Consider the following 455,892-nt stretch of genomic DNA (forward strand, 5'->3'; position numbering starts at 1 on the left):
TTTCTATCCCTCTTTTCACAATATTGCTGCCCTCGCGTGTGGAAATACCATCTCATACCCTTATTAGTCAACCGTGCGAATTAAATGGATGTTTGAGCCACTTTCCAATTCACCCCTCGCGCGCCTTTGTTCGACATCCATCCAGTATTTTCCCATTTCACCAGAGCTTTTTTCCCAGCACTCGTCACCCAGCATTCGCTGCCGTTTCCATTGGTTTGCCATTACGATTGGCGCTGCCATTGGCTCGGGAGGCGCCACGCTCCGCCCAGTCGAGCATCTCGTGTTGCTATAGAATCATCTGCTTCATCCCTGGGATGGGGTGGAAAGCTTGCGCACAGGGGAGAGCTTTCAGCTCCTTGGGAGGATTCAGGAGCTGCTTCGGCTCGGGATGATAATGAAGTGCTGAATAGGAGCACAATTTGATGGGAGATTGCATTTGTGAGGTCTATCAAAACTATGAGAAGTTTCCATAGAAAACGGTGGATTAATAGTGGAATATTGATTTTAAATCCAGCTAGTAAATACACTGTCTTCCCTGTCAAGAAGCCAGGCGCTCTCTCAGCTCCCTCTTAAGCCTCTTGGCACGGCGACAATGGCGAAGGCGTGGGTGGAAATCCACCCCAGATCGACCCTCGCAAGTTTCACGCTCCCACGCTCGGCGTCTCGATTCACGGGCGCTCTTTCCGTTCCAAGACCTCTATGCTCTCGCCCGTTTATGCTACACAGGGGCCCACATGTTATGCTACGCCTCTCGCCAGCCGCCATCTCGCTCCCGCTCGCGTCGGCCGCCCTGGCGCGAGCGGGACGCCAGGCGGGCAAATAGCGTTGCAGCTCCGAGAGCGTCGACGGATCGCATTACAAATCGCCACTTAAGCGTTCACGCGGCCGCCTTTCTGGTTCGCCTCCGCTCTCGACGAGACTCAGGCTCAGTCATCTGCCAAAAGCGCTTCCTGCTGGCCGCTCGTGGCTCACAGTGAGTGCGCTGAGACCCCGCGAAGCACACCTCGTCCAGTGTTGATTAGAAGTCTGTGTCACAGTTGAGGGTGAATTGATTCGTGGACGAGAAGGACAATGATTAGAAATTGGTGCACGGAAATCTGAAATATCAAGTTAAAATTCGTTAATAGACTAAAGACAGTTTCTGTTAATTTGTTCCTCCATCAAGTTAATTGCAGTCGAAAAAATATCAGGTAAACTATAGATATGAGAAATATCGTAAAACATAATTGTGAAACGAGGTTCTTAAAATAATTATTAATAATTTCTTGTAAATGTGTAGTCAAGAAAATGTGGAAATGTTACTTGTTAAATGTTAAATATTGCTTACTTGATTCCTTATAATAAAAAGAGGAAATTTTAGCAAAAGAAAAAAATTTAAGATTATCTGAATAATTTCAGACACAAAAACATATAATTTTAATTGTTCTGAGCTTTTTCTTGAATTGTTAATCAGCCGAGTTACTGAAAATGTGATCACTTGTTTATAGAATTTTAAATTATCTTTGTAAAATCGAAAAGATACGATTAAACGAATTTAGTGTATTTTGGAGTAAAACTGCTTTAAATGCATTTAAATTTTCATATCGTTTAGAATTTTAGAGTTGTCTTCTTCAATAAAATTATTCTAAATTCAATTAATCGAGAAGTAAAAATAATTAAGTTAAATAGTCCTATGAAGATGTATCAAATCACTACCTGAAATTCACATTTCTAACTCCTCTGATATGAGAAATTTGTAATGAAATTTTTGGCACAATTTCCCACTTTATTTCCTATCAATTCAAATCAATTATCACATAGAAAAATCTCTTAGGAACGATAATAATGACCAGAAGCGATGAATGTGGAACAAATCTTACGTGTTACACGTGATTAGAGATTTTTAATTAAATCATTTGCACCTCGTTCAGCAGACGTGAGCACAAAACCACCGTGCTTAAACTGTCTAATTAGAGTAATTACTTCATTGTTCCAATATGGCATGGAGCTTTTTCTGCGGGGTGTCTTCGGTTGGGGTGAAAAAAGAAACCGTTTCGCCACATGGCGACGGTTTAATGGGAAGTGTGACCAAAAAGAGCAGGAAAATGGTGACAAAAAGTGGCGTAATTATTCATATCTTAATGAGTCTCCGAGGAGAATTATATTGCGGAAGTGTGTCTGTTTCATAATTGGGGAGGGCGAGAAAAAGCTCTCGGTGCGATGGCGGAAGCCACCCTCTTTCGCCCCTGTTTGCACTTCGTGATGCGCATCCTCGGACAAGAACACCGCCTTCGCCTGGAGACTTTGTGTTGGCGAACGAGGCCACTTTCGGGTGGATTAAACTCTGTGGCATATTCGTGAAAATTTGCATGGTTGGTCGATTGAACACGCAGCCTAAATACCCGTGAACGGCAACAACCCTTTTACATGAATCTCGCAGAGCGATTTTCCAGGAAGACCTCGAAGGCGTTTCCCGGGGAAAAAGAGTGGCGGTGGAAAAATGTGCGTTCAACCCTTGAGTGTCGTCCGGTGATAATCTAAAATTATTATTTTGATGGATTTGCATAAAACAAGGGCAATTTACACATACACTCATTAGATATGCCATAATTTCACCCCGATTTTTCCATAGCCGTTTCCTAGCCATGGACTCAATTGTGGGTGAGCTTGAACGGAACTTGTCCGAGGAGCGAATTTCTAATGAAATATCCAATATGCACGCCATCAAAGGGCATTTCTCCCGTCACAATCGCCCGATTGTTCGTCCCTCGATTGTCCCTGAAAAGCGCCTTTGGGACTTTTTCCGCCGCACTTTGCCCACAATGTGTCTGGATAATCGCGCATTCACATTAACAATTAAATGGCACATAATTGCGATAATGGCGCGACTGAACGGCGATTTAGTGCGCGCGGTGCATGGGAAGAACATGTGTTTGTGGGGGCCACCAGGCGCCCCCACGGAAGGGCGCCCGCGTGCACTAAATGAAATCTGCCGATGAAATCTCGCGCTGGCGAGCTTTCAAATTTATTTCACCGCTAAACGAAAATGCCAGCAAATTTATGTCCTTTTGTTGTAAAGTTCACGCTTTCACATCACGAAGCTTTTGCACACAGCTTTTTTCCCTCTATGAAAACTCTCGCACACCGCAGGCTTTATTGCTATTTCTCTCACACGAACATCGCGATAAGCGCGCACTTGTGGTGTGGAGACGGTTTTTGATGTGATTTAACAGCTTTTCCCCTTCACTATTTAGACACAGATAATTAAAAATTAAATATCCATCATTAAGTTACATTACATTTTTACCTAATACGATTTTGGGCTTGGGTCTTAAAACGTGAATCAAAGTCCATAAAAATCAGAATATTGACTTTATGGCAGTTTCTCCAGTCTTTACGCACGTTTATGCTTGTCCTTTGTGATCGCGGGACTGCAAAGATAAACCGGAGAGTGAAACAAAGAGTCGAATGTCTCTGAAGGAGACGCTATAAATCAAGGCTCTGCATTATTCAAGTGGAAACTGATGAATTTGTGTCCCGTTTGGGAGTCTGTTTATAGACAAAAACACTCAATCAAATATTTGTTCTTCTCGCGGTGAGAAAAGATTTTCATTCACAGTCATTAAGAAGGGATGTTTCATATGCATAAATCAAATTTTCTGATTACATCTCACATCCGGCGAGACAAAATGTCCCAGATAAGCACTCTTATCGTCTGAGAATCGTCAATTTTCTGCTCATGCACGAATCAATTTTCAATGGAGAGAACTCCCAAAGCTGATCGCACCTGGAGTGGATCATCGATGGGCATCTGTGCGGTGATGGAGAAAATGCAAATTGGATGCATTCCATGGGTGAATTAATTGTTTCCCACTTTTATCGTCGCATGTGCATCAAACTGTGTCCGTCGATGAAAATGATCATGTCGAGTGGAGCTAATAAGCCAATATCTGTCAAGACGACTGTCCAAACTGAATGGGAGGCTCTTCATCTGCGTGGATTCTCTCCTGTCACAGTCATAAAGTGATCAGCGCGGACTCTTGTCGGCCAGCCAAATAATCGTAAATTTCTCCACCACGCAAGTCGTTGTGTGGTCGCTTGTTTAGCGCCTGGAAAATTTCTCAAATCAATCACCGTCTTACGAGCATCTCCTCCGCACACGCTCTCCCCAAAAGTGCCCCAAAACACAGGTAGGCAGGAATGTCCAATTTGGAATTCATTTATTTCGTGTCCAGTGGATTAATTATGCGCGCGCGGGGGTGGTCGTGAGAAGAGTGACACAAAAATGTAAGCGCGTTGCCACCCCAAAACGGGGGCCGCGGGTAATTAATTATAAACAAGTGCGTCGAACAATGGGGCGTTTCTCTGTGTGTTTTGTCCCAATCAATATGCCACCTAATTAAAAGCGATAAATCATCGCCGCGGAGACCCTCAAATTAATTTCCAGCACCTCCCCGCGAACCACGTGTCATGCGTGCCGCGCAGCACTTCATTTCGGCGGGATTTGCATAGGCCGCCCACGCCAATCCCATAAAGCCCAAATCGCGCCGACCGATCATCTTCGCTCAGCGAAATTTCGACCCATTGCGAGGAGATGAAGGCTTTATTGTGGTGCAATTTCCATATTGGAAATTGCCGCAATTGTAAATGGCTCGACACATCGTAAAAGATCCCCCCGAATATGCTAATGAGCAGCGGCACACGTCCAGGCGACTCAACAGCATAACTCTCCTTGGACCTGATGGTGATAAGGCGGCACAGGAGCGACAGAACGGTGTAAAATGGGGCCACGGCGCTGTGGGAATTTAATAGAGGGACTTTTAGGCATAATGAGACACGGTAGTTTGGGAAATTTAGGACAATTCAGAGCTCTTATTTCTTCACAAAATGCTTCGCTGGTAAAAGAAGAGAGACTCAGCATAAAAGAGAATGGTTTATCAAACAAAGTTCTGATGAATAATATGACTTTAGATATTCTTCTAAACCTCAAAAGAATTCCACGTTTGAATTTAACGAGTTCGGAATTCAATTCTCAGTCATAAATTATCACAAAGCAATTTGCAAAGTCGCAATTACTCAAGACGATTTTTTGCACAAGTGCGCGCATTCCACTCTGCTTTTCTCTTTTCCCCCAAAAGTGAGCCGCGAGCGGTTTTGGGACACGGAATTAGAAGAGCCCTAAAATCGAATGGGCATTTCTGAAATCCATTTCCGGTATGCGCAGCAAATAAACACTAACGGGCTTCTTGTTGCCTCGCGGCCATCAATTTTCTCTGGTGCCGCAGGAGCGCGGACGATCGGTTCCATTCTTCTCCGCGAGAGATGCGAGTCAGGGCCGCGATGGGTTTTTGTGCGGAGCCGTAGATTTTGTGGTTAAAATGTGTGTAAAGCCGATAAAGAAGTTTTAATTACTCGCACGGATTGTTTAATTGTCTCTCGTGAGCGCACACACTCGACGCCCGGTATCTCGGAACATTGTGCGATGGTTTTAAAATCTATCGAAACACGGTTTTTATCTGATTAACCCAAAAGGGGGAGAAGAGCAGAACAGAAAAAAGAGTTTAATGTTGTTTTATGATATACAATTAAAATGAATCTTAGAAAATGTCTTGAAAATCGTTAAGAAAACGCGTCCACACACTCCCAAGCACAGCTGAGCATAAAATGTCTTTTTATTTTTTCTATGGTAGTTAAATTTAATTAAATAAAACTGTTTAGTACTGTTCAATTTTTTAGAACTCTCACCATTTTATTCCGCTCTGCGAGCTTGAAAGATTCTCATTTTCTCTCGATGGTGGTCGATTCCGTGGCTAACATCGTTCTCGCATTAACTTTAACTCCGCGCTCAGGAAGATGCCGCATTTTTTGCCATCCTGATGGGCATCGTGAAAGGAGAGCAAATCGACAAATTGTGTGTGTGTTTCATTTGGATGGTGTAGTAAAAGACAAAATAGCCTTTCTTGTTCGTCACATTTTTGAGCACCACGCGAGATTTAATTAAGAACATTACCACGTGTTTTGCTTTAAAATAATTTCTCGGTTATGGCTACATTTTTTCCATTTGTCCGTAAAATCTTACTGTTTCATTTGCCACAGGAGCTCATTAAATCCTTTAATTGAGACAAGCTTCTGGAATATTTCAGTCACATTTGGCGTAGAAAAAAGCCATCATAACACTCTTTAGCACCATCAGATGAATGGCGGTCGGAAAGTGAGTGATTGTGTTTGGGGAGTTTTTGAAAAATCAAACACAAACACTCGACGTCAACATCTCGTTAAGGGTGGCGTCCGTGACTCGAGTCTGTTTATGGGCATCGAAAATGAGCAATTTCGAGGAACAAGCACCACAAAACCAAAACAATCTTAATTTCCCTAAATCACATTTACATATCTGTGCGTGAACTTTCGACACGTACAATTTCCCTCATTGTCGGAGGGCAATTTCACTTGCGACCACACAATCGCGGACCCGCGCGGAGGAGGTGCGCCAGGGTGAATCAAATTACATTTAGACTGTGAAAAAATTCTAATTATATTAATTATCGCCCGCTTTGCTGCATAAATTTGAATACTAATTCGCCCATTGAGCCTCCGCAACCCTCGAGAGTGCGGGAAGTGAAAAGTGGCACGACAGAAACGGTGTTTTACTTCTGAATTTCTGGGTGGACTCGTGATTGTGTCCACCGATAGGACAGCCGAGCATGTTTCTTTCTGAATCTATTAACACACCCGAGCCGTTTAAATGCGAATTAATCACAAATGCGGACGCACAATGTGGCCAAATAAATCATAATAACATATTTTGAAACCTTTTTCTCTTCATCTCCAGATCAAACGCACGCGGCTTTTCACTTTTCCGGGGGGCCAAACGCGACCGCACAGAGCGAAATGCCACACACAGGTAAGCATGTCAGATTTGTTTTCTGCACAAGAGTTGGGCGTGGAATTCCAGACCAATTTCGGTTTGATAGGTGAAATAGGACTTTTCCGGATGGAAATTCAGAGAAAATCATTAAGGCTAATATGCTGAAAGTTACAACTCTCGATAAATCCCCTTTTCCTTAGTGAGACTTTTGGGGGAGCGCCAGTTTCTCTTTAATTATCCATGAAAATATTACCCAACAATTGATACATAATAATTATCCCTCATAGGAAAATTCCAACTCGGGAATGAATAGATTGTTCGCATTAAATTTCAAGCACAACATTTATTATGAACATTCTAGGGAGTTTATGGCAGAGCAGCATGCATTTTCCTAGTACAGTTTTGTTAGGTTTAACAGGGGGTGAAAAGGGTGAATTTTCCACTGTTGCACTGTTTTTAACTGGTTTCTGGATAATCTCAATTTTCTTGCGATAAATCGAATTCGAATTTGACTTTTCAATTTGTCCACTCTTGTGGTAAACAAATTATTCCGACCCAAGCTTCCTTATTCCACTATCAATTCAGATGATCTCGAGCTTATCTAAAAGTCCATGAAATTGTCAACATGCCGCGCAGCAAAAAGTCCCAGCGCGCCGAGATCGAGTGTCAGGTGACTTCCTTGTCTACTTAGGCCATGTTGAGAGCATCGCATGGGTGCATGGGAGAGGATGGATGGATGGTGTGTGAATTGCTGACAGCGCACACAAGATCTGACGGAGGAAACACAGATACCGACACCCCGATGGCGAATAAGGTGCAAAAGTGATGAGGAATGAGGCAAGAAGAACAACTGTTTTATTGTTGACCACATTAAATCAGTTTAAATGCGAAAGATGAGGTAGAAATGCGACGGAGGATTTCCACACTGACAATGTTGGCTTCTCTCTCTCCCTGTGTTAAGTGCTATTTCACTTAGCACTGTTATTGCCCATATTGATTGCCTCGAGAACCCTTTGGTGCTGGGCAGAGGCGATAAATGGCAATTTCAGGTTCAGCACTTGGGATACTCAGCTGGATCTCAAATCCCCTTCTATGCCTCCACCTTTAGCACCTGAGCGTGGCGAACGTGGCCAGGATACACTCAAATGCCTCGCCCATGGTGTGAAAGTCAATTGTAATTTTTCGCGTTAAGTAAATTGAATTCGAGTCTCTCGCGGCGCATTATGCTTAAATGCTTCCCACCACCTCTTAACGACTTCTCTCCCAGCAGTCGCTTGTAAAACGGCGGAGTGGTGAATGGTGCAATTTTGACGAGGACGAAACAAGCGCGAGACAATCAATGGGCTATAATGTCAATGAAGCAATTAAAAGGATGCCAGAGGCCCAAACTCAAGTGCCCAGTGGCCAGCAGGAACCCCGCGAGAGAATGACAAGCGATTTAATGAGGCCATTGACCAGTATTTTCATCTTGAGGGAACTCACGAAGGCCAAGAGAATAAATTTTCTCAGCACTTAGCTTCACGAAATTGGGTCAGAAGAAGTACTTTTCTTGCATTATTTGTCAACTGATGCAAGAACGAAGTCAAGAGGAGTTAAGTTCATCTGATAATTTGAATGAAAATCAAGAATTTCTTTCACTATAACATGTAATTATTCAAGAAAATATTGAATGTGAATAATTGCATAAGAATTCGATTGTTTCACTTTTTCAAAGGGTTCAAAATCCGATATATTCGATAAATTTTTTGCTCACATCGTGAACAATAAGAAGAATTCGTGAGATTGGCGGCAAAAAGCATAAATTACAGCCAATATCAGTCATTAAATCACTTGATATGGCGAAAATGCCCAAAATGCGTGCCCCAAAAAAGATCCCGCGCGCAGAGAATGATTGGATGGAAAGTGAGACGGAGAGTGAAACAGAAGGACACATGTGTGAGATGATGGCAAAAAAGCCAATTGTCACCGATTGTCGGGGACCATTAATCAAATCCTTCAAGTGTGATGTCGCATTTACAATCCATATAAACATGAAGCGATACCGGTTTCAATTATTGACGCTCTTATTCACTCGCTGGGATGTCTTTTTACCCTCGCGCGCATCGCTGAGCGCGCTCGGGCACAAATCACAGCAAAATGCGTCCTCCAGAGTGATGCACAAGTGCCCTGAAGATACTTTTTCCGCGCTGTGGCGATTGCAGCTCTTGCGCCACGGAATGCGTTACATTTCGCTTAATTAAATTTACTAATTTTGGAAATAATTTGTTATTAAGTGTTCTCACGTACGAGTGATATGTGAGGTGAGAAAATTGTAGCAATGTGCGCTGATTTTTTGCCCCGGCGCGTCCAATCCCGCATGCCATACACGCCGGCCCATCATCATGACCGTCGATCCGCGATGTGGTGCTCAAAGTAGCGCGCCAATTGACGATCTTGCGCGCTTTTTCACCGAGCAAATAAAGTTGCTACCGACACTACAATTGTGTCCCACCATGTTAATCCCACTCAATTTCTGCGCGCTCGTTCTGGCCGCGCAATTTCAGCGATCTTCGCAATGTCTGATCTCACCTTGACGCGAATTCCTGCTAAATTGGCGCACTGCTGAAGATCAATCTGGGTTTCCTGAACATCTTCCACCGCACCAGTCTTGATGCGATCTTTCCCAAGACAGATCCAAAAACTCGTAGGATTTGATCAATTTGTTGCCTCTTAATTGATCAATGTTACACCCAAACATGCCGAGCGATCCTAATGCTTCTGCCTATTTTGGGCAGCTCTCGGAAAAGCCGCACAACGAAGCTTCCAAATGCTGGCGAAGATCGTCACGATCGTGACTCGAAGATTGAGCCGCGAAATCATCCGTTGCGCCCACGGTTAGCGGCAAGAAGGCAAAGTGCAGTGGAAATGCCAAAAAAGTGGGCTCGCCGCACACCTTTTTCCCACTAATGGCAATTATATTGCCATCATCAGGGACAATCTTGGGGTGATCTCGCTCGGCCAAAGACAAATGCAATCAGAGCATTAGCGATAAACACCTGCACACGCCTAAGATGCACTCCAAATTAGATGGTGTGCCAGCGATCCTCCAGCGAAATGTGGCTCTTTTTGGCTCGTGGCTTTTGATGGTCGATTTTTTTTCACTGGGAGCAACATTCACAATATTGTGTTCACTGTGTTGAATTTCGTCATGAAATTTACTTGATTTCCCAATTCTTTGAGTGTGCTTAAATCTCGCAAGAAGCTCGAGTTTTCCTCCACCTTTCCACCCCTTTAAGAAATCCATCCATCCATCCACAGATGAGCAGCAGTTTTATTCACCTGATTCTTCACCTCCTTTCGTAATAACATTTCTCAGCTTCTTGATGCGAAAATACGGCCCAATTGCGCCCCTTCGCAGCCCATTTGGTGGTAATTGTCGGGTGCTCATGTGTGGCTGCGCCGTCCAATGCGCGAGTGACTTAAGTATGCATCGCGATCGTCAATTGGCCGCTGTCTTGCACGATAATTGTCCTCGCTCGAGTGCTCTTTGCGGCAAATGGGGTGCAATTAGTCACTTAGGCCGGGCGCTTGAGTCACGTGCGCCTGTTTACTCAGCGAATAAGACGTGCAGAAATTGTCTTGCGCCCGTAATTTGCACTGGTCAATTGCAGGCCCCGAAATGCCGGGGCCAAATTGCCGGTCGTTGATCATGCCGCCGCCCAAAAGACACCTCGCGATGCATATATGCTAATGTGCCGGGCGCGATTTGTAATTTTACTGTCGTCAAATCGTAGAGCTCGCGTGCCCCCAATAATCATAAATCAGGCAAATGATTGACAGAGAGTTTCTCTTTTCCAATTTCCTAAGAGACGGCGCTGTTGAACTTGTCGGGATGCCGAGACGAAGGACACTTTGGCGTGGGAGAAATTTTTACAGCCCTCTCTTCTTCGCCTAGCAATTTTACTGCACGACCACACGTTAAATCATAAAGCAATCGCGCTCGCGAGAAGTCATTTCCTCGTATAGGAACAATAGTTCCAAAATCCAATAAATTGGTGAGGCATTTAATTGACTTATCGCGCGATGGGCGCGCATTCCAGAAAAAAGACGTCCTTCTTAACGAGTTTCTCCAGTCGTGGCATTTTCCAATATTTCTCTCGCTGTCTCTTATATTTTATTGTCTCTCTCCAGTGCCGTGTTATTGCTGAAAAATTCAATTAGTTCCAAGCTCAGGCTGCCACTCTTCTGCGCGCCTTTCGCGAGCGCGCTGTAAAAATCACAGCGTGTCAATTATTAATAATTATGGGATCGCGCGCACAAGAAGTGGAATCTCTAATAACAACTTCCACATTTGGCTACTGAAATTCCGGCTCAATTGGCGCGCTAGAGAAGATGATGGAAATCGCATTATCCCACTTCTTGCACTACGTGACTCAATGTTGCATTCCAACCACCGTCGCGAGGGGCTGCCAATTGTCGATCCCCTCGATGCACACCTATCCGGGGAACTAATTGAGAGTCTCTGGGGAGTAATCAGAAAAGTGTTAAGCCTGTCATGAGCATAAAATGAGCTTTTATTGATAGGTGAAATCATTAAAACCAATTAATAAGATATCTCTTCATCGCCAATAAACTTTCATTATTAGAATTTTCTAAAGTCCATAAAGCCAAAAGGCTCTCTGAGGAGTTTTTCTTGTTCCATCTCAAATTAAGTGTCTGAAATCTTTATGCTTTCTTATCTCCAGAAGGCTCAAAATTAACACTCACTCGGGATTTTTATGGGAAGCACAGCAATTTTGAAGGTGGTAATGTTTTGGTACATGCAAGAAGTTTCTCCTCTCAACTGCGCATTCCAAACCATTCCCAAAGTCACTTTTGCTACCACATTTCGCAGAAATTACCCTGAAAAGCCCATTAGGGAAATTGAACTCCGCCCCAGCCCCACAATTAAGGCGACCTCAACATCTCAATCATGCCCCAAATCGCTTAGAGACGTGCCACCAAACTTCATCAATCACGCGGCGATTTGGGGCCGGCGCAAGACGGCGGGGGGCCAAATTAATCACACTAAACGCGTCCAGAGCGTCGATGCACTTGCAGCGCATGCAAAAGTGCGATTAGATGATTAAATTGAGACGTTTGGCGGACGTTCAAAGGCGCCGCGCGACTTCCGAAAGTCATTTGCCTACACTCGAGCCCAGGCAAATAGCTCACTGTTTAATCAAATCACCGATCGGGCAAATTTGCGCTCATTGCCTCAAATGGGCACGCTGCACTCCGCAATCAATTGCCGGGGAGGCAAAAAGTCTCTGCGAATTGCGCGGTCCAGAAGGCGCGTGTCTTCTGCATTGCAGATCTTGAAGTGCATAATATAAGTCGCGTCTCGCGAGATTTGGGGCAAAAAGGGCAAAAGAGGAGAATCAATTTGATTAGCCGCGAGAGGAGCAAAAGAACACAATCGATTACCATCCAATTTGAGTCAATTTGGCCCATGTTGCAACTGATCCTAATGACTAATTCTGCATACGAAATTTACCTGTGTCAGTCCCTCGGCGATGCACACAGCGTCCACTTAATTGAATGTGTAACTCCATGTCGAATCAATTTGGATTCCTGGGAGGCATTCGACTTGACATGAATCAATTAAATCATCATAGCGATAGGGATCGAATTTGGAGAGGCAATCGAGATGCGAAGGATTTCCACCACAAACATTTATATTGTCTTTGCAGGTCAGGCAGGTGTGAATCAGCTGGGCGGTGTCTTTGTGAACGGACGGCCGCTTCCGGACTGCATCAGGAGGAGGATCGTGGAGCTGGCCCTCATGGGAGTGCGTCCCTGTGATATTTCCCGCCAATTGCTCGTCTCTCACGGTGAGGAAACCTCAATTTTCACGCTGAACTTCGCATCATCACCTTGCGGGATGATTAATTAATGAAATTGCCAGCTTCCGAGGGTGATTTATTGGGTGGAAATAATGTATTATGAACTATTTTGAATTTCTCTGCATCATTTTTATTATAGAGAAGTCAAAATCCAGCAATTGTGCTTCTAGATATGTTTACTGTTTAGATTCTTGCTCTTGTTATTCCAGAATCATGAATTCTTTAGCGAAATTCAGTATTGTTTCATATACAAAGAAAGTTTGATGAATATTCAATCAATTTCATGAAAGTTATGTACAAACTGAAGTTATTTTTATCTCTCCTTTGCTGGCCACTTAATCAAACTTGTTCTTGTTATATATTTTATTTGGAATATCCTAATATTTATATCACTTTCCTTTCCAGGTTGCGTCTCGAAGATCTTGACGCGTTTCTACGAGACTGGATCAATTAGGCCCGGATCAATTGGCGGCAGTAAAACAAAGGTAAGAAAACGGTCTGTCATAAAATCATCCGACGCGATATTACTTAGTGGCACTTCCATCCCCACCGGCGGCTCTGAAGCACCCCCGGGGGAAAAGGGAGGGTGAACTTCCTGGAGAGGAGAGAAATTTATGGTTGAAATTCATTTCGTCTATTTACCCTATTTAATAACCGAACACGGGAATTGTACACACGAAACACTATCGCGTCGATCTGAAGCCCGTAAATTTTGTCTAATTTTCACCTTGTTGTTGCGTGGGTCCGAAGGACGCAACAACACGGGCGTGCCCACGAAATAGCCGATCAATCCGCGTATATTCAATAAACAAGCGGCAAAGAGGAACCGATTCAACGCCTAATTGAGCCTTCGTGTCGCGGACAATTTGTGCTTGAGAGGGATTTTCCTTTTCCGCCGCCGCCTGGAATTTCTCCCTCTGACATATTACAAATGCTCGGCATTGTTGAAATGCAGAAGCAAATACCACAGAATCCTCCACTTTATCCCCTCGTGTGTGTGTTCTTATGGGAACTTTCTTGTCGCACGTCGGAAAAAGCTTGGTGTATACATTTTATTGTACATGACACGGAATTCCAGCTCGAGCTTTGCCCACCGCAGACATACTAAATTGTTTTGCCCTTTTTCTGGGAGAGAGAAAAACAGGATTCAGGGTTTCCAGTCAGGGCTTGGAAATGTTAATTTATTCAACCCATTTCGCCAGAGACAGCCCCTGCCTTTATGAAAATGAAATATTTCAAGCCTTGTGATTTGAATAATTTTCACTTTACGCATGCCACCCAGGAATAAATATTCAATTACGGCATACAAAGTTACACATTAGTGCGAGCTTAAACACTATACTTCCCTTTTATCACCTCTAATGACCTGAATTTGCATTAAGGACCGACTTTTGCTTGTCCGCAATCACCAATTTATGCCTTGACGGCAATTTTGCCAATCTCTCTCGCTCTCGGAGGAACTCTCGCGTGTGTTGGAAGGAGCGACGCTGGCTCGCATGTCTCCCATTGCGGTCGATGATTTAATAAGATTTTTAAAAGCAATTTTCCAGCAATGAAACGGTTGTAAAGAATCAATGACACCGAGTGCGCCGTCACAATGGGCCTCAATAAAATGCCCCTCATTTGCACACGCACTTAAAATTTGCATAAATATTTCAACACGTTCCGCCGTCATTACGAGCTCATCTCTCTCGCTCTCTGGCATAGTTCGCCTCTCGCGGGGTCACTCTTTTACTGCATCGCGAAATGCTTGCGCTTTATTGTGCTGCCCAATCAATTTCCCCTCGCGCGAATGGAATTGACCTCACGCGGAAATGATGAGTCTTTTAACGGGGTCGTAAAGAAGGGCGGCGATGGATTCCCATCGATCCCGCACTGGACACGATACATTAATTCGTTTATCGCGGACAAGCACTTTGTGCACGAGACAGAAGGACAAACATGTCAGAGGGTCTTGTCCAACACTTCCCTGACAATCGCCTCTAATCTAGCGATCAACGTCGCGAGCCACGAATTGTCTCGTTCGTCTTGCATGACGCCTAAGCAGTTACCGGAAGATGTGGGAAAGGGAATTAAATTACCCGGGAATTCACCCATTTCACCCCAGTTCTGATGTCTGCCAAATGGCCATAAGAAGTAGTCTATTAAAGGAAATTTATGCTGCTTTGACATCCTCTAGTGGGCTTTCAATTTGAGAGCCGCAGAAGTTCTTCTTTTGCCCTGATTTTTCGATTCTTTATCTTATTGTCATCTTCATTCCCCCCCAGAACACTATTTATAGACACTCCAATAAATCATCACTGCTAATAATAGTCTTTGAGGCTCGCTTTGAGGGCTTTTAGAAAAAATGCAACATTTTGATTGATTTCCCGCGGCACACGAAACAGCCGCTCTTGGACATGCTGAAGAGGAAAATTACCCGGAAAACTCATAAAGCTGCTGAGGATTTCTCTTCGTGGGCCGTTTATCGGGAGCCACGTCACAATTATCACCCAATTTGAGTGTGTACAGGTGTTTATTGGCAGGAAAATCAACAAATCGAGTGCATAAATTGGAGCGAATCAATCAATTTGATGGAAAAGTGATTAGCAAGGCAACAGAGAGTGGCAATAATTCTCGAGTATATCTTATCAAGTCACACACTTTTCCACACGGAGTTAATTAATCGCAAAACCGCAGTTGATTGTCAAGGGATTTTCTCACAACATTGTCGCGCATATTAGGGAAAAAGGGCTCTTCGCGAGTGTTGAGGAAAGAGGCGTCCTTCTGGCCACTTTTACTGCGGCGACTATTTTCGCTTCTCTTGCTCAACAATAAAAGCACAATTACGCGACAAATCGTTTTAATTAGGAGTTTCTCTTTCCCACACCTGAACAAATCCGACAAATGGCAGAGAATCACGAAAGCCCAGCACCTGTCTCACACTTCTATCGCCACCCTCGCCATGCTTTTCCCTTCGAACCGCGGCATTTTCACTGCGTCGTCCCAATTTGAGGCTGAGTTTTTCCCTGCCCGAGCGTGAGAATGCAAATTGCACAAATTGCAGAGCGTTGGCCAATTTTCCCGCCATTAAATCACGCGCCTGAAAGCTCGACAATTGCAGGGAGAATTTCCCGATTAAGTCTCGTTAATATGCACTTTATTGTGGCCTCTTTGCAGCAAGTCGCAACGCCGACGGTGGTGAAGAAAATTCTGCGCTTCAAGCAGGAAAATCCGGGAATGTTTGCCTGGGAGATTAGAGATCAATTGCTGGCGCAGAGAATCTGCGACCCAAACACAATCCCTTCAGTGAGTTCAGTCAACAGGATTCTGCGGAATGGAGGATTGTGGACAGACGACATGGCGACAAATGGTGAGTTTTCTGAACAACACTTTTCTTCTGCGTGAAACCATGCATGAAAGATTTCCTCAATTTGCGAGGATTTTTGCAAGGCAAAGCACTAAAATTTCACATTTAAAACCGTTAAAGCAATTAAATGAATTTTCGTTGTTGTGGAAAATGGACAGAGTTTTTCCCAACTGCATTCTATATGTTTTATATGGTTTCACCATCTGCAGAGGTAAAATCCACTTTAATTGGCTCATAAAATGCGAAGATTTCGACAGAAGGAATCCCATCAAAATGATGCTCGGGTTCATTGAGTGCGAATGAGAGTCAATTGCAACGCGTATTAAATCATTAAAAATCACTTAAACGAGAGAAATATGGCTAAAAGATGTGCAATTTGTGGGCAATTTGGGAGGAACAATGAGATCATTTCCACCCCAAAAACTCTATTAGCATAACTCAAGTTCCACCTTCTTCTGCCTTCGCGCGCGGTTCTTGGCCGCGAAGAGGCGGAAAGAAGCACGCTCGCGCTGAAGTACTAACACTTTTGCTCTGTAATTTTTGGCGGTGGATTTTTTCCTGCCTCTCGGCGCTGGCAATCAATTATGCAAGTGCGCGCTTCGACGCTGTTTGCTCAGACCCGCGGCGGGCAATTAATTGAATCATTTGCCAAAAACTGCACGCAAATGGAGGCGATTTCCAACTCATTTGCCAACTGAAGTCTTTTCGCGTCTTGCAGATCAGATGCTGAGGGAAGGCCAGGGATACTTGCAGAAGAGTCCCGCCCAGTCGATGTACGGCGCCTCGTCGCCGGGCTCCTCGAGCGATCAATCCTCGCCACTGTCGCTCACGCAGTATCGCTTCGGCGTGGGAGCACCGCTGGTGAGACCTCTGACACACCATCCGCCGCCAGCGCAGCCCAGAGCGCCGCTCAGGCCGTCTCCGATGGCTCCCTCTCCGCCAGAGGCACACAAATCCCTGCCCACGTCACCCAAGCTCGATCCCCAGCTCAGTCCGCAGCCCTCGCCGCCGGCGGAGCCCGTGCACGCCTTCGCCAGCCAGGCCATCACACCCTTCCCCAAGCACTGGATCTGGAACACGGCGGGCCTGTTCTACGCCACGGGCAGCCGTGATCAGCTGCCGCCGCACGCATTCCTGCCCTACGCCGCGCACTTCAACAGCCTCCCCATCTCGCCGGCGCTGCACTTCGACACTCCCGCGGCGGAACCCAAGAGCCAGGATACGAGCGATGACTCGCTGGACCACGAGGACGCCAAGAGCACGCCGAGCGCGGCGAAGAAGCGCAATCCGTACTCCATCGAGGAGCTGCTCAAGAAGCCGGAGAAGAAGAGGCGCTTCAGCTACACCGGAAAGCCCGTCGTCATCGCGTTGGACGACTCCTCACGCCTCTCGGCCGCCTCGTCGAGCCACTTGGCAGCGGACGAGGACGCGATGGCCGACAAAGCGTGTCACATTGAAGTGTGTGACTGAAGCCCTTCCCGGCGGCACGGGAAGTGATAGGAATTGTAAATAGGACGATCACACTCTGGCGATCGCGAGATCAGCGAGGCTGAGACTCACAATTTGCAACAGATGAATTAATTATGAGGAACAGCAGCGGTTCTCAAACTGGCCAAGAAATCAGGATACAAAGTATACGAAGAGTCTTGCTCAAATCGGCACATAATTCCTGTTAAAATCATTCAACTTGCGAAGATTCTCACGAAATTCTGTTATTTTGAATATTGGCAATTCACACAATTACCGTTAGTGGCGCTAGTTTAACAGCAAAACTTTAAAATTGAATATTTAGCGAATTTGACGGTGAATTTTAATGCATTTTAGAATATTTCAAGCGATTAATATTGAGATTTCTAAGAGGAAACCAAAATTATGACAATCTTAGATTCATTGGAAAGCTTCAAAAGCACACACTTCTCGTGAATCTGTGCAGAAGCACTCGAGGAACCGCTTGAGAGCCACTGCTGCGCCGCTTAATCACACACCTGTCGTCCACGGTGCGTTCTTCGCCTGACAAATCAGCACAAATGAATTCAATCAATGCAAGAGTGTGACTCGCAGAATATCCCGCATAAATTCATACCAGCAGAGCGCCATAGAAGAAACTTGTAGCTGTAAAAGTTAGCTAGTAAAAGGAGTCCAATTGATTGTTGTAGAGACACAAAAATGTTGAAGTGTAGTTTTAGAGGTGTCAATAAAATAAAAATTAATTCTCCAGGAGTAAAACAATCATCTTCTCCACATGTTTTTCTCTCTTGTCTATTTGACAATTACAATGCGCAATTATAGTTTCCTTCCAACATTATCATCTGCAGATGATCAGCCAGAGATCGTGAATCTTTAATGCAAGGTGATCGATATTATATGAATATATAAATTATGTATCAAGTTTCTCTCGCGGACTTTGCACTTCCCGATTAAATTATACTACACACAGTGTAAAGCAATCAATTTGAAGAATTTGCGTTGAAATGAATCATGACTAAATGCCGAAAAAATTATATCAAATTCACTGAATTTTCATCTCATTTCCCACCACCATTTGCATTATTTCGCCACCCATTTCCGCCAAATCCTCACGTGAACTCCAGCTCGCGACTGCCTTGTGTCATCTTCTCGGCCTGATCGGCGATGAAGAACGGCTTTCGCAGCGCCCGCTCGCCGATGCTCTGCTGCAAATCACCTTTGCCACACGGATTCGCTTGACTCTTGCTGTTCGATGAATTGCCGCGATATCGAGTCGGCGTGCGCAAGTGCTCGGGAATTAATTTATGCCTCACTCTTATCAGCGACGTGTCAACCACTTCACAATCAATTTGCATCATTGTCATTGCGTCTGTCGTGATGGAATCTGGAAAAGCGACATGTGAGATGGAAAAGTGTCGATAGAGATTGAAAATTGGGGCGCACTGTTTTTCTTTCTCAGGCAGAAGAGAAACACTCACCATTGATGCCAACAGCGGGCAACAGGAGAGACATTCTGGGTCTCCTGGTCTTGTTATGCGCCAACGCGGGCAGCATCAGATGATCAGCATGGAAAGAGACGACGTAAAATGTGTCATCTCGCCGTCTGATCTCCTCAAAGAGCTCCGCATACTTCACACTCTGCTCCTTTGGCTTGAACACCTGCACCTGATTCCCACCCTCGAGCGCTGTCTCCTCCTTTCCCGCCACGCGCAACTTCCTCCTGGTCTTCACCTTCTTCTGCGCCACACTCCTGCTCCTCTTCGGCACATACACCAGCGACGAGTCGTCCACCGGAATGCTCTCCACCTCAATTGTCGTCGTTGTCCTCTCGTCGTCCGGCTCGCCAATCCACCGCCTCAGCTCGCTGGCGATGCGAATGCTCTCCGTCTGATTCACATGCTGCGTCGTGGGGCACTTTGGATAGAGATTTGGCTGCGACGGCGAAGTGTCCGGATCCAATTTCACCTCCGTCTGCTCATCGTCCATCCACAGAAGTCGACGCCCTGCCGAAGTGTCCGGCACGGAAATCGCTCCGCCCTTCGACGCCCCATTCAGCGTCAAATACTTCGTCATAGGCAGGAAATTCAGTGACACCACAAATAGACACGCGAGAAGAATCGCTGTGTTCTTCCGTGGCAGTGTTGTGAAGCTTCCCTTGAGGAATTTGTTGCTGGCACACTTTATGCACTCATTGGCGCTCAATCGCTTCCTCAATTCGTGGTTCTCCTGCAGAAAACAGAAAACAGTTATCAGCACAAGTGTTGATAGCAAACAAGTGATTCCGAAGCTTCTGAAATGGGGCGTATTTCCCCATCAAGATAATACGGAATCGCACTGGGAAATTCACAGGCGAACTCGAGACATCTCAACATTTCCAGTTCCATTTTTTTTTCTTTTTAATGCAAATAGATATTGCGTGTGGCGAAAGAAAGAAATTTTTGGAGTAAGTAAAGAATTGAAGTAAAAGAAACCAGGTTTATTGAACTTCTTATCGTGAACTGAACCGGAAGAGAACAATTAGCTTTCCGTCCCCAAAAACCCCATAAAGAAGGCAACGGTCGTTTAATGAAAACTTCTGTCGAATGACTTTCAAACGCACCAACGCACTTAATAGTCAATAATTATACCTGCGTTCAATGCCTCAAAATCACACAGAACCAAATATGAAGAGCCTGAAAATGATTCCGACTCTGACGAGGGTTGAGTATTATTGATTGCAGAGAAAAACATCAGAACCAGAATAATGAAACCTGTCTAATCATCAGCTTATTACACGAACGACTATCTTTCGTGTTTGTGAGAAGGTCAAAGCATAAATATTATGATGCAACACAGTTTCTGCCGAGAAATCTGTACTTTTTTTTCTCTGGAATCGCGCTGTTCCCAATCTCTCTCTCTCTGGTCACTTTCGATTGCTTCTCTTCCTTCCCCCAAAAAGCCGGTATTTTCGGGTCTCTTAATGCTATTCAAAACTTACATGCTTCAGCCTCTCGTTTTCATTTGCCAACTCGTTGAGTCGCGTCTCCAGAGACGTCACATATTCCTTCTTCTTCTTGCGCGACAGACACGCCGATTCTCGGTTCTTTATCATGCGCTGCTGCTTCTTCAGCGTCTTCTCGTCCACACTTTGGGCGAAGATGCCCGTGCTGGGCCCGTAGTCTGCGGAAACAGGTTCTGTCTTTATCTGCGGCATCACTTTCGTCGGCTGAAGCTTCATCGTGGAGGTTTTGGGCACAATTATGGGCTTCTGTGGCAGCGCCGAGGCCGTTGTGGTCTTGGCCTTCTGCATCAGCGCCCCAAATTCCTCCTGCGACAGCACGATGGTCTTCTTCGTGTTGTTGGCTGCCTTAAGAACGCCGCCGGCGATCGACACGGGCTTCGGCTGGATCTTGATGGTCTTGAGGGGTGGATTTGATGTCTTTTGCGCCAGCGAAACCGGCACGGCAGTGATGGGAATCAGCGTTCCCTGGACGATCTTGATGTCCTGCATGGGCGACAGGTAGATAGGCTTCGGCGAGGACATTGGCGACTCCGTGCAGTCCGAAGGGGGCGAATAGGGCGGCGTGTCGGGAACTTTCTGTGCTAAATTTCCATAATTTGTCACGGAATTCGTCACGCTGTCGCTCACGTCGGAGAACCCTGAACTGCTGCTGGGCGAGGGTGTGTTCCGGGGATTCGACTCTGTCTCTATCTTGATCTCCTGATCCACAATCACGTCATTGAGGAAATCATAGGGATTTATCGTGTGCAGATGCTTGTCAATGTCCTCAAAGTCCGGGAAGGATTGTTGCGTCTCCGGCGACCACTGGAAGCCGCCCTGGTCGCATGGCTGTGTCTCTGGCAGGAGAGGGAAGTCCAGGGGCTCCGTCTTCATCAGTGTGGACTCCACTTCGTCCAGAATCATGGGCAGATCCACATCCAAATCGAAGTTGGGCAGAAGGTCGTCTGATAAGATAACAAAATGCGGGAAACACATTAATGTAATCAATGACTTTTCCATGCCTCTCTGTACCGCATTTTGGAGAGTTTTCTGACGTGGAAGATGGGATTAATTGGAAGATTAATCATGCTCTCTTCCAGAATGTATGACGAAATGTCGATGAAATGGAAAGGAAAAGCCCTCAATGTCAGAGAAACTCCCACTAATTTAGACCACATTGCGCTCTCAATTTCCACAATTTCCTGCAGCAATCTGCACATGAACATCTGAAGACGGTGGTGAGACAAAGAAATCCCGTTCCGACGCAATTTTCACGCAATTATAGGCATATTTTTGGCGAATGATTTGCAGACAAAAGACAGAGGCCATATGGATGGGAAAACCCGCCCCTTTTCCAGCACAAATACTCACCACACATGTCGTCCGATGTGAGATCCATGTTTAGGAGCTGTTTTTCACTCAATCTAGTGTATTTTCCACTGGGGTTTCACAGGATTTTCCACAGAATTCATCAAATTTACGTGAGAATCTCTGACACGTATTTTCATCAGCATTGCGCGACAAAAACTGCTGAGTTCGCGTGTTCCCGCCGGCGAGGCGCTGCTGGGGCGTGCAGCGCCGCGCGGCGGTGCATAGCGGCGAGCACGGCGGTGTCAGAGTTGACAGCGAGCGAGTGCAAACACGCACGGGTTCTTGTTTATCTCGCGTGAAATCCCCAATGGCCACATACAACAATCCCCACTGGCTTCTGTGTCACATCAGGAACTCCTTCATCTCCACGGATGACACGGGCATGTGCGAGGCGGTGATGGTGAGCGAGGACCTGCCCAGCCAGTACGCCCAGGTGCACTCGAGGCGCCCGGAAGCGGGGCAGAACGGGCTGGAGGAGGGCCAGGACTTCGTGTGCTACCCGGGCCTGGACCAGAGCGACGACGAGGACGGGGACCTGCTGTCGCAGTCGTACGACATTCACGCCGACACGGACATCGGGCTGCACTGGCAGCGCACCAACACAGCCCAGAATCTCGAGCGGATGGAGCTGGCGCGCCGCAAGGCGTCCAAGATCCGCCACGTGAAGTGCGACGACGGCCTGGTGAGCCTCTCGGACGCCGACCGCGAGGCGCTGTTCGTGCGGCGGGACGTGCAGCCGGCGCGGCCCGTGGCGTCGCTGCTCAGCGCCAAGCTGCTGCACTGCCCCAAGCAGACTCAGAACAAATTCCTCGAATACGCGCGATTCGACGGCACTGCCCAGACGGGGGTGTCCACGCGCACCCTCAAGATTTTCCTCATGATGCTGCCGGAGAAACAGCGCAATTACCCAATCCAGGTCAGTGGGACACGTCTTTTGCGTCTTTGCGCGCCGCTGTGCGCACGCGGGACTCACCGGGCGCCCTTGCCTTGCAGGTCTGCGTGCTGTCCACTGCCAAGATCCACGAGTTCATCGGCCTGATCTGCTACAAGTGCTCCATCGCCAACCCGGACGTGGCGCTCAAGTCCGTGCGCAACTACGGGCTGTACATCACGGAGGAGGACGGCGAGGTGGACTCGGACTTCCCGCCGCTGGACGGCCGCGAGCCCTGCTCCAAGTTCTGCTTCAGCCACCTGGCGCTGATCGAGCGGCGCGCCGCGCGCGCGGAGCAGCGCACCATGTCCGTGACGTCGGAGGTGGACGCCGCCGGCGCGCCGCCCGAGGAGCCTAAGGCGACCAGCGCGCAGCAGAGCGAGGACATGGCTCGCATGCTGGGCCACACCACGATGATGGAGGCGCCCATGTACCGCTCCTACCGGCTGCACATGCTGCAGGTGCCCTTCTTCCGCACCGAGATCCAGCTGGGCATCAGTGGCGAGAAGGTGGAGATCGATCCGGTGCAGCAGAAGAACACCAAGTTCTGGACGAAGCAGCGCGCCATCAGCCACGCCATGAACAGCGTGGCGCTGTGCGAGATCGTGGAGCGCAAGCCCTATCGCGCGATCTTCCGCATCGTGTACCGCGTGCCGCGGCCGGGCGCCGACGAGGCGCCGCTGTCCTTCAGCGAGTTCGGCGCTGCGGCGTCGCCGGGCGGCGGCGCGTCCACCTTCAAGCACTACAACTTCGAGACGGACCCCGACACGGCGCAGGAGATCGTGGAGAAGATCCGCAACATCCTGGAGGTGCGCAGCAGTGCCACGCGGCGTGAGTTCCTCAGCTTCCGCGAGCGGCGGCGCGGCGGCCACGGCAAGAAGTCCTTCTCACTCATTTAACCCATCAGCGCAACAGACTTCCGCACACAGCCAACCCAACCAGAAAGTGTTCCCGGAGAGTGACTCGCTCCTTTACGTTCTTACCTGCAATTTCTCAACCACCAGCAAAACAGCTCTTTTAGTTTTTTTTTTACCTTAAGTCCATCCCTAGGACGGAGTTTTTTTACACGACTGTACGAGACGTTGAATGAGTTCCCTTTGCCCTTTCGTATGTTGACGCGTTAATCTTGATTGTGATATATGAAAGTGAAATCTTTACTACTTGTGTAAATATGTTGCAGAGTGAATAAAATGAACTGAGCATATTTGCGGTGACTTTTCCATTGGGGCGCAGCGGAAAATGCACTTTCCTTCCTCGGTGGTGGACGGGGAAATGCGCTCGAAACGTCAATGAAACACGATTCCGTGTGAAACATGCGTGAAATTCAGTGTCAATGCGAAGCGAAACACGAAATGAGTGGGAAACATTGACGTTGCTTTTGTGGCACAAAATGTGAAGCGAAACGCCAAGTCGACAAATTTATACGCTTACAAAGCTCAATAATCTTTTGTAGATATTCTATGGAAATTTCTCGAGTGAACTTAAATAAATAAATAAGCCAACGCGTAGAAAAAGCGAATGGCATAAGCGAAGTACAAAAATTGCTGACCCTAATATTAGGGCGGAGAGTTTCTCTCTCCCACTCTTCTTTCTTCCACTTCTTCCTTCGGGAGAAGTGGAAATCAATCTCTCATAACCCGCGACGGGTGACAATAATTTTCAGTTTCTTCAGTGGAGCCAACGTCTTCTCAAGTCTTCTTAGAGACCTCTGAGATAGTGATTCAGTAAAGTGCAGTGTTTTTCACACTTGTACCCCGTCTGAATCCACAAGGCAGCGATACTTTGTCACGTCGGTGAATTCAAACAGAGACGATTTGTGATCCACTCAGAGCGAATTTCGCTCGTGCATCGCAGAACCCTGTGGACACTGCAAAGAAATGAAGGGAATATAGTGTGTTTTTGAAAAAATCCCTGCCATTTTGCTGAAACATTTTGCTTAATTGGGTGGAGATTCGAGACCACGGAATATTGCACGATTTCGCCACAACAGAGGACTCCATTGGTGACCCAGGACTCGATGGCTCCATAGAGATGGACTTGCTGATGGAACTCGGCGCGCAGATCAACTACAGGAAGATGCAGATGAGTTGTTTGCTCCTCAACGAGTATGTTTCATTTAAATTTATTCCTATAAACAGAACCGAGACAGGATAATTTCACAAGTTAATGCATTAAAAGCTTGTTTAAGAGTTATTCTTTCTCTATTAAGATATTTTTGTTCCGGTTGAAGTATTGTGGTACTTATCACAAATGAATCTTAGATGGGTTAGATGTAAGTTCAAAATTGAAACCCTATTTTTTACCTAGTTTAACATTCGTACGCCAAATAGTTGAACTTAATCCAAAATAAGTTAAAAATTGTTTAGATTAGAATTTACTTGAGAGATTACGCAGTACTAATTCTAATTCCTTGCACAAAAGTGTGAAAATGTTGTACTTTCACCGTGTTTTCGAGTGAATTTATTTTTTTTTTTACTGAAAAGAATAATCGTCTGTCAATCCTTCAATGGCTCTAGGTGTGGTCTGTATTTGGATCTTACACTTGGTGAAAAAACCAATGATGGGGTGTCTTTAAAGTTGGGGTGATGCTGTAAGTGGATTGTATCGTTGGTATTTTACACTCGTCAGTGTCTTCTAGCGAAATGATTTATTTATGCTCTCTTGTAATTTCCAGCCAAAGGGTTGTACTGGAACCCACATAGAGGGGGAGAATAATCTAAAATCTCGTCAGATTATTCCCCTACTCTTTGGCGACAGTGCGCGGAGTTTGCTGTTTCTCTTCAGGGATCTCTAGTAAGATTTCCCTCCGCCTTTGATCAAATCTACAGAGCTTGAGGCAGAAATGCCCTCAGTGGACTCGGCGTGAGACGAAGAAGAAGAAACTTTCGCAGTCACTGTCCAGGAGCCGTAATCTCTGGTTTTGAGATGGCTCTTGGGAACTGATCAGCCTTGTTTCACTGACTTGGAGTTACTTGGCGATTCAGTCGTTCGTGAGACAGCGTTTTTCCACTTTACTGATGAAATCTCGATGGCTGCTTCGGTGTGGAGCCTCTCGGAGTGGTTTTCCTCAGGGGTGGTGATGGTCACAGTAAGAAAACAATTTACTTGACTGCTAATTGCTATCTGATTTATTCAGTGTCTACACCCGTCTTATAAAGGGAATTTTTGTTATTTGCTGGTAAATCTTAGCATATTATTAGTTTCCCCCTATTCGCGACTTATTTCAAATTTAGGTCGCTCTCATTACAAAAGTGCTGACAATAATTGGGTTACTATTTTAATGTGACTGCCGCGTTGCCCAAGACAATGTTTTGGGCGTTGTCTAAGAATGTTCTTCCTGAACATCTCTGAAGTATAAATTCACTTTTGATCGAGACTGAGAATTGACTGCTGAACAATGATTGGTTTATTCACTGCAAGTTGTCTTAATTTATACAGTAGAATTTAGGACGGCCCAATTGATTAATTTTCCGGGTGCACTTTAGAGGGGCGGAATTTGTCAACTTATAATATTCGCGGGCACTGCCGAATTGCACAATTGGGTCGTCAGCATGAAATTGTCAAGGTGTTATTCTGAGTAATCCTGAACAATTGCTAAATTTCTACTGAATATTCTTATATTATAATTGTGTCACAACAGTCCTTCTATCCTTAGGAAAGGTGCGAAGCACGGTAACAGTTGTATTCCTAAATTTGTGGCACAATTTTACGTCAGTCACGGCATCAGTAAAGAGGAACCATTTATTCCCATGTTCTCTACTTTACAGCCAAATCCAGACTGGCTTTAATTATTAATTTACTTTTTATTAATGTGAATGTACAAATTGCACTTCTGCAATTTGGTGACACATTTATAAAATATTTCTTTTATTTAATTTGTTCCACAAGAACATCTCCTAATGCAAATGCCGTTACAACAATGTGATTTATTAGCTTTATGGGCTGAAAGCGAGAAATTGAGATGTTGAAGAAGTCTTAAAAAACACAAAGTTGCAGTTACTGCATCACCCAGAATCGGGCTATTATGCACGGCCAGGCGGCTGATTCTCTGCACAATGCGAAAAGACAACTGAACTAATTTTTCGGCGGGAGCCGAATGAGCTGTGGATCAAGAGTACTTGATTCTAGGCTTTGAGACGTTCGGTGATTTCTCACTTTTGGCTGCCGTCGAATCCGCCGCTGGTGAGAATGCTGATCTCGGCAACTGTGCTGGGATTTGCGTAGAGTCCAACTGGTTACACAGTGTTATCCTCGTATTTTAGAGCTGTATTGGTACAGCTTCGTTGCGGCGGCGAGATAACTCTTCTTGCATTATATCTCTCAAGAAGCGGCGCACTCGGTGCGTTACGTATCCCACAATCATCAGTGCTAGGATAACAATCAAGATGACAAGCGCGAGTTCGGTTAGAGTTACTCCTCTATGTCCTTGCTGGATATCATTGGTATTTCCACCTCCGTTTTGGGCTATGATAACTTCTTCTTTACTCTGCGGTTTTCCCATGGTGCCGATTTATCGATGTAGGAACTATATTTTAGTATTCATTTATCCATTTTCTTTTTTTTTCCTCTGTTTTTCGCACACTTTGCACTAAGTCCATAACTTTGAAGATCACTTCGGTTTGAGTGGCAGGATCGCCATGTGATGTCCCGATCGAATACAAAGACGATGTGTTCGTTTGCGATCAGTTTATTGACTAAATCATTTCTTCAACTGTCTCCAATAATTTGGAGAAGCCGTGCAATGGCTCGTGGGAACCTTACATTGCATTTCTTTTACGTGCGTCACAGCGTACGTCAATGCACTTGCTTTGTCAGCATCCGGTTTTAACCCATCAACCATCACAACTCCTTAATCGCTCTGCTTAGCTGGCTTCTGCTGGTGTTGGTTCTGTCTTAGTCCTCTGTCTGCTGATGCTGGATCAGTTGCTGCTTTTTCTCAGGCTTCGCAGAACAAACACTTTGTTCTGCTGTTCAATACCCTGCATTCATTGACGGTAGCATATTGTATAAAAATATGAGTATTTGCCTCATTGATGTGCTTTAAGTCAAATTAAGTCAAGTGACATGAATTCGAATTGTGGTAATGGAATTTCTTGATTTCATAACCAATTAATTTCCTAGGATAGATATTCTTATCCTAAAATTACAGCATTGTGATTGTATCTTTTGAGATCACAATGCTTTAATGTTTCGGTCCGGAACAGAAGGCTCGTTTTATTCTCTGTTGCTCTTACAGAAATTGGGGTTTACATAATGCTTGGCTTGGGAATTATTCTATTGATACGAGCTTAATATCTAAACGGAGTGCATCTAATGCTCTCGATCTGTGGGAAGATTTGTTACGTGCTTTATATTAAAATAAAGTACATTTGGTTCAATACATTACTTCTTATTGTATTTTGGTGTTCCAAATGTGCCAATTCTTTGTTTTTGACGGGCGGAATTACGCTAATATGACAATAATAAATAGGAATCGAAATAATTTGACTCACCATAATAAATGAGGAATTTGGAAAGGAAAAATAGAAAGAAAGCGAGTTGCAAAGCGTTTTGCAACAAGTTTATAGCTAAAAACAGTCCACAACTTGAGCCATCGAAAGATTGACAATTTTCAATGATTGAACATGGAAATCATGTGAGAATTAATATGAAGTTTACCTTCAGTCAATTTTAGCATTCAATCTATTCATTTAGATTTTTATATTATTTGATACAATGTATTTATTCCATTAGTGCACTTCTCGGTGCGATTTCTTATGTCTTCATGGTGAGCAGTTGATATGAAAATACACTGCATGTCACAACTATCAACATATTAACTGTAAAAGAATGCTGAGAATAGCATAGAAATTGTTAGAAATTGAAAAATTCATACTTAACTTAGCTCGATATTTCCTGACAATAAGAAAGATGCGATTCAAAGAGTATCCTTGTTGATTTAATTAAGATAAATAGGGGAAAAAGAAAGAAATCCATCTACAACAGAGTAAGATGAACATTCGCTGCGTAAAATGCTCAACAAATGTGAAGCTAAACGCAAAGATCGTAAAAATGAACGAGCGAGACAATTTTGTCACTCGAATTGTAATTAAATTAGTTCTTGGGAAAAAAAAACAGAAAGACAACTTTCCTCCAAGAAATTGACTCTCTTGAAGCCTATTGAGAGACTTTTCAATAGCAATATAATGAGATAAGAAATGAAGAAACAAAGAAAATGTTTAGAGTAAGATGCGTAAAATGCGCTAAAGTTTTATCTGGCCAGAAGCTGAGTTGGCATAATAAACACGCGCAAGACGCGATGGAAAAAGAACAGCGCTGAGAAAAGAAGTGGCGCGATTTGTTCTATATGCTGAATGAGCATATAAGCGCCCTATGATAAATCCATTGTTTAGAATAAGTCAAGAGTAGAAATAAAGCACTTGTTGAGAGGAGAAAATCGGTCTTTTTATCATTCTTGTGGTGATCACAGAGAGAAGTAATAAAGGGTGAAGGTAAGTGTTGCAGTGCACAAGGCCAAGAAGACGCCTTTCTAGGCTCCTTTCGTCCTTCTCCTTTGCTGATGGAATGATGCCAGAGGAACTGTTGATGCTGTGAAATATTGCTGATTCGTTCTGAATAAAACATGAGTTCATTTATTTTTTTAATTTATTATCACTATATATTTTTACACCATTTAGATAAGTTTAAATCAGTAAAAATGTGCCATTTTTCTCTAACATCGCTCACGATATCCTTCTCAGCGTTCGCTGAGAATCTTTTCTCACATCTTCAGTTCGCATTTTAGAGACAAGTAAAATAATGTACAATCTATCATTTAAAAAATCATCATCGTCAAATGGCACAGTATTATTCTCTCATAACACATTTTTTGCATATCAACTTTTTTTTGTCATCTATTGTGAAAGAATTATGTACAAATCTGAAGTGTCTCACAAAACAATGTTTATCTTTTCCATGGATGATCGGTTTTTTTCTCGTTTTTTCGTGTTATTGTGATACAAAAGGCAAGTAAAAGGTTGATTGATTGTGAGAGTTTGAATTTCTCTTCGTTGCATTGATTAAAAAAAAAGTATATGTTTGATTCCATTCATTCACCTAAATGCTTCCCGTGCACAATCTTAGCCGATGAGATCGCTCGACGTGCACAAGATCACGCGTTCTTGTAAGTAAGAAGTAGTAAGATTATCGAACCATTTCTACGAAACTACAATATGCTTTACAAGTAAATCAGGGAGGCAAAAAATAGTATTAAATTACTCATAATTTTCTCTTTACACTTATATCACAGACAGATTTCCTACGTAAGTGGCTCTAAGTATTAAAAAATGAACTGTCTTGTAAAAATAGCTGCTTACACATTGCATAGAATAGATTTCTTTTCTTTTAATTAAAAAAAAACATTAATAAAACTGTTAGAAGTAGTTAAAATACATTTGAACTAAACGTTTTTCCTTCCTTTTTGTGTTGCAAGACATTTTTTTTCCACCTTAAACGATAATATGTATATAATTTTGAGCAAATTCTCACGCGTTCGCCCGTGGCTGCGAGTGCGGCGCGCGCGCGCTTCTTTGTTCAGAACATCCTTCGGCCAGGGCGACGGAATTGCTTCTCGACTACGAAATAAATTATTAACTTGTAGTTTCTTAAGGCCTTAAGTACTAGTTAAGAATGTCATTCCGGGTGCAGCCGCACGCGGCGGGCTGCGAGGCAGGCACTTGGGTTGAAAGGCACTTGAGATTGCAGCTCACACTGTCGTCTCGTTCCGGTGCAGCGGCTGCAGTTCGCGCTGCAGGTCGTTGTAGTACTCGTGGTCCGAGGCGGCCTCGCCCTCGGCCGGCGCCACGGGGATGCCGATGGTCTGCGTGGGCGCCGGCGCGCTGGCGGGCGGCGTGCCGGCGGCCGCCGCCGCAGCGGCGCCCATGAGATACTCGGGATTGTCCACGCTGCTGGGCGGCACGTTGATGAGATCCATGTAGCCGGGCGCCGCCGCGGCGCCGCTCTGGCACGTGGGCATCAGGTAGTCGTCCTCGTCCAGCGGCAGGTCCAGGCGCAGATTGCCCACGCCCACCTCGCGCGTGTGCGAGTCCGTCTCGTCGTCGCCGGACGAGCCCTTGGGCGGCTTGCCGCAGTAGCGCAGCGTCGACGGCGCCTCCTCGGCCGGCTCCACCGTGGGGAAGAGCACCGAGGGCCGCGCCTTGGGCTGCAGGTACTCGTCGGCCTCCATGATGGGCTCCGGGCCGTCCAGAGCGGGCGCCAGCGTGCGGAAGAAGTTGCGCTCGTCCTGGCTCGTGTACGACGGCAGGCGCATGAACTTGTCGCCGTCAATGCTGAGATATCGCCCCGGATCCTGCGCCTTGCTGGCGAAGTTCTCCACGAGATCCTTGAAGTGCGGACGCGCCTCGGCGTTCACGTCCCAGCACTGCAGCAGCGTCACGTAGATGTCCAGGGAGCAGTGGTCGGGCTGCTTCAGTCGGTAGCCCTCCTCGATAGCGTCAGGCACCTGAAACGACCACAGATTGACATGATCACTAAAAGTTTCTTGACGCTGTTTTCAGTCCAAAATTTGATTCAAATGGATCTTTATAGATATTATAAAGACTTGAAGCTTCCAGAAACTTGAGAAGTTAACTAATTTCCTCTGTGGTAATGAAAGAATTGCAGAAAATCTCTGGTTTATTGCGAGGCAACTTACCTCTTTGGCTGAGTACTCCTCGTAAGGACGCGCTCCGAAGGTCAGCAGCTCCCAGATCGTGACTCCGAACGCCCACACGTCGCTCTTGCTCGTGAACACCCTGTTCCGGATGCACTCCAGCGCCAGCCACTTGATGGGCATCTTGCCGCCCGACGCCTTGTACTCATCCGTGCCGACTTCCAGCAGCTTCGCCAGGCCGAAGTCAGTGATCTTCACGCACGCCGGCGAGTGCACGAGCACGTTGCGCGCCGCGAGGTCTCGATGCACGATATTGCGCTCCTCCAGGTACGCCATGCCTCTGGCAATCTGCGTGGACCAGTTGAGCAGCGCCTTGGACGTGATCTTGCCCTTGTGGTTGCGCACGAAGTCCAGCAGACAGCCGTAGCCCATCAGCTGCGTCACGAGCATCATCTCCGACGCCATGGACACGGCCAGCAGACGCAGCAGGTTCGGGTGCTCCACGGACGCCATGATGTACGCCTCGTCGAGGAACTCCTTGCTGCCCTGCGAGCCCGAAATGTCCGTCATCACCTTCACGGCCACGGGGATCTTCACGTTCTCGTTCTCCGGATACCACATGCTCTTGTGCACGCGCCCGAAGGCGCCCATGCCCAGCAGCGGCCCAATCTGCAGCTCCGCCTCCTTCACGATGCGCAGCTTGGCGAGATTGGGGCCCACGTTGGACGGCCGCAGCGGCTCGCTGTCGTCGCAGCCGGTCAGCATGATCGTCATCTTCATCGTCTCCTCCTTCTCCTTCTGCTTCTGGCAGCACCGCCACACGATCGTCACCGTGATCAGCGCCACGATGGCCTGTGGAGGGAGATAAGCAATTGATAAGTCACAGCATTCCGCTGGAGATCGCGCTTTTGCGCAATCATTCGCTGAGCTATGCAAAAAATGCGGAAAATTGCATGTTGCGGCAATGCGAGATCGAGGCCGATTGGCAAAGAAGCCTCGATTGATTTCTGCGTGATTGAGAATCCCAGGAATTCTCCCCATCTGTCCGGCAGAGCGAACAATGAGTCAAGAGATTGGCACGCCAGAAAGAATGGTTTCATCTTCCACCGCAATTTGATTAGATATCGGTAATGTAATTCATATCTAGCAATTTGCCAGCGCTTTCTCCGGCATTTCGAGCAATTACGATGCAGTCGGACTGAGATTTACTCACCAGCACAACGATGCCCACGAACGAGAGCACCTTCTTCACGAACTCGTCCTCCGACAGCTGGTAGACGTTGCTGGCCGAACAGTACGGCCCGAAGTCGAACATCTGGTAGGGATAGTCGCTGGGACACGCGGCGGTGCAGTTGAAGGCGCTGGCGTTGTTGGCCGGGTCGCCGCCGCCGAAGAGCTTGTAGTTGCGGCAGTCCGTGCAGTGCGCCTCCGTCGGTCCGTTGCAGCCGCGGCACTCCAGGTGGCACGGGAAGCACTCGCGCGTGGCCTCGTCCACGAAGTGGTCCGTCGGGCACTCGTCCTCGCACTGCTCGCCGCGCTTGTAGCCGGCACACTCCTGGCACACGTGCTCGTGGAAGCCGTAGCCCGAGCACTTCTTGCAGCGCGGATGGCAGCGGCGGCAGATCGGCTTGTTGGCGAGCAGACGCAGCGCGCCCTGCTCCTGCGACATCACCCACTCGGAATAGTAGCCCTCTGCGGAAGGAAAGACAATCAGTCGAGACTCTAAAGGCGCCCGAAGAGGGTCTTCAGGTCTTCGTAAGTCTTACATAGCAAGAAATTACTGTGAAAAATACTAAACAATGATAAGCTTTAGCGTTCAAGATCTCCTAAAAGCTCTTTAACAGGAACTTTGATGGATTTTAAAAAACTTCTGAAGCTATTTGTGGTAATTAGAAGAATTTATGAGCCTTATTCAGGAGATTCTCTCTGGTTTCCAGTTAATATTCTTATGCGTTTTGTCTCAAAATGGCTTAAAATCGTTCTAAAAACCTGACTGAATTTGCTCCCATCGATCGAAATGATGATGTTCATTTCCAGGGACTCACCAGGGCACGAATCGTTGCGTCCTAAGCAGCGCTCAATCGTGGCGTCTCCGTTGATGATGGCCTTGTGGCAAGTCTTGCAGCCGTTGGCGTTGATCGTGTTCTCGGGACCCGTGCAGCCGATGCAGGTGTCGTGACACGGCTTGCACACTCCGCCGGCGTTGTACTTGGACTCCGGACACTTGGCCACGCAGAAGTTGCCGTCGCGCACATTCACGCACGCCGAGCAATTGTCCGCGCCGGCGCCGCGGCAGGAGTTCTTGCATTCGGCATGGCAAGTGCCGCACGTCGTGTGATTGACTTCGTAGATCCTGCGAGAGAAAAGCAGCGTAAAGCGTCGATCTTTTGGCAAATCTTTCGGCGCGTGAACTCACCCTGGAAGACTCTTGCACGAGGCCAGGCAAGTGTCGTTGTACTTGTAGGTTCGGCACTCGAGGCACTGATTGGGTCCGGCGCCCCAGCAGCCGAGCATTGTGCACTGATCCGAGCAGACTTGACCCTCGATTTCTGCGTGGAAAACACAATAAAATGCCAAGCTTACTCAATGGCATAAAATGCTAATAGATTTCCTCATTTCTTTATTATATGCTCTCAAATGGATTTTTGCTTTTTCAACTAAACTAAATGGTCAATTTAGGAGCAATGATTTTTCCACTGTAATTAAACTCAATTTGCCAATAAAATTCAAACAGCACAAGAAGTTATTGTGGTGGAGACTATAAAATGCGCGATGCATTAAACAGAATTAGCTTTTATTGGCCTCAATATTGCCCACCTTTTATGGTGAGAATCAATAAATTTAGGAAAATTATTAATATGCGAAGATTGTATTAATTTCCACTCACCACATTCAGTCTTATTCCTGTTGGCACTCACGACGAACGCGTGATCCACTGACTTCTTTATCTTGTTCCACTCAATGTCGTCGGCGAAGCAGAGATTTTTGTTCTCCAGGATCACCACCGCTCCTGAGTTGATTCTCTTCAGTGACTGCAGTTCGAGAGACTTCAGCGAAGTCTGCAAAGTACACAAAGTTAGTGAGGCTGAAAGCTAGGAAAGCGTGAGGAAAAACACACAAACCTTGACTATGTAGAGCGATGCGAAGTAGTTCTCCATGAGCTGTCGTCCGCCAATGACTTCGAGATTGCGGAAGTAGGAGAGATTCGTGAAGTGCTCGTGATCCGCCTGGATGTTGATGTATCCCGTGACTTCCTTGAGCGTGGAGAACACCTCCAGTCTGTCCGGATGGAGTCTGATGAAGCGCGGTCCGAAGGAGAAGTTGGAGAATACGTGCTGATACCCGTTGAACGTCTGCTCCAGGATCTCCAGCGAGCCCTCGATCACCGTGCAGCCCCTGAAGGAGTCGATATTGCCGGAGTGCACGATTCCCTGGCCGGGACACGTCTTGGGACAGGCGCCGTTGCACGGCACACACTCGCCGTTCTTGGCCATCTTGTTGGGCGGACACGTGCGCACGCACGCGCCGTTGTCCTTGAGCAGGTGTTCGGGGCAGTTGCGCACGCATGTGGCGCCGTAGGCGTACTTGCCATCTGGATTGGGCTCCCACAGGTAGTTCGTGGGGTTGTACTTCTGCATGGGCGGACACTCCTGCTTGCACACGCCGTCGTCGTAGAAGTTCCTGCACGCCAGGCAGTCCTTCTGCGTGGGACCCGTGCAGCCGCCGGCGCAGAACAAGTGGCAGCACTCGCGCGGCTTCGGCCCGAAGCAGCGGCCCTGCGCGCACTGCGGCGAGCACGTCGTCTTGCTGAACTGCTGGCAGTTGTGCGGGCCTTCGCCCCAGCAGCCCGCCTGGCACGAGGGATGGCAGGGTGCGCATTGGCGCTCCGGCGACGTGAAGTTGTACATGTAGTGCATCGAGGCGTTCTGGCCGCTGATGATCTCCTCCCACTCGATCGTGCGCATGTGGCAGAGGTTGTAGTTGTTGAAGATGCCCACGGAGCCCGACAGGATGTCGCGCAGCGCCGGCATTTCCAGCGTGTGCATCTGCGAGTACGTCACGAACAGGCCGAACTCCTGGTCAGAGATGTTGAGCTTGAACAGCGTCCGACCGCGAATGATCTGCAGTCTGCAATGAGAGAGAGGAAAGAAAGGAGGTCATGAGCATGAGATTGAGAATGACTTTGAAAAGGACACTTTGAAGCTCAGTTATTCGCAGTCGAGAGCTTATCGAAGACTTCAGGCTTTTGTGCTTTTGTAAAATCAAACTTCAGAGCGTCTAGGAAACCGTTTTGCTTTCAAATCAAGCGATCTTCACATTAACTGTTCTCTATTTTCCCCAGATTTTCTTTAATGGCTTTGAACGCTTGAGCTCTGAAGTATGAATTATGAATTTGTCTTGAGAATTAACCAAAGACTTGGCGTCAAAAGATGCTCAATCTCAAAGAGTCTCGTGAGATGGAAAAGTTATGGCTCTCGTCGCGAAACCACATCGTTAAAGTCGAAAACTTCCTCTCCTCGATAGGCGTCTTGAGTAGGCAATTTCGTGGAAACTTTTCGTGATTAACCTCATGAGATGGTAATCTGTTGAGACCCAATTAGCACATTTGCCAGTCAATTATCTCACTACGTGTGAATCACTGGAGCTTTTTGCAGCTTTCGCGCGTTCTCATGAACCGCTGCTGATGTCAGAGCGCGCGCTTACCTGGGCAGCACGATCTGCTGGATGTCCACATGGCTGATGAGAACGTATCCCGTGACCTCGCGGATGTGCTGCAGGAAGCTCAAGTCCAGCTTCGTGTCCTGCAGCCATGTCAGCTCCAGATTCCCGTCCACATATGTGCAATTGGTGAAGCGATCGCGCAGATTCCGATAGTGATGGTCGCGATTCGAAGGCACAGACATTCGTCCATTGGTTCCGATGCAAACTGGAAAGAGAGAGAGAGAGAAGACAGGGAATTAGCTTTGTGAGACTTTGTGGAGCAAAAAAGAGTAATTCGTTATGAGCAATAAATCTCACAAGATAAATTTGAATGCCCGTGAAGAAATAAAAATCCATTTTTTCCATCCAAAGAATTAATATATTCAGAAGAAATTTAATTCTCTCTCGAGAGACTCTTTTAATCTCAAATCAGAATCCCACTGTTTTCCCCCCGCCTTGCCGCTCTTCCCGCGCGACTCTGAATGCCACACAGATTCACATTCTCGACAGTCTTTCGATGGCTTCAAACATCAATAATGAGATCCTCTCTCTTGCGCGGTGGGTTTTCTGAATTCTCTCTGGCTCTGTTAATTCCGTATTAATGCCTATAAATTGGTCGCTGTGCGGCTCTCGCCGGGTGACTTTTCTCTCTTTGCATACCACAACGCATTCTTCGGCGACCAAAGAAGCCCTCCAATGAAACAATTCGCGATTGTGCACGATTGTATTGTTTATGGTTATTTCCATGTGCGAGATTGAAGGTATTCCAGCGATTTTCTGACCACTCTAGAGACGCTCTCAGGCGAATAGGATAAAAAGTCCCGATCGAGCAGTCCTAAATTGGTCATGATCGCAATTTATGTGCTATTTTTACCAACAAGTAATCCTGTTTGGCGGATTTGCCGCTGATCCTGTCCAAATTTGCCGCGCACTTGATTGATTTCACATCGACAATCAAACAGTCAATTTGAGCGCGCTTAGGAAAGTGTCTAAATATAAAGTCTTGTCACTTTTATGCAAATACCACGCTAAAAATACAGAAATATTTGTCCATGCGATCACGCGAAACCCTCGGCGAGTCATCGATTTTGCGTGGGTGCGATTTGGCTCGAAGATCACCGTGTGCGCGCAGTGAGGAAAGGCAGAGAAAATGCTAATGATGTTTTCTTGCTGTGAGAATGCGGACTGTGAATGTGAATCGGATGTCCGGAGAGAAATACGATCTCGCGTATCTTCCGGGGAATTGATCTCGGCAATTTGTCGCATTTTGTTCACGATCGAGAAACTCCAAGATTTCCATGTAATTTTATTTAATTGGCCCCATCCAGATGATCATTTCGATCTCGCGCACAGTGAAGAATGATCAGTCAAATTTGGGTGCATGACCATTACGATATTTTACATTTAATTAATTGGACAAACATCACTGGAAAAGTGTCTGTGAAGCCGTGTTTTCGGGCATCCAGAGAGGAGAAAAAAGAATCTTAGACAGAAGACATGGAAGCATTTGCTTTTGAAGGAGGGTTCAGTGAACCTGAAAAACTCCATTAAATTGTCTCCAGAGCGGCTTAAGTAGATGAAGTGAGACAGAGAGTGAGAAACGGTGAACAAATATACGCAAACGTCTTATTTATCTCAAAAATGGTACGTGCTTCAATTGTTGCGACAAAATTTTTCAGCCACAGCACGAGAAACCTCAACTTGAGACACGGAGATCACTTGAAAAGGCACAGAAGAGCTCTTCTGCGGGTCTAGCTTGATGTAAAGCGAAGACTTTCGGAACGCTTGGTCGAATAAACGCGATCATTTGTTACGATCAAGGAAGAGATAATTATATGGTTTGGTTCTGTACACGATTTCGCATGACTTCCACAATGTGAAAATGCAAAATTCTTAGCTCTTTTTCAGCATTTTCTCGACTTCCCAGAAGAAATGCGCTCTCTCCCGCCAGTTGTACACCATTTCTGACCACAATATCTCCGCCTTGGCTTGCGGGATTCAAATTGAGGTGAGCGGAGATTCGTAGGGCTTCGCCTTATCTCGCCGTCATATTACATTGTCACACATTGCGGCTGCTCGACAAAAAGCCAAACAACAAATAGACATTTTCCCCATCTCTCGATGGCGCACGATTCTTATTCTTGTCGCCATCTCTGGGTCCATTTGTAATGACGCGTTTTGTCCATGTGGCCACGATCGCGGTGCTTAATATCTCACTCATTAACACTTACAGTGACAGCGATATTGGAACGCGCGTGTTTGTAAAATTAAGCCCCACTCGAAGAGTCATTTTTTCCTCATCATCTCAAGTCGTGATTCCTCACGATGATCCGCCAGAATAGAATTCCATCGCGAGGGGCGCTCTTTGTTGGCCTTGCGAAGCCCAGCGAGAGAAAAGATGACCAAATATGTAAACGAAGTGGAGATAAAAAATCAAATAATTCCGTGCGAAGATACAATGATGATAAATGAAGATGCTGGGAAGATCCCCCTCTCTCTCTCACTCTCCACGACCATATGGTCATCTATCACGGGATTCTGGCCGCCGAATCGATCGCTGGTCAAGAGATGCAGAGGAACAATTAAAAGTTTTAATAGATTCAGGAACTCGCGCGGGAGAAAAACTCATCATTCACCCATCCATTTCAGAAACCTCCTTCGCGCTCTCCGGAGGTGTCATGAGCGCAAGATTGGATGCTGCGGCGCTTTTGATGGACGCCAGAGCCCCAGAGCGAGATGATTGATTGCATTTTTGCCCGGTCAGAGTTTTCCATAGCGCTGAAAATTAGCTTAGCGATCACCTTCGAAAATTCAAACAGCACGACCGTTTCAACTGTACTTAATGATACTCGTGCACATACCGCGCATTCCACCGCAATTGACAGCCATCCTGACCCGCAAGAGGAATGCTAATCACAGCGATGGCTTTCTCGCGGAATCCACCGAGCGATCATGTGTCGATGATCAGTGAAATGCTGCCCTGCGTTGCCCCCGCGATCACTCCAATCAATAAACATGTCACTCTCTGGTGCCTTTTCACCCTGGAAATGAAGATGATCTGCGAGAAAACGCCGCCGGAATGCAGAGGCTGACCAGCAAACAAAGGAGCAAATCCGACTCTAAACACCGCGACTCCAATTCACCACTGCGCAGCCTCTTGTGCACAAGAAAGCCAGAGAGAAAGAGTGCTTCACAAAAAGCATTAGATCTTTCGGAGCCCACACGGATTTTTTTGAGGATTCGTGGGCGCGCAACTAAAACTTTTCCCCCCGGTTTTTTTTTTCTTCTTCTCACTCAAGTTTCATGTCGACTGTTTTTTCTCGTGGAATTCCATATGTGACCAAAAATTGAGCAATCAATTTCACTTCTTTCGCGTGCGCATAAATTTGGCGTTCATACGAAATCGATGATGAAAGTGTTGACATGAAGTCGTCTCAAGAAGATCAAACATTGCGCGGTGGCAAATTGCTGAGAAGATGGCAATTAAATTGGCACGAGATTCGCTTGGAAATTGCAGTTCATCTCGTAATCACTTCCATCCCTTCGGAAATGGTGAAGTTTCTCACTTCCGATCTTTGTATCGCGAGAAGCCTGAGGAACGGATAATCTCAGGGGTTTCATGGGTTAATTGCTAAGATCCTCTGGAAGTTTTGCATCGCTTTGCATAGCAAAATCCTTTGTTGAACATGCACACCAGAAATTCTTGAAACTATAGCAAGTAAAGTGTTTTGTTGTGCTGCAATTTGCATTCATATCGACATGAAGAGTTAAACTTGTGTGCTTCTGACTAATTGAAAATTGAGAAAGACCGCCTGAAAATGGGATTTTCCGCAAAAGGGCATTCATGACGATGTGTTCTCGAGTGATTTCCATGCAAATTCACCGCGAATTTATGGCGAACATTTCATCTGGGCAGTATTGCGCGCTCGCGCGCGATTCTCTTTCGGCCAGCAATGAGGAAATCACGGGAGAAGCCAGTAAAAACGACTCGAGAGAGAGAGATAAATTCCTGGGCGAACGGCCGAACCCTGGCGGGAATCAATTAAAAGACGACCAGAGGGATCAGTGTGACTTCTGTGCTGGGCGGAAGGTGGAAATTGACGGGACGTGGGCGACTTTGCGTGTGCCCAAGAGGCACATTTGGTCCACCAAGCGCCCAACACTGTCCGCGCGGACTATTAGAAGTGTATCTCGATGATGGTTCTTTGTTCTGGGCCTCGGCGTGGCGCGTGTTGAAGCATCATGTTCTATTGTGTGTCTGCAGACGATGTCGACAATAGGAGGAAAGCTTCGACATTTGCTATGGGTAATTTCTCAGCGCGCGCATTCACGAGACGCGCGATCGAAAAAGTGGGGGGAGAGAGAGATGAATGTTTAACAAGCGAGAGTGGGTGGAATGACAATTTTCTCCATTTTCCACCATGCCCAGATGCATCTCAATGCGCGAGGTGGGGAATAAACAAGCCACCCACGAGCTTTTTTTTCCTCACTTCACGCATTCAACTTTCAGCTTTTCGTAGTGCTGAATGAAATTATTTAGTTTTTTTTTATGAATGAATCGGACTTTTCACGCGCTTGCATTTTCCATTGATGCCTTTTGGCATTGTGAGTGCGTGAGAGGGATTTCGACATCCGAATGGCGCCAACGCGAAGATCTCTGCGGCTTCGAAGCTCCCACATTCGCTGCATGACCTTCAGCATGTGTGCACTAATCACCAAATGTACACCCAAGTCAGCCCAGCAGTGGCCAATTTGCTCCGTCCGACAGCCAACAAATTGCCACGAAATGCTAATGAAGAGCGCCGCCAGGAAATGTGTCTTAAGCGATGCCAATTAGAGCTTCCCAGGGCTCTCTGTCATCCTTCACTCCGTGCTTTAAGGCGCACATCCTCACGCGAAACACACTTTCTCCCGCCACGAGGAAGTCACACAAGTTGGGAGCGCTGAGAGAGTGGCAGTTGAGGAGACAGCGCAATAAATCTGCCACTTCGCGGCATCTCCGGGTGAAATGGAATGATTAAGTCAATGAAAATTGAGATTGCACATTAATAAACATTGGAGATCCGCGTGCGAGTTGAGCATTTTGGAAAACGAGTGAATGGAATGAGTGATGAATTTCCTTTGGCAAACAAAGCATAACTGGATCTCTCAATCTTCACAATATAAGTGTGCAGAATCAAGAGCGAGATTATGAAGGTTTCTTCTGAATCGGCGCATTGAAATCTCTCTCTCTCTCTTGGGATTTTTACGACTCTCTGACAGATTGAACTGCTCGAGAGCCGTTTGAAGCACAATTCTAAGCCACAATACGAACATTTTACAGCCATTTTCATTGTCATAAGAAAAATAATTTTATTGCCCATTTAATGGCATTTTTTTTCCAAGCTCAGCGTTTCTTTTCCCGGAATAAAATACACCACTGGTATTTCTCGTGAAATTTCCATCCAGCGTCTCATTTTTATTTCCTCACTATGGGATTTATTACGAAATCACAAGAGGTTTCAACATGTTGGCTTTTTCCCATTCATCCGTGAAACCTAATCAATTTCTCATGACCAAATGTTCTTTGTCAAGAAGAAGTCACTCTCGTGAATGGAGAGATGAGGACCAGACTCTGAGCATTTGCATAAAATGTGAGCCACTATCAAACTCTTCCGCCCACGCGATGTCGCTCATCAATTGCAGCAAAGATCGTCTCTTTTTCACACACACACAAATACAACACAACACGAAGATTTTGTCGAAGGGGCGAATAAGACATGAGGCAATTTTTTCGGTGTCTCTGCGCAGCTTCACCCCCGCGATGTGCACACGCCCAGAGTGAAATCGACACATTGAACAACTCTATTAAGGTGCCTTTTTTGTCTCAGCCCGCGAAGAGCCTTCGAACGTCAAATATTTGGTGAGATTCCGCGTCCGCAGATGATGGAAAGGCGGGAAAAAGCGCGTACGCGAGTCCGTTAAAATGAACAAATCCAATTTACTTCAGGTAAATACGGCGTGATTAAATTTCCAGTCACTGTGGAATTCCATTGTTGGGCGCTGGCATTCTCGGACATCAAACATCGCATCGCGCGCAAGAGGCGAATTTAGTTGGGATATTTTCTCGAAAACGCGCACATACTAGAAAAAGGCATTGGTAAATGATCTTCGTGCTTCTCAATTTATCTCACTTGAATATTTCCCCCGCGCTCTTGCACTTATTATTGAATGCTTTATTGTTTCATTTTTCACGCTGCTTCTCTCTCTGTGGAGTTTTGAAAATTTGCACGTCGTGCAACTCCATGAACTTTCCTCTTGCGATGCTCTTTTTCTCCGCGTCTCTCTGCATCTCTTTCCCAGCCTCTTTCCTTTTGTTTGCCCTCCGCATCGCGAACACACTCACGATGCCAGCAATCAGAACAATGGAGGCCGCGATTCCTCGACAATTGCCATTTAGAGCTTCTCTTTGCTAAACTCTTCTGATCCAATTTATTTCCCTGGCTTCGAGGAAGTGATCAAGACCGCCAATCAGTTAATTGATCTCATACAGAAGCTGAATTTGGTGCGCCAAATAAACTCATGGTTTCACGGTCTTATGCCACTTTACGAATCTCGTCTTATAATACATGAATGTGAATTTTATTAGATAACACACTGAAATTCTAATGTTACAATTCTCGCTTCAAGACATGAACGAAATGAGAAATAGAGCGTGAATTTGGAAAAGTCTCAAATAGGAAATCAATGTGCGCGCGATATCGATCGCCAGGGCAGACAAAGATCGTCCCGATCCGAGCGCTCGGCAGTGTAGGCAGATCAAAGTGCTGTGCATTTGCTTAATTTATCGTGTGTGAGATACAATGGGTGCCCCGAGTGAGGGCACTGCGCAGCCGGAGTCGTGATGGCGAAGGAAGGATGGAGAGAGTCCAATAATTCCAATAGAAAATTACAAAAGTGCTGCATTGTATCTCATGGTGGAATTTGTTGGTGCATTCACCGAAAAACGTGCCCAATGGACGGCCCAGGCAAGGTGGAGAGCTAAATTGAAGTAGATCAATTTCTTCGAGGGCAAAACGTGGAGATCGTGATTTGAACATGTCTCAGAATGACTAGGGAAAAGCCAAGACAAGAACATTTTCACCACCTGCAAGACAGTCAATAGCGCAAAGTAGAATTTCACGGGCGCGCACAGAGTCAAATCATTGCAATTACATAGAGAATAAATTATGGAAATTGTCAGTGATTTGTTTGAGTTTCTTCCACTCAATCTGCCCGCCATGATGGGAATATATTTGCGTCAGGACGCACGAAAAGGGCCTCGGCGTAGCGCAGAGCTATTAATTTCCAATTAAATCGTTAAATCGTTTATCCATTTTGAGAAAAAGAACAGAGAGAGAGGCAGAAAAACAGCCCACTCCGGCATCGATCACATACAATCTCGTGAAAATACCGAGTAATTTTCACGAGAGAGCGCTCAAGACTCGTGTTGAACCTGTTGGAAGTCCCAATGCAACACACTCAATGGCTAATAAGCACTGATAAACAATAAAATAAAATGTTACGCATTTATTCTTGACTTGCATTTATGGCGATAATGCATAAGAAACTCGTTTATGGCGCCTCTTGGCCGACATTGTGTTGTGACTGTTTTTGCACATGCATCTCTCTCTTTCCATCGCATAAATTGTCATTTGGTCTCCAATCGACGCTGTCTTTGCCAAAGGGCTCCACATTAACAGTGCCTGTCTTTGTTATTTCGCTTATTTCAAGATGTCTGAGTGACATTATTAGATCTTGAGATACAAATTTGTTACGAGAAGGAAATTTGAAGACTGGAATTCCAATATCTAATCTTATCAGAAAGAAGAATGATTTCTTGAATTTCATGTCTGGTTATTAAGATTGTCAAATCTCGTGTGTTATAGATTACAGAACGAGATTCACTATGTCGAAACGCCTCATTACTAAATTGGAAAGGATCTCTCTAGACCATATTTGGTCCAAATCCTTCCCAGTTTCAGCACTTTGAAGCCCCTGAAGTTTGCACTTTTCCTCTTTGTGCATTTGATCATGATTCGCCATCCATTGCAATCCATCGCGATCACTATTGAATATGTTCCTTGATCGCGAACTGTTTGTGTGTGCTTTGCCAATAAACTCCTGCCTTTGCAGCAATTTTCCTCCCATATCAGGACTCCTCGTCTGGCGATCACCGAAAAAAGTCGTGATCGTGATCAATGATGGAAACCCAACACCGCCAGATATTACCTCACGATCGACTCTCGGAGGCTTTTCGGCAGTTTCTGGAATATGACACCGCCGAGAAATTGGATAGAATTCAATCAAAATAGCCATTGATCACCGTGTAATAATTGATGTTTGTAAATTTATATGCTTCATCATGTGGCACTCTATGTTCTCTCCAACACAAATACCGCGCAGATTCCAAACGGACAAAAGCGGAAGATCGATGGAGAATGTGCGACTTAAACCGGTTCCTAATCTTCCTCACCAAGAGACATTTTGTTCGGAGAGACGCGCTCGATCAGAGATCTCGCGAGGCCCGTGTCTTCAAATAATCTCCTCAAGCCCATTGAAATGTCGATGAAGTTTTGCCCCATGACGAAAATTCCTCAACTGCGTGATTTGCCTGTGAGATGCAAACATTGACGATCGCACTGCATTCTTTCATGTGACGCGGAGATTTTTCTCCGCGGGACTCGAAAATTAGAAACTCGTGTCGTATTTGTGCTAATCAAACAGACATGATATTTACCGGAAAAAAAGAGTGCTTAAAGCCTTGAGACATCAATTCCATGTCGATGCTGTCCGTCAATTTTTCATGGGGTGTCTGAACTGACTTAATCCCTTTTTTCTCCACTTTTTTTCAATTACTCTCAGTTGAGTCCATTTCTGTGGTCTCGCGGGCGCATATTCCACAAGTTGCCATTAAACTCCCCCATGAGCGACCGCACCAATCGAAGTTGTTAACTTTTATTGTTATCGATAAAAATCCATTGTTTGACTTTTTATTGTTGATGGACGTCTTGTGCGTGGTCTCGCGCTCTATTCACCTTCATTGTTGCGGACGATTTTATCCAAATATGATACCTTTTGTCCGTATGCCAATTTATTGCACCTTGAAATGCTATTTTCGCGGTTTTTCGCCCATCCAAAAAGGGGCATTGTAAATCTTCAGGTGATCTTTAAATACGCTCTGTCTCTCGCCTGGCATTTTTGCAAGAACGCAAAACTCAGGTTGAAAAGTCAAACACACAGAGAGTCTGAAAAAATCCCAATTATTCCATTGGTCATGCCGTGAAAAGTAGAGGCATAGAAGAAGGGGGAAAAAAGCCTCATTCCACGTCATTGGAAATCAAATGTTGGACGCTCTCTTCCAGCTCTCCTCTCAGACAATCTGTCATAAAGTCACCCTCGTCATAACAATGCCACGCCAGGCAGCACCCAAAAGCACGAGATAACAAATAGCGATAGAGCCGAGAGATCGCTCAGGTAGAACGATGATCGTCAGGTAAGAGATTTTGGGGGAAAAAATCTTCCCATCGCATACAAAACGGAGGCCCAGACCTTCCCAAAAAAAGAGCCCGAACCAGATAAACATCACACGAATTCATTTCGAAATATGATACAAATTCGAAGATGCTCAACATGCTGTTTGATTTACATGCAAGCACCACTCATCCAATATGTAATTTATGTGCTGATTAAGCGCCAACGCGAGTAGGAAGCTTTTAGACGCGCGATGATAGGCCAGAAAGCTTGTGAAATCGTGACACAATTATTTGATAAGGCATAGAGCTTGGAAGAGAGTTCAGCTAATGAAATTTCCACGAAATTCACACAACACTGTATGTGAAGAAGCGACCCACACACGCGGCCATGCTAAGAAACAGAGACCTCGTCGTGAAGATGAGTCTGCGCGCAAGAAACAACAAATTAATGTGCTTTTGTGTAGCTTCTTTCGTTTCTATCTCTATACTTTTTTATTTCTCAAAAAATCTCCTCTCGACTGTGTTTTTTTGGCTGCGCCGTGGCGAGAAAACATTTCATTAGAGACACACTCGTGGTTGGAGAGTGATTTGCCCAAAAAGGTTGGAAGATGTTAATGCGCAAGAGAAGCGTGTGTGTTAATAAAATTCACACCTCCGTAAAAATCGTGAATATCATCGAGACGTTCGATTGGGAGCCTCAAGGAAATCTAATTAGTCGTTAAAGTGTGCAAATATTGCAGAAACACAGCCGCACAGGATTTATCTTCACTTGAATTGCGGCCGCACAACGAAAGACTTGAACGCCGCGCTAAGACACGAACCCGTCCAAAATGTCTCAATTAATTAACCTTTCACAGTGCGGTGATTTTTCCCCTGTCTCGCGAGCATAATTTCAGGTGAATCTCCCTAATCGTCCTATTGTTGCGCCCATCCATCGCCTCACTATCTCATCTGCCGAGAGAGAGATTGCCTCTATTCTGTACAAAAACACCCTGCTGAGCTGTATTCTCCCTCTCGTCACGCTTCCTCAGCTCTGGGCCACATTCTCAGAAATTATTTATTCGACGTTCCACGAATACCTCTCGAGGACTCACACAAAACTTCACGCAAAATCACCTTTTGTTAATATTTTATCCGATATAATTAAATTTGATGTTTTTCAAAATTCCCTCGCTCACGGGTTTCTCCGCGTCTTCACAAATCTGACAGCCTCGGATATAAATTCGGAGACTCTTGATACAATCAGCAGACCATTTAATACAAGAATTTATGTGAGATTATTTGCAATTAATTAACACTTATTAGCTGTACTTTTATGGACTTGCGAAAAGAGATTTCTCTCGCGATATTTTGGCTGTGAAACACTATCCATGTCACTCTTTCCCCTTGTTTCGGTGATGTCTCGCATTACATATCATCGATATATTGACACTCCACAGACGACAGCATGACAGGAAAATTTACTGTCAAATTCAAAACATAACGGTCAGGCGAAGATCAAGTTCATCAACCACACTTCAACGCCATCCATTAAACATATATACTATAATCGATTTCGCTGCGCAGCACCTCCTCAATTTTCCAATGGCAAAGTCACGAGATGGTCAAGAAAATGCGCGCCGTGGAGAATTTTCAGGCGATTTACTTGAAACAATAATGGCGCGGCTTTGGCAAATTGCGAGTTCTGAGAAGCAGCGCGCCGATCGCGTTCAATTGTTAAAGCCAGAATGCAAAGTGCCTCAAGTTAAATCCCATAGACGTGCATTAAAGCCCCTTCGATATTCTTTTATTGCCAAGAAGCCGGAGAGAGAGATGAATACCCGCGATTATGTGTGCCACAAGATGCTGAGAAATGGCAAAAGCATGGGCGTGGACGGCCTGACTCACGCTCAGCAAAGGCCCGAGAGGGATTCTGTCCGCCAACTCCTCTAATGATGGGGTTGCGATCCCGTGTGGGATCGAGGGTGAGACATTGGGCGAAGGGCTCTCGAAAAAGCCGCCCGAAATTGCTTCCCTCCTCGAGGGCGAACCCATCGCGCACCGCATTTCTGCCCCCTGCGCGATCCACCATCCCGAGAAGCAGAGAGAGAGAGGGTATTACTACAGCCAGAACCGGTTCACGGTGGATAATATATAATATTAAAAGTAATTTCTCTAAGTATCTCTCTCTCCTCGGTGTCTTGTGCGATGCTGGCGGAGAGGAACAACAAAAACACAACTCTCGCGGTGTACAACAGAGATTCTGCTCGGAGTGAGAGAAAGAGCAATGTCTTGTGTTGCAGAACCACTTTGGCAAACTCTCGAGGAGTGTTTTGCCAGCAATTCACCAGAGAAATGCTGCAATTCGTGATTTTCAAACACAATGAAGACTCGCGCGATGCACTTTCAAGTTCTTTGCATCTTCTCTCCAACACGCGTGATGGAAAAGAAAAAGGCTGCATAGGGGAGAGCCGGGCTGTTCGCTGACAGATGAATTTTCATCGGAAATAAATTGTATAGAATGTTTTCTCACCAAGTAAGAATTCAAGACGTTCCCAGAAACCAGAACAGCTTCCGAAATTGCCCATCTCTCACGTCTCAATTACACATTGCAGACATGACGATTTGAAAGGTTCCTTTCAAATTGGGCATTGATGGGAATTTCATTGATTAAGGGCGACAGGAAGCTTCTAAAAACTGCCAATAATGTCTGCAAAGACAATCACTCTTTTCCTCTTACCGTAAATGTCTCAAGAACAACTTTCAAACCCAAAACCACTCAAAAAAGGAATTATTCCGTGCAATTTCTACACGGAAGTCCGCTCTTTGGGCATTCCTTTGGCCAAACAGCAGAATGCACTTCGCACAGCATTTTCTACCTCAAGAGTAATTGCATTCAATTCTGCTCTGGCAATTGTCGTGGCTCTTGCAAAATGCTGGCTGGACTCGAGAGACGCGGTGTATTTGTTTAATTGTACTCTCGAGAATAACATTTACCCGCCAAGATAAGAGGTTCATTTTTCTCTCAGCTCTCCTCAACTGCGGGGTTTTATGGAGTTTATGGTTCTGTTTGTTGCGCGCGCGGCCAAATGGAGAGACGCGCATGCAGGCCGAAAGAAGCAAACAACACGGACCACTCTAGGCTCTTGTGTGACTCTGTATGGGTTAGAAAAAAATGCGACACACAACTTGAGACGCTGAGAGAAGTAAACGCAACACACACGGCCAGATAAGAATGTTGTACAGAAATTAAATTCGATTGGAAAAACAAACACGACAATTGTGTAAATTCGTTATCAACATTTTCCGAGTCGGTGTGCGAGTTGGAGAAAAAATTGTCACACTTGGTAAACGTCACGGAATTTATGTCACGAATTGAGTTGTAAGTCGCACGGCAAACACATGCACCCTGATAAGATTTCGAAGACTCCTCGATCGAGAGGCGATCCCAGGCGTATTGACACAACGTGTCTTATGAAGCAATCCGATTGAGCATAAACTCGCAGATATCTCGTATCCTGCTCTCCGTTCCTGTGTTTGCCCATCCAATTTCAATGTTAATGCAAATACATAATCTGTGTAAATATCTTGCGGTGAGCGTGGAAACTTATCAAAAGATTAACTCTAGCTTTTGCGCAATTTCGATGTTCAATGCGATCCTAACGTTACAATTTTTCAAAGTCTCTCCACAACTCAATCATGAAAGTCCGCTATTATTCCATTCGGCGCCACAATTCCCATCACAATATTTCAAAGTCTTCTCTCTGCTGGCTAAGATTTCTGGGAGATTCCCAAGAATACACTCCGTGACTGATGGGTTAAACTGTGCGCACAAAAGTGAAACGGATGGGCGAAATTGCTGGCGGTAATTTGCATTGCGTGATCTTACTTTTGCCCTTGACAAACTCCGATGGCTGTTTGTCATCCTGTTGCACTTTTGGCGCCAAATCCGCCGTGATCTGCTGCTGGTGCTGCTTCCGTATCCTGTCCGAGCGCTTCCCGCCCTCGGGTTTCTGGGGGCGCTCCAGCACGCCCAGGCACGCTGAGAGATGAAGCACCAGGAGCCCCACAATCAGGTATCCTCTCATGATGTCATTATCCCATCATACGCACACACACCGCTCACTTATCCCGTAATCCTGGTGGGATTTTAGGGTCAACACCACTTGTTGCCACTCGAGATTCCGAAACTCTCGTGCATCTATTGCGCCCCAGCAACGCTCACAAGCAATTCCCATAAATTCCACGTTCTCACTTTAAAGCGCGCCCGCGTCTCGAGAATCCCGCCAATTGATTATGTCATTTGTTTATTATTTTCACATGCGTCGAGGCACAAATGGCAGCACTGAGAACCATCTGAGCGATCATTCGCGATGTGATTTATTCAGCAGTTGCGCGCCTTTTCTCTCCACGCTCAGATTTTGTGCAATAAAGATTTTTGTGACAGTCACAACTGGAATAGAAAGTTGCCTCGAAGAATGTCTTGTACAGCCAACACCACCACAATTGTGCGCGATCCTCGCGGCTATTTGACTGGCAGAGACAACAAGGATAAATCGCACTCCTGCGCACTTTGGCGCCACTCTCCCCCTTGCGTGCTCGTGAGGGTGGAAAAGCCCTTTTTCACGCGGAAACACAGACAGAGTTGTGACCGATCGCGAGGGAGTGATCGAGCATGGTCGCTTTGGTAGAACGCTCAACACCAACTGAAGTCTCTCGAGTGGTGAAACGATGGCGCGAGGCGAAAAAAAGCGACTTTGAGTCGTGTTTTTGTGTGCACGATCGCTCCAACCAGTTTGCCCAGGTAGATTTGTTCGCACCTGAGATTTTACCATCTCTTCATCTCACTCGCAACTGCCTCGAGTGGGCCTGAGTGCGAAGGAGAGACTCGAGAGCACCTCAGAGAGTCGCTGTGTTGGTCTCTTGGGCCTCTTTTGCTTCGCCATCGAGAGATCTCTTGTGGCGATTGCGGAGGAAAAGAACCGAGTGAGCTGCGTCAGCTCACCTTGCTGGGATTCTCCGCCAGGTTATTGTCATCAGCAAAGGCAGTCTTTTGGCCATTCTTGGACCCTTTGGAGGGTCGCAAAATTGTGTTTCAATAGCAGAATTTGGCAGTGGATGAATTATTTCATGCACAACACAAAATAGGTTGAGAAAAGAGGGTGTAATTAGTGGAATGATGTTCAGAAAACTTAGTCAAATTGAGGGCCAATTCATCAAGGGATCAAGAGAGCTTTGATTAGAGCTTCAGCTAGAATTCACTTCTCCATTCCCTCTCGATTGCAATAGTCGCGAGCGCTTCCTGAGCAATCTCGTCTGGCGAGAGCTGAGAGGCTGAAGCGAGATGGCCAGATCGTGGCAAGAATCAGAACATAATTTTCCTTGTTCTTCGCATATTGTCGTGCGCGTGCAACTGCCAGAGAGAATCTCTCTCGAGTGCCGCCAACAGTGTCTTTTTTCCACAATCCTCCAGCCTCTCTTGGCCGATCGAGTGAAGGTGTTGGATGGCCAAAGAGAGTCAAAACCACCATGTTTTAAATGAACGGTTTCTGCTTTACTTTCCATCGCCCAGTCTTTTTCTCCGGCCGTTTCTTTTGCTCGTCAACACATCTTCTTGTACAGCACGCACACGAGCATCTCTGCGTGGTTTATTTTTCTTACAAAGATCCTCCACAGTCGCACAGTGTCGAAAAAAAATACACGAAGAGGCAAAAAAAAAGAGAGCAAAAGCATTTGATGGCCTTTTTGATTCTCGCCCGCTAATCTCTTGAGCAAACAACGTGATTATTGTGCTCTTTTTTCTATGCCCAACAATATATACAGTGTGAGTCTTTTATTGTATATTTACTCTATTGCCATTCTAAATCATATGAAAATGGGATCATTGGAAAACACTATGGCGCAGCCAAGAACCCAAAGAGTCATAAAAGCTCGCAACTTTTGACTCGCACTGTCTCTCAAAAGTTATGACTTTATGAGCGCTATTGATCGGCTTTCACAGGCGTTTAGGCGCACAATTCGATGGGAAAGAGTGCGAGGGAATTTTCTGCGTCGAACTTTTTGGTGAAATTCCTTATGGAATGGACATAAGGTTCCCATCAGAGATCAAGATCACTGAACTCAAGCGAGTGGCGATGAAAAATAACCTGGCGTCAGTGGAGAAATAACAATTCCAAATCTGAACTTTAGCTTTGCCAGGCGAAAGCTCTAATCTCTTCAAGGTTGTCCGCTGAAAATGGCCAGCAATTGTTTGTCTTGAAGGCATTTTCTAACGCTCGTGCGCACATATTTGGGTGGAACACAGAGATTGATTAATCCGGGAAGGAATGCCAATAAGTTAGAAGGCAATTGAGAGAGAATTTAGGACGATCCAGACGTGCGTTTCACAATGAGTTCATGCGATAAAATTGCATAGCAATGGAAAAAAGTGGATTTTCTCGATAGTGTTGAATTGAAGGAAAAATGTTAATTTGAACCTTATGAATTAATTGCATCACGGTGCTTGATTAACTTGCTACACGATCGGTAAAGCTCAAAGTTGTGATCTCAGTTGGTTGGCAACGTGTCACTGTTTGCGTCTTGACTGTCGCAATTGTCTATAAACATATGCAGTAATTACTGACTATTAAATTCCATGAAATGAATCATGAAAAGCAGGTATTCTAATGAAAGGCACAGCTCGCGAAAATGGCACAAACAGAGACTGCAAAGCACCTCAAACACTTCAGATGAGTTGCTCACCTTCGGACGTACAGAATCTTCGGCACGCGGGGCTTTTCACAAAAATTCCCACCAACCATAATTCACCAGATTTTTCCACCTCCAGCTGAGGATGGAATGCCTCAGTGAAAAATGCCACAGCAGATAAGTGATATAGAAGACCTCGTTGACAAATTTTATCGCAAAGACGCGTTCCTCGCGAGATAAATGTGGAACATTCAGCGTGTCAATTTGAATATTTCCATGCATTTCTAGAGTCGAAGAAAACGGCGATTTTTCATTGATCGCACCCGCTGAGATGTTTTTCCTACTGAATTCCTCGCTCATCGCGTCTGTCAGCAAGTCAACTATCTCTCAATTGCTTCATTTGGCCACAGACAAGAAGGTAAAAAAAGGTGCGATAGAGCACAAAGAGACACACAATATAAATTAGCATAAAGTTCATTAAAGCCATCTCCCAAAGTGTCTCCGCGGCGCATTGACTCTCTCACTCTCTCGTGCTGTGCCGATAAAGAAAAAGCTCCCCAATATCTTCGACTTTGATGGACGAGAATAAATAAATTGTGCCGAAGACGATCCCCATAAAATATTTAATCTGGCCATATTGAGTGATTGCCTCGTTAGAGCTACTCGCAATAAAATTCCCTCTGGAATATCACAGCCAGAGAAAGTCTCGAGCATTCTTCGAAGACACGAAGACGCATATTTTCACACGCACGTCCAAGGAATTGCCATTTATCTAAGTTTACTTTTTTTAGGGTGATTATTTGTAAACTTCTTGCTCTTATCAGACACGGCAAATGCCTCAAATACGGTGGCTTCTGCCCAGCCAGGAATGCGTCAGCAATTGAATAAAGAAAAGAGGAATTCCATGGGATTTTCCGGGTGTTTTCCTCATCGAAAGTTTACAGTCTTTTTGGCTCTACCAAGTCAGATCATAATAAAGGTTTATGACCTCAAATCTTACTGAGAATTCTTTTACCTGTAAGACGCCTTTAGAAGAATATTCTAATCAAATTCTTTGACTTCTTTAAGCAATACAACATTAATCATGGTGTTTTTCGTTTACTATCCAGCTTAATTGAGTGAAGATACTATAGAATCCAGTATGTTTCTTTAAAGCAAGAGTCTGAATAGCATAAAGTACGACGTAAAATTGTCCACAACGGAATTGTGCAGAGGAATTCTGTTGGATTTTCCATCGACAGCCACGACAGGGCGCAGAAGGAATGGAAATGTACGATAATCCACAACAGAAGCATAAATCAATCATAAATAGGCTCGAAAGCGATCTTAAAGAGAATGTTTTACAAGTCTAACGACAATTTTGAGGGGTTGACAATCTGCCAAAAGTCACACTGTTTCATATTAATAACTCACTATCAACTCATAATTTGACTTCTCCAGCATAGCTTTGCAAATGCAAAATTTATGCACGCCAAAGCGACAAGATAAGAGATTTGTCCACCCCTAGAAATGTGTCTTTAGCATATTTTCCGCTTCCACTTAGTGGGATTTTAGCATGAGCGCGAGATAAGAAGCAAATGGCTATTCACCATAAAAAGAGCTCACATTTTAAGTGGTGGTGATGATTTTTTGCACTCGCCCGCAGTGATAAATCCATTTGTATTATGATAGAACACAATCAAGAGGCGACTTAAGTGGATTTTTGTGGAGCTTTCTGTCTCTCCTCCAACACCCAAATCGCCACAAGAGAGATTTATTGCGAGGCATTGAGGGAGCTTTTATGGCCAGAAGACATTCTTCTTTGAGGTCCAGTGGCGAGAAAAATTCACCAAAATCTCCAGAAAGAATTTATACCGTCGACACCCGGAGTGGTTCATGTCTCTCGAGTCGGACTTTGGAGCATGAGAGACTCGTAAAAATGTAATTAATTTTTGAAACCCGATGCCATAACGCGCTTGCCGTCTTTTTGGCTGTTTCTCCGCATCTCGCGATATGCGTCAAATATAACTCTCCAGCACACACAAAGAGTGGGATCTTTTTACGCGAAATCTCTGCATCACTTTTCTCCATTGCGCTTGACACATTCGACACACACGAGTTAATTGTTTTATTTGCAGTAAACGCTCGTACACCTTCTTCGGCGCTCTCTTGCTCGTTTTCGCGTCTCTTTGCGCGTAAATAAAGCAGAAAAGTGCAAGAATTTGTTTATTAAACACTCTCCGCCGCCTCTCAACGGAATATTTCGGTGGATTTCATCGGCATTTGCACGTGAGCTGAGGCGGAATTGTCGGGATTCCGCGCGATGGTTTTGTGGCCAGCAGCAAATCAGTTCGACTCTCTGAAATCCCTTCGAAAGAATGCCCCAATCGATCGTGCACCGCGAGATTCCACGACTAGGAGGAGCTTCCAAAAAGCACGACTCTGTGAGCATTGAAAAATACCAATTCTCAGGCTCACTTTTTCACCCAACCATCGGACAGTATCACATGAAGTGATCTCACGACAGAAATCTCCCTTTTGGGGCATCCGCGACTTCAATATCTTCTTCGTCTCGCGCATCGTGCTGGAGTTCATGGAGCCGCGCGCACGATTTTTCGGTGCTATCGAGCGCTTATGGGGCTCAATTAATTGATTTACTTGTCGGACGAGTCATGAATTGCAAGAAAAATCCCATACTTTATCACACATGCGCGCGCGGTTCTGAAGCGTTGAGAACGCGAGATCGTGTCCTTCACGAGTGCCTATTTTCCAATCGCCCAGAACAATATTTGCACAATTTTATTACGCCAGATAGTTTGGCGTGTGTTTGAGGCGCTTTTTTCTACCTCTCCCGCAGCTCTCGACAAATATCCACAATTGCGCGAAGAGTGAGAGAAATGGTGTTTGTCCGCGAAAAAAAACAGCTCAGCACACGTTTGCCAGCCGAGAGAGAGCTGTATTTTCCCGCTCTTTTCCACCCAGGAAAGATTCAGCAGCGGTAAATGGAAAATTGCGCTGAAGGAGCGTTTTTGTGTGCCCCGCAGAGTGCATTCAATTAAGTGACTTGACATAATATATCGCCACACATAGAATTTTATGCGGTGAGTGTGAGGCAAGACTTTCATTTGCACAGCAGCGAGACAGAGAGTAGTGTACTTTTATCTCCTTCACTCTCTCGAGGTGTTTCGCTGTTGCCTCAAGAAAGTCTTGCGCGATATTTTCCTCCGTGCTGCAGCACAACTTGTGCCAAACACACTCGTAAAAAGAAACATTAGTCAAACAAAACTCATGCACGGCCTCACAATTGTTGCATTTCAGCGCGCGGTGCAAATTCTGGCCATGACTGGTCAGAAAAGCAGCAAACACTCGCGATCCTCCCTAATCCACCTCACCTTGACTCCACGCTGAATTCTGAGAAGTTGTGAGCGCATGAAAAAGTGTTCTTGTAATCATATTCCGCGTGTATTTATTGACCAATTTAGAAAATCCTAATCTCTGTGCTAATAACATCGTCACAGCCAACAAAGACACCATTGATTTCGCGCCACGGAAAGTGAAACTCGCAGCGCTCTTTGCAAAGGAGGCAAGAATGCTAGAATTCCGCTGTTTTCTCTATATTTGAACAGCCACGTTTGGTGCAAGTTTTGGTCTCGCGACAAGCTGACGTGGAAAAATCTAAGAGAAAATCCGGGCAATTCTGGGCTGAACAAGGCGGAAAAATTCTTGACTCAGACAACATTTTCAAGTCGCTCGAGGACAGATTTTTTTTCTATAATGTACTCCGAAAACAACTTCGCGTTCTCCACTGACCATCTTACGAGGCGCAATTTGGACAATTATGAAATTACGTGATCATTAATCACGCTCCTTTTGTGGATGTTTCCATGCTTCTTAACTGTCGGAGGAGGAAAAAAGCCAGCGCGATAATTCCTCTGATCACCTCTGACCTCAGTGAAAATGAGATTTTGTCCAGTATGGCATCAAGTGTGTGTTCTCGTTAATTTCCTCCTCGTCCTCTTGGCGTTCTCACGAAATCTGGGAATGCGCGGGGATTTATGACGTTCCTGGCATCTTGAGAAATTAGCCCAGAAGGGGTCAAGCGACTCCGAGAGGCTTCTGTGTTGTGATTGTAATCGCCTCGGCGAGAGAAGTTAAATTCTAGTGAATCCATTAAACCCGTACTTCGAACAGTGCTAAGAGCGCAAGAAGTCCCGGAGAAGAGAGAGCAAAAGAAGCAACCTCGACGAGCGACCTTCACCATCCGGTCGTGGATGATCTTTTTGCTGCCACAACTCGAGGCTGCTTTGCATGGCAGCTCGATCACTTCTTGCACGAAGCCTTCTTCTCCACGCGGCCATCTTCGGAGAAATTCCCATCCAAGGGCGAAGAATGCACATTAATTTGGTGCATGAAGCGTCCTGACATGATCCTCAGTGGAAAAATAATGATCCTTCACTCTATTGACTCCATAGATTCGCCAACAATGCCGAGGGATTGTCCAAGGAGAGCGCCCAAGGAGTCCTGCCGAGCACTCCTACCTGGCGTTGCTTTTTTCTTCCCTCGCCCAGCACAAAAGGTGCCTTTTTTACACGAACCACCTTTCCAGCCTTCGCCCCTCCAGATGCTCTCGCACCATTTTTTTCGGCCAAAGGTGCGCATCCAGAGAATCGCCCGAGAATGCAGAAGAGACTCACAATCCAAGAGATGCTGTCGATTTCCCAGCCGAAGAATAAAAGGCAACGAGTTCAGGCGAAAAGCGATCGTGAAGAGAAAGCCCGAAATTTGGTCAATTTTTCATCGATGATGATGAGAAGACGAAATCATCTCGCGCACGGGATAAAACCGATCGGAATTCGATTCTCCTGCCATCAGAGGAGGATCATTAAGGGCGATATTGAGATCCCGTCAATACGCAGATCGTGGCCTATGAATATTAATTGGAGGCTCATTCTTCAGTGCGGAACAATCGAATTCCACTAAATGAATCCCACTCCTCGAGGCACCCTCTTTCAGCATCTTTTATTGTCCATTTACCTCGCTTTATAATCCCACCATAATGGACAGCACATTCCAAAGCGCCAAGATGACTTTTCGGAATGGAGCACTTCGCTGATGGACAGTTGGACGGACAGCGCGATGTGAGATCAGCACCAAGAGATCATCGAGGGCCTCGCTCGTGACGCGAGCAGGTCCGCTTGTTTGGCTTAAACGCCTCGCTTTTATTTGAGAAAATCATTATCATTTCCAGCCACTAAGATCAACACTTTTTATCTGCAGCTCCCGAGGGATTTGGAGGCGTTCCGAGACGTTCTTAAGACCTTTTGGCAGCCAATTCCACGAAACGGCAAACCTCCTTCGAAAGGATTTGCGCCCAGGAGAAAGTTGTGTGAGGATTAAGGAGGCGATATGATCGGCAAATGCATTCAAGAGTGCAAATTGAAGTGCATTGGAACATGTCTGGGCATAAACTCTGAAAATATTCTAATTTTACATGACTAGAACAATTTCTGAAAACTCTGCACGCAAGCTTAGTCCATCATCGGCCAAGACCACTTCTCATGCCCCAACAAAGCCGATGATGAAGGGCAAAAAAAGCGGACAAAAGGCACACAAGAGGAACAATATAAATCTCTTCTAGAGAGAGAGAAAATATTCTCCACTTCATTTTCAATAAATGCGTTTCTCCGCAGTCTTTAAGCTTTGGCTCTTCTTGATCTCCTTTGCCATGCGCTTCGCCGTGTTCTTCCCATTGTTTTCACCTCAGCGGAACAAACAATCCTCCCCATGAAGACCACATGGATCTTCAGCGCAGTGTCGCCGAAGAAATATACCTTGGCGATTTTTGAGACTCTTCTCCACCGCAGCAAATAACTTACGCCGAGAGGCGCGCGCAGATCTCGGCGCGCAGTGACAGTTCCTCCTTTTTCTCCATGAAATAAAGTGGACAATAAATCAAATTGAGATGCTGCAGATGATAAAAATGCAAAATACCCCGCAGATTTTGGCCAGGATGAGAAGAGAGAGGGGTGGAAGCGGAGGAAAAAGCTGTCCAATTACTATTGTTGCTAATTTTTTCTTCATCGCCAAATTAAGCACAATTTATATAAGATGTTTTTTCACCGTCATTTTCTCCACTTCTTAAGAGCTGTAAATTGGTCGTCAAGATTGTGTTCTGCGGCCTCTCACCGACTCGTATATCGCCGGCCAACTTGCCACGAAATCACGATCTCGCCAGGATTTTTGCCTTATCTTCACTTTGCTTCACTAACAAATGTTCTCTTTTGCATTTTCACTGCAGCGCAAGCCTTTGAGCAGCACGAAAACAAGAAGGCTAAGAAAATATAGGAACAATTCGACATTAATTTTGTGATTATTTCGCATTTCTGTCATGTATTGGTGTCAGAATTGGGATCAAAGGTTACTAAAAGACATTCAAATCAACCAATCGTTGAATTGTGCTCCAAAAAACAGCTATTTTAGGACTTTTTCCAGCTATTCTAGCATTTTTTCTAGGCGATCATTTGAAATTGTCGCCAACAGCAATTTCTGCAGCGCACACGCCAAATGCAACCAGTTGGACGAGCGGAAAAATGTCTGTGGCTTAAGTAAAGCGCAAAGAGCGCCACAATTAATCGTGTATTTGCTGGCGAGGCGCGGGAAAACCAGAGTGCTTCTGATCGTTTTGGTAGACAAAGTGCGCCTTCCAGAATGTTTCCAATTTATGTTAGCGTGTTCACAAGCCTTAACTGCACCGAAACCATGTCTTTGTGCTCCTTTTCTCCCCTATTCGGCCTCCGTCACACTTTTGCATGTTTGCTCCTTGTTTTCGTTAATCCATTTTCACGTTGTGACTCTGGAGCGAAAAAAGCGCGCCAGCCAATTATATCCGATGCGTTCTCTTGTAGATTTCACTGATTCGACATGTGGACAATCAATGAAGATCACACGCGCGCCGGTTTTTGGGTTTCTCTCTCTCAGCGCTCGCGGAGGCTCATTTGTTCCCGGGAGAGAAGAAAGGACAGGTCCCAAGAAAGAGGAAGACAATCGTCGTGTTTATCAAGATCATGCGAGAGAGTGAACAAGTCGAGAAATCGGTTGAAGTTCATGCGCGGGGATTTATGCGCCAAAGCGCGTCACGATGAACCGCAAGTGAGAAAGAGAACAGCAAAAGAACTTCAAGAAGTCCCAAACAAGTTTCTCCTCCGTATCGGGTTTTGTTATCACGACAAACAACTCTTTGGCGAAAGGGTGACTCGGCAGACAAGCTCATTAGCATTTCGCTGGAGCTTTTCTTCGCCAAAAACTGTTGCCACCATCGTGAGATTCTCAGTGTATTTTTCACCAATCGATTCTAATGCGATTATTTATCGATATTTTATGCTAATCCCTACTTAGTCATATGCCACTAATTATTTTTTTGTGTCCGCGTGGTGTTGAATATTCAATAATGCGACGCTCTTGCTCATCTTTTAACAGTTTTTTTTCTTTCCTGCACTGAATTTCCCATCAGCGCCACGCACAGAGCTTTCGGATTACCCTGCGCGTGAGCGCTAAGCCACTTGGGTTTTTCTTCAATGTCAAGTCCGATTTGATATTGGATTTCTGCGCGCATGAGAGTCCAGTCGAGTGATAAAATGTGCTCTGCTCGTCAGTCATCATCAGGATCATGAGAAATTCGATCCAGTTCCAGTGTTTTCCCTCCGACTGGAGCCATTCTCCCTGATGTCCACTGACAAGCCATGCCGGCTCGCGAAAAGACACCCAAGATATCATGAGTCGTGGAATTTTTGAAGAATATCAACGTGTCAGCGCGACATTTTCCCGTGGATTTTGTCCGCGACGACAATTAGTAATTATGGCCATAAAAATAGTTTTCCTGTCACAAAGCAGAGAGTCAATTTGGCGCGGCCACATTCTTGCGATAGGAAGACAGTCATATCTTGTCTTTCTCTCGCTTTTGTCCTCATAAATCTTCCTGATGGCCAAAAAAAAACTCCGCTCGCGCGCATCCCGAAAATTGCGGCCAATCAATTACACGCGGAATTAAAGTGAAGTCAATTGCGATCTGGTAAATAATCTCAGCTGGTGGCGGAGAAATCTCCTCAAGAATTCCAGGTGAGACACAAGTACAGAGCGTCTTGCAGCAATTTTATGCTCGATTTCATCCCAAATGAGCTTTTTTCTGCATCAGCCGCCAAACTGATAATTAATCGAGTAATTTGTATTGTGATAAAGCATCTCGAGAATCTTGCTCATTCCCAAATGTAAATTAATTGCAGCAAATCAGAGATTCTGAAGGCATTTTACTCAATGCCATCAAGAAAACCTGAGCATGATTGAGAGAGATTGATTGAAGCGATGGAATCAGTGGAAATCCATTTGTATGAGATTTGCAAATGTTGTGCCATTCTTTTTGGCATGAATTATGCAAAAAAGTCACATGAAATTATCTAATTAGTATTTTCATAATTGATTGAAATATAAATTCTCCAGGTAATTTATTCAAAAACGTTCAGGGTGGTTTTTCCTCTTCATCACAGATGCTGGAACAAATTAATTAATGTGCGACATAGAAAATTTTGAGCAAATAGAGTTATTTAATTAGTTCAAGAATTTACGACACGCGAGACGTTTCATCGCGACTTAATTAATTTGCTGGAAGATGTTAAATAAAATTTAAATAAATTTCTCAGTCGCTCTGCATTTTGTGAAATTCAGCGCAAATTATTGCAGTAAATTCGCAGATTGAATTAATTTGCCAATAACTGCTGAACATGCCGGAAAAGCGGACTTCAAAGGGACACACTTTTAAATGACTTTATTGGCAATCATGCCAAGACTTTTCGGCTGGTCACTTCTTGCGAGCGCCCATCGACAATGCGCAATGCAAATGTGTGTCACACGATGGAATTTCTACGAATTCACTAGCGAGTGTGAGATGATCATAAAAAATGAGAGGCTCTTTTATGTGTGAAAACGAGTTGTGAGTTTAATTTCTTCATTTCTCCTCTTCTTTTGGACTGTCGAAGGAACAAGGGACGCATCATTAGCATTTTTCCCAAAGCCATAGAGAGAGAGAAACATCTGTGAGGATTCTCGTTTTGATTCTCATCACCATTTTCTCGTTGTATTTTATTGTGACGATATACACCAGAAAATTTAAGAGATTTATGGGCCCCTTTTCCAATTTGATAGCAAATGCCGGCTCTTAAAATCAATTCTCGTGCTGTGTCAATTACCCAGCAGTCCACAATCTTGTGAAATCACTGATCAAGTCCAAAAAACTCCTCTCGCTTCAATTGATCACACCAAAATATAACTTACATTCAAATTACTGTAATTTGTTCTACATGGAGGCAAAATTGCTCAGTGTGTGCAATTATTGCCAATGGCTCCTCACCAGTTGCTCAAAGCACCATTAAATTATTATTCAATCCACTGGAAAAATCAGTCAAAACGTGTCAATGGACAAAAAGCCAATCAATTATTGAATTTTCGAGGGAATATGGCTTCGAGAGCCACACGAGTGTGTGGATGAGTTAAATTACTAAATTAAACATTTACCTGAGTGGTTGTGCAAGTCTTTTCACGCTCTCGAAGGTTCAACCAAGAAAAAAGCGCTTAGACAAAAAGTGTGCTAAGACAACTATGTATATTCCGAGTGTCTCAGCTAAAGCTTCCAGCTTTAGTACATATATAAATCGGGAAGAGGGAGCTTTTGAGCGACGAATTCCGCTTTAGCACAGCGACACGATCTCAGCAGAGACGCACTATTGAGCAACTGAGCGCAGGAAAGACATTCTCAATACCTCTCGCTAGAGATCGCTGCTCGTGCTAAAGTGCTAAAATTGCGCTGCATTGTGAACACAGCTGGTAAACAGAGCGATCTCCATATATAGAGAAGAGAGAGAATTTTAATTGTTAGGAATTACACACGAGCCAAAGGTCAGCAGCGAATAATGCGAGGCAGTGTCAAATGCAAGGGAAATTCACTTCTTCATCTCTCTTTTCTCCTTAGCGCGTCCAATGCGCAGGGATTAATTAGAGAGTATTTCTTGAGCCACTTCGTCGTGTCTTTAAGTGCCACACACACAGAGAGTTGCTGAAAAAATGGCTTTATGAGCATCCATAACGGGAATTAAAGGTTTCTTCTCCGTTTTTTTTTCATCATCGTCGTCGCTGCTCAAAGAAGCGCCGATGGCACCGCGAGACCACCGAAAAACCAACATGAAAGTGAGACAAAAAGGAGCACTAACGAAGGTAAGACATTTTTGCAGAGAGAACAATCAATTATTAAATCGTGATTTATCTCAATTACACACCCCAAATCTCCGGGCCTCAATTGAGATTTAATCAATGTTGGGCTCTCCAATTTACTCAATTTGTCGCTCAACTCTTTGTCACTGACACCACAAGGATGGGTGTTCTTCAGCCCAAAACCAGCCAGCAGTGCGTTAAGAGGCATTGGGTGTTAATATGTCGGCGTTGCGTGTCTTCAGCACATAAATTAGTACCAATAAATCACCATTCCACACCACTTCCCCACAACTTCAATCTGCTATCACAGAAATTGGTTTACACTGTGCGCAACTGACTTTCGTCTGGTGAAAATTGCACATCGAGAGCAAGTTTATTGACTCTTCAGATAATCAGGACACTCCTCCAAGTCGTCCAGACATTGCTGGAAATCATCTCTGCGACAGCAATAGTTCCTGATATTGTGGCAGCACATTTCGTCCTCTATCTGAGATCTGCACTGATTCCAGAAGTTGTACGTCGAGCAGATCAGCTGCAGCTTCTCCACCGTGATGCCGAGGGATCGACCAAGGAGCAGCGCGATCAGGAGGAGATGAATAGCCTTCATAGCGATTTCTAAGCTTTCACTTTGCAACCCAGAGATTGACTGACTTTTTGTTCGCAATCGTCGCTGCACTTTATCGCACACGAGAGTCATTAAAATAAATTACGATATTTTCTTCATTATGGTGGTTTGAGTGGCATTTGAGAGCCACGTCGAAGGGATTCAGAGAATTTCGTGTCCACTTATCACCAAGGCGACAATCGGTGGCCGTCAATTGGACAGAAGACGTCCCCTTTGGCCGAAGAAGGCGCCCGCATTCAGCGCCTCCACCGTCTTGAGGCTGGAAAATTGATTGCTTTCAATTAACAATAGTCGATCACAAGCGCCTGGACTCTCTCTCTCTCGAAGGCACTCAACAAATTGTAGAGGCGCTGCCCATGAGGAGTGATCTTCGAGATTCTTCTGACTCTCAATTGAGGCTGATGAATGATTCAGCTTCGAGAGCGCATTTCTTCAAAAACTCTGCATTCTCCATGCGCCAGCCATGAAAAATGAACGCTAATAATCCCTCCGCAGCCCTAATTAATCCCCACATACACAGACAGTTCCAGGAGAGAGATGAAAAGAGATCGTTGATCTCTATTTTTGGAGCACTGATTGCCCGCCAGATTACAAGTCTGCGCGGATCAATTAAAAAGCGATCATCAATTTCGGCGTCTTGATCATTTTGCCATGACTTTGTAGTCCGACGTGAGCGTCACTTTGCCAGATGATCGATTCTCCTGCACAAGCAAGATCACTCACGATCACACTTCGTGTCTCAAAATGTTCCCTCTCTTGTTCACTGTTCACTTTCATGTGTTGTTTGGCATGTTTTATGCCTCAATTAATTGCATGATGTTGAGAAATCCTATAAAATGACGAATGGTCCATTAGGGTGGGCAAAAGGCCCTCGTAAATGTCATCCTATAGAGGCAGAAAGCACTCCCCACACAGATCGCGCTCGATTGACGCGATCGCGCCGCCAACTTCCACGTCTTCTTCTTATAGCAACACCGGCAACATTGAGGGAATTGCATGAGGGAAAAAAGGTGAGAGTGCTTCAATGCTGAAGGATTTCCTGTAGTCACTTTGTTCCTCTTAAATGGCCTAAACATGCAATTGAAGACGCATGTGAGGCTCATCATTTTCTTGTAATGCACATGCGAGCATGAGTAGAAAACAACTGACCATCAACCGTTGGAGTGTCGTGAAAATAAATCCCCTTCGCCAAAGAGAAAAAGCCACATTAACAGCTCGCGAGATTATTATATTAAGTAATTACTCTTGTCTCTATACTTTATTCATTAAGTCTCGGCAGCACCTCTTTATTTATATACACTCCAAATACAAATTGCTCAGGTAAATTGTGCGCCAGCTTTGCCGAGAATTCACTGCAAAGTGACGAATTAATCGAGCAAGGCGTAAAATGAGATGACGATCATTTTTCGGGGTGTTTGAATCGCAATTAGGCCCAAAAAGACAGTTGAAATAGTTAATTAACCTTGATTAAAGTGCGTAACATTGCAAATTTAATTCACAAAAACACCATTTTTATCAAAAATATATCTTTTTTTTTTGACTCGAAGACGAACTTCTCGTGCAAAATTACAGTCTTGTGCTCTTCTAGCATTGCAAAATTCGCTGAGTGGTTTTTGCGGGATTTGTTTGAATAATTATGGCAGTTAGTGTGCTTTTTATTGACTCGCAAATTGATCAACAACAAAGGAGACTTTTTCACGATTCTTCAGTCCTCTTTTCTCAGCCGCTCTTTTCCTCCACTCGCGCCTCTGATTTATGAATTATACAAAACAATTACTATAATTTTTATAATATTTCTCTCGCTTGAGATATTTTCCGACACAAAGTTAGAATTTCAGGCGTTTCATAAATATTCATTTGGATATTCGATTTCAGTGCGATAAGAATCGATCTGAGCCTGAGCATGAACGCCATAATTGATTGGAGGCGATCGTGTGATCTTCCCGAAGAGCGCGCAGTGCAGCGACTGAGCGTCGGAGGAAGCAAATTGTCCCAAAACGCGCGTGTCGTGATCTCGGATGACCTGTTGATTCTTGGCCAAGTGTGTTTGTCACCATGTTGAAGCGTCAGTCGCTGCTCAGCTCGCATTTTATGCAGAGTTTTTCGCTTCGTTGAGCACTCAACATCGCCTCAAAACTTCTAGAGTTTCCAAAATGCCCTGTTTCATCATCATCCCAACACACACACGTCATCTTCCGTCTTTTTCATGCACACAAAGCCCCACAGTTTTGGGCCGCCTGAGTGCCATGGCAGAAGACACGGCAAAAAGAAGAAAACTCCACAATCAGTTGAGGCGAAAGAGAACAAACAGATTGAACGGCAATTCATCGAGGAAGATCGCAGAGGCAAAAAAAAGACGAATCTCCAATGGCCACTGCGTGATCGCGCTCTCCCCCGAAAAGCCCATTCTTTCTCCCAACATCCACAGAGCCCAGAACAAATCACAGGTGAGAGAGAGAGAATTAAAGAATGGTATCAGTGACACTTTCATTTGCGTTTGTTCGCCCAACACATTGGAATTTATGCTGCAAACCGTTTTCGTCACGCTTTATTATTTTTCCACGAGGAATTTCTTTTGTCCGCCAGGGCACAATACCGATCGCAGACTCGCGCGCTGTTGCGGGAGGGCTCTTCCACCTCTGGCCGCTTCTTGGATGGCAATTGACGGATTTCTCCTCGGGACTCCGCTGAGGCGCGGCCAAAACGCTCTATGGGTCAATGATTCCCGAGAAATTGAACATCTTCGATGTTCGCAGCCGCGGAGCGCCCTTTCACGGGCTTTAGGCGGGGTTCTTGAAGTGAATTCGATGATAGTTTGAAGGGCAATGACGTCAGAGACAAAATGGCCGCTTTAGCTAGGTTAAAAACTGAGTTTCGGCGCAAAAAGCCTCAAATTGATGGAAAACGTCCAGAAACTCCTCAAAATTCCAGTCTTACGTGTCAAAAATGAAAAATTAGTAGATTTCCTAGTATTTTTGGCTATAAAATTAGGATTTTATGATGTTCTTATGACAGGTGCAAAGCTCTTCCCAATGTTTGAAAACAATAAATATATTCGAGAATAACAATAATTCTCATCTAATTTTCTGAGAATTCTGCTGTTCAACACAAACCTTGCACTTTTCCTCAAATTTCACGTTAGATCACCTTGATATTTCACGATTTTATTCTTCATTCTGTTCCGCAATCCCCCGGACAATCACTATCAATTCAAATCCAACACTTAAAGCTTCTCAGCACACTTCTTGGAGCGTCTTTCTGGCGAAGGACAACAGAGAAACAAAATATTGCTGGGCAGCAGAAGGTGGACAGCGCGGCTTGCAATTAATTAAGAATTCTCCTTATTTATTTACTCGCGTTATTTTAAGGTTTTGTTTGAATCATTTTTCGTTCCACCATTTGGATCCAACCGTTGCTGTCTTTCCCACTTGCTCTCTCTCTCTCTCCCCGTTCCACTCGTATATATTTCATCGACTGTGTGTATTTGTGATTATTGCTGTATAAACAAGAGAGAGAAGAAGAATTTTTCCAGTTGGAACAGCACAAGACCCAAAGTCATACTCTTTTGTTGGGCCCCAATGTAGAAAATCCATTTTTTCCTCATCTGTCTCGCGGGCAATAAACAATTTTTTGACTCTAATTATTCCCGCTTTTTTTATCTCTCTTTCTCTGCCTTCTCTCTTAAGTACACAAGCTCAAAAGTGTTAATTGTTTTGTGAGACTCGCGCGTCTTTTCTTGTCTCTCTCTCTACGCACAGAGACTTTCCTCGGCGGACGCGGGACGCGTTTCGATGGGAAAATTCTGCAAATGGGCCGCCCTTCTGTCCCTATCTTCAATCACTGACTCCGCTGAGCCACTTTTTGCCGTGTCCATTTGGGAAAACGCATCTCGCATCCATCCAGTCTTAAGCGTCTCGAGAGAGAGTCTGAAGCGCGTGAGAATTCGGTTGTGAACCATATGGCGTGCATCCGATGCAAGAGCGCAGCAAAAACGCGCTCCATTCTGCCAATTCCCTCTCACCCGATCTCCCCGATCCGAACAATGGGAATTGGCCTGATAGCCCGATTCGAGATCTCCTCCACACCCCTTTTCTCCGCCTCCCAGCCCGACAAGCTCACAGAATTGTCTTATCTCTGCGGCGTCTGCCAACGGCCTGAGATGGAAAGTCTACAGGCGATTGTCGACGTGAATTGTGTAGAATTTACATGGCAGACACAAGGGAAAGAAACTGCTTTCTGCCTTTGGCTTGAACCATTTCATTCACAAGTTTTGATATTCTTGATTCTCTTCCTAAAACTCATGCGAAAAAAGCAATTTAAAGGATAATATGCACTCTCTGAAGCGATTGTACACCTCTTCTGACTGCAATTTCCCTCCCTTGAGTCATCAAGAGGGTAATTAATAGCGCCCAATTGACAATTGAGGAATCTTTCCCACATTTGAGAGATAAATTCTCAAAATGGGAAGACTCACGATGACTTTCATTGGCAAAGGATTCTGTGGTGTAAACAATGTGAGGATTGTTTATTGTGGAAGCCATCAAAATGCAGGGGGAATTATAGCTTTGGTGGCAATTAAAGAGGCATTAAAACGCATGTTCAATTGCACAGTATTTCACTTTTAAGAGGCAAACATATGCGAGATAACAAACAAATAATAATCGAAATGGTGATGGAGCGCGGAAGATGGGCTGAAATGCACTTAACTTTCGAAATTTATTCTATATGCTGAGGCGGCAGAAAGAAATTGCTTAGCATTTCAATAATAGTATCGAGAGGTTTATGTGCAAAGCGCTTTGCGGCGCAGTCGGAAGTGATTAAGAATGCAGATCCGACAAATTAATTACGTGCCATTGAGCGTCCTCAGAAGAATCACGCACGGGAGAAAGAAGCCAAGTTCGAGGCTTCGCATTCACTCCTAATCCCGGTGTCTTTTGATATCTCAATTAGATGTGAAGCATTTATGAGGGAAATGTTTATGAAATTCCAGTTTATTGACTCGCTGCTGGAGCGACGCGAGCGAATAATAGAACGGAAGTTTGATTACTGCAATTATAGCTGAAGCCCTTTTCACCATATCTCATTTCCCAGTGAATGCCACGGAAATAATTTCACACCCAACCATCAAAGCTCAAGACATTTTTCCCACTCTTCAGCTCATCTCAGTAATGTCACGTACACCCATTTCGTCACTTTCACCTCTCCTCGACAAACAATCCCCAAATTCGGGAGCACCTCGAGATCATCGCCAAGAACATGATCGTGGTTTGAGTTCCTCACCGAAAATTGAGGCACGCAAAGTCGATTTCCATCGACTTTTTGCTCGCCTTCTTCGTTCATTGAAATTCTAATTGAAGTGCGGAGAAAGAAATTTCTCGGTGATGAAAAGTCGGGTGGAATTCGATATGGCAACTGCATTGTCTGCGCTTCTCTTGGAATTCCTCTCATCAATTTTTGGCCTCCACGAGAAAATGAAAAATTCTCCCAAGAGGCGCGCTTTTTGCTGCGCCACTCTTTCAATCAACAAATGGAATTCATGATCTCCTTTCCTTCCTCCAATTCCACCATTCTGGCCGCCAAGAAGCATAAAGTAAGTTTGAGGAATTGTGTGGCTATGGAAAGTCAATGAAGTTTGGAATTTTCAATTTATACTGAATACACTGGAAACTCTCGAAGGGAGTGCGTTTTGTGCCGAAAAAAAATTAGCTTTGCATGAAGTGTTGAAAAAAAAAATCACGAAATCATTGAGTGAAAAATTCACATTTTGAGAGAGTTTTGAGGGAAAATTCCCAGGCAAAATGCACGTTTCTTGATTAATTATTAAATTGCAAAATTTGCTCATTCACAAACTCCGGCGCAGCGTGAATGAATGAGAAATCGCACATGAATTTGACAATATCTCCTCGCTAAATTGACGATATTTCGTCATTCGCACAGCGAAAAGTAAACAGCAAGAGAGAGAGAAGATTAGTGAGCAAGTCTCGAGATAAGAGCCATAAAAGTCCCCTTATCGAATTGACGTAAAATCAAATAGCGTTACTTAATCCAATCTGTCACACCTGAAATTGAACTGAGCATGATTCGGACTTTGCGAAATTCAGACAGTAAAGTATATCGAAAGATGACGAGATTTCCCACGTTTGCATGACTCGATCGCGTCCAGCAGAAGCGATCTGCTTGAAATTCAAATGAGCAAGCTGATAAGATAAGACAACGACTGAAGCTCTTAATCGGTGGGCATTAACAAAAAGCCTTTTAATTGAGGGCAAAACGGATGCCGCAGTATTTTGAAATTGCACAAAGATTAGGAGCATTATTCACTCCATTCTGGGAAATGATAAAGCGATGAAAATCCTTGTTTGTTTGAAAACTCAATTCGCGCACTTTCATCTGACAATGTCTCGAGTGTCGCTGTCTTTGTTCTGGGAAAAATGCTGGCAGAAACAGGAGTTCAGAGTAACAAATTATTATTGTTGTTAGTCACAATATTAACCCATAAAAGCCCCACTCAGAGAGCCTAATAAGCCAATCGGTTTCTCGCAGTGTAACGATGTTGAGAAGCGAACGGCAGATCGAGTTCTTGGGCTCTAAGAAGACCTTTTAAGTCAACAATGTACTTATTTGGCATAATATCACCATCAATTGATGAGTTTCTTCGGTGCCTTTTGTAACGACTCTTTTCGAGAACTCTGTTCACAATCCACGGAATTCCATCTCATAAAAGAGACGCTCAAGAGAAGGAGGAGACAAAAAAGAAGTCCCTCTCATCATCGCAGCGCAATGCAATATTGTGTCACGATTGACCATCGATGCGGAGATTTATTCTGTACCTTGTCGCGCGGGATGAAGAAGACAAACGTCAAGCATTGCATTTAAATTACCATTCTCTCTCCCTCTTCTCCGTGTATGTGTGTGTCTTATATGGCGAAGATCTCAAAGCCAAATGCACTCTCTGCGGAGCAGCTAGACTTCATCGAATTTGGTCATGGACGCTTACCTGCAAGAATGAAAAGTAAAAATATTCATTAAAATGCTGCCAACTTACACGACTCATTGAATGTGTTTTATAATAATTTCTACATAAAAACACATAAATTATATCACAACGCTGAAGCCCGATTTGCATTGCCTGACTCATCAAAATACGCTCGCGCGCGGTTTCGCGAGGAATTCCCATAGAAGACGCGCGAGAAGACTTTGCAAACTCTTTTGTATTCAAAATCTTGCGTCTGTGTTGAGCTTTTTATTACCACGGGTTCTCTTCATTTTCCATTGAAGCATGCGAAACGCCAGAGAAAAATCTCCTCTCAAGCGAAACGCAATTTGGAAGTAAAGTTGCCAATTCAGAGGGAAATTCAATGATTTCTGACGTGTTAACCCTCGAAAGGCATCTTGTGTTCTTTTTGCCATTTATTGTCCGACGTCTTGTTGGCTGAAAGTTCATTTTCTTTTGCAAATTACGTCGATTGTCGACAAGAAGAGTAGAAAGTTTGATCTGAAACTGTTTGAGCGCCTGAAGAGGGTTAATTAAACAGACTTTCATCCAAATTGAACGCAAGGAAGCTCAGCTGTTGTGCATTCTGCTCAACTCAATGCAATTCTTATTTAATGGCAACACTCGCACAGCGAGTAACGCGAATGCAATTGAACGCCAATCGCGAAGACGCGACTGGGAGCGTCTTGAGTTGCATAAAAACCTATTAGAGCGAAATCATCCCACGATTTGCATAAAATTAATTTATTGCAGCAATTCGCCGCCGTTTTTCATCCCGGCTGAATGTGACCAGGGCGTCGGGCTGCTTTTTTATCGGCTTCCCGGGCCTGCGGGCAAATGAATTCCCGCCCCGCGCATTTCTCCAGCCATTCAGCGGCACTTCCTCGTGATATTGATGGATGCTGAGGGGCTTTTGAGTGTCGGATATCATGGCATTAGCTGTTGAACTTGAGTGGGATGAAAAGACGCATCCAGACAATGGCTCACTGCCAATGTCTCCGGGGGCTCTCAATGGAAGCACATCCTTCCGGTTCATTCTATTCAAATTCAAACGGCCGTCTGCACATCGTCCTTTGCCTCATTGAGCACGCACACTTGAAACTCCGAGCCATAATTGGGCGAAATCGCAGGTAGAGAGCAAGGATTCGCCCGAGGGGAAGATAATTTGACTGAAATCTCAATTTTATGCTAATGATAATTGAATGAAACTCCTCAGAAATTGTCATAAAATCTCTATTTTAATTAATAAGTGAAGCAATGAGTGAATCTGTTTGCTTTTCCCATGCAAATCTATCTGAAAGACATGTTAAACTTTCCCCTTAAAATTGTTTAAGCACAAATAGTGAATTTTAAAAACACTTTCTAACACTTTTAGTGACTTGTACACCACTTTCAACCCTTGCATTTACACACTTTGTGTCAATCAAAATGCAGTATAATTAGGTACAAGCGAAAGTCGCGACAGATTTAATGTTTCTCTGCAACTTCCGTGTGTAAAATGTCTCTCGATGGTTTTTGTTTGTCATCCAGGCACAAAAACACACTGCAAGTTCCGCACAATCTTCCGGTTTCTCAGGCGAACTGAGAATTGAGATGCTCGATCTCAAGATCACATGGAAATTCTCTCATGGCATTCGGACAGGTGAATTGTGCAGAATAATTGAATCGCCGCACAATATTGCAAAACCACAACATCGCCATTGATAATTTCAATAATACCTGCATGACACACAAATGGCGCTTTTTCCCACAGCGCGATAAGAAAATTGCGCAAGATTTTGCTTATCAGGTCGTCAGATTTTTCTCCGCACACTTCATTCACTGACCTCCTCATGTATGTGCCTTTTTTCGATTGATCTCCAACACTCTTCAATGAATCATTCATTGTTGTGCTCTTAATTGGAGCTCGTTGAGAAAATTCTCGCCACTTCCATTGATCATTTTCACGCGCTCGCGAGCCATGAGAATCCTTCAAATTCCCAGCCTTTCTCATTCAATACCTCTCTGACGGTGCACACATTTTCAGAAATATATTCCCGCATTTCGAAAAACGAACGTAAACAAATCATGGAGAGAGAAAAATAAGCATCAATTTCAGAAAACCTTTTTCCCATTACAGAAAAAATCACTCTCAGAAGTGCATGTGTTATGCAAATCCCCTGGAAATTCCTTCCACTTCCTGACGGAAACCTCAAGATTAAAATTGCACCAATTGACATTGGACCTTCCATATCCGGTGCAACGGAAATTTCCTGAAAATATGACTGACGATCGCATTCCTCACCGGTTTTTTATTTCGGGTGAAAGCATTTCGCCATGGTTATTTTGCTGAGGAAGGAAAAATATATGTATATTGATTTTCAGGATGTGATTTATGGCATCGCTTTGCCAGCGAAGTGAAATTCTCTTTCCGGCGTGGAAGGAAAACTGGTCTCAAATTCTCACGCGACGGAAAAATGAAGAAATTATCTCTCCAGCGCAATCAAATCCATCCGAAGGGTGGCTGGATAATCATCATCCTTCTCAGCACCCGAGCGAGATATTAATAAATCAAATTTGTAGGCGTCCGAAGGGAAAAAAGCCGAGTGAGATTTTTTAGTGGGCGCGCAGAGAGGCATCAAAAAACAATCGTCATTTTAATATTTTCGACATCTGTTTCCGATGGGCCCAAATCATGTCTCACACGGCAGCCAGAGATTTGAAAAAGTGCCTCCGCATACGTATTTTTCTCACCAGATCGACTTTTTGATTCCATTCTCCGGGTGTCTCACTATTTGCCTTCTCTCCGAGTCCCATACAATCTATTTAGACATGCGGTGATCGTATGGAATGAATGGATTGAGCGCTGGCGGTGAAAAGGCAGGGACATCATTTCAAAGAGAGATTTCCACAAAATATTCTATTTAATTTTTTCTACCCGCACCTCGTCTGCCATTCTTCCAACTCCGCAGACGGAATTATCTCAATAATAGAGGAGTAATTTTGTAAGAGAGAGCCTCCGAAGCATCGCCAGCGTCTCGTCATCTGGCTGATGCTGGAGCCCAAATCCCAGGCACAACTCCTAACACGAAAGAGGTGAGCAGCGCGCATTCGTGATACTCTGAGAGAGCGAGAGAAATCCCAATACAAGACCATTATGCAATGATTCTTCGCCCCACAGACTCAGCATGGCACATTCCATGTAGGTCGATATTAATGTGAATTTTCCAGCAACAACACACTCACACATCCGTGCAATTGAACACTCATTTCACATGTTGGAATCACTAATGATCTCGAAAATATAATTCAGAGAGAAAAACGCTGCCTTTTCAATGCCAGCGCACTTCAATTTGCAGCCACACAGAAGATCATTTGAGCAGATGAAATGATAAAGAATGCCTCTTTTTTCTCTATCTTAAACTCCCCGATCATCATCTTCACTAATTGACTGATCGTCAGAGTCGATCAGTTGATGATATTTTCGACACCACATTTTTCACTCTCTCACAAAAATCCTCTCAATGAGTGATTTGATGAATTGATGAATGGACGCAATTTACGATTTCTTCCAGGGAGACAAGAAAAAAGGTGTTTGATGAATCTTATGCTAATCTGATAGATAATAGACTCAATTTTTAATCACTTCTGCGCACATCGCCTGAGGAAAATTCTCTCAATCATATACGAAAATTACAGTTGAGTCGATGATGAGAGAGTGATGGAAAGTTCTTTGACGCTGCCCAAGGCATCAGAATCTAGTTTCGATGGAACAGTTGCGATGGAATGTTGATGACCAATTAAATATCATCAGTGAAAATTCATCCCACTGAAAGGTATTCAAAGCTGGAGATGCTGAACAATGAAAATGCCTTTAATCAATTAATTAGAGAAGTTTGAACATCGAAGAAGCATCTTAACCCTTGTGTTGGAAATTGATTAACATGAAGATTCTGTTAGTTGAGCTATTTCATCGATTTTCGTGGGGAATTTCAGTCATTTGACTTCGTTTTGAAGTGCTTTTATCGGAATAAATTTTATTCACTTCAATTAACGGAAAATAAGTCGAAAGGGCTGTTAAGGAAATTTGATCTACAACATCTCTAAATTGTGCAACAAAGAGTTAAGAGGCGCACTTGTGAAGATTGTAAATAAATAAAATGTAAATTTACATCCAACACTTCGCGAGAATTAGAAGCAATAAAAGTTTTATTAAGATGGTTTTTGGGGCATGGCTACACGGTTTTCAGCATGTCTTTGCTCGACAAAACAATTTTTTTATCCGCGCTTAGCAGCTAAACTAAAATATGGCGGTATTTTTAGACCATCGAAACCACCTTAGTTTGGAAGTTGCGCTCAAAAAGTTGAAGTACGCGGAATCGCGTGTCAGAAATAGCGAGTCGAATCACACCCATTCACTCACGATCATCACAGCGTGATCAGCAAGAGGCGACCAAGAGTTGTTGAGTCATGACAATTAATGGTGGTTCCGAGAAAAGCTCCACACACACTCTGTGTGGATTCTCTCGAAAAGTGTTTGTCTAAATCAATATTTTTCAATACGTTATTGCAAATGATGTTGCCTTGTGTCATGAGTTGTGACTCGTCTCGCGATGTTAACATCGCACAGCAAAGATATTCATTCATCGCGTCTGTTTGATAAAGGCTTGGCAATACTTTTTGTATGCCATTGTAAGAGTTTCTTCTTCTTTTCCTCAATAATTTGCTAGCTGTCGTCTTTTTTCTCTCTCTCCTTCTGACTGTCCACGGGCAGATGAGAGGCGCGAGTTGAATGTGAAATGGCTCAAGAATATATTGTTGAGTCGCGGCGATCACGCGAAATCTTTACTCACATCTCGTGCCCATTGGACGAAGAGATGAGTCAATAATTAATGAAAATTCTCAGAGAGGAGGAAAATAAAAATCATTTGAGACAATTTGCTCAATTGATGCCATACGGCATTCCTTGAGACACTGACTTAGGAAGAGATCGCGATCGATCATTGTGGCTTTCGTGCGCGCGCAAATGAAGAAAAATGCACTGTGTGGACTTTTCTTGCTCTCCTCCTCGGGAGCATTCCTTGCAAAGTGGCGAACAAATTGATGGTCAAGAGGTTAAATTGGCCTTCTAAGACGAGTCGATGATCGCTCTCTTCAAGCCCTTTTTCCCATTCCCAACACAAATCTCCAATTGACCAACACCACAAGCAGAGACAAGAGAAATAAAACACATCACCGTCGTCATTCATTTGAGTTATACAAAATATATAGTGGAGCTTCTTGTCCGACGAGCAGAAGAAGGAGAAAAAAATGCTAATATGCCGCAGTAATAACAGCTTTTCACATTAATTGTTGCTATTGGCGAAGATGGCACAAGAAAGCCGTTGTTGTGTTCGCTCCACTCATGAGGAAACTCTCTTTTTCAACTCAATACACAGCCACAAACTCTCGACCGAGGCACAACATCGCGCAAGGCGAGCATTTTGGAGTCTGGCATTAACTCCAGAGACCCATTTTATATTTTTATATTCCAAATATTTCCACAGCGCGCTTAAGTATGGCCAGAAGTGGACAATAATTCCCTCGAGCATGCGATCACGTGCGGCGATCTGAAAATTAATGTTTCCACCAACAGGCAAAGCATACAAAATGACTTTTTGCATTTGTATTCAAGCAACTTTGACGCAAGAAGCAAAATAATAATATCGATTTTGAGATTGAGAAGAGAGATTTTCAACGAGAGCCAGAGAAGTGCAACTGATTTCATGTGTGACAAATTGCCTCTGATTAAATATTTAAACTCACAGAGAGACACAAACACACCAAAATAGCCCAGTTTGACAGTGAGACACGACCAATTAAGCAGCAGAACAAATGAATTGGCGGAAGAAAACTGTCCAGAAGATTTTTGGAGAACAAATGCGCGCGATTTCCAGGTGAGAGTCGTCTTGATCGACCATTCCTGACATACTTCTCTCGCCTCTTTTCTCCCTTCACGCGCGCGCGAATCCAAAAATGTTGCCTGTGGAAAAAGTCAATTTATTCTCGCGCGATGTGGCTTGAGAAATTGACTGTGTTGGACACTTGAGATTCTCATGCGGCGTTGATAAATGTAGTGCAAGAGCTCTGGAGAATTTTTCTCCAAGACGCAATTGTCGCGATGGCTTGAAAATGGCCACGACAGGAATTCACCTGAGCCGGTTTTCTCTGCACTTTTACGCAATATGGAGTCCTCCGTCGAGTTCCAGTTAGAAAATCGCGCACAAGACGCACAAAGATCGCCAATAACAGGAAATCAGACCGGCTCTCGTGTCTTCACTCTATCGCGGCAAAATTGCACCAGCGACAGCAAAAACCTGCCACAGATTATTGCAAGAAGTGCAGCAAATATTGCACTCTCCGCACAGAGTCGCATCTCGCTTGCCTGTGTGAAAAGCTTCACGTGATTTCTGTCGATGATAATTGCAATGTCGCAACAAATATCGTTAGAGGGGAAATTGGGAGGCGAATGAGTTCGATAGATTGGATTTTGCATGACATTTTCAGCGATTGAGAAAGAAAAGGCATAATTTTCTGCATTTCTAATCGCAGAAGAAGCTCAAGCAACCCCAAAGAATTCCTCACAAGTGTGAAGAAAGTATTCTAAGCATCCGGAAAAAATACATTCCACTTTGATAATGCTATTGAATTTCACTGCAAATCTCTGAAGCGCCAACAAGAAATGCCAATATTATCATACTTATCAAATTCCAAGCTCGCATGCAAAAAATACTCGCTTATTTGCCTCTTACACTAGGCAACAAAAATGACACTTTTTTCTGCCCTTTTTTTGAGGTGTGGATTTTCTGATTCCTTGAGTCACCAGCTTTTCAACGGTACCTTCCTTTTTTCTCTAGACCCTCAAGTTTTCCTTTTAGAGCCTATTTTCCATTTTCCACTATTTTCACCCACTTTGCCGCACTTATGTGCTCATATCTCACCCAATTTTCCACGGATTTTCCTCAAATTAGGCTCAAATGATAGCTATTGAAATTACCTACTACTTTGTAAAACATTGTGAGTGTTTTAGATCACTCCTTGTTGGTCAAAAATGATCTTTTGTGAACCACTAGGTAAAAAATTCACCGGGTTTTTTACCACTTTTTTCTAAATATCTCCGAAACGAAGAAACTTTTATGTTGGATTATTTTTCCTATGTGTAGAGCACTTCAGGGGATGCATTTCCTCCATACATGCCGAAGTGATATTTCTTCTCTATCTGCCGGAAAAACGAGGTTTTTCCTCGACAAATTTCGCTTTTTTATGCTACGCGCACCCGCTAAAAAACTGAAAGAAGGTACATTTTGCTGTATACGCATTCATTTAGATAATGATAATGCTTAGATGTTAAAATAAAAGAGAAAAAAGGCCAATATCTCGACTTTTTAGCTATTTTAGGTATTTTTTTGGTTTTATTGACAACAAGTCTATAAAAAACACAAAAAATTCACGTAAAATAGCTAAAAAGTCGAGATATTGGCCTTTTTTCTCTTTTATTTTAACATCTAAGCATTATCATTATCTAAATGAATGCGTATACAGCAAAATGTACCTTCTTTCAGTTTTTTAGCGGGTGCGCGTAGCATAAAAAAGCGAAATTTGTCGAGGAAAAACCTCGTTTTTCCGGCAGATAGAGAAGAAATATCACTTCGGCATGTATGGAGGAAATGCATCCCCTGAAGTGCTCTACACATAGGAAAAATAATCCAACATAAAAGTTTCTTCGTTTCGGAGATATTTAGAAAAAAGTGGTAAAAAACCCGGTGAATTTTTTACCTAGTGGTTCACAAAAGATCATTTTTGACCAACAAGGAGTGATCTAAAACACTCACAATGTTTTACAAAGTAGTAGGTAATTTCAATAGCTATCATTTGAGCCTAATTTGAGGAAAATCCGTGGAAAATTGGGCGAGATATGAGCACATAAGTGCGGCAAAGTGGGTGAAAATAGTGGAAAATGGAAAATAGGCTCTAAAAGGAAAACTTGAGGGTCTAGAGAAAAAAGGAAGGTACCGTTGAAAAGCTGGTGACTCAAGGAATCAGAAAATCCACACCTCAAAAAAAGGGCAGAAAAGTGTTGCACAGTGTTATCGACAAAGACACAATTTATTTTCGCGGGTATTACGACAAAATATCCCCGCGCCACATTTATACTTCAAATTACACAGGGCGCAGCGGAAAAAACGCGCGAAAACAGCATGAGCAGAGAAATGATGACGACAGTCGTTTTATTGCATCGCGCAGTTGAAATTTTGCTAAATATCAAGTGATGGGCATTTTTTGCCAACTCCCTCTTCGCCATTCTTCCGCGGATCAGCACGAACCATCGTCAGTCGCGAAGAGGTGAATGATCGTGGCTTTTTTTCCTCTCCACCACGAGTGGAAAATAAAATTCGCGCTCTTTTTTTTTCACCATCATCGCGAAACTAGATCACAGAAAAAAGCGGAGGCCTTCGCTTTTTGGGTGGACAAAAAAGATTCACATCTGTCAAGAGTCAAGCAATTTTGCGTGTCTCTCTTTCACCGGACTTTTCTCAACACCAAAACCTCTGGATGGCTTTTATCTGCGGCACATTGTTTGTGAAGATAGAGGTGGATTTTACATCCCCAGAAAATGTCACATTGAAATGAATTCTACCTGTTCTGTGTCGCATTTTTCTCTCTCTCTTTTTCCCTATCTTTTCAAACACAGCGCATTCTCTACACCGTCACAAATCCATTTGGAGCGCATTTGATTTGAATTTAGTGTCTGTATTCTGAAAAATCTGGACATCTGCGGAAGGATTTTCAGCCTTGGGCAGAGATTCCATGAGAAACTCTGGAAGAAGATTAATCTGTGTGCGCGACGATCAAGTAAGATCATCACTGGAGATTCCGGGACAAAAGCCTCGCGGTGGAATTGAGAGATGTCGTGAAGTAAAACCATTCAGAATCCACCATCAAATCGAAGATTCTCTCAGGACGTCGACAGACAGGCGCGGGAGCAAAAAAGCCTGCTGGTAAAACACTTCTGAGAAGGGAGAAAAGAGGGCTCATCTCGAATTTCATGGGTTTTGTGAAGTGCAAAAGGACCTTTTTCCCCAGAGGACGAGAGAATTGTCTGCGCCACCATCTTTTGTGCCCTTCAAATGGGCTCAAATGACTGATGGTGCACAAGATGCACCCGAAATCTCGATCTGAGGATGAGAAAATTCATCCTGAGGGTGGATTTTTCACCTCAGAAGTGGTATTGAATGTCGTTGCAGTAAAATTAGCTCTGATCTTCACCCTTGACGTGCATCAACACCCACATTTCGACACATTGCGCGTCGCGAAACCTCAAAGAGATCATAAGAAATCATCTTGTTGATGTATTTTCCCCCTTTTCCGCGGGATTTTCTTTCATTACTGGAATTTCCATATTGTTTCTGGATGGATTCTGAGTGCCTCTGTCAATACAGTTGGCTTTTATGACTTCCGAAGACACTTGAGATTGCCCAACAAGCCTGCCTTTTCTTAAGACACCGCGCGCCACTGATAAGAGCTGCCTTTCCAGAGCAATCTCAGGAAGTGATCGTAAATATCCCGAGCATTTTGCATCTAGTGTGTCTTCATTTGAATAAAATCTCTTTTTTGACGGCTCTATTTCTGACCCAAAGTACTCCGCATGATTATCTCTTTGCCTAACGAGACACTCTCGAGAAGTTTATCTCATAGGCTGTTATTGGGAAGATATATTCGCGTGTCTTGCCTGAGATCAAAGTGTCTCTTCCAACACCTGAGCTTCTCTAATGATTTCCTGTCCACGTTTTTTCTTCTGCACCACCAGAAATCAACTCGAAAATTCCTCAAACATGAATCCGGATTTTTGGCAAAACTTTTCGTCAAATTTATACCCTCTAATCAGTCCCGGCGTCTTGTTGCCTGTCCACTCTTGAGCCGAAAAAAAACCCACGCTGTGAGGCAAGAATTTGTGCTATTGTATTTAAAGTAAGTTTACCAAATTGCTTTACAGCACGCACTTCAGCGTTTGGGCAAGAAATCCCCCATAAAACCGCGTCCTTCGGAGTTGTCTTGTGAAAATAGCGGGCAATCCTTATCAAGCTTGGGCAAGAGTGGTTGCTGTGTCACTCGCCTGTCCTTTTACCTGCTCCGATTGTCTTCCCTTGTGCGTCTCATTTCGCCACTTAAGGGCGTAGTGAAATGTCGAGTGGGCAACTCAAAGAGACAGAGATTGCCAGAGCCCTGAAAAGGACAACGTGGCGGGTTTTGTGCCACTGCTCAGGTAGCTCAGGAGGGTGTGCAAGGCAAAGGATTACGAACTCTAATGGATATCCAGACGGAGCGACTTGATGAGGAAATAAAGGGAGATTTGATTCTCTGTCACAAGATTACACTGCCTCTCTGCATTCACTGGAAATTCATGTGTGTGTGTTTACTCAGCTAAAGGACACTTCAGCCTGTGAAGGAGCCTCGCATGGAAGGCTGGGAGAAATCACGATTAATAGCTAACATGCATTTGTCTGTATTTCAATGAAAAATGATGCAAAAAATCCCACAAATTCACCGAAACACCAAAAATAAACTCTCGCGCGCCTCTTCTCGCCATCATTGGCAAAAACAACACCGTGAAATTGTGGGTGATCTTAATGGCTTTGGCTTCTTAGAGTCAGCGAAGGAGATTTCGAGTGATTAATCATTGGTGAATAAATCAAGTTGAAATATGCCAGAGATTTTGAGATGATGGGAAATGAGAAGAGCCAAAGACACCTCAGCAAGCGTCTCAGGAAGTCCCTTTTGAGGCCATGTGTGTTCGGATATTCATTAGCCAACAGGGAGAAATTGCAACATATTCACTCCATCGATGAATAGAGCGAAGAAACTCATCAATGGATGAGTTTTTCGATGCTGGAGGAGAATAATTGAGCGCAGCAGGAAGCACTAAAGAGCCAATTCCCACACATCTGGTCAAATTCCACCATCTTTCGTCCTGAAGATTCCCTCGTCGGCACAAAAGGTGCGCATTCTCAGGTCATGTGAAGGGACTCGGCTTTTTTTTGCACAGGCAAAAATCATGTTTACTGCCAAACATCTCGAACAATGATGCAACGCTGTGGGATGAAAAATCTCCGGTGAACTTGTCACAGGGCGTGGATTAAAGTGTCTCTCTCAGAGTGGCCTTCAAGGGTCACAATTCCGGTCCTCCTCGAGGCGATTTTCCAGCCACTTCGCGTGTACTTATAATTTGCAACTCTGCGGAGACATGAAAAAAAAATCCGTGATCTTTCACTGCAGCGCCGCATCATTAAGTTTTCTGAGTGATTTTTGCCTTGTTTGGGAAGTGATCGCAATCAGAAAATGAGTGCAATTGCACACGCCGCACTTTTCGGTGTCCGCGAAGCACCTGAAGATATCGCTTTCGCCGTCTGTCCGCCCGGCCGACAAGTAGATTTTCATGTTTCACTATCGAGACTCGAATTTCTCGATTTTCAATTCAAAGACACACAACAATTCCTCGGCCGCACGATGAATTGAAGCTGGTCCATTTGCTGCACAGCTTCCCATGAATGAAAAAGCGCCCCGGCGATCGCTGTGCTGGTGCGCGCGATCTCTTTGAAGCCATCTCTTGTATTGCGTCCGCGATGGTGTGCGCAGAGGAACGACAAACAGGTTTCCGATTGAATTTCACACAGAGTTGTCCATAAACGCTGCGCCATCGCCTTTTCCAGCCATTCATTTTGCCTGCGCGCTGATCACCTGAAACCTTGGCTGATTTTTCGTGCATACACATTCACGTCTTCAGCTCGATTTCATCCATTTGGCATTCCATTCAACTCCTCCACACAATCGCGCGCCTTTGTCTCACTCTCGCTTATCACAATCGAATCCCCTCGCGGCTGATAAGCAGTGACGCAGCGTCTCTGCATCACAATCAAAAACCCCTCGTGACAATCTCCAAGATCCTTTCCCACCACATTTCTTTTAATCCCCTGCAATGCCACAATAAGAAACGCCTCACGATCAGCTCTTGAACGTGAACGAAATCCTCAATTCGGGCTCGCATTTGAATTCTCCTCAGACGTCTGATGCTTCTCGGAGATTATATGAACTCCAGACGAGAGCTTAAGTCCGTCAGGATTTCAGTAATGAAGTGATCTTCGCTCGCCGAGAATTTGGAATTCAAAAAGCAAGCAAAATAATGCACTTTTCACACGAATCGCTGGACTTAATCAAGGGCGTAGGCAAGAATTAGTCATAATTATTGCCTAAAAACTACTCAGAAGGATTTTTCTGACCCCAAATTTGCAAGAAAACCATTAAACTCCACTCAAAGTGTCTTTTAGCCGAAATAATTTGCAGATCTTCTACTTTTCAGTGCCTTTTTGACTTCAATTCTAGTTTGTTCTCTCAGTAAAAATAGGTTTCTCTCAATCGAGACCACGGAAAAGAGGTACGAAAGACGATTGAGGATTAAAACACCACAAAAACCTTCAGTGCGGATTAGATGCAAATGGCTTTTTTCCCGCCAGATCACGATCAACTCCTTTATCTTCTCAGCGATCGCACAGGAAGATCGTCGAACTCTTATCAACCAAACTCACATTTCGAGAGCAGACAACGCTGGACTATTTAGAGTAATAAATTGCAGCTTATCTCACAAATATGCAAAGTTTCACTATTTAGCGTCAACTCATGAAAAAAAAATTGTGAAAATTTTGCTGATCGTAAATAAATGTCAAGAATTTAGAATTATCACAAACAGTGAAACTAGCTTAAGTCCCCCAGAAATACACTTCTACGATTCTCAAGTGGGGCTGTTTTTTTCCGCCGTGAAATCATCGTAAAACGTGAGGATCAGTGTTTTTGTGAGAAATATAATTTTGGCGTCACAATCAGATTTTTTCGGGGGAATTTCTCGTGTCACGCATTTGGCGCTTTTCCAGAATGAATGGACTCACCTTTCATGTCCTGCTCCTCGATGTAGGCGTCAGCTGATCCTCCCGCGATCAGGAGCATCGCGATGGTCAGGAGTAATCGATAATCCGTCATCTTCTCCGGGTTCCGCGTGCGAAAACTCCGAAGGCAGGTGTAAACTTTCTATCTCTTTCGCAATGCGCAAAGAGGCCTTTTTTCAGGGAAAACTTGCACTATTGACACTCGAGGCGCACAATACACAGCACAACACGCAGAAAGCACATTTTACGGCCACTATAAATCTCTTCAAGATCGCTCCACTGTGTTTTATTATTCACAATATTATATCTTGCAATTGTTGAGGGAAAAAAAACACATTGAGAGACACCTTTTTCATCCAATTCTTCTGGCTCTCTCTTTCTTGTTCACTCTCTCACGCGAGGAGTTCCAGTGAGAAGATATTGTGTGTGTCGAAAAGTAGAACTCTTTTATTCGATCTAACTGAAAACCACCATTATTTCATCTTTCACCGTGTTATTATGAAATGGTGCTGTTCTGTAGGTCATTAAATTCACTCGATGTCAGGTGTGTGGAAAAGTTCACACACAGAATTGCACGGGAATGCGACAACCACTGTGAGTGGTAAACAAAACACACGGAAAGTCCACAGATAAGAGAGCGACTCACGCAGCTCACAGATCAACAACGAATGACAGCACCGCGCCAGCAAACAAGTGCGCCAGCCTCCATGCCCGCAGCAGCGCCCCGCGGCCGCCGAGCGAACGACGCCGGCGATCGCCATAAATTATGGCTCAGCGAAGACACACGAGAAGATCTCTTAAGTTCTGTTTGTGCGTTTGCAGTCTCTTTGAGCTTAAGAGACACGTTGAAAGACATGTTAAGATGTTTTCTGCTAATTGTGTTTGCCACTAGATGGCACATTAGCGCTAAAAAGAAGCTCCAAAAATCTGGCGCCATTATTGATCGATCATAGAAGAAACGCCCAATTTAATGATTCTTCGAAACCTCAGTTTAATTTATTATCAAATTCACTTCTTCAGCAATCAGTCTTTCATCTTCTATTTGCTCTTCATTCCATCCAAAATCCACTGCAAATAGTGAGTGACGTTGACGAAAACTCCTGTTTTTCCCGGTGTTCCGCACGGAATCCAAGTCCAGCTTGTGACGCCGTAGAGCACAAATTCTCCATCGGCGTTCTTCTGCACAAGAGGACTGCCAGAATCGCCGCTGCAGATCGCCTTGGAGCCATCTTCCTCTCCGGCGCAGATGTTGCTCTCGTGCATCGGCTCCTCAGGATATCTCGCGAAACACTGTTCGGAGTCCATGAGCGTCAGACTGGCCTTCATGAGTTTGTCGGGGTTAATTGGATTCAGTGTGTTGGACATCGATCCCCAGCCGCAGATCGTGGCCTGTCCGGTGGGATAGTGAGGCTCTGTGTGGGTCAGATTGAGCTTCGACACTTGCTCGTTGAACACGAAAGGCTCCGAAAGCCTGACCAGCGCAATATCGTGCGGATTGACGCCGCCCAAGTAGGCTTCGTGCTCGATTATCTTCGAGTGATTCCTTCGCTGCTCGAATTCATCCGGCTGACTAAGGCTGTGCGCTCCAGCGACGACTTCGGTGTCCTTGTCGAAGATCTTCACGCAATGAGCAGCAGTCAGAATCCACTCCTCGCTGAGAATCGCTCCGCCGCAGAAGTGCTGTCCCTGCCATTGCAAGGATACCTGTGGAAATTGTAGCCTTGAGTTTCCTTCCTTCGAAGATTCGGCGTTAGTTGGGACTTACCATGTACGGAAACTCGTGAGGAATGGCTTCTTCCCCGCCCACAACTCTAGGCTTCGCCGAAGCGAACGTGGCGAATCCAAAGAGCAAAGCAGTGCAAATGACGAACTTCATTCTCAGACTGTTTCTGAAACTATGATGAACGTCTCCAGACGCGTTCGTTTATATACAATTGAGCTGCCATTGATAAGCATGAAGAATATCGAGATTAGTGACGCGAACATTTCAGAATCTCTTAACTTATTGTGAAATATTGTGACGCGAATAGTTCTCACGCGAATTAGTTTCGAGAGGGTTAATTGATATCATAAGCGCACGAGGAAGTTGCACGAGTTATCACTTGAATTCCTCTTTAATTCCTCATCAGAACGTGCCTAAAACGACCGCCTAGAGCCTTAAGAGAGCACAGCGAAGACTTCCTGCTCTCAATCAAAAGAAAAAAGGTGTTTATCTTTCTCATTTATACGATGATAACTGATTTTGATCCGTATGAAACTCTCTAATATTTGTGCTACCCATTAAAAAACTTTGATTTATCAATTTCTGTATTATTTGAGAAAAATACGCAACGAAACAATCTCGTTTCTGATTTCAACAGTGTTTCGTAAGCAAAATGTTAAACATTCGCAGATCCTTTAGCGAAGACACTTTCGTACTAAATACGGAAGAAACACGAAAGAAAAGCTCGTCTTTCGCTCCTGATGGATCGCAAATTATCCTCTCCAGTCAAGTATCAGAAGTGCGAATGCAATGAAGGCAAAGGCAGTCGTAGCTTACAGTACATTATCGTCTTTATTCCCCGGATTCCCGCCCCGCGCGCCCGTTTTCAGTAGCGGTGGCGCGAGTAGTGCGGCTTGGGCGGCTGCTGCTGGTACGGCATGGGCATCTGGCCGGGCCGCATGGGCTGCGTGGTGTACACGATGCCGGGCGGCGGCGCGCGGATGTCCTTGCGCTCGTCGTGGTGATACGCCGAGGCCTGCGCGGGCGCGCGCTCGGGGATCTTCTCCAGCGTCACCTGGCTCTGGTGGTTGCGCTGCGGCGGCTGCGGCGGCACCTGTCCGGCGCCAATGGGCTTCACCGTCATCTCGCCCTTCATCTGGCCCTGCCCCGGCGCCATCTCCACGTGGTAGCTCTGGCGCAGATTCTGCTGCGGCATGCTGAGATTCGCCGAGTAGTTCGGATAGATGATGGACTGGTTGCGCGGCTCCACCGGGCTCTGGTTCGCCGTGGGGAAGAACAGCGTCCCCGGCGCGTTTGTGTACTGCTGCGTGGGCTCTGTAATGGCGAGAGAGCGTGGGATTCAGTAGCGAATATCACGAGGATCGTCCCCGGAAGGAAGACGATCAGAGAAACTCTCGATCGCTCTTCAGAAAAATACTCACTATTCCACAGAACTGCTCTCCCCATCACGTCTCCAGCTCTCCTGCCCTCCTCGATTTCTACAAGAAACGCACACAATCAGCTCATCTCACGTCAGACCAGAGAGAATCCAGAGAAACGTACTTATTGGGTGGGAATACGGCTGGCCGCTGTTCGTCTTGTAGTATCCTTGCTGCCCGGCGTTGGGCGAGGGACTCCTGGGCCGCTTCACCTGGCCCTGCACGCCCACCGGCGGTCCAGCCTGCTGAATCTTGGGGATGAGCTGCTGCTGGTGCATCGTGCGCGGCGGCATGAAGAGCTGCGCGTGCTGTCCGGGCTGCAGCTGCATTCCCACGCCCTTCAGCGTCTCCAGCGTGTCCATCTGCTGCTGCTGCTTCTTCCGCACCTCGTCCTGGTTCAGCACGATCTTCAGCTTGAGGAAGAGCTCCTGCTTCTTGTTCTTCAGCTCCTGCAGCTTCTTGTCCAGGATCTGAATCTCATCGCGCGTCTCGCCCAGCGTCATCACATCCTGGCGCTCGCGCGCCTCGCGCTCCTTCCGCAGCCGCTCCTCCTCCACCTCAGCTTCGAGTTCTGCCAAAGGACAAGGGTTCCCGGACGGGCATTAGCGATCTACGCGCGAGAGACGCCGAAAGGGGGTCAAATACCTTGCTTCTTCAGCTGTCGCTCGTGCATTATGTGGTGCTTCAGGCCGATCCAGAGGTTGTCCTCCTTCTCAGTCTTCGCCGCGGTGGGTGTCGTTGCGGCCGGCATCTTGAGGTATTTTTTCGCACTAATTCTGAGGACTTTTCGGGACTTGTGCTAGAGAAACCGTGCTCCTTCCTGCTCTTCGGCTTGCCACTTGTCAAAATACTGAGGAGTCACCAGAGTCCCATTGCACGGCCCACTCCACAGATGGCGCAGCGCAGTGCAGCAAAAGCTGCTTGCTGCGTGAGGCGCGCACTGGATTTCGCGCTCGTCAATTGCGCCAGGGCCGAAATCAGGGCAATTACAGGTTCTCCAGACACTGCAAAAGCTGGAAATTTACTCGTTCAAAATTACCAGCAATTTACAACACTGTTTTTCATACAAAAGTCCACTTTATTGTACAGAAATCAAACTTACATACAATTTCTACATGAAAATCATGATCAATTGTACCATCGATATTTTCCACTGAAGCTTCTTTGACATGAACAATGCCTTGAAATGCACTAGAACTAGAGCGAAAGTTAATGACTACACAACTATGATTATAGGCGATTTTATTAGTGATTATTTGTTTTTACAATTAAATGCCATTCGTTTTAAATTCATTGAACAGTTCCTTATTCGTAGAATAAAATTACACTCTACTTGGCTATATTTGAGTCATGCTTGAGATGCCACACGTATTTCTATAGATATTCTCTTTGGTACTTCACTATTTCTACACGATCTGCATTTATTGTGATTATTAGGACCATTGATTAGAATGCGCTGCGATCATTGCGATACGCTCGGCAGAAGTTAAGTCTCAGTTCTTTAAAGGTAATATATAAATAAGATTAGAGGAAAGTATAGTCTTTACAAAAATACTTGCTGATTATGCACTAAAGCGATCCTATTTTTAGATTACACCTAACATTATTCGTTTCAACATGGCGACAGAATTTGAGGAAAATTTCAAAATTCAAACAAACGTCTCTAAACGACTAACATGACTTTCCGTTTCTGGCTTTACTGACAACGCTGATGGCTTAAGTATATATATTTTGGATACTTTCCACTCCTCAAAAGGAATGTTTACAATTTTGAGAAAAGATATGTTTTCGACAGGAATTGAAAAATCCCGGTCATTGATTTTTCCTACGATATTTACATTGTGTTTTAATTATAACCAGAGTTGAAGATCAAATTTTTGTGATTGCTTAGAAGCTCTGCTTAATTGCTTTCTGGAGTCTCAAGAATCTAGATCTTGATTTCTTGAAATGTATAAATAAATTTGTCAATTTCCCAAATTGCTTGGTTCGAATGAATCAGGATCTAAACTTGGTCCCGATGTTTCAAACTCCTTCCTCGAAAGTTAGTCCGTTGCGGCATCCTTCCAACTCTGATTATAACTCCTGTAGATTTCACGATCACTTTGTGTCGCTAATTGGCTACCGATCCTCCAGGACTGCCCGGGAGGTGTGCTTCTGGAGTCTCTTGGAGTCTTTTGGTTGATCTCTATACGCTGGTAGATTCGGTGGAGTCTTTGGCTTGATCGGGAGTGATCGTGGTGTCTTCGGCGTCGCATCGTGACCTCCTTGCGATCTCCATCGTGCTGGACTTCACGGCGATCCACTCGTTCCGCGTGGAGTCGAACCAGGTCAGGCCCAGATTGTATCTGCCGTTGAGATTGGCGTGCTGGCAGTGCGAGAACCACCATCCGCCCTCATAGTTCGTGGCGCAGTGCGTGTTGCTGATGTCCCGATCGTCGTCGATCGCCGAGAACTGCATCCCGTTCTGGTAGTTCAGCGCATCCGAGGCGTTCCCACTGAATCCCGCCACTGTCAGCCTGAATCCGTCGGCGCGAGTGTCGATGTGGAAGTGGCTGTACTCCGCTCGCCAGGTGTTGTCGTAGATGTCCTGCATCTCTATCCGCAGACTGGAGCAGTTGTCCGCCGTGAGTCGGTGCAGCGCTTCGTTCCCGATCCAGAACTCACTCGAGGGCGATCCGAAGCCTTGCGCATATTCGTCCCAGGACCTGTTGAAGTCCACCGAACCGTCGTGGCGACGCTGGATCAGACTCCATCCGCCGGCTGAGCACTTCGTTATGATCGGACGATGCTGTCCCTCCGGAGCGATCAGGTAGAAACCATTCAAGCTGTGATCCAGGTGAGAGCAATCGCGCGGCATCTTGTTGACAATCGTTTCGTACTCCATTTCCACGTGCTCCAGCTGATCGACTAGGATCTGCGTTTCACGCTGGTCCGGCGAAAGAACGTCTTCGGGAGTTGCAGATTGGTTGTCCTTCGACTCAGATTCCATCTGCAAGGATAGAAATAACGTCGTTATAACGTTGCTGAAGAGTAAAAACGAAATCGCACAGATTTCCTTCGCAACATCCACTGAGTTATCTCAGAAATCGGTTCATTTTGAGTAATTCAAAATCGCACTGTTGCTCTTCTTATACCCGAAAGATTCCTCGCTTTTCGCACCACGAAACTTTAAATTGGCAATAAATTTGCAATAGATTTTGGGGGATAAGAGAAAAGTGATGACGAGGAAACGATTTACGTACACATTCGATGCAATAAAATCTGATTTCTCTGTGAGAGAACAAAGTAAATTTGGGGAAAAGCTCGACTCTTATACGCTTTCCCCCGAAGGGCTTTTCAGCGTTACAACCAAGTGCAGTAAATTCAACGGGAAAATCCACCCCAAAACTTCTCATGTTTGGCAAAAGTATCGGGAAAGTGAAAGAACACACGCAAAGTTGCGGTGAGTGGGTCAGGAATTTCATGGCAATTCATATAAAAAGTCGAGTCTATTTGGGGGAGGTGAAATTGGGTACTTTCCGCCATGCAATAAACTCTGCCGCGGGCATAATCAAAAACGCATCGTTTTCCATTCCAACACCTCCGAGTTATGGCCGGGATCGATTCCGATGAAACCGCTAATTGGCCATTAAATACACCTTAAACGACCGCCAATATAAATTTCCAATAAAGCTCTCGCGGTCGTGCTTTTTAAAGCTAATGTTGTTGATCATTTCGCGCGAAATATATGTATTTAATCACCTCATAAAGCGCTGTATTGTCTTGAGCGGTTAATTCGATAATGAGCCCATCGTGCAATTAATCGTTGCCATTTATGGGGAAACTTTTGTAATCGCTGCCACACACCCCCAAGTCGCACGTCTTGCGATGCGGAATGTGGGTCGCAAAGAGGTGCCCGAGGGAGTAAAAGTTTTCTGGCCGGAAAAAGAATCCTCCCTTTAGTGAAATTGAGGGCACGAGTTTTGCTGTAATTAAACGATTTTCATTTATATCCGTCAAATATTTGCCTAACGTTCTCACATTCAAACACACTTCAGCCGGTATCATTTTGGGGGTGGAAAAGTGGGTTGGTGCGCGCGGGTGGTGAGCCGAATGCATTGTGTCTATTTAGCAATATGACTTCCTCAACTTGGCGTAACATTGGAAGATAAACATTAAACAAGGAGAGAATTTCTCAGACCCGCTTCGTACCTAATTGAAAAGTGACTCCAGCGAGTACAGCAGTTCTGTTGGCAGAAGTTAAACAATTTCGCATGAAATTTATGGGAGAAATCTTAAATTTTAACATTCCGCATTGAGATATTTACAACTGGAGTGGCAATGCTCGGTGGAAATGAGAAAAAAGTCTAAGAGAAATGAGAGCTTTGATTAAATAAAAGCTCTCTTGAGAGGGTTTTTCTGTTTTTGCAATACCAGAAAGCGTATTTACAGAATTCTCTGCAGTTTTAATGCAATTACACATTAATTAGGTTAGCAAATTAGAGATTTTTTATTCACAAAGAGCTTGAAAAGTGATTTAGAGAGACGAATTTCCTCCTAAAATAAGTGCAAAACACTAGAAATTATGTTACTTATCTTGTGAGATATGAATATAAAGTTGCATAGAGTCGTATAGAATGATTTACATAAATCGATCAAAAAGTAAGAAAATTCCTCACTTAATCACTGTCAAGTGACACTGACTAGGTAATTATGATGTAACTTCATTGTGTGTGTGCTTGAACTCGATAAATCAGTATCGAATGCATTGGAAATTCCATTTGTTGCTGAGAACGTGACTCAATCATTAAGGATTCCTAATGGACTTTTACATACGAGAGCAAAGTGTCCTAGATTACAATTTATCAGTGAGCTTTTCCAATTAATACTTGTGTTTGATTTGTCCGATAAATCTCCCTAAGACGCCCCAAGCAGCTGCTATCTCCGCCATTGCCACTCCATAATTCTTCATCAACTCTAAGATTCCTCCCGTTGAGATACACTTTTGTTATGTCAACAAACCCATGGCATTATGTAAAGCGAGACTCACAGTGGAGCCCATGGAAGATGAATGGTTTGAGGAGGCCTCCTGAATGGCTGAGCTCCTCCATCTATTCAACCCTTTCACATCCTGAAGTGAGGTTGGCTTTTCCCCATTAAAAAAAGAACTCTCTGTGCGCCAGAGTGTGTGTGTGTGTGTGTGTGGTTTGTGCTGCAAAGAAAACCATAATTTATGGCTCGCAATCGAGGGTTGGGGCGCCACACAGAACATCGGAGAACAAGAGTTCGGCAACAAAAGGCATAGAATGCGTAGTGCATAAAAATTTATCACCGCCACCACAAACTGATTACAATTAACTCTTGCTATGGCATAAGAATTTCTCAGCACAGCACTAAATGGGCCTACGGGGACCGAATTTTCCGCCTTTCAGTCCGTTTTGTTCTCCACGTGATTAATTATTTACAATTATGGCGGGAGCAGGACAGTTAAATTGTTCGCCATTGTGGCTCGCTTGGCGATAAGCTCGTGAAATGTGTGCGGAGAAATTTTCAGTGACACTTTCTTTTTCCGCCCAGACGGCAAAAAGCATCGCGCCTGGCGCACAAAGTGCGGGTGTGTCATTCAAGTTGCAAGAATGGAGAGGAAATTGAAATTTCAATTTGCCTCTTTCCCGGCCCGAAATCGATAGAAGAATTGGGGGGAAAGCACGAGCAAAAAAGAGGAATTCGCGAATGAAGTGATAAGATTACTTTTTTGCTCGAAGCGCATGCAGAGGAGAAAAAAAAATCCTCCTCGTCATTCAGGATATTTTCTTAATTTTGCAAAATGCCCCACAAAGTTGTTATTTATAGTGCCCAAATGGGGAAAACATGCTCTGGTTTAAAGAAAAAAAAAATGCCCTCCGACATGTTCACATGAGCACGTTATTTATTAAATGTCTCCAGACGAGCACTTTTTTGCCCTGAAATGCACACAGAAGTTGAGGGCAAATAAGGCGAGCTGAAAACTTCACAATATGATGTAAATTGCAAGCCATTTTGTGTCTCATCTTTGAATTCAATCTATTCAGCCATTTGAAATTGGTTGTTCTATTTTGTAGAGTTACAGTCTTCCAAGAGCATAAAATCACGAGAACTCCTGCTCTACATGAATGAGATGAAAAACTATGTTCAAAGCAGAAATATGTCATTCAAGTTGTGAAATTGTTGACATTCTTTGTCTCCTTTTAATATGCACACTTCTTGTTCACTGTAACCTTATTATTTTTGCAACTAGTGATCATCACTCTGGGGCGGATAGTTAACATTTTCACCCTTGCATCCCTTCTTACATGGTAAGAAATGCTTTCCCAAAGAATGATTCTGATTTTCTCCATTAATCATTCACGCCATTTTTCGGTGGATTTTCAAAAGTAAAAGCATTTTGAAAAGGTGATTTTACACCTACAATTGTCTAATACGGATAATTTGTGTTAGAGTATGTCTTCACCTATTTTTAGGGTGTTTTGAGAGAACTTTTAGAATAGGAAAAGACGTCTTTTATGTAATTTGCACTAAAAATTACTTCTAATGGCGCCAAATTTCGTCAGATTTTCAAGAAAAATTGCATTTTAGAAGGGGAAAATTATATTCTACAACGGCATATATTCTTTTAAGTCAAATGTAACCCTTTTATACCGTGCAAAAGGCTCAAAGACACAACACAGAGTGCTGAAATATGTTTGAAATTTCTCTGTAACGGACAAAAACTGACCTCAAAGTGCTTTAAATACCCACAAATCATCTGATCCTCACGTGATGATTGCGATAGTGTGCTATTAATCGCCCCAATTACAGGAAGATCAAACAAGGAGCATGCGATAAGATAAGGCAATTGCACGACGTGCCAATATATCTCTAGGAAGTCTCCTGCTGAAATACCCAACGTCTCGGCGATGGAATGTCTTCGCGAGAGAAGTGCGAACGTGTCTTGATTATCGCACAGCGAAACTTTCGGGCAGGTGCTGGCCGAGTGGCCGCGGGGCGAGAAACCTGAAAGCAAGGGGCTGACCACTCACCTTCTCCAGGCGGCTGTGGAAGACTTCCCTGTGCAGCGACACGGCGGACTTGAGCCGCTCCACGTCCTGCTGCAGCCGGTCCGTCTGGTGCTGCACCGCCCGCACGATGTCCGCGTCCTTCTGCAGGCCGCTCACGCTCACGGCGAGCGCCTGAAGCGCCTTGGCGCAGTTCTGGCCCTCCTCGTGGCTGAAGTGCTGCTGCGCCGTGATTTGGGCAGCGTTGAACTCCACCTTGGAGATCTCGCGGCGTAGCTCGGGCAGCGTCTTGTCCATCTTGTTCTGGATGCCCTCCACGTCCTCCAGCAGCTCCAGAATCGAGCTGTGCATCTTGTTCATGGTGGTGCTCTGGTGGCCGAGCTCGCGGCTGAGGTTGAACGTCTTCGTGGCGGCGTGCTTCGCCTCCGTCTCGACGCTCTGCAGACGCTCGCCCAGGCGCTGGTTCTTCAGTTCCGACACGCGCCGGAAGAGCGCCTTCTGACCGGCGTCCAGATCGTGCAGTTGCTGCCGAATGAAGCGCCTGTGGCGCATCCGGTGATCAGCTTCCGGCTTCGCGAAATCAATAGCTTTGGAGTGTTTCTGTGGATGATATTATTTTTAGGGTAAATTGAGTTGCATTAGCATGAAAGCTCTATAAAGTTGGAGTTGATTTAGAGGAGAGAGAAAAGTTGCTGGCAAAGAGAGATGAAAGAGCTTTGGCAGAGCCAAAGTTGAGACGTGTTTTAAAATGTTATTTTAGGCACGATTGAACATTTGTCATTTCTGGAAAACTTTCAGACTGTTTCACCATGTAAGCATTTTTAGAATTGCACAGAATGGTAACAATAACAGAATTTTAATGTCACTTGCTTGCTAAGTAGTTTTAGGTAGTTTTAATTAAATATATGGAATATAAGTAGAAGAATTCCAGCAATAAAGCCAATTATACTCTATTATATTGTTTGCTATAATTTATAATAGCATTTTGTGCTTTCCTTTGCGGAATTTGTAACACTAAAACGACTCAAACAGTCACACAGAGGAAATATATATTTCAGTTTGAACTTCCGTGAATTGAAAAGCAGTTCAAGAACAGATTCCTGGTTTTCAGATCGATTTCTTAAGAGATTTATGACCCTGTCATGACTGAGAAAGGATATTTCGTGCTGAATTCCCAGAATTCCTCCATCGGTGCACCTTTAAGCACTGCTGATATCGATTTTGCAAAAGAAATGACCGTAATTGATGTCGAAAGCAATTCTTGTCGCTCTTAATTCTGGCCCATTAATTAATTTGCTAATTGAGCAATAACCACAACTTCTCTCTCTCTCTCTCTCTCTCTGGTTTAACGTTCAAAATTATGCGATTATCCCAGCGATTCCTCCCTTATCTTCCCGATACGCGACGCTTCATCGAGCGCGAAGTGCTTCTGAATTTAAAATTTAAAAGTGGCATCATATCTTCGTGATTGGATACGTTTTTATTTTTTCCGCTCCTCCAGTTTCACTTCCACGAAGCAATTTTAGGCTTCTCTTTGAGCAATTACTCGTGCATAATTTCACGAAAATATTACTTGAATAGAGGGGACCTCAAATGAAATTCAATACCTCACGAGTCGTTGTGCTATTCACATGAGATCATGTATTTTTTAGCATAATAACAGCGCATTTTGTCCCGTCGACTCTAACAATTTGTCCATGAATATTTTTTACCGGCCGTTTTTTACAGTTTTTATACACCAATAATTAGTCGGAAATTTTGTATTTCGGAAAAAGCTTCACCATTCAGAGCTTCACACTGAATTGTATTTTTAGCATTAATACATGTTTCCTCTAAAAAAAATACCTTTTGCCTGCAATTCCTTTTTCAACAGCATAATTTTGCATTCGGTCCCAATAAATAGCAGGGCTTTCAGCTTTTTTTGCTTTGATGCTTTTTGTTCAGTGGTAAACATAAAAATAATTGAAACTATAGATTGAATTATGAACGCAATGTAAAATCGCTTTCGCTGTTTTTTGTCATCTCTCTCTCTGTGAATTTATATTTTAATGATTCTTTCGATATTGCAATATTAATTTTCAACTGCCAAACTTCAGGGTTTTAATTGAGAAATTTATTTTACAAATTAAACTGAGATTGATTGGTTTTATGGTATTGCGAAGAGCTTTTTAGAATAATTTTGTTTTTTTTAATTCACATCTTTGTCATATAAATGTCAATTTGATTTTAAAACCAAATATTTCATATATTAGATTTGGGAAGGCGGAGTTTGTTTTCAGCTATGGTTCAATTTATCAATTTCAAAGTGTGATTCTGCAAATTTTTCCACTTGTTTGCTCTCATCACGATTCAGCTGTGACTGTACGAAATCCCATCGCACCTGCGAAAACACGGAGGGAGAAAAAAAACACATCCGAACTGGGCGAAAAGTAGAACAAAATGCAAATTTAATAATTGCATCAGTGTGGGATGGAATAAACAAAGATGTTGATTCAGGGGGCGAAATTTTATTTTTGGACACACCGGAATATTATTATTTCAAGAAGAAAATATTCGCAGAGTAAACAGGCGAGTTTGAAATGGATCCCCAAAAAAGTTCGGTGGGTGAAAAGGAGCCTCAGTCAGCAAGTTGACCAGCAATCGCCGGAGCATCTTTGGGCGATTGTGAATCGACATCTGAGAGCTCGCAAATGAAATTGTGGCGAGTGTGTGTGTGTGGAAAAAGAAAGCTCTCGAGGGAGAAGTGACCAGAAAGAGGTTGATTAAACCACTCTCATGGTATAGAATCTTTTTTCCACATATGCCGACATTTGGATAAATACAGAGGCGAAGAGGCCACAAAAGGAGATGCGGAGTATATAAAAGTCGAAAAATTCACCTGGAGCACGACCGAGCGATTCGGAAAGCGGGAGAGAATCGGCCGAGAGGGAATTGATGGAGAGTGGCTGAAGAAATGCTGCACCTGCCTCTCGAAGCTGATGAATTGTCGACATATTCATGCGTCGGACACAAAAACACCCAACATTTTGACATGGAAAACAGCAGCACAATTATCTTGATTTTCTCTGGCGCATAATTCGTTTCCAATAATGTAATGCCGCGCGATGCGGTGCACTATTTCCGCCACTTCCTCAAACTCTTCTCCTTTGCACGCGAAAGACAAATGTTTTGCCATCCGCTACGTGGAGTTTTTTTTTCTGCTGAGTAATTCTCCTCTCCTATTTGCCATCTGGCATCATAGGAAAACCGCCCTGACTTTCCGTCCCCGGAAAGTCAGTGAATCACTCTTCGTGTCCACTTGAGAAATCCTCTTGGCTGTGTAGCTGAAAAATCCAATTTCAACCTCTCCACTCATAATTGAAACGGCCACCAAGTATGTCTTAAGTGAGTTTTCTTCATACCAAAATGAATTCCGCAGTAAATTCGGCGCGAGGAGCAAGCAAAAAAAAGCACCACTGCAGACACATAAACTGAGGTTTCCTGTCGGGAGAGAATGGCAGGAAAAAGAGCTGAGGAAGATGGCGGGAAAAAAACCATAAGGCAAGTACAATGAATTATTACAAGTTCATAATGAATTTCGGCGGTTTCGCGAGATTCGGTGGGAATGCGCGAGGACGCCGAAGGGAGTTTGGATTGTTGGGTGGAAGTGTACAAACGAGAAATGTCGGGAATGTCGTTGTATTCAAATTAATTGGGCCATAAGCATAAAGATTAGGAGGTAGATAGGCGTTTGCCAGGAGTGCTTCAGCAGGGAATAGATTAATTCCTGAGCGGAAGTACACACCGAACAAGACACAGAGAATTCAGACGCTAAGGGTTGATTTTAGATTGCTAAACGGAGGTGGTGACAATGGCAAATATTGCTCCATTTGCAGACAGTTGATCGACTTGTTTCGGCACTTTGATTAAGACTGCAGATTAACTGAACTATAGTGAAATTTGACTTCAATATTTGCACCTATTTCTTGTGTTACTTGAGAGAAGTTTTATTTTCTTTCAAAGAATTTGTTTTGCTCATTTGCGATTCGAAGAATTTGTCAGACTTTTTTCTTCTTCCTTCTGATTTCTTTGCGTGAACTTCTGTCAATGGAAATATGATGAATTTATCGTGTTTATATGACTTCATGAACAACTTTTGTTGATGACATTTTCAAAGAAGGGGTTTAATAAGTATGAAAATATGCAATTTCTATGAACACAAGTCAGGAATGAATGGAAATAATTTAATGGAAATATTGCAGAGAGATGTGAATTTTGATTTCTTCATTAATTTAGTCAAAATCCCCAAACAAATCTGAAATTTAAGCAATTCATTAAAATGCATGATGATTTCATTGGTTTGTTTCCACTAATTTTGACTCTTGCATTGGCCTCCTGTTGTTGAAACTTCCTTAAGATTGTTCCCAACTCTTGGCCGGTGCACAAATTGCCCAGAATTTTCAATTTGACACACACTTTTTTTTTATGTATAATTTGCAAATTAACGTTCAAAATCCCTCTCGAAAAATGCCTACAAAATTTGCCGCATACTTTGTTGGGAGGAACGTTGTTAAAATAAAAAATTAATTAATGGTGAAACAGTGAGAAAACCGCACCGGTCCTGTTGCTTCGCATTTTATGGCATTTTAATTTGAGTCCCTCTCGACCTGATTTTGCGCGTCAACGAGAAATGTTTAATCACAAGGTTAACACACACCTGCTCGGGTGCTCATCCCTCGAATTATGACCTCGTAATCCCATCGTTAATGCCCCTCAGAAACCGCACTTTGTCACCCCTCAATTGTGCCTCACCTGATTCTTGTACTTGAGGCTGCGTCGCAAATCCTCGCCGGTCTGGATGGCCTCATTCCGCAGCTCGTGGATCAACTTGTCGGCCTTCTCTTGGCGCTGTCGCAGCGCCTCGATTTCCAGCCTGAGACTCTTCACGTCCTCCCTCAAGCCACTGATGTCCTCAATCATTTGTGTGCGTTGCTGGAACTCCTTTGACGATGCTGACGATGTTTGCTGAAGTTCAGCCAATTCCGACCGCAATTCGGCGATGGTCCTCGTGAGCCATTGCGCCGTGAGGTGTTCATTCGACCCCTGCCATCCCTCTCGCAGGATCTTCAGCTCCTTCCTGGGGGGCGATAGAGGACGAGGTGAATTGATTAAGTATGATGGAGGAGTTCATGATATTTGTGTAATGAGTTTGTTTCCTTAAGGGAAGCATCCCTCATATCTCATGTTCGTCCTCGCATTCGCCCAATCACTGAACTCAAGCTGGAGTATTTGCTCGAGCGATGGAGAAGGAAATGAAATGGAATTTGGCAAGTCGAGAACAAATTTGGATGAGCTAATCACTTGTACATATGCGCCCCAAATTGTGGCTCATAATATGCAACTAGTCTTCAAATGAATGCCTGGGTTGTACATAAAAGAAGAGTTCTGGCAAAGACCCATCGTTTGCTCACTCCTTTATTGGCTCGCCGAGTCAATAAAGCCTAAATCGCCATTAATATAAAAACCTGTTTGATGCGGTGCTGAAAACCCATCTGAAAAATTGGTCAATCGCGCAAAATAATGAGAAGTGCAGCTGCCCATGAAACACACACACTTCACTTCAGGGATGAGGAAGTTGCCGAGCATTTCCTGGCTCTAATGGAAAATATCCTTAATAAGCTTCGTGTTTATGTAAAACAGCTCATCGGGGTTAAGCAAATTATGCACTGTATTTTCTTCTCAGTGTGTGGGTTGTTTCAGCGTCGCTTAATATGCATAATTCTCTCCTGTTTTCCCATCATTTGCTCAAATTTCCTGGAAATAATGGAGCTCGTGTGTGTGTGTGTCGCTTTAAGTTATGGATTTCCAAAAGTGGATTTAAAGTCATCCCTTTTCATCGTGTGCCAATCGAGGGAGTTTCTCATGTCTCTTCTGAGTTGGAGTTTAATAAAAATAAATTTAATATATTCCCCCAGGATGTGGCATCTTCTCCGCATGGGTTTAAAACTTTAAGTTAATTGTGAAGACGAGCTGCAAGAATATGGCAATTGCGGAATTATCCTTGAGGACTGAAGGGAGAGTCGAGCTGAGGAGAGTTTGCCGTGTGAGAATGTCTAATTGGGGAACAATTGAGTTTGTATAACTTTTCCTCCACGGAGAGTTTCCAATAACTTTTCACCCACCCCATCAGTTGAAAAGAAATATCTTGAGGGATGAATATACACTCTTCCTGCGTCAGACTTTTCATTTTGATGCATCTCATCAGGCAAATACCTCGTAAAAGTGTATAATTTCGATGTGAAATGGGGTGTTTTTCATCCCAGCAAGAGGGAGAGAAAAAATATGTGTATTATGCTAAAGAGGAAAAGGTATGAAGATTTTTCTTAGTCGGAATAGCACCATAAATATCCTTTTACGATATCAACCGTGAGTACAACGTGAGCAGAAACGGAGAAAACATCATACAACAGTGGTGAAAATATTAAATATCACCGAAAATGCTTTTTCCTGGGCTCTGAGCAGCCCAGGAAAAAATCCATCTCCCTCTTATGTACATTATATATCCGATTTGCACGCTAATATCCTTTGTACATAGTTAGCTCGTGCGTGCGTGCCATTTGCCTTTCATATCGAAAATTTAATTATTTATTGTTCCACCGAAATTAATATATTTTAATCACTCACTCCTCAATTATCCCCGCCAGTGAAAAGTTTCTCCCCCACTCGCATTTTCATTTTTGCGCTTTTTCAAATGTAAATTTCACCTCAAAATTATATTACGCCACAGCATTTGATACTCCGTGTGCCTTTTTGCCGTGGGCAGGAACAAAATGATAAATGGAGACACGAATGAAGGAACAGGAGTTGGTCCTTTCATTCGACCAACTCGCTACGCTCGTGCCGATGGTGCGGACATTCTGTCAGCGATTGACGCAACTTTACTGCCGATTTCGATGTTCTGAGAAACTTCCAATGTGTACTTGACGTTTTACACACCTTTCCGAGCGACACTTTTGATAAATGTTTAATGATATTTGTAAGGGAAACTTCATGGAGAATGAAAAAACTATGTCAAGAAAAGTTTCAAGTTTAAGATTATAGAAGTGCTCTAAGAGTTTCTCAATAGCTTTCAATGTGCTCAAGACGAAGCAAACGAGTAATGGTGATTAGTAGATATGAAATTTGGATCCTTATTATCAAGAATTCAGTGAAGTTAAACTTCAAAGTTGAATACTTTTGATAAGTTCTCGATGTCTTCTATGATAAACCAAAATTCCATTCAAGTCCTTATCATTTGCCGACTTTCACCAAATTCCCAGCCAAATTCTATCGTACTCTTTCACACAAGTTCCGACTGAAGGTATTTTATGCGGTGAAGCGTCTGAGCTTCCAAATTGATGTATTTTTTTTGTGGCGCAGAGTACATAGTTTTAGGCTGCTATGAAACATACATAGTTGAAACTTTCGTAATACCCAGAGAAGCTTACATTTAACACTGAAGTATTTAGACGGAGCTTCGATAAATACTTGGAGCTCTTTGTTGTCCCATTTGAAGCATCCTCCACCATTTCACTCCTTAATCATGACAAACAAAACAAGTGATGCAATGTCTCACTTTGCAAGAAGCTTAACTCCGAGCTTAAGCTAATAGGTGAGCATGACAACGACAATGGCAAGGATCGTTTGCACAGTGTAACCGAAGCCAAAAGTCTATTCATCGAAATAATCACCTCATTTATCCACCCCCACGTCGGGCAGTCGGCAATGTCCTAATCCCTCGCTTTGGCGCATTTTTCCCGTGGGGCGCCAAAGGCGAGGGTCTGGAGAATATTGTGTCTAATTACCTCAATTGATTAATCTCCTCTCGTACATCAACTGTGGTGTACTGCTGAGCATTCTGGCGCACGAACTTCTTCAAGTTCTCCTCTAGGAGTTGGTAATCCTCTCGTCGCCTCGTCATCAGTGCATTCAATTGCTTCGACATTAATGACACTTGCTCACTAATGGGCACTTCTGAGCCCTCCGTGGCCACAAGGAGCGCCACGATGCAGAGGACGCCGAGGAAGGACACTTGATTCATTGTCACTCAACTGGGGGGACGAATTAATATTTCAGCTGGGGATTGATTATTTGCCCATTCACTTCCTCGTAATTCACATTCACAGAGACTCCCTCGGGCTTGGCATGAGAATGGGTGGCTGGACCAGGAGAGGTGAATTATTAACACACCGAATCACTCTCCGAACCACGACACAAGCAGCGACAGAAAGCCCCGGTAAAATGTACGTCTCAACGGTGCGAGAGTCACTTCTTAACTGAGAGTCGGAGCAACACTGGGTGACCCTTTATAGCGGTGGTGTGTTTGTTGCAAGGCTGCATCTGCAAGTGTGTGGCGTGAAACACTGGGCGACGCCGGCTGTCCTGTGCGGCTCTGGGGCACTGCTGAGAGACCACCCCAGCCCCAAGACCCTCGCGAGGGGAGCAAATCAATGGGCGAAACCGCCAAAAAGCAGCGAGCGAGACAGACTTTTCCGTGAGCAATAAACACGGAAAATGTCCTGTCCGTGGCGGGGTGCGCGGGCGGGGGGCGGCAGGAAGTAGGGGCGCATGAGCTGTGAACAAGAAAGTGCTGAATTGCCGGAGCAGAGACAAACAGGCGAACGCGGGGCGAAGGTGAAAGGGTGATTAAATGAACAAGCGCAGGTGGGAAACGCTATATACACGCGTGGCTCTGTGCCACACACTCTTCTGTTGAGCCACACATGTATTCAACTGCAAACTACACACAGAGAAATCCGCTCACGGGGCGATTGTATTGTGTTGGCGGCTTTCTGGCAACAGCATAAATTTTCAACAATATCGGCTTGCCGATTGCGCCTGATGCTATCTGCACTCAGGCGAATCTGCTCCGCCAAAAGGAGTCTGTTGAATCGAGTGAATGGCAATTTGGTCACAAATTGCCACGTGTTTTATCACACACAAATAGATTTATCGCAGGTAATAAGATAACCTCAATAGCGACCATATGAAGAGTCAAAATCACAATTCTTGAAAATTGAGTGTTAATATCACTGCGAAATTTACCTCAAAACACCTTCCAATCGTTCATTAAAGCGCTAATATTGCTCTAAAAAAATAATTTTGTGTATATTCCAGTTGATTTTATTAGCGTTTCTTGGAATTCTTGACAGAAAGGAGGCAAAGTTAAAAGGAAAACCAAAAAAACTGAAAATATAGCTTTCTAAAAGTAGATTTTTAATTATCAAGATTTTATTTATCTTGATGTGTTTCTTTATTAATAAAATTAAAAAATATGACCAATATTGTATTCATTCAAATTCTGTAAATATGAAAGAATAAATCTCAAAATTTTCTTATTAATAGAACACTGAAGAGTTTTTCAAAAAAAAATACACAAGACATAAACTATGCAAAATCAACTATTCATAGTTTTCAATTCATCCGTCGATGGAGTCCTTTGATAGAGGAAATAAAAACTTTTTTTCAAACTGAATTTCTGTTGAAAATAAATTATATTGACCACAATTAGTGCCCTTTGTGGCAATTTCTGGAGTTCGCCGTAAAATGTATTAAATTTTGCTAAATATAGGTTTTGTATCGTTTTCACAGAAAAGAGCCGTGCATGCATTTATTTAATATCCGTGAGGTTCAATTGGTTTCAGCGAATCAGGAAAATTTACACGGAAAACCTTTAATGTACCGTGATAAGGATCAGGCATCCTGTTTGGCTGTTTTCAAGCTCTAATAGCACATGAAACATGCACCAAATAATGAGTCGAGTGTGTGCTTAATGAGTTTACATGAATTTACGCTGCAGGACACCAAAATCAATAAGATTATCAAGTTGTGATATGTATTAGTGTCAATTTGTCCGAGTGCATTGCAACTGAAGAGCAAAGTCCCACTAAGCATATTCGATGTATTCTATTTCGAGTGTGTACCACAGATTTTCATCTACTTTCAGTTTTGCAGACTGCTAAAACTCTCTCTCACTCTGGGTGCTCTAATTTTTTTTCTTCTCTCCCGCTTTTGTATGATTTAAGGGCATTAGCAAATCCTTTTTCACCCCCTGAAAACTCACTACCAGCTTATGTGTTCATCTCTTTGAGATTACCAGGTGGAGCGCCGTGGTGCGGAGGAATGGCAGAGTGATTGCGAAGGATGGCTTTGAAGCCGAACCGTGTGTTCCCAGCACACCTGCGGCAGTTGTTTTGGGCTGTGAAAAAGATTCGGCCCAATCCTCAATTGAATCTCATTTCTACGCAGCTTTGCCAAGGCGATTGGTCAAAGGAGGGAGTGTGTGACGGTGATGTATGCAACATCGGGCGCTCGGGGAATAATGGAAATGCTCCCTTGTCGAGCCCATGAGAGGATCATCTTTACTTTCATCATCCCTTTGTGCGCTTCTCTTTGGATAAACACATGACTTCAGTCCCCCGCTTTGTCCCGGGTAGCACTCGGGGAAATTGCCGATGAGAGAGTGAGTGCTCTCGCCGCCCAAACTATTCAACTTTTAATGATGATGATGTGGAGTTGCCAAGAGTTGAGTTCGGAGTTGAGCTGCAAATTCACAGTCACTCGAGATTCTCGATGATTCGGTCAACAATGGCCTGCGCTGAGGAAAGTGTCCGGTGGTAAAGGCAAAAAACAAAGCCCAGCCATTATCACAGGCAGATGCACTCTGGCTGATTGGGGTAATTTTCCGGCAACTCTGCCGATCGAGTAGCCAGCGAGAACGCATGGCTGCAAGATGTTGAGGACGCTGAAGTGCCTGCCTTGGGCCTCCGAAATGATTGCTACTTCTGCATTCTCTTGCGCCGCAAATTGTGCCAGATTCACATTTGCATACACTCACTGGCACAATTGTTTCGGCAAGCAAACATTAATGCCATTTGCATGTTCTGCCTTTGTCGCATCAGAGCAGCGCGAATCTGGTTTGTTGGCCCATGAAAACCGCAGAAATAATCATGCACGCGTGTGCATTTTGCTGCCGCCGAGTGTAAATTGGCACTAAGTAGCAGCGGTTCTGAAATATGCGGGCAATTGTTCGGCAAGCAAGTTGCAAATTTGCATCGAAAGTGCACCACCTTTCGGGCCTCCAGAGACACAAGTTAGAATTTCATAGCACTCGCCGAATGTGATTCTTACATCGAAATGACACATTTTATGCAGCCGCATATTAAATTCTGCCCCCCGTGTGAGATTGCCAAACATTCGGGATTCAATCAAAAGTGTATGGCTGTGGAGAAGTGCACTGGAGCTGCTCCAAATGCATGGCGTGTGTGTTTGCGGGGCGAACAATGTGGTCGACACTTGAACGAGGAAATGATGGAGATGTCATATGGAAATGTTATTGAAAGGAAATGTTGGAGAGCTTTTTAGCAAAACCACCTTCAACATTTTCCCTCAATTTCTGGGTTATTTCCACACCATGTCACACCCAAATTGAGTGAGTCGTCACTTAACTCCAACCCCCACAGAAGCTCGGTTTCTTTCCATTTCCCCCCGCGCACTTTCCCAGATGCAATCGTGCTGACTTTCAACAAGAAATACCACTAATTACGCGCACTTCTTTTGGTAATTATCAAATTTCTCAGCATCTCAGCAGATCTTGCTGGGCAAAATGCACAGCAATTTGAGATTCCACCGCTAAATGGGACTTGTTGGGAATTTCGCAAAGTATCGCACATTTGGGGACCACAAGAGCAAGACAAGGAAATTCACCCAAGATGTGCTGAGGTGTCTCTGCGGAAAGTCTCAGTCCGATAAGACTCGGAGGTGTTCCTAAATCACTTCCTAGAGTCGCTGAAGCCACGAAAGCCTCATGGAAGTCCGCCAAATCTGAATTTCTCTCTGCTGGATTTTCATACAAGGGCCATTTGGGGTAAATTACAAGAGCACAGATAGCGATTGTCACGACAAAACAGAGGCTGAGGCAATTGGACTGTGATTTCAAGCTGCATTTTCCGCTATCCAAGATTCTTTGCACGACTTGAACAAATATGGCAAGAAGCTCAGAACTGTTGGTGTTTTCTTCAACTCTTCAGGAGATTTCAATTGTGTGTAATCACATTTTCACTTGCTGAAGAAAGGCTTTAAGTGAAAATGTGATCAAAATTCCCTTGAAAATTTCAATGTTCAATAACAATAGCATCACATCTATCTCTGAAACTTTGTAGAACTGTAACAAATTCAGCTCTGAAAGCAATCTTGTTTGAACTCTATTAAGTTTTAAAGAGGTTTTATTGCACGCAAGAGGGAGATATTATAATCCAAAGTGATGTACAACTCAACGCAAATATTAAGAAAGAATATTCATGGCCTCACTGCTACTTTTACTATCAAATTAAAGTGATTCTTTGATTTTCTTCTGATTTGCACTAAGAAAAAAAGTTACGCCTTTGCTAAAATAGTCATTTGGACGTGGAAGGTGTTTATTGAGAAATCTTTCTGGACGATTTTGTTTCTGAATCAGAAATTTTGAGTTCATTGGCTGATCTTCAGGATTTTCTCAGATTTTTTCAAGACGCTCTCAGTTCAGTGGGATCACTCTGTGCCATCCTCACTTTGCATTGCGCCCTCCCCATCGCGGATGGCAATATTTGGGGCATTTGCCAACTGGAAATTCCACCTCTGCCTCGCTCCCTATCGCAAGACATTTGGCAATTACGGCGAAAATGGAAAGTGACAATGTTCCTCCTGCCATTCCATCTGCGAGGACAGCGAGGATTGCTCAGTGGGACTTTTTGTGGCCGCTCCAGTGGGCCTAATTTCTACCTGTGTGCGCATTTGATACATAAGGGAGTTGGCTAGAAGGCCCGCAACCGCATATCAGTGGGCAACATCTGAGGAGCGGCGCGTGGCCAGCTGCTGCCTCGTTATGTATTCCGTGCGTCTCCGGGCCGCGCTGACCTCCTCAGCCACGATTGTCAGTCTATTGTGGCCACCGCGTCCCCTGAGACCTTCTGCGCTGGGCGCCCAAATGGACTCGCTGCCAACAGGTAAGAGAGCTCGTATTTAACGTGAACATCTGCCTCGTCTGCATGTGTGCCACTCACCGTGGATGATGGCTTAAATCATAATTCCGCTCTGCGGCTCCGATCCGATGGAGCATTTCGACGAAAATGCGGTTGCAGGCAAAACCGGACCACCGCATTTCGAGTCCTCGCCACATAATCTCGCTGTGGCATTCCCGAGAGAGCGAGAGAGATTCTTTTCCATCTGATTTGGTGCGTTGCTTTGTTGAATAATTGCCACTTCAGGCTTCGCTCAATTTATTCATGACACTCTGAGCCTTTGTCTCCAGCTGTCCGGTGATAAATCCATCATCTGTACCCCAAGAACATCCCTTTCTATCCGATTACACACCTTCCTTGAGAAAATACCAATGCTCGTGGGCTTCCGCCAGAGCAAAGAAAGCTAATTGCATTGGCGCTCGTACACTTTGTACAGTCATTGTTGCAATTTAGCGCCATTGGCCAACTGCTGCCGAGGATTCGGTAGTCGGGCAGAAATTGAAAGGAATGAACATCGACGCGATAGAGTTAATAGTTTTTTGCTGGCTCCGCTCCGTTTCTCAGGACGAAAACGATAGACTGGGAAGGGGGAGAGCGAGAGTAATTGGCCATAAGGAGGAATGTATTGAACCGAGGAACAATTCCGAGGTTTGGTCTGGCAAATTAAATGCCGAGACGTGGAAATATTGATTGTTAGAGGAAGTGATTAATATTATTATGGGATACAAAGGACAAAAGGGGTAAGAATAGTATCAATTACAGTCCATTGACCATATTTCTTAGCTTCCCTCGAGCTCTAATTTCTACTCTGAAAGTAGTCTTTAAGGACAAAAACTTCCATTCACTCTCGATAGGTTTTCCCAGAAGATTTTCAGGTGAGATTTTGAAGTTATTTATTATTTATTGCCAGTATTCTGTGGAACACACGATAAAGTTACTTTTAGCTGGTCTGGGATAGCTTTTAAAGAAATAGGTAAGTTTGTTGGTACGGAGTTTTCGGAAAGGAAATAGAACTTTCATATAGAGTTATTGCTTGAATTTAATCTTGAAAGAACACACGAAAATAGGAAGAAATTAGAGTTTCACAAGAATAAATCGCCTGGAGTTTACTGGGAGAGAAAACCAATGAGAAAAGTAACAAAAATGGAAAATTAGTAGGAAAAGTCAAGAGTACTTAATCAACGCGTGAGTGATTTGTTTGTCACAGTTGTTTGTAGAAAAGCATTTGCCAGCAATTGCATGAGAAAAGTGTTGTGAAATTACTTTCAGTTACACGCTGATTTCCACAATCTACACTGTAATAAATTTGTGCAAAGCCACAATTATTGCAGTGGAACCACTGGAACACAAATTTTAATTTAGGACTTCTTTAATTACTCCTATGTTAACCCGCCGCAGGATAAACAATTTTAATTGGACACTAAATTATGTTTGCTTTCAACAGACTTCTTATGCAGAATTACACCCAGAAGCACGGCGAATCCCATTTGTGCGCCAATTCTTTTTGCCGGGGCTCTTTATTAAATAAACACTTACCCTCCGTCAGTTTTCTCCCTGTCTCGCGGCGCGCGCGGGGGCGAGAAGTGCCCGCGGAGGCGCATAAAGAAGTGGCGGTGCAGAAAAAGTCAATTACACTGGCGAAATTAGCCTTATCAGAGCGCCCCCGCCCGGGGGGGCCATAAATTCGTCTGCAGCATCCACTGAGTGGCTGTGCAAATTGGGCACAGCTGCTCCCGCCCGGAAGCTGGGCGCAAACAACGTGCCGAGGTTTGTATCACAAATTCCGGGCTCGCCTCAAGATGATGAACTACCGGGGCGTCGCGATGGGATGATGCGGCCGCGGGGGAGAGGGCGATTTGAGTGCGCTGCAGAGCTTTCCACTGAATGATGGGGGGCCATTTTTCATAGCGGCGGGACGACCTGAAAGCGAGAACATACTCCATTACTGAGCACGACTTGCACTAAAAATCTGATGCTCCTCTCTTTGCTGCGGAGAAGTAAAAAATTGATCCGCTGTGCATGATTGAGGGGCTGCCCTCCCTCTCAAGTTTCGCCCCCGCCGACAGGGCAATCTTCCGGCCACCCGCCGAGGAAGCGGGGGCGGATAAGTCAGCCGGCGAAGGGAGATTACATGGCGGAAATTTGTACACCACTTTTTTCACTATCTCCACATTCCATCCATTCATCGCTATGTTTGGATTTAATAAAAAGTTGGAGGTAATTTCCAATGAAATTACTATTTTTTGCCTCTCGGTTGAAATCATTTACCGTTGAAAATTGTGTTGAAAACACAAATTGACAGAAAGAGATTTTCAAAGCTTGTGTGCTTTATTTATTCAATAAAGCCAAAAATGCATTTACGATGCAATCGATCGAGGAAAACGAGGTTAGAAGTGGCTTGAAACGCGCGATTGTAAGAGTAAATTCCCCATTTTGCCAAGAAGTGAAAATTATTCTAATTTGTGCGCAAGATTTGCTGTTATTTTGCCACTAAGTCTGTCTTAATCTGTGACATAATTTGGGTGGAGATTAATTTTCCTTAAGTAAAATGATCTGAATTAATTCAAAATTGTGTATGAAGTCGAAAAATTCATTTGTTTTATTTCAAAAGGCAAAAAACTCTCAATTGGAAACAAAATTGATTAAAAATTATCAAATTACTCAAATATTTTCCTCCCTTGTCGGCTGTTTTTTCCGCTGTGCCTAAGAAGATTGCCTGCCAAAGCAACTTGAAGCTCTGCCTATTTCTGGCGAACTTATTTGCCCCCTGCCGTGAGGGTGGCGATAAGAATTGATTTCAGCGGGGATTAATAATGAAATCATGAGATTTGGCAAAGTGTGAAACACGCTCGGCATAGAAAATTGGATGTTCTCCAAGACTCTCCGGCCTTCAGGCTCACTTTTCACTTTTCCCAGCTTCTGCAGTTCTGCAAGTTTGGACACTTTGAATATTATACACTCGCCCGACATCAATTTTCCGGCAGTTCCATGGCAATATTGCGCGCTTGTCCAACAGTTTGTGCGCTGCTGAAGATTATGCAAATCACACAAGAGCATCGCCTTGAATTCCTCTGTATACATATTTTTTATAACGAATTTGTCCCACATTTTGACAGGGAGTTTCTGTCGCATATGCAAAAAAAAACTTAGGAAGTGCAGCGATGTCATAACGACGAAAGTTTTCCACTTCACACAATTGCATATTTTGCAGAATGCGCGCATCGCAGCAACAATTTAATTGTCCACACGAACATGGTGAAGTGATTTTAACTGCAATTTGTCCACATTTTATTCTATATTGTGCTCCAGGAGGGAAAGTAAAACTCTCTCTGTGGAACTTCACAGGAAAAACAGGACGCGCACGCTAATGAGCCCTTGAATGAGTGAATTAAAGGGAAGGGATATGCACTTGTAATTGACAGTCTCTGAGGGAATGTGAAATTCTAGAGAAAAATAAATGGTAAATGCAATGAAAGTGATTCTCAGTGAAAATTTTCCACGTTTGCCCCATAACAAATAGAGGAAAATTCCTTTGTGGAGCGCCACAAAGGGGTAACAATGCCACTCACAAACTAATTATTTCCGCTTTGACACTCACAAGCAGTTGTTGTTTCCAAAGAAAATATATGTTGGAATTGCTTTGAAACCAAAAAGCTGTTCATGACTGACTAAACAAAAAGTGCGCATATATTTTATTATTAAAATATCAATATTAAACTTATTGTGAGGTTTTTTTCTGCCATAATAAAGTTCGTGTCTGTGGAAGAAATGAGGTAATTTTTTATTCTGCCATTTTCTCGGGTTTTCCAGGAAATGCATGCACTTCAATTATCTTCTTCCTATTCATTAAAATCTCGTTTCTGATAAATTTCTCCTGGATTTATCTCTAATTACATTATTGATTTTGAGTGTGGATTCATAATTCATTGTGTGGAAAATCAGGAATATCTTTGTTTTGCCGAAGCATTATTTCTGCATAATAACTCATACGAATATTGCTGTATAGGTAAAGTTTTCTAAAAGCAACCACGAATATTTCTCTCTCTATATTGGGATGAAAAGCGGCAAAATTACTTCTCTCGTCAAATTCATCACGAGTGTGTCGAAATGACGAGATAAACCAAGGGAAAAGAGCGAAAACCGGCAGCGAATTGCAATGCTAATCCGGAAAGTTATCATCTGGAATTTCGTTGTGTTCTGTCGAAATGCCGAGAACAACCAAAAAAATTCCACCTTTGCATTAAAATTCAGATGATTTTCCATTACGCTTCATAATCCCTTTTCTCGCCATGGAAAATTGTGCGAATATTTATTTTTCATGCAAAACAGTTTCGCGTTTCACAAAAACAGCGCAGACTTTTCCACCTGAATGTTAACAAGGAGAAGACATTTGACTTCTGTACACCACTTTCTGACCCTTAAAAATGTCTGGTTTCTATGACGTCGTCATTACGTGAGAGATTGTCACTTCACATAGCCTTACTTTTCAAAAATAATGCTTTGAATTTGTAGCAGAGTTGTTTTATTCTTAAAATGGCTTCATTCCCTAAGAGATAAGCACATTTAGTGTCATGCTTCATTACGATTAGATTGTTGCTCAATTTGCTCAATTTATCACACTGTCATATTTGCGTAACGACGAAATCCAATGATAATAAGAGGCTCAAGTGAGAACTTGCGTGAGGATAAAGAACTCTGTGTGCAAGAGTTGTTAGAAGAGGAAAAGGCAAAAACGCGATAAAGGATTATGTAATGACAGATAGTGCAAGAAAAACTGCCAATTTTTGAGCAACTAAGGGAATTTTTGTAGTCCTTTAAGCGTATTATGGGCCAATTTGATCTCGTCATCACTAATACAGTCAATGCCTTTAGGTTTAAACCAATTTTGCCCCACAAGAAAGTGGACACACGACTTGGAAAATCTGTGCTCAGACTTTTTATATGCTCAGTTCATTCTTAGTGGGATAATTCGCTTAGTAATTTTGGAAGATCCTGTTGAAATTGTTGCAATAAAACTAGGAAAATCTATTACGACTTAAGATGTATATTTGAGGTTATGTTCAAGTTTAGTGTTGGTTTTTATGACTAAGAGTCCGGAATTATGACCTTTTTGAGTGTAAATGCTAAACTCTACCCATAAGTTGAATTATGTTCAGAATGCTGGGCAATTATACTCTTATTGCGTCTGCTAATGCAGTTAAATGCATTACATAACCTAGAAAAATATGTGCAAGACACAGATTTTAAGATTTTTAGACAGTCTTTAAAAAGGAAGAATGAGAGGTGTCTGGAATGCTTCCACGCTCTTCTGGCGCGCTGTACAGCACTCTTGAATTGCAACATCTCCCTCCCTTGGGTGCTCACTTGTGTGTTCAGCAGAGGGAAGTGAAGTGAATGAGAGGAAAAGTTTGCAGCCCCACAAACATCAGTGGATGGCCTGTGAAATGTGGCGAAAAATTCCTCCGAGTCCTCTTGGCCGAAGGCAGCGACTGAGTGAGGGTCAGGCCGCAGCGTAACTGCCGCTCGGCTGCGCTGGGTTGAGTTGGCCGGAACAGGGACGGCGATTAATGCTTGGGTGCACTTCCGGTCGAACGTTCCGTGCTCGTGGACCGGAACCGCATCATTTCAGCTGCGGAGATGCGACCCCTTTTCCTCCGCCACGCACTCAAATTGCCCTCGCTCTCTGGGCCACTTTCCGGCCCCTCGGACAGCTAACAACTGCTCCGCCATTGACACGGCCAGTGCAGTTCTGTTTGCACACGCGAAATGCCGCGCGATAGTGCGCGAGAGCGAAAGTGTCCACAGCCTTGAGATTGCGGAGCGGAAGAAAGTGCGCACACAACAAAGGGAATAATAAATTCCAGGGGCGAATTAACCCTGATTAACATGTCTCATGAATCTTTCATGCTTCCTCGCCAGGACAGAAATGCAAATTATTTTCTGATTGCAATTGTAGTCGCGCGGAGAATTTGGAATTGTGCTAAAGAATTACACTGATGAAGGCCGTAATGTGAATTTGCACTTCATTTTCGGGTTGCAAATTCCACAAGTTTGGGCGTAATTACCGCTGAATTTTTCACAACTTCTGGAAATCACCCCTCATTTCACTTTCTGCACACAAATTGTGGAAAATTAGTGGTCAGAAGATGGCATGGAAAAGGTGAGAACATTCTGGCTTATGAAGTTCAATTAGGCGTTGCAGAAAAGTTTGCCAAAAGCAAAATGTTTATTCAATTATAAGTCTGATGAGACCTAATTTTGTCCATTTGCATAATTTTTGGTGTTATAAAATCATGTAGTTAATCTATTATCATAACTAGACATGAAAACTTACCAAATACACAGGTTATATTGCAAAATACTCTCAAAAATGTAAAGAATTTAAGAGAAAATGAATATCTTAAGGACGTCAGTTGGTGTTTAATGCTAGTGTTCAGCTTCATGAAGCATATGCTCTACACTTTACATTTGAATAGATTTCTCATAACACTTAACTGGCTTCTGTACGCTTCTATCGCCCTCTGTTGTGTGCGCCAAAAATCCACAATTGTCAAATAAGTAAACAAGTTCAGGACATAAATTTATACGCAGAATGCGCGAAATAGTGTTTTTTCCTTTATAAAATAGTGTTTTATCCAGTGAATTTTCACAGAGAATAAGTGAAAATGTGAGCAGTTTCATTAAATGAGTGTTTGGACAGTCAATTATTGAGGTGTTTTGCTGTTTCAGGTCACTTTCTTCGGATGACGAAGTGATTCCTCCGAGTCCCTCGCCCAAGAGGATGAAGAGGAGGAACTACAGGAAGTCCCTGGCCAGCACGCCAAGCAATCCCACAGAACTGCGTGTCTTGCGCAGTCTGACTTCAGCTCACAACGAGATTCTGTCACAGAGAATCAGTGCAGATGCTCTGGATGATAAACCACGAGATTCCCTGACTTACTTCAGTTCCCAGCCGACAAAAATTGAAGCGAGGATGGGCGTTGACTTCCTGAAAGACCTCTACGGCTCGGCAAGTGAGCAGGAAGCGGAGACATCAGACCCTGTCCAGCCCGCTCTGTCTGTGTACACTTTCCCGGAAGTTTACAATGTGAGGCAGCCGCAGAAAGTGCCTTCGAATGGCGATAAGATCCCGGATTTCGCTCCTCTGTCGCAATTGATGGACGCTAAGCATGTACCTGAACCTGTTGCCGGCCCGAGTGGCTGCCAGAAGCCTGTCGGAGAGACGCAGATGCTGCTTTACGACGGCGCTGATCATATTTTCTGGGATATTCCCAGTCAAGTCATCGGTCCGGACAGGAAGAGGCCAAAGTTGGAGGAGAGACAAGAGGAAGGCGCTCCAAATTCACCAGATATTCTGTGTCTGGAGTCCGAGGTGAATTTGCCGGAGATTCCAGTGCCTGAAGAGGAGATTTTGGGAGATTCTCCAGTCATAAAAGGCAATATTGATGCTCTAAGTCAGACTTTGGATGGGAGTTTAGTGAGTTCAACGCAGAAACCTCTGTTCTCGGCACGGAAGAAGGACTTTGTGAACGTCCAGCTGGTCAGGAAGAGCTTCACAGACTTCCGGGAGGCGGAGAATCCGCCCACAACTCCAATTTGTCGGGACAAGCAAGTGTCAGCGCCCAAAAGACTGTTCAGGGACGCTTTTGAGACTTCTAATGAGCCGCAAATGCCAGAAGTGAGCTTCGGAGGTTTCCAGATGGCCAACATGAACAAGATTAAGATCTCCGACGAGACAATGAAGAGAGTTCAGAACATGTTTGGCGACATTACGGGTCCAATGGCTTTTGACGGTCCGGGCTTCCAAACGGCCAACTTCAGGACTCCTCAAGCTCAACCTGTGCAGCGGGAATCTTCCGTGAACTCCCAGATAAGCTTCCTGCATGACATGGACACTGAGACGTTCCTCAAAGAGTTCGACGACAACGCATTTTTCACTCAGATGGAACAGTTGAAATCGCCAGTGATGCGCGCAGAGGAATTTCACCTTCCGGAGGCAGTGAAGCTGGCCAGGGAAGAGGCAATAAGGCTTCAGGAGTGCAGTGTCAAAGAGAAGCCCGAGAACTACTCGGAAAACTTCAAGACGCCGGAGATTGAGAAGAAACTCAAGTCGGGAAGGCGAAAACTGTGTGATTTTGTGGGTGAAGAGCTTCCAAGGAAATCCTCCGGAGGCATTAATTGGGAGAATAGTCTTGAGCTGGACTTTGAGAGCTCAAACGCGGTGCATTTGCAATTCGATCACTTCACTGTGATTCCCAATCTGCGGAATAGAATAGGATTTCCTGAACTTCGACGGGCTTTTGAAGCTTCCAAAGGCGTGAATCCCCATCAAATACCTTCGGGATGGACGGAAAATGCCTGGAAATTCATCACAATTAAGCTGTCGGCGATGGAAAAGGCATTTCCTGACTTCTTCAGCGGACAACTGCTCAATCCGGGAAACATTCTGCGACAGCTGCACTACAGATACTTCAGGGAGATCGTTCTGGGCCACAGTTCTGCCCTCAAGAAGATCACAGAACACGAAGAACCCGCCAACAAGACGCTGGTTGTGTTTGTTCTGGAAGTGAAGAGCGAATCAGTGATTGTGCTGAGCGACGGATGGTACAAAATCACTGGGAAACTCGATGCAATGCTGACGAAGATGGTGAAGTGGAGAAGAATCAGCGCTGGCACGAAGCTGATCACTCAGGGATGCAAACTGGTGAATTGCGATGAACCTCAGGCGCCTCTCGCGGCATCGGCGACGCTGGAACTGCACGGAAATGCGACCAGGCGGTGTCGATGGGACACAATGTTGGGCTTCCAGCGGCAGCTTCAGCCACAGTGCTTCCATCTGGATAGCATTCACTTCAACGGCGGCTTCATTCCGCGCATTCGCGTCTGCATTCTGCGCGTTTATCCGCCAGTCTTAATCGAGAGTCTGCGGAACAGTTCTGTGGTGCGATCTGAGCGGATGGAGAAGCGCCACAGCTCGCAACTGTCCAGCAAGAGTTTCAGCAACTTCGAGGCGGTGTTCAATGAGATGCAGGAGGAATGCGCCAAGCAGAGCAGTCACCAGAGCTTCTCCATTCGGAACATCACCAACATTTCCGGCATTCGCGACCCGGAGCAGCTCATCGACATCTTCAACACGTCCTACGATCCCGAGAGCGTGGAGAACGAGATGACAGCGAGCCAGAAGGCGATACTGCGCGAGCACCAGCAGAAGCAGCAGGAGAAGCGCGACCGCGAGATCGTGGAGGTGATCAGGAAGAGGATCAGACAGCAGCGCCTGCAGAGGCGCGTGCAGAAGCTGCTGCAGCTGCGCATCGTGGACGCCGAGAGGCCGGACATGAGTGCCATGCTGAACTTCTGGACACCGCCGGAAGAGTTGAACTTCAAGGAGGGCGATTTCTACGAGTTCAGCAACTGCAGAGCGCGCGAAGTGCGCAACGAGGTGACGTTCATCGACGGGCCGCCAGCTGAGGAACAGGATCAGAACATCCGGAAGCTGGATGGCAATTTATTCACAAGTCCTCCAGATCGATATACTCGGTGAGTTGGCATTCTATAGCCTTTGGAGACAGTTATTTGAATTTAAAGAAGTGCATTTTGAGGCAAACAACATTGTTTTTTGGGTTCAATTTGCGAAAATGCTTATTCTAGACTTAAAGTAAGATTGATTTCCTGTGTTTAATGTGTTTCAGATGTCACAATTCATTCTGAAAGATCCAAATTTACTTCTTGTCTTTGATTTTCCATTGATTATTGTGAAAATCGGCTTTTCTCTAGTCAAATGTTACTCAAAACACACAATTTCTCTGCAATTTTCCACTTCTTCCAGGCGAATCACACCGTTCTCGGAATTGCCGACAAGAGTGCGGCCGGATTTCAATGAATTCGACGTGGTTGGCATCGTGGTGGCGATCGAGGTGTGTCGGCCGAGGCAGAATCTCGAGCACGTGGTGCTGGCGGACGCGGAGAAGAACCTGATCCGCGTGTTCTGCTGGAAGGGACTTTCGCACTTTGCCTTCGACGACATCGTGCAGCCGCGCGCCATTCTGTGCTTCAGCAACCTCAACCAGCGCCTGTCCACGAGTCTGCCCGTGCTGGCGGTGTCCGAGGCCACGGTGATCACACGCAATCCCAAGCTGCCGGCGTACCAGGGGGCGCTGGAGGAGCTGCGCCAGGCGCTGAGCCTGTGCGATGTGGAGGCGTTCATCGCCGCGTGCCAGCAAAAGCTGTGATGCTGCCAATAAACGGCTGAGAAATTGCACTGTGTGATAATTGAGAACGCTCTTCGATTTCCCGGCCGTTCGTCACGCGCGCGTCTCGGTGGCAAATGAGGAAGTGTGTGAGTGCGAAAATATGAGACTCTTGGTGGAAAATTTGCTCTTATTCTTTTGATAGGCGGAAATCGTGTGTGGAATACAAATTTCCACCCCGAGATGCGGTCGTGGTGGAAATTTGGGCGTTCAAAAGGCGATGGGAGAAGACGCGGGGCGGAAAAGAGTTACTTATACATACTGCAGTGGTGCCTTCCACTTAGCTTTTAAAGTCACACACATTAAAGGGTGTCTCTCTCTCTCTCTCGTTCCCCTTTTTCCGGGGAGGTTTGGCGAATGGCAATGGAAAAAATTTCACGCACTGACTGCTTCTCCAGATGCTTCGCTTATATGGCATTTCTATAGAATTGCGGAGTTTGACGCGTTTTTTTGTCTGGGTCGAAGCGATATGTTTTCCTTGGAACGCGCGGAAAATATGCGGAAAAATATTTACATTTCCCGAGAAGAAACTGTGCGGTGAGGAATTTCTCTCGGTATTGAATGCCGAAATGGCAAAGAATTCGCATGTTTTATTAATTGCGATTACTTCGATTAGCCCTTTGTTTTGAGTATATTGTGACATTGAGCTTTTTGAGTTTAATAACTTATGAACTGATTTTGTCAAGGATTTTGTTCACCTTTTGGTAAAGAAGTGAAAGAATTTTATCCATTGAAACAAATGTCGAAAAAGGCTATTTTCAAACTGTTTTGCATTCCGTGTGTTTTTCTAAATTGCAACATTCAATTAAAGGAGTAAAACAATTGCGTGATTAGTGAATTATCATGCCATGTTGGCAGATATTCGCAGTAAATCGCGATTACGTGCGTATTATTATGATATCGGCTTAACCGCCAGAGCATACTGACAAAAGGCGTTTAGGTGGAACACAATTAATCGCCAATAAACACTGTGTTCGGCTCGCTGACAAGATAATCAAGAGCATTAGCGGACCTGAAATAAATCAGCGACGATTGCAGCTTAATTTTATCGGCGCCGATCGAGCGCTCAATATGGCTGTTCCGCAGGATGGCGCGACCCTTCGAGATCGCTGGCCGCAGCCGATAAAGGGCGCGAGAAGATTTATTGCGACGTGCCTTCAGATGGCACTCGAGCGGCGGCGAGACATTCATGGAGCGCTCGAGCCAGTGCTTTCCATTTTAAAGATGCTTGCGGAGGAGTGTGTGTGTGTGACCCGGAGAGATTTCACGCTAATGTCACGTCACTCGATGAGGACGCGAGATAGAGAGGAAATCACACTCTTCCTCTGCACACCTTCCACGGCTCGCCGGCTGCGGGGGAAAGAATCACAAAGTTGGAGAAAGCTTTATTTGCCATAAATCTTCCGCCGTATCACAAATACATTCGTCAAATATTCCTCCGCTGAGCCCCCGAAACGCCCGGGCGAACGGAGAGACAAAAGGAGTTGAGGAAGAGTGAAATGGCGGGCAGACGATAAATCACACGAGCTTTAGTCCTCCTCTAATCCGTTTCCCTCTTACATTCTCCTCACACGCATCCTGGCAAGGATTACACATTCCTTCTCTCTCTCTCTCTCTCTCCCGCTCGTCGGGAATGTCTTGAGGAATTCCCGCCACTCTTTCTGCCCACTCCAGCGACGTGCAGACCAGAAATCGCTTGCGGACGCAATTGAATGCACAGAACCTGCACAGCAGCACCTGCTCGCCGGGGAATTCTTTCGATTTGACGCAAATGAAGATAAAGCTCGAGAAAGCTCAATTGTCTGCCTTTCAGCAAATCGACAATTCAATCGACTACAGCTCTAGGTTGCGAGGAAATTAACAACAATGGCAATGAAAGACTTCGTGATATTCAAGGGTGGAGGAAAGCTCTTGCAAAGCAAATTAACCCTTTGACCGTTTGAAAAAAGAAAACGTCAAGAAAAAACTTCAATTCACGGATTTTGTCAGAAGCTTCTTCTAAAGTAAATTCCTTTGTCGTTCTTGTGCTGACTTAAGCAATTTTTTTAGCGCATAAAGTCGTAAACTTAAGAGAATTAACACACCTTGGTTTTTGTTCGCGTTGAAAATGACGATAATCTATGATTTTATAAAAAATTTAGAAATATGTTCGTGTTTTCTTCTGTTTTAATTGCTAATTAGGCTTTTGAATTTCGATTAGCATTTTCTAATCGCTTTCTAGATTTATTATCACGTCCGGAAGCAAGAATTCATCATTGCTTGCACTCAAATACTCTTTTCAATTGCTAAATATTTAGCAAATTTATCGACTTTCGGTGCTGAAATGTGAGTAAGAAATTAATCTTTCTCTGAGTCGCTTCAAAACCGCATTGTTTGCTATCGTGAAGACTTTGTCGTCAGCTCAATTGGCTCCCGGTGTAATGTATGCAAAAGTAATTTCCCTTTCCTGCCCGTGAATGTACATCCCGAGCATGTTGGTGGATAATGTGGAAAAATTCACCTCATTTGTCAATTTAATGCACTCCTTCCTCCTGGGCCACGTATTAATTAAGAAACATCGACTTTGCCCCATCGTCACGAAAGCTCCGGGAGAGCTTCGGTGGGTCGCCGGAACAAAGGCACATTGCCACCTTTCCAGCTGGAGTGGCGAAGAATTCACGCGCTTAATGAAGTGCTTAAGTTGAAAATTAAGCGCGACAAATATAATTGTTGATGTTACACCCGACCACCTTTGCCGCCGCCGCCGAAAACTTGCCGGAGCGCGGCAACTGTGTAAATTCGCACGACAGTGCGGGCGCACTTGTGTTTTTGCCGAATAAATAGAGCCATTTTCTTATGCCAAGCCAAATGAAATTAAATTATCTCTCCATTATGTGCTTAATGAATAAACTTTTGGCGGCTGTGCCGCAGAGCTTTTGACACAATCCAAGAGCGTCCGGGGCGTGTGACAGGAGAGAAGGGCGCTTTTCACGCGCGCGACATTACGAATTTATGTCATCTTCGTGAAATACTTGGCGAAATACAAGACCATCGTGAATTATTCTGTGCGTCAACGCGAATGAAGTGCGTTAAAAATGCAGAAGACACTCCACTTCTATTTCGCGGAGACTCTGCAACCCTTTCAGCGCGCCCTTCGGCGCTGCACGTGAGCCGCGGAGGATTTATGGTGAATTTTAATGAAATGCCTCGAAGAAGTAGGCGAAGACTCTGACTAAGCCTACGTCGTGACGAGACGTTTTGATATAAGAGACTTGCACATGTTTGCATTTGTATTCTTGGGTGTTTGTGAGCCTGAATTGAGATCTTCTTCCACGGAAATTTGCTTAATATTGAAAGAAGTTTGGAAAGAAAGGTGTTTGATTGATTCTTGCTATTAATATCCTTGCAAGACAAGCCAGAATTCTTGTTAATAACTCCACTCAATATCCTCAAGTGATTACGAAACACTTTCTTTCAAAGAGAATTCGCTTCGCTTGACTCATCTTCAAGTGAGAAACTTGAGCTGTTAAATCACACTATAGAATTTAAGTGATCCTAAAAGCTTTTTCTAAGACAACAATGCATCTAAATTGGTATTTTATCTCCTCGTGACTCCTTGAGACGCTCATAACTTCCCGCTGATCAACCGCAGTTGGGTTTTCGCATCCAGCAAACTTTAAGCCCGCGCAAAAGCACTTTGCGCCAAAACCGTAAATTGCAGATCCACTCTCGCATCGTCTAATTCCCTTCAAATGTGCAAGGAAAGTTTCACGTGCGACCGCGGCGTTCTATCAGGTGGTAATGTGGGGTTATTGTGCATGCAATTTTTGAGTTATTGCTGCACGGCCGCGAGCGGGGCGGGTAATTGGCGCGAAGGGCGCGAAGTGGCGAAAGAGAGTTTAATGGCAAAGTTGCGTTGCCGGCGCGCCCGAAATTGCGGCGAGGACTTCCTGTGCGCGCGGGGGATTTTTGAGGCTGGAAGTGACAGGCAGGAAGTCATGTCGTGGCGAAGAATGGCGCGCGATGGAAGACGACAGCGATTTCCACCGTGACGGTGACAATTTTCGATTTGCCGTCCAATCCCAGCCATAACTTTGCGCCCCGATTCCCGGCGCTCACGGAGTCGAGAGCGAAATTGTTAAATAATTCATCTGAAGAATGTCGCTTGCTTCGTGCTTTTTATTATTCGATCCACCCACCGACGCCCACTGCGCTCTTGGGCCGGAGTCAAACATTCACTTTACAACTCACAATTTATATGACTCAACTTGTGTGTCGGGGGATATTTACTCACTACGGTGGGCACTGCGACTTTGTTCTATATATAGCGCAGAGGACTCCGAGGAAGCCGGAGGAATTGAAAATAAGAGATTCGCCTGTCGCTCCTGCACAAATGTATAGCGACATTTGAGAGATGTATAACTTATAAAAGCAAACAGGCACTCACATATGTACACAAAATTCTGGGGAGGACCATAATAGAATCACACAAAAACTTCCCCCGAACTAGGATGTACATAAGTGGGACTTCTTCCCGGCTCATATTAAATTATTTCTTCCTCTCCGTCGCTCCTTCTCCATTTAGACTCCTTTTTTATTTTCCCTCTGCGATGTCTCACTTAATTCACTGTACGGCTGCTCCTCCGCCCACCGACTGTTTACGGTGGAATTGCGCTGTTTGGAAAATAATTTACACGCACTTAAATATTGCACAGCCATTTATTGATTTTCCACCACATTTCTCATCACTTCATTTCTCAATTACTCTCTCGAGGCGATCGCCTTAAATCGCAACTCGCTGCATTTTTCCCCCTTTTTCCCTCCGTGTCGTAATAGAGCCACATTGCACTGGCAATTAACCCCTTCTCCTCGCTCGCCGTGCGATACTGTATTTACAATAATGCTGTTTTAATTCCTCCTTCCGAGCAACATCATAATTATGAACTTTATATGAGCTTTCAGCGCATTCAACTGCAGAGTCTTGAGACATTGTACATTGTTGGCCGCAAAATACTCAACAGCTGGAGGCAGATTCGGACAAATCAAGTCTCAGACAGACCATAAAAGGTATCTCTAAATCTGCGCTGAATCTGGTTGAATTAAGGCAGATTTTGGAGTCTCATTTGTATAAATATTGCTTATTTAGCAAGTTTTCAGCTCAATTAATTCGTTTCTCAGCTGTTTCAGATCAAATTCTTGACAGATTGGGAGAGAAAAGGAAGAAATTTATTTTTCATGGAATACTTGGAACACATTTAATGGATAATTCTGACCATTCTGATCACACATCGATTCAACTCCAAATATAAGATTCAGACCATGATTTTACTAATTCTGAAACCAAATTTGAACCTATTTTGGATAAGCAAACTGGCGAAATCGATGAACTTCACGGAGAATAATTTAATCCTCAATTTTGCCGAGTGAATAGAAAGCAGGGGCAAAAAGTTATTAATGATGAGAAGTTTTGGGGATGATGAATTTGCCAGGGTTGGTGTAAAAAAGTGCAACATCTCAGTGATTTTCCTCACAAGCAAAAGGCCATTCCTCGGGCGATTGGCTGAGGAGTTCACGTATCTGCTGTGCTGTGAGTCCATGGGAAAGTTTATAGCAAAATGCTTTTTAAGGCAATTTTTGCCAATACATAAAAGTGTTGTACAAAATGTCCCTCGGATCATATTGAGCGCCACACATTTTGTTATTTATGGCCCAATTAATACGTGACTAAATTTCATAGCTGCTCATTCGACGCTCTGTCCCGCCTCACACTCTCGCCTCGTCCCAAGATATCCTCTCTGACCCCAGAACGGAGTGGAGAAAATTCACAAAATTTCATTCTCAACTGGATTTTCCATAAATCCACCATTTGGGGTGGCGGAGCATTTCACCTTCTGGAGGGATTTTCTGCTTCTTTCAGCACTACTCCACCAGAATTCCTCATGTCTTCATGTCTTCACAGTGTTCAGCTGTTGCACGCGGTAAATTCAGTGCTGCTGAAGCTAATGTCACTTGCACAACTATTATAGAAACATCGCGCTAAAGTAAATTAATTTATCTGCTTTGAACTCTTCATCATATTTTCTCAACAACTTTGTACACTCGACGGGCAAATTGTTCGCCAATGGCCGGGAAAAGTGGGTGAGTTTTGATGAAAAAGCCAAATGCGAGTGAATTAAAGTGAAAATTGCATTTATAAATTTCGTCCCAGAGTTTCATTTAATTAAAAATATTGCAGCAAAATTGACAAATGAAGTGACTTTCATGTTGTTACGCTATTTTCAAGCACTTAAAATTCCCCAATTAATCGTGCAGAATATGAGAAATATTATGTGTTTATCCTTGTGTTTATCCTGGCTGGAGAAAGAGGGTCAAAATTGCCATTCCGCGATTAACTTCGTGGTTTAGAGACGCCCAGCATCGCTGCCAAGTTGTTTGCGAGAAACTTTTCTTGCGCTGCCCCCCAAAAAAGCACATTTCACTCGAGAAGGCTTCCGGTCATGAATATTTTCGCAGGAAGTGAATAAATTATGTAATGAATTAAATGGTGCTCAATATAAAATAATTTATTATTGGAGGGCTGAAGAGAAGCCTTTTCCTCATCTGCTTGACCCAAATTTTTTAGGGGTGGCAGGAAAAGTGCTCCTAAGAAAATAAATTGCCCAGCATGAATCAAAAGCCAGAGGCGAGTGATTGAAGGGCGTCGGGATGTTCCCTGTGCAATGATTCGGATCCTCTCCGGAGTGCTAAATTTAATGGGAAAACATGGTCGAGCCGCAGCTTCACGACGCCCAAAAGCTCACGGAAGCGTGCGAGGAAATCCATATTTTGGAAATTTGATTTGTCGCCTCTGCAAATCACCGGAAATCAACAGAGGCACAGAATTTGTCACTCATGGAGAGACACACATATTTACTGTCACTCCACCTGCTCTGGCGACTCTCTGAAATGCTAATTTATGCGCATTCCCTCGAATTGCAGGGTTGACGTGCATATTTTCATGCGGCGAAACCTCACAGAGTTGAGCGATTGAGGTGGAATTGAGCGAATGTTGAGAATTATTCTGAGCCCTATCATCATATATATTCACTCTCCTACCTTTGTTTCTATGGAAATTCTCGCGAAGCAGACTTAACGACCGAATAATCCTCAGAAGGACTCGCAGAAAATGAAGAAAGCTGCATTGAAAGAAACGCTTCTTTTTTAACAGGAACGTACGTTTATTTTTGCACAGAGCAGAATATAAGCTAATATTAATTTATGAGAATATCTCGCCGTCATATCGCCAAAATTCTCAAAATATCCAAAAAGGATCAAGTAAAAAATACACAATATTCATCCTCTTTTATTATTCATCTACAGTCAATAAAAATGGAGATAAAATAACAATGGAAGCATAGCTCTCGAAACGTATGACAATAAAATTTATCAAATAGAGTGAGTTTTCTTCATGACCATCTCAATCTTGGGTGAATTTTTCTCTATCTACAGAAGTGAAAATGATATTTACAGAGGGGAGGAGAAAATAATTTTGCCTATAATAAGAAAGTTTATGACTTTTGCAAGTGTCTTCAATATAGTTTTCTTCTTCATCTTCCAGCTTAACACTCAATTTACTTAAAAGTATTACAATTAGCTTATCAATTCGCTTTTTTTATACTCCTTTCAGCTTTGCTTTGAATGTCGGCGAGATATCGTTGATTTTTTCTATTTTTCTCTCTCTTTTTTTATACAGTAATTAATTAAAGACTTAAGAATTTTGAAATAAAGCAAAATTTCACATTCCTTCAATTAAAAACTTATTTCTCTTTCTCTCTCTACTGATTTTCTTCCTTTATTATCCTCTTCTCTTTCATCATTTTCTTCTTCTTTTACTTAGTGAAAACATTTTTACTCCAGTTAAGTAATTTAAGAACTAATAAATTTTTACTTCTCCTTTTAAATACACACACTTTTTGCTACATTAATGCCTGTTACTCTCTTTTTTTTCTCCTTTTCATTAAATTATTCTCTTATTTCATTTATGCAAAACGTAACATTTCTTTCATGTTTTTTTTTCTTCCATTTTTCTTTAGTCAATAAATACGTATGTACAACATGTATGAATGAGAGCTACATACATATATGTATTAAGTCAAAAATTTGAGTAGATGAGCGCTTCGCGGAGAAGATCTTAGAGTGAAGATCCTCGCCTTTGGCGTCATTGAACGAATGTTGTGGTTTGCATTGTTCTTGACAATTTCAAGAAGAGAAAAATGAACAGAAAACAAAGAATACAAACAGCAAAATTAAATTTTTATGCTTTTGGCTTCACAATCATGTGGATTTTTTGACATTTTATGCACGCATTCACTTAAAATTACATTTTTTTTCCTTTCTTACACTTATGTTAAAAACTACTGCTTCATGGGTTTTTTTTTCTTTATATTAAAATTCTTTTCTCTTTTATTCATTTCCTTTTTCATCTCATTTTTTATTAAAAATCGATTATTACAATATACTTTCAAAATTATCCTTAAAATTCTCCCCTTTTCATCTCATTTATTTCCAAGTTTCATTATCTCACTATTACTAGGTTTTTTTTTTATTTAGAAAATCAAAATATTGTATAGAAACACACAATTTTCTTCCATATTCGCTAGTTTTCCTTTCATTTTTTATTATTTACCTTTTATTTTTTTTTACTTTTCACATTAGGTAAAATGGTTTTTATCATCATTTTTTTTATAAGTATTTTTGAGAAATTTTTCCTTTCATCATGTCTTTAGTTACAAAATTTCCTTTGATTTTTTTTGTAGGGCTTTTTTAAAACACATTTTCTTAGTCAAAAACACATCCATATGATTTTTCAGCGTGTATAAAATTCGTTTCATTATTTTATTGTTTTAGATTATTATTCATGACCATTTTTTCTTTTGAAATTCAATTACCATTTCTGTGATCTTCACATGCGATCTCGCGATCATTGCACACTGCTTTTTACAATCCGATCAACCACTATGATTACATTCTACTATATTTTCACCCTCTTTTCACTACTTCACGATGATCTCTTCAATCTTTTTTGAGTTTTCTTTTCACTATGCAATGTATAAAGTACAATATACATTTATCAAATATGTTTGTTAGCTCATGTTTTTTTTACTCTTCAATTTTACTCCTTTTACTATGTCTTCACTGTTTTTTTTTTCTCTAATTGTTCTTTGATTTCTTTGCTACTTTATTTGCTCTTATCGGAAGAACTTTTAATACAATGAATGCATCTTTTTTTTATAATTTTATTAATCTTTCTCTCTTTTTAGGTCATTCAGTCAGAGTTGAATTGAAAAGTTGCGATCAAAATGGGGTTGGATCGTCATTTTCAGCTGCGCAAACTTGCGCCTCTGGTTCGTTGATCGTGTGACGGAGAAAATTGTCCCGCAAAAAGGGAAGATCAGCGATCTTCGCCCATGTTGATCATTCAAACTCCACAGAACACTGCACTTTATTACTAAATTTTATTCATTTTCTAAGAATTTACCTCTGTTTTCATTTCTCATTTTGTACAGTAAGCTAAAAAACAATTGGATATCACGAAACCGATCACCTCTAAATTTATTTTTTAGAAAAAAAGGGAAGATTTTCTTTCATTTCATATTTCTTTTTTTTTCCTTTTGACTGTCAATGTGTTTTTTTTTCCTTTATATTTTCGTCGAATTCTCAATAGTCCCTCTTTTTCTTGGATATGTACAATGACTTTTTAAGTTTCTTTTTTCTCATTTCCTTACTATGCAAGACTTCTTTGCTAATTTCTTATTCACCTGCAGATCGCTGGTTTTTTTTCTGTCAACTACCAAAATATCTGATCGATCGGCTGTATTTCTGTGTGAACATTGATTGGCATTGAATCAGTTCAGAGAAGATGTTGTTCAAGTAATTCTTTATCCACTTGGCAGAGTGGTAAGTGCGATCTTTTGAGTAGGCACAGCGATCGTCAAGCAATCTTGTCGATCTGCCTGCAAAAAGTGGTAAAAAAAATGTACAAAGAATATTCTTCTTCAAACTGATCAATTGCCTTATTTTATATGAATAGTCAAAGGTTTATATTATTGCGCTCTTTCTCTAAATGGAGAGGAAGTTCTCTTCCTTGTTACGTTATTTATAAACTATTGCCCGCGATCAGTGGAATTCTCTATGCGATCGCGCTTCTGCCTGTATGTATAAAAAGAGATATTTTTCCGTACTAAGATGTATTCCTATGTAAATATAAGAGGTATGACTTTTGACTTTTTTCATTCATATCTCTCCTATAGTTTTAAAACCAACGGATCGTCCTTCAGCAGTCTTTAATTAATACTTTTGACACATTAATTTTGTTAATTCTCTTCTCTTTTTCTCTCTCTCGCTCGCTCGCTATGTCACGACCTACATTTATTTGGAAAAGGGTGCGCTGCTGCAGTTTTTTTTTACTCTTTAAAAACGTTTGTGCAGTATTTACGAAAAACACATCAATTTTACATGGGAAAAAAATGATCACCTCGAGATTTGTGGCAAAAATTGGATGATATACTGAAAAATTACACTATAAGAACAATTATATTTAATTACATAAAGATCTGATTAAACAGTGAATGTTTCATTTGAAAAATCAATGAAATGCGATGATGTTTGTATGAAAATTAGTGGTTGCCTTTTTTCCGTTTTCTTTTGTTGTAAAATTTCACAATATTTCTAAATGCTAGAGTTTCTCATTACATCAGATACTTTTTTGATTCCTGTCAAATCTAATATTTATCTAAAGTCTCTCCACACATTCACAATGTCCTCTCGCAGTGTTGATCACTGAATGCTTAACAGAAAGAGAAACACACCAACTGTGCATCTACGGCCTTATCATCTTACCAAATCTTATCCTCACATCTTGCCCACCTAATCATTAAAAATATCGAAGTATCTTCCTATCTTCTTGTAATTCTTACAGGTATGATTTATTCTTCTTGTTTTTTGGCTTCTATGGCCACCAAAAATATACGTGTATATATATTTATGTATAAATATATATGCGGATCACAGAATTGCATCACACAAACGACAGCGACTGTTCTTATTTTCTTCCAAGATTTTCTCTACATTTTCTAACTTCTTTTCCTATATACTTCCTATTGGGTCTCAAATACTTTATAACGCTATTTTTTTTCACTTGCTTGAAAGGATTTCCTCTTATCCTGCTCTATTGCCTAACACAAAACTGTGCTCTCGAAGTGCTCAGCTTTGGCTCAGAGAGCACGCACTATTTGAGAATTTTGCATGCAAAATCGCTTTGGGGAGCAAAATATTTGCCAAATACGGAAAATTTCGAAACAAAGGAAGCCTGAGTCAAACTTACCTGCGCTCAAATGAAAAAGTAAAGCCAGTAAAATCAAGAAAGCATATATGTAACAAATCAAAAGCCGCTTGCATGAGACTTGAACTAAATGCTATTCATAAGTATAGAACGAACATTGCAATGAAATTTTAGTACAATTTCATTATACTATTGGTAACTATAACTAATAAATTTGTTGCTGTATTCCTTACACAGTGATATTAGACTTTTTTGGCGTTTAATCGTCAAAACGAAGATCCTAAATTATATATTCCACTGGAATCTTACAAACTAAAATCGCGCGTAATTCAAGTCGTTACGAGAAAAAAAGGGAGTTTTATTCTGTAAAAACTTATCAAACTATATTGCTAGACTTAGAACATATAAAAATACATCTGGTACAAAAAAAGACAAAAGTAGTACAAAAAAATTACTCACTTAAAAAAAAAACACTTTGTAACAACTTAAAACCGATAAACTGGCCCCTCAACGAAACACTCCTCAAGTAAATGGCAGTGAAATTTGTCTCTCTTCTTCCATTTATATTTATCATTAATTTTAATCGCCATGTTATGAAATATCAGAAATGAAAATCGTGCCAATTTTGTGGGGAGGAAATAAATAGCAATGACATTTAAATATTTACCTTAACATCGTGAGAATTTGAATTTTCCGTCAGAATGATTGTTTTTGATTCACTTATGAGCTCATTTTTCAAACCACCCCTTTTCCGATTATTCTTTTTACACATATTTTTTTTTTGTTTCCTATACAATTTCGCCATATTTTCTCACCCTCTTCGTGGGTGAAGTGCTATAAATTGATTTCTTCTCCTTCATGTTTTTTTTTCTTCTTTTTTCATAGTGTTACAAATTTTGAATGAGTGTGATAAGTTACCCGGACAGAGATTCTCCAGTCAATTTGACGTTTCACGGTCCGGCGGAGGAAAGAATTGGGATGGAAGAGAATCCGGTGTGTGATATCGCGGAAAAAAAGACGTTTGTGTATGCCAATGCTTAGACATGTCGCTTCATGTGCAGCGCCAAGTGATCCGATCGCGAGAAACACCGATCACAGTGGCGACACTTGAAGGGCTTCGCGCCCGTGTGCTTCCGGTAGTGGCGCGTCAGCTCGTCGCTCCTCGCGAACCGCCACTCGCAGCCTTCCCACGAGCATTTGTAAGGCTTTTCACCTGCAAACAGAAGAGAAAGATGCGGTTAATCAAGTTAGTGGAGAAAAAACTGGCGCGAACGATCGAAACCCTCGATCGTGCGATCACCAGTTGGCACTAGATGTCGCCACAAGGCGAGCTTCTCAAGTGTTTAAACACTTTCTTCCTGTTTTTAAAATCCATCAATTTGCTTTTGATAAAAACGAATAAACAGTCAAGGAAACAGTCTTAAACAGAGAAATCGACAAATCAACAAATGAAATCACTTAGCTTTGTAGTTTATTCCGTTGAAGAGAATGAAAGTTGCAGACTTTCTCAGAAACTTTCTATATTATTTTTAACTAGAAACCATCATATTTTTTGGCTTTAGAGGGCTTCGAAAATCTCAGAAACACTGATGATATTCGATATCACAGCCGAAATTTACATGATTTAGTTCCACAGACTTTATATATGCACACTTAAGCCATGCATATTCTAGCAGCATCTTCTGTTTAAAATTCCTTTTCATCCAAATCTTAAATATTCAATGACACGGCAGATGTTCGAGAGACTCAAATCTTCCTCCCACAGACCGAATGTCGCGTTTGCCACCGAGAAAGTGCAGACGCTGTTCGTCGAATCCTTTTTCCATGAGAAATCCAGAGAGTTTGCTCAAGAAATTAAAATGGGCAATAAATTGAATCATTATCTAAATTCCACTTAGCATCCATTTCCTCTTTTTCTGCGGAATCGCATTAGCAACTGTGCGGATTCCATCTTGACAGGCAGATTTCCGCCCTCGAAGCCCAAGACTCTCAATTACAAATCATTCGAGTGACCAGCATTATTCAATTTGAAAGAGTCTCTCGGCAGTTCGCTTTCCAGTCTGACGTTTGTCGCTCTCTCTCTCTCTCTCTCTCGCCCTGGCTTTCCTCCCACCGGCCAATCTCACCCCCGGGCGCACATTCCGAGTGTCTGGGGCGAATATCTTACAAGGCAGAAGACATGGGGGAGGATATTGTGTGAGTATTGGGATGTTATTCGGGATTTTATTGCCATTCCACCCTCGTGGGGTGTTTACTTCCTCAGCGAATGTAGAGGATGGCAAAGTGGGAGAGACAATGAAGCATGAGGACTAGTCAGTTTCTCTCATCGTCTCAGAGTGGCCGGAAGGGTAGATGATATGTCTTGAAATAATTCACTTTTGTACATGGACTTCATTAATTTACTTCTGACCACAAAATGGAAGCAATATAAATACTATATCAAATGAAAGTTCTCCTTTTTACGCAGCCCACAAGCGGCCTCTCCCTTCATCCTTGGCGAAACACGATGGATGAAAGCGGAGATGCGAGAAGGGATAAATTGAGTTTAAGCAACTCTTTTTCCAAGGATCAACCATTTGATGAATTGAGGCAAATTCAGACCGCCCGACCATTGATTTCTGCCTCCTTCTGTGTCCACTTTCGGCAGAGGATCTGGCGAGGAAGCGGTCGAACAAGGGCTCGAATTGATTGCCAATGTTTTGGAGCATGAAAGGCAGGCGGAAGGGCGCACTTCATTTGAAAGATTTCGGGGACAATAGATCAAGAGGGAAGACCCTCTGGAATCAAGACAAACACAAAATAGCCCATTATCAGCCACTTTATATGTACATAGTGAGCAATGTGCGACTAATATCGAGTAATCTCGCTCTAAATTATGTGCGCGAGTATGAAGAGAGGGATTGTTTGGTCCTGCAAACGACACTAATACGAAACAAGCTCGAGGCTTCTTTTAACCACATAATTCCACGGAAACACTTGCCGTCTATTGCCTTAGATTGCGATTGTTTCTCAATGTGGAGCATCTGTGAGTGCATTCTTGCCGGATTATTTGCCGGACGGTGATTAGCTGAGGTCGATTGTGCCACAATTCCATGGCGAAAGAGCCGGTGCTCATTTGCCATCTTCCTCCACTCAGTGCTCCCCAGGGCACAATGTGGACACTGTGAGGCATGTCTCGGTGAAAACATCACCCCCGAAACGTCACCCACTCGTGCAGTGGCGACCACTGGCATGAACGCAGAAAATGCTATAAAATGTAGCAAAAAGAACTCCCTTTATGGCGTTTTCGTCGGAATTACACAACAAAATTTAATTATGACCTAAGTAAAATTTTATGTACGTGTCGTTTGTACTCCGCAAAATATATTTCTGCCATATGTACAGTCAATGGGCCAAAAATGGGTGCGAGAGAGGGAAAAAAGTGCTCCGCATCGCGTCTATGTGAGAGACAGTAAATTAGATGGTGGCACGAAAAACAGCCTAGAGACCATTTTAATTAGACCCATTTCGTCACTGTGCCTCTTTTGTCATGGATTCATTTAAATTGCAGCGCAATGATGCGAATAATGTCCACAGAATATCGCCAGAGAATTATCCATTCAAAGGTTTTCGACTGGCGCTGGCTGAGATGCTGTATAATATTAATAAGAGGCGAATTTGTGGGCTCAACAGACTGCGAGCAGAGGCGACGAGAGACACTCAGCAAATTGAAATTTCACTGGGAAATAATTTTCCATAAACTTTCACTCCATTCACAGCATTATGGCAGCGTCTTAATGGCTGTAAAGCATATGTAAGGGTTGCGCGCTGTGTGAAATTTATAGCAATGTATTCGCAAAGTCTTGGAAATTCATGCGAAAGCTTCGCATAAAGTCAACTGAAGAGCCACACGTTGGATACAATTAATGTTTTTCATGCAATTTGCATCAAAATTGTGTTACTTCTTAGAGTGCAAATAATTTCTACTTGGCATAACAATAGCCACACAATCCTTTCTCTCCCACCCCCTCAAGAAACTTCCGAGGAATTCGCCTTGGAGATATTCACTCTTCACTTTCTAACAATTCTTTCGCTCTTCAGAAAGCTCTCCGCATTTTCCACCAAAATACTTTCCATCCAGTGCAATGCAAACAATTTCTTCGCCATTCATTTTATCCTTTTGTTGGCGTCACACGGCAAAAACAATATAAAAATCTTTCCCCCCCCCCAGAATGAGAGGAAGGAGAAAAAGCACCAGCGCAAAATACAAGTAACTTAATTTGCGTGGCTTAAGATAAAAGGGGCAAAAAAATCTGAAACGCCTCCAGTTGCAAGTTGAAAGCTCTTCAGTTGCTGGAGCTGAAAAAAGTGAATCTCTTTCACCTCGCGTTATCCTCTTTCCTGACCTGTTTATTTAGCAAAAGTGTGTGGTTTGCATTCAGTTTTTCCCCTCGTGGGCGCCATATAAAGTTAATGATTTTCAAGCAGATATTCATCACTCGAGAGAAATTTTGTATGCAAGAGTCACTGAAAGGGCAACTGTGGCTTTTATGCTTTTGCCAGGAGAAAAAGCTCAGCGAGAACATATGCGAAGAGCAGAGAAGATGATATGGCTTAAGAGATTAGATTTGCGGATTATGTTCTTGCTAATAAACTCGATAGCATACAATTTTTGATGAGCTTCAAACTTTTATTTGCCGTACAAGTGCATCTCTACTTGAGAGTCCATTTGATTTGCACAAAACTTTCCGCTCGACTTTGAATTGTAGAAAATTCACAATTATGTTGAAATGTGATTTGAAGTGATTTCACATTAAAAAAAATCTCTTTTCATAGAGATAAAATGCGAAAACTATTGTCAAAATGAAATTCCATGAATTTCTTTTTTCTATTCTGTGTGTATATATTTATAAAATGGAAAAGATAATGTTATAATTCCTCAAACTTTGGCTGCAAAATGTGATGATTTCATAATATCTCATCGCATGACTTCGCAAGAAGTCTCTCTGAAGACAAAACGTAATCTCTGTCTTGAAGTTTATCACTTGAAACTGAAGATTTTTCCCGCGAACAGCACTCGACTAAAGCTACTCCCAGTTTTTCCAACATCATTTCCAATATGCGCCGAGATACAGTTCCAGTTATGGCCTCAAATATTTGCGTAATTTGATAAATCTCGAGCTCGTGCTGGCAGAAATGCCGGCTCTTCGCCAGGAACTCCTTGGCGTCAGCGTGTGTGTCTCCCATTGAGGGAATGCAGAGCGCGAATGATCTATGAAGTTTGATATTTCTCGCGTGCGAGTGAAGAATTTCCCTCGCTGGTCACGTTCCGCGCACGGCAGAGACGTAATGCCCGAGGGTTTGGGGGTGGTTCGTCGATTAGTGGCCGCATCAGGCGGAGGAGAGCCGCAGAAGCCACCGGCATGGAGATAAGGGTGGCGCAGATCGCGGCGCGAGCAAAATACCAAATTGAGGCATTTCCCGTGCATCGATTTCCTCCCAGTATCGCCCACGTCTTGGCCAAGAGTCGGATGGAAAATCCAGCGGCATTTCCACGACAATTGCGGTCTGCTGTCTACTCATCGTCGCAGTGTCGGTAATTCGCGCTGGGAGTGAATGAAAGCCGTTGTGTCTTTCCCGCCATGCATGTTAATCATTAATCATAATGACCCACTTAATATGATGAATGTTAGTGTGAATTATTTCTGCTCCGCAGGGAGAGAAAAGTAGGAAAGTACACAAGTCCTGTTTTGATTCCCTATTTAATTAATTACTGGCGGAGTTATTCGCAGACGGGCGGCATGAGTGTTTCGAAATAATCATCGAAATGGCTCATAATATAATAATTAAAATATCCCCCAACCATTGTGGGGCGTTCGCCCTCCAAACAGAGAGCTTAGATGTGGAGCTTTTGCCAGCGAGATGCCAAAAATGCTTCCTCGCATCTCAAAAAGCTTGATTTATATGCAGTGGGTGTGCGAATTCTAAGTTTTCCACTTCCGCCGGCGAAGGAGTTGGAAATGCGAGCAGCATTTACAGGAAACTCAGGGAAAATTGCAAGCCAGAATGCAAAGGAGCTGAAGGATTTTTCCGCGCCAAAGTCAGTGTAAATATTCACCGGCTCTGGAGTGGCTAAAAAGCTCTCAAGTCTTGTCATGAATTCTTTGGCAGTTGCAACTGTGAGCTTATTGCGATGCGGAGTTTAAGGATGGAAACTTTAAGCGTTTATTTATCAAATTTCCAGATGCAGTGGAAATTCACGGAGACTCCGCACTGCTGAGTGGCGTTTTTCCGAAAAAAGGGGGTTCATTCACTTCTTCATAATCCGAGAACAAAAGCAACGGTTGTGCTGTTGTGATATGCAAATTGTCTGGCGAAGGAGACAGAAAACTAATTCGTCTTCGACATTGCGGAGAGCGCAAGATTTGATGTACTGCGAAGGAATGACAAATCTTTCTTCTGCCCAGACACACTTGGAAATGGTATTTTTATGACGCTAGTTTTTGGCAAAATCTCCTGAGCTTACGCTGAGATTCTCGTTTCTGGCAATCATCTAATATTAATGCAAAATTATTCATGAATCCATATATTGGAAACACATTTGGGTCTCTGGAACACCATCTTTTCACAATTTTCCCAACTCCGCACGGAGGCTTTCAAGCCTTTTCCCCTTACTAAACGATAGTGAAGCACAGAGAGAGAAAATGTTTGGGGCGAAGCTCGCACTGCACGAGTGCCGCTTCTATTGACGTATTCCCAGAAACCCTCTATTGTGACGGAATTTATGCAAAACAACAACAACACACATCTTCGTGCATTTCGGACTGTGAATATTAGTAATTCCGGAGCACAATTGCTCACTCTCGTGGCACATTTTGGGGAGGGCTTGGCGAAGACATATCTCGCCAGAAATATATGGACTTCCCTCTGGATTTGAGGAAATCTCACCCTCTCACGCCCAGAGAGATTAAAGTTGGGGAATTTTTGCAGCAAAGTTTGAAATAAGAGAGAAAAATAACCCCCATTTTTCATTCTTTTTCGCACTCCGGTTAGAGGAAAACACCACATAAATCATGCGGTGTGCGGCGAAACAAGAAATTCTGAAGAACTACGCGTGTCTGCGTCTTTGCCGGGAATTTAACACTCGTCACAGCCGCTCAGTATCACGAGGATTCGCGCCACTCCTCATAGACTTGCCGCGAAAATCAGTCTGTAACGCTCTTCTGACATCATTCACGCAGAATTTACAGCACAACTGAGCTCAGCTTTCGGGGGGCTTTTCATGAATATTATTAGGACGGAAATAGACTGCTGGAAAAATGCAATCTTCCACTTCTTGAAAAGGATTTTAAACACTAGAATCACCCAATTTTGCCATTAAAACATCTTCTAAATTCGATACAATAACTACTATTTCAATTTCAATCACATTTTAACAATTATAGCATTTTGAAATGTGAATATTTGGCATGATTTAGCATCAAAAGCAATCATTTCATCCACTCAATGCATATAGGGTAGCAATTATTGATGGAAATTCATTAATATGTGCTAATAAAGTTCGTTAACAAATACATGACATAAACAAATTTGCAACTCGATCAATTCTGTCCTGGTATATTGGCATACGCAATAACCATAGTTATTTATTTATGCTCTCATTATGAAATATGCTTCTCGGAAATATAAATCTCGACCATTTCACGAGAATCGCGAGTGTACTTTTCGCCCCGAAAAAAGAGTGCTATTTCTGTGGCAAATATTCTCAATTTATGTGGCACATCAGCGGCCGGATCGTATCGATAATAAGGGATATTACAGTGGGAAGTGTGTATTAAGATTAAAAAAAATGTGGAACGTGACACGAATGCAATTCCATATATTTAATGTACACACATTGGAAACATCACACATAAAACACCATTGCGAGGCTCTCGAGGGTGAGTAATTCGATCCGGTGGCGCGAAATGGGAGTGTATTGACAGTATGTTGTGTGCCACTTCTTTTGCAGACAGAGAGACAATTTTCCACGATGAGATGCAGGCACAAACACGATCAGACTTCCTAAGCATATATTTCAAAGTATGGGCGATGGGAAATTTGGGGTGAAAAAAGGAAATTAATTGTGCAACTCTGCACACTTTTGAATTCCTCCAGCGCCTGAAAATCCCAATTCCAGGCCAAAATTCGGGATGGGAAATCAGGGGTGGGGGGGAGGCATAGAAAATATTTTCGATTCGGCATTTTCCACACACACACACGTCCTTTTCTTATTCTTCCGGCAGCATTTCGCCAATGTGAAAAAGGTATTGAATGAAGAATTTCGGTGTCGATACTTTTGCCACCCACTCAGCATCGCTCCTGCATAACTTTTGTATTGAGAGTTATGCTCTGGCATTGTGCGAGAAGCGAATTCCACCCTCTCCTCCGGCCGCCCTTGATTTATGACTGCCAGTCCTGCCGGCAAAATATTACAAGATGTTTGTAAATATTGATTTATTGGGTCATTTTTGCTCACAATGAGTCAACGACTAAAGAGCTCTTTTGGGGCGCCTCTCGCCGCCCCCAAATTCGGGGCCACCCACTTTGTGGTGAATTGTAAAATTACCGAAATTGAGTTATGACTAATTTTGCAATTACCCAATTGATTTATTCGGTGGTGAACTGGGTTGTCATGTCCAGCGCTGCGCGGGCGAAATGGGCGGAAAAGTGTTGACAATTTGCGGTCAGACGAGCCTTTTCGCCGTGCTGTCAATTCGCGCATTGTCACCGCGGTGGAAGAATTCCCGACGAGCGCACCTCAATTAGAGCAAGTATGAAGTTACATATGCACGAACTACCTGTTGATTAATTTGCCACCCCCACAGGAATCTTTTGTCTCTCACCCCCGTCGACATTGAGTGAAACTATCTTCCCGCAGAAATTGTAATCCTTAACGAGGCGAATCGCTTAAAAGGCTCCCCGGTGAGATGCTTCACTGGAGCTCTTCATACAACCCCGAAATAATTGGAATAATTTACCTTGATAGAAATTCCATATTATTCTCTCAACTTTGTACCGATGGAAATTCCTCGGATATCAGCCTCAACTTTCAACAGCGAGAGGGTAAAATTTCAGCCATTCGCAGGGAAATTTTATGTCATCCTAAATAGTTTATTATGCAAAAATCCTGAGCTATTTGCCAGAATTTAGGGCAAACGCGATAGAAGAGCGCACAAAGCCTGCCGAATTCTTGCTATGAGGAAATCTTATGAAGTTTAGTTGGCATTTAGATTCTCTTCAGCTGCGATTGTGAAGGATTTGTGCATTCTTAAGACACTTCTCCACATGCAAAGTCAACATTTTTCTTATTTCTTCGTCTTGATTTTGCCAGAAAGTCATGCTTTTAGTCATAAAAATGTATGAGTTTCAGTGTGTGACGAATAAGATTGCTGAAAACCCTTCAAATTGTACTCTGAACTTCAAAGTTTCCTACTCAAATACAGTATTGATCGGCATGGCTGGAGCCCTGAGAAGCTTGGGTGAGAATCAATACCGGAAATCCTCTTGCTGATTAATGCCATCGTGCGAAATTAGTTGAGTGTTGGCGGGATTAGCATGAGGAGCGCTTTCATTTGCTTACAAAACAACGCCACTGAAGCTTGCGCGGCTGCCGAAGAAGTAGTTGATTGTGATGTTGGGGTTGAGAGACTTCTTATTTTGTATGTGGGATCTCACTCGTGCAATAATCCCCATGTATTACCATATAAAACCATGTCAAAATCATTAAAACTTTGAGGGAAGAGAGGGCGTATATTACCGCAGGAGTTTATCTATCACTTTGAGCAAATTTCCGAAAACACCTTTTGCATATAGATTAGAAATTAGTCAAATTGGAGCTCCTCGCTTGGCAGCCCCTTAATTTATATGTACATCCCCTGTTCGCAGCCGCAAATTTATTAAGTACAACTCAGTGGAATACAATAAAATTCACTCGTTTATTGGCGGATACGTAGCATCCATGTTGGCAATAATGAGGGTGGCGACGCTCTGAGGGCGCGTAAGACATTGTCATGCAAATGAGGATGACAGGAAAAATGATGGAGAGAGAGAGACGGAAGTGTCAATGGTGCACACTTTTCCAATTAGCGCGTCGTCTACAATCTCAGCTCGGCGACGGGGGAAAATTCAAATTAATAAAATGTCACTACAACTGCTGGAATTCTCGCTCTTTCTCCAACTCTCTCTCTAATGATCAAAGTTGAAGAATGGAATAAAGTTCATCATGTCTCAAAATTGCATTTCATCTCGGCGACGGATTCCACAGTCTCCGTTCAGACGCCCCTAAGTTATTTTATTAAAAATATTGATTCTCATCACTCCGCTTTTCATACATAGTTAAGGAAAACCTTCGAAGAAGTTTGCGTGTATTAAAATTTGTCTGATTTCCACGGGGTGTGGGGATGATTTTGAAGGCGTGTTTGACAGCTTCAATCGCAATTTCACCCATTTTAAAGAGTCAAACACGAAAATTTCCGATTTCATCATTTCCTCTCTTTATGGCGCTCTTCATGCTAAATTTGAGATGGCAAATTGCGCGCGTGTTTTGATGCAAAACCAAATCGATGATTTAGTTTTAATTATGCAGTAGAATTTTTGGACAAACAAATACAAATTGCGGCTGGTAATTAAAACTTGAATCACTCCATAATATAATTATTATAATGCAAAGCAATTTTCCCCGGTGTGGAAATTCCGCTTTATTACATTTTCAATTTTGTCTATGCGCAAGTAAAAACAGACCAATTAGGAGTTATGATGGTGAATATTCGCAAGCCCACCGAGTGGGAATTTGAATTATTCTGCATATAATGCTCATACAGAATGCATGAGAGCATTTAAGGAGGGCTTTTGCATCGCACACACAGAAACTTGGGCACATGAGATATGTGGCGCATTCCTTGAGAGACGAGACCGACGAGAAGACTTTGAAAAACGAGATTATAAATTTTAATTTGGGCTTAGAGCACTGGATCAATTTCCGTCACTGTTTGGCTTAGGAAAATTCCCTGAACTTCGAGTCTCCGCCAGATAATATTCTAATTATGTGATTATGCACATGAAATTAACTCATGCGCGCAGTTGGAAGCTCAATTGGGAAAAGCTCGTCGGCGTGTGTGAGTGGAAAATGTTGCGCTTGTTGATGTGAAATTCATCTCCTCCCTGATTGCTCAGATTGGCGAGGAGTTAATTATTGATGATCTGAGGACGCCTATAAATCAAGACGGACACTCGAGACGTGTTTATTGATATGCGGCCGCTGCAAAATGATTAAACCGTCAATCAAGCCGGCTCGATCTGCAGATTGAACACACTGTCAACCCGCCCACGCCACAAATCCCACGGGGAAGCAATTCAATCTGAATATTTAGCCCAGCGCGCGGTTAATTCAATAAAAAACTCCTTCGGAGAATAATCACCAGAATTTACTCAGCTTAATTAAAACATTAGCTTTGGGAATTTGTCAGCGATACAAATACAATTAAAATATTGAAGAAAGTGCCGGGGTGAAAATTTTGTGGGGGGAGAACGGAAAGTCTGCGCAGAGAAATTTCACATGACGAGTCAACAAACAAAAGGATATTTGGTAAAATATTTGTGCATGTCAACTTTTCCGTCTCTCGCAGCTTCGCTCATATTCCGTATTATTTCTTTTCATTATTGTAATTTCTCCTTGGTCAATATTTGATGAGACCTTCTGTCGAAAATTTAATTTATGTCTTCAAGGATTCATTAGGTCCCGGATTCTTGTTTCGCCCGTGGAAAAGGATTGTGTTTCGCGATACGGCACGATTATGGAAATTTTTCCGCTGACACACAGAGAGAATGAATGATTTCAGGTGTTCCTTCGCCTCACTTTTTGCCACACTGACATAGAGAAAATGATTTTCCGCCATTTGTTTCGTGGATGAATTTTAGGGAATCAAACCAATCAATGCTGTTCTGTATTTTCCCCTGCAAAATCTTCCCTTAACTTTCAACCTTTCGTGGGCACAAAAACCCACCAAAAGTCGTGCTTTTACGCCATTGAAATCGAAGTTCTGACGCGATTCTCGCGCTTCAGTGACGCTCTCTCAAGCATTTTGCCGCAATGTTTTCTCTCAAATCTTTAAGTAAAACAATCACTCTTGCCAAACTTGTGGCGAGGAAATGTGCCTCAAAAGATGCTAACTTTTCTATCTATTCATTTGTGTTCGCTGGTGAACGGAAGGCGAATTGGGTGAATTCAAAAGGGGTGGCATTAAAGAATAATCAATCCCATTCAGCAATCACAGCCATTTGGCAGTCAGACACCTCGAAAAGGCCCTAAATGATTCGGAAGGAAGGCGCACAGAGGGAAGGTTGACACCCAACCGAGGGCTCTTGGCGAACTTTCCATCGCAGAGCCACAAGAAGAGGAGCAACAACAACAACAATCGGCACAAAAGCCAGTGAACTTTCTGCAAATGAAACATTTGCCTAGTGGAAAGAAGCACTTGATCCTTCCCACTAATGAAGTACAAATAAATCAAATATCTTCTGCCTTCCGTTCGCTGGTGGGCTTCATCAATCAATCCACGGAGGGAAAATATCGCCTCTCTTGCTGTTGCCATTGAAAATGTCGAAGGAAAACATGTCTATTTTTGTGGCCTAAAATCCCAACCAACATTAATAACGATTAGGAATATTTATGGTGGCTTCGGTTGAAGGATGAATTCATTTAAAATCTGCGAGTGTTTTGGCTGGTAAATTTTTGTACATCATTTCCAGAGATGAGCGCGCAAATCCGATAGATGGATTTCTTCAGGCAAAGCGCTTTGAGAGAGAGGAAACAATGGGAAAACGTGGAGCATTTCTCGCAATCGATAGTCTCTGAATTAGAGAAGCACACAAGATGCTGTGTAATTTGGATTAACTATCATCTTTCTCTCGGAACTTTTCCCCATTTCCCGAAGCGTCTCGCACTCCTTCTCGCACCATCGCCCATTGATAATCTCTTTCGCTCTCGTGTTATTAGGAAAGTTGTTCAATTATTCGATACCCCATATCGATGCAGCAAATAAAAACTTTATTTCCAATCCATATTCCGTGATATTAGACATATGTGTGTGATTCAACCCCAAAACAATCTCAATATTGCATCAAAGGCTCTCGAAATTCCACAAAATTCCGCAAATTCATCCACTTTTCCTCACTCATCTCGACATTTTGGCAGCACATGAATGTGAAATATAAGTGAAAACTTACCCGTGTGTGTTCTTTGGTGAGCTTTCAGATGTGAGCTTTTCGTGTAGACTTTCTTGCAACCAAGAAATTGGCATTTGTGTATCCGTCGCTTCGAGTCTGGACTGTGGTCGTGTTGTCTTTGGTGATGTTTTCCTGCAATTCACAATGAAATACATTGTTTAGCGATGGCTTTTTCGGGTTGTTCAACCCTCTCATCATGATTTCCCACAGCTTTTGTGCACTTTCACCCTCACCACCACCAATTGAATTGCAGATAAATCTAATTCTGTCCCACTGGGAAGGAAAAGGGACAACTCTCGTGGGCAAACAATCAACAAAGTGAGGAGTTTGACGTCACATTGAAATGTACGAATTGGTCAGAGATGACACTGAGCTCAGTTTTATGGCTCTCCTCAATGAAATGGTGAATGAGTTCTCAGACAGATTACACTAGAATGTATCTGCACAGAGAAAAATTCACTCTTCTGTTGGAACGATTAGAATTTTGGTGCAATTGTACAATATGGGATTAACTTATCACAAGAGTTTGTAAAATAGTTCAACAAATATGAATTCTAGAATCTAGATTAATTGTTCTCTAAGCAGGAAAAAACCTCCGTGTTGAATGCAATGAGAGAAATCCTGAAGAAATCGGAGGAATTGAATTTTGCATAACTCTCAAATCGCACTACGGCTGAGTGCTTCTCAAACATTGGAAAAGTGTCGAATGGCTTATTCGACCTCTTTAGCACTCTCGCAAGTGCACTTTTTGCCCGCCTTGTCACAAGTGGAGATGGAAAATATGTCTCGGAAAGTCTGTGCAAATGGTAATCCTGTGGGTGACATTGGCAAAATGGACTGTGAAAGCCTTGTCAGGCCTCGGGGAAAGCTGCTCTCGGCAGCTGATTTGGGGGCGTGGCTGGGACTCGGTACTGACCTGTGACTGTGGGTGAACTGGGCGAGTTGGCGGCACGAGCCGACGAGCCCGAGGGCAGCCGCTGGCTGACCTGGATGAAGCGGGTGACGCTGAGCGCGTTCTTGCCGGCCGCCGTGAAGCGGACCAGTGCACTGCGGGGCAGGTGGCCGTTGGGAGACACTCTGAGGATGCCCTGGTGGCCCAGCAGCGCCAGCTCCTCCGGCGCGCCGTTGTTCCTCACGGACTCCGGCGACGAGGGTGGCGTGAGCGTGGGCAGCAGGTCAGTCTGATCGGCGGCTCGCGCCACGAGTCTCAGCTCGATGGCGCTCTCCGTCTTTGTCTGCAGCATCTTGCAGTGCTCCTCGCAGCCGTCCGAGTTGTCCTCGTACTCGTCGTCCAGACGCTCCTTCTTCACCACCACGGCGCAGCTGAGGCTGCTGTCCCACGACACGCCCGAGCACGCCGACGACGCCGAGCTCATGGACAGCGAGTCGAGCGGCCGCTCGCCCAGGTTGATCTCGTCCAGACACAGCGGGTCCACGACCTTCCACGACGCCGACACGGTGGGCGCCGTGAAGAGGTCCCACGGCGTGTCCAAGTCTGTGGGGAGCTTCTTGTAGGACTGCAGCTTCGGCTCGTCTTTGAGGTACTGTTCCATCTCGTAACACGTCTGCCGGGAAAAGAGGAAGAAACAGGGTGAGAAACTGCGCAGTGTTTTGAAAGGTCTCGCATTTGTGTAACCAAATATGTGAATGTAAACAAGAAGAAAGACTGTTGGAATGCAAATCAGATCTTTAAGTGAAGAAATACCTCAAATCTGTTTATACATTAAACAATAAGTCTATAAATAACACTCCTGATTCCGTGGCTTCTTCGTGACTTTCAGGCTAGGTTATTGTTGAATCTGATTTCCAAATTCTCAGCTCTCCTCCACTCCGCAAATCCTATGGAAGTTTCCTGTTTGCCAGGTACGCGTCTTTTGTGAATTTTTAACGAATTCTCGTTAAAATTGCAGGAAGATCTTGCCGGTGAAATAGCAGAATATTAATTGATGTCTCTTCTCCACCCACACAAATCCAATTAATTTATCTCCCTTTTAATACTCGCGCATGACTCTCCTCAGTCGACGCGGGAAATTTTCACATTTTCTATCAATAAATTATCGCGAAAGAATCTGTAATGAGTGTGAATTACATTTCAAATGGGGACAAGGGCTCCCGACCCCTTCTTGTATTTTATTAATTATTCATATTTCATTTGCCAGCCATCAGTGAGTCCGTGATGCCGAAATGATGCTCATATGGTAGTGAAAATTACGTAATTAGCATATATATTGAAAATTCCATTTGCTGCTGTCCTGCGTTTGGCCATTTTCGGGCCATTCTTTGCCGTGCTCGCGCGCCGGGGATGGGAAATTTCGAGGGCGGACGGAAGGCAACCTGACAAGGAAACTTTTTCACCCTCCTCTTAGGAGACTTTCTCTGCGTTGTCTCTCATCACGAATAGTTGAAAGTTGGAAGTTGAATTTAAAACTATGCTCCTGACATATTGATGATGTCTTTGGTGGATGGTGTCGAAAATTGGGGTTGTCTTTTATTCAATTTCATCCGCTCTCTCGACGCTCTTCGTGACATGAATAGCTTGGGAAATGAATTGGGTCTTCTAACCCAGGAAATTGCAGCGACTTTGGCTGCTCCTCACCCGCCACCCGCCGCCCCCAATCAACTCCCCAAGCGTGCCCTTTGATCGTGCTGGAGTGCCATTCGATCACAATAATGTGATTCGTCAGTTATTAACTGGCAGGGCGGAATAACATACTCTAATCCATAAATACGTCCATAAATGTCAATTGCTTCGGAATGATGCATGAAATATTTTATTACACTCTCACTCTCAGCCCACGGGGCGTCCCTCGCACTTTTCATACATAATTTTTCTCCCCTTTTATGTACCAAATACCAATAAGGAGGACGCAAAATTCCACCCAAACCACAGCGATAGAGTTGGATGTATGCTGAAAAGTTTGCAGTTTTTGCCACATACACGCAGACTTTTTTTATGGCTCAAAATTTATCATCTTTGTTTCATTTCATAAATTTCACCCCGTGACATGGAAAAGTCCTCAGCATCCCTCACGATGGCTGGCATTCGCCACGGAAGTGAGTTGGCTTTCAGGAAGTTTGTACATAATTTAGGCTCGAATGGGTATTTTCACCTGCTTCGGCATTTTCACTGAAATAGACGAAAAGCTTCTCACAATATTGAATTCTTGAGAAGAAGTGCAGGGGTATTTTAATAAGCAAACACAAAACCGGAGTGTGTTGAAGTATCATTAAAGAGGGCGGAGCTTTGCAGTGGGCGTGGCATAAATTAATTATTTGACAGTATATTATTGCAGAAAGTAGCAAATCTTCATCACCGTTTGACCCAGAATTCCTGACATAACAGAAGAATATTCAACTCTTTTTCCTCTCTTGAGACAGGAATTTTCTTCTGTCACGAATTCCTTAACATTCCTCTGAGATTTTTGCCTCGGCACATCAGATTAAAAATTCAAATAAATGTCCTCGAGTTGGGAGTCCATTCATGTGCAGAAATATAATTGTAGATATGCCGAAAGATATGCACGGCTCGCTACAGTGTCAGATGTCCAAGAACTGTCTCAGGCAATATCACATTCCATCGAAAGCTGCTGAAGTGTTCCGGATTGCAATAAATATGCAGAGGAAGTGGATGTGAAATGGAATAGAAGGTGGAAATATACTTATTCACCAAAAACACGTTTTACATGATAAATTATATACACATGCAGGCAAATTCTGGCTATGCAAGAGCGCGCGCTCCATATGCACACGCCATGAGCATGCAAATGGAGCTTTCGCGGTGGGAAAAGCTCCCAGTGCTGACGAAGTGAGCGAAGAGTGCCAAAATATTCATATTCCAAATTTATTCACATTCGCCTTTCATCTCTCGCGAGCGTCTTGGCTCAATCAAATGTCTTTCGGCGCGAACGTGCGCGTCACTTCTTGCCACCGAACTGTAATTGGACAAATTGTTGGGTATCCTCACTAAGATACACTCGCACGTCTTTTCTCCGACTCTTCGTGACAATCCCTTGTTGATTTCCCGCGGAGTGCATCGCGATGGGTAAACTGACAATTTGCATGTTGGCAAGAGCAGTCCTGGCAGTCCTTACAGTGCCCGCCCAGCGAAAGCGCCGCAGCACTATGCATAATGCATACCATTGAGCATCCATCAGTCATACGAGGTGCACTGGCGTGGAAAAGGTACGAGCAAATGCGCACCATAAATGTGTTGATGCAAAATTTATGTCCCTCAAATCATCAATTGTAATACACCATTTCACACAGAAATATCGCCGCCCTTTTCACCCCCCCCCCCCCGCCCCCACCCTTTCCGCCCCCGTCAAACGAACGTAGAAAATGCACCGCGTGATTGTGAACGTTGTTCACTCACGTGTCTTGTTTGCCAATAAAATTTCCGTTTGAAGTCGGGAAATCGGAAATAAATATTTTAAATTCATTCTCCCCAACCTCCGAGCGAGCAGTGGAATTAAATTAACACTTTACAATCAATTGCCCGGGTGCAATCTGTGTGAATTTCACACTGATAGTGGGCTCCATCACAGCGAAAAGCCCCCGCGCGCGGGGAAAAAAATGGAAATGGAAAGAGCTCAACTATTCCATTATGTTTTTGCGATATGGATAAACACCATGAATGCATAAAATATTCCCAGTGTTTGCCACAGTGACAAAAAATGCGACATTGCTGTAATATGCAGATACTCAGAGAGACACAAAATGATGGGTTTTGAGCATGGAAGTGACATTTTACAGATTATTTTAGACAAAAGGAGTATAAAATCTTTAATTCCGAAAGCAATTCTTAGTCACATGTGATAATTTGTTGGCGTGTCTATATATTAGAACGCAATATAACACAGTTTAAGGGTTCATCACACCCTTTTTCTTCTATCGCAATACATGGATAAGAAGGTTTCGAGTCTATAAAAATAGAGAAGTTTCATCAAATACTGTTAATTACTGGAGAAATGTCTCGGATTCATCCTTAAAAACTAGGACAACAGACATAAAATCAAGCATAAAATTGATTCGCAGACTTGGACAGTGAAGAAACAGTACGATTTACTTGCAGTATTCTTAAAGCGGTTCAATATAAATCACTGCATTTCGTGTCAGCATTCAATACACTATAATTTCCAGTGAAATGGAACGTCTAACTAGCATTTAAAATGCCAGCAGATGTACAGATATTGAGTGTTTTATGTCCTCTGCCAGTTAATGAATTCAATGGAGGTGCTCTGGAGATTCCCCAATTTCCGATTCTTGCCACACTTGCTCACGATGGCACAATTTACGACATCGGCGCCCCGTGACGTCAGGCTCAATCTCAGGTGTTCTTTGTTGTGGAAAGAAAGGAAAAATGGTCGAGGGGAGCGAATCGGGAGTCCGTCTAGTCGGGCGAAGCATGGCAAATGGTCGGCAGTCACGCGAGCGTCGTAGGCAGAGCGGCGCCAATCTTAGATTTAGAACACTTTCACCATGCGGCTTACGTCATCCATTCAATCCATTCTGAGCTCTGGTGACTCGCGTATTGATTTCCCTGCTCAATTGCATGCAATTTATGCCTTTTACTTGGGCGCTCGCAACATTTTTATGCCGAATAAATTGATTTATGATGAATGGGGAGAGGAAATAAAAAACTGTGGCGTTTCTCCGCCACGGCTTCGATGGGGATGAGAATGTGTTGTCTGACAGAGAGGAGAGACTGTGGAGTTTTATGGCTGCCAAAGGATTTGTGCATTGTCTTCGACATGATGTCTGCGAGTGCAGAGAATTTGCCTGTTGTGTGGTGTTGGAGCAAATCCCAAGAGATTCTTACATTAGTCTTAATGAATTCAGAAGGCCCTCAAGTGCCACCGAAATTGCATATAAACGCAACACATGTGGTTGGGAAATTGCGATGGAAATGTGGTGCTTCTGCTGTAATCTCTGCACCTCGAATAGTCATGGCTTTAAGATGAAGCTGTACAGTTGCAAGAGGGTTTGGGGTGGGGGGATGGGGAGGGTTTCTTGTGAATTTGTCTTTGTGAAATAAATTTAAATTGGAATTTACCCCCTTTTTCACTGTTTGCCACCCCCGCACAACTTCTTGCATATGCAATGAGTGAATTCAATGGCGCTCCGAGAGCGACAGGAAAAGTCTCTGGCGGTGGGGGGAAATTGGAGAACAAACCAAAGTAATTAAACTCTAAAATATTGATGAAATCCAGGGCACGAGGAGCAAAGCGATTGATTACACAAGACTCGGTTAATGAATTTGTCTATTGCGCCAAAAAAGCGCGAGATTCCGCACAGGAACTTTCCGCATTTCTCACCCCATTCGCCAATTCCGCCAAAGTGTCCATCTCACGCGAAGTTGGACTTGAGCGAGGACGATTAAGGGAAATATGGAGAATTTTAATCTCACGACGAGGAATGCGCTGCTCGAGAAAGTGCCCGCGGAGAACAGAAGATGGGGACAGTAATAAGGAAATTGCAATATAACTTTTGAGACAAGGAGAGAGACCCGAGCAAAAAAAGCCTGAACCTCAGAAGGAAGGCAATTTGTCGCCAGAGATCCTCCCTTTGTCTTGCAATTTTAATGGTAATTATGTATACATTAGGGACCAGTCGTCCTCGGGATGTCTTTGATCACCGATGCATGGCGCCTTCAATTCGCAATCGCTCTCAACTTCTGTCCGCCCTTTTCCTTCGGCGCGAGGAGTGCGAGGATTTTTCATGAATATGCGTGAAAAGTGTTAATTAAACGAGGAGAGAACACGACAGGATGGATGTTCAGCGGCGACGGGCGGAAAATTGCGATGAAATTCGTTTAGAGGAAGGAAATTTCTACCACAGATAGCGAGATTTTGAGGAGATTCGGCACAAAATGGTGCGAAATGCTATGGAAATTAGGTTGAAAGACAAGGCGAGAATGCAGCAGGACGACTTGAAAAACTGAATGGAGATTAATTGAAGCACATACAAAATATGAGAAATATAAGAAAAGAACAGACGATCAGGAAAGCAACGATAACTGGGGAAGAGTAAAGTGGAAAAATCATATTTCTGCAGACGTTCTATAAGTTCTACGGTTGCCCTGAATATCTGTCGTCATTCTTTCATACCAAATTCAATTCAATTCACATCCACAGAAGCTGTATGTTATCACATACATTAGAGCGGAACATAAGCATCAACTTCAACTCATCTAAACTTCTCGAAAATTCCCAGTCAAAAGCTTTATTCGATGAAGTCATATTGCGCGCAATTTTTTTCTTTCCCCGAAAGAAAACTTCCACCCACTTGTCAAGCATGAATAGCAAGACATCTTTCTGTCCTGCGTGTTCAATTCCTTATCATTACGTCAGTAATTAATATTTAAATCATGACAAGGCACAAATTGGCATAGGAAAATTTTACGCTTCTTCTCCAGCTCATCTCTTGTGTCGCGAGGGAAAAATTTTTCAACCAACACTGGGAGGACGAATTGCCACAATCTGTCTCTGTCATGGTGTCACATTGCTCTTCATACTTTGCCTCGAGTGCGCTTAATTATATGAATCGAATTAAAAATGAATGCAAACTTTTTGGCACTTCTGGCAGTCCAACAGAACTATGGAGTGAAAAATTAACTATTTATTTAGTCTGCTGCGAGTGGAAATCACGAAGCGAAATTGCATCCAGTTTGTTGTTGTCGCCTGTAAATGGACCAGGGTCTTTCCCAGGCGAATCTCCTTGAGAAAATGGAAAAGCGCAGAGCGAGAGAGTGTCTTGGGCGACACTCTCTCCAGATGATGTTGCGAAATTGTTTGCAAAATGACTATTAGAGCTTTGAAGATGTGCATTGAAAGTGAAGAGAACTCGTGATGTTCTTGGACTAACTATGATAAAAATGCCACGCTTAACTTTACTTCGCAGGGCCTTCAAAGGAGTTAATAACGCAGTTCTTGAGTCTGATGAACACTCAATACGAGTGGCATTCTGCAATTTCCTCTGCATGTCAATTAAGTTTGCACTTTCCACTACCCAAGACTTATCAGGAAAGTCCTCGAATGAAATATGCACACTGTACAGAGCCCAATAATAAGCTTCCCAAATCATTGTTCTTCACTCAAACTTGATGACATTCTTGGTTACTTTATCACTTTGATAGAATAATGTAATTGACTTGAGAAATTTTCCCACCGCAAAACTTTCTCAAGATTCCACTGGAAAATGTCACAAGACATTGTTTTCCCGTGTGAAACATCCGCTTTATGAGACACATTCACTCATTTTCATGCCATCTCACCGACTGGATGAAAAACTCAGTCTGAATTCAGCAGAAAGCATTTAATTTGCGGGACATTGAGGAATTGTTTTGCGAATGTTGATGTGTCCCAAAAACTTTATAGTGCGCCAAATAACCGCTGATCAATTGCGTATTTGTGCGAAAGGATGTGGAAAAATGGCCAGTGGAAGAGATGAATGGAACTCATGGCTTTTTCATATTATTGTTTTCCACTGCACGCAAATTTATGATAGTCGTGCTCAAATGGCCAGAAATTTATGCGGAATTATTCAGAATTGGACAATTTAAAGATGGACGAAGCTCCGCGCATCGAAATCAATTGCACAAAATGCGCGCCGTCTGATAAATGAGGGGCGAAATGACCGAAATATTGCACAGCATTGAAATAGATTATATGCTGTAGCATGGAAGAAGCTCCCTCATTATCGTTCCGGCACCACATTTATATTGAATTCTGCGCTGCCGGAGGAAATTCCACGTTCATTTTAAAACTTTCCAACAAGGATTTATTGCCCAACGTCTTCCTTGTGGCTTCTATTGCGGCCGCACTGTGACCAAGCAGAAAAAGTCCCACCAGAATGATGAACAAGCGGAAAATCTAAATTTATTAATAATTTCTCTGCACTTTTCTCTCTCACCTTCAGAAATTACATCATATTTATATCACATTTAATGGAGATACTTTCATTTCTGGGCCGTGAGGGTGGAAAAAAAATCAATCGCATGTGCCGAAAATAAGAGGCCAGAAAGCAAGAAAATCCACCCAATTCGTCAGGCTTTTCCCAATCCATCAAGCGCCCTTTTATCGGACCAACTTCAGGCCGATATATCGAGTGCATTGCCGACGGTGGAATATTGAATGTCGAGCCGGTCGATTTGGCGTGAGGATGGCAGAATAAATAAAATATGATGTTTGTACGCAATGCGTAAATACCATATAATTTGGCGAAATGCCTCGGATGCGTGTTTATCGTGGGTTTCTTCATCTCCATAAAAAAGTAACCACCCCACAGAGGAAGAATATTTGCCATTCGAATAAATACTGTACTTGAAAAATATTTTATTATCCACCCACAATCCACTGTTTTGCGATGACACGAGCGAACGGGGCGAATAAAATCGGGTGACGCGCGTCTTCGATGCCCAACCCCCATTGAAAGGTGGGCATTTGCACTGTTGCCTTCTGACCTCTGCGAACGTGAGCCATGCGATATTTATTGCACGGTGACGATTCAATTCCCCAGCTTTCTCACCTCTTATTTATTTCCGGTCATTCGGAAGTTTTGTGCTCTATTTCGATTTAAAGTTTTCACTTTGTAATCTTTCTCACAACTTAATTGGGATTCGAGACTGGGGCGGAAGAAGTTTAAGTGTGTCAGGCAATAAGGCGAAATGGGCTTAAATATGTCACAGGACAATATGAACAATCAATTGCCAAAGGATTTAACACAATCTGTTTGGCTGCATTTAATGGATTTTCAGCATAAGTGCCGAGATTGGGAGACTTAAGAGTGAAATTAATACAAAAACTTAACATACAGGATTGCAAGTTCAATTCTCTCAATACTTGCCACTAAGCTCTTTGCATTCCACATTGCGTAGCACCGCAATGTTTAGATTAAATCACAGGAAGCGCTCGAGCTCTTTGAGCTTTTCTCTGTTTTTCATCTTTTCACTAGCAGTTCAGTGCTCCTCATAAGCGAAATACTCCTGATAAGCATTTTCTGGTGGAAAATTTCACCTATAGCAATGTTCTTTGTGCGAACGACAAGAGCGATAACAGGGGAATTATCTGGGAAAATCGCTTACAAAATCCCACCTTTACATCGTGTGGCATCTCGTGGGAAATGTGCGATTCCGCATTTCCTGCACTTTGCGTGCTTCTTGGGGGAAAAATCCCATTCAGCACTGCTTGGCATCTTTCCCTTGCAGCTGACAATTTTCACTCTGGGCGGTGCATTAGCTGCTGATGGCATTTGGCACTGTGCTTTCGAGCATTAGGTCGATTAGGTCAGAAAACTTCCGAGACGCTGTCACTTTGGCGCGCGGATGAAATTGTCATGTTTGTGATAAATATTTCATTTTTAATATATCAAAAAAGGGCCCCAGAAAGAAAGAAGGAAAATATATATAAAATGGGGCTCACAAAATGATTTCAATTTAATTAAGTATGGCCATCCCTTCCGCAATTTTGCCGTGAGCGGAAAGGGAGAAGGTGAGCGAATGGCTTCGCTGAGCAAAGTCATAAATCATTCAATGGATTTTCCACCCTCAGCCATTCACAGTTGCTCTCGGACGCGAAAAGCACTGGATAATTGTTGTTCTTCTTTACACACCGTCGCGTATTTAAAATTCAATCTTGACATTTCACGACAAGCTTTTTTAGGCCCATTCCTCTCGCCAAAAATTCTCTTCACCGTCGTCGACAAACTTATCAATTAAAAAGTTTCCTTCCTTCCTTGAGCAACATTCTAAGCTGGCTGAATGGGAAACACTTGAGGCATGAACGGGCCACTCAGTCGAGAATTATGAATTAAGAAGAGCAAATGTGGCGGCGAAAAGAATCAGTCAACAGACGCCGAAGCACGACATATTTGATGAGGAAAATGATGGTAAACAATTTTTCAAACACACGCGCGCCGAAGCTTGGGCACATCAATGGGGGAAATTGTGGCTTCGAGAAGAGAGAAACTTGTCTCTTCACTTCAATATCAAGCGATTCACTTACGGCAAATGGCATCTTTTCTCTAAAAATCCTGCTGTGAAATTCACAGGTCGAGTGAAAAGGGAATTTGATGTTTACCTGCAAAGAAAAGAAGGAATATTGTAGTGACAAGTTGACGCGTGAAATGGAAAAGGATGGTAATGTTAGCACCTCTGCATTGTCCTCTATATTGGGAAATGTACTTAAAATTCCCTTCTTAGAACCCCATAATCTCGCTTCAGCCCGCCAAAGGATGAGTGGGCTTCCTTGTTAACATCCCAGCTCATGCAGATTAGTGTTCTTGACGGTCAATAATTATCAGATTCCCTGGAATTGGGCGCCCTGTCCTCGCCTCAAAACACCCCCCAGAAAGTTTATCGAAGTACTGTGTACATAGATTAGGAGGAGACTTTGCCCAGGGAGAGCGATTTGACATTTTGCTGATAAGGCTGAGGAACAAATTAAATATCACTGAGCAACTGATTATCATGTCAATTTGATTGCTAGCTTCCAGTGCAGAAGTTGTAAAGTTGTACTTTTTGCCTCAACTTCCTCCGCGTCTTCCTCCTATCGTTTGGCTCTGCCCTGGATTTCTCTCGTGTGTGTCTCTCTTTCTCAAGTCCGTAATCAAATATTTCTTTTCCGAAAGCACAAATATCCTGGGCGAAGTACCTACACATGTATAATGTATCAAGCTGGGGATGGTCGAGTGGATGGAGTGGAGAAAAATGGATTTCTAAAAAAAAGAAGAGAAAACGGAAGGGGTTGACTGCTCAAAAGGCACCTCGGCAGAGACTGCGCCCCACATTGCTCCAAACGGTGCAGAGAGAGAGTCCTTTGAGGAAACGAGTAATTTTCTTAACTTTTCTTTTCCTCCCCTCGCAACAGAGGAAGACCGGCGGGCGACCTTATGCTTTTGTAAGGAGGATTCCATTGAATTTTATTGTTTTCCATTTCCCCACCCCGCCAGGCCGCCCTCCTTGTGCACATTTTGTGGATGACAGAGTCAAAGTGATAGAAGAAAATAGTAGAGAAAGTGTATTTGTATGTGGCACCAACTGGTATTGTTTTGCACAAAATCTCCCCAGAACCATCGCGATTCTTATCATCGTCACAATGCTATTTATGACAGCTCTATAAATTTATTATATCGTCCCTCTATTCAGCACAAGTCCTTCCGCACTGCCTCTCCTCCTTCTCGTGTACCAGATATTTTAAGCACCATGAACTCTGGCTCGGCGCTGTAGCAATTTAACCGCCTCGATGGTGAGCATTGCCAGGAATATTGCGATATTAGGAGCAACAATAGTCTCATTTAATTAAATATCTCGCCATTTCTTGCCACACCAGCCCCTCAACTCAGGGGATGTGTGAATACGAAATTCGACCTCACACCAGCCATGGTTTTGCTGCTCCATTGCACTGCCAAAGGAGTGAACGGGGCAAGAGTGCAAATGTCAGAATTGTCTGCTTCGCATAGCCTTTTTGCGGTTGTTCTTCCCAGCAACGCTCGTTTGGGAGCTTTCAGCTTTTTGCACCACCACATATTTTCTTTGGAGCAAGAAGCCCGAAATGCAATGAACAGCACTGCAAGGATTGTCACCTTTATGTGATGCTTTAAGCTCTGCAAACAGGTGTTGAAATAATTGAAATTAATTCTAGAAACTCAAGAACAAAGAGAGAGAGAGAGAGAGAGTGATTTATTAAGTGATTTCGAGAAATGTATCGAAATATCCACTAAACTTTGCATTGTTTCTCAAGTTGGACAAGTTGTATCAATTCTTATGAACCATTTGCCGAAGATTCAGGAAAATACAGTGTATTTGTGACGATTTCATAACATTCATAGAGTGCAGAAGTTATAACTCAAGATGTCACATATACTGTTTATCATGCAAACCATTAAAATTCACACAATCTATGCTGCATTTGCGAGCACTTAAGCAATCTGTTAAAGTTGATTCCTGGTGCCTTTAAGCTCTGGCCTTAAAGCTCACTTCTCCTTGATTGACTTCATATTGGCAAGCGAGGCTTTCAGCCTTGCATTCTCAATCAGCAGCGCACGAAAGACCTCTTTCTCTGGATGGCACGAAGACGGGTTACCGAGCCAAATGGCTTTTCCTCCCCCACACTCCATCGATTGCGATGATGAATTTCCCTGCTGGCTGGCCATGCGGAAACTGGCGCTCGGGGTCAATCGGGGTGTGAAATGCCTAACACGCGGTGCACAATGGCTCTGTGCCTCCCGGCGAAGGTGAGACAATATCCAGGAGCTGACAAAAGGCAAAGAAGAGAGGCATCGGCAATTCGATTCGCAGCACGAGTCGAGCCCACAGTAATCCCTGAGGTGATGGCAATTGGATTGAGTGTCATGCACTGCATCCTCAGTCATTTCGTGTTTATCATCCACTCCATAATCCAATATGCAGACACACACACACGAGGTGAGAATGGCTGGCGCCCCAACTTTGCCAATGCACGGCAGTTCTCCACTTTCTTGTGTCTAATTTGCTAATTACATTCGCCCCCAGCCCGCCTGTCACTTCCACCCTGACACCTCTATGATGTGGATGATGGCAGTTCCGGTGAAATATGTATGGGGCCGGCGGGGAGACGCGGCGGAGCTTGTATCAGTAATTAATCCTGTTTGCATTAATGTTGACGAGATTATTTCTCATAGCTTTAATTACATTCAGCGATAGATATTTCGCGCGCGAGAGCTTCGCGGTCTCCTCACGATGCCGCAACTGCTCGGGCGACAGGTGTGAGCTCAGATTTCGAATACATCTCGTCATCCATCACACTGTCAGTGGAGCGACAGAGGAAAAAGCGCGAATATTTTGCACCAAACACCGATTATTCTTGTCCCACAGCCAGTGAGAGAGAGTGAGCGAAAAAAGGCATCTCACCACATTCCTTCGGCCCCAAAAGCCCTTCTCCACTTCATTTCAATTCGCTCATCCATTTTTCATATGCCCCAGCGCAGAGTGAGTGCCAGAGCGAGTTGATTAATCTCCCTCGCCGAGCAAATCAAACAATAATCCGTGGTTTTTGCCACTCTCGCATCTCTGTGACAATTCCCCAAGCATTCGCTGCAATTAATCCACCCAACAAGTGTGGCCCAAGATGAAGAGGGACTCTATCAAATTTACCAACATGTCAATAAATAATCACCACTCAATCACTTCACGCCCCGACAGACGCCCAAAGCCCACCTCCGTCAGTCACCTCAATCGCCTGTCCCGGCCGGTCGGCCGTCCATCTTTGCGTGATCCATGCGAAATCAATTACCGCGCCAGCTCGCTGGCGGCCGAGACCATCGACACGACAATCGATCAATTTAGCCACTTCCGCGGAAGCCTGCGACACTCTCATGGCGATTACCGTCGAGGGGCGATTAGGAGATGCTCACGAGATATATTGCGGCGTATCAATATCACTCTTCCGCTTTGATTGCCCAAATTCAGCCACAATCGCACGATTAATCATCTCCCAATTATCGCAGCTGAGTTTTTCAGTAGAGAAAAACAATCTAAGAATTCTGAGCCAAATTCTCACTACGATTTTTCCTCAATTATTTCGCGCCAAACTTGACAGGAAATTCTTTGAGAAATATAAAGGAGAATTAACTAAAATTTTGATCCTTAAATAATGGAAACATGTGGAAACTTCCTTGCAGTGCTCAAGACATTCTTTGGGAACATCTAAGAAGTGTGAGAATATTCAAAGATTTCTACACTGCAAAACTTATTTAAGCTTTGTGTTTGCCGCAATAAAAAACTTAGAAAAAAAACAGATTCTTCACTTGCAGAACATGAAAATGAGCTTCAAATAAACTAAATCCAGAGACTGATTTCACATGCATGATTATCGATGTCGAATTAAAATAGCGAACATATTTTTCATATCAATCACTTAATTTCCTTTGTGGAAATTAAACATTTTCGCCATGATTGAAGCAAAAATGCCACTTTTTACTGTGACAAAGTGTCACAGTAAAATCTATATATCGCAATATATTTAATATCATAATTATTAATTAAAACATTCCACAGTGAACAGCGTTGGAAGCTCTAAAAAGTTCATCTGCAGCACTGAAAGTTGCCGCGATGCGCCCAGTTAAAATGTGCGGCAGCATCGGAAGTAATACGGTGCATTTTGGAAAATCACAGTAATTTGACATGTTCTCGGAAGTTGTAGCGAAAATGGGAGAGCGATGTCCAAGGTACGATGCGCCAATTACACTGCATATTTGCTCAACGACATGGTGTAACTTCGTAAATTAATAATAAATATAATTCATCGTTTGTAAAGTTTTGCCAACACTAAAATATCCCTCCCCTGGCTGCCCATGTACTCCGGGTGAGATAAATTTTGTCGCTCTCTCACCCCAAACTTTGAACGTGCACATGACATTGAGGAATATATCTGCTGGGGGTGGGTTTTTCGGGGGGGCGGCGGCTTGGATGGCCCGAAAAAGTGGATGAATTGGTAGACGTGTGATCTGTCAGTTCACATTTTATATTGTTATTCAATGCTAAAACGTGGAAAATTCAGTTTCCACTGATTTAATTACACACTCTCGTTGCGACCATCATAAATGAATGTTTGAAAATGTGGAGTAAGAGTCGGGATGGAGCTTTTCCATGGCAAAATTGTGAATTAATTATAAATTTTGTCTGCAGCACCGAAACTCTTGTGCCTCGAAATTGCATGTTTTGCTGTACTTTTCACACTTTTCACCCCAACTCTCACCTCAATTTCTCGCCATCGCCATTTAACCATTGCCTCGGGAATCGGGAAAAACCCACCCTTCAAGCCACACTTTTACCTCTCCACCACCGGAAAAACCTCTCCATGGAAGAAGTGCGCGACGAAATCACAGAGAGAAGCTTTGTGCTCTTTTTTCTCAGTGCATCGCGATGGCGAATTTTGATTTCAATGGAAAAATTAACCACATAAAAAGCAAATCACTCCACTTCACCTCACTCCAGCCACTTGAAGTTTCAAGTGTGAGATGGGAAAACAATGGGAAAGAACGTGAAATCTTTAACAGGAGAGCGAGAGAGAGAAAATACCCTGCAAAGTTTTCTCAAAAAGTTATTACTTTATTTGTAATCTCTATTACTCTCTCGGTCTTTGAATTTTCACTTTTAGAGCTCTTTTGTCCTCGGGGCACCTCAACCACTGGAGAAGAAATATTTTTTCTGCCGCCACCCCGAGAGCCCGTGGCAAAGAGTGGGAAGATGAATGGGAAAGCGGAGAAATGAAAAATATCCCGGAAAACATGAATCTACTTAATATTTCATTCTTCCGTGTATCTTTACTTTTCATTTATGTTTATTGTGAGATAAATTCTGTGCCACAAGAAGGGAAGAAAGGGGAGGAAAGAGGATAATATATACTGCTATTAGTCTCTCATAATATTTGTGATTAAAAATTAGTTCCTGAAATACAAAATGCCAGAGCTTTGAGAAATTGAATTCGTTGAAAGGATGAACAGTTTAGTGAATTTTCTTGAGGAGAAAGTCGACACAGATGGTTTTTTTTTATTTCCTCCTGGAAAATATTCATAATATCACGAATATCCAAGTGGATTATTTTAAAAGAATTTATTATGCCTCTCGAAGTGACACTTCATCGCCAATATCTGCAATCTTCTGTGTATGAATTGCAATATTTCAAGTGGAACAATAGAGATTTAGAGCGAGTTACTGGGAATTGGTTTTCTCCAAATTAATCACACCGAAGCTCCGGGTGGAGAAAAGCTGAATTGTTGGTGGCATAAAATTCAAAATCCAACCATGTTCTCACCCCGAAAGCTCTCCTTTTCGCGAGCATCGACGCAACCCGCCTTTCAATTTTATAGTTATGTGCAACATTTACATTTTACTGTCGTCCTATTGTTGCAATTCTCCTCTGTGCAGACACTTCTTCAGCGGCTCGGATGTGTGAATTTTCCTCCCCTCCCCCCTCAGATATATATTTTCGCCGAATGGGTTCAATTGAGGGATATTGCTTGGGTTCAGGGCTAGAAATATTGGTGACACTGCGTTGATGTCTTTCGCCCGATTTTACACCTGTTCCGCGCGCGCGAATTGAACTGCTGGAAATTGCAAAATGAGGCTTAATTCCCGGCCAAAACATTCTATATATGTGTGACTTTTGCGATGCCACATGCCGAAGGTATATGAGCTTGATGTAGAGAGCGATTTTATCTCTAATGGAAAATGGCAATTACGCAGTGGACATAAATTTACAGCACACAGGGAAGAAAAGTAGGAAATTTATTAGTTTTATCCACACTTTATTAAGATTCTGAATTATTGCCCAGAGGAACCAGAGAATTGTTAAAACACGGGAAATTGCCAAGTGGTTTCTCCCATTTGGGGCGCATTCTTTCTGCACAACTTTTTACATTCACCCTCCGTCCCTTTCCACCACCTCTCTGTGTGGGGGATGGGAAGAGTCATTCTGCAATTTATATTGGTCTCATTCACGGTGAAATTACCATTTAAATGTGTGCCTTGTGCAATGCTTAAAGCCAGGCTTTCGCCCACAAAAAAAAGGCGAGAAGAAGCACTTAAAGCTGCCAGTGTTTGCCGCAATACTTAGAAGGGCGAGTCTTTAAAGATAGTCAAATATTTTCCCAAGCATCATCCGCACAATGGCAGCGCCCATTTGAATGGGAGGTTTTTCCATTTTGCATCTCGCCAGCGGTGATAATTGTCCTCAATTAAGGGCCCCCGGCTTGGCTATCATGGAATAAAATTGGAGAGGAAAATATTTAACAGCCACATTGGAGTGTATTTTGCATGATGCTTCAATGGGTTTATGTGGAATCCGACTAATTTGATTAGGGCTTTGTTACGAATTTAGAAAGTCAAACATCGCGCAGGAGAGAAGATGATTTTATTACGTGTGAAAGATACTGTAAAACGCCCCATGAATGGCTTTTCTGTTATCACTTGCTGTTTATTCACACTCTTTCGCTGTGGGCCTCTAACGAGGCTCTGACTTCATTTGGACGGGAGCGCTTTTGTCTGCCACAGCGACTAATGTTCCCAGTGGAATTCAAGGTGGGAAAAATTGCTCAATCTTAGTGGAATTCTCAGAGGAACAGAGAATCTCCGGATGTTGTTCGACAAGAGAATTCTTTGTGCAAGCATTCATTTTTGTGTGTGTCTTGCAAAGTTAGACAAATTGTGCACACGTGGATTATATTAACACATTTGGGAATGCAGAGTTATTCCACGAGGAAAATCATCATCTTATGCTAAAAATTGAAGACACGGACGCAAAGCATCGTCATGCCGACCTGATTTTGCTGCTTGGGCGGCGAAGAGAAGAGGCAACTTCTTGAAGGGCTTAAAAGGGTTGCGAGAAGTTTCCTATCCTTTGAAGTCTGATATCTTCTGGGAAATTCTTTTGTCGGGTCAGTCAATGTTTCCAATCTCAGCATTCCCCGCAGTTTTCACCAAATGATATTTAATACATTTGAGCGGGAAAAATGTCTCGCTGAGGATTAGACAAAAACGCCAGTGGGAAATGCATTGAATTTCACGTCTTTCTATTGCAAACAATTTATATTCAAATACCACATTGAGACACAATGACAATGGAAATTTAATAAATTCCTAAGAGTACCCAAAGGGAGTTCTGGTTGAGGATGTCGGAGGGCCGAGAAGTGGAGCAAGCGAGAGCTGGGAAAGGAAGTGAGTGGAATGAACCGACGCGTCAATAAAAGTCATTTTTTTCCCTCCTTCGCCAACACATCCACCCTCTTCTGCAATTCTGGAAATGCCTTTCTATTCTTCACATGAATACAGAGCAGAAATGTTGTCACAAAAGAATTTCAATATGTTTTCCATTCCCCAATGAAAGTGACTTTGAACAGTTCAACACGGAGAGGGCAAAAAACAATAGCGCCATTCATCACCACTATTCAACCCAGATAATGCTAAAGAGATTTATCATCCCTTGCCGCAATCTTTGCCGCCCTGCAAAAATTTAAATATATACAATATGCACACAATATTTTGACAGCAATTCGACATTCTCAAAAGCACCTCACCTGGGCGATTATAATGAAATATTTCCTGGAACGGTGAAACAACACACAAACCAAAATGAAAAGAACACAATGCCGGAGAGAAATACTTTAAGAACAAAACTGGGAATGAAATTAAATATTTTGCAACTTTTTTAATTCCCCTCTTGGCGAGGGTGAAAACGCGGAATCTCCCTGGAAAAATCCACTCATGCGAAGGAATTTTCTCTCTGGGCTTTCGCCAAAAAGATCGCATTCCGCAATTTCTTTCGAAAGCTGCAAAATGAAATTTTCACGCCTCTCTGCAGGTATTTTATTTGGAAAATATTCCACCAAATTGTATAGTGAAAATCCATTTGAATTGCACAAAATTGTATATCTTTTGTGGCAAAATCGAGGGTGAAACATTCAATTAATGAGATGAAATAATTATGTCACTTACAAATGCATTCACATATCATACAAGAGTGACTGCAATTGCAATGGTAATGATTTGCATTAAAATTAATTACAGTGATAAATCAAATGGGAAATGATGATGCTAAGCAATTATGCGATTAGAGTGCGAAGGGGCAAAAAGCCCAGCAATATCGCAATGCCATTTTCCCTGACTAGGCGCTCTGGCCTCGCTTTCTCCTAACAGTGGAAGGCACACAAAAATAATCATTAATTGCGCCAGAGCGAATACAGACAGCATTGGCTGGTCGTCTGGGCAATTTCATTGGTGAGCTTCGAGTGGAGCTTTTTCGATTCTGCCCAGGAGCTCATCATGTCAATCGAAAAGCTCATTTTATCTCCCATCACTTCCGGCTCATCTTCCAACTTCTCTCTCTCTTTCTGTCGAATATCAATTTCATGGGGCGCTGCATGGATGTGAGAATCGCCCACAGGGAAAACAAGGATTAAAATCAAAAAATCATTTGATAAAGTTTCGTTTCCCTCGGCAACTCAACCCTGGACATTCAATAAAAGGACTGTGATTAGAAGGAGGGTTGGAAGTTCACACTTCCAGTGCCGCACACACACACACCCACACATGCAGAGTGTCGTCTGGCAATTTCCAAGGGGAGAAGCGATGGCGTGCGCCGAAGAAAAACATTTCCCCAAAACTTTCGCTTATAGAGGAAAGTTTCTATATAGCAATTTTGTCCTCTTTGCGTTCTAATTTTATCCATTTTGTCGGTTCCAGCCCCCAAATTCAGCCACCCCAGCCGAGACGTTATACATTCCAAAGCAATATTCTCCATCTTGACTCCCCTTTATCGTTATTTATATGAATTTCTCTTTTTTCGCTATATTTGTGTTCCGCAGGGGTGGTTTGCTTTGAGCAAGAGTAAGCCGGAGCATGGCAACACACACCCCAGAAGGCGGTGGGACGAGTCGGTGGTAAAGTATACTAAATGGCGTATATATGACGCTCTGGTTTGGGGTTTTGGGCTGGGAATAAGTTTTGAGATTTCTCATGGTTTTTTCATCCCTCGTGCCGAGAAAATCGTCGAAGGCCCATTTCACCCCCCACAGCCATTCAGCATGAAACCAGACTCTAATTTCGCATCTGGCTGAATTGCTGGGCTGCGAAACTATGTAATAATTCCTCCTATTATCCTTTTTATTTGGGACGCAGATTATTAGTTATAAATGAGTCCATGGAATGCTGGGAGACAAACACTTATCTCTCGGCGACAATGACAACAATTTTGATTGCGTCGCACTCAATTATGCATGAAAATGCGAATTGAGCAGCCGGAAAATTGCGTAGGATCCAATCAGAGACATCTTCCTTCTTTGATTGAGAGTGAGATTTGCTGGCAAATTGAAAAGAGGGAATTTTAATTCCACTGTAGATTTATCACTTGTTCGGCAAGATAAAGAGTTTCTCTCATGGAAGGAAGAAAAAATCCTTTCCAGTTTCTCAAGTAGCACCTCGTCTTCTGTGTAAGAGAATATTTAAGGATCACACAATGACATCAAAAGCAGAATTTGTCGATATTGAATTGCATGAAACATGAACAATGCTGCATGTTTTATCTTTGGTCTTTTCCATTTGAGATCCTTGCAATTTGCCTGAGTTCTCTTTTTCAAACTGCCAATTCCATGCAATTCTCATCCAATTTTGTGCTACATAATGACAAATATATTTGAAGCACATTCTGTGAATAATGGATTTAAATAATCCGATACTGAGAGTGATTCAATATTACCATTTTGAAGTTGACGCTGAAAGAACTACTGTGCATTATCGCACTATTTGCTCGCCACTCGAGAGAGAGCTTTGAGCTTTTTCCAGCTCAAAAAAAAACATAGAATTACTCAATTATCAATTGTACATGATGAGAGGAGGACAATTGAATTACGTGGAATTGTATGAAATGCGCACTCACTTCTCATCCCCCAAAACACTCACCCTCGCCAGGGTGGGAAAGTGTTGCAGAAGAGATAGCAAAGAGTGCAGAGTGTTAATGATATTTCCATCGCGAAAAAGAGTGCACATTCCGACAAACCCAGAGAATCCCATCGCGGAGTTGCAGCAAAAAAGCGTCTCTCTGTGCACTGGAAATCGACCGGGAGTGTGAATATATGACGATGGCATATATGGGGAGAATTTTCACACAATCGCTATGGTATTCATGGTGATAATGCGTTCCGTGGGGGTGGTTTTTGTGCATGACTGAGAAAACAAAACGGATTTGCCGTGTTCAAATTACCAAAGCTCATGGATTTCATATACAGCATGTAAAGCACTCTTCCAATCTTGGCGGCAAAGCTTTCGCCATGAGAATATTATCTCCGCTGAGAGCAAATCTTGTATTACCAGCATTTTCCACAGGCGTCAAGGATGGCTGTTTAGCTGATACCTATTCTGGGGTATTTTGTAAGATGGATTAGGGACAAACTGAAGTGTCGGCAATGCTTTAGACGTGCGGAAAACCACGAATTGAGTGCCTTAAACACATTCTCCAGTGAGCATTTAAAGTCTCCCATATCAAAGGCAGTCTCTTGGACCCAACAAACAACTCCTTATGCGCACTTGTTTAAAAGAACTCTTTTCTCTATTTTCCACTGAAATGGTTATTGCAAATAGAAATTTCCTTGGACATTCAGCGCAGCGGAAAATGTGCCAGAGATGCTTGGGAAAGGCAATGCATAAGGGTATCCATGGCGATATTCTGTGATCTGTAAGTTGGATAAGCACAGCGAGGCTAAATTATATTTGGAAAATGACTAAACTTACTCTGGTAATTTTCATTCTTTTCCACCCTCGGCGCGCGCGCCCATAAATTGCGATATAGAAAGTAAAATTTGTAATTTTCTTCCGCACTCGAGACAATTGGAAAGAGAGTGCGCGCCACACAATTGTATTTATTCTTCAGCGCGGAAAATTATGGGAGTTGGGAGACTTTGGGGGCGGCTTTTCTTGTAAATTAAAATCGCGCGCGCTCAAATGATAAGGCATGGAGAGAGAGAGAGAGCCATTCTCTGCGCTTAAGGTATCAGGTAGCAATTGCCTTTTGTTCCCTTCATTACATGGCTGTAATACAAATCCAACGGGGGCGGGGGTGTTTGCAAACTTGGCGACGATAATGCATTGTCGACTAACTTTGTTCCGAATACATTACACATGCACAGAGGGGAAGCGCGCGAGCATCCATCCGGATCAAACAAAACCAATAAATGTGCATTGAACACAAAACTTTATGTGCACGATGAAAATACGCTCGTTCGGTGTTCTCAAATTGGAGTGTACAGGAGGAAAAACAAGGGAGGACGCTGTGGATGGAGAGGACCTGGCCAGGGGCGTGAGTTGGAAAATGTGGAAATTGACCAAGATGCTCATGGCTCAGTGGGATTGAATTGTTTGCTTAAAGGTGATGTATTTGCAAGCAAATTTCTGCAAACACATACAAACATCGTCCCATCCGCTTGGCTCTCCATTCAGCTCCATTCGGTGTCTGTGAATCTGAATAAAAGGGGTAGTTTTGATATGGCCAGTAGACCGGAACCATTGAATACTTAATCGGGATTGCGATTGATTAGGGGTCAAATTTGGTGCCTTTGCCCAGCAACGCAGCCAGACTTTTTAATCTCACTGAACACCGAGAGATGGCACGACAAGAGACTAGCCTGAAAATTTCACAGCTGAATGTGAAAATTTCCAACAAAACCCAAATGACCATGTCAAAACGAATCCCTTTTGCGCGCTTTTCTATCACTCCCCGAAGGCAGAATGCACATATAGGTGGAATTTATAAACCGAAATGGTCAAATAACATGTGTACAGCGCGTCTCTCAGGATCATAAATATGCATTCACGGAGGGTGGAAATGTTGAAACTGGCGGTCCCTTGATCAAATAAATACACCATCACACATATTGATTTTGTTATTTTGCACGACATCGCACTTCTGCACACGAACCTTTCTCTCAATTTCCAAACACCCCGTAATGCCACTTAATTACCCTGCATTGTGCATTTTTCTCGCCCCTTTCTTCACACACTTTCCCTGCACGATTGAGTGTTGGCACCGAAAAATGGGCCATTTGACGTGAAATTGAATAAATTCCGCACTCATTACTGCAAATTCAATTACATGGAAAATAAACAAAGAGTGACAGCCATTAATGCACTTTTGGCGGGCAGGAAAAAAAGTGTCCAACTCACCATAAAAGCATTTTTCTGCGTAATTCAGTGAAATTGCCAATGCGTGCGTGTGAGTTTGTTGTTCTTTTGCGGTATGAGGGTGAATTCTGACAGTTTTTGCATTAATTCAGTGGGAAATGCAGAATTTACTGTGTGCCATAAATAACTTAAGTTTACATTTAGGACAAAAATTGATCGAATAATAATGCATTGTAACAAAAAACGGACACTTCTGCAGCTCCCAGCGGATACTGGGGTGATTTTATGCAAAAACTGCACCACAAGGCGATAGTTTGATGCGCTCGCTGAGATTTTCCGCATAATAATGAGCTTTTTTGGCAATCCCAGGGTCAGACAGAGGGTTTCAAGATCTGCAAATGTTGAATTTCCCGCTGAAACACCACCACCGGACGACAGATGGAGGTAGCGAGTGTGAGCTTTCAGCTTCAATCTCTGCTGTGGTGATTTTCCACTGGGAGCAGAAAGAGTGAAGGTAGCGTGGAAGCTCGTGGGTTGATGGGAATGACTGAGGGGTGGAAACTTAAAGAGAATTTATGGTAACAAATGGCGCTGATGAGACAAACAATATCGGATAGAATGGTGATGTTACACAAGATGATTTTGCTGCTCTTTGGCACCCTCGCCATCGCACTAATAAACAGCCAAAATAACCGTGATGGGAGTTTTCGCTGTTGCGGAGAGGAGCCAAACTTTTTCTCCCAACACTTCTTTCGCCTCCCCCATTTTCGCACAACCCTTGGTCGCGTCAGTGTGTTTTTGTCAACAGTGCGATATTGAAATATGGCGGGAAAATTGATTTTTGCCACAAGATCAATTCACATGGATACAATCAATTGGGAGCCGTAAATAGTGACAATAGTGGCAGAATTGAGTCATGACTATTGCTATGTTTTATTGGACACTCACACCTTTGCCCAGCATCACGTGGGGATTCGCCTCATCTGCGCCACGACAACTTCATAATCCCCCAGTGAGTTTGATGTGGAGCAATAAATTTCAACACACCCACACACTGACACTCTCTCCCTCATGGGCGAAAAGCTCTCGCGTCGACGGGAAAGTTTTCCTCCATATTAACAAGCATTGACATGTAATCCAATGTGAATATCATTTTCTATCACTTGCACATTACTTATCCAACATGCGGAGTATCCGATGTTGCAGTCTTGGCGGTGGGAAAAAGGGCGGAAAGCTCGACTTTCCGGGCAACAAAAGCCACGTCCCCTCGCACTGGGGGAGACAAGAGAGCTTTCACTCTCCACCAAGCCGGCAATAAAATGTATCAAGATAGACGATTATATTCAAGTGCATCCTCTCGTCTTGTGTAACAATGATACTCCCCGGTGATGCACCAAAGACCACATATTCTTCACATCATCCCACTCAATGTGGCCCACAATTGCGAACAATATCGCCCAGATTTCACTCAATGAGGCTGCAATTTGTGGGGTTGTGTCTCTCCCTCTGCATGCCTGCATTCAATCGGGCGATTTTAGGCAGATATTGTTGTTGCCTCAAAGACGCTTCAGCTGATAAACTGGAGGCACGTCTCAGATGGTAACTGAATCACAAGTTTAGTCTTTCAGGCCGCCTGCATTCCAATGATATGCTCAGAAGGTGTAATTTAATTGCTGAAGGGTTTCGGAACATGCGAAATACGATGGCTGTGGAATTGCCAAGGATCTAAGCGTGTAACAGAATCAAGGAAATTAGAACCCTTATGGCTTGATTCACAGGAATTCCGAGAAAAGAACCGACCAAATACACTGAGAAAAATTCCAGAACACATGATTCAATGAATATTTACAATTTTCGGGATAAAAAGCTGCTGAATGAATTGAATTGTGGCACTTAACTCAGCACTGCATGATTATTATGTGTATTTCTCAGAGTGTGGCACACACTTTTTGACTTATTTGATCCTGGAAGGATTCTCGGAATTCATGCTACATCACTACAACACTGTGCTTTATTCGGGCCAGAAGAATGGGTTAGAAATCTGCAAATAGACAGTGTCTTTTATCCTCGAGAATCTCGTTAACATCGCTATTTTCGGATGAAATAAAACTTGCTCAAGTCACAGTGTCAAATTGAGCAATTTAGGACTATATTTAGGCACGCATGGAGGCTGTGCTCGCGACCAAATATGTGAATTTGATAGGAACTCTCCCGCCCCCGCCCCTCCCGGACCCCGAGAAACTTCAATTAGGCTCCGCTCTCAAAAGGAGCAACAATTAATATACGTTGTTTGCAGTCGACAAATTTGAACGCCTTATTTGTAGGTAGCAAATAAAGTGGCGTATAAAATTGCAGTGGGGAGAAATTTCGCAAGGGTGGCCCATGAATTTTGTACTTGCTCAAAATGTGTGTGTGTATGTGTGTGTGTGTATGTGAAACTTAGAGGGTAAACATGAGAAGCTTCTGCGACATAAACTCTCTGATGGGCGACGGCGGAGGATGGGTTTTTGGGGGCTGTGCGGGGATGGGAAGTTAATCCGAGATCCACTCTTTGACACAACAATGTCTCGACTCCCTTAGGGCATTGTGAGCGCATCTTCCCCAACGACGACAAACACTTTTAACCAGCTTCTCTCCCTTTGTAACATTCTCCGTTCATCCCCCAGGCCGCCCGACAGTGATGTGGCAAAAATATAGTTTAGAAAAGACAGAATCCTTCCTTCCTCTCTCTCTCTATCTCACTTGAATTTCACCCGCAATATCAATGACATTCCCCACATGCTACACATTATTTCTCCAGAGGAATCGCTCCGCACCCAGCTTCAAAGGCAAGTGCTGAGGGTGGCCCAAATGCCTCCCCCTCTGGGCAAATATTTGATGTGAGATAGTGGCTAAATGATAATTGGACGCATTCTCTGTGGTTTGGAGACGAAATGAATTCGCGCGAGCTCCACAAAGTGCACAATCAACGCCAGAGCGTGCTCCAAATGCATACCAATGATGCCGCCTTAAGAGTTGCAAATCTCCCGACAATTCCATCGATCGGGAGCTCTCTGTCTCTGCGAGTTTTGGGGAAGGGAACTCAATTTGGGACTCCAATTAACCGCTGGCCCCTACAATTACGCTCCGTGGAATCTCTTCATCATCAGTGTCAATATTTAGGGCCGGAAATTCCGTGCCAATTTCAATGAAATCTCAATATTGAAATCAATATGCTCGAGTGGCAGCAAAGGAAAGGCTCTGTTTGATGATGAAGGTACACCGCAGATGTAAACTCCTGGCGAACACGCTCCTCAAACTTGTATTTTTCATATCCCCCCTTTGGCACAATTCGCCCCAGAGGAAGCTATCGCAGCGGCGGCCTAAATTCACGAGCTGATCTGCTCAATTTATCATGAGACCTGAAAAGAATCTCGAGTCTTCTGCCAAGTTGCAATGGAGAGTCTTGAGTGATTCGCGTGGAGCCAGAATTTTAAGGAGGCGAGATCAGGAGGGTCGCAGGACAATGGCAATAACGATGACGAGTATGATGATGTCTCCATTGTTCAAATGCGGAATGAAAAGTGAATTCCTCGGGCGGCCTCACACCCCCTCGCGCCATAGTTCCGCCAATTGCTGCGCGCCCCCGAAATAGTGTGTTTGCGTATTGTGGAGAGCCGGAGAGCGATATAAATGGAGCAAGTGGATGCGACCCAAGATGATAAATGGCTCACCATGAATTTACATATTCGGATCATTTGTAATGGTGCGTCCGGGTTTAAGGACCCCGCCGTATAGTATTAACGCATGGGCGATGCATGGAAATCATGGGAAATGGGAAATAATTGTGTGGATTGTATGGCAAAAAGGAAGCGATTTAAATGTGACTCATTCTAATGGCCATCAGACACTGTATGAACTGCCATCGGGGAGCATCTGACGAGGAATCTGCATTCAGGGGAGTCTCGGGTGTGGCAGGGATTGATGATGCCGAGGCGGCACAGTCTCGAGTGGAAGAGAGGGAGACTTTGATTAAAAGCGGCCTCCCAGGGCAGAAGACCCCAGATAAGGAGCATTTTAATCACTTCGATGGATTTTTCAGTCCTTCCACCTTGAGAATGTGCGTGGAATGTAATTTTTTCTGCTCGGAAAAAAGAGATTCACAAGAATCGGCGAATATTTTGAGACGCTGAAGCACTGAAAATTGAAGGTTTTGGGAGATCCTTCGCATACGCGTAAGGTAATATAGCAACAGTAGCAGGAGACAGGACTGAGGAAGTGGCAGTTATTGGCAGCAGAAGGTCTCTTCAGCCAGACTGCCGCATCGTGTGCTTCCTGGAGACAGAGTGGAAGGCTTATATTGCTTTCCACTCCACTCTCAAATGTCTCAGTCATTTATCAAAAGAATCCCTCAGAGAGGCGGCTGCGGAGCGTCTCTGAGATTCGATGAGTCTTGAGATCAGATGTTACCCGGCTCGGGGTGAAGCACCTATCGATCCAGAGGGTGGGTAGGCGCGCCCCCTAATTTATTACAATACGCCACGAGGATGAAACATCTCAAGTACGGATGGAATAATTTTTATCATGTGCCGAGAGACTCACTCAATATGATTTCATTTGTACCAACACTCCTCGGCAAACTTGGTGACTCACACAAGTTATTAACTTCTTGATGAATACATAAGATGCCATATTTCACAAACTTCCCTACTCCATCCCAGAGATTTGGCAATGGCGTGAAGAGTTGCTTCGAGTGCACAACTTAAATTGGGAGTGGGCTTTAAAGTTGAGAGAATTTCGAGGTGTTCTCGCCACTAATTGGTACCTCCTAACCTCAAATTTCTCAAAACATCCTCACACGGAAAACTTCGTAAGAACTTGCAAAGGAGGTGTCTATAAACATACCATCGAGATGAGATCTGGCGAGAGTGAGAGAGAGAACTGAGCGAGACTCACCTGGAAAGGAGGAAAAGAAGAGTCGTTAATAAATAATTAATTACACTTTGCCACTGATTGTTTTCGGTAGCAAACACATCAATTTGATAAGATCAGCAGATGCAATTAATATCCCAATCGAGGGGTGATTTAATAGAGATCAACTGTCACGTTTTCACTCTCATTGATTGTTATGATGCTATCAGTCGAAGGGGGTCCAGAGGAGGCGCCGAAATTTGCCTACAACTCCAGGGCTTCCCAGTGGAACTGAAGAAATCTCGCTCTTCCTCCCAAGTTTGCCATGTAAATAGCAAACATTCGACTTCGATTGTGTGTTTTTCCATCAATCCTGACGCCCGCTCCGCCCACCCAATTCTAATGTATGCTCGAGTCATTGTTACAATAATCGAAACACTTTTTCCAATCTTTTCATCTGCGATTATGTGCGTTCCGCCGCTCTCAGTTTTCCGTATTTTGCATTTAGATACTCCACTCCCCCTTCGCCATGTTTCATCTGATCCGGCTGATAACCCACATCACAATTGCCTCCGCAGGCATTTTCCACACATATCTCGGCGCTTTGCAAATAAATCAATAACTCACCTTTCGCCCAGGCACTTAATCTTTCATTCCACGCACTGCGGGAAGGGGGAAGTCTGAGGGCTAGAGAGGCAATTCACAATTTTGAGGGTCCTCGAGTTGTCCTCATGCGCGGGGAGTTTTCCGCATTAAATCCCCAATAAACAGACCCGTTTTGCAATTCATCCCGAGAGTGAAAAATCCCGGGGCTTCAGCCGCACTGGGCGATAAGGATGACAAGGAGATGGGATTACAATTTGCTGAACACACTGACATCCATGTCACAAGGAGTGAAAACTAATTTTCCATTCGGTTTATGCATGCTCTCGTCTGGAGCCACGACAGATGCACACTCACACCCGCGCAAAAATATGGAAAACACATGAATTTCCCTTTTACATCCCCCTCCTTGGCTGTCTCGTGCACTCCGCGCGCTCTTCATTAAAAAATTCATCTGAATACTTCGCCAACCTGATTCCACAATTAACTCACTATGTAAATTGTTGTCTGGCACTTTCGAGCATACGGCAGAGTTCATCGTAGATGACATGGGCGAAATTAGACAGAACAACAGTGAAGTGTTTTATCAATTTTGGTATGAAAATTGCACAATATTGAACTAAACTCTTGATTTCAACTAAAATCCAGCATTGACTGTGAAAAAAGCAGCCATTTTTCGCTCGAATACTTGTGCAAATACCCATAAATCCATGATATCGTTTTGCGGAATACGCCGTGTTGTCCTTAAACATCATTCACAAAACTGCTAGCCGATCGCATGACTTCCAGCTTCAATCCTTAAAACTGTGCACATTTACCTTTCAATCTTCCATACACTCTATCCTTGCTGAATAGCGAGAGCGAAAGCTTCAAATTTAATCTCTCAAACACACTTTCCCGCTTGCCTGCGCTTATGCATGGACATATGCCGATCGAAATGAGTGCTCACTGTTGAGTGGCCCGCCGGAAAATCCCCGGCACATGACACAATTTGAGGCATGTCGAAGAGGACGAAGGAAAATTGCTGGAATTTAATTGACGAGCCGCATCACATGAGGTATAGTGAAATTGTTACTCTCTGACTTCTCAATTAGTGCACCGGAAACTTGTTGTTTCCGCTGCACGCCCAAATGGATGCCCCTCCGCTATTGAGTGGCGATTAGCAAATATTTTGGAAATGCGCCGCACAAACATCAAACTTCTCAGCTCCGCCCGCTCGCCCATCAAATTTTCACTTAATTACGAGGCTCATCCAATTCACCGGAGAGAAGCTGCACTCTTCGATGCCCACGGGATGTTCTAGCGTACGCCAGATGCCCTGAGCTTTTGCGGCGTGGCTGCATTTCTGCGGCGTCTCTCGTTAAAGGTGAGCGCTTTGTTGGCAACAATCTGAATTGATGCTATTGCTGAGTTCCCCGAGAGCTTCACGCTAAATGCGCATGAAAGCTGTTAAGAAGATGAAAAGCATTCACTCCTAATCAACTCCTATATTGAATATTATAATAATTCCTTCGTGATTCTTATTCTAAATTCAACGGCCTCAATGATGAATCGCCATTGTTCTATGGCGTGACGCTTGAAATGCTGCATTTTTTCACGTCTCTCACAATATCTTTCACCGCCACATTCGTTCGCCTGTGCATTTGTATGCAGAGACAAAGTGATAAAACAAATAACAATGAGAGATGTGTCTTTTTTAGCGCTTGTTTGACGAACGTGATTGCAGTCAAGGTGATTTCTGAGATGTTGTTGAAACTCACGGTGAAATTATGCGAAAACACCGTTTCGTGGCGACAATTAAAATGCAGCATAGTCTATGCATGCCTCTTTGGGTAAACACACACACACACTCTTTTGCCGCCACTTGGCAACCGTGGAGGACCGCTTTTCTCCCCAGTGATAATCCGTTGAGGATTTGTGGGCCAGATTTAAATTCATGCTATTCATTGGATTGGCGCAAAGAAGTGGGCTCATTTGCATTCGCCGCACAATCTCGCGAAGGAGCTGGAAAAAATGTGTCGTTGGTGAATTATCCCAAATATGCTCGAGGGTTGGGGTGGATTTTGATGGGATACATTTTGCTCCATGTTCGCTCAACATACACCACAAGGGTTGTCCGGGCGATGGTGTGTCGCCTGAGAATGCGTCAAGTCGGGGAGTGATTTTTCGCATGGCGCTCGAGACAGTCGCGCCGAGAGCATGTAGGAAAAGCTTGCGAAAAGCTCCCTGTGAAATGTCAGCAAGTAGAGAAAGAGAGAGAGAGTCTGGAAGAGGCGCAAGGTGACAAGGTTTTGGGTAATTAACCTACACGAAAGATAATCTAAGCTTTCACATAAATTTGACGCATACATATACAGTTTATGCTTTTACCTTGCCACATCCCCAGATCGGAGAGGTGTCGGCGGGGTCCGGACCCATGCCATCAACCTCTGAGAGGCACTGTCGGCTTATCTCTGAACGGCTCCCCAGCCCAGGTGCCGCACAAGTGGGTCGCCGGCCGTGGAGTGGGAAATTATTTAGAGACATCGTGGTTATATAATTTTATGGGGCAGTAAAACTTACACAATCTTCCCCAGTTACACCCGAAAGAGCCACCCCGATGGCGATTTGTGCGCCTCTGCTCGAGGTGAGAGATCCGTTGACAAGGTAATGCTGGGAGATTTGTCTCTCGAAAATTTTCTAACATGCGTACACCATCTTCACATTATATTTATGTTACGGGTGGAAAATTCACGACACACAAACAACTCACACCCGGGCGACGGCTCGGGGATGGGGAAATAGTTGGAAAAATGACACGGAGATGAACGAGGGGCGGACAAGTGCTCAGAATTTGAGGATTTATCCCGAGAAAGGCATTGATAAGCCGACGGAAGATGTGATGTCTCATGAGATGTCTCACAAGCTGAGCATTTTTCGATACCTCAACCGTCACATTTCGATCAGAGCTGATGCCAAATGGAAGCTTTTAGCATTGCCTAAAGCCAAGTAAGAGATAATTCGCCTTAGATTTGTGCAATAGTTCATGTCTTTCAGCAGAGAAAAGACATATTTTTCTCGATACGAAGGCAGAAGTCAAATTTCAGGCCCCGTAATTCCTTCCAGGAAATTGAAACCTCACATCGTTCCTCACGTGCTTAAGTGAGTGGCTCAAATTGTCCAAGAACCCATCCATTTCCCGGCAAAGCCACTCGCTCGCTCCGGCAAGTCAGGGACCCCTTGCGAGGGTGGGAGATCTGTGCGAAGATGCGGTGCGCTGAGGAAATGAATTCTGGGCCCACTGTTAATTGTGTGTATGTGGATTTGCAGAATTATTTGAGCATTAAATCTAAATTCATTTATTTACACCCACCGAAACTTGGTGGATCACATCCACAGACCCAAGGTAGCAAATTCGAGAAATCTTGTGATATTTATTCTAGCCGGATGGCAAGGGCGGGGGCGCCGGAAGGGTGGCAATATATTTTGACCCGGCATCGCACCCACTCCCCACTCGGGGCGCATATAAACCCATCAAAATGGTAATGTGCCGGAATATATTGCACAAACATGACGATGGCGCGGCTCTGGTGGCTCCCATGGGGTTGACTCATCCCCCCCCTCAAATGCGACCCAAAGCGCGCAAATTTTCCCCAAAAAAAAATCCCACCCGGACTCCGGAAGCTTTTCCGGGAGTATATTTCAAATTCCATCGATTCACCTTTCCTCTGCGTCTTTTTTTGGCACGGGCTAAATGAGGAATCTCACTCTCTCTCTCACTGGCTGGTCCTTGAGCGTGGAGGCAATCTATTGATTTTTCCCACCCCCCCCCCCCCACTCCACCCCTAACAGAAGCGAGAAAATTCGAGGAATAAAAGAGCGACGAAAAAGCGGAGAAAAGTGCCTTGGAAAAATTGCAAATTATCCTAAACTACTTGCAAAGTCACGTTCTGAAAGAGAAGTAAAACCACGGAGATCAAAAGCTCTGCAATAATGGATGAATTACACGCACGCGGCGGAGATGTTGGCTGAAATATGAACTTTCACGCTCACCTTAATCTGACCGTCGGTATGAAATTCAGTGCATTAGCACATTACTCAATGATGTTTCACTTTCATCGCCGCGGGGCGTCTAAATCACCCCTTTTAGGAGCGTTGTGACTTCCAGCCACAAAATTGCATGTCCTGCAGACACGCGAAGACTCTTTTGGCCCATAAAAAGCACTGGATTAATGCGGACAGGTGGAAAAGTGGTGTAAAAGTCTCTGCAAGAGTTTAAAATTTCATGGCGAAATCATCCGTCTTGCATTTATGGTGCCGGGAAAAAGAGAGCAGTTCTAGGGAATTTAGGTTAACAACGTGGATGAGGATGGTATTTGCAAATACAGTGTTGGGAGCTTTTAAGCTCGCCAATGATTCCCATGCAGATCTCAAGATCGAAGATTGAACATAGAAAATAGTCTGTGGGATCAGAAACTTATCCAGCTTCGAAGCTTAAACACCCCAGAAGAAAAGCATTCGCCCTAAACTAGCGAAATCGGATTTGCCTCATTGCCATCCCGCGTGTACTTCTGGAACTCATCCACTGGGCTTCTCCCTGCTGAATGCGCACATTTAGCGTACACCTGACTGTCGACGTGCCACGAAACATCGCGTCTCGCCCGCCCCTCGTTTTCGCCCCACGGGAGAAGTTGTGAAAAGATGAAACACCGCCACACCACAAAGATGATGCGACGCTGGAGCGCCCCAACCCCTCACGCGCCGAGGGGGTGGCGGTTTCTCGTCGCGGAGACGCAAAGGTGCGCGCCCGGTAGGGAAGCACACAATGAGTTGTCTTCTGGAGGAGTGTATCTGGGGATGTTTTCTTTTTACTTTTCCTCCATGCGCCAAGGAAAGTGGAGGGTAAATTAGATGAATAAGGCGGGAGGGTGGTAAAGTGGCGGAAAATACTTTTTGCGTCTCCCATTTCACCACATTGTGTACACCCATGGCGAATACTTTGCGCGTGGTGGGATGTAATAAAGCGACTCCGAGGCCCCAAACCAACTTCCTCAGCACATACCATGAGCACAATAATTGGGGCAAAGTACAAATTTTGCATAATACTGCAACATAAACACGAGGCCTCCAGCCCCATGGCTTCTTGGCGCTTCTGCTTCTGGGTTTGGGGTGTGTTCGCGTTCGCCCATAAAATATGTGCTGCTCTCATGGAGTGTTGTACGAGAGCAGCGAGTTGTATTTGTGCCGTACATTTATTACTCTGTCAGCGAATTCCAATGATGTCAATAAGCTCTTCCCGCTACAGCACCAATTTATCATGCAGTCAGGCCGCCCCTCTTCCACATCCTGACGCCAAGGAGGGCCGAGAATGAGCTGCTCACATGGACGTGGCTCTAATTTGGCAGTTTCTCCACGCAGCCGACGCCCCCGCCCCCGGCCGAGCGCGGGGGCGGAATATGAATCCCATGTGTCATGTGGACTGCGGGGAAAAAATGAGCTCCGCCGGAGGAATCGACGTGCCGGAGGCGAGTTATTGGACGACGCAAGTTATTCACCACGAACGAAACAGTTCCATCTTGCGATGCTGGGGTGACAAGTTAATTTCGTGAAAATTGACACACAGACGGATTCACAGGAATGCCAATGATCCTCCACGACTCCGTCTGGGAAGCTCTCTTGGCCTTTTGCATCGATAATTGCCATCGCTCGAGTCTTGCTCTGCGGAATGAGAGTAAATCCCTCCTCACTGGGAATACATATCTGTTCCTGCTCTGCGGCTTCACTTCATTTTGCTGAAGACATGGCCACACAGAGGCGGGGGATGGAAAATTTCGGGGGAAGAGCAGAGAAGCAAAAGCCACAAACAAACCCCTTCAAAAGTAAAGCCATTAGGAAGGTATGAAAGGTGTAATGAATGCGCTCGTTGTAAATTTCCATGCTTTATGTTTATGAAAAGCACATACAAATAACTCAGGTGATAACTTTCAATTCAAGAACTGTAATTATGGCATTTCTTGAGCACCATTGAAGCACATGTAGCGTCGCTTAATCCAGCTGCAGATTGTCAGTCAAGAGGATAATATTTTGAATGAATCAGTTAATAAGACAGGCGAGCAATAAATTTGCCCGAAATCCCAAACGGATCGACATTGTGAGCGTGTGTGAGCTGAAGAAGTGACTGTGTAATTTGACGGAGGAGGAAGTGTTTGGCTGAGAAGCCACCCCTTGGGAGGCCGCACGTGCCTTGCGATTTACGATACGTAAGAATGCGGCGCACCTTTTAATATAACAAAGCCGAACTCCTGGATTTGCGCGCCTCCTTTGGGGAGGGGGAAAACTAATGGATGACTCATTCCGAGGGTGGCTCCCGGGGGGAGGCCTGAGCACGCGCCCCCGTCCATGGAAATGCAAATGCGCTTTGTGAAGCGGAACAAATTGACCAATTTTCAGTGAATTATTGTCGAGCATTAATATTTCCATACACACTCAACGAAATCTCTCTCCCCGGGCGCGAACGCCGCCCGTCCCCAAAGAAGGGAGTCCCAATGTAAATTTCAGCGCTACTCCGCCGAGAGAGGTGAAAAGGGTTGACTCGGCACACAGTGTAACCTTTGTAAAATGCAAATGTAAATATTTACCCGTGGACGAGAAAACTCTCATCATCTCGGAGCATAATTTTTCTATTAAAAAGTTAATTAAGGCCATTTTAAACATTACAAGAGGTGAAGCAATTCTGCGCCGAGAGCCGAAAAATACGCGCTCGCGTCCCTTTTTTCATTGCAACGTCGAGAGCAATTACTTGAGCGCGAAATATGCTCTCTGTGGAGGAGCTCACAAAAATACAACATCCGTGGGCAATGCAGTTAATATTGCATAATCTCGTGAGAGCCAAGACTCCCCCCGATGGAGGCAAAATGGTCAGTAAACATTGGCGGAAGCTCTCTGGTGAGTCACTTGGAGCTTTTCTTATGAATCATAAAAGCGGTGTAATTGCACGAAGAAATCTGCTGAGATGTGGAACTTTTATTAAGATAAAAGATGCTGAATCATATTTAAAGTGTTTGTAAAATGCTAAGTGACTCAATTTACTGCTCTCGCAGATTCATTTCAATCTCAAACAGCTGAGAAGTACAAGACAATCTCAACTATTCGCATATTTGGTGTGCTAATTTTACGATCAAATACCTCAAAATCGAATGAAACATACAGATTTGCGGCCAATTTCAAGCGAAATCATAATGACTTCCACCTTTATAGCAATTTGTATACAATCTCAGCAACTTGTTGACTAGAATATTCCGTTGGCAGTGTTTTGTCGTTTCCACAGCAGGCAAAAAAGGGGTTTGCTAAGCACCCATAGCGTTCATTTCGATTGAAAGAAGAGAATCTCTTGAGTGGCACAAAAATAAGAAATTGATATCGGCTTATGCAAGCGAGATGGTGAACGAAAGCGCGCTCGTGTTCAATGCCGCAGCAGATGTTTTTCACGAATTTAAGCGCCATAATCTCACAGATAGCACACAATTCATTCCAATGCCAAAAGGATGTTGACTTGGCGGCTAAACTTTGAGCACTGTGAGTGGCAAAATTACCCAGAAGAGGCTTTTTAGTGCCACTAAAGGTGTTTAGAGTCGTTTATTGCCACTGAAAACATCCTGACTCCGCAGAGATCCCGATAATGGGGGAGGTGTTTAGGGGTGAAAGGCAGGCCTCTTTAGAGCACAAATCTGACTTTTGCATAGTCTCTGGCAGCGTCAACTACTCTTCAGCTGCCTGTTCTTCACTTCCTTGAATGATGGAGCGCAATTCTTTAGGCGTCACGAAGGCATGTTGGCATTTTAGTGGTTCGCAGAATCTTACAAAAGTCCTCATCATCTTAATTGCAACAGCTCTCGTGCTTAACGACTCGTGGTAACAATAATTTTTTCCCTCTGACTCTCTCGACTGTTATCGCAGTGGTTTTCGCGTGAAAAAATATGTAGCACTACATGTAACGTCTTTATTTTAATGCCACCGAATAAAGAGACCGCGTGAGGTAAGATTACACTCAATAGGGTGGTGCGCTCGAATGCCACCGAAATGGGCAAAAGTTGTACGGCGAATGTCTCGAAATGACACGGTGAAATACCCTATTATTGCCCCAAGGTGCTCTCGTGAAGGGGAAGAGGGCGGAAAAAATCTGGCAGAGCAGCAAAGTGGGGACTGTTCTTCATTATGTCGCTATAATGTAGTGCCTAATGAATCTGACATAAACGCGAGCTAATGACATTCTGCATTAGTAAAATTCAACACTCATGGAAGTTGCTTTCCCAACATTGAATTTCGCCTCCCTCCCGGCATTCCACGTTTCATTGAATCATGTACAGAGTGAGAGAGCGGGATGGAGTACATAGCGATAAGGGCTTCACGGCGACAGATTTTCCCACTTTCGCTCAAGTCGAAATTGTATGCATGCACTTTACATAAATACAAGACAATATATCAGGGGCAAAATACATGGCAGCAATGTAGCAGAAATTTAAAATGATTTAATTTGCATGTTTGAATGACACGGAGAGAGAATTTAATTTATGGCGTTTTTTGCATCATTACACAGTACTTAATCAAGATTTATGTACATATTTTTTCAGCTCCCCCACCCGACATTCCGCCACTCCTGTGCGCCCTGCCATTGTCAAGTCGAGACGGCTAATTGAAATTTCCAATTTGAGTGATTTTCCGACAGTCCCCGAGACTGCACTTCTCACATTTCCATCTCAAAGACACATCGGACGAGAGATATGGCAATTTTAGCCTGGACGACGCTTAAATCTAAAGTATCAGCCATAAGTCACTGTCGTCATTTTCATACACCCCCAGATGAGTCATAATCTTTAATTAATTTTCATGTTGCATTTGCATCTGGGCGGTAATTGAACAACAAGGGTCACTCAACCGATGCTACTTCATTCGCCATGTAATGACATCCTCAGCACAATATTGACATGGAGACTCCAAGATGAATTAGCCGTCGAGAACAAGGGAATTCCAGTTTACGCACATCTCTCTCTCTCTCTCTCTCCATCTGTGAAAGGGATTAAGGAGGGATCACTGCGAAGGTTGTCAAGGAAAATTGGTAATTTAGAATGGTGATTCCTGCCTCTGGACTTCATCACAAGTATATAACCACGCTATACCTTGTGCCTTAGGTCCGGATACATATATACCTATGTAAGTGCACGGACTTAATCAGGAAAAGCCAAGGAAAATAATCAGAAGGGCTATCAAGATGGAATATCTTCACTGAAGCCGTGCGATATTGTCTTGCAAGATTGCTGAAAATGTTGAGCATGGAATAGAGAAAAGACACGCCCATTATCAAGCTCCGCCCATTCTCTGACGCACGCACAGCAGATCGGAAACTCCGAACCGCACTAAGTGCATTTGAACCCCTCAAATTCACTGCTAAACTTACTTAAAAAGCTCCCTGGTCACGGACTTAATTTTGTGAGAAGTTTTTAGCAATTTCTCTGCTCGCATAGTTAACCATATTTACTCATCGGAGAAAGACTGACAATCTAATTCAGTTAACAGAGTTAAGGCGTACCCCAGAAGCATTAAATTCGCCCACAGAGTCCGCACTGAACATGAGGGCTCTGGAGCATTCCGGGAAGTGAGTACTCACCATGGGGGATACTTAAAATAATCAAAATCAGGAAGTTTCGGAATCAAACTTGTACTTTTGCCAGATTCTCCTCTAAGTGTGAGTGTGTGTGTGTGTGTGTTCTTTCAATGCACCTCTCAGTGCATCTCCTGCCGTCTCTGGCGGAATGCTTGGTGTCTGTGGCAGAAGTAGCAGTTTCCAAAGTACATAAATTACATGCAAACACGATTATGAAAGGGAAAAAGGATTTAAATGCATAGTTGTGGGTGTGTGTGTGTGTGTGTGCATTTCTGCAAATATAAGTTCTAATGTTCGTCACGGGCAAGACGCTTCGAGGGATGGATTTTCGTGCAAATACACCTCATCTGTCGCGTCTTACGCCCATTTCCATAAGCTCTCTGCACCCAGCATTGGATTAATACAATTTTCAAACTGGGCGCAAGAACTTGTGCAAGATTTATGCACAGAGCTGCCGCTGGCATTACCTATATTTGAACAACTATATTACGCTCTGTGTGCACATAGCCCGGAGCCATTTATCGGGGGGTGGGAGGCCGGAATGGGGAGTCGGGCGCCAAGATGGGTGGGGGTGTGAATTTTCATGCGGCGGCAAAGTGCTGTGCCACAAAAAAAAAAGGAGAACCAGGATGAGCTTCGACAATCATCCTGCGGACCGCCGAGGCGAAAATCGATACGCGCCAGAAGGAATGGCATGCGAAATTATAGTTTTGAAATAACTTTTCGCCATTGCCAACTGCCAAACACTCTTCGCCGTCGTTAATTAAAAAACCGTGAGCTTTGACCATTGGTCGCCGGGTTGAAAAATAATATTGCGGGTCTCTCTCACTCTGCCAAGCTTTTGGGGGTGTTACTTGAACACAAATAACCCAATTATTCGGTTCAGTGAAGAAAATATTCCATTCAATTTGCAAATGTAGACCTTTTTCTATGTTCGTCATTTCCATTTCCCCGCATGTTTCCTTTTGATGTTCGCAATTGAAACTGGGAATTGGCAGCACTTCGGGGGACAGATTTTCTCGAAAAAAATACACATACACACAAAAACAGTGAAATAATGTATATTTTCGGAATGAAAAAATAACATTTTTGCTTTGTTTCATGCAGCCAATTATTTTATTATTCCATAAACCTGTGTTTCTGTTTCGAGTTTAACCATTTGCTCAAAGGTTTGTCAATTTTAATTAAAGTCACTGATACAAATTGCAACATAATCACTCGTCGCATCAAATAATTGGGTGCAAATTCAAAAATTAACACTGCAAAGTTTAGTGCGAGTCCTTTGACGAGAAGTCAGCCAGAATGTAATCTATGCTCGCGATAACTTATCAAAAGTTAGCTTAAAGCTGTATTATTTAAAGCGAAATCTCCGCCAAGTCATATCCAATATGATACACTAACTAGGTTATGCAGGCGCTAACCTTCTTCAAAACTTTCCAGCTCAATCCGTCGCCTTGTTTGCTCTGTGCTGCAAATTTAATGAACTCTCGATACATTTTCTGCAACTCCTTAAAGCCAGAGACATGAAAATTCTCAAGTCAGCCAATTAAATGTTTAATAAGATATATAGCATAACAGCTCTCCAAGTACACATTTTTCCGCGCTAATGTCTCTTCGACATGCATTTAAAACACAGCCGCGCGCTGGTGAAACTTTTTCGACAAAACTTAATTGAGGGCTTTTTCTGGGCTGCACTGTGTGGCCTGATTAATTCACGCTAGAAAAATTTATGCAAAAGACGCCATTGTTGTTTGTCTTGCAAACAAACTGGTTTCAAGTAATTTTTCGGGGACTCGCTGGGAAAATTTCCACGAAATATGACCCCAAGCGCGGGGGTGCAGTATCGAAGGGTGGGAAGTCAGTCAACTGAACTGCGCCGAGTTTATTTTTGCATGCTGCTCAGGGAATTGTTTCTCCGTTGATTTCAACAACTCTCCTACACAACGCCATCCATTGAATATTCACGTTCATAGACTTGGGCTCCGGATATCTGCATACAAAGAGCATAAGTAGCGAGTGAATATTATGCATTCCAGACTTGTTAGGAAGCCTCCTCGTCCCTCACACTCAGCCCCCAAACACAAAACTTTCCTCTCTCAAGTCCTCTTAGTATGCTTTAGTGCAGGGCATTCCAAAATTTATACTGTACATGGGAGAGTGAGTGGCTTGTCAGGATGCATAGTTTCGGTAATACTAAGTGCTATGTAAGTATTTAGTGGTGCACTCAACATTCCTGCCATCGAACATGTGAAGATTCAGGCGAAAAATACCCCGCATATGAATATTCTGCAACTTTTCCCGTATGAAAGTCATTTCGGTGAGTGGTTCGCCTCGTCAAAGAAGCGACTACACTCGCAGTTTTGCATTCAAACCGTCCGCTTGCTGACATTCAAAACACGCTCAATTAGGGATGTTGTCCGAAGGCGAGGGAGATTTTGCATATTTCAGCTAATTCCTCCCCGGCAAAGGAATTGCAGTTAATTTGCGAAGTTAATTTGAACTTCAGACATGGGTTATGATGTTAATTCCTATGAAAAATAAAGAATATTATTTTCAGATACGACTTGTATGTCAAGTTTTTCTCTTCTTCTATCAATTTGCTAAACTTCATAAAACAACACTGAAAAAAGTTAAGTTGAAGACTGAATTTCAGTGCCGAAACAGTGTCAGATTGTTCAATAAATAGTAGATTTCACACCCATTGAAAGGCAATTTCTAAACTTCTTTCTCTCGAGAATCCTCTGAAATTCCTTTTAAAGCTCAAATTGCGTAACAAGGCTGCCCCACTTTCGCCCATTTCAAAAATTTTATCGAAATACACGAAATTTCCCCGAATTTCTCGACTCTTTAACCTAATGGGCTTTCCTCGGCAACCCCCGTTCCAACCCTCCAGTCTGTGTGTTCGCCAATTGGGGGTGTAATGTCGCGAGAGTCGCTAATAAACGGTGACGCTCTTTAAATTTCTGCATGAGTGAAATTGCTTAATTTTTTCACCCTCGCGCGCGCCCATTAAATCGGCCTGCGAGCGTAATTCCGCGGAGGTGTTCATTGTCTGGCGGGGCGTCTGTGGGCTGCAGTCGCCGATGAGTCGGGCGGGGGTGCACAATTGGAGTCGATGGGGAAGATTGGCGGTAATATATTTTTTATTGCGTCGTCGCCGCGCCGTTTTGTCTGTCACTGATTCATGGGGAAAATTTCAAAGAACTCTGGAGACACATCCATCCGCGCGCGCCCTTTCCCGCTCATCCCCCAGCCCCCCGGATGTGTATAGGCATTATCTCTGGGAATCCTTTCACAGCGGGATTGTACAAGTTCTGCTTTTTGTGCTCTGCAGACATGGTTAAATTGAATGCTCGCCGGGGTGTGGGCGCATGAATCAATCTTTGATTGATTGATTGCAAAGTGATGATCGTCATGTTTTTCTCCTGCAACCGCCACTCAGTGAGGGCCAAGTGTAAATAGAGGGAGTTTTTCTTCATTTCATGCATCCACTCTCGTCTTTCACACGGACTTTTATTGCTCCATCGCAATTGACAGCGAGCCTGAGGGCTCTGTCAAGGCGCATACAATCAGAAGTGGTGTACGGATCTGCGGGGGACTCAGATAATCTTCCTGGATGCTTCTTTTCTATCATATAAACACTTGATAACAAATCAAAATTTATCATACTACTGCTTTTCTAGGTTATGTGACTAATCTAAGGCTGATTTGTTTCATAATTAACATTTTAGCACGACAAATTCTATGCTCAAACTCGAAAGAAGTCTGGGTTATTAACATGGACGTTGCAGAAAATGTACAGAGATTAGTCACACTATTCTCCCCTTGAGATCTGCGCTGATGGATCTGCTGTGGAAGAGAGTGTGTGACTAATTTTAGAAATGAAATGATCTCGTGAGAACTCTGTTTGCCCGTCTGGAGTGTCTTCAAAACTGCGACGATGGAAGAAGAGAAACAGTCGCTTTTTTCCATTAATCGCTGGGTGTTAATGAAAGAAATGCGAAGACATGTTATTTTTTCACTCGTACAGCCAGGGTCAATTTGATTGTGTCTGCAGGAACTTTTGTCCTGGGCTCATAGGCAAAAGTGAATGAGAGGAGTTTTACACTCCCATTCAGAGGCACTCCTTCGCCCACTTGGGCGCCCTCCTGCCGCAATAATGGCTCACGGGGCGCCTTTGAGCGGTGTTTTCCGTGCAAAAGAGCTCCTCGGGGGGTGCTCGAGTGTTGTTTGTCGTCTCACTTTTTAATTGAACACCCCGGCAGCGCATTGTAGCCGCCGAGAGTTTAGCTCATTGACAATGGCAGGTGGGAAAAAATAAATTGATTTTCAATGGTGTCAAATTGAATTTTGAATTTGGCACTTAAATGCTCCTTTGTCTCGACCCTTGAGGATAAAGGAAAAAAGCTCCGAAGGCACCTCGAGTCGTCAGGTGGCGGAGACAAGATTAATTTTCATACATGGAACGAGAGCTTGGCTGAGGGTGAGAGAAATTTATTGTACTGAATTGGGAAGATATGCGAAAAAGGTATAGGAAAATCCCGGAAAGACCATGGTATTCACCTGATTGCGCTGTGAAAGACACAAATTCATCACTTGCCTTATTATTTCGATAAAAGCCAACCATTTATCCGGTCTCCGGCTCTTGTCTCGCCCCAAAATCGCTCAGCTGGAGGACAACCCTTCCGGACGCACCCCCTCTTTCTGCGCCCCCGCGCGCGCCAAATTGTTTTGCTGCCAAGCAAACACAGCCGCACACAGAGAGAGATCAGAAAACGACAATCCAGGGGGCGAGGAAGGGCCCGGGCGAAAGGGTTCGGCCCAGGTTAAATGGGATTTCTGTCATATCAGTTTTTTGCTCTCTCTCTCTCTCTCGCCCCTCTGGATGTGCGAGGCCAGGAGGAAACGGAGAGGCTCGGGGTATATGAGCAAGATAAAATGTTCTCCCCATTTTATCGATATTGGCTACAAAGTAAAATGGGGGGTGGATATGGCGTAAAATATTTGTAGTGTTCGTCAAGCATTTCATGGGCCTCGGCGGGGGGTGGCTTTCAATTCCCTCTCGGCGACAAATTGAGTTGGCCAATTTATGGACCATTTTATTGTACACGCACGCGGGGTAGATAACCATGAAGTACATGATCTGTATAAAAATTTCTCATCAAAATATTTGCTCGCCGGGAGGCGTTAGTCAGCATATCCACGCACTGGCATCAATTCCGATGTATCATAATGGGGAAATTACACCAGATAACGATTGTATCAAATCTGATATATTGCCAGCTCAATCAGTGGTGCTAAGGAGAATGCTCTGCATTGGATTCGCCTATCAGATGCCGGAGATGCTCCTCATCATCCCTAATGAGATGATGATTGAGCGCTTCGTCCTTGAAGCTGTTGAGGACTTGAGTTAATGCAATGGACATTGCGGACATTATCACGAGTTACGATTTGCATAATTATACTGTTCGCCAAGTGTTGCAAAAGGCGTAAATCCCCTCAAGTCACGCCCACCAGAATGCTCCGCCCATTTTACACACTCTAATTGCATCTACTTACTGATCACCACGATTGTCAAGCACTTCAAATTACCTGGAAGGGAGAAAACAATGACATTAGAACAATTTTTACTACATATCCTGAAAATTTTATATAATTCCTATGATTATGAATCTATTTCAAGGGATACTCATAACCTAACACCGATCCAAATACGTAAAAACCCGTTTTTAGTGCACCACATCAAGTCATCAATTCAACTTCCCGACCTCTAATGGCCACTTGAAAGCCATGAAACCTTCGGAAATGCATTTCGACAGTGAATTGTAACCGAAAACTTTCACTCAATAACCCATAAAGTGAGTATTGCGCGATGCAGGATTGATTAAGTGCATGTCTGGTGTGGATTCGCGGCGTCACTGTGCTCTGTTGAATGCATTCCCCGTGGATTTCTGCGGTTCACCATCCACGTCACCACACGTGAATATGAGAATAACTTGTTACCCATAAATGCCAACTATCAATTGTGTGCTCCACCATCGAAACTGATGGTGAGTCTCTCTCTCTGTGCGCCAAATCTCCTCCAAATATCGATGTGGTGACAATTTTGACAGTACATTTTGGGCATGGGATCACGCTCTTGCGGTTGCTCTGCACTTTAACAAAACGTGTTTATGAGCATTTCAAGCACGGCAACTCATGGCATCCTCATAGTTCTTTCGCCTAGCTTACGAGGAGGATATTTGCACGGGGATTGCGATGGCGAGAGCCCTGATCGATGTGGCGCATCATAATTCTTCCCATCACTCGACCACAGTAATGATGGTGACATTATTCTGGCCAAGGAGAGAGAAATTGGACGCTTCTCAATTGATGGCACGTCTCAGACGATGCGAGGTGATGGCCTGATCCAGCACCCTTCCGGTGCTCCGGTATCTGATGCAGACAGGAAGAAAAATCCCGCCCACCGACCTCTTCCGCCCCACTGAGCCTCCCCGCCGGCATTCGATGGGCATGACCGAAAAATATGGCAAGCCATCCTCTCTGCGATAATTCTTCGCGGATTTGGACGATATGGGGACACGCCGTGCGGTGAATTTCAATCCAAATCACCGATTCTGTCCCCACAATAACGTCTAAATTATCAAGGGTCGCCCCCTTTCGTTCTACGCCATCGCTTGGCGCATTGTACCTGCACCGGGCCGCCCATTGATCATAAGCCGTGATTTGGTTGCGGATATTTCCGCGATTGAACAAGCCAATTGCAAGTGCGCCAACTTTAAAATCTGCAGAGCAATTCTGGCTTCCGCAGGAACCACAAAAGTTGGAGAATGTTGTAATTAATTTCACATGAGAATTCCTCCTGGCTGATGCCTTTCATGCACACACACACACACACACATAGAGAGAAGTCTTCCAAAACAGCTTTCCTTTAAAAGGCGGGGCGACTTAATGAAGAATATGTCGTGAATTTAATTGCTATGTGACGGCAGTTTAAGGGTGCAATTTCGAGTGCTGAGAACATCTATCGAGAAGTTTTTGACTCCGCTTAACATGTTGGCAATTGCTTTTGATTCTCGCTCAGAGATTCTCACTCATAAATCTCTTCAACACCATCAATGACTTCATATTGCCACTGTGTGAGTTTAGAGATGCTTGTGCGGGCTTTTGATTTTAATGTGCGCAAATACAGCCCGTAAAATCTCACTCTAATCATGTGTTATCTCAGCATTCAGCATCACACCTCCAGTGCGCTTCGCTACAATGCGAGAGGCGCTCCTGTAATCGGATAGAGCGCAAACCCCATATGAGTTCAATATCATAACTTTAAGCCCTGCTCGAGTGTCTGGGAGGGAATCTCGTGAATTTGTGAGCTCAAAGATGGTGTTTCTTCATGGCCGTAGCCACGGAAATGGGGGTGGTCATTGTGCAATTATCATCCCTAAAAGTACATTGTGTGCAATTCAATTGTAATGTGTCTCAAACTCGGCAGGACCGTGTGGTTGACTCCCAGAACCACGCCTGACTACACATCCACCCTAACGAACATTGCCAAACCGAAATTGACAATTCATGCTATCTTCCACCCCTCGCTATCTCCTCATTTATCTATTAAATGCTCCTCACTGAATTTCTCAATATTACCACCCCCACCCTGTGCGCCCCATGCATGGCTCTCGCTGTGAATTCCTCCGCAATTCACATTCAAATGAGAGAGAATGTGCGGAGAAAAGAACCGCCGTGGAGAGGAGTGTGTGTCTGGGTGTTATAGAAAAGTGAGGATATTTGTAATTACATTTGGAATGCACTCTAGACTTTTTAGCGAAAATGTCCATCCACTTCCTGGGCCTTCGCCACCCCTCCCACGCCGCACTCTCATCCAATAACAGATCCTCGCAGTCATGGATTCGTGCAAATTGAATTTGTGTAGACAGCGTGGAGTGATTTTGTATTATAAAATCTACGAGTCCGGAGCAAATTCAGTTTGCAGTTGCGCCCCGCATGGAAAAGGTGGCCATAAAAAATTCACAAGTATCGTACAAGTGAGGAATATTGCAAGGGAAAGACCACACCGTACAATTATTGACTCTCAATGGTGGCGATGAAAGGCGATTGTTGGCGCTGCGACACGCTGTACACCCGCTCGAGTGCCACTCTGACTCGTCACAGGATTTTCCACGGGCGACAGACGAGTTTGGCTAACCCTTTCCAATTGACGAGGTCCTTGCGAAGTCTAGCGAATTGACTCAAACATCACATAGCTCGTTAGATTCTTAGTGTATCTTTTAAATTAGAATTTCTTGGAAAATATGCAATTTTAATCTCCTTTTGACTCACTTAAATCCAGTATTTTCCTAGAACAAATCACTCTCCGCATTCTGTCTCGAAGGGTTAAAAGGATGCGAAATCATTATTATGTATTTCGAATTGTTCACTCCGCAGTTTTTTCCATACATTTCCACCCCCGTCAAAATCACTCAATTCCTCCAACATAACGTGGTTTTTTTGCAGCACAGAAGATTTTCCATGTCGCGCTCTGCAAAAACTCTCCTTATTTCCTATGAAAGCACACTTCAACTTCCTGGAATTGACAAACATTTGGGCGGGAACTTTTTGATTTCGCGCGGATCGCAACTTCCGCTACACCGGCGCCCGCGGGGCGCCTCGCCTTGGCGCACCGACGCACATGGGGCGAGAGTTTCGAGTAATTGTCGCCGGACGGAAATTGATTGTGCCAAAACCACGGCGCTGTCGCACTGATGAGACATCGTCATCAATGCGATATATGTCGTGGAGTACACCACTCATCCGCCGTGTAACCAGTGCTGGAGTGTCTGGCGAGAGTTGTGAGTCCGATCGATTGACTGAGTCGTACAATCATTGGCAAGTGCAGGAGGGGCGCATTGAAAACCATTCACACGAACGTGAGATGCACGGCAATTGACAATGCCAGCATGCTCGGGCGCCCCGAGACTCTCGACACTGATGAGATTTGACTCTTGATGCTGTGTGGAAAGGAAAATAAATTTATCCGCTCCCGATTCTCCCTCAAGTCCATCATTCTCGCCACATCTTTCCGGTGCATCACTGAGTGAGTCTTCCGGGTGTATTTTCGGTGTACTTCGCAGTGTAGCTCTTGACCTGATATTTGGCACAAGACCCCATTAATAAATTCATCATGGTTCAGCAGCCCAAGAGACACCCTCGAGCGGGGAAATCACGATGTTCGGAAGGCGTGCGAAATGGGAGAAGACGAAAAAGGGGGCGCACTGGCGGAAAGACAAGATGGCTAATTTGTATTCTCGCTGAACAGCCCCACGCGAGCTTCAAAGATACAGAGTGGGTATTTCAGTTCAGTGAGCTAATTACTTGCAATTGGCTAATTATATTTGTACTTAGCCTCTCCCACAGACGCATTTCATTGTGAGCCAGAGTCTCTCCATGGCCACAATTGAATTTTCCTCTCTGCCGTCAGACGCTCGAGGAGTTGCACAGCATCGCTGGCAAGGGTGGAGCGCAGATAAGCACTAAATCATTTCCAGACCATTTTTGGGTGGATAAATTTTTCCCGACCACTTCTTTTCGCTGCCAACAGTTTTCGCCCTGGCAGAGAATCCAGCGATATAACTCCTGATGATTTCGCCAAACACCCCCGATAATGCCAGTCGCATTTGCACTTGCATTCCTGGCGCCGCTGCCAATTTGTCCCACGAACGCTGGAGAGGACAAAAAGAGAGTCATAATTTGTTGCACGGCGCTAATTTCCATCGGTCCGAAACTTGGAGGAGTGCCAGCTGAATTCAATTCGCCAGTCTCACTGGGTCAGTCACGGTTGGCTGGAGAGCAACAAGAAGATGAGAAGGATGGCGAGGATCCGATATCAATGGTACTTTTCACGTCTTGGAATGCATTTCCACGTCGCCAAGCGATATCCGAGATGGATGTACGATGAGAAATGCTGTTATAAACGTAAAGTTGGGAAGAGTGAACAATATTGATCACAGAAGAGAGAATAAGCTGAAAGCGATGGAGAGCATTCACATTCTTCTGACCAAAATTAGGCACGTAAACAAAGAACATGATAGTTAAAATATAAGTTTATCACAGAAACTGTTTAAATCGTGTTGTTTTTGGTACAAAAATCCGTGAAATATGAACTACTTCAAGACCAGATTTCACTTAACACAGGCTAAGCATATTTGTTTATGCCTTCGAAATCACATTCAACTAACTTTTATGTAGTTCAGTGTCAGTTTTGCATAATGAAATCCCATCGTGAGCACCTCCTTATCTGCCATCGAAGGGGGAAATTACGCCCATTTTCTCACCGTGCATCTTAGCGACATATCTTCTCCTGCGGGATAAGAACGGATGGTGGAAAAATCCCGATAAAGATAAAAGTGTAATCAGTGTAATGGGAGGCAAATGGATGAAATCAGAAGCTGGAAAGAACACTTGCATCGGTGCTCCAGAATTCCTTCCGCGCGGCGCGCGCTGTTTCCCAACGTCGCACATTCGGCGCGAGCTTTACAAAGATGAAAATGCCAAGTGAGTAAATACAAGGAGTGAATTCCTCGGGATTGTTGAGGCGACAACAAACGTAGAGACGTGACAGGAACAAGACATTTTTAATTTATTATCCCTGCGCCCAGTCCAACGCCTCGCCGTTGCCGAGGAAATTCTGGCGCGGGTGGGAGGGGGTGTCGTAATCTTGTATAGAATGTTTGAATTCTCATATAAGGCAATTTCTCCGGGCGCACAAACACACACATACACAGAAAGCCAAGCGAAACAGGGTGTAATTTCATTTTGGAGAAAGGCAATTTCTCCCATTCCGCCGCCACCCCGTGTAATGACAGTGGGTGGCAATAGCGAAAAATTAAGTTGAACACTGTAAAAGCTTTTCTCTATCGCATTTGCTGCATTTCGCACACAAGATTCACCCTCACACCCTCCCACAGCGGGCAAAATTTCATTCACACCAATTTCCATCTCACACTTGACTCACACGCGATTGATGCAAAAATTGCCACCCTTCGATTTTGCCATTATTGTCGAGTTATCGCAATATTGCATATGCGCGAGCTAGAACATTAATGACACTCCATCGGGCCTGGGCGAGTGCAGAGAAAAAACAGCACGATAATGTGCCGCACGTGACTATCACAATCATCATTATTGCGGTGTGGATGTGTTTGCCTCTGTGTGGCCCATGCAAAAAGTGGCGAGGGTTGAAAAAACCCACAAAAATTTCCACCTGAATATGTGACACATTTTCCTCAGCCGCTCAGTCGAGGCCATTTGGCGGGGAAAGATATTTGCAATGATCATTTAAAATTCCTCTTGGAATTCCGACAGCAAAAACACGGAAATCCTCCAGCTATATATGGGCAGAATTTACAGCCACACTTGCGGAGGGAGTTTGCCTCTTTGGGGGATAACTTTGCAGCATTTTTTATGGCCACCCATATGGCATCCCGGAATCTCAGAACACTATTAGTTATTAAAGTATGGGCGACTCTTTTGGCCAAGTTGAAATATCAGGGAAATACGAGCGATTTTTTCCCAAAATGATTAACATTTTTCAGACACGCGCTTCCAATTTGCTATGTTTTATCACTTCAATTTCTCACTGCGACTCAGCTTTCGCCGGCCCTCCGCCAAAGAATATCCACTGGAACAAGGCTACAAGTACTCATTTGCCGCAGACAAGTTGTGCAGGATCTCGAGGCGTATTAAGTGCGTGAATTAGAGAAATTAAAGGCGAAATTTGAGTTTGTGCCTCAGCGCAAAAAATCTCGCATTTTTGCTGTTCGCTTTCGCCATGGAGAGAAAGTCGGAGATAATTCCTCCTTTGGAGTAATTAATTGCCATTCTGGCTGGAGCAAATGTACATCGCGCGCACCCCCAAACCCAGGGCGGCGTGTGGGGGGATGTGACGGGCGAAAAAAGTGGAGACATGCGTGCAATAAATAAATAAAGACGATGGAAGAAGGGAATGACGAATGGAGAGAAATCCGAGCAAATAATTCATGACACGACAAAGTCTTTCATATCTCGAGGACTCTATTTTCACTCACCATGTCTATTTTCACTTTTTTCGCCAACCCCTCGGCCACTCACACCCCGGCGGCCGCCGCGTGTGCGTCACTCGGCCCCCGAGGGCCATCCAGATTCCGGCCACGTCGGTGTCGCTGGCGTCCCCGAGGGCCGGCCGCCGTGAGTCCATCACTCAAGCGGCCCCCGCCCCGCTGCCGGGCGATTGTTATTATTTTTATGACACTGTCACAGTCCGAGAGATAGATATCTCGGCGCGATATCCTGCGACAGTGCATAAACAGACAATAAAACTTCAATAAAAAAAACCCCAACAACAAATTCGGCTCAGGGCTTTAAATTCTGGCATAGCATTAAAGGGCCACCCTCGGCTTTAAAGACAATGCGAGGGGCATAAATGCCGCCCGGAATACTTCATGCCGATGGAAATTCCTCTGATGCCTCAGTTGAGGAGTCATTTTTTCAAGTTTGCCTAAATGAAGAGGTGGGACGGATTGAGGGGACCTTAAAGCGTCTGTTTGAGGCGGAAAATGCTACGAAATGGACATGAATTCATGGGAAAAAAGAGGGTCGATGCGATACAAATTAACTAGGCCTGTAATTTAGGTCTTTCAAACATGTGATTTTCTTGAATACTGCGAGCAAAGGCACTCTCGTCAACTTGCGCAGGGTTTCACCAGTGTCTTTTTCGAGAATTCGGAAGGAAAAATCAAGGTTTAATAGCATTTAGCATATGTGAAAAAGAACTAAGCTATTTTGTCGACGAAACATGTGCAAATATTCACAATATTGTGATCTTCCAGGTTCTATAAGCTGATTCTAGGACTATTCTAGGGGAAAAAATGTAAGCAAAATAAAGCTCTGTGCGATATCGAAGACATTTCGTGAGCTGGCGAAGGTCACATCTTGCGGATAAACCCTGACATGTTTAGGACAATGTCCCAGAGACGCAGTGAAAGCGTCGAACGCGACTTTCCACTTAAACCTCACGTTCGCCCTCGAGTCCTCAACGAGTTATATGGATGCTCGGCAATAAAAGCTCTCTCGCTCACACTTGGCAGCTTCGGTGGCACACAAAAATGCGCGTCGCGAGGGCAGAGATGAGAGGTTAAAAAGGGGTTACGACGGTGGGTGAGCGCCGTGGCGTGGAAAGGGTCTGGCAAATAAAGCGAAATTATATTAGATAAGTCACACATTGAGTGAAAGTAATGAAAGAGGATGTCGATCATTTTGTGGCATTCACCATTAGGCAGGAAAATGGGTGGTGAGTGGAGGAGCGACGAAAAAAATACGGCAGAAACCTCACGACTAACAATACTTCTTCAGTCATAATAAAATAAACTGGGTGTGAGGGCGGGAGAGAGAGAACGGAAGAGACTCCAAAAGACGTGGAGGAAAAGTGTGATAGAAGGAAACTCACTCCACATCTCAATGCTTAGCAATGCTGATGGAGAAATACGTGCTCTGATTCACATATTGCTACTAAATTATCTGGCAGCATCATTAGGATTCGACTAAACTAAACCAAACAAAGAATTTATTCCTCCTGGAGACTCTCATTCCAGCGCTGCTCCTCATTCACTCTTTACCGGCAGATGGATATTCCCCGAAGTACACCACCGCCAGGGGGGCGGGGGAGGAGGTGGCAAAAAATCAGTTTCCAGCAATCAAAAGTCCCACTTTTTGCACCCTCGATTTTCCACCCCAAAATCAATGATTTCATTCACATAAACTTTGGCTTATTTGGACGCTCTCGCAAGCCAGATATCCCTATTCAGGAGATGGATATCTTGTTCAGGAGCTTCTCCTCTTTGCATCGCATAAAAAAGCTGTCTATCCGGAGAATTATTTGCTGGGTGTTGAATTCTCCACGCCGTACTCTTGGCGTTTTATGATACCAACAACGTGATTATTTGCACAAAGGAAAAGAAGGCGAATATCAAAGTGAAAGAATGCCAGCGAGAGATTCTTTCAAATGGAAAAAGGAGATTCCAAGAGGCGGAGCAACAAAAAAGCTCCCCGAGAGAGAGTGAGAGAGAGAGAGAGGGGAAAAGTCAAAAGGAAAATTCTATTAAAACTAATTTTTTCTTGCCTTCTCTCCCGCCCATGAGGGCCTCTTGTAGGCAAAATGCCTTCAAAACTTCTCCTCACACTCAATCTATTCCACGAGCAGTTCTCCTCTTGTATGACAAAGTCATTCAAGCGCCGTCGTCAGCCCTCAAATTACCACATTCCATTTCCCTCGGAATAATAACTGAGAAATAAAAACAGAATGGGATCCTTGCCTTTCTCCGAGAGGCCCTTCATTCCCTGGCTCTCGCCGCGTATCGAACCATGCGAGCACAGGCAGCCGAGAACAACAGCCAGTGGGAGAATTGGGGGAAAAGTTCAATTTTGATATTCACCCCCGCACTTCTCCTGCAATTTGCAATCAAACTTTCTGCAGACTTCGATAATTCCATTGACTCACCACTCGATCGCTACACTTCAGCCAAGAGTTGCCGCTGACGTCATCATTGTCCGTCCGTTCTTCTTGTTCGGCTGCTCAAGTGCAGCACAAGTTTCGATATTTAAGCTCCCAAAGCGTCGCTTTCAAATGCTCAACATTCAGCATCGAAATCGGACGTGAATTATCTCGCTAATTACAGTGAAGTTTGCTTCAATCGCTGTGTTCTCAAATTAGTGCTTTTTGGAGCTAAATCTGCGTTTGCTGGGAAATCATCAATTTTGCATGCGGAGCCAATGAAAAATGGTGTAACTTCAAACAGATGTTTTTGCATGTCCACCACTTTAAATCCACAATCATTCATGGTTGACCATTAAAGCAAGAAATATCCCCAATTCAGTGAAATGTGTGCCATTTGATGGACCACATTTTAAGCTTTTGATTGGCATTTTAGAGCTTTACAGGTATCCACATGTGAGTTAAGTCTGCAAAGCTCTCGCTTCCTCATGGCTGTCATCATAATTCTGCTGGAGCACCTAATGTTTCACTTTTCCCTCACCCAAAAAATCCACCACGGAGAAACAATAATACGGAAGTTTATTAAGAATAATTTGAATTTACTGCCCGCCAGCCGTTTTTTAAAGGCATATTTTCAATTTACTGCACATCTCTCAGCGGTGCTTCGCCGTTGCGCTCAGCGGCCAGCATAAATTCGGAATTATGACACCGTTGCAGCGATGAAACTTACAATAAAGCACAACGCGCTCTAATCCCACATCGGACGATGTGCTTTTCCCTTCTCCTCATCTCTGTCTCTCCCTCTCTCTCTCTCTCTCTCTCTCTCTCTCTCTGGTGGCCAGAAACTTTCCAACGTGCGCCGTGTGAAGCTGGAGAGTGTTAAAAAAGAGTCTGATGCGTATAATCCCATCTGTCCTGGCATTGATCTACTTGGTTTTATTTATTTTCCACCGCACAGCGCCCCCATGGAAAGTTTGCGCCAGTTGTATTGTGCCATTGAAGCTTTGGGTGGTCTGTTTGATGGAAGTGCGAGATGCTGACTTGAATAACTTTGACAATGTTGTGTTGTTCCACACTTATACATCCTGCCACGTCTTCGGTCCGCCCCCAGTCCACTTTCTCAATGTTTCCAATTCTTCTTCATCTCCCCAGCCGAGCAGAGACAAGGGGAGAGAAAGTGGGTGACGCTTCAACACAATTTCGGGTGATTCAGAAATCCAAACACACACACACCATCGTGCCAATATGTGAGACAGAGGCCATGTACAATGTCCTGTGCCGCAGGATGAGCCGATTGGGGTGCCTTCGACGTGATTCCCTCACCTTCGGGAGCCCATCTTACAAGATAGAGACGAGAATCTTACGAGAAACTTGATTATCTGACATGAAATGCGAACAAATGTGCAAATAAATCGTTGCTTTCTAATCGAATTTACAATCTTACCAATATTTAGATACTTAATTCTTATAACGCAAAATCCATCATCTGATCCAATAATATATAAATACTATTTTACTTAAGGCCGTAAATGAGGGAACAATAGGAAAAGTGTCTCTCTTTCCCTTCGTCAGCTCAATTGCTCGACACTGTTCGGCGTCCTCTCACTTTATATAGCCACACATAAAATTCTATGTATATTTTGGCAAAAAGGGACAAAGCTTTCACCACTCCTCTTTCACCCCTCGGAGGCTTTTATTTGCCTCCACCAAAACTAGATCTCTTTCCTCAATTCAAACACAGCCCTAAGGGTAGTTTTTCCTCCACCATCTACTGTACCCTCGAGTGTATACCATTGTAACTTTACACTGCGAGGCAAAGAGGGAAACTTAGGTTCACAGAAGACGATCTTAAGCGCAAGAGTTTCTCCTCCCCCGCCCCTAATTTGATTTATGAAGAAATTTCCCAGCGTGAGAGCGAGAGAGAGAGAGATGAAAGCTCCAAATGCCTTTTTGTTGCGGGAATAAAATTAGCCCCATCTTAATATGCATCTCACCTTCTTCACCATTCGCTGTCTACAATTCAATTTCACCAATTCCCAATCCAGCTATTGCACACTGTGTGACAATGTGGCGGCATTTCCAAAAGGGCGGCGAGAGAGAGAGAGAAAAAGTGAAATCCACTCCGATCGCTAATTGACTTATGAGTTATTTGCAGTGTCAAGAAAAAGGCACATCGCTCCGTCTGACCCCAAAGCCCTCGTGAGGATTCATGCACTCTATCATCTGGCTGAGAGCAATTGAATGAAAAATTACCGATCACTAAGCTTCCCATGTAATCCGCTTCTCAGGGAAATTACTTCGACTCCCACCGTGAAGCTCCCGAGACGGCATTACGATGGGATTTAACTTTTGTACGCGCCTTCGAGTGTGCAGATAATGCTGCATCACTTCAAACTATGGAATTGCACGTTTCACCTCAGTGATATTTTCTTAATTGTTGCCACTGCACTGGAGGGTGTGTTATTTTTGTGTGTAAATCTCCGAAATCGATAGTTAAACATTGCAACTGATAGAGTTAAGGAGAATTGTGGCAAACTTTGACGACACGATATTGCGAAAGTTTCCCCCTGATCGGAGCAGGTAGATAGAAAGCTTGTGTTTGCTCTGCCAAGGAGGTTAATAACTCGGATGACACTTGGGGATTGTGGGTCAATTAGGCGAAGATGATTTCTACACACTGCAAGATAAGCTCTTGCTCTGCTTTTTTTCTCTCCCTCCACCCTTTCAAATCACACCCTGCAAATCGCTTTAAAGTGAGTGCACAGCGACCCACTTTGCAATTGCTTTCTCTCCCCATTTTTGGGCGGCGGGAGCGTTTTTAAATTATTTTCAGCAACACAAATCAAAAGCCCTGAGGACATATTGAACGTCAGATGCCTGATTTTTCAGCACAGAGCTTATTTGTTTGGACGTGATGGTCGCAAAATTGAGAAGTATGATAAAAATAAATTGCAAATATCACCCCTGAGGCCGTGCAACCGCGCGCAGTATCTCCGCCAGTGAATGGAGAGCAATCGAAGATGGGTTCAACAGAGTTTGATTGGCTCCATTGTTGGCCTGGTGCACAACAAATTCCACTTCTCACCCTCTTCCATGTTTGGCCGCACAAAAAGATTTCCCGCAGATAATGGCGTAACCACTTTCATTCGCCCATTTTTCGGAGGGCCAAACGCACAAAATTCCACCTCGTCAACGAGCAAACAGGAATGGCCACTCTATTGGCCACACTATGTGCTATTTTATAGACACGAGTCACGACACTACATAATGCCTTTGTTGTGTTCCACATTTTTGGTTTTAATTTATTGGTGACCACGCGGGATTTGTGGGTTTTACAGAATAATTCACGCAGGAGTAAATTTCTATCATTATTATGTGGGCAAACTGAGAACTGAGCGCTCTTTATACTATATTTCCGTGAATTTGTCCGCCACACATTTAGTGGAAAAATATACTCCTGCATATACATATTTGTAAAATTCTCTCACCCTCAGCAAAAGTGTGAATCAATTGACGTGCGATAAAATTAGCAGCGCGATTTATGTGACGACCATTCGCAATCGCCAAATAATGAGACAATGGCACGCAATCAATCACGAGCAAATCCATCATTTAATCCAATTGCTTCGCATCTGAATTTCGTGCTTGTTTAGAACACTCTGTAAACTACCCCAGAAAGGAGGCGAAAGCAGGGCGGAATAGAGTGGAAAACCCCAACTGGAAATTGGCTATTTTCCACGAGTCATTCTACACAAAATCCGATCCCAAATTGAATTGCACTCCAAGAGATCTCTTCCCTTCTTCGTCACTGCTTTTGCCAATGATACTCATTAAGACTTTACGCTTCCGGATGGCATTATGTAAATTTCGACAAGCACTTTGCCGCGCTTCAAGTCATGATGAATTAACAATCCGCATAATTTCAGCCACTCTTCTCTCCTATCGACTGACTTTTTCCATCATTGTGCGACTCAGGAGATTTGCCACCGAAATGACCACTCTTCGTGCCATTGGCGGGAAAAAAAGGGACAGTGAGTAACTCAATTTGATGACGAGGGGAGAGAAACTCAGTCAAACACGTGCATTGTGTCCAAGGAATTAAATTAAATGAAAATAATGCTAAGTCTTTCCGTATTGTACAATCTCACGCACATTGATTCCCAGCTCGGGCCCATTATTCAAAGTGTCTCGCCCCTGCAGGGGTGAATATATTAAACAAGGGTGAAAAATATGGGGATTAGTGTACACACGGCGGAAGTTGAAAGGGGCCCGGATCACATTTTGAGTGCTGCACTCGCCATTCAGGAGATTATCGTGCCACTGACACTTTTTCCACTGGTTGCATTTCAGCGAATGCAGGGCAGCGGGACTCTTAAAGACCCCCCCTCAACTTCTGCTCTCTCTCGCTCTGCAACCCTTTTCACCCTCCAGGGATGCTGCAAAAATCCAGACCAGGCGCATTAAATTCAGGCACAAGATTCCTGCTCCAGAGCCAAATCCCCTTTAATAGTTAAATTCCCCTCTCCGCGCGCGCGGCCTTTCCGGTCCGGATTAGGGCCACCCTTGGCGTGCGGGGGGTGTAATTTTCGGCACAGATGAGAAAGAAAGATAGCACAGGCGAGAGAGAAAAAAAAACTTAGGCAGATAGAATTCTGACGTCCGATTTCCCGGAGTAATGAACTAAAATCCTAGACAAATACTTAATTACGTATACCTGCCACAGAAATCCCCTGCCCACCCCCCGAAAACCCGGCCACTTGAGCCAACTCTCAACCCCTTCAATGAACACCTAAATTCATATATCTTTAATTTATCTCCTCTCTCGCTCGTGCACGCTTTGATGCTCGAATGCGTGGTTAGAATCATTAAAACTTTTCCGTGCTCCTCCAGTCACTATGCTGTCCTCTGCCCGCTCGAGTCCCTCTGCGAGGGTTCATGTTTGCAGAGGGTGGCTTTCTTTTTGATGATAATTTTCAGGCTCTGTGATTATTCCTATATTTGTATGAAAATTACTAGTGCAAAAATCTCCCTCACGAGCAGCGGATTGAGCATGATTTTGGGGCATTCATGAGCACTGCCGAGACTCACTCTGAGAGCAATTAAAGAGTTTTGGAACTCAAGCAGGGCGCATAAGCGCTTGTACGCAGTAAATTTTCACAATTGCTCTGCAAATTTCACTTGAGTGCTTCACTTTTTGGGCAATTATGGTTGTGGTTTGACGAAATGCAGTGTCAATTAGTTCGATTTTTGAATCACATAAAATTTATAGCAAATCACAAGAGTCACAGCGAAGAAGAAAACAGGAGGAAAATTTCTCTTGACTGATCTTAATGAGGATTAATGCTTCGTTTTATGCACTCGAAAGCAAGGACATTCTCAGACATGCTTTCTGCACTGCAAGAGACTTAATAATAAACGCTATTATAAAATGCATTTTCAAACTTATGTGGAGTTTTTAATTACTGCTTCCTCTTTCATAATCTATTTACCAACGCGCTCTACCTCTAAATAAAACCCGCGCGCCATGCAATCCTTGGCAAACCCACGCTTTTGCTCGTCATCTCCAGCGAAACTGGATAAATTTCAGTCACCTCACTTCCTCTTTTTCTCTTCTAAGTTTCTTTGCGCTCTCGAACTGCAAAAAATTAATTGCTTTATTCATCGTCAAGTGCGAGAAAATATTTTTCTGCGCGAAATTGACGCAATTTCAACTTTTTAGCGACTCAAACGCTTCGCGCGCGCCATTCAATCCAATTGCAAAAGGAGAGTGTTTATCTTATGTCTGTTTGCCGTATAGTGTTTGGGATCTGAAGAGAGGAGGAAAAAAAGGAATGGCGGAAGTGCGAGGGAGTCAGGCTTTGTGCAATTAATAGAAGGAGAGTGTTTACTCGCGAGAGCGTGGAAAATGAGGAGACCTATTTCAATAATATTGACATTATACAACTAAACGATTCGACGAATTTGCAATAAAATGTGCTCCCCGCGCGCGCGATCGGGCGCTCCAACCCTCCGTCGCGGCGTCATGAAAAGGCGTCAGTAAGTCAATAAGCATTTTATGTGAATATCTCATTTCGATTTTCGCGCGCTATGTAAATTCAAATCAATAAACACGACACTTTAAGGGATCTCCTCCAAAAACTCCCTCCTCCGCTCGCCCGCAATTGTGCGGCTGTCGCGTACAATTTCACAATTTCATTTTCAAATGCGATGAGTCGTCTTGCGAGACCCATAAACCCACCCATCGAAGGGCTGCGAAGCCGCCGAGATGAATCACTCGCAGCGAGGAAGTGCATGAACTCTCCAGCGCCATGTCCTTTCGTCCTTCCCGCTTTGTTTCCCTTTGCGCGTCAGATGAAGAAATTCAATAACGCCTCGTGCGCCCCGGAAAAGGGGTTGATATGGCGCAATATTGAGTCATTAGGGAAATTGCATTCGCCATCGAATACACACAGCAATTGACTCTTCGGCTCTGGCGAAGAATGTCACAACATAACTTGCAATTTCAGCCACTCACGCAGGCAAACAGCACCGAAATTATCTCCATCATTTCTCCATCTGATGAGAATCCGATATTGGATGTGTCTTCCCGTTTGTCCATCTGTTGCGTGATTTATCGCTCAAACGGTGACTCTCATCGATTTCGGGCACTCGCAATTTCTTTCCCGCATTTGGGGTGCTGCAGAAGCGACTCTGCAAGACACACACACGCGCTGATGCACTTAAGGGTGGCAAAATGTTACACTTAATTGAAGATTCTCTGGACTCTGGGAAGAGCGTCTGGCTTTGGGCTGTGTCCTTCGGACAAGATCTGCTATTTTTGCACACCCAAGGAAAAAAAAAGAGAGAGGAAAATTCAATTTGCTATACTCGCCATAGCGACAACTGTTGCAAATGCACAACACAAACAATTCCCCAACTGTAATGGCTGTGGAACATTTAGCATTACCACAATTGAATGCGATATGATACGTAATAAAATAGCCCATTAATTGCCCTCCTAATGGCAATAATGGTTAAATTTACTATATAATTTCCCCTGTTTCTGTGCATCAAAACTATTTCTCTGCTAACCAGCAGAATTTTTGGTCAAATTTACCGACCCGCGCGCGCGAAAAGTTTTGCTGTGGCGCGCAAAGTGCATAAATTTCATGTGTTGTTTTCGTTTCTGGGGGTGGTTGAAAAACGACCAAATCGATGGAGAGCGCACAATTTCTGATGGATGTTTGTGTTCATTTGCGGCACACAGAGAGAGAGGGAGAGAGAGAGTCAAGAGGATACGCTCGACTTTTTCCACTGGCGAAGGGGTGGCGTTGATATGTGTAAAAGTCCTGGCATTGTTCCCTTAAATGCCGTATACGGATATCCATTCATCACTGATTTTGACCACAGCGAGCTGTCTTCCCTTTCAGCCACGCAAGCCCGGATGGCCTGAAAAGGGACTCGCCATCAGCAATTACAATGGCTCGGGCGAGTGGGCCGGTCCTCCTCCAGTTTAATATGCCAAAATCCCGATGATGTTGATTGATGGAATTCCTCAGGGTGGAACAATAAACACCAAATTATCAATCAAAACAATTTCACCGCCCACCGGATATAAATATCCAGTCCGCCAGGAAAAGCTATATATCGATTGTGCAGTTTCGGGCACACATCTCTTCTGCCATTGTTCTCCAACATCCCGAGACTGCACGGGTCAGAGGAATTGAATCGATGTGGCTCCTTCCTGGCTATCGCCAAGGAGACAAGGATGGGCCCAAAAGCCATGGGAAAAATATTGTGGCAGAATCTTGAAACATTGCCATGCATAAAATATTTCTGCACAACTTACAGCCCCAAACCCCTAAATCTCCCTCTTCAATTCCCATTTCTCCAGCCATTTCTTTCGATGCACATTTCACGTCGCTCGCCATTATGTGTGTCTTTCCTCTGCTGCGCCTCAGACGCTGGCCTCTCTCGCTTTTGGTCCTCATATTGCCAAAATGGGAATGGGAAATGGCAGGCAAAGTAACTTTTTCCGCCTGCAAAACACTCGCCGTGGCTTTCATTCTCCAATTTCTGCAGGAATTTCATCACGGAGAGAAAATTTAGGGGATTTTTCACTCAAACTATTTATAAAGATATTTCATACTTTTTACTATGAAAATTGCGTGTTTCCTTGGCTGAAGAAGTTTCGGAAATTTTGTGAAATTGAATCTATACTAAAGCTAGAGCATCGGAGACTCGTTCTTCCCCAACTTTATTAGTGCTATACGAATTTGCTGTCGATAAATTGAGAGAGAAATATTAGAAATTCAATGCACTGAAAAACAATTATTTTTTTTAGTAATGGAAAGAAAATCTACATTTAAATCTGTTGCAATAAATCCTGAGTGAAGTATATAAAATGTGTTATAATTCACTGAAAAGACAACTACAAGAAGCCCGCAAGAAGAACAACAGAATAAAGAATATGTTAGCACTGAAACTAAACTTTAAAGTTCATCAAAAACACGAAAAACAAACTACATTTCCTTCATAATGAGGAAAAGTTGTTTAAATTGCATTAAAAAGAATCCATACACTCAGAAACTGCCCGAAAGGATCACTCATTGAGCGGATAACTAAAGGCTTCCTATAGTGATATTTGATAGGAAAACTTGCCCTTCTATTTAATTTCATCACCTTTTCGTGCCATTTCCCCTCAAATGTGATTACAGAAGAGAGTGCAAAAGCGCCAACTTTTCCTATGGCTATTAAAATACTCCAATTCCCTACAAATTAATCAATGCAGAGGGTCTAATTGACGCACAAGTGCTGCAGGAACTTCAAAACACCCTCAAAGAGTGAAACTATATTGAGTGCGCTCGCTCTGCGACCCTTGGCGTCGTGCTACATATGTAGGCAGGCTCGACCCCGCTTCCGGAAATCGTCGATCAAAGCTCAGCCTCACCCCTTCCGCGCGTATCGTTCCCACGGGCGGCGAAATTGCCGGGTATCGATACATATCTCTTGTTGCTGGTGGGTGGCGCTGGGCGGGGAAAAAAGGCCGAAAGAACAATTGCGCCAGCCGAGATGGAAGAATAACGAGACAGCGGGCGATTGAGATTTCGGGGGTGGCTTTGGGGGGGCCGGAACTCCATTAGTCCATAGCCATTAATTGATCCTATCGACCTTGTGGCAGCGCATATGGGGGAGAATTTATGAAACATCATGTTCCCAGTGCCACCAAATCATGTGTGCGAGTGTGTGTGTGTCCAATATTTATGGCGCTCAGCCCGTGCGTCCCAGCGGGCCACCCGTAAAAATGCGCACACTTGGGGTGCGGGGGTGGAAAATAAAATTAGGCTAGAGGACAAATAACTATCGGGCGGCAGGGCTGGGGCTCGCCTGAGTTGAATTATTGAGTGGATGACTTCATTTATGGGCTGGCCGCCGGACGCTCGTCCTCATGATTTTGGCGAGAATTTGTGGCCGAAGACATGACTTTCGGGGCGCACACACAACTTGTCATCGACGTTAATTAGCAAATGAATTAATTAATAGAGTGGAATTTCGCCTTCCTCGCAATCTGCAAAATAAACACGGCGGCAGTAAAGCGGACCCCGGGAACACACCGCTTAATATCAGAAATTTCCCAGCGCCATGACGCCCTAATGACACCCCCTCGCCCGCCACCCCCGAGCCCCCCAATAGTGTGCGGATGCCAGAGTGACCACGAAAGCATCCCAGCGTCTGCCGGGTCAACGGCTCTGGGAAGAAGTTAACACAGACGTTTTGTGGCGACATTGCATTACGGAATCGCCAGTTCGGTCCACCCTCGCTCTCGCTGTGAATTGGGCAAATGAGGGGATACAGCATAATGTGCCATTAAATAATATTGTATCTGTGTGACATGATGAGGCGAGCAGTGTCTCCCAAGGTGGTTTCTATGGCAAAAGGAGAGAATTTCCTGCAAATGAACTTGTAAATGAGTTGAAAGTGAGGAAAACTTCTCACTTTGCCTCAGAAAGGGCGTGTGTACAAACTCCAGTGTAATTTAATTTGGAGGCATGAGCCAAGTATGAGATGTTCCTCGGCAAAATACATTACCAAGTGCTTGTTCTCCCCTTAATACTCTCCCGTGCTCGCTCTCTCGTGTTAACTAAGACCACCTCTCACAACTGTCACTGGGTTATGGTATTTTCGGTGTTTCGCTCTGGCCTGTCATAAAGGCATTGTCGCACGAAAACCTATTTCAATTAGTTTAGAGACCACATTTACAGCTTGCTCTTAGCACGACCACTCGAACGTCATTCCGGCGATGATGTTCCAAAGTCCAGATGGACTATTTCAACAACCCAATAAGCATAGGATTTAGATGCAAATCACTGCAATTCAATTCACTACAACCAACCCTGTTATAGGCTGTGCCAAGCTATCAAAAGTATTAACATGTTCAAAAGAATACAGGCCTTAAAAGGTGACTTTATAGATGAAAGTAGTTAAAAATAGACAGTCTAAGGACTAATCAGTCCATATCAGTCCCATTTTCCCCATAAAATTTTCAAATTATAGACACTTAACGACACTTATCGACACGAATTGCATTCAATTTGTCTTTGAACAGAGTTTTAATCGAAAGGTAATTGCTTAACTAGAGATTACAAGCTTGAAAATGCTCCTAGAGAGATATTTCTCTTCGGTCTGCAGAAAAGAAAAAATCTACCACGTCCGTGATAAATACCACCATGGACATTGTTATTTTTACACTGGGGCAAATTTAAGTAGGAAAACTGAAGTGCATACATCTGATTGCCTTGAATATCCTGCAATTCCTCAACACACACTTTAAAGACTCTCACTCACTCTTTCACCTTTCCATTTACCTCTGAGAAAATTCCCCCTTCCGTGATCGTCTGCGTAAAATATGCCACTTGCATGCAAAGCTTCTCTCGCTCTTGGGGTGTAATTTGCAATTTTAAAATTGAGAACCACGAAATCTGGGGTGGTTTCTGTGGAAATCACAAGTTGATGGCCATTTTAGGTGTTTTTGCATTTGACAGCACACGAGTGGCGGCCCTTCGGCCATCCTTTGACTCCGTCCCGAAAAATTTAATCCCACCAGAGCGAACTTACATGTCTGCCCGTGATATGAGTATCCCTTGAAGTGCTTTTTATCGCCCCAACTCCGCAATTTGCCGGGAAACACATACCTGAAAAGAGGAGGAAAACCGTGGTTAAGAGGAGCTGATTAGGGGCGCACAATTTGGCTTTGGACACAATTTCACGAAATATCATCCATAAATTTCCACCACACGGACACAGAGAGAGCTGATTGAGGTGTAAATCAGAGTTTCATGCATTTTGCAGAAGGATTTTCTCGCAATGCAACCAAATGCATTGAGAGGAATAAATTTTGAAATGCGGTATTTCACTGGTAATGAAATTGATTTTTTTCCTCCAACTCTACACAAATATTTTTCAATGCTTGCATTTGCGATCAAAGCGATTGAAAATTAAATATTAACATAAATATTTGCTCAATTGCCAGCAGTTACAATTTTTGGCCATGTATAGAAAACTGCAAATTTAATTTCCCCCCAACGAATTTCACTCATCGTTTTATTTGTTACACATTTCACACGCACACACAGTGAGACACTTTTTTTTTGCCATTGCACGTGAATTTAAACAATATTCAAATTTTCCCTGAGCACAATTTTATAGTTTCCAATTTTGACGCTTTGTTCACGACAAATTGCAGTTGAATAACAGTCAAATTGCTACAGATTACAGTGTCAAAACTAACCATATTCACTCCGTCAGCGATCTGTGATGACTTCTGGGCGAAACAATACATTAATATCTTGCCTGAACAAATTACATCCCTCTCACAAACACCATTCAAAATTCCATTATTCCACTTTTTGAATTTCAAATTTTTCCTCTGCTTTCCCACCCACTCCTCCCCCCCCCCCCTTTGCCTTCCGTTCAGCGTCTTCTCGATGCCGAACATCGAGCGCGCATGAAAGCGCATTTCGGGGGAAATTTGAGAGAGATGACAAGGAAGATTTTCGGCATGTCATCTTTTTATTAAACACTGTGGCCTCCTCATTTGAACCATCTCACTCTCGATGAATTCCCGCCACGACGCCCCCGCCCCCCGCCGCCCCACGAGGCCAGAGGCCTGCGTGGACATCATGTGGTTTTATGCCGCTGCGGAATTGTGACGTGGCCTTTTTTCCAGGGGGAGCCCCCATTCATCTCCGGACATTTCTGGCGGGCAACAATAATAACTGTGACAATGACATTCCGAAATAATAACAAGAGAAAGCCATCCGGGTCGTTGGCGGGAGGACAAGAAGTGAAACGGAGGGATTTATGGATCAGATACTGCGTGTCATGTGTGATTGCCATTGCAAGTGAGATTTCGGCAGGGGAGGTCGTTTCGCCGTGTGTAATTGTGGTCACAACATTTCCTATGCACAGGCTGGGCCAGATGAACTGTCACGCAGCAGAGGAAGAGGTGAATTAGTCACGCAAGGAGTCAATTTGGAAACGACAAAGGGAGAAATTCGGTGCATTTGGTCCATTTGAAAGTAAGACAGAATCTCTTTCTCAAGCCTTGAGCTCGTTTTAACAACACTGAACAACTGAGAAAACACACAAACAAGTTCCTGAAGCCCCGCCCATTTGTATGCTCCGCCCACTTGAAGCATCTTCCGCTTAATTAACAATTTTCTCCACTTTGTTAGCTTGAGAAACGCATTGAAATCTATTATTTATGTCTCATGATCCAACACCAAAATATAATACGCTTCCTCTCGACCTCTTAATGTGTTCAAATAGTTGCTTTATCACTGCGATACACGATTAATTGTGAGAGATTAATTATTCAAAGAGGGCCGAAAGTCAGAAATTGACAGCAAATTGAATTAATCGCGCGCGCCTCCACAATTGGCCATCAGAGCATTGACTTTGGCGATGCAAATTCGAGAAAATGAGCCTCTGGGGCAAGAATAATGGCCTCTTTTCGGCATGTGAGTCAGAGAGAGAACAATTAATTAACTCTGCGCCTTCCCGATATTAATATTCATCCGAAATTGCCTTTTTCCATCTTCAAAATTGCCACCAGAGATGCGACCGGCCCTTCGTTGCTCTTTGGCGTGGAGAGATAAATTTCGTCACAACTTTCATTGACCACACAGTGGCTCGGCTGCAGGTGAAAGTGGCTTAATTTATTTATGGGCAGCACACAAACATTTTATATAATTATGCTTGTGTCGCTGAGGTGGGGCGGAAAAGAATGTGTGTGGAAGCGCTGCGGTGGAGACATTTTAGTCCATCCCCACTGAATTTCATCCATAAATTGTCTAGACAAACATTGCACTGCAAAGAAGCACAATTTGCAGTTTTCCTACCCTCACTTTTCCACACACACACACACAACAATTCTGCTTAGATCGTAACATTGGCAATGCAAGAGATGGAGAATAAATTAATTGTGGTGGTATTTTATGAATATGAGATACACAATGTTGGCATTCTCGGGCTCTTTCTCATCCCGCACATTTTCATCACAGTGTAAGTGAAGAGGAAAAACTTCTAGCGCACTCACTGAAGACTCTCTCATACCCGCAAAGACAGCCCCGAAAAGCATTAAACTTCATTAAACTGAGCCATTGAACAGGAGGAATTTTCTATTCCATCCAAAGCCGCACCTAAAATGGCACAATTGAGGGCGAAAATTCATTAAAGGATTTTCATTGAATTACCAGAAAAGCCAGAACCGAAGGGTGAGTTTTTAATAACTTTTCACCCCTCGCAGAGGCAAAAAAATATAGTTGATTAATCAATAACACCAACGATCGCTTTGAGAGGAGTTTTTTTTCCTGCACTTGCAATAGAACATTGGAAAATATTATGCGGATTATGGGCAATATAAGTGCATAACGGGGCAAAAAAAAAGTTCTATTGAGTAAATTGAATGAGCACTAAAATATTGTATTTAATTTTCATAAAATGATATGTGAATAAGGGTTTAGGGAAGCGTGAAAACGGCTTTCAATTTAGCAAATGAATTTGTACATTGTTCTGAATTGCGAGCTTACAGTGAGGAGGATTTGAGCGAATTTAAATTAAACTATAGCAATTTGTGTGTTTTGTGTGTTTTGTGTGTTTGAGATCAAGAACATAGTCTCAAGTTTAGGCGAACAAGAGTCTTGGAAGTGCCCTGAAATGCAAATTGCGTGTCTGCCGAGGAAATTTGTCACATCAACACTCAACTCAGGAAGTGGAACGCCAGCGAGAGGTCCCGGCCAAATCCGTCGGGAGCGGGAAATCCCGGCCAAAGGGGAAGCGCCGAGAGGGTGTCGAGGGCCGAAGGAGCTGGATGTTCACTCGATGTGACTTCCGGCCCTCTAAGTACTGGAATACCGAAAGGGCGTAATTTGATTTGCATGCGATAATGGACAACATAAACTGTCGGCCGACCTGTCGCATTAATTCCAGCGGCCGTGCACGAGAACTTTCAATTGCACGGCTGCAGTCTAATTGGAGCGTGCGTCGCCACCCCCGCACGTAAGAATCGGCGGGGTGAAGGGGCATCGCGGACGGGGAGCACTTTGTGGGGTACATAATCTCCACCATTAGCATATAAATAACATTTAGCTCCTCCACATTATTACGTCCAACATGTACTGCTGCACACCACTTGCACTACCCTCACTATGTATCTCCGGCGTTCGTTGCCCTCCCCCGGGCGCTCCCCGGCCATATTTCAGCATTACCTTGTACACACGTCTGCGGGGCGCGCGGGCAAATCCCGAAATAAATAGTTCACCCAGCACGGTTAAACTCATCCATTTGTTTGTCTATTTATCCGCGCCCCGGGGCGCTGAGACGCAAGTCGCGGGGCGCGAGCAAAGGGGGCGATTTGGGGGCAGTGGCGCATAAGTGTTTTTGTCACTATTGACATGTGAAATGTGTATTTTCACAATATCAACACTCACGGACGAAAGCAAATACGCCATCAGACACTACATTTTCAATAATTATTATTCAATCTTCATGTTTGATTAAGGGATTCTCCCGTGGTTCAACAACAATAGCGCGCGAGGCGCGTGCTTTCACCCAAAAGGTCGCCCAAATGAACGAACTGTGATCGGCATTTGCAAATGATGTGTCATAGAGAGTTGTAGACTATCTTTTTCTCGTTTCAAAACACTATTTCTTCTGAAAATCTGCTGAAAATTAACCCTGCTATGTATATTTATATCCAAAATGTTCTGTAAGATATTTATCCACATTCAAAGAATTCGGTCAAAACATCTTAAAAAAGTAAATAAAGATAAGCTCTGACACAAATAATATGTTCTAGAAAGTTGTAGGCTGTGAAGTCACCGTTCCAAATCTGTATTACTTTTGGAAATCGGTTAAGAAGTCTGGAAGATATGGACAGATATGTGGCGTAAAGAAGGTGCAGGATGTCTGAAATTTACACTCGAATTCAGTGACACTCGTGAGTAAATTTTAATCAAAACAAATCGAAACCATCAAAACTCAGAATGATGAATTTTTCAACTTTGTCAACTGTTTTTATATTTCATTGTCCCTTTTCCGGAAAAAATCACCCTTTTTTTTAGAACTGGATATCAAATGTTTCACTCTGCATTGCCATCGATTTTCCTCCCCCCGGGAAAGCTCTCAATGTGCAATTGTAGTGAAATATAGTTGGAAAAGGAAACCCATTCATGCGATTTTTCGCCACTAAATCACACGGCTAATAAAAGACAGCGGGAGAGAGTTCATAATTTTCAAGAGACAACTCTCATCTTTTAAATGATAATAACCCCAAGAATGTCGTAAACGCTGCGCTCTCAACTTTCAATCCCGAAGACACACATTCATCCTCATCCTTCGACGTGCCTTTATTGACAAACGATTCCACTGCAAATCCCTTCACTGTTGCCGCTCTCGGAGAATGCCAATAAATTTCGGGATAAAATTATGAAACACTAGAGAGCTTGTATCTCCTCCGTCGTGCGCCATGACAATGGAAATGTGAGTGAAGTGACGGAGATTCCGAGTGGAGTTTTCATCTCTTAATATGAACAGGAGAGTGCCATTCGGCGTCGTTATGGTGCTCGTTAATGTGCCCCTTTTATCGCTCATTCCCGCAACTGCCTGCATTCCCGTCCTAATCTCCCTCGCCGCCACTCTAACCCTTCTCGCGGCGCTATCGCGCCCCCCGCCGGGCGGTCACTGCTGATTTCCCACTCTGATTCGCCCCATCGCCCGCAAGAGCGTTCATTAGGAGGGGCCGAGTGGGTGGCAAAGAAAGCTCCCGTTCCGCCCGACGACATGCTTAATGGCGAACAGCTCAAGAGGGCACGAAACCACTTCCTAAGCTCCCAGTTTAAGCAGATGTTTTAGAAATTGCAACGCTCATCGGTTGTCTTGCAGCACCAGAAGAGGGAAAAGTGTAGCAGAGAATCCACATTGCAATTAAATACGACATGTCTTGAAGTGTGTTTAAGGAATAAATTAGCTCTAAGCGCTGTTCAAATTGTCTGAAGTTTCAAACAAAAAAATGGATGAAAAAGCCTTTTTTGCAATTGATTGGCAAATAGAGCCTTAAGATATGAATTCTGCTAATTGCATGTCCAAAAAGGAAGCGCCCTAAAATTAATAAATATATGCAAATTTGCTGTATTAATTTGTCGTGCACATGAATATAAAGTAGAGCGCAATAATTGCGCCAAAACACTGACTTTTCCCATTGCACGGAAAATCTCTACATATTCATGCATCGCCGCTATTTGCACACTCTGGTGCTGAAAATTGAATGGATCCTAAAGGAAACATCCAGCAATTAAGCACTCTTGGAACAGCCAAAGCTGAAGCATTTACTAGCATTTCCACTAAATTTCCTCGGCGCGCACACACCGAGAAAAGCGCCCAACAGTCGCTCGGGACAATGAAAATCACTCAAAATCACACTTTCCGCAGCACAATCGTCTGCATGCCGACAAGTTCATGGGCAAAACACCGAATGCGATACGCGGAGGAAGGGAAATTCCACGGGCGGGCAAATTATAAATAACTTTTATGACTCAGGCCAGTGTGTGTTGGGAAAGTCTGGGCATGCACTCTCATGGGTGAATTTCTCATTTGACCCAAGACGACCGGATGGATCCAAGTACAGAATTCACTGCCTGGGCGGGCGAGATGCTAGCGAGAGTGGCAAGAACATCGAGATAGGCGACTGATAGTGCGCCGGGCGAGCGCGCGGGCAAAAAATGAGTCTTTTAGTGCACTTGGCATATAAATTACATGTAGCCCTGATGCATTTCCGGTCTGCAGCGGAACTCTGCGATAATGTATGCCTATCTCGCTCTCAGACACTCAGAGGGTGGGCGCATTTTTGTGCGCCACGAAGAAGGAAGCCCGAGGAATAATGCATGAGCGGAGGAAAACAAATGATTGATGTTGGCGCTCACGAGGAAATTCTTGCGGAAAATCTCCCGCAAATTTTTAAAATTCTCCCCACCGAATCCCGCGCACGAGATACATTTCCCGTCGAGAAGGAGAGATAAGGAATTTCCAGTGTGTTTTTCCCTAAAAATGTCACACGTATAAAGCCATCCCGAAAGGGGCGCCGCAGAGTCTCTTCCCGCACGAGGTTTGAAGATGAACCACATTTGTGTGCAGCTTAATCTGTCAATGGATTTGACACTTTGCCAAAATCCTGCACTTTTGCCTTTTCCGCAGGGCAATATTCTTATCAGAGATGCTCATAAAATTCCGACTCCCAAAATCGATTCTCAACCTAAAATTTACTCTCTTGCTCTGCATCTTAAGCAAGTGTGCCGGGTAAAAACCGGGCGGGCATCAGATTTTCCAGTAAATTAAAGTCCTCTGTAGACCAATATAAATCACTATTTGTTGACACAATATCCTCTTCCCTAATAAATTGCCCCCGAAAAGCACGAGAGGAGCTCATAAAGTTTATGTACACACAATAGATTTCCTCTCGCTTTTATTGTGTTTATATCTGATTTAATTTATGCAAAATCAAACACACCAACTTGACTTTTCTCCCCTCCCCCTCCCTTTGGAAAACTAAATGTACATTTCGCACAAAATGCTCCGAATTTCTGTTAATAACTCGCAAACAGCGACAAGTGCATTTACATTTGCCACCAACTGTGCCACTTCCGTTGCTGGAGAGTTTTCGGGCGAAGTTTCCCACCCCGCGCAAAAGTGGGACTTTAATTCAGCACAGAGCTGATCTTAAACGCATATTCAAATAACCCAAGCGTGTCTTGTGTGCCCCAGAAGACACACTTGTGGCCATCGCACTGTCATTTCCTCAAAAGAACCACTTTGCGCGCCATCACTCAAGGCTGTCATTACTGGACAGCCCAGAAGACTTTCACCCCAGAAACTGTCGCTCCGGAAGAGACAAATAAGCGCCGTATCGACAATGAGGTATGAAATTGCTTTAAAATTGTCGACTCAACATTTGGGTCAGTGGCACACAAATGTGAGTTTAATTCGTCGCCCCAAAGAAGCGCGCGCGCCCGCGCGGGATCTAATCTAACTTCGCACTCCTTCGCAGGACAATGACACGCTCAAGAGACAAATGATCATTGCAAGTGGTGATTTTTTTCGGTGCCATCATCAATTTCTGTCACTTTTGATAAATATTTCAGCAATTGCTTGCGCCCAGCGCCTGAGACTCCGCCTTGAATTAGAAAAGTTAAGTGTTTGTCGCGACACATGTGGTTTTGGTAGGTGAAGAAATTGCCAAGATGATGAATGGGAAATTTAATACACTTCGCCATTATCTTAAAGATGTTTACGGGCTGATTACCTCAAAATTGTTGGCATATTTGACGTCTGAATGGGAATTTGGCTATGCGAAGTGTGCTTCGCGTGTGATTTCAGTGCCCAACAATCCAATATTGAGCCTTAAAATGCGTTTATTCTATTGATTGCAATCTGGAAAGCCTTTCATCATAATGTTATTAATTATGGATAGAGTAAATTGTTCATGTGCATCAAGGCTAATATCACAGTATAGCTTAATTAACCTGTTTGCAGTGCAAAATTGATTCCCATTAAGAGCAGAGTTCATGCTGCGATGTTTAGAATTGAGATCGACATTTTTCCAATTTCCCATCAATTCTGACAGCCAAACTCAGCGCGCATTTGTGCGTCAAAAGCATCCCCACTTGAAGTTGACACTGATCCAATTACCTTCTAATTGCAAATCTCTCGTAACTCCCGCAGACGAATTATATTGTCATTTGCTAAGCTCATTCTTTCCAGTGTCAAACTTTTGTATTTTGCAATTTAGCACAAGTGGGAACACATTTGAGCGAATTGTTGGGAAAGTCTCACCCAAACTCGGATAATCCGGGGGTGCTTCTGGGGCGGGCGACTGAATTTAATCAAGGCGATAGCATTGGGAGGCATTGTGTGAAATTACACGGGAAATGCGAGACTTTAACTTTGGGCGGCGTATCCATTTGTCTCTAATATCATTTTGCCGAGGTAATGACAATACAATAAGTCATCTTGAGGTTTGGCAGCCAAGACGGTGGGTGTCCCGTTGATGGATTTGCGCGATGGAAAGTGCCGATAATGCGGATGAATTTCATTACGGCCCGTGCGCGCATTTTTATCCCTTTTCCGCAGGCCTGGCGTATAAATTTCCCAGCCTCATCGGGGGTTGTAATTGAATTTCGCCTGATAAGACATTCCTCTTGGCGGCGTGCGTGTGTGTGCAGACTTTAATTTCTGCGCCCAGGCACACAAGTCACGGAGCCAAAGGGGCTCAAATCGCATTATTGCCGAGTCATGCCATGCGGGGGCGCGCTTCATTATATTTCTGCGGGGAGGTGAGATTATCATCGCATATTGTGTGTCAATCTCGCATTTTTGTTGCGCGCGATTTTTTCTCATCCGCACAACCTTCGTCGCCATTTTCACGCATCGCCAGAGATCAGGCGATTCCGCCCACGCCCTCGCCCCCTTAATCCCATTCGATTTGGAAACAAATGACATGCGAAAAGCCGTCCGTGTTGCCGTCTTGCACCCCCAGATGCCGCCACACATGTGCGTCAGATACCGATGCTGTGTGCCATCATTTCCAATTTACAGCATCAGCCATCACTCGCTACCATCGAGCTCGACACCCTGTCAATTGCCACGCAGCTTCACCCCCTGAATCAGCCCCGCACAGAGCCGGTGAAATGCGTGAGCTCGGAGGACGTGACACACTTTCCCACCCGCCAGAGTTGCTGAAAATATTTTCATAAGAGATCCCGATACACGCACACACACCCTTCCATCCTTCCATCCTTCCAGCAGCTTTGCAGCGACGTCAGAAAAATCAAATCAATCTCGATGTGCTTGAAAGGGAAGTGCTTAACCTCAGCGACCCCCGAGGGGGGCTGACAGGGCGGCGAATGTGCCAAAATTCAATGCATAAACATTGTGCTATCGTCACGATGAAAAGGATTTCTCGGGAGGTTTTTCAGCCCCGGCATTCCATGTTTAAATTCAAATAACCGAGAGTCGTTATCTGGAATTGAGTTCACCAAAAAATGGTCTATCCAGAAATGGGAAAGAGGAAAATGATTCAAACACTTTTCATGTCGTTTTCTCAAGAGTTGCTGCATTTTGTGTGCTTTCTTAAGATCTCCTAAGCATTGAAACTGAACCAAAACACAACAATTCTCTCTCATATATGTACGATCGCAAGTTTTAATCGATTCTGATAGATTTTAGTGACAATTTGATATTTTATTTGTATAAAAAAAAAGTTCTAAAATCTCAAAATACTCACAAAATCTGGCACTCAATTCAAAATCATTGATCAATTTACCTGAAAAGACAAGAGAAATATTTATTAATAAAACATATTTATCAGTATTAAAACAAAGATAGAGCAAATATTTCCCCCCACAGACAACTATTAAAAGCTCTCCCTAATTCCGAAACATTGATTTCACTCTGCAAATGAAATATATTTTCCGTCTCGTGCAATTATTGGAAAACTGCGATAACTTGTGATTGATTTGTTTGCGCTCTTGTACAAATTATGCTCTCTCTCGCCGAAACTTTCGTGCCCCTGTGAATCGATGTGTTTGGCTTTTGGGGAGGGTGACAGAAAGAAAAAATCAATTTATTCCGCTGTCACTTTCCTGGTATTTGCACTCAATTATGCTCGTGGCATCACTGAGAGAAAATGTGTGTTTTTCCCATGGCAAATGCACTTGAGCGCCGTGGAGCATCTTTCATTAGCACTCTCGTGGCATAATTTCCATGTGAGGGCGGAAGAGCGGGGGCTGGGGTAATTGCTGGGTGGGCCTCTTGAGTGACAAAAAGCCCGGGTAAACAATTAAGACAGGCTGCCGTGGAAATCTTTCACACATTGCTGAAGAACCCTTTTCGCCGTTGCTGCAATTAATCTCTATAAACTCCCCTGCATGAGCCGCCCCAGCTCGAGCCCTTTCCACCCCCACCCCCTCGCCATCTCCTCGGCTGCTGTATGTGCATGACGAATTGAGTGGAAAATGCTCATTTCCCCGCCTGTGTACTCATTTTTCTTCCGACACTTTCACCCACTCCGGAGGGTGGATTGACGTCACTCGTGGCTCACTTTTCTCCACGCCACCCCGCGCGCCCGCCCGCCAGCCGCACAGCTCTCGATGGTTTGGGCGGATGAAAAAACATGAACATCAGAGAGATTCCTTCGACACTTTGGGATCATATCGCATTTTGTAATACTTGTGTACTCGATGAATAATAAAGGGATGATTGTACATCACTTATGTACTCCACGCCAAAGCAAGGGATGATAGCCTCGGATGGGTATTGAAAGTGAATTGTGAAAAGGGGTTCTCTATGGTACTGAAGAGAATATTCCTTGTGTCACTTTCGCAATGCTTTTTTTGCCCACATCCGCTCTTTCTCCCCGCCCAGAAGCACATTTTTGCATGACACCTTCAAATTCCTCTCAGCGCGCCCAGGGAAGGGCGGATTGGGTCACTGAGAGAAAGATAAACTTTGGGGTTTTCACAAACGATTAGATTGTAAAGTAAATAAGGCGATTTTCGGGCAGATTTGCAGGGGTTCAAGATCGAAGATTATGCCTCTGTGTAATCCTCATGAAGTAAACTGGACCAGAAATACCCATCAAAGGATGGTAATCAAGATTGAACAGCGTATTTACACGCTTGAATCGGTCGTTTATTATCTCTTGCTACTCATCACCAAACAGGAAAGGTACTTTTAGAATAAGAAACTTCAAGTGCTGGAAAGGCTGTGCATTCATCTAATCAAACATGGCAATGTAAACAAGGAGCAAGATTGTCAGAATGTCAGCCTAATTCACATGCGATTTTTCCAGAGTGTCGTGATGCAGATAAATAAGCCTGCTTTAGAGGCATTCCCAGTTCTCTTTGACCTCCAACTATGGCAAAAGAGCTGCAAACAGAAAATCTTCTCACGCTTCCCACTCTCGAGCACTTTCCTCTCAGTGTTTGTTTGCGATGTGAGATGAAAGGGCTTGAAAATTTGTTCAGCATTTGACCTTCCTCCATCTCTGCATTCCATCTTCATATCTCTCGCTTTCCACCCCCATGGAAACCCAGGGTGGCGTGGGGGTGGAGACAAAGAGTAAATAATTTTGTCCATTTTTCCTTTTCCTGCCTCCCAAAGCTCGGGCCCATTATTTCATCTTCGGGTATATTTACACACTTCATCGAGCGACGGGGCAGAAATCACAAGAATAGCCCTATTTAATTTCATACGAGGGGCCACACAGCATCCCGAGCGGCGGGCGGCGGGGGGAAAAAATTGACAAATAATAATATTTATTTGGAGCCATTTAGATTGCAATCTCACGCAATATTTCTTGCCTCCGAGTGGCCATTGTTCATGGGCGCTGCGGGAGTGGGAATACTTCCCGGCCAAAAATATCACCCAATGAATTGACCAGAGCAATATATCGACAAGTATTTTCCCTAAATTGCAGATATGATGCTGGAGATCTTAATCTCGCCGCCACTTGGCACAAAACTTTCTCCCCACTCGATCGGGGCTCTCGAGAGCTCTTCCCTCGCATCAATATTTTCTCTGTTAAGTATTTATTGCGACTTTATTCGCCAACAGCGCAGCCACAGAATGATTATGAAACTTCTCCGTGGATATTAATTCGTCATCATTCCACCCCGGGGTGGTTCGGCTCGCCTATTTTGGCAACTTGCTCGATAAAACTCTGCCATGGCGATGGCGCGAGGGGCGGAGAAGTGGTGCTAAAATCAGGAAAAGGAGGTCTTCCGGCTGAGAGAACCGAAGCTCTGGCTGAGGTCGACGACCATTGGTGATGTTTTTCTGGTTTTCAGTGAGAGCAATTTGAATATCACGTGCCCTTTCCGGCCACTTCTGCCATTTTCCCATGCACAAAGAGCCTGCGAATCCATGTTAATTACTCGTAAATTGCATACAATCCCACTGAGAATTAATCATTCATACGCATATATTGTAATATTTTTGCAGAAGCGAGTATCAGTCGCATTAATTGCTGTTTTACATGAAGCCCCCCGATAGAATATTGATAATTTGTGAAATATAAATATTAATATGCTTAACGTGAAAATGCACCACTATTGCTAAATAACTGAAATTATCAACGTTAAATAAATCAAATTGCAATACCTCTAGGGCTGGAGGGAGAATGTTTAACAAATTTTGCAGGGCTTTTGATGCGACAGCATAGTGAAAGAATTTTTCCCATAACCGCACAAATATGGAAAATGTGCAGAGCGGCGAAGGGCGCAATAATAATCAAGAACATATCAAGTGGATTTTTATAGCGATTTTTTTATCGAGTGCTCCACAAAGCTCTCAATGGTGAAAATGTCAAGAGAACATTTTCACCAATGTTATTTTTTCGCTCTGTGCATGGGCGGGCAAAAAAAATCCCAGGTCCAATTAATTTTCACATATAGGTAGAAGCGCATGCAGAAGAGTGGACAAGCCTTCGACCACTTTGTGGACTTTCCTCTCGTGCACGTGATTTTGCTATCTCTCAATTTGCGCACCCGCAAAAAAGAGTTGCACAGTGTCAGCCTCTAAATTCATTACCCTCGCCGACGGTTTTCAATGGAATCGCAGCTCCGTGAAGATGCGCCTTTCACCGGACCGGCCGAGGATGGCTTTTAATCAACGCCTGCACCGGAGAGTTAATCAGGACAATGGCGAGTGCAAACATCGGGGCTCGTGCGCCTACGAGTGCTCGAGCAGCGCCACGGGGAAACTCATCACCAGACCTTTTGTGCTCTGGCCAACCGCGGAAACTCAATTTGAGCCACGGCTGCTGATTTCGGCGAGAGTGCATCGCCTCCAATCACAGATTTTCACTGACACCAATATTTCCGACTTGCATAATGATTGAACATGACTTCTCCGATGTCACAGAACTGTTCGACATTACAGATCTTGTCTTATAAGATAAAATAACTAAGATACAAACAGTCTAATTTGTCCTTAAAAACCCATTTTCAAACACTTTTCTTTACAGAATTGGGGAAAAATCATGATTTTGTAGGAAAATTTTGTGCTTTATATTGTAAGATACGAATTCTAACCTTAAAAGGACATTTCCCCTTACTTTCTGTCGTATTTATATGTCAATGTAAACAGAGAAATTTAATCTAGTGTATTTGGTCATTGCTATAATGTGTATTTATAGATAATCTTCCTTATCACACATATTTTCAAGTTCACTTCCATATTATGTAAAATTGTATATCTTTGTCTAATAAGATAAGAATGTAATCTCGAATACTGAGAATCGTTCACTCTTGTGAGCATGAAAATTCTGTGTTGAAAAGGAGAACGATAAACATTAAAATACATGCTTGTAATCGAGGATATAATAGTTATTCTGAGCACCAATTTTATCCTTGTTAATTAAGGTTTTCATGCAACTTACAAGAGTACATACAATAATGGCTGCAATTGCAGTAAAAAGCTGTATCTAAAAGGGTCATTTCCGCCCCGACGATCACATCAGAAACTTCCATATTGATCCTAATCAATCTGCCTCTTGTATTTCCATAGAATCCAAACTCTCTCTCTCCCTCTGAATTGCCCTCCAACAAGATATTTCCAGCTCCGACAGCCGCTTAACTACCCGGCAAAGTGCTCACCATGGCTCTCGAAAGCATCACAATGAGGCACTTCTGCAGCGCCGCCCGATGCGCCCATCAACAGGGCGCACGAGAGTGGATTCATGTGTGGCGCCCACAATTGATGAATGACCTGCAAGACATCACGCTCGTTCCTGCACATTTTCCATCAAATTTCCACGCCTCGGCGTCTCTGAAGCGCCTGCATCCCATCCGATATGACTTATGAGGCGCTCTCTCTCACCTCCTCGGCGCGCCCATAAATTCAATCACTGGCAATCACTTTAATCAAGAAGCCGAGAGTCAATTGCTTTCAGCACAATTCCGTCCTCCACCACGTCCGGCAATTATTTCGAGGGGCAGTCAAGGGTTGCGGAGCAAAAATGGCTCTGGAGTCCCTTTTTTTCCGCCAACCACTGCCAGGATTTCGATGCTCGAGTGTCGACGATTGCATCAATTTACGGACACGCTGATGAAGAGTGGCGCTAAGTCGCCAAAATGCGGGGATTTTTAGCGTGCGGACATTGCTAAAGGGCTTTAATCCTGTCCCAAGGGCTCTCCTGCACTTTACCACCGCTTTCAGGTCTCATATTTCACGCACAAACCACATGCGTCCTGAGCTCATTTGATTTGATGGCAGATGCTCTAACCCGGAAATCTGTGGATATTTATTTTGGGGCGATTCGAGTGTCTCCGTTAATCCCCAATATCTCAACTATCTCCAGGCATCTCTCATGTGGTACATTTCCCTGGGATTGCCGATCGATACGCACGCATCGGCGTTCTCCTTGGAGAAGAAGAAGAAATGCAGAGCATCGCGCCGAAGAATAAACAATCACGGCAATCCAATCTCTGTTTACGGAAGCATTATCACGCGCCTGTCGTTCCAACCACTTCCGAGACCGCGCGCGTGTACAAGTGAGCAGTGGAAGGGTTAATCGAGGGCAAAGCCGCAAGAGGATGTGCCAGGAGAGATTCTCCTCATCATGAGCGCGCGCCTTGTGAATCTTCATCGCTTGTCAGGATCGACAAAGTTGCGGAGTTGCTTTTCGCGCTCCAATAAATCTTCCTCACGCCCACCTTTTAGGGCGCCCGCGGGCCGCAAGAAAATCACTTTTCGCGCGCCGCCGAGGTGTGAATAGAGTGGCGGCTGCACTAAATTCGGAGCGAAAGGTCAAGAAACTCAGCAACACAGATTCACGGGAAACCCCATTTTGGGCGCGTGCAAAATGTCCACTGAAATCCGAGTGTATTTCATAGGAAGTTGTAAATTAATTTGCCTGTTTCGTGCTTAATGCGATTACGGCACTTTGTTTTGACTGCTAGCAAAAGCATCCAATAATTGCATTCGCAAGCTTCGCCTAATATTTTGCGAATAATTTTCCCATGCAAGCATGATTTGCTACATTGAGATTAGCATGAGATGAAGTTAGGCTGATTAGTTAATTGGCAAGGCTCTGAAGCATTGACTGCCATTTCAGGGCATTAGAAAGCCCCAGAATTCTCTGAATGCATTTTGCGTTTGACAATGTGAACTATTTCCCAGGCTTTCTGCTTAATTAAACCCCCAGAAGCGCGCTTACAGAGCTTTCGGGCATTCGGCATGCATTTCATCAACCCTTCAATATGTAATTTGGAAATCAGCCGCGCTATGTTTCGAGTCAAACGATGTGCGGACCCTTTTTGCCGGGACGAACGAAAGGGCGGCCGTACGGCAAAAAAGTTGAATGGGAAAATCATATGATTAAACGCGTCGACATAAAAGCCGTTCCGGCGAATGATACGAAATTCATGTGACGAAGAATGGGTGAGTATGTAAATTGGAATTTAATTTCGAGGAAGAAAACTAATTAAAAGTTTTCTAGTCACTCAAAATTTCCCAGAGACAGAGAGAGAGAGAGAGCGAGAGAGAGTCAAGAAATTCTGGGGCAGAACTTTTGGGTGTTGGAGGAGAAATCTCACACAATTGACAATTTTCTCAAACTGTTTTAATTCGCACAACACTTTTCGCCATCCTCAGGGCTTGAGCTGGAAAATGGGTGGCGAACTTTTCCGGCCCAGCGATTGAAGGGGGTTTTGGGAAGTTGTGGTGGAAAAATGTTTCCATCCCAAGTAAATCAAGCATTAAACTCCGCGCGTCTATTTCCGCCTGTCGGAGCGCCACCCCCTCGAGTTCTCCAATTGATCTCGTTATGTTTTGTGGATTCCATCACCCCAACACACACACACATTCCTGTGGAGGCAAACGTGCCATATAATTAAGCGGAAAGTAATTAAAAACAACGAAGCATAAAATGAACATAGGGAATCATCTCCTTGAGGCGATATTTCCGAACAATATAAACATGTATGGATGGGAAAAGCTCACAAGATGTGAAATTGCTCCATATTACCCAATTTTTCCCTCCCTCGTCGTGTGCTTTTTTTCCCTCTTCGTCCCTCTCCGCCGACGCGCTCTTTGTTTAGGAAAACTCCCCCGAGGCCAACGGCAGGAAAGCTCACAAATATGAATAGAAAACACCGCCAGTGATGGACGGAGGCGCGAGCGGGAGAGAGAGAAAATACCAATTTGCCTTTTTCCCAGAGATCTCTCTGTGTCGGAAAACCTCAGACTGGGCAGCAGCAGAGCCCAGGAAAAAAAGCGAGTGGGAAATCATACAAATTTCTTCCTGGCAAGTTTGATTTGAAATACGTCTGCGATGGACGTTGGAGAGGAAAATTAAAAAATGGGAGGGCATTTTTCAGAACATGAAAAATGTGGCAGAGAAAGTAGTTTCCACCATATAAAGTATTGAATTCGCCCAGCCGAAAGGGAGAAAAAGCTTCACAGTTGATTTAGATATTGGGAAATGCAGCGTGAAAACACACAAAGTTGCCGCATAAAGTGAATTGAAGAGAGCTGCTTTTGGCGTTGCGCTTAAATCATGTTCAACCTTCGTGTCTTGGTCATTAAGATAAGCCCAGAAATAGTCAATTATCTAAATGGGTTCCATCTCTTATTTGATAAGAGAGTGTAAATAGAAAATACTAATCAGATAAAGAAGACACACGTCGTAAAATTTTTCACATGATAAATCCTTATGAAACAGGCATTTTCCCCGCACTTGATACAATAATAACAACTCTTTCGGACATGTTTTCCTGACTTCTACCATCGATTTTTGACCACTTTTCACTCACTTTCTTCCCCATGAATAAACTCACCCTCGGTCGGGCATTTCCTTGGCAGCTTTCTTCGCCAATTGCACTCTGGTTGTGTGCATGGAAACAGTCTGCAGTTGAACATTAAAAATTGTGAATTGCTTCCTTCTCGAAAGCCATTTCGCGGCGCAGTTTCGGACAGCGCGCGCGTTGGGATAAATTAAAAGCCACGACGCGGCGGAGGAGAGCGGAAAAAAAGTGGAGCATGATTGTGGGAAAACAAGTCCAATTGCCGTCATAAGACAAACAATAAAATTCAATAGAGCGCGAAAAAATTGCTGCAGGATTCTCACCATGGCCACTTTTTTGCCCAGGAGGGCGAGCAAATTGCGCTTCTCATTTAAAATTCATTCGCAATCAAATTATCACGATTTACTTGCTGCCATTCTGCCGCTAAGACTCTGTTTTTCCTTTGCCAACCAACACACTCCCTGACATTTTCCACCGTGTCATCTTCATGGGGAGGCTGAAGAAGGGAGCGAAGGAAGAAAAAAAAAATGAGCGGCGACTCAGCGACACATTCCGAATCATTGATTCCATTGTTATCAACTCCGCCCTTCGCACGCGAAAACAGCCACAACATTAGCTGAAGATTTCTCCTGGATGCGGAGATTTCGGGCAAATTTTGCATGCGGACCCAACTTTTCCACCCCCGCGCGTCAAAGATTGTTTTCGCCTTGCGGCAAACTTATTTGGTTTCTGTTTCACTCGCCCTCCCAGCGACTCCACGGCTCTTCGCGGCGAGGGTGGAAAATTCACAGGGGAGGGGAAACAGCAACCTTTGATCCCCGATGTACCATCGCTCGCCCGCAGCCTGATTTGTTATGCTCGCGTGTTTAAAATATGTACAGGCGAAATTTGAGGCTTGCTAATCCCTAATTCGCCACTCATACAAATTTATGGCGGCACTGACGAGCCTCTCGTGCGGATTAATTGGACAGGCCAGACTTGGAGGAATTCATTTGCAGCACAGACAGGTAATTTGTGGCTCCTTCGCTTTCGCCCGCTATCAAATTACAGTCATGTGATATGCTTCGCTTGCAAGATCCAGATCAAGATGTCAATCTTCTGCAAGCCTGATATTCGAGACATCAAAGCCTTTTCAGCACTTTCCACTCGTCTGATAAGCAAGTAAGCTCACAATTGTTCTATCTCACATTATATTGGGCTTTGTGTTGTGTAAATCAATGTCCTTTCGACGCTTATTAACCAATATTTATTATTTTTATTGCATTGACACTTTCGTGAAATTTTGAGAATTCTATCTTCATTCTGAAGAATATTTATTCAACAGCGTTCAACAGTTATTAACGGAAGGATTTCAAAATTTTGAAAGAAAGAAATCCTTTTTTCAATTTTTCGTTTCAACGTTTTCCACTCTATTGTTTTCTGATTTTGATTGAAATTCTAACATTTTGCTATCATTTTTTTCTGTTCTTCTTGGCGCGCTTAATTCCTCAACAAAAGTTCGTTTTTCAAAATGATTTTTTTTTCTTCAATTGTAGCCAGAAAACTTCTCAATGTGCGAAAGGCTCTCGTCACTCATTAAAATTCCACTGACACTCTCAGAGGAGTCTTGAGTCCTGTTTGGCGCTGCTGAGTGGGGAAAAGTTGTCTGAATGAGGATTTATATTGCGGGAAAGTGCATGGAAACAGCAAGGAAAACAGTGTTGCCTCCTCTCAACTTCGTGTATGACTTTCTCCGGCGGTGCCAAAAGGCGCCCCATTTGGGGATTTGGAGTGGAGAATCCATAAATTTCGCCTCCTCTCCTTTGCGGCAAGTTTGCACACGAGGTCCAGGCGAAAGAAAGCGCACAGATGAGTTCTGAATCTTCCCCACATGAATGTCATTTTCCTCTCCGCCCCCCCTGTGAACCTGGCCAGCTTAAAATGGGGGTGAGTTTGCTGCGGTGGAACCTTTCCGGGGTTCAGCAACCGCACACGTCCCTCGGCGGGAAGCGAGAGCGAGAGAGAGAGAGAGAGATCCATAATCACTGGAATGTCAACAGTGAGCATATGTGTTGTCAACTCGTCTACTTCCGCAAACAAAAGTGACAAAAGACAATATTTAGACCTCATCCTCTCGTGAAAGGTGCGCCCCGAACTGATGGCTGTGCAGAGACACAAGTAACTATCATCAATTGATTGAAATGTTTGAAGATACATCATAAAAGTTTGCTCACGGGAAGGAGTGTGTTGGCAAAAGGGGGTGGCTCGTGTGCCAGAGCGATGGCGTGGGGGGAAATGGAATCAGGAGACAATTCTCAGCATGTTTGTTTCCATCTTATGTAAATTTTGCCATCGCAAAAGCTGCCGCCCTCGCCCAGGATGTCAGGAGGAGCACAAGATATGTGCCACACACGATGGGATATTTTATTTTTAATCACACACTGGCTTTCCCAGTCACAGTGTGAATTTTTCAGCAACACTTTCACACCCCCAAACTTCCCAACTGCACTCTGGCGTCGTGCAATTTTTCGCCACCCCTTCGCCACACTTCACTCGCGCGCCCGCAAAAGAGTCAGGCGACGTGCATATAAAATCCGAGCCGGAACATGACGTTCTCTCGCAGAAACTTGACGAGAAAATGTGCACAGAGAGTGGAATTTTAAAGTTTTTATTAAAATTCAAGGAGATTAGGGATGGTTTTATGCACACGATGATTTGTTTTATTAGTTTTTCATTGCTCAACTTATGCACTTGCAATATCTATAAAATTGCGCGAGACTTTCGGACGAGAATCTCCCCCACTCATCTTCTCACACTTCTCAGCGCGGCAATTCCCAGAGACTCTTCACTTTGCATGGTTGTTATTTAGTCGCGGAAAAATCCAGTTCCGCAAAAGCATGAAATGAACATGAGGCTGTTGATGATCTTGAGTTCATCAAAGTTTCCTCCCAGCCAAACATTGCCTGGATTTCCAAGACAAACATTGATGATGCATTAGAGTGAAATTTGGTGATTGAATTTTCATGAAGAGCCAAAGGGCAGAAATCAATCTGAATCCACCGAAAAGGTAGAGTTTAGACAACTTTCTCGTTTGCGTGAAGCTCTTTATTAGCAATCAGAACCTTTTCCCCAGATTCTTAACGACGGAACATTACCATCATTGAACATCTTGACCATGTTTTCTCTTGTTGGATTGATCAGAAAATTGGGTGTATTTTTAGTCCCAAATACCCAATTTATTATTTTTCGCACAGTCCCAACCCCCAAATTTCTCCCCCTCACTCCATTCCTGAGATTTTTGTTCTACACACCAATTTTCGGGGCAATTTTTCACCCAAAACACAAAATCCCCTTGAGTGTTTCGCAAGCCGAAAGATCGCCCTTTTCCCACCCCCGCGCGCACATCGGAAAACACGCAGTTGTTCAATGGCAAAAGGCAATATTTTTGCAATGATGAGGTTGTGAAGATGGTCTGAATTAATTAAAAATTTCCATTTTCCGATGTATTCTAATGAGCCGCCAAGAGAGAACATGGAAAAACATGGTGTTGTTTATCTCAATTTTGCAACTCCTTACATGCCCCCAAAGTTACCTTGAAGAGTGAGAGTGTGTTTGCCCTTCCGAGCGGCGCGGAGGGATGAAAAAGTGGGCCGAAAAGATGCCACCCACTCTCCTGTACTACCTGTAATAATATGCAAATGGAACAAGAAGCCTTCCCTCGGCATTACATATGTACATATTTACCCCGGTAAAGGATCCAGGGCGCCCCTTGCTTGCCTATTCCGTCACTTGTGACAAGACTCCTCTGGGACGCCTTCATTTCCACCCCCCCAACCCTGTATCGACGGCGACAAAGATGTTTTTCAATGAATTTCTGCAGTGAAAATGGTCAAAGGACCCATATAATAAATTCAATAATCCTCGGTTAGGATTTATTTTCCTTTTTTCTCTCTCTCTCTCGCCTCCTTTGGCCCCCGCGCCATTCAAGGAGTGAAAACACTTTTTTTTCCTCCCCGTCCGGATTCTCTGGGTTTGTTTGCTGGGGAATTTTTTGGGGCTCCTGCAAAATATTCCAGAACGCCGCGTCAGTTTTTGGTGAATTTAATTAAAAGTATATGCGGTGAGAGGCGGAAAAAAGGTGGCAGGATGAAATAGCAAAGGCCATAAGGAGCTTAAGAGACCAACGAGACAATATTTGGCCGCGGCGAAATGTGGAAATTCATGGAGGAAACTCATGTGGCTCTGCGACCTATTAGTCATGCTCCTCATGCATCTCCGTGACAAACAGTTTATACTTGTGCCCTTCGCCGCGAAAAGCATCTTAAGTAGCATTTAGGCTTTTAAATTAATTGATGGTGGAGATGGAAAAAATATGGCCACTCGCGCGGGGGTGGCAGAAGTTTCTATTTTTGTTTGTCTCCTTGTTTTCCAAGAAAAAAAGAGAGTATGAGAAAGAAAAGAATATGCAACACATTTTTTTGCCATGCTGGAGAAGAAGAAACAAAAAGAGATCCAACATAATAATTTCCACCCAAGACAATCCTCAAGACTCATAAAATCCTCACAAATTTCATCCTCTTCAATTCCTTTTCGCTGAACTTTTTTCCTCTCTGTTTCCCTGAGACATGAAATTATAATAATGTGATTTTTTTCTGCTTTCCCAGAATGTTGCAAAACAATATCGAGATCATCATCGGGATTTTCAGTGAGTTGAGAACATTGAAATTTTTTGTTTGACATTTAAAACACAGAAATGTTATATATAAATCACTGTGTCTCTGATAAATCAAAGCAGGGATTATTCGAAGGGAAGCGAATTTTCCAATAAATGCAATGTTAGATGAAAATATTTATTGTGTTTTTGAGCTTCTATTGACACGAAAAAATTAAAAGGCATTAATAATAAATAGATTTTTTTATTCACATTCAAATAAAACAAGCAGATTAAGTGAAAATCAGATAGCGATTATTGAAATTTTAAGTCCCATAAATTTTTACTGCTCATGACAATCCATTGAGCATGATAAAAACACTGAATTCAAGAATTCAATGCGCCAAATTGTGCTTCAAATAAAAACTAAATAGTGTAGAGAATTGCTTTGATTCTTTCAAGACATCTTTAATTTGGCATTTCTACTTGCAATTTCCCCATGAAGTCATTCAAATTCCACATTTGATGACACTTGAGGAGCTTAAATAAAAATTCAGCACTTTATATCACACGATTTGCGTCACGGCGAATCGTGAGCCGAAATATCTGGATATCATGAGGCCAAACTATAAATGAAACACACACGAAGAAAGTATAAAAGCCGGCCGGAAAATGTTTATTTACCTCCACAAGCCCACGCATTTATGGAAGCGTGCGCCTCAAATAGATCATCTCACTCACTCGTCTTGCCCAGCATCCGAGAGCCCAAGTCAGTGCGCGGCCCAGACGACGAAAGTGCGTCCGTTGCGGCTCAAGTCCGGGCCTTTTCGGACAATCTAAGAGCGACAATAGGCAAATCGTGGCTTTCCTTCGTGGCAATATAAATCTTCACGCAAGACTTGCTTCCCACCCAATGGGAAAATTCTCAAATATAATTCACTCTCAGGCCAGATTAGACGCTATTTCTGCGCGTTTCACCCAAAATGAGCCCCACATTGTGAGAACACACCGAGATTTTTCCCATATCATTCACAATCACATATACTTACATATTAATAAGACCCCCATCGAAAGAGTCTTTTGCATTCCGCCCATTTAACTTAATCCCAAATCTCCGGAATCCGCCAATTCGGCCCCTCAAATTACCTGCAATGAAGAGAGACCGAAATTAGATCCAAATGGCGTATTTTCATGGGGGATTTTTGAGAGAAAAGCGAAGAAGTTGAGGAAAAAATGGGGCCAATAACTCATGTCATTGTTATGCAGAGTAAATAATACATTTGATCTTCCATAGTCAAGCGACCGAGACTGAAATTCAGTCCAACTGGCGTGCCTATCGTGATGAGAAAAGTGCGTTGGTGGACAATACTTTGGCACTAGTTCAGAATTGAGCCACATTCAGAGTTGCTCACGCTGCGGATTACAGATAAGCTCGCGATGATCGTGAAATTCCTGGAATTCACCTCTCAATATTGATCATTAACCTTCAGAAACGACATTCTACTAAAGTCTTTCTATTTTCGGAAATAATTCAGAATCCATTCGAATAGAGGTGAATTTTCCTCAATCAGAGAATTTACATACAATTTCTCTGACAAGAATTGACTTATTTCTTCGTCTTTCCTCTCAAAGGTAAACTTTTACTTTGCTTGAAGACACAAAAGCCGCATTTTTATTTTCTCATAAAATTTTTGAGGTTATGTTTGCATATAAATTTTATTTTTTGTCGTGAAATTCCCTGATTTTAGCATACCAAAAACACGGTAAATCATTTTTTTCAGCCAGAATAATTCAATGCAGTGTTTTCACGAGATTTTTGACGTCATTCTTCCCAAAAGACGCCCATAAAAATAAGGGTATTTTAGTGGAATATCGTTGCAGAGGTAAATTTTAATATATTCAGAAAGCTTCTCAATCAATCTGTGCATAATTAATGTTTTATGAGTGTTTGAAAGTAACCTTTTTTCAATTAATTTATTGATGCATAAAAATCAGAATTTTAATGACTATTCTAAATATTTCTACACAGCATCTTTGGACATATATCATCAATAGAAAACCCACATGTATCTATCGATTTCACGCTCTTCGGCAATTCGTTGCCCACAAAACATTGCCGGACAGATGAAATCGTGCATTTATCGCCAAATATTTACCAATTATTGTGCGGTTCATTCAAACACTAAATCATTAACTCGAATGAATTCACATCAATCTGCCACTTGCACCATTTCGATGGTATTTAAAACAAAAACATTTCACGTATTCAAAAATTGAATGCCTCATAAATTTCTCGCGCCTCAGCAGAGATTCCCCCGAAAAACCACTCAACTTTTGAGCGCCGCCAGGGCAGAATTCTTTCGCTCTCCAACCCGAAATGAGATGCACAGTGCCGAAAATTTATTACTCCATTAGCATACAATTAGACATTCCTGCTGGGATTCTCTTCCGCGATCGTCATCTTTAATCTACTGGCGCACTTCTGCGGGAGTCTCAACTCGGATGCGACGATAAAATTCAGTGGGAAAAGAGAGTGTGTGCAAGATGGAGAGGAAATTTGAGTGAATGAATGGAAAAGATTACTTAAGATTACAACTTAGATATGTATTTTCTTTCCCGATGCAATTTGAATGGGGATGATGTGGGACAAAGTTTGCGCGGTGTGTGGATTTTGATGGCACAAGAGAGAGGAAAACTTGCTGGGCTCCTTTCCCCGGAGGGAAAATGCCCGGCCATTGGGGGGATTTGGGGACACGCCACAGCTCTGCATGTGATGATAAAATATTGGGCACACACAGTGAGTGGATTGGGAGGGATTTTCGGCGGGGGGCGAAGTGCCCGGTAAAAGTGCATTTCGACATACACAAGTCATAATATTCAAATTTACAATTCACAAACAATTTACTCGACAAACAAGGCAGAATTACTACATTTGCATAGTATTTCGCTATAATGTAATACACATAAACATAGTAAATGGTTATATTCATGAGTCTCGATGGTGCATACATGATATGCACAGAATATAATTGCGAAAAGCAAACACAATATAAAATTTAATGAAACCAGTTGTAAAAATGACAAACAGCCATTTGTGCTGTGTGTGCAGCACAATCAGCCCAGCAGCGTCCTCTCTGTCACTATCACAATGTGGACTCCTTTTCCCAGAGAGACACAGTCTGTGCGGAGTCTCCAGCCACCCGAAATTCGCCCGCCGGACAAACAATTTCCATTCCCATTCATCACAAATGTGCGCCGCCACTGGCTGCGCTGCCAACGCCAAAAGTCCTCCTTCGCCTCTCTTCTGCACTCCACCTGAATTATTCAAAAACATGTAAGCCAATTATTTATGCATTACACACACACACCGCAGCGAAGAAATTAAATTTTCAAATAAATTCATCGCCCAAATAATTCAACACCCCCGAAAGACAGCTCCGAAGATGGTGTTTGCGCGGGAAAAAATGCGCCGGCCGACAAAAAATGTGCCTCTGCGAGGCGAGAGCGGTTAATATTCATGATTTCCTCAAAGAACATGCCAAACGCGGACAAAGAGACTCGGCGCTGTATTGTTTGGGTTGCTGGTTAAGTAAGCAAATACCATCAATGCAATGATACGAATTTGGACTCTTCAGCATTATGACATTCAAATTAATGACGCCCTCAGTGCGATGACTGCTGAGGCAACCGAAGAAAGCCACAGAGAGTGAGAAAAGTAAACAGGTTTGTGGCTAAGATGCTGAAGAAAATAATTCCTAGATCCGCAATTGATCTTGACAGAAGATAATAATAAGCGGAAATGTCGAATGATGCACAAGATTTTCATCAAAATACGCAAAAATACGTTACAGAGCGTTTTTGAAATGTAATCAAGCGATCAAAACACATAAAAAATCTTCTGAAAATATGTTTAACCCCTTCACGACGGGAAGAAACTGAACAGATTTCTCAGAAAAGTCCAAATGATTCTCAACCTTCTGGTTTTTGAGCAATTTCTGCAAATTTCAATGAGTATTTTTAAGTAATTACTAAAAAAATTAATCTCTCTGTTCGTCCTTAAAGGGTTAATTATCATCCAATATGTTTTTCCCCTCAAAATCGTAAACATCGCCCAAAATCTCACGCTGACTGCATTCTTTAGTTTTACCTTCTGGGCAAAAATCGGTGAAAGTTCTCTGGCGCGATCGCATCTCTCACGGTGAAGATCGCGCGAGAAAAGTGTAACGAATGGCCAAGAATGGCGCTGGGAGTGCAAGAAGAGGAAGATTTCCCATCGATAAGGTCGAATGGCCCGAAGAGTGGCGCGGAATTGAGCAATATTGCGCCCGACCTGCCTTTAATGCCAATCGCACGACACACTTAAAACACATGTTGCTGTGGATTGTCAAAGGCACAGCAGCGAAGTATGATAATGAGTGGAAGCTCCCAAAGCTCACATCGGAATTGTGTAAATGAGGATTAATTCCCTATCTTCGTCGCATGCGATATTTCCTTAAATAGAAGAATCGTGAGTGTGTAAACTTTGTCGTGGGGATTTCACATCGTAATCCCTTTCGGCGCGGCGCAGGCATGTGACGAGAGCGAGCAACACCTCATCAATTTGCCAGATGGTGCTAATATTCCATACGAAATTGTTAGATTAACAAATTATGCAGAGATATTCCTGGCGGAGGAATCGCGGTAATTGGCCAGGGAAACTCTGTGCGAGAATTTTCACGTGGAGCCAAAGTACACAAACCTCCTCTCTCGAACATGACACACAATCCAAATGTGTGATTTTTGCAGAACACCGGCGATTTGCTACCTCAGCACTTGGTTGATTGCGACTCCCACTGATTAATGCCAACGAACGGCGAGGGAAAAAGAGTGGACAAATTGCACCAAATTGCGACCAGTAATTGTTTTTCCCACTCTTCTTTTGGTCATTTGCACTAAAAATTATCGCAAATTTCCTTGCAGCGCGTCTCTTTTTTTTCTGCATTCGCAACCAGAGCGAGAGTGAGCCAGAAAAAAAACATTCTCAAGTATTTATAGTATGTTTGGCCCACATTTTTTTTTTAATGCTGAGCACATTTTTTCTCCACTGCAGCGCAACTTTTGTCACATTTGCTCGAAAATACACATCGAATGGCTCGCATTAAGTGCACATAAAACATGTGTTTGCGGAATACACAGAAAACTATAGATTAATTACAAGTCATTAAAAGCACACTGTTCGCTCCGCACTATTCGGCAGCCTCTCCAAATGCCAAGGCTCGTCGCAAGGGGCGAATTACTAATGGAATTCCACAGAGTTAGTGTGCTTAATTAGGTGTTTTTCTTCTCTCTAAGGAAGCAACTGATAAATTTGCCAGATGGTCTCGAATTGATAATTTTTGAACGTTTTCTGCACTCATTTTGATAAATCCTTTTGCACAACAAGGGGGAAATAGTGCGATAACAACCGTGAGAGTGTATCGTTCAACACTTCATTGACGTTTTAAACAATTTGCGCATTAATTTCTAACTTATTCCGACATTTTTTAAAAGGATTTGTCAAAGATTCTGTCTGATAACCAAATTACGACTCATTGACAACCATTTTACGACTTTATCACTAATGTTTCTGTCTAAAAACGATAATTTATCCATTTTCTGCCCTCAACTTTTACAAATACAAAGAAACTTTAAGTTATTCAGCTAAAAACCATGTAAATCAAATCCGTGCGTTAATTAAGGTTGAAATTGGGTCAGAATTTGGTAATCACCTTGAAATTGATAATATTTAAATGGAAAAAGTATTTTAAAGCTTTGAAAACAAGGAGAAATTCCCAATGAATGGAAAAGAATTCCAGATTAAGAACAAACATTATAGATTTGAGAAGTTATTTAGTTTCAGAATCACAATTCTTCTAACTCCCAACCATAATATCTCCGCCTTGTTGCATAAAAGAAAGTCAATTTTTGCTTAAAACGACACCTAAACATTATGAAATTAAGAATTGGTAGCTTTCATTGCACGACTAAACCTTAAAATTACCCTCATGTTTTAGGGATTTTGAGTGTCTGATAATCAATCACTTTTGAATATGAACGAAATAGCGCAAATAATCTCCTCAACCATCTGTGCAATTCCATGCTAATTAATAAGGAAGCCATTGAGTAATTAACTCCTCAAATTAAATCCAACATATGCATAATAATCCTCACTCATCATCATATAATTCAGAGCACTTCCACTAAATACGGTATTTGAAATATTTTGCAAATCATTTCGCAGCGCATTCCAGAAATTGGCGCTAATGTTAAGTGTGCATTTTCCATTGCGGCCGTATAATTAAATTACACGTTGTGGTCTTGCGGTGCAAAAAGCCCGCAATTATGAGAAAATTGATAATTTTGACGTTTTCTTTCAGCGCCGCGCCGTTTTGCCGGCCAATTGCCAGTTGCAGCGCAATGCTAATCGCCCGATATGATGCCGTCCATTTGGTTCGCCGCTTAATTGGTCGCAATTGTGGGGAAGGCGCGGGATTGCCCGGGAATTGGCCAGGGAACGGAAGTGATTATGCTCGGCGGAGTGCCTGCAGTGGCGGGCAGAAGTGGGCGCGCGGCAGAACGTGAGATTGCATGGTTTTGTTGTTGAATTTCAAGGCTGTGCGCCACTCAGAAGTTCCCCTCAACAAAAGAACAAAATCTCACACATCGAGAGACTCTCTCGGATTGTGGCATTTTCTAATGCTGCGCGCCGTGTGACGGTTTAGAATTCTCGTTTTGCCATTCACTTTGCATAATTAACCTTGGAAGACGCAGTCGGTGCTCGCAACTCCATCCAAATACATCATTACTCATCGCCTTTTGCAGGCTTTCGGGTGACCGAATCGTGCCTCTCGCGGCAGAATCGATCATCTCCCAGTCACTTGCTCAGCGGCTTTGCCCACGTACAATGGATTAATTGTTAATTGAGAGTTGCAAATTCTCGGCATTCATCGCGACTCCCAAGAGAGTGGTCAGATGTGGCACAAGACGGTTTCACAATAGCGCCAACTGTTCGCGGGATCCCAGCATTCCTCATCCGAGCGGAGATGCCATCGTCACGCAATAAAACTCACTCATTTCCATATATTGATCGTCAAATGCACACACGTCGCGCTCACACTTGCAGGGCCCGAGAGGTGGACAAGTGCTCGAATCTCCGAAGATATTCGATTATGCAAAAGTCATGGATTTGCATAATTTCCGCTCTGCAACTCATTTCCATATTTTCGTCTATCACAGGAATTGGAAACGGGTTTATTTACGACAATATTGGATTTTATCGTAAATTTCCGCCTAATTTTATTCTCAGCGATGGAAATCTTTGGATATTTCAACTTTTTTATGTGTCAAATCTTACAACTAAAAGCACCAGAGCATTAATAATACAAGCCGGGTTTCAGGAGTTCAAGATAAACTGTTGCTTTTTCCCAGAAAACACGCTGATAAATAATTTTCAGGTTTCGAGTTATTTATAAATACAATCTTTTGAGGTGTATTCTTTAAGTTCTTTCTATTTTTTATGCACATTAAGTAAGATGAAATGCGTGAAATACTATCACAAAAGATGTGCAGCTGAAAATACTTCATACAAATAATGTCTGAAATTAATAATAATATAATTGAAATTCAAATTTTTTCAAATTATTAATATAAACTTTAAATTTAAATACAAAAATTATGTTTGACATACAAAACCATTTTTAAATCGTTATCAAATATGAGATTATTAAGAATATTTCGTAATATATTAAAAATACGCCACAATATGTTCCAAAAATGCATCGACAAGTTATAAATAATAACGTTAAATTCAAATTTAAATTGCAAATATCTTGTCTTTCGCTACTTTAGGGACTTTATCTATCTATCCAGTGCCCTAAAGCCCTTCAAAAGCGCACAATTACCAGATTGCAGCATTTCCTCCCAATTTCTGCAATCTAACGCAAAAGTTCAGCTCTGCGCGCCGTTTTCTGCAAGCATTCGAGGAATCCAGTGCTGTAATCGGTGTTGCGCAACCGCGATCTTGGTGAGTGTTTCTGCGCGGGACGCCGAATTCTCCGCGTTGTGAGATCATTTCTGTGGCAACGGAAGAGCATTTCGGCTTGGCGGGGGCAAAAAAGCGTTCTAACAGCCAATAACGAACTTTTCTGGACGCGCGCTGGCTTTGTTGTTGACCTTCACAAATCTGTTTTGATACGCTTTTTTGTTCTCGAGCGACTTTCATTCGCCGGAGTCCCGCGAGAGCCTGAAGAAACTCTCTTCAGGTTGGCCGGCGGGGAAAAAATGCCATGTATTATCTTTTGGACTCTCTTTTTTTGCTCTCCCCACCGCCGAATAATGTTTGCACTCCGCGGCGATGTTGGAGCGTCTCGCGCAATGCCGTATATGTTGTCAAAAATTCTCATGCGGGGCAAAAAGGTGAGTTCTCCTCTCGAGCGATTGTGTGTTTATTTTTGTTGTTAGCAAATTTTAAAAGTTGTATCGCCTCGATGATCCTCCGCGTCCCACTCGATGACTTTCAGCGACTCTGCGACTTCTCACTCGCGCCCAGCATTTTGGATACTTTTTATTGTCTCTCTCGCTGGCTTTTTTGTCCACACAGACGAGCGTCAATAATTTACTATTGGGATAGGTTAATGTTTAGCACATGCAAATTAACGTACATTTCTGGCTGGTTTCCACCTCCTCTGTCGCCGCGCCGCGCTCACCATCGCGGGAAGATCTCTTGCCTCACAAAAGTGGAATTTATTTAAATGGCCGAAAAAGCCACACGCGGCAAAAAAGACTCTCGCGGATGGGGAAAAAAGGGGGCGAAAGAGAGAGAGAGAGGAGTCGATCTTTCTCGCATGGATTATTTTTTGGGAGAATGCTTTGCGTTTTAATGTGGAAAAATATTGTTCTTTTCTTGAATTTTAAACAAAGCACTTCTTCATACAGCGTCTCACTCACAGAATACACTTGATATGTGTTTTTTCATGTATTATTTTTATGGCTTTCGACGCAATGCACGATGGAAGGGAGAGCTGAAACATGTGCATTGTGTATATCTTCAGTCTATTCTATTGCACACACATTTCAAATTTATAATTACAATCGTGTAAGCTTACACGGATTTATACAAAACACTGCACGGCAGAATAATGGAAACATAGCCGCCAGAAAAGACGTGGAAACAGAATTGGAGTTAAGCCTTAAACCGATTATGTGAAGAATAGCAAGTATTGTTTAGTGAAAAAGCAAAAATTTCAGCAAAATTTTAGCCAATAGAAAATAAATGCTACAAATTAGCTAAATGAAGCAAACAATTCAGCAATTCTATATTACCTAAAATTAATTTCTTTACCTAAATTTCAAGTTCTTTTATCGTTTAATGCAAATGTAGAGTTGATTCCATTTTAAAATGTTGTCTAATGTTATTTTAATCAATAATTGTTTAAAAATTGGCTCACATTTTACCTAAATTTAGCTAAAACAACACAATTCTAACCCGCAACAAGTCTCCAACGATATTAAGATCAATAGAAAGAGTCAAGCTTCTGCCAAATCGGATTTCCCAATGGCAAATCATCGGGAAAATATGCGCCAATTGTTGCTCGTCACTTCCCCAGTATTTGATGTACATTTCCTCTGGTCGGCAGGCCAGAGAGCGCGCTGAGTAAACAGCCCGGCGATGCGGTGCGAAGCCTTCTGCCACCGACTGTAGGCCATGCTCACATAAACACATGCCGGGTGGCAGAAATAGATTGAGTCAGTGTTATTTTTGGAGTAAAATGTTATTTTATCAGTGGCTCACAAGCTAATCCAACTGGTGAGATTGAGCCTCACTCACACCAGTTTCCCGTGAGGCCGCGGCGAATGATCGTGTGCAGAGGAAAGCGCGAAAGCTGGCCGGGAAAGTGCAAGAGATGCACGTGCCGGCAAGACAATGACACACAACGTTGGGGACAAATTGCATCTCGCGGGCGCCGCAATCGGGATACACACATCTCTCTCTCTTTCTCACTCTTTGGTGGATCTCTTGCACTCGTGCCGCCTGACCTTGACGCTGGCTAGGGGAAAACTCACTTTCAATGTCTCGCGATTTGCCCAAAATGATATTTATAGACGAGATGGGAAATGCGAAGCCACGCGCGGCGCGATCACTTTGCCGGCAAGGATTGCGAGTGAAAGCGCGCGACTTCAAGTACATCTTGACTCCCAAATCTAAGCCCAGAAGCATCGATTTTTCCTCCTTGGGGGAGAGAAAATTCTCCAACCTGAGCCATCATTCTAACCCACAGAGTGTTTTTCTCCATCAACTGCATCGTTTTTCCCGCTCCTTCGCATTTTCCTCCCGAAAAGACCGCATAATGGAGAAACTCCAGCGATCACGTAACAAAAACATTCCCATTAGTGGAGGGAGAGAGCACAAAAAGGTCCCCCTTTGATCACAATTACATTCGCGGGTCTTTGTGACGCGAATAAAGCACATTGTCTCTCTTTGACACAAATTTTGCAGTGAGTTGGCGGCAAAAAGCGCGTTTATAGTTTCGGGCAGCAGTGTTTCTCTTTCGGGTGTCTTGTAAAACAACCGGAGGTATTCATTCATTTCCCTCCTCATTTGCCGCCAGTGGCGTAGTGGGGAAATGGCGGAGGAAGAGAGCTTGGAAAAACACTTGGGAAAGGATAATATTGTGCGCGAAAGTCATTTCTTTCCGTTATTTTAAAGAAATTAGCTTTCAAGATACCAAAATATCATTTATTTCCACTATTTTCATTGCAAATTCACCCAATTTCCACCCATTTCTCAAAGAAGAATGCAACATTTTGAGTATTACATCAACACATCTGTTAACAATCTCAACATTACGCCACTGTTGAGACAAAATGGTAAGAAAATTACACTACTTAGGAATTACATTGTCGAGAGAGAGAAACACCGTTTGATATTCGGCAGGGTGATAAAAAGTTAGAGAAACAATACAAGACACTTCCGATGTTTCTCTGAGATGAATAATCAAAAATTTAGTTACCACTTTGTTGCCTAACGTCTAAGGAAATTACCTGGAAAGAGAGAGAGAGAAAGACGAATATTAGAACACTTTGAGATAAAGACATTCCAGTTTTGAGTGGGAAATTCATGAACAATTGACCATTTCGACTCTCTGAATGCCAAAATCCATTCTAACCATTACGCATAGCAACGCAATTAACAGACTTAGAGTAATTTCTCAGGAATCGACAGACAGGAAATTCTGGCAATTTGGATGATTCTGAGGAAATGCCCTGAACGCTTTCCTGCTGTGTGTCGCCAAAGCTCTCTGTCTCTCTCTGAAAGCCCTGGGAAGAATGTGTGCAGGGAATTTTTCATCAGGACACACTCCTGAGGACAGTGAGAGAGTGAAAAGGAGCCCCTGGAGTGTGCTTAATTGCAAATTCTAATGCGTTTTGTGGTCAATCGGCATTCCGCACACACACACGCCGAGCGCCCGTGATGCTGATGGTGAAGAAAATGCCGCGATGCAGACCACTTGCGCCATGTCGCTGGACAATGTGTCGTGTTGTGACCCCCTGCAATCGCATTTAGAATGGCGATGGCAAAAAGAACTCAAGTACGAGCACGTTAGAGCGGCCGAGATTGAGCAATCGCGCCGCTGAGCTTTGCCTTGCGCAACATTGTTGATGCAAGCATGGAATCTTGTCCGCGAGTCCCACTTGCCGGCGTGTAGCGCATAAAATTCATACTCTGCATTGACAGAGAATGAATCATTTCCTGGGCATCATCGTGTGGACTGCAACGCATTCATTCTTTCGCATGCCATCCATTCATAGCGCGCTCGCCACGACCAGACGCGATGATGATGCTCGGGAAATTAGTCATGCGGTCTGGCAATCACCATTATTTGCACCATATTAATTGCACACAGTCTCTCTTTCTGCAGCTGGTGGCTCTTCTCGTGCCCCCTTTTTCGTCAACCTCAAGAGCCCGTCTCCCTCTCGAAGGCTCTTCCGCATGCCTGTGGACAAAAAGCTCTGCAATTTTTGCGCAGACTTTGCTCTCTCTTCTCTCTCTCTCCCTTTCTTCAAACCCCATTTCAAGATACTTTCGCGATACACACGGTGATTTATAGAAATGCCGTGCTGCAAGTGTTGCCAACGCGAGCACACAACGCGACACTGTCACAACACGCGCGCCAATTGCTCTCGCAATCATTCAAAGCTCAAACATTCAGTCCCCACAACTGCTTCACTCTGCGCTACGCGATTCACGAAAAAGTACGCCTCTCGCCAAAGGACCGAGACTTCCAGTATCTCTTCAGCAATAATTATTTCCTCAGCAGACGCGATGCTGGCAAAAAATTGCTGCATCATTTGTCTTGAGGGAGAAGTTTTCCGTGGCGGCATTTAGAATGAAAATTTCAAAAGTAAGAAAATGTGCTCGGAATAAAATATAATAAATTCAATGGAGCTTGAGTGGCTGCCATTGGGTGTGGGGCTGAGAAGCTGGGAGGGAAAAATCCATTATCTGTGTGGGTGAATATGGAAACTGGCAATAATTTTCCTCGCCAATACAGTCAATATTGGCGGCGAGGAGTGGGTGGGTGAGGATGCTTGAGAAAAAGGCAATAAATTGACTAACACTTCAACCACCGAACGATATTTCATAATGAAATTGAAGGAGAGGGAGAAAAAATGTTAAAAGGCATGTATAGGTATCGAGGCAGTTGAGGCTAAAGAGGCTGCTGGCTTTACAGCTTGATTAAAAATTTCATCATCGTCATTCTAACGCTATATGCGAGCGCGCAGTCGACAGCGAGAGACCATTTAACTAGTTACACAGTTGGTAGTTTTGCCTTCTCCGCAGCCGCCGAAGAAGTGGAAGACGCGCGAAGGAGGAATGGAGAGAAAAACGGCCGAGAAACTCGAGTTGCAAACTCATTCTTGCGATCTTGCGCGCCAGCGGAGAAATATGATAAAAACCATGAGTGTATCTCTAGCTCTCCATCAGCCCTGTCCCCCCTTGTTTGGCGCTCGCTCGCTATGTAATGCACATTTGTACATACAACCGACTGGATTACATACAAATTAAGCGTACCAGTGAGTAATTGTTAGAAAAATACACGACTCTCGCGACGCTCCGCGAGTGGCATTATCTTTTTGCCCGGGCAAATGCAGAGGAGAGGCATTGATTGAGAAAATCTCGTGAATTATTTAACATGGCTTCGATGTCGCGTTAATATTCATCTAACCTCATTTCAGCGCATTATCCTGCATCAGCGCGGCGAGGCTAATTAACCCACCGAACTTAAATCCGCCGATCGGCTTGTTTTCAGCAGGATTTCGTGCTCAAAATAAACCCTCGACCAGGAATTTCGCGCATTTTCACCGTCAACTCGTTGAATTTGCGATTAGGGAAAGACTGAGTGCTTGTCGACACTCTGAAATATCATTATTATTATTATTTATTCACAATCCTCGATGACAATAAAATGTCACATATAAAATTGACACACAAATCAGCCAAATGACAAAACTTAAATGATTATCGACAGTGAATTTTAATACTATTTTAGGGGGAAAATAAATAAAAATCGACAGTCTAAGGAGTAATTAGTTCATATTGATCATGTTTTTCTCCCTAAAATTCCGTTAAAAACAGGAAATTGCACGCCATTCTTGCCGATAAGTGTCGGTAAGATCAATAACGAGATCCAGAACCGCTTTCGCTTGTTTCCGGAGGAAAAATCTCAACTTAACCTCACTTTTGAGATATGCAGTTGATCTTCAATACTTCTCATTTGCCGAATGTGAAGATTTGCCAGGGGAAAAGGTCAAAAAGCCCCGCTGTGCGCTACTCTGTCATCGTCAGTCGCTTCTAATTGAAAAATCCCATCGACTCTCTCTCGTCGCTGGGCAATAAGCCGGGCATTTGAATGGTGAATGTGCACTCTGCAGCATCTCTTGGTCCGGCGCTGGGGCTCAAAGGTATATTTCCGATAAACAGATAATCAATGGGAGCCATAACGACGCCACAAAACGACCGAATTACGGTCACTTGTGAGCTCCCCCTTGAAATCCCCCGCAAACGGCCATCCTTGGCTGCCCGGCGTGCCCTTTCCCGGCTCCCATTGTCGATGTGGAGCATCGGCATCTGCCGTCTGGGGGAGAGAGAGTGGCTATGGCGAAGCAAGTGCACAGAGAACGAAAGCCGGATAACTCAATAATCGTTTAATTGAAGACTAAATCCACATATCCATATAGAGATGGCCGGAGAGTGTCTCTCTTGTGTTCATCTGAATGCCCAATTGAAGAGCGAAGTCCCGCAGTTGCGGAGTGAATTAGAGAGCCGAAGAGTGGCACAAAGAAGGCATTATTTGATGATATCGTCTCTCGCAGATGTACCAGCAATCAAGCAATAAATGCGACAAGAGCCACAGAGTCAATTGCTCCGCAAGGAAACCCCCTCGGTGTGTGCCCTCGAAGCACCTTGGCGCGCGCGAGAGGATCTTCACCTCTTCGGCAATCTGTCTGTTTATGCGACTTGTTGGCACATTTTGCCAGCTATTTATTTACTTACTCTCCACAGAAATAATATTACGCGCACGCATTGTGGAGAACGGCATTTTATTGCCTCCCCCGAAAAGTGTCAATTGATCACTGACGAAGGTTCACCGGAGGGTCAAAAGTTTTCCTCCAGATTGCATGTTTAACAAAAAGTTTTCAATTTGACAAGCCTGTCAGCGTTGAAGCTCAAAATGATGTATATGCGGCGCAACTTTTTCCCACCCCCAGAATTGTGGGAAGAAATTGAGAGTTATCGAAGATTAGCTGGAATTCATTTTTGTCGGAATTATTCACTGGACATTTTCCCAGTTTTTTTTTTTGCCATCACGTGTGGTGGCAAAAGGACGAAGTGCGAGTGGTGAAAGGCTCTCACATTGAATTTTACTGGGCGGAAAGACAGTGAAATGTGGTGGAAATTTCATGAATTTTGAATTTGTGTCACAATTTCAATTATTTCCCCTCCCGCACAGGAACAAAGGACCAAATTCCCACCGAGGGAAATACTTGTGGTGCGGATCGATCGAGAATTTTCCCGCCATTCTCACGACTTTTCCTCTCTGCCATCCTCAAAGAGACACTGTGCAATTGTTTTATGATGCATTTTCACGCCACTTTGCCAGAGTATTTCACCGCACCTCTGAACGCCCATTGTGGCGGCACTCATTTCAATTGTTGGCAAAATGTCACCCCCATGCCCGCCGCCGTCTCCAAGCTCAAAGGCGCTTTCACGAGTGGGAATATTTGTACACACATCGGCAGAAACAAGAGCTTGCACTTGAGCGCACATTTTGTCCTCAGCCACCAGAATCCTTGCCGCACAAGAGCCATTCTTGCACGGCGGTGCAATGCAAAAAGAAAGCTCAATTATTTATGTGGTGATTGATCGAGATTCCCACTTATTGGGTGCGATGTGTGAGCTTTCGGGGAGCAAAGTAATTACTTTCTGCACCGCTTGGCGGGTGGGTGGTGGGCGTTCTCTCTCATGTAATTGTAATTTTGCAGATGATCTCACTTATCTCCGTCCCTTTGTCACTTCCATCGCGCGAAAAGGAGCACAAAAGCATCGATGCGGCAATGAATAGTGACAGGGAATGTGAATTGCATGTCAATGTGCTTTTGGTTTTAGCTTTGTGCACCCAATAAAACTTTTAAATGTTGTATTTTCTCCCCTCCTCAATCCTGCAAGTGAAAAGCCTTAGCAATTTCACATTGGAAAAATATGATTGCAAAGTTTTCTCTGCATCCATTGTATTGCCATTCAAGGCGTACGACGTATAAAAAAAAGAGGGGAGAAGGAATTCAATGCCTTTTGCAGTACAAATCATTTATTTGTTGGCTCTGAAACCATGTGCAAAAATTATAAAACTTTCCCGCCGAACAAAATACGACCAGGAAGGAGCAGAACTATTGAATTTCCCACCCCATCAATAAAATACACATAGAATTATAATTTACTCCAACGTTGCTGTGACTTTTATTGAATTGATGTTTCCCAGTTCATTGGGAAAAAAGCTCCTTTTCACCCAATGGCAGTTGTATGGCGCTTTTCCAGCGCAATTGTTCCGCTGGGCGAAGGAGGAAATTTTTAACACAATTTGCCCCACGAGCACTTTTCTCGCAGTGTGAAAAATTACCGAACACAGCCCCAAAGTGCGGGCAGTGGAACGTGTGAAAAGATTCAATTTGCCTCCGCGCGCGCTTGAGGTTCAGGGTGAAAGCCACAAAATCATAATTTCCCATCATTTTGTAGTGGGTGACACATTGAATGTTTGCGCGGGGGTGGAGAGAGAGAGAGATAGACCAAAAATGGGAAAATAACGATGTAATAATGTTGCTGGTGGAACGTGGAAAAATGGAGTGCGACACAGCGAATCACGAGAGTCATCCGAAGAAGTTGTTGGCGAGAAGACGTCGTCACTCTATGACATTCTTCCGCTCTTGGATCATTAATCAGGGAGGAAGTCTTTTATTAACTCTTTGCCCACAATTGCCATTGAGGATTTTTCGGCTGGGCGACAAGTGAATTCGCCCTCGAAAGCATCCAAAACATTCAATGCAATTATTTGACTCCTTCGTGTTGACTCTTCCGGCCACTTTTGCCAACAGCTGACAATTAAGCTGAACAAGAAGACTTTGAATGCCAGTTTCTTGAGGGTTTTTCACATTCTCCAGACATTTGCGCGGAGAAAACACTGGTGTCAGAAATGGGATTCGCATTTACTCATATAACATTCGAGGAAAACCAATGATAAAGAGTGACTCAAGTGAGAAAGAAGAGATCCTTCCTCTGCATAGAAAGAAAAAGAAGACAAAAACAGCTAAAAAGGATGAACAACTAAGGAACTTTTGTGCTGTTTTAAGGCTCTGAAACGTCTTCTAGTGAGCCAATTCATACTCGTCATTAATAATAAAATCATGGCCTTTCAATTTGCACCATTTTAACCCCTCAAATTAGTAAAAATACGACTTAGCAAACATTTGCTCAATTCGTTATAAACGCTCAAGTTCCCATCGAAACTAGATTCATTCAGATAATTTCATCGAATTAAACGCCTCTCATTTATTCCAATTTTGGATAAATCTTAAATTCAATATCATCAATCTTAATTAATTCTTTCTCCCCGAAATAATATCGCTGACGACTCTCTTAAGCGTTTTTTTCCCATGTAGGCTTTCTCTTTAATTAGGCTTAATACAAATGAAAACAGCTGAAAAATCGCTCCTCGTGTGTGCGAAAGCTTCGCATATCGAACTCTCTACAGTATATTAATTTGCACAGATTGGCCAATCTCGAGTGCTGACCTCGCTGTGTCACCTCTCAAATTTGTCAGCTTTGGCAAGGCAGCTCTCAAAAGTGGCGTATTTCGGCATGCAAAGTCCATTGATTTGTATTATTATCCACGCTCGACGATGGAATGCGTTGAGAAGGCTGGCATTCTTGTAAACTCTGGCCATGCCTTTTCACATCACTCTCGTAGCCTCTGATGCTGTGTTAATGCATCGTTGGCAGGAAGTTTGAATAATAAGCGCTGCATAGATAATTTATGAAGTAGAAGTTTGTTCGTCAAAATGAACTCCTTAATGAGGAATATTGAGAGCTTTTGCATTAGTCGGAAGCTTTTTGCTGGAATTTCTCTGCACGCCCGGAGACTTAATTGAATTCACGCGGAGTCATCAGCATCGAAAAAGGTGATAATTAATTCTCCCCGCGCGCACTTCATTATCGGGATGAACCTGTTCTCGACACCCCGCAGAACTTCGCCCCGGATGCAGTTCGCGGGCGCAATTTGAGAGAGAAATGCCGCGGCCGCTGAGCGGAGATGTAATTCGTTATGACCGTATATGGTGAGCAATTGTCAATTGACTCGATGGAGCGCTCTATTGACCCCGAGGGCACGACTCCCCGCGCGCGTCCCGGCGGTGACTCAACACGAGATCCACCAATTAAAGCACCGACAATCAACTCAAAGACACGGAGTGTGATGCAATAAAGGTTGCTCAATCGCAGAAGGGAGAAAAAGTCACTTTACACGTTAATTAGTGCCTCCATCGGTGGAATATTCCGCGCCAAAGGAGCGCTCTCTGGCCACCAGAGATCATCGTCAATTGGAGCAGTTCAGTGAACGTAGCCCACTAATTGCCCCGGCTCTTGTTTTGATCGCCAGCGATGAGCAATCCCTCGCATACCAGCTCAATAAAACTCCACTTTGCTCAAAGGGTCACAGGGTTAACCTCCAATGAAGTCATCAACTCTCTCCTCTTTCTCACCATCAATCGCCAACACTTCCCAGCTGCGCTCAGAGTGGAAAAAACTCGGAGCATTTCACAATCAACTCCATTGTGACAAATAACTCTGGGTCTCTTTATTCGGCAATTATTGATTAAATTCAATTACCCAGGATTATTAAATCACTCAACAGACGGTGATTATGCAAAAGTACATGCAATGCTGTGGCTTTTCATGTTTTTCCAAGCACAGAGCGGATCAAATTGAATGCGAGGTTTCCCCAATTGTCCAGTAAAAACGTGAGAACAATTGATAGTTGGGCAATTTTTGACTATTTACCCAAAATTCAAGTCGAAATCTATTCAAGCATTTGATTAAATTTGAGTCATTTGAGCACAAAAGAAATCTGCGCCGGATTTTCTCAGTATTTTTCAGCACTTATCATCCCCAGAGATAATCCATGTTTCCACCAGGCGATCTTCATGGAAATTACACAGCTTCCCAGAATTGGAAACAATTCAGGGAAAAATTCACGCCCGTGAAATTATTCCGCAGAGTGACTTCGTCAAGTTCCCCAGAAGGTGCGATTATGCTATCGCTCAGTTCTAATTACACTGCACAAAAGCTCCACTTGAGCAGTGTGATATTATTATTTTCCTTCTCCATTCGCTCCAGAGTCAAAAGCAATCAGGGAATTTTTGTTCTTCGCACTTAATTCGACAAAACTGACGAGTGAATCAATACATTTCAAAACAAATAACATTCTCCACGATGAGTTTTCTCTTGGCTGTTTGGAAAAAGAACTCTCTGTTCTATTTGTTCCTGCGCCATGTGAAATTGTGTGCACTTGAGCATTTTCCTCAGAGGAATTACAGCACAATCGCGTCGCGCCTTATCAATTTACACGATATTATTGTTTGTTTAATGTTTTGTGATTAATTGTGATTTCTCAGAATGTGTATGATTCGTGCAATGGCAAAAAAGCCACACTCTCTTCACTACATAAGCAAATAGAGTGAAGAAGTAAGTTGATAAATTTATCAACGAAGACTCTGTGTTGGCTTTTCGTTAAAACTTGCCAGCATGAGTGATAAATAGTGTGGCGTCTTGCACATCGCAGATTAAAGTTGAATATATAATTAAATTTCCATGTTAAACACAATGCGAGGGAAAATTTTATTTCCAATACCCTTCTCCTCTTCTCTCTCCTTCTGCCTGCAATGTCAACTCGGCCCGTGATTTAATTTTCTCCGATGGCACTGCGGAAAACTCTCCACTTTCCAGGGCGTCTCGCAAAGTTTCCTGGACGCGTCGTCTGGGGTGTATTTGCAACTATCATAAACAAAAGGTGTCTCTCGCTCATGTCCTCGCCCTCGTGCAACCTTTGTCTCACGCTCCGCATACAGTTTCACTCACCGGATCGTAATTAGTTTACTTAATTATATTTCGCAAGGAGAGAGTCTGTGCCGAGTGGAATGCTCAGCATAAGAACACCGCAAGATTTTGCGGTCAATTTGGAGTCCATTGTTGAGCAATCATTTGCCAGCATCTTGCTCTGCATCGTGTCAATTCATGGTGAGAATATCAGATTCTAAGCTGCCAAGCAGACTTAATCGAATCACAGTTGAAACCACTTTTGTCCACACAAAAGCTTCCACAGATTCTGCGCTCTGGAAGGCGCTCAAGAGGAAATTCAGGAAGAAAGACTGACCAAAGATCAAGATAAACAAGGCAATCCAAGTTTACGAATCTCGTCTTATAAAGTATAAATGCTGAAGATTACTAATGTAATCTAGCGGAAAAATGTTAAATTCATACATTAGTGGAAATCTTGGTTTCTCTTCAAGTCATATGAAAACAATTTATCTAACAAATACACATTGAAATGAATAGAGCTTTAAAATGACATTCTAACCTCGATAAATATTTCTAAATATAAAATATTGACATCTTATCTGATAAGATATGAGTGTAAAGTTGCATACAGCCGATTGTCAGAGGAATAAACGGAAATCGAGACATTTTTTGACATTGTAACGCCTTTTGAGCCACAAAATCTGCACAAACTCTTCCAAAAACCATCGGGAAAACTGTCAGATTGCACGGAATTCTCCATCCACTCTCCGCTAGGCTGTTCGTACGCAAAATATCTGGCAAAGTACATAGCATAATATGTATGAGAAAGGAAAACACGAGGAAAGTCTGCCGTTATTTTTATCTTTTATCGCATACAAATGTTCTCCATTTCGTGTATCCGTCATGCATACATTCAACACCCTTTCACCCCCTCATTTTGCAATACCCCCCACCCCCCGCCCACGCCATCATGGCGATAGTCTGGCCATAAAATTTGCCTCTGCCGAAGAAGAGCGCGTGCACGGCGGCAAAATGAGCCGAATAGGATGAAAACTCATGGCCAATAATTCTATTTGTGTGCTCCTCGACTTCTCGCCCAATTTAGTAATATGAGATACAGTGTTGTTTGACTCCACAATGGGTCGCAGAGCGCCGGGGTGCGAGATTTGCCCCCCTCGCGATTGTTTGGCGCGCTTTTGGCAGAAGAGCGCGCGCGAGTATCAGAAGCACAATGGTGGATTCACGCGAGTGAATAAAGTCATTTAGGCATCAGCCTCACATTCGTCTCGCAGTCAGACAAATCAAACAAGACACACACTTGAGCCTATTTGCTCAACTCTTTCTTCACTTCGGGGAGGGAAAATTCCTCCCACAAAAGGTGCCTTTAATATTTGATGGATAAATTCTCCATATTTATTCACCACTTTTGTTTCAACGCGATATTTGGCATCCGTGCAGTGGAAAATGTCTGCTGAAACACACTCTCTTCTGCCCTCAAATAATAACACACACTCGCGTGCATCTCTCTCTCTCTCTGGAGTGTTTGGAAAAATGCGCCCCGAAAATAGAACAGTGAACGCGCGCGAGAACAAAACCCCAATGGAAATTCCATCGCGAAATGCATGCTGGTGACTTTTTTTCCACCATCCACAAACGCGCCAGTTAAAATTCATACGTTTTGTGGACAATAAATGTGGTGAAAATGCACATAAAAAGTCCATCACAAGATGCCTGCATTTGAATGCAAATATGAAAATACAATTGCACTTTGTTAAACAAAGTAGGAGAAAAGTATAGTGAATGTTCTCGTCGTAAAAATGTCCCAATGCGATATGGTGTTTGCCATGTTTTTTTCTTAGGGGGTGGGAAAAGCACACTGGAGAGCGATGAATTCCGCACTGTGAGAAAACATCCTCATCCAATGCAAACTGCGTGTGAATTGGGAAACTTGTCATTTAGCACTTCCACTGTTTTTCACGTCATCTCTCAAGCAATTTGGCGGTGAGACGAGAATTGACGAGAATTAATACCCAAACGTGGCCAGAAAAAAAATGTTAATACGCAGCCCAGAGGAAGGTTTATGTCACCTGTTCAAACGGCACCGCAGTGGCAAAGAGCTTTCGGAGCTCGTAATCAAATTTCGGGGTCAATTAAGGGATTACCGGGCTGGCAGGGCTTCTTTGCACACCAAATGGCAGCGCATTCCTAGCTTCTGGCGAGTGGGGAGAAATGGCCAAAGTGGAAATTTCCGATATAGTGTTTGTGGTTCGGCAAATTGAAGCAAATGCCTTTCGTGTGGTGAAAAAGAAAACCTGTGATAAACATGCCGGCGTAATTGCAAATGTTTTCGTCTTGCATAATGCCACACACCCGACTGACCACCCGTCGGCACGCGGCCGCAGCATGGCACCTGCCGCCGCTGAGTCACCACAATGCGCCCGCCGAACATCCATCCGGACTTCTGGCGAGGAAAGCACACACGCGCAAAGTTAAGGAACTCAAAAGAGGTTAGACCAATATCTGTTAGACAGAAAAAATGTCAATGACTTTGGGAAACTAACTTCATTAAAGTGTTGACAGTAAATAATGCTAGCTTAGCAGCAATAATAGTGAAAACATACGATCTGTTATTATTGAAAGACACTGCTGAAGTCTGGGAATTACAGAGATTAACCATGATTAACGTCTGGAAAACACAAAGGAGCTTCAAGTGACAAGTAAATTCCCCAATAAAAATTCAAGGAAAACCATACAAATATTCCAACTTTGCTTTGATTCTCAGACGTTAACCCATTCCGTGACTTGCCACTGTCTTTTATTGCTTTTTCGTTGTAAAATCAACAAATCCACGCAGAAATAGTTATGATAATTGATGCATCAAGGGTAGAAATTAACGGTAACTAAGCCACGCCCCCTTCAATGCTCCGCCCATTAGTGCCTCTTTGCCCTGCTGAACATCCCAGACAAAACCGAACAGCTCAAAAGTGCCCACGCGAAAGTGTGCTTTATTGCTCAAATTATGGTAATATGGTTTATCAAGAGTTGGTGAATTAAAAGAAAAACTTCAAGTACTGCCAAGTCTCGCGATAAGCGCAAGTGTACTCGCACAACCATGCAAAATGTGTCGTTTAGCATTCCTCAGTCGCTCACAGCGAAATCCCTGACTCTCCGCCGATGTGACTCAGTGATTGTTGTTGGCAAATCGTGCAGAGATCGCCAACAATCTTTTGCACAGTCAAGAATTTTCTACTGACCCAATTGCTGGGCTTCTTCATCGATATACGCTTAGTCACATGGAATTTTTTCCTCACGCCTGACAATGCACTTCTTTGACACACGATTCGCGAGGCATTGAGCAATTTCTGCTTGCATCTGGCGATGGATTTTTCTCCTCGCGGCAAGTAATGGGCTGGCGTAATGGCTTCTGCGAAGGCCTAATGGTCAGCTGGGCGGTTCGCGCGAGTGCGAATCGACCTGTTCCGGTGATTACGAAGCGACACAATCAATGGAAATGATAGCCGGCTCACGATACCCTTTCCCAGCACTCTGTTTACACCTCTCGAGTCGTGTTTTTTAATTATTGTTTACCCTCCGTGCCGATAAGCGGCGTCCTGATAGCGCTTGGCGTTTGCACTGAAATCGAAATTGGCAGCGAAGTCGATGAGCTCAGGGTGATAACACAGGTGAAATCGATGACATAAGTGAACGCTTCTCAGGAGCAATTTAATCAATTCCCACAACACACTTACCATCGCTATCACGATTATCGCTCTCACCTGCTCTCCAGCCGCTCAACCCTCGAGAGCCTCTGCTCTTTTTTTTCCCCCATCTCAACCCCCGGCTTATCGCGCCCAATGCGCCCGGCAAATCAATGTCAAGGTGATATCACGGCAATTCATTAATGAAACACTCTCTCGCGCAGCACAAGCGCGCGACCCAGGAATGTCTACAGTCTCCGTATCGCGAAAAAATAAACAATGCGAAGAGAGAGGCAGCAAAAAATTACAAATAGTCTCTATGCAATTAACAGCAGAATAACATTATGATCTCATTGTGGTGTTTACCGAATTACGTAAGGCTGAAAATACTCAAACTGTTAAAATGATGCATTAATCATCGGCGCAAGGTCGCGTCTCGCATTACTTCATATCACATATACACTTCTTCTCTGCATACATCACTAGACACAGCGAGAATTTCTCGGTACCGCGCGAAATTCTCAATGTGTCATCCACTCGACACTGATCACCTTCGCATTACGTGATCGATGTCACGCAAGTTGTCCTGCTGCGTTTCTCCGCCTGTTGCGCGAGAGTCCTAAATTGTCGCTAATACAATTGCAGCCCATTTAGCAATGTTTCGTTTCGGCCTGAGGTGATAATTTCCTCCTCTGACAGATCGTATCGCACTTCCATTGTGTGAAGCTTTTGTTGGGTGGGAAATAGACAGTCAACGACACGATTTTGCTCATTTCATTCCATGACACCGTTCATTGCAAAAGGCATTTTGGCCTCTCTGTGCATTTTTAAGCCCCAAAGGTTGCTCTGTGAGAAACTAACAGAACCTGCGATTCTATGCCACTTTGCATTCATATCTTGTAAGATAAGATGTTGAAATTGCTGTTATGAGAATGTCATATGCTAGATTGCAATCCCTGAACTGAATTTCTCAGGCATATCGAAGGGGTTGAAAAATTTCGCCCTAGAAATACTTGAAAACGAAACAAATTCTTTATAATCTAGCATTTTTAAGGTTAGAATTCATATTTTATAAAATCAACCACCGGAATTTGCCGAAAATTCTTTAAATTTAACGTTTCATTCCAAAGTTGCACCATGAATTCGTTATATTTAAAAACTTATATCAAATATAAGACACCATCATATAATAAACACCGCAATTCACAATTCAATTCCACAACCAAAGCAAAGCCATGTGCTTATCAAATCCTTTCCATTTCCCAGGCTAGCAAATCATTTGAAATCCCGCTCAATCCAGAGTCAATCTGGCTTCTATTCCTCCTCTGAATTACCCTGCAAAACTAGTTAAAAGATAACTTCCACAGACATTATCTCAACCACCTCACCTTTTCTCTCTCACTCGCTTGAGCAGCACAAAATTGTTTTCCATATAATATTATCTCAATATTTTTGAAGTTCATTGATATGGAAATTTTTCCTGAAGAGAGCACATCCAATTTATGCTAATTGCCCAGCTCTTCACGATCTCTTCGCGGATGACTAGAAGAATTTTCTCCGCGCCAAAGGATCCCGCATTCAAAACAAGTTACGCAATAAATTTACCAGTTTAAAGTGGAAAGTTGAGGACAGTGTATGGATACTCGAGCAAGAGTGTCGAGGCAGAGAATTGATGCTTGTTATGTTGGGGACAACTTCTTTTTCCCCGCCATACAAAAAAGGAACATACATTCATGTTGCTCTGCTGAAGCTCCCAGAAAATTGTGAAGGTGAAGTCACCATACTATCCGAAATAATCTCCACACTACAACTGACGCTTATTTTCTTCGCTTTGTCCCGCGATGGCTCGAAACAGGGTCGAGTTGTGGAGAGAAAAACACAGTGGAAGACTCAACAAAGTATCTCCAAATATTACGTAACGTATTTACGTGATTTACGACCGATTCGGGTAACTTGGTCTTGAGTGAGATCATGCTGCGGCAGCTTAATGCCCGTCCACCCGGCAGATCGCGTGCAATCGCGCTCTTCTAACAGCGCACGAATACCGAAACGCGCGGCATTTCTCTCGCGGCGCGAGAAGAATTCACTTCGCAGCGTCTTCTGTCCATCTGGGCAGCGCGCTGGGGAGAAGTTCCGACCGGTTCTTGGGTTGCGTAGGACGATGTTTATCCGAAGACGCTGCGCTTTCGTCCCTTTCGCCGGAGTCCCAGCGCTCACCCCCTTCCCCCCGCCCAGCATGCAATTTCCTCTGGAATTTTGATTATCACCCATTCGCAGTCACTCGGCATTCCGAAGAAACTGATTGGAAGTTATAAATTGACGCGCAATCGGTGTCTTTTTGTCCCACACTTGCAAAATGCACATCGTGGGACAATTTACGAGCACCCACACACACGATAATTGCCACCCATTGACGCCGATATTGCATCCACGCCGCGGACGGAAGCCCGACGAACGCACAGCGATCTGCATCTGCGAGGCATCCAATCAACTTCCTCGCGCGCGATGATTCCATCGTGACCGCAGAATGATGACAGGTCGCTTTTTCCGCCTCACAGAAGGTGAGTCACGAAATATTTTTTGATAATCTTACTAATTCATTGCAAGACATCTCTCACGATCGTGGAATTTTCCTCGCTTTGAGCTCAACTCGCAACTTTGGCGTTCACAATCCGATTTTGATTGGTCTTCAATTGTAAAGCATCTGTGAAAAAAAGCTTGCAAAAAGAACGGAGAACTCTTAAAGTAGATTTCAAAGAATATTGTATGTAAATTAAATACTCAAAACCTAATTCTAGACTACTTTTATCCTTGATTTAGTAAAATCTTCAATCAAAGATCAATTCCCAATAAAACTGCGATATGTTAAACTAAAAACATGGTGAAAATATTGAAAAACACATTATGTAAAAGTAAAGAAGCAATAAAATATGCAAAAATTATTAATATACAAGTGAATAATAAGTAAATAATATCTTTCATGTTTTCAACAATAAATGGTGAATTATTTATCACATTTTAAGTGGCGAATTTCTTAACACAATCACTACATGTGTGACTCAGAATTAAATAAACTGTTTTAAGTTACTATAACACAACTTTAACATTCTTTAGTTTTAGTGAGGATTGATCATTAATCTTTTTTTGTAGTAAAAACAAGATTTTGAAAAAATTCTTTCAACCAACAAATTAATGTGTAATTAATCTCAGTCGCTTTTGCAGCTCTTTTTTCCCAAAGAAAATATGACAATTGCTCTTCAAATTGATCGTTTTTCCTCTCGCTGATGTGCAAATGATGGATAATAATACTCCTATTTGGCTGGTGGAAGGTCAAAGAGTGCTCACACTCGATCCAGCGCTATCTGTCGGCCAGCATCTCGATCATATCGCATTTGAATTTAAATCAGTGCCACAATCGCGCACTTCCCGTCCTCATTCCGCCTCTCCCGGCGCTGTGCTCAGCTCGAGAAGCACTTTAAGAGGTTGCCAGTCGATAATTGCCTGGCGGTGTTTGATTCCCGGTGAGCTGCGGATGGGATGATAATTGGAGTGCAATGCTTGTCAGTTTGGTGCTGCTGAACTCATCAATTACGGGCGACCGGTCGCAACCGCAGGGGAAGATGGCCAGGTATCACACACTCATTGACATTCAATCCCGCCGTGGCGGTAATTCGAGGACGGAGCGTCATATCATCCCGATGGGAAAATGCGACAATGCCAGACCACCTTCGTCTCCAATTGCCACCGCAGACTCCGCGCCAATTGATTAATTTCTCTGACCCATCCAACAGTGTCGGCAATTTCCCAACTATGGAGAAAAATCGATACACGACAGAATTTTCCTCATCCGAAATTGCTCATTTTCGTTTCATTCACCTCTCTGGGCTGGAAACTTTCCACTCCAACCCTCGGATTTATGTAGTTTTCTCGCTGCGGAAATCTCTGTGTGGTTCAATTTCAATTCCTGGAGCTGTGCACGGGTATGAAATATCACTTGGCCACGAAAACCATTCGCCATTCCGCCCCAAAAGTTGCGCCCCGAGATGTTCTCCCTCTCTCTCTCAGTGTGGAGAAAATACAATTCTGCCATTGTTCCAGCCAAATAAAATGCCATGAAAATAAATAAATAAAGACGCCCCAGCGAAGAAGTGGGGAGGAAAACATGTAAAAGAGGACAAGGAAATCAATTTTGGGTGCCATCGCATCCGGAAATCTTTCTCACACAGTGCGGAAAACTTTTCAAACCATCGCTCCGCAATCTCGCACTTTAATACCCTCTCTCTCTCTCTTCCACCCTCGGCCAATACCCTGACCATGGCCAAGCAGCCCCGCGCGCACAGAGGGTGTGTTGCTGTTTTTTATGCACGGGACCAAACTATCGAGGTAGAGAAAATCCCCGGGGAGAAGAATTGAGTTGAAAATCGGGTTAAACTGCGAGGCGGCCCTTAAGCCGATTTAATACTTAAGAAAATCCTCCCCACAAAAATGAATAGCTCTGAATAAGTTTAGGATCAGGCGAAATACCCCCATTCACGAGTCCCCAACAAATTGTTTAAACATTTAACGTGGGTTCTCTCTTTTCACACTTCTTCCGCTGCACTGCCACTCGAGGTATTGTTGTACTCACCGTGATGGTATTAAATCAAAATGCACGAGAGGGGAAAATCGACAGGATTATAGGTATTGATCGGGTAGTTTATGTATCATTTCGCTTTTGGGTGTCCTTTTGATTGTTGTTTCGCTGGAATTCCAATGGGTTCTCCCAGAAATTCCCTGTCAGTCTCAGAGGAATTGGGAAGCAGAGAGTGAAACATTTCACCAACACAATTAACCAGATCATATTCTGTTCTCAAATTGTGTATCGGCTTAATTAGTATCAGTGCAATAAAGTGTTTTCAATTAATTTGGGGCTGAAACTCGATCGTACAGACAATTTCTAGAATAATCTCCAGAAGCTCATCTGTTGTTTCAATTGAATTTCCAAAATATTCTGTTCCCAAATAGTGTCTCAGCTGAAATGATGTTCCATGTATATTAAATTTGAACCCAGATAATGAGAAAACTGAAATTTGAGAGACATCGCGATGAACAATTCTCTATTGAGAAGGGAAAGTAATGCATGCGCTGTTCCCAAATCCGTTTTCCTCACACTTTGCAGCACAGAAGACGTTATTCTGTTTGACGAACGAATGCGTGAGGAAGATGTTAAATTAATGAGACCATTTCTTCAAACAGAAAGACGGTTTTCTGTGTGGCAGACACTTCAATTGGGAGTGAACATATTTGCTCATTTGCACCCGAAGAGCTGCAGTTGATGAAACACACACACTCCAATATGGCTGGATATGAAAGCCTCTCTTGTGTGCGGAAGATTCGGCGGGAGATTTTTCGGGCAGTGCGTAGAGGATAACTGGTTATTGCCCAGCATTTCTCCCGGCGTGACCATGTCTGTGACACCGCACGTAAAATATATAAGTTAAATGCCCCTCCGCGCGTCCACCAATATTGACTCAAGTGTGTGTGGTTTAATGGTGGTATGAAATGATGTGGGATGCGAACGATTGTCGGTTTTCCATAAAACCAGTCCCTTCCACTACAAAACTCCGGTCCAATATCTTCCTCCTCGTCTCATCTTAACATTGCTCACATGTCTCGCCTGAGCATTCCGACTGATTCCAGAGCTCCGACTTCGCAGAGACATCACTCGAGAGCCCATCTCTCTTCCGTCTTTGGCACACACCACTCGATATGGCACACATCACATCTCTGCGCCAAAGCAATCTCCAAATGCGTCTCGAAATCCACTAATCGACAAATTGTGCTCGGCTCTTCAATCAAAATGGATATGGATTTTGTGCCCAGAGTGCATGCGAACCGCCACAAGATGCGCGACATTGTCATCCAGAGCGCCTCAAGATGTATCGCAACAGAAGATGTTTCCACTGGCTGTAAAGTGTGTCTCAGAGAGACTCGTAATTTCTCGCCGAGTGGACAAGAAATCAATAAAGCCCTCCGCAATACACTCTTCCCACTCAACATGCGATATTGCCTATGACATCGATGGGGAAATCGCCACACAAGAGGCGGAGATTTTATTTTCCCAAAAAATCTATTTCGCAAATATTTCTGAAGTTGAGAACTCTCCAGCAAAGTGCTGAGCGCGCACAATTTTCTCTATTAATAGCCGAAAGACTATTAGTGGATATTCGAAAACTAAATACAAAACATACTAATTGCTTTGAAAATGAAAGGAAATCTTTCATAATTGCGCAGAAAGTAAAAAAAAGCCAACACAAATATTCGGATGTAATACTGTGTGGGGATCCAATTTGCATACGTTGGAAATTGATATGGTTGTCAGGTGTCTTAATCCGTAAAGACAATACAATTAACACGTGTATTACACAGATATGATATGTCTTTCCCGTTTAAGGTGACAGAATTTCTATGGCAACTTTGGGTGGGAAGGAAATTTAGGTCGGGAAAACCACGCATTTTGGGTGTTTTTGATTGAGAAATCCGACTCGAGGGATGTGAAATAAAAGCCTGAAGGTTCGCCGCGTGACCCTGTTTGACCCACAATTTAGGCTTGCCGAAGAAGACATCACAATAGCGCGTGTGTGACTCGAGTGTGTGAAATTGAAAGAGCAAAACATTTGCTGGTAGAAAAAAAAATCATTTGTGTACACTTTCTAAAAACCCATCCAAAATGCTGAGAGTCAGCCGAGGAAGTCGGCAAAGATGGCCCCGAAGTGTGGAGGGAAAAGACATCCAGAGAGGGCAATGAACGACCAATGCAGGACATGAAGTTTTTTCACGTACTCTCGCAGCCATTTACATTCAAGAATCATCCACTCTTGCGCTCATGCCATTCCCACTTGGAAGGCGAGCGCGAGTGACACGAAAAAATCCACACACTCACGACTATATGCATGAATTAAATGACTAAAATATTATTATGTAAATAAATGTTGGGGACAATTTGAAAATTATTCCAAATTCTCCTCTCTTTTCTCTCTTATTATTACTCTCATGTGCAGAAGAATAGTCGCCACAGCTCATCATCTCTCTCACTCCTCTTGGTGGTTTGGAAAAAATATCCCACCTCTTTTAATATTTATGATATGAAAATGGATTTTCATGTTCGTCAAATATTAATTGCATCATTAATAGATACATGGATGCGTACATATTGTAAATTCAGCCATTCAGTGCTCGAAACACGCTTCGCCCGATCATCGCACCTCCGAAATTTCAACGCGCAGAGGTTATAAAATTTTCAGAAATTCTACATATATGCAACCCCGGCCGCCGAATCTTCCGCCGCGTGAAATCACACAAAAACATTCCGAAACGCACAATAATATAGCGTTAGATTTTTATTATCCCCTCAGATATTTGGAGACTCCTCAGATCCACTGTTGTGAATTTATAGCATCTGGCGATGGTGTACTTTTGGACAGGAGCATCTCAAAGGATAATATATATCCTAATATTTTCCCCCATTTAAGCTCTTTATACCTCGAGCCACCGAGGAAAAGAAACAGAAAGGATCACAGAGAAAAGTTAAGCCGCAGCCTTACAAGTGAAGGGCGCGTCATTTAGCCACGCGATGTCCTTTGAGTCCTCATAGTTTACCTTCAGAATGGCACAAGTGGCCTCAATTTGACTGAATTCGCTGTATTTACCTGAAAAGAAAAAGAAAAATTGTGTTAATCATCTATTAATTTATAGTTTTGCATCTTTTTCGATGGTTTTTCACAAGTTTTACAATAAAAATCACACAAAAATGTCATAAGAAAACAGTGTCAAATGCAGTGTTTTATAGAAACTCTCTTCAAAACCCACAAAAACGCTTCATTTTTCCACCCGGCATGGCACGCAAACTGCGCGTATCTCGCTTTAAAGCATGAACACCCCCTTGGCTCTTTCTCCATTATCTTGTTCACTCGGTGACAAAGGAGAAGGGACTCGATTTGAGGCTTATTGCTTAAATAAAAGCCAAATTAGAGAGAAGTGTTTTGGATATTGACGCTCGACAAATCCCGAATTATTCACGATTGGGAAACGAGATGGAAACAGATTAAAAACATGGGCTTCCAGTGGTGACGGAGGTCAAGGTTGCCCCGATCAAGTTCACCACCAGCGCCCAGAGTCTTCACACAACCCCAAAAGCTGATTCCTTCATTCTCTCCTCCTTCGCGCGCGCCTCAAATTGCTCCTCGCCAAGGGCCCGAGAGAGCGCGTGAGGAGTCATTAATTAAATTCTGTAACCTGCTGACCTGATAAATCTCCCATTTATCAGCCACTCAGCGACGCCATCCAGCTATGATGAGCGTCGAATCAATCATTTGTCCAACTATTGTGTTTTCGCGCGCTCCCCCGCGGTTTGCGCCCTGTCATGTTTATATCCCCTCGTGACACGCCATGGGCGCGCTCCAGATCGCAGGTGGATCGATCCGGAGGATGGATTGCCATTTGAATGCTGCCGCGGCACTTCCTTCGCAGTCATCGCGACGCCGCAGCCGCAGGGAGTCCGTGAGCAACAATTACACTGCGCGACAAAACGTCGAAGCCAGCCGTTCAAGTTGTCTTGCAGACGCAGAATTTGCAGTATTCGCTACTCTGACACTCTTTCCTAGGTTATGACACTTATTTAAGGCTAAGTAAATCAGATTGTTGCAGTTGTGGTACCAAAATGTGAGTTTAAATGTATTAATAATGAAACATAACCTCAATTTATGTCCCTTAACCCTTAGATTTTAAATTAGACTGATTCTAATCGAGATTTCAAGAATAAAATAAAGATAATTTCAGCCTAATCAATCGTTTTATTCAAATAATCTGATACTTATGGGAAGTGTTGAATGTTTGGCAAACGGACAAATCTGCCATCATTTCACGTTGAGACACTCGGAAGTCTGATAAATCCTGGATGTTTAAGCATGTTTCCATTCTTAAGACACGTGAAACATCCGAAAAATCTTGCTGCATGTCAATGGCAGAAGTGTCAGGAATAGAACTAGTATTTGACAGGCTAATCTTTCAATTCTCGTGTTTCTCTTGCTCAATCTCCTCACTTTTGCCTCTCTTGCGCGCGCCATCGGGGCAATGTGACGATGACATCTCTCCACAGCCCGATGATTCTTCGCGCTGACAGGCGCGAGTGTGTAAAAAAGTGCGCGGAAGTGTAAATCCATCACGTCGTGCATCAACCCTTCACTGCGCCACTGTGCAATCGGTCAGCAATTGCGAGAAAGTGAGTGACAGTATTGCGATGCACGAAGGCGGGAAGTTTCAGTCTGCCTCCCTTCCATGTGACAAAAATAATTAACAATGAACTGGCGACAGTAACCCCCATTCATTTGGGGGGCTGAGCACACTGAAATATATGTCTGTGCGCCACGAAGCCGCGCGTCGCGACGAACACGAATCCCGCACATTGCACATAATAATTCTACATGTCTAATGCTCATAAAAATAAAAATAGAAATTCCATCTCTGGCTGTGTGTGCGTGTATTTTTCCTTTCTCCACAATGTTGACTGTGTCAGGCACGGAGGAACAAGAAGGGAATAATATATTGGAGCGTCAACGTGATGAACATGAGCAGAATGAATTTGAATTGAAAAGGAATTTTAATTTGGACTCACCACATTATGGCGATGGGAACAGAGGCGACATTTCTCGCTTTCTAGGTGAGAAATAAATCAAAGGAGCGCCGAGCGATATTAAAGGGCTCCAGATGAGCTCTGACATTCCCTAACCTTCACTTCGCACCCGAATGGAAGTTACATTGATTGAGAATGTTGAAATGTCTGGTGAAAAAGTGTATGTTTGAATTTGAAAACAGATAAAATAGACGGAAATTCACGGGATTCGAACCCAAATCATTTGACTTTGAATTGCAGTCAGACGCTTTCACGTCAAGCGCAGGTTCAAATCTTAATTAAGAAGCACATTTTCCATTTTTTCAAGTCTCTTAGCATATAATTTTAATACTTTCACACCAGTGTTTGAAACCCATTTTTTACAGGATCAACTCTTTAAACACATCCACTTTGCTGTCTTGATTTTCCCTCTGCAAATCTCAAAACTACATTACAAGCGCACTGTCATCAATTTTCCTTGTTCTTTCCGATTTCCCCTATGCAAAAACCCCTGCATCATTTCCTCCCTGTTAAACTCATTGTATTCCCAGCAATTCTTCTTGCGCGAAACATTTGGCGCTATCTCATTTTTCACCGCAATGCACATGTTCCTTTTGGCGCCAATATCTCTCATGGTGGAAATTGCAACCCCTTTCTCGCCCACACACCCTCTCCCGGATAAGAACCTCATGAGTAATGCCTGACAAATGAGCCCCTGCACCTGTTTTTTTCTCGCCCTGCACCACGAGGATCTCCCATGGAAACCCTTGTGTTTTGCCTCGAATGCAAAGCAACGCTTCCCCGAATTTCTCCGCGCCATGCAATATTAACCACGCTTCGTATTGTATCATCTGAAAAGGTAAACGCGCCTCTCCTCTCGCCCTCCACTCCGAGGCGATGCCATGAAAATTTGATAGGGGCCTCTTGCGCCATGTGAGTGCTTCAATTCCCGAAAAAAAAGAGTGAGAGGGAAAGAGCGCGAGCAGTCCGGGTTGTAGTGCCGCAACAAAAGGCCCGAAGAAGGGTGGTTTGAAAATCGTCAGTGTGGAACTCATGTGGCTTTTGTGCTGAGGTGAGGAGCGAAAAGAGCAGCAAAAAATCGTAAACACAGGCCAGCGAAATAATAACAAAGACATGACAAGTGGAAGACGCAGAGCAATTTGATTCTTGACGCCGGAAGTCAACTACACTGGAGCTGTAATTGGTGTAGTAAAAAAGAGCGCAGAGCCAACAATGATGGGGAGACACGCAGAGAGAGAGATGCCATTGAATTCTATGGCTTGATTTTCCACTTTTTTTTTCGGAGGAGAGAATCAATCAGATCCGATAATTAATGCCCGGAGAAATTCTGTTTTCGATTAATTGATATAAAGTGTGTTGGCCGAAGCGAGTGTTTGGATATGTCATTGAGTGAATCAGTGGATTTTGTGCCCAAAAACTGATTTCAATGGGCCTCTTTTATTCCCTTCCAAACACCCAATCACACAAGTCATTTTCTCCCCACATCACTTTACATCCATTCAAGCCATCATTTGTGAAAATTCGCCTTCACTGCATTCACAGCGCCAGCAGAATTGCTCGAAATTCACCCTAAATTCCAATTCAACATGCCAAGAGCAAATCTATTGACTAATTACACAAATAAGAAAGACTTTTTTCCATCTGTTCCCAAATTGTGTCCTTGCTAAATTGAGACAACAAATCTATAGACTCAAAACGTTTAAAATAAAGTTTTTTGTACTAACAAGAAAGACTTTTCTTACATGTTTTTCTGCATTCATAAGATCTCTAGAAATTTTTGTCTTCCTTATTCAAACATTCGTTGATCTATTTTCAAACTGTGTCCCCACTAAGTGCATTCATAAAAGCTGAGAACTTCGAATAGAATTTCTTGACTACCAATATCCGCCAACTCCTCACTCATCTTGACATTTTATTGATTTCTCCATCAAAAAGCACCTTTTTCTCATCCTCCCGAGTTCACTTCTCGCGATTCTGCTAATTATAATTTTTCATTAAGCATTCCTAATGATTGAGCAACATAATTATGAAAAACGCGCCATATATCCATCCATATAGCAATAAAAATTCTTGAATATTCAATCGAGCAGGAAATCCATGCCGGCATGGACAGGAATAACCACTTCTTCTGCTGCATTCTTCGTGCCTTGCGATTGTTACGTGATTCGAGAAGTGCTGTCATTTCTGCACACACTCGAAAAGTTCCATTTTCTCCGTCTTGGAATTGTAAATCAAACAGGGGCACAAATAAGGCAGAGAATTGCTGGCTAATCGTCAATGCGGGAAAAATGGTCGCGCGATGCCATCAATGGGAAAAAAGACGCACCAGTGAAAAGTTATTGACACCGAAATGGAAGCGAAGAAGTGCGTCTCTTCTTTGCCTCTTCTTCTTCAATCTGACTGGCTCTGGGGAGACACTTTCGGGCGCAGAACAATGTGCATATTGAAAGGTGTCGCGCTTTTTCCCTCTTGAGGTGCCGCAGAGACAAATTGTACCAGCGATTGGGATCGCTTCAAGTGAGAAAATATATGGTCATAATTGAGGAGAGGCACCAAAAAGAAAGTTTCACACTTTGACGGCAACCATTTTCGGGCAGAGAACGCACAATTTATCAATTTACAGCCCAAATTCAACGTGAAAATTAACAGGTACAGTTTTGAAATGCATCGCTGGAGGCAAAAGAAGATGCTTTTTGGCGCTATTTTGTTGAATTATTCCGTCCCACTATTGTCTCGCCTCTTCACTCTTTTACCCTCATTTACCACATCGCAAAGATGGTTGATTTTCGCGCTATCAAATGCCTTAAAATATCTCATTTGGTGCAATTCAAAGGAACCGAGGCGCTTTATTTTATTACTCGTAACTCATAAACATAATAAACATCCGAAATTAGCGACTGATCTGCAGTCTTGTATCGTATTTCACGACGTCCTCTTCAGTCAATCAATTGCAAATGTCACACTGTTAGCACAGAATGTTCAATTCTTCTCTTCGCGCGCTGTTGGGAAAAACACATCGCTCGACTAATAAACATTCAAATGGCGAAGGCCGTCCCGGAAAATTTCCCCATTTGCTGAGCGGCTTCGGGACTTTCTGCGGGCATTTCCTAAACTTCCCATCGCCGTGGCGGCCTCGTGAGGGACTTCTTTATTGTTATGGGAGCGAAATTGAGGAGAATTACACATCTCTGGATGCGAGAGTGCGTGCCAGCCGGAGGGCAAACAACGGAAATCATCAAATCGACGTATGATCGGCGTCTGAATCACATTCGACAGACAGAAGAGTTTATATTTAGGAGTCATTGGAGCTCTCCTCTCTTTTATGGGGCCTCTCTTTCATATGTATGTGAAAAATTTATGATTTATTTGGCAACGCATGAATGAAAATGCTTCAAGAGAGGCCACACAATATATATCTCATAATGTTCACATGAATTAACCTCCGATAACCCCATGAGCGATGGATTCCCATCCCGAAGATGCAATTAACGAGTCACTCTTCGACCCCATCTCGAGCCTCTCTCTCTCACTCACTCTCCGGCCAAGATGTTCGCCAGATATGCACCTGCAAGTGTGATTCACACAGTGTCGATTCATGTATTAATTAATTAGCAAACAAATTGCATGAATCACGAAGTGACTGTAAATCATATGCAAAATGCCACTTCACCTCAATTCTCAGACACTCCAGAGATGACTTGTCGAAGCCCGATTCCCGCGATGCATTTCTGCTCTTTCTCTGTGTGAAAAGCCATTGATTTCTTGCTTCTTTTGCCTCCCCATCGACGCCTCTCTCTCTCTCTCTCTCTCTCGGCAAGGATTCCGAGTGCGAGAGAAGATACTTAATGGGAAATCCATCAGAGTGTATCGAAATGTGCTTCAATGAATATCTCAGCGTTTGAGCATTTTTCCCTCGCCACCCGAACACATTCTGAGCGCCATGCATTATTCAAACACGAGAAATTTCCAACACAGACAGTCAATTTGAGGCAAGAACACCCGTATTCTCCTTAACTTTGCACTAGAACCTCAGCCAAGCTGCAGATCGGCAGCAATCTCGCTGCAAGATAGCACAATAACTGGCAAATTGTGGCTTCAAGACAGTTTCGCTAAAGGAATTGTTACTCTTCGTCTTGTTGTTCTAATATCAAATTTCACTGAACACTCAACAATCAATCTCAGTTTGTGAAGCTCAGGGATTTTAAGGAAATTTTTTACAAAATTTATCAAAAATATCATCGTGAAAACTATCATTTAAAAGAATAATTCTTAAAAACTACAAGACAATGAATGGGAATGATAAAATCTTAATGAATAAACAAGTGTTTTCATGCGTTCTAATGATGAATATATTATTTTCTTCTACTTCGATAAGCGTCTTCTCTTATTTCATGCTTTTCGACAATTTTCAATTTACGCTTTTTGCCTTCTTCCTAATTCTTTCACTAATCTGATTTTGATAAAAAAAAACCTCTAAAAAATGCCCGATAATTAAATACTTTAGAGAAGATAAAAACTATTAGTTTATTCTTCTGATTTTCAAAACCACTTAAAATCACATCAATTACAATCCTCATTGGGTGGTTAATCCCTACAAGAATAATCGCTGTTCTTATCGCAATTTCAATATTTCACAATAACTGGTGCCTCGGCGATCCCGAGAATAACATTTACCCCGATTCATATGGCGAAATGTTTGTCAAACAAAAGTGACTTCACTCGAAATCGACCACAGCTTTGTATCGCATTTGCAAAGAAATTATAACAATTCCTCACCATCTTCAATTCTAGCGAAATTCACCCAACGCTCAAGTCTCTGTGTGACAGATTTTGAGGAAAAGGTCAGAAAAGCAATTAGGCCAGGTCAACACATTCCCCGGATTGTTCGGCTGGTGGTTATCAGATTGAGAAAGCAATTTCGCCTCTCGTCATTCTTCGCCTTAACGATGTAACTGTCCCTTCCGGAGTTGGCGAAATTGCAAAAAGAGCCACTTCCTCTCTGGGTCACTGGTGACTCTCTTTGTTTCGGCCCCATGAATGGTCGTTGTAAATTCATTGATTAAATTGCCATATCGTGGCCGCGGCCTTTCTCACGTGGCTAACTTTCCGCGCGCCAGGTGAGTCAGTATATTGTAATTCATATGCCCGAAAAGACACAGACGAGATGTCGTCTTGTGGGAAAGGAAAGTTCACAGCGTTGCTCTTCGCGGCGATGTATATTTTGAGTGGCAAAAGAAGGAGAGAAGAAAAAAAGCGAAGAGAGGTAGAAAAATTCCACGTTTGCTCTGGCCAAACACATTTCGAAATGAACTCTATATTTGGAGGGTTTCACCACAATCGGGAATTGTTATCAGTGTTCAAATTACACGAAGATACTGGGCGCATATCTTGTATCGCACCAAGGCGATTTGCAGGTCACCGGCGATAGCGCGCTTACCTGTTGCCATTGATCCTCGATGGATCCTTGCGACGAGAAGTATCCAGTGTCGTGCACGTCCTGCAACTCCCTGAAGATATTGCCACTGGGCAAGATATCCATGCTGATGGCTTGGCAGACACTCGTCTTGATGATGATTGGCCGGTTTTGGCGATATACTTCACTCAAATTGGTCACTGGCAAAACTTCACTCTGTGGCACTCTCAAAAGTGAAAATAGCACGGATTTTTCCACTGGCAATTATGTATCTCGCATTTGAGTTTGAGAAACTTGCCTTGGGCCAGAGAAGCAACACTGCGTTTTACCCAAAACACACTCTCTCTCTCTCTCTCTCGGTCAATTATCCCAAAGGGTTGCTACAGCTAATATTGTGAGGGGAGGGTATTTTCTTGATATCTAAACACACAACACAAAACACGGATACCGCGGTATCCTGGATATTCACTAGTAGTTAACACCTGTCGGTGGTTGAAATACAGCTTACAATTCTAGATACGACCATGTTTCACACTGAATGAATGACGAACAACTTCGGCAACGCAGAGTTACCCAAAAAACCACTGATGCCTCTGGATCGCACTCTTGATCGCGAGCCTATTCCTTGGCTATTCCATGGTACACAAGGAACAAACTGTCCCACTCTGGAGCCTCCTCCTTCTCTGCAAGATTCTCTCTCTTTCCCAAGAAAATTGTCACGTAACGCACGAGCGGCCCGATAGCGTTTCGAACACGAAGCCGGTGTCAACGAGACTGCCAAGTGCTGCACTCCGGAGACACTACAGAGCCGAGAATGATGTCCGCACACCAACTCGCAACCTCATCCAATGTATTCGGAATTCATGTCACGACAGCACTCACTCACACCACGCCGTCCCACACAGAGCGAGACGACGCTCTGCGGCCGAACACAGTCTCCGTCTCACTTCGCGCGAATGGCGACTCTGCGACTCACACGCCAGCCGCTCGTCGACGCTGTCGCTGCAACTGCTGTGCGGCACTCGGAAAAAAGCGGGCAACGATCACGCCGGGACACGTGGAGTGGGGGCCACGTGCAGAACGATCTGCCACGGTCAGAAGCTCACTCGGTTGTGAACGAGGCGCCGCAGCGAGGCGACGTCCTGGTGGGGTCGCGCCGTTGTCGTTGGCAACGCGAGGACTCACCTTCCCCTCCGCATCAGCCATTGAAGCGGGCGCGCCGAGTGGGGAGTCGGCCACCTTCCCCGCCGCACATCGCCGAGCAGTGGCGGCTATTGACACCGCTCGCCGAGTGCAGTTGTCCGCAGCGCCGGCTGCCCCTCCGCCGCCCCTCCAGCGACGGTGGGGGTGACTTTGCGCCCTTCGGCCCAGCGGCCGCGCCTGCGCACTCGGCGCGCGGCGCCGCGGAGGGGCCGAAACTAGCGTGATTGTGTGGAAAACGAGATTCGGAGGGAGCCAAACACTTGATTCCCACTCAGAAATACACTCTGGCATTGCAACACGATTCTTCTGCCGATATCAGAGATAGAGAAGCAGAATTAGCTGACGCTCCTGATAAATAATTTATAAAAAAAAGTGTTAAGCAAATTTAAATATGGGCAAAATATAAAAAAAATCGTATTGAATTTCTAATTGTATTTTTAACTCCTTTTTATTATCCTTTATCAAGGAAAATATGTTTAAAACTATATATAAAACTATGAATTTCTATAAAATTAAGCTTTTGTCGTTTATGTTCGTGGTTTTTTTTAATTGTGTTTTAACCATTTTTACTGGGTTAATTCGCACCATTACTCGCACTAATTATGCTATTGTCTTTCGATTTAATCCATTTTCAAGCCAAAATTGAGTTGAAAAAGACAAATAAGCGAATCTCATTCAGAATAATGCTGTGTGGAAAATATGGAGTCAAATTCGATCATTCTATTTCGTCAATATTGAGAAAAATGTGATAATTTTCCCACTAATTTGACTACAAGTATTCTTTATTTCTTACCGCGGTGCTTGATTTGAATCCGCTTAATGTCTAATTTTACCATTTCTGCAATGTAAATTCAATTACAATTATTTTCAATTGCCAGTCATGCAGAAATTTGGAAATTTTAATTTTAATTACGCAGTGTAAGTATTTGACATGATAATTACATTACTCACAATTCCACATTACGACTGAAAATCGATATATGGTAATTCAAACTGTACAATTTGCCCTCGTCACGGCCAATAAAGTTCTTCACCCCTCGGAAGTCCGTGAGTGGGGCTTTCAGTGTAATTTCTGGCCTTTTTCGCCGAATATTCAAATCGCCCTAAATCTCTCTTCATATCAGAAAAGCGCGCGGCTTCTGGAATCCTCGAAGATCGGCATCCGAATTGTGCCGCGCATAGCGATGAATGCGGCCGCTTGCGCGCCCCTGGAAGCTGTGCAGGGAGTCAATGGCGAGGGTGATGTGTGCTTTTGGGGAAGACACAAAACACACTCGGCGAGAGCGAGAGAGTTTGCCCAGATTTATGGGGAGGAAAGCGGTCCGGCGGGCGCTCTTTGACGGAGTTTCGGATCAATTTACTATGTGTGGCACGCGGAATCCCACCCAGAGCGCCCGCGGCCCTCGTGGCAGCTCCAGTTTGTCGAACTGCGGCGAAACCCACCCCCGCGCCCGGGCAATCGAGCGCGACAGGGTCAACTCTGCGTTTGCGGCGACCGAAGCTGAGCACGCTGATTTACACGCTCGCCGCCGCCGAAACCGGAACACCCAATAAACACTGTGGAGCGATGCGGAGGAAATCACAATGCGATGGCACCGGAAGTGGCGCAAGGGTGAATCGAAGGTGTTTGATGACTTACGTGGACTTTTGCAGCTGGAATCACCCGCACGCCCTGCGGCTCTGCAAATTTAATTACAGCCACATCCTCTCGCCCGATTGATGCGGAGTGCAATGCCCCGGGAGGGTTGTCACTCATACGGGGATGACATCCGGCGAGGGTTTCGCCATTTGATGTATTTTTCCACCGAGGGACGAACAGGCCTTCGAGGGATTGCTGAGAACTCGGCACATCACTCCCAACGCCAATCGATCCAAGGAATATTATTGATTTCTGCAAACTCTGCACTCGTTTGGGCGGCAAAAGTGCAATTTGATCAAGGAAAATAACAAAAATAATAGTGATTTATTGAAAAACAAATGTCTGTAGAGCTGAATCTTCATTTAATCTGTAAATTTACATTCAATACAACATAAAAACACAAGAACCAGAGCGAAATTATCCGCAATTTCAACTGTTTTTTTTTCTTTTCTTTTTCAATATGCAATAATGGATAATAAACAACCAAAAAATGCATTCAAAAAAATCCTTTACGTTGTCTTTATATAATGTCAAAAGTTCAAGATTATAATGAATTTACTATTGATGAGCTTTAGCCACAGAGAACTTTCCGGAAAGGAAGCTCTTCTCTGTAATTTCCACAATCAGGAAAAATCCGCCACAGCCAGGATGTGGATAAAAATAGCACAGAGTTGTATTAAAATCAATCGCGTCTCTTTTGTCACACAGAGTGTGAAAATATTGAATTAGTTCAATTTAAAATTTCAGCACGATAATTTTTTGGGTGAGAAAGTTTTTAAATTAATTTCACCCAGTGTGAAAGAATGCCTCTCGCGCGCCCGCAATTTTCCTTTATGCAAAGGAATATTCATAGTGGATGGGAAAGAAAAGTCCATCATCGAAGTTATAATGGGATTTTTTGTGTGTATGAAGCCGAGAGCTAAATCAATATCACTAGTAAATAACCATCGAGAAGGATTCCATGGGAAACAACTTGACTTATTCACCCAACTTTTCCGCATGATTTTCCACCACTCGTCACTGTCTCAATGACGCACAGGTTTAGGATTTGCAGCTGCTTAGGCCACACAGTGTGGCGCAGTTGATGTGCAAACAGGCGTTCGCGAATTATTCAGCGCACTCAATAATTCGCAGTGTGCAGAAGCGAAGGAAGGGCTGAAAAGGGTGGAAAGCGTGCATACAGTGAACTTATTTATGCAATGTCAAAGTTTAAATACCAAAGCATATTTCGCATATTTGCACGCCAGTTTCATAATCAACCATCACCTCTAATCTTCTCCCATTTGCCCATTAAATGTATTTCCCTCCGGAATTATTTTAATTATAAACTTTGATGTGCACTTGATAATTCATCGATTTTTCCGCAATATATGGTATTATTTTCACCACTCATCCGGACGAGAGTTTGAGGGAAATTCGCTGAAAATGCTTTGGCTTCTGATTAAATATGCGACATGAAGTATTCAAATTTCAAACAGCGATTCAGTCTCTTTTATCGCAGTGTCAAATTTAGCTACGAATACGGATTTTAAGAGCTTTATACAGCAATTACATAGAAAAAATACCTCTTTTTCACTTTATGTTTAATCCTACAATTTGTTGAAGGTTTTCTTGTTTAACCAAGAATGCATTGTTTATTAGTTTTGAAAGAATCCTTCAATTGGCTGTTTTGCATATATTTTCTGCCATAACCGCAAAAAACTATTTTTGTAAAACTTTATTGAAAATGGTTTAAAAGAATAAAAGGTATGAAAGTGCAACAACTTTGAAATGAACTGAAAATTGGTATTCAAAATGAAGAATTATCGAAAAAACTCTGAAAATAGACAATTTTTAATTTTCATGCAATGTTTTGGAGGTTATGTTTGACATTAACATCATTTTAACACTAAACATTGGCGATCTTCATTAAAAGGCTTTCAGACTCATTAAGATTCTGTCAGAAAATTAGAATTTCTTTCACATCAAGCATAAAAATCTGTGTTATTTTCTCACTAAGCATTTCTTCACTCTTTATTAAATAAATTGAAAATTTTCGCCGAATTGTACACCGCTTCCTACAATAATTCCTCCCCATTGTTCAGTGCGGAAATGCAATATGCTTGAGCTCTAATAGCGATGACTTGGACGAATTAATCCCATTTTAATTTCCCACCCCCGAAAAAGGGTGTTTCTGACCGCGGGAAAGTCCCTGTGTTAATTTGATCATTTTCTAACGCTGGTCAAAATTAACGTTCGCCAGTTGCAGTGCGATTTATTCTAATTAAAGTGTCTCCGCCGTCTTACAGTCACTCTATCCGGAGTGACAAAGGAGGAAGGATTCTCAATCAGAAGCCTCTGCGAGTCTTCTTGGGTTTCATGCACTCACGGAGTCCTTTGCTTTTGTGTGTAACTCTTGGTGTTGCTGAATGCTTTCGGCTGGAGATATTTTGCGGTGAAATTATTTCAATTTTCGAGTCTCACTCTGTGGGTTTGTTTGATGTTATCTTCAGTTACACAAATGAATGAGAGAAAAGAGCAAAGAGGTCCCATTCCACAGGTGAATGGGCGTCAAGAGGGTGGGAAATTCGAGTGTGTGTGTGTGTGTAAAACATTTAATTTTAGAGCCTTTCGCAACTCCTTTTTTTCCCCGATGTGTTGCAAACTCAACGGGCGACAGGAGGAAAAAAGACAAACACGGGGGAATTTTCTATTTGGAAATAACAGACGGCGAAGCAGGGAAATCTGATGACACGCCGGAAGACCCAGGAATGGGGAGAGAGGCGAAGGTGGAGGAAGTTTGACACACCTTTGTGATCTCTAACGCTCTTCGGTATACAATTTCAATTGGTTGTTGTTTTTATATTAATAACTCACAGCGTCCCGGACAAATACCAATCACTTTCCAACGCTTCTCTCACTCTCCAAAGAGCAAACATTTCAGTCCGAAGGACAATGAACCGAAAGGAGACACAGCAATTTATCACAATATTGAATTCATTTCCGTCTTTGAGTGTTAGATTTTATCACTTCTCCCCGGCATTTTCCCCGTCTTTTTTGCCCTCGCGCGACGGACTTCAAAGGGTTGCTCTCGCACTGCGCTTATCTGGCACACACAGAGAGTGAATTGCTTTGAGCGAACAAGAGATATTTCTTTGTAAACTCCAGCAGGAATTCTTTGGGAATTTCACGAAATTCCCCAATAGCGACTTTTATGAAGCAAGTGCGCGCCACAGTCACATGATAAGGTGCATCACCTTATCACCTTTTGTAAGACAACACGCTTCGCCGGGTGTTTGCTCGCGCTTTGGCGCTCTTTGTCGAACATTGGAAATTAAATCACAATGTGGAGCGCATATATTTTGCTCTCTGAACACCACAAATTCGGAAGTTTCTGTTTAATCAACAAGCCCAGCGAGTGAAATGATCATAATTATGGAAGCAGTGCAAAAAGTCCGAGGCGCACACATTTATTAAATTTCCTTGTGGGAATTGGGGAATAACATGAATTTCATTACGGCATTTATTACTCCAGGGAGCGGGCTGTCCCCCATGGGAGCCTTCCTCGCCACTGCATGTTCCCCTGCTTAAATACAATATCAATTATTGCAGTGCGGCATCGGCCTCTTCGGGGAAACGAGATGATTAATGGTGTTTTATAGAATTCAATAGTTGTGCCACGGGCCATTATGAATGAATGACCCTCTTCAGATTTCGGGGCGCTTTCGGGGCGAGAGGGGGCGACCGCAGAGAATGGACAGAGAGCCAACTCCGAGCGTGGATCATTTATTTAACCGCAAAAAAGGCACTGAAGCAGCAGAAAAAGTTTCCCTGGAACACCGTGATCAGGAGCGTGGAAAAGTGGGGCGAAATATTCCCGTGAGCTTTGAGCTTTTTATCAATCAAAAAGTCCCTTAATATTTAATTAAAAGTGCGTCCCCGCCCTGAGAGCCTCAATTTTTGCGGAGTGGATAAAAAATAAATGAGATTCATGCCAGGCGGATTGAGATGAACTGTCATGTGGAAGACTCCGAGTCTGGATCCCACGCTCAGGAGTCGAGAGAAGCTTCTCGGTTCAACACTCGAAAACGTACACAAGTCGAGTGTTAAATCGCTCTTCGACTGCAAACAACAGAGTGGAGCGAATAGAATGCAAACAGTTCGAGTTATAGTTGAATTTAAAGGGAATCCATGGTTATTGATTCAGTCGAAATCCATTCACAGAAAGAAAAATAGAACAGATTCTTACATCCAGAGGGGAAAAGACCGACATTTCGCGACGTCACTTGTCTTGTCTTAAGACCAAGCTGCGATCTTAAGTTGGCCACACAGTGTAATATTAAACTGTAACATTATACTGAATAAGCATTACAAGACAAAACTTTATTTATATTAGAATTTATATAGAACATTCTATAAATCCATAGACAACATTTCACCACTTTCGCGGGCAAGTGCACTTCAATTGGTGCACTCTGCATGGCAGGAGATTTATTATTTATTATTTATAGAGTGTTTGCGCGACGCTTTTTTCTTCCTTATGTACCACTTTTGCACTCGAAAGCCCCAGCTATTTGCTGCACTCCTGATCTCCCGCCTTCCCTTTCGGGCGTGCATGTGAGAATCTCACACATTTCAGCCCTCAGCCATCGCCCCATTCCTGCACGCGATGCTCACTTGCAGGGCAGAAAAAGGACGAGCTTTTAATTTCCTCTTTGCACTCTTGCGAAACTTTCAAGTTTATTCTCCGGGAATTTCTTTCTCCAACGGAAGCTTTCATCTAATGCATTTCACCAAAGATGCTGCTGCTGCTCGCCTTTGATGTATTAACAAGATTATTGCTTTGCAATTGTACGGGGAGTTTTGCCCTGCACCTCATGTAAATTGATTGAGTCTTCTTTTCGCCCCAGCCATTCATTTTCCACCGTCAAACAGCTGCACAGCGGCGGAAATGATTTTCCTCGCTGTTTGGATTCCATATAAGATTTGCAGAGCATTAAGAAGATTTCAGCCAGCATTTCTCTATCACTGGAAATTGCAAGGATTCGTCCTGCTAATAAATATACGGAACTTACACACAATTTGCTGAAAGCCTGTTGAAAGCTCATTTGGATAAGCTCAATTCCCATATCTCGAATTCATATCTGTCCTAATGGTGTATCGCGCCCCTTTGCCAGTGACTGATTGCCCCCATTCCGCCCCCGCCGTGGCCACTCTGCGGCCCAGAACCGTTTAGTCTTGGCCGGAGATGTCACGAAGTGGGACCGCTCTGGAGTATTGATTTTTGTGTGCAAACGCCACCCCGTCTGAATGCATAATGCGGCCGAATTGTTTTTCCGCCACTCGCTAGAGCACGTGTTCGCCGTGCGCCTGGCCCCCGGGTCGCCGCGGGGCTGGAGCGGCGTCGGCATGTGTGCGGCTCAACAATATAAATGACCAGACATCAATCTAGCTATAGAGGATTGTGAGCCAGCCACTGGAGTCGGGAGACTATTTTGAATGCGAGCATCAGTTCGCTGTCGTTATCATAAAAGCCTCCCTTCGCCGGGGGGCGGGCGGCCCTGCGAAAGGGTGAATGATGGCTGAAGACGCACGAAGTGCCCGGGAAAGTCTCCCGCTCGCCTCCGCAAATACGACACTTCCGCCTCCCGTCGATAGTTCAGCGGAGTGAGTCGAAGGGAGGGAAATCACCGCCAACTCCGGCCCACAAACTCTCAGCCGCGAGTGTGTGTCTCGGCTAAGTTAAGAGAGCCGAGCGATGTTAAGAGACTGACAGCATTTAACCCTTCAGTGTCTGTATCGGCTGAATTCTGTTCAAAACTCACATTTTTTTTCTTAGAAGCATCTTCGGCTCAACAGAAGCTACTGAAAATGATATCAAAATCAATATTCTTGCTATTGAATAATGAAATATGAGCAAATAAAAATCAAGATTAAATTTAAAAATTAAGAAGGATAATAATATTTCCATGTTTTGGAGTTTAAGAACTATTGTTAAGCCTACAAACTGTTTTAGTATTGGATTTAATTTTCATATTTGTGACTGATTTTTCTCTGTAAATTACTTTTGATTGTTTTTCATTCGTTGACAAAAGAAAAAATTTCAATATAAAATTCTCTAAATCGCATTGTTAGAATAATTAGGAAGTCATTTGCAAGAGGAATAGAATCTTTATTTAATAAAGAATTATCTTTGTGATGTTACAGAACTACAGAAATGTCTTTTTTTATTTATAAAATGCCATATTTTCAAAAACATAAGAAATGTCCTAACAACTCTTAAAATTAAGAGAATACCTTCTATATAGAGTGCATACACGAAATCTTAATACGAATTCTTCCTGGATTTCACTTAATGTTCGGTTACAACTAAGTTAAATAAACTCATAAATCCTAGACAGTGTCAAGTGTGTCTTATCCTAGCCACTGGTGAAGCAATCTATCGCCAATGTTGACTAAAGTTCTGTCATTCTCGTGGTCTCTTATCTTAAGGGAAATGTCCTACAGTCTGTCCACTCACTGTCGCCACCTCTTCAGTACTACTAGTTAGGAAACATGAATATTCGTTTAGACGCTCTCCTGCTCGTGAGACTGGGCGTGAGTCGAGGGCTGAGTGGTCTTGCGGCTCACCATTATCACATAGAGATCTTGCGGACGAGCAGATACTCGCTGAACTGCTGTCCCTCCACGCCGCCGCCCGTGCTGGCCTCCACCGTGAAGCCGGCGTTCAGGAGGCGCGTCAGCACCTGAACGGAGTTCAGCTTGCAGTAGCCGTTCAGCGGGAAGCGGATCACCTGCCGCCCGTCCAGCTGGTTCCACGACACGCCGCTGCGCGCGTCCAGCACGGCCTGCTGCGCCTCCGGGAAGATCTCGTCCAGCAGCGACCGCTCGGCCGACAGCATGATCCTCTCGCCCAGATCCGGGGAAATGTGCAGCGCCACGATCTCGAACACGTCCGCGAGGCTGGTTCGACCCTTGATCCGGCTGCTGGTCGGCGGCGGAGGGGACGAAGTGCTGGCAGTTCCGTTGCGAAGGCGCTCCTTCTTCATCTGCTCCAATTGTCGGATCATGGCTGCAACGGAAGGGAAAGTTAACCATCAGAGATCAGGATGAAGAGTCTAGGGATTCCTTACGGCCAATGTCGAAAAACCTGGCCTCCTCCAGAAGCAGATCGAGATCGGAGAAGTCTTCAGCTATCAGGAGTTTGGAATTCCTCATGAAGTTGAGGATATGTCTGAACATCATGCCGTCGCGGTCGATGAAGTAGTGCTGCTTCAAGGAGTCCAGGACAATTGGGATGCTGCCGTTGAAGAGCTTGGCCAACCTCGAGTCCGGGTATCTAAAGAGGAAGGAACATGAAGAGTTAGTTTTTGGTTAGAAATGGGTTAGTTTCGGGTCATTCAGGCCTATTACTCACTTGGTGAGCGTCTCCAGGGAGCTCGTGTAGATCGTTCCGCCCACGTCGATGTGCACCGGCGCCGTGTATCTGGACGCCGCGGCGACGCAGGGGATGCCCGAGATGGGCTTGTGGTTGGCATGCAGGTAGCTGCCGCCGCCGGAGCTCACGGCCGGCGAGATGGGGCCCTGGCCCGAGGGCGGCGTGGGCGAGGAGGAGTTGGACATGGTGGGCGACGTGGTGGGCGAGGTGCTGATCTTGATCTGGGCGCTGGGGAAGAGGCGGCCGGCGGCGGCGGACAGATCCCGCGGCTCCAGCGGCTTCAAGTCCCTGTCGCGATCGCTGCGATCCATGTCGCACTTTCGCCTGCAATTGGGAGAGAGTTGGCGGTCAATTGCGGCGCCCAACGGGGAGGCTTTGCGCGAAATGCTAACAAGGAGTTTTGCAATCCGCCATGCGATGGTGCGGAAAAGAATGGGAGCTGACGGCTGAGGAGGCAAGAAAGAGAGTGCGGCAGCACACCATAAAGCAACCATCTCATTAAAAATTGCCCACGGCCTGTATGAATTATCTGTAGAACTGTGTAATTGAGTAATATCTTATCACGTTGTGCGGCTCCGGAGAGCTCGTCAATGTTGTGTGAGATGTTTCCTCAAAAGTGGGTGATCGGGGAAGCTCTCCCACCCACTCTGACGGTTGTTTTGTCACTTTCGAAGTTGATTTTGCCAGATGGCGGGAGAGAAAAATCAATTTCACCCGTATACTTTCATTCACAGTTTCCTCCGCGGGAGCGAGAGAGGAAAATTGGATGTTTGAGTGAAAAAACACATGATTTCTTACATCCACACTCTGCTGATCGTCGCCGATAAAAGCAAATGCAGGTGTAAATTCAATTAAGTCTGCAAAAAATTCAGTGAAAAATATCTTCAGCAAGTAAAACACACACACACACACATTCCTCTGATGGGGATGTGATATAATGAAAGCTCTCGCAGGGAAGAGCTTTCAAACATACATTTGCCTCTTTAAATATTTGCCAACTTCCACACATTTTCCTCTGATTTTCTCTCTATTACACATGAAATTTCCATTTGAATCTTTTCATTTTATCAACAAAACTTGGCTAAATATTCGTATGTTTGGGAAAATTTTCCTCTATGTACATTTAAATTAATAATATCACTCCAGGGATGTGATTTAAATTTTTCATAATCAACAACTCCGGGGCATTTTTCCAACAGCGCCATATCTTCATCCCTGTTTTTGGCTCTCCGTGATATAATTAAAATAATTTTTGACTCTTTCCGCGCAAAATATCGCTGCGAATCGTGATGAGCTCGTTGAAGATCTGTCGAATATGCGCCAATTGACTGCTGGTTGAGTGCAAACAAGGGAGAAGAAGGATTGTTTAATTACCATTTCAGCGACTGAATCGATATTAATGCGATCCAAACTGAAATAAAGCCTCCCGAAGGCATTGGGCAAATTGGTATTTTATTTAAAAGGAGGCCCAACAGAGCGCGACACAATAATTTGCTCCAAAAATTATTCCCATTGATGCATATCTGCATTGCTCGCGGCTCTCCACGATTCCGCCACAGAGACAATGACACGCTGTCGAAATAAAACAAATAATTTATCCCGCGATATCTCACCTGGGATGCTGAACTCCCTCCCCGCCGAAAAGGAGGGCTGTAATTAAATTGCGGCCCGAGAGGCCCACTCAAGATGACGAACGCGAAAGCACAACAGGAATTTAAATTGTAAATAAAGCATGGAGGCAATTAAATATGGCAAAAGAATATGTTTTTCGGCTCAATGTGCGCCTCTATTTACATAAACTGATGAGTTTTGGTGTCCTCCAGAGACATCAAATAGAGTTAAATTAAATTTGCGCTCTCACACACAATATATAAGAGTGGATCTTTATCACACTTGCGGTGGAGGAAATAATTGATTTCACTCGAGAAATGGATGAGGGCGATTTGCTGGCGGAAGAACTCTCAAGCGCTGGCCAGGATCTTGTGCGCAAAGAAAAACAACAGAAAGGAAGAAGAATCCACACACTTTGAGTCATTATAACTAATTTAAATACACCAATTTCCTCCTTTCTTAACTTTCTGAACATATCAGAATTTTAGAGATTGGGAAAGAGTTTCTTAAGCCCCGCCCACTCATAAGCTCCGCCCACAATTGTCAATTTCTTCGCATTTTCATTCAAACTCACTGAACTTATTCAACAGAAACGCACCGGAACCGGGACAAATCGTGTCTACTTTTAGCTCTTTTCCAACATTTCCCTATAAAATCATCGCTTTGCTGCCTTAGCAGGCGAGTCTCCTCGTGGAGACTTCACACATTTCTTCACTGGGTGCGAATTGACTGTGGGAGCGCGCCGATTTGGTCTGTGCCGAGTGGGAGTCTGTCTGGGGATTTATGGGCGCGCCTGATAAGGTTCTCTTGAGCGTGAGTCGTAAATAAGGCGATATAAAGTGGACTCGCGAGCAGGAAGACCAGTAGCCAGAAAGTGTGGTGAATGATGGGAAAGTCGCGGCGTGAGAACTTTGTCCCGAAGTTGATTCAGCACTTAATGAAAATATGAGCTTCGCGCAATAGTGAGTGGAAGAAGTTTAAAGCGAAATCCTGGGCGAAGTCGCGTAAGGAGAAGAGTCTATATGACAAAAGTTGAGCGATGTGTGCTGAGCAAATTCATAAGAAGTCACCATGCGTGCGTTAATGGGTCGGATAGAGGGCTATGATATTAAATTTTGCAAGAAACTTACACAGAATGGGAGTCATGTGTAATGAAATTACATGAAAGAGGAATGACAAAATACCTTTGGACAAATTAAAACTGAATTCCCTGAGACGCGCCTCCTCGCTGCTGGGCTTTTGTGCTGCGAAAAGTAATGGCATCTCCAGCACGGGGTCCGGAGAAATAAATGAAAACCGCCTCGGGCCGGTGGGATTTTTCGTTCCTCCGCACTCGACATAAAATGCGAAACACGAATGCGGATGGAGGGGCCCTTCAATAGCCCGCGGCGCCGTCAGTTTCTACCGCCTCGGGGCGATCTTGTTTCTCTGGGACCGAGATATATAGCGCGCCTGCAAAAACGCAGACACACAGAGAGGAAGGAGCTGCTCTCAGGGTATTTCTCTGCCCATACAAAAACGCGAGTTTCCTATGGATTTTTTTGCCTCTCCTTCTCTCACGTGCTTCAACTCTCATTTCATCGTTGCCAAAACTACCCGTAACAGTGCCTGACCGGACAATTGCAGCCTCTTCTCAGCAGCCAAAGTGGTTTGAAGGCTGCAGGAGAGTTTCTTTCGCTCCGCCCACTGCGACGCTCCGCCCAAATTCACCCGTTTCCCCAGTATTTCGCTCAACAATGCGTCATGTTTAAGGCAATTGGCATTCTTAAAGTCAAACTGACGAACAGCATTATAAATATTCAACTCATTTCGCGTGTTAATTTTGCCAATATTATGCATCAATACCTCTCACCTGTCCTGAAACAACTTCCCTAGGTGAAAAAGTTGCAAAGAAGACGCTCGAGGCTCTCCTTCTTCCTCACCCAGACGAGCCAAGAGCTTGCGAAGCGCTCCGGCTAAATTAAATCCCACCAAAGATAAGCGCCTCGCATCACTTATAAGCTCTTCAATGACGAAAAAGCTCTCAATGGGGCGTCTAAAAAGCACCGGTAATGCACCTTAATATCAAATTCAAAGCCCACCCCACATCGTTCGCGCGGTGATGCTCGGGAATTTTAGTTGAAACTTGATAAAGTCTTTTCGCCATTTATTAAATTTACATTTTAATGCATAATAATTCCGCCATAGTGAAAAGACCTCTCGCTGGTATTTTCCACTAATGTTGCCGCGCCAAGAACTCGCCTTCACCGCGGTTCCCGCGCGGAAAAGTGCCGGGAAAATTGTGGTGCAACTGGAGATGAGGAATTTTTCATGAGTGCGCGGAGTTTGAGGGCTTTTTTCGGCCTGAGCACGGCGCGGCCGCGGATGATGTATTGAAATTCACATTGGATGCATTTATGCATTTTATTTTAATCGAATTTGCAACTAACACCACGACCACAACAATTTGCCATGGCCGCCGCCGCACAATTCATAAATACATTACAAATCCATTGGAAATGCATATAAATAATAAAATAACTTCAGTTTGTGGCATATTTATACCGGGAGATTTATACAGCGATAGATTATTAATCAAAATTTAACACCCACGGCAACAAAGTGGACGTGAATTATGATCGAAATTTTGCCCGCGCGCCCGCTTCAAATGCCCAGCGATCTCATATGCCACAACCGCAGATACTCTGCGGCCGCCGTATCGCAAATCTCGGCGCTGCACAGGGTCTAATTTAGCGCGGCCCACCTTCCGACATCACCTGCGCAAATTTAGTGCAAATAGAAATTCGACCACGGCATTATCTGGCCAATTTGGCTACTGAACTTTCTTCCGCGCCACAGATTAGCTGGGCGAGTGTTTATGGGCGCGTGGGTGGATTTCCAATTTGAGAAGCGTCCGAAGGAGTCGCAGATCATCTGCAAATGGTCGTGTGAATCACAAGAAGCGCACTTCGCACCACTTCTTCTTGCTCTTCTTTCCACGAGGTGATGATAAACATGAGAAGATTACAAGAGTTTAGATTTGTTCGCGATGTAAATATTGTGTCTTTCACAGTGAAAACAATTTTAAATTTTTATTCAGTGAATTTAAAGATTTAAAAAATATTAAATAGGCATTTACGCTGTAATACAATTAAGTATGCGGAATTTTAATAAATATATTCATAAACATCATACAAAATTTCAATCAAAATATTTTTTTAAACTTTCAAAATAGAATAATAATCACAAAAAATTCTAAAATGACAATATTTTCAGTATTTAATGGTCTGAAATCGCAAATGTTTATTCTTTTGATACAAAAAACGTGAAGTCTTAAGACAATTCAGAGAATAATAATCTAAATTATGAAAAAAAATTATCAAAATCTCATCTTAATAGTTTTGAAACAGAATAATTTCCCACAGACACTATAAAAATTACTCTTTGGACTATTAAACTTCTTACAAAAAGTAAATACAATTTCTTTCCACAGAAAAGTGCATCGTGAGCGGAACAGTTTTTCACCCCTTGGCTTCGAACACGGTCAAAAAGCATGGGCTTTAATAAGCCAGGGCAGAAGCTTGTGATTCTGGGAACTCTCTTCAGAACGTGCTGAACAAAAAGCCCAGTGTTTGGGCAAAGTCTTTGGTACATATTTGAAAATTACCGCCCACCCCCGAATTGGGGGCGAAGGGCGCTCTCACAATGGCCTGCACCCCATTCAGAGCTCCTTGTGAGAGCCATCCGAGCTCCGGATGAGAGCACAAGAGGTGCGGTGAGTGACCCAAGGGGATAGGTGGTGTTTAAATGTTGGGAACAAGCCGCCCACCCACACTATCCACATTTGTTTTATTAAAATGTATTATTTTGTGCGCCGGTGGAAGAGGATATGGAAGATGCAAACAATGAGAGCGCGAAATGTTTATTTAAGGAACTCCATTGCGACCATGCTCTTGTCCAAAAGTTACCCTTGCTCAGGCCCTTTTGTTGTGGCACACCAGGCGCCGCCGAAGCCTGCGGAAAACCATCAGAATTTCCTCCCTTCCGCTTTAACATCCATCTCTCTTTTTTTCCTCTCAGCCGAATTCACTTCTTTTTCTTCTCTCCACCTCTGCAAGGCGCTCTCCGTCATCTGTTGGCAGTGTGGCGAAATAGAGGGATGGTATTTAGATTCTGAATGACCTCTGTATTTATTCAAGTCCCCTAATTTGCGAAAGTTCTCCCGAGAAAACAATACCTTATTCTGGGGCGAAATGTCCATTGATATTCTGGGGCTACTTTAAATTCCATCACTTCGGGCTCAATGAAAATGTGTGTCCCATTTTACATCCCTTCCAGTTATAGCCAAGGGTTTGCTGTCTCGGAAAACGTCACTCCTTTGGAGCGATTCCTCAATCATACATACGAATTGTGATGGGTTGGAAAAATGACTCCAATTCGATTTAATAATAAATAATTCATTTCTTGCAGAATCTTGTCACAAATTTTCCTCTATTGTCGCTTTTCATGTGAGAACATTGATCGAATTGGTCACTGATATCATATAAATTTTCTAATATCCTATTGAGGCGCACAATTGACTTTGCAGTGTGTCATTGAAGCTGGTGAGCATGAAAATTCGCAAACAATATTCCTAATTGAATTTCCATGACCTCTCCGCCGCTCCATATGCAGAAAATTCCTCCCCATCTCGCCCAAATTGACATAAAGAGGTGGCGAGTTAAGTAATTATTCATCTGGCACATCCATTGTCCTCGCACTGTCGCCTGCACGAGCGACATAAGTGCTTATTGTGTAATCTGTTGAGTGTTGATAAGGCCCGAGGGTGGTTTTGATAGTGGCGAACGGGGGTCAGCTGTAATTGATTGACGAAGGATACACAGGAATGATTCGGTCAATTGCTTCCTTCACAGCATCGCCGAAACTCATCAGTTGTAATAAAGTGGTGTGAGCGATTGTTCGTGGGGATTTGTTGGCCAATTTAAATTGAATTTGCACTTGCCCACCTGTGGTTGATGTGTGGTGGAAAATGCCAGCATCACCAGCATTTTCCACCACACACTCACTCGCCCCGAACCGCCTTCCAATCACTACAGCCTGTCAAAAGTCCAGTTAATTCACGGCGAAGCAGTGGAAGCAACACCACCCAAAACAGCCAAACTTTCCACATCCACAGCTGGAAAAGCTTGAAAAGCTCACGACAGTTCCCCATCTGCTCGTGATGTGCAGATTTCCTTGTTGGCACAAATCCACCCCCCAAAACACGCCACACACACAGAGCCGTGCAAAAAAGAGTACAATTGCCAAGTTGGGATTAAACTAGTAAAACTATAACATTCACCCACTAATTAATTAGCAATCCAACCCGGCTCAGCATCGAGAGGCGCAGAGTGAAGATTCTAGTCATGTTTTGCTTCCTCTCGGATAAAAAAAAACTCTATTGAATCCTATTTAGAAAGCGCATTTCCCGATAATCTTGCAAATAACAATACAACTTACTCAACAATATGATTGAGCCCGCAGCGCAATAGAGATTCGGAGAGCGCTCTTAAAGCACATCACCTGATAATTATGTGGGGTGGTAAAAATGAATATTCTCGTGTTCTCATCTGAAACATCATACAAAAGAACTTCCTGGGGTTGCGGTGCAGAAATGTGGCGTGCAATCCCCAAGTTAAATGTTAAAATTTCCACCAGACAGTCGAAACTATTCCCAAAAGCGGGGGCGGTGAAAAGCGTGGCAGACAGCAGCACCTGACTCTGCTGATCAAACAGGCGAGGCAGCGATGCTGTGTACAGAGGAAGTATCAGGTGCTGACAAGAAGGGTGTGTTTGCCTCCCTCTCGAGAGCCCTTCGCACGAGATTATTGAGGGGGGAAAATATAATTGCTGAGACGGTGTTTATAGTGTTATAATACCTTTGAGAATCCCCGTAATTTCCTTAACTTTTTACAAGTAATCTCTAAAATCCACTCCAAAGTGTCACTAAAGATTCTCACTCATTGGAAAAGTCATTTTCCGCTCAGACAGCGCTAATCTCACAGTCCTTTGTACCTTGAAAAATGGCATTAATGCTCTGGTTTCCGCGGTTTTACGAATTCATAACTTTGACAGTTTATTTCAAATTTTATTGAATCAAAGTTGCAACGACCCGTTAGTGATGATTTTTACAAAGCATATTTCGATCTTTATTCCTTCTTCTTCTCAAAAGCACGAACATTCGGCACTTAAACTGCAAAATAAACATGATTAAGACTCTTCTCTAGTCCTGTAGTTTCTCAGAGTGCATCGCGTCTTATCGGACGCCACGTTGGCCATTGGTCAGGCTGAGTGGCTCCGTCTGCGGATGGTTTTAGGAGGTTTTTGCGTCACAGAAGCCCCTCGAGAGGATCGTGAATTTCGAGAGCCGCAGCAGTAAGTCAGCCGCGAGTGAGCTGCAGGTGAAGAATTCAGCAATTTTGCAATAACTCCACCGTTATTGAATAATCAAGTCACCTCCATATTCCCCGCGTTTGTCTCTTGGCCCCGTCCCGGCCCTCCGCGGCCCGCGCGCGTGTGTGTGCGAAAACTCGGCACTTGGGTAGATCACATGAGTTGTCTCGCGGCGGAATTTCCAAACGCGCCGCGCCGAGCCTGCCCTCTCTCGCTCCGGACCTCGTTTATTGGGCTGATATCCCATAAGTTGCGCGCTTGAGTCTCACGGCGGAGTCGCGATCACCGCCGGCCTTTCACGATATTCCGCGCGCGGAGACTCTCGCTCTGCCTCGCAGTCGAAAACCATCAAACTCTCGGCGGAGGGAATTTACAATGTCGCTCTATGAGCAACAATAAAGTTTCATTTCATTTCGCAAATAACACACCCGAAGGTGGTGAAGACTTGCATTTTTGCATCGGCCACGACTCTTCGAGAGACCCCAAGGATTTCTCCCACTTGCGATGCGAGGCCTGAGAATTTGATATTTTATGTCTTCGCACCGGGAACATGCGCTGACCATTAGAATCCCGGCCTCACGACGCGCCACAAAGGCTCTCCTGCTACTGTCCCTGCGTCCCTCGAGCGAGTCTCCGCGCCCGCGATTTGCGTGCTCGCCAACTCGCGGTCGCGCTGATTTATGGTGGCATTAAATTCGCATAAATAGGCGAACATTTGAGACTTCACACCTGATCTTCGCGATCGCATGGCCGCTAATTAAATGATTCAATTGGACTCTCTCGTTCTGCACTTGTGCGCACTTCACGCGATATTGGGACGGTCGCAGGATGATTTATTTTGCCGCCAATTACGGCGAAATTGCAAATGCAACTCACGTGCGTCAAGGGGAAAATATTGTGACTGAAAACTCTATTCCATGTTACATTCTTTCATTTCTAGAAAGAAGAATAGAATGAAAGAGAAGTTGGTTAAAAAAAAGAAAATCGTAGACGAATTTTAAATAAATTGTTAGGTTATGAATCAAAAGAATAAGAAAACAAATACGTTTTCAGCTATTTTAACAAGATTAGAAGAAATTATTGTATTACAACTTGATAATGTGCTAAAAATTACATAGAACTAAACACAACTTCAGACCATAACATCTCCCCCTTGACGCTGTTTTAGCATAAGGAATACTTGAAGAACTTGAAGTTATTATGCACTTAACAGAGAACAAAACTGGCGAAAAGCTCACGCAAAAGTTTCCTCCAACGCATCATTCTCAGCATGGCGAAAGAAAGAAGCCTTTTTCACATCATTTGTTCATTTAATCACTCAATTTCCTGCTCCACTCAATCTGTGGAGGACAAAGAGAGCGAATGGCAAAGATTTGGAATTGATTTTGTGCATTTATTTAGCACGCGGAGCGAAGATGTTTGGCGAGGCTCTGGCGGAGTCGCTTTTGTGCGGCGCGCGCGATGTTGATCTTCAAACATACATTGTGTGTGCACTCGCGAATGTGAGCCTTGTTCGCGGGACGAAAGGGCGGCGGAAGAAAAAGAGCTGGGCGAAGAAGAATGGGAGAGAGAAAAGAGACTGAATTAGCGTCAAACATTTAATTTTACATGCCCGGCGGGTGTCTTAAAGTCTTGGGAGTTTGGGTGTCACCACTCCCCAAATGTGGAGGAGTCATCGCTCCATCTCGGCGTTGTAATCTTTTAGGCACTGCGTTAGTCTTTCGCTCGAATTTTATCACATTTATTAATGTTAAAATGTGTTCAACACGAGCAGAGGAAGAAGCCTCGAGCCTCCGTCGTGGCGCAATATTCTCCTTGTACTTTCTTAGTTCTGCGCCGGGGAGACTCTTGAAATATTTATTACCATCTCTCCATGTGATTTTCCATCCTCACACCCCCGCGCCGCGTGACTCCGCATGCACCGAGTTTTCCACAATTTCCCCCATTACATTCATTACACGATACACAGCTCATAACATACGTGCGCGCCCCCAAACCCCGCTCGATGCCATGTAGTCGAGAGAGAGAGAGAGAGAGAGAGATCGGGATTGTCGGGTATTATTGTTGTGCCACGAGAACTTTTTAATAAATCATCAGCTAAAAATTCCAGAAAGCCCCCCGCCGACCCGAGAGGGCGAACATATGACGAAAGAGATGTGCGATACATCCGTAACGAGAGAAATGTTTGAGGCCCGCGGGCAGAGGATGTTTTCGCATATATTAAATTAAGTTGCCTGTTGCCATTCCTATTTCGCCAAATTACCCGGCTCATTGGTTAACATTTTCTTAAATTAATCCCCATTCGAGTACCCTTTCCTCGAATTGTCTCACGAACGCCCCCAGATTCAGTCCACACAATGCCAGGCCGCAGAGCTGATGAATGGCAAGAGCAGAAATGGAGTCCTAACCGTCATTAGTGTCAATGTGAATTCCTACGCACGCGATTTGCAGTCAGAAAGCATTATTTCATGATCCTTTTGAGAAATAAATCAGTGACATGAATTCATTTATTTGCAAAAATTTGTCTTTGTTCATATTCTAACGACAATATTCTGGTCGATAGATGTCTCTACTGGCGTTTGTTCATTTTGTAAAGGTTTGACAGATTTGACATGTCGTCTGTTTTGGTTGATTGCGAATTAAAACTAAACTAATCAATCTTTTTTAATACTGTTTGCGCCAAATGAAAGCTATTTTAATTGTCCACACATATTCTGAAGCTTAAGTCTGTAAGTCTAACACAGCCGACACAGCGAGGTCTTAATCCTAATCCTTATTACAATCATAATATTACGTGGTCAATTATTAAAAATGCCTTCAAATCTTAATCTAGTATCTAGTTTCATTCTATTCTAGTCGATTAGATGACGTTGGAAGTGCGTAAGCAATTAGAATTGAATAAAAACCACTGTTTTGGTGTCTACAATACTAAAAATAATCTTGGGTTTCTTAACCTCTGCAATTCTTTGACTATAACATTAACATATTTTATGCATAATGCCTTTTTACTTATGTAATTTACACTGTAGCTCATCTAATGGGCCTCAATCAATTTCCATTTCGACCCATGCTCGAGACGCCCAGGCCTTGGTTGATTCAGCCAGAGAGCACGATAATGGGGAGGAATGGAAAAACACGTGTAATTCGTACAATTTAGCATGTGAAAATAGACGGTCTGGGTACTATTGGTGTGTTTTGCCTGTTGATGCGCCATGTAATTACAGCACTAAAGCGCCTAATGCGCCTTCGGAAGGGCAGAAAGATGCGAATGTATCGCGCATTTTCACTTTCCGACTGCACAGCCGAAAATCTAACCGTCGCCCAATTGTGAGGCCAACAGTTCTGCTGAGAGTTGATGTACGCGAATTGACGCGCCCGAGGCGATGCCGCGATGATGATATCGCTGGGCCAGAATGGTCTGGGAAAAGACACACAATTCGTGTGCTCACACGAGGTCCTCGACTTTGACAAATTATCGCCCACCCGCCCGAAATCGATTCGTGGACACTCTTGCGATGCGCCAATTTGCAATGCAATCATGCGATGAAAAAGCCATCCTTGCTTTCCTGGATGGCAAAATTGATTCCCGTGACAAGATTTGCCAAGCGTGGGAAATCAGCATTATTGCATTATTGCCACTTAGCCCCATCGCTCCAATTCCCATGTAATTGTCATGATGCTCTCTGTGAGCATTTTTCTCCGAGGCCCTTCATGAGCGATCGCGGTGCTCTCGTGACGGCGAAAGAGTGCCTAAAACCTCACCGATTCTAAGCATTTCAGTGCGCAAATGATTGAAGACGTTTGGGAAAGAATTCCTGGGCACAATTTGTGATCTTCACGCATTCGCGAGCTCGTGTGATTTTGTGGTTCCAATTCTCTGGACTTTCCACTGAGACGATCGCAGATCGCGATTAGTCATTTCAATTGAGGCGAGTGCGCAAATCTCTTAAGTCACTTTTAATTGCACGCGATGCAAACAAGCAGTGCACATGGCGATCATGTGCGAGTGAGCGACGAATTACACATTTCGGTCGCGGCATTAAGTCATTGCGGGCTTGAGTGAATGAGTGGGAAAAAGGTGGTGAAGAAGGTGAGTTCGGTGGAAGAGCGCCGAGAGAGTGTGCGCAATGTTAAGAGCCATCCAACGATGAGAGATTCAAATCTCACGATCCCAGAGGCAACAATTGTGCGCAGATAATTATTTAAATTTATTTATATGGACGAACGGCACACATCCGAGCGAAAAGTGCCATCGGGAAGTGTAATAATAAAATACTCTCCTCTCTGTGTCGAGTGTGGCTTGGCGGAGGTGAGGCGCAAAAGAGGACATGACCATCGTGGAGCTTTAATGCCATGGAAGATGACGATTATCGCTTTAGCTCAGGGCACACGCAAATGACACGTTGTCGAGTGGGTAAGAAGTGTCACGGGTCCTCGTGGAAGTGGGACTCTGCGGTACCCAAGGAGACACAATCTCTCCGCTGACTTCTGCTGCACACACGCAGCCTCGTCCATTAGTCACTGGCAATAATCACCATTAAGAGTAATTGAGAGAGCCACGGTGCTCCAGAAAGCACAGCCTCCAGAATTCCTGTCCCCGCAAAGGGGCGAATATCTCCTCAGCGCAGCCACAACTGTCCAGCGCGCCCTCCCAGATAATTCCCTCCTGCTTCGCAGTGACAAACGAGCTTTCATGCCAGCGCGATCGCCCAGAGTCACACGTTAATAAGCGCATCACTATCAGTGGCTCAGCCATCGATTGGGCATGAATTTAATTGAGAAACAATTACCCAGGTGAGAACGAGAGTGTCTTCCACACGCTAGAGATCGACCCAATTAGAGACCTCAGCCTTATCGAATCTGCTCGTTTGGCGCGCGTAATTGAAAATCCTCCGGAATTTTCGCCAACGACTTCTCCGAACGGGACAAAAAGCGTCGCTCGAAGACGCCAAGTCGGACGTGCCCGTGAGGCGGGAAGACATGTGCACGCAGTACATAAATTTACCAGCCCTTCTCTCGTAATTATAAAATGTCAAACGTGCCGATGCAAGACCCGATACAAATGGTCGCCGCCGGCGCCGCCTCGGGCCGCGAGAGACAAGTCTGCGCGGATATTGAGCGTCCCCGCACGGCCCTCGCCCATCTGTTACCCCCTCGCCTCACGACATGATCACTCTTTTTCATGCACTCTCGGGCACGTTTGCTTGACAGTGTATTGAAAATGCGCACAGCACCGGAGCGAGAAAGCAGCAGCACGGCAGTTTCTTCTGCCGAAGAACTTGTTCTGCAGGGTAAAGAGATGATCTCTGAACGCTCTGCCTTCGAGGGAGCCACGCCCTCTCAAGTACTCCGCCCACTCTTAGATTATCACACCAGTTCGAAACACAAATAATCAATATTCACAGGGAAATCTTCAAGTGAGTTCTTAGTTTGTTAATACAGCTTGTAGATTTACAATATTTCAATTAAAGGTTTGATTGTGTAAATCCCAGTTGTCGTTAAAAGGGCTCTTGCCCTCGATGTTGAAGGAAGCCACGCCCGTTCAAATGCTCCGCCCATTCTTAGAATCTCAGTGCAGTTTCAAACACAAATAGAAGAGGAGTGTTTCTTTTAGTTTCTCAATACAACTCCTGATTTTAGCTTTGACTGCATTAAATCCAATCGTCGTTGAAATGTTTATCTACTGACTCAAAGGCTTTTGCCGTCGATGCTGCGTCTTGAAACGAAAGGAAATGCTGTATTCTCTGCATTATCGCTGAAATTCCATACTTTTGCAGCGGCACGAGCGTTTCTCTGACCAGGCGCTGTAATCCACCAGTGTACGCATTATTTTTGCAATAGGTGTTCATGGGCAGAAGAAGAAATAAGCGCCGCGGGCGAGCTTCGGTCTCTCCCTGCCTCGCTATCACTCGAGAGCGCTTGCGAGGCTCTGTGAGAATTTCAGCATTGATAAAATCATCTCGGAATGTTCCCAGCGTGATTTTTCCATGTTCCATAATTCCCAATTTGCACTCTAATTGCCGCAGAGACTCGTGCTCGAGACACCTCTCCTTGCAACACTTGCAAGTGATATGATAAACAATTGCCATCGCAATTGATGCGGAAATTTCACATGCATGGATTACAATCAGATGCACTTTCAAAGGGGGGCGGAGAAATGTGGATCAGAGAGGCAAATCCTCCAGTCAAGTGGAAGACAAGTGAATTTATCAATTATTTGTCAGGAGCAAATGATTAAATTTCCAATTGGATTTGCATTACATTGGGAAAATTTGCCCTGTCTTGAGCCAATTTGCACACCGAAAACCTTTGATACGTCAGTGGCAAAGTCCATCTGGCCATTTGTATTTAATTGACATTTTAGAATAAACATTTTTCCGGGCTGCACTCACACCCCGCCGGAGTTTTGTGTGTGCGAGATCTTGGCCCGAGTCCACTCTCCGACCATGGGTTCGTTGACGTTAGATAAAGGGAGAGTGTGAGGGCAAATGGAAACGTCCCCGGTAAAGTGCTATCGGCTGTTTTGAAGAACTACAACCCTGAAAGCTACCCATCGCGTTAGAGGGTGAATTTGAGGTCGATGGGGAAATTTTATCATTTCTCTCTCACTCACTCCCCTATCTCGGGCCAGGCCTGCGGGCCATCGTACACAAGCGACAGGGAAGGAAATTATGCGCCTTCTATAGAGACTTCCTTCTCTCTTCACTTTTTCTCCCGACCAGCCCTTCGGCCTCTTGTCTGCCTCCGCCCCTGCCCTCCACTCACCCCTTTCGCACAGGAAGACGCTCGCTCTGGCCAGGCACAATGCACACTCCGAGCGTCATTTGTCAGAAATCATCAATTTCGCGGCTCCTTTGCCGACATCATTCTTGTTCTTGCGACATGATCTCGCCTTGACAGCAACAAGTGTGTCGCGAAGTGGTCACAAGTCAAGGGGTGAGTAGCTCTTGCATCTGTCCTTTGCAGTAAAGACAATAGGAAGCGGCCTTTCGCGACAAAACTTCGTTACGATATTTTTAAAAATTGTTTCTTAAAGCAAAACAATTTTCCTTGAACTCTCTTTAGTTTTTCAGTTTCTTTGCATGATTTTATTAGTTGAATTGTATTTAAAATAGTATCTTAAAATCTCAACTAAGGACTGAACGAAATCTATTAAAAAGGGAAAAACTTGAAACTTTTCCCGCCGAAACTCATGAAATTCTTCATTTCTGACATGAAATTCATCCGTGGAACGCAATGAAATAAGTGTTTCTTCTGCAGAGATTCACCCCTTGAAACGCTTGAAACCGTCTTTGAGCCGCTGAGAAGTCGCTGGAAAGCCCAAGAAGAGACTCCACGTGATTTTACACTTGAAAGGCAAGTGAACAGGAGGTGAACGGACAAATCCTGCCGTCCGGAGAGATTATCTGCATTGAGGAAGTCACAGTTGGGCGAAGAGATCATTTACGGCCTCTCATTTCTGCATCTAATTGGCTGCTCGCAATTAAGCTCACATGGACGGTAATTGCAGCTCTCGTGTCGCGGACGACACTAAATCGCCGCAGTCAAATTCACCAAATGACCATCAGCACAATCAGCGGCGACTTAGCGGTGGCTAATTGCATTTTAATTGCACCCGGACTCACCTCTTGGGACACGTGGAGGACTCCATGGACGGCGGCGGGCCTCGTTGATCCACGAAGCCGGTCGACTGAAAGACGTCGAAGAGGAAAATCTTGCCGGATGGCCACTGACACGGACAGGAGGCTGGGATGTTGCCAGGAGCCGCACTCACATGAACTCGAGCGAATCTCCCGCCGACGAGCGGTGTTCACGCCACGGAAGCCAAAGCAAGACTGACTGAGCGAACAACAGAAAGCCCACCTCAGAGCCAACGCGAGAGCGAAGCGCGCCGGAGAGAAAATGCACGAGAGAGAGAGAGAGAGAGGCCAACAAGTCTCGTGGAAAGTCACTCCGCACATTTCCTGGCAAGAAGTCCACAAGGCAGGAGAGGGAAAAGCGAGAGCTTTTCTCTTGCAGACGCACGAAAGCTCGGCACTCAATTGAAAAGTAATCGAATGTGTTTTGTAAACAACACGATAGACTGTCGCACTGTCACGAGTCGTGGCCCAATGACCCCCAAGAGGCCCGCATTTCCTGGTCCGTCTGCGGCGGAAGCGCTTCATCTTGAGCACTTTTTGCACCTCTGCAATGCATTGCAGCTGAATAAAGTGATCAGTTTGCCTCTATGACACCAGAAGTAATCTCGTTAGTCATATTATTGCACTAATCAATCAGTGCATGTCCGAAAAACAACAATTACTGGCAATTAATGGTCAATTAGGGATATTAAACATTAAATTAACTACTGTAACAATGTCGGTTTTGGGTGACAGCAATGTTTATGGAAAGTATTCAAATTGATGCATTGAAATTGCAATCTTTTAGCAATTATTAGGACATTTCCCATGTTATCAAACATATTTTAGGTTCTACAAGTTTATAAAACACTCAAAGTATTAGATTAATTTTAACACTTCGTATCTCAAGAATTGATTTTTGATTAATTTTTGGCTTAAAGATGCAATTTAGTTGACTAAATCAAAAGCCTGAAGCAAGTGTGGTGCAAATACGAAAAAATACGATTTTACAAATATGTCTTTAACACGCTTCTCAATGTTCTGCATAAAGACGCTGCTTTCGTCTAGCTGATTGAGGCAAGCGAAGAAAAGAACCCAGAGAAATTTCCCTCAGAGCTCTGGTCTCAATTTTGAAGATCGGCCGATAAGACCTCGTCTGGAGTCTCCTAAATCTCTCATGCTAATTAAATGATTAAACGAACTTACCAAGTGAAGTTCTATCATAATTGTACGAAGCTCCTCTTCCGAGATGATCAACTTTGTAGTCCTTCTACTCCAGCCGATTTTGCACACGTTTCGTAGATAATTTTGAAAAATTATCCGCCACTTATCCAACAGTGGCGCTGGCGCTGCCGCGAATGTCATTATTTTAAAGTTGTATAGGCCGTAACAATTATTTAGGGTTTATAAATATAGGGAATTCTGGGTGGGTATGATCATCTCGGAAGAGGAGCTTCGTACAATTATGATAGAACTTCACTTGGTAAGTTCGTTTAATCATTTAATTGTACTCCGCTCCTCTTCCTCGATGATCAACTTTGTAGATGTTCAACGCGATGTTACGGCCGCGAAAGATAAATTATATCCATGAAATTTGATTATTGATTTTATATTTCATAGATTAACTTCAGCTTAGATCTTATTTCTAACAAGATTTTTTCTTTAGAAATTCATCCCTGTAGGATTACATTGGCAAAGGATTCCTTGTTGTTTGCCAATGGTAAGTTATAAAACTTGACGAAAGTATGTGAATTCATTGTCCACCCAGCAGTCTTTTTAATCACTTCAATATCTAAACCCTTTCTATTTGCCGCCGAGGTGGCAGCATGACGTGTAGAATATCCCGAGAAAACAGTAGTGTCGATCTCACACTCTTCCAGGACATTCTTAACCCAATGACTGAGAGTTTGGGCGCCTACTAATTTATGTGGACGTTTATGTGATATAAAAAGTTGTTTTTCTGCGCCTCTTAGTTCATTTGTTTTGCTCAAATAATGTTTAAGAGTCGACGCCACACATAATTTGGGTTCTTCATTATAGAATGGGATGATTAATACAGGTTGAGATCGGCCAACACTTGACGTCTTGATTCTCTTTGGAATCCTTATTTCAATTCTCTCTTCGGTCTCTCTAATATCCTCGATATTTATCAATGAGAAAGTCTGCATTCGATGTCCCGTAATAAGAGCCAGGAGGATTATCAATTTAAATGATAGATCTTTAAGAGTTAATTCCGCATTGATGGGTTTCTGCCTATATAGCTCTAGCACGACTTTAGGATCCCACGTACTATCGTATTTTGGCTTACTGGGCCTGATTCTAACAACTCCTTTGAAGAATCTTTTTAATCCTTCATCTTGGGCCAACCAAGATCCAACTATCATCGATAGGGCTGATCTATATGAATTTAGCGTACCATAAGAGACTCCCTTGTTAAATTCAGTAGTTAGAAAACGAAACACACTTTCAGTATTCGTTTCAAAGGGGTCCAAATTGTTGTCTGTGCAGAACTCCCACCATTTCTTCCATCCTGTGTTGTACTGCTTCCATGATGACTCCGAAAGAGATTGTAGGACTATCTCATGACTCTCCGACGGGATTCCTTTCCTCTCGCAGCTCTGCTTGACAAGACTCCTGCCACCAGGGTAACTCCTTCCCAAAATTGCATTTGCCTGTCGACGGAAATGATACATGTATCAGCTTGAAATTCTAATAGTTCCGAAATAAGCATCGATTGGAAGATCGGAAACCATGGCTGAGTTGGCCAGTAGGGTACAACAACGATCCCTTCGGCTTTATCATGCTCGATTTTTTGCAAGACTCTCAATATTAGAGAGAATGGAGCAAATGCATAAAAGAAATAATCTTTCCAGGAAATTGTAAATGCATCTACTGCTATCGATTGAGGATCTTTCTTCCATGACACAAATTTCCTGCATTTTGCATTTACTCGTGTTGCAAAAAGGTCAATCTCAGGCTGTCCAAATTCCGCGACAATGCAATTAAACGCTGAATTCGACAATTCAAACTCTGTGTTAGAATGTAATTTACGTGATTCTGCGTCAGCGTCTGCGTTATCTTCTGAGCTGATATATGATGCGAAAATCCATAAGTTTCGCTGCTCGCACCATCTCCAGATGTTCTTGGCCAAAATGCTTAAATCTGTCAATTGCACTCCGCCCATTCTGTTGACGTAGGAAATTGCTGTAGTATTATCTACACGCAAGAGAATCTGACAGTCTCTTTTATCCTTTACAAAGCATTTTAGTCCAAAAAATACCGCTGTCAACTCTAAGAAGTTTATACTCTCTTGTGTTTCACGATCAGACCAGAAACCACTTGCTCTTTCTTCATTGTAAATAGCACCCCAACCTGATTTGGAAGCATCCGTGAAAATTACATGATCGTAAGACGGATATCTGATGGGATTTATGCTTAGTGAGCCCACAGTTGCCCACCAGTTGAAATCTTCAACCACCTCTTTATTGATAGTTAATCTTCCTTTGTAACTACCATTGCTATTCAAAAGAGCGTTAAATTTTAACAGTTCACTGGCCTTGGTGTAGACCAAGCCGTATTTAACTGCCTGGCAGCATGATACAAGAAAGCCTAACGTTTCAGCAAATTTTTGAATGCTATACGTCTTATTTTCCTTGAAGTTACTCGTTAAAGAGACAATTTTCTCTCTCTTTGCCTCTGGAAGTTCAACTGACATCCTCCTTGAGTTGTAAAACACACCGAGAAATTTGCAGTATTGTGATGGTTTCATCTGGCTTTTCTCGTAATTAATTACGAGACCCAACTTGGTCAGGATCTTCTCAGCATTCGTCATATTATTTGCGCAAATCTGAGACGATTTTCCCATTATTAGAAGATCGTCAATGTAAATGACTAGTGGAATCTCCAAACTTCGCAAATAATAAGCCACGGGCTTCATGATTTTTGTAAAGACGAATGGGGCTGTACATAGTCCGAATGGCAGACACGTGAATTGATAGAGATTGCCATTAAACGAGAATCGTAGGTATTTTCTATCCCTCTCATCGATCGGGAGTAAATAATACGCATCCTTCAGGTCTATTGATGCCATATAGCAGTTCTGCGTCATGAGTTTAGTGACAGTACGACCGTCTTCCATCTTGAAATGCGGAGGATCAATAAATTGATTCAGTTGTTTGAGATTTATAATAAATCGATACGAGCCATCAGGCTTAGGGACAAGAAATATCGGAGAAATAAATTGCCCCTCCTCCGCAGAACAAATCTCGATTGCAGATTTTGCTATTAACTCATTAACGGCTAAAGTGATATTCCTGAATTCACTTTGAGAGAATTTCTTCTCATTTGGCGGTCGAGGTTGATGTACATGGCGAGAAAATGGGATTCTGTACCCATCTAGCCAAGAGAGAATTACTTTATCTGAAGTAATTTCACTCCAACTCTCATAAAAGTCTCTCAACCGACCAGCCCGATGACCTACCGTCTCTAACGCCGGCGTCTGGAGTCTGACGTGGTGCGACTCTTCTCCCTGGATTTGTAGTGGGTCTGCTTCCTCGACGAAGTCTGCTTCTTTGCCCCGCTGGCCGCTGTCGAAGTCTTCTGGGTTCGCTGATGCTGTCGCTGCGGGGCTTTCCAGTTTTTTGTGCGTGGAGTCGACTCCTTGAGATCCTTCGATGCAGCCTGGAGAGTTTTGGTATTCTTGATTGTCTCCTCCAGTGCATCGCCAAACAGAAATTCTCCAATTTCTGTTTCCTTCAGAGTATCTCGCATGGAAGCACCCACATTTGCCACAATCAGGGTCCTCCTGATTAACGCCTGGTCGTGCTGTACATCAGAGATGATTTTATTGGCATCGGAAAGAGTCTCAGCGAGACTCTTCCATTCCGGAGGTTTAGACGTCACCACCACAGAAAGCGCTGTGGCGATTGCTGACAAGGCAGCAGAAAGCTTCTCTTGACGTTTCACAATTTGATTGTCACGTGAAACGACTTTCTCAGACATAGTAGCCTTCACAACTGGGTTCAGTTTTGATGGCTCGAATTTGCCGCAGTTCTTTGGCGGAGGATACTTTGCAGTTAAGATCTTGAGCACATCATCGGGAATTCCCTTGCCAATGATTTCATCCCAACGCACGGCCATTTCGGGAAAGATTTCCGGAGCAGAGTCTTTTTCCTGGTAAAGACGCTTTCCCAGGACTTCAATAACTTCACCCGCGGTGAGAATATCAGCCTCATCGTTGTCGATGATAGCCAGATCTGGTGGAGGATCTTCCTCACTCTTGTGAGAATCGCTTTCAGCCTCATTGTGGGACTGAATTGAAGGAATGTCGTCCTCCTTGCGCGACCTGTCGGGGCTCTTACTGCTGCTCAGCGAACTCCTGCTCCTCGTCCTGTGTCTGGAGGCGCTCCTAATCCTGCTCCTGCCCCTTGAGGTGCTCCTGTTCCTCCCTAAGTTCGTAGGAAGAGAAAGAATTTAAGGTTACCTTCAATTCTGAGATGTCAATGTAGACGCTTTGAGATGTCAATGTAGACGCGAGATTGATGTGGGCAGGAGACGATGCTAGCCTTGCGCATCAATGAGAGATATCGCTCTCAACCGGAAGGTGCTTCTCCTTCGAGTAATGACTCAGAAGGGACGTGTGATGCACACTTAAGGCTATGCTTATAGCCTTTAAAGCACGCTCAAGTGAAAACTAGAGCTTTCCGGGGACACAGTGAGCATGGCTCACCTCAGACAATGGCTGTCCGGAAGCATAAAAAACAGTAGAGCAGACCGCGCCTGGCTCAATAGCTTTTTATGTGTGTCCAATGCGCTGTGGTCAGGGCATGACCTGACCACGATGAGTGAAAACTCATCTTTTGGCTATCCGGAGTGTGGTGTCATAACCTCACTTTAGGTGTCTACAAAGAAGCAGAAAGTTTTAGTTCTATTCTTACCGTGACGCTTCTGCTTCTTCTTCCGCTTTCTCTCCCTCAGCTTCCGCTCCATCCTGTCGAACCGCTTCGCCAATTTCTTGATTTCTTGCTCCATTTTCGAGAGCAAAATCACGAACACGTGTACTTTATTCAGCACAAAGCAAAAGAATGACATTCGCGGCAGCGCCAGCGCCACTGTTGGATAAGTGGCGGATAATTTTTCAAAATTATCTACGAAACGTGTGCAAAATCGGCTGGAGTAGAAGGACTACAAAGTTGATCATCGAGGAAGAGGAGCGGAGTACAATTGGATTTATCTGCTGTCACAGGGTCGCCCTCCTCTAATTACAGTGGAAATTTCGGGCGGCGCGGAATGCAAATTTCGTGTGAATTTGCGGGCATCGTTGCCATTAAAAATTGAATCTCTCTCTCCCGCCGCTCTGTGCATCGGCGGCCACTCCCCGGCCGCCCGTCCCGCGGCCTGCGGTGCTCCTCATCAGCCGGACGCCTTGCAAGTGGAGCGCGCCAGAGGCGTTGGCGGTGCAAACAAGATTTTTCATTTCACATCACTCACCTCTCCTCTGCCATGGGGCGCCCGCGGCGCCCGGGCGACGCAGGGAGTGTGGGCCCTCCTTGGCAGATGCACTCTCGGGTCCTGAGATGCGTGCGGGATGCGGCTCTGGCCTCTCTCACACATCATGGCAGCCAGGAGGTAAATTCATTTATCTGCAGAGCAGCATATAAACATGGAGCAACAACATGAATATGTTGGGTATTAGCCCTCCAACCATGCACAAGATACTTTTTAATAAAATATATAGCAGTGCACACAATAAGAGATATTTTTATGAGATGCATCATCAAGTTCGCCTCAAGACGCTTCAGGGGCAACTCTCTCTCTCTCCTCGGCTCTCTCGATGCATCTTCAGCGGATTCCTCATCTCTTCCTTCTCGTCTTTCGGGGCCTCATTCCGCGCGCGCTTAATGAGGGATTTTCCCCGGCCGGGCCCATCGCCCAAATCGCCCAACTTTCACCCATCTGCAGACGCGCCTCAGCACCTCGCCCCGCAATCGCACTCCCACGATTCAACCCCAGCCAGTCCCTCATTATTCTAATGCCCACATTCCGCACTGCGACTGTCCGTGAAAAATATGGAATTTACCGAAAGACGCCCGCCGGCGATTCATGATTCAGTCTGATGCATCCGAGCGGCCGGCCCGCGGCCACTCCACTGAGCTTGGCAGGCGCCCGCGGCCAGAGACCAAATCGCACCCATACATCTTGGAAAACATCATGCCTGAGAGTCTGTCTTTCTCCCATTTCACCCAGCCTCATTGTGCGCCGCACCGAGTGCATCCATTAATCACAATCGAGCGGCCTTTTCAAGAATGCCAATTTATCGGCCTTTTTTCCACCTGCGCCGGGCGCCTTATTGTTCGCACCATAATGGATGTGCATTTGAAGAAATTAGATCCGCGCAGATCTCGCGAGGCATTTGAAATGGATATGCAAAGCGATGCAAATCGCGGCAATAAGTGCGCTTGAACGCAGTTTCAAGAAATGCTTTTTGCTGTCTTTCCGTGTGTGAATTTAAAGCATTTTGTAAACACTTTTTTCCCCTCTAAACTCACAGTACAAATGCACATCATTTTGTGCGGAGAGTTCAATGTAGCGTTTTATTGGGACTTTATGGCAATTTGTCCATTCAAGTTTCATTTAGATGAGGCTTCAGTAAACGACGGTAAAAAAAAACTTTGTGAAATGTCGAGTACAATCATTGAAACTCTAAACATTTTCAAAATTGTTACCTGTTTGTGCTTGGCTTCTTTTCTCTTTAAAATTAAAAGTAAAATATAATTTAAGGGTAAAAATAAAAGTGGTATGGATTAATCCAGTTCTTTAGTTGTCGATTTGAACAAATCGCACATTTATACAAATCGTATCGATCAGTGTCGATAAGTGTCGATAACTGCAACACTTTAATCGTCAAATGAGATTAGGAAACCAATTTTATTATTACTTATTAATTGACAAAAATTCTAAAGACAAAAAAAAACTTATAAATCCTTTCGAAAATAAAACGTTAAATTTAAATTTTATATCTTCGGTTTTTTTTTAATCTGTGAAGCGTCAATAAATCCTCATTTCATAAAATGCTCAAAGAAACTAAACGTGAATGAAGACTTTTCTTATTAAATTTCCACGACAAAGAGTGTCTTAAGAATGCATGATAATGTATTCTTTATAAATAAATTCAGCAAACGATGGAAAGGAAATGTATGGCAAGAAATTTCTCCAGCAAACACCAAAGAAACTATTGTCCACTGGAGTTGACTGAAAGAGAATTTTAAAGTGTCTCTTAAGCAGTGTTTCAATGTCAGCATCTTAATTAATCCTGAAGGGCGCTTTTATAAGGTGTTTTCCCCCTTTAACGGCCGAGAGAAGATGAAAGAGCGCCTCAGAATTCGCTCAGCGGCGAAACCGTCTCGCCTGGGTGCAATTCGGCGACCGTGCACTGTCGGTGCGGCGAGAGGAGCGCCGGCGAGGGGAAAGCTGGCGAGCGGGTGAAAAGCAAAAGCTTTCCAAGCGCCTCCGGACATGACGAGATATGGCAACTCGTCGAGTGCCGGCAGGTGTTATTAACCCAACTTTGGCCTCGAAAAGCTCACACTGTGTGCGATTTTGCAGTCACACAAATGAGTGTACAACACAAAGCGCTGCGCCCGCGGCGTAATTTTGGTCAACGTGGGATGGAAATTCGCCCACCCGGAACCCAGACTCGGGTCGGGCGGGCTGGAGGACTCGGTGGCACGTCGAGTTGATTTTTAGTGGAGCTCTCTGTGTCACTGGATTACGGCGGAACTTTGCATATTTGCACTGCTCTCATCGGGAGGGTGTTTTTTCTCCTGCAAAAAGTGCCAAATCTCACGCAATATTTTCTCACTCCTCTTCGCGACACCGCAGAGAAACTGAGCGCCGATTGAACTAATCCCGCGCCGTGCGTCCCGAGATGGTGGTGGATTGGGGGTGTTTTCCAGAAAGGTGGCAAACTATTCCCCAGAAATCCCTGGCAAAGGGCTGAATTTTCAATTAAACGCCTCTCCCACAAGTGGCGCGGCTTGTGGAGTCTCGGAAAAAGCCCGGAGCAGCGAGACTTTCCCACCGAAATCCTTGGGAGCTTTGTGATTATAATATTCTTTGACTGGGCTAAATAATACATTTAATATCCCAGCGCGCCGGTATCGGAAATGCCCCGCGGGCGCCTCTGCGTAGGTGGAAACTGGCGTTCCTAATGAATACCCCTCGGGCGCTCTTGGGAAGAAATTGACTTGGGCGGATGGAGACCCACGTTCCTCTCGGCGCTGTTATTTTGCGATTTACCCCAGCAAAGGAGTGAGCCGAGAGGGTGGTCGCCTCTCCCGGCCTTCCAGCATCTCGAGAGGAAATTATTCGGGGTCTCTGGGGGGAGAGCTTTTTAATTGATTGCTTACTTGCACATAGACGAGCCACGCAGGGCGAGAGTCTCGATTGCCACACGTTCTCGGGATTTCGAATTGATTTCTGATCAGGAAACTTCTTATGCGCTGTCTTACCCCCTTAGAACATCTGTCTTTTCGACGCAATCTACAACTGGAAATGGTTTGAATAGAAATACAGAAGCCTAATTAGAGTTTAGAGACAGAAATTGAGACAGTAATCTACACTTTACAGTCCAACAAGCATGTTAAACTAATAAAATCCGTCTTGAATTATTGATTTTTCATTAAATTCAAATCTTATTAGAATCGCAATTATTTTTAAAAGTCATAGTCATTCAATTCTCTGTTTTGGTTGGCGGTTAAAATTGCAAAACTACGTGATTTGTTATCAAAATAGGTGTTTTTCTCATATTTTATGTCTATAAACAGCTGACATTTTAACTGAACACTATCAATATACAGTTTCAACTCGGCAAGACGACGAGTTAAAACCGAAAGAATCATCACTGAATTCTGGAAAGACAATAAATATGTACAATAAACATGTTAAAATATTCAAATCAAGCGAGAGCAACAGAATAATTAACTTTGGGTGAAATATTAAAGTTATATTTTTCTCGTACAAAAAAAACATGATTATTTTATATGTTTATTTGCTCCAATCAACAACAATCATCATGCACCAAAATTAAAAAATACATTTAAAAAAATTACAAATTTTTATCTTCCCCAATTTTCGATTTAAATATGCGCTCTTTTGCCAAATGATTCGATGAAAATACTCTTGTGCTCAGGGTAATTTATATATTGGGGAAAAGTATATAATTCGCCGCGTGGGAGACACACTACATAGTGCATTATTTATGTGAACAGCACGAAATTTATTTGCTTTGGAGCAAGTTGCCCGGGGCGCATTTATGGAAATTATTATGCACTACGGGTGGGAATAAATGAAGGGCCTGCAGCTTACAGAGCGCTCATTTTAATAGTGTGCATTCCTATATTGTTATTTGCTGGGTTGTTGAATCGCTGGCTCTGGGCACCGCGGAGTTTTTGTGGTCACCAATAGATGGGGCTGCGGCGCGTGGGCACGCCTGTCCCCTGGCGGTGCATCCTCTGCGGGCGCGCGAATGGCGTCTGATTACCCGAAATGTGCTTTTAAAATGCAATTAAAAGGCAACTGCCATGGCGAAATTGGCCGCCCACATGATGAAAGAGAAGCGGCCGCGGGGCGGGCGTATTTGCAAAATAGCTTCTGACGGGCGACGGGGGGAGTGTTTAATTAAAACGATTGGCAACCATCGATGTCGAAAATAAATGAAACAAAAATAAAATGTAATTTTAATTAATCAAATTCAGCGCGGAGAAAATTAAAGAGAGAGAGGGAGAGAGAGAGAGAGCTTTCGCGCCGCAGGCTTTGAGGGCCAAAGTCTTGGAAATTTCTCCGCCCCCGCGCGCGCACCCCGCTGGCGGAGCGCCCTTCGCGGGAGAAACCACTAATTACGAGCAGAAAGTTGCCTCACTTTCCCCTTTTTCCCATTATAAACAACTTAACAGCGCCCAGAGCGTCGCGAATGTACACCAGCGCCGCAGCTTTTCTCTCTTGCGCTCAAGAATAAAGTGGGTGGTTCAATTTTCGAGCTTTTCCACCTCTTCACAAGTCGACGAGAAGCAGCAGCTTCATGTTCAGTGATTTTTTCATCTCAAGATGCTGTGTTTTTCCAAAAATCTGCCTTAAGAAAGATGAGCTTTATTTTCATTAAGATGGTGTAAGTAAATGCTCCTTGAGCACAAAGACTCTTTGAGTTCCTGCTTTGAAGGAAGTACAAAATAGTGGGAACTTGGATTAAATGTGTATATTTTGTCTTATTCTGATTTGAAACATTGAAAATATTTGTATGAATGGATAAAACTTTGATTTCTCAAATAGTTGAGACTAATAATTATGATTTTAGATAGATTAGGAAGTACTCTAACACATTTCTAGCAATCATACGATAAAATTAATTAGTAACTTTAATGTGAAACAAGAAAACTAATAAAAAGTGTATAACGAAGTTCTTTAATTCCTTTGCTTTCCAAACCACACAAAATTTCCGTGGAAACATCATTTGAACGACGCATTTCCATTAAAATTCTGCTGAAAGTGGTGGAAAAAAGCAGCCCATTATCCTTTGTGCAAATTGCAATTCCCATCCAGGCAAATCCCTTCTGCGAACAGCGCATAATTGAAATCCATCCAGGCAGGATTTTTATGCATTCATCCGAGAGCGCAGAAGAGGCGCCAATCGAGAAACTATCCCTGCAGAGAAAGACAATTATGTTTTCATTGGAAAAGAAATTGTCCGCAAACACATTCTTGGCTGTGCGCGGAGGGTTTGCGGAGCACCTTGTGTGCGAAAACACGGTGAGAATCTGGCGAAAAAATCTCCGAGTAAACAGCCCCGGGGGATGTTTGAAACTAAGAGCCACTCAGCTGAGATTCTTCGATCCCTTTTCCACCTCCTCCCTGTCACTTCCACATCCCTCGGCGCCAATGAAAAGTTTGTCCACACTTTCGCCATCGGATTTATTGCAAATCGGGCGCACTCGCCGCCATGTGGGTCGCCGGCGCGCCTCCCCCGGGAGAGCCGCCGTGAGTCTCGGCGGGAGATTAAAAGTTGAGCATTTTCATATAAATGACGCAAGAGTCGCTGCTTTATGATAAGAAAATTTGTTTTTCAGGCGCCCAAGGGGCTCGGCAGGGTGAGTGGAAATAATTCAGGGAGTGGATCCCCAAAGAGACGCCCGCCGCGGGCCACGAGAGCGATAGACTCTCCATCCCAGAGAGCTCTGAGTATTGCCAGTGCGCCGGCGGCGGCGCCCGCGGCCACTTCTGGGATCTTGTGAGCACAAGCAGAGTTTTCCTTCTCCTCATATCGCGCCCCCGGGCGGCCTGGGTGAAATGATAGAGAACGACTAACTTAGGGGGCTCTCACACACACCATTTTTTGCCCCACTCGCCTCTTCGCCCGGAGTTCAGCAGTTCATGCTCTGACTCATGCGATAAGGAGGATGTCTAACAGCGCAGATTTCCAATTAATAACATATTGCATAACTTCCGATGCACTCCATTTGACTCATTTTTAGCGCTCCGGAGAAATTCACTCTGAATCTGAACTACTGTGAACGATGTCAAGGCGAGGCGAATGCACTGCATTGTACAGCATCTCGAGCGTCTTAGAGATTTCCTTCTTCTCTCCTCCTCCGCACAGGCCAAGAGGCTTTGTCCTCACCGTCCTCTCCAGAATATAATAGATTAATGAATGAAGTCTTAAAGTGTGTATTTGTCCAGAAGACTTTAATTGAGGTTGTTTCAATTATTGCGCTTTTCTGAAACGTGCCAGCTTTAAAAGCACTTTTTCGTGTAAATAATTTCGCAGTTTTAATTAATTGAAATGGTTTCATTTCTTTCTAAATTTCTTGTGATACATCAAAATTGAACAAAAATTGCTTAAAAGAATAACTGGATTAAATGAAAGCGAAAGATAGAAGATTGAAATGTCCTTTTCATTGGGATTACAATAAATGTACTAACTTTGATACTTTCTAAGAATTCTCCGAAATATTCCACTACACATTTTTGCCGCTCTCGCTGCGCTACTCACGAGCCCCTTGTCGTCAGCGACTCATCATCTCTCAATTGGGGCTTTTGTGTGAACAACAGCGCGACTAAAGAGGAGAATGTCAAGTTCAATGTGACTGAATTGGGGCAATGAGGCGGCCGCCAAATGGACTAATTTGGCGGGTCAATCGAGGCGACCGCGGAAGGCGATTGTGGTCGGAAAAGGAAGCCAAAGGAGTTGCGGAAGGACTTCGCGTCTCTCCGGAGTGAGAAAATGTGAGCGAATTTTTGGTGTGGCGAAAAGAAAGGGAATTCAACCCAATCCATTATCGTCATTTTCATTTCATTCCGCACTCCAATTGCCCGCCGGCGGTGTTCGTTTCCTCTTACAGAGGAAAAGCCTCCCGACGCTCCTTTTCAGGGCAATGCCTGAATTTCAACTGTGCCATTGAGAGCCATACAGTTTTGCTATGTTTTATACATAACACTGCCGCCAGCGTGTAGCCATCATTCTTCATTTTCCTATGGCAACCGACCATTGTCGTCATTACGTACACTTACTCACCCATCGCCTCCCCGGGGAGGCAGGAAGGGATCTTCTTGGGCCCCGAGAGGTGAATTTCCCAAGATTTGAGCATCCGATGCACAATGGAGCTCTGCATTTTTCAGAGGCACTGCAGCAACAGGGCGAGACCGCTCTGTTTCCTGGTGTACTTCTGTGCAATCTACAATATCTGCTCACATTTTCTCTATTTTCTCTCATTTATGTATCAAATATGGAAATGAGTTGAAAGGGCCTTGGCACAAAATGCCCTTTTTCATCAAAATCTTACTAGAATTTACCATTTAAAGTACTCAAACTTCTAGAATTCGTGATGTATTACCGAAAATTACTTTGAAGTGTCTATTTAGTGCTTTCAATAACGAATGAAGCAATTTCCTGTCGATTTTTAAGTATTTTCTAACCAAAAACAGTCTTTAAATGATAAATTTAAGGAGTTTCATTCGAAACACTTTAAGAGAAAATTCTCCTGGCCTGTTAAAGCGCTAAGATTTCAAATTTTTCGAATACTTTCAACAATGTTAAGGAGTAATCACACTGTTTTTTGTCTTAAAATATATAATGGATAATTTTCTATTAATTTCTATAACATTAAGGAAAATATTTTGGTGTTCTTTATCTATCTTAGAATATTTCCAGTTGAAAATAATGCTGAAAAGACAAATTGGAAAATCAAAACGCGTAATAAAGGAGGTGAGCTAATTGACTTTCTAATAATTGACTTGAATTAAATGCAGAAGGAAAAACACTCTCTGCGTTTCCAATTTCCTACCTTTCTCACCTTTATTCGTGATTTCCTCTTATTGCGGCGCTTCCAAGAACTCATCCGCCCCTGGCTTCACAAATTGCGCCATTCCAGTGAGTGTTGTGCGAATTTAAGAAGGCGAAAAGCAATCGCGACAGAACATGCTGACCTGCGACCCCGTGAAACAGAACTCTCTGTCCTTCTCTCTTTGTCACATTGGGAGTGACTGCAAGTGGAGTCAGATGACCAATTAGGCGCCAATTCCCGAAGCCCATCGCGAATTTTTTGCCTTTATCAATTCCTCGTGATTGTCTCACTTTGGGGAATTGTGTCAACAGCGATCTTCGCTGTGTGTTTACAAACAATCCAACAATTCGGATGATCACACGCGCTTTTGATAAAAGTTATTGCCAAAATATTTTCTAGTCTCTTCCACAGATTACACGGATGGCTTTTGAGCTGCAGAATCCCAAGTGAGATTTCCAAGTGGCGACAAAAAATCCCCAGCTGACCTTCACATTACGATCGATAGGGTTTGAACTCACGGATCAGAGATGGATTGTCACAGAAGCGCAAGTGTTCTGCGCTGTTGTTGTCATTCGCAGCTATCAGACATTGACTGAGTGACTAAAGAGGCTAAAGAGTGACATAAGAGTCGTGTTTAGCGCGAAATATTGGGTCAAATCAGCACTACGATGACTAATATTCCGGATAGCAGAGTATAGAATATCACAAACAACTCCTTCGGTTTAAAGTTTATTCATTTGGTCTTACATTTCTTACTCCTATAAATCTAGAGAGATAATAAATTAAGCGATAATGTGAGATTGATACCATATAATCGACGCTCCTTTGGTACTCAAGGGAATCATCTTGCCGGACTCTGCCTTAGACGAGGATGCAGCACACCTGCCCTGGACAGTCCGTCGCCGGCGTCTGGATCCTAGGATGGCACCTGTCCATGCAGACGCCCAACTGATTCACGCACGACGTCAGGCGACTTTTCACTGTGAGAAATGATCAGAACACAGAAGAACAATGCAAACTCGCTTCTTTGAGCCTCAATTTGGGATTTATCAACTCACGTTTGTAGCAACACTCTACGCCCATCGCCTTGTTGGACGGGCATAGGCCTGCAGTAGACGTCACGTGATCGCAGTCGTCCTTGTGCACGCAAAGACCGCCGACCATCGCGCATTCGCGCTCAATCTCCCAAACTCTTATGTCACCTTCTGCAATTTGAAACGGAGTGGCTTCAATTGGATTTGAATATGTTCATAATGCACAATTATCCGTGTGATAAGCACGTAAGATAGCAAATGTCGTAAATTCGCTTGTAATTGCAGTGAAAATTGAGGCTTATTGACTATTAAGCAGTGCAATAAATTAGCAAAATATTCCATTATCACTTCTAATGCCATCGATTTTTCACTCTCGCCGCAGCAAAACTATCATTTCCCAGATAACGCCACGCATTTCAGTCTGAATTCGTCGCTTTCCAGCGCGCATTGCATAACTGCTATGCCGAATTGTGCCCTCGAAGTGGCAGATGCGCAACAGGTTGCACTGTAATTTCGTGTGGCGCTGTGAAAAGGGCGCGCGAGCAGGTAAAATTGCCGCCGAAGTCAACTTTGCCACCACGGCAGATTCCCAGCGCGAATCACGAGAATCGCCAGCAACTCACCATCGAGCGTCTCGTTGTTGTCGATTTGCGGATAAGCCGCCACGAGAGCCACACAAACTGTCGCGATAACGGCAATCCTGACCACCTTCAGCATCGTTTCCTTCAACTCTGGCGCGCGCGAGAACACAGATCGTCACTCTCCTGCTCGGCTTCACTGCTGCCACTTGGACTATTTCGCAACGACTGTCCGTCCGCGCGGATCAGCGGCTCTTATATGCCCTGCTGGCGGCGCCGCGAGTCGAGCGGCGGCGCGCCGCGCTGCCGCCGCACGTACAGTTTTCCTCCACGAATTCAAATGGAGAAATTTTCCCGAAAAAAGCGTGCGCTTATCGCTAACGCTAAATTTGCTTAATCACTTCACGCACGAGGCGAATTGACTCGACTCTGTGCTCGTCTGTCGTCACATTTATTTAATAATCACTATAGAGTTGACGCAATGAACTTGAGGTAATTCCAAATAGTTTATCGAATCATTTATCGAGTCTAGTCAGCATTTATTCTTCAGATGTAATTCTACTTTTATCCAAATCTAACCTTTATTCTTCTGGTTGGAAATTGATCAAAAACGGCTTTTTATCAGTAAATGCAATTAATCAACTGGCATTGGAAAGAAATTCAATTATTCCCATGTTAGAAGTCAAGAAAACTGTTAAAGTGCTCAGATAATAATGAAAGCATTGTAAATAAGTTGTTTTAAAGTATTATGTTTCAATTTTTACAATATTAGATTTTTTTAAATACTTTTTCCTTGACAATTATACGTAATTATTCTTAAATTTATTTGGTCTTCAGTAATCAAGATTTATTAGCTCAGTAGCCAATTATAATTAGAATAAAATCTTCCACATCCGTCGTAATAACTTTCCAAGCGGATTTTTAGAAGACTTTTTAATTATTTTTTAGGTTATGACCGAAAAATTTATGAAAATTAAAGGTTTTATGTTGATTTTTCCAGAAATGTGGAGGAAAAAGCTCAAACTTTTATCTTAAGTTTGGAATCCAGTGTATAAAAAACCCGAAGTTTAAGCGTCTGAAAATGGTGTGCAAATTTGAGCCAAATTATCTCCCCCTTGGCAATTTCTTATCACTTATTCTGTACATTGTCGCACGAAAAGCAGTTCAAACTGACTTAAATCCACTTCTATTGCCAGAACTTCAAAGCACGCCAATCTTACCTCAACTGAGAATTGCGCGCAGTCAATCAAATCTCGCCGCTTGACTCTGTCGCACGGCGAGATCGCACCGGACGCAAAAGTTTCTCTTTTTCCCTCACATGATTCTATTGCGTATCCCACAATTCAGTTCATGGGGGCCCACATTTTTCCGCTCTCCCGACGACGTCACTCCTCCCCTATCGCCAGCATTCGCAAGACTCGCGTGGAAAAGTGCATCTTTATTCCCAATTCCATCAATACATGAGCGGCGGCTCAGCGCCTGTCCGTGCCGCCGACGCCGCGCTTACCGGAGAACAGATGCTTGGGCATCTTGTTGCCGATGAAGCGGTCCGCCTCGCCCTTCAGGCCCATCTTCTTCACCTTCAGCGAGATGGACTTCCTGGCCATGAGCTCGCCCTTCCTCTTCATGATTTTATCCCGCACGCCGAGCTCGTTGCGCGGCGGCGCCCGCTTCAGCGGCCGCCCGGTGGCCTTGCAGATCGCCGACGACTCCTTGTCTGGTTTGCCCTTCTTCCTGCCCTCGGCGGTTGTCAACGCGGATCTGCGCACACTCACGACGCTCTTCGTGAAGTTGGCGTTCTCCGTGCCCGACATGTCCACGCCCAGACTCTCCATCTGACTCTTCAGTCCCGCCACGCTGCGCTCCCTGATCTTGGGCTGTTTGTTCCTCGGAATCGTCGGTCGCTTCTTCTTGCCGTCCAGCCGGCGCGCGTCCTTCAGCAGGAACTTCTTGTAGCGGATCTGCTTCGCCAGCTCGCGGATCTCCAGCAGCGTGGCGTCGAGGTTCAACTGCGGTGGTTCGTAGAAGCCAGCCTCCATCTTCAGTCCCTCTTCGCGTTCCAGCTCCTCCAGCTTCTCGAAGATGTCTGCATCAATGTAATCCGCGATGTTGTGTCCGTCCCAGAACTCCGGGATTGTGTCGTGGCGCTCCTCCTCGTCGATCTCCGTGTAGTTCTTCTTCAAGTCCAGCACGTAGTCTTCCTGCAGCTCCTCCTCCAGCTCTCTCTCCAGTTTGCGCTTGCGCTTCTCCGCCGCCACGACCTTCTTCACCTGCACGGACTCAGGAATGAAGGCTGGGCGCTCCTTGTTGTCCCTCTCCTTGGGCATGGCCACGTGCAGTCGGTTGAGGATCGTGTCCACCTTCTTCGAGCGCACCTTGCTCTCCACGCGATACGACAGCAGGCGCTCGCACGCCTCGTTCTTCACCTCCATCACGCCCTCCTCGGCCAGCGTGCTCATCTGCATCACGGGCACCTCCGGCGCCACGTCCTGCAGCCTCTTGAGCACCGCCTGGCGCTCGCCGGTCAGCTCCTCGGGCTTCACGATGTCCACCTTGTTCAGCACCACGATCAGCGGCTTGTTGGTGAACAGCGGCTTGATGCTCTCGAACAACTTCATCTGCTCGGCCAGCGTGTGGCCGCAGTCCTCGGAGATGTCCATCACGTAGAGAATGCACGCCCGGAGATGCGCCAGAGCCGTGATGGCCTGCATCTCGATCACATTGCGCTCCTCCAGCGGATGATCCAGGATCCCAGGCGTGTCCAGCACCTGCCAGCGCAGGTATTTGTAGTCCGTGTGTCCCACATAGAGACTCTTCGTGGTGAAGGCGTACGGCTGCACTTCCACGTCCGCGCGCGTAATCTTGTTGATGAAGCTGCTCTTGCCCACATTCGGGAAGCCGCACAGCAGTAGCGTGCGGTTGTACGGGTCGATTGAGGGCAGACGCGAGAGATGCTGCCGCACCTCCTCCAGATAGGCGAGATTCGACGCCTGGCGCTTGATAATCGTCGCCATCCTGCCCAGAGCGGCCTTCTTCAGCTGCTTGCAGCGATACAGCGAGTCTCCGTACTTCAGCAGGCGCACGTAGTCCTTGGCGACACTGAAAAGACACCCGGACTCGTGAGAAAACCCTTCCGGAAGTCAATCCTTGGCTTAATTACTTGTCAACAAGATGCCTGGCCGTGTTCAGCTGTCCCAGGGCGAGCTTGTAGTGATCCTTGTCATACAGGACGTTCATCAGATCCGCATAGAAAGGATGCACATCGTCCAGCTTCGGGAAGTCCTGGATGATCTGAGACAGTCTATCATGCATATTCTGCTGCGTGTATTTCACCTTGCGCATGTAAAAGCTTCGTATCCTGGAGATCTTGTAGCCTTTGTGCACCACCGTTGGCGTCTTCCGCTGCGTCTTGGACAGCATTATATCGATAAAGTCCTGGAAAAGCCAAGAAAACCCCCAACATTTTAGGTTATATTGACCAAAACACGATTTCTAATCAATTTCCTCAGTGATTCCCTGAGATTTTCACTCACCTTTGCCGGCGGAACCACCATGATCTTCTTGAAGTTGTACAGACTCATCTTGGAGTGGGATTTCCTCGCGATTTCCCAGGAAAAGTGGCAATATTTACGTTCTCAGTGCTCCTTCACGCACGTGCACTGAGAATGAATGAATAGTGGGTTTATTGTGGCTTGCGGGCTCTTGCCATTCGCCACTACCAGTAGCATTATACAGTTGCTTGTCTTATTTATATAACAGTTTTGAATTTGCCTTTCTTAACAGTTTTTCCTTCTTCACTCTTTCTTATTTTAACAGTCTTGTAACCAGTAGCGTTTTACCGTATACATTAGGAAATATTCAATAGATTTATGCGGGGACAATCTACCTGCCCATTTCTACGATGAACCATCGCACCCCAAAGGGTAAAAATCGATTCAAAACATCCCTTGATTTTTCATTCCTCTTCCTGTTTTTACGGCTTATTTTCTTCGAGATTTTTAGAAAACAGAGCCAAAGGCTCCTATCTACGATGAACTAACACACCCTAAGGGTCAAAATATAGTTCAAACGTATCGTAACCAGTAGCGAATCTAAACATTTCACAGACATGTGAAGCGGAATCACAAATATTTCTCAACAGACTCACTTATTAAACTATCTCCCCAACATCTTAAGCTCAAAACATCTAATCATCTCTCAATCGTTTTTAACAACTAGTCATCACATAATTTAACGTCTAATCTACTTTCAGTCGCCTTAACAAACAATAGGCCATATGGGCAAAAATACCCGTGGCCGTATTGACAATAAAGAAAGAAGAAACTAACAGAAATCTCAGACTTCATAATATAAATGACAGTTCTTGCCTTAAATCTCTAACATATTTCGCTTAATTCAAGAAAAGAGATATAAATTCATTTAGCTTCAGAATAAATTCCAATTCTTTAAAACTTCTTAGATGAAAATTAAAATGACTTCTCAATTATGACACCGGAAGGGTGAAAACTCAGAGCATATCAGATACATTGCCTTTGTCATCAGCCAGAAAATCCGTTATGAACTTAATCAACGCACTCACTTAATTCCAACCGTATCAGCGGCTTCACTCTTGGAGTAACGGTGATCCTGAGTCGATTCGGGTCGATTGCTCCGGACACCAGGCACTTTCTCCAACCTGAGCGATTTCCCAGAGCGGGAATGTATCACCTTGCGAGCTTTCCGCTTCGAATTCTTGCTGCGAGTCCTAGCACTTTGTTCACTGCCTTCCTCCCTGGCGGTGGACGTCTGGCTTTCTTCCATTCTTTGATCCTCCTCCATTGTCAAGCAATTCCGATCCACATCCAAATTGGAGATCGTCCAACCTAAATTTGAGATCGGCGCCGGGATAACTGAAGAAGTCGATTCCGCATTTGCATCAAGACACGCATTGCTCTCCTCCGTTAGTGAATCCACAGCACTTGAAGGAACAAATGACTGCAGCATTCTCTCTGGTTTACAGCGACTGCATGTACAGGTACACTGGCAACTTCCTCCCACAGACTCCGTCGAAGGATTCATTCCTCTGGCGATTTCCTCCACCATCGTAAGATGTTTTCCCGAATAGTTTTTAAAAATCCGCTTGGCCGTGACCAGCGGAACTCGGAACGAGACCGCAACTTTCTGAATCTCATACTGCTCTTTGTACACTGGACAAATTCGCCATGACGCAAAATGAGGTCCTCCACAATTTGAACAACGAATTCCTGATTTACACGGATTCGGACGGTGCTCCGCCTCCGAACAACGAACACAGATAGCCGCATTCTTACAGGATGTCCGGAAATGCCCAAACTGCTGGCACTGGAAGCAACGGATCGGGTCCGGAATGTAATCACGTGTCTCAAGCGTCACATACCCTACTTTCAGGAATTGAGGGCGACTTGGCAAGTTGAAAGTCACGATGAACAGAGGAGTGGGGTACCACCCCGACTCACTCTCTTTATCTCCTTCCAATGGGATGCCACCGCGGGCAATCCTGCGTCGGGACTTGATGTTCTTTATCGCAATCACACCCTGGCTGGCGAGGTTTTCCAACATCTCTTTTTCACTCCAATAGATCATATCCTCGTCCCGGACTATCGCCTTACTTGTGTTCATAGGTATATCCATCGTAATCAATACTTCGTGACCCGAAATTGAGGTTAGCGTGGCTAACTGCTCTGCTTGATTACGATTGATCGCCTCAATCAGTATTTTGCCGTCCGCTCGTCTGATGATTTCGGTAACCTCTCCAAAGACGTTGAGCTCCTTTTCGATCACAAACGGGGAAATCTTAGAGAGGCTTTTCTGATCTCTCCTGCTGACCAGTAAAAATACGCCATTTTCACCTCCCGCGTTCGTACTAGTCGCGCAATCTCCCAATTCATGAGAGCACCCTGGGGCACTTGTCCCCTCCATCGGTGGCTGCCCAAAAAGCATTTCTCACAGAATTCCTCAAGTCACCTCAGCAGAAAAAGCGGCTTTGACTACAAATACGTTATATTTTCACGCAGCAAAATATAACACACGTCCGTTCAGTATGCCAACCCAGTAGCGAAAATGCGTGCACTGAGAAAAAGACAGAAACATCGAAAGCCATTTCACAACACATGAAACGTGTTTCGAAGACGTTTCTTCTATGTTTCATGTCTGCATACAAACAATTTATTGTAACGATTTATTTGGTGAAAAATTCTCTATGATTTTCTAAATAGAGTGAGACGAAAGGAAAAGCATAAGAAATACTTTTTTAACACCTCCTCAAGCTTCAAGAAAGTCTATTGCTTCAATTGTGCAGGATTGATTTACAGAAAAGCTGAAAAACTGATTCAAGCAAAATTAACGTTTATTCGACATATTTTGCATCGTTTGCATCTCTTAATTTCCCTTATCGTTAATCTTTTCAGCGATTTTCTTTATAACAACACATTTTTCCTCCACAAACTGAAAATTAATTGATTTCTAGTTATTTTAGTTAATTTTATTAGCTCTCATTGATTTTCTATGCATAATTAGGTCATTATTTGCCAGCAGTGATAATAAATGCATAGAAATTAATTTATAAATTCTCATTCGATAATGCTTTTGCATGATTGCAACTCGTGAAAATTGTGGGTGGGATTAAAAGCTTAGCTATAATTACTCGTTTTTGAACTTAAGCGCAATTCCAGGAATTTCATCCCATGATAAAAGTTAAATTATCTCATGATTCCGAATTATTGAGTGGTTGAATATTCAGAGAGACTTTCACAATTCAATTTAAGGCTCCAGCCAAAAATTGTGTCGACACACTAGAAGGAAAAGGAAAAATTCGACTGCTGCGCCGCTCTTTTGACGAATGCAAATCACTTGTTGGAATTTTCATCATTTCAGCCGCTCGAGTGCTATTCAGAGTGAAATTCCTCAAGTTCAATTCTTCCACACGAGAGTCAATATCATCCTGGGATCCACGTGAAAAAGTGTGCGAAGAAATTGAAGGGACTTTTAGTTCCCATGCGAAAAGCTCTCGCATTTCCCACCTCGGCGTCGAGGGCGAACGAGAGCTCAGGAGTGGGTTTTGCAGCTCTTATAAATACCCTCGGGTTCCTCATCCAGCAGCGTATTCGCAGACGGTCAGCCGAGGCGCGCACACGGACTTTTCCCGCCAGTGACGAGCGAGTGGAAAACTCTGGCATTCCTGTGTTCTGTGCGGTCAGAGGTGGAAATGTGAAGGTGTGCGCGGTTTGCGTCCCTTTTGGGCTTCTGTTTGTTGAATTCTCCAAACGCGAGCGAGATGAAAGTATTCCTGATCCTTGCAACTTTCTGCCTCCCAGCCATTCTGCCCGCTTCCAGTAAGTTCACACACAAGTTATCATTAATTCAACGGTGCGACGCCCCCGCCCCTCGGGCCCTTCTTCACCTACTTCGGCAGCGGGGGCAAAAAGGTCCTGATATGCCATCCCATAAAAGTGCCAAAGTTGAGAATTTAAAGAGATGTCGGCGAGGGAGAGCGGAAAGCAGGCGGAAAAAATGCCATTGTTGCAGAAACGAGGGTTTCACCCCCCAAATTCTCTCGCCCTTTGATTTATCATAACGCGTCAGCCTCTGAATAAAAAGCGAAACATTTACATTTTCTGGCTGAGGGGAAATTGCCAAAGCAAGACAATCAGGTGAAATTGAGCAATTAGGACTTGGTGTTTCCTTGCGCGCCCATCGCACGAAGGATGATTGAAAGATGAGCCTGCAAAAGGAATTGCACGCTTTGTGGCGCTTTCTTTGATGATTTTAATTAAATTGTAGCCCAGAGATTTTCCACCATCGTGAATAAGAGATGTTACCGAATGAAAAGGCGCGATTTTGCCACTCTTCATTCCGCGAAAATGAGTAGAAATTTCAAGACGAGCTCTAATTTAATCACATCTGAAGTTCACTTTTCTGAGAAAACTATATAAATTGGGAAACGAATTACAGTAATGACGAGAAAAATAAGCACAACTTAGGAGAAAACGGAATTAACATTAAGAAATTGCAGATTTTATTTTATGTCTTAATAAGAGTACATAATTTACTTTTTATTACAATAAAGTGAGAAGTAATAATAAATTGTTGAAGAATGTTTCGAGGTATTACAATTTTTCGTGCTCCTTCTGAAAAGAGCATTAAATTAAATAAAATTTACATGCTTTATTCGCATAAAAATCGTTTATTATGGTGAAAACACAGCATTTGTAATTTGTAATTTGTCCACGATCATCTCTTTCTTCCCCTCGCGTTTCGTGTATTTTCCTTCCTACTCGCACAGTGGCTGTCTCGACATGTCAGAGTCAGACGCTGACAGAGTAGGAAGGAAAATACACGAAACGCGAGGGGAAGAAAGAGATGATCGCGGACAAATTACAAATTACAAATGCTGTGTTTTCACCATTATGATTCCCATTAAAAATTATGCGAAAAATGAGAAAGTTGAAAATTAGGAAAACACAAATTTTACACCTTTTACAGAAGTGAAACAACATAAATTCTTTATAAATCATTAAATGTCTCCTTAATTCATCCAGAAAACGCTATGTTTGCTATATTCTAGTCACTTTCATATTGCTTTCGCCAATGTGTATGTAATTATGTCCTTCACTGTCTCCAATTTCACTATACAGGAAACTTTTAAGAGGCTCTTATTACGTTAAAAAGATTGTTAAATAATTAATCGCTCACTTTGCCACTCGAGTGCGCGCTGGGAAAGTTTGAAACTATATACAAAAGTGGAGTGTTGAATGTGTTTTCTACCTTTTGTTGCTCAGGCACAACTTACAAACCGGCGACAGATCAAAAATCATCCCGAGGCGACAATTTTGCAGATCCCTATCAGAGATTCTGAGGTCGAATTAAATTCCGGTCCGAAGATTGACACGGTCGGCTCAATTAGGGTGCCAATTAAATGTGAAAATTAATTTCAAACGAGAGCAAATCACCCTGAAGCTCAACCCATTCTCCCTAATTGAATTAATTCTCTCACTCTCTCTCTGTGTAATTTCGGTTGAGTTTTGTTGGCACATTTTCCATGGGCAAATTTGTCTTTTCCACGCCCCAGGAAGAGTCATCGCACACACACACACGCATCGATTGGGGATGGGAAAGAGTGATGCTCGGCCGTCAGCGTCGTGGAAAATGAAATACTTATGATTCCTTGTGGAAATTCTCAAACGGATTCCAATCATTCCACCAAGCTGATGACTTTCTGCTCACCAGCAACCGGGCTTGGAAACGTGATGGAATTCCCGAGCACACTAAATTGTCCCTCGTCGGCGGGATGGAGAGAGAGTTTTAAATGAAGACCCTCATCCTGATCGATAAATTTCTCTGAGCCCCTTTCTCACCACCCCTTTCATCCCATTCTGCCCCCGCAGAAATCCCGATGACGAAGCTCCATTCGCACCTCCTGGACGCGGATGCCATGAAGATGAGCTGGCTGATTGATTGGCAGGGCGAGGAGGTCTTCTTCCACGTGCGCAACGCCTTCCGCGGCGATGACAACTGGTTCTACCTGGGCTTCTCCAAGCGCGGCGACCTCGGCGAGGCCGATCTGTGTGTGTTCCAGCTGAAGAACAGCCTCTTCAACATCGCCACGGACGCGTACACGAGCCCAGACAGCCGGACAATCTTCAAAGACGCCAGCCAAGATTGTGAATTGCTAAGGATTGACGACAACTCGGTGGCTTTCAAGAGGCGCTTCAACACTTGCGATCCACAGGATCTTAAGATGCACGTAAGTCTAATAAAATTATGATTTTTCAGCGAAATGACGCTTTGTTTCGTCAGAATCCTTGTCCTTTTGAAGACTTCTTTTCGAATCCTCTTTCCTATTCGACACAGAATCTCCTAATCATGCAGTGTAAGGAATGAAAACTATACAAACAGACAAATTGGGTCAAGTCTCCAATCTTCAATGAAAGACTTCTTCGCATAAAAATAAATAATTTTTAATATAAAAATCGCCTAGTCTAGCTACTGTTAACGACCGCCGCCGTCAGATCACTCACTTTCCCCGTCAATTCCTCTTGCAATTTGTCGATGTTGGACACCCTGAAGTAAACGTGCTGCCCAGGCTGACTGTCCGGCGGCGCCACGCGCTGCGGCTCCGGTTCACTGGCCGCCGGATACACCGGCAAGTAGCTCTGGATGGTGGCCAAGCCCTCAGGCGTGGATGCGTAATCGCGGATCTTGGCAACTGCTTCCTCTGGCGTTCGTGCGCCCAGAAACGCCATCACTTCCTGTGGCGGCGGCAGTGAGCTCTCGGGAACGCCCAGAATTTCAGCCAAGTGCACAGCTTCCGGTGGCCAGACGGACTTTGCGTCCACAGGAACTGGAGCCAGTGGGACCGAAGACACTGAAGACACTGCATGCACTGGAGGCAGGGCGGGCAGGATGGGTGTCAATTGGACACCCTCGAATCGGTGGATTCGCCAGATAATTGGCGCGAGTGGAAGGCCGGGAGCCACGGCGGCACGGCCGGCACTCGCGGCGCCCAAGAGGAGAACAACACTTAGCAGCATTTGGCACGAGACTGGAAAAATTTGGGCACTGTGAAGACTTTATAAATGCTCATTGGAATGTCCATTAGTGGTCAGTTATGTCAGGTATTCTTCAGGTAGCTTTCTAACCGTTGCGTTGACAATTAGTGCATTCTGCGTGAGGAATTCTTGGGATTCAATCATTCACTCCATAGAGAATTGCTGGGCTTTTTGGGATAACAGACATTGAGTTCTCCTCTTCAAACTCACACACATGTTTTAAAGTTGCGGTGGAAAGAATATATATGCAAAGTCCAGAAGAAAAGTCCATTGAGAGGCAAATAAGTGGAATAGAAATGGACGTGGAATTCCTTCAGCATATCAAATAATTTCCCAGAGGAGATGAAAGAGCGCCGGATTGATTGGCATATTTCTCTCATGGCAAAGGGATTATACTCTTTATGCATTCTCAAAATCAATTCCCTCTCTTCTCGCTAAAAATCTCGCCCAACTCTCTTCACATGATGTTGTGTGTGAGAGTCCAGAAAGACTTCCATCACTTATTCAGGAAAACACCGAGTCGAGTTTGGCCGTGAGAAAGTCCCATAAAGCTGCGAAAGTGGAGGGCAAGAGTCTGCCAGGGGAGAATTATTGATGGTGGAAGGCAGTAAAATTAGTTCTCTGAGACATTTCCTCCGTCACAGGAAATTACCCTCACCATCACACAGCCGGGAAAATCCTTCGGCGCAAAGCCACAATATTCGTGGTAAACAAATGATTTTGGTCTGGAGACAAATGAGTGGCAAAGAATGGGAATATCTTCAACTTTTACAGCTTTCATGCCGTATTATTTTCGCCTCCCCCCGCCGAAATGCTTTAATGGAAAACAAAGTGAAACTTTGGTGAAAAACAGTTGCGCAAAAAATATCTTTGCGTATTAAAAAATATACCCTGAAGTTTAATCATTTTTTTTCTCTCTGTGTTTCACTGCACACAACAATATATATAGGACAAAAGGAGAATTGTTAGGAGAATTGCTAGAAGAATTGCAAAGAATTGTTCAAACAGGAGAAAAAATCCTCCTGATAAACCTCATAAACGATTTACGGAGCGGAAAATACAATAAAGGACTAAAGGCTCTGGAGAGAAACTTTATCAAATTTCCCATCAATAATTCAGCTCAGACTCTCTCTTTTTTTCTCTCTTGTGCTATTTCAGAGGGAGTGACAACAATTCCCCAACATTAATGACTCCTGAAAGTCCTTCTGCAAAATTAATGCACCAATTGAAGTTTAAATTTATTGATTTTTCTGCCAACGATTGGGTTTTGTCCACCTCAAACTTCCGTTTTCTTTTTTTTTTTGATAAAAACTTATCATATAAAAGTTTTCTCATTGCCTTCCGGGAAGATTCGTTGTGGAATTTTTCACAACTTCATTTCAAAACCTCTCAAAGTGTCTCTAAAAGTGTAAACAAACACTAGTGGAAATAAGAAGAGGTCAAAATAGTTGGAAAATATGATGAGTTTGCCATGCTTTTCCAGCGAAATCCCATCAAAATTCCTATTACCATTTGATGAAGAGCTAGAGAAAACAATAATAAACCATCCAAAATTGCCCTGCTTTCCTCTATACTCTTCAGCGGAACACTGAATTCACCTGAAGTGACTCACAATTTCCTCTCTCTCACAGGAGGGAACAATGTACATCGCTTGGGCGCGCGGCCAGGATGACTTTGAGCTGCTGGAGTCCATCGACATGGACTCACTGCATCCCGCGGCCAGCGACGTGACGATGATGCAACTCCTGCGCGCGGACAAGATCAACATCCCCGAGAAGACCGTGGAGCACGTGGAGATCGCGCTGGACAAGGTGACGATTCCCAACAGAGAGACAACTTACTGGTGTCTGGTGCAGAAGTTGCCGGAATTCCTGCGGCATCGCAAGCATCACGTCGTCCAGTTCGAGCCCATCATCGCCGCCACCAGCCGCCCCTTCGTGCACCACATGGAAGTGTTCCACTGCGACACGGACGCCAGCCTGGAAATTCCCTCGTACAACGGAGATTGCACGGACGCCCCGCCAGAGACGAAGGTGTGCTCCAAGGTGTCGTCTCTGTGGGCCATGGGCGCCAGCACCTTCACGTACCCGCCGGAGACCGGGCTGCCGATCGGCGGCCAGGACTACAATCCCTTCATGCGCCTCGAGGTGCACTTCAACAACCCAGATCTCGTGAACGGCACCGTCGACAGCTCCGGGATGCGCCTGAAGATCGTGTCGAAGCTGCGGAAGTTCGACGCGGCGGTGATGGAGCTGGGATTGGAGTACACGGACAAGATGGCCATCCCGCCGGGTCAGGTGGGCTTCCCACTCAGCGGCTACTGCATCGCCGAGTGCACCAAGGCGGCTCTGCCGCCGCAGGGCATCACGGTCTTCGGCTCACAGCTGCACACGCACTTGAGAGGCGTGCGAGTGCTCACCAGACACTTCAGGGGCCTCCGAGAACTGCACAACCTCAACCGAGACGACTTCTACTCGCACCACTTCCAGGAGATCCGCCAGCTGCGCCGGAAGCCCGTGGTGAAGCCGGGCGACGCCCTCGTCACCACGTGCTACTACAACACGCTGGGGTACAGGAACACGACCCTGGGCGGATTCTCCATCAGCGACGAGATGTGCGTGAACTACATTCACTACTATCCGGCCACGAAGCTGGAGGTCTGCAAGAGTTCCGTGTCTGAGCGGACACTCTCCGACTACTTCCGGTGAGTAGGCAATCATATTTATGTGGCAATCTCGCAGTCCGTGAGCACTTTAACTGCCAATTTTCATTTTTATTGCCCTCCTCAGGGCAAAAGGGATGATTTTACAGTTAAAAATTCATCACAGAATGACTCTTATCGTGGGAAAATCGCGTGGAAACTCCAACTACAAACCATTCTCTCCACCCTCAGCACTGCGAATCGTGAGATATGAATATGATAATCATAACATTTTATTGCCAAGCATTTGAACAATCCCCAAAAGACACCCCTTCGCGTCCCTCTGGCCGATCCATAGCGGACTGGGTAATAAAATGATATCGGGGATGTAAGAAATGGCGGAAATAGCACAGGTCAATGTTTTGTACGATGATTTAACTTCTCATCTCCCAATTTAAGAGCCTTTCTATGCAGTTCTAATGCTTCAAATACTTTTAAAGCATTCTCGTGGCTTTTGAGCTTTTTCCCATTCTGTCTTCTTGGGCAGAAACATTCGCTGCTTCGCATTCATCCATAAAGAAATTGATTGGGTTGAATATCATTCGCATCTCATGCTAATTTGCAACTTTTTGCCCTGAAACACGTGCGCTGCAAACTTTTCAAACTCAGAGAGCAAGAAACAGCGAATTAAGGACGCAAAAAAAGAGTTATGATGGAAATAATGAGTTTTCTGAGATGTGAGTCTTGTTGGGAGATTTTATTTCACCGCATTTGCCCAATAAAATGCCGCAGCAGAGTCATTATTTGACGAAAAACAAGGACACTAAAAACTTCTAATGCGAGGACTTCAACAATTGTGTGCGCGGAGATGATTTCGCGCCACAAAATTACCATGTGAAGCTCATTGTTTTGCCGCCAAAAATGCGTTTAGCAACTCTCACTTCCCTCGCTAAAAACCAAGCAGAGATATTCCTCTTGCCTTTCTTCGTTGGAAAATAATGTGAATTAGCTGGAGGCAATGGGAAATATCCGCTTGAAAAATAAACACATCCCGACGAGAGAGAAAAGGGAGTTTTCTAAACTTTTTCTCCGTCATCCTCTGCACACGCTCGTCCTGCTCGCGTGTCCCTGAGCGGGCGGTGAAGCTGATGGGGTGGCTTCGCAAGAGAGAGACGCAAAAGGAGTGCCAAAGAGTATGAATATAATCTGTGGCATCACAGGAATTTTCACCTCGTCCGATTATCATCTGGATGCGATGGGAGAAGTTCACTGAAATCACGCAGGAAACGGACATTTGCATACATATTAATTCCTCTGCAACTCATCAATATTCCAATAAAAAGGATCGTGTCGAAGAGTGCGGAAACACTTTCTGGGACGCTTTTAGTCTGGCTGCACAAATTGGGCGTGAGTTTATTTGCTGATCACCTAAAGCGTATTTCAAGAGCAACAACAACACGAGCCGCCTATGAAAACAACCTCTTCATGATGCGAGCAAACAAAGACGACTGGAAATCACGGTCGATTGGAAATTTATTATTTCAGGCTTCTAATTAGCCATTATTTATAAATGTCTCAATAATTCAGTTGCGAAAGGCGAAATTTGCTATTGTTTCCCAATTATTTGCTGAACAATCAACGATTCCTTCGGTTTATTATTAGGATTTCATTCGGAATTGCCTTCAGGATTTTCCAAATTCAAAAGCTTTCTGGAAGAAACTCGTCTTATTTAATATTTTCTCAAGCATTTTCAGTTCAGAACAGATGAATTCGAATAGTGATTACAGTGAAAATCAAAAGAAAACTTGAATACCTTTCTGTGATGCGACAAATTTAACAACAAATCGCAATTTCCGCAATTTCGATTGGAAAACGTGCATGATGATAAAACCAGGTTGAATTTAACCATATTATAAATCAAATTGTGGTCTCAGAACCCCATCGAGGCGAAGGGATTTCGCATAAATCGAAGGGAGGCTGGGAAACGTGACGTCTCTCGCTGTCCTTCGAGACACGAATAGCAAAGTGTAGCATAAGTTTCTGAGAGCCACATCGAAGCGCCTAACGAAGTCGTGTCCTTGATTCTCTTCCTCTTCAGCTACATGCGGAAGCGCGAGCACCAGAAGCTGGACCACCGCGGCGCGCGGTCGGACAACTACCGCGCCATCCAGTGGACCAAGGCGCGCGTGGACATCCTGTACACCATGTACATGCGCGAGCCGCTGAGCATGCAGTGCAACCGGTCGGACGGACACCGCTTCGAGGGCTTCGCGTGGGAGGACGCGCCCGTCACGCCCGTGCCCTTCGAGATCCCGCTGGAGCGCGAGTCCTGCTCCTTCCGCGACTTCTGGACGAAGCCGCTGGCCGAGGGCCAGTGCGACCTGCTCGGCGAGTGCATCTACTGAGCGCCGCGCCCAATAAGTACACACAACACTCATTTTTAACCCCAATAAATGCGATACTGACGTGCCCTCGCTCAATTCTCGGCTCCTTCGGCCCCCTTTTGGGGCTCTGCACATGACAAATTGGCAATTACAGCGACCCAATTACCTGAGCACAGCTCCAAGGGCGACAAGACGCGTCGGAGGGAGATTTGCAAATCACCCCAACATCGCTTGACGCTCCGCTAAGGTGAGAAGCTCTGTATTATCTTACAACGAGGCTCTTGCTCAAGTTCCCGCCTCAAATTTCAAAGCATGACCACCAAATTGATACTGAAATCTCCAAGGGAAAGACAGTTGGTTGAAATCTGTACACCACTTTGACTTCTCGCGTCGATTTTGCATGAAGAGTTTTTAGCATTTCCTCTAGATTCCTTGGACAAATTTAAAGCCGAAAATTGACTTTAAATCTCTCAAATTGACCAGAATTGTATTCTATATTATGTTTTTGAGGTTATGTTCGAATCTAGCTTCATTTCTAGTGTTCTTTTGCTTCCAAACATCTTGAATCACGATTTTTTGTAGTGAAAATGCTCAACTCATCAAATTAGTGGAAATTATTCAAGCTTAGATGCAAGAATTGAAGTTTTTAGATGTTATTTTTGCTTTAAATTAGCCACATAACCTAGAAAATCATCGTGAAGACACAAACTTTAAAAAATAACTAATTTTTCTAACTAAATTTATCCAAAGAACTCGAAAGTATAGGAACACATCATCTTCTTAACACTTCTCTTGAGCTGTACACCACTTCTGGTCAAATATTTCCCCTTGACATTCACATAACACACAAAATTCCCTTCAACATTCAATAGAATTAACTCATCTGATAATAATTTGCACTGATTTATTTCCAAACACCAGCACTAATCTCAATTAATCCATCTCAATTAGTCGCAATGCTCGGTTTTGCTTCAATTTCCACGCGATAAATTGCAAACCGCGACCAGGATTGAGTTTCTGCAGTCGCCGGAGTATAAAATGCATGCGAATCTCCACTTGAGCCTTCGCAATGGAGATCTCTGGGAAGAGTGCGCTCATCACGGGCGGCGCGAATGGCATCGGCTTGGCGATTGCCGGACAGTTTCTCACCTGTGGCGGACGGAAGCTCGCTCTGGTGGACGTCCAGGAGCCGCAGAGTGACTTGCTGGCGTCCTGGAGGTCGCAGTATCCGGATTGTGCGGTGGAATTCCTGCCAGGCGACGTGACAGACGAGCAGAGCCTCAGGCGGATCTTCCGGAGAGTGTCTGAGCAGTTCCAGGGAATCGATATCGTGGTCAACAGCGCCGGAATCTTCGATGAGTGCGACTTCGAGCGGATGTTCAGGGTCAATGTGTGCGGCGTGATCAATTCCTCCCTCCTGGCCATCGAACTCATGCGCCAAGATCGCGGCGGCAGGGGCGGAAGTGTGCTCAACATCTCCTCCATCGCCGCCCTGAATCCCGTCCTGGCGGCTCCGCTGTATTCCGCCACCAAGCAAGCCGTGCTCACGATCACTTCCAGCTTCGCCGACGACTTCTTCTTCAGCCGCTTCGGCATCCACTTCCACACTCTCTGTCCAGGCGCCACGAACACGCGCCTCTTCGTGGAGTCCTTCGACGCGCGCTGCCTCTTCCCCGAGTTCGCCACTCTCTATCACGCCGCCATGGCGAAGTACGCCGTCCAGGACGTTCAATGCGTGGCTCAGGCCGCTCTGGAAGCGCTGCGAGATCACAGAAATGGCAGTGTCACCGTCATCGACGACGGCCAAGTTAAATGCAGTCAATAAAACTACTCGTTCTTCTTCAGCATCGCCTCTCGCCACTCCTCCGGATGCTTGCGCTTCTGATGCGAGTATCTGTTGGCGTTGCTGTTGAACATCTTGTCGCAGAAGTTGCAGGAATAGAGCTGTTGCTGGCCAGTGTGCGACGCCATGTGCTCCTGGAAAGACAGAGACGCGGTAAGTTCACTTGCGCTGCTGGCCAGGAGACTCTCCATTACCTTGAGATTGATGGGCCGCTTGAACTCGCGGTCGCAGAGGTTGCACTTGAGCGGCTGCGTGGTGTGGACGTACTTCTTGTGCATGTACAGCGCCCGTTTGGTGGCCGTGGTGCGGCTGCACAGGTCGCACTGGAAGGCCTGGTTGGGGTTCTTGTGGCGCAGCATGTGGCGCAGCAGCCCGGGGCGCTGTTTGAACTTCTTCCCGCAGTATTCGCACTGCACTTTCGGCGGTTTCTCGGTCATGTGGTTGATCTGGTGCGCCACGAAGGCCTCCTTGGTCTTGAAGATGCGCGCGCAGAACTCGCACACCTTCGTCTGGCAGCGCTCGTGCACGATGCGGATGTGGCTGCGCATCACGGAGCCCGTGGAGAACGCCTTGCCGCACTGCGGGCACACGTGCTCGCGCTCCTCGTGTGGCACGTGCACCTTCTGGTGCGCCGTGAGGCGGCACAGCTTCGTGTAGCTCTTCGGGCACTGGTCGCACTTGAACTCGCGCTGCTCCGGCGGAATGTGGATGTTGAGGTGCTCCTGCAGGTGGTTCCGAAACTTGAAGCCCTTGCCGCACACCTGGCACTCGAAGCTCTTGGGGTCCACGTGGAAGTGCACGTGCTCCACGAGCCTCTGGCGTCGCTCGAAGCGCATGCCGCAGCACCGCACGTAGCCCACCTGATCGTGGGCCTCGCAGTAGTGCTCCTTCAGGTCCTCGAACACCCGGAAGGACGCCGTGCAGAGTTCGCAGGTCAATTTCACGTACTTGGCGATGATGTCGTTCAGAGACTTCCTCTTGGAGGAGTTCCCTCGCCTGGGCTGCGTCCTCCGGCGCCTCAACGGCACATCCTCGATGCTCTCCACGTCTTCTGTGTCCTCTTGAGCCTCTCCAGAATCCTCCTCCTTCACCTCTGCAACCATTTCCACGCTCTCTTCGTCATTCTCCGCCTCTGGAACTAACTCCGTCTCTTCCTGCACCTTCTGTCCCTCACCCTGAGGCGCTAACTGCCCACAAATGCCCTCCAGAGTTGCTTCCGAAGCCTTCACAGTGCAGTAGAAGTCATGATAGTCAGTCAGCTTTGCATAACATGACATACAGATTCTCTGCGGCCACTGATCACCTCGATGCACCTGCAACAGACAAAAGAAAGATTCTATTGCTGGCCAGGAAGCCACCAGAAGCAGAGAAATTCACCCAAGCTCACCTCAGAGGTGAAGAGAAGCTGCATTGTTTTGCTTATGTTCATCTCCTGACCCAATGACCCGAATATTTCCAGTCTATCACCGGTGGAAATGAGGCACAATCGACACAAATCCTTCACTCGACACTCTGCAGGCAAACTCAGTGCATTTTCACTACTGAATTGTGTGAAAATAGCTGAATTTTGAGACATTTTCGATGAGGGCAAAAATCCTTGTTTTGGAAATGAAACGTCATCCAACCGACTACAGCGCCAACGGGAACATCGGGAAACCAGATCAAAAAGAGCGCGAAAAGGCGAAAACATTACAAAAAGAGAAAAATTACCCAAAATCCACGCAATTTTATTACAATTCTTAAGTCTCCGCATCCCTCAAATAAAAATACTCCATAAACACAACCATAAAGGCAAGATTAAGTACCCTATGGAGAACGGATTCCACGATCCGAAATCGTCCATGGAATATCTTCCACTTTTGTTCCTATAATAGGAATAAAATCCTCGGAATTCCAAGCTATCCTCCATGGATAAATTCCACTTTATTCCAAGCAAGATACCATGGTATAATTCCATACATATTCCTTTTGGCCATCCATGGATATTAGAATGGAACATTTTCCATGGTGCTAAATCCGCGGAATATCCATGGGTTTTCCACGGAATAATTCGCTCTTTGCACGTCCCCACGCGATTACGTAAGTCTTGTGAAATTCTTCTCATAGGAAAGAACGCGTAAGTATTTTCTGTACTTTTCAGTACTAAAACCTTAAGTTTTTAATGGTAAACACTCTAAGTTTGGTGATATTTCCAGGAAAAGTGCTGAATGTATGCGATGGAGACGGCACAGGGACCCCACAGTCAGAGAAGACTCGAGGTTTCCGGACAACGTCAAAGTAGGAGAAACAACTAATGTAAGTATGGAATTACCGAAACATAAGAGATATATCCTGTTTTCTATACTGAACATGTCTTTTTTACAGGAAAATAGGATGCGGAAAAGCGGTTACCGGAGGATCTACTTATCCGACAGAGTGTGACTCATAACAAGGTAAAAAATGTTCTTCATGTTCTCGAATTCCTATGGCGAAAATCCATGGAACATCCTATAAATAACCATGGAAGATTTCCATGCTAGAATTTCATCCATGGTGAATCCCTTGGAACTCCGTGGATCAGCAAGGAAAATCCTTGGAATTCAGCATGGAAGATTCCATGCTGAATTCCATAGGAATTTAGCTAGGATGATTTTCCATGGATTATTTCCCACATTGCTTCCAAATTTTCCATGGTGACTTTTCCCATATATGGACGATTTCCATTGTGATTCCATTGACCAATCCAAGGACGATTACAAGGAATACCATGGAGGGAATACCATGCAAATATACGATCAGTAATTTGTGTATTCTATTTTCCAGCATTTCTCAAACATATCCGGACCGGTGCGAGAAGACATCAAAGAGCATCTCGACATCCGGCGACCACGGTAGCAGTCGTCTAGAAGAGTAGCAGTCCCTGGGAAGCGGCATAGCAGCCACCAAGGCAACGCGTCATAAAAATTTGATACACATTTGTAAGCTTGATAGTTAATATTTAATAAATACAAATCCAAATATAAATGAGTCTTTTTTTTGGATATTTTGGGGCGGAGCGCCGGGAATTTCTGGGAGAAATTTCACACATTGGAATTTCCTCCATGGTATTCCTTGTAATCGTCCTTGGATTGGTCAATGGAATCACAATGGAAATCTTCCATATATGGGAAAAGTCACCATGGAAAATTTGGAAGCAATGTGGGAAAAAATCCATGGAAAATCATCCTAGCTAAATTCCTATGGAATTCAGCATGGAATCTTCCATGCTGAATCCAAGGATTTTCCTTGTTGATCCACGGAGTTCCAAGGAATTTTCCATGGATGCTATTACGCGGACTGCATGGAAATCGTCCATGGTTATCCATTGGATATTCCACGGATTTTCGCCATAGGGTACTAATAAGACAGATTTTCTTGAGCGAAGAGCTTCCGGAAAGAACTTCAGTAGATTTACGAGCTTTTAAGCCTTTAAAAATCCACGTCACCAGTTCCAGGAAGCTCTCCACAACCCACAAATCTGCCTCAAACTACACTTCTAAGATTCTAAGGCCATCCTGCTGGATTTCGACCACGGGAACAGCGGAAATCTCCACAGAACCCACGATCCAAGCGTCTCTTGAGGTTTTCTCCTTGAATTCCTGACAAAAATCCTGGGCGAAATCCTTCGGCAGGGCGATCAGCAATCCTCCTGAAGTCTCCACTGCCTTTCCGATAAGGAGCTTCTCTTGACGCCCCAGAATTTCAGCCATTCGATTGACATTCACGATGATCGGGAGAGTGTGAATTATGAATTTTAAAGGATTTGTCTGGAATTCCAGGAGATTTTTGGCATGTCCAGCCAAGCCGAACCCTGTAACATCTGTAGCGCAATGAGCTGAATATTTGTGCATCAATTCGACAGCGGATTTGTTCAGGAAAGCCATGGATTCGATGGCTTTGAGGTAAGTTCTGCGAATATCTTCTTCCGTGAACTTCGTTTTCAGCTTCTGCCAACTCTCAGACTCGTCCAGCATCCAGTGAAAGGCATTGGTGGCCAACTGAGTGCCCAGGGGTTTTGTGAGAACCAATGCGTCGCCCGGAGAAGCGTTTGTTGGCCTGAAAGCAGGAAAATCTTACAATCAGATAAGAAACATTTAGTGATAATGATTCTCACATTATAATCTCTTCCTGTGTGCAGACGGACGTTGCAACACCGCCCAAAATACACCACGGATTGATGGCGATTCCGCCCACGGTGACTTTGCATCCAGCTTCCTGGCCAGCTTCCCGGAATCCCTTGATCAACAGAGGCATGATAATATCTCTCTCCTGCTCACTGAACGCTTCCGGGCAGCTGCAAATCATCGTCACCTTGTCCAGCGTCACCACTCCTGTCGCATAGACATCGCTGGCCATGTTGGCGAAGGCTATTCTGCCCATCATCTCCGGATCATCGATGAGAGGATAGAAGAAGTCTACCGACTGAACAATTGACAAATTGTGACGCTCCAGCGGAATGACAGCGGAATCCATGCCGGCCTCTGGACAGAGCAACACCCCATGAATCTTTGCCATGCAAATAGGATGCTAAGAACTCACCAATTCTGCCCTGAGGGAGAGAATTACGGCCGGCAATCAAATGCACTCCCACAAGAAATTTGGTTAAAACTTCCTGTGGGACTTTGCAGCCTCATCCGCGCAGCGTTGAGTACCTCGTGAGGCGGAAGTCCCTCGCGAGGCCATGCTCCTCCGGCCTGAACATTGCAAGTCACTGAATTGTGGCCAGAATCGCGAAAATTTTCCCAAATTCCTAAATCAATAAAAATCACCTGATAACGCTTGAAACGCGATGTTTCTGCACCTGGTGGCGGACATTGGAAACTGAGCTTTCAGTCACATAACCTCAATCGCGTGGGTGCTCCTCCAGGTGGTGCGTTTTCCGGCAAATATCCATCAAAATGAGCTCCAAGACCGCATCCTCCAGCAAGGGAACTTTCCAGCCAGTGAGACGGATCGCCCCAATTAGTGGAATGACCCAAAAGTGTCATAATTCTGTGGTATTTTGCAGGATTCCGATGTCCACATTACATATGAGGATCAGCAGAAGATAAACATCTTCGCGAAGCACAATGCCAAGCTTGAGGATCTGCGGGAGGAGCTGAAGGGGAAGCAGAATGACTTGAAGAATCTCGAGGAGGCCAGCGATGAGATTGAGTTGTTCGATGAAGACGAGCAAATTCCCTTCCTTCTCGGCGAAGTGTTCATTTCGCACAATCTGCCCAAGACTCAGGAGCTCCTCACGGACGCCAAGGAGAAGAAAAAGAAGGAGATCAAGGAAATCGAGTCGAAGTGCAAGGAATTGGGCGATATCATCGGTGACTTGAAGTCGCAGCTCTACGGGCGCTTCGGGAGTCACATTTACTTGGAGAATGACGAGGACTGATGGCCCAAGGGCACTTTCCGGGCGTGAACAGCTTGTATTAAGGATCATAAATAAAAAAATTGGAGCTCTCATAAGCATAAAAAGAGAATTCTAGAAGTCCGGGAACCCAAATTCACCACTTTTCTAGCAGTTTGTTTTGACGTTTCCACCATATTGTTTACATTTATTTATTTCTGTTTATCAACAGAGAAATAATCCTCGAAATCTCTCTTGAAAAGTGTTCTTTTTGTTTAAAAGCATGTCTTCAGCACTCTATCTTGAGCACTATTTGGATGGTGAGTGGAAATTCGTTGAAATCTGTGGAATTCCGTGAGAATTGGTAACATTTTTCAGGTTTAGAACATCTGCCAAATGAACTACAGAGGAATTTTAATCTCATGCGGGATCTGGATTATCGCGCCCAGAACATCATGCAGACGATTGACGAGAAGTCCCAGGAAGTCCTCCAGAGCATCTCCACAGACACCAGCAAAGAATCTACGCGGCGGGAGACTGTTAAGCAAATCCAGGAGCTGTTCAACAAGGCCAAGGAATTTGGGGACGACAAAGTGCAACTGGCGATTCAGACGTACGAACTGGTGGACAAGCACATCCGGCGCCTGGACTCGGACCTGGCACGCTTCGAGGGTGAGATCCAGGACAAGAACAGCATAAATCGCGGCAAATACGAGGACGTTTCCAAAAGTAAGTCTAAAACATTCAACAGCTCGGCGCGTCCGGAAGTCATGAGAACATCTTTTTGTCGATTGCAGAGAAACGCAAGGGAAATGACACGAAGGCTTTGGGTAAGAAGAAGAGGCCACAGTCGTCTGAGGACGAGGCCAAGTGGAATAACACAAATGCCAGTCCGCATGTTGGTAAACACAAGAAACAAAAGGTAATTCAGGAAAAAGATAATCGCAAAGGTCCCAAGGTAATTCATCCACATCCATCTCTAACAATCATTGCTATCGAGCCTCAGGATCGGCGACTCTGGCCCAGAAGCCTTCGCGAGCTGGTTCCCCGGCGAATTTATTGCAAATTGAGCCTGAGCCTTAATTTCATTGTCTTTTAAATTGAATTGATCCTTAAACGATTTTGAACATTGTGATATTTGAGACGTCTCACAGCCAGGCCAGCTCGCAAGGCTTGCCAGTCCAGGAAGTCCTGAGGCTCGATTCTATCATCGCATGCCATTTGTAATGAAGAAACTGCAATTTCTGCACGTCTTTCTTGAGCGAAAACCCTGAAAATTCCGCCTTGAGCTAAGCAAGCGCTTGTTTTCCGCAGAAGAACGCCGACATCGAGGAGCGCATCGCGGACTTGGATGGCCACGCGACGCCGCACCCGAGCGACGTGCTGGATATGCCCGTGGACCCCAACGAGCCCACTTACTGCCTGTGCCACCAGGTGTCCTACGGCGAGATGATCGGCTGCGACAATCCCGACTGCCCAATCGAGTGGTTCCACTTCGCATGCGTGGGCCTCACGATCAAGCCCAAGGGCAAGTGGTTCTGTCCCAAGTGCTTCCAGGACAGGAAGAAGAAATAAAACAACATTCTCACTCCACAAGCGCCTTTGATCTCAGTTCTCTGTGCACTTCCAAGACATCCTGGCTCTCTAGCTTCCCTTCCACAATCATTCGCTGCAGCTTCATGGCGAGCGCACAGAGTTTCTTCTCACTCAGCTGCTCAATTTCCCTCCACTGATCGCCGAATTGCTGCCCCGACGAATTGTGCAGGGCTTCCAGCTTTCCGTAGAAGTCCGCGAGAGGACTTTGCGCAGCGCCTTCGCTGGTGAAGATTACACGCAGCGGAAAGGCGAGAGAAAAATGCTCGCCGTCGAGGCTGAACTCTACGGCAATGTCAACTCTCAGCGGGAATTTCAGCCACTTCTGAGGCAGCATGAAAGCATAAGAGTCCGTGCTTGGCTTGAGGGCGAACTTCTGGCGGAAACACTCATTGAACACCGACAGGCTCCACTGGGAATCCGAGACGTTCATCTGTGCGATTTGCTCGCTCGGCGTGATCGTTAGCTCAACATTGTCGCCCAGACTCTGCCTCAGCGACACTTTCAGCGTGACGCTATGCGTGGCGACGGAGAAGTTCCTGAGGAAACCCAAGCAATTGAGGATGTGCGCGTCCTCTCTGGCCTCAGCCATGATCCTGAGCGATTCATCCGTGAGCGCCGTGATTTGTTTCCTGAAGATCTCGGCATTGCTCAGCAAAGTCTCGTCGATTTTCTTTCCAGCCTGAGATTTTGTCCTCCTCAGCGCGTAAATCAGTCGATTCTCCGTCATTACGACGTAGCACCGCCACTTTTCGTGATAAATGCCATCAACGACTCCCGGAAGGTTGACTTTCTCCGTCAAGATGAAGAAGTTATCCTTCTTAGCGATTGTTAAGAGATCCAGAGACGCCAAAGTGATTCCCAGCAATTCATCTTCACGCACAATCTTCGGCACAGTCAAATACTTCTTGCCCAGGAACATTGTCTGTCTCTTTATCAATCCGTCCATCAGGAAAGTCACTTCCAAGACTCTCAGCGACGTTAGGACGAAGATCGCCTGGAACTGACCAGAAAACCAGACAGATTCAATGCTGTTGGCGTAAGTTGAGTGCATTGAAGCGTCCCACTCGTCCTCCTCATTCTTCTGCACGACATTCAGTGCACTTCCGGCACTGATCAGGACAATTTCCCTCCCAATCGACGCTTCGCTCTCGTCGATGTTGAGAAATTTGCTGAGAAAAGCCACATTTTCGGCAGTTATTGTGATGCATTCGAGCTGACTTCCATTGAAATTCAATTCCTTGATGAAATCCTCGGCCAAGAAGTCGTTCAAGTGGATTTCCTGCTCAAAATCTCCACAGTTGTCACAGAAAATGAGATAATACTCCTCTTCAAGCCTCCTTCTGAAGATCAGAGATCCGTTTTGTCTCTTCGCACAACCCAAAACTTCCTTATCTTCGAGATTTTCAAGCTCTTCCACACTCGGATTTGGTTCATACTCAGGATCTCCACTGAATTTGATGATCCTCTTCGAGTTGCTGACGGAAAATCCTTCGCTGTGGCTGGAAATGTTGTCTGGCATGAAGTTTTCGGGCATCTTCCAGTTGCTGAGCGTCTGAATATCCATTCTATCTGCAAAGATTCGTAAAGATTCGAAATAAGTCCCTAAATTTCGTTGTTTTATTTGCCTAAAGCAGAAATGCCGATGGAATATACAAAATAAGATGTGTTTAAGAGAGGAATGCGAGGTGTTGCGAAACCCCCGAAATCCGCCTGCAGACGCGATAAAAGGCCTCAAATCTCTGTTATCTCGCGGTTTATTTGTATAAATAATGTGGATGAATGTGAGTGTAATCTGTAAGAAAGAATCGTGTGAGTTTATCAGTGGAAAGGGACGGCGGACAGCCTCTGAGGGTCTACCAGAGCCCGTAATCGCTGTCGTCGTTGTCGAAGAGCAGAAAGTATCCCAGCAGCGTCACGTAAACCACAACGTTTCCGCACAGCGTCAAGTAGCACGCGCCGGCCTTGATCTGCAAGACAGGGAGCGTCAACCGGGCGCTCACGGGGCGCTGGACAAGACGGCTACTCACGGTTTCCGTGCGCGTGAGCACGATGGGCAGGGCGAAGCAGCTCACGATGAGGCCCATCGTGAGGAACACGGACAACTCGACGCAGGACGTCGATTGCGACTGCTGCGCATAGCGCTTGGCCACGATCGTGGGCAGCGGCGACAGGACATAGAACAGGATGACGAACAGCGGCCACCAGAGCTGGTACTGAGGCAGAGCGCAGGCCAGGATCACGAGTGTCATGCCGATGGATCCGGCGAACGCCAAGAGAACCAGCCTGCAAAGAAAGCCCACAGAGATGAGTCACGCCGTCCCATCCAATTCGCCCAGCGCACAAAGAAGGCTCACTTACGCTGCTCTCCCAGACACGATGCGAGTGCACAGAAGAGAGAAATTGCGATTAATTCAGTGAAACAGCATTCTAACTTAGTGGAAAACAGTAAACAAGAGAATTTTGCGGAATCGTCCATTGGCTAGACATCGCGAGAAATCATCAAATTTCGGGGTATTTTGGGTGATTTAACATAATTTACTCTTTACCTTTCACACCAGCCATTGTATTTTCACGCCTTTTGTGGTTTCAACACTGAACAATCACAAGGAAAATCGAAAGAAATTAATTTTCTCACTCTCTCGCAGACGAAACAAACTTGTGGTGAATAAAACGAAATGTCATAGAAAGTCACCACTTTGGGATACTCAGGCGATCGTCTTCGCATACTTTTCGCATTTTTATAATCGAGCCAAGCGAAAGCTCAGAATCAAGCTTTTATACAATAAAGACCAGACATGGCTGTTTATAATCTTTATCAAGATTTTTAATCGAATCTGACATGGACCACAATTTTGGATATAAATGCCGTGAATTAATGAATAAATTTTTAATCTCTACCATCTAAAAAACCAACAAATTACATCGCTATTATTGCTATCTTGAGTTAACTGAATTATCTTAAGTTTCTCATTACTGATGAAGCTGTCGATCTCAGGTGATAGTTGAAATTTCTCTGCGGCAATTTTGAGTGGCTCGACTCTCTCGGACAAAAGCGGCAAGATTCCTCTGATAAGATCATCTGTTATTTTATAGCGTCCACGAATATGCAGAAGCCGTAATTTTTGGTAGTTTCCGATTATTGCTATGAGGAGATCATTGGTAAGTTTACAATATGCAAAGTGTAGCTCTTCAATAGTGTTTTTGCATGCCAACTGAAGCAGTATGTTGGCATTTAGCCCTTTTTTCCACTGTCGGAACTCCAGCTTCTTTAACTTGGAAAAGGAAGAGGTAAGGCAGGAATGCAGTTTACGTGTTGAGGCACATACGAATTCCAAAGGCTCGACCCATTTAGAAATCGCTAAATCCTTTAAGCAAGGCAAGTCGCCGAGCAAAGAAATGCTAGATGCATTATCATTTCTATAGCTGTTGTTGATCACTAGACTCCGCAGGTTCTGAAGTTTCGCAATCGCAGCAAGGCACGCGGAAGTGATGAATTTACAGTTCTCTATGTTGAGGCTAGTCAGACCCTGATTGCGACTGAGGAACAGCTCAAAGTAAGAAGCTTGAATATAGCCGCAGCAGGTTAAATCAATCTCCTGAATATTCTGTAATTCCGGTAGGAATTGTCCGCGGAGTTCGCTGTTACCACGTAGATTGAGCGTCTTCAACTGCGTCGGTTTTCGCAAGCATTCCGCCAATTCGAGCTCAGATGATTTTTTCATAAAACAGTCTAATCTCCGAAGACGAAGCTGTCTCAAATTTCTGAAGTTGCTCAGAAAGGATTTAAGACCTTCATACACATTTTCAAAGTTATTGCAATTTGCCATTAAAGTGCGGACGTACGGACCGATTCTCATTGATATGTCCTGAGTTTCTTCCTCACTGAATTTTTCGACACTGGTCATCAACCATAGAAGTCGTTTCGTCTTATAAACCATCTCAGCAACTTCCTTAAACCACTGACACACCATCTCCATTTTCATTAGCTCCCGGATATCCAGGTAAGAGAAGATTTCAAATAAGCAGTCGTAGTTCAGCCTCAAAATTGACTGCGTCTCGTCAATTGCCTCAGTCGTATTCTTGAAACGCTTCATCAACTTGCACAGCGATATTTCCATCTTCTTGTCCTTTTTCGCGTTCTTGTCTGTAAAACAAGAAGCCACTTTCTTCAACCGGGACTCGTCTTCAAGAATGCGAAGTGAAGATTGGGAGAAAACCACAGAATGCATGTGAAATTCGATTTCAAGAAACTGCAGATCGCAATTAAAAGTTCTACTTTCCTCACGGAAGTGATGTTTTACTCTCAAATACTTACAGAAATAGCTTAAATTCTTCACGAGCCTCGATGGACGCTACTTTTCTCTCTGACTGTCACTTTCCAAATGACCGCGCGTGTCACACAGCTCGATGGTCGTCCTTCAGCCGGGTTTGGGACACTGTCACTGAACTCACCACAGAAATATCGCTCACGTCAAGCGCTCATTGTGAGGAAAAGCGGCTCGCGGTAAAGATTGATTTCTGCAAGCTCTTCAACACGTGGATCTCATTTTACAATATTATTCTACAAAATTTACCTGCAATACGCGCACTTTTGCAGCTTTATTGTGCGACCAAGACACTTTCCTAAGCAGCGGAAGGAGAAAAATCGGTGAAAATGAATTGCCACGGTGATAGAAAAGCTGTTGACTCGCGGGATGGCGTGAATTGTGCAGAACTCTTTGGCAGCAAAGAGGGAATCACGTACAAGTGAGTGGATTTGCCGGGGGAAAAGTGTGATTTTCCCGCGGGTGTGACGACGTTTTCTCTGATTCTGCTTGTAGTGACTTCCTGATCCTTCCCGGCTACATTGACTTCACCTCGGACGTCGTGGACATCTCGTCGCCGCTCACGAAGGGCATCACGCTGAACATGCCGCTCGTGTCGTCGCCCATGGACACCGTCACGGAGGCAGACATGGCGATCTCGATGGCCGTGAGTATCCTTCGCGCATGTTTTTCGCCACTCACGCGATTCGCCGACCGGCGAGAGTGTGGCGCGACTCTTGGCAGACGATTTATTGACTCAGCACGTGCTCGAGTGGCGAAAACAAAGAAAACGCGAATCGCAGATCCGTTGATAAGCGTGTGTAATGCGCTCTCGTTCTCCGCAGCTCTTCGGCGGCATCGGAATCATCCACAACAACTGCTCGCCGGAGTACCAGGCGAACGAGGTGAACAAGGTGAAGAAATACAAGAGCGGCTTCATCCGCGACCCCGTGGTCATGGGGCCGCGGCAGCGCGTGTCGGACGTGCAGGAGGTGAAGCGCAAGCATGGCTTCACGGGCATCCCCATCACGGACTCAGGGCGGCTGGGCGGACGCTTGCTGGGTATCGTGACGTCGCGTGACATTGACTTCCGCGAGGACGAGGGCGAGACACTGCTGGAGGAGGTGATGACGGGCATGGAGGACATGGTCACGGCGCGCAGCGGCGTGACACTGGAGGAGGCCAACAACATCCTGAAGACCAGCAAGAAGGGCAAGCTGCCCATCGTGAACGACAGCGGCGAGCTGGTGGCGCTAATCGCGCGCACGGACTTCAAGAAGTCGCGCAACTTCCCCAAAGCGTCCAAGGACAGCAACAAGCAGCTGTACGTGGGCGCCGCCGTGGGCACGCGTGAGGACGACAAGGCGCGCCTGGCGCTGCTCGTGCAAGCTGGCGTGGACGTGGTGGTGCTGGACTCGTCGCAGGGCAACTCCGTGTTCCAGATCGACATGATCAAGTACATCAAGCGCACGCACCCCACGCTTCAGGTCATCGCCGGCAACATCGTGACGAAGCAGCAGGCAGAGAACCTCATTCACGCCGGCGCTGATGCTCTGCGCGTCGGCATGGGCAGCGGCAGCATCTGCATCACGCAGGAGATCATGGCTTGCGGCCGCTCGCAGGTGAGTTGGGCGAAAGTGTGGCCGAAATCCAGTCGATTTCGTCGCTTATTCCAGAAAATCCTGGCGAATTTAGGCCGTTTAGAGTTTCAATTGTTTCAATCCTGGACGGAAGAGACTGAAATCAAGAGTTTTTCGACTAATTTTTAACCTTTCCAGTAATTTCTCAAACTTAAGGGACAAATTTAACTTATTTTCCTCCTTAAATTTGTCTTTTTCAAGTTGATGAGACGTTTAGGATATTTTATTCCTTGATTTTAGAGTTGCGACTCTTTGATGAAAACTAAATGCCAATTAGTTTTGTATCGAAAAATCTAATTTCAAGTCCCTTTTGACACTGAAACAGTGTTTGAAATCCTATTCCACGTTCTTTGATGGACAAATGCTGGCAGTCCCACTTCTGACACCAGTCAACAGCCGGTTTTTCACGTATATTTCTGCTCCAGTGCAATTGCTTGCGAACTGAAGCGTTTCATGGCTATTTCTGGACGGAAATCCATCGCGAAGTCTAGAGAGAAATGTGCTAATCTGCTCTCGTGACGCCTCAATTGATCCGTCAGCCTTGAGCTCCGCGGCTAACTCTCGTTCTCCGCAGGCCGAAGCCGTGAACGCGGTGAGCAACTACGCGCGCCAGTTCAACGTGCCCGTGATCGCGGACGGCGGCGTACGCGATGTGGGCCACATCGTGAAGGCGCTGGCGCTGGGCGCGTCCAGTGTGATGATGGGCGCAATGCTGGCCGGCACGTCGGAGGCGCCCGGCGAGTACTTCTTCTCGGACGGCGTGCGCCTAAAGAAGTACCGCGGCATGGGCAGCCTGGAGGCGATGGAACGCAATGACTCGCGCGGTTCCGCCATGGGGCGCTACTACCACAGCCAGATGGACAAGCTGCGCGTGGCGCAAGGCGTGAGCGGCAGCATCGTGGACAAGGGCAGCGTGCTCAGCGTGCTGGACTACCTGCACAACGGCGTGCAGAAGAGCTGCCAGGTTATCGGCGCGCGCTCCGTGTCGGCGCTGCGCGAGATGAAGTACACCGGCGAGCTGCGCTTCACGCACCGCTCGCAGAACGCCCAGATGGAGGGCAACGTGCACGGGCTGTACAACTACGAGAAGCGTCTCTTCTAACAGCCACCGCACGCGCCCCACGCCTCCACGTGCGGGTGACTGCAATTCCGAGAGCCAGAGAGAGAGAGAGAGAGAGAGTGAATTTGGAGTCTGTAGCGCAGATAGCTAAATGTTTTGTCGATGTTTAGAGGAACTTCCGCCGCCAAGGCGCATAAGTGTCTATTTTTAATGAGAAATCTTATCTGTTTTACCCCCTCAAATTATACATAAAGTCTACAATTCTACATAAATCAATAAATGGTATTTTAGAGGATGTTCCGCTGCTTTCACTTCCCTCAATTACAGACACGAACGCAAATGATAGAGAAATCTCTTCGCGAAGATTACAGAGCAATCCATTTGACCAGAAAATCGCTGATATTGATCGATGAAACGACGCAAAAACTGTGATGGACAAGAGAAGAGGCAAGTTATTGAATCGTCTTCTTGATAAATTTCTTATAAAATTTTAAACGAATCAATTTATTGCGTATTTCAAATGAACGGAGTGAAGTTGAATAGATTTTATGTGGAAAAATGTGCGCAAGTTCTCGCGGCTTGAGTGACAGATTGAGAAAAAAATCAAAACAGCTTCCACCGGAGATTTGTGAATCAAATATCTATTCTATTTCCTTCCCAAATTCTGTAAGTATTTCAAAAACTTACATAAACTTATCATAAGACGATCGTGAATTTGTAGGAAAATAATCTGGGCGATCAGCTGCTTGGCCCACATTGTGATCGTCACACAAGAGTCTTGATTATAAATAGGACTTGATGCCGGGGAATATGGATGAATCACCATGCAATTCGCACTTTGGAGCTGTCGCTGAGGAAATCGACGAGACGCAGTCAATCCTGAGACTCAACGATGACTGCCTCTCTTCAGTCTTATCCCATCTGAGCATCATGGATTTGATGATAATGGAGAAAGTTTGCTTGAGATTCAAGTCAGTTGTTCAGATGCTCTACAAAACGGAGCACTTCGCCCTACGATTTGATTTACTTGGCGAGGCTGACGAGAGAGACCAGAATGTATTTTACACACGACAGGAGATACAGGATATCTTGTGTCGAGTGGCTCCACGCATTAACACTGTGAAAGCAATGTATCAGGCATTGATGAGTCAAGATGAGGATGTTGAATGCATTTTGACGAAGTGCGTCAACCTGGAGAATCTTTATCTTCACGGAATGTCTGGACACTCAATCTCCAAATCCACGTTGAAGCTCTTCTCGAAGACGTTTGTGAACCTCCGAGTAGCCTACTTGACTAACATGAATTTGAATGACGATATAATGATGGAATGCTTGCTAGGAGCCACGCAGTTGAAGACGCTGAATATAAGTTGTAACTCTTCAATCCGCGGAAAATTTCTGCCGGAATTGCAGAATATTCAGGAGATTGAATTAGGCTTCTGTAAAAATATTCAAGCTTCTTATTTTACGCAGTTCCTCAGTCGAAATCCAGGACTAAAAAGCCTCAGCTTAATGAGATGCAGCTTTATCAACTCCTCTCATTTGGCTGCAATTGCGAATCTTCAGAACTTGCAGAGTCTCGCGATTCACAACTGGTACAGAATGCATAATCCAGCGAACATTTATTTGCTCGGCGACTTGCCTTGCTTAAGGCATCTGAACATAAGTTTCTGGCATGACTTCAATATTGATCCTTTATTGGAGAAATTGGCACAACGCAATACTCTTGAGTCTTTGGAGATCATCAGAGAGACTTCATTTGAACCAGAAATCAATATTCCCACTTTCTTCTCCAGACTGAAAGTGATAAAATTCTTCAAGTGGTGTAATTTGACTGACGAAATGCTGTTGAACTTGCCATCCAAAAATACCCTTCAAGAGCTTCACTTTCAGCATTGCAATATCATCCCCGTTGACGGCATCATAGCGCTGATCCAGAACTGTCCGGAACTGAGGCTTCTCAGCATTTATGGACTCTATAAAACAAACACGAATAATCTCATCAAAGGAATCTTGCCAATTCTGCCCGAGAGACTCAAACCACTGGAAGTTGTCGTGAACAAAGAACTATTTTCACCTCCTGAAATCCTCAGCCTTGTCAATAATAATCCAAAACTTCGGATGAAATACAAAATACGTCTGAATCCATTATGGTATAGCCAAATTACAAACATCAACTAAGAGCCCGAAAGTGTTTTATTGAAGTCCAATTTCCGGCTGACTTCGAAAAGGCGTCAAATTACGCAACGTAGAATATAAAGATCTCAAGCCTTTGCGCAAAAAGAAACACAGAGAAAATGTATGGTTAGACGCAATGTTTTATTCAACAGAGCTAATCCTCATTCATACTGCTTTTTCCTTCCTCTTTTTTCTTCCATGAATTTTTTTCTCATCAGCTAAATTCGCATGAACGGTATAGAATGTTAATATTGTTTTTTTGTACAAAAAAGTTTTCTTAATTGGTTTTGTATTTTGTTGTTCTTTTGGTAATACTTTCTAAATAGAATACTATTCCATATAATATAATATACTCAGTATATGAATTGTAAAACAGTTATTTTAATATTACTTTTTATTGATTTTTCTTGCATTTTTTTTCACCATGAATTTTTCTTTTTAAATAATAAATAATATACTGTCGCGTATTGTGTATAATTAATTTAATATCATTATAGTGAGATTAATTTTGTTTTTTTTCTTCATTTTCTTTCCTTAAAATTCCTTATACGAGTAGTAAAATTGAAAGAGTACAATAGTTGCTGCTTTTTCAAAACCCACGAAGATTTGCCCATCTTCGCACTGAGCTTAGATAGAGAGAGAGTAAGTAGAGATTTTCCTCCTATTGCATTTTCCGAAGAGGCTCCATTCTTTACTGAAGATCCGCAGGATTAAATTATGAGTCATAGCTCGAGTGGTCGCCACTGAGAGACGGAGGACTCGAGAGGGAACTGGAATTGTTGCTGGCGACGCTCTTTCTCGGCGCCGATTGCATGTCCACCACCTTTTTCAAAGTGACAAAGTCAGCAAATTGCCCAGGAAATTAATGAAGAAAAGGACACTCACCTTAAGGATGTCATGCAAAGAAGACATACTCCCGAGTGGACTCGGCGAGACGGGAATTGATGGCGGTTGTTCCTTTGGTTTTTGCGGCGCCATACGTTTTGTACCTGAAAACGCCGAAGTGAAGAGCAATTAGTCACGAGTCCCACCGATTAATAAAGGGAGAAGAGATAATAGAGATTATTGAGTGAAATTATGAGTTATTCACGCGACAATGAAGAGAAAAAGACAATAATTGAAAGGCTTTTATGAATACCAATTTCCCGAAATGATAGAAAAAAAAACACATCAGAAATTAAATTATCATTAATTGGGGCCATTTATCATTTGTACAAACAACCAGACTTGTTCTTTTCTCTTTGCATTTCTTTTTTTTTACTAAACAATTTCTATACTATAGAGAATCTCTAAAATGTCTAAGGCGTAATCAGAATTTGCTGAGAAAAGATAAGGGCAGAATATCATTTGTTTATTGAGTTGCTAGATTAGTTTCTGATCCATTTTTTCACACTTCTTATCAATCGTATGACTTTTCTGTATGTGAGGAAAAATAACATAAATTCTCTGCGATATTACGATACAAAATTGGGAAAAATGAGAGAAATACAGTTAAAGCAAAATTGTATGCAAATTGTCCATCTGATTACGCCCAAGACACTCTAAACACTTCATAAAATCTCCCTAAGAATTTGATCACAAAACAATGCATTCAAGTATTGTATAATAAATTTCTTATACTCAAAAAACAAAGTGTCGCATTTTCCCAAAAAAAAATAAACCAACACTAAAGCGAAAAACCGGCATTTTTGTGAAGCCAACACAGCCTGAAAGTTTTGCATGAGCACATTGTGATCAATTGACTTTTTTAGTTAGCATCATGCAGAAAGAGAAAGAGAGAGAGAATCGAATGGAAAATGCCTGTAAGTGTGAAAGTGAGCATTGACCTCGCTATGATGGCCCCCTTAGATTTATTCCCAAAGTGATCACCATTCAGGGAAAGGGCATGATCTAAAAGAATGCAATAGACAGAGTGGACAGAGAGATGACTTGAGGCGATGGCGCAACAGTGGGAAAGACTCACCGCTAAGCGAAGCCAGAGCGCTGTTGGATGAAGTTGGAGGCGGTGGAGCGGATCTGTTGGTAGTCTGCAAGACAACGACAGAGTTCAGCAACGAGATACTCTTAGTTTTCCACCCCTTCGGCATGGGGTGGAATTTATATGATGGAAAACAAATTGCAAGATGCATGAAACATGCTTTTCATCTCTTACAAAAACACTCTTTTAAGATATCTAAAAAATACTACTTCGTCTCAGAATGAATAACATTGAATTACGACGCGATTTTTCATCGATGTTGATTGTTGGCATGTCAACAATTTAATGACAAGCGAAGAAATGAAAAGAATTTCACCTTGCGAGCTGAATTTCTTTACACTCTTCTCAATTCTTTGGCAAATTTTACTGTTCAGAGGCAAAATGAGGAAAATAATCAACTTTTGTTAGATAAATTTCGTTATTTGATTACAAAATTTGCCATTTAACACATTGAAACATTGAGAATGTTGTCGCAAATGTAAGAAAAAATCTGTAAATTATTTCACATTCATCACGAAGATGACCACAAAACCATCCCATTAATAATTCATCGCGTGACATCAGCGCGTTTTATGAGGATTTTTCTCTCTCTGCGGTTTACGAGCCACACTCAAATAGAACGCGACAATCACAATCTGGCGATTTTGCTTGAATTCCACGCGCGGACAATGAACTGCACACTATCAGAGCTTGATAAAGAAGCCTCACCTTTTGTTGTTGCACAGTCTGATCGGCAGTTTCGATTGTTGTCGGCAGATCCAGCAGTCGCTGCTTCTGAATCCCATCGCCAGGCCCCATGTGAGAGATATGATTGAAGTTGGTCGGCGCCGAGATCATCTTTGAGCGTCTATCCGTTCTGCAAAGCAGTAAAAAAAAATCCATTATAAACACGCCGTGCAAAGCACAATAAACACTCTCTTTCTTACGTTCTGGCATTTCGATTGCCCTCCCGGAAGGAAAATCTCCGTTTAGGCTTCAACTTTCCAACAGGATCAGAGTTGGAAATGTTGATCAATTCCCCTGTGAAGAAACATTGCATTAGAATCGATATAGAGCATTGGAAATTACACATTTCGCTCACTTGTGTGAATATTTGCCAAGTATATGACAATGGGAGAGTCAACTAAGTAACTGAGAGCAATGTTTCCATAGCAATTGAGCGGCATGGATCGCTTGAGGCCGATTGATTGCACCCAATCGGCCGTCTGGCAGTTGAAAACGTCCAAATGAGTCTCGCAGAAGAGGAGTAAATGCCCATCAGAATAAGCTATAGTGCAAAAGACGCAAGAATCAGTCAAAATCCAAGAGCAAAAGCACACAAATCAACTCACTAATATGAGTGGGAACTGCAGGATACATGATTTCTCTGTCTCGAGACTTTCTCCCATTGAGATCCACATAAATCGCCAGGGTCTGGAACACTAGGAGCAATTCACCTGCAATTCAGAGAGACAATAAGTATCTTATTGCACTAAATTGTGTGGCTTTGGACACTCACCAGGAGATCCCTGACTCGATTGAATTTCGATAACGCGACAAGCATCAACGGCTGAGTAATTGAGGAAAGCACAAATCTGATTTTCCGGATGAACCAGAGCTGAAATGCAGACAAAAACACATTAAATTTCTTCTGAAACAAGTCAAGAGTTTCAGGAAATGTCCTCCAATTTTTGATGTATTTCTTAAAGGAGCATTTTTCTTCATGACGAACGTCTCTACATAAATTCAAACACTTACACATGGCTTGAGCATCTCCGTGCAGGAGCAAATAGGCAGTGAATCCACTCTGATGACCCACCACGAGCCGAGCGTCCGTGAGAATCTGCAAACTCTGCACAGTGAACGAGACGGAGAACTCGCAGACTTTGTGGTGGCGACACTTGTTCCTGTTCACCTCGTACACGACAATCTGCGAGATGTTGTTCTGCCGTTTCAGCGCAATCACGATGCTGTACACGTTCTGCGAGAAGCGACGCAGCAGACCCGTGCACGCCGTGATGCAGTTCTTCGACTCCGCCACCTTGATCCACTCCACGTCGGGCGTCTCGAGGCCCCTGATCGGCAGCAGGCGCATGTGACGCTGCTTGCCGCACAGCACGGCGATGATCTGCTCCTCCATGATGTACCACAGCTGGATGATCTTCTTCGACTCGCCGATGCGCGCCACTTCGTTGCGATCGAGATCCACACAGAAAAGCCCGTCTTCGGTGCCGACCAGAAGGCGATCAGGATCGATAATCACGGCGCTCAGGGCGTTCCGGATGAGCGTGAGTGAGCTGTCGATGACTTCGCGCACGCGGAAGATTGCCGTGTTGGGCAAATTGTTGCGCTTGAGAATGCGATGGAGCTCACTGAGCGCCACCACCCACTTTGCCTTCTCCGACTCCGAGTCCGCCAGCATCAGCGTCTGCAGCCCTGATCCGCCGTCCAGGAGAGAGGTCGTGATCTGCAAAACACACACTCAATCACTCTGCATCCCCTTCACATTGCCCTATTCTCTCCACTTACACGAAAAATACAAGGAACATCTCGTTTCGATGCATGAATAACGTCACTTTCGCGCACGCCGGTAACCGTAAATTCCGGGTCTCTCATGTCCAAAACCTGCAATAGAAGACGGAAAAGCGTGCACAATTAGGGAGGAACTGGATGGAGGTGTGAAGGAGACTCACTTGAGACACGTAGACACTTGGTAATGCACTTTTGTCAGCTGATATATCATAGAGGAAGAGCTTAAAATCACATACGACAACAAATTGACGAATCCATCCCCTTTTCACCACGCCACTCTTGGGAACCTGCGATAGAAACAAGAAAAGTTAGCCACAGAGTTCAGAATACGCAGACCAATTTTGAATTAACACAGGAAATCTTCAATCTGTAGAGATTTCACGTGCCGATTCTTATTCTCACCTTCACGTATCCTTCGTAAGCTGTGCCGATTCCTCGTGTTGGATCAATTCCGAGGGGACGCTTCGTCTGATCCGTGGGCACGGGACACTGAATCGGGACCTTCTGGCAGCACACCATGTGACAAGCGAAGCCGCAGAGCTCGCAAACGACGCCCTGTCGCGTTAGGCCGACCTGCAAAATGAGAAGAAACATCAGTAACTCCATTCAGAAGACGGAAAAGCGTTTAAAATCCCACCATGAGAGATGTGCAATGATTGCACTTCGTTGGACTGCTGAATGTTCGCACGAGGAACTGATGGATCTTCGCCGATGGCGTCGTGCGGACGCTGCTCAAGTAGCCGCTGTGCTGATTGGAGTTCTCGCTGAGGTCACTCTTGGAGCTGTTGCGACTGTGTGACTGATTGTCGTAACTCTGGGCGCTCTCAGTGGTCTCGTTGAGATACGTTGGCTCCGTGTTGCGATAGATCGCCTGCGATTTCGTCTTGCCGCCACTTTGCTTGCTCAGCAACAGCGAACTCATGCTGCCATCGGCAGGAATTGACGTTGTAGATTGATGCTGTTGCTGCAGTGATGCGTTGATGGGGGGAGAAACAAGAAAAATAATTAAGAAAAGGTCCTTTTAGAACACCTTTCGCGAGGTGAAATGAAAGCGAGAAGCAAAAAGACAGGAAATGAGACTGAAAATGGAAGTTTTTAGAGAGAAAGAAGAGTGTTGAAAAGTAAAACTAAACTCTAAGTGAATACGAACCATATTTGAAATGAGCGTTGAAGTTGTATTTGGTGTAGAGCTTTCAGTTGATTGCCTCAAAAAGTGATCCAAATAGGCCATTTGCATGGACTGACGATCTAGGACTGGAGTTCATTATCATTGATTACTGATCAGATCTTCAAGAGAAACCTTAGATATTTGCAAAAAAAAACTCCTCCTTAAACTACTGTTTTTTTTGCTTTCTAAACTCTCATCAACCTTTTTCCTCAAGATGCACAACAGTAAAACAACTCATTTTCCATAAAGTATAATGTAGAATAAAATAAATATACCTACACTTTATTTGTTAATTTATAGATATTCTTTGTATCCAAAAAATATATATTAACTACACAATATAAGAAGAAAAAAAAAGACTAGAGTATTTTGGTAAAAGGTGTGATTAAAGTGTGTTTCGTTGTAAGAATTTGAAGAGATAACAATAATAATTATAAATCATGCAACTATTATGCCTCACATTAATAGAGATTTACAGTGCAAAAAAGAGTAAATAACAAAGAAAAAAAATATTACAAAAATTGCCATATTCACAGTCTCTTTGAATAGTCATCTTTATCATCCCATTCTTCAGTCATTGCTGCTTCAAAATACATGCACGAAAAAAATCATCCTCAACCAGTTAAGGTCGATTTTTTTTCTCTATATGTTCACCACAAAAAACAACATCCAGAAAATCAACAATTTTTCCTTTTCTCATCTTTGCGCTGTACAAAAAATTTCACATTGTTTTCTTTCTTTCTGTCTGTCTAAATTTGTTTTGCTCTAAATTGGAAGAATGTGTGGATCTGGTCCTTCTTGTGACTTTCTCGACATCAACACGAGTCAGTTCTAAAATTGGCAAGAAGTTCTGCGGATCCCGAAAAAAGGAGAAAAGAACCGAATTAACATCAAAGTCAATGTGCGAAAAATATCACCCATTTTGCGCTCTATCAATTTTTTTCTCTATACTCTCAAAATTATGTGTGAAATTTTCTCTTGTTCTCTCATGTTTTTTTTTATAGGATGTCAAAGAAAACAAAACTCTCAACTAACAAAGCGCAATGATTTGATGTTTTTATTCTCAAAAATTAGTTTTGCAGCACGCGCGCGCGTCTCTAAAATTCTCGCTCAAGCATCAGATCAACAGCTCAAGAACACAGATAAACTTCCAGGGCAGACAATTTCATGAATCTCACATTGCTTTCCAATAGTTTCAGAGTGACCAAGACGGGAAAAAATGATTTTATGAGTTTCTTCACTGGTGTCAGAAATGGGATTCCAATGCTTTTACCGTTAAAATCGTGTCTTTCAGGTCACTCTTGTGCTATCGAATTGAACGAAAACATGTTTAAAAAGGACAATTGCAGCTGAATTAGTGACAATCAATTGAAGGAATAATTACGGAAAGAAAACACAAATCAAATGTAAAAGAATAATTAAATTGAGAGATTCAGTGAAGAGAAAATTAAAGAAAAAATAAAACAGTCACGAGACAAACAGAAATCGTTCAACAAAGAAAGAAAGAAAAAAAACTTCATCTGCACACAAAAACAACCTTTTCCATCACTAATATTTTCTTTTTCAGCTATGATTAAAACACAGACAAAGAAAAAAAAACTACACAATCGCTGAGATTGTGGGCTAAACAGGAGACAATTGTAGGGGAGGTGAGGGCGAGACAGAGTGAATTTCTTCAGACACACAACAGTTTAGAGATAATTGTCGGAAAAGTACAGCCAAATGCCCCAAACACAGAGAGTTAGTCCGAAACAGATGGAAAACTTTCTCTCTCGCTTCACATTGAAGAATTGCACAAATCGTGAGAGTTTCTCTGTGTAAAATTTGATTGTGGCGCAATTTTGAGCTTTCGGCGACTCCTTCTTCTTCACCTCCCCATTCATCTTATCATCGGCGGCGCCCTTTCGCAGTCCACCCAGCGATATAAAACCCCTCCTCCGACCCGCACCACGCCTTTCGTGGCCCGACATTGACGATGATTCTTTTGCTAAAGACACACCGGACGATTTCATGCAATCTTCATCGTCATCGAGATGCAGAAGTCGCGATGACATCTCGCACATCTCCGCATTATCAACTGAATACGAGACAACAAGACATCAAAATGGAACACATTAGAAAGAAAAGTTCGTTCAACTTCTGTCTCTAGACATTTAAAAGAAAAGAAAAATCGTGTAAAGAAGCCACTCAAAACACAGAATAATAATAATAAACAATAACAGGAATCGTTAGGGCGACTGAAGGATTCGGTGCAAAAATTCCTAATCTACGGATTATTGTACAATTTGGCAAAATGCAAAACCCAAAAAATAAATCGTAGACAAATTTACTCTTATTTTTCTTGCTTTCAAAAATAATGTCAGCTTTAAAAAAAAATCATGTGGAAGTCTTCAATGGCCACATTTTGTCATCCAATATTCTTCTTAATCGCGCTCTCTTAGGGGACAGCGAAGCAGTTTCGGACAGTAAATTCACGTTCAAGAATAAAGTTTAGCCAATGAATCTACGCTAAAACCCCGAGAAAAAGTTCGGCGCTGATTAGCCAAATCAGTTTTGTACAAAATCACAATCGATACTCAGCAAACACTCGCATTCCGCAATCTTTGGCATGTTTTTACATTTCATTGCAATTAATTTATTTCGTATAAATTCAAGTCAAAATGTCGATTAATTTTTGTTCCCTTTCTGATTATCAATTGAACTAATAAATTCCATTACTGCCCCGCTCTTCCCTACTAAAATTCAATGTAATTGAAAGAAAATTCATCCCAAATCGATTTACTGCAACTTTGCAGAATCCAATTAAATTCTCTTATTGACTGAAGAAATTGTGATAAAGATTCAGATAAATATTATTTATTTTACATTTCAATCAAAGAATTTTCACGTCATCGTTGCAGGTCAGACAATTGACCTCTCAGATGCCTTCAGAAGTGCACAGATCAATTCAAGCTATCGAAGTGAAGTGTAAACAAAATAATTCACTTTCCTTCAATTCAGTATTCAATGATTTCATAACTGAAGCATAAATGGTTTTCTGCTTCACTGCTTTTCAAGCAACATAATTCACTTGATAGTTGGAAAAGTGAAGATAGAGGAAATTGAAATCCATTGAAATTCCCATGAATTAATTCATTACATTGAATTTTCCCCCGAACAAAAGCCCCTAAAGTTCTACATAAAGCTCAACAAGCAGCTTAAGAATGTCCAAACATGTTAGAAAGCCTCGGCGAACAATCCTAACTGATGTACAGACAAGTATTATTTACCACAGAATTGTACCATAAAATATGAGTTCAACTTACATCCTCCGCCCAATTCTGGCCTCTGCTGAATGTCCTGCAGCAGCCGATCCTTGCGCTTCAGCTCGTTCTCGATGCAGCCGAGTCGATGGCGAGTCTCCTCAAGATCCCTGCAAAACAACACAGGCTTTAGTGTGCATCTCTTAAAGGGAATGAAGCAGCAATTGGACTGACTTTTGGGCCGCGATCCAATCCGCGCGCGTTCGACTCAGCTCCTCGGAAATTGCAGCTTTCGCCTGGATTTCGCACTGCAGCGAACTCTGCAGATTCAGCAACTCCATCTTGTCCAGCTTCTGCGATCTCCTGTTGCGCCAATTCTTGTCGTTGGTGTTCTGATGAATGGCACCGGCGTGCTTGAGGTATTCGAGTTCTTCAGTCATTTTGCTCGCCAGCGCCTGCAAATAGCTCCTGGCGTCCTTCTCGTCCGTCACCCACTGGATTATCTCCGATATCTGATGCTCCCACTGGCAGATCGCCATGCGTTTATTGCTGAAAAGACATTCCGCACACATTAATTCACTGTTGTCACAGCAAAATCCAGGGATAAATATTTATACAATATTTTAATGACGCTGTGGTTTGAAGAGTTTCAACACTTTAACTACTTCCCTTATTCTTCAATCGTGTTTAGTTAAGAAAACTTGCAATTGTTGCTTAATGGAAGCCAAATCAAATTAGACAAAATCTATTTAGACACGTTTATGAGTCATAATTTCCAATATTTTGATCATTTCCCTTTATAAATAGAAGTAAAATGATGTTTTGTTGAGTTTCTGACTCAATTTTTTATCCATTCTTGTCCTAATTCAATGCAAATAACTGATTTTCCCCTAAACAGAGTCAATTTATGTCACTCACCGTAAGTCTTCCAAGCTGCTGTCCCTCTCAATCCGCTCCTCCTGCATTCGGCGCAGCGTCTGATTGAGAATATCCACCTCGGACAGCAGCTTCCTGTTGTCGTCCTGCAGCACCTTCTTCTCATGATCATGACACTTCTTCATCTCCGTGATGATCTCCTCGCTGTCCGTGAGCGATTCCAGTCGCGTGGCGTCGACCTTCTCGCGCGCCTGCTGCAGTTCGCGCTGCAGGACATTCACCAGGATCTCCGCTTCGTTGAGTTGCTCTCGCAGTGACGAGAGTTCGATGTTGTGTCTTGTCTGCTGCTGCGTCAGTTTCTCCGTGAAGTGCACCTCCAGACGCTCCATCTCCATGCGGATGCTGTCCGACGAGAGTCCCAGCGACGAGGAGGAGCCGAAGTCCGACGAGCTGCGCGCCTTCGCCTCAGCCTGCAACTGCCGGCAGTACTCTTCTGAGCGCTCGCGCAGCTTTCGCTCCTGCAAAAGCAGAAATAAGTCTTTTATTTCTTTAGGAAATCTCTTCAAGATCTCACCTGAGCAATATCGCCGACGGCATTCTCCACTCTCGACTCCAATTCACGCCGCGTCTTGTCCATCTTCCGCAAGTCGTTGCGCAGATTGTCGATCTTCTGCATGGCCGTGTCGAGTTCCTCCTCCTTGTCTCTCACCTGACGTGACAGCTTCTGCTTCTGACTCCTCAGATCCGACAGTTTGTCCGTCACCTCCGTGTATTCCTTCATCGCGATCTTGCGCTGTCCTATCGCGTCCTGCAGCTCCTTGTCCTGGATTTTGAGGCGATCCAGCGCATCCAGCTTGTCCTTGCTGACGTCATCACGCTCCTGCTTCAGCGTGCGCAACTTCTTCTCCAACTCCTTCACGCGTCCCGCGAGTTGGTCGTTGATTATGTCATCCGATGGGCGTCCTTGTTGCTGCTCGAAGGACTTCACCTGGCTCTCGAGCTCGCAATTGCGCTTCGTCAGCACATTGATCTCGTCCTGCAGACGTCGCGTGCTGTCCGGACTGAGGCGCTTCTCCTCCGGCGACACAACAGCCTTCGCCACAGTCTGCATCTGATGCACCAGCACGCCGTCCGTGGTGCAGATGTCATAGAGACAGCCAGAGAGATCGGACAGCCGGCAGTCTTCCGTGTAGGTGAAACCGATGAAGGGCAAATGGTGGCCACTGAAGGCGGGATTCGAGATGGGCGGCAGGACATCCGACAGCCGGATGTCAGTGTCATCTACATCGAAGTTGGACGTGTCAGTTGGACTAGATACTTCAGGTATGTAGGGCGCCTGGCCCTCTCGCAGCGTCTCCCAGTCAATGCCCTCGAACCACGGGTGCTTCTTAAAGTCCTCAATCCCATTCTGCCCCAGCCGGTATTCCGGCGCGCAGATCAGCCGCTTGATGAGATCCTTGGCATTGTCACTCACAACCACCCCACTCGCGTCCTCCGTGGGGAAGTTGAAGCAGTTCTTGTGGTTCATGATCTTCCCATACGTCTCCACCAGACTCTCGGCATAGAACGGCGTCTCGCCATACAGCATCTCGTACATGCACACCCCCAGAGACCACCAGTCGCACTCCGGTCCGTATCTGCCCTGGCCGTCCTCCATCGCGCGCAGGATCTCCGGCGAGATGTAGTCCGGCGTGCCCACGGCCACATTTGACTGCACCGTGCCGCCGGCGCCCAGCTTCAGGCACGAGCCGAAGTCTGCCAGCCGGATGTGGCCGCTCGCGTCCAGCACGAGATTGTCCGGCTTCACGTCGCGATGGATGTACTTGATCTCGTGAATGCTGGAGATGGCCAGCACCATCTCGGCGATGTAGAAGCGCGTCATGTCCTCCGGCAGGCGATCCTCGAACTTACTCAGCAGCGTCAGCAAGTCGCCGCCGCAGTAGTAATCCATCACGAGATACAGATTCGTCTCGTCCTGGAAGGCGAAGTGAAGATTCGTGATCCATCGCCTGTCGCCGTACACGAGCACATCGCGCTCCTCCTTGAAGCACGCCGTCTCGGCTCTCTGCAAAGCAAACACACCCAATTAGCACCACCCAAAAATACAGCGAAACCTTCGACATTGTCAATTAGCATTTATGAATTACTACTTTCAATAGACACACATTTTCACAACCAGCCAAGAGAGGAAGAAAGGGAAACACAGACAGTGGAAAATTTGAATGAGAACGAAAGGGAATCCAGCAAAGCACTAAGTAATAATTCAACAAGTATATTTCGAAAGGAAAAATAATGTTGACTCTCTGAAGCGTTACCAAAACACTTTGAGACATTCCGCTTGATGCCTCGCAAGCTCTTTTGAAATCTCCAACGAGAGGAAGAAATTGCAATAATTCGCAGTTTGTAAATTTCTTAAATTCCCTGACTGTGTGACAATATCCTAAGAAATTTGTAAAAGAAAGAATTTAGAACGTTACTAATCAACTTTAAGAGATTATCGTTTGGAAATATAAACGTTAAACTACAAAGAATGAAAACGTGAAAAGCTTCCAAAATGATTCTCTATAATAAGTCCTTTAAAAATCATGACTTTGCAGGAAAATCGAAGAATCCCCGCGACTATTCTCAGCTCATCTGCCTCAATTTCACATCACCATTCCGCCACTGAGCATAGACAAGATTAGCATGGCCATAAATTACCAACTCACATTAGCAATTCTATGCGATGTCATTCTCCCTCCGAAAAATCTCCACAACAATGCATAAAAATCAGCGTTCTGTGACTTTTCGCCCACATTTTCCAACTCATGCTTGCGAAAGTGAAAATTTTTATGGTGTGTTTACAAACTCACTTTGAGCATTTCCCATTTGTTGAGAATCTTCATGGCGAAAATCTGATTCGACGCGATCATCCTGACGACGCACACTTCGCCAAACGCCCCGCGGCCGATCACTTTGAGTATCTCGAAGTCCTCTCGACACAGGCGCAGCTGCTTGATGACCTGGACGACTGGCTTGACTGCGGAGGAGAGTTGAAATCAGTCGCTCTTCCTCGGCAAGGAAGCATTGATATAGTTTACCTAGTTCTATGAAATCCGATACAGTCTTCTCGCGGCGCAGGGACGAATTGCAGCACTCGTCGTAGAGCGCCAGCAAGCAGTCGAGGAGCGACTCGACGGACAGACCATTTGTGCCCTCTTTCGCCCCATTCGTGGCCACTTGCTCGGGTCGCGGCTCGCCATTGTCGCTGATGATCTTCTTGGAAGCGTGGCCATTGCCCAGAATCAACGCCTCCAGCTGTCCGAAGCGACTGTGATCGAGAGACGTCCCTGTCGAGGCACATGAGAAGTTTATTAGACGGACCAAATCACACACCCGCCAAAGACAATTTCCTCACCTTTCCCGTGAGATTCCATACCGCCAATGTCGTCACCAATACGCGCTCTTTCCCTCTATCGACTTTCTCACAACTGTACAAGAAAGTTGCGGTGTAGTAAAAACACACATACAGATTACAGTTGAACTCCTACAGACATATTCTGAAAATAGATTGCAGAGAGAGAGAGAGAGAATTTACATGCTATTTTTCACGCTGGGCGAGAGAATGTGTGTGGAAAATGCTGCTCTGGCAGAGCCCCAAATTATCCGGAAAAGGGATGTCGCACGCCAGAAACTCCATCGCCAAATCTGCAACGCATTTTCCTCACTCGCCACACGCACTTAAGGTCACATAATGCGACATTCTGCGAGTTGGAGAGAGAAAAGCTGTGCACAATTTGCCTCGTGACGGATTTTATATATTGAAAATCTGCTTTTAATGGACTCTACACTGAGGTGAACGTGTTTTGACTCAGAGGCTAATTAATTGCTCAATCAGGGAGAGACGCAAAACGTTTTATGCCTTCTTCTTTGCTATTCTGGGCTTTAGCTTCAAAGGAATTCAATGAATATCAATGATTTGTCACAGAATATCAAAAACTATCTTATAAAAGATGATAAAACTGAAGGATTTTAGCTTATTTTGATTAGAAAATACACTTAAATTGCAATTTAACGTCTTATTTTTGTGTTTACACAACCAGAAGACCCAGAAAATCATTGTCAAAGCCTTGCTTAAGACAAACCAATAAAACTCAGGTAAGAAATTCATCGTTTTGCCTTTGGATAATGAGCTAAAAGTACCTCAATCGGCGTCAAAGGGTTAAAAACAAAGGAAATTTCGACCCAATACAGATAAAATCGCTCTTCGACTTTTCCTATTGGTTTTCTATTTGACGTTGTGAGTCTATCTTGCTTTGCGGCACTGTAATAATTCTTTGAAATATTTTTGGCTGAACTGCGGGAAGAGAAATCGGGTCCATTCCCATTCCCATGAGCACTTTCAGCAATTTTTCCGCACTCGCAGCACCCGAAAATCCGCCTCCGCCGCACCCCATCAATCTGCCACATCTTGTTCCCGCCGCTCGGTGGATTTCCCGTGGAAAAAGTGTGATTTTTCCACCCGAAAGTCACTTCTTTTACCCAGAAAAAGCGCCCTACACCGTGGAGGGAGAGATATACACGCGCGCGAGCGAGACACCGCAATCGGCGCGCCGCGCGCGAGAGCGGGACACAATGCGGAGGAAGAGAAAGAATGAATGAATGAAAATTAATATGGCAGTCTTATTGATCCACAAATCCCAGACAATAAACTCCCCATGTCTGACTTTTCCGCGGCCTCATGCGACACTTTTCCCACTTTCACGCGCTCGGCGGCCCCGTGGCCGTGCGGAGCGCGGGCGGAGGCGCCCGAGAGGCCGCCAAGAGAGCTGATTAGGTGAAAATGCACGCAAAAAAGTGATTTTGGCGAGAGTGTTTTTTGTCCTGAGGTGGGGGCCAGTGAAAAGTCGATTTTCCCGGACACCGCGCAGCAACTCACGTTATTTTATTGTCGCAATTGTTTCATTAGCACTAGGACATCACTTTTTCACTAAAATCAATACTAAATTCGTTAATATTAAACAAATATTGACTATTTTTGCTGCGGATTTTCACTCGGAGACGACGGCATAATCAACACGCACACACCTACGTCCTTCTGGGGTTGCCACACTCACTGTGGTGGCGCTGTCAGCAGGCAGCCCGGCTAGAAATGCGCCGTGAAATTGGCCGCTGAGCGAAGGCATATTATCAACGGCACGAGTCGCGATTCTTCGGCAGATTTTTACACACAATTGAAAATATGCTCAACTAATTGATTTTATTGTATTGCAAGGTATTTTATTTAGAAAATGTATCCCCACAAATGCCCTGCATATAGTAAAAATAATTCAATATAAAAATTTTGGAGATATGTATTAATTAAATTGTGTAATATAAAAAAAAAGTCATCAAAAAGTCTGTAAAAGATTCTACAAATTTGTAGATCGATTTCAAAACCTTTCATTTGAGCCCAATTTGTGGAAAATTGAGCGAGATGTGAGCACAAATGAGAGGCGAAGTAGTAGAAAATAGGCTCCAGGAGGAGAACTTGAGGGTCTAGAGGGACAAATAAGGTATCGTTGGAAAGGATTTGACCCAAGGAATCTGAAAAGTTGTTTTACGGTAATAGGGCAAACAGAAGTGTACAATCGAGATGATAAAAAAGATTCTCCAGACTGAAGAAGAGCACTTTTCTGTCACTAAAAAAAATTCACCGGCAATAATAGACAAAACATTTAGTTCTCTATATTTAACAATTTTCAATATTTCCCAATAAAAATAAAATCTCGAGCCTCTTTTTCTCATTTTTCCACCCAATTTTCATGCACTGTGATATTTGAATTTCATCTGGGGCTCATCCGCCGGGTTTCTAGCAGATCTGGCGGGATTTCTAGCAGTAGCGCCAAGTGCAGTGGTATTTGAAAATCAGAGTCTGGGAAAAAAGGTGAGAAAAAGTGTGATAATATGTTTACGAATGACGGAGGTGATTTGTATGTGTTCCATCGCAGGCAGTGGATTCTCAGTCTTCTCTTTTACCTCACACCAGCCCATGTAAAGTGCTTTCGTTGTAATTCAACACAGTTAAGTGCTACTTTTCAGCGGCTCTGCTTACACGAACAACCAGTTCATTCAGCTCGTCTCCGTCACAGCGGAAGCACAAAGACTCCCGTCTTCCCAGCGTCCAGCAGGGATTCCCGAGCATCTCCTGGCCACAGAATTTGTGCCTCCAGAGTGTCCAGTGTGCGTGTGAGTGCAGTGAGAGAGTCCGGAAGTGATCAAGTGATTTCCACAGCTGTGGCTGCACTCGATGTGTGATTGCGTGGAAAAGAGCTGATTTCGCAGGGAATTGGAGCCTTACCTGACACTGTGGCGCTTTCAAAAATCACCTGGGCAGTCGCACAGCGAAGAATTCCAGCATAACGGTAGCTTCCAGAGTGCGAAAGGTGGAGATATTTGGCAAAACCGAGCATCGTGCGAGAAAGGTACACTGACACACATTAAGGGTGAGGCCGCATTCCCGCTCCGGGAGAGCCAGATTGGGCACAGACCTCGCCTGGGGCCCCGCGGGCGGGCGAGAGTCTGGCGCGCGATGGCGATGGATGTGGTGAAGATGAGTGGCAGAGGTGGATTATCGCTCATTGATTGACCTCTTTTGCCACCCATCGCTGTTACTTTCTTTATGTGCTCGTCGTGTTTCTGTCATTATTTCGTTACTTTTTACTTGAAAGTGAGGAAAATTCACTCAAGAGTCACTTCGTGGAACACATCAGGGCAATTAGGCAGGAATTTCACTGCGTAATCCCCTCAGGAAGGGTTTTCCCGCCAAATCCCGTGAATCACACTGTCGATTTTCTACATGTACAGAGTGCAGTGTATTTTACATATGAGAGGAAAATTTTCTGATCAATTTTCACTGTGAAATTAACCTAATTATTTCACCGGGAATTGTGAAAAGAGAAAAAATGCGCGCTAATTAAATGGAAATGGATTAAAAACAGCACTGAAATGTAGTTAATTTGCGGTTGTTGCTACTGATTAGATAACATATCAAATGTTCTTATTCAAATGCTAGTTTAGATCTCACGTTCATGCTGGAAATGTGTCAAATTCACCTGCAAAAGCACAGTGTGACCCAATTTTAGTGTCTGTGGTCATAGCAAAAGTTCCCAATTTCCACTCAGAACGTTCTTGTTGTGGACAAATTTGCATATTGTGCCGTTTTTCTTTCACATCACCGGTACTTTTAACCCAAATTCTGGCCTCAGAACCCTTCTGTCGCACCTCCTGATGCGCCTTTTTCGGCGTCTTGACCATCCGGAATCGCGGAGGCGGAATGATTTGATCTTGACTGTGTCGCAGAGATCTCAATCTGTGACGAAGAGTTCATCCAACCGACGAAATAGTTTCAATACTTTCACCTGCCTTCGTCGCATCGACCAGAATTCATGGCACACATCCACACTGGACTACACCGATGAGGCTCATCGGTTGGAGCACTTTTTTCTGTGGATTTTGAGCCACGTTCGGCCTCCTTCTCGCACAGCCTCCAAGAGTGGCATCTCCCTCAATGGGTTTTTATGTAATAGAGGTCTTTTCTCTCTGCGGGCCTCGTCAATAATGCACGCACACCGTCAAATGGCGCCCCTTTTCATCCACCTCTGACCACCGGGAGTTCATCAAATATTCACCTCTTATTAGGAATTATGTAAACGCTCCCCTCCCACTCTATCCCTGCCATCCCGGGAGTGCATTTTCTCGCCATGTGCGCTTTTCCAGCCCGAACATTAATGCGCCATCTGCCCAAAAATAAACCCCTGAAGCGCTCTCGCGCCGCCCAAAATCTCGCGGAATTCATGACCTTATTTTGATGACCTCTTTTCCCGAATCGCCAAATTATGGCGCCTCTTAGGTGCCTTCAGATGAACTCACAAAAAGCCGAGATAAATGTCCTTCAAATGCAATGCAAATTTAGCGGAAATTTGAGACAAAACGCTCGTTGTTTTCCAGATCATTTCCTGTACACACGCGCGTATATCGAAAATGTTTGTTTCCATTGAAGCATCGCTGAATTGACTTTCAATATCAAATCCATTAATTCGAATCGATGCTCACATTCTAAAGTGGCGAAAGTCAGATTGGGTTGAAAATTGAGATTACTCAAATCGACTCGCACAATAAAGTGCCATAAAAACAACAATGAACTAATACACTTCACTGAAATTACGGTAACAAGATTGTTTTGCCCATCTTGTGGACTTTTCTTCTTCTTTTACGAATGATTGCATAATGAAATCATTAAAAATGCGCTTTTAACGTGTATGAAAAGTGACAAAATGAGATGGTTAAGCTATAATTTACGAGAGTTTGTCATAAATCTTCAATTATTGAGAATCAACGATAAGAAATGCTTTTTTTGGCCATATTTTCTTTAACATCATCCTAGAAACATTCAGTGCACATTTTTAATAGAAAATAAGATCAATTTTAATTTTCTATCCTGTATTTTTTACGTGTGAATAATTCTACACTCTTCCAATATTTGTTCTTATATTAGCGTGAAAAACGCTGATTTTAATGCAAGAACATCTCAATACAATTCTCTCTTTACTTCTTAATCTTCATGATTAAATGCGGAGCCGCTGAATCATATCCGAATGCGACACTTGTGCATGCGATGCGCGATCTTCAACTGGGAAATTAACTCATTCTATTTGTTGAATTTTTCGCGCCAGCAGATCCACAGCATCGCGCAGGCAGTCTAGCATTTCTCTGCAGCATATCAATCGCTTCTCAGTGAATGCATTAGCATTTTTTCCATGAAACATTGCGAAACATTTATGTGCAAAATGGCTTTTTCCGCCTCATAGTTGGGTTCTATATCAGAGATTTAATGCCTTGTGCTTTCTGTCTATTGTGAATTCCTCCTGGGTCGCTGATGCGATAAGTACGTGCGAGAGATTAGCTCTGCTCGTACGATTAAGAAGACAGTGGGAGAAACTGGAGGGATTACATTTTGCACCAGTGTCAACTCTCCATGCGATGCTGTCGTGGAATTTGGAGCGAAAGTGATAGGCAGAAGATGTTTATACAATTCCGAACGTATCAATTAATGCTGAAAATAAATCTCGAGGCAAATTGATGAGGTCAATTCGCAGTGGCGATGAATAGGAAAGATCAACTTGAGGCAATTCTCTCAGCTGACAATTAAGGAAGACATATTTTCCCTCCATTGCGTCTCTGACGCTGCGTCTCAATTGTTTCTACAAATATATGGCGTGATGAAATGCTCACTGGCAATCTCTCTTTCAGTTCTCTTTCATGGGTTCACTTGTGATACCGGAAACATAGCAATATGAACTTCTTGAGCCGCTTCAAGCTAGTCATCTTGAATTTAGTGATATACAATTTATCGAAAGGTGAGTCAAGTGCACAATTTCATTCCAGCAACACTTGTTGTGATGATTTTCAGGCAGAAAATGAACTTATTTCCGATACAATGCGCGGCATTTTGCAACAATATATCAAGCAATTCTCGCAATCACAAAGCAATTCAGCCGCGAAGGGTCACACAAAGATATCTCGGAAGATTGCAAATGTTTACCTGGTGGATAAATATGAGAGCATATTAATTCCGTTGAATATTTATTAATAGAAAGTTTAAGTGGGAATAAATTAATGAGAATAAAGCATTTTCTGCCTCGATTTCTGCTGAATTTCGCAAAGTGTTGAGCGCGCATTGAGTGATCTAACAAATGGCACGCAATTATCAGTTCTACAACTCTATTTTCATCTCAAATGGAAATGTTTACTGATAAACTTTTTGTCCATTAGCGCGTGATTATTATTGCTTAATGCGTAAATTGATGTTTTGATTATTACTTGCTTCTCTCAAAAATTGCCTGAGTAATAAAATTGATCGGAAAAACCATTTTTATTTCTGTATTTTGAAGTTCAATTAATAATAACTGATGTAATTGTCATTATTTGACCGTGATTTCTCAAATCTTTCGAGTTTTACATTCAAGTTTCATATAATTACGCTTTAATTTTCATATGCAGTTGATTTTCTACGGAATACAACGCTAAAACGCTAACATTTTGAAGGGATTTTGCGATCTGAAAATCACATTCAAGACACATTCGCTTCTTGACTGCTTGAGAATCTCTCATTCAGCATTTTCCTCATAACAATTCTTTGCGCAGATTCGCGATTAACTCATCACTCTCTTGCCTTTGCAGTCTATTCCCACATAATTGTTACTAATTATGGCAATCTGGAGGGCGATCAGGACGTGCTCTGGAGCTCTAATAACATCTCGAGTCTGCCGCGGAGTCTGACGCCGCTGTTGCAGAGTAGCAATCGAAGCCACACGCCGCCGCCGCGGCCGGGTGACGATTACGACCTTCTGCGGCGGCTGAAGGAGGCGGCGCGCCGCGACGACGTAGGCGACCAGCGCATGCTGTGGAACGACGCCACGCAGGAGACGTCGGCCTATCCGCCGCTGGTGGAGAAGGCGCTCAAGTTGTTCAACCTCAAGCAGGTGGCGTACGAGATCGAGACGAGCGTGATGTCGAAGGTGTCGTGCACAGCGTGCAAGGCAGGCGCCGGACTGCTGCAGCACTACATCAAGACGGGGCGCAGCAAGGAGGAGATCGTGAAGACCATCTTCCAGTACTGCGTGTACCTGAAGATCCAGAGCAGACGCGTGTGCGAGGGCGTGAGCCAGCTGTTCGGCGTGGAAGTGATCTACGTGCTGGAGCGCATCTCCATCGGGCCCGACGAGATCTGCAGCTTCGTGATCGGCGACGCCTGCGGCGACGTCTACAATCCCTACCACGAGTGGGAAGTGGCTTTCCCGCCGGTGGCGAAGCCCGACCCGAAGGAGATTCCGCTGCCCAAGGAGGGCGCGCCGCTCTTCAAGGTCCTGCACCTCTCGGACACGCACTACGATCCGTACTACGCACAGGGCAGCAACGCCGACTGCAACGAGCCGCTGTGCTGCCGCATCACGAACGGCATGCCGTCGACGCCCAACGGCGCGGCGGGCAAATGGGGCGACTACCGGAAGTGCGACACGCCGCAGCGCACGATCGACCATCTGCTGAATCATATCGCCACCACGCACACGGTAAGCAGCAACCTTGACCGTCGGTTTAACCAGTTTGCTGAACTCACGTGAGTCAGATCTCGTGGTGGGGAATTCTCGCGGGTGCGTAAAATTCGGTGTGTCGCCAAAAGAGAGAGGCTGGAAAAGACAGCTCAGCTCAGCTCGGTGGCAATGAACCCTGAAAATGAGTGGGATTATCAATTGTCTTTGCACATAATCACGTAATTCCACAGCTCTTATCACAATATTTTCAGAATGAAGGAAAAAACAGCTAAATTCATTCCCTCAATGTTTATTCGACACTTTAAAGCTTCCCAAAAGCTCTTTTTTCTCGGTGAATTTCAAATACCGAGAAATATTTGTTTGATTTTCGTTTTCTATTGTTTACTTACATAAATGGTTGTCTTTCGAGACGATTTTCATGTCGATGTATACAAAAGTATAAATGGAAAAACCAAATGCATTAATTTAATTCAAAATACTCTCTAAAATTCGTGTTAAGCAGATTTCTCTGTGTGTATTTTTTGCTTATTCATAATAACTATAATTTGGATTTTTAAATTTCTCACCCAACTCTAAAACGACTTCGAAGAACGTGAAATATTTTATTCACATGTTCTTTCCCAAATTTATCACCACGGAAATTCCCTGTGAATTTCGCGAGGCACTTTTGGAACTTAAGCGAATCACGAAATTTGTCACTAAATGTTTGCTCATAAAAATTGACTAACCATTTAAATATGTTTTCACGCCGTCCATAAAACTAATTTGTATCGTTCCCGGTCATTAATTGTTGCGAAGCAGAATTATTGTGATTGAAATCTCAAAAGCTATTCACACCGTTTAGCGTTACTTTTTCATTAATGACGGATTTTCGATGCGCCACGCGTTCTTGTGTCGTCATCAAGTGACGGAATTTACTTCCCGTTGCTCGGCCATAATTCACGAGCACTGAATGGGAAAAACACCGCTGCCAGACTTTTCCGACGGCAGGTTTGGAAAAGAGGGAAAAGTCGGTTGCGCTTCATTAAAAATCACATTTACATCTAATTTATCTCTGCGGTGGATTAATGTCTTCTCAATGGCCCCACTTTTACCCATTTACACACCCAATTTGTCAGTTGACCAAAAAACGTCCCGGCCTTAAATGGATGGACTCTTTAGTGTGGCTTTAACGGATGAAAGTTCGACGCGTGAAAGTTAGAAAATATTATGGAAATTATATGGAGAAAATATTGGCAAAAATATTGAGGATGTTTTTTTTCTTCACAGTCGAATTGATGACTTTAGAATTAAAATTGGATAATGACGATTTAAATGACGGCTTCAGATGCTTTTCGATGGGAAGGGAAAAAGCACATTTATTGTCTCGTAAATTCCTCTCTAAGCGATTTGCGATAGTTTCGGGGTGTGAGTGCGGGAAAAATGTCAGGAATAATTCAATCGCCCGCCTGACAAAGTGCTAACTGTTTTTGCCTGCTTCCAGGACATCGATTACATCCTGTGGACGGGGGATTTGCCGCCGCACGACGTGTGGAACCAGACGAAGGAGGAGAACCTGAAGATAATCAAGGACACGGTGCGACAGATGTCGGAGAGCTTTCCCGGCATTCCCATCTTCCCGGCGCTGGGCAACCACGAGAGTGCGCCCGTGAACAGTTTCCCGCCGCCGTACGTGAATCAGGTGGACACGTCCATCTCCTGGCTGTACGATGAGCTGGACGTGCAGTGGCGCAAGTGGCTGCCGAGCAGCGTCTCGCACACCGTGCGCCGCGGCGCCTTCTACTCCGTCCTCGTGCGGCCGGGCTTCCGCATCATCTCGCTAAACATGAACTACTGCAACAACAAGAACTGGTGGCTGCTGCTCAACTCCACCGATCCCGCCACGGAGCTCCAGTGGCTCATCTACGAGCTGCAGAGCGCCGAGTTCTCCAACGAGCGCGTGCACATCATCGGCCACATCCCGCCGGGCCACTCGGACTGCCTCAAGGTGTGGTCCAGGAACTACTATCGCATCGTCTCGCGCTACGAGAGCGTCATCACGGCGCAGTTCTTCGGCCACACGCACTTCGACGAGTTAGAGATCTTCTACGATCCCCACGACCTCAGCCGCGCCACGAACATCGGCTACATCGGGCCCTCCGTCACGCCGTACTACGACCTCAACCCCGGCTACCGCATCTACTACGTCGACGGCGATCACGACGCCACCACGCGCCTCGTGATCGACCACGAGTCGTGGATCATGAACTTGCGCGAGGCGAACCTCTACGACTATCCCATCTGGTACAAACTCTACTCCACCAGGGCGGCCTACGCCATGAAGGGTGAGCTGAACTGAATTACCTCAGCAGCGGAAAATGCCTAAAACTGAACTGCATGAACCGCGGCATGTTTAAAACTCTTCAGCATACATTTGTAGTGTTAAACTTTCATTTAATTTGCCTTTTTCAACATAATTTCATGATTAAGAGCGCGACTAAAACAATAACTGACAAATGATAAGCGGAAAAGTAATCTTTACTTTCTCATAAATTTTATTTTCATCAAAATTTCATACAAATTTACAATCTATTAACATATTTGTACCCTTTTTTCCTGTGTAATCACTAAATAACATTTTGACGTCTATTTATGGAGATTTCTTGTGGTTTTTGTGGATATAACAACAATTTCACGCTCTTTACGAGCGACTTTTCACATAAACTTCCCATAAATTTCTTTTGCGGTTCAACAATGAAAACAAAGAGTTCTTCCCTGAGTCGGAAACAGCATAACTTTGCCATAATTTCACCCATTTCAAATGTTAAAGGACTAAAAGCGGCTGAATAATTTGAATAGTTGCTGAAAGGTTGTCAAAAAGGTCCGAAAAAAGAGTTTCTTTAAAAACAATCACATCAAAATTGCATGCGAATTGATTTAACATGGTGCTTTTTAGATAAAGCAAATAGTGAATGTGTGTGGTAAAATGGGTGAAATGTCTCTAAAGTGTCCCTCTGTTTACTTGGCCTTATTTGCAGGTCTGCGACCGACGGATTGGGATGAATTTGTGACGAAAATGGCAGAGAATCAGGAGCTGTTCGACCTGTATTACAAGTAATGCCATCAATTGAAACACCTTTCATACCGGCTGAGCGCCGCTTATCCTCATCAAATATTTCATGCATCTTTTATCTTCTTTCACCCTCTCGGCAGGCACTACTGGAAGAATTCAATTGTGCGGCCCCAGTGCAATTTTGAGTGTAAGAAAAGGATTTTATGCGACGCCAAAAGTGGTCGGAGTCACGACAGGAAGCACTTTTGTGCGGAGGTTGAATCCAAAATTGACGATTACAGCAACAAAGGTTGGAGATCTTGGTTTTATCATGGATTTAGCGTATCGTATGTATTTGATGAATTATTTCAAATGACAACAGAAGAGGTTGAGGACACCACACGGCAGTTGTAACCCACTTTAACACCCTGTAAAGGCTGTAGATAGAAAAGACACATGGATATGGGCGAAAGTTTGCATATAGCATTTCTTTAATGTGGCCGCTCTCCACTCTTTACGGCGCTGGAACGGTGCTCAAATGAATTTTTTACTACCAACACACTTGTTCTGTTTCAGGGGGAGGCGAAAAACAAAATAACCTGTCTATTTTCCGCCTCTTTTCATCCCCATTTCCCACCGTCTTCTCACTGCTCACTCTCATTTTCCCGGTGCTCTTTTATTGGGCAACTTCATTTCTCACTCTTATTGCTTTTATTGACCACAGAGTTGCAAGTTTATTAGATTTAGCACTTTAGGAGCTTTAAGCGCTGCCAGAACTTTAAATATTTCCATACATTTCCTACTAAACTTTCAGCTCTGTCGTCTTATCTTGGCATTGTTCTGTGTTATTTTAATTAATACTCGCCCTTCTCGCCATTTCATTTAGCTTCTCTCCTCCTTTCTCTCTCTCTGCAGAATGAATGTCCTTATGTCGATAGCGAAATTGCCAAAGTACGTCATAGGGCTTGGATAACAGGGCCAGAGCGGAGAGACTTCATCCCGAGGATTGTGCCGAGATGCCATTTGTGTTTTATAAGATTTGCAATAAATTTAATTGACTCGACCACAACACACAATGGTCATCAGTTGAGACTGAGTTTCAGCAGGTTGAGCGATAATATCATGGATGGAAATTGACAACTTTTGACTTGGGACTCCGAACACTCTCAATCCCTCGTTAATTTTCTATTGCTCTCAAACCCTCCGCACCAAAAGCCAGGGGATGTTCGGCAATTTGAGAGGGAAAGAATGCAAACAATGTCTCACTTAATTGTAATTTTTGGTTATTCTTTTCACACTCAATACACTCCGGATGGATTTGTCTGATTTAAATGCAAATTTGTCCCATATTAATTTCTATACGCCAACAAACACCCCAAAAAATACTTCTGCCAGCACTTGTTCTCCATTTTTCCGTGGCGCAGCACACAATATTTTGCGGATGATATTGGTGGTGAACAAAAAAAAAGGGAGAGAGGAAGTTCCTGAGGGGGGAAAATTGAATATTCTCCCCCCTCCTGTCCCCGCATCCTTGACATGGTGTATAAAAATAAAAATAAAAACTTTGCACCTAGTTGAAAGTTTTTTGCCACGAGGTTGTGCTCCTTCCACCCATCTAATGTCTCGCTATCTTGCACAGGATTTTCCACACGCTCGCAGGCGGACAATTTCCACATTTTCCTCCTCACCGTTGTCACTGTGCTTTTCACGACTTCTTTGACACTTTTTTTCTGGGAAAGATAAAAGGAGAAGTTGAGGATAGGGTGACAGGAATGACTTTGAGATAAACACAAGATAAGTTCTTCGCGAACATATGTCAGAGAAAATCATGAAATACGAGTATAAATAGAGAGAGATGAAGCAGAAAAAACTAGACTATAGTTCCAGCACTTCCAAAAGCACAGAAAGAAAATATACAATAGGATGAGAGAATGAAAAAACTTACAAATGATATAAGTAACAATAAAAAGGTTTTGAAGAAAAAGAAAAAAAAACCAGAGAGAAAAAAGTTTAGGAAGGAAAGAACACATATTTAAATGGAAGAAAGAAGCTAAGAAACTAAAAAGAAGCTGAAATGCAGAGAAATAACATTTAGAAGAGAAGGAGAAATGGAGTGAAAGCAAATGAAAAATACCCTGACTGACATTTCGCGACGCCAAGTGTCTTGTCTTAAGACCAAGTCGCAGTCTCAATCCGGCCACGGAGTGAAAGCAGAATCATCAGGCAACGAAGGTAATTCCAGTGCAAAGTTATTCTCATGACTCTAAACCAATTAATAGCAACTTTGCCTGCAAGTAAACAATTGTTGGTAACTTGGTGTGCTATATTTCAAATTCACTTAATTGCCCATTATCGCCCTAAGAATAGTTCACAAGCAATAAAGCGACTTATCGATGATTCTCGATTGGAGGCTGACTTTTGTGTCCCAAAATCCCTATTAATCTCTCGAGCAATTTGGCAGTGAATTGAAATAGAGTCGTCGGAATTAATGAAGTGCCATCGAGTGCTCTGTGCGAAGGGGTGCCTTCGGGGCGGAGGGTGCTTTATGGCCATAAAAATCTGGTGGAAAGTCAGCGCGCTGATGAAACGAGAGGAGCTGAAAATGATAGTTTTCCTCCTCCTGCGACAACAGCGAGCGCGGTGGCGTTTTTTGCCACCGTGCGCCGAGGGGTGGAGGGATCGCTGAATTATCCTCGACCTTTCGCCCCCCGCCCTCCGTGCGCCTCAATCTAAATATGTAAGTTCGCCCCGCTGCAGGGAGATAAATAATTCACCACGTATAACGACATCCAGGCGGAGAAAAAATTTATATATCTACACTCCACCCCACCGCCGTATGTTCAACTAACATACCCATTATTCACCATATTGTGCACCCCGAGCAGGGGTGCGAGCGGGAGCAGAGATGCTGCAGTCTGCTGAGGTCCTTCGGCTCGCTCCCTCTCGTGAATCTGAAAGTACAACAAACATACACAAACCTCCCATTCCACCCCTTCCACGGCGCCTTTGCAACACGCAAAACACATACAACTAATTGAATACAAAAATTTATGAACATATGGATTTAATAAGACTCCCAAATGTAGACATCCTGCCTCCTCTTTGCCACTCATTCATGCGTGGTCGCATCAATCATTTAGAGGAGGGAGAAGAAAGTTTTTCTCCAAACGTAAATTCATATTTTTATGCCGCACACCATCCATTTTTTCCATATTAATCAGAGTTTTGTGATATCTTCATGTTAAACGTGCTCAAACATACTTTTCCCAAAAGCTTTCACTCACAGAGTTGTCATGGCGGAGGATTTAGATAGAGATTTGCTGCTAAGTCTGGAAGTTGAGAGTATAGATAAGATGCTAATCATGCTTAACAGCTTCTTCTCTGTGAGGAAGCGAACATTACGGCTTTGAAGAAATCTATAAGCGTCATATCCCACTACCTTTAAAGTTATTGACAAACGAGTTATCGACAATGAATTTTAATCAAGTTTTAACACAATTTTAGAGAAAAGATAGTTAAAATCAACAATCTTAGGACTTATTAGTCCATATCAGCTCTATTTCCCCCTAAAATGGTGTCGAACAGAAGAAAATTTCAGGTATTTTGTATCGATAAGTGTCGGTAAGTTCAATAACTTACCGACAAATATAAGAATAATATCTTAGAGTTCATCTTGAATCTGATTCGCATTTACTGCTCTCTTGAAGATCCATTTACTCCAATATAATCTAATTAAAGTATGAAATGAAACACGTAAGAAAGTTTGTTGTTAGATAGGTGAGAAGTTTGTTTAGAATATCATAAGTATGATTATTGGGAATGCAAATATACCCAAATCTAATGTGATTTGATATCAATTCTGAATTTTCCTTAAATTTCTTCGTGAAATCTTTCGCAAATATAGTAAAAAATGGAGTTGTCATGAGAACAAAACGGTTTTGAAATGTTCACAGTTTCAGTTGACATGTTCAACAGAAAAAAGAAACAGATTTTTGCCAATAAATCTCAGTCTGCTATACATAATGTACACTTTGAACATATTCCTTCATTTAAATCATACTTTACGACATGCTTTCTTGTGCGGATGTTTAAAATGATGTTGCGCATTTATCAGGTAATTTAGGCTCTGTCACGAGATAACCTAAAAACCTCCTCTAATTGCTCCCCAAATTTATCTAGATGAAGAGACAATCAGCTTCCTGCCCGCACTTTAAGATAAATATCGCATGAGCTGGATAAACATTTCCGGCTCTCGCATATTCGCTGCAGCATAAACACACCCCCGGAAAGTTGGTGTCATTTTCCCGTGGTGTCTTCATTATTGCCGTCTTCCGCGCGCCCTCCTCATTTTGGCGCCTTATCTGCGGTGAAATGTGCGGAAAATTTTCAAGGATGGGCGGCCTTTAAATATTGCACACGCACTGCCAAGAGCCCCGGAATAATCTCAACGAGCGCCGGTGAAAAAGTTGCCAAAAATTACACCGAGGGGAAGCATGAAATGATCCAAAGTTATTCTTTATGCTGTGTCAAGTGGAAAATCCGACGGTGTTTTTACACAGAAAAACGAGGGGAAAAAAGGAAATCGCGAACAAGTTGTTTATGAATCATTCGAGAATTTTCAACTCATGCACATTTAACGTTTGCGTCTTCTTAAGCATCATTAAAATGCTTCAGCTGAAGATGTCTTTAAGGACTCTTTTGGCGTTTTATTATCTCTCGAGAATTTGGCTGGATAAATATTTATATCGCTCAGGCGGCAATTTTGGGGCGATATTTTTCTATTAAGTCCCGCACCGCATGAAAGGGAGAATAAAGTTGAATTTATTGAAGGTTATTAAACAAATTCCTCAAAATCCTTTTTGGACCACAAATGGTGCACCCAAAAAACCACTGCTTTTAATTGAATTTCACATCGTTTCAATTGAGCGCCGCGCAATTTGGTTGGCGAAACTGTTGATCGAAACCAAGCCAAAACCGCAGTTTTTAAACAAATTTACACTTCCATGACCTGTACAGCACTTCTACTCAGCGTGAACACATTTGTGGGGACATTAATTTGTCACATTTTGCGGTCCTCTTGGCCACAACCTTAGGAGATAAGGACACTTTCGTGGATGTGAGGGAAACCGAGAGTGCTTGATTGACACATTCAAGTCTGAATGTTGAGCGAAAGGAGAGGCTTTCAATTCCGCCAGACAAGAATCTTCTCACCCAATTCGACGCAAAGTCGAGTGTCGATTTCAGCACCAACTCGATTGTATCTAATAAGATCGTCTTAATGAGATTCTTAATGGGATTTCTTACTAGCATTTGCCCTTTCTTTCCCATTTCCCCGGAGGCGTTTCTCCCTCTCCACCGACTCCATGTTATTTGCATCGTTTCCGTCGGTGATAAAAATCGCCCTGAGCATCTTCCCCCGCAGGAAGCTTTCCGCCCCCATTTCGCCCCATCGAGAAACCCCTCGATTTTCCCACGCAATTTCGTGGTGTGGAAAAAGCACTTCTTCTTCGTCGGCGGTGGAGAGAGGCCGATACAATCTTTATAGTGGTGCCGGTGATATATTTTCTTACGCCGGGAGTCAATTAATTCAGCACGCGCCTTTTTAGCTGCCGTAATTTATAGGTGGGATATTTTCACGGTAAATAAACACACAGTGGCGCCGGTGTTGAAATATATGCGAAAATATATGAGTGGGCGGAGGCGGAAAAAATCACTCAAATTAATAATTGACTAAACGGCGTGAGGTAGAAAGAGTGGATCGCGATTGACGAGGGGTGAATAATCTGCGAAGCACTTGCAACTGAAAGTGTTGCTTGAATTAACGGGGTGTTCCGACGGATTAACAGACGCATGGAATGGGAGTAAGTTTTAAAAGGGTTTGCAGAAGAATAATTGATAGGCGTGGAGAATCTGAAACAGATTTCAAGTGTACTTGACTTTGTAAACTTATGTTCAATGATCCTGAGATTTTAATAAAATTTTTCGGGTCTCTAAAGTTACTGAAAGACTTATTTTGAGCAAATTTGTTTAAAATCTCATGATATTTAATTATATAAATTATACATTTTGTAAAACCGAGTAAAATCGTTAAATCTGAATGGTTTTGCATTTACAGTCAGATTAAACAATAAAAGACGATTGTAAGATTAATATCAAGTCTTAAATCACATAATTCAGTTAATAGTTACAGAAACTGAAAGCAGTTTTGTTGTGAGTTGATTTTTTCCAATTTCGAACTTAGTTTTTGACTCTTTAATTTTTAAATCTTCAAGTTCAAAATATATGAAAAAATGTCTCCTGTTTAAAAACAAACAATTTTCAACTCCAAAATGAATATTTGCATGGAAAATCTCGACATTGACGAGACACTTCAATAGGAAGATTGTCACAGAATTTCCGGTTTTATTGAATTTCTCCCGAATTTTATAATGTCACGTGTAAATTAATGATTCATAAAGTTTTATACCGCCAACATTGAGCATAAAACGTCACATGTTCAAAAGCACCCGCACTGGAATCCTAGAGTCGTGCGAAATCTTCAATATATCACTTTTCTGTCCATAAAAGAGGATTTGGCACACGTTTTCCGCGCGAATGTCGCATGGAAATTCGCGCAAAATTATCCCCTCGGCGGACAAATGTTAATGTCAGACTAATTAATTAGCGTGGGCGATGGGATGGTTCTTGGTGAACAGGTGTGAATTTTGCGAATACGCTAAATTTTTCACTAATTGCGTCAACAATTAATTCATCATAGTATGCTTTTGGTGGGTATGGAGAACTGCGTTTTGGGCCACAGGAGGGAATTTGCGGAAATTGATGCGATTGTTCTGTCGCGATATGCGTTTTGCCCGGAATTTGCGAGATTCTGAAATGGTTTTGCAATTATTAATTAAATTAAAGTTTATTAGACAATGGCTTATCGCTCTGCCGGCGTTGTCCTTTTTCACAGTGGCACAAACTGTTCTCCTCGACAGCGACCATGGTGGAAAATCCTTGCATTTGCCGTCGCACAGAGTGGAAAGTGTGCGAATGTGTGGCGATGCCAATGGAGGAGGTGAAAAGCCAGCGCTGGCGCGCAATTGGTCGGGCATCACGTGCTCTGTGGGGGCGTTTTTGTTTACATGCGCCAACGCGACCTTTTCCCGCTTCTGCACATCTTCGCCGTTCTCTCTCGTTTCCTCAGGACTCCGCATAGACAGCCTCCTTGCAGCGCTGTGCAAGATCTCCTGCACGGAGTCTGGAGGAAAATGTCCTGTTCTCTCCGTCTTTGGTAGAACCTTGAAAGCCACCTCGAAGGCACTGACCAGGTGCAGACCGCAGTTTCACATGGGCAGTCGTGGAAAATCCCCTGGAGATGCGTCTGGGGCGGTTCCCGGAGTCTTGAGAGTGTTGCGCGCCTCTCCGGGATCTCTGGAGGTTTGCCCGGAGACCGTCCTACCACGGAGGAGGGTGACGATGTGGTCTTGGCGTGATGACACCTCCGAGACCAGTCCCTGCCCAACTCTGACTGCTGTGTCCCGCTTTTCCGGAGCTCTTGGATCTGGGCCAAGAGGCCCAGAATCAATGCCCTGAGGAGGCCTGTGTCAACAAGGCGTCTTCGTCATTCGATGCATCTGAGGAGTGTGTCAAAAATGCAGATCGAAAGGGGCCAGTTTTGCGCCAGGGAAAATCGATAGATGCATCCCGAATTTTCTCTTCCTGCGGACATTAAAGCGACACAAATGCTGACTTGGTTAATATTGATCAAAACAAGCATTTATTGCATTCTTCAAATGAGTTTTGTGACCTTTTGTCCCGTTTTCAATGCGTAATTTCCCCATTGTAGCTATAAAAATGCCATTTTCAATAAAGAAAAAGCCAGATGCAAAGGCTTTAGGGACATCAATTGACACGGAGGTTTTAGCGGACCTTTCCACAAGTCACATGCAGCGTTTGCAGTGTCAATTCGTGTAATAAATTTTGGCAAAAACCTAATTTTTCCTGCGCTCCCGAAGGACTTCGGCGTGCTCTGTCTCTTTTTTATTGAAAGGCAGAATTGACCGCTGGCTTTCCAGGTTATTAACTGCTTCACCTGTTGAATCCGGGCAGCCTGGCTGCGGGACTTCAGGTGCGGCCATGAGCGCTCTCGGGAGTGAACTGAGCCGCGCTCTCGCCGTGCGGCGTGCTCAAGTGGAAGGATGTGCGATGTGTCCTTGGCGGGAGTGGAAATTTTGGTTGGATAGTGCTCAACCCTCGGGGTTCAGCGATTTGAGTCTTATCGCCGGGGCGCCGAGAGGCAGACGTGGGGTGTGAGAGGAGTGGAAATAAGGCGGAGCGAAGCAGGGATATTGGATTTGACTCTCGAGGAATGCTGCAGTTCAGCTGGGAGTTGTGTACTCTGTGGTGGGTAATGAAACGCTGTGTGTGATGTGTGTGTGACATCTCAACCTTTTTTCTTCACCCCCCGCGCGCCGGTCGTCTGCGAAGAAGGACGGTGGGAAGTTTTCCCAAACACACCCCAGAGGAGCTCCGCTGCAGACTTTCCGCCACTGTGCGCCGTGCGAGGGAGAGAGAGATAAAAATGCCCTCCTCAAATTGCTAAATTATTATTAGTATATATCCGGCGTGGTGCAACATCATGGGCATAAAGTAGTCAGTTGGGGTTTGATAGTCACTCGGGACGAACGCCCGCCTCTCCGGTGCAAAACTTGTACCACGTTCAAATTATTTCAATATATACCCACTCATTTCCTCACTATGTACATTCCTATGAGTGATACAAATCCGTGGAGAGTATTGAAATATCACCAATAGACCCCAAGTGCAGGAGGAGCCGATCGCCCGACGTCGGGGACGCCCGCAGGTCCTCCAGGAACAATTTCTGCGCCCATTCCCGCGGGGCTCGAGTCTGAATGTGGGGCGCCTTGCCACAGTGCGTGAGTGCGTGAAGTGACTGGGAAAGAGTGTGTTCGCATCTGGGCTGGGCCGCCACTTCCTCCGCTACGTGTTCAGTACGCGCGAAACTGCGATCGGACAATCAGCTGCCGAGCTTCAGCTCGGCCTCGCCCTGGTCCACGCTGGAGCTCGAATGGGGGCGCAAGCTGTACCCCACGAGCGGCTCCCGCGGCACCGGGGGCCTCATGTTTGGCTTCTCGCCCGGGGGCACGGAGCTCAACCAGCCGCGCGGGCCCTCGCTCAAGGAGGAGCCGCTCAGCGTGCGGGCTTGGATGCAATCCACGGAACAGAGCAAGTAAGCTTCCGTCCGCCGTCTTGGCTTCTGCCGCTGGCTCTAGAGCATTTGAATTTCCTTGCGATTGACTTCTCAATGCCTTTCGAGGCAAGAAAGCTCTGAAAGCAGTGTGAATTGTGACTAAAACCATTAAAACAATGTTTAGCACTGCTTTTTACATCTGCAAATTTCTTAAGAGCAATGCAGAAATGATAACCAATTTTTACACTAAGATGCAAAGGAAGTCAGTATAACAATTGTTCCTTAAGTGCAACTCTTATGAGAAGAATTTACTGTGAAGTCTTTGATGTTTAATTTTATGTACAAACCTGGCAATTCAATTGATTAAACTTATTAAGAAAGTGTTGTAAATCATCAATAAGAAATACTTTTAATTGGAAAACCAGTTTTTTTTTTAATTAAATATCAAATCTATAAACATCTTGATAAAATGTTTCCCTTTTCAATAAATATTTTTATCGGTTCATTATATCTTCCCACTTTTTCATTCTTCAGCACTTCAAAAGAGTATTTTTAAACAAAACTCTGCCAAAAGTCAATAAAAATCATAATAGAGAGCGTAAATTAAACTATTTGTCTGTATTTATGCAAAAAGCTCACTTGGCTCACATTCAATTGTTAATTTATCTTTATTGAAAAATCGCGAAAAAACGCCGCCAACAAATAAACTGAATTACGCATTGACAAAGAGGGTGAGTGAGCAATGTTCGATGTCAATTCGCATAATTCAGTGAGTGATCAAAGAGAGGTAGCATTTTCACCCTTTCCGCGCGCATTGTGCGCAAAAAGTTGAAAATATTAAAATTAATGTAAAATAATAGCGAACAATAGCGCGGTATCACATTCAATTGTGATGAATGGTGTTTTGCGGACCCCAAGCAATTTTCCTCGGGCAATGTTTTGCCGCTATGCAAATGAGATGTGTTTGTTTGCGCCCGAAAAACACAACATATGCTCGAAAGTGCATCATTATGTTCCTCTTCTGGTGTTACACATCGTGTCTGGGGGTGCTTTATTGTGACGATCGCACGATAAATCAGCGTGGCAAAGTGTGTCTAAATCGAATTTGTTGGCCCCCTGAATTTCTTTCATGGGCTTTTCGGGTGAAATAAATCTCTGCGTGACCCCCAAAAATTCCTGTACGCGCGGGAAAATTTGTTGAGTGCAGCAGAAGGAAAAAGGGCCGATTCGTATATCTTCTTCAACTCGCCCCAAACTTCTGCCTCTTCACCTCATCCACAAATCCTTCTTTTATTGTTGGGAGTTTCTTTTATGACGTAATTTTTCCCGCACTTAAGATTTGTATCTCCAACCGACTTTCTCTGCCTGGGTGTGAAAGTTTTCGGGGAGCTTTTCCACCCTCTCTCGGCGTCGGCAAAATGAATGTAACGAGAATTGGCACTGGAATTGCAGGAACAAATTGTCCAATGATTTCCATTGGCTTTTTGGGTCTCTGGCGCGTATTGACGGGGGGATTTTATTAAAAGCTTTATAGTCTATGACCGTCGCTTAGCATGCAGATACAAAACTGCCGGCAAAATGGACAATAAAAGTCCTTATCGAATTTCCCTAAATCATTTGATATCGCGCCAATGGCCATTCTCCCTCATTATCCGTGCCCGGGAAAATCCAAACGCACAGTCTATTCGCGCTTTTTTGCCGAAGATTCTCCGCACAGATTGAGGGCAGATTAGCAACAACAGAGAGCCTTTCCCCCGGTGAAAAGTTAAAGATATTAAATTCACCGTAAAATAATTAGCCAAATAATGTAAATTCCACCCCCAAAAGCGAACAAGACTCAGACAACATGCCGCAGAGTTGCGACTGCGGAGGAAACTTGCCCCAAACTTTGGCTCACAAGAGCCCTCCGTGAATTAGCAAGTCATCACGGAAAATCGAAATGGAGTCTCTCGGAGAAATTGATGGCCGGAGGCGGAAAAGGACTTGCGAAGTCGATTAAAGATTAATCCACCGGGAAGGAGTGGAATTTCCGGATAAATGGATACGGCAATTACATTTTACTCGTATTGTATTGCAAAGTACAGATATCGAGGTTACAATTCAGGATATGTTCTCCACATCCTGCAGAGTATTGTGAATTTTTAAAGACAAATAAATACGTATTTTTTCGAATTTCACTTCCGTTTTTCTTGTTTTTAAATCTCTAAATTATATTTATCCCTTGTCCAGATGTTTTAGGAGTTAATCTTATAAACTGTGCTTATTTTACAAAGTTATACAAAACTGCGATTAAACCTCTAAAACTGAGAGATTCTTTTTTTCAAAATTCTCATAACAAATTAACATTACGAATTTAGTAAAATAATTGACTTGGAAATTACTATTTATGACTAAATGCAGTTTGATTGTTTATTCACAACCCTTCAGTATAATTTCTTTTCGGAAATATACTCATAATTACAGTCCTTTAATATTAACTCACATAACAATAAATATTGTGTACAAATACTTAATAACCCTTAAATATCAGAACAGTATAAATTTTCTCTAGAAAGTCATAAACTTGAGCTGCAAACTCCATTTTCTTCCATTTCTCCAGCAGAATAAATCGCAACCACTCCTTGTATTCAATGCATTCGGTTTGCAATGGGACAGAAGAGAACTATTATTATCATTTATTCTCAATCCCATTCGATTTCAGCGGAAGACCTGCGAGTCATTGGGAAAATCTCTCCAAATCCTCCGGCTCAATCCCTCATTTTTTTCCACCCTATTGTGTTGCAGTGCGAAGTCTTGTCTTTCACCAGACTTCCCCGCCCTCGCGGAGGTCTTCTGGTATTCTCATGGTGGCCCCAAAGACGTAAAAGAGCCACTGGTCCGGACGTGGAAAGTGTAAAGAATAAATAAAAGATGAAACATGATACGTGATGTGATTGACGAGGCTCTTGGCAAAATTGATTACAAATTGATGGTGATGGGATGGAATTTATTCAATCCGTGCCATTCCTCACCAGCTCGTGAAACGGGGCCACCTCATGGGGATGTGATAAGATATTTAATTATGCAGTCAAATTGATTAATTTGTGACTTGCCTCGGGCTCTTATGTGGAATAATAACTCCGCTCAAATGCAATTACACTCCTGACAAGAGAGTGTCTGGCAAGTCGCCTCGCAATCACGCCCGGAATCCGGGAGTTCATGCAAATGCACGCCGGGAAGAAAAGGCAGAGCGACGGAGTCTCATCCTGAGCGACCTAACATCATTTATCCATTATGAATGCCTCTCGTGTGGGGTAGAAAAGGGGCTTTTGGCGCCATTTAATCAAGACGACAATTGGGATTATCCTTTGTTGCGCGGTTGGCGTTCAATAATTAAGACATGCCACGAGATGAAGCGAGAAATTCAGTTAATATTTTATGCTCTATCACAGCATTCTCTTCCCCTTTTGTGCCCAAATTTTCGCGCGCCTTCTCCACACTTAACTCAATTTGCTCTGCGGCAGAAGACATCATGCAAAATTCCATTACACCGGCTAATTGAGAGATCCTTCCGGATCATCCTGACGCTGTTCTGTTTCTCGTTTCAGTCTGTGCATCGGGCGGGCGCACTTTGAGAAGCAGCCGCCGAGCAATCTGAGAAAATCAAACTTCTTCCACTTCGTCATTGCGCTCTATGATCAAGTCGGGCAGCCGATCGAGATCGAGAGGACGGCCTTCATCGGGTTCATCGAGAAAGACCAGGTGATTGTAAGGAGTTTAAATTGTAAATTTGAGTGTTCTTGCTTGACATTCTCAAAATTACTATTAAAACTTGGTGAAATAATAATTTTTCCGTCGTATTTTATAAGATAAGATGTAAAATTTCGTATTTTTTATTTATTTTGGCAGAAGAAGAATTGCATGCTATATTTTATTTAAAACACAACGTATTGAAATATTTTCTTTGCCCTGTAAAACTCATAAATTTTAGCAACATAAACTATCAATAAATGCTGTGATTTTTTTCTCAAATTGCATCAGAATTGCATAAATAGCAAATATAATTATACTTTAATCATCACAAGACTTTTCATGTATTTGCTGTTGAAATTACTCATTGGGAAAAGCCCTCAAAAACTTGATTATCATTCTGTTCACTCTCTGAGTTGGAAAACTTACTCGAGAATCATAATTCCCATTTCCAACGTTAGTATAAATTATGAATATATAATAAAGAGAAATGTGATCTCTAATTTGCATTACATTTCAAACGTATCCCTTCCATTAACTCGGGTGAGTGAAGAATCGCAATAATCAGAAGGAGAATCCGACAGACCATCCCTCAATCTGCGATATCAGAGGAGATATAAAAATTTCGCCCTCACTCATCATCTCAGAGACGCAATAAATCCCCTGCTTTTTGGAAAAGAGAGAGAGCGAGAGGAAAATTAGATTTGGTATCATGCAGGGAAGTTAATTAGAAAAGGGTCAATTTCTCATGTGAAGGAAGTTTATCCTGAGAAGGAAGCAATTAATAAGTTGATTTGGCAACTTTTTTCCCTGGCACAGAGATAGAGAGAAGATTTTCCGTCGAATCGCACAATTTTGATGGATTTCCCCGTAACTTTGCAGGAAGTGGACAGCACAAAAACCAACAATGGCATTCACTACAGACTGCAACTTCTCTATGCTGCTGGTAAGTTGAAGACACGCCCACAATTTTCCACCTTCACCGCCTTTCCAGTGGAGATTTTTCTTGGATAGGCGACACGAGTGGAAATCCGCAGAGCGAGTTTCATGCAGAATTTCCACTCATTATGCCCAAGATGTGTAAACTACTGACAAACATTTTAATGGATTCTCGTGATATTTGCAGGTGGAAGGCAAGAGCAGGACATTTATGTACGTCTCATAGATTCAGTGACGAAGCAAGTAAGTCAAACAAGCACTCGCCTTTCAGCCCCCAGAATAAAATATAACATATTGGTCGGAGAGTGAGAGATGAATGTCCCCGAAAATGTACTTTAAAAGCATCTCATACTTGTAGAGTGATTATTTACAATTATAAAGTCACACATATCGTCTCGTTTGCGTGGCCTTTCTCACATGAGCCACTTCGGCATGAAGGGTTGGCCCTTGTAATATCCGAGACTTTAATCTCCTGCACAAACACACAAACACATTAGGTTTAAAAACTTTTATTAATGAATGTAATTATACGGTCCCATAATATTCAAATGACAAAGAGGATCCGCCAGCGCCCCCCGACTTTTCGACGGAGGGTGGACGAAAAAAGTGGGTGGCGGGGGAAGTTGTATTGTGAAATGCCGTCGGTTATCGCGACCAACCATGAACTCGCCGCCCCAGAAGAGCCTTCGACCCGAGGGGTTGGTCAATGCCCAACAAGGCTGAGTTTTACCTTTTCCGGACGGCAAGGAACTGGTCGAGAGAGTGATAAGGATCTAAGGAATCAAAATGGCCTTAAAAATACTTGTTGTTTAGAAATAAAACTTGTAGATTTAAAGAATTATTTCACGACTCTAGAGAAGAGCCAGGAAAGCAACGAGCAGAATCTGTCGCGAATTGTCGAAACCCTTCATCGCACCTTGACACCAGATGTCTCTACTGACCGTGATGCTATGAATTAGTTTCTCTCGACATATTTTTTTCTTAGTTTCAAATACCCAGACTAACATTAAACATACAAATAGTCCAGAAACAGGCTCAGGAAACAGACGACTTTGACGCCCCTGGAACCCTCCCCATTCGTTTGGATAATGCGTGGGTTAACTGAGTGAACTCCTCGGGCCCCTAAGGGTGCATCGCACCCATTTGCTTCTACATATTTTATTCGCAGCGCCATCAAACGCTGAAATATCGGGGTCCGCCAACGCACCGCCACACTTTCAATCTAGTTATACGGAATGACATAATTCCTGCCCCTGCACTTCGCGTGGCACGAATTGAATTTAGATGCGCCGCGCCCAAAGTCGAGGCCCGTGAAGCACTGGAGACCACCAAACGAGCCACTATCCGTCGCATTTACCGTGAATTTAGCTAATTGGCAAGTTGCGGCGGAGTCGCGCACACAAAAAATGTGTCAAGCTCATATAAATGCCGCCTTTTATATTTATGACGTGTGGAGTGTTACCAACTTGTTTGGCATCGTTAAGAGGAACTTTATTTACGCGCCATGAGGGCGTGATATTAAGTGTTGAATGGCGTAAATTCTTTTACACCTCACGCGCGCTCCTCACACCCTTAAAAATGCATGGGATGAGAAACCAAACATATCTCGAGTTGCCTCGTAATCTTTTATCGCCGAACTTACTCCTTAAGTTAAGAGTGCTGGCAATTGAATTTAGAGTCGGTTTTGCAGATGCAAGAACTGCATTTTATTGATTTCAAATTCAATAAATACACACAAAGAAATGTCGCTAATTTCCACATTGAGCTCAAAGTCTAGTTTTTTTCTGACAGTTTAGCGACCAATTAGCACATCGAATGTAAACATAACGACACGAGACTAGAGAATCACACTCCAAATTAAATAAGAACAGCAAACAAACATTGAGAATAGAATAGAAATTTAACTTTCAAGTCATTTTAGTGTACATTTTCTGTCTTTCAGTTAAGTTGAATTTAATATCTGAAAAACAGTCTCAAATGTGAGATTTGTTTCTTCTGACGAACACCTCATCCCATAATCTAGTCTGTCACATTTTTCGAATTGGCTGCAGAGCGAATAAAGAGGGTGTTTTTAGCGACAAAGATATGATTTGAAATATGTCTGTGTCTTTCCATTGCGGAGAGCCGCAAATGTTGATCAATCTCTCGGCAAATTGCTGGTGAAAAGCATCCCCGAAGACTGTCGCGCGGTGAAAAAAGGAGACAATGAAGGTGTGAGGAAGTGATTGAAGGAATTGGGCGCACTAATGTCCCAGTCATCTCTCGAATTTGCCTAATGGAAGTCTCCTGTCGAGATTGCATTGAGGCTCCTTGGCTCGAGGGTGGACTTTTCGTCGCGCAAGCTCGCCACAGCGCCCAAACACACGTCAGGGCTGCACAATAAAGCACCACTCTTGCCTAATTAATCACTCCGCCAAAATTTACAAGTACTCGGCCGCGCATGTCGCTCAAGGTACACACAATGCAAGGGGCCAGCGCGCCTCACCCCCTCGCAATTAATGCCCTGCAATTGCCTCCCCCTTTTCTCGCCTGCCGCACAAATTTGTTTATCCAGGCGCACACGATCGGAAGGAAAAAATTTATCGCCCATGTAAGGATTTGTGGGAACGCGGCACGGAAAGGGAGTGTAATGAGCTTCCGGGGTGGAACAGCCAGAGAGATTTAATTCCCGTCTGACGAGCGAGTCTCTTAATTATGTGCTATCTCGCAATACCCGAAAGGAATTGCTCATAAAGCTGCTGTGAGACGCAAAATTGGTGCGATTTTCTCTGTTGACTTTGGGCAAACAAAGAGAGTATCTTTTTGCCAATTTCACACGAACCACTGCGACTCTCTTTCTTCTGCTAATGTTGAAGTTTTAATGGAAATGATTTGCATTATTTTGCAATGATTTTCCAATGACTTTTTATCAGTTCTTCACCCCCTGGCAGAATTTGCAGAGTTTGCTGCAAGAGCATTTCTTCGATGGCTGATCAATAGTGAAATTGTGGAGCGCAAAATATCCTCGGGAGTATTTCGGGGGCGATTGAATGTGTTTATTCAGAGATTATTTGGTGCGATTAATGTGATTTTGCCGCGCGCGCGTGTGTGTTTTCGCTCCTTCTCGTCAGCATTTGCATAATCCTCACATTTTGCGCCCAACTTACTCACTCATTTATCATATTCTGCATTGCAATTCAATCCCATGTCACACAAGTGTAATTTTTTATTTGATTCCAGACCGCTTCTGGGGAAACTTTCGTGGGAGAATCACTTGTTGTGAAACGATTTTTCTCGTCAAAATGCAAATTGCGAGGCGATGTTGGGGAAGTGGTCAAAAGTTGGCCACATATATGGAAATTCCGTCCACATCTCACCAATCATTCTTCACTGGCGGCAACTTCTTGTGCCGCCCTCGCCGCACATTCGACTTTTCCCATTTGCGCCTTCCATCTTCATTTGGTATTCAAACAAATTTTCTTCCCATATGGACGTCTAATGCTATTTCAGGGGCATAAACATCGAAAGTATTTTAAATCTACATATGGACAGAGAAGTAGTGGAAATTCCCCTTCGAGCAGAGAGGCGAAAGGTGAATTTTCTATGGGCTTTTTAGTCATCTTTTGTGCCATCAACTTGTTCGCCACCGCACACAAACTCCCTGCCGAAATCGAAGGGCCTGTGCAGTCCCACCCTAACGAGTGGCCTATTCATCTCCAGAGGAGAGCGCACTGGGCAGGAGAGGGTGCGAAACAAGAGGCATCCGATGGAGAAAAAATAACGCATATGGTCCTGTCTTGTAATGTGATTACTAATCTTTTCCACCATGCAATGCATTTCGCATTCGGAGGCACATAAAAGAACAGTTGCCAATCAGATTAAATTTCCATCCCGGCAGTGGTGAGTGCACTCACACCCTTTCCCCTGCCGAGCACCCGAAGCCAAAAAGTGGAGGAACCTGAATGTGATATGCGATAGAATATCAATAGGAGAGATTTACTGATATGCCACTTTCCACTCTACATCTCAGTATTCATACGACACTTTTGCATTAGCACCAAACGCCTCAAACCCCGTCTCCATCCGCCCAAGACGCTGGCGAAAGAGTCTCAGCACTTTACGGAAATTTGGGGAATGTTTCACGCAGAAAACGCGAGAAAACGTGCAAAGAGATCAATGCGATTCGATACCAAGATTGTGAAAAATGCAAAATATCGCGTCGTTAAGTTAATCAGACAAGCTTGACATGTTCAGACGATAATAAGAGGATTAAATTATCTTTAATTAGCACTACAGATAAATAAAATCGGTTCACTTAAACAAATATATTTAAACAATTTACCTTATTAAAAGAAAATAACTCCGATTTTAACAATTTTTAAAGAAGTTTTTTTATAAGACTATTTATCTGAATATTTAATTGAACTTACAAAATTTCTAACACTGAGACTTATTGAATAGTAAAAAAAACGTTTTTTTTTGTAAAAATTTTTGTTTAGAATCACAAAATATGTAAAAAATGTAGTATTTCTCAAATTATTGTCTCAATTAATTGATTTTTCTATTTGATTAAGATTTTATTTAATGTCACATTCATCAATGTTGCAAAAATTACTTAGCAACCGGAGAAAAAAGTAACTTAACCTAATGTTAAACAGCACTGAATGATTGAAAAATCAACCTTCACTTCAGTTTGACTCTCTCGATACTCAGACTGCTGAAACATAAAACTTTGATAACGATAACCGGAATACATGGAGTCATGAAAGTTTCATGAAAATGCCAATAGATATTCTGGTGAAAATAACACTTCCGCAGCGCCGGAGAAGCGAGTCAAAGAGAAGCATTGGTGGAATTGAAAGGAAGAAGTGCCTTATTTTATTGAGGTTTACCGTCTCTCCTCTGCAGAATTCCACCCAGTGTCGCATTTACATAAATTTCAAACGTGAAAATAGAGCGAGTGTCGTAAGTTTCTATTTCTCTTCGCATCTTTTTTAGCACCTTTCCCGGCGCCGCAGGCGAAATGGGACAAATTTCAGTGGGTAAAAAAAAGAATCCACGAGGCATGCAAAAGGGGGAAAAGCACGGCATTGAGAGGAGAGATTGATGGATTGAATTGACATGGCAAGACCTACCCTCTTGGCTGCGCTCTTAAAATAATTATATTCTCCATGTCTCGGGATCATCCCTAAAACCGATGATGTTATCACGACTGGTCACGAGACCTCCTCACGTGGCTTTCCTCCTCGGTCACGTGTGGTCTGCATAAATCGCAGGCTTGTTACCCAAATTGCCCGGGAATTAATGCAACAATGCTGATCGATAAGTGACGCCAAACGAGCCCTCCGGGCGTGCCGGAAAAAAAGAGCCACCACCCACTTGAAATTGTGTGTACAAACTTGACGTTCCTCGAGTCCTTGAAAATTGCTCGACTGCCGCATGAAAACTTTCCAAACGTCAATCATGCCAGTTGCGGACAAACCTTCCGCTCTCCGGGGAAAAGTGCCGCCCAAGGAGACTGTCACGAATCCGCACCCCTCGCGCAAAAATATCCTGCCGGCCAAACCCCTGCGATTTTTCAAACATTGCGGCTTTGCAAAATGCTGCAGTATCATCCCCTAAATCGTGGGGTTAATGAGGGATTATTGAAAAATTATAGTCCTAATTATCGTGAGAGCGAATTGCACTTGCTCCCTTTGCTGTGCCCACGAGATCTATTTTCAATTTGCCGGGATTTGCGTCTCTTTGCAGGCCATCATCTACGAGGGTCAGGATAAAAACCCCGAAATGTGCAGAGTCCTGCTCACACACGAAGTCATGTGCAGGTGAGCATTGATTGGCTAGCAAAATCTTGTTGCATTCAGAAACAAAGGTCGTATAAGCATTTTAAGTTAAAATTCTTTCAGACTGTCTTTCTTTCACGTTGAAGTTATCGACACTTATCGATACGAATTACGTGCAATTTCCTTTTAAAAATAGGACTGATATGGACTAAATAGTCCTTTGATTGTCGTTTTTAAACATTTTTTCCTAAACTTGTGTCGAAAATAAGGAAATCGCACGCTATTCGTGTCGATAAGTATCGGCAAGTGTCGATAACTTGAAAGCAAAAAGAACTAAGTGAAATAGAGCGCTAATAATCTAACTAAAAACCTCTAAATTTGTTCGAGGATATGATGAAAATAAAATATTTTATATGTTCCTAACTTCAATAAAACATCGTTAATTGTTAATTAATGTAGGAAAATCCTTATTGTAGTACTTTTGCAACAATATTTTTTTCTCAAGAAGACTAAATAAATCAAGAACTGCATTAAAACCAGCCAACGACACAGATTACAATGGCTGTAAAAATCTGCATTTGCGACCTCTGTTCGGTGAAATTGAGGAAATCAGTGAAATGCGGTTGTTAACTCTCAACTTTTCAGTCGGTGCTGCGACAAGAAGAGCTGCGGCAATCGCAACGAGACGCCATCTGATCCCGTCATAATTGATCGGTGAGTGAATCAGGAAATCCCTCTCGAAAAGTCACTGCATTGAGTCCTTCTGTCGCTCCCGCGGCGGCATTATAAAGTGATCATCCGGCCAATTTGAGACTTTCCCTCCTGCGGCGCGCGAACAAAGGCCGCCAGGAGGAAATATCAAGTGCTGGTGGCCGGTGAATGAGGCAAATTGCACTCGCCCTTGCACAGTGTGTTCCAGGGGTGGAACACGGGTGAGAATTGTACGTGGAAAAGGGGTGGTGGCGCCCCTTTTTCCCTCACCCGAACAGTCAGAATATAATAACTTTGTGCAGACTGCAAGATAATCAATATTGTGGCAGGAGATTTGTATTTGCTCTGGTCCATCCTAGACCGACGCGATGTGACGGGAAAGTTTGGAAAAATTGCCACCAAGGCACCGAGGGTGCAAATGAGTGGCGGATAAGTTTCAGTGAAATTAATCAGTGCACAAGTCTAACGGACGGGAAAGATGCAGGAAAGACGCGCACATTTGAATGGAGGGTTGAGAAGGAATCCAACCAATACATATCCAGCCATTTCCAATTATTTCTTTGCTGAAAATTCATCCCGAAAAAGGGGGTGACTCTGCCGGTAATGCGATCCCACACCCTCACCCCATCATCATCCATTTATTGGACTTGTTCAACACACAAACCACCCTTCGTCTTCATCGCAATGATGCAATTTCTGCGTGTGAGGCACAATTCCCGCGGGATTCCGGCCTCCTCATTGCCATGTCTTCCATGTGCGCCTCCCGAATCCCAGGATTTGTTCTCTCTCTGTGTGTCTTTTTTTCTGCACCCACACAATATTGTTCAACAGCGCCAAATCACACGTGGAATGAAAGAGTGTTGTACATGGATTTTTGCACCATTTACCGTGCCGAAAACATCCTTTCACAGCACTCAGTGGAGTGTGATTGGGAATTTTTGCCACCGATTGCGCAAACATTAATTTCTATAAGTGTCCTCGCAGGCGGTTTTGAGGGTTGTTGAGGCATTCAATACTGTGAGGTTTCGGGACAAATAAAAAGGGTTGAGGAAGAATTGTTTAGCATTGATGGGAGATTCATTGAGTCTGATGTTTTTAGACAAATTTTTCGCTAAACACATTGGCAATCTGTCGGTTTCGTCAGCATTTCTCGTAATTGACACAATTTTAGGGTAAAAATAGTTAAAATCGTCATTTGAAGGACTAATTAGACCTTTTCCGATTTCTTTTAAACACAATTTCCCCCAAAATTGTGTTATAAAAACAAAATAGCACGCAATTAGTATCGATAAATGTCGATAACGTGAATAGAAAGTGGGATAACTCCTTTAAACTACAATCTTTCCATGAATAAATTGCTTTTTTGAAACAGGATTTAAACTGACGGCGACTTTCCTTGCAGGTTCTTCTTGAAGTTCTTTCTCAAGTGCAATCAAAATTGCTTGAAAAACGCGGGAAACCCTCGTGATATGCGTCGTTTTCAGGTGACCATCCATCAAATGGACATCCTTGTCAAATATTAATTATACTCTTTGTGTCTCTCTGCCCTTTTTGCCGCCGGAAAGCAGGTTGTAATCGCCACTCAAGTGTCAGTCGAGGGGCCCCTGCTCGCCATCTCTGACAACATGTTCGTGCACAACAATTCCAAGCACGGGCGTCGCGCGAAGCGTCTGGACGTGTCAGAAGGTAAAAGCGCGCGCGCCTTCTGCCCGGCATTTGATAAAACAATGTAATCCTTCAAGCAGGCATTTATCCGCCCCTTCCCATCGCCACACCCTGCATCAAGGCCGTGTGCCCGAGCGAGGGCTGGACAAGCGGGGGCGCTCAGGTCATCATCATCGGCGACAACTTCTTCGACGGGCTGCAAGTCGTGTTCGGCACGATGGTCATCTGGAGCGAGGTATGAGCCGAGGAGGAGTGATTTATCGGGCACACGACCATGTTGACCAACTCTCCCCCTGTTTCCCTCTCGCCCGCAGCTAATCACTTCCCACGCGATCCGGGTCCAAACGCCCCCGAGGCACATTCCGGGCGTCGTGGAAGTCACGCTGTCCTACAAGAGCAAGCAGTTCTGCAAGGGCTCTCCCGGACGCTTCGTCTACATCTGTACGGTTTTGTATTTGCGCCCTCCTCGCCACTATATTATTAATAATTTAATGTTTGAGCGCCGCTTTTTTCCTCCTCTCTCTCGGCCAAAATGTGCAGAGAAGAGCAAACAATCAAGCTTTGATTAGTGGCTTTCTTATTCAATTCCCTCCCTGAGGTCTGCTTTTCTTTTAATTTAATTTCACTTCCCCACGCACACTTCAACCTCGCATTTCACGTTAACTTTATGCCGTGGTCTTTTCATGAGAATAAAATAATATATATTGTTGTAAAGGTAAATTTACATTCATGCAATATTCTTTTAGCACATCGCCAGTCAAATCTGCTCCGGAAGCAGGAAAGGGAAGCGCTGAAGAGAGTCTTAAGACGCCTTTCCCATTGTTTAGCCAGAAAATTTGAAGCTTCAAGTCTTGAAGAGGTTTTTAACGTGAATTGTGAATAAAATATTCAAGCAAAAGTCTGTAAAGTTCGGTAAAAAATCACTGAAAATACGACAATAGCTAATGCAACCGTTAAAGCATCAAAAAATTATGTTTTTTCGTCTTTTTACCTTGTTTTGCCTATTCAAAAGCAATTCCAGAGCTCTGAACTTTCAACAACGATTAGCCAAGGAGCTCTTCTCATTGAAACTTTGATACAAAATGTCGTTTTCTCGTGGAAATTCATCAGGGACTTGACTTACGATGTAGCATTTAATTTTATCTCACACGAAAATATGTGTGGCACTTCAGTTATTTACCATAAAAAGAAGTCTCTGTGTACCATTAAATTGGGATTTACATATTTTCCCCATTTATTTTAATGGCGAGAGCTGAATTGGGTGCGCGGGGGTGGAATTTGATGGGATGGCAGCGATAGAGCCCCAAGAAAGTCAGTCAATAATTGCTGACATCTTCCCATTTAAGCACTGTGTGAGCCGACGATCGAGAACGGCTTCCAGCGCCTGCAGAAGCTCATTCCGCGCCACCCCGGCGATCCCGAGAAGCTGCCCAAGGAGATCATCCTGAAGCGCGCCGCCGATCTGGCCGAGGCTCTCTACTCGATGCCACGGTAAATATCTCCCGCAAATGCCTGACTTTTGACCAACAATCTGGCTTGCAATCATTGTGAAAGTGTCATTTAATGGCGAAGAATTTCTCTGTGAACCTACCACTCATGCTAGCTCATCCAACAGTTCAAGCAGTTTTCACTCGTACACCGGCCAACTGGCGGTCGCCGTCCAAGACGGAAATTCCCAGTGGACTGAAGGTAAGACAGCTCCCCTGGCCCTCATTTCCGGCCACCCCCGCCCCACGACAGGGTGCAATTTGGGGGCGATCCGATGACTGGCCATGCATTGTGACGAAGAGACTGAGGGACACTCTCGCCCCCGTTATGGTCAATTGACAGCTTTCACGGTAAATAAACTTTTCATTCAATGCAGAAGGGGAACAGCACGGCGACTCTTCTTTGCCAGCGATGAATAATGATCAGCTAATCTAATTGAATTCCATACAGAGTCCGCAAGTCGATTAAGTGCTTGATTTGAAGTAAATCCATGTCGAGCTAATTGTTCTAATGGCATTAACTTTGGGGGGGAAAGAGTGGAATTTGAACTGTGACGTCAAGTTGAAAGATTCATTTGAAGGGAATGAGCGGTATTTTTGGACCAACTCTGCCGATAATCGAATAGGAATCAGTCTCTCAACCTTTTTAGCAGCTGAATTGTGTTCACAGGATAATTCTGCTGACACAAAATAAGCCACAAATCTAGAGTAGAAGTTCAATTGCCACTTTAGCTGTGGTTTTCTCAATCTGTTCGTCTAAAATTGTCACTCCCAGCGGCTATTAAGGGTGAAATAAAACCCTATAACGTTGTTTAGAGAAGCTGAGTAGATTACATTAAAAAATTGAGAAGTAAAAATTAAATATGTGTTTTTGGAACGCGATTTTCAAAGGGGAAATCAAATTTTTTGATTCTGAGTAAAATTATTAATGCCTTTTTCATATTTTATATATTTTTTAAATTGTGAGGTGAAAAATCTTGAAATATTTCAAATTCTTGCAGAAGCTTAGTTTCTTGTCGGCAAAAGCTCTTTTTGGTATTTTTTTTCTTCTTTTTTCGTAAGATTATTCAATATTATGCTTTATTTTAATTAGAGTTAATCCTTGATTTCGTAACTCATACTTTTCAAAATGTGTTTCAAGACATTTTCCCGGTCTTTTGAACAGAATCAGAACATTTTTCCTCTTCTTATTCTTGAACACTGTTGAATGATTCCATCGCGATGCATTGGAAGCCCAAGGGCGGAAAAATCCCTCAGTCTCTCGTCAACCCTCGCTGTTCGCACCCTTTCTAGAGACACCAAAGCGCTCACGAGCCGCTCTGCTTGCAGATGAGTACCAGCGAGGCCAGAGCGTGAGCCCGCGGACGGGCTTCTGCAGCAACTCATCGACGCCCCACTCCACGGGCGGCGGCGGAAGCTCGTACAGCGGAACCGGAAACGGATACGTTCACGCCAGCAACATGAGCAACCTGCCCTCGTCGTCGCCACCGAGCGTTTTCGGCGCCGCGTCCAACGTGTGAGCGAGCCGCGGCGCGCGCCAAACCCACTCGAGAGAGAAGCATTGATAAACCTATTGTGTAATATTGTAATAATTGTTATAGAAAGAGAGAAAAAAAATAATGGTAAACACAGATGATAATTGTAATGATAATCCTATTTCAGTTTTCTGTTAGAGCTCTCTTTTACCATTGTCAAAGAAGTCATTGATTCTAAATGTAAATGTACTTAATTGTCATTCGCAGCATTTTTAATGAGCGCGCACACACACTAAAGTCCCTTTCACTTTGATTTCTGCGCCGCCGAGGCGCCAAGAGTGTGGCAAAATGGGGAGATTATTCAAATTATTAACATATATTGTTATATTGGATTTATAAAACTATTGAATGATAGACGATGTAAAAGTCACTAATAAAACATATCGACATTAACGTATACGCAATGAGGCGGACTAAAGAACAATTGATTGAACTGACGATTTGGGGTGGAATTCAATCAATAGAAAGAAAAATGAAGCTATTTCATAAATATTAAACTAAATTCTCACACACCAAGAAAAGGAATAAAAAAAAAATACAGGATCTTCATAGCGAGACTCCTTTGTCAAATTCTTCACACTGAAAAAAAATGGTAAAAGCAAAGTGTTTTAAAAGTATAAAATCAAATGAGAATCTTTTAATAAAATACAACTAATCATTCAGATAAATTAAATGCCTTTCGTTTTCATCATCGCGCCATTAATGATTCAGCAAATTGTGTCCTGAACTTTCACACTGTTTCGCGGCTTTCGCATCTCCGCGGCTTAATTACAGTCATTTGGAGTGTTGTGGAAAATTTCACGGGTGACAATTTCCACTTCGATTAATTAATCTCGGACACGAGATGTACAAAAGGATGAACGAGGAAATTATGCAAATTTGTCCCAATTAGCGTGAAACATTGCGCAGCCGGAGAAACACGCAAGAAACATCGAGTTCGACCTCTGACTTGGCGTTTAATTTCCACCATTTCCACCACTTGCCATCAATCTTGCGGTCGCCGAGAAGCTGGGAAAAGTGCTGCGGAATTTATGATGAATGGACCCTCGAAATCCATCGGCAAATCTCACTTTTTTACGGCCTTTCCCATCATCCAATTTTCCCCTCATCTTCTTGCCCAATCACGTGAATGTCCTTTTCTTCCGCCTTCCCGGGCGGGAGTTTTCAAACGAACAGGCAAGGAGGCGAAAAAATGAGGCACAAGTGCAGAATGATAATGTCCGAGAGTGTTGTTTCCAAGTTAGAAATAAATCATTATTCTAGACATTTTTCCATCTCTGGGGAATTTAAAGTTTCCCTCTTGGCAATGAGCAAAAAAATATTAATTTGCTCCGCTCGACATTTCCCATTGTTTTCCTCTCTTGTGGGCACAGGAAAAAATGCTGGCAGGAAATCCAACAAATTAAATTATCAGCCAGAGTTTTGCCGTATCGCCAAAAAATCACGCATATTGCGATTCAGACTGAAAAAGAATACGCAAAAATTTGTCGCTGTCAAAGCTTGTGACCCCACTTCTGGCACCAATTGATGCTAAGAAAAAGAATTTTAAAATGCTTCACAAACTTGTAGACCAGCAAATGTCCTTTTCTTTACATCTCTAGTATCTGCCAGAATCAGGAAATGGAGAAAACCGACTTTTCACTGAGCCTTCAGAAGATTTGTTAGGTTTGAGGGTTTGAAGTTACTTTAAAGCGTTAAGTTTTCCTTAAAAAGTCACTGTAGTTGTTAAACAAACTATAAAAGCTGTAAAAGCTTTCTGTAAATAGACTTTTCATACAATAATTTATCTTAAAACAGAAAAATTGAGAGAAATCTTTGACAAAAAGCTCTGAAAAAGTCCGAGCGAAGGATTTATTATAGTGAGAATATTCATACAGGAGTTATTTTGGTTGAACTAAATAGTCTAGCAAAGCTTGTTCTCAATCAACTGTCTTTGACTCTCCATGAAGCAAGATGTTTGAGAAATCGGCATTTGTAGATGATGCTTCGATTCCTTTGATCGCATTTACAGGCAAGCCACCATTCGGAATAGTCTTTGACATCTCCAATGGGCTTCCTAATGCCTTGCTGCTTCCCAAAGCAGAAAGGCCAGCACGTCCTTCGTGAAGTTTCAGCCGACTGAGTATCAGGAGTTTAATAAGATGCAGCGCATCACGGCCACGAAAACTTGTCAGTGGAAGAGCTCCATCTGAAGGACTACAAGTTGCATAGGAAGGGACTCTAAGCTATAGACCATACACAATAAACTTGTTTGAATCCTATTTTATTGTATAAAGAGAGGAGGAAAGCCGGGCGCGGGCTAAGCCGCTTCGCTCTTGGACGTGATGTCGTGCAGGAAGCGTGTGCCTTTCTTGTCCACCACAGCCACGTTGAATGTGGACAGGTTGATGATGAGACGCTTCTGGATCTCGGCCACGCACTTCTTCAGGATCTCGTACGCGTCGTCCTGCGACACGCCGGCGTTGTAGTAGCGATCGAAGATGCTGGCGCAGAACATGCCGCCGTATCCGTGGCCGGCGTAGTTCACGGACTTGGCGTTCGCCAGGTAGTCGATGAAGTGCAGCTCCGCGCCCTCCTTCTCGTCGTAGCCCGCCACCAGGAGGTTCACGAAGTACGGCGAACGCGAGCGCAGACAATCCGCCAGGTTCTTGCGCGTGAAGTGAGCCGCCGCCTTGGGGCCCAACTCGTAGCCGTTGCGCATCTTGTACAGGGCAATGTTCTTCGAGATGTACTCCGTGAACTGCACCGTGTCGCCAGACTCACCCGTCGTGGCGATCAGTAGATTGTCCGAGATTTGGCTGATCTTCCGCTCATCTGCAAAGCCCCAAAAGGTGGCAAAACAATCAATTCACGAGCGACGAAGATGAGTTTGACGGGCACTTTTTACCTTCTTTCAGCATAATTATCGAGTGTGCGTGCGTGCAATCGGCCGCAATCATCACGAAATCCTTCCCCTTCAGTCCAATTATCGTCTCCATTGGGAATTTCTTGAGATTTCACTGAAAAACACACAGGAAAGATCGAAACAAAAATGCAAGTAACGATTGAGGTTACGTTTGACAAACACAGGGTGCGGCTCAAATGCTGCACAGAAATTTACCGACACTGCATTATCGACAACGAATAACGCATAAGAGAATTTATATTGGAATGAAAATTGCTGGAATTGCTTAAAATAGCGTCCAAAATAGGGCACAACTTCAGTTTACCGAACACTCTCAAAACGCACTTTTTTTTGCTTGAAAGCTGATGACGTCACAAACATTTTACCGTTATAAAATCGAGTCGGACTCTAACGGTTCTCCCGCTAAAAATCGGTAAAGTTTGTAACCGAATACAAAAAAATTGTATTTTTGTATGAATGTATTTGTTTGTATGTTTTGTATGAATGCATTTGTAAATATATTCCTAAAAAAATCCAGAGCACAATTGAAAGCGGAAATAAGATTTTATCTTTAAATACTCACAGAATATCTTATTTTCTCCACAATCAATTGTTTCGCGATTCTGGAGAATCTCTTCTAAATTCACTCCGCCAAATGCGCCATGATTCCAGGGATTTTAAGTTAAGAGACGAAATTTCTGAATCAATTCTCAATCACAAGTGTGATGTGTTATCACTGAATATGTTACGATCTTCGCGTAGAACTGAAATAGAAAATATTGCGAACAAAGGTCATTTTCACAGATTGGAAATGAAACAAGCAGCATTTTTTTTATGATACTTATATTTGAATCATCTTCAAATTCCCAAATTATTTTGTTATTCAAAAAGATGTTCTTCCACGACTTCCTTAAATTTCCCATTCACAATTCTTCCTCACTTCCTTTCTATCAAAGCAAGTACCATCTTTGATATTACAATTGTTTTTGCCTGTGTGAGCTAAAGTTACAGAATATATTTTTCACAAATGTTTTCCTCTTTCCTTTTACATGTCTATTTAACCATTTTTTTTTGTGTAATGTGTTGTTCTCTTCCCTTCCTTTTTATACTTGATTTTACAATTGTATAATATGAAATAGTTTACAGTAAAAATACACAACGCCGATCTATATTTTCTGTGTGTTCCTTTAGGTTAATTTCGTGTGAGTGTTTTGGAGGAGTATGAATATTTTCTAGTTTATATACTTTCCAATCAATGTAGATTTAATTATATAAAACGGACATTTAAAAAGCATTTTATGGACCCAATTTTAATGTTTCTCCTAATCTCTTTATACTCTGTAACACGTGTATCTTCCCTTGCTCTCCTTTTCCTCAGCATGTACAAGACATTTATAAGTGTTTGCTGTTTGCTCAATGACGCAGAATTTGTTTCCTCACTTATTTTCTTCCTTTTATAAATATGTTTTTTGTTGTTTTACTTTGCATTTTACCAAATTATATATATATATATATATCTCAATATCTCTATATTACAAACATTTCTAATATTTTCTTTTATTTCATTACAAAAATCTTGAAAAAGAACGTCTCACTTCTCATCTACGTGATTATTTTTTTCTTCTTCTTCGTCTCCTTGGAAATCCTATTCAACTAGTTTGCAGATTGACATTAAATATGAACTCGCTTTATGCTTCCAATTTTCATTTTAGTGAAAACAGAGGAAATACACTGCATTTTGACACCCAAATTTATTGTTGTTTGTTTTTGCAAAGTGAAAAGTATCAATTTATTTATCACAAACTCTATATATTTTGTCAGTGTTTTGTGTGTGTGTGTGTGCTGAAAAAAAATCCAACGACTGGAGAGAAAGTAAGATATGAAATCAGTAATCGAATATCTAGATATGTTAGATGCTAGTTTACAATTAAAAAAAATAATAATAATAATCTTGAATATCTTGCGAGAAATTGAGAGAAAAAAAACTGTCTATCGTCTCGTTTTCACTGTTAGTGTAAATTAGTTTTCATTTCTTTTTTTGTTCAAATATATATTATTTTAATAAAATATTATATAAAACAGCCATTATGTTTGTATTTATTATTTTTAATTACAATCTTTTATATTCATTTCACCATTATACACAATTTGTAATATAATAATTTCATATTTTTCCACCATTATTTTGAATTATTTAAATTTCATGTCTCTAAACACACCAGAATAAGGTACAAATATTATTATTTATTATTATATTCTTTTTTTTTCCATTCTTTCCATTCCGAAAAAAATTCCCCTCTTCAGTATTATTCAATGCTCTGTTTTCCCTCTAACTCACTGTGAAGTCTGTGTTAAACCCTAAACCACTCTTGCTAAACCTCCTCTTGTCTCACCGTGTAAACTAATGGATTAATAATTAAGATAATTATGTATTTTGTCATCATTTAAATCAACTCTACGGAAATTATCTAAGAAAAAAAAAACAAAAAAAATTACGTATTAGTTGCTGTCTCGGATAATCTTGTGAGTGAAAAAAGGGGTTAAAGTAAATCCGTAAGAGTATAAAAGAAAAAAAAATCTGATAAGGGAATAAAGCAAGTAAACACTAAGATTGTAAAGAAAATAAAAATACTTAGAGGAAAGTCCTATAAAATGCTTCATACATTATCAAACTACCCCTGACCAAAATCGTATTCTGTACTTTGTTCAAAAATTTTACGTTTTATTCGTTCCTCGTCCAGATTAATCTCAAACTAGCCTTCCTAGAAAATGTTCTATCACTCTTTTTCCTCTTAGCAAATCGATAAATTATCGCCTACACGCCTTCGATCTACTTTCACTTAAGCTTAAAACTTCTCTCAAGAGTCATTCTTTTTTCTACAACAACTATTAATCACAATGTTAGGGTAGGTAATACATATTCAAAATTTGATTCTCCTTCTGCGCCACCAGTGAAATTGTTCGCCCCGACAAAACACGCGCCAGAAGATTCGGTAGTAAAATTCTATCAGGCTTTCAGTGCTATTCCCGAATCCCAGGCTCTTCTAGGCTCAAGTGAGCAATCTAGATTGGCTGTCTTGAGACGCTAAAGCGCTTAAGACTTTGAAAATCTCTGATTTTCAGGTCGATAAAAACAGAATTAACAGCATTTTTGATGGAATATCGTTGATTTTAGTCTGGCAAATAAAATAATGTTGAATTGCAGTGTTGAATTATCTCTGAAAGAACTAAAATTGTCTGCAGAAATTTTACTCTCTCAATCAAGATGTTGAAATATGAGGAAAACTGACGAATTCACCATGAATATTGTAGCAATCAAAAGTCAGCCAATTCAGCCTGTTCTCTTTTGCCATCACCTGAGCCTTTCTTAGATTTATTATGTGTTACTTTTGGTTACATTCAATATATTTTCACCCTTCTACGTTTTTGAAAATATACAGTAAAATGTCACGTTCACAAGCTTTGTGTCTTCAAACCACTAAAATACACGCGAACGCGTCTGAATGTGTTGGAAAAATCAATGCAAAATGTGGTCTTTGAGGGAATATTTTCTGCCAATTGATTGAAAGTCACTATAAATGTGTCACTAGACCTAAGGATATTAGTGTTGGTTAACACATTTCATCAGCAGATCTTCATCTTCTCGCACAATGATTCCTCTCTTTCATTCGACTTGCCTAATGTTATGCCAAACGAGAGGAATACAATTCGATTCTCTCGTCAATAACAGCGGTTTTCTTTGAAAAATTAGTCACACATCTTCTAAGAAAGAATTCATTGTTGCTCTTCTTCTCATTCTATTGAACAACAAAGCACAGCATTTTCTTGCACTGCACTTTGTCCACTTGTTAATTACAAACTGTGATTTCCTCCCTTTTTTTCTCTACACAACACACTCACCAAATATTCTTTATATGAAGTTATATATATAAATATAAAAGTATGCAAAAATATCTTATACATATATTTGTAGTCTGTTTCCTTTTGTAATCATATATGTCTATATATATCCATTATACATCCACAATATGGTAATAATAGTTTTTGTAGTACATTTTGTAGCATTAAATCAACTCCATTTTTTACACATTTCAAGCATGCAATTCTCAATAGAAAAAGAAAACACCATAAATGTTTTGTTTTTAAAGGAAATTCTAATGTCTAAGCGAAGAACAGAGTGAAATATGTCGAAAACTCTTGTGACAGAAAGTGACAAAGTGTAAAAAAACGACTTTCTGTGCGAGTTGATTCATCTTAGCTCACTTTCAATGAAAAATTCATAAATTACACACACATATTAATGGTCATCATCCTATAATGTGCTCGCTATTTATCCATAACACATGTTATAAAGTAGATTAGTAGTTATTTTGTCAACTTTTCTATCCATTATGTTGTTCTTTAAACTTGTTACTTCATCGATCCCTAATAATAACTATGAAATTGTGGCAGTTTTATGTTTTGTTTGTTATTTACAATATTCTTCTCTCACATCTTCAATCTTCTTGGTGTTATGAAAGGTTGTTTTTTTTATCAATGATTTATTGTAATGTGTTTTAATATGCTGTCAAAGGTATTTCTAAATATCATTCTTAATTATATTCTCTATCTTTTCTACTAAAATCAAAATAAAGAACGATAGAAATTCGGAAAAAGTGATTTATGTATAATTGTGTGGAAAAATGTCACAAATCATTTAAAAAAAAATAGTGAAGCGTCAAGTGAATAAAATCGTGAAAAACTATCACTATAATCATATCTAGAGCAAAACAAATAATTGAAAATAAACCATCGTTACACTAAATATGAATGACTTCATCGCAAAAATTAAAAACACCCACATAGATTAATATATTTTCCTCTTTTTCTTTCACTATTAACACAATTACTTCACTGTATTTTTTAGTTATACTTTTATTATCAATTACTAGTAAATTGTAAGAACGCTCATTACATATCATTTATCATTGTCCCTTCTCTTCTTTTGTCTATTCAATTAATAAGGCATTTATTTCTTTTTATATACTTTGTTCGTGTAATAAAAATATCCTCTATATTACGCTCAATCAATGTTAAGAATAGAAAATACACAATTACTATATATAAATAATTTCATTTAAATATTTGGAAAAGAGTTATTTGATTAAGATAATGACGTGTTTTTTGTTTTTCTCCTTACAAATTAAATTCTCCATCCAGAATGTCAATTATAATATGATATATAAATCAATACCAAGCGATAAATAATAATAGTAAAAATTTGTATGTGCAGAATGTTAAAATAACAAACTAATAATTATACTTTTAAGGAAAACATACAAAATGATAAACAAGCTAATCAATCCTGCAATATTACAATTATTATTTGAGAAGTATACAAATCGCTTTTGATTTTCATTCAATTTCCCCCTTCCTTTCCTCATCTATCTAAGTCTTCCTTTATGTACACAAAAATCGCTACACTTAAGTTTCATCTCTAGACTATTTACAGCATTCATATTAGATTTGTCTGTCCTCCTTAATATTTGATTGATTTTCTTTTAATATGTTTACACCTTTAGGCCTGTATATTTATAATGTATTATTGGCAATAATTATGTGCCTCACAATTATATCAAGCATTTTTTCTTCATTTCTTGTCAAACAAATGGATAATTTTGGTTAAAATCTCTCTTTTTTTTGTTTAAATTTCAAGTCTAATTTTCACTTTGTCCAATTTTTCATGCAGTAATTTCTAGCGAAAAATCCACAATCACATTTTTTTTAATATAATATTTTCTCATCTACAAAGTACTTTTCTTCTCTTTTATCTAGAATTGGTTCCTGTAGTGTGACAGTTTACAAATTGCACGTTAATTCTACTTAAAAGACTGTGAGTAAATTTTGGTGAACCAATTTCTTCATCATCTTCTTCTCAAAATAACAATTTTTCATTCTTAAAAAAAAAAGTCACACACTTTATCGTGTCCCATTATTTATGTTACTTTACACAACACATGTAAATTCTACTAGAATTCTAGGAAGAAACTTTAGCTCTCATATAATTAAAATACACCAAAAATATGCCATTTTCGTTAATTCAATCAGTAAAATAAACATTGAAATACTCTGCACTCCAGAAATTACATCCTTTATATCAATGTAAGAAAAGTAAAAACCATATAAACAATCGTCGAAGTGCAAGATCGTTATTTCTCAGGAAAAAAAATTGACAATTAAATAATAAACATTCCTCCTAATTCAATAATTAAAGTATTTTCAGTGATTTTTATACAAAAATTAATAATCATAGTTGACGTCTTTCCACCTATTCTCTCTTCTCCTTTCTCAGCAATGACAGAAGATCGCTTGTGCGAACACAAGAACGACTGTTTCCTATTCGCCGCCGAACCACAGATTGGCCGGCTGATAGTGGCCGTGCTTGTTGGACACCTGCGCCGGACTGAGCGGCCCAAATTGACTGTATTGCGTGGGGAATTGAATGTGAGCTGGCAAAGGATGCGAAGGCAGAACCTGCAATCGAAAGCGACATCGAATTACAGCCCATTCCAAGTCATTTCCCACGTTCGAATGTTGCGTTGTGATCAAAAAGCAGTTGATAAACAACCCTTTGACGTCTTTATCGAGAAGATTACTAATGAGAATTTCAAGTTCTTCACACCAATCAGTTTGATAAGGTTTGTAAACAGAACACAAACTGCGAATTCCTCACTAGAAACTTCTTCTTGAGCACCTTTCAAATTCATGCATTTTATGCTTTCATCGAATCTTCTGTAAAACGACGAAAATTCATTAACGAATAAAACGGTTTTGCGGCTAATTTTGTAAAGAGCGCTCTGATTATCTTCACAGAGGTTGTAAAACAACAAAATTCTCTGGAAAAGAACTTTCTCTCTGTATTTGGGGTTTTTCACCCGAAACGTATAAACGTTGTAAACGTATAAAACCAACATGAAATCAATGCTCATTAAGACTCATAAGACTGTCTCAATGAATGGCGAACATTAAGACAGCAATTCGCTTGAGAGTCGACTGCAAAATTAAGCTCAAATTGGTCTCAGTTCGTGCCCAAAGTGTATTGGAAAGACTAGACTAAGAAAGCACTTTAACAGTCTGAAAATTTCCTGTAAACAAATCAATGATTAGCCAAGTTTTCTAAACAAAATCTCTTTCAATTTACTGAATTGATCACCGCGCTATAATCGAAATTATTAACGATTTTGGCATAAGCAGAGATCAGCCATAACAAATCTTAATGCGTTATCCAATTTGCCTTTAATTTGGGCTGAAGTAATCGAAACAAGTTGCGTCTAATTTTCTTTTTAGACACAATTTTAGGGAAAAATTGTTAAAATCGAGTCTCAGGACTGATGCAATTAAGATAAGAAAAACTTGAAAATCGTGAGAAGGAAAATCGCCCAAATTTGACTGGATTTTTCAGCGTTCAGAGAGCAGAGAGAAGCTTGCAATGAAGCGTCAATGACTGACCTGTCGGCTGGATCCGTTGTGCGCCGGCGGGGGCACGACGCGGTTGTAGGTCTGATAGGGCGCCTGCGAGACGAACACCGTGGGCCGCCTGTAGATGTCGCCCTGCGCGTAGATGTCCTGCTGCAGCAGTCCGCCGGGCGAGCTGCCCAGCGGCGTGTTGGACGACTGGTGCTGCTGCCGGTAGACGGGCGCCGCCCACGAGGCGGCCACCGCAGCCGCGGCGGCGGAGGAGTTCTTCGTGTGCGCCATGGGCGGCGGATGCTGCGAGGCCATGAATGGCGCCGCGTCCCTCTTGTGGTGATTGTGGTGCGCCGGCGGTGCCCACGAGGCGCGCTTGTCCACCTGCGTGTAGTCGTAGGTGAACTCCGCCGGCTCCTGCTTCGGCACGTGCAGCTGGTTGGCCGCCGACGAGGCGGAGGACGAGAGGAAACACTCATTCTGCGCCATCGCCAGCAGCCTCTTCTTCTGCGACTGCACGGCGTGCGGCTCGTACTTGATGGACTGCGACACCTTGTTGCTGTGCCGCTGCTCGCCGCCGTGCGGATTCGCCACCTGTTGTTGCTGCTGTCCAGACTGCGCGTGCCCGTGCTGGTGACTCACCGCCGCCGGCGGTGGCGCCTTGTTGGTCTGCTGGGCCGGCGCCTGCTGGATCACCTTCGGACTCCGCACGCGCTCCTCGTTGTCACTGTCGCCCACCGTCACGCACGAGATCACATTCTTGCGACTCCTGTTGGACGACGACATGGACGACGAGGAGGAAGAGTTCGTCATCGTGCCCACATTCTGGTTCGTCGTCACGTTGTTGGAGTGATTGGAGCGACACGACGACGAGGACGAGTTGTGGCTGCGGTTGGTGTTCTTGCACGGCGCGCGCTGCACCTCCGGACTCTCGTCCTCGCTGTCCGAGATTGTGATCACGGCTGTGGGCGACGGCGTGTCGTGAATCGTGATGGTCTGCTGCTTCGCCACGGCGTTGTTCACCACGGCGTACGCCGCGTTGCCGGACTGCGCCTGGCCGCCGCCACCATGGCCATGATGGTGGCCGTGGTGGTTGTTGCTGTAGTGATGATGTCCGCCGCTGTTCGCCGCCTCCTGATGGTGCGCCCCGGACGACGCCGACGCCATGACTTGCTGCTGCTGCAGCGGCACGAGCTGCTGCTGCATGCCGCCGCTATTGCTGCCGGAGCTGTAGAAGTGGTGCGAATTGTGGTGATATTGCGGCGAGATGTGCGTGCGGTTGTAGCGCTGCTGGTGTGGCGGCGTGCTCTCCTTCACGCGCTTCTTCACCGGCGACAGCTGGTTCGTCTCCTTCTTGTCGTGCCGCGGCACGACCAGATGGTGCACCGGCGACTCCTTCTTCGGCTCGTGCCGCTGCAGGTTGAGATGGTGCTTCGGGTAGATCTCCTCGACGTTGAGGAAGGGCGTCGAGTCGACGATCAGCGAGTGCGGCGCGCCTTGCTGCGGCCACGACGGCACCAGCGCCACTTGTCGCCCGCTCTGCGGCCACGCGACGCTGTTCGTCTGCACGGCGTTCGTCAGCAGCATGCGCTGGCCGGAAGACGGCTCCACCATCGACACCGGCACCGGCACATTCACGTACTGCTGCGATGTTATCTGCAGCGGAGGCTGCATCGCAGCGCCGCCGACAACGACGTGCTTCGTTGGACTGGGCATGGCCTGATAGCCCGGCGGACAGAGAATGCTCGAGACCAGCTGATGCTGGAACGCATCAGTTCGCCCGCTGGAGTACTGACGACCGACAGTGCGACCTGCAATGCAACACAGACCATCAATCTCCCGCTATCTCCCGACTCCCCAGCCCAATTGCGACACTCACCGCCGTAAATCTGATAGAGATTGTCATACGTGGTGGGACGTTCACGCACCAGACGCTGCACCTGACTCGTTAATTGATTGTTTATCGTGAATGTCATATTTTCGGTGGTGTTGGGCACAAAATTCGTCACCAGAGTCTGTGCTGGTTGAACTCTGAAAAGACAAACAACCCAAAAAGACAATCAGTCAAGGCGATAAGATTGTATCAAACGCACACATAAGAAACTGTTCTTGTTCAAAAGTGATATTTTTGGCATATCAAATAGGGAAAATCAGTTAAATCTGTGTAATTTCAGTTCAGTTTCTGGCTTTTTCCATGAAATCTTTGTCATTAAATCCACAATTCACAGTTCAATGAAAATAAATATTTATTTTAAGTCTTTATTTGGCGTCTTTTTAACATCTTTAGCGCCTTAACAAAGATCCTGTTTTCACATTGTTAGCAAAATTCTCAACGTAAATCGCAAGAGTGATTAAAAACATTAATTGGGCTACAAAAATGGCCAAAAATAGGAGTAAGAAATGATAGATTATTTTCATTTTAGACGTGAATAAGAACAAGTGAGCAAATAATCTTCTTACAAAGTGTAAATTTGGGACATTCTTCTTTTACTTTCCACCATTTAACTGTCCATATCTTCTAATGTTCTTGTCCGATTGTTAAAAGTGGTACGAATTTGGAAAGGTGACTTCATCGCCTTAAACGCTCTAGAACATCGTGAGACCGGAAAATGACCACCAGATGACGCAAATGGACACTTTGGTCAAACCAGTATTTTATGTACTTTTACTCAATAAAAAATATTCATAGTAACGCCAATTTTTAGGGGGATTTTAAGAGTAAAGACGTTTTTGAATGAGGAAATGTTAATCTACAATTTTCTAGAATATGTTTCAACAATAGTGCGGCAAAAATTCATGGATTCTACCACATTTTAACATACAAAATACATGTTTTTACTTGTGTTTGAAAGAAAAAACTTACGTATGGAAATCACTTCGACGACACACTTCCATCATCTGAACCGATGCCTTCACATTGTTGCAATGAGCATAATCCACAAGATGTGTCAGAGTCGTGAAAGCGTGATTTAGTGCTTCGGCTGGTGTAATTCGTCGTTCTTGATCGATTGTCAGCATTCTCTTCAGCAGGTCTATAAACTCACGCCTATCCGTCTTCTCCGCCAGCAGCTGCCCGCCCTCGAGGTCCGTGGGCACGTTCACTTGTCCAATGTCGTCCAGGCAGTTGAAGATGTACTTCCGCGCCTCCTTGCTGCGCGTGTTCGTCTCCGCCTCGTGCTCCTCCGGCGTCTTCAGCCGCCAGAAGGGATATGTCGAGTCCACGTCGCGGTAGAAGAACTTGGCCGTCTTGCTGGCGCTGTTGAGCATGTGTTCCGTCGGCAGACCCTGCGTCTGTGATATGTACCTGCAATCCACAGCCATTAAGCGCGCCGTTCGCCCAATTTCCGCACACACACACACGAGTCTCACCTAATTTGATCATATTCCGATGAACCTGGATACAGAGGCCAGCCGAGAAACAGTTCCGCCACGACACAGCCAAGCGACCACATGTCAATCGCCTCGCAGAATGGCAATCCGAGAATAATTTCCGGCGCCCGGTAGTAGCGTGATTGCAAGTACGTGTTGCACACAGTCTTGCTCACGTGAGATGCGCTACCGAAATCGATTACTTTCACCCTGAAACAGACACACATTGCGATTCAGATTAGTCCAATACAGCAAGTGCAAATTCATCAATACATTCGGACTAGTTTACTAAGAAAAATGTGACGAAGAACACAATTTTCATTGCTTCAAATCAAATTAAACCTCATTTCAGGAATTATTAGCTTCAATAACACTTTCTGAGTAACCCTTTGTCTTCTGGAAAGGCGCTCTAAAGACTGTTTATGCATTCCTTAATACAGAAGATTTCCTATTAAGTGTTTCTCAAGAAATAATAATAAATTCTATGACATAATTTCTGCTAAATAGAGAAAATGACGTGATATTTTCAAAGTTTTCCAGCAACTTTAGCTGCAGAATCTCACTTTTATTATTACAAGAACAGGAATAAAGCATTTCTCAGTGAGAAAATACCCCATAAAATCAATAAATAGTCTGAGAATCATCACAAAAATCTCAAAGTCTTGGACACTGCTTCAATATTATGGCATAATTTTAGGTTTCTCTCAAAATTACTTGATTTTAGTCTCTTTTCTCACAGTATTTTTTCCCCCTTTAACGTCGATTGTGTCATATTTGACCTAAAAAATCAACGTCTTCTATTTAAATACACACAAAACATTGAGAAAAAACACTTTTCCTCTTCATTCTCTCACTCAAAAGCATGTAATTGTGAAAAGAATACACAAAACTTGAATCTAATCCATGCCATAAAGATGGAATTTTGGAGAATCTTATCAAAATTTACTCGGTTTCTCAATTTCTCGGCATTGATTTTTATGAGTGGATCACAAAGGAAGAATTCTGACGTGAAATCCAAGCTTGATATAGAGTGACTACAAATAGTAATGAGTAGTAAAGATTCATGTACAACGCGTACAAATTGCCACGAGCGTTGTTTCGTGAGTAAGTTGAGTTATGTATTATGAATGATATTCGTCCTCATGTGAAAGTGGCACAGGAGAGAAAAAAAAAACGCACAAACACACGCGCGTTCCTCCATTCTTTTACTGTTGCCACGTGAATCCTTGCAGCGCTCATATACAGTATTGTGTGTGTTATTTTTATATAGACCCCAAACAATAAAACCCCTTTCGGATGTGGACGTAAATTATAAAAAGAAATCAATATATATATTGTGATGGGAATAAAGGAAATCATTTTACCTGTAGGGCTGACGCACGGGGTCCACCAACATTATGTTCTCAGGCTTCAAGTCAGCATGAATCAGACCCAGTTGCTTCAATTTCAACAGAGCAGTCAAAACCTAAGGCCGAAAACAGACTAAATTTAGTTTGGCTGTTGAATATAAAATCAACTTCTAAGAGAGAGAGAAAAAAAAACAACAAATGGAATTATTGGGGGGAAAACTTTCGAGGCACAGAGAGAAAAATTTGTATATAAGTAGCATAACTTTTTCTCTTTCTCTCACACACCTAAGTTCAAAATAGCATGGAATATTTTTGGCTTTTACGCCGCAAAATTCGGCCACAAGAATTACTTCATCTTTTTCCTATAGCGAAAAGTGTGTGTGCAAATGAATTCTCTGACAAACATATTTGTGTTATAGAAAAATCTGCCATTATATAACAATCTCTCTTCCACTTATTTGATAAAGGAATTCCTCTTTCTGATCAATTCTTCTGAGACAAAATCGCCTTTCTCTCGCGCAAAAATGGAATTGACGAGAGAGCCGAGACAGAAGAGAGAGAAAAGCACTGAACAACACGGACAAATACACACACTCTTCTTGAATTACAGGCAAAACCGATTTCAGTGACTCACAACTGTATGAAAAGGTTTTCTCTTTAAATTATTATGCTTTTTTCCTCTCTCTCTCTCTCTCGTCATACACTTTACCTGCTGCAGAATCGGCCTAATGTACTTCAGCGGCAGCGGTGAGAATTTGTTATGCTTCAGGAAATCATACAAATTCTGCTCCAGCATTTCGAACACCAAGCAAGTGTGATTCTTGTGCTGGAAGCACTCGAAAGCCCGCACGAAGTTGAACTCATCGGCGTTCTCTTGGCTCAGGCGCGACAAGATGGACACCTCAATTTGCCCCTGTCTGGCGTACGAAGGGTGATTCTTCAGGATCTTGATGGCCACGATCTCGCTCGTGCCCTTCTTCCAGCACTTCACCACTTGGCCGAAAGTGCCGCGGCCCAGGAACTCCAGCACCTGAAACGCACACGCATCAATTAGGCTCACAACACAGGAAATGCGTTTCCTAAATAGTCTCGAAATCACTGTGAAACCCGCTGATTTTGAGTCTTTTTCGTCATATTTTAGTTTCCTTTTAAGTTTTTGAGTCTCCAAAATTTATGTGTTTTGTATTTCTCGCCTTCTTTGCCATTATTTCAAGTCTTTTTAGGCATTTCGAATTAATTTTACATCTAATTTACTTCTCAAATTCAACATTTTTCGTAATTCTAGGAAAACATTGAAATAATGCTTCAAACAGAGCAATTTCTTTATAGAATTCAATCAAATTTCTTTGTCAAATTTAATAACTATTTCAAAATTATTTACTAAAAACAAGGCATTTTCTCATTATTTCAAAATTTTGTCGCATACAAAAATTATGAATTTTAGCAATCTTATTTCAAAATACAAAAAATAATTGTTTTACCACTAAATTAACCTTAATTAAGCCTTAAATTCAGTGTTAACCAAAGAATTTAGACTGAAATCAAGGAATGAAAATTTTTTAACACTTCTTAACCATAAAAAATGTTAATTTTAAGCAAGAAAACAAGTTAAATTATTCCCTCAAATTACATTTCAATGTACTTTCTTTGAATTCTTCTTAAAAAGACTTGATTTAGTCTTACTTTCAGCAAAAAAATCTCCAGATTTGTTTCAATATTAGATTTTAGTCTTTTCCTGCTTAATATTGAGACTTTAAATGCCATCAACTGGTCTTTAAATCAACTTGTATGACGAAATCGACTCAATTTTCACATAGATTTCAGTGCAAAGTCGCCAAATGGAAGGAAATTCACCTCATATTGTGCTGACAGTGAGTAAAGAACCTCGTGCTGGACCAATTGATAGTCTCCGTCCGCTCCGCTGCTGGACCGTTTGTTGGGGGCCTGCGTCGCCGCGTGGCCCCCGGAATTCGCGACCTTTGTATGCGCCGTCTTCGAGCCGTTGGACGGGGCGGCGCTCACCGGCCCCGATGTGCTGCTCACAACTGTTGAATCAACGCATCCACAATCGCACTCGGCTGCAAAGCAGACGAAAGGACCTTAGAAACACATTCCTCGCCTTCCTCCACCCCCAAGAATTCCACGCCCAAAGCGATACATCAAAATGCGGGGACAGAAGCCGTCAGAGTTTTCATCACTTTTCGCGTTTCGACGCAAAAAAGTGTAAACAATACTCATGGGGAATACATGAAATAGACTTTTCAAAAGTACACACCATTCATTTCACAAAAAAAACCTCAGATTGCAACGCGAAGCCATATTAGCGATTGTACACATATAAAGAGAGCATTTTCTAAACTTTCTAAAAACACCAACTCACACATTTGTGTTGAGCGCGTTGGGGAAAAATAGCAAATAACACAACAATGTTTGTGTGGGGCTCAAATTGAGAGGCAAAAGCATCGCGCGCGGTCGATAAATATTCAGAAAAATAGCCCCATTTCATGTGTTGGTAACATTTCAACCAACATCACTGTATTGGAAAAGCCTTTACTCACGGGAATTTTTCATTTAGACTCTTTCGCTCTTTTTGCCAGTCGAAACAACTGATAAAATTGTATACAATCAGTGGAAAAAATTGGCCCAATCTACTTGCCTTCGCCAGTGAAGGTATTTTTGCGATTTCTTGCCGAACAATCGCACTTGAATTTAACGGAATTCATGGATTTCCCGGTGATTTTCAAACCTATTTTTCACCACAATAAGAATCTCACAAAAAATCTCTTGATTTTATAGGTCAAAAATGGCAACAATAAGCAATTAATGCAACATTTCGCGGTCTTTTATGTAACAATGAAGAAGTGTCCAAAATTGGACTGAAGAAGTCTTTAACATTTTCTTATTCAACAGAAAAAATCAACATTTTAAAAATACTCAGACACAAAAATGAGAAAACGATTTGTTTGGAATTATCAAACAACGGCTTTTTGTCTGCCAAAATAATTAAATTTTACTATTCAAAGAGGATTCTTTCAAAAGTGTCCGATTTTCATGTGAAATTTACATTTACGAATGCGACAGAAATTAGATTTTATTGGTTTCTGATGATATTTTCGTCGTAAAATGAAATATTCAGAGACGTCAATTAGTTATTTTCAAATTTTTCCCACACTTTCTGTATTTCAACATGAATAAAAGTTTTCGGTTAATAAAACCCCATGAAATTAATAGTTAATTTGAAGTTTATCACATTGTCTGGCGTTTTGCAATTGAAAATCAAGTAAATTGTGCAAATTTGAGACTATTTTTGAGCCCATCGCAAAGAGAGAGACTCAAATCTGACCTGCACAAGGGTGATTTCAGCCCTTAAAAACCCGTAAAACTGTTCAGAGACACATTTTCTTCCCACTGTGTGAATAACTCTGGCTCTCCCAGCGTCGAATTTTATCTCAAGCGATCGGAGCGAAGGTTTAGGACTGATACAGAAGTCTGCAGAGGGAACCCTCTGCGCTTGTCTACGTGACCTAATGGGGTTTTCCGCCTCTCTTCGCGCGAATCCGCATGAGTCACGCCAAGAATGCCTGCGGCGGGGCGCGTGGGCGGCGCGGGCTCACCTGTCTCGCGCTTCCTCTTGGCCGCCTTGCTCTGCTGCTGATACTTGCTGGCCGTGCTCTTGATCACGTGGTACTCTCCCGCGGCGTCGTGCGCGGCGGCGCTGGCTGAGCTGGTGAGGGCGGCCGAGGGCACTATTTCATACTTGGCCGCGCCATCCAGGCCGTACGAGCTGGTGGACGCCGACGAGGGATAGAGGCTGGCGATGGCTCCGCTGGTGGAGATTATGGAGCAGTCGTTGTCATACTGCTGGTACGTGGCGTGGAGCTGAAGGCCAGATGACGATGATGGGTAGTCGCCGCCCCCGCTGCTGCCGTACTGCTGACCCTTGTCGCGAACGCTCGCCTGAAGTGCTGCTGTTCCACCCTGAATCAGAGGGCGACCGGAGAAGTCGTAGTTGGCAGGGAAATGCGACGTTTTCATTTGTGTTGGCGCGTTGACGAGTTGAGATCCTCGGTTTTCCGCCTAAGAGTCCTCAAGAGAATTCTCATAGCACACTTTCTTGCCCTGCCGCACACAAAACCCCGCGCGCACTTTCACGTCGAACATCAATGAAGGGGGGAAACGAAGTCTGTCTTCTCGTGTGTGGGAGAGTTTGGAGGAGAAACTGAAAAAGGCTCGTCCTGCACTTCTCTACCAGGGAAGCACTGGAGACGGAAAATGCACTAAACACTTCACTGCAGATAGTTTTCTGGGCTTTTCTGTCCCATTGCAGCACACGAGAGCCTCTCGCCACATTTTCACTCAGCGCTTTATCCAATTTCTCTGCCAACCTCAGCGAAATATGGTCAGATTTCTTGGGTGTAACTTTTTTTTTAAGTTGGAAAAAAATTAACACACAAATTAGATTAGATGCTTCTTCTCTCGTCTCGAAAAGAAGCAATTCATTCTCTACGTCTGTTTTCACGGAGCGAATAAATAAAGCTTATGTGCAAGCATTATGTAGAAAACACACTATGTAAAATGAGGGCAGAAATATAAACTATTTTTAAATATTGAAATTCACTATAGGTACGTATAAACTCCTATTGTGCCTCCTTTATGCGCTCTCTCTCTGTTCGTCTAGCCAGCAGAAGTTACTGTGAAAATTACTGAAACGTCACATCTCTTCCATTTCCACTCATTCTACATTTCTCCTTGTCCTTTTTTTCTCAATGGTACTTTTTTCGACGTATGTTGTAACGCAGCGAAAATGTTGTTGCGTGGTGGAAATTTTGGGAAATACCTCAACTCCACGCTAATTCTACACCACCACAGTATCACTATCCACTCACTAAATGCTTATTGTACACCATTATTCACTTTTTTACCAACTACGGACGCCTTTGCTAGCGATTGTGGACTATTTTATCGAGAATTTCAACCTTCCACGCAACTCTCGCCATTTTCTTTGTGTTTCTGCCACGTTCGCCATTCTTCGTCGTCGTCTCGGCTGTTCGGCTTCGGTGAATTGGCTGTGATTCGACCACTTTTCCGCCAGATGGCCACCGTCCACCCGGCATGGCGAACCCCATTAGAAATCGCAATATTATCCGATTCTCTGAAATTATTTCCTCTCATTTTCACGCGTATTTTCGCGTAAATCATCATTTATTCGCCACTTCTTGAGAATACAGACATCATGCGAATTTTTTCAAACATGAAATAGCTGTTCATTAATATTGTTCTTAACTATTCTGTATTCTGTTCAATCGATTCTGTTTTCACTCCGAAGAATAGAAGAAATCGTCGCCGCGCGAATAAGTTACGATTTGAGGACTGAATTCAAGCTCTATAGAGGAGCGGAAGGAGCTTTAATAACATATTTATACATTTAAGGGTAGAGAATAATAGACAGAGACTAGTTGAGATGTATATTTATTAACATAAGAAAACTGTATTTATCCGTGAGGACACACAGCAGTCACAACAATCCTAGGAAACTGATGATGTCGGCAGGAAGTTGGCCAACTTTTTGCAAATCTCAGGAATCCCTCATAGAAGACGTCGGTCATTCAATAGAGTATACATTATCCATCAGAGAGGTAATCACAGTACAACAATTTAGAGATGAATTCATGAGGTGAAAATGCAGTGTCATAATCAAAACATCGTCAGTCAGAGTCTCAACAGACGTGCTTTATAAGAATAACCCTCTTTGTCGTTGGCAAGAAAATGTATCTTTACGCTCTTGTTGTTTTCGGTCAAACACCGATTCCTTGCTTTCAGATAATGATTTCTTCTCCTGCACATCCTCCTTTTATTTGATTATTAAAATTTTAACAATAACTTCTTGCTGTATTTTATTAATATCGTCTGAATTCATGGTAATGGAAAAATTAAATAATTTGTAACTCAATATGGTAAAAACAGTTCATTAACATTCTATTTTCCATTTGGTTGCTCCTGTTGCATTTTTTTTGTGGACAAGCACTGTATTCCTTTCTGGGGTACAATCCTTCCCCATTTCAAATCTATTCGCTCCCAAAAACTCCGAAACTGCAGCTGAGCTACAATTTCTCCAGGGAACATATAAATATCCGGGATAGTATGAGTTTTTTAGTCTAAAACTTGCACCATTATCTGTAGGCTGAAGTTCCCATTCTAAATTATAACCTACATTCCCTGGTATCCACGTGAATGCTCTATGATTTCTCGAGTTAAAATTATATAATTCGTGCCCAGTATATAAGTAATCATTATAAAAAGTACTTTTTATATTAAACAACCTCGCATGTTTTATAGGCTCAAAATCCCAAGTCCCAAATCTAACTGGATTGCCAGTTGTCCAGGTGAATATTCGACGTCTGCGGGGATCCCATAGGAAATATTTGCCTTCAGCATACAGATACTGATCCCAGTCCTTATTTTTTATCCAACACATTTTTCCACCCCAGATTAGATTTCGCACAGTAAAAGGTAGATCATTCTTGAGAGTCGTGAGTATATTTCTATACTTTTCATTAACATTATTATAATTAGACATTTCCATACATGTTTTGACTTTATAAGCGAGCATCAGCAACTGATAGCTGTCTAAGTGATCATTTCTTTTCATCTGCTCAAACAGAGATGAAAAAGAAATAATATTTAGCGTTATAGAAGGTAGACTTCGAGTAAAATCTAAAATACGTTCCACGTTGTCTAAAAAATTTGAATAAGATTTGTCTATGAGATCCGGAAAGATGTTTTTGAAGGTTTCCGGATGTCGATTTGAAAAATCCCTAATCAATTCGTAATTTTTGCCATTACGAACCATTTCTGCCCATGCTTGAATGATCTGTTGAACAGAAATTGCCAGATTATTCTTTAAATTTTGAAGTGTTTTGTTTGCATTATAAAAAAGTTGATCTTTATATTTCTCTATGGTGTTTTTAACACGATAATCGAGAATCATAATTTCGGGATTAAGCAATTGTTTATCGTCTCTTATTATTTCGAATAGCTTTTTATAGCCTTGCACTCTATGTGAAAATAAGGGACATTGATGAATAAAAGTTATTATATGCACTACATTATCGGGTTTCTTAAAATTGTAAACTTCCTGTATGATTTCTATCAAATGATCATGATTCGCATTATCACCTATTTTGTTAAAGCATGTTTGAGCACTATCAAATCTTCCACTGCTTACTTCTGAGGCACAGAATTTGCTTGGCTCTTCATTTAATACGACAACAGCTGTCTTCAGTGATCTCTGCAGGTCTTCAATATCTTTTAAAAGTGTCTCAAATTCTTGCTCGTATTCTTGTGAAAGTAATATTTTGATGTTTTCAAGCTTTTTTATAAATATTTCTTCAAACTCTGACAACACATTCAACATAATAGTGCTTTTATCCAGTGAAGTACTATAATTAAACTCTTTAACAATAACACTTTTAAAATAATTATGAGTGAATGACAGTAATTTCACCAATTCTTCGCACTTATGTGAGTTATAAATAACAAGAGAGTGATTGTAATTATAATGATTAAAAAATCGATTGACCCGATTTATTGAAGCTTGCAGTTCATTTCTAAAGTCAACGAGATTTGCTGGTTCAATTACACATATGCAAGATCCATCCAAATGAAGAGATCTAATTGTACGCTGAGATGGATTATGATTAGATTTTTCTACCAAACGCGTATTGTTATGTTCATTGCTGAACTTTCTCGAGAGAGCTTCAAGATCAGAGCTTATTTTATCGAATTTGCTAAGTATTTCTCGGCGAAGATCTTCACTAATTCTCACACGATTATCAAATTCAGAAATGTCTGTATTTATCTTTTGCGATATTGCAGGATCTGCGTGATGATCATAATGTTGAAGATGAGAAACATGAAGTGTTGTTACTTGAGTCGCTAATCCCAGAAAGAGTCCCAATGTCATAAGTTTCATCACACCAAATGATGATAAAGGAAAATCTCCTTTTTGTCTTTGATACACATTATCCATTATAGACGAATTTTAAATTATAAAAGAACTTAAATCACTGTTTTTTGATAAAGTCTAATCTAATGTCACATTGGTTGCGGTCAGCAGAAACGCGCTTTCAGACACAAAAACGCCTTCACATTTTTACACATATAAATTAGTTTTTTTTGAGCATTCTTCAGTTTTGCTATTTTTATCTAAGCACAGAAACTTTCTTCGTATATTGACACAAACTTCATGTAATCCTATGGAAAATATTCACTTAAACAATTACACTTTTCAATCATCAGTTTTCAAGAATTCTTTAAACTAGGTTTATTCCCTAAGGTTCAAATTGCAGTCCAAATCACTTCTTGAGATAAGCACTGAAGTGAAGATCAATCCGTTCCACAGACAAACTCAAGGTAAAGTGGCTGCTCACGCACGCTCAATAAGTGTCTTCTCAGCTTTTTTGTGAATATGAGAGGGGAGAAAAGCGCGCGCAGATGTTTATCGAATCTTGCGTTTCTCACATACATTGACTAGTCATTAGATAAAGAAAGTAATATATATATATATATATATATATATATATATAGAAATTATCTTTTAATTGTCAGTTTTTAATAATTTTTCACTCATTTTTTTCAGCAAAAGTATGATTAGTATTATGGATTTAACTGATTTGGATTTAACTATTCGTGAGCTAGAATAGTTTAGATTTATTTCTCTAATTAAAGAAGCAAAAGACGAATAGGCAAAGACTAATTTTCAGAAACATATATGTATTTTCAAATGCAAGCAAGCTGAGAATTAGTTATCAACATTATCGAAATTCGGAGTTGAGCGTTCGGGAGAAGAGAAACAGTCGCAGGCAACAGATGACATCGGCTGGAAGTTGGACAGCTTTACGGCAATCTCAGGGATCTGCTTATGAAGGAGACGCAATTATACAAAAGACATAAGTCAATAGAAACCCTGTGATCTTACATCAACTGGAGAAGTTTTCAGCAACTGTGAAGAAGCGATCGCAAGTCCGCAATCTGTGTTGGGAATATCAGCATTCCAGGCTGAGAATCAAGGATGTCAACAGCCAAAGAGTGAATCATGATGGGCAATAAATGCACTTTATCTGAGCAGCCCTGTGCGTCTGACTTTCCCAAAGACAAAATAAGTTAAAACCTGAGCAAGAAAGAGAAGAAAAAATAAAAACAGTCTAAATTTAGTACACAGTTAAATATAAATCAGTCTATTAAAACATAGATTTCCTCAAACATCAAGTTCAAAATAGCATCAAATATTTTTGGCTTTAGGCCATGAAATTCAACAACAAACAATACTTTCACTTTACCTGCTGCAGAATCGGTCTTAAAGCATTTCAGCAACGGTGGCGAGAGTTTGTTCTTCTTTAGAAAATCATACAGATTCTGCTCAAGTGAGATTCTTGTGCTGGGAGCTTTCGAAAGCTCGCACAAAGTTGAACTCATCGGCGTTCTATCGATTCTCAACTGATGTAATCAGTGATGGAAAGGTTGATTTCCCAGTGAGAAGAAATCAGCAGATTTTCCTTCTCAAGCGATGCTTTGGATATTTTTCATGTTTTTCATCTGTTGGCGCGAAAATGTGTCTTCTCAGTTTCTTTTGATGATCGTTCGAACTTCAATCTTATTTAATTCTAATAGATTTTCTCCTGCACATAATTCTCTTGTTATTCTTCTTATTACTTTCTCTAGTTCATTTTTATAAAATTTTGTTTTTCTTAACACTTAACAAGATATAATCATTGCCTCCGAAATTTCTGTCTCCCAATATTTATCGGCATTTTTTTTACAATTTCTAAGATCGTAAACATACATATGTATATACATGGGGAAAAAATACATCTATTTATCTATTCTCATTCTTTGTCATTTCGTACAATTGAAAAATTCCTAATTTAGAAAGTTTTACAATTCAAATTTGTGAAGAAATAAAATGAGTTAACAAATTATAGACCATTTACTTTGATGCACTACTGTCTCCCAAAGTACATCAACTTTCCAGGCAAACACTTTGAACCTCTCTGAGTCATAGGCGTTTCCAGGAACATACAAAGGATCGTCATAGTGATCGTTTACTAGCCTAAAATATTGGCCATTGTCTGTTGGCTCGAGCCTCCAATATCCAGTGTTTACTATATTCTTTGGCCTCCACGTGAACACTCTTCTGCACAGATGGTCGTAATCGTGATCTGCATTCGCGACATACAAATACTCATCGTAGTGATCATTTTTTATCTTGAACAATCTGGCATTATCGTGAGGCTCAAAATTCCAGTCCCCTTGAATGACTGCAGTTCCAGGTCTCCAAGTGAATATCCTGCGCCTGTCCGAGTTGAACGCAAAGTATTCACTTGCGGCGTAAAGATACTGATTCCAGCTATAATTCTTTATCTCGCATCTATGTCCATCCCAAATTAGATTTCTCACGGCACTTGGAAAACTATATTTTAGATTCCTGAATATATCTGTATATTTTTCATCAATATTATTATAATTAGGCATCTCCATGGATTCCTTGACTCTGTAAGCCAGCATCAGCAGCTGATAGCTGTCTAGGTGATTATTTCTCTTCATCTGCTCAAACAGAGAGGGAAAAGCCACACTGTCATCTTCTATATTAGGTAGATGGCGAATAAATGATAGTATTCTTTCTGTATTGCTTAAAGAATTTGCATAAGATTTCTCTATGATTTGAGGCAAGATGCTTCTGAAGGTTGCAGGATATTGATTTGCAAAATCTTTTATCTGTTCGTAATCATTGCCATTACGCGCCGTTTCTGCCCATCCTTCAATGATTTGTTCAACAGGTTTTGCTAGATTGTTTTTTAAATCCTGAAGTGTTGCAGTATGTTCAGGACGATCTGCATATTTTTCCATGGCATCTTTAATATAATAATCCAGTATTGTTACATCGCGATTATACAACTCTTCATCGTCTCTCATTAATTCGTATATTATTTTATAGCCTAGCATTTCCTTTGAAATGTAAGGAAGATCGTACACAAACTTCACAACATTGTCAACATAACCTGGATTCTTATATTTGTAAGCTTCTTTTATGATTCTCGCTAAACATTCATTATTATTCTCTAAGGCAAGTAAATCTCGAAAATCTTTTAAAGCACTCTCAATTCTACCACTAGTTATTTCAGAAATACAAGACTTTATTGTTTTTTCTTTAAGGCCATCAACTACTTTGTTCAACGCTTTTTGCATGTTTTGCATGTCCGTTTTAAGATTGCCTAATTGGTACTCATATTTTTGAGAAAGAGATCTTTTGAGGTTATCAAATTTTTTCGTCGATATTTCCTCAAGTTCTGACAACGCATTAATCAAAATAGTCATATCACCGATCATAGCGTTATTTGCAGTAGCTTTTATGAAACCATTCTTCAAATGATTGTGAGCGCAAAGCACTAATTTTATTAACTCTTCACAATTGTCTGAGTCAAAATTTAGAGGACAATTAATATCATCATTAACTGTGTGATCAACACGATTTAATGTGACTTGCAGTTCATTTCTGAAGTTAATCAGCGTAGTTTGTTCCACTTCACAAATAGAAGATTCATCCAAAGGAAGAGATCGAATTGCGCGATTAGATTTTCCGTCTGAATGCCCATCAATATTTGAGCTAAATTTTGTTGAAAGATCTTCAAGATCAGAGCTAATTTTATCGAATTTGCTAAGTATTTCTTGACGATCTTCTTCACTAATTCTCACACGCTGATTAGCTTCAGAAATATCAGTAATTGTTGGATTATGATTGATTCTTTCCGTCGAATTTCCTTCTGGTTTTAAGTCTTTTCCAGTGCTACTAACTTCTGATGCATCAACAGCCGCCGCTTGAGCAACTAATAACAATGTGATTAGTTTCATCGTCCACAATAAGGCCGAAAAGCTAGTAAAAAAAGAAGGCGACGATAAAGGAAAAACTCTCTTCTGACTATGATAAGCAAAATCCATTGTGAAATGTTAAATTAAGACGGATTGAAAGTTTATGTAAAAGTTGAAATTCTGCTTCGAAAATGTCTTTTCCTAAGATAGTTTTATAAAATACAGGCAAATTATTGCAAAGCAAGGCTATTTAATGTCGAAATCATAGACTTCGTCAGACATTGAGACGCCTCAACATTTTTAATTTAATCGTTATGCAAAGATTAATTGACCTATTATTATGAGTTCAACTCTCTTTGCATATCGACATAAACACAAAGTGCATATAATTCTTTTGGAAGTCTTCCTTATACAAAATTACGTCTTGTATTGTGCTCACACAGAAAGAAACACTCTCTTTTAAGCTCACTGATATCCATAAACAAGCATATTTGCACTAAGATTTAAATGGATCCGGATTCGCACAAAATATTGCATTTATTTCACATTCAATTGCAATTGACTTTGGCTTGGGGATAATCTATATTCACACGAGAGCTCCGCAGTTACAACTGGAGATTTGAGATTGATTTCCTCACTTATAAAGGCGATCTTCTTTCCTCTCTTTATCCCCTTCAATTGCACAACATCTAATCTGGAGATTCCATTACATTTTTTTTCTTCGACCACAGTTATTTCCATAAATCCATTAAATACAGGGTATTTAATACATTTATAAAGTGTGGACTCTACAGCGGTTTAAATCAGACTAAAGCTTCTACTTATTTGCAATTGTAGCGCAATTTATACTTCTGATAATCGCATTTGAGGTCATGTTGGAGCATAGAAAGCATTAAAAATATTGATAAATTACAATTCCTGGAAATTCTTATCTAATACAAACAACGAAGATGAGCATTTCTCACTTTGAGCGGAAAACCCAATGTTGAGAGGCATTTTTAATTAATTAATAAAAGCATCGAAGTGTTATGCAAAGCACATTCGACTGCATTTCACATATGACATGTTTACACCAACGGGTTTTTCCTGTACAAAATACTTTTGTGCACTGATTTGCATCTTATCTTGAAACATTAGGATTTTCCGAGGTTTTTCCACGGTGACTGAGAAAATGTGACTTTCAGTATACCAAGGAACTTGATCAGTCCTAACAGTGTCTTATCAGATAGAGAACATAATCTCATCTACCGCGCAACGAAGTATGTTCAACAAAGTTGCTTGAAATGATCTGTATAATTGGGCACAATATTACAAGTTCTACTCTGGGTTTCTTTGACCAGTGAATCAGGATGAGAGAACTGATTTACTGATTCCATACTGCTTGTTTCTTGTCTCACAAAGTTAGTATTATCTTTCGGTGTGGCATAAGGTAATTGCCCTTCTTCGCAATGGTTTTGTAGTTCTGAGTTTTGCTGAATAAACTGTTGTTGAAGATCAGGTAACGCTTTCTTTACCTTCATCAGTAATTCATTAGCCTGAACTTGAGTAGACATTGTTGCTAGTTTTCTGATATTTTGTTGAACTACATGTTGAAATAAGAAGTCTGAAACACCGTCTAGCTGTCCTTTAGCCAACTTCCTGCGCGTTGTTTCCAGGATATTTGTGTATAAGTCAGTATTTTCCAATAAATCAGAAACAGCTTTTCCAACCCCACAAGTTTGAGCATGGATTGCCAAGTCACCTATAAATGCATCTACTAATTCATGAGCTTGTATATTCAGTTTGATTGCTATTGAAGGATCATAGCTCGAAGCTGTAACCGCTTTTGGACGGTATCCTGTCCATTTCCTTGCCAATAATGTGCCCCAGGTAAGCAAACCATTCACGTCAGTTCTATTAATCCATTGATCCCCCATTTCTAGTAACGTTGGGCCGGTTGGGAAATTGTTGGAAGGACTTTGTTGTTCCGAATGCGATTCTAGCAAGGTTTTACCAAGTGATCGTTGATCAATGGATGACTGTGATCTGGGGAGGAAATCACTTGGAGGAAGATGTTGATCTTCGTTCTCTTTTGAGCTTGATAACCAATTAATCGATAAGAAAGACAAGACCGTTGTCAGTACGTTTATAATCATATTGAAGGGTCGGAATTGTAGTTTACTGCTTCCCGAAGATGCAGCAGAAACCTTAGCATTTCTTACATAACCTAATGATCTCTTGCGTCGGTCACTTGGCTTGGGCCTTTTGCGAGTGTCACCTAAGAATGAGCTGGATGCTCCACCGACAGCAGGAGGAGGCGGAAAATTTAGTATATCGTCTATACTAACTGGCTGGGATCTTGGAGAAGGATGATGAATGGTTTCAACATCATGCACCTTAAATTTGATCCCTGGTTGACAACACACAGCCACAATAGGTGTGTAAACGCCAAGATCAGTGACGGATGCTAAATTAGATCCATACTTCTTCACTTGTCGGTTTCCTTCTCCAAGTTTCGCATCATCATCATCTCCTTTAGCGTATTTCAGCTCCATTACAAAGATGCCTTCTTCGTGTATCTGACCATTGGGCTCCTTTTTCAGTACAGATATTATAAGATCACTTCTGCCCTCTTTGGAAAGATTGGCTTCTGGAAATACTTTCATAATAATTCCCTGATCCGCTGTGTTTACGGCGTGACCCATAAATAATCCTTGCAATACAGCTTGAAAATCACTCTCACTGTTAATGATGTCTTTTATAGATCCTAGAGATTTTGATAAGCTTTTCAGTATATCGTCAGGAGCACCAATAAAGTTTGTCATATCTACAGAATTTATCTTTTGATATTCAGCTTTTCCCAGATTAGAATTAACATCTTTTTGTTTTATACCTTGAAAGTAATAATCACTTGCATTGGTTATTTTGCCGACACTTCTTTTCGGCTCAAGAGAGGACCAACCATCCTTAGACTTGGGATTTACGCTTATATCAAATCTAATAATGTTAGAAGTGTCACTTATCTCACTGGGAAGTTTAATTTTATCTTCAATCTTTATGTCTTTAAATTTGAACTTATCTTTGCGCTTTTCGCTGCTTTCAATAACATTTAACATTACCCATTTGTCTCCTTCCTGAAAAACAAATGTCCTGAAATCCCCATTATTTTGAACAAGAATTTTTCGATCCTTCTCTGACAAAATCTCACCTAAAATTAAGTTGCTCATGTAATGGTCATCGCCTTTAATTGCTAAGGGCGATGTAGAATAGTACAAATGCTTCAACTCTGTCTCGAAGTTATTAGCGCTGCCAACTCCTTTTGTGATCTTCTTCAATTCCTGCATAAATCCTTCTATTCGTGGTATATCTTCTTTTCTTGTCGTAATGGCGCTATAAATATCTATTTCAGAGTCGAGTTTAGAATTGATTCCAATAACTATGGCTTTCTCAGCAACCGTCCTCATACTGAGATTATAGAGATAACCGGTACCGGTTACCTGATCCGTCGCCTTACCAGCGGAAGTGCTATCTGCTTTAAATTCAAAGATTATCGGAATAGCGTGCCAGTTTTTATTGCCATCCGGTCCATTGCGAGAGAGAAGCAGCATATCAGCATAACCTCTCCCAGAAATACGTTCTACGTAGACATCTAAGTTGTAGCGGTTTTTAAAGTTTAGGGCCAAGGCTCCATAGAAAAAACCATGAAATCCGGATTCTGAGTTCAAGTCAAAGCCAAAAGTTGACTTATGATCGTAGTATAATTTCAACACATCTGTAGAAAATTCTACAATTCCTTGTTCTACTTTATTTATGTCAAGACTAGAAATTTCACTTAAGGTCGTTTCGTGAGTTATCGTATCTGCCACACTTATAACATCATCATCAGTTGTAATCTCCACTTTGGGTTTCTTTACACTTGGACTTCCCCTCGGACTCGTGTCTTGTAGTGCAATTTCTGCTAGTTTTATAATGTTTTTGTCAAGTATAGTCTCCACTTTAGAATTCATTGCGGCATTCGCAATAGTTTGTAATTCACTATCAGTTAATGCGTTTACTTTTTCTATTTTCTTAATCTTATCCTGCAGAGCTTTCACTTTATCGGTATTATAAATGTCAATATTTTCTAAATATTGGACTAAACTATTTTTTCTATCTGCACCTCTTATTGGTTTTTGTGTTGCAATTACATCAATTAAATCTTGCAAAATCACTTTCATTTGATTTGAATAGTTTTGAAAGTATTCACTTTTCCCAGTTGATGAACTTCGCATGGACAGTGAATTATCAGTGTGTATATAATAAACATTTTCTTGTATATGAGTATAGATGCTCCCACGATCGAATTTCTGATTTAATAAATTGAGCTCTATTTCGCTATATTTACTCACGCCATCTAACCATTTCTTAACATGTTCATGGATTCTTCCTTTCTCGCCTTTTTCTCGCCCAAAAGTCAAGTTACGATCTTCAGCAATGAAGGTTTTCAGTACTAATGTATTACCTTCTTTAAACCCTGTTTTAAGGAATTTGTGTGAAAATAATTGATGCCCATTAGAGTCAGGAAGATTCACAGTCTCAATGTTTGCATAAATAACTTTCCCACTAGTTTTTTGCATATCAGGCATTGTTAAAATGGATCCTAAAATGAGATTTGTGAAAAAGTCTTCATGAGTAGGAGCAAGAATATTTGGGGTTTTATTCAAGAGTAAGGTAAGATTCTCTGCAAATCCTTGAGGATTGCTTGGATCAAATCCATTGGGATATCTGGGATCTTCGCTGGTGTTTGGTTGAATGAGTTTATATTCATCCCCTAGATCTACACCTCTGGCTATTCCCTCGTCAAAACTTTTGAAAAATTCACTTATTAATTCAGGATTATGCTCTTGTTTCATATCCTCCATAGGTATAAAGCAAGGCACCGTTCCGCGTTTTCTACGTCTAGAACCTTTGCAATTAAGAAACAAAGCGTCTTCCTCGTCAGGAAACACTTCCTGTTGTTTTCTAATTGTTTCTTCACCCTCCGATTTCCACTTAATTAACTCTGAACCTTCTTGAACTGTTAATTTTGTCTCGCCTAGAATTAGTTTTTGAAGCTCCAGTGGTGGACGATTTTCTCCGCTCTTCCATTTTTGAAAACCTCCCTGAATAAATTTCTCAAACTGATTTTTTATTGAAAGTGGCTGATCGTTCAATTTAGATATCCATAGTGTTTTTGAAGTAAATATATTTTCTGCTAAATTCTGATATTTTTGTCCTAAACGTGACATTTGGATAAAATCTAATATACGACTAACCGTTCGTGACCAATTATTATTTATTTTCTTTCTAAGACTATGTATCCCTGCATTGGATGGCTGCTTCACTTTAACATCGCGTATATACTTCAATGACTTCGTTATATCTTTACCGAAGAAGACTCCATTCAGTACTCCTTCGTAAGTCGAAAATGAAGCTAAATTCCATTTAGTAATGTCGAAATCTCCATTAGCTGAACTGCCCATAAAGTATGCCATTACTACACCTGTTGTAGCTTTGTACAATGGATGCTTGGAGTCCTTTAAGATAGATTTTAACTTTAACTGGTTCTGGCCTGAAAATAAGTACTTTTTAGGGTTCTTAGCTAATCTGCCGACGCCGCGACTCATTTCCATGACATTCTGCGGCCATCCCATTCCGGTGTCAAATCCATCTACTAAACCTGACCAGGTCGCCGGATTAGTCCAATCCCACTCCCAAAAAGCAAAGTTTCCATCGTTAGCGGAGCCAGCACGATAGTACGCTAAACCACCAGCACTTGCATAACTTACGGTTAAAAATACGCCCTTTACAGCACGTTGACCAATGCCTATAGCATTCAATGCCTTCAAATTGCCAAGGTACACGATAACTTTACCGCTATTCGCAAAGTTATGTGTTATTCCTATTCCACCAGCTATTCCAGAACCAGCGCCAAAGCCTTGAAACAGCGAACTCCAAGTATTCGGTCGGTCCCACTTCCATTTAGAAGGATCCCAGCTTCCTGTGCTCGCAGCAGTTGTTAAGTAAGCACCACCAACTCCTAGTCCAACAGTAGCAGTTACCCCAATTGCAGCGCTACCTGCTAATCCACCAATAGCAGCAGCTGAAGCTGCAAACCCCACTGGTAATAGGGCACCAGCTATCGCCCCACCTCCTATGCCTAAATAAGTGCCTGGATCTGTAAAATCCCACTCCACTGGATTCCAACGGTCGTTAGCTGCTGCTCCGCCTAGATACGCACCAAGAACACCTAACGCTAAGCTGATTAAAAGAAAAGCCAACTCTCCATCGGGGTCGACTTCGGAGATTGGTGAGTTACCAGCGTATTTATACGGGCTAAAATATTGGGCCTTTGGATCGGGCTGGTAAAAACGACCAATACTTGGATCATAGAGTCTTGCGTGATAATTATAGAGGCCAGTTTCTTCATCCCATTCTTGGCCTGTATAGCGGTATGAAATGTGTGCTTGTGGATCATTGCCATAAGAACGCATAAGACCACCGTATGGCAGATAATCATAAGCTGCTACGACTCGGCCGTCCTTGATTACCAGTCGAACTGATCCAGAATGATCCGTAGTGACATTATAAAAATTATTATTGCGAATGAATCCTATGAGACCTCTAGGCCCATAAAGGTAAGCTGTAATCACGTATTGCGTTGAGCCATCTAGATACTTAGTTTGTCGGTCTATAAGAACTCTACCTTGTTCATCACGAAGATAGTGAGTTTCCTGACTAATTAAACCTTCCGCATTTAACACCCGTTTCACCACTCTTTCGCCCTGCGCATCATAGTAAAAACGCAGAGTACGACCGTCTGTAAGCTTGATGCGAGTTGTACGGCTAGAAACTGGATGGTACTCAATATGTTGAATGTTTTTATGCAATGCTTGAATCACATTACCTTGCTCGTCATGCTCCATTGCAAAAGGCTGCTTCAGACTGAATGCAGCCAACCAATGCGCATTGCCTTGATCATCATGTTTCATGGATAAAATCTGTTTCACTCGTGATTCTATCGGCCAATCTAATTCTATGCGATCGATTTGATTCGTAACATCACGATAAGCCAACTCATAACGATCAAAGCCTGTATAGAATAGGTGATGATTGCCATTAGCATCAATTTTTGTAGATTCTACATCAAAAGCCGTTTGTCCTAATTCATACGAGAAGTGGTGCGATAGCGTTTGCACAATCTTCGGTATAAAGACAGTATATTGGTGCAAAGTAGTAATAAAGTGGCTGTTCAAGCATCGTGTAAAGTCGGAAATTTGTGTTGGTAAGTAACCTTTATCAAGCAGCATTTGACCGATTTGGTTTGCTATTCCTTGCTGCCAATTATAAATAAGCCTAGATGAGGCTAAATTAAGATTTTGCCAATGTAAAAAGGTTGCTGAAAAATCCACCAATGATAATGTCTTTTGGCGACTAATTGCTGATATAATTAACCGCTTAATTGGCTCAACATAAACCACATACTTATCATTCAAGGCTCTTAGATCAGCTTTTAAATCTGCGTTCCGGAAGAATGATTCGCCACGTCTACCAATTGCAGTCGCTGGATCATCGCGTTGTTGATCAGTAATTATATAATCAGCGTCAGTGAGTAGTTGCCAAATATGTTGTGATTGTTGCTTATTCAAACCGGGAATCTTTTTAGCAAATGAATCTGGTTGTAATGGATCGGTCAGATTCTCTACATCATCAATCAAATATTTAGCTTTAGTTAATTCTTGGTGATTGCCATAAGCATAACGATGTCCGTAATATGTTGGCTTTTGCTTCTCAGCCACCAATCTAGCCATTCGACGACCCATTTCTCCTCCGCAAACCAAGGGTAGGGCCGTTTCTGCATCGCGAATATACAACTTCATTGGTTGGCCGTTATCAGAAAGATGACCTGTTCGCTTTAACGCTTTAACGCATACTGCAGAATAATTGCCTCCCAAATCATTTTCGTGTATTTGAAACCATCTTCCATCAGCATTTACTGGCCAATTGGCATTGAAAGTTGCTTGCATTATCATGCCATCGCCGTAGCCAGCTTGACCATAGCCTTTATTTGCATAGGCGATATCTTCAGTAAGGAAAGGATCCGATATTTTCTCAAGGAATCCAGGTGAATTGTAGTGATAGTTTCGGGTAAAGCTGAGTGATGTGCCTTGTTGGTATTGTTCACTAGCCAATTGACCAGTAGCGTGATAAGTAAATCTAGCGTAACGAGTCGGGTTATTAGGAGTTCCTAGCCCAGTCAACTGACCTAGCCTATTATAACTGTGCACTACATGCAACGGTTTACCGTCAAAGGCTACAGGATATATTATCTTCTGTAGTTTATCTTGTGCATATTGCTTTTCAATGTTATTAAGTGAATCAGAAGTGGCTTCATTTAGTATTGCATTTTTAGACATTACTTGCTGCAGTGCATCAAAATGCAATTTTTCAATAATTACTTCGCCTTCATCAAGAGTAATGAACTCCTTAACACGGCCACGTAACAGTGGATCAAAATGACCGTCAGAATAATCAAATGTTTGATAATCTATGGCATAAGGTAAATGTGTGCTTTCTAAATGTTGACGTAAAGCAGTGAGAGATAAGGGGCGATTTATATGTCCAGTGCTAATCAACTGGTCGTTACTATCATAATTGAAATAAACAATCTTTTGAGATTCATTGGTGGCGCCTAGAGAAACCATAAAACGCTTCTGACCTGCAGCGTTGTATAAATATTCAGTTGTGCCACTATCAGGCGTAATCTTGCGTATTAAATGGCCATATTTATCATAAACAAAGCGAGATGCTAACGCATATTGTAATTGTTTCTCCGCAGGAGAAAGGTGATCCTCTCCAAATTTCCAGGCTGTTAATCTTATGTCAGTCTCTGCTTTTTCATGATATAACGGCGGTAAGATTTTTATTAAACGCTTTTCCGTATCGTATTCATAAGTACTGAGTAAATGGTCAAAGCTTGGGACTCGCACATATTTAGCTACCTGATTATTAGCTTGATCAAAAACGAAAATTCTTAAACTACCATTTGAGGTATGTTCTACTCTTTGACGGTAGCCATTATTCGATGGAAACAGATTATCAAGAAAAGCTAAATCCGAATGCTGACTTACTTTAGTAGAGTAACGACCAGTAATTGAAAAATCTGGACCAGGCAAACCTAAATTCTGTTCTTGATCTAATGGATTAGGTGCGTATCCAGTGCGTGTGTAAGCTACCCCTTGATCTGATGGATTTAACCGATTAACTTCGCCTTGAAGGATTCCTGTTTGCCAGACGGATTGCTGATTGTAAGTATTTTTATTGCTAACAAAGTCTGATCGATAAGCTAGAAGCGATTGGCCTGCATTACGATGTACTCGTGTTGTTTTGGTAGTAATAGATTTACGTCCCAACGCATCATACAATATCTCACTTACTTGAGCTGTCGTAGCATCTTCCAACTGAATTTCCTGCGTCTTATCACCAAATGCATTGTAATAATTGATTGTTGTCTGAGGGCGATTCATTACTAACAAGTCTTCAACTAGAACTTTACCATCTGCTTCTATTCCAAACATTGACCATGGAGTTGATGAAGTTATTGGCAACGCTTGGTCTACTATTAATACAGCATCCAACCATATCCATAAGTAATTTTCTTCAAGCATGACAATTAATTCACCGGCTGATGGCAATGGAGCAATAAGAGATTGTGCATTTGGTATAGTTAAATCAGTAAAACCATTTGATTTCCGAGTGAACTTTAACCTGCCAATTTCTTTCCAATTTAGCGATAAAGCAGATCCCGACTCTTGAAGGGCAAAGTAGCATCGAATAGCAGCACTCTTGTGATCAAATAAATTTGTGGCTGCCTGAATTATGTGTTTTCCTGACTGTTTATGCCATAGTTGACCTGGAGCAACATTCCAGACGGCTGGATTATCTAATTTCCATCGAGTGCGCCAAGAATTTCTATCAAAAGTTTCATACGATCCATTCTCTGGTTCTAATGTTATAACATTAGGTTTGGAATCAATAATGTTTCCTCGTGGGGAAGGTACCAATTTGCCTGTTCTGCTAGATGAAGAAAATTCTTGCAAATTACCGTCTTCATCTATACTGGCAATTTCTTGATCTAAGCGGTTATAAATGGTTCTAGTGACCAGACCATTGGCCTTAATAACTGCTGTAGGTTTGTCAGTTATCGGATTGTATACAGCTGCTTGAAAATCGTGAGTAATGGGTGAGAAACGAATATGATCGAGGTCTATTGTCTGATTATCTGGAGCCTCTACTCGTAGAACAATCTGTAAGTTAGCTTCCTCTTGTGATGGTTGCACACTGTTGCTTTCTGTGATTGCATTATAGTTAACATAGTCTCGATAAATCTGTCTCAATACCTGAAAATTCAGTGGTAGCTCAAGGTAAAACCAGTCGCCTATTTGACGCTTAGTTTGTGCACTTAACGCAATAATTTTTTGTCCAGTGATGGTACGAATAATAGCCCTAAGATAGGGCACTGTTGTATCTAACGTCAATGCTGCACTGCAGCGTATCCAGCAAGCGGCTAGATAAGTAGTTTCCTGATCACGTGGCTGGAACAATCCTTCCAGAAATGATGGTTGATTTTTGAAAGTGCTTTTTAGTTCCAAATAATGTTCCCCAACGAAGGCAAAATTTCCTTTAACAATACGGGCCCGGTTGATCCGCCATGAATTTGTTGCAGAGTTCGCAGCCGGAATACCAATCTGGTTATTCTCATATGGTTCAAAGCCGTAGTAAGCAACCATTTCCTCAGCCAAGTCGTATGGTGAGAAATCACTGATTAGCCTTTTTCCACTGCGATCTAATAATAGCATTGGATTAGAAACGGGTTCAGTTTCATTTGCAGCTTGCTCTACAGATTTTTCTTCGGGTGGCATAAGAACCTCAGTACCATCAGCATTGAAACAACGATCAGTGTTGGTAACATTACCTCTGTGATAAGATCTCGTTGCTTCTTGCCAACCATATGCGACTTTGTTATTGCCTGGTATTATTGCTACTGTTTCATTATAGATTAACGCTCTCTGGTCAGCATTAAAAGAACGTTCATACGCTGTTATTCTTTCTATATCACTAGCACTCAATGTCACTCGATTTACAAATGATTCCATCTTAGATGGAAGTAAAGCAGAAACAGCTCGCACTCGACATTCTTGGGGTTCAGCGTGTGTCGATGTAGTTGAATTGGCTACAGTTAATAAGTTCTGGTAATCACTTCCAGATAATAATTGTTCATTGTCAAATATATAAAACCGACCTAATGTTTGCTCGTCTTTGAATGTTAGAACTTTAACCAAGTTCGGCTCTGGATGGTAGGCTATATAGTCAGGATATTGATTAATGATCTGATCTGGTGCATATAATTGCAGTGTCTCTAGCGGCTGGCCTTGTTTCTTTTGATCGCTGCCTTGCCTATATAGTTTAAATAAAGATTTATCATCATTATCTGACTCTAAAACAAAGTGTTTCCCTAGAATTCCAGTCAGTTGAGTAGGTGTTGACTCTTTCTCCCATCCAGTTCCGGTAATGCGTAATAATGTGTCATTGCCAATATAGACACCTTGATTACTAATCTGAGCGATGTATAAACTCAAATTAATGAAAAATCTCTTGTTTAGATTTTCTTTCCAGTTCTGATTAAGATGTTTGATGGTTTCTTTTACCCTTGAGTCATCTCCATTTCTAATGTTCTCTATAATATTTTTATTTCGGACTTTATTATTAGTAATTATATTTTCAATAATCTTTCCAGAAATACTTTTAATTTGAGCTTTAAAACGTCCTTGCTCCTTGACATAAACAATCTCGTAACCACTGCCATCGAATTCAAGTTTATCACTTAGTTCATTAACGTTGTCCCGCTCTATTTTATATGTTTGTTTCTTGATAATATCATATTGTGAGTCTAGTAGAAATAAGTGTGTGTGAGACGAAAGTCGGCCATGATTTTCTTGAAAGGTATTGAATAGAATAAAATTGTTATGTATTTGCAGACTCCTCTGAGTTATTACTGTTACAATTTGTTGCCTAATGTCACTGTCTAATTCAAATAAATCCAAAATCTGACGTGCACTATAAGGCAGATTCTCTAGAAGTTTCTTCTTCCATCCAGTCTGAGAATCAAAGTAAAATAGCCATAATTGATGATCATCATAGCCAACTATTAACTTCTTGTGTAGCGCGAGTACTGTAATATCCCGAGAGACAGTGATTGAATGCTCACTCCAATCTAAGTGATTTTCTGCGCGTTTGAATAACATAATATTATTTTTAGTGGAGTCTGCAACAGCAATAATTGATTCGCTATATTGTACTAAAGCTTCTTTGCTGAACTCAAACTTTGTAGGATTTGTGGACCAAGTTTGTTCATGGCGATTATAAATATATAGCGATTGTTTTTGGTTACTTTCGATAAATATAATGAATGAATTTTGATAGACTTTTACAGCATAATCCTTAATTTCTGATTCAGACACTGGGCACGACAATTTTGTGCTAATTGCGCAGTCTACAATAATTTGAGTCATTGCGCGATTCATAATACGCAAGAGAACTTTGCCAGCTCTTGGGTCAAGATCTCGGTAAGTCATAAGAGCATAGTCTGATCCATAAGTTATCCTAGCTTTTTCTCGAGTCGGATAACTACGTACGGAGGTGAGTGAAGGTGGGGCAAGAGACTGATAATTGAAATGAACTGTTGACCCTTTTGATACTAATGCACAGCTTTGCAGAACTTGCTTGTCTAATATAGTTTGATAGGTAAAGTGCAGTACCGGTTCAGTATGCGATAATAAACGCTGTTTTATATCAGTTAACAATCGTTTCCCGTCCTTGATTTGATAAACGAAGCTCAGTGTTTGGCTATAGGAAGAGGTAGTAAGGCTATATCCTTGTAAATAATGAGACTGCACAAGTGATACTGGAAAAATAATGTTTCCTTCATCATCTACAGGATTATGTGAGGTATATTCACTCTTCTCTCTAAGTGCATAATCTAAATTAAGCCTCAAATATTGATCATCGCTGATGCCTTTCAGTCGCAGTGCAGAGTCATATGTTTTACCACCAGCTATCGTAGCTTTATCTTTCTCATAGTGGTAATACAGCATCCTTTTGCTATCCTTATCGAGACGCATGTTTAAATACCATGCAATTAATAATGGCTGCTGATGCGCTTTATCACGACCGATGCTACGCCAATTAGGCCAACCCAAACTCCATTGTAGCGCATCTTGCACCACACTATGTTTAGCTTTGCCATAAATAGTTTGCTCTGTTTCACTTTCAATTATCCAACGTTGTTCTGATTGGTGATAGGAAATAGTTATTTGCGTTCCTTCAGCTTCTTGCTGCAATTGAAAATGTCGTATTCCTTTTTCATCTGACAAAAATCTTAGACGCTGTGGGCGACTTCCAGTCATTAAGTAGTAGTGTGCGTCCTCAGGGAAAATACTGCCTTGATGGTCAACAAAGATATAGTCCTGTGCCATTGGCAATGACCATCCTATTCCGGACACATCAGAAGTTGTAACTCGACTATTATAGGAAAGGGACAATTGCAATTTCCATCCTGTAGTAGCAAAGATATCGACTAGAGGTATGTTTAAATGTGCGTGACCACTAGCTGGATCCACCGTTTCCTTAAGGAATCCGTCATTCCATTGCTCAGCCCAGCGTAAGGCAGGCTTTTCAGGAAGTACTTGACGAGGAATTTGTTCAGGGAATAAGTCATTCCCACGGATAGAGGGACTGTGAGCTGTGTTTACTGATGTAGTAAGTGTAGTACTGGTTGATGGTACAGTAGTGGTGGAAAAGGGAATAACTGGAGTTGGTTTTACCAACCCCCATTGGACCTTGCCTTCTGCATCTTGCGTAAGTACAGAAGAGTAGACTATTGCAGGTGTCATTGATGGTAAAGCACAAACCACATTTGCATACCGCTGTGCTCCAATTAATTGTTCAGGGCCTAACAAAGTTTTCCAGCTATTATTGGTGACATCAAAGCTTAATGCTGTTATTCCCCGTGGTCCAGTAAAAAGTAAATCATCACGGCCATCACTGTTTAGGTCTGTTAGTTGTATAGAGTTCGCATAATGTGGTGACCAACCATATGGTTGAGTGAATTCATTGTGGCGATGTAAGAATCTGTAATCCCTCTGATTATCATTATATTGATAGACAAACAAACCACTGTCATTTAAGTGAAGAATATCTTGGTATATTTGATGTGTCAAGTCAGCAAAAAATAGTTGGTCTTGAACCCTTGCTATAATAGAAGTATTAGTCACTTGTTCCAGCAAATAGTCAGAGTTAAATTGATAAAATTCTAATCCCTGGCCAGTTCGCAGTCCAATCACTTCTGAATCATTGTGTCGTAATCTGGTTGCGAAGAACTTATTTTCGGGAGAACTCCATGTCTGAAAAGGGACGTTAACTTTTAAGGGTGACAAAGGAGGTTTATTAGGTTGAAGTGTTGATGCATAAAACTTGATTCTTCTATTGACATCGCGAGTCATTACTCCGACATACTTTGTATCAGGATAAAAATGACCCCATAAAAGGTCCCCACTGAAAAACTCATTGAATTTTATATCTTCCTTCAACAGCTTCAATCCTGGTTTAGCTGGATCTAATTGGTAAAACTGTATGCCATTCGGATGACGCAGTAATATAATGTGTTTATCAGGGAATATTTTGTCGGTTACTAGCCATGGGTAGCGATCCAATGGATAGTTTCCCGGTTGGTCAAAAACTAACTCACTCCACTCGCGACGCCATGTTGCGGTTGATGGCACATATTTGTAGCCAAGCAACTGACGACCTTGACGAACACATAAGATTACTTCACCACTATTAAGTCGGATTGGAGAAATGTCGCCTATCTTTTCTCCATCAAAACCACTTATAGTTTGAGTTGACAAAGAAAACTGTGTCATGATTTCTCTGATTTGTTATTTGCGGAAAATGTGAGCTTAAGAAGTCACTTTAGAAGAGGATCAGTGTGTCGCTGTAGTCTTTCGGGTGGAATTTGGCCATATGGTGGACTTTAAGATGTAATGTTGCGTATCACAATTTACTTCCCTCACTTCACTTTTCACAATTTGCCGGTGTTTCTCTTCAATTTAAAGACTTTTTGGTCTTTCAGAGTTTTTTTCTAAACACTTTTTACTGCTTTCTCTTCTTAAGACATTTACTCACTGGTGAGTGCTCGAGAGCAACTGAGGATTCGCACTGCAAGTAGTTATTTTTAAAGAGGCACGTTTTCTTTGTTCCAATCCTCTGATCATTCTTCTACAGCGTGCGATTGCCGAAAATAATTCGCACACTTTTAGTTTCATTTGATCAATGGTAGAAGTCCCACACTTTCTCAGAATCAATTTGGCAAACGCGATATTTCTTCGTGAACTCCACTTAGTGTGACTGTTCTGTGCTTTCCTTGCAAAAGAAAGTTTTCATTTCAGTCTCAGCAATTTCATAGTGACTGAGATGTTGACTAAAAACAATTTAACACTCTATCCTCCATTCTGCTAGTTTGCCTTTATTTCCCCCCAGTAAAACCATATTCCTATTTGTGTAGCAATCATCCCCGAAATACCCTTTAACATCTCCTCCAAAAATCCCTGTGAAAAACGCTCCTATAGTGTTTATTGGGGCAGATTTCTCTTCCCAAAACTTTGCAGTACTCATGCAGTCTTTGAAAGGAACATATAAGTTTCCATGTGAGTAAGAATTTTTTATTATAAAACTATCACCATTATCTCGAGGCTGAATTTCCCATTCTCCATCGTGTTCTACATTTCCTGGTATCCACGTAAATACTCTTTTAACATTTTCATCCCTAGAAAACGGACGTGACAATTCCGAAGTATATAAATACTCATTCCAGTGACTATTTTTTATCCGAAATAATTTTGCATCTTTTATTGGCTCAAAATCCCAAGTCGCTTCTGTAACTGGAACACCAGGCATCCAGGTAAATATACGACGTCTGTTTTCGTCCCATTTTAGTATAGAAGCAGCATAAAGATACTGATTCACAAATTTACTATTTAGCTTGCAGTTGCTTCCACCCCAGATTAGACCTCTGATGGAATCCGATAGATTATTTTTCAGAGTTATTAATTTATTTTTATATTCCTCGTCAACATTATTATAATTAGGCATCTCCATGGATTCCTTGACTCTGTAAGCCAGCATCAGCAGCTGATAGCTGTCTAAGTGATTATTTCTCTTCATCTGCTCAAACAGAGAGGGAAAAGCCACACTGTCATCTTCTATATTAGGTAGATGGCGAATAAATGATAGTATTCTTTCTGTATTGTCTAAAGAATTTGCGTAAGATTTCTCTATGATTTGAGGCAAGATGCTTCTGAAGGTTGCAGGATATTGATTTGCAAAATCTTTTATCTGATCGTAATCATTGCCATTACGCGCCGTTTCTGCCCATTCTTCAATGATTTGTTCAACAGGTTTCGCTAGATTATTCTTTAAACTTTGAAGTAAAGCATAAGATTCATGATAACCCTTTAGAAGGGTTTGAACTTTGTAGTCTAGTTCAAGTATACTTATTTCGCGATTATTTAACTTTCCATCGTTTCTCATTAGTTCGAATAGTTTTTTATAGCCCAGCTCTCTATGCGAAACCCAAGGAAGATCCCACACAAACTTAATAATATTTTCTACATAATCTGTATTCCTATAATTGTAAGCCTCTACTATGATCTTAAACATAAGCTCATGATTCTCATAATCGTTTAAATCTCGAAAATCTTTAACTGCACTTGCAATTTTTCCACTACTTATTTCCGAAATACAAGACTTTATTGTCTTTTCTTTAAGATCATCAACAACTTTATTCAACGCTCTTTGCATGTCTTGCATGTCTGATTTGAGCGTATTTATTTTTTGCTCAGATTCTTGTGAAAGTGATCTTTTGAGGTTATCAAGCTTTTTTGTAGATATTTCCGTGAGCTCTTTTACCGTATTTTTCAAAACAGTCATTTTACTGATTAAAGCGTTATTTGCAGTAGCTTTTATAAAATCACTCTTTAAATGATTGTGAGCGCAAAGCACTAATTTTATCAACTCTTCACAATTGTCTGAGTCAAAATTTAGGGGACAATTAATATCATTATTAACAGATTGATTAACACGATTGAATGTGGCTTGCAGTTCATTTCTGAAGTTAATCAGCGTAGTTTGTTCTATTTCGCAAATGGAATATTCATTTAAAGGAAGAGATCTAATTGTACGATTAGATTTTTCGTTTAAATGCCCATCAATATTTGAGCTAAATTTTGTTGAAAGATCTTCAAGATCAGAGCTAATTTTATCGAATTTGGTAATTATTTCATGGCGAAGTTCTTCATTGATCCGCACATGCTGATCATCTTCGAAAATATCAGTATTGATCTTTTGCGATATTACAGGATCTGCCCTTGCATGAGGATGATAAGGTTCAGGAGAATAAACACTAATTGCCGCCACTTGAGCCACTAATCCCAGAAAGAGTCCCAATATCATAATTTTCATCACACATAAACTTGAAAAATCTCTAAAATAAGGAGCGAACAAGCAAGAATATGTTGATTCCATTGCAGCAGTATTTATCTATAATCATCAAAATCACTGATAAAGACCCTAAATTCACACGATAGTTCAATAGAGATAGGTTTTTTGGCTTTTTTGTTTACAATAGGCAAAGTTCTTTTTCAACTTTTTCTCTGGTTAACGGAGATGTTCTTCGATCAAGCGCAGAACTCGGACTGCGCTCACGCTATTCACTCAAGATTTTCGTCTTAAGCTGCGCAGATCAAACACTGTCACACACACGAATGGAGGTCGAGTTGTGAGTAAGTGAGAATGAGACACGAAATATTCAATATATGTAATAGCATTTGTGTGCAAAGCACTGGATAATCTATATAATTCAATGAGGCAAATAAACCAATCAGCACTCTATTTTCCCATTTCTCTCTTTCCCATTTTCAAAATTCGTTCCTAAAAACTGCAAAAACTCCGAAGCTGCAGCTGAGCTACAATTTCTCCAGGGAACATATAAATATCCGGGATAGTATGAGTTTTTTAGTCTAAAACTTTTACCATTATTTGTAGGCTGGAGCTGCTATTCTAAGTTATAACCTACATTCCCTGGTATCCACGTGAATGCTTTTTGATTTCTCCAGTTAAAACTTCAATCTCATCTAATCTTCATCCTTGTTTTTAATCCAACACATTTCTCTACCCCAGATAAGATTTCTTACAGAAAAAGGTAGATTGATTTTTAAAATCGTAATTTATTTTGTACATATTTCTTCAGTGATAGATAAATGTCGCTCATAAACAACAGTCAGCGGTCACAGATGAGCTCTCAGCTCAATGAGCTAGTAAGGAGAGGGAGGAGGGCAAAATTTAACAGTGAATTTCCCATTCACTTCCTTCCGGAGCGAATTTACCATTTTTAACAAGCACTGGATTCCGTTGCCAGTCACAATCAACTTGCCGAAAAGGCGCAAAGACAAAATATACAGCATTAATGGGACAATTTTGTTCTGGAGCATATAAATATCCAGTGTAGTGTGCGTTTGCAATTTTAAAACCGTTGCTATTTGGCTGAAGCTCCCATTGTGATTCAGACCAGTCTGAATTTCCTTTTGGTATCCACGTAAATGCCCTTCTAGAGTCCTTATAATTATAAAAAGACAAATAATATTTATAAAGGACATCCGAAGTATATAAATACTCGTTCCAATAATTATTTTTTATCCTAAAAAATCTTCCTCCTTGCACAGGTTCAAACCCCCAATCTCCTTCGTAAACAAAATTCATCGGCTTCCAGGTTAATATTCGACGTCTGTCGGAGTCATAAAGATATTTTGGACCCGCAGCATACAGATACTGACCCCATAAATAATTCTTTACCTTACAACTTTTTCCATTCCAAATTAGATTTCGCACAGAAGAAGATAAATCATTCTTGAGAGTCGTGAACATAATTCTGTACTTCTCATCAATAGTGGTATAAAACTGCATCTCCATACATTCTTTGACTCTAAAAGCCACCATCAGCAACTGATAGCTGTCTAAGTGATTATATTTTTTCATTTGGTCATACAGAGATGAAAAAGAAATAATATTTAGCGTTATAGAAGGTAGACTTTGAGAAAAACTTATAATACGTTCCGCATTGTCTAAAGAATTTGCATAAGATTTCTCTACGAGTTCAGCCAAGATGTTTTTGAAGGTTTCTGGATGTCGATTTGAAAAATCCCTAATCAATTCGTAATCATTGTCATTACGCACCATTTCTGCCCATGCTTGAATGATCTGTTGAACAGGAATTGCCAGATTATTCTTTAAATTTTGAAGTGTTGCATTATATACACGACGATCTTTATATTTCTCAATGGCGTCGTTAATACGATAGTCGAGAATCATAATTTCGGGATTAAGCAATTGTCCATCGTCTCTCATTACTTCGAATAGCTTTTTATAGCCTTGCACTGTCCGTGAAATTAAGGGATATTGATAAATAAAAGTTATTATATGCACTACATTATCGGGTTTCTTATCATTGTAAGCTGCCTGTATTATTTTTATCAATTTATCATGACTCGTATTATTGTCTAATTTGTTAAAGCATGTTCGAGCATTTTCAAGTCTTCCACTGCTTATTTCTGAGGCACAGAATTTGCTTGACTCTTCATTTAATACGACAACAGCTGTCTTCAGTGATCTCTGCAAGTCTTCAATATCTTTTAAAAGTGTGTCAAATTCTTGCTCGTATTCTTGGGAGAGTAATATTTTGATGTTTTCAAGCTTTTTTATAAATATTTCTTCAAACTCTGACAACACATTCAACAAAATAGTGCTTTTATCCAGCGAACTTCCATTGATAAACTCTTTAACAATAATACTTTTTAAATAATTATGAGTGAATGAGAGTAATTTTACTAATTCGTCGCACTTATGTGAGTTATAAATAACAAGAGAATGATTAAAATTGTAATGATGAAAAAATTGATTAACCCGATTCATTGCATCTTGAAGTTCATTTCTAAAGTCAACGAGTTTTGCTGGTTCTATTATACATATGCAAGATCCTTCCAAATGAAGAGATCTAATTGTACGCTGAGACGGATTATAATTAGATTTTTCTACTAAAGGCGTATTGTTATGTTCATTACTAAACTTTCTGGAAAGTGCTTCAAGATCAGAGCTTATTCTATCGAATTTGTTAAGTATTTCAAAAGATGCATTTTGAGACATAACAAAAACTCCTGCATCAGCCCTTCGATCGTATGCTTCAGGAGAAGAAACATAAACTGTTGCGACTTGAGCAATTAATCCCAACGTAATAAGCTTACTAAAAAATGAAGCAAACGATGGTAAAAAGAAGGGTCCTTTGTGATCTTGGTATTGATTATCCATTGTACAGATATTTAATACTTTTTGCCAGACAGTTTTTATTTGCTAAGGAGCCATCTGATAATCCACTGCAAATCCTTGGGTTAATTTAACCGCAGTTACAATTGGATTTTAAAGTCAAAGACGGGGTTGTTCTTCAAAAATAGGAAACTGTTTATTTTTAAGTTTTTTCACCACTATTTTTAATTCAGCACAGCAAATTTCTTTACAAATCGACACAAAGACGACCATTTAATTCTTTTGAATATTTTTCACATGGAAAATCACTTTTTATATTGCTCAAAAAAAAGAAAACTTTCAAGTTCACTGGTATTTCTTCAATTTATTCATTTGATTTCAAACTGAAAACTGTTCTTTCACACTTCCACAATTTGCGGCTCTTCGCTGTTCACGCACGCTCACTATAAGCCTGTTCTCAACCCTGTGGAAAAATACAAGAGAGAGAAAATTACCGCGTGAAGATGTTCTTTGCTTCAGCACAAACCATTGACTGGCGCAGAAGCCGAAATATTATCATATTCGCAAAATCGTTTTACTTCTTCACATCTACATTCGAAGTAAGTATATTCACAGATGCCACCGCGTCTATCAGCCACATAGATATTATGCTCGTTTATTTCAGTGAATAAGTTCAGCCAGACTTTCTCATATTATTCCATACAATTATTCTGCTTTTCTATTCCATTTCTCTCTTCTGCACAGCAATCGCTACTTTAGTGCTACGCGAGGCGCTCAGCCGGGTTCCCGAGCCATTTGACAATCCCGTCCGAACTGCTAGAATAATGGCGATTTTGTCTTGTCATCGTGCGTTTCCGACAACTTAGTTCATTTCCTGTGAAAACTGTGAAACTGTGTGAAAAATTGGTGCAAGGCATTTTGATGTGAAAAAAATGTTTATAACGGACAGGGAATGTCCAAAATAATGTGCCATGGATCAGGATAAATCGGTAAGTGGCTCAGGCGTCGCGCCGAAGGCGCTCTCGTGCCATTTATGTAACGAAATCGTCGCCCGCAAAAATGTGTCTCACTCTGCTGTCCATATTTTTTCTCGGGCTCCGCTGTTCGCCACTTTCCGGCCAAGTGGCCGCGCGGGGCGTGCGGCGGCGGGTCCCCGCCGCGCCACGGACTTGGGGCCAGCGCTGGGGAATTGCGGCGAATGGCGGCGACAGCAGAGAAATGCGTTAATTGCATTTGGTGTCAATTTCAATCGATCCTCGCCTTTTCTGCCCTCCATGAAGTGACACGCCGATAAATTGTAAATCGGCGTGAATGCGCTCGAGTCTATTTTTCGCGCTGCCCCTCGCGGCGTCGCCAGCGCGGCCGCTGAGCCCCCGCGGCGGGCGATCCGGGCAATGTAGGGCGGTGACCAGTTCAATGTGCAAATCATTCATAACCTATAAAAAATCGCCCCTTTGCAAGCTTTCTCCGGGCCGCTTTTCTGCTCGCTTCTTTCGCCGCTGATCCTCTGCGCTAGACTTTCTCGTCTTTCTAGACTTTTCGCTCCACCATTGGAAACGTTTTTGGGGCATTTACAGTGGACGCCGAAAGTGTCCGGACACGAGATGTGCCTTTTGTCTGTGGGAATTCGAGTCTTTTCTCAACGAAGGAATGATTTCAATATGACGAATTTTTAACCCTTCGTGGTCGGAAAAATCAGATTTTTCAAATAGACTTTAGCTTTTCTGAGCAAATTTGTGTTTACAAGTGTTCAAAAAAGATTGCAATGAAGAATTTTCCAGGAGAACTAGAAAAGCATATGCTCGATGACACTTTCGTTTAAGAGGTTTAAGATAAGCTAACTAGCCCTTTTCTGACACCAATTTCTTTGAAAAATCACTTATTTGATCTCATATAATGAATTTCTTAAATATTTATTTGATATTCGATGTAAATCAACTCGAAATTACGCCTTCACGTCATACTTTCTCGACCAAAACCTTAAAGAAAAGCATTAGGAGATCTTTAAAGTCACTGTTTTAAAAGAATATGAGACAAAATAAACAGATTTTAAATTTAAAGTTGAACTGAGAATTTTTAAATTTTTTAAACTGAGTTTCAAATGCTGTTTTGGACAAATTTAAGTGTTTTTGGTCTTCAAAGGATCCAGAAAAGCAACGTTTATTGCATGGAAATGCTTGATTTTGCCATTGATTAGCAAACTTTCCGACTTAAGTCCAAAAACGGATTCAAACAATTACGATTATGTGATAGAAAATTGTATTTAAGAAACGATTATTGTAGAATATGAACACTTTTTAGTACTCCAAAAGAATTTCTTAATATTGAGAGACGAAATCTTACTTTTCTTTTACTCTTATGGACAATTTCAGAGTCTGGATAATGATTGTTTTTTTTTATATTGTCTGTTATTGTCTTAAAACGTTTAAATTCTTTATGGTTTCGTTTTACCTTACAAATTATTCTGAAAGGCGAAAGAAACGATTTTATCAGAATAAATATCAATATCTATCACAGCATTCTCTGCTAAACGAGAAACAATTGAAGCACAGAGCAGAAAAGTTGTGGAAGTCACTGTAATTCTGTGGTTTTGGCAGTGAATTTCGTAGAAAAAAGATCCCACGTCACAGTGTTACTAGAAACAAGTCCAACTTGATGGCAATTTCGGATGGATTCTCTTGGAAATGATGCAACTCGTGTGTCTCGCTAATCGATTGTGCATTACATAATAAAATATTATGGTATAATTTTTTGCCAATGCAAAATTCCTGACGATAGAAAGGCGTATAATTTTGTGCATCACTTTCATGGCCATCGACGCTGTATTTTGCCTGGTTTGTAATATTAGATGAGTTTGTGCGGCGGAATGGCTGTGCTGGGAAGGTGAAAAGTCGACCGAAGAGGCACAGATAATCTGGGCATGTTGTAAAATGTAGGCGAAGGGATGAATTTGAGAGCAATAATGACCGGTTTTGTGTGACTCAACAATTGTTTTGTGCATCGAAAAGGAGAATCACTCGGACTTTTCTGTCTGTGGCGTAATTTATTATTGATAAGATAAGAGAAAGAGAGGAGATGGAAGGGAAAATGCTTTCTTTTCTCTCTACAATTGGAGAGTTTTGTTGTCATTTCGCTGAGAATTTGGTTGCAGTTTGACCTCTGATTCGGCCGATTGCTGACGCGTATCGCTTTTTCTTCTGTCTTGCAGGCGACACAGGAGTGCTACGAATTCCTAGACCTTTCTGATGTCGATGATACCGAAAGAAATCAGCTCGCGACAACTTTGTATCCAAGTGAGAAGCAACAAGCGCACGTGTCCTGGGTGCATGGTGCTGTGCAAGGCCAGCACCACAGACAGCAGCAGCAGAACCTCGGCGGCTTCGTCGGCAGCGAAGGTGTGCTCAGGGTCGCGCCCCAGTCGGGCGAGGGCAGTTGTCGCCAGGAGATCGAGCATGATCCGGCGGTGATCAACAGCTGGCAGGAGTCTACATATGGTAAGGACGGGCAAATTGCAGTGCGTGTGGAGAAGAACAGGGACTCGCCACGAGTCCTCAAAGTGGCCCCACTTTTCAGTCCATCGATATTTTAAGGAATTCGAGGACAATTTCTCCGCCTTTGATTGATTTTATATCGATTGGAGGACAATTAGTACTCGCGTTGACGAGATTTTCACATTTATCCTCATTTTTCTCTGATTTCTGAGGTATTTTATTCAAAAATATATCAGTAGATTAATTAATTTGGTCAGTAAATTTATGAGATAAACTTCCTTTTTCTATGCTCAGCATTTCTTACTAATTAAATGGCATTTTATAAAACTTTTTGACCAGGAGAAAGTTAATAATTTGATTGTTTTAATTAGAAATTCTTACCAAAAAGTCACAATCAATTGTATTTTTAGTGTAAAAACAGCTCAAATACTGACCGAAATGTTTTTCCCCATTAAATATGTGACTTAATTTCCTTCTCATTTTCCTTCAGAAAGTCTTCTGCAATTTCCATTTCGACGAGTGCCTCAAAAACTACCGAAGCAAATTGAAGTTTGAGACTTGAAATCTCTTCACAAAATCTCTAATTTTTGAGAAATTGACTGAAAAATGAAGAATTTCGAGACAAATTGGTAACATAAAGTAACCAAGAGTCAATTTTAAATAGTTTTTGTGTACTTATGTCCACAATTTTCCACTTTACTTTTATCAAATGTCGACTGTGAACGAAATGCGCGACAAAAAGTCGACTTTTGATAGTCTTGGAGGCTCTTGTCGATTAAATAATGTGTTCTAATTCTGCAGAGTTTTCGATTCTATACACAATATGAACGTAAACATTGCGTCATTGTTGTGTTTTCACTTCTCTATTCTCAATAGTCAGTGTAAAATCCTCTAAATTCATGTATTTCTTGACTTGGCCATAAATCAAAGTGCTATTTTTGCAAAAATTTGTCACGCGTTTTCGGGTTTATCGGAGCTAATTTGCATTGCGAAGCACACTGAACCTGAGACGCCTCGGCGATTGTTGGAGTGCAAGATTGCCTCGTGGCGAGTCCCTGGGCGAGAAGAAGTCGCCCTCTGGAGTCCTTGAGCGCTGTCCTAATTGATATGATGTGAATTGTGTTAGGGCAAGCCACGGCTACGCCATTGGTACGCAGTTTGATGCCGCGTTTGATACCACCTTTGGCGGCAGCGGCGGCGCTCCCCATTTATGCTATTGTGAAACCCACTCTGGCTCCCCTGGCAGCTGTGCCTTTGAGCATGCCGGCCGTTGCGGGCGCTGCAGGTAACGAGTGAACATTCTAAAACCACAATAATATGTTTTTACTTTGCGCCTTATCCTAATTTCGATGCATTCTCTTGCGTTCTGTCACTGAAAAGAAAGTCCCAAGCCGATATTGGAGAGTGTTTCTGTTCTGAAATTTCTAGCCAGACTTTGGATTTTATGTCTTGATTTGTGCAATGAAAGCAATGCTTTTACCCTTTCACGCCCTCAATTCTGTGAATCTTTGGTGAATTATTAAATTTTTGGTTCAATTTATGTCCTTATTTAGCTTGAAATTCATGTTTTTACAAGATTTTGTATTGACAGTCAATTTTATGATAAAAATGATGAGTTTATTGAAAGGAATTTGGCATGAAAACCAACAGAAACGATAAAAAACGAACTGTCGCTTAAAGAAATAAGATCTTTGAGTTCTTTTTTAGTTTTCAGACTGACAAATTTGCTAAGAAATGAAAGAATTGTAAGGGAATTTCACCATCTTTTTGATGATGATTACTTTAGAATGTGCAAAGCCATTAGTTTCACTAGTTTCCGATTGAAATTTTCATGATTTCCTTGCAGTTCATCTTAATGTAGTCAAGCTAATGGCAGTTTAAGAAGATTAAACTCACACTGTATCGCTATTGAATACTGAAATGAACGACAGTTAACCTTAGCCAAGATAACAATGCTTTCCTGGATTGCATTTTTTCTATTGATTTATCAATTTTGCTTGTCTTGTTTTTACTGCAGAAAAAAAACAGACTTCATAAGTATAAATGATTCACATTTTATCGCTAAGTTGAATGCCAAATATCTTTACATTTAGTGGATGATTTGACAAAATTGGGATTTATTTTGAATTCTCATCTCAGAATTGAGGAATTTTGCGATCTTCAAGCACTCATAGAAATCTTCCTTTTGCTTATTGCAAGAAATATTCTTTGAATTTGGGTTTATTTTTTTTAACTTTGTCCTGATTTTAGAGAAAGAGATAGAGAGAGAAATTATACATATTTTCTATATTTATTGTTGGGAGTTTTTTACGACGGCACTAAATTCGCGTTTTATTGCAGTGAATGGCAATAATTACGAAAAGACACCATCTGAGACAGAAACGGAATCATCTGTGACGACAGAGTACACGGAATTCGTGCACCATCAGCATCATCCGCCGCCGCCGTCCCACCAGGCGCCGCAGCACCAGCCGCCGAGCACAGAAATGTCGCCGCATCAGCATCACCAGCACCAGACGCCGCACCAGTCACAGCAGAGCTCGGCGCCGCAGCACGCCAATCTCGCTGCCATGTACACGTCCGGCGGCCAGGGCGCGCAGCCGGCGTACCTGCCGCAGGGCTCGCACATGTACCAGATGGTGCAGCCGACCATGCCGCCGGGCAACGTGTACGTGGGCAATATGACGGCCAACGTGAACGTGCACAGCTTTCTGGGGCCGCAGGGCTACTTGCAGCCCGCGTCGGCATTCATGCCCGGCGACGTGGCGCCGCAGACCGTGGTGGCCACGTCGCACGACCAGGCGGCGGTGCACCAGCCGCCCATGGGCAGCATGCGAATGGGCGGTCCGCGCCGCGGGCGTGGCAACAAGTCCGGCGGGTCGCACAGGAGAGCTGCGGAGCGCCAGGAGCAGCACCAGCGGCAGCAGCAGCAGCAGCAACAGCAGCAAAACTCCGGCGCGCCGCCGCAGGAACTGATGCAGCCGCCCATGATCGATCCGCAGCAGCAGATGATGGGCGGCCAGGGCTACGGACAGCCGCACTACTACTACACGCAGTACCCCAACTACTACACGCCGCACACCGCGATCTCGCACGCCGCGGCGCAGCACGCCGCCGGGCCGCCGCTCTACCACACGATGCCGCTGTACCCGGGCGGCCACCAGATGGCGTACGGCCATCCGCCCAGCATGTTTATGTACCCGCCGACCATGATGTCGCCTGAGTACGCGATGATCGACGACAAGGGCGACGAGCAGATGGGCGACGGCAACCTGATGGGGCAAATGTGGCACCAGCAGATGCCGATGGAGTACCCCATAGAGCCCGGCATGGGCGCGGCGCAGGCACAGGAGGAGTTCATGGTGCAGCCAGAGCTGCTGGAGGACCCGATGAGTGCCAATGCCCTCATGATGATGTCGCCGCAGCAGACGCCGGCGCAGCCGTCGAGCCACCATGTGCTGAATCCCGACGTGGCGAACTTCATAACGATAGAGCAGCAGCAGCAGATGAAGGCGCAGCAGAGTCAGCAAGTGGAGTATCCGCAGAAGGCGTCGCCGGTCAAATCACTGCCAATTGCGGCTGTCGTGCCGCCGAGCGCCTCGCCAATTCCCCCAACGCCGGCGGCGCCGGAGGAGCTCAAGATGCCGCAGACTGAGAGCGAACAAAGTGCGCAAGCTGAGATCGTCGTCGCTGTGGAGAATGTTGTGAAGATCGAAGCGCCGGTGGAAGCGCCGCCGAATGCAGGGTCCATGGAGGCGCCAGTGCAGAAGATGATCAAGGCTGACAGCGAACCGCCGAGCATCCTCACCAACGTGACAAACATACAGAATGTGCCAAGTGTTGCTCCCAATAACAACAACAACAACGTGATCAAGCCAATGAAGCAAGAGGAGACGAATCGCCTGGTGAAGATGACGAACGACAAGCTGATGATCAAGAACGATCGCGGACAGAAGCCGCCCGCGTGGAACAAGAAGAGTACAACGAGTGTTTCTGTCACGGCGCTTCCTTCGCCGGCGCCCATCACGACGTCACAGACGCCCATCAGCAATGCTGACGTGAAGCAGGCCAAAGCATCGCCGCCGCCCTTCGCCAATCAAAAGCCCGCACTCGTGAAGGTGAGCAATGTTTGGTGGGAATTTGTGTGTTTGTGTGAATTTTCCACAAGGGAAGTCAGCGGATTATTCTGCAAAGAATCAGGAATAATCAGCGTTACGCCTGTGGAAGAGCATTTTCATATCTATTGTCGCCACAATTTTTGGGGCTATTCTTGTTCCCAAAGCCGTGGAGTGAGAATAGATTTGGAGTGTGTTTATCTTGAGAGTTGATCAATTTGGCATATAAAGATTGATCTTAGTAGAGAAACGTACAATATCTTCTTCTTGTGTAATATTAAGCTTTCATTCAGATCAAGGGGAGATAATGCAACTGAAAATTGTATTTTTCTCTGATTTCTAAAAGTTTGTAGCATTGAAATTGACTCTCTTTTCTTGAAAAGAGCTTTTAAGATCATTTCACACCGTTTGAATAGTCAATTGATTTCAATACCAAGAAATATTTAGAAGAATTCTCAGTAAATTATGAGATTAATAACTAAAAGAATAGATAGACATGGATATTTGTGGATATTTAACCACATTCAGTCCACAATAACTATTATTTCTCCCTTGATTCTCAGAATCTTGCTTCTTATTCACACTCTTGTGACTTGTCAGACGAATATGAAAACTCTGTAGCATGAAATTGATGGTATTTTTGGTTGTTTAATTGCAGACCTTGTCAAATGCCACGGCACAAGTGCCAAAAGTGATTGAGAACTATACAAAAGCACCAAATCAAAATGAGCAGCAGAATCCTGTTGCGCCGACAGAAGTTGTGGCGGAGAAGAAGGCGGAAGTTGTGTTGACGGCGGTCAATAAGACAGTGCAGGCGATTCCAATGGCACACAATCAAGTGAGTGTTGAGGCCAAGCCAGCGACTGTCGCCGTCACGACGTTCGAATCGAAGCAAGTGGAAGTTTTGCCACAGATTCAACCCCAAATTGTTCCAGTGGAGAACAATGTTGTGCCTGATTTGATACAAATGGTGACAACGAATGGCACAGCGACTGACTGTGTGGCGATCGTGGAGAAGAAGCTCGAGCCTGCGCCTCGCGGCGGTCCGGCCGCCGTCACAGTGACAGCAAGTGCGCCGCCGAGCAAATCCTGGGCGAGTCTCTTCTCGTCCGACAACTCTTCTGCGTCTTCCATGCTGGCGGGTTCGCATCCGCTGAGTGCGAACAAGAAACCTGTGGCGAAAGTGCCGCCTTTCGAAGCCACGCAGACGCTGCCGATCGACGGACTGTCGTACTCAGCGGCGTCGGCAATGGGATTGCCAATGACTCAGGCGTCGTCGTCGAAAGTGGCCACAGTCGCCGTGAAGGCCACAAAGTCAACTGTCGATGATCGCAGCTTCAAATTGGGAGGTGAGAACTGAAGAAATGCATGTTTTAGAGAGTCTTTTACGGTGGTTTTGATGCCATTTTACTGAAGAAATGTTATTTGACGACTTGTTTTCACACTCGTAACTAGAATTGTGAGGGAAATTAATTGTAAGTCGATGTGTTTCTCTGTATAAATCTCAAAAAGTTCCTCAACGAGATTAAATTGAGACCTGAATTGGCGAAAAAAGTCGCGAATTCCGCAATATTTCATTGAAATGAAGCAGAAAAGCATGAAAATTCTATAAAGCTCTTGGAAATATACCTTTTAGCATCTCTTCAATTCTGATATCTTTGCAAATAGATGCAAATTCATCAGATTATATTGATAAAGAAGTGATAATAGAAAATTATTGAAAAATCATGCATTCTAGGACTAAATTATTAACACGAATACCTCAAGATTGTGTTAAAGACGGCTTTAAACATTTTCCACACAAGCATTTCACTGGAAATTTGGCCCAGACTCTTGGCTAGAGACACTGAAACATTGTTGTTATCTTGCAGAATTCTTCTCAAAGTATCAGATTGACAACAGCAGCGTTATCTTGTGTCCTCGCGGACTGACCAATCGATCAAATTTCTGCTACATCAATGCCATTCTGCAAGCGCTCGTCGCCTGTCCGCCGTTCTATCACATGATGAAGAAGATTCCACTTGAGCCGCCGGCATTTCGCCAGAAGAGCGCAACGCCCATCATTGACGCCATGTAAGTTGAGAGAAAATGCTTCTCGAGAACCCCTTCTTTTAAGCCGGCTTCCCAAAAGAGCCTCTTGAGCTCTGTTGTTTTGGGCAAGTGTGCAACGACGGGGGACAATATTCTCTGGCGTGTGTATGATAATTTCGATGAACTCGTGTTGGAAATAATCAAAGAAAAGCCAGAAACACTGCTCCAATTTTCCCCCCTTACAATGCTGAATAATAATTGATTCGGTTGTTGTGTTTTTCAGGGTGGAACTCGTGTCGGAATTCTCGACAATGCCGCCCGGCGCGCGGCTGGGCAAGCGGGAGAAGGGCTCGAAGGGGAAGGACGAGATTGATTTGATGTGCGACATGGCGTTCGAGCCGACTGTCATTCACAAGATGCTGAGCAGCAGTCGCTCGGAGTTCCACGTTGAAGGACGACAGGAGGATGCTGAGGAATTCCTCGGCTTCATCCTCAATGGATTGAATGACGAAATGCTCGAGGTGAGTCGAAATCTGTCTGTTTTGCTGTGTACTTCAAATGCCTTGAATGGTGATTTCTCTGATCGACAGCTGATGAAGTTGGTGGACAAGCAGGCAAATCTGGCGAATGGTGAGCAACAGGCGAACGGAGAAGTGCAGACTGAGGAGGGCGGCGACGATTGGCAAGTGATCTATGGCAATCGCAACAAGGGAACGGTGACGAGGACAACGGACTTCGGCAGGACGCCAATCAGTGACATCTTCGGTGGGCAGTTGAGATCTCGCGTGCAACGCGAGGGTGATCATTCAACTGATGTCATTCAGCCTTTCTTCACGCTGCAACTCGATATTGAGGTGAGGAATAATTGCGTTTCTGTGGAATCCTTGTGAAACAAGTGAATTCTGTGTCTGCTTAGCTATTTTATAGTAGAATTTCCCATATTTTGGTGTCTAGACAACTCTGGAAAGAATAAAGTGTTTCAGATTGTCAGTCTAAGAGGCAAAATATACATATTGACCTCCTAAATAATACATTTTATATGAAGGAATTCTAAGAACATTTGCTTTTTGTAACTTTAATAAGGCCAAAAAATGTTCTCCTATGCGAAGGCAGAAATAGGAAACATTTGCTGAATTAGCGAAACTTGTAACATCAATTTTATCTGCATTTCAGTCTCTTTCTTTTGCTCACTCTTTGCATTTTTTCATAAACAAACATCTTCTCTTGATTGAGCTTTGCAGAAGGCGGAATCTGTGAAGGAAGCGCTGGAAATTCTAGTCGTTAAGGATCAGTTGGAGGGCGTGACGTGCTCAAAGACAAACCAGGAAGTTGCCGCGTGGCAGCAAGTGACGCTGGAGAAGCTGCCAGTCGTGCTGATTCTGCATCTTAAGTGGTTCGACTACAAGATGGACAGTTGTACGAAGATTCTCAAGACCGTTGAGTTTCCGATAGAGCTGAGAATAGATGCAAGTGAGTAGAGATGATGATGATGATGATTTTGGTGGGTGATAGAAATTGAGTGTGTTTCTTTGTTTTCTGCAGAAATTCTCTCATCGAAGAAATGTGTACCAAAACAGAGACAATACAAATTATTCGCTGTGGTTTATCATGATGGCAAGGAGGCGTCCAAGGGACACTACATCACGGACGTCTTCAATGTCGGCTATGCATCGTGGATTCGCTATGACGACAGCACCGTGCGCTCTGTGTCTGAGCAGACGGTGCTGCATCCGCACCTGCCCAAAGTACCCTATCTGCTCTACTATCGGCGCTGTGATACGATTGGGCCGCAGGGACAGCAATCCACGGCGGCCAAGTGAGCGTCGCGGCGCCAGTGAAGATGAAATTACACGTAATACAAAAAATATCATTTCCCAGGAAGAAGAAGAAGAAGCAGAAGAAAATCTTTAAGTGTTATGTTGTTTTTTACACCATTCTGTATAAGTAATTGAAATCGAGTCAAATTTATGTTTTTTCATGTGCACATGCAGTGACTTCGAGATTGTCTCAATGACTCAATATTGCAGTGGAATCATTAAATCATTGATGGTGGACAACGATTAGCGTTTTGATATGGCGTGTGTAACATTGAGAGAAGACTTTGAAGACGCTGCATGTAATTTATAAATGAACAATTCACTGTACTCAAAAATGGGAAGATGAAATGGGAGAATATTAGATGATGTAAATAGGTGAATGAGAAAGGTGAATTGATCGGTCCTGATGCCAAAAGTGTTGGAACAATATATTAAAAAAAATGAATAATAGGAACTTCAGTGAGTGAATGGGAGAATTAGAAGCACAGAGAAAATTTTCAGTGAAATGTGTGTAAATAAGAGAGAGAGAGAGAAATTAAGTGTGAAGAGAGACTGCGAGTGACATATTCTGTAAATATACAATTAAAAGACTATAAACTGTATACACATGTATATGTATTTCATGAATTTTTATCAAAACTATTCATTGTTAATGTGAAGAAGAAGAAAAAAACAGGGGGAGAATTAGGAGTGACATTGCTGAGGGCGTCATATAATTGAATTTGAATTATAAGGAATATAAGAAAGGATAATTATTCTCTGTAGTCACGCTAATCTATTTTATTTACGTATACGTAGAATTAGATTTATGAGTATAATGTGTTTTTTTCTTTTCCTCAACAAATCGAAATTTATCATCATTTATTATTAGCTTTGTGTATTTATGGAGAATATAATTTGTAATTCTTTGGCTGGACTTGCTTGCTTGCGAAGAGGATGAAGAGAAAAAAAAGAGAGGGAAGACAAACTAGTCTAAGTTTTGCAATTATGGATAGCATAGAAGGCAAAACGTAGATTAAGTAGGCATGCATAGGATTGAAATATTTATATTGATGATGATGAAAAAAAAACCCATTTAATAATTTCCTCTTTATTATTGATGCAGAATTTGGGTACAGGAAGTGACTTTTATCAGTTAAAGAAAAATACCCTCTAAAAAGTTCATATTATTATTTACTATTGCATAAGTAAAATTGTTTTTCGTACTTCTATTTAACGTTATAATTATGAAAGAGAAAATTATGTCCTAACACATTGTGAAGTGTGTGTGAGAGAGAGAGAGAGCTTGAATTATTGCATTATATAGTGATTGTTTGGAGAATGTTTCCTTTTTTTCTATATGAAATCCTAATAAGTTTTGCATTAAGGGAAATTGTTGAGCAGCAGGAGTATCTTTTAAGATTAAGAGAGGAAAAAAAAGGATGAGCAGAGACGTCAAGGCTGTGTAATTTTTGTTTGTTTATCCTTCAAAAGCTGAAAAAAGATAGAAAGCGAGAGAGAGAAAGAGAGAAATTCGCGTGAAAGTGTGTGCGAAAGCGACGATCCTACAGTGATTGGGAGGATTTTGTGTAACATTTGGATCCAGTGTAATTCTGTGTAAATAACTTAGCTTGCTGATGAGTGACTGATGCTGAGCGACGAGAGATCAGGAATGTTGTTCTGAAGAGGAAGAAAGAAACGAATGGCAAGATTGATGAGCAAAAGAACACCTTCTGATCAAAAAAAAGAAAAGAAAAACACCGAGAGAGAGACAATTTATTGTGAATAAAGAGAGCGCGTTTTTTTTTTCATTCAAATAAAGCCATTTACAATGAATTGATTTAGCGAAGGAGGCGCGAAAGAAATAGTTACTTGTTTACTGTATTTACTATTACATATTACAATTTAATATATATATATATATTTTTGTAAAGCTAACTAAAAGAGAGAAAAAAAAGTGTAAAATATTGGGGAGAACATGAAGATAAAAAAAAACGTGGAGGAGGAATGAAATGGTTTGAAAACTATTATATACAAAAATGAGAAAAACAAAAAGATGATTTAGACGTAATAGGAATTTTATATAAATAGAATTATGAAATTGAAGTGAAAAGTAATTCAGCAAAAACACATCAACCTTTATTTTTAGGAATAAAATAACAATTGTAAAATCATTGGCGAAATGCGGACTTTTGGCGCTGCGGGGAGAAAAAAAACTCAGCAATTTGTGAGTTTCTTCGCGAGCATTTTTTAATGATTCTGAGAAAAGATTGTTTGCTGCGAAATACGTTTATTCAGTAGAACCAGAAAGCATTTCTATGTTTGGGAGTCGCGTGAAAATCGATAGAAAGACGCCTTTTAGAGAGGCTCAATTGCTTAATTGCGCAGCCAAAGTCACAGATTTTTTTTAATTTAAAAGAAAATGATGAATTTGCATCTGTATTTGAAGTGAAATTCATGCAAAATGCGACTGAAGTCACGATTTAGTTGCATATTGAGTTATTTTCATCACAGCCATGATTTCGAGTGCGTAAATAACAATGCAAATGTCAGCCTGAAAATATGCTGAAGTTATGTTTCTCGCAACCTTTTTTCCTATCAATTGCTTTTCACTCTCTAAGAAAGGATTAAAATCTGAGTTAGTCGGGATTTGCAATACCTTCCAGGAAGGCTCAAAATCCTTCCAAATCAAGCCTAAAGTCGTGACTTTGTCAAGGAAAAATGCTGATTTTCGCGTTCATTTGCCTGAAATTTTACGTTACGCCACTGCGCGAAATACAACATTGTCGCGATATTGTGAAATGCTGAGCAGTTTTATCTCTGAAAGCGCCAAGTTCAGCGATGTCGCCTTGGTAGTTGAAGAAAACACACACTTTAGCGACGAGAAGAGAGACAGAGAAATTAAAAAGCTGAATGTGGAGAACGACGAAATGCATAACAGAAAGAAGGAATATCATTAAACAGACATACACATATAAAGAAAAAAAATATTGCAGAATATTCACAATACTTATTATATTAATAAAATAAATAATAATAATGATAATGGATGATGATTTACTATTAAAAAAAAAAGATGAATAGATAAGTGCACTTATATAAAAATGAAGAGAAACGAGAGAAAGAGAACATATTAATACATATTATATATTCCTTGGAAGTAACAAATAAAAAATGAATGAATCTAGTTCTACATAGAAACAAATTAAGGAGAAGAGCATGAAATATGATGCCACACACACAAGGAAGCGCAAGGGTGGAATATAAAAAGAATCCTTACAATCTTAGGGTGGCACCCCTTGAAAATATATGTATTGTTTTTTTTTCTTTGACCGTAAGCGGGAGAATGGGTTTAGATAGGAATAGTAGGCGACAGAGCGAGAGAGAGAGAAAGAGATATTGCAGAATTCGCTTCGAAAAAAAAGTAACATTGTGAGAAGACACAAAAGTTTATATTTCATTTTGCTTTTTGTCATTATACATTTAAAATAATAAAAAACAGGAGAGAAAAATTCATACAAAGAGACGAAATCAAGCTAAATAGTAATAAAAAAAAAGAGTCGCGAGAAGTAGAAATACAAAGAAGACGAAAGGAGAGAAACAAAGTGGAGAGAAAAATGGCAAGACAAGATAATTAAAATGAATAAAACATAATGCAAAGCAAGAAGATTTCAAATAATAAATGTAATTGATATTTAAAGAAAAAAAAAGAGAAGAAAAACCGGCTCGTATAATTTTCTTCTGGCCCTTCTTCGCCCTTCCATTCTCATCCCGCGCGCGTCTTATGATTTAATTCTCGGCTTTTGTATGTGGGATGACTATGAGTCTGTCTCGTTCACTTAATCGATTTCGGCGGTGTGCAAGTGCGCGCTAGAGTGAGAGGGAGAATTTACATAATTTAGTATTGATATTTTATGTCGTGCGAGAGAGTGGGAAAAAATTTGAATAACTAAAGAAATTGCGCAAATTATCGAAAAAATTGGCCAATGAAATCGCAATCAAATCGCATTGGTTACTTCCGGAGGGGAAGTTCGTGTGGCACTTCGTGTCGATCAGTTTCACTGTCGGCTGTCGATCGGGCGCGCGCGAATTGTCGCGAAGAAATATGAATAGATAACGGACGTCACTCTTTGCTTTGGCTTAAAATATAAAAGAGCGCGGGACTTAATGACTGGCCGCAGTTCCCGCGATTCCACTCACGAGTTGCTCTTCAAATTCACACTCTTTCTCTCTAAATAAGTGACTCATCCAATAATGGCGGCTCTGATTGGAAACATCCCGGAGTTCTATGCCGGCGCCCAGGATTGGAATGTCTATTCGGAGCGCCTGGAGCAGTTCTTCCTCGTTAACAACATTCCGGACGACAAGAGGAGCGCCCTGCTCATCAGTGTGATCGGCAATGACACGTACAAGGCGCTGAGGGATCTCTGCCACCCGCAGTTGCCCAAGGACAAGCCCTTCGAGGAGCTCTGCGAGCTCCTGAAGAAGCAGTATGGGCCACAAGTGTCGGTGTTTCGGGAGCGCAAGAAGTTCTACACGTCCAAGCAGATGGAATATGAGGGCGTTTCCGCGTGGTATGCGCGCCTGAAGACGCTGTCTGTGGACTGCAAATTCGGCGACAACCTCGAGACGATCCTCATGGATCGCTTCATCAGCGGCCTGCGGAATCCCGTGGTGCTGGACAGGATGTGCGAGGAGGACGAGACGCTCACGCTGACCAAGGCAGTGGAGCTGGCGGTGAACAAGGAGAGTTCCGTGGTGGACAACGGCGGGCGCTACAATAGTTACAACAATTACAACAACTACAACCAGAACCGGTGGCAGAACCGCCGCGGCCGCGGACGCGGAAGAGGCGGCGGCCGCGGAGGCTGCTTCGGGATGGCGGCACCTGCGAATGATCAGGCTTCGGATGCCGGCGACATCGCGCCAATTCTGTAGTCTGACGATCGATTGATTCTTATAGAATAATGTATATTTACCTGCACACGAAAATAAATGTGTGACGCAACATGATGTGTTTCCATGGTGCGTGAAGGTCAGAGAATGCTGACCGACCTTGATGTGTGGTCAGTCGGTTAGTGGGAGAGAATCGGGAGAACGAGGCGAACGGAGAGAACACAAAGCGTGTCTCGAGACACCATTCCTCACATGGCACGCAATTCTGTGTGAATGGTCAGGGAGCGCTTGTGGGTTTGAAAGTCAAGGGGAACTCTCGGCACAACATCCCACCCCCGCACGCCGGCCGGAAGGCCGGCCAGAGGGTGTGCCACCCTCCCTTCGTGCCAGAGATACGAATCTGCCGGTGGTCAGCTTCACCCGCTCGCAATTGTTGTAATTCGCAAACCCTCAAAGTGGCTTTCCAACTTCCCCAGCCTTTTATCGGAAAACGAAAAGGCATTTTCAGGGCATCTGTGATAATAGTGTGTTATCATTCGGCGCGTTTTCTATTTGCTCGCCTTTCTCCCATGTGTGAAAATGCTTAAGGTAGGAATTGCTCTGCTAACAGGATTGCAGCCGAATGATAAATAATGCACGAGAATTTTTAACTGTTCATCTTTTATTTTGTTTACATTTTTAATATTCTATGAAAGAGAAAGAAAAATAAGAAATATTTGGGTATAAATTCATGTGAAATCCCATGTAAACATATTTAAAGAGAAATTGAACTGCAAATTGACTTTATATTGGATAACACGCTTTAGGGCAATTTATTTACGTATATTTGCTTTTAATTTTATATGTGTAAACCTTGTAAAAGAGAAGCATTAAAAGAATCACCTTTTCTAGAAATTTTTTTTTCGTAATTGATTTAATATGAGACGAAAATATATAAAATTTGTTCCTAAGAGATTTCTAGTTTAATCTTTTTGCAATTTTGAAGGTTATTTTAAGAAAAAATGAAGGGTTAAATTCAGTATTTTGGGTTATTTTATAAAAATCTTAGGGGTGTTTCTAAAACCTTTTTGGGTTGATAATTAAGAATTTGAAGGGGTTTAATTTTTAAAACACCGGAAATTATTTTTTTTATTAAAAAAAATGTTTTGTCAATAAAAAAAACAATTTATGTTTTCTTAAATTAACCCACTTATTTTACTTTTTTACACCAATATTTCTCTCCGTGTGCATTAAAAAAGACAAACGTTAGAAGAAAATTGTGACTTTCATATAATTTCACAATGTTATGAAAATCATTTGTAGACGCAAAGGCAATAAAATATAGAATTGTAGCTAAGTTACCAGTGAGTATAAACAGAAAAAAGGGCGGGCTTAGCCCGGCTCAATTACTCAGACAAATTAATAAACATTTTCTGTATCAACTATTAAAGATCTAAAAAATACTTTAACTGCATTGCAACAAATTGTGAAATAGAGAGAATGATGAATAATGCATACAAAATGACACAAAAGCCCAAAAGCAAATAAATAGAACAGGGAAATTCCATTAGTAGACTGTTCTGTACTGAATTAAATTCATTCTATTTTTCTTTAATCTAAAATACATCAAAGAAAAATATTATTGATATTAAAGATTCCATGAAATGCCCCAAATTCAACAAAAAAAATCGCCAAAGCGTCATACATCAAAATGCGCAATCATGTTTATCTCTTTTGTATTTTTCACCGAGGGAATGTACCCAGATAAGACTCTATTATTATTTGCCATATAATCATGTTATCGGCTTCATATCAATATCTCGATATCGACATGTTTCACAAGGGCAAGAAAGGTCTTTTCGCCGTGCCAATGAATGCCTCGTTTTCCACGGCAATTTCCAGGACTCGATCGAGTGTGACATTTTCATCCTCGTGGAAAATCTTTTCCTGAACTCGCACCTCTTTCAGGCCGCTCACGAATCTGTCCCTCAGGAATTCCTCCTGATCGCGGCCGGCGAAATTGCACGCTCGCGAGAGATGAAGAAGTCGATGAAAGAACTGCTGAACATTCTCGTGCTCCTCTTGGCGACTCCTGTGGAAAGTCACGCGATTCCTCAGAGCGCAAGAATTGCGGCTGTGTGCTGAATTGTCGAGGATGC

The 455,892-nt window shown here is 43.2% G+C and overlaps 33 protein-coding genes across 42 annotated transcripts; 13 read left to right on the top strand and 20 right to left on the bottom strand.

Moving 5' to 3' along the window:
* The first annotated feature begins 942 nt into the window (after positions 1–942).
* LOC132259071 (paired box pox-neuro protein) lies at positions 943–17,527 on the top strand. The gene is made up of 8 exons (XM_059756615.1): positions 943–1,190; positions 6,809–6,880; positions 12,556–12,696; positions 13,114–13,193; positions 15,868–16,060; positions 16,776–16,850; positions 16,892–17,048; positions 17,095–17,527. Exons 2-8 carry the CDS (start codon positions 6,868–6,870, stop codon positions 17,525–17,527), a joined length of 1,092 nt encoding a protein of 363 aa, XP_059612598.1. The 5' UTR covers positions 943–1,190; positions 6,809–6,867.
* Positions 17,528–18,274: 747 nt separating this feature from the next.
* On the bottom strand, positions 18,275–22,030 carry LOC132260334 (cyclic AMP-dependent transcription factor ATF-6 alpha). The gene is made up of 4 exons (XM_059758380.1): positions 21,876–22,030; positions 20,502–21,469; positions 19,003–19,750; positions 18,275–18,908 (listed from the first exon to the last, which is right to left on the bottom strand). The coding sequence occupies exons 1-4, from the start codon at positions 21,901–21,903 to the stop codon at positions 18,634–18,636; spliced, it is 2,019 nt and encodes a 672-aa protein (XP_059614363.1). The 5' UTR covers positions 21,904–22,030; the 3' UTR covers positions 18,275–18,633.
* A 100-nt stretch (positions 22,031–22,130) lies between these two features.
* Positions 22,131–24,003, top strand: LOC132259710 (stress-activated map kinase-interacting protein 1). The gene is made up of 2 exons (XM_059757442.1): positions 22,131–22,791; positions 22,869–24,003. The coding sequence occupies exons 1-2, from the start codon at positions 22,183–22,185 to the stop codon at positions 23,703–23,705; spliced, it is 1,446 nt and encodes a 481-aa protein (XP_059613425.1). The 5' UTR covers positions 22,131–22,182; the 3' UTR covers positions 23,706–24,003.
* Positions 24,004–29,433: 5,430 nt separating this feature from the next.
* On the bottom strand, positions 29,434–83,789 carry LOC132261191 (epidermal growth factor receptor). 2 transcript variants are annotated; one of them, XM_059759823.1, is made up of 9 exons: positions 83,129–83,789; positions 36,161–36,383; positions 34,579–35,584; positions 34,344–34,515; positions 33,873–34,005; positions 33,502–33,809; positions 32,670–33,148; positions 31,499–32,308; positions 29,434–31,306 (listed from the first exon to the last, which is right to left on the bottom strand). In XM_059759823.1, the coding sequence occupies exons 1-9, from the start codon at positions 83,217–83,219 to the stop codon at positions 30,551–30,553; spliced, it is 3,978 nt and encodes a 1,325-aa protein (XP_059615806.1). In that variant the 5' UTR covers positions 83,220–83,789; the 3' UTR covers positions 29,434–30,550. The 2 variants fall into 2 exon arrangements, with proteins under 2 accessions (XP_059615806.1, XP_059615805.1); XM_059759822.1 differs by lacking the exon at positions 83,129–83,789 and adding an exon at positions 49,520–50,332.
* A 317-nt stretch (positions 83,790–84,106) lies between these two features.
* On the bottom strand, positions 84,107–85,043 carry LOC132259524 (trypsin-1-like). Its single transcript, XM_059757190.1, has 2 exons — positions 84,891–85,043; positions 84,107–84,829 (listed from the first exon to the last, which is right to left on the bottom strand). Exons 1-2 carry the CDS (start codon positions 84,999–85,001, stop codon positions 84,164–84,166), a joined length of 777 nt encoding a protein of 258 aa, XP_059613173.1. The 5' UTR covers positions 85,002–85,043; the 3' UTR covers positions 84,107–84,163.
* Positions 85,044–85,405: 362 nt separating this feature from the next.
* On the bottom strand, positions 85,406–87,105 carry LOC132259749 (uncharacterized). Its single transcript, XM_059757502.1, has 4 exons — positions 86,912–87,105; positions 86,391–86,837; positions 86,270–86,326; positions 85,406–86,162 (listed from the first exon to the last, which is right to left on the bottom strand). The coding sequence occupies exons 1-4, from the start codon at positions 87,015–87,017 to the stop codon at positions 85,714–85,716; spliced, it is 1,059 nt and encodes a 352-aa protein (XP_059613485.1). The 5' UTR covers positions 87,018–87,105; the 3' UTR covers positions 85,406–85,713.
* Positions 87,106–87,343: 238 nt separating this feature from the next.
* LOC132259020 (protein scabrous) lies at positions 87,344–101,560 on the bottom strand. The gene is made up of 4 exons (XM_059756552.1): positions 101,103–101,560; positions 98,071–98,395; positions 93,304–93,879; positions 87,344–89,255 (listed from the first exon to the last, which is right to left on the bottom strand). Exons 1-4 carry the CDS (start codon positions 101,336–101,338, stop codon positions 88,452–88,454), a joined length of 1,941 nt encoding a protein of 646 aa, XP_059612535.1. The 5' UTR covers positions 101,339–101,560; the 3' UTR covers positions 87,344–88,451.
* Positions 101,561–112,849: 11,289 nt separating this feature from the next.
* On the top strand, positions 112,850–116,655 carry LOC132259571 (breast cancer type 2 susceptibility protein homolog). The gene is made up of 3 exons (XM_059757260.1): positions 112,850–112,962; positions 113,025–115,832; positions 116,122–116,655. Coding segments are annotated over exons 1-3 (3,213 nt in total). The 5' UTR covers positions 112,850–112,960; the 3' UTR covers positions 116,525–116,655.
* Positions 116,656–125,171: 8,516 nt separating this feature from the next.
* LOC132261198 (Krueppel-like factor 7) lies at positions 125,172–266,656 on the bottom strand. The gene is made up of 4 exons (XM_059759830.1): positions 265,799–266,656; positions 142,003–142,651; positions 141,087–141,218; positions 125,172–129,054 (listed from the first exon to the last, which is right to left on the bottom strand). The coding sequence occupies exons 1-4, from the start codon at positions 265,898–265,900 to the stop codon at positions 128,879–128,881; spliced, it is 1,059 nt and encodes a 352-aa protein (XP_059615813.1). The 5' UTR covers positions 265,901–266,656; the 3' UTR covers positions 125,172–128,878.
* Positions 266,657–274,757: 8,101 nt separating this feature from the next.
* On the bottom strand, positions 274,758–291,881 carry LOC132261199 (BTB/POZ domain-containing protein Tiwaz). The gene is made up of 4 exons (XM_059759831.1): positions 291,681–291,881; positions 276,013–276,357; positions 275,729–275,934; positions 274,758–275,667 (listed from the first exon to the last, which is right to left on the bottom strand). The coding sequence occupies exons 1-4, from the start codon at positions 291,704–291,706 to the stop codon at positions 275,231–275,233; spliced, it is 1,014 nt and encodes a 337-aa protein (XP_059615814.1). The 5' UTR covers positions 291,707–291,881; the 3' UTR covers positions 274,758–275,230.
* Positions 291,882–292,939: 1,058 nt separating this feature from the next.
* LOC132259072 (uncharacterized) lies at positions 292,940–297,704 on the bottom strand. Its single transcript, XM_059756616.1, has 4 exons — positions 297,611–297,704; positions 296,250–297,121; positions 296,155–296,202; positions 292,940–294,346 (listed from the first exon to the last, which is right to left on the bottom strand). The coding sequence occupies exons 1-4, from the start codon at positions 297,702–297,704 to the stop codon at positions 293,345–293,347; spliced, it is 2,016 nt and encodes a 671-aa protein (XP_059612599.1). The 3' UTR covers positions 292,940–293,344.
* Positions 297,705–306,723: 9,019 nt separating this feature from the next.
* Positions 306,724–307,870, bottom strand: LOC132259494 (U-scoloptoxin(19)-Sm1a). Its single transcript, XM_059757155.1, has 3 exons — positions 307,665–307,870; positions 307,066–307,212; positions 306,724–306,987 (listed from the first exon to the last, which is right to left on the bottom strand). The coding sequence occupies exons 1-3, from the start codon at positions 307,756–307,758 to the stop codon at positions 306,869–306,871; spliced, it is 360 nt and encodes a 119-aa protein (XP_059613138.1). The 5' UTR covers positions 307,759–307,870; the 3' UTR covers positions 306,724–306,868.
* A 1,167-nt stretch (positions 307,871–309,037) lies between these two features.
* Positions 309,038–311,279, bottom strand: LOC132259462 (nucleolar GTP-binding protein 1). The gene is made up of 3 exons (XM_059757106.1): positions 311,153–311,279; positions 310,780–311,054; positions 309,038–310,718 (listed from the first exon to the last, which is right to left on the bottom strand). Exons 1-3 carry the CDS (start codon positions 311,198–311,200, stop codon positions 309,092–309,094), a joined length of 1,950 nt encoding a protein of 649 aa, XP_059613089.1. The 5' UTR covers positions 311,201–311,279; the 3' UTR covers positions 309,038–309,091.
* Positions 311,280–314,900: 3,621 nt separating this feature from the next.
* LOC132259443 (tyramine beta-hydroxylase) lies at positions 314,901–323,356 on the top strand. Its single transcript, XM_059757082.1, has 4 exons — positions 314,901–314,968; positions 317,021–317,379; positions 319,816–320,888; positions 322,924–323,356. Exons 1-4 carry the CDS (start codon positions 314,911–314,913, stop codon positions 323,228–323,230), a joined length of 1,797 nt encoding a protein of 598 aa, XP_059613065.1. The 5' UTR covers positions 314,901–314,910; the 3' UTR covers positions 323,231–323,356.
* Positions 323,357–324,159: 803 nt separating this feature from the next.
* On the top strand, positions 324,160–325,137 carry LOC132259445 (15-hydroxyprostaglandin dehydrogenase [NAD(+)]-like). Its single transcript, XM_059757084.1, has one exon. The coding sequence runs from the start codon at positions 324,279–324,281 to the stop codon at positions 325,032–325,034; it is 756 nt and encodes a 251-aa protein (XP_059613067.1). The 5' UTR covers positions 324,160–324,278; the 3' UTR covers positions 325,035–325,137.
* Positions 325,037–328,526, bottom strand: LOC132259073 (transcription factor grauzone-like). The gene is made up of 4 exons (XM_059756617.1): positions 328,425–328,526; positions 326,440–326,853; positions 325,247–326,365; positions 325,037–325,186 (listed from the first exon to the last, which is right to left on the bottom strand). The coding sequence occupies exons 2-4, from the start codon at positions 326,803–326,805 to the stop codon at positions 325,037–325,039; spliced, it is 1,635 nt and encodes a 544-aa protein (XP_059612600.1). The 5' UTR covers positions 326,806–326,853; positions 328,425–328,526.
* Positions 328,527–328,540: 14 nt separating this feature from the next.
* On the bottom strand, positions 328,541–329,875 carry LOC132259444 (selenide, water dikinase 2). Its single transcript, XM_059757083.1, has 3 exons — positions 329,610–329,875; positions 329,185–329,551; positions 328,541–329,126 (listed from the first exon to the last, which is right to left on the bottom strand). Exons 1-3 carry the CDS (start codon positions 329,770–329,772, stop codon positions 328,559–328,561), a joined length of 1,098 nt encoding a protein of 365 aa, XP_059613066.1. The 5' UTR covers positions 329,773–329,875; the 3' UTR covers positions 328,541–328,558.
* Positions 329,876–329,880: 5 nt separating this feature from the next.
* LOC132259447 (probable prefoldin subunit 4) lies at positions 329,881–330,533 on the top strand. Its single transcript, XM_059757085.1, has 2 exons — positions 329,881–330,013; positions 330,079–330,533. Exons 1-2 carry the CDS (start codon positions 329,969–329,971, stop codon positions 330,451–330,453), a joined length of 420 nt encoding a protein of 139 aa, XP_059613068.1. The 5' UTR covers positions 329,881–329,968; the 3' UTR covers positions 330,454–330,533.
* A 51-nt stretch (positions 330,534–330,584) lies between these two features.
* On the top strand, positions 330,585–331,997 carry LOC132261200 (inhibitor of growth protein 4). 4 transcript variants are annotated; one of them, XM_059759832.1, is made up of 4 exons: positions 330,585–330,728; positions 330,787–331,137; positions 331,206–331,366; positions 331,723–331,997. In XM_059759832.1, exons 1-4 carry the CDS (start codon positions 330,692–330,694, stop codon positions 331,981–331,983), a joined length of 810 nt encoding a protein of 269 aa, XP_059615815.1. In that variant the 5' UTR covers positions 330,585–330,691; the 3' UTR covers positions 331,984–331,997. The 4 variants fall into 4 exon arrangements, with proteins under 4 accessions (XP_059615815.1, XP_059615817.1, XP_059615818.1 ...); XM_059759834.1 differs by having other exon boundaries at positions 331,206–331,330; XM_059759835.1 differs by having other exon boundaries at positions 331,206–331,330; positions 331,726–331,997.
* Positions 331,994–334,761, bottom strand: LOC132259074 (uncharacterized). Its single transcript, XM_059756619.1, has 2 exons — positions 334,551–334,761; positions 331,994–333,573 (listed from the first exon to the last, which is right to left on the bottom strand). The coding sequence occupies exons 1-2, from the start codon at positions 334,564–334,566 to the stop codon at positions 331,994–331,996; spliced, it is 1,596 nt and encodes a 531-aa protein (XP_059612602.1). The 5' UTR covers positions 334,567–334,761.
* Positions 333,586–334,500, bottom strand: LOC132261203 (leptin receptor gene-related protein). 2 transcript variants are annotated; one of them, XM_059759841.1, is made up of 4 exons: positions 334,363–334,500; positions 334,032–334,287; positions 333,862–333,971; positions 333,586–333,796 (listed from the first exon to the last, which is right to left on the bottom strand). In XM_059759841.1, coding segments are annotated over exons 2-4 (333 nt in total). In that variant the 5' UTR covers positions 334,254–334,287; positions 334,363–334,500; the 3' UTR covers positions 333,586–333,795. The 2 variants fall into 2 exon arrangements, with proteins under 2 accessions (XP_059615824.1, XP_059615823.1); XM_059759840.1 differs by having other exon boundaries at positions 333,586–333,971; positions 334,363–334,483.
* Positions 334,762–334,876: 115 nt separating the features above from the next.
* On the bottom strand, positions 334,877–336,380 carry LOC132261196 (uncharacterized). Its single transcript, XM_059759827.1, has 2 exons — positions 336,320–336,380; positions 334,877–336,148 (listed from the first exon to the last, which is right to left on the bottom strand). The coding sequence occupies exon 2, from the start codon at positions 336,120–336,122 to the stop codon at positions 334,899–334,901; it is 1,224 nt and encodes a 407-aa protein (XP_059615810.1). The 5' UTR covers positions 336,123–336,148; positions 336,320–336,380; the 3' UTR covers positions 334,877–334,898.
* A 98-nt stretch (positions 336,381–336,478) lies between these two features.
* Positions 336,479–339,298, top strand: LOC132261193 (inosine-5'-monophosphate dehydrogenase). The gene is made up of 4 exons (XM_059759825.1): positions 336,479–336,750; positions 336,825–336,975; positions 337,154–337,930; positions 338,523–339,298. Exons 1-4 carry the CDS (start codon positions 336,659–336,661, stop codon positions 339,048–339,050), a joined length of 1,548 nt encoding a protein of 515 aa, XP_059615808.1. The 5' UTR covers positions 336,479–336,658; the 3' UTR covers positions 339,051–339,298.
* Positions 339,299–339,590: 292 nt separating this feature from the next.
* LOC132261194 (uncharacterized) lies at positions 339,591–341,197 on the top strand. Its single transcript, XM_059759826.1, has 2 exons — positions 339,591–339,674; positions 339,730–341,197. The coding sequence occupies exon 2, from the start codon at positions 339,807–339,809 to the stop codon at positions 341,187–341,189; it is 1,383 nt and encodes a 460-aa protein (XP_059615809.1). The 5' UTR covers positions 339,591–339,674; positions 339,730–339,806; the 3' UTR covers positions 341,190–341,197.
* A 111-nt stretch (positions 341,198–341,308) lies between these two features.
* Positions 341,309–356,054, bottom strand: LOC132261190 (serine/threonine-protein kinase Genghis Khan). The gene is made up of 22 exons (XM_059759821.1): positions 355,880–356,054; positions 354,359–354,500; positions 354,042–354,290; positions 353,814–353,980; positions 351,536–353,026; positions 351,004–351,479; positions 350,320–350,634; positions 350,149–350,255; positions 346,826–346,929; positions 346,313–346,639; positions 346,078–346,248; positions 345,837–345,962; positions 345,673–345,768; positions 344,902–345,610; positions 344,663–344,761; positions 344,496–344,600; positions 344,246–344,431; positions 344,091–344,184; positions 343,873–344,020; positions 343,150–343,213; positions 342,072–342,175; positions 341,309–342,009 (listed from the first exon to the last, which is right to left on the bottom strand). Exons 2-22 carry the CDS (start codon positions 354,375–354,377, stop codon positions 341,902–341,904), a joined length of 5,265 nt encoding a protein of 1,754 aa, XP_059615804.1. The 5' UTR covers positions 354,378–354,500; positions 355,880–356,054; the 3' UTR covers positions 341,309–341,901.
* A 967-nt stretch (positions 356,055–357,021) lies between these two features.
* On the top strand, positions 357,022–366,133 carry LOC132259946 (sphingomyelin phosphodiesterase). 3 transcript variants are annotated; one of them, XM_059757788.1, is made up of 7 exons: positions 357,022–357,404; positions 360,232–360,338; positions 361,162–362,051; positions 363,517–364,357; positions 365,051–365,126; positions 365,226–365,411; positions 365,980–366,133. In XM_059757788.1, exons 2-7 carry the CDS (start codon positions 360,275–360,277, stop codon positions 366,035–366,037), a joined length of 2,115 nt encoding a protein of 704 aa, XP_059613771.1. In that variant the 5' UTR covers positions 357,022–357,404; positions 360,232–360,274; the 3' UTR covers positions 366,038–366,133. The 3 variants fall into 3 exon arrangements, with proteins under 3 accessions (XP_059613771.1, XP_059613773.1, XP_059613770.1); XM_059757790.1 differs by having other exon boundaries at positions 357,025–357,404; positions 365,226–365,374; XM_059757787.1 differs by having other exon boundaries at positions 357,036–357,404; positions 365,226–366,008.
* An 8,038-nt stretch (positions 366,134–374,171) lies between these two features.
* On the top strand, positions 374,172–390,740 carry LOC132259608 (transcription factor collier). The gene is made up of 13 exons (XM_059757315.1): positions 374,172–374,296; positions 377,845–377,998; positions 378,869–378,932; positions 379,113–379,168; positions 384,656–384,729; positions 385,333–385,401; positions 386,801–386,882; positions 386,967–387,105; positions 387,141–387,298; positions 387,378–387,504; positions 388,410–388,554; positions 388,667–388,752; positions 389,880–390,740. The coding sequence occupies exons 1-13, from the start codon at positions 374,187–374,189 to the stop codon at positions 390,068–390,070; spliced, it is 1,455 nt and encodes a 484-aa protein (XP_059613298.1). The 5' UTR covers positions 374,172–374,186; the 3' UTR covers positions 390,071–390,740.
* Positions 390,741–392,332: 1,592 nt separating this feature from the next.
* On the bottom strand, positions 392,333–393,162 carry LOC132259762 (proteasome subunit beta type-2). The gene is made up of 2 exons (XM_059757519.1): positions 392,973–393,162; positions 392,333–392,899 (listed from the first exon to the last, which is right to left on the bottom strand). Exons 1-2 carry the CDS (start codon positions 393,061–393,063, stop codon positions 392,385–392,387), a joined length of 606 nt encoding a protein of 201 aa, XP_059613502.1. The 5' UTR covers positions 393,064–393,162; the 3' UTR covers positions 392,333–392,384.
* Positions 393,163–397,471: 4,309 nt separating this feature from the next.
* LOC132261123 (homeodomain-interacting protein kinase 2) lies at positions 397,472–410,136 on the bottom strand. Its single transcript, XM_059759692.1, has 9 exons — positions 408,748–410,136; positions 406,988–407,211; positions 405,843–406,163; positions 405,149–405,249; positions 403,785–403,994; positions 403,279–403,719; positions 402,295–402,446; positions 400,458–402,226; positions 397,472–399,482 (listed from the first exon to the last, which is right to left on the bottom strand). The coding sequence occupies exons 1-9, from the start codon at positions 409,166–409,168 to the stop codon at positions 399,345–399,347; spliced, it is 3,777 nt and encodes a 1,258-aa protein (XP_059615675.1). The 5' UTR covers positions 409,169–410,136; the 3' UTR covers positions 397,472–399,344.
* A 3,749-nt stretch (positions 410,137–413,885) lies between these two features.
* LOC132260157 (uncharacterized) lies at positions 413,886–417,870 on the bottom strand. 2 transcript variants are annotated; one of them, XM_059758110.1, is made up of 3 exons: positions 414,472–417,870; positions 414,111–414,302; positions 413,886–414,047 (listed from the first exon to the last, which is right to left on the bottom strand). In XM_059758110.1, exon 1 carries the CDS (start codon positions 417,125–417,127, stop codon positions 415,100–415,102), a length of 2,028 nt encoding a protein of 675 aa, XP_059614093.1. In that variant the 5' UTR covers positions 417,128–417,870; the 3' UTR covers positions 413,886–414,047; positions 414,111–414,302; positions 414,472–415,099. The 2 variants fall into 2 exon arrangements, with proteins under 2 accessions (XP_059614093.1, XP_059614094.1); XM_059758111.1 differs by having other exon boundaries at positions 413,886–414,050.
* Positions 417,871–418,263: 393 nt separating this feature from the next.
* Positions 418,264–431,556, bottom strand: LOC132259075 (uncharacterized). The gene is made up of 3 exons (XM_059756620.1): positions 429,779–431,556; positions 423,969–428,254; positions 418,264–423,902 (listed from the first exon to the last, which is right to left on the bottom strand). The coding sequence occupies exons 1-3, from the start codon at positions 431,554–431,556 to the stop codon at positions 418,264–418,266; spliced, it is 11,703 nt and encodes a 3,900-aa protein (XP_059612603.1).
* Positions 431,557–438,237: 6,681 nt separating this feature from the next.
* LOC132260691 (uncharacterized) lies at positions 438,238–452,568 on the top strand. Of its 2 annotated transcripts, XM_059758975.1 has the most exons (10): positions 438,238–438,414; positions 440,634–440,919; positions 442,043–442,201; positions 443,257–445,034; positions 445,690–446,380; positions 446,903–447,104; positions 447,346–447,583; positions 447,653–447,916; positions 448,304–448,532; positions 448,605–452,568. In XM_059758975.1, the coding sequence occupies exons 1-10, from the start codon at positions 438,397–438,399 to the stop codon at positions 448,880–448,882; spliced, it is 4,143 nt and encodes a 1,380-aa protein (XP_059614958.1). In that variant the 5' UTR covers positions 438,238–438,396; the 3' UTR covers positions 448,883–452,568. The 2 variants fall into 2 exon arrangements, with proteins under 2 accessions (XP_059614958.1, XP_059614959.1); XM_059758976.1 differs by lacking the exon at positions 442,043–442,201 and having other exon boundaries at positions 438,239–438,414.
* A 428-nt stretch (positions 452,569–452,996) lies between these two features.
* LOC132260692 (uncharacterized) lies at positions 452,997–453,866 on the top strand. Its single transcript, XM_059758977.1, has one exon. It carries the CDS (start codon positions 453,113–453,115, stop codon positions 453,794–453,796), a length of 684 nt encoding a protein of 227 aa, XP_059614960.1. The 5' UTR covers positions 452,997–453,112; the 3' UTR covers positions 453,797–453,866.
* Positions 453,867–455,892: the final 2,026 nt, after the last annotated feature.

The sequence above is a fragment of the Phlebotomus argentipes genome, unplaced genomic scaffold (assembly GCF_947086385.1).
Source record: "Phlebotomus argentipes unplaced genomic scaffold, Phlebotomus argentipes genome assembly scaffold_18, whole genome shotgun sequence".
Classification (NCBI taxonomy): Eukaryota; Metazoa; Arthropoda; class Insecta; order Diptera; family Psychodidae; genus Phlebotomus; species Phlebotomus argentipes.

Excerpts from the sequence above, each read along its gene's own strand:
- LOC132259071 (XM_059756615.1), top strand. Across the intron at positions 16,061-16,775 it reads AGACGACATGGCGACAAATG|ATCAGATGCTGAGGGAAGGC; the intron begins GTGAGTTTTCTG and ends CGCGTCTTGCAG. Across the intron at positions 17,049-17,094 it reads CAAGCTCGATCCCCAGCTCA|CCAGGCCATCACACCCTTCC; the intron begins GTCCGCAGCCCT and ends CGCCTTCGCCAG.
- LOC132260334 (XM_059758380.1), bottom strand. The coding sequence starts at position 21,903 with ATGGATCTCACATCGGACGACATGTGTG. Across the intron at positions 19,751-20,501 it reads AAAACGAGAGGCTGAAGCAT|GAGAACCACGAATTGAGGAA; the intron begins GTAAGTTTTGAA and ends TGTTTTCTGCAG. Across the intron at positions 18,909-19,002 it reads GCCCGCTGTTGGCATCAATG|ATTCCATCACGACAGACGCA; the intron begins GTGAGTGTTTCT and ends TCGCTTTTCCAG.
- LOC132259710 (XM_059757442.1), top strand. The coding sequence starts at position 22,183 with ATGGCCACATACAACAATCCCCACTGGCTTCTGTGTCACATCAGGAAC. Across the intron at positions 22,792-22,868 it reads AGCGCAATTACCCAATCCAG|GTCTGCGTGCTGTCCACTGC; the intron begins GTCAGTGGGACA and ends CTTGCCTTGCAG.
- LOC132261191 (XM_059759822.1), bottom strand. The coding sequence starts at position 49,718 with ATGAGAGGATACCTGATTGTGGGGCTCCTGGTGCTTCATCTCTCAGCG. Across the intron at positions 34,516-34,578 it reads CATCGCTCTACATAGTCAAG|ACTTCGCTGAAGTCTCTCGA; the intron begins GTTTGTGTGTTT and ends TGTACTTTGCAG. Across the intron at positions 33,810-33,872 it reads TCGTGCAAGAGTCTTCCAGG|GATCTACGAAGTCAATCACA; the intron begins GTGAGTTCACGC and ends TTTCTCTCGCAG.
- LOC132259524 (XM_059757190.1), bottom strand. The coding sequence starts at position 85,001 with ATGAAGTTCGTCATTTGCACTGCTTTGCTCTTTGGATTCGCCACGTTC. Across the intron at positions 84,830-84,890 it reads CTCACGAGTTTCCGTACATG|GTATCCTTGCAATGGCAGGG; the intron begins GTAAGTCCCAAC and ends CAATTTCCACAG.
- LOC132259749 (XM_059757502.1), bottom strand. The coding sequence starts at position 87,017 with ATGCCGGCCGCAACGACACCCACCGCGGCGAAGACTGAGAAGGAGGAC. Across the intron at positions 86,838-86,911 it reads GCGACAGCTGAAGAAGCAAG|AACTCGAAGCTGAGGTGGAG; the intron begins GTATTTGACCCC and ends GTCCTTTGGCAG. Across the intron at positions 86,327-86,390 it reads GCCGTATTCCCACCCAATAA|AAATCGAGGAGGGCAGGAGA; the intron begins GTACGTTTCTCT and ends CGTTTCTTGTAG.
- LOC132259020 (XM_059756552.1), bottom strand. The coding sequence starts at position 101,338 with ATGAATCAAGTGTCCTTCCTCGGCGTCCTCTGCATCGTGGCGCTCCTT. Across the intron at positions 98,396-101,102 it reads GAGGAGATTAATCAATTGAG|GAAGGAGCTGAAGATCCTGC; the intron begins GTAATTAGACAC and ends ATCGCCCCCCAG. Across the intron at positions 89,256-93,303 it reads TCCACAGCCGCCTGGAGAAG|ATGGAATCTGAGTCGAAGGA; the intron begins GTGAGTGGTCAG and ends CTATCCTTGCAG.
- LOC132259571 (XM_059757260.1), top strand. Across the intron at positions 115,833-116,121 it reads CCTCCAGATCGATATACTCG|GCGAATCACACCGTTCTCGG; the intron begins GTGAGTTGGCAT and ends CACTTCTTCCAG.
- LOC132261198 (XM_059759830.1), bottom strand. The coding sequence starts at position 265,900 with ATGGATATCTTGCCCAGTGGCAATATCTTCAGGGAGTTGCAGGACGTG. Across the intron at positions 141,219-142,002 it reads CAGTTCACCCACAGTCACAG|GAAAACATCACCAAAGACAA; the intron begins GTCAGTACCGAG and ends TGTGAATTGCAG. Across the intron at positions 129,055-141,086 it reads TCACCAAAGAACACACACGG|GTGAAAAGCCTTACAAATGC; the intron begins GTAAGTTTTCAC and ends TTCTGTTTGCAG.
- LOC132261199 (XM_059759831.1), bottom strand. The coding sequence starts at position 291,706 with ATGGAGTCCTCCACGTGTCCCAAGAG. Across the intron at positions 276,358-291,680 it reads TCCTCCACGTGTCCCAAGAG|GCGAAAGTGCGACATGGATC; the intron begins GTGAGTCCGGGT and ends TCCCAATTGCAG. Across the intron at positions 275,935-276,012 it reads TCCCTGGAGACGCTCACCAA|ATACCCGGACTCGAGGTTGG; the intron begins GTGAGTAATAGG and ends CTTCCTCTTTAG.
- LOC132259072 (XM_059756616.1), bottom strand. The coding sequence starts at position 297,704 with ATGGAGCAAGAAATCAAGAAATTGGCGAAGCGGTTCGACAGGATGGAG. Across the intron at positions 297,122-297,610 it reads GAAGAAGCAGAAGCGTCACG|GGAGGAACAGGAGCACCTCA; the intron begins GTAAGAATAGAA and ends CTACGAACTTAG. Across the intron at positions 294,347-296,154 it reads AGACGCCGGCGTTAGAGACG|GCAAATGCAATTTTGGGAAG; the intron begins GTAGGTCATCGG and ends TTCCGTCGACAG.
- LOC132259494 (XM_059757155.1), bottom strand. The coding sequence starts at position 307,758 with ATGCTGAAGGTGGTCAGGATTGCCGTTATCGCGACAGTTTGTGTGGCT. Across the intron at positions 307,213-307,664 it reads CAACAACGAGACGCTCGATG|AAGGTGACATAAGAGTTTGG; the intron begins GTGAGTTGCTGG and ends TTCAAATTGCAG. Across the intron at positions 306,988-307,065 it reads CGTAGAGTGTTGCTACAAAC|TGAAAAGTCGCCTGACGTCG; the intron begins GTGAGTTGATAA and ends CATTTCTCACAG.
- LOC132259462 (XM_059757106.1), bottom strand. The coding sequence starts at position 311,200 with ATGAGTCTGTACAACTTCAAGAAGATCATGGTGGTTCCGCCGGCAAAG. Across the intron at positions 311,055-311,152 it reads TGGTGGTTCCGCCGGCAAAG|GACTTTATCGATATAATGCT; the intron begins GTGAGTGAAAAT and ends TGGCTTTTCCAG. Across the intron at positions 310,719-310,779 it reads GCCAGGCATCTTGTTGACAA|TGTCGCCAAGGACTACGTGC; the intron begins GTAATTAAGCCA and ends GTGTCTTTTCAG.
- LOC132259443 (XM_059757082.1), top strand. The coding sequence starts at position 314,911 with ATGAAAGTATTCCTGATCCTTGCAACTTTCTGCCTCCCAGCCATTCTG. Across the intron at positions 314,969-317,020 it reads AGCCATTCTGCCCGCTTCCA|AAATCCCGATGACGAAGCTC; the intron begins GTAAGTTCACAC and ends CTGCCCCCGCAG. Across the intron at positions 320,889-322,923 it reads ACACTCTCCGACTACTTCCG|CTACATGCGGAAGCGCGAGC; the intron begins GTGAGTAGGCAA and ends CTTCCTCTTCAG.
- LOC132259445 (XM_059757084.1), top strand. The coding sequence starts at position 324,279 with ATGGAGATCTCTGGGAAGAGTGCGCTCATCACGGGCGGCGCGAATGGC.
- LOC132259073 (XM_059756617.1), bottom strand. The coding sequence starts at position 326,805 with ATGCGGAGACTTAAGAATTGTAATAAAATTGCGTGGATTTTGGGTAAT. Across the intron at positions 326,366-326,439 it reads AGCTTCTCTTCACCTCTGAG|GTGCATCGAGGTGATCAGTG; the intron begins GTGAGCTTGGGT and ends TGTCTGTTGCAG. Across the intron at positions 325,187-325,246 it reads AGCGGCCCATCAATCTCAAG|GAGCACATGGCGTCGCACAC; the intron begins GTAATGGAGAGT and ends CTGTCTTTCCAG.
- LOC132259447 (XM_059757085.1), top strand. The coding sequence starts at position 329,969 with ATGAGCTCCAAGACCGCATCCTCCAGCAAGGGAACTTTCCAGCCA. Across the intron at positions 330,014-330,078 it reads GCAAGGGAACTTTCCAGCCA|GATTCCGATGTCCACATTAC; the intron begins GTGAGACGGATC and ends GGTATTTTGCAG.
- LOC132261200 (XM_059759832.1), top strand. The coding sequence starts at position 330,692 with ATGTCTTCAGCACTCTATCTTGAGCACTATTTGGATG. Across the intron at positions 330,729-330,786 it reads TCTTGAGCACTATTTGGATG|GTTTAGAACATCTGCCAAAT; the intron begins GTGAGTGGAAAT and ends AACATTTTTCAG. Across the intron at positions 331,367-331,722 it reads ATAATCGCAAAGGTCCCAAG|AAGAACGCCGACATCGAGGA; the intron begins GTAATTCATCCA and ends TGTTTTCCGCAG.
- LOC132261203 (XM_059759840.1), bottom strand. The coding sequence starts at position 334,253 with ATGACACTCGTGATCCTGGCCTGCGCTCTGCCTCAGTACCAGCTCTGG. Across the intron at positions 333,972-334,031 it reads TGCTCACGCGCACGGAAACC|ATCAAGGCCGGCGCGTGCTA; the intron begins GTGAGTAGCCGT and ends CCTGTCTTGCAG.
- LOC132261196 (XM_059759827.1), bottom strand. The coding sequence starts at position 336,122 with ATGGAAATATCGCTGTGCAAGTTGATGAAGCGTTTCAAGAATACGACT.
- LOC132261193 (XM_059759825.1), top strand. The coding sequence starts at position 336,659 with ATGAATTGCCACGGTGATAGAAAAGCTGTTGACTCGCGGGATGGCGTG. Across the intron at positions 336,751-336,824 it reads AAAGAGGGAATCACGTACAA|TGACTTCCTGATCCTTCCCG; the intron begins GTGAGTGGATTT and ends TTCTGCTTGTAG. Across the intron at positions 336,976-337,153 it reads ACATGGCGATCTCGATGGCC|CTCTTCGGCGGCATCGGAAT; the intron begins GTGAGTATCCTT and ends CGTTCTCCGCAG.
- LOC132261194 (XM_059759826.1), top strand. The coding sequence starts at position 339,807 with ATGCCGGGGAATATGGATGAATCACCATGCAATTCGCACTTTGGAGCT.
- LOC132261190 (XM_059759821.1), bottom strand. Across the intron at positions 351,480-351,535 it reads CCGTCGGCGATATTGCTCAG|GAGCGAAAGCTGCGCGAGCG; the intron begins GTGAGATCTTGA and ends CTGCTTTTGCAG. Across the intron at positions 344,762-344,901 it reads CGGAGATGCTCAAGCCATGT|CTCTGGTTCATCCGGAAAAT; the intron begins GTAAGTGTTTGA and ends TCTGCATTTCAG.
- LOC132259946 (XM_059757787.1), top strand. The coding sequence starts at position 360,275 with ATGAACTTCTTGAGCCGCTTCAAGCTAGTCATCTTGAATTTAGTGATA. Across the intron at positions 360,339-361,161 it reads GATATACAATTTATCGAAAG|TCTATTCCCACATAATTGTT; the intron begins GTGAGTCAAGTG and ends TTGCCTTTGCAG. Across the intron at positions 364,358-365,050 it reads GGCGGCCTACGCCATGAAGG|GTCTGCGACCGACGGATTGG; the intron begins GTGAGCTGAACT and ends CCTTATTTGCAG.
- LOC132259608 (XM_059757315.1), top strand. The coding sequence starts at position 374,187 with ATGTTTGGCTTCTCGCCCGGGGGCACGGAGCTCAACCAGCCGCGCGGG. Across the intron at positions 386,883-386,966 it reads GTGATATGCGTCGTTTTCAG|GTTGTAATCGCCACTCAAGT; the intron begins GTGACCATCCAT and ends GCCGGAAAGCAG. Across the intron at positions 388,753-389,879 it reads AAATTCCCAGTGGACTGAAG|ATGAGTACCAGCGAGGCCAG; the intron begins GTAAGACAGCTC and ends CTCTGCTTGCAG.
- LOC132259762 (XM_059757519.1), bottom strand. The coding sequence starts at position 393,063 with ATGGAGACGATAATTGGACTGAAGGGGAAGGATTTCGTGATGATTGCG. Across the intron at positions 392,900-392,972 it reads GATAATTATGCTGAAAGAAG|ATGAGCGGAAGATCAGCCAA; the intron begins GTAAAAAGTGCC and ends GGGGCTTTGCAG.
- LOC132261123 (XM_059759692.1), bottom strand. The coding sequence starts at position 409,168 with ATGAAAACGTCGCATTTCCCTGCCAACTACGACTTCTCCGGTCGCCCT. Across the intron at positions 405,250-405,842 it reads TTAGGCCGATTCTGCAGCAG|GTTTTGACTGCTCTGTTGAA; the intron begins GTAAAGTGTATG and ends TTTCGGCCTTAG. Across the intron at positions 399,483-400,457 it reads ACAACGGATCCAGCCGACAG|GTTCTGCCTTCGCATCCTTT; the intron begins GTCAGTCATTGA and ends TTTCGATTGCAG.
- LOC132260157 (XM_059758110.1), bottom strand. The coding sequence starts at position 417,127 with ATGGATTTTGCTTATCATAGTCAGAAGAGAGTTTTTCCTTTATCGTCG.
- LOC132259075 (XM_059756620.1), bottom strand. The coding sequence starts at position 431,556 with ATGACTCGCGATGTCAATAGAAGAATCAAGTTTTATGCATCAACACTT. Across the intron at positions 428,255-429,778 it reads TATCAAACTATATTAGACAA|TGATTACCAGAACTTATTAA; the intron begins GCAAGTTCTGCA and ends ATTATCTGGAAG. Across the intron at positions 423,903-423,968 it reads CATGAAACATGATGATCAAG|GTAATGTGATTCAAGCATTG; the intron begins GCAATGCGCATT and ends ATGACGAGCAAG.
- LOC132260691 (XM_059758975.1), top strand. Across the intron at positions 445,035-445,689 it reads AAAAGCCCGCACTCGTGAAG|ACCTTGTCAAATGCCACGGC; the intron begins GTGAGCAATGTT and ends GTTTAATTGCAG. Across the intron at positions 446,381-446,902 it reads TCGCAGCTTCAAATTGGGAG|AATTCTTCTCAAAGTATCAG; the intron begins GTGAGAACTGAA and ends GTTATCTTGCAG.
- LOC132260692 (XM_059758977.1), top strand. The coding sequence starts at position 453,113 with ATGGCGGCTCTGATTGGAAACATCCCGGAGTTCTATGCCGGCGCCCAG.